The sequence below is a fragment of the Equus asinus genome, chromosome 2 (assembly GCF_041296235.1).
Source record: "Equus asinus isolate D_3611 breed Donkey chromosome 2, EquAss-T2T_v2, whole genome shotgun sequence".
NCBI classification, from domain to species: domain Eukaryota; kingdom Metazoa; phylum Chordata; class Mammalia; order Perissodactyla; family Equidae; genus Equus; species Equus asinus.
In genome coordinates, this window is record NC_091791.1 from 110,619,587 (window position 1) to 111,196,302 (window position 576,716).

At 44.2% G+C, this 576,716-nt stretch overlaps 4 protein-coding genes across 17 annotated transcripts in view; 1 reads left to right on the forward strand and 3 right to left on the reverse strand.

Annotated features, from left to right (window-relative positions):
• Positions 1–40,085: 40,085 nt before the first annotated feature.
• On the reverse strand, positions 40,086–131,084 carry LOC106836606 (protein FAM169B). Of its 12 annotated transcripts, none has more exons than XM_070496129.1 (9): positions 130,560–130,992; positions 115,287–115,420; positions 112,010–112,109; positions 86,300–86,385; positions 80,526–80,703; positions 57,714–57,896; positions 54,083–54,214; positions 50,384–50,477; positions 40,102–49,159 (listed from the first exon to the last, which is right to left on the reverse strand). In XM_070496129.1, exons 1-9 carry the CDS (start codon positions 130,591–130,593, stop codon positions 49,135–49,137), a joined length of 966 nt encoding a protein of 321 aa, XP_070352230.1. In that variant the 5' UTR covers positions 130,594–130,992; the 3' UTR covers positions 40,102–49,134. The 12 variants fall into 12 exon arrangements, 8 of the variants coding, with proteins under 8 accessions (XP_070352262.1, XP_070352240.1, XP_070352258.1 ...); XM_044762632.2 differs by having other exon boundaries at positions 40,155–49,159; positions 115,287–115,417; positions 130,560–130,986; XM_070496139.1 differs by lacking the exons at positions 86,300–86,385; positions 130,560–130,992 and adding an exon at positions 129,662–130,404 and having other exon boundaries at positions 40,090–49,159; positions 115,287–115,417.
• An 8,545-nt stretch (positions 131,085–139,629) lies between these two features.
• On the forward strand, positions 139,630–173,538 carry PGPEP1L (pyroglutamyl-peptidase I like). Of its 3 annotated transcripts, XM_014849605.3 has the most exons (5): positions 139,630–139,811; positions 146,170–146,222; positions 170,669–170,791; positions 171,838–172,064; positions 172,772–173,535. In XM_014849605.3, the coding sequence occupies exons 1-5, from the start codon at positions 139,778–139,780 to the stop codon at positions 173,010–173,012; spliced, it is 678 nt and encodes a 225-aa protein (XP_014705091.2). In that variant the 5' UTR covers positions 139,630–139,777; the 3' UTR covers positions 173,013–173,535. The 3 variants fall into 3 exon arrangements, with proteins under 3 accessions (XP_014705091.2, XP_070352294.1, XP_070352301.1); XM_070496193.1 differs by lacking the exon at positions 170,669–170,791 and having other exon boundaries at positions 172,772–173,538; XM_070496200.1 differs by lacking the exons at positions 139,630–139,811; positions 146,170–146,222; positions 170,669–170,791 and adding an exon at positions 170,461–170,642 and having other exon boundaries at positions 172,772–173,537.
• A 4,115-nt stretch (positions 173,539–177,653) lies between these two features.
• IGF1R (insulin like growth factor 1 receptor) lies at positions 177,654–468,617 on the reverse strand. Its single transcript, XM_014849602.3, has 21 exons — positions 467,469–468,617; positions 415,286–415,831; positions 243,232–243,544; positions 239,341–239,489; positions 236,914–237,058; positions 227,947–228,161; positions 225,818–225,944; positions 224,268–224,506; positions 221,730–221,897; positions 221,316–221,520; positions 215,900–216,183; positions 213,862–213,998; positions 213,223–213,382; positions 209,474–209,576; positions 208,910–208,980; positions 204,964–205,193; positions 204,519–204,629; positions 200,920–201,079; positions 197,859–197,988; positions 192,142–192,276; positions 177,654–184,042 (listed from the first exon to the last, which is right to left on the reverse strand). Exons 1-21 carry the CDS (start codon positions 467,560–467,562, stop codon positions 183,661–183,663), a joined length of 4,104 nt encoding a protein of 1,367 aa, XP_014705088.2. The 5' UTR covers positions 467,563–468,617; the 3' UTR covers positions 177,654–183,660.
• A 107,011-nt stretch (positions 468,618–575,628) lies between these two features.
• The window catches only part of LOC123275983 (uncharacterized), a 5,167-nt gene continuing 4,079 nt past the window's right edge, over positions 575,629–576,716 (reverse strand). The window contains exon 4 of the mRNA XM_070519522.1: positions 575,629–575,954. Coding sequence (XP_070375623.1) covers positions 575,745–575,954 — 210 coding nt within the window. The 3' untranslated portion in view covers positions 575,629–575,744. The remainder of the gene's footprint in view (positions 575,955–576,716) is intronic.

A 576,716-nucleotide genomic window follows, 5' to 3' on the forward strand; every position in this document is an offset into this window, starting at 1 on the left:
CCTTGCCACCCTGCAGGATGCCTTTGGATGGTTCAGCGCTGGGCTCTGAGCTCACCACCCTTCCTGGGGCGGGGGAAATAACTCTCCCAAACCCCCACCTGCTGCATCACTGCAAGCGCTGGCAACGCTCTGCTCCACAGAGCAGGGAACGCACGTCTTCCCTGAAGGTCTTCATTCATGGCTCAAAGCCCGAATCACGGCTGCCGCGCCCTCAGCCACATGACATTGCGCCGAGTGACCGACGCTCTCCATGCTCCAAGGAAGTAGCACGAAGTTAACTCGGGATTTTTACATCATTTAGAAAAAAAAAACCAACTGGTTGTTTAACAAATTTGGGGGTTTTTTTCCTGCTGGTTATGTGGGCACTGTGAATTCACAATCAGTATTCTTGGTTCCCGGGACCTTAGGATAGTATTCTAAGCATGCTACAGATATTCAAAAATTACACACTGCAGTGGGAGGTGTTTAAAAAAAACACACATTAGTAAAATTGGATCTACAGCAAGTGTTAGTGACGGTTTGAAATATTAATGCATGTTGAATGCCAAGTTATTTTGAAGGCTCCATCAGACTTCTATTTGGCAGGAACAATTTTGCATAGGCAATTAGATACACGTGCAAATATTTAACTATAAGTTGCTGCTTATACCATTGAAATCCAGTGGTCCATCAATTAGCCACCTGGTTAGCAGGGCCAATTAAGGATTTGCCCATATTACAACAAAATCTTCCCCACCTTTTAAAATTCTCCCACCTTTGCAGCATTCTGGGAATACAAACAACTGGGCTAGTCGTGGTGGGAAGGCAAGAAAGGTTGAAACATACCTCTGAATTCTAATTCTCAGTGGAGTCCAAAGGGCTGGAAACATGCCAGCTGTATACACTTACCTATATGTCACTAAGAGATCATGAGTCACTGAGTTGACTAAACACACTGGAACTCATTCTTCAGTTTGGGTGGATATTCAACAATTGCATGTTTCAAGTAAGAAATGAACATTTTCAAAAAGTTAATTAGCATATGGAAGATCCACTTTCATCGTATATATTACATAGTGAGCACTAATGTGTGTATAAACACACACACACACATGAATGTGGAAGATAAATCTATGGAAATGTGTGAGGAAGCCAAGATTTTCCAGTCCCTGATTTGACCACTTGTTCTCGAGAACCAGATGACGGCAGATTCAGCATATCGTGCAGGAGCAAGAAAACGGACTTCGAATCACAATGGCAGGTCTAGCCTGGCTATTTTGTTCACTAGTGTGTGAGCTAACCCCTCTGAGCCTCAGTTTCCTCAGCGGCAAAGTGGAGAAAACAGTACCTATCTTAGAAGGTCGTGGTGAGAATTGAAATAGCAGAAGCCAAATGCTCACTTTCCTCCTTTCTTCCTGAGAATAAGGGAAGCCAGCCCTGCAATCCACGCTTGACCAGCGCCTCTGGTCTTCCAAGAGACTTGTTCACAATGCAGGAAGTTTTCTCTGTGTTTCTAGAGCATGTTGTTGGGAGCTGTCCTTCAAAAGCCACACGTGTGTCCTGAGACACATTTCTAAATTAATAGGACATTTTATTCCAAATTAGCCTGACAATGGATGAATGCTTTGACACAGTGTGATATACAGTGAGGCTGGACCCAGTAACATGAACTACTCCAGGGCTATGTTATAGACATTCTAACAATTCCAAGAACCAACACTTTTCAAGAAATTTATGTCATATTTTAGCCATGATACCCATATTTCGAGCTTCTAGCTTTTAAATCTAGCAAACCCTTCAAATTTCCTACCCCAAGTCCACCCAAAGAATTTTCAAATACATATATCCTTTCTCATGAGGTCCAAAGTAGAAACTTACACAGGAATCTCTTATTTAAATGCTTCTGTGCCTTGCGAAGATTCATCTCAATACTAGAATGTACTTTGTCTTTTTATCATTTGCTCGGCCATTTTGCAAAAGAGTGTGATCCTCAAAAGTCTCAACAGAGACAACTGTTGGTATCTTCAAGCTGAGAACCTGAGAGTTCACACCGTTTTATTTCATAGCCAACACCAGACGAAGCAGACACTGCTCGTGTCCGCACCCTCTGCTCCTTGCAGCGCTGACTCACTTGGGAAGCAGAAGGGTGTGGATGAAGGGACAAGGATTTGGCCATTAGACAAGTGAGCCCTATCTGGCTGGCTTGCTAACTACATGACACTGGACGGTCACTTACCCCTTCGCAGCCTGGATTTCCTCATCCACAGAAATCAATAATATCTCTGCCTCAGGATCGCTGTGCCCCACTGTGTGCTGGATGCCATGGAAACAGAGGCCCAGGAGGTCCCGTGTCTCAGAAGCACAAAGCGCCAAATCCTCCCTCCGGCACAAATAGAATGAGGGGCTCTCCTCACCCCCCTCACTGCCGTTACTGACAGTAGATCAGTTTCCTGTGAACAAAAATCCTCTTTGGAACTTCCTTCTAAAACATTCCTGAGTGGTTTAGATAGTTCAGGAAACCTTGGAAGATTTTCTGGTGACATCCTCACCTGATCTCTCACAACATGACAACCTTTTGGTGGCTGAGCTGATGCAGCAAAACCAATTCCTAGCTTCTTTTTAGTGTGTGTGTAATTTTTCACTTTTTATTTTGAAATAATTATATATTCAAAAGAAGTTGCAAAATTAGCACAGAGTCCTGGAGGTCCCTGCCCAGCTCCCCCCAGCAGTGACCTCATATGGAACCGAAGTACAGTATCAAAACCAGGAAACTGACCTTGACTTTGGGACAATGCTGTTAACCAGACTACGGACCTTAGTCAGTTTTCGCCAGTTTTTACAGGCATTCGTGGTCTGTCTGTCTGTCTGTGTTTGTTGGCAGTTTGATCCCATAAATAGATTCTGTAGCCACTGCCACCATCATAAGACAGAACGTTCCATCACCACACGGGAACTCCTCCTATAACCCCTTTATGGTCACACCCTAATGCCAGCTTTTAAAACTGATTGTGGTACATAGGAGCATAATTCATAACAGACGAAAAGTGGAAGCAACCCAAATGTCCATTGACAGACGAATGGATAACCAAAATGGGGTATATGTGTATAATAGTCTATATTATTAAGTAATATATACTCCATATATAATATTCCATTGTATAATAGAGTATTATTCAGCCTTAAAAAGGAAGGAAATTCTGACACAGGGTACACGTGGATGAATTTTGAGGACATTATGCTAAATGATACAAGCCAATCACAAAAGGACGAACACTGCAGGATTCCACTCATATGAGCTGCCTCGAGCAGTCAAATCCATCGAGTCGGAAAGCAGAATGGAGGCTGCCAGGGCGGAGGGGAGGGAGAACGAGGGGTTGTTTAATGGGGCCTGAGGTTCAGTTCTACAATGAGAAAGCGTGGCGGATTGGTCGTACAACAACATAAACGCCCTTAGCACTGCTGAATCACGCACCCAAAGCTGGTTAAGACGGTAAACTTTACATTATGTAGATTTTACCACAATTGAAAATAAAACAAAAATAGAAATAAAACTGATGATGACTATGTGGCCTGCAGGCATTCCAGGTGAACCTTGATTGCCATCTGAGGAGCAGCAGTTAAACACAAAGCCCCCGGAATCACGAAGACCTAGATTCAAATCCCAGCCTGGGGGGTTTCCTGTGTGGCTTCAACCAGGCACTTAACTGTTCTGTGCCTCCATTTCTCCACCTGAAAATGGCAATAATTATAGAGCATACCTCTCAGGGTTTTGATGAAGATTAAATAAGGTGACGTTTTTCAAAGGTGCCTGGCCTGTGTTTCGTGCTCCGTGAATGCAAGACCGTGGCCTGTACGGCCGCTGCCCTCCTTCTGGGCACCCCAAGCCTTTCCTGCAAGGTGGGACCTGGGGGGTGATTCCGAAAGGGGCTAAAATAAGGAGGTAAGTCACCGAGCAGAGCAGGCCCCCTGTTCCCAGGTCAGCGTCTTCCACTGAAGGACCTGTGGACCCCAACACACCCCAAGAGCGCTCCGGCTACTCACTCACCCCGCTCCAGTTCTATCACATTTCTACTGATTTTAAGTCAAGACAGTTTTGTGGGTTTTTAAATTTTCAATCCTAAATCCCACTTGCCCTGTGTTGGTAGCTTAAAAAATGTGAGAGGTCAAAGAAAATATAGGCCAATGAAAATAACATTGCAGCAAGAAATTAATTGCAAAGCCTGTTTAATATGACAGGGGACTCCCAAAAACCCTATTATGTCGTTCCCTGCCTCCCTTCGTCGTGTGCACTGATTCTGTGCACAAAGGCCAGGGCGGGCTCCCCAGTGCATTGTTGCATTAATTTGACATTTCTGGCTCCAATTAACCTTACATTTCAGCTACTTTCTAAAGATTGTTCTTTTAATTTGCGATAAGGTTATTTCTTTTTCTATTGGTGCTCACCGGCTTGTGCACAAAGGCCTGTTGTAGAAACCCCAGCCCAGTTTCTACATGTTTCGAAGTAACGCACTGTCATCTATACTTTGCCTATTAGCAAGCAGAAGAGTTGGGTAAGAGATGGTTTCCTGCCATGTATGTTAGTGTGGGATGGGTTTTAGTTCCAGGAGAGCTGGGTGGGGTGACCCTACACTGGCACAGTGGGTGTTATGAGCTAGTAGCCCATACCCCAAGGCAAGATCAAGGAAATCAGTGTCGAAAGAACACTGGATTCTAACTCAGTAGATCTGGATATAAATGCCACCTGCACCCCTTACCAGCTGTGTTATCATGGGCGAGTCGGCTGACGCTGTGGAGGCTCAGTGTTCTCATCTACCAAATGGGGCAAAGCCACCTCCCTCCTTGGAGCATTGAATGAAAGCTCAGTAGGAAAGCACCCTTCTCAGAAGAGACCTTCAGGAATATGTTCCCTACTTGGCTCTCCTATTGTCACAAATAGTTCTAGAGCAGCAGTCAGTGAACCATAGCCCGAGGGCCAAATCTGGCCCACCACTTGGTTTTGTAAATAAAGTTTTATTGGAACACAGCCATGCTCATTCGTTGATTGTTATAGCTGCTTTCTCAGTACAATGGCAGAGTTGAGAAGTTGTGATGGAGACCTTATGGCCCTCAAAACCTAAAATATTTACTACCTGGCCCTTCGTAGACAAAGTTTGTCAGCTTCTGTTACAGAGGAACAAAAGAGAGCAAGGAGGCCACAAGTCTTGGCACCGAGGCACCTCTCCTTTCTCACTGTCTAGCTTCCGGTGATGGCTGGAACCTAGAGGTTTGAGGACTGGAGGAGGTCTCTGTGAGGTTCCCCATCTCTCTGTGGCACTCAAAACAAGGCCTCAGCTGATACTGTAGATAATGCCCCCCAACACACACACTCAACTGGGGACTCCAGGATTTAGAATGCTTAATTTCAATAATTTATTTTCTGAGCAACCCTAACTCTAAAAAATCACCTTTAGAGTTGAAGCCCATTATAGGACCAAATTTGACTCCTGCAAACACAGAATTTATTTCCTGTAAGATATTTTGACCAAGACAGCCTTCCTCCAACTTCCTTCTGTAAACTGCCACCTTTCAGCTCCTTCCACGAGAAAGACACAATTCCACAAAGGACACTTGGAGACAAACAAAAATGAGCCAGACAGGAATCCTTTTCTCCTTATAGCTAGACTCTGATAGGAAATATACACATAAAAGAAAGTTTGTGATACAAAATGCCACCAGGGCAGCAAATGGGCATCTAACTACTCCGTGTGTGGTCCAGGGACCTGCAGCAGCAGGGTCACCTGGGAGCTGGTGAGAAAGTGGGAATCACAGGCAGGTGATCGCCAAGCACATTTGCCAGTTGGCTCCTCTGGGAGTTAGAAGTGCGAGAGATTCATAAAGGGAAGTGGGATCAGGAGCAGGAGTCAGGGACTTTGGTTTGCAATGTAGATCTGACGGCTGGAAGAGAAGGCTGGAAGGAAGGAAGGAGAACTGGGAGGGAAGAGCCCCGGATCCGCAGCTCCAGGAAGCGCGGCCAGCCCAGCAGACAGCTCAGACCAGGTGGAGTATACAGGGACCCTTCAGGGAAAGGAGCTGCCCCGCTCCTGTCTTTATAACTGTGCTGCCCTCACTTCTTTTGGCCCTGATTTCTTCAACTGCCTCTTGTATTACTACGTTTGTTTTGTAAGCCTCAAAACCTACATGTGTAGCTGCATAACTTTTTTGAAAATTCACATAAATAAATCCATTTTTATTTATTGAATTTGAGCAAACTTTTCTTGAAAAATCATCCCGATCATTGAACACTTAGACCGTTTTTCCACCAAACCAGTATTTACTGAAACTGTTTTATGGCTGAAATGCCAGGGATCGTTCCGAAGTGCTTCCCGGAACGAAGCCCTCGTCCTCTGTCAATGCTTTACGTTCCCTGGTAAGTTCAGAAAAACTTGCCCAGCTTTCAATAAGCACAAAAAGGATTAAAAAGATGTTTTTTCACACTTCAGGCATCAGATGCCGGGTTTTAAAATACCCTGCATGGTGTGAACTTAGCTTTCAACATCAAACACAGCTTTTCCAAGTTTGAAACCAAGTGGCTGAGAAATCAAGATGCTGGGCGGCAAAATGCACACTGCAGAGCGAGCGCCACGGCGTTAAACCGACATGAGTGTGGGCAAGTGCGGCCGTTCACACCCAAACAGACATCTGGAGGCCCTGACAGGATGCTGAATTCCCCAGCCCCCAGCGGACGTGCACGCACACGCACACACACACATCATAGCAGCTAGCAGACACGCCAACTGAGGTGCTGTGTGTCGTTGCATTAATGTGAGATCCCATATGTGTATTCGACATCTGTACCAGGGGAAAACGCTGTGGAAATACCTGATGAAACAGAGTTGCTTTTCTTCCTCTTTTAAAAAAAAATCGCCCCGTACACCCTGGAAATTACTAGGATCATGGATCATTCTGATTTGTTGTACTTGAACACCAAGGGAGCTAAGAATGGTTTCAGTAAAAAGTATTCGCTGAGTGTCTCTAGGACCTGGGCCTTGTTGGCTACCTTGAGGGGGTCCCCAGGGGTGACACTGCTGGTGACGTGTGTCCCTGGGCCCCATGCTCATTCCACACTTCCAAGTTTAGCCTCGGTGATGGGACATGTCCTTTGGCTGTTCTCATTTGCTAAATCTCCAAGAAGGCAGGTGGGCAAAGCGACAGAAAGAACCCAACTTCGTGTTGTAATATCTGGCACCAGTCCTAGCTCTGCCCCTGGCTCCCTCTTAGTCCCAAGTGGGGACTAATATCCTGATCTGGAAAATGGGTCCATGTCATCTCCTTGTGTGGCCTAAGTAAGGATTCAGGGAGCGAAGGCGAGTGGGCTTCATCAACCGTAGTGGGCATGCAAACGTGCAAACCAAGGTACCTTGCAGAGTATGTGGCCCTCACGAGGAGAGTGCAGACCAGGGCCTGGCCAGATCTGAGAAAGTTCAGGAAGTCAAAGGCTTCTCTGGGCCCTTCCTAGACTCGCCCTCCAAAGGCTTCTTCCCAGGGAAACAGTATTAACACTGAACGGAGAACAACAGACCCTTTTCAACATGAGTGCTTCCTTCCAGCCCTACCAAGCCCCTGCAGACTCAGTCTTTGGGGAAGTCAGACTCCTAGTTTTTGTTGTTTGTGAGCATGATCAAAATGATCGTTTTAAAGCTTTTAATAATAACACTATAGTAGCTACAGTTATTGGGTGCTCACTATATGCTAGAAAGCACCAATAAATGCTTTATTACCTTCTTAAACCCTTATAACAATTCCCATTTTTACAGATGAGGAAAATCAAGGCACATGAGGTGAAATAAGTCGCTTTAGGTCACAGAGCTAATAAGGAGTGATGCTAAGATCCAACAGGACTATGACAGGCCAGTGCCCGTCGCCTTAACTACTGAGCTCTCCTGCCTTCTAACTTAATAATCCCCCTTTCACTCTCGAAAGTGTCCAGGCTGGAACAAAAAAGTATATGGTCACTCTAGAGTTAAAACCTTTGCAAGGATACATAAACATTAAATGAATAGTAATGGGAATTCCAAGAGACAGTCCTTAAGGACCTGACGACTATTGCCCTGCCAAAACCTTTGGCAGAGTCTCTCTCCTGCTTTAAGATTGTTAGGTACCAAGTCCTTAAACCTAACCTGCTTTATACATTAGAGAATTTCTCCATAATTGAAATCACAATATCTTAGTATACAACGCCACAAATTCAGGGGTTCTGGGCAGTGGGGGATCATTCCAAAATTCTGTTTTAAAACCTTGGCACTTCCTGTTTTAAAGTCTGAGTTTGTGCATGTGGTTCTGTTTTGTTTAAGTTATGTTCTGACTTCAGTTTACCTATTTCTTTCTAATTTATTTCATGCAGCTAGTTAATAAAGGATACAACTATTTAAATCTTATTCTAATTGCATAATTTATCTTAAGACTGTTTACACTAAAACTGATTAACATTTACGTTAATTGAGTTAATAAAGAGTTCCATTTTGTAGGATTCTTTCCAGTTACCTCTGGATGCTCTAACTAGTCAGTCGATAAGGAAAGTTGAACAGAAAAGTATAGTTCCCTAAGTCTTACCTATTTAAATGGAGTCTTGGGGTTAATAGTAATTAAGGCATATTGCTCATCGGTGAGATGAAGATTTCTCTCTATGTTTAAAGGCTAATTTTTTGGGAAGAACGTGCTGCTAGTTCCCGGAGAACCACCCCCGTGGGATCTTTGTGTGAGGGATCAGAATCAATCCTACTGTCTGAGAGGCAGCAGAGGTGGAGACGAAGAACCTTCTGGGTGCAAACCTCACAATGCAAACAGCTGGAGCCCCCCGAGGCCGGAGCTCTCTCCAGGAACTTAGCGGTTTGCTCCCTGAGACCTGGAAGGCAACCAGTGCCCAGCCATTCCCAGTGATCAGCACAGATCACATGGACTCTAGCCTCCCCCAAAGAAGTCGCTCTGCACGTTTCCTTCGCCAGAATCTCCACGTGTCTGGGTCGGGGAAGTCGCAGACAGACAAAAGTTTCCGTGAGAGAGTTCGAACTTAATCAACCTTAAATAAAGCATCTGTTTTCTAGGAACAAGGATTTTTCTAAGCTGCCTTTTGCATAATGAAATTACCCACATTTCAAGGCCTTTTCTCAGAGCCCCAGAGCTGGAACACCAGTTTCCTGTAAAATTGGGACCTCTGACCCCTTCGACGTTGAAGTGTATCCCAGGTTGGAGCTACTGATGATCTCCATTTTATTTTAGCTGGTTTCACTCAAAGGACAAAACGTAGGGGCCTTGAGCACTTGACCCTCCTGAAAATATTTAACATCTGAATTAAACCGACAGGCTCTGCCAGAAACGTACGCATTTTATGTCTGAGGCTATTTCCCCCAGCACTGAATCACTGAAACATAAGTAGATAAAGACAGCTCTGAAAAATTGTGTGCCCTGAACTAAATGCCATCAAGCAAATTCTTGATTTTCCCTTTTTCACAGCAACTGTTATAAACTGTTCTACGCCCTTCATGTCCCCGCTGGATTCGATTATTCTGGAAACAAACATTATTGTTCAAAATGAAGATCCGGGGGCTGTTAGCGTGATCCAACAGCTGTACCAGAGGTGAACCCAGAAGCAATGAGGCAGAGATGCGGATGGAGGCGAGGAAGCTGGCTTTGATGGAGGATGAGAGACGATAAAATTATACAGCCATCTTGGTTTACTGCCCTTTCGGGATTCACGCCAAAAGGCCCATTCCACGACAATTGACTGCAAAGAGGAATAATGGGGCTTATTGGACATTTCCAGAAGGCATGTCTGGACCACCTTTTTCCCTGTGAATCAGTCAACAATATTTATTAAGCACCTCCGTCACATTAAACTGCTGCAAGTTGCTGTGGGGATATAGAAAAGAAAGCACAGTGCCTTTCTTAAGAAAGATGCACATTCTTCTCACCAATGAAGTGAGTACCTATTTCCTGAAAGGTAATGGGCTAGACGCCAGGGGCTGCAAGGAAAAAAGAAATCTAGCCCCGGACTGTGGGAGGCACATTCTGGAGTGCCTTCCCAGCACCTGTCCAGCCTGTGGCTTCGGTGTCTTTGCTTGGGCTGATGGTCTTGTGGCCTCAGTCACAGCTGGACTCAGCAGGACACAGTCCAAATCCTGGGCAGAAAGTGAACCCTCTGAGGTCTGGCAGACAGCCGTGGTGGTCTTTCTCCGGAAACTGCACCACAAGATGGAGCAGATGGATGTGATCAGAGGCAGTAAGACCGTGTGGACTCAGGCTTGTAGCAGAGGATGGAGACCAGGAGGAGATGGAAGCGGAGATGAGCAAGATCACCTCAGCCTGCGTGGCCAGAGTTGTGGGCGGTGGTGTGGCCCCTGAGAAGTGGGACAGGACCTTGGATGCTGACCTCACAGCTTCAGCTTGCATAGTCCTCTCTAAAAGTGGGGCTTCGAGAGGATCCCTGGAGAGCCAGGCGAGGGCCCTGGAGTGGGGGTGCAGTGGGCTGTGTCTGACCTGTGCCTGACAGATCTAAAGGAGGGAGTCTGGAGCCAAGGCAGAGGGTCCCCCCTCCACAGGTGAGTCAGGGACCCAGAGAGGAATCCACAGGTGGGACCCTGTCCTAGGTAGACAAGTGGAGAAACTGAGCCTATTGGAAGGGGCAAGAGCTGCCCACTGGAGGTCAGCACCGCCCTCTTCATGAGGGCCACAGCCTCTGAGGGACCCACTGACACATCTGCACCATGAAGGAGAGGCAACTCTGGAGGTAGGCTAGGCCCAGAGGGCCAACGGCATCTCACAGCGCCATTAGTCAAATGTTACAGACTGAATTGTGTCCCCCCTCAAATTCATATGGTGAAGTGCTAACCCCCAATGTGACCGTATTTGGAGATGGGACCTTTGGGAGATCATTAGCTGTAGATGAGATCATGAGGTGGGGCCCCAGAGGGTTGACTTCCTCTCTCTCTGCCACATGAGAACACAGCGAGCAGGCGGAGTCTGTAGCTCAGGAAGAGAGCTCTCACCAGAAACTGACCATCCTGGCACCTTGATCTTGAACTTCTAGCCTCCAGAACTGAGGAACGAGACTCCTGAGGTTTCAGCCTTCCAGCCTTCCAGCCTCTGGGATTCTGCTATGGCAGCCCGAGCTGACGAAGGCGTCAGGTAAAGCTGTTCTCCCCTCCTCGTCCATTCTCACTCCCACACTCCAGCTGTGAGGTGTCAGGAGCCGGGGCTAGCAAGCTGGGGGCGGAGCGGCAGGGAGAGCCGGGCCGGGGCCTGTGTCCTCCCCCAGGGCAGGCAGCAGGAGGCTGGCACAGGGAGGAGAGAGCATCCAACTTGAGTCAAATGCAGAGCCTTGACTATCCCACAGGACTGGGCATCTCCGTCTCTGGATGGAAACCGTTTGCTGCCGACGCCACAGGCCCGTCTACCACTTCAGAGTGACTGCTAGGGTCCTGGGGTCCAGGCGCGGCAGGCAAGTGTGGAGGAAATCAAGCTGCTTTTTGATCACATCCCCAAGTGTGCATGTTCAAAAAACAAGCATAAGAGACGGAAAAGCCTACACTGGGGAGGTGGCTTCTGAGTGAGGTCGTGAGGAATGAACAAGGTCAATCCAGTCCGTGGCGGGGAAGGGAGAAGCACAGGCCGAGAAACTGGAAGGGCAATTTGTGGCCAGAATGTGAAAGGCTTTAAGAAGGGGAGGGGCATGAAGCGAGCGGTGCTTGGGGCCCATATCTCTGAAGAGAAGGAGAGAGTTAAATGGGAAGCAAGGAAACTGGGTAAGCACCTTCAAAAATTCCTTAGCTGAGAAGTTATTAAGGCCTGAGGGACAGAAGGACAAACAGGAGAGTGGGCCTGGCTGAGGCATGCAAAGGTGGGCCCAGCAGGACCTGGTGAATGATGGGCTATTGGGGAGGTAACAGAGAAGAACAGCCATGGGCTTTCTAGCCTCGGAGATTGGGAGGGTGAGACATCATTGATCCGGGGAGAAAAGAGCAAATCTGAGAAGAAGATCTGCATGAGTCAGGGCTCTCCAGCGAAAGAGAACCAATAGGAGGTGTACAGGTATCAAAAGAGATTTACCATAAGGAACCGGCTCACACAGCGATGGAGGCCAGGAAGGCCAAATCTGCAGTGTGTGCTGGCAGGCAGACAACCTGGAGAGCCGATGCTGCCGTTCCAGTCTGAAGGCAGCCTGCTAGAGAATTCTCTCTCGCTTAGGGAGGCAATCTTTTTCTTCTATTCAGGCCTTCAACTGATTGGATGAGGCCCACCCACAACATGGAGGACAATCTGCTTTACTCCCAGATCACCAATTTCAACGTTAATTTCATCCAAACCCACCCTCCAAGTTGATACACAAAATTCACCTCACAAAGATCATCAAAACACCCATCTGGCTCAGCTGTCCATGAGCACAGTAAGAGCTGACCGCTTCCCTCAGTGCGGAAATGTTGAAGTTCTCAGCCTGCAAGAGCTGGGTATGCATTTCCTTGAAGAACCACATGAGGGACTTTTGCTGAAACCCACGGAAGCAGCAGCCAGCCCTGCTGAGGTCCGACCTGCAGCACAAAAGTCATGTCCTTTAGGTAGAGTCTTTAGAAAGTTTCCAGCTGCTTCTGCGAGCCAACCATGGACTTCATCATCACATGAAGATGACAGTGTCCAGAGTTCACTCACACAGTCACTGTGTGGAAGGAGGGAGAACGCAGAAGGTGATTTAGATCTGTGCAGGTGACAGGGACTTTCCTGAGGAAGGAACAAAGTCTTACCGAATAATGAGGACCTCGTCCCAGTAGGTCAGCAGAAACACACAAAAAATGACTCAAGAAAATAATGCATTCTTCATGTCACTGCAGCCCCTATACACATTCAGAGGCCAGTAAACCAGGGTGCTTTCACCAAGAGGAGCTCCCAAATAGATGTGGAATGATACACTTATCGTAAAAAGAATTGCTGTGACAGGCAGAATTCTGAGATGGCTCCCTAGATTCTCTCCCCCTCATATATCCGTATGTTCTCCCAGAGAGTCAATTGAACACTATTCTAGATGCTGCCATGAAGGGCTTTTACAGATGTAATTAAGGTCCCACATCAGTTGACCTTAAGAAAAGGAGATTATCCTGGGTGAGCCTGACCTAATCAGGTGAGCCCATAGAAGGGACTGGGCTCCTCCTGGCTAAAGAGATTCAAAGCATAAAAGAGATTCAATGCAAGGGTAGATCTCTGTGTGTGGCTTAGAAGACGGAGGGGGCCATGTGGCAAGGCACGTGGGTGACCTCTAAGCACTGAGAGCAGCTCCCGCCTGAAGGGCAGCCCAAGGAAACAGGAACCTCATTCCTACAGTGTTAGAGAAGCAGATTTGACCAATAATTTGACTGAGCTTGGAAGCAAACTCTTGCCCAGAGCCTCCCCAAAGGAATGCAGCCTGGCCAACACCCTGGCACAGCCTGTCCAAGCCAGAGCAGAGACCCAGCCTTTCCAGGGCCTCGGACTTATGGAACTGTGAATGAAAACACGTGCACTGTGTTAAGCCCAAAGTAGGGGGAAATTTGCTACACAGCAATAGCAAACTAATACAATTGCTAACACTTACTCAGTGGTCCCTCTTTGCCAGGCAGTTATAAGTTTAATTAATTCAATTAATTCCCATGATCCTGGATGACGGATACTTTTACCATCCCCATTTTTTCTTTACAGGTGAGGGAACAAGGGCACAGAGCATTTAGGTAGTTCTTACTCATTTCTTTTTTTTAATAAAAATTATAACGATTTAAGGCATACAACATGATGTTTTGATATACGTATTCAGAGTGAAATGATTACTACAATCCAGCTAATTAGCATCTCCATCTCATATAGGTACCACTTTGTTGTAATTGTAAGAGCTAGAGCTACTCTCTCAGCAAATGTCCAGCGTCCAAGACAGTATTCCTAACTGTAGTCATCATGCTGCACGTCAGCTCTCTAGAACTCATTCATCCTACGCAACTGAAACTTTACACCCTCTGATCAACATCTCCCCATTTCCCCAGCTCTGCCCCCACCCTGGTAACCACTGTTCGACTCTCTGCTTCTGTGAATTTGACTTTTTTAGATTCTACATATAAGTGAGATCATGTGGTCCTTTTCTTTCTCTGTCTGACTTATTTCACCTAGCATGATGTCCTCCAGCTTCATCCATGTTATCGCAAATGGCAGGATCTCCTTCTTTTTTATGGCTGAATAATATTCCATTTTGTATATATACCACATCTTCTTTATCCAATCATGCATCCACGGACACTTAGGTTGTTTCTATATCTTGGCTTTTGTGAATAATGCTGCAATACACACAGGAATGCAGATGTTTCTTCCAGATACTGATTTCATTTCCTTTGGATATATCCCAGAGGTGGAATTGCTGGATCGTATGGTAGATCTATTTTTAATTTCTTGAGGACCCTTCATACCGTTTTCCACAGTGGCTGTGCCAGTTTGAATTCTCACCAGCCGTGCACAAGGGTCCCCTTTTCTCCACATCCTCACCAGCGTTTGTTATCTCTTGTCTTCTTGATGACAGCCATTCTAACAGGTGTGAGGTGATACCTCATTGCAGTTTTGATTTGCATTTCTCTAACAATTAGTGACGTTAAGCGGCTTTTCACATACTTACTGGCCATCCATGTGTCTTCTTACCCATTTCTTCTAATGTTTAGTCAGCACTAAAATTCTGGGGGGCTCCTGGCCTCCCTCCCCCAAGACCCTGGATCACTTTCCCATCCTTCTCCCTTCTACTCACAGGGTGCCTGCCTCCCCCTCTGCCGTCAGGGCTCCAGTCTTTCCTTCTCCAAGGCTAACAGGGCGCCTCCTCAAGTTAGGTGACATGGTGGCTCCAAAATGGTGCTGGGCGGGGGACTGGTGCCCCAAATCAAGCAGAGAGTGAAGGGCACTGTATTGGTTTGCTGGGGCTGCCGTTAAAAAGTACCACAGACTGGGGGACTTAAAGCACAGACATTTATTTCTCACAGTTCTGGAGGCTACAAGTCCAAGATCAAGGTGTCGGCAGGGCTGCTTTCTCCCGAGCCTCTCTCCTCGGCTCGCAGGTGGTCTGCGTCTTTGCATCGTCTTCCCTCGGTGCCTGTGTCTGTGTCCTGATCTCCTCTTCTTACAAGGACCTCAGCCAGACTGGATTAGGGCCCACCATCATGACCTCATTTTAACTTACTTATCTTTTAAAAGGCCTAAACACAGTCACATTCTGGGGTTTGGGGCTTAGGACTCCAACATATGAATTTGGTGGGGGACAGAATTCAGCCTGTAACGGGCACCAAGTCCAAAGATAAAGGTTTTGTCAGAGCCAGGTGAAAGGCCCCTCAGCATTCCCAGCAGGCAACATGGTCTGAGACCCAGCAGAGCTGCAGGGCCCCCCAGTTCCATCTCCACTGTCTCCTCAAATCTCGCCATCACCTGTACCCAGGACCATCAGCGCCGGCACCACTTCCTGCCTCACATTCGGAGGCAGGTGTGTGCCTCACAGAGCACCGGGCACCACAGCGTAATCAGCTCTTCTCATCAGAATTTCAAAGGAGAGCAATATTTAGCAGTTCAAGCAGGGCCAAGGGCTGACATTAAGCAAATTTCAAGGGTTATTTGAAGTTAATTGAGTTTAATCATATAATGGTTTTATAATTAGTCATTGTGCTCTTGTTTCTATCCGAGTGGACCCGGACTCTGAAGAAAAGGACTGTATCAGCCAGGGAAGGGCCGGGCTGTAGAGGGGATGGCAGCAGGGCCACGGAGAAGGACGTGGTGTGCCCGGGAACCCACTCACTGTGCCCCAAACTTCACCAGCCCTGAGCCTGGATCCCAGCTGGGGTTCCCATGCCCTGCTGGACCCACTGGTGGTTTCTGCATTTTTGTCATGCTCACTTGGGGAAATGTCCCATCTGTGTCAAAATGGAGCCTTGTCATCACAGGTGAGCACAAAGAAACTTCTAAGGTGACCAGACTCATCGTACGCTCCGTGAATGCTGCTTCAGACTAGAGCATGTAATTAGTAAGGCGCTTTTTAAAAAAAAATTTTTTTTTGAGGAAGATTAGCCCTGAGCTAACATCTGCTACCAATCCTCCTCTTTTTGCTGAGGAAGACTGGCCCCGAGCTAACATCCGTGCCCATCTTCCTCTACTTTATACGTGGGATACCTACCACAGCATGGCTTGCCAAGCCGTGCCGTGTCCGCCCCTGGGATCCGAACCAGCCAACCCCAGGCCACCGAAGCAGAACATGCGAACTTAGCCACTGTGCCACCGGGCCGGCCCCTAGTAAGGTTTTTTAGTTCAAAAATAATGACATCCCCTAATCAACCGAAAGCAATGGACTCCTGTGCAGTAATGAGCGACATCCGGCTGCCCGGATTCAACCCCAGCTGCTCTTCACAGCGGGCGCAGCAGGTCCCTCTCACTCAACCAGACCAGGAGGTAAGTTTTGCCTCCAAAGCCAGAACGTTTAGTAGCTGGGGACCTCACTGCGTCTCTGAATATTGGAATTAGGAATGACTCAGAGATTCCTAGGAATGCTTTTTGACGCTGGGCTTCTCAGAGAAAGCCCAACTCTCTGGGAGGGTAAGGGGGCCTGACTGATCAGCAGGACAACATGCAACGTGTCACTGTGTCTGTGATTTCCAAAAAGTCAAGGAATATTCTCTCTTAATTGTGTGACCACAAACTGGGAGGGGAGTGGAGAAGGAAGCTGCCATTTATCGAGCATTCACCTGTGCCAGCTCACCTGTTTCTCATGGCCACCTTGTGGGGTTCCGAATGAAGAGTCTCTGAGAGGCAAAGCCACCTGAGGTCACACATTCAGTGCCAGGCATATCCGACTCTAGCACCTAGGGACGGCCCACCATAACACACTGGCTGGCAGGCAGACAGAAGACACGGCGGGAAACTGGGTGGGTTCGTGCAGAAGCCCGCAGCAGGGGGCAAACAGCTGAGACACCATGAACGGGGTCCAGCCCACTGTCCTCCCCGGGTTCCAGCTCACACAGAATGTCCAAGGAGTACACGACAGACATGGTAACACTTTTCTTTGCCTCTCAAGCCCTTTCCTCACAGAGGTCAAAGTAGCTATATGAATAGGATTCCAGGGAAATGATACAATGAGACAAAAGTGTAAAGAACTAAGGGTATAGACTCTGACCTTGTAATTTTAATTATTTCATGATGGAAACACTTGTAAAAGGGACCCTGCAGACCCAGCCCTGATGGCCTAGTGGTTAAAGTTCGATGCTGTCACTGTTTCGGTGGCCTGGATTCATTTCCCTGTTGTAGAACCACACCTCCACCCCCACCCCCCAACCGTCTCTCAGTTGCCATGCTGTGGTTGTGGCTCACCTAGAAGAACTAGAAGGATTTACAACCAGGATATACAACCATGCACTGGGGGTTTGTGGAGGGGAAAAAGAAAGACACCGTGCAACCCAAGCGCCCATCAACAGATGAATGGATAAGCAAAATGTGGTCGATCCATACAATGAAACATCACTAAGCCTTTAAAAGGAAGGAAATCCTGACACATGCTACACATGGATGAACCCAAAGATCCTGTGTTAAGTGAAACGAGCCACACAAAAAGGCAAATACTGCTGATTCCGCTTACATGAGGTTCCTAGAGGAGTCACATTCGCAGAGACAGAAAGTAGGATGGTGGTTGCCAGGGGCTAAGGGGAGGGGAGAATTGTTTAATGGGTACAGAGTCCCAGTTCTGCTAGATGAAAGAGTTCTGGAAATGGGTCATGGTGATGGGTGCACCACAACATAAATGTACTTAACTGTAGACTAAAAACAATGGCTAAGATAATAAATTTAATGTTATACGTATTTTACCACAATAAAACAAATTGGGGGGAAAAGGGACTATGTAAGTCAGGGCCTGTGCTGTTTCCCAGAGCTCCTGGACACCACGCCCCCAAGGCCAGTCACCCCCAATGGAACCTCCATTTCCAGAATGCATAGGGTGAGGCTGCAGAGCCCAAGGCCAGAGCCCAGCCTGTTGGAGCCTCTTGCTCCCCCTTCAGAAGAGGGTCCCTAATGAAAGCTGAGCCCTCGACTCGGGCTTCACCTGGGACAGCTTGTCTTGTACAAGTTCAGGGAGCAGGTCCCCAGTCAGAGGTCCCATTGCTGTGGGGACTGCAGGCGGCTGCCCCCTGCAGGTGCTGTCTCCTCTCCCCCAGGCTCCTGTGGCTGCTGGTCAACGTTTCCGTTCCTTTCATAAGCAAGCCCTAGTCTGATGGAATTGTGGCATTCTGTGCCACGTTGTAGGTGGTGCCACACACTGTGGAATAATGTATACTGTCTCTCTTCCTCCCTCATACACACACACACGTACACACACATACTGCACAGTTCCTAAGAGCCCACATCTACAGCAACGAGGGCAAGCCCCCCCTGAAGGGGCTAAGACACAGCTCTGTCTTTCAGGAGGGCAGTCTCCTAAAACATCCAGCAGTACAGGGCAGTGACAACACAAGGCAAAGGGGCAAGGACAGAGGGAAGCCCCGATGCCCCTGAGCATAGAGTGCTCCACCCTGGACCTTGGGAAGGGGCAGAAAGCAGTTTCTGAGGTAGCCACTGACTTGGATCTTGAAGGACAAGGAAATTCAGGTCAACAGGTGGGTAGGGTGGCCAGGACAGAGCTACAGCTGGTGTGGAGAAAGGCAGACATGGAGGGCTAACCCTGCTGCACGGGGTCTCCCTTCTCGCCACGCTTCTCATCACTCACAAGCTGAGGGGTCTTGCTCACTGAAATCGTAGGTTTCCACGTCCTCATCCATGGAAGGAGGAGAACGTCTCTCCCCCAAACGGAACTGTCAGGAGTCAGTGCGCTCGTGTGCGGGGTTGTCAGGCCCCTTTCCGGCTGAGGACCACATGCCCACCCTCTGCACAGCCCCGCCCTTCCAGGGCTCCTCATTTCTCGGCACATCGTGTCGCCCTTGTCGCTTCTTCAAATCTCCAGGCTTCTGTTGGTGGCCTCCGTCAGCCTCCTTGTCTCCAGTTGCTTCAGACACACACACACACACTCTCACTCACACTCTCACACAGTCACACTCACACAAGAATTCTTGCACACACTCTTTCACACACTCACACTCTTTGACACACAATCACACTCACACTCTTACACACCCACACTCTCATATACACACTCCCACACACACACTCACACACACAGTTAACCCCTCAGTCAAGCCCATTACTCTCTTCCTTCCCAACAGGATCCTGCCTGTCATCTTCAGCTCCTCCCTGCTGCTCCTGTCACTGATGAGCCCTCAAAGCAATAGTCCAAAAACTTCAGCTACCAAAAAAAAAGACCTTCTGGAAACACTTGTTAAAAACACAGAATCCTGAGCCACACCCCAGGAGAGTTGACTTTTGTAGGCCTGGGGCCAGGAGTCTGTGGTTCTAACTGATGATTTTGAAGTGGGGGATGAGTTGCCCTGGGATCGCTCCTTCCGTCGTCCCCTGAGAAGCCTCCCTCTCCTCCTGGGCTTCCGGGTTCGCAGTTCTTGATACCCGAAGGCCCTGGAAGGCTGAAGTCTGACTATGTGTTACCACCATTCTCTAGAGAAGAAAGCATTTAAAAGCTCCATTAAGCATAATTTCCATCAGTCATGGAATGACAAATCACTACAGAGTGTCACCCACATGGAACTGGTATTGTTGATCATTTGACTGTCTTAACTGGCTCAGCCAGGTCTGCAGCACCCAACGTCCGTGCTCCCTCCCCAGGGGCACTGCCCACCAAGACCCTTCATCAAGAGAGCTGTCATTAGCCCCATTGGCTTCCCTAGGGGCGACACGTAATTCAAATTCCCTCCCCACACCCAGTGGCCCAAACTGTGGGTTTTTATAAGGTTAACCAGCATAATTTTTGGCCACAATCCAGGACCACAGCTATACCCACAATATCTGCCACTGCCCAGCTTGGATGTTTTCAACTCCAGGCAACAGACATCCCTGATTCAAACTGGCTTTAAAATATAGACATTGATTATCTCCTGTAACAGGGCATCCAGCTAGGGCATTGATTTGTCCTATGGTGTCTGCAAAGATTGTACTCCACAGTCATCATCATCTTAACACTGGTCCCCTGGAGGTCCAAAGATGGCTGCCAGCAGCAGCCCTCCATCAAACAGGTGAGCTGCAAGAGAGAGAATCCTCCTCCAACAGCAGACTCTGGAACTTTTCACATGGGGCCGACGTAGGTCCTATGCTCACCCCTCGACTCAGCTCAGCCACCAGGGGTAAGCTGCTACATGCTGATTCCCCAGCCACATTTCCTGCCTCCCACAGGAGAAGACACACTGAACAAAGTTGGGGGCCCTTAGGATGGATGAAGGGGGACTGGATGCTGGGTAAGTGATTCCAAGAGCCACTGCAGCTGCTGTGACATTGGCTTTTCTCAACACGAACCCTAGACCAGACACCTGGCAGACCATGATAAGAAGCCAACACTTGCCATGTGGCACCTCTCCAAAAAGAAAGTCATTCATGTGGGGAGCGTCACAAGCCGATCCAGGCAAAGCCAGCCTCCTCCATCACTGGGCCCTTCATCGGTCATACGGACCCTCTGACAAAATCCCTCTTAGTCTCTCTTTTCTCTTCCCCAGGAAGCCCCTGTCGCAATGCTGTGTCTTCCCTGCCCCCCTGCACCCCCTTGGCTGTTTAAGCGCTGGGAGACCAAACAAACAACCTGCCTTTGGTTCATTTGCAGGGGGTGGGGCGCCATTTCCAAAGCCTTGTCTTGTAGGAACATTGTCACGATTTGGGGCATTCGTGGCTCTAGTTTGGAGAGTTTTGTTTTCCCACAAAGCACTTACAGACCAGAAAACACGGAGGGTCAATGTGATGGGGTTTCTGCATTCTAGGCCACCTTTCCTGTAGGTTAGTGTTATTGATTACCCACACCTCAGGCCCTGACAGGTAATCAATAGACCCTCTGACCCAGATATGTGACTCGGCCTGTGGGGGCTTTAAAAACAAGAAGTGAACATGGTAACTCTGGCTCTCGCTTTTCATACACGAGAATTACGTTATTTCCCCCAGAGCTGTAAAGCTGTTTCTGCTCAAAATACCCCAGCCATCTTTGCAGGGCAGAATCAGAGGGTTCTGTTCATTTTTCCTGCTGGCTGTCTCTGCAAGCAACACCAAGCCATTAAGAGCAAGCGACAGGCCAAACTTGGGGGAAATCTCTTCATGCCCCAAAGAGCTAGGATGCTATACCTTCACTCTTTAGGAGGGGCCACCCAACTTCTCCATGCGGGGGGAAGCGGGAAATGATGACTCTGAGGTCAGACCAGGGGAACAGGAGGGGCCGAGCACCTGCCAGGGGAAGAGGATGGAATACAGAAGCCATTGAGATTGTGACCTTCAGAAACAGAAGGATCATGACTGGTGATAATGACATTGACCCTCAGGCTATGGAGTTAGTGGGATGGGGTGTGGGGTGAGAGGGCAAACAGTGAAAGATTCTCAAAGACAAAGAGAAGATGAAACCTCTAAAACGATTTCTGGTATCACCTCCTCCAGGAAGTCAGCCATGACACAACTCAATACCCAGTCTCCACTGGGAGCCACCTCCTCAGGCTGCCCATACTTCCCTGGGTGTATCTGTGACACTTTCTGTGAGTCTCTATATCGCTATTCCCTCAAGGCTGTGGGTCCATTGAGTTTGAGGGTGGGAATCATAACCAGTTCACATCTAAATCCTAGCCCCAAACAAAACCAAGAACATAATAGAGTCTTAACAAAACCTACTGAATGAGTGAATGAATGAGTGAACTTACAAATGAGTGGATTTATGAATGAGCGAATGAATTTATGAATGAGTGTGTGAGTGAGTGAGCCAGTGATTGAATGAATAAATGAAAATGTAGCATCCCACCAAACACAGAGTATCAAGGTGCTAATATCCCCAAGGATAACAGCCCAAAGGAAAGGGGCACCTTACTTCCCTTTCCTAGAAGTTTGCAAACGATAATTGGGTAGATGCAATAAAAAGTACAAAGACTTTTACGCCCAGAGCTCAGTCCAAATCTTGGCTCCACTAGCAAAGTGAGTTTAGGCAAGCTATTTAGCCTCTTCTTGCCTCAGTTCTATCATCTGAGAAATAGGAATACCATACGCCTGCCTGATAGAACTGTACGGGGAATTCGAGATAAGGTATTCTCACTGCTATGCTGGCACACAGTTGGCACTCAATACACTGTTGGGATTAACCAAGTTCTGCAATGGCATGGCCAAACCTGGGCATCTGTCATCAAGCCAGGGAAGGTTAACCTCACCGAGTACGCCAGGGTCATTCTAAGACAGCAGACCGCTGGGCTGTGGTACCAAAAATAGTAGACCACAACTTCTCTCTTCCCAGTCTTGAAAAGGATAATAAATCCTGACCATCCAATAGGCCGTCAGTGAAAATTCCCTCAAGGAATTCTTGAGCTGATAAACTCAAAACTGATAAACCAGGAAAGGCAAAGGCACTCACTGCCTCTGTGTAAATGAAGTTATGGCAAATATTAAGTTGCCAAAAATGTCAACATGATGTATCGGTCAGGCTACACTAGGATGTGCTGTGGTAACAAACAACTCCAAAATCTCAGTAGGTTAAAAATTGTGTCACATGTCCTTTGTAGGTCAACAAGGGGACTCCGCTTGGAGATCCAGGCTTACTAAAAACTTGTCATCTCAATTGGTGCTGGTCACTGGTGCCCCAGAGAAAGAGAGCTCTAGAGGATCTCACATTTGCAATTAAATGTCCAGTCTGTGGGTGACATGGTCCATGTACAATCATTGGCCTGAACTAATTACTTGGCACCAGCCAACCACAGAGGGGCAGAAAGTGCAGTCACAGCATGAGCCTAGAGTGGGAAGAAAAGGAAATATTTAGTGGATAGCACTAATGAACACCACGTGCTACAAGAGGGGACATCTAGTAAGCTCCATTCACACCAGCCCTGGACAGCAGTGCCACAAGGATGACTGGAAGGCACAGCATCAAACCCCTCCCGAGATCTAGCAGCTCAGCGCAGAAGCAGGGATCATCACAGAAGACAGCTTTATTTTTCATTTAGCAAAAGGTGGGGAAGCTCAGAATTTCCTCGCTGCTCTCGTTAAAAGTCAGCAGTATTCACCTCAATCGAGCGTGCACATCCTATCACAATACTGCCTGTGTTGGGCAAGAACAGGATGAAAAGCCTCAAAACAATTGGATTCTTGCATAGGGGTGACAAAGTGCTTCTTTCCCTAATTTGGAAGTGAGTTTAAACATGCACAAGGCAGCAGAAACTCCTCCGGGCGTATTACTCTGCCAGGTACAGCTGTGAGTTATTAGCAGCAGCAATACCCGCCGGCTCTGCCAGGCTTGCAAGGCGCTCAGGAAAGGACCTCGTTTTCCAGGTCAAAATCATTAGGGAGTTTAATTAGCACCTTGGTATCAGGATCTACATGTAACCCCATCCTCTGAGGCCCACATAAAGTTGACTGGGGGGCCCTGTTCCTTGCCAGGTAGAAAGTTCAGTGCTCCCCAAGATATTTTTGGACTCTTGGGGCTTACATTCACAGGGGCTCCTATGGCGTTGCTTCCTTTCTCCCTACTCCTTCATCCCACCAGCCAAAGAGAAACAAGGACAGGCGCAAAGGTGGTGAACTGCCTGGTGGGACGATAACAGTAAGAGATGTGGTGCTGCGAGAACAGGACGTGGGCATGAGAGCAGCCCGGAGAAGCAGGCTGGGGGCTGGGGGAGGAAGGTCTTGGGCACCACAGAAGGAAGCTGGACGCTATCTAACCCTGAGTGAAGGCAGGGAAGGATTTTGAGCAAGGAAAGCACATGGTCAGATCTGTACTTTAGATGGGTTACAGGGCAACCGTATCTATAGAAACTGGTGAGGAAGTAGATAAAAATAGGGAGAGAGTCCAGAGGGTTCTTGCAGGAGTACTGATGAGAGACCCTGTGTCTGACCTGGGAGGGGAGACAGAGCAGTGGGGACCAATGTCTGAAATAAATTAAGAAAGTAAAATCCACAGGCTTAGTGATTAAAAACAGGGGTAAAGGAGGGGCAGGAGTTTAGAGGGTGATGGGAATGAGTGGAGGCAGAAGGATGGGGAAGCCAGGATGTGTTCAGAGAAGAGCAAGTCGTCAGGTGGGGCAGAAAGCGGAATGTTCTTAGGGAAGGTATGGTTAGGAGCCTGGAAAGCTAGGGGCTGGAGGACTTTGAGCTGAATCCTATAGGCAAGGGTAGTCCCTGAAGGGTTTTGTTTTAATTAATTAATTTTTGTATTGAGGTAACAGTGGTTTAAATCATTATGTAGATTTCAGGTGTACATCATTATAATTTGACTTCTGTATACATTACATGGTGCTAACCACCAAAAGTCTAGTTTCCATCCATCACTGTACACATACACCCTTTTACCCCTTTCACTCCCCCCCATATCCTTCTCCTCTGGTAACCCCCAATCTGTTCTCTGGATTTATGTGTTTGTTTGTTTGTTTATCTTCCATAAGAGTGAAGTCATATGGTATTTGTCTTTGTACATTTGACTTAGCATACTACCCTCGAGTTCCATCCATGTTGTCACAAATGGCAAGATTTCATTCTTTTTTATGGCTGAGTAGTATTCCATTGTGCATATATACCACATCTTCTTTATCCATTCATCAATTGATGGACATTTAGGTTGTTTCCAAGTATTGGTTATTGTAAATAATGCTGCAATGGACATAGGGCTGCACATATATTTTTGAATTAGTGTTTGAATGTTCTTTGGATAAATACCCAGAAGTAGAATAGCTGGATCATATGGTATTTCTAGTCTTAATTCTTTGAAGAATCTCCATACTGTTTTCCATCGTGGCTGCACCAATTTACATTCCCACCAGCAGTGTATGAGGGTTCTCTTTTCTCCACATCCTCTCCAACACTTGTTATTTCTTGTCTTTTTAATAATAGCCATTAGGACAGGTGTCAGGTGATATATCATTGTGGTTTTGATTTGCATTTCCCTAATAAATAGTGCGGTTGAACATGTTTTAATGTGTCTCTTAGCTGCCTATATGTCTTCTTTGGAAAAATATCTGTTCAGATCCTCTGCCCATTTTTTAATTGGGTTGTTTGATTCTTTGTTGTTGAGTTGTATGAGTTCTTTATATATTTTGGATATTAACCCTTTATTGGATGTATGATTTGTGAATATCTTCTCCCAATCAGTAGGTTGCCTTTTCATTTTGTTGACGGTTTCATTTGCTGTGCAGAAGCTTTTTAGTTTGATGTAGTCTCATTTATTTATTCTTGCTTTTGTTTTCCTTGCCTGAGGAGAGATATTCAAAAAGATACTGCTAAGACTGATGTCATAGAGCATACTGCCTATGTTTTCTTCCAGGAGTTTTGTGGTTTCAGGTCTTATATTCAAGTTTTTAATCCATTTTGAGTGAATTTTTGTGTATAGTTTGTGATTGTGGTCTAATTTAATTATTTTGCATGTGGCTATCCAGTTTTACAAACATCATTTCTTGAAAACTTGAAGATGTCTAAGCAAAGATCTGACAGGACTGGGTGACTTATGCTGGCAGCTTGTCTGTCTAGAGTAGGATAAACCAACATGGAAGTACCTTACAGACTAACTTCCTTAAAAACACAGAAAGTTACATTTACATAAGGGATGTGGTGATTTTAAAATATGTCCAGAAATTCCTCAAAATTGCTCCCTTCAAAAGGTGGGAACTGGGGCCAGTCCAGTGGTGCAGAGGTTAAGTTCACACGATCCGCTTCAGCAGCCCAGGATTCACCAGTTCAGATCCCGGGTGCAGACATGGCACCGCTTGGCAAGCCATGCTGTGATAGGCGTCCCACATACAAAGTAGAGGAAGATGGGCACAGATGTTAGCTCAGGGTCAGTCTTCCTCAAAAAAAAAAGGTGGGAACTAATTCCCCTCTCCTAAAATAAAGTAAGAGCTGGCTTCTAACAAATAGAATTGGGAGGAAGAAGTGATATCGGACATCCAAGACTAGGTCTCAAAAGGCAGTGCATCCTCCCCCTTGCTCTCTCTCGTGGACCATCTGCTCACGGGGATGCTAGCCACCATGTTGTGAGGACACTCAAGCAGCACTATGGAGAGACCCATGTGGTGAGAAACTGAGGCCTCCCACCAACAGCCATGTGAATGCGCCATCTTTGAAGTGGGTCCTCCAGCCCCAGTCAAGCCTTCAGATGACTGTGACTCCAGCCAACATCTTGGCTGCTACCTCACAAAAAACCCTGAGCCAGAACCACCCAGCTATGATGCTTCCAAATTCCTGACTCTCAGAAACCATGTGAGATAATAAATGTTGATTTCAGCCAATATGTTTTGGGGTAATTTGTTACACAGCAATAGAAAACTAATACACTGGGATGTTCAAGAAATAGTTGGAAGATGAATGATAAAATGCAGGGAGCAAGGAGACTGTTGAACAGCCCTTGCCAAAGTTTAGGAAAGACATGGAGTTGCTGAACAAGGGTGATGGAAACAGAAAGGACAGGAACACCCATGAGTGATGAAAGATGGAAATGCTAGGGATCTTGGTAACTGGTTGACCATGAGAGGCGTAGGAAAGGAAGATCACAAAGCTTGTTCCAAAGTTTGGAGCCCGAGTGATTGAGAAGGACCCAAAAGCCTTTGGAAATGGAAATTACGTGGACCTGTCGTTGTCATCATAAATGTCATCATCACGTTGTTAGTTTTGGTATTTAGAACAGTTTTCCTTTTAAAGAATATCTTCTCAAAAATGGCTTCTTATAAAACGATTTCACTTAAAGGGGCTTCTAAACTTGTCATTTCAAAGATTGAAATGGCCAAATCATGTCTTGTTACACTAGAAAGTTTCCATTTTGATGCTTTGTTTTCTAAAATGCTTGCAGTTACCCTTGACCATTTGAGAAACCTGGAGCAGGCGTGGCCTCATTCAATGGTCAGATGAGCAAGCTAAAATCCTTTGCAGCAGCATCTTATAGCACTTTAACCAAGTGTGTGTTGACTAAAGATCTGGTTTGCACGCATGCACGCCCATGGGCACACAGCCGCCTCATCAGAATTCCCAGCTGAGAGACAACTGCAAGCACCACATTGATTGACTCATCAACACCTTGGAGCTAAGCAGAGAGAAAGGAACTCAGCTGGACACAGGAGGAAGAAGCGGGGGTGTTGACAGCGTCTTCTGAGAAGGATGCTTGAATCAGATGATACTCTTCTGCTGGACATCACAGGCAGCAGATGCCTATGCCTTGCCAAGAGCCAGATACAGCCAAACGTTTGGTAAAAGCTGAGGCTGGCCCCCAGGATCAGGCACAAAGAAATCCATTTGCACACTCTCCTTTGCTGCTCCTTCAAGGGGCCACAGAAACACTGAGGGAACTCCAGTTTATTTGAAAAGTAGAAAAAGTTCCGATTCTAGGCTGCCACCAAATGAACTCACTCTCCTACATGGCTGTCATTTCCAGGGGCAGGACAGGCCAAAATAGAGGAACAGAGAACATCACTTTATTCTTTATCTTACTCACCGATTCCGCCACCTACTTGTTTTGGATGGTGCCAATTAAGAGCATCCATGACAATCCCACGATATTAATACAGGTCTTCTCTTGACTGGATTTTTTGGGGGACCTGTGGTCAATTCTCAACAGGCATATACTAAGCACTGACTGCCAGCCCCCCTGCCCTGACTCTGTGACCCCCTGAATGGAGCCCCCCCGAAGTCCTTCCCATGCTATGTAAGCTGTGTGGTACAGGCTCATTTGGCCGTCTGTCTCCCCCTCCATCAGTGGTTCTCACTAGAGTGATCTGTGTCACCCAGGAGACATTGGGTGATGTCTGGAGACATTTTTTTTTTAAGATTTTATTTTTTTCCTTTTTCTCCCCAAAGCCTCCCAGTACATAGTTGTATATTATTCTTTGTGGGTCCTGCTAGTTGTGGCATGTGGGACGCTGCCTCAGTGTGGTTTGATGAGCAGTGCCATGTCCGCGCCCAGGATTCAAACCAACGAAACACCGGGCCGCCTGCAGCGGAGCGCGTGAACTTAACCACTCGGCCACGGGGCCAGCCCCTCTGGAAACATTTTTTGATTGTCAAAACTGTGGAAAGAGGGGAGGTGCACCTGGCATCTAGCAGGTAGAGACCAAGGGTGCTGCTAAACACCTTACAGTGCACAGGACGGCCCCAACAACAAAGAATCATCCGGCCCAAAATGTTAATAACGCTGCGATCAGGAAACCCTTGTCTAGATTATAACCTCCATCCAGGTGGGCACTGGGCCTTTTCTTGCCGGTTCTTTGTCCCCAGTGCCTAAGACACACTGACTGGCTCACAGCAGGTATGGAAGGGAGGGAGGAGAGCAGAAAAAGGAGGGACGGAGTGGGGGCGCATTCTCTGGAGAAACCTAAACGCTGGATGAAGGGGCATTACTAATTTTGTCTTGACCAGCGTGCTGTAGTCTCTCTGTCAAAGAGTTATAACCTCCAAACTTTTATCAATCCAAGCACGGTTGTTGATATCTAGCCGGATGCCCCTCCCAGCACATCAGGCAGCATCGCTCCTAATCAGTAGCCCCTTGTCTCCAGCCAGAGAGCCACGAAAAAGGAGGTCCTCCTTCTCCACCTGAGGTGTGCTCTCACTGGGGCCCACAAGCGACCTTGCACGCTGACCTTCACCTTTATCGATAAAAGCCACACAGGTCTGACCACCCCACAGCCTATGCGTGCGCACACACACACTCAGGCATGTATGCACACACGGGAACTAACATGCAGGGCCACTTGACGCTGCTGCTCAGCGCTGGAGCTGGTGGCAGGATGGTCTCATTCCCAGTTGCAAACACAACTCGGTGAGTTCTGAACTCTTCCGTTCCAGACTGATCTGTACAATCCTTCCTCCCCCTTCCAAGTTTCTTCTGAAAGAGCACAAACTCCGGCAAGACACACTGGGATGCAAAGTGTGCACGCAACCCTCTTCCAGGGGGTCATCGTTTTCCTGGGCATCACCCTCCCATGCACCCCAGGCCAGCATCCCTGGCGACTGCGCTGGCTGACTGATGGAGCAAGAAACGGATTGAAGAGAGGCTGTTGACAAGGGGTCCACAAGCACGGCTCTGCCTGCCAAGGTTTCTGTAACTCTGGAAGTATCTGTATTTGAATGAAAAGTCCAGCGTCTGCAGTCACCCACAAAGTTTTTACTTGTGGCAATGGAGCACGCATTCTAGAAGACCATAAAGGCAAGCCAAGGCTGTGAGGGACCCGAGAACAGCCTCATTGGTGGGATCCCCAAAGTTAGACTTTCCTCCTTCCTGGGGATGGAAGGGCCTGTATTGACCATGTCTGTTATTGCCTGTATGCTGACGCTTTGATATCCAGGCCTTGCTGACCCTGGAGGGACCGCCTCTTCCAGAGTTAGCCAATTCCTAGAGACAGCAAACAACTCCATGGCACCGAGAATCCTTCCACATGCAAACCAGCCAATCCAGAGCCCACTCCCCAGATGCTTCCTCCATGGGCTCACACCCTCAAAGCCACTCTCCACCTGCCCAATTCACCCCAGGGCTGGGTTCTAGACAGCCAGGGACAGCCTCTAAACCCCAGAATCCCGAAATTATCCAAACTAGCCTGTCCTAAGCCTGCTTACCTTGCCTTGCTGTTTCCTTCTATGGAAACCACAATAAAGGCCCTTGCCCACGATTCCCCCTCACTCCCTCTGCCCCCTGACTAACCCTGGTGCTTCCCCGCATGGCCCTGCCTAGGGCACTGCGCCTCCTGTGTTCTATGGAACAGTGAATCTGATAAAACTCTTCTCCATGACAATCCTCATTTCCATGTCTGCATGCCTTACTATATCTGATCAACACACATCCTGGGTACCCTCAAAACAATGCCAAACCAGTAACAGTCAAAAATGCCATGGGGCCAGTCCAGTGGCATAGTGGTTGCGTTTGTGCATTCCGCTTTGGCGGCCTAGGGTTCATAGGTTCAGATCCCGGGCACAGACCTACACACTGCTCATCAGGCCACACTGTGGCAGCATCCCAGATACAAAATAGAGGAAGACTGGCACAGATGTTAGCTCAGAGACCATCTTCATCAAGCAAGAAGAGGATTGGCAACAGATGTTAGCTCAGGGCCAATCTTCCTCACCAAAAAGAAAGAAAGAAGAAAAGAAAAGAAAAAAATGCCAGAGCACCAGCATTTGCAGCTGCCTGTGCCCACTTGGGCCTGGGTCATGGCAGCACAGCCAGACCCTCTGCCATCTGTTAGGTCCCTCCTCATCTCAGTGCTGGAGGAGTGAGCGGAGAAGGCAGCCAGGAGCAGGAAGGGAAAAGGACACCACACTTTGGAAGCACAACTGTGTGCAAACACAACACCCGGTGCACACATTCTCTCTTCTATCATTGCTACAAACTTCGAACACAGAAGAGGCTTGGGAGCAGTTAAGGCTCCACAGGCATCAGAGGTAGAACCGAGATTTGACCCCAAGACCCAAATGTGGGCTCTGTTTCCACCTCCCCAGGCTGCCTTCCCCATGGACAGTTTAAAGCATCGAAAAAGATGTGTCTTTTTTCTTTTCTAGCACCAGCAAGGACCACGCAGAAAAGGCCACTTTCAAGGGTGTCGCTGCTGCAGCCCCGGGGCCCTGTGGTCCAGCTCTCCACGATGCCCTTCCCAGTGACACTCAGTTAGTGGGTCATCTCCAGGAGCCCATGGCCAGCGATGGCTTCCAATGTCCCCTCTTCTTGGGACATTAGCATTTTAGCAGCACTCCCCATGCAACCGAGCCTTCCAAGTGGTCCCTTCCCAAGCCCTGCCGTGTGCGGCATAACACGCGGTGGAGTGTTTTCAGAACTACGCAGCAACACGGCCAAGGAGGTAAAAGGGGGATTGTTCCCAGCCCAGATCTGCTCCTGGGGGAGGACTTCACAGCACGGCCTTGGTGGCGAGAACAGAGAAAGTGCCTTTGGGAAGCATGGGGGCTGCCGGCGCTGCTCCGGCTTGAAGTCAGGCCTTCCCACCAGAAGCCACGGGGCTCGTTCAGGTCACCTCACCACAACTGACAGGAAAGCCTTTTTTTTCAGAGCTCACATTGAAAAAGAGCCACCTCTTGGTGCTACAGCATTTGCACGGATCCTGTGGGAGCAGAGAAACAGAACTGGCTGGAGCTGGGAGACGGCACTTAAGGAAGGTTCTGAATTTAAATCTGCCTCCAGCTGTCACACCTGAGGAGGAGCACTGTCACCTACACTGTGCCCCAGCACGACCACGAGGCAGCACCGGACAAGCACAAAATAAAGAACATTCCCCTGGAAAAAAAAAAATAAAGCAGAGGTACTATGTGCTTGGAAAATGTCACTGTCATAAAAGAAAGAAATGTTGTGGAAACGTTCCAGATTAAGGGGTCTGCAGAGACAAGACAACTAAATGCAGCATCTGCCCCTTGACTGGATGGATCACAGGCGACATGTTCTAAAGGACATTATTAGGTCAAGTGACAAAATTAGAATACAGACAGTAGATTAGAGGAAAGTATAGTGTCAACGAAAATTGATGATGTTGATAACTGTGATGACATAAGAGATCAGCTCCATTCTCAGGAAACACACGCTGAAATCTTCAGGATTGAAGGGCCAAGATGATGCACCAGTCTAGAACGGGTCAGAAACAACATGACATCCAGAGCAAATCTGAGCAAAGCATACACGGAGGCTCCTTGTACTATTTGCATTTTTTGCAACTCTTGTCAATTTTAAAATCATCCCAAATTTTAAAATCATTCCAAAAAGTTGGTTTTTAAATCTGATCTTTGAGTGACTGTGGGCAGAGGTAGAGATGCAGGAGGCAGCGTGGGGCCCAGGAGAGTACCTGTTCCAATGTTCTCCAGTACCCATTATGTTCCAGAAGCTTCTCTAGGTCCTAGCCCAGTGGGTATGGAAACCAACAGTCTCATGGAGCTGACAGACTGGAGGAGGAGGCAGAAGACAAACCAAAAGTCGCAAGTAAATTCACTGTTCAAGGCTGGAGGGAGAAGTTCAAAAAGATATAAGAGAGTGAAATGGGGAGCCTATGAGGAGGTACAAAATCGGAAACCTACATTAGACCATGTTTCACAAAAACTTAAGCCGGAGCTGAAGGAGGCTGGAGGAGTTAAAGACTTGGGAGTGGTCCTAACGGGTCTAGCGGATGCGCTTGCCCTGGTGCAGGAAGCAAGGGAGGGGCCTGTGGCTTGAGCAGTCAGGTGACAGGTGACGGGAGTGCCTCACTGAGACCAGACCACCTCTGGGGAGCCACGCTCAGCTCTTGGGGTGCCATCCACACAGCTGTTTCCTACCCTTGTACTTCATGCTCCCTGCAAGTTCGTCTTCCCTCTGGTTCCCCTGGACATATCTGGCTCTGGCTGGCTGCTTGCCCTGATCCAGGGGTTCCCGCTTTCCCAGGCCTGGTCTTGCCCCCCTGCACCTGTGGCCAGGTTTCCCTTCTTGGGAAGAAGTCTGATTCTAAAGCTGCAGCCTGGGGCTGGCCTGGTGGCCAAGTGGTTAAATTTGCTCGGCTTCAGTGACCTAGATTCGCCAGTTGGAATCCTGGGCACAGACCTACACACCGCTCATCAGGCCATGTTGTGACGGCGTCCCGTAAAGAACTAGAAGGACTTACAACTAGGATGTACAACTATGCACTGGGGCTTTGGGGAGAAAAAATAATAATAAAGAGGAAGATTAGCAACAGATGTTAGCTCAGGGCCAATCTTCCTCATCAAAAATAATAAATAAAGCTGCAGCCTCACCAGTGCCCATCTGCAGTCCTGGGGGCCTGGGCGCTGTCTTTTAGACCTCCTCGGTCGAATAGAAGCAGTGCCCTGTGGTGGTTATATGATTCCCTCCAGCAGCCCCAGAGCCTGTGGAGCTGCTCTGGAGGACACGGGCCCCTCCAGTGGAGGAACGTGACCCCAGAGCACTGGGACCTCTGGCATCTCTTTGGCCCTGATGCCAGTGAGAACAGATGAATCCCAAGAGGCCCCAACAGGGACAGCCTCCTCAGTGGGACCACTCCTGGAGGCCCTTGGGGCTGCCAGCTTGGTGGGCAAGAGGCTCTGGAATCAGAAGTTCCACTGGTGAATCCTGCCTCTGCCCTTCCTTGCCCTGTGGCCTGACTCCCCTCTCTGGGACTCTATTTCCTCACCTGTAAACTGGGAGCAACAGTCCCACCCTCCTGGGGTGTGGTGGGGACTGCAGGGGTTGGTTCTGTTAGAACAGTGCCCGGCTGGGTAAGCGTTTCATCCTCGCTGCTGCAGTTGTGTTTACAACTATTACAGCCTCACAATCAGGAGACTCCACCCCCTGGGGGTCGCTGGAAGGGGCGCCCCTACTCCCCAGCACTCACAGAGCCTCGCACACAGTGGGGTCTCCGAAGTTCCCAGGCGCTACAGCTGTCCTGCGCTCCGACCTGGAGTTGCCCCTAAACCCGGTCCCAGCCTGCTGCGCACAGCCCACATGCCCGCTCGTTCGCGCCCAGCCCCGATGTCCTCAAACGCAGCAGATTGTTATTCCTCCATCTGAGCCTTCTGCAGGTCCCTTGCCAATCTGTGGTGTTTTTCCTTTTACTCCCTGTCGCGGCTGAATTGATGCACAGACACACAAAAGAATGAGAGGGATGCAATCAGATTAGAGGCTTCCCCGGAGAAGAAAATAGCCTGTCGCCACTTTTACAAGCGCTCCTCCCACGACTGATATTAGGGTCTGTGACCAGAGCTCTGCCACCCCCAGGGGCCAGGGCTTGGGGTGGGGGGAGGCATGCAGCGCGTGGGGAGGGAGCTTATAAAGTCCTAAGGGGCTTTCCCGCTACAATCCCCCAGTCAGCGTTCCCTCTGGCCAAAGCCTCCTGGCTGCATATCATTTCCTGGACATCTTAGTGAAATAGGCCTCGGCTCACAATGGCACGTTGTTATTTCACTTCAGGCACTCTGGTGGGACCCAGGGAAGCCGGGTGGCGGCGCGGCGCGGCGCGCCCCGCGGAGTGCGCAGGAAAGTGCAACAGCGCCATCTAGTGGCCATGCGGGGCAGCTGCGGGGATCCGCGCGCTTTGGCCGGGATCTTCCATCCTAGGGAAAACGTGGTCCCGTGGTCACGGCGCAGTGACACCGTCTCTCAAGCTTCTTAGATAACACAAATGGCTAGGCTGTCACATCATTAAGAGAAGTAAAGGTCAAGACGTGTACAGGGGTTTGACCTATTCTGCTTGGGTGTTGATGAAGGACCTAAAGGAGACGCTGGAGCGGGATTCCCGGGACACCCGGGCTCGTGGAGCCCCGGTGCGAGGCCCCTCGGGTCTCAGGGCCTGCCTGCCTGGGAGAGAGCCGGTTGGCCTGGGGCGCCTGTCTGCCGGGCTTGCAGTTAGCAAAGCTGTCGTGGAAAGGCCTCCTCCAAAGTAAGGAAAAGTCTTCGTTCTTTTGGGGAGAGACCTCCAACAGAGCACAGGTTCTCAGACCTGAGTGTGCATCCACGTCACCTGGGAGCCTTGTTAAATCAAGGATTCCTGGGCCACACCCCGAGTCTCTGATTCCCTAGGGGTGGGATGGGGCCTGAGAATCTGCATTTCTAACATTATTTCGGTGACCTTGATGTTGCTGGTCTGAGGTCCCACTCTGAGGCCCACTGCTTAAGTCTAACATGTATTTAGGCTGGATTGCTTCGTCGTAACATTTGGAAAAGTAGTCTACACTTATCTTGCTCCAGTTACACTGGCAGAGTCCCAGGGCTTCAGACTGGCAACTCTTTGAGGAAAAGCCAGGGAGGAGCTGGGGTATATGGGAGAGAAGATAAGAGCGAGCTGAACACCAGAGCTGTCTTTCCCATCCCCATGCTCTTGCAGGCCAGGATGCACTGGGAGACAAAGCCAGAAGGACCCTTGGTCTCAACCGCAGCATCCAGCCGGTCAGTGAGGTCAGGATACCCAACATCCACATCCACGCAGGGACAGCTGTAGGTCACTCCACAAAATCAACGGCCCTGAGTTTTGCACAACTTTTACAGAAAGACTTGTAGTGGGGGCATTTCATGCTAGAGATTTCTTAACACACATGGGGAGCTTCTGCCTGGTACAACCAATGTGTTCCATTCCATTTTCTCAGCCTGCAGTCTTGAGCACATGGGGCTTTGCCTGACACCCAGACCAATAAGCCAGCGTATGGATTCAGCCAATCAGAAGTGAACAATGCTCTTCATATTAGCCTATCACATTCTGGCCAATCAGACCACTAGTGTATTCAGCCAATCAGAAGTGAGCATTGCCCTAAGACACTCCCCCCATCACACTCAAGCCAATCAGACCACAAATGCATTCAGTCAATTAGAAGGGATGAATGGTCTGAGCCCCCACCCATCAGAACACAGCATTGCTTATACGTGTTCTAAGTCAAAAACTGGGTCTCAGTTATGTTGCTCTTAATTGCATCATAGAGAAATTGAAAAGGTGATTTGCTTGTAAGTAGGAACTCACTGTTCATTATAAATGTATGCCCATGGCAAAACCATATACAAGCAGGAGAAAAGATCACCCTTAGAGTTGGCTCACCCGTTAGCACAACAGGCACTCTGCCTAGGGCCCAAGGAAATGTTTTAATTTATCTCAAAATAAGAAAAAAATGAATACAATCTGTCCTGGGTTATATTCATCTTTATGCTAATACAGTAGCAAAATGGTTGTGTGTGTGTGCGTGTTTTGTGTTTGGGTTTTCTATGGAGGAAGGGGTCCACAAAGGCAGAAGTGTTGGGGCCCATGACAGTCTCGCCTTAAGCACATGGGCGGAATTAGATCGTCCTGAAGGCCGGTACCGCTCTAACCATCCGAGGTTCCATGTCACCTTTCTCTTTTCCTTCCATTATTACAAAAGACAGTAAACTGGAGAAAAGGATGTATCAGTCTAGACTCTTGATTTCAAGTAACAAAAAAAAACAACTCAAACTGGCTTAAGCAAAAGAGGGAGACTTCTAACTCTTGCAACTGAAAACTCCAGAGGTCAGCTTCAGGCACAGCTGGATTCAGGGACTCAATCAAAGGCCCTAGGATCCGGTGTCTCTCCATCTCAGCTCGGATTCCATTTTCCAGCCTTTCTCTGTAGCCACAAGATGGCAGCAGTCTTTCCACACTCCCTTCCCCCGAGCCTCTTTTCAGGCCCCTTAGACTCATCCTGTCTGGACAACTCATGCTCTGCCTGGCTTAGGTCTGGGTCACCCGCCCCAATCACACCACATGGGGTATCTGCATGGCAGGACGGCCGATGTGGGAAGCCAGCTGCACATGCCTTACAAGCTGAGTAGCCTCCACATACGCCAGCTTCTGGGACCAACCAACAAGCCCTGAGGACCAGGATCTCATTCCTCCCATTTCTTTTTTTTCTTTACCTTTTTTTTTTTTTTTTGAGGAAGATTAGCCCTGAGCTAATATATGCTGCCAATCCTCTTCTTTTTTTGCTGAGGAAGATTGGCCCTGAGCTAACATCCATGCCCATCTTCCTCTACTTTATATGTGGGATGCCTGCCACAGAACGGCTTGATAGGCAGTACGTATGTCCACACCCAGGATCCGAACTGGCGAACCCTGGGCTGCCATAGCAGAGAGTGCAAATTTAACCATGGTGCCATGGGGCCGGCGCCTCATTCCTCCCATTTCACAGATGACGAGACTGAGGCCCACATAGGTTAGACTTCTCACCCAAGATCACCTGCCTGGAAAGCAGCAAAGCCAGAACACAAAGCCAAATCCCCAGCCCCAGGTGTGTGTTTTCCACCTTACTGCTGCCTCCTTGTGTGATAAGATTTCCCCCTGACTGTTGGTACAATCTTCTCTCTTACCAAACCAAGAATACTCCCATCACAAATTAAACTGGGTCAATTAAGTTTCCTAGCTTTAAGGACAGAGGGTACAAACCCCTCAAGGGAACAATCTAGAGTCTCCATGGTATGGCCATGTAGCCATGAGGACATTTTCTCGCCTGGGAGATTACCATGGACCATATGCTGATCATCCTGTAGAAATAGAAGCCAGGGGCTGGGTCACCAATAGGGGCCCAAACAGTCCCCACGTCACTCTCATCCCCAAAGCTCCAAGATTTCCCACCCTGTGGATGGGGAAGCCCTTGTGGGAGCGCATGGTCAGGATGATGTATAGAGGCTAAATTCATCTTTCTCGCACAAAAACAGTGTGTCTGCCAGGAAGCAGGTCACGGTCTGTGCCCTTTATTCTTGCAAATGACGTCTCTGCTCCGGGTTTCTGAGCATTGTTCCCTGGCTGAGCATCAGTCCCGCCAACTCCACGCCTCCCCCCCATGACAGTGGGAGAGAGCGCTTCTTCCCCTCGGCTAAGGAAGAGAGCTCAGAGCAGGGCGGGGCAAGGACAGAGAGAGAGGCTAAAGGGGGTAGGAGGACAGGCTCTTCGAAGCCAAAGTTTGTGCCAAGGAAACAGAATTCCGAAGAAGGCTGGTCCTGTGAGGAAGGATTTGAGAGAGATCAGAAATCCTCCCCAACCAAAATTATTTCCCCTCCCTTCACTCGTTGGTTTTATTCCTTTGGATAAGATCTCTACATTTTGCAACTTCTTCTTTATAACAGCTAAAAACAGGAAGCAGCCTAAATATCCAAGAGGAGGGAAGAGGTTGTATAAATTACGGTACAGCGATTTGATGAGATCTTAGGCAGACTTAAGTATGACGGTTAAAACACTGGGGTAAAATAACTCAGTAATGCTCACGTTTAAAAAAAAAAAGCAGGAAGGAAATTGCATGTACAACATGATTACTACTATGGCCTTACTTTTTAAGCAAAAGGTCTAAAAGTATATACACCAAAATACAGCAGTGTCCATCTGGAGCAGTGTGTAGAAATGTAGCAAGTCATGACTCCACTGAAGGCAAGTTTGCCTGTGCCCAATCAAGCCTCAGAGCCGCTGGGACGCCCAGCTCTGCCCGACAAGCCCACAGAGCTGTCACCTCGAGCTCAGGCTTCCTAACGGGGTGTGTGCCCACCCCTCCTCGCCCCAGGGCTTCTCCATGAGAGACACCACCAGATGGGACAGTGTCCAAGTTCTCCGAAGGGTTCTTCCCATCTCTGCAGGCTTTCAACTGATATTCACGATGGGGGGCCAAGTGCATCAGTGCTGTGGAGTGTGAGTCCTGACCCGGAATTCAGGGGGCCGACGATCCAGGATGAACTCCACAGATGGACCTCAGCTTCTGGGCCACTCCTTTAGAATCATAACAGAGAGTCCAAGGTGGCTGAACAATGCCACCAGCCAGTGACACAGATCTCGTCAGCCATGCACAAATCTCCTTCCTCTCTCTCCTCTCTCCCTCTTTCCCTCTCTCCCTCTTCCTGTCTCTCTCAATCTCTCCACCTACCTCTCTCCTCCTCTCTATCCTTCTCCCCCCTTCTGTCTCCCCCTCCCCGCCTCCCCAACCCCTCAGCGGCACCCTGCCCTCCTCAGAAACCCCTCCTGCATTCACCTCACTGGCTGTGTCGTATCTGGTCCTGGAAGCCATGAGCCATGGGAGGATGGTTCTCTCCTCATCTTTTCTCCGCCTCTAGGGCACGCTCTGTGCTCATTCTCCCACAGGAGTTCCTTTACCAGCGCTTTTTAACGTCATGTGTTAACACGCTGATTGTGAAGACCAGGGCCCCTGTCTCCATTACTATTATTGCTTCTTGCAGGGGTTGCTACTTGCACTGGCCAGAAAGTTCCAGGAGGGCAGGGGCCACAGCTGCCGAGCACACAAGTCCCAGCCCTGGGCACAGCGCCTGGCCCGTGGAAAGGATGAATGCACGAACTGGTTTCATACCAGTAATAAGAAGCTCGATACGCGAGAGCACGGTGTCCTCACATGGACCACTGTGGCTGGGAGGTCCTTGGGCACCTTTGTTAGCAGGCCCAGCTTGGCTTAATGAAGGGGAAGGCCCCGTGGGCCAGAGGGTGTCCCCCTTGCTTCCCACCTGACCTGGGGACCAGGGCTGGCTCCCCACCTCCCCCAGGTCTCAGCGCACCCTCCAGCGGGGAGGCTGGCCAGGCTCAGCTGCTCTACTCGCTGTTCCGCCTTCTTTGGTCCCTCTCTCTCCTCTTCCCACCAAAGGTCCACGAGGAACTGGGCATCTCTGGATACTGGGCATTTACCTTAAGCCTCCCAATGAATCCTGCGAGGGGGACATTCTTTCCATTTTATAAATGAGCAAAACTGGCCCCAAAATATTTTAGATGCTGCTGCTGAGAAGCCCAAGTAGCATATCAGAAAAACTAAATGAAAATGGGGCCAAAGTGATGACACAGAAGAGAAGGGAGTCCAAATCACAGTTGGATGGTGACCCGTCTCAGGGTTAGTGCCCAGGCCCCAGGGTTTCCTGAACCTCGCCCCCATGGGAGGAGGCCAAAGTGCTAGAGAGCAAGAGGGAGGGAGGGGGCAGGGGGCTGGACAGAGGAGTGCCAAGGGGCCCTGGATGTGCATTCTCCCCAGTGAGCCTGGCTCCTAGGTCACTCAAGGCACACACCCCCCCCCCCCCGCCAGGGAGCCAGGTTTGGGCCCCTCACAGTGGTGCACAGAAGGAAGGAAATGTGTTGAATAAAAACAATAAAATGCCATCAAATGCCAAAAATGAGTTGGTTGAAAGAGTCCTGCTCTGGGAGGTGTCTCTAAAGAGAAAGAACTGGATCAGGACCTTGAAGAGCTACCTGCAGCCTGTGTTCCCTGAGGCATCACTCACCACAGCCGAGACATCTTGGGAAAGAACCAAAGAGCCCACCAACGGAGGAACGGATAAAGAATGTGGTCTATACACACGATGGAATATTATTCAGCATTGAAAAAGAAGGAACTCTTTCCATTTGTGACAACATGGATGAAACTGGAGAAAATTATTGCTGAGTGAAATAGGCCAGGCACAGAAAGCTAAATAGTATTTGATTCTACTTATATGAGGCACTTAGTCAAACTCTTAGAAGCAAAGAACTGAATGGTGGTTACCAGGGGTTGGGGCAGGGGAAAATGGGAGGTGTTGTCCACGTTTCAGTTATGTAAGGTAAATGAGTTCTGGAGATCCGCTGTGCAGCATAGTGCCTACAGTGAGCAATACTGCATTCTGCACTTAAAAATTTATGAAGAGGGTAGATTTCAAGCCAAGTGCTCTTACACCAATAAAAAGGGACACAGGAAACTTTTGGAGGTGATGGTTATGTCTATTACCTTGACATTGTGGTGATGGGTTCATGGGTGTGTACATATGTCCAAACTCATCGAATTGTACACATCAAATATGGGTGGTTTATTGTATATCGATTATACCTCAATAAAGCTGTTTTTAAAAAAGAGAGAGGACCAAATGGAACGTTCTACCCATTTCTCTGCATTCCACTGTGGATGTGGGCTGCACACATGGGTGGAAAGAAACCAGTAAAGAGCAATTCCCCTTGCCGGCCGCACACCTGCCGCCGATGGGTGTAGCGTTCACATCCTTCTTACTCCTTCCCTTTCCCCACAGCATCGCCAAAGCCCTCGCTCTGTGAAGGGTTGGGGGGGGGGGGGGACACGCAAGTGTCAAGGCCCCCTACTTCTTTTTTTCTAAAGATTGGCACCTGAGCTCACAAGTGTTGCCAATCTTTTTTTTCTTTCTGCTTTTTCTCCCCAAATCCCCCCAGTATATAGGTGTATATTTTAGTTGTGGGTCCTTCTAGTAGTAGTACGTGGGACGCCGCCTCACCGTGGCCTGATGAGCCATTCCATGTCCACACCCAGGATCCGAACCAGAGAAACCCTGCGCCGCTGTAGCAGAGCACACAAACTTAACCACTGGGTCACAGAGCCTGCCCCAAGGCCCCCTACTTTTAACCAGCAGCCAAGGGAGGCAAGGTGCATTTTAGTGGGTTGGTAGCTCCGTGTCTTTATTTTTTATTGGCAAGCCTACGGAGTTAACGGAGAAATCAGGGAAATTTGGGATCTGTCTGCATTCCTGGACGCACAGTGAAAGCTGAACATTTTTTCCTTAAAAAAAAAAAGAGAGAGGGACCTACCCAGTGGCACAGCGGTTAAGTTCTCATTTCCACTTCAGTGGCCCGGGGTTTGCCGGTTCGGATCCCGGGTGCAGACCTACGCACTGCTCGTCAAGTCATGCTGTGGCAGGCGCCCCACATATAAAGCAGAGGAAGATGGGCACAGATCTTAGCTCAGGGCCAGTCCTCCTCAGCAAAAAAAGGGAAGATTGGCAGCAGATGTTAGCTTAGGGCTAATCTTCCTTAAAGAAAAAAAAAGATTTTGAGCCTTTCTCAAGAATAAGTCTCAACTGTATTATTGGTCTTCTCACATCACTGAAATTCAGGGGCTGGGGTGGCGAACCAGTTCCTTATTGAAACATTAACAGAGGAAGGCATGAGCGGTCTATACAGCTGTTTCACTTGCAAAGCACAGAGTTTCCAGCTGCAATGAAAGATGCCCACTGACCCGGCCTCCTCGGTTTCTGCAGGAAGGCAGGCAAGTGTTCACGGCCCGACACCTACTTAGGGCCGCGGTCCTGGCCCGAGCCCGCTTTGGTTTGTGCAAGGCTGCCATCGTGTGGCCGCCAAGGGTATTTCCCTTGGAAAACTGCCCAGGAGAGAGGTGTTCATCCAGGCTGTCTCCAAGTCTATTCTAAGATGGCCGTTTTCTGCCACCAGCCAGAATGGGGGTCAAGATACAGATTAAGAGAAGAATCAAGTTCCAACGTGGCCATCCAGATCTGAGTCTTCAGGGCATCTCCTGGGCCCTCGCATGGCCCTCAACTACAGGCACGCAGTGATTTCTCCTCTAAACAAGGAAGAACCTTCTTACCAGTCAGGCCAGTGGGAAGGTCCGAGACGTGAAGCATCCCCAAGCACCGGCGCATTCTCCACTGGGTCATCTTGCAGGTCCTGCCCCAGCCTCAGAGTTGGACACAGCCCTGGGAGTTCCTGGAACCCTCTTTGAGTAGGAACCGAGCCGGCACAGAACAAGTGCCCAACAGATGGCAGCTTTAAGTCTTTCATCGCTGTCTCCTCGAGGCCTGAGCTCTCAGCAGACTCTGAAGCCATAAACGACCAAGGTCGACATTGACCGAAGCTGCAGACATCTAGGCCTTCAGCGCTAAAGGCACCTGTCAGACTGAGGAAGGTTTCTCAGCCTTGGCATAACATTGCAGGCCGGATAATTCTCGGGGCCGTGGGGGCTGTCCTGACAGCGCAGAGGTTCAGCAGCATTCCTGGCCTCTACCCACCAGATCCAAGAACGCCCCTCCCTCAATTGTGACAACCAAAAATATCTCCAGACGTGGCCAAACATCCCCGGGGGTGCAGGTCAGCCCACTTAAGAACCACTGTCTAGGGACAGACTAGTTTCCTATTGTCATTTTTAACAAATTGCCACACCTTTAGTGGCCGAGAACTGCATGGATTCATTATCACACAGTTCTGGAGGTCAGAGGTCCAAAAGGTCACACTGGGCTAAAATCAAGGTGTTGGCAGGGCTGTGTCCTTCTCCAGGCCCCAGGGGGACATCTATTTCCTTGCTTTTTCCAGGTTCTAGAAGCTGCCTGCATTCCTTGGCTCACTGCCCTTTCCTCCAAATTGAAAACCTGCAGTGCTTGGTGGGGTCTCTCTCACACTGCATCCCTCTGACAGTTCTCTTTCGGAGTCAAATCTCCCTCTGTCTGCCTCATTTAAGGACCCATGTGATGACACTGGACCCACCGGGATAATCCAGGGTAATCTCCCCATTTCAAGATCCCTAGCCACATCTGCAAAGCCCCTTTCACCACCTAAGGCAATCTGGTCACAGGTGCTGGGGAGTCCAACGTGGACATCTTTGCAGTAGGGGGGAGCATTATTCAGCCTGCCAAAAGGCAGCCCAAACGTAATTGGCTCCAGCCAGCCTGAGAGTGCGAGTAACACAGCCAGTGAATGGCAGGGACACACCCTCCCTGAAATGGACAGCAGTGTCTGGGTCCTAAAACCCTGTGTGACCCAAACAAATATCTGCAAACTAATTTGCACCATCAAGCTGCCAGTTCACAGACCCTGACTCAGCCACTTCATTTCACCACGAGGACCCTTGGCTGCCCCGAAGGGAAGTGGCCACCCCAGGACCCACTGGAGTGAGGGGCCAGGGTGGAACCAGGCCCACGTTCTTCCCAATCCTGAGACACTGAGCAGATGCCAGTAGGGTCACATGGCAGGAGTCCAGGTGTGGAAGGTGACCAGCACAGTCCTCATTGCCCACATGGTCGGGTACCTGGGAGCAGAGGCCCTGACAAGACAATCACACATATGAGCTGGTGCCTGTCGGGGCAGGACAGACTCAGGCCAACAGCAGGTGTCCCCTCCCCACCAAGGACCCTGCCCTGCGCAAGCCCCAGAGCTAAGAATTGACCCCAGGAAGAAAGAGGCACAAAGGAAAATCCTATTTAGAGTGAGGTTAGATTGCAAGGTATCTGGAATCGACTAGATTACATTTTCTGCCATAAGCCAGAACAAGTGCTTAAAATATAGGTGAAGATCAGATCAGTTATTTAATTGTGTGCCTGAATGTGAACTGTGAAAAGTCACAACTAAGTACAATACCCGATGTGTGTAGCACATCTACGGATGGAAGAGTGCTGTCTGGGGCATCCTTCCCTGAGCCGCACAGGGAACTGCCCGGCGCACACATCATTCCCATGGACAGGCAAGGCCTACGCGGTCTGGGCAGGGCAGTGACCAGCCCAGGATTACCCATCACAAAGTGCTGGGCCAAATCTTTGGACTCAAAACACTATGCGTCCAAACTGGCTCCAAAGGAGAGATGGTGGAATGGAGCCCTCTCCCAGGGCTGCCTCCTGATCTGTCATCAAGGGCTGATGGGTTCTGCATGTCACATGCACCCAGGACCCTCTGAAGGCCGGGGCTGGGGAAGCCGGCACGGGAACTCCACCCCCAGGGGTCAGCTCAGACATAATCCAGGTCCTGCAGGGGTGGGGATGTGGCTCTGAGAGTCAGCCTGGCCCCCTCACAGAGCAAGGCACCAACATCGAAGCTGCCAGAGCTCCAAAAATGACCTGTCCAGCCAGCTCTGGTCCACAGCAAAAGTGAGTGGGATAAAAATCAGCATGTACACTGTTGAAATCTGTTTTCTTCTTCTCATATTATGTCTGAAGCATTCAGGAAGGGAGCAGCATAGGATTTTTTTAAGAAAATGGCCTGAAATCTCTGACAAGGGGAGAGAGATCAAGGCAGAAGTCTGAGTTTGGCTTTCTGACATTCAAAGCCCGTGGTCCAGCTCCAGCCCCTGGGGCCACAGCCGTCAGCAGCCCTGGGAATGATGCCCACCAGGGAGCAGGAGAGAGCCTGACGTCTCCCCACAGGGTCACGTTTACATGTATTCCTCACAGTATTTCTTTATGTAGCATATGTGGATTTAATTTATATGGATTTTCATAACATTACTTTGCAAATATAATACATTTGGTAATATATATATTAGATCATGAGGACTTCACCTGCTCCTGTCGGTCACATGAGAATCCAGCAAACATCTCCCAAAATCAAAGCACCACAGCCGCAAGCAAAGAGCCGAGAAGAAATGATAGTCAACCGTGCGCATTGCCTCCCAACTCACACGGCACCAGGAAGATCCTACCTTCATCCACCCTGAGGACACGCCCTCCAGATCCCACAGAATCTGAACAGAATCCAAGCACCCAAGGACCAAAAGAGCCAGACGCTCAGTGTCCATCCACAGGCTGCCCCCCAGGGAGTGGGTGCCACGAGTCGTGAGCCATCAAGGCCGTGAAAGTGCATGAGCTCTGTAGCCATCTGCACATGTCAGGGTCCCTATTGGAGCAGGTAGCTTCTAGTATCTAAAGGTGACTTTCGTTTGGTGGGAAGGAGGGCTCAATAAGATAAGCCAATGTCATTAAACAGAGTCCACGTGCATTAAAACAAGTCCACGGAAGCATTTCAGTTGCCGTGGCCATTTGTGGGATTTTTCTGACAGGATTAATCTACTCTTTCTGATTACGTCTCATTTGTTGCTGAAAATGACAGAAAGTCAAGCTCCCTGGATGTTCTGTCGGGGACCGGGTTGCAGGCCTCCCGTGACTATGTCACTGTGGCTCCAGCTGTTTTTGCCTTGCTTGGCCATGGTGATACTTTGCGCCCTATGTGAAAGAGCCGAGGGGGCGGCAGGAGAGGAAGGGGGCCAAGGAATTTCAAGGCTTCTCAACATGGAAACTTGGACACCTAACTTCAAAACGTCCAGATGTTGACCATCTTTGCCTAGACAGAGAACAAAATCGAAATCAGAGATTTTACATTGCTTCTCGCAGGAAATGGGGATCTTAGAAATTGTCTCAGAATTTGCTGGCCCTATAATTTTTGCAAGTAGCCAACCAGTTGGATTCATTCCTTCCTCAGCCCGAACGGCTTGTTCTCAGACTTCCTGGAACAAAATGCCCGATGCTGAAAACCCTTTCTTTCCCTGAAAGAAAATCTGTTCGAGGGCCCCGTGCATAGCAGTGAATGTCCACCACCGCCGCCAGACTCTGAATCCACAAGGCGAGCTTGTGCGGGACCATGGATCTCCAACGTCCTCCGCTGGCCTCAGCCCATTCACGAGTGCAGGGGGAGCAGTCCGCAGGCAACACGCCTCTCCTGGGGCCTGGGCCTGGGGTCCACACACAGCTTTCTTCCAAGTAATGACTGCTCTGTGGATTTGTCTATATTCGCCATAGAGTGAAATAACTTTCTCCCCAATAACTCCCTTTAGATGGGAATGAAAGGATATGCACTTATAAAACACAATCATTACTACTGTAACACCAAACGCACAAGCCACCAAAGCAAAATAGATGAACTGGACTTCATCAAAATTCATAATGTTGCACTTCAAATGGCACCATCAAGAAAGTGAAAAGACAACCCATATAATGAGAGAAAATATTTGCAAATGATACGTGATAAGACTTGTATCCAGAATCTATAAAGAACGACTACAATTCAATAATAAAAAGATACCCCAATTAAAAAATGGATAAAGAATCTGAATAGATACTTCTCCAAAGACATAAAAAGGGCCAAAAAGCACATGAAAAGATGCTCCACGTCATTAGTCTTCAGGGAAACACACATCAGAATCACAATGAGACACCAGTCCACGCTCACTAGGATGGTGGCTATAATCAAAGAGATAGATAGCAGTAAGTGTTGGCTGGGATGGAGAGAAATTGGAACAGTCATACATTGCTGGTGGGAATGTAAAATGATGTAGGCACTTGGGGAAATAATTTGGCAGTTCCTCAAAATGTTAAATATAGAGTTACCACATGACCCAGAAATTCTGCTCCTGGGTAAATACCTAAAGAACTGAAGCTATAGGTCCGCCCAAAAACTTGTTCATGAATGTTCATAGCAGCCTTATTGATAACAGCCAAAAACTGAAATCAATTCAGAAGTCCACCAGTTGGTAAATGGAGAGACAAAATGTGGTCTCTCCACACCATGGAATGTTATTCAACTATAAAAAGGAATGAAGCACTGACACCTGCTACAACATGATGCAGCTTGAAGACATTAAGTGAAAAAAACTGGATGCAAAGGGCCACATATCGTACGATTCCACCAGTATGACATGTCCAGAACAGGCAAATCGAGAGAGAGAAAGTAGATTCGTGATTGCTTAGGGCCGGGAGGTAGGGAGAAAGGGAGAAGCTGCTAATGGGCATGGGGTTTCTTTTTGAGGTACTGACTGTGGTGGTGGTTGCACAATTCTGCAAATATACTAAAAATCACACGATTATATACTTTAAGTGAATTTCATGGGTTATGAATTATATTTCGATAAAGCTGTTAATAAATAAGCAAGAACAGAGAAGAACTGAATAGTAAATTAAACAAAGGTGATTTAATAAAATCAACACAACATATGCACGCACAGACACAGACACACACACAAGCCTTACCAACACTCCCCGTACACGCCCTGTGGAAAGGAACACTACACACAGCCCCAGGCCAGACAGACTGTGCCGCTGCCCGGGGTGTTTCCACGAGCTCAGAGGATTCCCTTCCAGCTCTGTGTGGCTCGTGCACACGGCCTTCAGTGAACTACATCAGCACATCAGTTTTTCTTCCTTGAGAGGACTGTTTTATTGAACAGTAACTTCATCAAGCCCCTGAGACATTTCCATCAGTTCATATTCACATAAACACTAGAAAGCACCAATCATTCATCTCAAATGGTACAATGTTCACAGCGCATGTCCACGTCACACGTGAAAGGTTATGTCGGGCACCACACACACACAGAGCATGCTCCCAGCTGCAGACTTGACTGCCCTCTTATGGTCTGTGCCTCCTTCACAGAGAGCCCACATGCACGGGTGCCCTTTAGGATGTCTCCAGATTCTACTTCTATTCAATTAGACTCTTCCCTCTTTAACTGATAGGTGTGAGAAAACAACTCCAGTGGAACATTCCAGAAGAGACCCTTCCAGAGAGAATAGTTAATCCTTGAGTCCTGTAACCGTGCCTCACTATCTCCCCACTGCACCGCACAGAGCTTGTCCCTGAGCAATCACACTGAATAGTTGCTGTACTTAAGGATGGATGGACGGAATGGATGCATGGATGGACGAACAGACAGACAGATGGATGGACAGATGCAGACAAATGGATGAATGGACAGATGGGTGGGTGAGTGGGTGGGTAGACAGGTATATAGATAGATGGGTGAACAGATGGGTGGGTGGATGGAAGGCAAGATGAGGGAGAGATGGAGGGAGAAAGGGAGAGAAGAATGGGGAGATGGATGGATGGATGGGTGGATGGGTGGATGGATAGATGGATGGACAGATGGATGGATGAGTGAACAGACAGCAACATGGATGAGTAAATAAGTAACAGGGGTCCCACCACATGCGTCCTTTGCCCAGTGAGGGAAACAGCTGGTGATATCCTGCCGGCACTCAGGACTGCCAGTGGTCTCCTCCCCACTCCCAGATTCCGGGATAGGTTTACTGTATCCCTAAAAAGCTGAAACTCTGTTCTTCCACCCATCTCTCCAGAGTCTAGCAGCAGAGGACGAGAAAGAAGGTATCACCCCTCACTCCTGAGGTGACCTGTCACCAGTCATTCCCTACACACTTACTGAAGGCCAGCTCCACTCTGGCACTGGGGACGCAGGAGGCAACTAAGCAGACCCAGGGCTGACCCTGGTGGAGGCTCATGGAGTCACAGCTGAGTGCCCAGTGCTCTGAGGCCACATGGGAAGAGGAGGAGGAGGTGGTCAGGAAGGGACATCTGAGCTGAGAGCAGATGCGTGAGTAGGAATCAGCCTGACTGACAAGGGTGTGTGTGTGTGAGAGAGAGAGAGAGAGAGATGGCTGAAATCCTGATGCCCCTGCCGTCGGGATGCTGCCAACGTGGCTGAAGCTTTTCTGGAAAAGGAAGGTGTCTCCCCAGAAACCCCTCTGGTGACAGTGTTCCCATGATCACAAGAGGGCTGGCATGGGCAGACTCGCAAACTCTCTCCACAGCGCAGACCGGAGGGGGTGGCCGTTCTCCGAGTTCCGTGTGCTGAAGAAAGAGGTGCATTCGTGGGGTGCCAGTGCAGTCTTTATAAAGCCATCCCGAGTCACAGAAACCACAAGGGGTGTAACGAAGGATCTCCCGAAATCCGAGCTTGGGAAATGATCCTATGCACCCATGCAGCACTGGGCGCTTACAAACAAAGCACCTTCTCGGACTTTCTCTCACCAGAGACCACACAGCAGGCCTGAGGTAGGTGGGGTCTGTGTGGTCACTTTCTCCTCAAAGGATGGCACAGCAACGACAGAGGCCAGACAAGTGGGAGTTATGGGCAGCTCTTAATCCCACATCCCCTGGGGCCCAGGACAGGCCGGGGGACAGGACAGCCTGGGGCCTGGGAATGAGGAATCAGCCACCTATGCTTCTGTCTGCCATGATGCCCCAGCCAGGCCGGCGTCCACTGCTGTCCTCTTGGCCTCCATCCCCTCTGGCTCAGCCCCACAGGCTCTCCCACGCCGCCCTGCAGCATCTGTCACTCCACAGTCTTAACCATTCTCTGTCTCTTTCAGTTCTTCTCCGCTGATCCTGTCCTGAAATAGAAAAGAATCAACAGAGCATCCGAGTTACCACCGTGACGGCCCAGCTGGCCCTGTGCCGTGTGCTCAGATTCAGACGTTCCAGCCAGGTTCAAACAGTCCCGCCAGCCAAAGGCCACCACGTTTTGTAGGGACTCAGCTCTGAGCGCCCATCTACTGATGGAACGGAGGGAAGGCCCAGCCCGGGGAGATAGGCAAGGCGGCCAGGAGGCACAGCTTTAAAAGGTGACGTCCTTACACTTGAACATGTAGACTCCCCCAGACACATGCCCACGGGCGTGACACCACGCTGGACACCTCGCGCCTCCTCTACCGGCCCTCCCAGTTTAAAGGGGACTCAGGGACCAGTGAAGAGGTGAAGCACACGCTCTCTGCCCAGCGGCCTGGAAGGTCATAAGTCGGCCCACCTTTCCCTGGACTAGAACTAAGTCAGACACCAGGCAGCTTTTCTGGAACAATCCAGCAGTTACTGGGATATTTCATGCCTTTGATGTTGTCTTCTATAGGAGAACCGTCTATTTTCCAAAATCAGCAGTATTCCCCCCGAAGTGCAACTGTAAGTTTTGGAGTTTAAAATCATTATCGACTCTTCAGGGACTCAAGAGCAATGGCCCTTGCATGCCAGAGAGCGGGTGTGAGCACGACTGCCTTGCATGGGCAAGGAAAATACTTCAGGAATCGTGTCGCTTCAAAGTCTTATAAAACACTGAACGACAACAGGCCGCTGAGAGAGATCCAGAACGTTGCCCTGGTTCTATTCTACCACCACACTGGGTTATACAACTCAACGCCATATTCCATTTTCTAGCATCTGGACTTGAGGGGCGGGGGAGGCAAGAAAGACAAATTCGTCTGCACATTTGTTCTGCTTGAAAGATGCTGGTCCGTGGCAGAATTTGCAATTCAGATTTTTCAATATTTCCTTAACAATGCAGGGCCACGGCTGATTCTCATGTGTTCTCTGTTTAGTTTTGGCTTCGGGAAAGCTTGTCTAGCTTAGAGAAGAGGACCATGAACAGTCTAATCACAAACGCCTCTCCTCATACTCTGGCGCCGAGGTTCCGAGCATAAATCGACAGCCCCTGCCACCGAGAAGCCCATGGCCAAGGTGCGGAGGAAGCTGCCTTGCAGGTTGGGACCACAGTTTCACCCAACAAGCACAACATGATCACTAAGAACGCAGGACATGTTCCTAGAATGACACACCCATCACCATACCTCGCTGCCTTCACCATTGTGGACTGTCTGGATCCATTGTCTTGAGAAGTCCGCCTGTGACCGCTCACATCCTCCTTGGAATTTCCTGGATGAGCTGCCCTCCCCAAGCAAGAGAGCAGATAAGCAAATGATGGTGGCTCCCGAGGGAGAGGACAATCAAAAGATTAACAATATACTGAGGACACTTCCAAAAGCACTGATGGGCACAACCCAATTTCATCCTCTTGACCTCCCCTTTACACCTGCCCAGACCCTCTGGAGGGGAGGCACACCTGCCAAGCGTCAGGAGACACAAAGGGGTGGTTCTACTCAAGCATTTCAGGGCTGGAATTCTGAGTTTGTCTTCCACTCATTGGGGCATTCAATGGAGTCAGGTTTCCAGTCTCAGCCTCTTTGCTCACTGGAATTTCCACTCACAGGAGAGCCCATAATCACCACGCTAACTCAGCCTCCCGCCCCCTCCTACTGAATCAGGACCAACTCGGAAGCGAATGACTTTCTCATCCTACTGCGTACCTCCCTACACCCCAAAATCCATACATGGACGTATACGGGGGGGGGGGGGGGGAGTTCAGATGCCTTAGGAAAAAGATATGCAGTTTTCCATTCAAATGGAAAATACAAATGAAACACATTTTTCAAATAACGAGTAAATGTATTATTTAGTTGTTACCTATAGAAGTAAATTTTAAAGTTTATTTCCAGGCTTTATACATTAGCAAAATTGGTTTACAAAATCCAATGGTAAGCATTTAAAAATACCAGTACTCTTTAGTTCTCTCTGATACGGAAAGATTTTATATAATATAGTAGTAGTTGTCCATGCACTTTTCTTCAGAAAAATGTAAGCTCATAAATGAGTTCACAGACTCGTCAGCCTCCTTTACCTCTGTGTCCCTGTCACCTGGGATGGTGCCCAGTGTCAGGAGATGCTCTGCCAACAGTAACCAATTGAATGAGGGAGTGAATACATGAGTGAATGAATGAATGAGAATGAAGCAGATAATCCATTATCAGTTTTCTACATCTCCTGATCAGTGAAACTGTTTTTATGTGTTATGGACTAAAGCATGCTAGTAGCCATCAAATGTTCACTTATATTTTATTCTCGACCAATCACGGTCCAATAACTTTTAAAAATGAAGACACTAATTTGGACTCACAAGTAGAAGAATCTGAGAAGCAACCACACAGGAAGGTGAAAAGCAACCTCTGAGTTACCATCCAGGGCTGCAGCAGACAATAATGGCCACTAGAGGGAGCCACACAACCTTTCAAAGAGCAGCATTAGCCAGAAAAAACCCATCCAGGAGATGATGCTTCTGCCCTCAGCGCTTCCTAGCATAGCTCGCCCCCGTAAAATTGCTCCTGCTACTGTACTAGGCAGTGTCCCACTCGCCAGAACAAGCTGAAATACGGGGAGAGCTGCCGTTTGCAAGCATCGGACTTTTAGAAAAAGGACCCCACCTCCCCAGCTCAAATATTTCACATCTATTTATGTACACGCCCTCCAGCTTTAAAAATATCATGTACATAGAAGAAAAGTATTTTCCCTGTGGATGACAACTGAAGCCATTAAAAATTCACCTGGAAAGAAAGCAAAACTATAACCTAATAATGAAAAAATTTTTAAAGCTGTGTGCAATTATTTTCTGCCTCCGGCACCGTTTTTCTAAAAGAACACTGGACTGTTGACGTATTCAATTTCACCTCCTCCAGGAAAGAAACTGAAGGCATCGGCAGGCTAACTGGGAAGTCACATCAGAGAGAGTCAGGATCTGACCGCTCAAGTTTCAAAGGCTTCATCTGTAAGTGAGTGTAGGAAGAAAATGATTTCCCACAAACTCTTTCTCTCTAAAGGTCTGAAGAACCCTGTAAATGTTTCCAGGGCCATTATAAGCCACAGATGTTATCAACAGGCAAGATCGTGCAAACTTTCAAAGACCTAGTCCACAAATGACACTGCTCCAAAAATAGATTTTAAAACATCTGAAAGGAGCACAAGTTAATTTCCCTTTGGAATGCTGTAAAATGTCCATGCCTTTCTTAGAACGTAAAAAGCGATCAGCTCCACTGGGCTTCTTGCTTACTGTTCTATTTCTATGGCACACGAGATTGCAGGAAACCTCGAAAATAACAGTCAGAAACTGAAAAACAGAACAATTCAAGAAAGCAACTCTAAAAATAACTGACTAATTAGTAACTAAAATTAAGTGCCTTCTGAGATTTCCAGGGAAGAGAGGATTCCAGAATCTGCGTTGTTTGGTGACCTGTGGGTAAATCCAGCTGGCAAACACTTGCTGATGTCCATGAAGAGACAGACAGATGGAAACACAGAAACTGCAGAGCGTCTGGGCTAATGCGTGATTGCCCCCACTCACCAACCTGGAGAAAACCCCAACTGTCAGCACTAACTGACACATTTGTTACGAGATGAGGCTTGGCAGCTGAAAACCTTCCTGAGTGGATTAAAATCCTGCCTGCTGGCCCTGGGGAGACAGAAGGTGTGGGTGAAACTGGGAACTAACCATGATTTATACAGGAAGTGAGAAGACCTGAACTTAGAATTAAAAAAAAGAGAGAGAGAGTTTTAGTAATCTAATTATATCCTAATTATAACAATGACCCTTCTTCCTTCAAGGGACTTGAGCATGTTTCTGGAACATTCTCTCCAAAAGTCTCCTCATTTGCTGCTTTAAAGAGAGACTTGGCGCATCTCAGAGTGAGTTAAAGTGACAGGTCTGGCATCTGACTCTCAGCTCGGTTTCCTCTGACCAGACCACACCAGCTCTCAGCTCTTGAAATGACCCCCAGTGGAATTCTCCTCAGAGGAAGCCATCTCCCCAATTATTCGAAAATGTCCTCTCCCTGCTGGCCTGTGCCACTTCCACATTATTTCCACATTCTGATATGTGAGCCAGTGTTGTTTTTTTTCTTTCCTCCATTCCCAGCCAACGAGCTCAACATCCAAGACACACAAGGGTGGGTCGGCGCGGGGGCTGGAGAATCATCTGCGGAGCTCGTGGAGAAACCTGCACGCCAGCCAGCTCAGTGCACGGGGATCCGGGCTGGCTTCCCTTCATTTCTAATTCTCGATGCCACAGGGCAAGTCACTGAGCCGCCTCATTAGGCTCACAGTCACAGCCCTGCCCCAGCCTCCTTCCCAGGTGCCTGGTCACCCCATTAATATCTGAAAAGATCCACTAAGCCTTCAAGTTGAAAGGCACCATAAGAGCCAAACCTCTCACTATCACCATCACTAAACTCCAAGGCACTCTTCACTGTCACCAATAAGGTAAATCAGCTCCCCACGTGGAGGAAAGCCCTGCTCCTTCATGCCCATGGCCCCTAATGAGCCATCTGCAGCCTCGGGAAGGGTGTCTCATACCGACAGGAGCTCCGATGCCAGGAGGGAAGAAAAGCCAGTGAAGGGAAGTTGTGAGGACCGGGGAGGTTCTGCTTCAGCTAACTGGGGGAGATCTTTCTTTTGGGGCAGGAGGGTCTAGCAGGTGTGGTTCATTCAGGAAGGGAAGGTGGAAGGAGGACAGAAGGCCACCACCCAGGTCTCCCTCCCTCCTTTGTTCCCGCGATGATGACAGGCGTAACATCTGCCTGACTCAGCCTATAAATTCATCTGTGCGACAGATACTGACATGAGGAAGAGAAGACCCAAGGGCACTTTCTTCGAGTCCCACTCACAGTCTGGAAGGCTTGACCGTTGAAGCTGAACCTTCAGCCAGATGTTGCCTCGCTGGCCCCAGGCTCCCGGGGGCTCTACCTCCCACAGGCGCCCTCGCTCCTCCGGCCGCGCCAACAGGAACTTCCTGCAGACTGAGAGGAAGGGGCCACTGCGTCAGGAAGGCCACCTCACCAGGTGCACAGGCCAGCCCCTTCTGCGTCCTCAGACATAGCGGCTTCCAGTTCTTCCCCCAGCCCACCCCATTCCCCCACCGCACCCCCGGCTCTCGGCTCTGACCTGCTACACGCAAACCACTGTTCATCAGCCTCACCTGCCCACCTTGTGCTCCCACCTTCATCCATCCCATCTTAGTCAGCTCAGGCGGCCATAACAAAACACTACAGACTCGGGGCTCAAACAACAGACCTTTATTTTCTCACACTTCTGGAGGCTGCAAGTCCAAGACAGAGGTGTAGCAGGTGTAGCCTCTCCTGAGGCTTCTCTCCTTGGCTGGCAGATGGCCACCTCCCTGCCGTGTCTTCCCACGGTCCTCCCTCTGTACCCGTCAGTGGTCTAGTCTCTTCTAAGAACCTCTTCTTACCAGTCCCATTGGATCAGGCCACCCTTATGACCTCATTTAACCATAATCACCTCTTTAAAGGACCATCTCCACCTTCAGTCACATCGGAGGTCAGGGCTTTGACACAGGAATCTGGGGAACACGACCCAGTTCAGCTACAACATTGCCCCGCCCGGTCCTCTCCTCGGGCACTGTCCTCCTCCGCCCTCCTCTCCCATGGAACCTTCTAGCTCACCCTCCACAGATCCCTTAATGCCAGGCTCCCCTCAGGGCTTGTAGACCTTTATGCCCACATTCACAGGGCGAGCATTTCCACATGGCAGTGCCTGAATCCAGCCACACGGGAAGCCGCTCCTCCTCCTGCAGGTGCCCGAGGGGACTCCATCGGGCCCTCTCCTAACATTTTCGGGCCCAGGGCAAAAGCACAGATGGAAACCTACGCGTGTGATGCTAAGCGTTGGAAAGGTGTAAGCCGCCAGCGGAGCGCTAGAGAGAATGTTCTGCTCTCCTGTCTTGACAAATATAACTTCCTAACAACAGGGAAAGCCAGATTCAAATTTAGAATTCTTGGACTCCTTGGAGTTTTGCACCAGAACGTGGCAAGACCAAGAGAGCTGGCCCCCAGCTGCAGCCCACCGGCTTCTCCTGCCAGCCCAGCTCGCCCTGCACTGCAAGGGGCCTGTGTGTACAAATATGGAGGCCACACCCACACCCCATCCATGTCCCACCCGCAGCTGTCCCTGAAGTCTAAGGATATGCAGCCTGGTGACGTGGCCGGCCCTTAAGGCCACATATCCAGGGATGCAGTCCCCTCAGCAGCCACTAGCAGGAATCCTGCGGTCCTGGTACCTGGAGCCAATTTAGGAATGGCCTGGACCTGAGTGGGAACATCCTCTTGGGCCCACAAATGCCTTGTGCTATGGAAATAGGTGCAGCTTCAAAAGGCTCCAGGGGCCGGCCCCATGGTGTGGTGGTTAAGTTCAATGCACTCTATTCTGGCAGCCCAGGTTCACAGGTTCGGATTCTGGGCACAGACCTACACCATTCATCAGTCACACTGTGGCAGCAACCCACGTAGCAAATAGAGGAAGACTGGCAGAGATGTTAGCTCAGGGCTAATCTTCCTCAGGGAAAAAAAAAAAAGAGGCTCAAAACTGTGGGGCCCTGAGCAGGAATCCCTCTTGTCCAGTCGAAGGGCAGGTCTGTACTCAATAAGAGCTGGTCAGTGAAGCAAGGAGTCGGCACACCCGGACCCAGTCTGGAGCCTCCATCTGCTTCTTTCTCCACACTCCACCTGCTCACTCAGGTAACCAGGCACAATCAGGGGTGATGTAAAAGCTGGAGGCCCAAGCCCCCCAGGCTGGGCAGCTGAAACCCCTGACATCAACAGCGTGATTCAAAATCAGCACCTTCGGGTCTTCTTTCTCTGCCAGGCGGAGACAGAGGAGGCAGAGCTGGGACTGGTCCTGCAAGGGCCTCCACAGTGCCAGCCTGGGGGTGGCCCCCGCCCTTTAGAGCCCGCTATTCCCCTGAGGAAACCCAGGTGGCTGCCCTGGGGACCAACACACTCAAACAAAGGACGCGGGTGTGGATGGAGAACCAGCTGCCTGGATTCCAGAACTTTTCAACACCTCAAAGTGAGCTACACATTGCAGGAAGCCTCCAGCACTCTTTGCAGAAATTCCAGGATCTTCAGATTTTACAAAGAAACAACTAAACACATTTGAAGAAAATATGTTTCACCTGCTTTTCTTATAACTTAGAGCAACAGAAGCCTCCTCGCCTTTCCTGCCTCTTCTCTCCTATCTGTTGTTCCCCTCATCCCATAAGGACACTGGAAACTCAATACTAAGGGTCCAAAAGCACCTGTATGACCCGAAGCGAGGCAGGGCCCAACAGGGGAGGCGGGGCGCTTCATGGATGGGAAGGGGAGCCTGGGGGAGAAGCTCATCAGAATCTCCCATCCTTGTTGACTCGGCCTGTGATGTTTAACACCAGGGTTTTTGGAACTTCTGGCAAATCATATAAAGATTTCTCTTCCAGAATGTGGAAGACAACTGCGAGAGATCATTTTATATGTAAACTCGACTGGGTCTGGGCTGCCCAGACATTTGGTCAAACATTATTCTGGGTGGTCTGTGAGGGTGTTTTTGGATGAGATTAACATTTAAATCAGTAGACTAAGTATGGTGATTGATTGCCCTCCCTAAGGTGGGTGGGCCTCATCCAATCAGTTGACGGCCTGAATAGAGAACAAAAAGGCTGACCCTCCCACAAGTAAGAGGGAATTCCTCCTGCCTGACTGACTGAGCTGGAACATTGGTCTTTTCCTGCCTTCCAACTTGGACTGAAACATTAGCTTTTCTTGGGTCTTGGGCACGTTGGCATTTGGACTGGAACCACACCATTGACTCTCCTGGGTGTCCAGCTTGCCAAGTGTAGATCTTGCGACATCTCAGTCTCCACATGAAGTGAGCCAATGCCTTATGATACTCTTCCCTCTACATGTGTAGACATCCTTTCGTTCTGTTTCTCTGGAGAACCCAGTACAGGGAGTCAGTAGGACGAGAACAGCAGAAGGGGGAGCCGTCTCCCGCAGCGACAGCTACAGAGGTGCTCGTGGCTCTGCATTCAGAGTTGGCCTCTGCACACCAGCCACTGCCCTCCCCTTCAGCTCCGGGGCTCCCCTGCAGCTTCTAGTTGACAGGGCAAAGTCACGAACTATAAGCTTCAAGTGGAAGAACAAAGGCCCCCCGAGCACCCTCAGCAGAGCAGCAGGTCCCTGGATTCTGCTGCTCTCTGACGCTGTGTTGATTTGTTTTTTATTATTTCTAAATCCAATTATTTCTCAGGCTGCGAAAGGTCCACCCCTGGTGATCGAGCATCAAGTCTCGTTTGTGGGGAAGCAACGAGAGATTTCTCAGGAGGAAGGGAAAACCCACACGCACGTCCCAGTGCTGCCGACCCCAAGGATCCTCCCTCCCCGGGGGAATTTCAGCATCACCCAGAGCACACACGTGTCATCCATCACCGCCACCCAAACACTCCTCCCCGACACGAGGGGGGTTTACCTTGGTACATGGCAGGAGAGACGGGGCAGCTGAGCCCCAGGGCCTCTTCATCCCGGAACGCCTCGCAGAAGTCCCGCAGCATGGCCATGCCCAGGCCCTGGCGACGGCATCTCCTCCTCACAAACACGGTGTCGAAGACAGGCAGCAGGTAGCACGCACCTGTGCCACTGCCACACAGGCTGCCTGTGGGGACAGCAAGAGACAGGCGCTGTCCCCGGGGCTTGCACTAACCGGCCGGTGCACTGGTGCCACCTGGAAGCAGGGCTAGCTTCACAAACAACCAAAGACAAAGCAGCGGATCAGTCCAAACTGCCAGTTCTCCAGCTGACTGATCAGCCCACATGTCATTAACCGCTACGAGCGTGGCCACCAGCCTACTGCACTGAAAGGAAACGCAAACCTGGCTGACCGAGCGGAGCAAGGCCGTTGGTGCACCCAGACCCTTCACGTCCCTCCCCTCACTGTGCATGGTTCTCAGAGACCCTTGAGGGCAATGAGGAGCCTCTGGGCCACATCAAAGCACTGCCTGAATGCAGGGGATGTGGGCTGGGAGACCCAGCGACACATCTCCAGGGCATGGACTTGTCTGAGTAACTCTAACAAAGGCTCCTCGTGTCCAATGATGGCAAAGCACATTCACCCAAGAGACGCAGCACCAGGTCCCGCTTCCCATAAACATCGAGGACCCTGCTGCAGCAGAGTGAGAGAGGCAACAGATGGTACCCGTCCCACTTTTCCACCCTCAACTTAACGTTACTGCAACAAGCGCCAACACGAGCACAGCTGCTGTTTCTGCAATGGAGACTCGGCCTTGCAGCCAGTCACCTGTTGTCACCCTAACCAGAAAATCAAAGCCATGTGGAGCCTACTACATCACCCCCCTCACTTCCAAATTGCACAGGTGCCTGTGCCTGAGATGCACTGGGGTCCAGGGAAACAAATATGTAGCGTATTCAGCTCCTGCCGGAAGAGGGGGTATTTGTCCCTGCCAACATTCAGAGGGTGGGTAATTTCCCGAACAAACAAAAAAGTGATTCAGATTCTAATCAGGCAGACTGAACTGCACAGATACACGCTACTGCAGTGTGAACTGTGTGCAAAAATGGTCACCATTTTTCCCCTTCCTATAGGCATACCCTTTTGCAGGTGATTTTGAAGCTCTGCCCATCAAGAGATGGGTCTAGTTCCCCTCCCGTTCAATCTGACTGGCCCGGTGACTCACTTTGAGCAACAGACTGAAAGCACACCAACTCTGAGGCTAGGCCTCCTGGGGTCCAGTGGCCTCTGTTCCCTCTAAGATCCGTGCCACTGGCCACAAGATCAAACCCGAGCTAGCCTGCCACCATGAGAGAAGCATGGTCCAGGCAACATCTAGGCAGCCCCAAGAAGCAGAGCCATCTACCTGATGGGCAGATGACTACAGACACAGAAGCCAGCCCAGCTAGACGAGAAAATCCCAGCTGAGCCCCACCCAAACTGCCAACCAAAGGAATGCTGAGCTAAAGAAAGAGCTGGTTTTGTGCCAGAAAAAATTAAGCTATGGCCAACAAGCAACAACAACTCACTTGAGATGGTAACTGCAAAGTATGTGGATTTCACCCACATGTGCCGGAAATGACAGCACCACCTTGGTAGGAATCATATAACTTCCAACTTTTATAGACATTGAGAACAACGTTCTCCAAATGGCGAAGTCTTCCAAAGCTAAGAATGTTTAAAATTAAATAAAGATGCAATTCCATTCACAATAGCATTAAAAAGAAGTAAATACCTGAGAATATATTTAACAAAATAAACACAAGCCTTGTACTGAAAACTATAAAACATTGTTCAGGGGAATTAAAGAAGATCCAAATAAACGAAGAGAAATTCCATGTGCATGGACTGGAAGACTCAGTACTGTTAAGGTGGCAGTTCCTCCCCAAATGATCTGTAAGTTCAAGCCCAGCCCTATCAAAATCCCGGCAGACTTTTTTGTGAAAATTCATGTAAGTGGAAACTTACATGAAATGCAAAGTCTGTACAATAAGCAAACAGTCTTGGAAAAGCAGAGCAAAGTTGGAGGTTTTATACCACCCAGCTTCAAAGCTTCTTATAAAATCAAGGTAATCAAGACAATGTGACACTGAGGCAAGGACAGGCATAAAAGTCAACAGAACAGAACTGAGAGTCCAGAAATGCATTCTTATGCTTCGAACTTCAATACAAGTGCGAAGGCAATTCAAAGGGGAAAGGACAGTCTTTTCCATAAACAGTGGTGGGATGTTTGGACATTCATAAGCAGAAAACAAAAAAAAAAGCCAGAATAGAACAGAGAGCCCAGAAATAGACCCACACAAATAGAGTCAACTGAGCTTTGAGAAAGGAGCAAAGCAAAGTGAGTGGAGAAAGGATGGTCTTTTCAACAAGTGATGCTGGACAAGTGGACATCCACATACAAAAAGATGAATCTAGACAGACCTTACACTCTTCCCAAAAATTAACTCACAATGGATCGCAGACATAAATATAAAATGCAAGCCTATAAAACTCCTAGAAGATAACGTAGGAGAAAGTCTAGATGACCTTGGGTTTGCTGATAAGTTTTTACACACAAAGGCATGATGCAAAGAAAAAAACTTATGAGCTGAATTTCATTAAAATTAAAATTTTCTGCTCTGTGAAAGACACTGTCAAAAGAATGAGAAGACAAGCCACAAACTGAGAAAAAATACTTGCAAAAGACACGTCTGACAAAGGACTATTACCAAAACATACAAAGAACTCCTAAAACTCAACAATAAGAAAACAAACAACTGGATTAAAAAATAGGCAAAAGATATGGACACCTACCAAAGAAGACAGCAAATAAGCATATCAAAAGACACTCAACATCATATGTCAGTAAGAAATTGCAAATTAAAATAACAATAAGATACCAGTATTAGAATGGCAAAGATCCAAAATGCGGACAATATCTAATGCCGATGAGGATGTGAAACCACAGGAACGCAATCACTGCTGGTGGGAATGCAAAATAGTACAGCCACTCTGGAAGACCGTTTCTTTCTTACAAAACGAAACATACTCTAACCGTATGATCCAGCAATCACGCTCCTTGATGCTTACCTAAAGGAGTTGAAAACTTATGCCCACACAAAAACCTGCACACAAATGTTTACAGCAGCTGTATTCATAATTGCCAAAACATGGAAGCAACCAAGACGTCCTTCAATAGATGAATGAATAAATATGGTATATCCAGATAATGGAATATTATTCAGTGCTAAAATGAAATGAGCTATCAGCCACAAAACGACATGGAGAAAGCTTAAGGGTATCTTACTAAGTAAAAGAAGCCAATCTGAAAAGCCTACATACATACGATTTCAACTATATGACATTCCGGAAAAGGCAAAACTACGGAGGCAGTAAAAAGATAGTGGTTGCCAAAAGGTAGTGGTGAGGGAGGGATGAACAGGGGGAGCATGGGGGATTTTTAGGGGGTGAAGCTATTCTATATGATGCCATAATGGTCGATACATGTCATTATACATTGGTCAAAACCCACAGAATGTAAATAAAAAGAACGAACCCTAATGTAAACTATGGGCTTTAGTTAATAATAATGTATTTTTATGGACTGAATTCTATCTTCCCAAAATTCGTACGTTGAAGCCCAAAGCCCCAGTACCTGAGAACATGACTGTATTTGGAGATAGAGCATTTAAACAGGTGATGAAGTTAAAATGGGGCTGTTTAGGGTGGCCTCAATCCAATCTGACTGGTGTCCTTGTAAGAAGAAGAAGAAGAAATCTGGACACACAGAGAGACACCAGGGTGCACACACACAAAGAAAGACTATGTGAGGACACAGGGAGAAGACAGCCACCTGCAAGCCAAGGAGAGAGGCCTCAGAAGAAAGCAAACCTGCCAACACCTTGATCCTGGACTTCCAGGCTCCAGAACTGAGAGAACTAACTTCTGCTGTTTAAGCCACCCAGGCTGTGGTATTTCGTTCTGGCGGCCCTAGCCTACCAAGATCTGTATCAATACTGCTTTATGAATTGTAACAAACGTACCACACTAAAGTGATATGTTAATAAGACATGAAATTGTGTGTCTGTGTAGGGGGAGGGGGATTTGGGGACTCTGTACTTTCTGCTCAATATTTCTGTAAACCTAATACTCCTCTAAAAAATAAAGTCTATTAATCTTTTTAATGTATTAGGTATTTTCTTAAATGAAGTTGGACTCTTACCTAACATCATATACAAAAATTAATTCAAGATGGATCCAGACACAAATGTGAGAGTTACAACTATAAAGATTTGAGGAGAAAACACAGAAGAAAATCTTCACAATCTTGGGTTAGGCAAAGAGTCCTTAGGTTCAAGAACAAAAGCACAATCAATTGACAAATCTGACTTGATCAAAATTGAAAATGAAGAGACAAGCCAAAGACTGTAAAAAATGTTTTCAAATCACATTTTTGATAAAAGACACACCCAGAATATATAAAGAACTCTTACAATTCAATAAAATGAAATCAAACAACCAATTAAAAAAGGACAGATAATCCGAACAGACATTTCTCCAAAGAAGACACACAAATGGTTAATAATCAGTGAAAAGATAGCCGAGTTAAAAGCACAATGAAATGCTACTTTTGACCTACCAGAATGGCTACAATCAAAAAAAAGACCAGCAAAAGTAAGTGTTGACAGAATGTGGAGAAATTGAAACCCTCATATATTGCTGATGAGAATGCATAATGGGACAGCCACTTTGTCAAATAATTTGGCAGTTTCTTAAAAAGTTAAACATATGCTTACCAAATGAGCCAGCAACTCTGCTCCTGGGAACCCACTCAAGAGAAATGAAAACCTATGTCCGTACAAAGACATGGATGTGAATGCTTATAGCAGCATTATTCATGATAGCCAAAAACTGGAAAGCATGCTGGCAAATGCATAAACAAAATGTGGTACATTCATACCATGGAACACTACTCAGCAAGGAAAAGAAATGAAATGCTAAAATCGCTACCATTTGGATGAACCTCAAAAACACCCAGCTCAGTAAAAGAAGCCATATGCAAATACCATGTATTGTATCATTCCGTTTACATGAAAAGTCCAGAAGGGCAAAGTGATAGAGACCGAGAGCAGACTAGTGGTTGCCTAGAGCTGGGAGGGAACAGGGACTGACAGCAAACAGGCAACTGTTTAGAGTGATGGAAAGATCCCAAAACTGGATTGTGGTTATGGTTACTCAACTCTCTAAATTTACTAAAAATCATTGAATGGGACACTTACAACTGGCAACATTTATGGGACATAAAATTATACTTCAATAAAACCGATTTTAAAAAGATAAAATGAATTGTATTAAAAAGATAAAATCAAGCATGAAAAGGGAAAAACAGTAACTTTACAGCGGAGGGACGTGGCAGACATCCCCTTGAGTGATGACGGTGAACATTCCCAACAGTAATGTTGATACCATGAACTCCACGTATGATGTGACCCTGTGAGAAGGGCATGTCACTTCCCTCAAACCCGTAAGCCCAGTTTAATCATGAAAAACATCAGACAAACCCACAATAAGGGATATTCCACAAATCTCCTGACCACCACTCTTCAAAAACGTCCAGATCATGAAAGACAAAGAAAACCAAGAAATGGTCACAGATTGGAAGAGGAGACTAAAGAGCCCTGAACCCTGGATCAGATCCTACCAGAGAACCAGAGAAGAAGGACATTGCTGGAAAATTAACCAATGTTAATTTCTCACTTTTGATCACTGTATCGTGGTATCTAAGACGTCAACACAAGGGGAAAGTGAGTAAAACGTATATAATAGGAACTCTCTGCACTATTTTTGCAACTCTTCTGTAAATCTAAAATTATTTCAAAATAAAACCTGAGGGGCAGGGAGAAGAAACAAAAGCACTTCACCAGCCTTTTCTAAATGCTAATCACACCTTCAGGGTGGTCGATTAAAACCTGTCTTGTAACATCAATTCCCAAAGCCAAAGAACTGACTTTTTAATAAGAATATTAATTAATTGTAATAAGAATATAACAACCTAATTAGGAAAAGGGGCTGAGGCAATAAGCTGGTTGCACTCAAATGGACTCTCCACTCATAACCACAACACAAAGTCCAAGGAAATCATGCCCCGTAACATGGACTAGTTAGTAGGAACCCTAGCAATGATCTCGTCCCACCTGTAAAATTCTACCTATTTTACAGACAGCGCAGCTGACAGGGTCAAGAAAGGTTAAAAACACAAAGAACATGGGGCTTGGCTCCCTTTTGTTGGTAACAACTGCCCAAGGCTGCCTCTCATGAGCTCATGGGGAGCCTGTCGACCCAAGAGCCCACTTAGACCAACGCACAGTACCAAGGTAGCTGGTGGCAGAACTGAGTCAAGAATCAAGACCTCTGGGTGCCCCTTCTTCTTCTTTCTGGCATCTTCACAAAATTACTTTCACTGACTCCACAGACTGTCTCTATACCTAAGGACACTTGGAAGCTTAAGGCATATTCCAGATATGCACTATCCAAAATCAGAATAAAGTTGCTGTCCCTCAGATAGATTTAAATATCCAGGAAGACCTTGTTACCTGAGGATAATTAATCCTGGAAAAAGAGATCATGGGAATAGATCCATGGAAACCACAATTCAGAGTAAACAGTGGGGGTGAAAAAAAAAGTACATCAAAGCTCGAAGCGGTGAGAATGTTCCACCCATGAGGCCATGGCACAGTGAACTGGACAAATTGGCAGTAGCATGAGACCATTTTAACCATAAATGCTGACAGCAGAAAACAAGAAAGGTTAAACATTAACAAGCCAAGCATCAGAATTTAAAAGACTAAAAAAAGAACAGAATAAGCCCAAAGAAAACACAGAGAAGGAGAACAGAAGAATAGAAATTAATGAAATAGGAAACAAAGGTACAACATAAAGAATTTTTTCAAAATTCAAGAGTTGCTAAAGTAAGAAAGAAAGAAGACACAATACATAAAGCATATTAGGAATTAAAATAGAGATGTCACTATAGATGTAGCAAAAATTGAAAAGGTAAGAGAATACTATAAATAACTTAATGGCAATACATTTGAAAACAGATGAAAAGGACACATTCCTAGGATAATACAACCCACCAAAACTGACTCATGAAAAAACAGAAAGATTAAACTCCCCTATGAGCATTAAAACATGAAATCAGTAGTTTAAAACCCTCCCATCCTGAACACACCAGGCCCACGTGGCTTTAGAGGCAAGTTCTACCAACATTCCAAGGAAAGCCTTCAAGAGAACAGAAAAAGAGAGAATATGGGCACACCTTGAAGGTAATGCGGGTTCAGTTCCAGACCACTGCACTTAAGCAAGCCACACAAATTTTTTGGTTTCCCAATGCATATAAAATTTAGGCTTACACTATACTGTAGTCTACTAACTGTGCAATAGCATTATATCTAAAAAAAAACAACGTACATACCTTAATTAAAAAATACTTTATTGCTAAAACACCTAAGCCTTCGGTGAGTCATAATCTTTTTGCTGATGGAGGGTCTTGCCTCAATTTTGATGGCTGCTGACTCATCGGGGTGGTGGTTGCTGAAGGTTGGGTGGCTGTGTCAATTTCTTAAAATAAGACAACAATGAAGTTTGCCGCATCCATTGACTCTTCCTTTCATGAACAATTTCTCTGTAGCTTGTGAGGCTGTTTGCTAGCATTTTACCCACAGTAGAACTTCTTTCAAAACTGCAGTCAGTCTTCTCAACCCCTGCCGCTGCTTCATCAACAAAGTTCACATGATATTCTAAACCCTTTGTTGTCATTTCAACAATCTTCATAGCATCTCTACCAGCCAGGAATAGATTCCATCTCAAGAAACTACTTTCTTTGCCCATCCATAAGAAGCAATTCCTCACATTAAAGTTTCATGATAAGATGGCAGCATTTCAGTCACATCTTCAGGCTCCACTTCTAATTCTATTTCTCTTGCTATTTCCACCACATCTGCAGTTATTTCCTCTACTGAAATCTTGAACCCCTCAAAATTACCCACGAGGGTTGGAATCAGCTTCTTCCAAAGTCCTGTTAACGTTGATATTTGACATCTTCCCATGAATCACATATGTTCTTAATGGCATCTAGAATAGTGAATCCTTTCCAGAAGGTTTTCAGTTTGCTTTGCCCAGATCCATCAGAGGAATCACTTTGGTAGCTACAGCCTTATGAAATGTATTTCTTGAATAATAAGACTTGGAAGTCAAATTTATTCCTTGATCCATGGGCTGCAGAATGGATGTTGTGTTAGCAGACATGAAAACAACATTAATCTCATTGTATATCTCCATCAGAGCTCTCGGATGACCAGGAGCATTGTCAATGAGCAGAAATATTTTGAAAGGAATTTTCTTGTGAGCAGTAGGTCTCAACAGTGGGCTTCACACATTCAGTAAACCATGTTGTAAACAGATGTGCTGTCATCCAGGCTTTGTTATTCCATTTATAGAGCACAGATAGAGAGCTAGCATAACTCTTAAGCACCCTATAATTTTCAGAATGGTAAATGAGCATTGGCTTCAACTGAAAGTCACCAGCTGCATTAGCCCCTAATAAGAGGGTCAGCCTGTCCTTTGAGGCTTTGAAGCCAGGCAGTGACTTCTCTTCTCTAGCTATGAAAGTCCTAGACGGCATCTTCTTCCACTATAAGCCTGTTTCGTTTACAGTGAAATTTGTTGTTTAATGTAACCACCTTCACAAATTATCTTCACTAGACCTTCTGGAGAACTTGCTGCAGCTTCTACATCAGCACCTGCTGCTTCACCTGGCATTTTTGTTACGGAGATGGCTTCCTTCCTTAAACCTCATCAGCCAACCTGTGCTGGCTCCAAACTTCTTCTGCAGCTTCCTCCCCTCTCTCAGCCTTCATAGAATTGGAGAGAGTTAGGGCCTTGCTCTCCATCAGGCTTTGGCTTAAAGGAATGTTGTGGCTGGTGTGATCTTCTATCCAGACCACAAAAACTTCTCCATATCAGCAACAAGACTGTTTCGCTTTCTTATCATTTGTGTGTTCACTGGAGTGGCACTTTTAATTTCCTTCAAGAACTTTGCCTTTGCATGCACAGCTTGGCTAACTGGCACAAGAGGTCTAGCTTTCAGCCTGTCTCAGCTTTCACCATGCCCTCCTCACTAAGCTTAATCACTTCTAGCTTTTGATTTAAAGTGAGAGACATGCGACTCTTCCTTTCACTTAACACTTAGAGGCCACCGTAGGGTTATTGACATAATTTCAATATCGTTGTGTCTCAGGGAATAGGGAGGCCCAAGGGGAGGGAGAGAGATGGGGGAACAGCTGGTTGATGGAGCAGTCAGAACACACACAACATTTATCAATTAAGTTCGCCATCTCATATGGGCACAGTTAGTAGTGCCCCAAAACAATTATAGTAACATCAAAGATCACTGATCACAGATCATCATAATGAATATAATAATAATGAAAAAGTTTTAAACATTGCAAGAGTTATCAAAATATGACACACAGACACGAAGTGAGCAAATGCTGTTGGAAAAATGGCGTCAATGGACTTGCTTGATGCAGGGTTGCACCAACCTTCAAACTGTAAAAACCACAGTATCTGCAAAGCACAATAAAATGAGGTATGCCTGTATTCTCCAACCTGGTCTATGAGTATAGCATAACTTTTTAAGGAAAAACATAAAAAATAGCCAAGGATAGGAAAAATAGGTAAGTAACAGTAATTCATGAACATACGACAAAAAACTTAAACCAGTATTAACAAACTGAATTCAATAGGGTATCTAAAGTTAATTCAAGTCACTGTAAGGGGCTGGTTTCTCTGCTCACTGTGCTAGCTGTTTGGGAGGAGTTACACACGATCAATAAGGCATCTATGATGAAACCAGGATGCGGGGCACGGACCGACACCTCCCATAGGAGCCCTTGACCTTCCTCAGCCTGGGAGGACCTGAAGAAGGAACCTCTGAGAACAGGACAAAGCCCACCACCGAGTAAACAATGGGATGCCACCAGGCTCTCCCTCAGTGTGCACTCCAACAGAGCAAACAGAAAGACAAAGAAGGTTACTTCATGAAGATATGAGTGAATTCTCGGACCAAAGACAGAATTCACAGATGGTGCACTATGGGGAAATGACAGCAGCAGACAGTCAGAAAGTAATGGAAGAGATCGTACCTGCTCCAAAAAAAGAGATCTGTCGCAAGGAAGAAGAAAGAAAAGGCAAGTGGCAAGACAAATGCCACAGCATATTTCCACAATCTAGCTGTTTTGGAGAATGGAGATCTGGGCACCAAGAAAGTTATGGTGTGGGTCCACAGAGCATAAAAGAACCAAGGGCCCAGCCAAAGTCGACGAGGTCTTGGTGCATTTCCTTTTGCAAAGTTGCATTTGTGGGGCTGTGAAGCGCCTGTCCAGGTTTGTCCTGCTAATCCCAAAAGACAATATGCTGACAGCAGCTGTCAGTGGCTCTGCGGAGCATTTTTTAAATAACTGCTCTAAAAATCAGAATTCAGGTCAAGTGGCCACAGTTGCTAGTCCGAGAGATTAAGTTCAGACTATAAAGATATTTGGGATACTCCTAACCCATGGAAAGCTAAAAGAGAAATAGCTAAAAGCATTCACTTTTGCTAACTGTTAGCACTATGTTTTTTTACAAGCATACTATAAGTCTGTTGTGAGCCTGCTTCACGAGGTTAGAGCCAGGCTCCCTCGGAACCTGGGCACTGGAGCATCTATTAAGATACGAGTAAATGGTCTGGGTGTTCCTAAATTCTGCCCACCAAGGAGCATTGCTAATGCCAATCTAGATAAAATAATTTTTTAAAAGGTATGAGACATTTAAATTATATTCTCTAGAACAGGGCTGGCAAACGTTTTCTGCAAAGGCCAGAGGGAAACTACTTTAGGCTTTGGGGGTGACCGCTCCCCTCAGCAGTTATAGCGCAAAATCAGCCATGGACAACATGAATGGGTGTGGCTGTGTTCCAGTAAAACTTTCTATTTACGAAAACAGGTGACGGCCATAGCTTCCAATATCTTCTCCAGAAAAACATCACTCTCCACAAGTAGGACTAAGTGTGTATAATATCTATTTGTAATAATTATCTTTTCTCAAAATCAACTGAAAATAATACATTAACATGAACCACCCCAAAACTAGATACATTTGCAGATAAGCTCTAGCGATATTGTTCTTCCTTCTAAAAACTTAATTCCTTTCTGTATCTTTTACTATTATAACAAGAATTTATTTATAAGATGTCATAAAACTTATTTTTACAGTATTGAAGAAAAACTTATTTGCTTACAGGAAATAGCTTTGGCCTAATCGGATTTATCCTAGGTGATTGAACATAAGAAAATCTGCATCAGTAATTCACCTCATTCATAGATTACAGCACTGGGCTCGACCCTGCACATAATTCAGTCCCTACGGCATAGAACATTAAAAAAATTAAAAAGCAAAAGGAACTACCAACGGATTATAGAACTAATAGGAGTATTTAGCAAGGTTAACAGACACGAGATTAATATATAACAGATGGCATTTCTATATACTAGCAACGATTAGAAAATAGGCTTTAAAATGAGATATTATTTCATAGAAAACAGATCTGCAACCATGAAAAGGCTGGGCAATACCAAGTGTTGGCAAAGATGTGGAGCAACAAAAATTCTCTGCTTCTGCCGGTGAGTGTGCACAGCCATTTCGGAAAACAGCTGCACGTCACCTACGGACGCTGAGTTCGTGCTTCTGGTCCAGCCAGGAGTTCCACTTCTAAGTATCCCACCCTAGATCAGTGTTTTGCAAATGTTTTGTCATTATCGCCAATTGAAGGAGCCTTTTTAGACATTTTGTCCTAATAATCATCCCTCCCAAATTAAATACTAAGGAACAAACTTGTTGGGTAGGGTTGAGCTTTGGAGAGCCACAAACCATTGTAATATCAAAGATTTTTTTTTTTTTTGCCCTCCAAGAATGAATGTTTGTCGTTGGGGGCAACACCCCGCCCCCATCCCCAAGAATGCACGCCTTAGATGAGTGGTTCTCCAACATTAGAGTACAGGAGACTCACCTGGAAGCCTTGTTAAACCACAGACTGCTGGGGCCCACTCCACCACCAGAGTTTCTGATGCAGCAGGTCTGGGGCGGAGCCCACGATAAGTGAGCAGCACAAACTGTGTCTGCTGGAGCACTCCACCCACGATGCATTATCCACTGTGCAGCAATGACGAGCTGCCTGGTGGTCTCAACCAAAAGTGTTCCAGCTCAGGCAAAGACTTTATAAACAGGATTCTTGCATGGATTACTATAGCATGTCTGCCCAGCCCAAGTTCTTTCTTTCTTTCTTTATTTTATAAAGACAGCAAACAGTAATTTTAATTTGCTTTCCCAAGTATGCTCTTTATGAATTAAAATTACTAGGACAGAAAGTCAGACAAAAATGCAAGTATAATATACAGGTAGTTCAATTCTATATAACTTCAGAAGTAACATTTGAGTTTTATGTAAATAAATGTTACACAAGTATCCGTACGTTTTCAAAGCACACTGTCACATTTTTGTCTACCAAATAAACAATAAATAAAAAGTGTGCAGGATTCTCTTTTCCATGGGTCAAAAACAGTCTGTCTTAAATCCTTAGGAAATTGATAGTAGGCAATCATTCTCCAAGAATTCTCTCCTGATCAGCGGTCCTCCAACGTTAGCCTGTTATCAGAATCACCTGCAGTGCTTGTGCAACCACATCTCCTGGGCACCATCCCCAGCGGTTTCTATTCAGTGTGTCTGGGGTGGGCCTGAGAACGACTATTTCTAACGAGTTCCAGGTGATGCTGATGTTGAAAATCACTGCTTTAGCGTCAATGAGGAATACACATTTATTAAGCGCCCGTGATGATTAAGGTGTTTTACATATATTATGTTATTTAACTAGTTACAGAATCTTATTGAGCAAGCATGATTATCCCTTTTATAAACAGGGAACCTGGGCTCAGAGAGACCGAGGAACTTGCCTGAGGAGAGAATGGGATTAGACAGCAAAACTACAGGTGTCCTTCCATTCTAAGGCCATGTTTTCGTAGTACAACCTACTGCTCCTTGTTGCGTGACACATACGCAGCCGTGGCAGGCTCATTTGAAAAGGGGACTGTACCAAAGATGTGTACAGTGATTAGTTCAGGCTAGCAGGGTGTTAACTCAAGGACAATGATTCTTACCGGAAACTCGGCAAAGGCTCAGGGTCATGGAGAGGATCACTGATCTCTGAACTTCTGAAATAGTCAGGGCTGAAGTGAATTTACTGCATTATTAACAAAACAGGAAAAACAGGTGTTTACTATAGTACCAAATACTCCTTAATTACTACTATTTTATTATTCCTTACAGCAAAACACACATTTCATTCCTTAAAAGAATAATCTCATTTACATTGAAGTTTAAAGCATCGTGCCACTCTGCACATCTGCCCGTGTCCACTGCGTCACCAGGCAACCACTGCCTGCTCCGGGATCGAAGTGACACAGTATGATGGTCCTCAACACAATGCTCTGACAACTACTAAAACGCCTATCTTCTTTCACAAAGCGAATCAAAAGCAATGACATACTAGCAAAAGAAGCAATGTAAAGTTTAATGGTACATTTTATAGTAAATAAATCGCCAAAAACTGAGCTGACAATAATATAAATTTCTGTCACTTTGTTTTACTTTATATAAAAAAGGACACTGAGACACAAAATTATTGAACTGCAGGCTTAATATAGTTAATGGGGTTTAAACTTAAGAATGACAAAAAGCCCACCCAACTCTACATCTCTATCCAAAAAAATATTTTATCTTAAGATTCTCTTTTAAATACCGACATACGTATTTCCACTTAATATTGTTAATCAAACCCATAGTTATATTATTTAAATAAGAATTAAATAACTGCCCAAAATGCTGATTTCATAACACAAAACATAAGTATTTTAAATCACAATTTCTGGGCTGTATATTGACAAATAAAAATGGCAAGCAATAGGATATATTGGAGAATATGAGGAAGCCATGTGGTATAAACCTAATTCGGCCTGACCTTGTCTTTCCAAAAGGGCCTGACCGAGGCCGTTGAGCATGCATTGTATATCTGCTTTAGAGATTCCCTAGGGCAAGAGCAAAGGCCCTTGAGATAAAGGTGCAACCTCCCTCCCCCTCCCAACGTTGGCGTCTCCTTAAGGATTAAGCATCTTTCCTTAGGCTAGAAACTGATTGCTGCGCTCACCTGTGACCGCCCAGCTCGAGACAATAGACTTGCCTCCTGCTACGCCCACCAAGATAGCAGACCCACTACCTGCTGTGTCCATCAAGCGCTGTGCCCACAGGGCAATCTTGTGACTATTGTGGGAGGGACATTTCAATCATATGTAAAGCACCCTCTTTGGGGGTATATAACCACTCTGTACACCTCACTTCTTTGGTGCCCCTTCTTCCCAAAGGCCCTGGGCCATGGTCCTCAGATTTCAGCTCAGAATAAACTCACCCAAATTTTCATTTACAGATTGGTTATGGATTATTTTTGTCAACAATATTGAATACAATGGCTCCTTAAACAACATTAACAAGCGTATTTTTAAGAATATATTTTCATCTATAGGTCAGGTGAAGCTTTATTAAATGGTAAACACTTTTAACAGTGCAGAAATAGAAGTTTCAAAGACAAATATCTTCAGAAGATTTGCTGTTCAAATGATATTTTTTCAAAACCAGGCAGAGGAATATGATAAAATTCACTGAACTGGCAATCCAAAATTGCACTGTCATCAACATAAACAACTGGATACATTGTCCCTCGTATGCCTGATGCTGGACAAGGCATGTTTTTTCCATTCAAATACACATTTAATTCTACCTGGTCATATGTAATACCCACTACGCCTCCCTCCTGTGGAAGGCTGTTTGCTGGCAGCCTATTTTTCTCCTCGTTGTTGTGGTACAGGGCCCCATCATTTCTCATCACCAGACTGTGCACATCTCGGCCAAGAGGAATCTGATTCAAGTTAACTTTGTGAGTTGCAACGCCAATACCCCAGATTCCTGTGGACTGGATTTTGAATTCAAAGTAGCTTTTGTTTTGATGTAAAGGCACACTGGTTAAACAACCTCCTGTTCCACATATTCTTCTCCCATTTTTCACAATGACAACATCTGCTCCCATGTGCTGCGTATCCAGCTGCATGGCCGGCATCTCCTTCAGAGGGATGTGGCCCGTCCCAGCATCTCTACAGCACCGCAGGCAGCAGAACCCCGAGGCAGCCATCACGCAGGGACCACTGATGCGTCACTGCAGCCTGCCGCCCCTAGACCACAGCAACACTGCCCCGCACCCAAGTTCTTTAAAATCGCCCCCACCACAGCCTCAGTTAAAGAGTAAGACTAGATGGTCATTTCTGAGGCAGGAAAGCCAGCCCACCTGTCCAATGACAACTGAGCTAAAGGTGGCCCCATGATCCACAAGAAACCAATCCACAGCCCAGCTGGACCAAGCTGATTCTTTCAAGAGAAACTGAATGAAGTGAAACTAGGACTATAGTAGGTCCTTGCCCGTTAAGGCAGGTACAGTTAGCAGCCAGGCAGACATCATGGCAAACTAAAGTCAAGGTTATGAAGAAATAGGAAACAGAGGTGACTAAAGGAAGCTATTTGCAAAGATGAGAATGGAGCAGCTGCTGGGTACTTTTCTCAGCATAAGCAGCCAGGCTGCACTCCCTGAACTTCCCCTGCACCCTTCCAATACTCCATCTTGCAAGTCCTTGAGGGGACTTCTATTCCTTGTAACAGCAATCCCTTTCTTATCAGGCGGTGGAGTTGGGACCTGACCCAATGCCACACTCTTGCCACTCCACCTTTTGCTGCCTATGTTTCTGCTCAAGTCCAGAAGATGGCATGAGGAGCCCCAGCTTGATGAAACAACAGGGCAGGAGGCGCCTCTGGCACTGGGAGTCTGGGGGAGGGAGAACAGGAGGCCCTGGAGACGGGCAGGGCAGCTGAGGCCACTTCAAAGCATCACTACCTCTCGCAGCTCACATGCTTGTCTGGACCGCAAATCACCTAATTTATTACCTTCAAGTGTTTTCATGTGCTCTTGTTTTGGATTTGTATTAGTGTTGGGTTTTCAGGAATCTGAAACATAAAGTTGTTCTTTTTAGATTTTTACACATAAGCAAAATACGTATTAGCTCTGCCTTAAATTGGCCAACTCCCCACTTGCCAACCCAGTATTTTCTTCCCTTGAATGCCAATAGTCTCGTCAACTGTTTTGGGAACAAAAGTTAAAGTAAAACCTCACTAATTTTGATTATCTAGAGAGAATTTCAGCATGAATTAGTGAAATGATTAAAGAGTTAATATTTTGTATGAAAGGCAATTACAGAACCATCACACAAAAGGAGAAACTCAAACCAGCCTATTAACAAAATGTTCCCAAAGAGAGGTGTACCTGAAAAGATCTCATTCATTCTGTACTAAAGTACCCACTTGTCTGCAAACTGAATGTGCTCCTCAGCAATAAAGAGGCACAAACTACTGATAGACACATTGAACTGGACGAATCTCAAAGGCATTATGCTCAGCAAAAAAAGTCTCAAAAGGCTATACACTGTATGATCCCATTACATGATACTCTAGAAAAGGCAAAAGGATAATGATGGAGAACAGATCAGAGGTTGCCAGGGGTTATGGCGGGGTGAGGGGGGGGATGATCAGGGATAACACGAAGGAGTTTTTTGGGATGATGGAACTAGTCTGTATTTTCACTGTGGGGTAGTTATATGAATCTACACATGGGTCAAAATGCATAGAACTGTAAAATCAAAAAGGATAAATTTTATCATCTGATAATTTTTTTAAATAATACTTAAAGTCACACACACACAAACAAATGTGCTAAGAATGTGCTTAGAAACAATGTATACTCTTAAACACGTAAAACCTGGCCCCTGCGATCCTATTTATGCAATGGATCTGTACATTTTCTTTTCCCCACAAAATGAAATTATAAACTTCAGTGTAGCCCAATATTCTGATATATTCAGATATTCTGAACAAATATTCAGATATTCTGAATCATGTGGATCTAATCTAATGAGAGGAATTGTACTGCTGCAAGCTGAGAAGCATGCCATGTGCTGCAGCCACATCCTATACATCAAGACAACACTACTACCTAACACTGTGACAAGCACCAAGGACAGAACCGGCACTGAAGAAACATCATTAACTGTTCCGAACTTCTGAACTATGAACTCCTCCTGTAGTCAATTAAACCAGATGCATTCATAGTGATTTTTCATGAATCATACATGTAAAATAATAAAACATTATAAAATACATGTATTTGCTATCTAAACTATTTTAATTTACCTGCATGCTGCTAATATCAAACGTTTTTTTTCCCTTCCCCAAAGCCCCAGTACATAGTTGTATATTCTAGTCGTAAGTCCTTCTAGTTCTTCTACGTGAGCCACCACCACAGCATGGCTACTGACAGATGAGTGGTGTGTTCCACACCTGGGAACTGAACTTGGGCCACTGAAGTGGAATATGCCACACTTTGACGACTAGGCCATCAGGGTTGGTTCTAATATCAACCACTTTTAATTCATCAAAATAAATCCTTCTCTCAAGAACTTATGGAAAGAGATGGGAAGGCAAGGAACAAAATGTTATCATTCATACCTGAACAGAGTCTGCATCAGATAATGATGGTAAAATGAAGGGGTCAGGCAAAGTCCCACATATAATAACTATTTTTAAAATAAATTTAAGAAATCACTTACATATACCATAAGGAATTCAAAAGCATATAGAAGCCAGAGGAAAATTTAATTTCAGAAAATTGCAACTGGAATAGGTAAAGCCTGTGAGTTTGCAGCTTATGGGCCATAGGGTATAACTCAACCCCCAAGGCTACAGAAAATACTGGTGGGAAAAACCACAGCTTTACCAGCTAAAGGTGTCAGAGATCAGATTTTAGGAGTAGAACAGCAGCTGGGAACTTAAATGGGAAGTCCCAGCCATACGAGAACCACAGAATGAATAAAACCCAAATTCAGAGCAACTGCCCAAATCCGTGGCTTATAAACAATCTACACAGGAGTGAAGGAGACTCAACAAAAAGAAGTCAGAGACCAGAAACATATCCACTCTTGACAGATGGAACTACACGAGAGCAGATCTGTGAGTGTGATGCCTTCCTTAACCAAGGACATTCTTCAACGTGGCCAGCTCAACTGGCAGAAGCTGAAGCCAAATGGGTTTGAAGGGTGAGAGTACAGAGCCCAAAACCAGCAAAAGCAAGGTAACCACAGAGAGGGTAAGCAACACCCATGACCAAATCTTTGTCTGACCACCAATTTTTCAGGCAAAGGGAAGACCTCTACAGAGTCAAGCTAAAGAGACAGCCATGGGAAGTCATACACAAGATGTCAGCAACTGCATATTGCGAAGGAAACAAAATTTGAAATTTGGATCCAAGCAAGTTAAATGCCTACTAGATCAAAAATCCAAAATCCTCAGAAAAAAATAAACATAAAAAAAACAGTGTTGCTACAATATATCTGCAATGTCTAGTTTTCAATCAAAAATTACCAAATACGCAAGAAACAGGAAAGTGTGATCCACACTCAAGAAAAAAGGGCAGTCAATATAACTGATTTTAAATAGGCCCACATGTTGAATTTTGCAGACAAAGATGTCCAAACAGCTTTACAAATATGTTCAAGGATTAAATAATTCAAAAAGTTAAAAGGAAATATGTGCTCAAAGAGTAAACGGAGAATCTCAACAGAGAAATGGACACTATACATAAAAGAAATTCTAGAGCTGAAAAGTACAATAAATGAAGTTTTTAAATGGGCTCAACAACAGATTGAAGATGGCAGATAAACTTGAATATAGATTAATAGAAATTATTCAAAGAAAAGAGAAAACTGTTTAAAGAAAAACGAACAAAACTTCAGAGACTTGTAAGACAGTATGAAGCACCCCAACATACATGTAATTGGAATCCCAGAAAAACAAAAGAGAAAGTAGCTTAAAAAATTTAAAGAAATAATAGCCAAAACTTCCCAAATTTGGTAGAAAACATTAATTTGAAGATTCCAAAAGCTCAAAAAACCCCAAAATAACCAAACATAAAATCACTCCTAGACACATCACAATCAAACTGCAAAAAAGCTAAAGTTAAAGAGAAAATCTTGAGAGCATTCAGAGAAAAATGACATGTTATGTATGAGGGAACAACAATAAATTATTTCTGACTTCTCATCAGAAACTATGAAAGTCAGAAGATACCAGAAGAACATATGCAAAATGCTGAAGGAAAGAAAAATATTACTAATAATTCTATATCCAGCTAAACTATTCTTCAAATGTGAACACGAAATGAAATAAAGGCATTTTCAGTAAAAAAAACTGAGAGAATTTGTTGCCAGCAGAACCCCAATACAAGAAATGCTAAATAAAGTACTTTAGCCTGGAGGAGAAATGACACTGAATGGCAACTGGGACCAATACAAAAAAATTCTTCATGGCAAATATGTGAGTGAATATTTTAAAACTATGTATTTTTTCATTTCTTTTTTTAATATCTTTAAAAGACATGACTACTTAAATTAAAAATTATAAATCAGTACTGATAGGTTTATAACGAACAGATCCAACATATAACAATATCACTATGTAAATAAAAATACACTGTTGCAAGGTTTCTATATTTTACCTTAAGTAATTCAATATTAACTCTAAGTAAATTGGGATAAGCTTAAGATGCATGTGATCCCTAGAGCAACAACTTAAAAAAAGGTAAAAATATAGAACTAGAAAACCAATAGAGAAATTAAAATGGAATACTAAAAAATATCTAATTAAAACAAAAGAAGACAGGAAAGGGGGAACAGAGGAACAAAGACCAAAAGACAAAACAAATTGCAAAAGAGAAGACCTAAGTACAACCATACCAATAATTAAATGTAAATGGTCTCACACTTCCATCAAAAGACACAGGTTTTCAAGACTAGATTTAAAATCCAAGACCCAATTGTATGCTGTCAACAAAACACACACTTTAAATATAAAGACATAAACAGACTAAAAGTAAAAAGCTACAAAGAATATATTCCATGCAAACAGTAAGCATAAGAAGTGGCTGTATCAATATTAGACAAATATACTTCATAACAAGAAACATTACTGGAGACAACTGGGATACCTCATAATGATAAAATGGTCAGCACATCAGATAGATATAACAATCATAAATACAGAGGCAACTAATAACAAAGCTTCAAAACATATAAAGTAAAAACTGACAGAACTAAAAGGAAAACGAGATGAATCCACAATCATAGATAAAGACTTCAACAGACTTCTCTCAGAAATTGATAGAACTAGACAAAAATACTAGTAAGATTGTAGAAGATCTGAATAACACCATTAATCACCTTATCCTAACAGAAATATCCAGAACACTAAACTCAATACCTGCAGAATATACACACCATTTCAAGTCCACATGGCATGTCATCCAAGAGAGACCATATTCTTGGCCATAAAACAACTCTCAATAATTTTCAAAATATTAAAATATAACAGACTATTCTCTTACTGTAACAGAATTAAATAAGAAACCAACAACAAAAAAAACAGCTGCAATAGCCCCCAAATATCTGGAAATGTAGAAGTCAGTTCTAAAGAACCCATAAAAATGACAAAGTAAATAAGAAAAAATATTTTGAACTGAATAACACCGAAAATTGGTAAATTGATAAATTATACTTCACCAAAACTTAAAACTTCTGCTCTTTGAAAAACATTATTATAGCAAAATTAAAGTTTTCGAAATATATATCTGATAAAGAACTGATATCTATAACATACAAAGTACTCTCAAAGCTCCATAATAAGAAAACAAACAACCCAAGAAAAATGAGTAAAAATATTTGAATCAACACTTCACCAAAGAAGATATATGGCTATCAAAAAAGCATACACAAATATGATCAATATCATTTGTCACTAGGGAAATGCAAATTAAAAACAAAATTACATACTACTTCCCACCTCGTAGAATGGCTAAACTTCAAAAGACTAACGATACCAAGTATTGGCAAGGATGTGGAGCAACTGGAACTCTCATATATCACTGGTGGTGATATAAATACAATTATTCCATGGAAATATTTTTATTTTGTCTCTTCAAAAATAAGCTAATCCATAAATATTCAGTAAAAGAAATTAAAAGTTGGCAATATATACCTGAATAATCTATTTTCTTTCTTTCTTTAATTTTTACAGGTTTGATACTGAATTCATAGAATCCAGCGGAAACCAAGAGGAGGCAGAAATCCAGGCACCTAGTCTGATCCGCCCAGGCTCAGCGTCTGAAGGTCCTCCTTCCACTCCAAGGCTCTGGGTCTGCCTTGGGAAGGATGAGGCAGCCACAGCCAACCTCTGCTTCACCCCACAGAACAAAGCCCCGACTATGGAGCAGCAGCAGGACCAGGTGAGACCAAGGTCAAGCTCTTTCTGCCCCACAGCTGTGGTTCTCACACATCACGTTGGTGTCTGTTAATAGATTTTGTTACTATTAGTAGGAGGTCCATGGCGCAAATGATTTTGTTACAGATTTAAGACCAGCCATTTGGTAGAAAAGGACAATGAATAAGTCTCTCAGGAAAGAAAAATCACAAAAGGGATCCCTCCCATTTTCATCATTCTCCAGGTAGCGTGGTCTATCTCAAATTAATGGCCAAAGAACATGGCCGCTCAAAAAAGTGACATGGAACATCAAAACCAAAGGGCAAATGGCTATCACGACCAAAGGAGCCAAAAGACACGGCGCTTAGGCCTCTATGACTGAACTTGACAAATAATTAACCAAAGGAGTAGCTGGCATGGGAAACTGGTCTTATCACACTGAGAGGGACAAAAGGGAGAAATGCAGATTTACTCCACCCTGGACAGGTGGAGCATACACATAGTGTGAACACAGCTCAAAACCAGAACGAGCCTCTTCATCCTCCGAGAAAAACACATCTCAGAAAATAGCCCATCCATGGCGGTTTACTGGGAAATTTTATTTTTGCTAAACTTTAGAACTTTATGAGAACAAATGATGGAGCTGGGACCAGCTGAGTCGGAGACGTTGACAGCCTTTAAAAATTAAAGAAACTATTAAAGAAAGCAACTTTAAAGAAGAGACCAATTTCTTCGGCAAAATGGTACTTGTTCCATGCTTGCTTCTCGTTACAGCCCCTAAAAATAAGTCTTTTAACGTAACCTGGTTATCATGGCCGACCTTTCTCTCTTCTGAGGTAATGTCTATAAATCTTGGCATCCATTGCGCTTTTGCACCACCTGTCAGCTATTAGCAATGGTATTTTTCCTGACAGCTAATTGGTAACATGAAAGAAAAGAAATGAAAAGCATTGTGCTTGCAAAGTCATTTTATACCATCAACTGCAACAAGTATTTGGTGGTGGACATGGCACCGCCTGGGAATCAAAGGGACATGCTTTTCACCCTGTTTGCCAATAAAACGAGAGAGGTGGTGAAAATGAAATCCATACCTGGTGTGTCTTTACATGACAGCTGAATTAGTGACACTTCCTTTGTCAGAAGATTCCCTCCAAGCAATGCCTGTGCTAAGCCAGTCCTCCAAGGCAGGCACACATGGAGAGGGCCTGAAATGGCGGTGACCCCACACCGCCGTGTGCCCCTCACCTTTCATTTTGGTTGTGTAAAATCCAACAGCTGCTCCGTCTCTCCACAGAATTTTAGCTTGCTCCTTCACAGAGTGAGGTAAAAAAAACATGGCATCATCATCCAAATTTCTCTCCAATCTTCCAAAAATAACGACGTTTAGAATGAAAAGCACAATCCTTTCCCCAAATGACTGAACCTTTGAAGGAAAAAAAAAAAAGGAACGACCAAGTGAGACTAGAGAGGAAGATCAGACATGATAAATTCTGTGCTTGGAACGGACCCACACGTCGAGGCCAGGTGTGTGCTCTACTGTCACACGGTTCGTTTCGTGCTCAAGAGCCAAAACGTGAATCATAGTTTCTCACAGACGTTTTCACATCCCTGACCTTTCACACCAATGAGCCTCCAGGAGTGACGGGCAGTGCCAGAGGGGCCTCCTGGGTCCCCAGGGCCACAGATGTAGAACAGAAGTTGACAGAGAACAAGAAACTGCATGCCAAAGAACCAGAAAGTTACCTCTGGGGGGGCAAGGCCAGCATTTCAGATTTGCTGAATGTGTCCAGAAATAAATGATTCGCCATTTTTAACAGCCCCAGAATTTTGGCTCTCAAAAGAAGGGTAAAAAATTGGGGAGATCAATTGTTACCCCAAAAGCAAGTGATTTTTGATGGCTTGTGACAGATTCTGAGCACACACTAGAGTCCCAATCTCAGAGAATGACTGGGACTCGAAGCCCACACCACTCAAAGGCTGAAAAGTGGAACCATCTCTCACCCAGAGCAAAGTCAGGAAAATGAAGAAACTGTGCTGCAGTCAATGTCAGGCCCACCCAGAGCTTTAGCCTTAACAAGTCAAAATGACTTCATGCCCCTGCCTGTTAAAATTCTCTGCATTTTGGGGCTGGCCCCGTGGCCGAGTGGTTAAGTTCGCGCGCTCCACAGCATGCGGCCCAGTGTTTCGTTAGTTCGAATCCTGGGCGCGGACATGGCACTGCTCATCAGACCACGCTGAGGCAGCATCCCACATGCCACAACTAGAAGAACCCACAACGAAGAATACACAACTATGTACCGGGGGGCTTTGGGGAGAAAAAGGAAAAAATAAAATCTTTAAAAAAAAAAATTCTCTGCATTTGTATAGTCCACGGATGACAGATACGGGCATAAATGGAGGCCTCCCACCCCTGTGCCCATAGCAGACATAGCTAATCAATCATACTCCATGTGGCTGAGCCTGGATACCGTCTCAGAATCCTCCTAAATGCAGTCCTCCCAACAGCCCTAAGAAACCGCTAAAATGGGGCACTTGAGATGAAATCAATCCGCTATTGTCAAAGTGACAGTATCCTTGCATTGGATTTTACTCTGACAATACTGACATGTGACAGCCTAAGTGTGTGAGTGTTTGTCACCACAAAATCAGCAAAACCATTAACTGGGCTGTGACTTCCACCCACATGCCACCATTGGATTCTCACCACCTGCCAAGGAGGTCCTGCTTTACAGGTGAGGAAATTGAAACTCAAAGACGAGAAGTGATTATATTTATTGATTCCCCTGCCTCGTTCCAAAGAGAACCTACGACAGCTGGAGGAGGGCTCCGTCAGAGGCAGGTAGGCTCGAAACAAGAGGCCAAGGCTTCTGAGTCCCAAATTAGGGCACCTGCTCCAGTCCAGCCAGCAGTCCCCTGCTGCATCTTCATCCATTAGAACTGAGACTTTTGGAAAGGGAAGTTTAATGTAAATATTAACACTTGGTTTTATAGTTAATACTTGACCCTTACATTTTTATCATCATCATCACCATTTGTAGTCATGGCTTCTCGGCCTAGATTTGCTGGGAGGTCTTCAGCAACTCACAACCTCTTTGTGCCTTAGTTTCCTCCACTGGTCAAGGGAAAAGATTACCTAGGTGTCTCTAGAACATTTGTGTGATTTTCTAATGCCCTGATAATAAAATTAAGGCAGCTTGCAGCATCCTAGCAAACAGTACAAAGTGTTCAGTGCCAATAAACTTATTAATTGGCCCAAAATGTAAAATATTTCACCTTCATCTGGAGCCAAATCTTAGATGAGAAAAAGATTTGTGAAAACCACCCCAGCTTAACTCTGAGAAGCCACCCCAATTTTGTATCTCTGACAGTGGCAGCCAAATCAAGCTCAGACTTTAAGAATAACTAGCTAGTCACAAAACCTGATGGGTGTGATGTGGGAGGTTATATTTTTCAACTTATAAAACCAAAAAGTTCAGAGGGAAGCCAGCAGAGAAAAGCAGATCGCATCTGGCAGAAGGGAAATATCCAATCAAAACCTGGCAAGAGAAGAAGGAGAAAAAGAAAATGCACTTAATTTGTCCAATTTCATTACTGGGGGAAAAAAATGTGTGACATGTGACTCTGACTTAGAAAGGTTTCTGAAAACACAAAACTAAGATCCAGGTCTAATCCCTCAATTAGGACCACTAATTATGTTAACAGAAAAAACATTTAAAACACTTTTTTTGGTCATTTGTGAAGAAGAGCTGGCTAAGAAACAAAATGTAATTAAAAGAAAAAAAAGAAGTCAAGTTGCAAAGTTCTAGAAATGGAAAGGGGAACTAGCCCCCATCCACAGCTGGGGAAGGATGGGTTGACAACATGGTTCATTAAGTGGCAATAGCATCCAAGTTTCTTTCTGTTTACAACATAGGCCACATTTTCAGAAGATGTGGGAGTTTTCCTCATCTAAACTTAGAAGAATTGGTACATGAAGGAAGTGACCACTCTCGTTCTGAAAAAATTATTTAAAGAGGAAATCAGACTCTTCCTAGCACTGAGAACACCGAACCGCTAAACACCACCCGGCCCAAGGCAAACAGGCCGGGACAGCAACACCAATGGGCGTGCCAGGCAGCCCCACTGGGTATATCACGCTCATTTGCTGAATCTCAAGCCCATCGTTAATTTGCTGGAAGAAAATCCTTTTCAAAATAATATCTATTGAGTCAATTAAAACCAGACCTGAAAATATCCTGCTGTTTGCAACAACATGGATAGATCTTGAGGGCATTATGCTAAATGAGATAAGTCAGACAGAGAAAGGTAGATACTGTATGATCTCACATAGTAGAATCTAAAAAAGCTGAACTCATAGAAACAGAGTAGAATGGTGGTTACCACGGGCTGGGGGCTGGGGGATAGGAGAGATGTTGGTCAAAGTTTGTTGTCACAAACTTCCAATTAAAAGATGAATAAGTTCTGGGGCTCTAACACAGAGCATAGTGACTACAGATAACAATACTGCATTATATACTTGAAAGTTGCTAAGAGACTAGATCTTAAATGTTCTCACCACAGAAAAGAAATGCTAATGACCTGATATGATGGAGGTGTTAGCTCTTCTATGGTGGTAAGCATTTTGCAATATATAAGTGTATCAAATCAACACATTGTACACCTTAAACTTATGCAATGTCAATGTCATATGTCAATTACATCTCAATAAAGCTGGGAAAAAACCAGACCTCAAAAAAGACAACCCACAGAATGGGGAAAAAATCTTTGCAAATCATATATGCGATAGGAAACTTGCATCCAGAATATATAAAAATCTCTTACAACTCAACAGTAAAAAGTCAAATAACCCAACTAAAATGCAGCCAAGGATTTTAACAGATATTTTCCCAAGAGGATATACAAATAGCCAATAAGCACATGAAAAGATGCTCAACATCCTTAGCCATCGAGGAAACGCATATCAAAAACATGGTAAGATGCCACTCCACACTCACTAGGATGGGTAAATAAAAAAGACAGACAATAAAAAGTGTTGGTGAGGATATGGAGAAATTGAAATCCTCAGACACAGCTAATGGGAATGTAGAAAGGTACAGCTGCTGTGGAAAAGAGTCTGGCAGTTCCCCAACGTGTTAAACACAGAGTTACCACAGGACCCAACAATTGTACTCCTAGGTATTTACCCAAGAGAACCGAAAATATATTCATGTCCACACAAAAACGTCCATAGAGGATTATTCAGAGAGCATTATTCAAAAAGTGGAAACAACCCAAATGTTCATCAACTGATGACTGGATAAATAAAATGTGGTATATACATAAAATGGAATATTATTCAGCCATAAAAAAATGAAGTTCTGACACGTTACAACACAGATGAATCTCGAGGACACTGCGCTAAGTGAAAGAAGCCAGACCCAAAAGACCACACATTATATGATTCCATGGATGTGAAATGCCCAGAATAGGCAAATCCATAGAGACAGAAAATAGATTAGTGTTGTCAGAGGCTGGGGGAAGAGGGACATTAGGGGTGACTGCTAATGTGTATGATGTTTCTTTTTGGGGTAACGAAAATGTTCTGGAATTAGACAGTGGTGATCAACGTACAATTTTGTGAATATGCTTAAAAATCAATGAATTGTACACCTCAAAAGAGTGAAATTTATAATATGTGAATTACATCTCAATGAAGCTGTTGTTCGGGAATAAAAGCCAGAACTGGATTTGTTTTCCTTTTAACTGTTCAACAGAGAAAAGAAAAAAAAAAGACCTGATTATCACCACATTCTTCAAACCAAACCTGAAAGAATACTGATATTTCATTCAGTATTCACAGGGTCCCGTGAGAGAGAACACGTGCAACTCCAGCCAACTGTGCACAGACCCACCACTTCAAGACTGCCAAGAAGCACCATCCTTCTTCCCACCTACAGAAGTAAGATAAAAATGCCAATTAAATGAAAAGAGGTGAATATTCCAAACTCTCAGCTGGTTCCTACCCTCCTCCTCAGCCGTGGCCCCAGCCACATCTCAGCCACGAGGACTCCGCCTGACCTCTGAGGAGCTGCTGTGGTGCCTGCTTTCACCCTTGCCATCCTGGGTCTCTGCTCCATGAAGCCACAGCACTTCAAAGACTGCCAGGCCTGACATCAGAGAGACTGGAGCTTATGTCCAGAAAAATCACTTACTAGCTGTGTGGCTCAGCTTCAATTTTCTCATCTGCAAAACAAATACCTTGACTATTCTGAAATTAGGTCATCCCTGTAAAGAGTCTGAGGTAACGCATGGGCTGGATGTCACACAATGTCTGACTCACATTAAGTACCAACAAACATCACTTGAATACACTAAGCAGAACTTTCCTACACACTAGAGAGATGCTGTGGATTAAAGTTTTAAAACTAAGACATGAGAGGCCACTCAGGAAGGTAAAAGAGATTTACAGAGATAAACAGATATCTGTTACATTTGGCCATTTACTACTATTTTCCTTGCTGGGAGGGTATTATGGATTGAGTTGTGCTCCCTAAAAAGATGTTGAAGTCCTCACCTCCAGTACATGCGCAAATGATTTATTTCCAAACAGGGTCTTTGCAGAAGATCAAGTCAAGATGAAGTCATTAGGGTGGGCCCTAATCCAAGGACTGGGGTCCTTACTGAAAGGGGGTATTTGGACAGACAGACACACAGAGAGGGAAGATGATGCGGAGACACAAGGAGAATGTCATCTAGAAGCCAGGAACACCTGATGCCACCAGTATCTAGGAGACAGATCCTCCCTCACGGGCCTCAGAAGGAACCGGCCCTGCTGACATCTTGATCTCAGACTTCCAGCCTCCAGGACCATGAGACAACACATTTCTGTTGTCTAAGCCACTCAATTTGTGGTATTTTGTCACAGAGCCCTACAAAACTGACCCACAGGGGTAGACTGGTTTAAATTCTTAACATGATAATAACTACAGTGACTATTAACACCTGTTTTGCAATGTCTATTTAAAATTACATCACCTTACCTTCATCAGACCTTCTCGTGCAGGATCAGAGGTTCTCAGGACATCCTCAGTGGTCCACCAGCTCTCCTTTAAGTAAACAGCCACAACTAAAGAGGAAGCCAAGAGAAAAGGAGGGTGTGCACACAGCCAACTGGCCCCCAGGGGAGCAAGTTTCAACAGCATGGAGCCCCCGTCAAGGGGCAAAGGAGAGATTACGCATAGGGAAAGCCAGTGATACTTCTAGCGGACGTTTTCTGAGAACACTGACCAGGATAGAGTGGCCACTATCACCTGCAGGGGAAGTCACAGATGGTTCACTGTTGACTCTCAAATAGGATGCATCCCAATGTCGCTGGGCAAAAAAGGCTACACACCAATATTGACAAATTCAATGAGTAAGACTCACATTTTTTTTCAAAGTCCAATTATGCGCCACAACTGGCAACTCCCCAAATTGAGTCAAATCCAACATTATCTAAGGGCATTGAACAAACCCTCTTAACACCGCCCTTGGCCCTTGGCTGCCTCTACATGATTTTCTTTTACTCTCATAAGGAAACTGTCATCTGCATTTTTCTGAGGAGGACACTGAAGCTCTGAGAGGTGAGGTAATTTGAAGGCAACCAGCTAGGAGGGCCTGAGGTGGGGTCCAGCCCTAGGCCGCTGGACCCCAAGAACAGTGCCCTTTCCAAGAAGCCGGAGATGGGTCAGCTGTCAGGAATGGGGCGCATCACACCAGGGTGGTGGGGGTGTCTCTAGGCGAGCAGGTCCTGGGGCTGGGAGCTGCAGGAGGAGAAGGGTAGAGACAGCCCTCCTCCCCCCACTCTCGCCTGGCCCAAGTCTAAACAGTCACGGAAGCCTGCTGATTCTGCCCAATCCGAGTTTGGACACAGGGTCTGCTGCTTGGTAGGGGTGACCTCGGCACACCCTCCACCTCACTAAGCCCTACACTCCTCGTTGGAGTTGCCCAAACTGATCACCCGAGGTGGCTGACAAGTTCTGATGAGGATCGGGGGTGACAGGCCCCGCCCAGGGCCCGGCAGGTGGAATGTGCTCGGCGCCTGCTAATTAATGAGTCAGCTCTCCTCCCCCGGCTCCTGCGCCAGTCGCCAAGTCCCTCACTCCCACCTGCTGCCTCGGGATGGCAGCCCTGGATGCCAGCTGGGTCCAGGCCACCATCATCTCCACAGGTGACTGTGACAGCCGCTCAGCCTGTCCCCTGCCTCGGACTCCCCGTGAATTTACCCCTATTGAGTGGCTGCTCCAAAGGCAAATCCAGTCATGGCCTCTGCCTCCTGTCTCTCAGCTGCGCAACCCTCCCGTCCGTGCTTAAGAATTACATTTGAAACACCAAAGTTACTTTGGTTGTTTTCTGGTATCTTTTTTTTTTTAATTAGGACGTGTTTTAAGAGTAGTTTTAAGGTCATGGCAAAATCGAGGGGAGAGTACAGAGATTTCCCATATACCCCCGGTACTCACACAAGCATAGCCTCCCCCATTATCGACATCACCCACCAGAGCAGTACAGGTGTTACAACTAAGCCATCTACACTGGCACATTATAACCACCCAGAGGCCAGAGCTCACATTCGGGGTCATTCTTGCTGGTGTACGTTCTAAGGGTTTGGACAAATGTATAATGACATGTAACCATCATTATAGTATCACACAGAATAGTTTTACTTCCCAAAAAGTCCTCTGTGCTCCACCCATTCATACTTCCTTCCCAGACCCCTGGCAACCACTGATCTTTCTACTGTCACCATAGTTTTGCCTTTTTCAAAATGTCTTATAGTTGAAATCATACAGTCTGTAGCCTCTCAGGTTGGTTTCTTTCACTTAGTAATATGCGTTTAAGTTTCCTCCATGTCCTTCCAGGACTAGATATCTCAAAATTCCTTTCAGCACCGAATAATATTCCATTGTCTGGAGGTACCACAGTTTACTTCTTCTCTGGCATCTTTTTTATACCCCTTTTATTTCCATTTTTATATCTGCTTCTCATCTGAGCCCCAGGGGTCCAGAAGCCACAAAATAAAAAGATGCACTCTCCCAGTCAAATCTTTCCAGGAAAATGTTAATGGAGTAGAAAACAAGTCACCTGAACATGTAATATAAGGCTCAAGACTTTGAAGCAAATTTTGTGGGCTGCTCAGGTTAAGCTGCCACCCCCTTCTTCCCTATTTCTCTCTGATCTTTGAGGAACTTAAGTAGAAAACTCTGTGAAGACCAGGTTACAATGACATTAGCCAGTTATTAAACATTAACTCTGCACAGCCAGCCCCTCCTCTCCAAAGACCAAAAGCATCTAATCCACTATGTCAGTTTCATATCATTGGTGAATTATATCATCTCCAACAATAGTTCCAAAATTGATAGAGCCAGCTGAGAGAGAAGGGCCAATTCAGTGCTTGACATCTGCCTTCATTTATTCAGCTAAATTCATTTTCAAAATGGCACCTACTAGAACTTACAGGAGGATTACAAAACTGTAAGGATTATTTTCCTGCTTAACAAGGTGAATCAATAAAAGATGTTCAGTTTACTAATACAGTATATTACTGAAATACAGATGTTCAATTTACTAAGATAGTTTCAAACAGGAAGCTTGTTATGATTTGGTGTTTGCACGGTGCCCTGCAAGTTTCATGGTGCACTGCAGAGCATTAATTAGTCACACAAGTTGTCACAAAATAGACTGAACTGTCTTTTTCAAAACTAATCTTAAGCTGCTACGTATACATAACAATGAAGGTGAATTCCTATCAAATTTAACAAGCCTCAAAGAAATTGTTCTCAAAACCAACTCCTGAAAAACAGGGTCAGCCTTCTAGAGAGCAGCAGCGTTTGATCAGAAAAGCATGATACCATCCTACCGAGTCAAGAGGAAACAGGAAGGAGGAAAGGTGGCAGAGGCAGCGAAGAGAGGTTGTACCCAGCTCAGCAAGGACAAAGGATGGATCCCAGGGCACTGACAGGCACTGCAGAGCCAGCCTCAGGGCATCACTTCTGAGACCCTGAAGCCAGCGAGTTCTGAGACTTAGAAAGTGGAAACCACAACATCCGTAGTTTTAAAAGAAAAAATATGATCCTGATCAGTATCTTCTAGGCTCTCCACCATCTAGGGTCTAAGCAGAGACTAGACACCTGCAGAAGGCTGTACAGTGGTGACGGCAATCAACGGGCATTGTTAAAGGCCAGCCTCACTGCACCAATTTAATTCCCTTTCCCCCTGAGTGACAGGTGATGTGGAACACAAGGAAGATGTCAGTAATGGATTTCATACTATGACACTCCAAGGTTTCCCAAACAAGTGAAGACAATGAGGTCCTAAGGCTAACTTCCAGTGGCCTGGCTTCATCAAGGCTCAGCAAGATCAACTGAACTCAACTACCCTTGGCCGAGTTCCCAAATGCATGAGAAGAGGCTGATGAGTAAGCCTCCATTCTTGCCCCTGGGAGTAGGCAGCCTACAGAGGAGGAGAGAGCTTCTCTGATTCAGGACAGGGTGTGAAAGGTGCTGGAATCAAGCTGGGAGCCAAAGCGTCACAAGCACCCAGAGGAGGGAATCAACTGTACTGAAGGGTATTGGGAAAGTGAGCCTGGAGAGCTCCACCAGCTCAGGTTCTGGATCGGTGAGTAAGGTTTCAACAGGCAGGGATGATGCGCAGGGGCCCTGCAGGCAGTGTAACCTGTGAGCAGAGGCACAGAGCCCTGCAAGTCCAAGGCCACACCCAGGGCATCCCAAGCAGCAGGAGGAGCTGGGTGATGCCTAGACAAGGGAGAGACAGGGCTGCAAACACTGATTATGGCAAGATTGCAGGATACAAGGCTAACACACAAAAGCCAATCATCTTCCTATATACCAGCAATGAACAAGTAGAATTTGAAATTAAAAACACAATACCATTTACATTTGTACCTCCATAAACTGAAATACTTAGGCATAAATCTAACAAACTATGTACTAGATCTATATGAGGAAAACTACAAAACTTTGATGAACAAAATCAAAGGAGGACTAAATAAATAGATATTCTATGTTCATGGATAGGAAGACCCAATATTGTCAACATGTCGGTTCTTCCCAACTTGATCTGCAGATTCAATGCAATCCCAATCAAAATCCCAGCAATTTATTTTGGGGATATCGACAAACTGATTCTAAAGTTTATGTGGAAAAGCAAAAGACCCAGAATAGCCAGCACTATATCGAAGGAGAAGAACAAATTTGGGGGACTGACCCTACTCAACTTCAAGACTTGCTATAAAGCTATAGTATTTAAGACACTGTGTCCCTGTATCAGTGAGGAAATATACAAACAGATCAATGGAACAGAACAGAGAGCGCAGAAATAGAACCACACAAAAACAGAAATTTCTCTTTGACAAAGGAGCAAAGGCAATAAATGGAACAAAGATACCATCTTCAACAAACGGTGCTGGAACAACTGGACATCCACACAGCCCTCTCACCCTTCACAAACACCATCTCAACAAAACACACTGGCTTCATTCATTCGCCAGTCTCTAATGGACTGGAGTTACAAGAGAGAGCAGGACGACAGAAAGCATTTTAGATACTGCCCTATATACCTGGTGTAGAAAAAAAGGATATGAACTTCAGAGCCAGATGGGGCTCAAATTCTGGCTTATCCAATTACTAGTTGCGTGACCTAACCCCCACCCCACAGCCTTGAGTCCCCCGCATGTCAAATGGAGACTACAGTATCCTCTCACCTGGTCATCACACAGGTTTCTGGAAAGAGTTCACTTTGCCAAACTGCTTTTCCTCGGTGTTGGAAGCTTTTAAGTGGTTTCTAGAAACTTCCTCCACCTGCTTCAAGCATTGTTCTGGGATTTCAAAGAAGTATGAAAAGCCCTTTGTTATTTGTTGGGTTTTGTCAGTGAAACAATGGAAACTGCTTCATAACACTCCCATTTCTTCCTGGGAGCTCCCTCTCCAAACTTTCTACTCTAGTTTACGTGGAAATATCTGTCTTTCTTTCACAGCTTGATCACTGCCAGCCTGTCCGCTCCCTCAAGTGGATATGTTTCTACCTACCACATTTTCTCATGACTGTTCCTTTTTCTATCAGGGAACGTTAAGCTGACCATTGTGTTCCTCACTTTCTCCTCCCAAGGCTGTGGGCACACATCAAGCCAGGTTAAGACACACACTTTAACCCAACCAGGACCTCCCAACAAGATTTTTAAAGCCTTTTTATTGCCTAAGATTCTTAAGGGAGATAAACCCTTTTTTATTTAGACATTTTTTTTAACCAATCAATACATAAAACAATCATTTTGAAAAAGTTACTGTGATTTTTCCACAGTATAGTTTAGGGAGCTGGTTGTCACCTGTTACCTCAGAAGGATGGGCTGTGACAGCAGAGACATGCCCTGAGAAGCATTTTGAGGCCACAGCCCAACTCAGTAAGGAGGAGCACTGTGACAGATCAGCATCGTCCAGATGGGGGATGGTGGCACTTGCAGCTGGCGTTGCTGTCCCTCCTCACCTGCCCAGAGGACAGCAGGAGGCACCAAATTGGCACATGGACCCTCCAGAGGTCACAATTCTGAAGCACGTGTTGCTCATTCAACCCACATGTAGGGTAGCTATTATGTGCAAAGTACATCATAAATCCATTCCAGGAATTAAATTTAGACTCTGGCTTAAGACACTTAGAACTCAGAGGAGGAGAGCGTGCCTGGGAACATGAAGCAGAAGAAAGTAAAATCAGGCCGGGCTGTGTGCTGTGAGAGAGCCGAGAGGAAGAAGCAGGTCATTCCTGCTGAGGGGACAGAGAGCCTTCAATGGAAGGTGTCCTAGCTGGGACCGAAGAATGAGTCAGGCCCAGTTATGGGAGAAAGGCACTGGAGGTGCGGGGAGGTGACAGAGCCTCAGGGACATGAAAGCACACCAAGCAAGGACAAGAACTACAGTGGGCCAGAGCTGAAGGTGAGGGCAGGACGGAGAAGGCCAGTCGGGGAGGCCTCAAGGGCCGTACCCTGTAGACAACTGGCAGCCCCCATGCTTCAGAGGAGGAGAGCGACACGACCCAACCGTTGTTCTAAATAATATTCGCAGAACCACATGTCCAAGCACTCACCCAGCATCTGACGCAACGTCAAGGGCAGCATCTCAGTAACGCAGGCCACAGCTGACTCTGGTTTTCAGGTGAACCTGCTCAAGGTCATGTGGTTGTAAACGGCAGCAGTGGGACTAGATGTGAACCAGGTCCCACTGGTTCAAGCCCCTGCTCTAACCACTATGCTCCAGGTGAAGAATGGACAGAGAGACCAGAGGGCAGAGCCGGAGCCAGGCTCCCACAAAGGCCAGAGAGTAGGAAAGAGGCAGATGAGATGAGAGATAAGGAGGGGACAAGCCAAGACACTGAAGAGAAAGGAGAGGCCGGTAAGCACAGAAAGACCTTAACAGAGTGGACACCTGAGGACCTTGTTTTGCACTGTAGGACGGGGGGCAGGGGGCTGCCATTTATTCAAACATTGACAAGTGCCAGGCACTGTCACCAGGGATCCAGGACAGAAGACACTGTCCAGCAGGGGCAAGACAGGCCACCAGGCCATGACCACACACACCATGACCAGCGCTCCAAGACGTGAGCAGTGCAAGCATCCACTCAGGGGCTGTGTCTTCATTATTCAGGCTGCTGTGACAATACACCATAGACTAGGTGGCTTATAAAAAATGGAAACATAGTTCTCACAGTTTTGGAGGCCACAAGTCCAAGATCAGGGTGCCAGCATGGTCAAGTTCCGGTGAGAGCCCTCTTCCAGGCTGCAGACTGCCAGCTTCTCGCTGTCCCCTCACATGGCAGAAGGGTCAGGGGAGACCTCTGGGGTCTCTTTCATAAGGGCACTAATCCCATTCCTGAGGGCTCCACCCTCATGACCTAAGCACCTCCCAAAGGCCCCACCTCCTAATACCACCACTCTGGGGGTTAGGATTTCAACATATAAATTTGGGGGGCACACAAATGCTCAGACCAGACATGCTCTCTGGGAGTGCTGGGGCAGAGTTCCAAGAATAGGCCTGGGCCACCCTGGGCTCCAGTGCTGGAGGCTCCAGGGATCAGGTCAAAGTGTTGGCTTCATAATAAGTCCCTGGAAGAGTCCAATCAACGAGAGACATAATCAGAGTGGTGTTTTAGAAAGAGAACAGGTTATGCCCAAAAGAATTAGTCTTTTGAAACTAAAAAAAACAATTATTTGAGAAGAAGAATCACACTGAGTGAGTGTGGAGAATGAATTCAGGTGGGGGTGAGGCTGGCCGGAGGCAGGGAGGACAATGGGAGGCTATGGTGATCTGGCCAAGAGTGAGGAGGGGATGCCTACAGCGATCATGCTGGCGGGGAGGGAAATGCTCAGGGGGCAGAAAAGCCCAGCTGGGAATCAGACTAGTCCTAGGCGGAAGAGAGAGGGGAGGCAGGGGCCCAGCCAGCTCTCAAGCTTGAGTGAAAGGATGCAGGTGCCTTCACCAGGAGGAAGTGAGAAGGAGGAAGAGGCGTGAGGGTTTCAGTTTTGAAGTACTCGTTAGAAATACAAGGCCAGGATGGCCAGCAGGCAGCTGGATACACAGCCCGGAGCTGAGCAGAGACACAGAGAAGGCCCATGACCTGTACCAGCACAGGAACCAACGAGGGAGGAGTTCACACCCACCCACCCACACACACTAACTGCAAGTTGTTCACGTACTGGCCTATGGTTTATACTTACTCCATCACAACTGAGGGGCTTCAAGTCCCCTTGCCGTACCCACCTCCTGCCCCCTCTATTGCTCCCCTGGAGCCTAAGCCACCACTGCCCCATTACAAATCTAAGAAATATGTAGTTTCACAAAAAAGAAAGAGCACAGTTAAACCAAAGTGACAGGCCATCTTCCCAAAAGCAAAATACACTAAGGAAAAAAATGCTGAAAAGTTCTGGCAGAGGACAGCACATAAACACATTCCAAGGCATTGCATGACTTTTATGCAACACTGACTGAGTCGGTCAATAATTTAAGGGGAGGGGAAAATACGCCAGTTGACATAGCAACTGTCACATCGCATTACTCGGGCTACCATTTCCATACAGATGTCTTCCTTAAAGGAAAACACTTCCCCAGATACCCCGTGAACTTGGGCGCCTCTTTGCCATGGAGAAGGAAACATCTGGTTTGCAGTATATTTGCATCAGCCTCCTTGTGGTTCTCAGGCCTTTCTTGCCTTAAGCAATTTTGTTTTCATGAGTCTAGACTTTAACTCAAGGAAGATGGGATGAGGTAGGGGACCTGGATTCTGAGGTATAGCTGGACTACAAGGTGTGGGGGCAAAAAGAAACCCACGCCAAAACTAGCCTACCTGGAAAGGAATCTTACAATCACTGGGCTGGACCGAGGCAAGCACAGCTTCTGAGGGCTGGGGGAAGCAGAGAGAGGTGCGGGCAGCCCACGCTACAGCGGGAAACCCTCAGAGGCCTCAAAGCAGCAGCACCGCCCCCCCGACAACAGCTCCATCCTTGACACTGGGAATATTTTCCTTGGAGTGGCCCTGTTTTCCACACACTATTGGTCCCTTGGTGAGAATGACATGTCTTTGTTTGTGGGATGCTGTTTTCCCCTACGTTTAAATCTAACTCACAATAAGTGCCATAAATTAATAAGGAATCAAGAAGAAAATCCCAAACAATAGCCAACGTGTGTTCCCAAATCACAGCGCTGTCACTGCGAATGGCTCTTCCATCTGCATCTGACACGGCCCAAGGAAAACAGAGCTCTCTCCATTTCCAGCGTGGAGTTCCTTTAGCTTATGTGAACTCATGTCCTACTCAACCTGGGGGCTGCCTGACACTGGCCCAGCACCAGCCACATGGCCACCTTAGCTGCCGGGAGGAGCTGGTGTTTAAAGCAAGGCTGAGTTTCTGGCCAGAACTCCTTCCCCCTGGCGGTCAGACCTACTCAAGTGCCACTCCACAGACACAGAAGGTGGGAGGATGTGCCCTGTCTCCGGCTGACATTTACTTTGCATCATCCAGAGAACAGGCACAGACTCAAGAAAAGACCCAACGTCTGTGGGATCACGGGGGGCTGCTATGTGCCAATGGGGTGCCTGCTCACCAGGTGGGCCCTGGACCCTTTGTGTGTCATGAGACTGTGGGGTCGTCACACTTCAAAACCAGAGAAATTACAATTACTTCTCCATGTGCTAAAACTCAGATGTCACCAGGTCAGCAAGCCTCTCCTCCACTCCCGCCATATTAGCTTGTGTTTCACTGGACACACACAAACCACCATTGCACCAAGTCAGGGTAACAGGATCATCTAGCTAAACAGAGCTTGGCTAAGCCCCATCTGTCCTACCCTTCAGGGGGCCAGGCCTCTCCCTTCAAGGCACACGCAGGACAAGGAGTTGCTCTAGCTGGAGGCCAGAAATTCACAGCACCCCCCACCCCCATTCTAGCCTTGCACCCCAACTCCTCCCCAAAGTCTGGGAAGCCTGCTCAGGGGTGAGGAGCGACCCAGAAAGGGTCTCCCAGTTTTGAAGTTCTCCGGGCAGCTCAGGGGCACACCTCGCTCTCCACCGTCCCACCCCTCCTGACCCACCACCCACCTGCCCCAAACGCAGCCCCGGAAAGGCCTGGCCGCAGGCCTGCCATGTCGCAATCCCACCCGGCTGGGGACAGCCACTGGGAAGGCGGGTTCCACAGCGGCTCTGGTTTCATCCGATTGTTTGCCTTGGCTCCTGCTGTCACTGCAGGCCTAGAATGGGCATGCTTTTCCAGGAAAAAATCATCATTTTTCGATTCCCTGCTTGTTTTTCTCAGGGTGCACATGACATGCAATCACCAAAAACTGTAAATAAATTAGCAGCAATTTGAAGGATGAGTGTTATGCTTGGTCACAAAACGTCCTGGAAGTGGGCTGGGGGACAGACATTCTAATCAGGGAAGGCAACATGTGGTAACGATGACAAACAATCTCTCCTCAGTCTTCTTTCTCCGGAAGTAGCCTGCTTTCTATTGTCTAGCCTCACTTCCTCCCCTGCCCATGTGTGTCACCCCTGCGCAGCAAGCCGACGAGGTTTTCTTTACCAAACATCATGCGGGAAGAGCCCAGAAGATCTAAGTAACATGATCCCTCCGCCCTCAAAAAGCTCACAATCGACGTCAGAAGATCAGCCGCAGGAAATGAGCTGAGAGACGAACAGCGACTGGTGGACAACTGCAAAGTGATGTGCTCCACACTAAAGGTGCACCCCGGGTCCAGGGCCCCATGCAGACCCCTCCTCCACCTGACACCCCACAGACCCTTGACACACAAGCTCAGATTGCCCTCACCCCAAGCTTTTTCTCCCAAATTACCCAGCACCGTTGCACCACCACCACACCCAGTCAAAACCAGACTCATTCCCGGCCCTCCTCCCCTTAGCCTTCGGTCCACTCCAAGTCCTGTCATTTCCACTATTTCTCTAATCCATGCCCTCCCCACCAGGCAAGCCCTCAGCATCTCTCCCCTGGGCGCTAACAGCCTCCTGGGATTGGGTGACTTGTTCTTCCTTCTATCCATCCTCCTTTCCTACTATGAGTAGGACATTCCGCAAAGGGCTGAAGATCCAAAGACAGGAGCCCTGCCTCCGGCCCCAGTCCCCACCCGTCCTCCATAACATCACCAGGCATCTTTCTAACTCCCCTCAGCATGGCCTCCCCTGTAGCTGAGGGCTGAGAGCACAATGCGAAGACTTTGCGAAAGGAAACTTCAAAACACTCAAAGGAGGGACTGGTGCAACTCATAGCCAGAGTCTGCAAGGTGGGGAGCTGCCCGGGAGTAGTGGGGGGACTGCTTTCTGGGGCCCCCTGTGCCTCCAGAGGTACTCCTTCAGGTCCAGAACTCCCAGCCCTAAGGGGCAGAGGAACAGCCTCTGTGACCACTGTGTGGCCACCAGAGAGCCTGGACGCCAAGAGAGAAGACCAAAGGTCCCAGTAAGTGTACCCACCCCCTATTTTCACCAGACTGCCACTTCCCTGCCAAAAACCAGGGATGGCTCCCTGCTGTGCCCAGCAATATCCAAGAGTTCCCTTATTCTGGAAACTTCCACAGCACTATGGGATTAGATCTCCTTCATTTGACTCAATTACAAGTTGCCATTTTTAATCAGCCTCTGGGACATTCTTTGCCCTCCCCTCTGATCATCTAACCACTGGGTTTTATATGAAAAAAAATATCAAACAGATATTATCAGAAGGAAAGCTGAAAAACAGAAAAATCTGACACGGAAAACAAGAAGAGAGCATCTAGGAAAACTCTATGTGAGGCCTTGGAGCTCGCAGAGAGGGCTTGCATCAGAAAGGGTCAGATGTTAAAAGAACAAGTGTAAAGGAGGGAAGAGGCCCCATAAAAAAGCCAGGTCCCCAGGCTGGGCACAATCCTTTAAGAACTAAGTGGGAAAAGCCAGAGCACTGAGTATGTTCAAGCAGGCTGGGGAAATGTTCAAGCAAGCAGGGTGAGCTGCCTGGGTGGCTAGACTCAGAGCGAACAACCCCAAGGAAGAAACACACCTTAGCTAGATGCTCAAATGGTCACAGAGGATCATCTCCACCGGGGGGGGGGGGGGGGGGGGGGCAAAGCGCCTCTGAGGAGCAAGGCTAGTAGCAGGAAATAGCGGAAAAGCAACAGGAGAGCACTCACTGCTTTTAGAGAAGCCCAAGTCTCTGAGCCCAGTGAATTTACATCCCAGGCGCCAGAAAGTCCTGTGAATGTGATCCTGACGCTGTAACCCTTAATCTCGGAGAGCATGTGATGCCAGAAGTGGCCAAAAAGACCAAATATGAGCTGATGCTTTCCTAGTCTGTGAGGGGAAAATAGAGACCTTGGAACTAACGCCTGGTTCCCTGAAACCCCCTCCCAACGTAGGTCTAGAGCGAATCATGAATTCACCAAGGCCTGAGAAGCCCAACAGGCCTCACTGCCTTTTCCGACAGTGTTCCAGGCTAGGGCTAGGAGAATAATTTTTTTAAAGTTATCTTGGGCTAGTCCCAGTGGCCTACTGATTAAGTTTGGTGCACTCCACTTCAGCAGCCCACGTTCGATTCCCAGGTGCGGACCTATACCCTTCTGTTAGTGGGCATGCTGTGCTGGTGGCCCACATACTGAGAAAATAGAGGAAGATTGGCACAGATGTTAGCTCGGGGAAAATCTTCCTCAGCAAAAAAAAAATAAGTTCTCTTAATTTCAGCAGCCAGATTTCCCTCCATTCTTAATTTCAGGCATGCGCTTCATAAAGTCTCTTGACATCTCCTCGTGGATGAACTGAAAGTGTCTGCTAAACAATAGTTTGGGTGTGTGTTTAATGGTATAATAGTAATTGCATGAATAAAAGCCAGCATTTTTAAAAACTACTTGGATTAAACATAAAGAATGCACACCTTCAGAACTTCAAATGACATTAACTATATAGCAAGGAGGAAGAGTTAATATAACCAGATGGAAGGACCTACTCTTGAAACAAGCAAACTTTTCTTAGATATGACACCAAAAACACAAGCAACAAAGGAAAAATAGATAAACTGGACATCATAAAAATTGAAAAGTTTTGCACTTCTAAGGACACCATCAAGAAAGTCAAAAAACCCACAAAACAGGAAAAACTTGTTTAAAATCATATATCTGATAAGGAACTTGTATCCAAAATATATAAACAACCCTTACAACTCAATAACAAGTCAAATAACCCAATGTAAAAATGGGCATAGAATCTAAACAGATAGCTCTCCAGAGAAGATGTAAAAGTGACCAGTAAACACTTGAAAAGATGCTCAACACCATTAGTCATCAGGGAAATGCAACTCGAAACCACAATAAGATACCACTTCACACCCACTAGAATGGCTACAATCAAAAAGATACAATAACAAGTACTAATGAGGATACAGAGAAACTGGAATTCTTACACATTGTTGGTAAGAATATAATAGTGCAGCCACTTTGGAAAACAATCCGGCAGTTCCTGAAAAGGTTAAACATAGTTACCATGCTAAATTCCATACCAGCAATTCAACTTTTGGGTTCCCAAGAGAAATGAAAACATATGTCCACAAAAAAACTTATATATGAATTTTTTATAGCAGCAGTATTCATAATAGCCAAAAGGTGGAACAACCCAAATGTCCATCAACTGAGAAATAGATAAACAAAATGTATGTCCATCCAATGGAATATTATTCACCCATAATAACAAATAAAGTATTGAAATATACTACAACACAAATGATCCTTCATGCTAAGCAAAAGGAGTCAGACACAAAAGGCCACATCTTGCATGATTCCATTCATGTGAAATGTCCGGAAGAGGCAAACCCACAGAAACAGAATGGATTGCCTAAGGCTGGGGAAGATAGGGGGTAGATGGAAGTGATAGATAAGGGGAGAGGGGTTTCTTTTATGGGTAATGAAATGGTCTAAAATTAAGTGTGGTGATCGATGCACACTCTGTGAAAATCCTAAAAACTACAGAGCCCCAGTCTCGGTGGCCTAGTGGTTAAGTTCAGCGCACTCCACTTAGGCAGCCCAGGTTCAGTTCCTGGGCACAGACCAACACCATTCGTCTGTCAATTGGCCATGCTGTGGTGACAGCTTACATACAAAAAGAGGAAGATTGGCAGTGGATGTTAGCCCAGGGTGAATCTTCCTCAGCAAAAAAAATTAAAATAATAAATAAATAAAAACCATTGAATCATACACTTTAAATGGGTAAAATACATATGTGAATTATACCTCAAAAAGCTGTGTATATACACAAAATGGGGGTAAAAGTAAACTTCTTCCTGTAGGTTCAAAACATCAACTACACAAATTTTGGAAGATAGTACCATGTCTTAACAACAAGTTTGAGTGAAAAGCCCAGGGGCAAGGCATGTAGGTAATGAGCTGTCAGCTGGAGGTGAGTCAACCTTGCGTTGGTTCTACTGAAATGCTGAGGTAAGCTGAGGCTAACTTTGTAGGAACAGAATGTCCAAGAAGAGTAAGGAATGCTCTCACCATCCACCATTCTCTTCCCATAGTTCTCTAGGCAAGCATTTCTCAGACAGCAATGTGCCCGCAATTACCTGGGGATCTTGTTAAAGTGCAGACTTTGACTCAGTGGGTCTGGGTGGGGCCCAAGCTCCTGCATTTCTAACAGGTTCCCTGGTGATGCCTTGCTGGTGGGCCACAGAACATCGCTAAGTAGGAATGCAGGAAACAGAAGCTCAGAGATGCTAAATAACTTAATCCAGGTCACCCACTCATAAGCGGCAGAGGATGTGAACTCAGGTCTCATCAACTCCCAAACCCAGGTTCTTTCCACTATAGCACCCATGACACAGGTTCTGAGCACAATATTCCAAAACCCCAGGTCTGAAAGAAGGATCCAGGATGTGACGAGCTCTGAAGCCCATGTCACAGGAGGAGCAGTTGGAGAATGAGAGATGTGTGATCTAAAAAGAAGACGCAGGGAGAGCGACATCAGCATCATGGAAGAATGAGTTGTTCCCTTTGTCTCTCCCCTCTAAGTTACAATTAAATGGACATTTTTTAACCAGGAGAGGATTCCCTGCACAGCACAACAGGACATCTGAGAGATCTACACAGCCTTGCCTCTGAAGGTGGATGGACGGGATCGCTGTAAGGCAGTAGAACTAGGTGAGCACACCCCTCCTCCTCCCACACCCTGGCAGCAGTGAGCTAGGGCACAGGACCTCAGACAGCAGCCACTGTGACTATATGAGAAGGCGAGGGTAGCCCAGCCTGTGTGAACACTTTTGGAGTTATAGCCTGGCTCATGAGAGAGCCCACTGTGGCACAGCAGCCCCACCGGTGGGAACACTCGCCACCAAGTGGCGTGGCTCAGCCCCCATGAAGGAGCCCACACCAAGCACACCAGCTCAGCTGAGCTACCTGTGAGCACAGAGCTGGCCTGCAGCTCCCAGCTCAGTGGGTCCCTTGCCAAGAGCAGGGATCCTGCGCCAGAGCGACCTGCTGGCAGAGCAGAGACCCAGCCTGTGTGTGCAAGGATGACCTGCCAAGCAACTGCAGCCAGTGCACAAACACAGAGAAGCTCTATGGGCACAATTTCCAGCAGAGAGGGTGGGATCAGGAAACACAGCTCCTGCCCCACTCCAACAGTGGCAGGTGGAATCTGCAACCTGATACAACTGCAAATGCACCAGCAAAGGATGACTTCATCAAACACCATGAAGAACCACATTAACACTTCAGAGCAGAAGGAAAATGACAAGTCTCCAGAAACCAATCTTAACCTCACAGAAATTTACAATATAGATGACAGAGAATTCAAAATACTTGTCATAAAGAAACTCAATGAGTTACAAGAAAATTCAGAGACACAGTTCAGTGAGCTCAGGAATGATATCAACGAGCCGAAGGAATACTTCACCAAAGAGATTGAAACTCTAAAGAAAAAAAAAAAACAGAAATTCTGGATATGAAAAACACAATTAATGAGATAAAAAATAATTTAGAATTCATAAAAAATAGAGCTGACATTATGAAGGAAAGAATTAGTGATGTAGAGGATAGATATATAGAAATGCTTCAGGTGGAGGAAGAGAAAGAATTAAGATATTTAAAAAATGAAAAAATTATTGGAGAACTATCTGACTCAATTAGGAAAAGTAACATAAGGAATATAGGTATTCAAGAGGGAGACATGAGGGAGAAAAGAGCAGAAAGCTTGTTCAAAGAAATAACAGTTGAGAACTTCCCAAATCTGGGAAAGGAACGGGACTTACAAGTACATGAACCCAATAGAACTTCTAATTATATCAATGCAAAAAGACCTTCTCCAAGGCATATAATAGTAAAACTGGCAAAAGCCAATGACAAAGAAAAACTCCTAAGGGCAGAAAGGCAGAAGAGAATAATCAACAAAGGAACCCCTGTCAGATTTTAGCCGATTTCTCAGCAGAAACCTTACATGCTAGGAGAGAATGGAATGATATATTCAAAATACTGAAAGACAAAAACTTCCACCCAAGAATACTCTATCCAGCAAAACTATCTTTCAGATATGATGGAGAAATAAAAGTTTTCTGAGATAAACAAAAGTGAGGCAGTTGATCACTAGTCCTGCCTTATAAGAAACGTTGAAAGGAACCCTCCATCTGAAAATAAAAAACAGAGGTTTACAAAACCTTGAGCAAGGAGATAAACAGACAGAATCAGAAAATTGTAGCTGTATATCAGAATAGGTTAGTAAATACTTAATTATAATAAAAGACAAAGGGATGGAAAGCACCAAATAAAACTAAAAACACTTAAATTAAGTCACAAACTCACAAGACAGAAAAGAACAATTTGCAACAACAATAACTCAGAAAGGAAAGAGAAAAGGGATGGGACCTGCTTAGGCTAATGGAGATAAGAGGCTATCAGAAAATGAACTCTCTCATCTATGAGAACTTTTACACAAACTTCATGGTAATGATCAAACAAAAAAATAGAGCAGAGCCACAAATCATAAAGAGAAAACCACCACACTGCAAGGGCAGTCAGAAGTACAAGGGAAAAGAAACAATGGAAATACAGAACAACCAGAAAACAAGAGATAAAATGGCAGTATTAAGCCCTCATATATCAATAATCACTCAAATGTAAATGGATTTAATTTTCCAATCAAAAGACACAGAGTAGCTGGATGGGTTAAAAAACAAGACCCAACAATGTGCTACCTCCAGGAAACACATCTCAGCTCTAAAGACAAACATAGGCTCAGAGTGAAGGGATGGAAGATGATACTCCAAGCAAATGGCAAGCAAAAGAAAGCAGATGTTGCCATACTTATATCAGACAAAGCAGACTCCAAGATAAAAAAGATAATGAGAGACAAACAGGGGCAGTATATAATGATGAAACGGACATTCCACCAAGAGGACATAACATATATGAACATATCTGCACCTAACACAAGAGCACCAAACAATATAAAGCAACTATTTACAGACCTAAAGAGAGAAATTGACAGCAACACAATAATAGTAGGGTACCTCAACATTCCGCTTATATCAATGGATAGATCATCCAGACAGAAAGTCAAGGAGGAAAGAGTGGCATTAAATGAAATACTAGACCACGTGGACTTGATATAGATAGAACATTCCATCCAAAACCAGAAGAATATACATTCTCCTCAAGAGCACATGGAACATTCTCAAAGATAGACCATAAGTTAAGAAACAAGGCAAGACTCAATAAGTTTAAGAAGATTGAAATCATATCAAGCATCTTTTCTGACCACAATGCTATGAAACTAGAAATGAACTACAAGAAAAGGCTGGGAAAGTCACAAATATGTGGAGACTAAACAACATGCTACTGAACAACCATTGGATCAATGGAGAAATCAAAGAAGAAATCAAAAAGTACCTGGAGACAAATGAAAATGAAAATACAACATACCAACTCTTATGGGGATGGAGCAAAAGCAGTGCTAAGAGGGAAATTTATAGCAACACAGGACTACTTCAACAAAGAAGAAGAATCTTAAATAACCAATTTTAAGCTATACCTAACAGAAGTAGAAAAAGAAGAACAAACACAGCCCAAAGTCAGCAGAAGGAGGGAAATAAAAATTAGAGCAGAAATAAATGAAATAGAGACTTTAAAAAAACAATAGAAAGGATCAATGAAACTAAGAGCTGGTTCTTTGAGAAGATAAAATTGACAAACTCTTAGTCGGACTCACTAAGAAAAAAAGAGAGAAGGCTCAAATAAATAAAATTAAAAATTAAAAAGGAGAAACTAAAATTCATACCACAGAAATACAAAGGATTATTAGAGAATAATATGAAAACTATATGCCAACAAATTGGACAACCTAGAAGAAATGGACAAATTCTTAGACTCATACAACCTCCCAAAACTGAATCAGAAGAAACAGAGAATCTGAATAGACCAATCACAACTAAAGAGATTGAAAGAGTAATCAAAAACCTCCCATGGGGCCAACCTGGTGACGCAGTAGTTAAGTTAGCACATTCCACTTCAGCGGCCTGGGGTTCGCCAGTTTGGATCCCAGGAGTGGATCTATGCACTGCTCATCAAGCCATGCTGTGGCAGACATCCCACATATAAAGTAGAGGAAGATGGGCACAGATATTAGCTCAGGGCCAGTCTTCCTCAGCAAAAAGAGGAGGATTTGTGGCACATGTTAGCTCAGGGCTAATCTTCCTCAAAAAAAAAAAACCTCCCAAAAAGTCCAGGACAAGATGGCTTCTCTGGAGAATTCTACCAAACATTCAAAGAAGATTTAATACCTATCCTTCTCAAACTATTCCAAAAAATTGAAGAAGACTGAATGCTTCCTAACTCATTCTATGAGGCCAACATCATCCTGATACCAAAACCAGACAAGGACAACACAAAGGAGGAAAATTACAGGCCAATATCGCTGATGAACGTAGATGTAAAAATGCTCAACAAAATACTGGCAAATCAAATACAGCAATACATTAAAAGGATCATAAACCATGATCAAGTGGGATTTATACCAGGGATACAAAGATGGTTCAACATCCATAAATCAATCAATGCGATACACCACATTAACAAAATGAGGAATAAAAATCATATGATCATCTCAACAGACACGGAGAAAGCATGTGACAAGATCCAACATCCATTTACAATAAAAAACTCTCAATAAAATGTGGATAGAAGGAAAGTACCTCAGCATAATAAAGGCCATATATGATAAACCCACAGCCAACATCACACTCCATGGGGAAAAACTGAAAGCCATCCCTCTGAGAGTAGGAACAAGACAAGGGTGCCCACTCACACCACTCTTATCCAACATAGTACTGGGCATTTGGGCCACAGCAATTAGGCCAGAAAAATAAATAAAAGGTATCCAGATTGGAAACGAAGAAGTGAAACTCTCACTGCTTGCAGACAACATGATACCATACATAGAAAATCCCGTAAGAATCCACCAGAAAGGTATTAGAAACAATTAACAACTACAGCAAAGTTGCAGGGTACAAAATCAACTTGCAAAAATCAGTTGCATTTCTATATATTATTAACAAACTAGCAGAAAGAGAAGTCAAGAATAAAATCCCATTTACAATCACAACAAAAAGAATAAAATATCTAGGAACAAATTTAACCAAGGAGGTGAAAGACCTCGACACTGGAAATTGTAAGACATTAACGAAAGAAATCAAAGAAGACATAAGTAAATGGAAAAACATTCCATGTTCGTGGATTGGAAGAATAAACACAGTTAAAAAGTCCATATTACCTAAAGTAATCTACAGATTCAATGCAATCCCAACTAGAATCCCAAGGACATTCTTCATGAAAATAGAACAAAAAATCCTAAAATTTATATGGAACAACAAAAGACCTCAAATAGCTAAAGCAATCTTGAGAAAAAAGAACAAAGCTGGAGGCATCACAATCTCTGACTTCAAAATATACTACACACCTACAGTAATCAAAACAGCATGGTACTGGCACAAAAACAGACGTGCAGATCAATGGAACAGAAATGAAAGCCCAGAAATAAAACCACATATCTACGGACAGCTAATCTTCAACAAACAAGCCAATAACATGGAATGGAGAAAGGAAAGTCTCTTCAATAAATGGCGTTAGAAAAACTGGACAGCCACATGCAAAAGAATGAAAGTAGATCATTATCTTACACCATATACAAAAATTAACTCAAAATGGATTAAAGACTTGAAGATAAGACCTAAAACCATAAAACTCCCAGAAGAAAATATACACAGTACACTCTTTGACACTGGTCTTAGCAAATATCTTTTGGAATACCATGTCTACTCAAGCAAGGGAAACAAAAGAAAAAACAAACAGATGAGACTACACCAGCCTGAAAAGCTTCTGCAAGGCAAAGGAAACCATGAACAAAATGAAAAGACAACCCACAAACTAGGAGAAAATATTTGCAAATCATATATCTGACAAGGGGTTAATTTCCAAAATATATAAAGAACTCATACACTCAACAACAACAAAACAAACAACCCAATCAAAAAATGGGCAGAGGACATGAACAGACATTTTTCCAAAGAAGATATACAGATGGCCAACAGGTACATGAAAAGATGTTCAATGTCACTGACTGTTAGGGAAATGCAAATCAAAACTACAATGAGATATCACCTCACACCCATCAGAATGGCTATGATTAACAAGATGTGAAATAATAAGTATTGGAGAAGATATAGAGAAAAGGGAACCCTCATCCACTGCTGGTGGGAATGCAAACTGATACAGCCACTACAGAAAACAGTATGGAGATTGCTCAAAAAATTAAAAATAGAAACACCAAATGATCCAGCTATTCCACTAGTATTTATCCAAAGAACATGAAATCAACAATACAAAGAGATCTATGCACCCCGATGTTCACTGCAGCATCATTCACAATAGCCAAGATGTGGGAACAACCCAAGTGCCCAACAACTGATGAATGCATAAAGAAGATGTGATATATATACAATGGAATACTACTCAGCCATAAAAAAGACAAAATCGTCCCATTTGCAACATCACAGATGGACCTTGAGGGTGTTATGTTATGCAAAATAAGCCAGACAGAGACAGAGAAACACCGTATGACTTCACTCAAATGTGGAAGATAAATAAACACATGGATAAAGAGAAGAGATGAGTGGTTACCAGAGGGGAAGGGGGTGGGGATGTGGGTGAAAGGGGTAAAAGGGCACATACGTATGGTGAAGGATAAAAACTAGACTATTGGTGGTGAGCATGATGCGGTCTACACAGAAACTGATACATATAATGTACACCTGAAATTACACAATGTTATAAACCAAGATGACCTCAGTAAAATAAATAAAATGAAAGCAAATAAAAAGAAGACTCAGGAGATATGGTAGCTGGCCCCAAACCTGGGAAGAGCTGTGCTGTGGAGGGGCCTTGCCCACCTACCTGGATGGCCCCAGTGTGGGCACTAGGCCAATGAGGAGACTTACAGGCTTTCAGTGTGAGCTCCTTATGAAGGATGTTCTAACAGTCAGCGCTGCCTCAGAGTAGAACAGGCTATCCCAGGATGGAGAGGCCCCAGAGCAGAAGCCAGCACTTCCCAAACACCCCTTCACGATTTTGACATATCTGTGAACCACCTTATTAGCCCTACCATAAATGAGGCATTATTTACTATAGTTATCAAAATAAATCTTACAAAGACAAATCTTTGAATTCTAGCAAAGGGCCCTGGAAGCTGGGAGGCCTATTCTCTTTTTAAAAAGGAGGGGGATTAACAAGTGTTAGACGAGCATTAAAGGCCTATTAGCAGGAAACGGACTCTTTTTCCTTGATACAGTTAGGATTGAAATACAATTCAAAAGATCACCCTTTTTCTCCTGAAATTCAACCTCACCACCTAAAGTCTTCCTGGAACACACTGGACCTAATGATCTAAACGCCCTTTCAACCGTGGGCTCCAGGACCCCTGCAGCCCTCCTCCAAAGCTGAATAGCCCTTGTTTCCTCAAGCCCTGCTCAAATGGTCTCAAGCCCTCGCACTGCCTGGCTGCTCTCCATGGGTAGCACCGGCTTGCTTCAGACGTGGCCTGAGCAGTACCAAAGGGAACTGAGCTGTAAGTGAGTTGGTGCATTATCCTTTCATTAACGCAGCCCCAGGTCCCATCCACTTCCCAGCAGCCCTCTTCAATGCCAGGGCTCACCGTGCTTTCCGAGGATGAGAACTGTCATCTGCCTCCTTCCACCTTGGCAGTACAGAGGCACATCCTCCCGGGCTGACCCTTGATCACTTGCTGATTTGGACTGACTGCATGACATTTATCCAACAAGGCAGTTTTGGATTAGGAGAGGAACAGCTTTCTTACAAGGAGACAATTCAACCGCCAAAGTTTGGCCAGCAGTTAACAAGAAGGCCTCCACTCTAAACACCTGTGCTTCTGTAACACAACGCTCAAAGACAGTGGAAGAACACGCAAAGGTGTGCCATGATGGAAGAACACGGCTAATTCCATGCCTACACTCTGCCCTGGATGGTCCAAAGCATCCAATTTTCGCCACAAATCATTTCATTCTTTTTTTTTTTTTTTTTTTTTAAGATTTTATTATTTCCTTTTTCTCCCCAACGCCCCCCGGTACATAGTTGTATATTCTTCGTTGTGGATTCTTCTAGTTGTGGTATGTGGGACGCTGCCTCAGCGTGGTTTGATGAGCAGTGCCATGTCCGCGCCCAGGATTCGAACCAACGAAACACTGGGCCGCCTGCAGCGGAGCGCGCGAACTTAACCACTCGGCCACGGGGCCAGCCCCACAAATCATTTCATTCTCACGACAGCCCTGTAAAGTGGGTAAGAGGTCCCCGTTTTGCAAATGACCAAACTGATGCTCAGAGAGGCTACATAACTTATCCGGGTCACCCAGTCAGTTGGCAGAGTCAGAATGCCAAGTCAGTTGCACCCGACACCAAAGTCCAGGTGAATCCTATTCTACTGCACAGGTCAGAGGAGGAAATGAGAAAAGCCAGAGGCCAGCAGTTGACTGGAACCCGGGATGCTCGGGTAAGCAGTTTTGATTGAACACAGGAGATAAGAAAAAGACCACAACTTTTTTGATGAGAGGAGTTATTCTTTCATCTTTGTAAACCCTTGAGACCAGCTAATAATTTAAAAATAGGAAGAGTAACAAAACAAGAGGAAATAAACGAAATAATAAATAAGGGGAAATATATGAAAGATAAGGCACTTGGGAGGTACAGAGGCAACTAAGGGAGGGAGCTTCTTGGCAGCCTTTGGCCATATCCCCTCGGTGACATAAACCAGCCTCTGATTAGAGAAACAGTCAAGAATGAGCCCCGCAGGAAACACAGGGATGAGGCACATGCTTCTGAAACCACCTTTATGACAAGCGCCTTCCCCGTTTCTTAAAGAGGGAAGTTGGAAAGCTTCACCACCTACATCCTAACGGCAGGCTGCCGCGCAAGGTGACTGCTCGCCACCCGGGAATTCACAACTCCAGGATGTCTTCCATTTGCTCACTGGGTTATTGGAAGTTACTGTGATGGATGCAACCAGCTTATCAATAATTAACTCATACACAGCGCTTATCAAACAGCTTCTGATCCCTTTAGCTTCTGCCTAAACACACATGCAAACACACACGGGCTTCACAAATACAACTGCTTGAGGACAATTACAAAGGAAGCAGCAGCAGCGTTCAGGATGGGCACAGCTAAGCATTAGGGTGAAGGGACACATGTGTCAAAGCTGTGGAGTCCACGTGTTTCAAGCCACAAGAGGCTCATTTACACAATGTGTCAGCTTCTAAACACTAAACACCGGATTAAAGAGCACGCGGGGTGGGTAACACCTGAGCGCTTTTTGGAAATCATGCAAAATCGCAGCAACCACAATAGAGCTCCAGCAGCAGAAAAACATTTGGAAACTTTATTTAAAGCACTATTCTGTATAAGGAAAGGTCCGGAATGAGATGTCTTGGAACTCATGAATATTTATTATAATATATTCTTGAAAACAACCAAAAAATTAAGTACAGTATAAATAGGAAACAGATTTATAAGAGTCAGTCATATGTTTACATTATGCAAATTGTAGTTAAAGACCTATAACCAGAATATTGTTAAATGCCGAAAAAAGGCAGGGGGGAGGGCTGCTGATATTTGGACATCTTCTTTAAAGTTGGCATATGATATTTTTAGAGTTTTTGACAATCTGTTCACTGAGGAGTGGCTGTGGGCACATCTTTCACTCTCACTAACCTGGTGGCGGAGACGCAAATGGAAGGCAATGTCGAAGGCCTAGGGTTATCACAGCCCCTCCCTTCGTTCATGGCGACCAAGCTCTGCAGGGTGGAAACAGGAGACGTCCCGAACCCTGACCAGCACGCTCCCACACACAGCTCAGCCACCCCAGCCTTGAGCAAGGAGGCGGCTTTGCACACATGCCATCCACTCTCAGCCAGCCAGCCAAGCGCACTCGTGCCTCTGGATGAGCAACAAGAGATGCATTAACGACACTCTATGCGCTGAATAACTTTCCCCAGTTAAGGATGTCACCTTGGGCTTCAGGACACCAATGGAGCAGAGCACCCTCTGAGGACAAACCCCAGACAGACATGCTGGGTGAAAGGCTCGGGGGTGGGGAGCTGAAGGAGGCCCCCTCTGCAAACTGTAGTTAAAGACCTACAACCCCAAACTTTCACAGATACCACATCGTTCAAGGAGGGCTGACTAATTAAGAGTTGGGTTTTTTTCATTATGGCCAAAGACAGGTGTCTGTTTTTTGGTAGGTTTTCTTTTTTTTCCCCAAAGATTGGCACCTGGGCTAACATCTGATGCCAATCTTTTTTTTTCTTTCTTTTTTCCTTCTCCCCAAAGCCCCCCAGTACATAGTTGGATATTCTAGTTGTGAGTGCCTCTGGTTGTGCTATATGGGACGCCACCTCAGCATGGCCTGATGAGTGGTGCCAGGTCCGCGCCCAGGATCCAAACCAGCAAAACCCGAGACCACCAAAGCGGAGTGCATGAACTAAACCACTCAACGGCGGTGCTGGCCTCCTTGGTTTGTTTTTTGTTTGTTTGTTTAAGGAAGATTAGCTCTCAGCTAACATCTGCTGCCAATCCTCCTCTTTTTTTGCTGAGGAAGACTGGCCCTGAGCTAACATCCGTGCCCATCTTCCTCTACTTTATATGTGGGACGCCTACCACAGCATGGCTTGCAAAGCGGTGCCAAGTCTGCACCCAGGATCCGAACCAGCGAACCCTGGGCTGTCAAAGCGGAACGTGCTAACTTAACTGCTGCACCATGGGGCCAGCCACTCTTGGTTTGTTTTTTTTCATTTCTCTTTAGGAAAGCCATACGTGGTCATTGTAGGAAATGCGTAAAACAGAAAAGTATACTAAAGGAGAACATTTCTAAATAAGATTGAATTTAAATTGGGACTCCCTGGACGTCAGAGACGAGGGGCTTTGCTTGGAGCTCACTGGTGCCCTGGGCTCAAGGTGGACCAAGGGGCTGCCACCCTTCTCTCCTCCCCAACTCACGCTCCCACTGCCCACAGCCCCAGACCCCTGCCCCACACGCAACTGAGCAGGGCCACGCCTCTCGAGAGAGCTCACTGCAAGGAGCTAAAAGAGGTCACAAACGGTCTCTTCAGAATGCAGAAGAGGAATAAATGAGCTATGGGTTACATAAACTGCACGGCCAGAAACAAACCCCACCCCATCAGCGCTTTGCAAACGCCTACCACACAGGAGCTGTGCGGCCCTGGGCAAGTTACTTGACCATCCGAGGCCTCCTTTCCTCATCTGTCCACAGGGGATAAGAATGGTCCCTGTGCTTCACAGGGCTGTGGTGACACTACAGTAAAAGGGCTCCACCCCATGCATGCAACGTATACACAGATTAATAAGAATGGCAAGGGCCACCTTCAAAAGCAGCTCTGAATACTGTCACTGTGGGCGAAAAGGTCTCTAGCATCTTTAACACAAAAATCGATACACGTGGCAATGAACAGAAATAATAATGCACTACTGGATCTCTAAAAGGTGGAAACAAATCATTCTGCCTTGATGTTCTAAATCCAGCCTAAGAGTACAACCGCCACTTCCCGGCTATTTGATTCCGTTAGTTGTCAACAATTCCATCAGAATCCCTGTTTCTTAAACCCATTAATAACTACCAACCTGTCTTTGTGTCCTGGGGATTAACCAAGACCAATATTTTCTGCTGAGGTTCATCACAGTGCACGGTGCAAAAGCAAACAGACGAAGCGTCGAGTTTAACCTGAAAAATAATAAAATCACCATTTTGTGCTTTCATCATAGTAAGGGCACAGGGAATTAGTTAATTAGCATGCTATTCACTGAAAGAACACTATTACACAGAGGTTAATTTGACAGGATGTGGGCAACGTAAACATGGAAACCTTACACCTGAGCTAAACACGAGGGGAATTTGACAAGGACCCTGCCCCTGTCCCCCACCCAGCAAACCTTCTCTTTCCCTCGTTCCCCTGTCCATCTGTCCAAGCATTGATTAAACACGTACTCAGCTGAAGGCCCTCCACTCTCTCGCTTCCATACGCTTCCTGCCCCAGAAGCCTCTGCCACCCCAATCTCGTTTGGGCCTCAGCCTACAAAAGCAGAGGGTCACATGCCCACCTCAGGCCCATACCTGCCAAGCCAGCCTCAACTGCCTCCTGTGGCCACTCTAAGGAGACAGCCTGGGCAAGCCTGTCTTCACCCAGGACGCCACTCAGGCTGCCTACTGCCCAGCTTGCATCGCTACAAGCAAGCTCAAGAAATCTGGGCCCCCTCTGCAGGCTCAGCCCTGGCTCCGTGGCAGCCCCAGGGTGAGCACCTCAATGCTGCCTCAATGCGAGCACCTGCTCGCTCATGAATGAGAACAGCACCAAGCAGCAGCTATGGGGCCTTTAATGCAGGGACTGTCCCAGGACACTTCTCTCAAGTGTCCACATCCCAAGCCCTCTTTGTGGCCATCAACCCCACTGCTCCCAGCTCCCAATGCAAAAGGTCAACACATTCCATGGCAAAGTGTGTTTTGAAAACTGAAGAGAGTATGAGAAAATGAGAAAAGAATGTGTCGGCTGAGCGAGGCAAGCAGGTTGCTTGTAAGAGTTTACAGCGGGCCTCCAAAGTTTCAGAGAACTGGGTTTCTTTTGGGTTTTTTGCTTGGGGAAGATTAGCCCTGAGCTAACATCTGTGCCAGTCTTCTCCCACTTTATATGTGGGTCACCGCCACAGCATGGCTGATGAGTGGTGGAGGTCCACGCCCAGGATCTGAACCTGGGAACTCAGGCTGCCGAAGTGCAGCGCCAAACTTAACCACTACGCCAGGGGGCCAGCCCCCAGAGAACTGTTTCTTAACAAATCCTGGGACCAGGAAACATGTTGGTGCCTCCCCGTTTTCAAGTCACCTCAATTAAGACTCCCCACACTGGCCCTCCTGCAGCGGTCATGTGAAGCAGGGTCCACCCACCAGACGGCCATCATAAGGCCATTAAAACGATATGGACGAAGCAGCACACGCCATAGGAAGAGCCTTGTTACAGACCACGTTGTTGTCAGAGTGTGATCTGAATGTTAAAAAAGCACACACAGAAATAAAATCAAATGGAAGCACATCAAATGTTTACAGCAGTTAACCGTGGGTGATTTTATTTTCTGTCTTTGGCTCCAGTTCCCAAATACTATGCAACAAGCAAACACTATTTTATAACCAGAAAAATCCATAAGTATTATCGTATTTTAAATGTGACAGAACAATTTTAAGACTGGAAACAGAGTTATTTACGAAAGACTTTTAAGAGGACCAGAGCAACGTGGTTTGATCCTCAAACCATTTCCTTTTTTAAAAAGCAAGAAAATTTGGAAAAATTTCTCTGGATTCAAAAAGAAAAGGTAAATTTACTAAAAGCAATAACGAGGTCCAATACTATCCCAAATTAGAATATTTCGACCTGCTAAATGGTAGGAAACTTCTACCATTTCTTAATTAACTGCTAACACGGTAGGAAACCAAATGATTGTTTTCATGAAACGTTCTTTTTTTTAGAAGCAGGAGAAGAGGATAGGTATAAAGCCATTTCAGCATTTCTATAATGTCAAAACAACTGAATTTTAGTAACTGTCTTATTTTATTAAGTTTTTGCTAATAACACTAAAATTATTCACTCACTGAGCATACTACATATTCGTTTTAGGTAATATAATCCATAAATAAGCGTGAAATAAAAGCAGATGACTGAAAACTGTATCCTAAAGTATTTCAGGGCTAACTCTTGTATTCACCACACGTCTCGGATTACCCCGCATTCGCCAGGCGCCACACCACCCTGCAGCCCACCAGCCCTGCCGGAAGCTCTAGGTACAGGAGCCCCCAGTCTTGACCGACTGACCGACTGAGAGCCCGCTTTCTTTCCTGGTGTGACTGTCACTAGGGGGCGCTGACAGCGCGTGAGTCCCGCCATCTCCCCTGCAGATCAACAAGGACTCACCCAAAGGAAGTGGATTCTTCTAGGAGTTGATTACAAACTAGCATCTCCAACAGCTCAGGGAAGCCGCACTATATAAACCGTACAAGCCGTTGTTTTAAGGCACTTTGGAACACCTTCAGGGCAGTAAAATAAAACCCTGTCTTCCTCAACCAACTCTGCCTGCCAGTGAGCGACAATTTCTGGCAGGAGTGAAATCTGACATGTATAAAACAAGGAAATCTTGTCTTTTTCAACAGATCAGCCTCAACTCTGAAAGGTGACCGACTTAGGGACAGCCCAAAATTCACCATATATTCTTTGTACTTACTGTGGGGGGGGAGGGAAGGTCTTAAAAGTAACACAAAATTTCACCCACAATCCCACTGTCCTAACAAATAAGTGGTTTTCATTGCTCTCTGTTCTCTTCCAATCCATATTCAAAATGCAATCTGATCCGTGCTAAAAAGCGTAATTGACATAACTTCATTCCAATTGATATAACTTCATTCCAAATCACAAAATTTTAGAACTGAGCCAAACTTTAGTGACCAAGGACCAGTCAACCCCTTCATTTTACAAATGGGAAAACTGACACCCAGCCAGGCATTACACACAGTGTCTCATTTAATCCTCATAACAACAGTATGTGGTAAGCTATGTTATTGTCCCAGTTGTAGAGATGAGAATATCAAGACCAGAGAGGTTAAGACACTTCCTCAAGGTCCCACAGCTAGTGAGTGGTAGGCCGGGGAGTCACAACAGGCTGCCTGGCAGACCTGGGCCTACAGTCAGGACTTCAGAATCACAATCCAGGATTCCTTCTGCTTCTCAAGGTGGAATCACCCTAGCATTCACTCCACAAAGTTTTTTTTGTTTTTAATCTGTAATACCCTTTCACTAACATTCTACTCTCTAATAAGTTAGATTTTAAAGAGCTCTCCACCAACCAGGATGATCACACATACCTGCTCCCCAGTGGGAAGAGAGAAAACCTCCGCTGAGGGCCGCACGCCTGCCCTAAGCGAAGCATAGTAAGCCAGAGCTGCCTCCCGATGCCCTTCGGGGTCATCTTCCAAAATATCCACTGGGTAAAGGTCTGCTGGGCGAAAAAGAAGGCAAGAAATGGCATTAGTTTTACTCTTTCAATAAAGGAAAAGTCACTTGTTTTTTGAAGATTTTTTTTAAAGCACCCAATTGAACACTTGCTTTAAAAATTATGTTCACCTATTTTTTTAAAAAATGAAAAAACAGCAGTGTAGCAGCAGGCACCAAAAGAAAGACATTCTCGATGGCAGGGCTGGTGCCAAGCCCCAGGAGACAGAGGTTCAACAGGAACCCTCCCATACTGCCACAGAAACTTCCTTCCATACACCCAACCATGGAACGGTTTCCCACGTATTCTCCAGATGGGTCGGCCACGGCAGACGTGTGGACATCAGGGACCTTGAGAGCTGACGCTAACTGGTTAGAACCTTGGAAACTTTGACAAAATGACAACTGCAGCTTGAGCCATCATTCGCCAGCTGACACTGGCCGTGCACGTTGATAAGACTTGCCACTTCTCTCCTGTGATGGGGATGCTCTTCTCTAAGAGTTTCAATTACTAGTTAGTATGAACTGTAAAACTACCTGTAAACTACATGTCCATACACAGACTACCGTCCATATTAATTCGCCAGTTATCTCTCGGCTTTCCTCAGCATCGCTTTCTTAGCACCACATTTTTAGAGGAAAATTCTCTCCTTTGAATAATCACACAAATGGATAGTATCCAACTCAGCTTGGAAGCGGTGGTCAGTTTTCCGGAGACACTGGCTGACCTCTGGCTGGCGTGTTCCTCAGTGGGAGGGGGCTCTGTCGCCTTCTGTGGACCCCCACCTCTGACTCACCTCTGGGCTCTTCCTGGGGGGGTTGGGGGGCTGCCAGAGCCGCCCTCTGCTCTTCCTCCTCTTCCTCAGTCAGTCCCCCTGCCCTGGCTTCCACTGTGAAAACCTCATGGGCACACACAGACTGGGAAAGAGCTGGGCAGATACATTCTCCCACTATTCAATTTTTGTACGCAGGTATGAAAAAAGATTTGACACACGTTCAAATGCATTAAGAAAAATAAGCTGGAAAGAGGGCTGCTTCAACCCTGGGGCACCCAACTCACGCTGCATGCTTGTCCCATGAAAACAACTTCAACAGCCACCTTTCTCAAAACGCCCCCAGGAACACCATCCTAAGGAGCGAGTGCAGATCCCACCTCCACTTTTACTCTGCTCCTGGCCCTGTGTCTTGGGAGAGATGTTTGTGAGACCTGGGGCCTCAGTCCACTCCAGTGAGGTTGAGGGTCAACAGAAGAGCCTTATCAACCAGCCCCACCCACAAGCTGAACTTGGCCCCTTGAGACCCCTCACAACAGGGTGCTGGGAGGATGCTGAGGTCCTCCCCGGAGGGGCATCGGCAGGGGGTACCTCACCCAAGACCACTGGGCCCAGAGGCCTGGCTGCTCCTTTAGAGTCCACAGAGGCCTCTGCCTGGTTCTCCCCAAGCTGCCAAGGGCTGCCTGGCATCAGTTCTGGTCGCGTGTGGTCAGGAGAAATGCAATGAATGCAGTTCGCTCCTTGCCCACCATGAAATCATTTCTCCGGCCAGTTATCCTGCTCGGGCCATGAGATCCCCTCAAAGATCCAGGGGAACAGTATCCCAGGGCACCCAGGTCTCTCGGGGCTCTACTGCCCAGCTGGCCCAGGGGCGGGTGCCTCTGGGGTCTTCCGAGCAGGAAGCCCCCAAACCTGAGAGTCTGGGCTGCTTCCGGAGCCTCTGGGGAGAGGGCCCAGCAGGCATAAACTAACCCTGGGGGAAAAGAAATATCTGAATATCTCAATACTCACACAACTAGGCGGCACCCGAGCTCTGTTCCCCCTTAAAACCTGGAAGCGGGGGCCCACCCCTGCGCCCCAGGGAGACCCACTGCACCCCCGCGCATGCCTGGAGGACCGCGGGGGGGCCGCGACCCTCCGGCCTCTGGTTTTCATTACTTCTCCTCCCTCTGGGGGAAATTCCCCCAAAGGAAAATCTCGGCAGCTTCCCTCTCACAAAGCAAATGTTTGGGTTAGCTTTCTGCAAAACTAGGTGGGAGGGGAAAAAAGGAGCTGCCTAAGGCGGGAGACGGGAGGGGGCATCCAACGACCGCTGGGAAGGAAGACCCCCGCTCCAGGGAGGAAGAAACGCCCCAGCCCTGACCCCAAGAGGAAGACCCCCGCCCTCAGGAGGAAGAAAGGCCCCCTTCCCGACCTAAGAGGAAAGGAGACCCCCTCCCCAACCTAGGAGGAAGGAAAGAAAACACACAGAGGCACAGGCACAAGACTCCGCCTCCATCTCCGGGAGGAAGGAAGCCCCCTGCCCACCGCCAAACCACAGGGCGCTGGGGCAGAGCGGAGGGGCCCCGGGGAAGTCAGCAGGGCTGGGCGGTTTACGCAGGCGCTGGAGGCGAGCAGGACCGCCACACTGGCTTCGCTGGTGATGGAAGGCAGAGCGGGGCAGGCGCTCCCAGATGCGAAATGCGAACAGGCTTAATGGCTTGAACTGAACAGGAAATATTTTTCCAAAGCCAAAAGAATGTAATCTTTTCGGTACAATGGAAAATGCTTTTATGAAAAAAAGCACCCGGTTGAAATAATTCATTGCAGACTGTAAAGAAATTGAAAGCCCCAAACGACCCCCAAAATTGAGAATTCACTTTAAGCATATGTTTGCTGTAGTCACCGGAAAAACAAAAAAAAACAAGTGGTATATTTTAAAGCATTCTTCTATGGAAAATACTTAATTCACTCAAGATCTTTGTACCAAAGCTCAAGTTCCCAGGGCTGCACGCACGGCTTGTCACACTCCGGTGAGCCACCGCCTGTCACCCACTCCTGCTCTGCCAGTCACTGCTGCTTCATCAGCCATCGCTGGTCAGTCAGGCAAGGCCTAATGCTTGAGAGCTCTCCCAGCACTTGTTGGTCTTCCAGATGTAAACAGCAATGCCAGTTAATGAAAGGGATCAAATGATCTGCACTTAATCATTGATTCAGTCTCACCTGCAGAAGATTCTCTCCAAACACTACTTCACCACAAAAATTAGGAAATTTCATTTTAGCAGAGTCTAATTTTTCTCACAAGGGACTATAATTATGAGAAAGACTAATAAAGATATTTTAAGTCTTACTAGCCCCAGTCTTTAGAATTTCTACTTTACTAAAAGTGTCAGTAACCACCCGGCATTCTGTCACTGGAAAAGCCAGCTATAATCATTTGGTTTTTTTGTAATGTGGGTTGTCATTCTTGAATTAGAGTAAGAATAATTCTTGGTCATGATAATATGTGAAAAAATTTTCAAGGATGTAAAATTATAAAGTATATTTTACTTTTGTTTTTAAAAACTGGTTAAAAGTAGATAGCACTCGTACAGAACTTTTTTTTGTTTTTCTCTTTTTCCATGCAATTGGTATGGGTTTTCCTTCATAAATTAGTTTTCTTCTCAAAGGAAATTATTATAAGAAGGAATCCTTACCATAGGAGAAAGCTGCCGAGTGGGGCTGAGTGATTAATTCTGAGCTTAATAGAGAGCTTGGACACTGGTTTCTAACCAGAGAGGAGGATGCCAGAAGAGACGGGAAGCTTCGAGCCAGAAGTCTTTGGGGGGTTCTGAACCCAGGTGTTCTGCACACCCAAGGCAGTAGGGTAGTGCCTAACGGGAGAAGGTTTCCAAATGCCACCTCTCCTGCCCAGACTTCAGGACCAGGAATCCATCAGGGTCCCCAATCTCTAACGAGGCGTGCGCTGCCCTGCAGTCCAGCTCCCAGAGCTGTGTGTCTTCAAGCTGCACGCTTTCAGAAAACTCAGCATTCACAGAGGCAAACAGCACCGAGCCGCCAAAGCATTCACCACAGGATGCCTTAAAACCGAAACTACTTTTAACTTAAAATATGATTATGTTTAATTAAAAAAAAAATAGGGCTGTTGCTTACAGTGAGAAATACCCACAGTTGTGCGAGGCAGTGCCTGGCATTTATTCAATATCAAAGAATCCAAGGTTTCAGCACCCATCTCTGCGACTGTCCTTGCATCATGCCATTGTTTTCCTAGGGCATCCTGTGGGACACTAGCCCCACAAGATTTGCTGGCGACGGGTTTCGGCACCTGGCAAGTTTTGAAGACGCGGCCTGCCGTGGCACGCAGAGCTCACTGCTGGGCATTCTCCACGCCTGTCCACACCCAGAACGTATTTAGAAATTTAGAAATCCTGCAGCAATGCGATTTGCTTAAGCCGGCATTTATTTCCCAAACTTATTTAACTAGGGACCCCTTGTCCTAGAACACTAACTGACAGATGACAAAACACAGCTTAGAGAAGTGCGCTCTGAAATAATGTCAGGGCAGGAGGCCCCATCACTCTCAGACACACGACAGACGTGCAAACGCCTGGAGCTCCAGGACGGCCAGGAAAGGGGGCCGAGGTGTCAGCAGAGCAATCCTCTACACGGAGGAGCAGAGAACAGAAGGTGAAGCAAATACACACTCGGATATTTTTGTTGGTTTTTGAAGAGCATCTGATTGCCAAAATATTCTTAGCAAAGAATTGGAAAAAAAAAAAAAAGTTGGAAGACAGAATGTAGAATATGTTAGAATTTTTTGAGCAGATGAGCAAAGTTGTCAGGGAATGGGGAAGCGCTGGGAAAGGTCTGCAGGTGGTGGCGGTGAAGGTTTCGTTACTCGGTAATTGACAGGGAGCTGTTGCTCTGTTATCACATATTTAGTACTGGCCAACTTGCAACTTGTCATTGCCTTAGCTGAGAATAAATCACTTGTCCCAAATCTAAGATGGTAAAATATGCAGATGACTTTATGTGCCACCCACACAAAGGTTTATGTAATCCTAATTGCTTTTAATATGAAGGTCTCGTAATCTGAGCGTTGGTGCATCTCACTTTTAGGCAAAAGATAACAAAGATCAAACTATTTTTCCCCCCTGAATCATTCAAAAGGATAGGAGGTGAGACTGGAACATACTGTTCCCTTTGTATTCAAAGAGGTGTCACATTTGGGGACAAATGTGGAGCCCTATTTGGGGCAGAGAGGAGGAAAAAAAATCTCAAATATCTGCTTCCTTAAGAATGGTAACAGAAGAGGGGTTCTCACCTTACACAACTGCAGGAAGCTCGAGGCTTCCTCACCCCTGAACTTGAGCTCCAACATCCCCTGTGGTCGTCATTATGGTGCCTTATTTGTCTAACCTGTACCAGGAAGGAAGAGGGCTTTGGCACGTGCTCAGGGAAAACCTCACTCTTAGTATCCTTGATTTAATTGACCTAGAGTTCATCAAAATGCTGAGCCCCAGTGTCAGTAACGCCACCACAACACGTGGTGGCCCTGAAGCTGGTGGGAAAATGCTGTGGGCGAGCATGTCCAGCCTGGAACCGGAGCCCTAAACCACACAGCACAAGAGGAAGAAAAACAACTCGTCACCATAATGCTTCTACCCATTGAAATGTCACATGCCCATAGAAATGTCACAGAATAACATTTCTCAGAACTTAGCCAAAAATTGTGGTTGTTAATGGACTTTATAAACTTTCATCCAGACATCACATCCTTGTGCATTCATCTCTTACACTGAAAACAATAATACCTCGGAAGAGGAATAAAATGGGTTTCTCTCTGGCATGCCCAGGCCTTTGCGAAGCAACAAGGGAAGCTGAAAGTAGACTGGTCCCCAGTCTCACGACCCAGTTCTAGATGAAGTTGGTGCTCACTGTTAAGTACTTAGCCTCATCACCATACACGGAGAAAGGACGGAGAAGAATGGGATTCCCTGAAACTGAGGCAATGATTCGCTTAGGGAAAATGCAGTTACTTCCCAATAACTGGAAAAATATGGAGACAGCCACATTTCCATAAAGGCACTGGACTCATTTGTGTAAAACTGAAATTAGATGATGGAGTACACGCTGAATACAAATATTTGCATCCGGTTAATGCCAGCTCAGTTTTAAACTGAAGAAATATAAAAGAAAGTTAATATTCTGCCTCCTGCGGATAAACAAAGTTTCTAAAGTACTAGTTGGCAGAAAAAGTATTAGAAAAATAGCGCTATGTTCCCACACTAAAATGCACCCTTTTACACCTTACATTTGCACAGTGCTTGCCAGTTGACAAAGGGCTTTCACACATCCTCGCTTGTTTGAAACTTATGTCAACCCTTTGAAGTCAAGAAAGCACAAAGTACCTACTCTATTTTTCAGATGTGGAAACAGAAGTTCAAAAATGGAAAGTTAGGTAGCAGGAAGCCTAGGGCTGAGACCCAGATCTTGAGATTTCCAGCAGAGCCTTCACTGACTCACCTAATTACTAATTTATATCATGTCACAGACCACGCACAGTGTACCAGCACCAAATGGCAGCTAGTGATCAGCATAGCATGGCTTAAAACATCTTTTTAAGGCTGAATAATATTCCATTGTGTGTGTATATATATATTAATGTATATATACGTACACACACCATTTTGCTTATCCATTCATCCTTCAATGGACACTTGGGTTGCTTCCACCTTTTGGCTATCGTGAATAATGCTGCTAAGAATATGGATTTAGAAATAACTGTCCAAGTCACTGCTTTCACTTCTTTTGGGTATGTACCCAAAAGCAGTACTGCTGGATGACATCATAATTCTATGTTTAATTTCTTGAGGAACTGCCATACTGTTTTCCACAGCGGCTGCACCATTTTACATTCCCACCAGCAGTACACAAGGGTTCCAGTTTCTCCACACTCTCGTCAACACTCACTTTCCATTTTTTGATAATAACCATCCCAATGGGTACGAAGTGGCATCTCAGTCTGATTTTGATTTGCATTTCCCTAATGATTAGTGATATTGAGTATCTTTTCATGTGCTTACTGGCCATTTGCATGTTTTTGTTGGAGAAAAATCTATTTAAGTCTTTTGCCCAGATATTCATAATATTTAAGATCTACTTTGAAAAACCTTTAAGAGGTGGAAAGAGAACTGCACACTGCAGTTAGGTGAAGTGGTAGAGAATAAGCACGCCAGGGCATGCATGGAGGGGGAAGACTGACATGGGAGGTGGGAGAAAGGAGACAAGATAACCAGGGAATGTCTCTTTAAGGAGGTAACCTTTAAGTAGGACTGAAGAATAAAATGTTGGCTCTGTGCAGAGCAGAGGCAAGGGCCACCAAGACTGAAGGACTAGCCCATGCAGGAGGAAGAAAGGAGCAGTGGGATTCCAAGAGCCAAAGGTCGGCCAGTGTGCCTGCAGCATGGCGGCCAAGAGAAGAAGGAAACCATCAAGGGAAGCAGACAGGCAGGGGCTGGAGGAGCAGGACCTGGCCACATTCCAGACTTCAGGTTCCAAGAAAAATGCAGTAGGAGGCTGCCGAAGGGTCCCCAAGAGAGCACGATAGCTGGAGTGTGTTTCCTGCCTCCTCCAGAACACACTGCAGTAGGAAACAGAATCAGAGGGAACACAAGTTAAAGCAAGCAATGAGGATGGTTTGGACGAATGATAGCAGTGAAGAGGACAAGGGTACAGCAAGCTTGAGCCAGGTTTTGGCAGTGGACATGGCAGAACTTGCTGCTAGCCAGATGTGTGGGGTGAGGAGCCAAGCTGACCTTCTTTTTTAACCCTCCCTTCCATATATGTCAATGAAATTCAACTGGTAGTTTTCAAATTGTGACATTTATAAACTAACATTGGAAACAGTCTAAGTCCATTAAGATCCTAGCTCTTTCCCAAAAGGTAAATTAATCAACCCTCCAAAAGAAGAATAAGGTGTACATTACTCTAAAATGCCAAATATGTTCCTTAAGGTATTACAAACTAAGCCAGTATGAAAAGACGATGAAGCACCCATAAAAGAATGAGGACTTATCAGAGCTCCCCAACATTAGGCCACACAGGCATGAGGTTTCAGCATGAAGGCAAGGACACCAGCTTTGAGGTCATGCAGACCTGATTTCAAGAATCTCTGAACATATGATGAAATAAACTATCGCAAAAGGGTCAGCACAAACTACAGAATCAGACCCACACAGACTACAGATATTGAAATTATCCAATACAGATGATAGGGATATTAAACATGTTTAAAGAAGTTTAAACAGAGAATTTAAAGGGCCAAGATTTTTTTCCAAAAGATTGGCACCTGGGCTAACATCTGTTGCCCATCTTCTTTTTTTTCCCTTCTTCTCCCCAAAGCCCCCCACACAGAGTTGTATATTCTAGTTTTAGGTCCTTCTTGTTGTGCTGTGTGGGATGCTGCCTCAGCATGGCTTGATGAGTGGTGCCATGTCTGCACCCGGGATCCAAACTGGCAAAACTCTGGGCCGCCGAAGCAGAGCATGCAAACTTTACCAGTCAGCCACAGGGCTGGCCCCCCCAAGATTTTTCAAATTGCTCAATAAGATTCTAGAGGGCAAGAAAATAGAGCTTCTAGAAATGAATGTCTTAAATAGCTGATGAACTGGAAAATATGAAGAAATTACTCAGAATGCAGCACAGAAGGACACTCAGGTGGAAACTATGAAAGGCAGGTTAAGAGAGATGGAAAGTAGAATGACAAGGTTCAGTAACAACCTAATTAAAGTTCCAGAATGAGAAAACAGAATGAGGAAGAGTCAAGGTTTGAAGAAATAATGACTGAAATTTTTCTAGAATTAATCTAAGTTACCTATCGTCTGATTCTGGAATCCTAACCAACCCCAAAGCAAAGAAAAGAAAAAGAAAAAGAAAAATCCCCTGCCTAAACACACTGTGGTCAAACTATAAAACAGCAAACACAAAAAGCATAAAAGCAGCCAGAAGGGAAAAACAGATCTTCCCAAGGGAATGACAGTTACACTGACAGCTGCCTTCTCCACAGCAACTATGGAAGCCAGAAGACAATGGAAGAACATTTTTACAGTGCTAAAGGAGAATGACTTTCATCCTCCATCCAGCAAAAGTAACTTCCAAGAATGTGGATGAAATAAATAAATGTTTAGAAAAACAAAACCAGAGGGTGTTTACTAGCAACTGATCCTCACTGAAGTTATTTCTACAGGACGTACCTCAGGGGAAAGGAAAATGACCTGAAGAGGAAGTTAGTCAAGAAGGCATGGAAGCAAAGAAAATGAGAAACATGTGGATAAAATCTGACCCAATGCTAACCATACAAAACAAAAACATCTCATCTGAGGAGATAAACAAATCATAAGAGAACTAAGGTGTTGCATTAACAATAGCACCTAAATTGGGAAGCTGGTATGTGGAGCGAAAAGGTTTCAAAGCCCTTTTGTGATTCCAGAGAAAGCTTAAAATTGATTAATTTCAGAATTAATTCCAGTGCACAAGCATATTAGTATTGCTAAGTTAGCCCCTAAAAGAACAGAAATATAGATATTAAATTTATAATATTAAATTATATTTAATTATATTAAATATATATTAAATATTTAAATATATATTAAATATATAAATTAAATTAATAGGAGAGAAAAAATGGAATTAGGGCAAGGGTGGAGGGAATCTCAATTTAAAAGAAGAAATGAAAACAAGATGATCTGTTGATCTTCATATGTAATTGCTTTGATTACAAACAGATATTCATCAACAAGTAACTAGACTATGCTTTTGCAGAAGGACAAATTCTGTTTCCGTTGTGTTTTTACCCCAAGTATTTTATAATATTTTAATTAACATTTTTATTCAATATTCAGGTATTATGAAAAAACACAAAGCAATACCCTTCCTTCTGCATAGCTTAAAAAAATTTTTTTCCAAGATGTTCTAATAGGCCATATGTCGGCAAGACCCACACATTACAGAAAGCACTTGTTGAAAAACATGAAGGTCAAGATGAACAACCAACTATAACCCACTGTGTGGGCATCATACCCCTCCGCCCACATACATACACTCACCAAAAATAGTCCCCTAAGTAGGAGTCTAACAGAGTACAACCGGCGGGGGGACAGTGCAGTGAGAGGAAGTTTTTTGCAACAGTGACATCTCCCTGACGCTGACTTCTCAAGCACTGAGTACTGAATGAAACATTCAAGGACCTGATTAGGGTTTATCTCAGCAAAATGTAATGAAGAAATGAGCACAGCTTTCTCCCTCCGGAATTAATGGAATTTTCGAGTAGTGGTTAAAGACTAGGTTTCCAAGAAAAACACATTTATCTTAATTTCTACAAGTGAAGGAAACCAAGCGGTCTAGGAGGGTTGGGCCTCGGGAGGCCCCGCCACACACACACACACGGACAGGAGCTCCCCCTCTGACTTCCCCAGGAGCTCCCAGCCCCAGCCTAAGGTGGTTGCCAGGGGACCCGTGGCTGCCCTGCTTTGAAGGAGCAAAGAAGCATCTATGCCTTGACAGACAAGAGGCATTGGTTCAAGTAGGAAATGAGGTCACTGCCTGGACATAGGAAATGCAAAAGGTTTGATGTGAGTGGGCTCCCAGTGGGCCAGAGAAAGGGGGTGGGGGGAATGACATGCCTGGGTTTCAACAGACAGTAGTCTTTGGATTCACACAGGCTGGGTGTCCCACCCCCACCCAAGCTTGCTGATCACTGGCCTTGGAAAAGAAAACCCACAACAGAGGATGGGTGCACTAAAGGGCATGGAATTTGTAACCCACAGCTGTTATATCCTAATAAGCGTTATTCAAATGCCCCAGACCTTCAGTTGCTACTGACAGTCACTGAATTGCAACTGCCCCCCGCAGCGACCCTGACTTTAAAAGTCCGGTGACACCAGGGGCATCTGACTGACAAATGTGCTCGAATTTTGCCTTGAAGTTTATTTCTATACCACACAACCCAGCAAAAGACACAGCCATTTTCTACAATCCTCTGTTTGGAATTTCCCAGGGCTGAGCAACAAACAAGAATGTCATCAGAGGAGCCGGGAGCCAGCTGCTGTCAGGAACCCAGCTAAGGCCAGTCAGCCGGTCACGAGACTAGGGTTTCAAAGGTCAGAAAGACAACACCTGAGTGCCCACTTCCCTCCCACGGCCCAGCCCGAGTCCTGGCCGCCCGGTCATTCACTCCATCCTGCCAGGGCACAGCAGGCTCCTGGATGAGGTCAGGATACCAGCCATCTCTGGCTCGGCCTCGTGCAGGGGAGATCCCTCGTTTCATATAGATATAACACAGCCCTTGATGTCTAGAAATGGGGAGTCATAGGGGGAGGACAAGAACCATCTATAGGATGGATACCATTATATGACAAGGAATCAACAACAGAAGGAGCACACACAATATGCCCAGGCCGTTAGGAGGACCCACCCAGGACCTGGCCCTCCCAGGAAGAGCGGGAACCCTGGAAAGACATTCCAGGGGATGGGCCGACCAGGGGCACTCCACCCCAGGGGTGGCAGACCAGCTGGCATCACCCCACATCCTGATACAACCGATCTGCAGAAAACTCCCAGCGATCCTTCCTATAGCCATGGAACTGACACAGGTCTTCACCAGCACCATTCACTGCTTACGGAGTTCATGTGCCAGGTGCAAGCAGGGCACTAGGACAGAACAAGCAATAAGGGCCCTGCCCTCAGAGAGATTACAGTCTGGTTGGGTCAGAAGTAACAGACAAACTTCACTGCCAAGTGAACTTCACAGCCATCTCATCCTGGCCTTTCCCTTCCCTCCTGATGAAGGAAAGCAGACTCACCAAGGGCCACAAAAGCACTTAGTGACCGTGACAGGAGTCCTGACGCCCAGCCAAGCCCCCACCCATGGCCCTCAGTGAGGCCCTGCTCTCCGGGAACTGAGGTCCCCAAACTTGCCAAGTCCATGTTCCTCTATGGGGACACTTCACCTTGAACTAGAGAAGACCCAAAATGGCTGATGAATATTTGATTTTGTTTTTTAAGTTGTAAGTTAGCATGAGGTCTCTGAGGAACCGGTTCATGGATTATTTCCTTCCTGAGCCTGTTTTTTGGGGGAGGGGGCCTCCATTTCGAACCCCACCCTTATGACAGGTTCCTTTCTCTGGGGAGTCGGACCACCACCCCCACTCCCCCATTTGAATCCCAACACTGCCACTTCCTAGCCAGGTGACCTCAGGCAAGTTACATCTCTATGCCTCAGCTTCCTCAGCAGCAAAATGGGGCTAATGAGAGTATCCATGTTTACCCTTTTGTATGGGCATCAATTAAGGGGAGGCTTGGAAAGGGCTTAGCCCATACCGGGCATACAGTAGAGTGTTCCTAAGGGTTAGTTTACCAAAAACGAAGACAAGTCTCTTCCACCCAAAAATGGAGGGGAAAAGCCACCTTCCTCACTCGCACCACCCCCTCAAGCTCGGCCTTCTCCCTCTTCTTGTCCCCGCAAGCCCTTCTGAAAGAGCAGCTGTGCCTGGGCCCCTTCAGGGTCCTGTGACATCCCGACCGCTTTCCCTTCTGGCCTCTCCCTTCCCCTGACCCTCCTTCCGGGCCGACCCAGGTCTGCGCCTGCCTCAGCCTCCTCGGCACCAGGCCTGCCCATGGGCTTCTTTTCCTTCTGGTCTCTGTTCCTTTGGGTCCTCGTCTCCACACCAAGTTCTCAGAACTTCTCCCTCTCCAAGCCCTCCAGCTGTGCCCTCAGCTAGCTCCTCTCCTCCTCCCATCTCCCAGGGGACGCCCTTCCCAGGCCTCCGTCTGCTCTGCTCTCTCTCCACTCAGCAACAGGGGTCCCCAGGAGAGCTCAGGGGAGGCACTGGCCCTTCTAGAGTCCTCCTACGCTCTGGGTTAGTGTTTCTGACTAACTCTTCAGTGTCTCCTAGGGGAGGCATGTTCTGAAACAGTCTGAAAGCACTCTGTCTAGATTGCATCATGTATAACCCCTCCGGGGGTGGGTTCCTATCTTAGTGTCACCACTGTCCCTGTTTCCCCCAACCCGAGCTTCAGAGTCGTCTTGGGTTTTCCTCCTTGCTTGCTAGCCTTTCTATCTCTAAAGCTCTGCTCCATTCCCAGGGCAAACTGTCCAACACCCAACTTTTCTAAGTTGGAACGGTAAACCGACTTCCTAAATGGAGATCATAAAATAAGTAATTTGCACAAACGCTTCCATTTGTGTGTAAACAGAAGGGAGGAGTGCAAAACAAATGGGCTTCTCAGAGCCTACTCTAAATTTCACCACTGGCCCAGCAGTCGGCTCTGAGGCAGGTCAATTACTTAGTTTACAGATGAGGGAAGGTGGAGGTAAAGGATGAGCAGAGTCACAGAAGCGGGCTGTGTCTGACTTTCTTTCTCCTTCCCACTAGACTCCAAGCTGACATGACAGCAACAGATGGTCTGGTGGAACCTAAGAAGGTCTCCAGCATCAGGGTAATTAACAACACATACTCTCAGAGAGAGAGAACTGGTGTGTGGTCCTGGGGCATGTCTTGAATGATTGGGGGGCATCCCAAAGCCCCATTGGATAGCACCCCTCAACCAGACACACCAATATTGATACAGAACACAACTCCCACAGCAATGTCACCTGCCCTTTCTCTATATTTTCACGCTAGAACTAAGTGCAGGCTGGGAGACAGCCTCCTCCTCTGAATGCTTGATTCTCAGTGTAATGCTTCCTTGCTAAAGGAAGGATTCCCACGTAGACATGATGTACTCAAGCCCTTTCCGGAAACGGGCTATCAAAGCAGGGGCAGCAGTTCAGCTATGTAAAACTGCAACCCATAAGGATGGAGCACATGTGGAAATGATTAACGAGCAACTGCTGTGTGTCATCTGGGCCATCAGCAACCACGAAAGCCACAGCGAATGCTGAAATGAATACAGGAAAATCCTTAGACTGTTTTGGCCAACTACACTTTTCCAGAAGATGAAATTACCATCACTTTTCCCATTAAAATGGAGTAGGCCTGGGCAGAACAAGCACAACTCTAAGGCAATAGCGGGGACGACCTCTGCCTCATGGCACCGCTCTGAGGGGTGGGGAAGGGAAAAGCTGGGATTGACCGACTCTGTGCGCAGGCTTGCTAAGGGTTTAAAAATATATGAGATATTGTTGTACAATAAGTCCCTAAGTGGGCAGAATCTTCCCCATTTGGGGGATGACGAAGATGAGCCCCAAAGAGCAGTGATTTTTTTCCTCGCCCCAGTTCTCAGACATATAAACTGGCAACAGCACTCACGATCCACAGCCACAACGACCAACTTTCCAGAAAAGACCATAGGAAAAAATCAAAGACGAAACAGAATCTCCCTCTCTAAAAATAGAGACAAAACCCTAAGTATCTAGACCAATGAAAACTTTCACAAGGAATGTAACCAATTCATACCACTGGCTACCCGCCACCTTCTCTCCTTAACTCACTCACTGGAAGTCAGAGGAAAAACAACTCAGAGTCACAGCTTTTAAATGCAGGTCATAAAAACAAGTCGTCCCCCCTGATGGCTTCCAATGGAGATGTGCGGCGGGAGGAAGCGGCGGCGGGGTCCAACTGCACGTGGGGGCAGGGCTGGCCACCTGCGGCCGCGCCCCGCGGGCCAGCCGGGACGTGGAAGGGACGAGAGGACCCGGCCGAGGGGCCCTTCCTGCCGCTGGTCCCCGCGGGAAGAGAAGGATGCAGGAGCGAAAGAGGCACTTTCTCAGCATCCAACGCCCCTCGCCTCGGCGGGGCAGGCGGAGAGCCCTTTGGGGATTTGTCCTGCGTGCTTTCAGATTCGGAAGTCGCACCGCTTTGGGCCCCTCCTGGGGGCGGGGGCCGAGGGGCTCGGGGCGCGGGCTCAAGTCCGGACTCCCCGCCGTCCCCCGGGCCGCCAAGCCGAAGTCCCCGCACCGCGCCCACTGCCCAGACGAGGCCCCTGCGGCTGCGGGAAGGCAGGCAGCTGGCCCCGCCGAGGCAGCGGCTCCGACGCCCGCACGGCCGGGAGAGTGGTGACCGCGACCCTCCGAGACTGCCCTCCCCCGACGTCCCGGGCCGCGCGCCCGCCAGCCCGTCTCGTCCCCCGGCGGCGACAGGTGCGCGGCCCGCGACCCCTGGCGCCGACTCCGGGAAAGTTTCCCTGGCCGCGGCGCGCTGTTTACGGTGTCGCTTTGAGGCGCGGGGGCCCGGAGCCCTCGGCCGGCCCAGCCATTGAAACCCGAGCCGCGGGGAGGGGCCGCGGCGGCCGGCGGAGGCGGAGGCGGGCGGGCGCCGGGCTGGCCGGCTGCAGCGGCCCTCACCTCCTTCCACACGCTCTTAGGAGGCTTCCACTGTGTACGGGATACTGTACCTGCAGCTCCGCTCGCCGCCGCGGCCGCCTCCATGCTCCGCTCCGGCCGCGCCGCGCCCCGCCCCGGAGCTGCCCGCGTCCCCTCCGCGTCTCCTCCCCCGGGGCTGCGCCCTCGCCCGCCCTTGGCACCTGGGCCCGCGCTGCGTGATCTTCTTCTCTAGCGACCCTCGGATCCCTAAACAGTTTGCAAAGCGAGTTGGCCACCTCCGAGGAGTACTTATTATGCCCTCTAATTCTTTCGCAGAAGAAACCGTTCGCACCCCCACCGCCTGCATCCAGCACCCCCTCTCCACGCCCCTTCCCACTTCCTTCCTTTAGGTTTATTTCTATGGGCAAGAATCATTTTCATTATTCCTTTTAGAAAATGGACATGGAAAAATAACTCAAAGACAATCAATGGCACACATGACGAGAACATCCCGTCCTCTTTTCTGCCCATTTCACTCTTTTCGGTTTTTTTCCTGACAACTGTATTGTGCCCATTTTTGCTGATAACTAATACTTTTATTTATTAAATGTTCAAGCTTGTGCTCACTTGAAATAGCAAAATTCAATGAGAGGCAATTGTTTGTGCAGTACTTCTTTTTCTTGGCCGGTTTCAAGGTGTTTTTTTACAGGGGAGGTGGGAGCAGGGGTGGTTTTAAAATGCCGGCAGCCTTGGAACCCAAAGGCCTGTGATCAGTCAGCTGGTGCCTGCCCTCTTTGGTTGGCAGCTCTGAAGTTTGCCCTTGTGGACTGGCACCTGCAAGCTGCATGCTCAGCCCTTGTGGACCTCTGCCCCCAAGACTGGTCTGGAACTCACCTGCCTGCCTTGTCCCTCCACCCCAGAAAACAGCCCATCAGGGGAGCCTCCTAGTTGCTCCCCATGATGCACCCCCACCGTGGAGCAACCAACTTGCCAGGGACCAGGGCACCCCCATGCATGGAATGGAAAAAAGCCCCAATTCTGCTTCCGTTGCCTGTTGCAGCAGTGTGCACATTGTTGCAGCCAGGAGCTGGAGGCCCCCCTTTATGCCACCTTTGAGTCACCTCTTGGAAGTTTGAGATTTCATTTTCTGCAGTAATGGAAATACAGGTCTCCCTGGGCATGACATTCGGGACACTTCACTATGATATCAGACCTCTTAATCTCGATTCATGTGCCCATTCACAATAAGCCAATCACTGAGACATGGGTGCTTGGAGATGGAGAAAGGCTTATTCGAATTGGCCAAAATGAGAAGGCAGGAGGATGGGTTCTCGCAAACCCACCTTAACAAAAGAAGAAAGCAGCGGGTTTTATACAGCTAAGGAGCTCAGGAGGAGGAGTTTTGGAGAAACAAAGGGGAAATCGGTGTTTCTTTCACTCCAGATAAGCTCTTGGGCAATCAGACTTCTGGGCATCAATAGCCCCTGGGGACTGGTTATCTGGTGATTGTAAATTCCTTGAAGGCATTCTTTTTCTTCTGTAAAACAAGCTCATAAATTCTTGTGACCCTTGAGTCACCCCTCAGGTTAAACAAGACAATAGTAAATTATCAAGATTAACTTCTTTTCATCTGTGTCTGTGTTGGGAACAAGGTCCAGGGGTAATCATCTTCTTATTGAATATTTATGGTAACCTTCAGGTGCCCAGCTTCAACTCCTCCAAACACTGTGTCTTCATTCAACACATATTTATTAGGCTTCCACTATGTGCGCTATACTGTTCTAGATTCTAGAGATTCAGCAGTAAACAAAGCACATAAAAGTTTCCTCACGGCAGTTACTTTCCAGTGAGCAGGAGTGGACAGGAGATAGAGCACAATGGTATGTTAAATAAGAGCTAAGGGAAAAAAAAAAAAAAACGAAAGGGAAGCAAAAATATGAAGAAAGTGAAAGGGCTGAGCATATGGGAAGGGTAAATGGCAAAGGTTACAGCAAGTGCAAAGGCCCTGAGGTGGAAACAAATATCTCTCTCTCTCTTTTTTTTTTTGGTGAGGAAGACTAGCCCTGAGCTAACATCTATTGCCCATCTTCCTCTTTTCGCTTGAGGATGATTGTCGCTGAGTTAACATCTGTGCCAACTTCCCTCCATTTTGTATGTAGGACACTGCCACAGCATGGCTTGATGGGCAGTGTGTGTAGGGCCATGCCCAGGATCCAAACCTGTGAACCCTGAGCCACCAAAGCAGAATGCACAAACTTAACCACTATGCCACCAGGCCGGCCCCTACAAATCTCTTTTTTTGTGCCTTGAGCCTGTGGGAGATCAGAATCTGCCACCTCAGGGGCTGCCTGGTGGCATAGTGGTTAAGTTCGTGTGCTCCGCTTTGTCAGCCCCGGGGTTCGCTGGTTGAAATACTGGGCGTGGACCTACACACCACTTATCAAGCCATGCTGTGGTGGCATCCCACATAAAAAATAGAAGAAGATTGGTACAGATGCTAGCTCAGGACCAATCTTCCTCACCAAAAATAAATAAATAAATAAATAACTTTTTAAAAAAGAATCTGCCACCCCAAAATGTGTCTCTTTGGCTTGATTATTTTTAAGAACAAAAAACTCAGAAAGAAATTTTGACCTTTCCCAAACTGCCTAAAAGATATGAGATAGAAGGCCAGTTCCAGGAAGGAGCCAATACCATAAGATAACTATAGTATAATATAAACTAGGTGTGTAAACAGGGAGAAACATAGCAAGGCCCATTTAATAAAAGTCCTGCCCATGTCCCATTGTTTTTGCACAGTATGACAGACATTTGTTTACCAAACATTTGCTTTTCCATCTCCATGTGAATTGCCTTCCTTCCCTTTGAAGTCCCAAACTGCTACCCCAACATCCTCCTTTGTCTTTAGCTCAAGATGATATTTAATTAAGGTGGTGGCTTCAGCCATTTTGGGAGTTACTCAGTTTTCCTGGATTTCTCCCATGTATTCATGTTATTAAATTTGTTTGATTTTCTCCTGTTCTTCTGTCTCACATCAGTTTAATTCTTAGATCAGCCAGAAGGACCTGGAAGGTAGAGGAATAGTTCTTCTCCTACAAGCCTTTGTTGAGGCCCTCATAACCATGGGTGTTACGTAAGCTGTTGGCACGTAGGGCTAAAGGCTTATTCATCTCTGCTGAAAACATACTTCTTCTTATTACAGTTTTTTAAGTTTTTCTGTTGTTTTTTAACTTACTCACATAGTACTCAAATACATGCTCCTTCAGGGGAAAAAAATAATGAATTATAGACTGAAAAGTTCCCTGCTTCTCATTCAACTCTTGTTCCTTGTTCTTGTTTACATTTAGTGAAATGCTTCTTTTCCTGTATAGTTTCTGGACTTTCTGTCTTGCTTGGATAGACCGAAACTACCCAAAAATTAGCAAGTAAATTCTTTTACATTTACTTTCAATATTTTTATTGTTTTGGTCTTTAGATTTGAATTTTAAACCCAACCAGAATTTATTTATGTACGTGGCGTAATATACAGTAGTATATAGCCAGTTGGTTCCACACCATTAAATGTTTAAATTTAAGCATTAAGTTAAATCCATTCTTTCCCCCACTAATTGGAATTACTTCCTAAGTCATATATTAAATTCCCATATACATTACAGCTGTTGTTTTATTGACTGTCACTATTTCTATGACAATACAATACTACTTTAATTACCATAGCTTTATTATCATGTTTGGGTATCTGGGAGGACAAGACCTTCCTCATCAAATATTCAAACCAGCTGGTTAATATATTCGGATCTGGTTGAGGATATCAGGATTGCATCTAGTCTGGAACATTAACTTACAGAGCGTTAACATCTTTAAGCTTCTGAGTCTTCCCATCAAAGAAGAGAAGCCCACCTAGGTGTATTCAGGTCTTTTATGCTTCTTTTTGGCTAAAGTTCTAGAATTCTTACAAATGGATCTAAGACATTTCATGCTAGGCTTACTCCTACAAATTTCTGATATTTGTCGGCTATTATGAATGGGCTCTTTCTTTTTTCCAATTACATTTTCTAATTGGTTATTACTGGTATATAAGAAAATGTTGCCTTGGGTACATGCTAGTCTCATATCTAGCCACTTTTATGAGGTCCAATAGTTTTTAAAGTCAATTATCATAGATTTTCTGAGTAGACAATCAGACTGTCTATAAACAAGTTGTTGAGTTTCTAAAGCTTCCGCAAACCTACTCAGCCACTTAGCACTCACTTCTGACACTAAAATTTCCCTTGACCCTAAGCAAGAAAAAAATAAAAATATAATGTATCCATATATACCGGAAAATAGGGGCCCCATGAAGACCTGGGCGTGTTTTCAGTATGGTCCTCTCCTCCATTCCGTGAGGTCATTAAGCGCTCTGCGGCAGCCTCCATCTGGCCTCATTCATCTCCACAGGAATTTTCTCAGTGTTGAGAACACAACTGTTCTAGCCATTCCCAAGGTATTCGTGAAATTTCAAAGAAAAATCCAGTATTTAAACAACAGGGCTAGCAAACTAGTGGATTTTAATAAGGGAACAAATTCCTGTTGCAACAGTTGCTACTTTTCAGTCAAGGAGATGCAGTCCTTAAAAAAAGAAAAAAGATCAAGGCTTAGCAGAAATCAAGGGAAAAATATAAGACAGAAGAAAAATATAGGCAAACCTTTCTCCTGTAAAATACAGGGAAAATACCTTACGATGTACCATAGCAGGCTGCCAGAAGTTTTAAAACACTAATTTTCAAGCTTTTAATTCATAATTCATAGCTGAAGTTATAAAAACTAGTATCTTCTATACCAGTTTCCCATGGAATGTTAAAGATAATCCCAGCGTTGTAACATGGTCACTAAAATAGCAACTTCCCAACTGTTTTGAAAGAAATGGTTATTTCAGAATGTTATAAAAGTCTCAAATTTTTAATTTTTAAGTGCCATAAGCATTTAAAAGCTATGTTTTAGTAGAAAGGCTAAAACTATGAATATATGGCATCTGAAACCTCAAAAAAATGAAGTTCAGGTTCAGAATCTGTCCTTACCTGCATGTTGGACCCAAATCTTATCTAGAACAAGCGACAGTCGCACATCAATGAGAAAGAAAGCGTATTAATTGGTAACTGCCTCAGTACGCTTATTCCACAGCTGTAAAAATCATAAATACTATAGTTCTGAAAGCAAAACTATTTGCCACATTTATTTAGAATGCACTTCTAATTTAACACTGGACAAACCTAACAAAACAGGGAAAGCAATGGGTTTTTTGACGGAATATTCTAAATCACTTAATCTTCGTTTTGATTTTAATTATAATCTATTTACTCACTTAACTGAAAATTTGTTCATGCATACCATAAGGTCATTTTATCACCAGCCGTATCATGTTCCCTATAGAAGAAAAACTGTATTCTAGTACCAAGTTTGGCAAACTACAGCCCACAGCCCCAACCCAGCCCACCGCCTATTTTTGTATAGCCTTTGAGCTCAAAATAGTTTTTACATTTGTAAATAGTTGGGAAAAAATCAAAAGAAGAATAATAGGGGGCTAGCCCGGTGGCTCAGCTGTTATGTGCACACTTTCTGTTTCGGCAGCCCGGGGTTCGCCGGTTTAGATCCTAGGTGTGGACATGGCACCGCTTGTCAAGCCATGCTGTGGCAGGCGTCCCACATATAAAGTAGAGGAAGATGGGCACGGATGTTAGCTCAGGGCCAGTCTTCCTCAGCAAAAAGAGGAGGATTGGCAGCAGTTAGCTCAGGGCTTATCTTCCTCAAAAAAAAGAAGAAGAAGAATAGTTGACGACACATGGGCATTATATGAAATTCAAACTTCAGCTTCCATGAATAATTATTGGAGCATAGCCACGCCCATCATTTGCATATCATCTAAGGCTGCTTTGATGGGACTACAGCAGAGTTAAATAGTTGCAACAGAGATTGTGGGCCTGCAAAGCCTAAGATGTTTACTATCTAACTTTCTCCAGAAACTGGGTGTCAGACCCCATTGGAGTATTAAGCTGAAAAGGCAAACAAACAGGGGAAGATGAGTCCCAAAGCTACCCTGGAAGAGGGACATTTCTGGAGAATCTGTTGGTGCTTTGACAAGCGGCAGTTTGGATAGGAATTCTCTGCTTTATGGTAGAGCTAAGGAAGGGATCTGGAAGCAGTGATGTTTGACACAGAACGGAGCTTTTGTTATCATTCTGTTAATCACTAGTACTTTTGGTTGATTGATTTATTGTCCACACCTCCTGAGAGGAGTTTGCCCAGTTTGATTACATTTCATTTGTGTCAAGTGTACAGTGTGTGGTAAGAGCTGTTTGTGTCGGAGACAATAAACAAACCCTTCTAACCGTTTTTCTTGCTGAAGCAGCAAGCCACAACTTGCCAATGAGATATTTAAAACAAATCCAGAAAAGTTTTATGTTGGTTCAAAGCTCGAAATATTTTGATCTTAGGTTTTTGTAATCTTGGAACCCCCATTGGTCATCCCGGGTGAGAACACGTGCGTGCCGTTGCCCACTTTCCGGTTCACTGACAGAGAGTCACACCTTGCCCTCTTAATCCCAGAGTCAAATATGATTACAGATATTTTCCTCCCAGGAATCTAACTTGTAGGGGAGATCACTGTGCTTTCTGTTAAATAAAACCCCTCTCTTTCGTTACTTATGCGTTCTCAGGCCAACTGTATTTCATTGGCCTAAAGATTGTGTTTGACATCAGCTATTGTTAGAGACCATTTGCTTTTACGACGGAAGAAGAAATAAAAGCGTGGGTATCAGACCTCAAAATCCATACTTCTCTGAACTGTTTTCATTTTAGAGAGTGAAAATGTGTGTTTTTTTCTTCCAGGTGAGGATGAATGTCATCATAGACATGTCACCATGGCTAAGTAAAACTATTTTACATCTTTCATTTTCTTTTTTTTTTTTTTTGAGGAAGATTAGCCCTGAGCTAACTGCTGCCAATCCTCCTCTTTTCGCTGAGGAAGGCCGGCCCTGAGCTAACATCCATGCCCATCTTCCTCTACTTTATTTGTGGGTCTCCTACCACAGCATGGCTTTTGCCAAGCCATGTCATGTCCGCACCCGGGATCGGAACCAGCGAACCCCGGGCCACCAAGAAGCGGAAACGTGTGCACTTAACCGCTGCGCCACTGGGCCAGCCCCCATCTCATTTTCTTTTTTATTAATTGCAAAATTAAAGGAAATATTAGGACATAAAAAAATAAGTGAATTACAGGAAAGTGCAAATTCCAGGATACATTCTAGTTTAATGTAAGAATCACTCATGCCAAATCCTGAAAAAATAAAAATAAAAACTGCAACTTCCTTATCAGAAAAGCAGCATCATTAAGAACTTGGAGTCTTAGCAGTTGAGGAGTCTGTTTTGAGGCAAGATAAGTTAACATTAGGAAACACCAGTTAGATACCCAGATCTCATTAGTTAATGTCGGTATCAGAGTTTGACCCTAGCAACAACCACCTTGACAAATGTGGGCATTTCTAGTGATCTAATACCCCCATTCATAACCATGATGAGCGAGCAAAACCCTCCTGATAGAAGAACAAGGTAAGTGACGTGAACCAGGGTTGCCGGACACCATGGGAGGTTGAGATAACTTCAACGATGCCCCAGGGAGCATGAGAAACTGGGGGATGGCTTTCAAACTTGAATTTCTATATGGTCTACCTTAATCTCAAAACAAAGTGAAGTGCAAAGCCCTGTGCATCCTCTGACGACAAGGTGGCCCCGGCTCCCCAGAGCAGGCAGGGGGAGGCCACTGAGGACGAATGCCACTTCCCACCTGTCCTCTGCCATAAATAAGCCTGCAGCCCACACCAGGGGCCAATTAAAAGGAACGGCCGTTGGTTCCTCATCCCAGGAAGGTATCAGGTGAAGTCTAGTCCTCAGCAGTGATCCCAATTAAGTGGGGGGGGGGGGGTACCTTTTTTTTTTTTTATCAGGGGGCCAATTAAGACCATAAGTGCGTGTAGGCCACGCCCTCCAATACAGGGTGAACGTGGGCAAGCAGTGTGAGACTGGAGAATTTCTGCTGGATTCCCCTGGGTGGAGCTTCTCAAGGCTATGCCTAGATGGGGAAAGAGAATTGTTTTTTGTCCTTCCCATTAGACAGCTTTTTTAAAAAGTATTTTTGGTTAAGAAAAATCTTGGTTTTTTTAAATAGTGTATTCTGAAAGGTCAAGATGTTGCATGACGTGGCTTCTTCAGTAGAGAAACTAGCCCCAAATGTTAGCTCTTTTGGTCACTCTGACCCCATTAAAAAGGCGGAAGAATGCCTGCCGAGCCGGGTGGAAAGCTCGACCCTGGTGGCTAACGTCTAGTGGTGCCTGTAGTCAAAAACCGTGTTAAGCGCTTTTCGCAGCCCGAACGTCTGATGGTAAGAGCACAGTCTGGGAAGCCTGTGAGGGCACAGCGGGCTGTGTGAGCCTCTGCCCCCCAGGGCTGCCAGGGCTTGGGACAGTGCTTGGGACTCAATAAGTCTCCATTCAAGAGGGGGGTGCTGTGATCATCCTCATTTCACAGAAAGGGGCAAAGACACAGAGAGGTTAAATTGCCTGAGGACCCACAGCTTACAGGCAGCAGGGGCTTTCACTAACTCTCTTAACCATAAGCTCCAGCCGTGGTTTGGGTTTTGGTTTTCTTTTCTCCCTCCCCGCCCCCGACCTTTTTAAAAACACATTTTGCAGAATCAGTTTCAACAGCAACCAAATTTCACCAAGTCGTAATGACCAAACACAATGAGGGGCTCTGGGGGAGATTACTAAAGAGGAGAAAACAGGGTCGCAACAATTTGTAGGGTCACCCACCGTCCTGATTTGTCCGGGACTGTACCTGTTTGAGCACATTTCAGTCCCTACCCGCCACCCCCCCGCCCCCGCCATTCCAGAAACCCCTCAGTCCCGGGCAAATCGGGACAGTTGGTCGCCAAACTCATGGCTCACTTTGAACCGCACTGAGCAAAAGACGGACCAAGACTTAAGTGTCCGGAAAGTCCTTGTCTGTTGCCGCAGCCTCTGTGTCCGGAGCTGGCTGTTTCTACTCTCAACAGGCATCGCCTTACCACCCCACCCCCCACCCCAGAGTCTTCAGCCGTTTGGGGCCCCAGAACGCGGTGGGGGCCCGGCAGCCGGACAAGCCTGGATGCCCCCCGACCCCACAGGAGCCGGCCACCAACCTGGAGAGGCACCCAGTGCTCAGAGAGCCAGGTGCCCCGAGCTGCGCCCCAGCCACCTGACCCACCGAGGTGCAGGCGCACCCTCCTGACTCCAGTTTCATGGATTCCCAGTCCAGCTGTGTGGTGGTGACCGGTAAGACTGTTTTTCTGCTTTCCCATTTGCTGCTGCTTTTAGCCTGGCGGTGGACTGCGCACTTTCCTCATCCTGGTCGTAAACAGTTTCCTCCTGGGGAGAAAAGAGTGGCAACTGGTGGTGCAAGTAATTCCAGCTGGAAGCTAACTTCCTGCCATGCCCTATTAACAAACAATCAGGGGACAGCGAGGTTTTTATGCTTCTGTCCTGCCATTCACTTCCAACACCTCTTGAGTGGCAGACACACAGGTGCCCACGTGCAGCTTAGGCTCAGATCTTGTCCTTCAGCCCATCAGGGCAGAAACTGAGGCTGGTGCCTACTGTCCCTGAATCTGGAGCCGAATGAGCCCGTGTGGCATCCATTGGGGTGCAGTTACATAGCAAGGAAGGAGGAGGTGGGGACCCAGAAAAGACGGGGCCTCTTAAGGCTAGGACAGTCCGTCTACAATGACCACCCCTAGGGGAGCACGCAGCCCCTGTCCCCACACTGGAGACTCTCAGCCGCCCAGGGAACACTAAGCACCTCGGAGAGCCACCAGCGGGAGACTCTGACCCTAACAGGTCAACTCAGAAAGAATGGTAGCTGCCCACTCCTGCCTTTCATCAGCACATCCAAAATCCACCCCAGCCACCCCTGTCATTGTCACAGCTGGTCCCTGGAGGACTGGATTTCTTCAGAAAGCTCTTTATTTTCAGTTTGACACATTTGGCATATTTTAAGGTTTTTGAATTGTGTCCGATGAAGGAATCTTAGAAGAGATAAGGATTCCTGTGTGCAGGGAAAATTGAAAGTTACCTATCTTAATATTTTCAGACTATAATCAAATTCCTGTTAACCTTCTGAGAAAAAAGAAAGTTCTTTTGAAAACCTTTTATCTCCCTTGTTCTCATTCGAGTTATTTGGGGTATAGAGATGGAGTGGTTCAAATTACTCTTGAATTCCTAAGGAAACTGTACCCCTGATAAACACAACGCTTGTCACAAATGAAATATGAAAATTGAAGCACGGTGGCAAGTCGCAGACTCGCATGGACCCCTGCTCTGTCCTGTCAGCTTGTGGCTTGCTGGCAAACTCTAGATTGTTTGATGAAGTACCTGATCATCAGGAGCGATTTGGGAATGCCTACTGGCTTTCAGAGTGTGGGCTTCCTTTATTAAAAATGCTTCGAGCTGCCAGGGGCAGGCTTTTCATTTAATTGGATTTGCTTCTTGTATAAATCTCGCCAAGACAATTGTCACGTAGACAGATGGTAGGGGAACAAGGACTCTGACAAACTGTCTCGAGATCAAGGCGTTCTCGCTGGCACCAACAATATCAATGGGAGACTGGGAAAACCTGCATGCCTCCAAAGGACCCCCTCGATTCGGAGAGAAGATTTCTCGAGCGCCTTTCGCAAGTTCCACTCCAGGGCCTGCCAGGTTTAAAGTATAAGGTTGGAGCCTGCAAAACAAGAGCTTCAAACCTTCACTTGCCGAGTGATTTCTCCTGATTTAAAACAGATTAGAGATGATCTGAGGATGATGCTAAAGCAGGACGTGATCTTTGTGTGTCGCTGCATTTTTAGCATTCCTACCATCATCCCAGGAGGTACCTGGTTTCTTAGTGACTTTTCCTTAATTTCACTATTTTCTAAAATTTTTTTGGGGGGCAGGCTGCTCTCAGTGGCAGCTATAATCTTATTGATTCTATAGGATTCAGTCAAAGTCAGAGGACATCACTCACTTCCCGGGACATCCTGTCCTAAACTTATATTCCCTGAGGAAGTTTTCCCCACGGTGCACCGACCTTGTTAGTGGCCCAGGAACTTTTGGAGGCACAGTCCTCTCCAGAGCTGGCTCCTGCTCTAAAGGCCTGAGGTCCGGCGGGCTGGGGGTTCAGAGGGTGATCTTTAACCGCAGCTCCTCCCAGTCTCAGAATCCGTATGAACTGAGAAATACCTCCCAATAATCAGATGGAACTCAAAACCTCAGCTGTGTTCCAGGAGAAGCTGCCTTGGAGGTGCCACCTGTGTCTGTAGCCCACTACCCACCGAGAAATGAGGTTCCAGCCATCACCTGCCCATCTGACAGTGGCTGGCCTCCGCCACAGGGGCGGAGCATGGGCACTCTGGAGGAGAGATGAAGAGGGTCCCCAGGCCTGGTCACACCATCCTTTAGGCCTGGTGATGGTTAATTTTCTGTGTCAATTTGACTGGGCCTCGGAGTGCCCAGGTATCTGGTTAAACACTCTGGATGTGTCTGTGAGGGTGTTTGTGGAAGATATTAACATTTGAATGGGTGGGCTCAGTAAAGTAGATGGCCTGCCCCAATATGGGTGGGTCTCAGCTAATGCACTGAGAGTCCAAATAGAATAAAAGAGTGGAGGACAGTCGAATTCTTTCTGCCTGAGAGCACGAACTAGGATATTTGTCTGCAGAAGTCCCTCCTGGGACTTACACCGTCAGTGCTCCTGGTTCTCAGGCCTTCAGAGTTGGACTGAAATCTACTGGCTCTCCTGGGTCTCCAGCTTGCAGATGGCAGATCTTGGGATTTCTCAGCCTTCATAATTACATGAGCCAATACCTTATAATAAAGCTCTTTCTCTCTATATATACATACATTCATATATATAAATATGCAAGTCATGTGCCACATGATGTCTTGGTCAACACCAATCAGCATATGCAACAGTGGTCCCATAAGATTGGTACCATAAAGCGTAGATGTGTAGCAGGTTATACCAGCTAGGTTTGTGTAAGTATGCTCTATGATGTTCGCAAAATGATGAAATTGCCCGATGATGCATTTCTCAGAACATATCCCTTGTTAAGCAATGGATGACTCTGGGTGTGTGTGTGTGTGTGTGTGTACATAGTTTCTCAGGAGAACTCTGAGTAGTACAAGGCTTTCTCTTTCTGGACAAAGAAACAGAGGCCAAAAGAGGCAGTGAAATTTCATTATGGAAAAGTAAGGATGGGGTGCCTGACTGATAGGCACAGTGCTCAGGGGGCTTTGGGGCTGAGAAATGGCCAGCACCAAGTGATCAGAGAGCATCAGGCAGAGGAAGGGTCTGGCTGGAGCCCATCCTGCACTGCATGGGGAGACAGTGGAAAATGATTAGACATTTGTTGAGCACTGTGGGGAATCAGAATTTGCCACACCAAAATGTGTCTCTTTGGCTTGATTGTTTTTAAGAACAAAAGACTCAGAAAGAAACTTTGACCTTCCCCCTAACTGTCTAAAAGCATTTTAGAAGCCCCGTCCCAGGAAGGAACTATCACCACAGATAACTCTAGGTGGGGCAGACAGGAAGGCACCTAGCAAGGCCCATTTTATCAAAGTTCTCTCTTGGGATCCATTGTCTTTACAAGGCATGGCAAACACTTGTTTATCAAACATTTGCTTTTCCATCTCTGTGTGAATTGCCTTCCTCCCCTTTGAAGTCCTAAACCACTGCTCCCAACATCATCCTTTGTTTTTAGCTGAAGGTGGTATTTAAGGTGGTGGCTTTGGCCGTTTTGAGGAGTTACTTAGTTTTCCTGGGTTTCTCCCACGTATACACGTTGGTTAAACTTTGTTTGATTTTCTCCTGTTCTTCTATCTCATGTCTCTTTAATTCTTAGAACAGCCAGAAGAACCTAGAGGGTAGAGAATAGTTCTTCCCCTCCAACAGCACCTACCAAGTTCTGGAAACAATGCATGTCATACACAGTATTGTTTAATCCATACAACAATCCTGAGAGGTACGTGACTATAACAGTAATGAAGGAAAACACTCGACACTGCTTCCTATGCACCAGACAGTTTTCCAAATGCTCCATTTTATTCATTCATTTAATCCTCACAACAACTCTATTAGATTACTATGATTAGTCTCCATTTTACAGATGAGAAAACCAAGCCACTGAAGCTAAGCAACTTGCTCAAGGTCACCCAACTGGTAAGTGGTGGGGTGGAGATGCAAAAGCAGAAGCCTGACCCCCAACGCTCAGGTCTTTGACTACTCCCAGCTGCCACCTAAGCCATGGCCTGAGCTTTGGAGGGGCCACTTTATGGTGTGGATGCAAAATAGCCAATAACCATTCTATAGATAAGAGAGATAAGGTGACCTTTACTTAGGCCAGGCTGAGGACTATAATCCAGGAAGGCCATCTCCACAGAGGAAGAAAGCATTCTGGACAAGCATAGTTTTCAGTACAGTCTTACACCTTTTTAGAACAAAGAACACACATTAAACATGCCCAGTATCCATAGTCATCAAAGTTTCAAGGAGCCACTCAGTTGCAAATTAGCAGGTCAGCATGACCCTGATGTCAGAGAAGGGGAACTTACCTTCAGGACTATTACATAGTAGTTAATCACAGGGTGTTAGTGATACTGGGCTCCTAGGAGGGGAAGTCTGCGTTCTCATCTGAAGAGAGTGCATGCTTTACTTTCATGGCGAAAGCAGATGGACAATGTGTGTCTGACAGGCCATAAGTCAGGCTTCTTTAGTTCAAGCTGAATCAGTTTTGAACCAGAATAGCTTACCCCATATACCTCAATATGTGCAAATCTCTCACCAGTGGTTTGGGTGCCGTAAAAATGAGTAGCTGGAACACTGAGAGGGCAACAGAGTCCCAAGATGTGGCCTCTCCCCAGGCCAGCAGGAAACCCTTCCTAAGCAAGTCCCATAGGGGATTTGCTGTCCTCCCCAAAGCAAAATTCTACTTAATTGCCTTTTATTAGAAATCTTCCTGGCAATTAAATCATGAAGTGGTACCCAGTGTAAGTAAGTGTCCCCAGGACAAGGAACCAGCCCTTCCATCCACAAACCTCACCCAGCATCCCTGGCTCTTGCTCCTTCCCAGAATGAGGCCTCCCCCAGCTGGGCCTCCCCCTGAGGGCTCACCGGCCCAGGCCCGGCCCCTCCAGCCGCTCTGCCTCCTCCCCACCGTGAAGTCCTGGCTCACCCCCACCTCCTCTAGGAGTCTTCCCCAACCAACCTCTACCCCACCTACTCTCTCCCTTCTTTCGAGTATTCTGACCCTACTTGTTCACGGCCTCACTGCTCAAAGGGTAGTCTGAGGGCCAGTAGCATCAGGACCACCCAGGGGCTTGTTAGGCATGCAGAATCTCCAGCATCATCCCAGGCCCACACAATCAGATTCTATATTTTAACAAGATATGCCCACATAATATTAGCATTTGAGAAATGCTGGACCAAAGAGCATGTTTTTAAAAATTTATATTTTGAAATACTAATAATTATAGATTCACAGGAATTTACAAAGAAATGTATGTATGGTCTCCTGTACCCTTCATCCAGGCTCCTCTAACGTTAACAGCTTCAATATGAAAGCCAAGATATTGACATTGGTATAGCGCTCTGTGTGTGTGTGTGTGTGTGTGTGTGTGTGTACAGCTGTATGCAGTTTTATCATACGTGTAGCTTTGTGTCACCACCACCGGCACAATAAATAACTGTAGCAACCTCACAGGGTTCCCTCGAACTATTCCTCACAGCCACAGACACCCCCTTCCTGTGTCTCTAACTCCTGGCAACCATTAATCTGTTCTTCATCTCTATAATTATGTTATTTTACACAAATTACGTAAATAGAATCGTGTAGTATGTATCCTTTTGAGATTGGGCTTTTTCACTGAGCATAATTCCCTTGCTGTTCATCTAAGTTGTACGTATCGGTAGTTCCTTTGTTTTTTTTAAAAAAATGTAACAACTTTATTAAGATGTAATTCGTATACTGTCCAATTCATTCATTTAAAGTGTGCAGTTCAGTGGCTTTTAGTATATTCACAGAGTGATGCATTCATCATCACAATCAATTTTAGAACATTTTCCTTAGCCCAGAAAGAAACGCCAACTCCCCTTAGCTGACACTCCCTAATTCCACCCCACATACACACACACACACTCCAGCTCTAGGAACCACTAATCTACTTTCTGTCTCTACGGACTGCCAGTACACCCAACTGTCCCAGCCCGGTGTGTTGGAAAGGGTGTCTGTTCCCTAGTGAACTGCTTTTGCACCTTTGTTAGCAGACAACTGTGCGTATTCACGGGGATGTATTTCCAGGCTCTCTCCAAAGCATGCACTTTAACTGGACATTTTTGCACACTCTCTCAAGCCGTCCTAGCTTGGCAGTGGGTCGGCCCCATGTTCCCTTTTGGCTCCTCCACAATGCCTCACACAAGAGAATTCTGCAGATGCTCCCAGACTGGCAAGGTCGCAGGCCTCCACAAGAAAGGGGATGTCTGGCATTCCTGTGGGCCCACAGTGGCCCTAGGAGTAGCAGGAGGTACCCCCGGGGAGCAGCCCAGGAGTAGACATCCCCTCCCCAGGCTGGCCCGAACAAACAACGGTCTCCTTGGTTTCAGGTTTTGGGCCCTTCCGGCAGCATCTGGTGAATTCCAGCTGGGAAGCAGTGAAGGTAAGCCCCCGCCGGGTCCAGCGCCAGTTGCTGGGGGGCCTGCCATCCTTCTGTGGCTCTAAGAAGCCTCGGCTGCAGGCCTCTGGGTATCAGATCCACATGGGAGTGGAGAAAACAAACACTGGGGCCCTGGGAGAAGGGCAAACCTTTGGTCCTTAGGTTGTGACTCACCTGCCCCCAGGTGGCCCTTCTGGCTGTGTAGTAGAGAAAAGAGGCTAAAGGGACCTCCTGGGAAGGACAGGAGGGCCCTGAGGCAGGCTCTGCTGCCCCATGAGCTGGGTTCCCATGGCCCCCACCCCTTCTGGCTTTGGAGCCTCAGGAGGTCACTTCCCTCAGCCTCAGTTTCCCCGTTGTTCATGAAACAGGAGCACAGCAGTGTCGATGTTGCAGGCTGTTCTTAGAGTAAAAGAGCTAAGTATGTAAAGCAGGAAGTATGTAAGTCGATTAAAGCAGCTTTGTAAGCAGAGCGCCTGGCACAAGGTAAACACTTAATAAATGAAACAACACACCTTTATTTTTGAGAAAGTAGTGGTCAGGAGAAAGCACATGCCAGGACAGTCCAGGACAGTCCAGGAGGAGGGGTCGGTAGCAGGGAGCAGCCCCTCTCTCCTCCTTGAAGCAATGTCTCATGTCGATGCCCACACAGGTGTCACTCCAAGGCTCAGAACACAGCAGGCTGTTTATTCACACTGACGGTCAGTGTCATGTCCATCCACCTACGGGTCAAGCCAACGATGAGGTCTTGAGCCTATTCTCAGAGTTTCTCAGTCTGAAAATGCAGCAAAACCACGTGAATCATGCATTTGCATGACATTGATTTTCTAGGCTGTCTGCACAGATGCAGTCAAGGAAACTCATGGTTCTTGAGTTAGAATTTGGGGTTTTTTCAACCAGAAAAAAGCTCAGAGAACCCTGGACTTACTGCGAAGCCTCGCTGTTGCACACCACATACCAGAAAGGCCAGGTCGGAGCTTTCATGAGCTCCCAGGTGTCTGCAGCCTGTTCCTCACAAAACAGGACTTTTTCTGCTGAGTCCCGGATGGCCATGAGGCCTTCAGTTCCATTCGCAGTCATGAGAATGGAAAAGAGCCAGCATTCACCTCCCAGCTCCCACGGCTGCAACCTGTATGACCCAAGACGAGTCACCCAACTTTTCTGCACCCCAGTTTCCTTATCCGTAAAATGGGAAGGTTATGATAACTGCGGGGATTAGAGCAGGGCAGGGCACACTGCGGGTGCCCACTGATGTAATGCTTTTTTTTTTTTCCCAAAGATTGGCACTTGAGCTAACAACTGTTGCCAATCTTCTTCTTTTTTTTTTCTGCTTTTTTCTCCCCAAATCCCCCCAGCACATAATTGTGTATTTTTAGTTGTGGGTCCTCCTAATTGTGGCATGTGAGACGCCACCTCAACGTGGCCTGACGAGTGTTGCCATGTCCACACCCAGGATCCCACCCAGGAAACCCTGGGCCGTCGAAGCCGAGCAGGCGAACTCAACCACTCAGCCACAGGGCTGGCCCCTTTTTTTTTCTTTCTCTTTTTTCTTTTTCTTCTTTTCCTTTTTTTCTTTTTCTTTTTTTCAATGTAATTCTTATATTACTGGAGGCTGTTCTCTCCCTCAGGGTTCTCAGTTGCAGGCAAACAGAATCTGACTCTGGAGGTTCACACAGGAAATGGAAAGATTGAGAAGCTCAAGCTTCACCAATAAAGCTAGAGAACCAGAAGCAGGCTAGGGGCTTCTAGGAATGGCAGAAGGATAGCAAACTATGGTGCTCTGAGGGGCCCTTCCCGGCAGATAAACTGTGAGAGAGAACTTCTATGGCTTGCTGGCCACTCAGTAGGGACAGGAAAGCTCATATGCATCACGCTGTGTGTATATATACATCCCACCTGCCAAGGACAGCAGCCTGAAGGAGTGAGTGGTCAGTCCACACACCAAAGGCAGGTGGGGGCAAGTGCTGTCACCAGCATTCTGAGAAGCCAGGGCAATGGAGCTAGAAGGAAACTCCTCTGGAAGCCAGACCCTTGGAAGGAGAGCCTGGGGTCTCCAGCACCCCTGACTCCCAGCAGAAGCAGATGCGATTTCTCTTAAGGATGGAAAACCTCAGATTTTCCACAAACGAAGATAACCTAAATGTCAGTTCCCAAGCAAAGATTACCAGATATGCAAAGAAACAAGCTACCGTGAGTAAGAATCAGCAGAAGCAAGTTCTTGGGCTTCTAAATCATTCTGCTCGATACCATCAGAAAATAGCATAACTATATATGAAATGTTTAAAGAAGTAGAGATAGAATCTCAAAAATAAGCAACAAAAGACTCAAAAGATCCAGTAAATTGAAAAAGGGACTAATAGAGTTTATAAAAATTTAAAACACAATTGTTGAAGTGAAGAATTCAACAGATGACTTAAAAGACAGTTGTTTAGAATTACGCTAAGTGAGAGACTCCGGTCACAAAAGACTGCATATTGTGTGATTCTATTTAGATGAATGTCCAGATGAAGCAAATCTACTGAGATGTAAAGTAGCTTAGTGCTTGCCTAGGGCAGGTGAGGGGCGACTGGGGGATATAGAGAGTAGCTGCTAATGGGTATAGAGTTTCTTTTAGGGATGATGAAAAGGTTCTAAAACGGATTGTGATGATGGTTGCACAACTCTGTGAATATACTAAAAACCATTGAATTAGACTTTAAATGGGTAAATTGTATGAAATACACACTCAAACATACATGTATATAGCCGTTTTAGAGACAGATGAAGAGAAAATTCGTGAACTAGAAGATAGATCTGAAGATATTATTCAAAGGGCAGCATAAAGAGATGGACAAGGAAGTGAAAAAAGAAATTAAGAGATATAGATAATAAAATGAGATATTCTGACATATGTTTAATTGGAATTCCACAAGGAGAGAATGGTAAGAATGGAAGAGAAGCAATATTCAATTAGATAATGATTGAAACTATTCCAGAATTGATGAAAGGATCAATTTCCACAAATAAGGAGTCCAAAAAATCCAAATAAAGATGAGCAAAATCCATACATATACACTTCAGAGTAAAACTGCAGAAAATCAAAGCAAGGAGCTCTTAAAGTAGCCAGAAAGAAGAGACAGGCCACCTATAAAAATTGACAAGAGAATTAGACTAAGAGTAAATTTCTCAAAAACAACAATAAAAGCCAGAAAAGAGTGGCATAATATCTTCAAAAGGCTGAAAAAAAATTATCAACCTGAAATTATGTACTCATCAAAATCCTATTTCAAGCTCAAGGATGAAATAAAGACATTTTTGTAAAAACAAGCACAAAGAGTTTACTACCAACAGGCACAATACTAAAGAAGCATCTGAAGGATATCCTTCACAAAGAAGGAAAATGCTCCCAGAAAGATGGTGTCACATGCGAGGAGAAATAGTGAGCCTGTAACTAGCGTTATTTGTATATGATAATATTAAATAATATACAATTACATAATAATAAAGTAATAATTGAAATTATTGAAGTTCAAGTCTTCTAAGGTCCTTGTATTCTATAGGACTGGCATCCAGGTCTCAAGTTTAGCCTTTGTTAAATTACATATGCATGGCAAAATTTCAGGAGTAACCATAAAAGAGTAGAAATGGAGTACATTATATGATTTTCAAGACAGTAGAGGAACCAAACAGAAAAAGAAAACAAATGAACAAAACCTCAATCAAAGGGATCAAAAATCACTTGTAGAACAAGGTGGATGAGGACACTGCTGCTGTCTCACTGAACACTGTCACTGGAGCTTTTTCTCATGACACTGGCTGCTGCATGCCTCCACTGGCATCATGGCTGCCCTAGGAAGCCGGATGTTGCTTCTGTCAGAGAGATTTGCCCCTGATTCAAAGTCAGAGATGATGAGTGCGTCAGATTGGCTGAGCCCAGGTCATGTGATCTTGCCCTGGCCACGGAGAGACTGGCATTTTCAGCATTTGTGGTGGGAGCCAGGCTCTGTCCTCCACCAAGACTCCAATATCAGGGGTGCCCCAAATAAGAGGAAGACCAAAGAAATAACAATGTTCATATGAACATAAAATATTAACTCAATTCTTCTCAGTTCAACTTATATTTACCCAGTTCCTGATGTGGAGCATAGAATCTACTGAAACAGTAGTCTCTTCCTGTTCCAGTTCCACCCCAACTGGGTGTCCTGCACTACAATTCTGACTCTAACTAGCAGGAGTTCACACAGACCTCACAGGTTAAGGGCAAAGTCCTCCACGAGATGCCCTCGCTTCAGACACCTGCTGCACTTCAGGGGTCCCCAGACCACCTGCTCTTCTGACCGGCTGTAAATTCAGGAGAGCTCATGACCCCCTCAGGTTTGATAATTTGCTAGAATGACTCATAGAGCTCAGAAAAGCACTCTACTTACAATGAAAGTTTTATTATAAGAATACACGTATGCTGAAGTTTGGAATGGCATCCATGCCCTCTCCCCATGGAGTCAGGGTGGCTCACCCTCCCGGCACATCAGTGCATTCATCAAAAGGGAAACTCCAGGGGCTGGCCCCGTGGCCAAGTGGTTAAGTTCACGCGCTCTGCTGCAGGCGGCCCAGTGTTTCATTGGTTCAAATCCTGGGCACAGACATGGCACTGCTCATCAAACCATGCTGAGGTGGCATCCCACATGCCACAACTAGAAGGACCCACAATTAAGAATATACAACCATGTACTGGGGGGGGTTGGGGAGAAAAAGGAAAAAAATAAAATCTTAAAAAAAGGGAAACTCCACTGAGCTTCTGTATCCAAAGTTTTTATTGGAGTTTCATTACAGAGATGTGATTGATGAAGTTATTGGCTACCTGATTGAACTCAATCTGCAGTCCACCTCCCCTCCTTGAAGGTGGGGCAGCTGAAAGTCTCAACCCTCTAACCATGCAATTGGTTTTTCTGGTGACCAGATCCTGTCCTGAAGCTACCTATGGGCCCCCCATGCATCACCTTATTAGCATAACAAAGACTCCTGTCACTCAACAAATTCCAAGGGCTTTTGAAGCTCTGTGCCTGGAACTGGGGACAGAGACCAGATATACTCTTTTTTTGTTGTTTTTCGTGAGGAAGATTCACCCTGAGCAAACATTGGTTGCCTATCTTCCTCTACTTTGTATGTGAGATGCCTCCACAGCATGGCTGATGAATGGAGTAGGTCCATGCCCCGGATCCAAACCCGTGAACCCGTGATGCCAAAGCGGAGCATGCAGAACTTTAACCACTCAGCCATGGGGCCGGTTCCCCAGATATACTCTTTCTTATACCACAGTTCCTTACAGGGGTTCCTCGAGGGAGAAGAGATGGCCAATAAATAAAATAATTATAACCCAAAGCAGATGCTGAGAAGTGCTACATTATGAGACTCTGAAGAGGAAGAGATTAATTTCATTCTGGAAAATACATGGAAAAAAAGGAACCTAAAGCAAAACAAGAGGAAATTATACCCCGAGAGGCCACTGGGAAGGCCAGCTGGTGGAAGCAGCAATAAAGAATGAGCTAACTTCTGGCAAGTGGGAATAAATTTTCAAAACCACCACAGTGGACACTATGCAGAGTGGCTCACTGAACTCTTCCTGCAGTCCCGAGAAGGTGATATTGTTATTCCCATCTGGCAGGTGAGGAAATGGATGCTCAGAGAGGTTGAATATCTGGCCCAAGGACACATGCCATGAAGTGGCAGTGCCTAGATTCCAGTCTCAATTGGTCCCAGTGAGTGAAGTCCATGTTCAGCCCACTTGCCTCTCTCTTTCCCTTGGAGAAGACAACACTCAGTTCAGAAGAACAGGACCACAAAGAAATGTCAAGACCCACTACCTAATAACCGATGGTGAGCAAAGTGAGGATGTTCACCCAAACGCCTCAGCCCTCCATCCAACTCATCATGGCTGACCCTCTGCTGTGGGTTCCTATCCACCCTCTGCACAGCTCTCCTGCCAGCTCCTGAGACACAGCAAGGCGATAGGCTGTTCATTCTTCTTGCTCACCATATTGCTGCTTTCTGGAGACTCTAAGTACCAGTGCCAGGAGCCAGTACCACCTCATATTCTTTCAAAAGAAATTATGTCCTTAACTCTTCTAGAAGTGCCTGAACCTGGAAAGGCAGCAAATAAAACAAGGGTCTTATAAAACTGGCCATGGGTCAGTTGGGCTAAGACATTATGTAACTGTCATAGTAAACCCGGCCCAAGTGGTCAGGAGGTCAAGGCTCTTGCCAGACCTGATCAATGTGATATGCAGAATAATTTCTCTTTACTCTAAAGATGAGGTGGCCTTGTGCCCATATTACATGTTGCTTAAAAAAAATCATCATAATAAAGAATAAAAGGCAGTGATTCCGAAAAGTAAAAAAACCACCAAGCTGAACAGAACTTTATGATGGAGGCTGGGTCCTGTAGAGCACGCTCAGGGCCAGGCAGGTAACTACGTACCCATCTAAGTAAGAGTAAATTGTTTCTTTTGATTCATCTTTGTTTTCTTTCCTAAGAGGATCTCTATTCTTCCTACCAAATCCCAAGATAACGCCTTTTTCTAACCTAAGTGAATATAGACGTAATTTATGACATTTTTCGAATCTGGCCCACAGTGGGTTTTGTTTTGTTTTCTTGACTAATACGGAAAGCCTGAGATAAAAATAACCAGTGCGAGGATGAAAGGAGACCCCAACACCTCCCTGTCATCTACACGGACCTACCATAGCAACCAGCTTAGTGCCAACCACTTCCAGGGCGACCACTTTGATGGGGTGTGTGGACACTGACCTCCAAGGCTGGATAACCCAAACTCACTTGAAGCCTTTTCTATGATTGCTTACACCTTCTTGCTTTAATCTGATGACTATGTAGTGTGAACCCACCGTATCAATGGGAAGCGAAGTAGCCATATTACTCTACACATTTCCTGCCGGCCCCAGGGCAGCACAAAATAGGACTGTCCTTGCATTCTCATTTTGCAATGGCACAAGAATCTACATGAATATGGAGGATCTGTGAGCCCATGACAATGAGCCTGGGCCCTGGGCTGAAGGCTTCCTCCTATAGCGGCAGCAGCTCAGGCAAGGAGCCGGGCTACAGAGAGTTCCCGAGGATAACGGCAGGTAAAGAGAAAACCCACACCTGGTGGAGGAACGTTCCTTCAAGTTCATGAAGAGCGTCTGCTGTGGCTTCACAGCCAGCCCTCCCATAGACACCGTGCTTTTATTAAACACTCAGAGAAGTGCATTTACTCTGCTTATTTGGGGGAAAGCTTGCCATTTACAGACAAGTGAGTCAAATGTTTACTTCTCCTTAAATCCTAAATCCATCCCCACATTGACAGGATGACAAACCAGAAAAACCAGGGTAAGACCTTTCAAAAAGACCCCAGCACCTTTCCAGGGCCTTACTGGGGGTCCGCCTTCTTCCCCACCCTGACCCCCAGCAAATACAGCGTCCTTTTCCTGTTCCATCCCCCCATCCAGGATGGCCCATCACGCTTAGTCCTCATCTCCCCTTAGGCTGTGATTGTTTCTTAGACTTTCCTTGTTTTTGGTGACTTTGATGGTTTTAAGGAGTACTGATTAGGTATTTTGTAGACTGTCCTTCAATTGGCTCTGAATGATGTTTTTCTCATGATTAGCCTGGGGTTATGGGTTTTGGGGAGGAGGAGCACAGAGGTCAAGTGGCATTCTCATCGCATCCTATCAAGGGCACATACTGTCAACATGACTGATCACTGTTGATGTTGACCTTGATCACGTGGCTGAGGGAGTGTGTCTCAGATTTCTCACTGTAAAGTTGCTTTCTTCCCCTTTTTATACTACGCTCTTTGGAAGGCTGTCAGTCACTGCACGCAGCTCACACTCAAGGGGCAAGGAGCTACCCCCCTGGGGTGGGACAGAGTATCTACATCAACTATTTGCAATGTGTCTGCAGGGACGATCTGGCTCTTCCTGCCCCCAGCTGTTTATTCATTTACGTAATAATTTCTCTACGTCAGTATGGACTCATGGATGGTTATTTTATACTCTGGATTATGGCTCGTTTCCTTTTCAAAGTCCATCTTCTCCTGAAACCTTTCCCACCTCCTTTACTATCCCCATCGCTAACACCCTCTCCTCCAAGGAAAACGCAAGATTCCTCATTTTGTTTTCCACCATGTGTTTGATTGTCTTGAAAATTAGACTAAAGCCAGGACTTTTTAATTAACTGCATTCCTTTTATATATAAATCCACACATGTCCTCCTGTCCTTGCTCACATCACTTATATTTCATTGATGCAAAGGGCTCCTTTTTTTAAAAAAAAACATTTTGGTGTCCTGAAATCAGACAAATCTCACAGTCAATTCCGTCTTATGCTTTGTTGTAGTTGAGCAGAGTCTTTGCTTTCTTGGTGGTTCACACAGTAATGCCCGGCCTTCAATCTCTGGGGCTTAGATTTGATGGAACACATCCTGTCCTCTCTGGATTACATACTCTCTCGGCATAGGAAACACCCTGGCCTGTTTATCTTGCTTTGCAGAGTCCAGACCAGAATCTTGAGGGCATTCGTGCTGTATTTGTGTTGCCATAAATACGAAGGAAATATATCCTGCGCCACACACAGTCTAATACCAGAGAAAAGTACACAGACAAGCATGACCCTGGGAATTATGCAGGTTACTCAGGGCAGCGGAACGTCATATTTGAACTGGGATGCAGAAGGCACCCCTAAGATCCTGTTTATTCTGGGGAGGGACGAAGCTTTCAGGGAGACAAAGAAAAAAAAGAGGCTCTTGGGCATGCCTTTTCTCATCTGCATCCCAGTCACATCCACTCACGTTAGAAGCACGTTCCACGTCTTAAAAAAATATCAGCATTATATTAAGGATGCCACACCTGGGATTCCAGAATCCACGGGGTCCCTCATGGACCTGCAAGCTGTGGGTCAGTTTGAGGTGCCATTGATGGCTTCTGGGGCCTCTGGACTGACATCTATAATCACAGATCCTTACGCTTCACCCCGACCAGCCTTGGTAAGGCTGCACCTCTCTGGGGTACTCCTGATTCTCCCAGCATTGGGTGCACCCCCTGGGCCCCAGTGCTCACACACTGTGCCTTCTCCCTGGGCAAGAAGGTGTGCTGGGGCAGTGTTTCCTCTCTCGCAGGCACTTGCAAAAATATCTAGACAGGGATTAATGAACCCAAAGGATCTATGGTGGTGAAATTTCAGGCACTCGGTGCCCCGGAGATGGGACTATGACTAGGGAGCCACAAGATGCATTTGGGGTAGCCATCATCAGGCAGCATCCTGCTGGGGGTCCCCCTCTCTTTTGCCCACTTATGAGACTATTCCTGTCCTTTACCTGTCTTGGTAACTATGTTCTAAGAGCTCACAATTTGGAGTCAGAAAGTCATTTAGCAATTACGTATTAAGCAAGCAATTAATCATGGTCAGTTAACAAAGAGGACGTAACAGCCCTAATCATTTATGCCCCTAATAACAGTGCTTCCAAAATATGTGAAGCAAAAACTAATGGAACTGCAGAGAGAATAGACATATCCACAGCTACAGTCAGAGATTTCACTGCTCCTCTCTCGATAATGGATAGAACACATAGACAGAAAATGAGCACAGATCCAGAAGACTTGAACAGACCATCAACCAACTTGACGTAATTGACATTTGTAGAGCTCTCCACCCTACATCAGCAGAACATACACTCTTTTAAGTGCATACAGAACATTTACCAAGATGGACCATATCCTGGGCCATAAAACAAATCCGAATAAATTCAAAGGGATTCAACTCATACAAGTATGTTCTCTGGCCACAGTGGATTGAAGGTAGAAATCAACCATAGGAGGATATCTGGAAAATCCCAAAATATTTGGAAACTAAATCATGCACATCTAAATAAGCCATGGATCAAAGAAGAAATCAAAAGGGATATTAGAAAGTATTTTGAAATGAATAAAAAGTAAAGCCCAATGTATTAACCTTTGCAGCATGCTGCTAACACCAGACTGGGGGAACTCTGGAGCACTGAGCAACAATTTTAGAAAAGAAGAAAGGCCTCGAATCAACACCCTCAGCTTCTACTTTACAAAACTAGAAAGAAGAGCATATTAAACCCAAACTAAACAGAAGAAAGGAAATAGTAAAGATCAAAACAGAAATCAATGAACTGGAGAACAGAAACATAATAACGATAATCAAAGAAACCAAAAGCTGGTTCTTTGAGACAATCAATAAAATTGACAAATCTCTAGCCAGCCTGATCAAGAAAAGAGAGAGAATTAATTTTTCCTATTAACTTTTAAATTCATTTACCACCACCTGGCTTCCAGCCCTGGTCCCACGCTCAAAGTGCTACTAGTAAAATCGCTAAGGACCTCTTTTTACCATTTTATTTGACCTCCCTGGGGTCCTGATAGTCTTTATGGTAGACGCAGTATTGTTATTGTTCCCATTAGACAGGTGAGGAGACTGAGGGCAAGTTGACCAGCTAGACCTTCCTTTTTACTCCTCCTATTGGCTTGAGATGTTGTGCTGAGGATGCAATCAAATAAAATAATAAATTGTAAAGATTTAGTTGAGCTCATCTTTCTACCAGTACCTTCGAGATACATCAAATAAACATCACCTGATCGTTAGCTTCCCTTACCAAGACCACGCCCCCTTCCAACCAGCTTGCCATCCTCAGGCTCCAGCCACCAGAAAAGTCTGGAGTCATTGCTGTCCCTGCCTCATTCCCTCTTCCTGGGAAAATATCCACATTTTGATTGTTCTCGGTTTGCAATACGGCATTTATGTGGGAATAATTGTCATCTGTAACGACTTCTCTTTAGGACCTCTCAAATCCTGAGACACCTTCAGCAAACCAGCAGCTCAGATACTGTTACCTTTCAGACTCTCTTGCTGTCATCTGAGAAGACGACATCTAGCTCTTGATACCTTAAAAGTCTAGAACTCTGGTCCAAAAGACTTTCAGATATGGAAAAGAGTAGGCTTTGTTGAAATCCCCACTTAATTATTAGTCCTGTCTAAAAGATGGAGACGTCAGCACGAGCTAAGTGACTTACTATGAATTTAGTCTCTTCTCAGACTGCCCACCCTTTCTACCACGTAGTTCATGTTATGCTAAGGTGATAGCTTGCTTCCTGAGACAGATTTTTTAATCTGAATTCTTTTAGGCAGTTAAGGGAGAGAGAAGAAAAACATTCTGAGTCTTTTGTTTCTTAATAATAATCAGCCTTAAATGATCCTCATGTTAAAGAGACACGTTTCGGGGTGGCAAATCTTCTTCCCCTTCAGTCATATTCACACAATGATGAAATCACTTAAAGATGCATTTCTCAAACCATATCCCTATCGTGAAGCGACTCATGACTGTACAAGCCAAGCAAAAGGATGCCAGCGAGTGCTAAGAGCTTTGAAGAATAGAGGGCAGGGTGAGGCAGGGCATGGTGACGTGGGAACTCCTCCAGCAGTAGTAGGCCAGAAAGGCCTCTCTGAAGACGCGACATTTCAGCTGGGACCTGAGTGACAAGGAGAAGCTGCTCTGGGAAGCGTTCCAGGCAGAGGGAGCACCTGCTGCAAAGGCTGGTGGGTAGCATCACAGGACCTCAGTAACGGAGACAGAGCCAGGAAGAGAAGCGGAGAGGAAATCGGAGGTGGCAGCCTTGTACCTCTACATTCCACACCCAAATTCCTTTGACTATGTGCCTCCAGGTTATTAGAAACCAGACCTGTGGGAGGAATGTTCTTCTGGGCTGAGATTACTTTGGGTTAATTGTTCTGCTCTGTCATTCACTGGGAAAAAGTCAAGTGTGCCAAAAGGGATGAGGGTGCATTTCCATCTCGTTGCAGAGACAAGGTTTCTGTTAAGCAGACCAGAGGTTGAGGTTCTCTGAGGCCCCCCACAGGCCTGAGGGCAGCACCCAGAAGCCTGATTCCGCCCAGGCTCCCAGATGGAGAACTGGGAACCCCCCTCGAGCAGAGGGGTATTCTTGACAGGCCATGAGGGTGTGGTGTTATTTTTGGAGCAAAACCACAGGAAATGTATTCAGAGGTTAATGACCTCCAACCATGTCCATCTAAAAAGCCAACTCTAGGGGCTGGCCCCACGGCATAGTAGTTAAGTTTATGTGCTCTACCTCAGTAGCCCGTGATTTGCAGGTTTGGATCCCAGGCGCAAACCTACATACTGCTCATCAAAGCCATGCTGTGGCAGTGTCCCACATATAAAATAGAGGAAGATTGGCACAGATGTTAGCTCAGGGACAATCCTCTCCACCAAAAAAAAAAAAAAAAAAAAGCCAATTCTAGCAGCAGTCTCTACTGACCTTCCTTTCTGACCAGATCTCTGAATGTGGCAGACTCCCCAGTGCTAGTCTTTGGCTAGAGACAGGGGCTGGTTCCCTCCTATCCTTTCTCTTTCCCGATCAGTCCTATCCAGTCATCACAGGCCAAATGCAACTGATGAACTTATAGCATAATTTAAAAGGTAACATCCCGAATGTATAAAGAGCTTCTGTGACTGGCAAAAGAAATGGTGAATGACCCTATGGAAAAGTGGGCCAAAGGTGTGAGACGCTTCACAGAGAAAGGAATACAAATGGCTCTTACCTACATGAAAATATGTTCAAACTTGCTCATAAAAGAAAAGCAAATTAAAGCTACACTAAGATCAGATTGGTGAAAATCCAGAAGTTTGACAGCTCGTGTGCCAGGCTGTGAGGCCACAGGCACTGTCATAATTTGGTAGCGGGAATGGTGCATGGTACAGCCCCAGTGGAGGGGAATTTGGCAACACCAGGCAACGTGATGTATGCAGTGTCCCGGCAAGCCAGCACCTTTCTAGGAAGCTCTCCCAAAGATACACCAGCAAAAATAGGGAAAGACGTGCATAAGATGGAGAAAGTGTATATAAGAAAGGGGGGTGCTAAATATGTTACATCTTGGTTTACGGTAATTTAAAAAATCAAAGATAAATCGTAAAATTAAAAAACGGTGTCCTATGGCGGAGAAAGGAAAAGGAACTGGACTTCTTTGAGCTTGTTTTGTTGCTTTAACTTTGGAACCATGTAGAATATTTTATGTACTAATAAAACAAAATTTTTTTTCAAGATTTTATTTTTCCTTCTTCTCCCCAAAGACCCCGGTACACAGTTGTATATTTTTAGTTGTGAGTCCTTCTACTTGTGGCATATGGGACACTGCTTCAGCATGGCTTGATGAGCAGCGTTAGGTCCACACCCAGGATCCAAATGGCGAAACCCTGGGCCGCCGAAGCAGAGCCCACGAACTTAACCACTCGGCCACGGGGCTGGCCCCAACAAAATTAAATTTTTAAAAAAGCAATGCGTAGAAATTAAAAGTCAATTGAGTGAATGAGCCTAACAGTGTATCCAGTCAGTGATATAACCACACAGAGAGGAACCATGATGAGGAGTTTTGAAATCCAGCCATTCACTTTAAGGACAAAAAACAAACACAAAACAAAAATATCTTAAACTTTTCAATAATCATATTATTGGAGGCAAAGTTGTAGTATTGTTCTGAGAGCACTGTGTGCATAGTGTGGGATCAAGTAAAATGTGCAGTGAAGGATGTTTAGCATCTCGACCTTTGTGGCATCATCAGTAGGTTCCCCTAAACACTGCATGTATTCAGAACCCCCCCCTCCGGGGGACAGCATGACCGAGGAGAGCCACTGAAAGGGCAGCAGTAATATCTCAGTTTTACAGACGAGGCATCTGAGGCCCCTAGAGCGTAAGTCACTTGTCCAAGGTCAAGTGTCTGAGCTGGTGCCTGAGGGGCAGTTGTGGAATTGAACCTGCACCCACCAGGCCCTAAGCCTCTTCTCCCAACTCCTACAATGTGCTGTGACCTCCAACTTGGCCCTGGGAGTACCGTCTCTCCTGCCCAACCCACTCCCTTCCCTAAGACATTTATTCTCCCTGGGCATTTCCCATCCACATAGGAACAGGGCAACACAGTGCTCGGCCAAGGAATGGCTCAAAGACTACCGAAAACATGAATGAGTGACTGAACGAAAGAAAACAGAGAAAATTGCCTTCTTTCCTGCTTGGACCAAAAACTAGGGGGAGAAAAAAGGGAAAATGATTCTAAAGGAGAAGCCAGGGCCCAAGAGACATTGAGAGGCCTCTGTGTCAGGGGGTCCCCAGGACCACCCTCAGGCTCCATGATTCACCTGAATCCAGTCTCAGAAAAGCTGTCATACTCACTTTTACTGGGTCCCACAGCAAAAGGATCCAAATTAAAATCAGCAAAGGGGAAGGTGCATGGAGCAAAGACCAGGAGAGCCCAGGAGAAGCTTCCAAGTGTCCTCTCCCAGTGGAGGCACGTGGATACATGTGAGCCTCCCAGCAATGACAGGCGACAACATGTGTGAAGTGTTGTTAACCCAGGAAGCTCACCTGAGCCTCGTTGTCCAGCGTTTTTACTAGTAGTCAGTCACATAGGCATGCAGTGCCCGCCTGACTGACCTCAGCTGCTCAGACTGCATTGCAAAAACAGGCATCCACCAAAAATCAGTGTTAGCGTGAATGCTCATCAAACCAGTGTGTGACCCGAGGCCTCAGGCATACAAAGCTGTTCTTACCAGGCAGAACAGCCCAAGAGTTCAGAGCTCTTCTCCCAGGAGCCGGCCAAAGGTCAGTCCTGAGGACAGGTCATTCTTGGGAATGCACAGGGTTTGAGCAGCCCAGGCCTGCAGGGTTAACCCTTTCCTGCCCAGCTTCCTAAGCAGAGGTTTGCAGGCCCAATCCCACCCCCCCCCACCCCCACCCCATCCTTCAGATCATTCCATTACTTCCTAGATCAGCACCTCCTTGAGGGTCCAAAATCATTTCCAAAGTGGGATTTGCAAGGTGGTCCACTGGGGTACAGGAGGAAAAGATCAAGATTACAATTTCTATGTTTCTTTACATTTTTTTTTTTTTAAAGATTGGCACCTGAGCTAACAACTGTTGCCAGTCTTCTTCTCTTTTTTTTTCTTCTGCTTTTTCTCCCCAAAGTCCCCCAGTACATAGTTGTATATTCTAGTTGTGAGTGCCTCTGGTTGTGCTATGTGGGATGCTGCCTCAACATGGCTTGATGAGTGGTGCCATGTCTGCGCCCAGGATTGGAACCAGTGAAACCCTGGGCCACCGAAGCAGAGTGTGCAAACTTAACCACTCAGCCACGGGGTCAGCCTATGTTTTTTAAAATTGTGTTAAAAAACATAAAATTGGGGCCAGCCCCGTGGCTGAGTGGTTAAATTTCCATCTGCTCCTCTTTGGCACTCTGGGTGTGCGGGTTCAGATCTCAGGTGTGGACCTACTCCACTCACCAGCCATGCTGTGGAGTGGTCCCACATACAAAGTAGAGGAAGACTGGCACAGATGTTAGCTCAGGGCCAATCTTCCTCACCAAAATAAACAAACAAAAAAAATCATAAAATTTACCATCTCAACCACTTTTAAGTGTACAGTTCAAATAGTGTTAAGTATGTTCACACTGTAGTGCAACAGACATGTAGAACTCTTTATCTTGCAAAACTGAAACTCTATGCCTGTTGAACAACAACTCTTCATTTTCCCCTCCCCCAAGCCCTGGTAACCACCCTTCTACTTTTTGTTTCTATGAATTTGACTACTTTAAATACCTCATGTAAGTGGAATCATACGGTACTTGTCTTTTTGTGACTGGCTTACTTCACTAAGCATACTGACTCCCAGGTTCATCTATGTTGCAGCCTATGTCAGAATTTTCTTCCTTTTTAAGGCTGAATAATATTCTATCATTTGTACACACCACACTTTATTTATCCATTTATCCATCGATGGACATCTGGGTTGCTTCCACCTCTTGGCTATTGTGAATAACGTTGCAGTGAACATGGGTGTGCAAATATCTCTTTGAGATCCTGCTTTCAATTATTTTGATATACACCCAGAAATAGGATTGCTGGATCATATGGTAATTCTATTTTTAATATTTAGAGGAACTTCCATACCCTTCCACAGTAGCTGTACCATGTTACACTCCCACCAACAGTATACAAGGGTTGCATTTTCTCCACATCCTCACCAACACTTGCTATTTTATTGTTTTTATAGTGGTCATCCTAACAGGTATGAATTTCTATGTTTTTAGTCTAAAAAATAAGAAAGAAATTAACCTGGACCAATATTTCCTAGCTGGACTGATGATGGCCTTGCTTTATATGTCCACAGGTCCTGGGACAGGCATGGTGTCCTGAGGGATGAGGGAACGTGTCACCCTTGGGGCAAAGGCCCTCCTGGTGATAGGGAGGTACTTCCTCTTGGAATCACTTTTAATTTATTAAAAGTATTTCAGCCCAGTTATTGGGTTTCAGGATTATATTATCCAGTTATAATTAAACTAATCCTCCAATTACGATCAAGGAATCCACAAAAATGATCTGCAAAACCCCACAGATAGAAGATAATACGGATAGCGCAAACATGAGCAAATGCGTGAAAACAGCTGAGCGGCACTTCCTCTCCCCTCAGATGTGCTCTCTGTCAGCCACATTCTGATATAAAAACAATGACACTCTCAGATGAAGTTGGCCCGAAAAAGGGGGAGGATCTAAGAAAACCACTGAAAATGTAGATTTACATCCACTTAATGACAATGAAGCCCACTTGAAGTGTGTTTTGTGTCTTGAGACGTCAAGACACCAGCTAATGAGAGTGTGTGGGTGTGTGCATGCACCTGTGCACACTCAAATCTTTTATTAATAGGCACACATGATCAAAAACTTGGAGTCAACTGCTCCAGACAGAGAGATGGGAATCATGGGGCTGCTGTTTTTCATTACTGGATTTTTCTGGAAACAATGACCCAGTAGTTTGGAAGAATCACTGAGGAGACTGAGAGTGGGCCAGCACAGTCATCACATATGGAGAATGGAACTTGGCATCCTTAAGGAAAAGAGAGTGACTTTAAACTGAATCCCAAGATTTCCAAAACCACTTGTGAGGCTGTGATCAGCCCTAAATAGTTGACACCGCTGTTGTGGGAATATCTCCTTTGTGGCTGCTTCCTGGAACTCCTCCCTTCTTTCAAACTTATCCTTTCTGGGCCTCGGTTTCCTCATCTGTAAAATGGGGACAGTTTGAGCACCTCATCAGGAGGGTTGTGGTGAGGCGCTGTTACTGAATCAAGTTCATTTTTGCCCACTGCCCCGAAAGCCAAACACTGAGATGAGATTGCAGCGGAGAGAGAGTTTACTCACAAGGCAGCCACGTGAGGAAACTGGAGAATGAGCCTCAAATCCGCCTCCTTGAAAATAGGGACTCAGGGATGTTTATGGGATGGGGGGCAAGATGGTCTGAAGTGTGGAGATAGATGACTGGAGGTGAGGAGAGGTGAGGAAATTGATGACCTGCACAAGCGTAGTCAGACCCCATGCCTCTTCCTAGGACGCATGTTCACAAAATGGTGGCATGAGCATGATCTGAGGGTGGAGTTTTTAGCCTCTTGACGTCAAATGTCACTTATCAGACATCTGTGCAGGCTCAGTTGATGAATTTGTGGTCTCCAATGACCTGAACTGGACCAGAGAGTCCTAATTCTTGAAAAACAGCTCATACCCCCATTACCATGGTGACCCAGGCTCCAGGGAGCTGTATCTACAGGAACCTGATGGGAATCAGGTAGCATATTGCCTAAACAGCATGGTTGACAATGGGCAGGGGAACAACCGAGAGCTATAATCAGTAATTGCAAAAAGGAGAAAAACTTTAGTTCCTAGCTACCTAATCATCAATGGCTAACTGTGCCGGTTTCCACGCTAGGCACGGTGCCTGTACACAGGAAGGTCTTTCACAGGCAGCTCGTCTGGTTACCAGAATACTTTTTAAGCTTTTAGAACCAGAAAAATAGTACAGACATGTCCACTGTGAAAATCTTACAGAGGACAGAAAGAAACAAGGATCGCCCCTAATTCTTCCCTCGAGAGATGCCCATTTCAGTATGTTTCCATTTCCACAAACGGCTGCAGGAAACAGGCCAAGAGCCTGATTTGCTGGACTTCTTCCTGCTCTGGGTTTTTCTGTGTCGCTAAGTTGTTTGTAAGACTGTTTTGAGTGTCTGTGTTAGACGCAGCTGATAGATATCCTACACCTAACACGTCAGGCCTCCGCCCATCTCTGTGGCTTCTTCCTCCTCTTGACGAGCCCCTCCCAGCTCTGGCTTTAGCTTCCTTCTCTCCCTGTGGTGGGGGAGGCGGGGATCCAGACTAGATGGTGTTGAACCCCAGGCCTGGGTCTCAGCTACCACCTGATGGCTCCCTGGTCATCCCTTCCAACCCAGCAGATCAAGAGGAATCTGTTATGATTCCTTCTTCCATTGTCATCCCCAGAACACCGCCCCTCCACGCCCCCCAAGACCCTCAGCCAGAGCCCAGGACAGAGATTGCATGCAAGAGGTGCCTCGTCCACATCCGACAATGGATGGATGACTGAGGGAAAGAAGAACAAGGAAGGAGGAAGGAGGAAGGGCGGAAGTGAGGAGGGGAGGGAAGGATGGGAGGAAAGGATGAAAAGACAGGAGGGAGAGAGGGAGGGAGGCAGGTCTTTGCACACATCTCCAAGCCTCACTATTCCTTTCTGGGCACGCTCCTGCTGAACCCTCCAAGCCCCAGTCGGAGGCTCCTCCCTGTGGTCCTCTCAGGCTGCACATCCACGTGTGTGGGCTGGCTTAACCTTCATAGCAAGCCCTAGGAAGGAGGCCCATTATCCCCATGTTTTACAGATAGGGAAATTGAGGCTCGGCAAGTTTCAACAATTCGCCCAAACTCACGCAGTCGGCAGTGGAACAAGTGGGGTTTGGGCTCCTTGTCTCTTACCCCCAGGCTTCCCCAGCCCAGCAGGGGCCCAGCCTGCCCTCAAACCAGGACTCCTGTCATCACTGCCCATTTCTGGTCCCAGTCCTCATCTCCTCCGTGAATGTGACCCTCAGGCCACGCCCTGCCCTGAGCAGAGGACAGCACAGCAGGCACTGGGGGAGTCTTTCTTGAGAGACTGACTGAAGTCATGCTTTCCTGTTTCTGGTGCTAGCCCCGAGCTCTCGTGTGATAAGGGAAGAATCCGATTTTGGAAAAACAGCAACTGTTTTGCAACACCAGCTGGTGCCACAGCCTCGGTGGATTTGAAAAAAATTCAGAGAGCAACTGGTGTCTTTTTTCCTTCCTTCAGTTCCCTTTGTTAAACTGCCATGTGTTCCTGGTGACCAGATTTTGGAAGACACGGAGACAGGAAGACTTGGGAGAAAGAGGCAGAAGGCGGGGCTCCCTGCTTCCCCAGGACCTTTGCAACGGATGGGGTTCAGGCTTTTCTGAGGGATTATGGGCCCAGCATGGGCAGTCGGCACCCGAGCCTGCCCATTCCTCTGGCTGGAGCAGGACCCTGGAGGCCACCTTGGTGAGGGTGGTTGCTCCCGGCTCCCCGCTTTAGCACACTCTGCAACTCTAGCTGAGAAAACGTGCCAGTCCGGAAAGCACAACCCCCTGGCTCTCTCGAGGCCTGCACAGAAGTGATACCCCCTTTCCTAAACAACCAGCCCTTCTCCGCAGAAGGCGTGGTGGCAGCCAGCGGCCTGGCGTCTGTTTGTGCAGCATGTTCTACTCACTGCTTCTGACGGGCCCAGGCGCATCAAATTCTAATAAATGCCACTTTTGATAAATTCCTCTTGCATGACTTTCTCAAATGAATATGGGCTAATTAGAAGCATTGATCCCCCACAGAAAGCCCCCATTGTGTGCCAGCACATAATAATGTAATATTTGTGAAAACCCCTCTGATGTTTAATTATCCCCATTTCACAGATTAGAAAACTGACGTGCACCAAGGTTCAATAATATGCCCAAGTGGATCTATTGAAAGGTGGAAGAGCCAGGTCTCAAACCCATGTCTTTCTGACCCCCAAGCCCATGCCTTTCCCTGCGGAGCTACGGTTGGGGTCTGGCTCTGCACATTGACCCCTTCTGTCCTGCGTCCTCCTCAACACAGGCTTAGGCTGGCGATGACCACCAGCTTGGCTTATTTCTCTAAAGTGCCCTTTGTGCCATGAGTCACAGCGTAGGTGATCCAGGACACCAAGTGTGTGTGTGCGCACTCATGCGTGTGTGCATGTTTGAGAGAGGGAGAGCAGAGTGTCCACGTGAGGCAGTGCCTGGAGGCTTGCTCCATGTTTCCAGTTGGAAAGAGCTCCTCAATATCTCAAATCGGATCCCGACGGCAGTCCCGGGTCGTCTGCGGCCCCTCAAGCTTTATAACGAGCTGGATGGATGAGCTGGCATGTATCTCAAACTCGACCAGGCCTCATCTCATTAGCAACCGGAAGGCCTCTATTGGTCAGCCCCGGGGCTGCTAGAACGCAATACCACAGACTGGGTGGCGAAACAGCGGACGTTTATTTCTCACAGTTCTCGAGGCTGGGGAGTCCCCGATCAAGGCAGCAGCAGCTTCACTTCCTGGTGGGAGCCCTCTTCTTAGGTGGCAGACGGCCGCCTGCTGTGTCCTCACCTGGCAGAGAAAGAAAGGCTCTGGGCTCTTCATCTTCTTGTAAGGACGCTAATCTCATCCTGGGGGCCCCACCGTCCTGACCTCATTTAAAGCTAATTACCTCCCAGGGGGCTCATCTCCAAATACTGTCACATGCCAGGTTAGAGGGGACACAAACATTCAGTCCCTAGAAGCCCCCTACACGGATACATCCAACCACCCCTCCTGGTGACCTCAGAACGGCTGCAGACCTCCATCGCTGTGCAAGCAGCTCGGCCAGGCCCAGGCAAGGCCTGTGGCCAGTGGAGGCTGCAGGTGCTCTCCTGTCGGCCCTCCATCCTCCAGGGGGATGTCTGTTGGGTCCAGTTGGTCTTCCCCCTGCTTGAAGGGCTCCAGGAGAACCAGCAAGGGTTGGGACTTCCAGCCCCGCAGCGTGAGTGACAATGGTTGCTTCATCCCAGGGGAGGCTGGCTGCACCTTAGCAGAGTCCCTGTCACTGGTGACAGGGCAGATCCACCAAGCTGCAGGCTCTGCCTTCATCAGGACAACTGTGGAGGGAAAGAGGAAGAGGGTGACATTCTAATTAGGAAGAAAAAATGTACCAGGAAGATACAGGAGAATAATTTCAAGGCAACACGTGAACAAGTTCAAGTTTATAGTGGCCCACAATTCCTTATCTGAAATTCCGATATCCAAAGACCTGTAAAAATTAGAAGTTTTTAAAAAGTTATTTGGTGGCAAAAAGTGACCTGAGTTGATATGAGGCAACGTGTGACATCTGTGGCTGGTTATGGAGTGCAGCGCCAGACCAGCAGCTCTGGTGGAATCCAGCCCGTGGATTCTAATGTCAGTCTGAAGTCCAGTGTGTTTGAGCACCAGATCAGAAGCTGGAAAGGAAATACCTGATGAACAGAAGCGGGACCTTCTAATCTCCTGGGCCTCGTCTTTCAGATAAGTAAAATACACAGGGGACTCAAGTCTAACGTCAAATGCCCTCCCTTCCACGCCAGCTCTATGAATGCCAAGGAGATCTACGGTTTGGCTTCCCTGCACTTTCTACTTTGGCAAGAGTGATGCTCTCATGGACTTAGAGAGTTACGGATTGAGTTGTGTCCCCCCAAAAGATGTTGAAGTCCTCACCCCCAGTACCTGTGACTCTGCCCTTATGTGGACAGGGTCTTTGCAAATAATCAAGTTAAGATGAGGTCGTTAGGGTGGGCTCTAATCCAATATGACTAGTGTCCTCAGAAAACAGGGAAATCTGGACACAGAGACAGACATGCCCAGAGGGAAGGCTATGTGAAGATTGGCGTCATGCTGCCACAAGCCAAGGAGAGTCTAGGGCTACCAGAAGCTGAAAGAAGCAAGCTAGGATCCTTCTACAGGGCTCAGAGGGAGCACCGCCCTGCTGCCACCTTGATTTGGGACTTCTTTCCTGCAGGACCGTGAGATGATAAGGTTCTGTTCTGAGCCATCCCGTCTGTGGTCCGTTATCATCACAGCCACAGGAAACTCACTCTCCCCGAACCCAGCCCCTAAACTCAGGCAGCAGCTGGAGGGTCTTTGACAAGACATCCAGAGGCTCTCTCTTCTCTCCTTCCTCAGCTGGCTTGAGGTGGGCTGGAAAGAAAAACCTATGGTGGAGAAAAAAACCGGGGTTCCTGTTGTGGCTTGCCTTGTCTGGGCTTTACGTTAGAGCCAGCTCTGAAGCAGAGCTGCGTTCTTATGTGAAGAGGAGGCATTGACCAATCACTGCTGGGCTGGGGGGTGGGGGGACTGGGGGAGTTGCTGAGCCAGAGAGGGCCTGCCCCTGCCCGGCTCAGGGTGGATGTCTCTGTCCCAGGGCACTGCTTTCTTTGCAGGCTTACTGAGCATAATTAATCAATGTTTCCATTGCCAACCAAACTAGGACAGCTCTTCAGGGCACAGCACTGAAAGCAGATTCCCAGGCAACTCTATTTGGTTCTGAGGCTCCCGTGCAGCCTTTTCTCAGAGCCAGACCCCATGAGAACTCTGCTGAGTAGAAGAAACTCATTCTGCCCGGATGGTTGGGTTCCAAGAAGCAGCCCTGAGCCAAGCCAAGGACTCCTTATCCTCATGACAGAGCCAAAGGTGACCCAAGAGTGGTGCCTTCCAGCCCCCACTCCCTGAATTGGGAGCATCCTGAAGGAGCTGGGGCCGGTGCAACCTTGCTCAACCCCTGCAGGACAGGGGACCCAGATGGCGTCACAAGGAACTCGGGCTTGTCTAGAACCCCCTTGGTCTGTTGGGCCCTTGGAATGTCCACCTGGAAGCTCAGCCCACTTCCTCTATGGCCCTCCAGCCCACTGCCCTGTGTGGCCTGGCTCTCCTTCCTGCCTCCCACCATCAAGCAGGCAAACGAATTCTCCCTCAAGGCCCAAGTGGGGATGTGGTCTTGGCATTTACTTTTGGAAATGAACAAAGCCTGAGCTGGTCCAGGGAACTGGGCTTCTGAGGTGGTATCTGGAGGACAGAGCAGAGCCCCTCAGGAAGGCTGACCTGGTTGAGGACAGACCTGAGACACCAAAAGTCAGCCAGAAGGAACACAGCCCTCCTGTGGAAAGCAGCACAGGCAGACCCACATCTGGACACGCCATCCCCGCCCGGCTCCTCCACAGCCCAGGGCCAGGCCCTGGAATCTCCTGCCTGCGATCTTAGGGCAGACCAAACAGCCCTTGCTGCACCCTCCACGCAGCGATGCATGCTCCTGGATGTCCTGAAATGCCAGGAAAGGGAGTCAAGAAAAATGGAGATGCTAATCCAAAACCATCTTGTTGACAAGCACGGCTCCTGGTACAGGGAAAGGATTTGGCCTTTTCAGGATGATCTTTAGTTTCCTAATTCAACTTTCACCAACAGTGAAATGCACACCTCTAAGATCTCACTCTCCTGCTTTTCTCCCTTCCAAACTGTCTGCCATTTCTCCTGCCCTTGGAAGAGGATGCTCCCTGACCTTGAGTTTTCTCCATAGCCCTTCTCCTCCTCTCCCTGTGCGGGCGACATCTAGATCTCACCTAGACTCGTGGCTTTTGCTGCCCTGACTTGCCAGCGTCTCCCCAGAAGCCTCTCTGTGAGCTCCAAGCACACAGAGCAGAGGGACCAACTCCCTTTGGGTCCTTCAAACTCAGCAGTCCAAAGTCAACCCTAAGGAGCCCTCCAGCCCACTCCGCCGCCTCCTCCATCCTCAGGAGGCAGCTCTGACTCATCCGCGCCTGTGCACAATGCTTAGGTGGCTTCCTTTTGCCCTAAGGATCAAATCCAACCTCTAAGACTCAATCTGGCTTCCACAGACTTCTCTAGCTTTGTTCTCATCCTTCCCTGATGTGTAGTGCCGTCGATACATTATTGGGGTGGTGGGTTACTTCTCAAAATGCCTGGGGGTGCTACAGGCAGTTAATGCACGGATCCAAGTCCAGGGTGCTAAACGCCCTGTCCTTGGAGGTGCAGGGCACACAGAAGAAGGCTTCTGCCCTCCACCCGCAGCCTGCCGCTGCCAGAGTGCCAAGTCATACCACGTTTCTCAAAGGCCTCAGGCTCTCACGCTGCCCTGTTTCTCTGCAGCTCCCTCTGCCTGGCACGCCCTTCTCCTCTTCTTCACCTGGCTCAGCCTGTTCTGTGCCTTAGCACTCCCTGCATCCCCTCTGTGAACTATGTCCCAACCCGCAGGCTGGATCAGACATGCCTCTGGGGTACCACACCTCGATGGGAACGGCTTCCTGGGGCCTCCAGAGGCAGGAACCATGGCGCTTCTGCCGGCCCCTTGCCACTGTGTGAGCTCCTTGAGGGCAGGGTCTAGGCCCATGGAAGACCCCTGGGAGTGGCATGGATGATCCCAAGTGTTGGCTTTTCAGGGACTCCCCCTGGCCCTCCATCAAACGAGGTGAGTCTGCCTGCTTCTTTCTGCAGGAGCTCTCCAAGCTGGGCCTGGGGAGTGACAGGGAAGTGGAGCTGCGGACTCTTCAGCTGCCTGTGGATTACAGGGAGGTGAAGCAGAGGGTCACCAGAATCTGGGAAGATCTTCAACCGCAAGTAAATGACAGCTGGGGAGGCGGTGGGGCAGGAGTAGGCGTAGGAGGCTGAAGACGTGGTGGAGCCCCAGAGCCCAGGAACCCCTGGACCCTCATTCTAGGGTTGATGGCTGAAGTGCACCCTGCCCCCACATCCCACCAGTAAGGTCCCAGCCGATTTTGTAAGGTCCTGGGTCTGTTTGCAAAAGTTTAAGCTGAAATATAGCGTAGCTCCTGGAAAGAGACTCTGGAGAGAGAGAAGGAAGAAAAGAAATGAAAGCTTTATTCCCAGTCAGGGCTCAAAGACAGTTTCCAGCTAACAGAGAGGCAGGCCACTGGGTTAGGTCCCAGCCCTGCCCCTGCAGAGCAGGTTGGCTGTGAGGTGGGATGTGAGGCGAGGACCTTTTGGGCCTTGGAGAGTAGTTGGAGGGTCGCTCACACTGGGAGGTGGGAGAGTAGCCCATCCGGGGAGGGCCCATCTTCATCACACAGCCTGTTTTATTCAAACAGAGTTAATACATAAAAAAACGGGTACAAATATCCAAAAAAACGAAGACCAGATGATGAGATTAACAAAACCTACACCACCAAACCATTAAGACAACACCCCAAATGTTTTGATAAAACATTCAGCAGCTATGTTTCAAAGAGGAAGAATAATCATCTAAAAAAGTTCGAACAATATTTTGTTAGGCTGTTCCTAACTTCCTTTATTAGAGTTTCATAAAAGAGATGGAAGATTGCACTGCAATGCTAAGCTTCTCCAGATACCAGCTTCCATACCAGCTGGACCCCAGGGAAAGAAAGGGAGTATGCCACCCTGTGAGAATATTTTGAAACACACAAGTATTTGAATTAAATGCCACATGGGTCTCTGTCCAGCTGTTCTTGTTCCAGCACATTCGCTGGGGGAGCAGGCCGGGATCACGGCTGCAAGGAAGATCTGGGGTGTGAGATGATTGGCACTCGAGCTCTCCCTCAGCTTGGCCCTTCTCCCACACCTGGGGAGCTGAGCAGACCTCAGTTTCCCTCTTTCTCAGCCTGTTCATCTCATGTATGTTTACACAGCTCGCCGTACACGTGGGCTTGGATGCCACGGCCAAGGCCATCGTTCTGGAGCAGTGCGGCAAGAACCGCGGCTACCGGGATGCCGACATCCGGGGCTTCCGGCCCGACCGCGGCGTGTGCCTTCCGCATGGCCCGGAAGTGATCACCTCGCGGGTCAGCATGAAGACGGTCAGCAGGCGCGTGGCTGTGGAGGGTGTGGAGGTGGCGTTTTCCTGGGATGCAGGCAGGTATGTTCTGTGGGTGTCGGTTGACTGAGCAGGTAGGGGAGGAGGAATGGCTGCAGCGTCACTCTTTCTTCTGGAATGCCCCCCGTTTTCCTTCAGCAGGCCATCCTGTAGCCCCTCCAGGCCAGCACGTTGCTCACAACCAACTGCGGCCTCGGTTCCAAGGCCCGTTCCCCAAACCCGGCCTTTGGAGCATTGACAGAGAAGACGTGGAAAGGCGTATTTTGAGAACCACTAACATTTTATAGATGCTTTATTTTTATTTTTATTTATTGCAGCCAAGTTGTGAGTTAAGCATTCTGATTTAGCCCCAAAGATTAATTTACCTTTGTTTTTCCAAACTCTGACCTTCCCACCCCCTAGTAGGTAGTTTCTCCTGCCCCCAAAGAATAAAGGAACAAATGACTCAATGCAGACGTGGATGAGACGGGTTCTCGGGGCAGAGGTGTTTTGACTAGGTCTAATATCTAGTCCCTTCCCAGGTTTGGTCACTTGCTGGTTAGCGGACCACGAGGCCAAGAGCCAGTCTCTCCCCACCTCATTCCCAGCAACATGTTCTTTCTGAGGCAGAACAACAAAACCTAAGTCTCCCAGGGCAAGTCCTGCCTCCTCATGTTTTGAGGATGCTGCATTCTTTGTGAGTTCTGCTCACATTTCATTGAGGTTTGAGGTTGGTCCAAGGAGTAATGTGGTGTTTCCTGTGGTTGCAGATATGTCTGCGATTACACCTACTACCTGTCTTTGCATCATGGAAATGGGTGTGCGGCGCTTGTCCACGTCCCTCCACTATCTCGTTGGCTCCCCGCCAGTCTGCTGGGAAAAGCCCTGCAAGTCATCATCCAGGAAATGCTGGAGGAGACTGAGAAAGCCCGAGCTCAAAGCCTGGTTCGCAGAAAACTCAACCTTGGTGATTCCAGCCAAGGGGAACCTATTGGGGGACTGCTCCTTTAGAGAAAATGAAATGTTTCAATTCTGTGTGCAGAGTTCAACTGTGCTTTGAGAGGCTTTTTAAAAAATTGCTTGTAAAACAGTTTACACAGAGAAAAAAATTGTGAATTAGCCCAACGAAATCAAGAAGGGTTATTTTATTGTCAGAAGAGAGAAGAACACTCTGAAAGGCAGACATTTCACAAGGGATTAACTAGCTTCAGTTATGGTTTTCAAGACAATAAAATGAAATCCTAGCAATTTTTCTTTTTTCTCTTAAAAGACCATGCAGCGGGCCTGTGTGGTCCTGCCCAGATTGCAGGAACCACGGACCTGTTCTGCAGAGCCCCATGTGTTGAGTCGATCCATGCTCAGCTGGCCATGGGGAAACACATATGTAGCTACCACTCGAGCGCCCCATTCCTGGCCTCCGAGCTCTGGCATGCAGGTGCTGTGGACAGCTTCTGAGCCACTGAGTCTCTAGTGTTTGGTTTTTCTTTTGTTATAAAATTGTGGTAAAATAAACATAAAATTTACCATTTAAACCATTTTGAAGTGTTCAGTGGCATTATGTACATTAACTTGTGCACCCATCACTACCATCCGTCTCTAAAACTCTCATCATCCCAGACCGAAACTCTGTCCCCACTAGACAGTCTTTCTCCCCACCCTCCCCCCAGCGCTTGGCAAGCGTTATTCTACCCCCCATCTCTGAATTTGACTGCCCTAGGGACCTCATATAAACGGGATCACGTTTGTTCTTTGGTGACTGGCTTATTTCCCTCAGCATAATGTCTTCAAGGTTCATCCACGTTGCAGCATGAGTCTGAATTTCCTGCCTTTTTAAGGCTGAATAATATTTCATCATATGTATAGACCACATTTTGTTTATCCCCTCACCTTTTCATGGACTCTGGGTTGCTTCCACCTTTTGGTTCTTGTGAATATTACTACTTGGAACACTGGTGTGTGCAAATATCTGTTAGAGTCCCTGATTTCAGTTCTTTTGTGTATATGTCTAAAAGTGGAATTGCTGAATCATAAGGTTATTCTATGTTTAATTTTTTGAGGAACTGCCATACTCTTTTTCATGGCAGCTATACCATTTTGTATTCTGACCAGTAGCATTTGGTCTTAAAGCAAAGGTCAATAGCTAGGTTTAGCTTCTCTGCCATGGTCAGTACTATCCCCAACTTTTTAGAAACAGAATCTCCCCTCTGCATCTTTCATTTTGCCTGTATGCCACTGTACTGGGTCTTGTGCCAAGGTGGTCATAGCAAGGTTTTGCTTGTCCTGTGTTTTCTGGGGGCAAATTTCTATTGGGAACCCCATTAGCAACATTGTTCTTTAGAGGAAGGGGTTGAAGGTGGCTAAGCTCTGGGAAATTTCTTGTTACGTTGGTGTGCTCTCAACTATCATTTCCCACTTAATTACATTAAAAAAATCATTGTCACTTAGTGCCCAGATTCATTCACTGTAAGAGAAAGCATCTTCAACTTAGTAATAAAAGAACTGGGCAGGCCTTGCTTGTCCTGCCGTTAGCCCTTCAGCATACTTGTGCCTTTGGAGTAGACTTTACAGGACTCCCTTTGCAAATTAAACTGGCTCATTTGACATAAAACCGATCAAAGTCACAGTGTAGCAGATCAAAGCCAGCAAGTGGGGTGGGATGGTCTGGGCAGTATGCGTGGGTCCGGCTGCACGGTTGTTAATGTGGAGAGTCTTCTATATTTGTAGGCAAACACCTGCTACCCAGAGCCCTGGATCCCCCTTCTTCTAACTCCTGTCTCAGGACAGTGGCAAGCAGGGGGCCTCTGGGACCTGGCTCCAGTGTTATTTCAAATTGTTTAGTGCCAAATCATACATATTTTACAAACTTTTAGAAGTCATCCAGGTGGGAGGCCCAGACCTCCCTCTTGATGAATGTCCCCGTCATCGCCCCCTCTGTGGCCTCCAAAGTTCTTTACGAAGAACTCCAGAGGGCCTGTTCACATGCTAGTCTAAGTGGTCTGCCATCCCCTGTTGATACACACTGGGGTCTGTTTAGTTAGGGTTGATATGCGGCAGTTCTGAGTCAGTTTGAAAGTTGACACAGCTTCAAAAGGCTGAGCCCTCAGTTGGACATTTAATAGCTGGGGGGTCTTGAGCATGTCTGTGTATTTACTGTCTGTAAAACGGAGTAATAAAAATGCTTCCTTTGCAGAGTTGTTGTGGAGATCCAGGGAGAGAATGGATGTGAAAGTCAGTCAGCGATGAGAGAACACTATAAAAATACACAGCTTCCTGAGTATGGGCTGGTAGCTGGACCTGTGAGGGTAAATATAGCAATAGCCCTGCTGGGTTTGTGGTCTTAAGAAGTGGCACGGTGGGGAGAGGTTGTAACACTTCGAAAGACCCAGCACCTTCAGCCTCAAGAGAAATTGCTGCTCCTTCTGGCTGAGGACAAGTGTGGAACACACCATGGCAATCAGGACGTGCGGCGTCAACCAACCAGGAACATGGGAGGGCCACACCGGACTCCTGCTTCCACCCCACCCACAGCCCAGACATCCATCTGAGCCTCGGAAACGAGCTGCCTTTAGTCACCGGTCATCTAGTGACTCCCGAGTGCCAGGCACTCTGTGACAAGCGTGAGCAGACACCCTGGGGCAACATAAAGTTTGAGAGAGCACCCTCTTAGGCCTTTTGTTTTCAGGTCCAAATCCTCATGAGACTCACAGGTCTTTGGTAAGCATGGCCTTTGGTTTCTGGCTACTGCCCACCCTTGTCATTTAGCCCTTTATCTGGGGGCCTCATTTTTTTACTGGAGTATAATTTCCCATGATCAAAGTTTAGTGAATGATCACTTTGTCCTCCTGATGTGTCTAAGCGTCTCTGGGATGATTCTAGAACATTCACAACTTGTTTCCTTTGAACATATAATTTACATTTCCTACCATAACCATTTCCCCCTGACAAAGATAATGATGCTTGGATTCTGGAGGCCCTGGGGCAGGCCAAGAGCATCAGCCAGAAAGTAAGTAACATTTCTGAGGACCTCCTGGGAGCCGCATCCTGGTGCCCGTCCGCGGTTCTCACTGGCACCCTCTGAGGAGGTGCGCTGGCCATGAGGTACCAACAAGGACAAGGAAGCGTGAAGACTTTAAGTCGTTGCCCCAGTCACCCAGATCAAACCTGCCTTGGCCTGCCTTTAGTCAGTGGAAGGTATAGGAAAAGTCTACAAATCAGTCAAAAATGAAATACAGATTTCTGTATTTTATGTATTCAAATTTTCTCCTAGCTGATTTAATGGAGTCAGAAACAGAATATCTTCCCTGACTTCACCAGCAATTTGCATGCTGAGAAGGTTCAGCTGTCAGCAAGCAAGCAGAGTCTCACACGGAACACCTCCGAGCGACATGTGTGAACACAAATGCCACCCGTAGCTCAGCTTCCCAGCCTCAGAAGCGTGCTGATTCTTCCAGAAAGGGGGGAACAGAATCAGAGACCAAAAATGCATACAGAATTCTTTTATTTAACTTAAACCAGGTAGTACTTTAACTACTAGAAAAAAGCAGAGTAAGAGAAACTAAAGTTGCTTTAGCTTCAGCCATTCAAAATAGACAAAGTTTCTTTTTTTCATAATGTAAAGAATCCAAAGTATATCGCAATAACAGGAATAAATTCTTACAACAGAATATACAAAAACATTTTGAAATTTTTTTCATCTACTGATTTTTTTATATAAACAGAGGAATTTTTTTTAGGAATAATTTATACACAGAAAGTCATTTTATGTAACAAATTGGCCATGTTATTACCTTTTTTTTTCCTTTTTTTAAAAAACTTTTTTTTTTAAACAAGAAAACTCAGAAAATGCATTATTTGCGATGCATCCATTCCATCGCGCCTTCTGGTTTGATTTTTTTCTGTCCCAGAGGTAGACAAACTCTGGCAAACCTCTCACCTCAACCTCACTGGCTTAGAAAGCAGACAGGTGTTTTTGCCAAGCATCTATTCCACCTGTGGATGTGTCTACGCAACGCCAAAGATCCGAATGAAAAATTGAAAACAAAAACCAAATTGTTTCTGGACCTTTCTCCCATATAGTGCAAAACATCCAGATGTTTCCAGTGATGGGGATTTTGTGGAGTTGTGTAGAACATGGCCAATAATCCACTGGGAGCTAGAGGAAATGGAGTCAAACAAAAAAAACTTTTGTGTAGTTTTTATTAAAAAGAACTTGTTTTGTATTGGAAAAATGTATCTTCGGTGTTCTGCCTTAAATAAAAATAAATAGGGTCTCTTCCTTGCTTTAACAAAGCATTGATCATGATACAGGGCATGTAGGCAAACGGCCTGCGTGCACCAGAATTATCCTCTTTTGTGTGCTAAGTCTGTGTGCGGCGGTCACTGGGCAAACCGTTAGCTGTGCGGTCCAGTCGTTCCATCTCCAGGCATCGCGCAACAATGGCAAATGCCAGAGCTACCAGACCAGATGCTCAGCAGCGCCCTGGGCGCCGCTGCACTTCAGCACCTCTGCTGTTTCCTTGGCCAATGAGGTTATTTCAGTCTGTTAAAGTAGCTACACTCCAAAGGGAAATGACCAGTAAAAGATGATCCCCTTCCCAACCAGAGGGTTCTGGAAGACCAAGATACTGAAGATACAGAACTACCGCAATCATCATCATTCCTTTGTTATAAACTAGGGCACAAAGCATGGGAGAAAAGAGGGTGAACCACGTCTTGGGTCAGGGAAAAATCGTTTTTTGGCATATTGTAAAGCTAGCTAGTAAACAGGTGTCCTAAAAAAAAATGGATCACAAACACACATTTGCACACACAGAGAAAAAAAGTGTCTTTAAATTATTTTCGGCAATTATAAACTACAAACATTTTATAAAATTATTCTATGTCCTTACAAAAATGCAATGAAACATTTAATTAGTTCTTGTAAACCAGATCTTCGTCAACTGACTACCCGTAATCTACTGGACTTAAGAGCCCTATTGAAAACGCTAATGAGTGACTAATTAAAACAATGTTTACCAGAAAGATGTGGACACACACAAACGTGGACATACAGATGAGTGATCATTATGTTCTTGCATAAACAAAACAAAACTCTAAAAGTCATGCCCCAGAACTGACAACTGACAGGTGTGATGCAGTTCGAGTTCTTGAACAGTTTGACTTAACTCCGCGATAACAGTTTCCAAAGTAGGATGTTAGTTTTATTTGTTGAAACCAAACGCCCACGGATGACTCTTGAGCCTTGATGTGGTCTGAAACACCTTCAGAAACCTTCAGAAACCATCAAGTTCAGAACATGGCCCACACTTCTTCCAAGCCCTGTACCCTTCTGCTCGCAATTCTTCTCTTCATGTCGTGTCATGACCCGTTAACGGTTTCCTACTGCCTGATCATTCCACCATCAAGGAGTGTTCATCTGCTTTTTCTCTAAATGACCAACTAGTCATCTAAGCTGGAGGCCAAAAATGAAACCCTCTGGCCTGTCCAAGGTCTGTATCTTCAGCATCTCTGGCAACAGAGGTTCAATCTAACAACATCCTCTCTCGAAGTTCTCATTTGTGCCACCAACTACGTCAGAGGGGAGTAAGAAAGTTTGACTTTCATCACTGGTTCTTAAAGAGTGGATCTCTGGTCCATATCTCCCAATGCTGCTTAGCCCAGGAAATGAAAAGACAGCTGACAAACACAAAAGTAACATTAACAAAAGAACAAACCCCAAACTTTAAATGCATTACTGGGACTGCTGGAATGGGCCAAGGCATACCATGGAGCATTACTGTCAACTGGAGGGTGCCTACGTTTTGGAAAGGAGTTGCCTTCAACACTGTCTGGCCACCTTGGGAGGACCCAACAGTGACAGCTGAGGACCTTGGACCAAGCATCCTAGCCTTCTCACCGATCTGAGCTAGTGTGACCTTGCCACAACAGCGGCCTGTATCATGTACAGCCACCTGCCACCCCAGAGGTGGGCTGCTGAGAAAGACGCTTCGGTGGAACACATTGGCCTAGAATTTGGCATCATACTTGGCTTGTAAATCTGTTATCCCAACCGAAACACATGACTTCATGCCAAGTATTTTACCATTGGGTAGTTCCACAATAACCACTTTTCTGTTTTACCAAGCCACTTTTCCTACCATTGCAGTGTTGTTCCGAGTCATACGAAACAGGCTGGAAGGAGAGGCCAGTGTTGGCCACGAACACGGTCTTCTATCTTCAAGGAGGAAAGCTCATTCCAACTGTGTATCAAATGTCACAACATCCCATAAACGAGACCTGGGGTGGTCGGGGTCTCACACAGCTGCAGTTCAACAATGTCTCCAGAATACACCAGCTCCTGCTGCCTCAGGGAAGGGCTGTGTGTGATAATGTTTTAACGCTCACATCAATTGAATGATGTGCCTCAGTGGTTCATGTCACTTCAAGCAGTGTGAGCTGCTGTCAGAAGGAGGTTGCATGGAAAATGCCACAACTCAGCTAGATTAAATTATTTGGAGCATACAAAAGAGAAAAATCAAGAAGAGGTGGGGAAATGAGCATAAAATTAGGCTAGAACTGTGGAGAGATGCCTTGGTATAGTCAAGGTGGGTGGTTTGGTCCAGTAAAATGACTGCACCATCACACAAGCATCATTTTCGCGTTTATTTAAGTGTTTCTGAAGCATTTGTTATGATGGGCACTATGCTATTAGTGTTTTCTTTCTATTTAAAGAAAAACCACCTACATAAAACAAAAACAAAATGACACCAACAACTCGGACAGTTTAAACAAAACCCTATAACCAGCTGAATGATCTGTAGAAATCCAGTTGTGGAAACCGGTAGGTATGTGCAAAAGAGAGGAGAGGCCACTATTTCAAGGGGTCACCTACAGTGTGGAAGAAGAAAACCCTGATCGAACAGTATTTCTCAATGACCTTACGATCCCAGGGGACTTGGGAAAGGAGAGTAGTATTCTTGCAGGAGGGAAAATGCTCCTGAGCTTAACTGCAGTACTGGAACTTTAAAGGAGCCATCCACACTTTGGGAAAACCCCCACCATGTTTCCCAGATAAAATCACCAGTGCCTGTAAGAGCAGCTGCTGGAATGGGGAAGGCACCATCCACCCCTGTGAGCAGCAGGACAGCGGGATGGAGGCACAGCCCTGGCGGGAGGCATGACACCCCAGAAGGAGGCTCTGTGCCGACCACCAGCCCTTTCCAGCCCAAAGGTTTGGTACATCTTTGTTTTCCCCTGGGGGAGGAAGTGGTGAGGGTAATGTTGGAGAACAGTCTGGAGAGAGAGAAGGGGACTTTTGTCCTCTGTACATTCTACGTGGGACTGGCTGTTAGGTCAGGAACCTCTGCATTCTTGAACAGAAGGCCTGGTGGACCGAGCTCTCAAAGTGCTGACACGGTGCCCGGCCGACGTGAACCTGCTGGGGCACAGGCCGGGGCTAGGGCTGCAAACCAAACCCACACACTGCCAGGTGGGCTTCCAACAGCGACTGTCTGCCCCCGGGCACTTCCTACCCTCAAAACCTGGGTCACCACTGCTCTTCCAATGATGGAATATGTTCGTCATTCAATCTGCACAAAGTAGTTGGTTTCAAAGACAACCAGCCTGGGCCGGCTGGAGGCCTCCACTGCGTGCTGGGCGCGCCCCCCTCACAGCAGGCAAGGGCCAGCTGGGAGGGGATCCTAACACCTCACAGCCTCTAGGAAACAAGGTAGGAGAAGAACAAAAGCAACGCAAAACAAGACATCTCAGACGAAGGCAAGCGGTCTGCGAGGAGCCCAGGGAGTGAGTGCTGCTCCGCCCCCGACGCAGCCTGGCCTCTCCCTGCCTCACCTGGTGCGTGCGGCCTGTGGTGTGGATGAGGTTACCAGTATCAACGGCATATTGTCAGGTGCTGAGAAATGTGAGATGTATTCTTTTTATATATACACATATAAAAAATAAGAGTGAGGTAGATAAATGTTTGGGGAAAAAAACAACACAAAAAAACAAAAACTGTCCTGTCTTACACGCACACGCACACACACACAAAAACCCTCTTCTCAGTATTTAAATTCATAATGGGGCTTCTCTACAGTGATTGAAACTGGTATCACAAAATAAATTAAAAGAAAACTCCTACATATAATTCCTTCTTAATTGCCTTTTTTCTTTTTTCATTTTTTCATTTTTTTAAAGGGAAAAACTATGGCACAGAGGCTAGAGAAAATCGTGGGACTGAAACTACTGACAAGCAAAAAAGCACTACAAACTTCCTTTTTTGTGTTTAATCTCCAGTCACAACTAGCAATCACTGTATTTTAACTTTGTTCTTACTCATAAACATTTCCATCCCAGAAGCAACTCTTGTGCTGTCATCACTCTGGTGAGAAGTGCTAAAAACTAAACAAAACAAGACCCCCGGGCCGAGGACTTGGACTCCTGGCCAAGGAAAAGCGCGCCAGCGCCAGGGCTCTGGTCCCCTGGGAGTGAGCATGGGCTCCTCGGCCACTTTGGTGCCCGCACTGCCCCAACCTGGTCCTCAGGCCGGTAGACTGGGCGGTGGGCTTGCTGACACCCCGAGGATGCGCCCCTGTGCCTCACTCCCCGCAAGTGCCAAGGAGGACCCTGGGGATTTTCAGGTTCTAAAGACAGGTAGGTCGGTCTGGAGGGTGGTGGCGGAAGGCCACAGAGGGGCTCGCTGGACCACGTTCCGCTGCACCCTTGGACTCAGCAGCTGTTTTTCATGGGATGGAAGGATTAAATATCCATTAAAAAAAAGTAATCCAAATACCTAGTGTCTGCAGTTAAAACTGCTGTTGTACCCAAGAATTAAAAAAATAGATAGATGTGTGTCACAACCAGAACAAAGGCAAGGGAAAGAGAAGGTGAGGCTTTTCAACAACGGTGACTATCAACACTGAACAAGGATGTGCGAAATATTTAACCTTTGTTTTCTGACCTGAGTTTGTATCATGTCTTGCACTGTAACAGACTCAAATGCTATGTGAGAGCAGGCTGAGTAGGGGCGTGTGGCACCCCGGGACTGTGGCCAGGGGCGGCGCCGCCTTCTGCCCACCGCCTTCCCTCACCAGCCTCGTGCCCACAGAGCCTACGGGTTAGAACAGAACTGACGGGGTGGGGCTGGGGGGAGGGGAGGATGTATTTATCAAAAGGCATCAAACAGTTCATGGCAAATTATGTTATATAAGTATCAATTACTGGGAAAAGAGGAAGAAAGTCACGCACTCTAGTACAAAGCATAAGAAGTTTCTTGGAGTGAGCAGAAAGGGAAGAAGGGTAGACCTGAAGGTTTTCATAGATTAAATCCACAAAGATAAAGAACAAAAAAAATAGCAGCTTTTTTTTCTGTACAGACGTATAGATGAATATCTGAACCGTAAAAAAGTTATAAAAGTGACATTAAAGACGATGTGTATGCAAATGTTTCATGGTCTAACATAGAACTGTAAGACCCATGAAGAAGTCCTAGTAACAGAGAAAATGTCAACAAAGCTTAGAATGCTTGAATCCATTTACTGCTTTTCTTCTTACTGTTGTGGTGGTGTTTGAATTTCTTTCCTTGCAAACCTGCATAAACAGTTGGGCTGAGTCCCTGGAAACCCCTTCCCATCTGTGTCCTTGGGGGCTGGGAGGGGAGCTGGGGTGGGGACAGGAGACTGGCACGTGCACGACCTTTACTCAGAGCCTGTCTTCCAGGCTCTCGACAGGGCCTGTTTTCTCCAGAATTCCTGGGGCTAGAAGGTGGGGGTGAGGAGGTGGGGCAAGGAAGCCAGTTCAGCTTCTCCCCGTCTTCACTGAGAGAAAGTCCCATTCTGTCCAGTTCCCCCAAAACATAACCTAGTCAGAAGCAATCAGACCTGTGTGACCGCGAGACTTGAACAGAACACCAGGGGATGATCAGATGGAGTGCATCACCAGCGTGGCGCTTAAACGGAGGGCCCAGACACCATGCTCGCCCCATGCCTCTGGAAACAAGAAAACAAGTGCAGGGGTTGTGAGGGAGAAGGTTCAGGGTTTTGGCAGAATTTGGCAGCGTTAAAATGGTAACAACCTTGGATGAATGATGGCCCTTTTTAAGTTTCATGTCCCTAAAAAGGTGAGAGATATAGTTAAAAAATTCCGTCTCAACTTGTTTTTTATAAAGACCTACGGTGACAGGGGCAATGTGGGGCCACAGGGAGGACACTATTTCCTCAATCTGATAAAAAGGGTGTCCCGGCTGGGTCTGCGGCAAATGTTTTTCCATTATGAAGCAGAAGGAAAGAGAAAGGTGTGAGAAAGAGACATGAGAGTGGCGAGAGACAGAGAGAGAGACCAGAGAGACTGGGGTGAGAGAGAGAGATGACAGAAGAGACAAGGAAAGAGAGTGAGGAGACTCAATTCTCAAGTGTTCTGTTGCTATTAAGTGTTGTCATTAAGGTTCTTAAAGGCCCATGTCAGTTAAGGGTTTGGGTAGGGAAATAAAAAGCTGCTTGCATATTGAAAAAAGGAACATCCCAAATGTGTTTACTGCAGAGAAGCCGTCTCCCGTGGGCAGCAATGGCAGTTCTGGAGATCCACTGAGGTACAGGAGGCTGTGAATAGATTGTTAAAACTCTCTCCCCCCACCCGCCGAGCGTGCACACACGTGACTGTCTGCACGGGATTCGGGATCCAAGGATCAGCAGGTCGAAGACTGGGGCAGAGGCAAGGCCCTCTCGTTCTTGCGTCCCCCGTTCATGTGCGCGTAAGGCTGTCTCTCATCAAAGCTGGCTCGGAGAACCAGCACGCCAGGGCCTGGGCCGTTCTCGGCCTTGTGTCCTGAGTGTCTGTCGGGCAGCGGCAGGGAGGACGAGGAGGCGGAGGGGTCCAGGGGGACACTCTCCATGTTCTCCGGCTCCAGGTCCAGCTCCTCTGGCTCGGGTGGCTTGTTCTCCTCGCTATAGTAGAAGGAGACCTCCCGAAAGCCAGACTCCATCTCGTCCTTGATGCTGCTGATGATCTCCAGGAAGGAAGGCCTCATCTTGGGGTTGTACTGCCAGCACATGCGCATCAGCTCAAACCTGAGGTGAAGACAGACAGAGGATGGGCCGGACCTGGAATGGTGTACATGGCCAAGCAGCCTCCGGGGCCACTTGCTGTGGTTTTCCCACCTATATGCGTACAGCGAGAGCACTGAAAACAGTTCTGCTGCTTCTCTGAGTCTCTGGCTTTCCTTCTTGATGGCCCAAGAAGGCTTTAGCTTCTCCTGACTTATGTCCTACCACTGGATCCACCTCTCCCAGAACCCAGGACCTAAGACCCTGCACAGTACAAAACCCAAACTCTCATTTCCTGGGAAGGACAAATCTACGCTCACAGGGCCTGTTATCGCACAGATTATTTATGGGGACAGTGCTAAGAAAAAAACAACAACAAACCCAGCTTTCTATTTGAAGCATCTCTTGCAGCCACTTATTAAACCTTATTTCCAGAATTAGAATGCAGGAAACCTCTGGTTCTTCAACTAATAAGGTTGAGGAGTGATCAGAGCTTTCCCAACAGTGATTTCTCTTTTAACTGCAGCTATGCTGTTTCTAAGCTTCCTCCTGGTGGCAGGGGACCACTGGCAGAGGACCTGAGGAAGAGGCAGTGTAAGGCAGCGTGACCGCAGGACGGGAGGAGCGCCCATTCCAAGTCTGCCGGCTCTGTCTTACCCCGGGGGGAAGGCTGCTGGCTTGGTGCCCCACAGTGGCAGAGCCCGGCCTCTGATGCAGGCTGTGCTGAACTGAGCAAGAGGTCCTCCCAGTGAAGACCTGAAGCCAGATGGCGATAAGGCAGTGAAGGAGAGCCCTGTGCAAGAGTCTGCGCCAGCAAGGGACAGGCAGAACAGTGTGGAGCCCATGCTAAGCCTGCATCTCACCAGCTGGGCCCTGATGGCACTTGGGCTGCAAACCTCTGTGAAGCCCTCGGAGTCTCATGGGGCACCAGGAGTCTTCCCGGCAATGGGACTGAGCCCCCCAGAGAGCAGGAGGCCACATATGGAAGAAGAAAGGAGGCATGGCGCTGCTGGTGCAGTCAGCTGTCTGGACCCAGGAACGGCCTAGTCTTTGTCAAGGGTTCAGAATGCCTATGGGAGTAGGGGACGCTTCTTATTAACACAGAATGCAGAGCGATCCAGCTAAGTGGACCTTTGAAGTAAACAGGAGAGCGAAGGAGCCAACGCCCAGGCTGGCCACAGAACACAGAGGCCATGGTTCTGACAAGGGATCAGCCAGTGGCCCTTTCTCATGTGAGCTTGAAACCGAAGTGCCTTCCTTCTACTTCTGTTCTTGCTGGAAAATTCTATCCTGTTTTGTTTTAAAACTTCTAGCTAAAGAGATGTTTTTCAATAAAAATGGCCAACTGGAACTCCTCATATCTAGGAAGCTCAGAGCACCCCAGGTTGGCTTCCAGCCTTCTGTCAGGCTGATCACTTGACCCACAGACCACCTGCTTACGTCTGGCCCCAGGGAAAGTTCCAAGGGTAGAAGCCCGTGGGTCACAGAACCCGGCCTGCAAAGGGGAAGCTCCTATGCCACCTGTTCAGCCGCCTTGAAAGAAATGGGAAGAAGGTGTCTGGTCAAGTCAGATGGAAGCGGGTGTGGCCGTGGGGGGAGGGGATGGGAGAGAGGCTTGCTTGCTGTCTGTTCTGCTGCCTGTTTTTGTAAGTCAAGTTTTACTGGAGCAGAGCCACGCCCATCTGAGAGCAGCCACAGATTGTCTGCGGCTGCTTTCTAGCTACAACTGCGAGTTGAATAGTTGGAACAGAGACCATTTGGAGTACAAGCCCAAAATATTTACTGTGTGGCCCGTGACAGAAAAGTTTGCCACCCCTGTTCTAGCGGAAGAAAAATGAGACAAAGCATGAAGACTGACTAGTTTTTTCCCCTCCCAATGGAACCACGTCTGTCTAGGCCATGGTACCAACCACATGCAGGGCTGACGTTCCGTGAGTGCTCTCAGTGGTACGTGCTGGGTGTCCAGCAGCAGGGGTGAGTGTGTGTGAACTGCTCTACTCCCCACAAGTCTGGGAGTAGGGTATGGTATATATCCCCCTTTTTGTAGATGAGGAAGCAGAAGTAACAAGAGATTAAATAATTTGTTCTGGGTTCCCAAACTAGTGAGGGTGGAGCTGGGATGGAGTGCTCTGTGAAACAACACTTCGAATACCACCTACCTCAGAAAAAGGAATTTTCTCTCAACCTAAAAAAGAGAAAGCATGGTCCTACCAGGAGACCCTCCCTCTCCTGCTTGTCCCCTGACAGCCACAGGTGTTGTGGGGTGTTTGCAGTGATAAACTGGCAGCTCCTCCTTGGGTCAGAGGGCAAACAAGCCTCCGTCCTATACCCACCATCACTTCCTACGAAAAAGGACCCCCCCAAAAAGTAAATTAAAAAGGGCCATAACTGCATGAAACCCCTGTCTATGGCTCAGCTGCGATTTCCTCTCTGGCTGACTAACTTATCCCTGAATAGAAGTGCAGCCAGGGCCAAGAACACGTGATGTGTCCTGGCTCTGTGCCCCCCTGGCCCAGGGCTGAGGAGATGCCACCAGCAGGGGAGTGATGCAAGTGACATCAGCACAAACAAGCCACGTGACACTGCTTTTAAACCATTCCAAAGTCATAGCCCTTCCAGTGCTGTCCATAAAAGGAAGTCTTTTCTACTCTGTGGGATTCAAGACCTTGTTTACACTATCGCCACAAGAAAACTTTCCAGTAGACTCTAGAGGGATTTATGAGCTGATAAAAGTCCTCTTTAAAAAGCACATTTTTTACAACTAGTCAGGTCTGGTGAGCTGGAGCAGTCCTTGACTGAATGCCACCCCCTTGCGCCTGTGTGTGGGGGGGTGCATGCACACAGCCCTTCACCTGGGGTGGGAACAAGACCACATGGAGCTGCTGCCCTGCGATGAAGCAGCGTAACAGAGACGTGTGACCCCAGGAGGTGGATGATAGGGGTATGAGGAAAGGGGGCCAGTTGTACTGTCCACTCCATGCTGCACACTGTGGCGCTCCGTACTCCCCCCACCCTCGGCCCACTGTGTGCAGGCAGTTTGTGGTCATACGCCAAGATGTGCATGCAGCCCAGCACCCGAGCATGAGCGCAGCTGCAGTCCAAGGGACGACGGTCACAACAAAGAGACCGGACTCCGGAAAGGACCTGCAGGGCTCGGTGCAGCCCTCCTCCACCTCCTCCCAGCAGCCCTGAACAGCCAGGATTATCTATGAACCACTTCTCAACCAGGATGGCAGTGGGACAGTGGGGCCTGCCTGACCCCTCACCCCATGCTACTCTGACTTTGGGCAGAGCTCAGACGCAGGGCCCCAGCACCACGGGAAAGCCCATCGCAAGGCTAACTGGACAGGAGTGGCCATTCCTGACTGTCTGGATCCTACTCAAGCACTCAATTCCCACAAAACCAGCACAGGATTCCGAGCCATGTGGGGGTTTAGTCAGCAACAGGAAAAACCATGTTTGAAAACTGCAAAAGCAACCAGAGTCTGCTGAGTTTGTTTTAGACTTAGCTACCAGTTGATGACTCTCTGGGCTAACAAGCTCAAATTCTTTCCTGAATGCAGCATACTGAAGACTTCCCTGGCAAGGGTCTTGACGTGTGATATTGTGGAAGTGTTAGCTGCAGAGAATACGGCTTCTTGGCCTGAGTTCTATGGCTCAGTGCACATCTCTGCTCTAGCCCTTCTCCTGCGGCATTAGAATTCAGTCCTTCCAGTCACTAGACTTTGTGAAAGTTGGGACCACTCCTTACACCCTTGTCTCCAGGATGTCAGCAGTCAGCATGCACCCAGAGGGCATTTGTGGTGCAAATATGGAGACCTGAGCGTAAGAGAAGGTGAAGGACAGGCTTTGTCGTCAATTTAAAATACGGATCCACCAGCGGACCACAAGCTGAATCTGATCTCATGCCGCTTGCTAAATTAATTCAGACGGAGTCTCGGTGTTGAGACTCACAAGCCTGGACTCTCTGTGGCTTGGACCACGGAGCTTTTCCTCTAAAGCTGAGCACTCCATGCTAGTGAGAGGATGGGGATTACTGGCTACTTCAGAGGAGCCTGCTCACCTTCTTGCAGGCATCGCAGAATAGCTGAAGCATCTTCCCGATGCTGAGCTGACAACTCCCAGCAGCCACTGCACGCCCCACCCCTAGTGACCCTGTGGGTGCCTGTTCAGACCTCTGGAACAACACAGTCGAAGTGGTTTCTCTCCCACATGGAGGCCCAGCAGGGCTTTCAGGCAACTCCCAAGGGCTCGCTAACTTTCTCCCCCTCTGGGAGAAACAAGAGTCCATTCTTTCATCTCTTGTAACATGAGAACCCATCTCCCAGAACGCTTCTTACCTAAGCTGCTCATCAATAAATCCACAAGGACAACAGAGACACTCCCTATGAAACCAGCTTGCCTCCTTTCATTTTGTTCTTTTCTTAGAAGGGAGAACACTTTGCCAAGGGGGTTCTGGAGGGCAAAGCAGAAATGCCTCCTGAATTAATAAATATTTAATATTCAAGAGTAACCTCTCCATGTAAGTTTCCTTGTCGCTCTATGCTGGGAACAGGAAGTACACTGCCTTTCCCATGGCAGGTGGGCTGCTTCCCAGGCATATTAAATTAATATTAAAACTCCAGTCACCTGGAGGTGGATCAACTTTAGGAGTCCCACAAGTTTCTCAGGGACAAACGCTTACCTGAGTCAAAGAGAAAGCTCAAACACAATACCTCTCCTCCCACCACCCCAAACCACACAAACAAAACTCACACCTGCTTTCTTAGACTGTTTTTAAGCTTGATAAAACACTGCCGATTCTAGTATTAGCCTCTCTTCTGGCAGGGCACAAGTTTATGCAAATTCAGTGGGCAGCACTCCTCAGACTCCATTACTTATATTTTTGCTCCGTAGGAAGACTTTTCTTAAAACGGGCTGACGAGAATACAGTGACCACACTGTTCAATGTGAAGAGCAGTCATGAGTGAGAATAGTGGGAGTTAGCAGGGTTTGGCAGCCAACCTCCAAGACCCCAGGGGGCCTCACCTAGTATTCACAGCCCGTGTAATATCCTCCCATGTCCAACAGGCTGCCCGTGTAACCCACAGGAGATGGTGGAAACTGTGCACTTCTGAGGCTAGGCCATAAAGGACACTGTGGCTTCTGCTCTACTGTGGAGTCACTTACTCTTGGGCGGGGTAGCCAAGCTATGGGCCTGTGGGTCAAACCTGGCCTGCTGTCTGATTTTGTAAGGCCTATGAACTAAGAATGGTTTTTATATTTGAAAATGGTTGGAAAAATTCAAAATAAGAAGATTTTGTGACAACATGAAAATCATGTGAAATTCAAATTTCGGTGTTCAAAAAGTTTTATTGGAGCACTGCCACGCTCGTTCATGCGATGTCTATGGCTGCTTTTGTACTGCAACAGCAGAGCTGAGTAGCTACAATCATGCTCATTTGAAAATATTTACTGTCTGTCTCTTTAGAGAAAAAGTTTGCTGAGCCCTGCTCTAGCATAAGTCAGCTGCATGGCATGAGGACACTCAAGCAGGGTCACAGAGAAACTAAGGCCTCACGTGGTGCTCAGCCATGTGAGTGCTCCACCTTGGCAGTGGATCCTAGCCCCAGACAAGCCTTCAGATGACCACAGCCCTGGCTTCCAGCTAGACTGCAACCTCACGAGAGTCCCAGAGCCAGAGTCATGTAGCTAGGCTGCTCCTGGATTCCCGATCTTCAGAAACTTTGTGAGACAATAAATGCTTGTTGTTGTTTTAAACTATTAGGTTTGGGTAATGTTATACTGTAATACAAAAAACTAATACAGGTGGGAAGAGGAAGAATTTCCATGTTGGGCAAGAAAATGCACCAAGTGGCCTTTTGAGTCTCTTGCAACTTCGAGTCCTGAAGTCTAAAGAGGCTGTATGGGGAAGTTTCTTGATGAAGGATCCAGGAAACCCAGTGCCCCCCAATATGTACTACCCTCTGAGAGGTGGGGCCTTCCGTCAGTGGACACATGCAGGTTTCCTAGTCCAGGCCTAGGCTCAGGTGATCAGTGAGTCCCCCTGCCCCCAACACGCACACACCCAGACACACACACACACACACAAGCACTGTCCACCCCGCGGCAGTCTTTGGCCCTCTGTCTTAATTCTGTGCAAGCTGTTCACGGGACAGAACAGGCTTTGGCTGCACACACTTTCAGAAGCAGCAGTTAAAAAGTATAATGCCCAGCTAATGGACTCTTGAAGCACAAGGGTGCTGTGCCGAGTCCCCCTGAACCCGTGGGCCCAGCACAGTCAGAGCCAGGAGAGCAAGGTCCACCGCCTCTATGTGGGGCTTAGGGACTCAGTCTCCATAGCAACACTCAAAGTGCTTTAGAAAAAAACAAAACTTTGGTTTGCTGATAGGACAATGTCTTCTGCTTCCCAGGCTCTGGCAGTCAGATTCTAAGACGGTTGCCAAGACTCCTGCCCCTGGTGTAAACACTCTGGATAATCCTCTCACCTGAGTGTGGGTGGGACTCATGAATATGATGGGATTTCACTCCTTTATTTCGGTTTCTAATCAGACTTTGAGTTAATCAAAAGAGGGATTATCCTGGGTGGTATGACTTAATCAGGTAAAAAAATGGTAAAAGCAGAGAGATTCTCTTGCTGGCCTTGAAGAAGTAAGCTGCTCTGGTGTGAGAAGCCCTATGGAGGGGCAATATGGCAAGGATGGGGAGTGGCCTCAGCCTCTAGGAGCTGAGAGCCATCCCCGGCTGGTAGCCAGCAAGAACATAGGACCTCAGTCGTATGGCCACAAGGGGCTGAATCCTGCCAACAACCTGAAAGAGCCTGGAGGAGGGAGGCCTTGGGGCTCAGATGATCACAGCCCGGGCCGACATCTTGATTTTAGCCTAGTGAGACCGAGCTGAGCAGCTAGCAAATCTGTGTCTGGATTCCTGACCCTGGAAACTGTGAGAGGCCAAATGAGCAAAGCTTTCATGGCTATTGGGACCAATTTCCCTGGTACCACTTGTCATGGTGTCTGAGCCATATTTGTAATCATCGTACCACTGTGGGGCTCAGCCTGAGTCAGTGCTCACTCGAGGCTTGGTCCATGGGTAGATGCAGATCTGGAAGTCTTCCACACAGACAGAAAGACAGCCCGACAATTCCTCTGGGATCCTTTTCAACGTGAAGCCTAACCTGTCCAGAAAAGCAATTCTGGAAAATTCCTGAATTGGTCTTGATGTACTAGTGGTAGCCTTCCTTCTGCCTATCAGGATCCAGGAGAATCTCTGAGCCCTGCTTTAATATGCATGTCGAAAACAAGTCCACTGATTCCCACCTGTACCTGTCCTTCACCTGACAACCTAACCACAGAATACCTTCACACCCTCCTCTGACTTGTTCCAGGAAAGACAACGAGGGCCTCCCACCTTCAGCAGCTCCAACTTCCATCACCAGAGGGGCTTCTCCTAAGAACGCGGAGCAGTGAGGCCCACAAGGCATCACGGACACTTTCTCTGGGGTGTGTCTGCAGGGAGGTCAGCTGAACCATGTTCCAGGTCCACATGGGTCACTGGATGAAGCTCCAGAGAGCATGTCACTTACATGGTTTGTGAATTACAGAGAAGAAACAACACCACTGCGGCGGCAATATGCTGGAAGTGCCGGTGGGAAGAGGTCTGAGGTTTACCCTATGCGGTGCCGAAGGAGTCCTGGCCATAAAGCTTTGTGTACGCCAGCTGCAGCAGCTCTCTCAGGCCTGCCAAAGGCTAGGGAGAGGCTCGGGAATCTGGCTTAACAGTAATCAGTGTCATGTTGTCACCTTTTTTTAAACTTTGCTTGGAGAAGGCAAGTAAGGATTGCTTTGGTCAAATATTTCACAGAGACATTTAGCCTGAGAAACCGCAGTGCAAACTGCAAATCAGAACTAAAGGATTAAGGAAGATGAGATGGAATTGAGGTACTTGCACAAAGGCACAGGTTCCTTCCGTCAGGATAAACCTCTTCTAAACTGCTCCTGACTATCACGGAACCCACCGGGCCAGAGAGGCTGGATCTCATAATGACTCATCTTACGTGACCCAGGAAAAGAGTTACTGAGAAGGGAAATTGGGAGGAGAGCTGTGGGTGTCCAGGAAATACGTACAGCATGTCAGGGCAGTTGTCCGGCTTGTCTAGAAGGCCGCCCTCCATGACGAAGCGAAGGACTTGCTCGTTGGACAAGCCCTGGTATGGCTGCTCGGCCAGCGTGGCAATCTCCCAGAGGACAACCCCAAAGGACCTACAGGGAGAAAAGAAATGTGAGGTGCTTGGAAACGATGGACAGAAACATGCTGCTCTCTCCTGTTCAGCATTTCTTCTCCTGGGCCCTGAAAAACTTCCCTCCTTGTGCAACTGAGTACACATCAGACAGTGTGCCAGACACCAGCCTAAGTGTGGACTATCCATCCTCATTTGCTGCTACTAATGTTTCCTGTAGAGTAAAGGCAGCCCTGGTGGTCCACTGAGGACGCTGGAGCAGAGGGAGTTTCCAGGGTCCCTTCAACAGCTAGGAGGCACCAATCTCTGTTTGAAGGCCGGGCAGGCTGAGTTCAGGGCCTAGCTATAGCCGCTTACTTGGCAGGGCAGTGTCTCCCAAATGTGCTTTATCTCAAGAATAATAAAATGCAGACCCCCAGGCCCTGCCACAACTGTGATTTACTGGCCTCAAATGCAGCCTGGGACAATCAAGCTGCTCAACAAGCTTCCCAGTTTTGGAAACCTCTACCCGAGTGGCTCTCAACACTGGCTGCAGAGTGGAACCTCCTAGCAGGTTTTTAAAAACATACTGAGGCCTAGGCCCCGGACCGCAGTTCTGATTTTGCCGGTCTGGGGTGGGGGCCTGGACCTTGGAGTGTCTAAAAGCTCGTCAGGGATCTCACAGGTCCAGTGGGGCCAGGGAGAAGAGCAGCCCGCTCCACGGGAGCTGGGGAGCCACTGGCCTGTGAAGGGCTCAGTCTCACAGGTAGGGGCCTCGAGGACTGCGGCCCTGGCTGGAGTGTCATGGACAAGCAAGGATCCTTAAGCATAGAGTTTAGCTGAGGGGAAAAGGGGATCCACGGAGGAATACAGTCAGCAGGCGGAGCAGTGAGCAACTGCGCCACGCAGTTTTGTCTGTTTGAGAAGATCCAACTACTGGAAAACAAATTAAAATAGATAATACACATACACAGAAATTTCAGACAGATAAAGGTTAAAAAGTCAATGCTGTAATCTGCAAAATAAAGGTGCCTTCCCAGCACACATGGCTGTCTTTCACAAATTCCCTGCGTTCTATTGGCCTTTCCATGCCCTGTTCGCTTCCACTCATTTCCGCAGAATGAAGCAGCTGCTCAGCTGCAAGCAGCCTGAGGGGCTTCCCACCGAGGCCAGGGGTGATGGGGAAACCCACCGAAAATCCTGGGGCAGGGCCCTTCCCGACGAGAGCTCTTGGGGTCCTGGCCTGAAGCCCAAGCCAGGAGAGCCCCTGACTCTATATCAGAATGTTTTATTCACTGCTTCAGCTACCTTCCATGAACAAAAGGGTTTTTGTACAAATTGATACTAAGAGCAGATGTTAGCCATAAATAGAATCTTAGCAATCAGAGGAGTGACCCACCCAAGGTCCTTTTTAACTTCTACCAATCAAGAAATAGTCTTTATATTGCACAAGAGACCTAGAAAAGCCAAAGACCCAGAGGCCAAAGTGTGGCATTCAAAGGCCTGGCCGAGGGCAGCGGGCTTCTCCATCAACTTTGGCAGTGGGGTCTCTGCACACTGAAATTGGCCTGGTCACATAAATAGCACGTCTTGGAGGCTGCAGCTCCCAACCTTCACATCTGAAATGCAGTACAGTATAAGAAATGACAAGCATGCTATTTTTACTGACTGCAGACCTGACCTGAGAAATAATCTAAAAACGCAGTTCCCTCCAGGTCCACTTCTCCTCTTGCTCCCCCAGCTTTCCCTGGCCATGTCCGCTGCTTTCAAACAGCCGATTCTCACTAGGTGGCTCCCACATGGACCCTTTCAGCCCTGACTGCTCTATTTCAAGCTCCCAGTTATTTGGCTATCCACAAACTTCACAGATCTCAAACTGAACTGTCTCACAACCCCGTTCTTCCTCTGGCCTCACTGCAGTTGATGCCCCACCCCACCTGAGCAGTTAACCTGAGGTGGTCCTTTCCTCTGCCTCCTCAGACTGACACCACAGCTTGCCAAGTCAGGCTCAGATTTGTCCTAAGGTCTGGCCCCCCACATTTTGTCCCCCCACCACTTCCTTATGGCAGCTTGTCCTCCTCACTTGGCCTACAGCACTCTTCCTTTTTGCCACCAACATCTTACTCAATGCAGCCTTACAATCTAACTTACACGGACGTCTTAAAATACAGCTCTAGGTCATTCTCCTGTTCAGAAGCCTTAAAAGTCTTTGCAGAGCCTGCAGAATTAGTCTCAAAACCCTAACACATTTGTGGCCTTGCTTGATCTCTCTTCAACCTGACTCCCTCAAGGAAGTCCCACCGTCCCCCATGTACAGCAGGCGCTTCCTACGGCCATGGCTTTCCCAGCATTCCCACTGCCAGGAGTCTGCTTCCTCAGTGCTCCACTGGTGACCATCCATACCTTAGGGCACCCCCACGACTGCATCTCTTCTGGGAAGGCTTCTGTGATTCCAACCTGTCAGGGTTGCTTCTTCTCCACAGGACCTCATCCCTCGAGGACAGAGACTGTGTCTCTAGTCACCCTGTTCTTGTACACACTGAGCACTCTGCCTGGGTCACACCAGGTCTTCATGATCACACACAAAACAACCCAGCAGGTAACAGGCTCAGCTCTCTCCAAACACTTTCCCCAGAACAACGCTTGTGTAATGGCAGTATGGCCTGTCAGGGAGGACCACACAGTGCTGGAGTCTGGCTCTCCTTCACAGCTCAATGTGACCACCTAAGTCCAACTGTTTTTCTGCCCCAAGGTATGGAGGCTAAACCATCTCTATCTAAGACCAACGTGCCTCCCTAGATCACCAGTTGTTCCAGGAGTCATTTAAACATCTATCAAGGTACCACAGAGCTACAGGGAATGCAGACATCCCTAAACTGATCTCACTTCAAAGACGGAGCAACCAAAGCCCAGAGAAGCCCTGTGGTTTGACCAAGGCCACACAGCCAGTCAGAGGCACTGAGAAATATGCAACACCCAGGTGTTTTCATAGCAGGTATCTTACTGTGTAGCATTGGTATTAATGCCTTCATGCAACTCCAAGGCTTGAATTTTGTGGACAGATTTCATCTTTAAACATTAGACAAATGCCTTTGTGTGAAGTCTTTTCTAATTATGAGTATTGGGGTTGTTTTCCTCAAGTAAGGGACAAGTCGGTGTGAGTCTCACCTCAGTGCCAGTGCTGGCTGGGGTTAGCATGGGGTCAGCATTCAGTAATTACATCTCCCCATACCAGGACGGTCTCATGTCAGTTTCCCACCCACCAGCAAGTCGAAACCTACAGAGAGATCCACATTTCCCACTGACATTAATTAGCCACTAAAGAAGCAAATAACTCTAAACCAGCCCTAGATATTTGTGGCCTTTTGGAAAGCTTCTTCGTGAAAAATGAAGACTTGTAGGGCGATCCTGATGCCCAGGAAGGGAACACACCTTTAAGCTGCGCATCCCACCTCTCAGTCCTGATTTCCTCCACGACTAGAGGGCACACTTGTGTCTTCTAACCCAAACAAGAGCCATTTGCCAGGGGAGTGCTACAACGGAACTGTAGAAGGAGCAGGTACAGTGCCCAAGGATCTGGAATAAAGTCTTGAAGGACAGCAGGAAAATCTGGAGATGTTCCAACTAGACAAAAGACACCACTTCCTTGTGACTCCAAGGCCCTGTCTTATAAAAAACAGAGCAGGGTGTGCTATCCTGCTACAGAGAGAAGGGCCAATGGGGTGTCACTGAGAGGCTGACTTAAGCATAACATGAGAAGGACCTGCAAAGAATAAGGGTGTCTTAAGAATTAGGATGGCCTGTCCTTGTGAGGGAGGAATAAGCAGTCTCTGGAAACAGAAGCTCATCAATAAGCTGTCAGAGATGCTGCGGATGGGATGGATTCAGGGTCTGGAGCTGACCCCAGAGACACCTTCCAATCCTAAGATTCCAGGGTATCTTCTACAAAATCAAATTCTCTGCATTTCTTTCTAGATTTTAACTACTTAGGAATGATCTTCTGTGCTATTGAATACAATCTAAAATGATTTCCGTTACTGTGAGAGGGCCAGCTTCAGTTTGGAGCCCGGGCAGCTGAGAAACCTTCTGCATTCTCCAACGTCCTGGCCAACCCTACCTGTGTTATCTTCCATGGCTGTTTAAAAACTAAAAAATCTAAAGCACTGCCAATGCCTGAGCATTGAATGGAATGAACACCAAATGCCTACTCTTGTTTATGTCTATTTTTTCTCATTGGTTCATAATATCTGTGTAGTCAAGCGGGAGGAAATTGGCACTAAAAATTCTGTGTCCCTTTGTTGTTGCTTGTCGCAATAGTTGCTAACCAAAATTTGGGTAAAATTAGCCTGTCAGATATTAACAACTCTAGTTTTATTTTCCCACCCTGCCTCTGTTTTCCCTGGCTCTCATGATTTTCTATTTTATCTTACTGCAAGCTGACCTCAAAGCTTTTGGAGGCACGGAGACTAAAATAAACAGATACATGCATGGACCCAGGCCTGTCCTCTCCCATCATCTCTGTGTCTAAAAATGGTGTCGAGCACTTTGATTTGACAGTAAAGAGATAACCATCTTGGACAGGCTGATTGCAAATCAGGTCTCATACTTGAGCTCAAGAAGCAATCACACTTTGCCGGGTCATATTCAAATGCTATTTCCAATTTGCACCTGTCTTCAAAATAAGATCCAAGTCCCTTGAATTGTGAAAGGTTCACAAGGTTAAAAAAAATGATGCCGGTCACTATTTAAATAGCTCCTCTATGTGGTCATCCAGACAGTTGGAGTAAACAACTACCATTTCTGTAACACATCAGCAATGGGATCTCCCAAGAGGACAGCCAAGAAACTAGCTGACGTTCTAGAAGGTAGATAGGCCAGGGCCATAGCTTGCCAAGAACCTCAGTTGTATTTCAGAACCTGATTGCCTTTGCATGATGTTGCTGAGAAATTGCAATAACCAATACTATTGAGAATCCTCTGCACTCTCCAGCTGATAAGCTTTCTGTCTCCAAGAGACTTTTATTATTAAGGGAGACATTGTGCTTTCCGTACCACCCCTGGGTCAATAACAATGGTGTCCATTGAAGAGGACAGAGCAGATGGGACCAACAGGAAAACACATCAAGATTCATAAGCTTTGGGCCTAAATAAAGCAATGTCGGCAATCTGAAGGTTTAATTAGTTGAGGCAGGCAGACGCAGACACACACACACACACACACACACACACACACACACACACAGTATCTATTTATTGAGAAAGATAAAAAGAGAGAAGGCAGGTAGGGGAGAAGCAGAGAGAGGTGAAGTTTTCCGGCATGTCCCGACGCCTTGGATTCTGTCTCAAGAGCTCCTGGCCACTTACTGAGCAGCTAAGGATTGAAAGAAGTGTCCATCCTGCAAATACTTTAGATCCCACAAATGCCCTCCGTCCTTAGTAACCCACGGACAACAGGAACATTTCGATGATGAAGGAGTGTGGCCCACCTAACACTTAGCCAAAGCTGGAAATGGGGTAACAAATGAATAGAAAATGGAAGAAAAATAAAGCCCTTGAGACTGAGCCAGCGGGACTGGTGGAGGCTGGAGGGCTCTGGGCTCACATTACAGGAAGAGTCTTTCATACCAGACGTCAGAATGAGTGGTGAAGACTCCATCCTTGAGGGACTCGGGCGACATCCAGCGCACAGGCAGCAATCCCTTCCCTCCTTTCCGGTAATAGTCTGTCTCATAGATATCTCTCGTCATACCAAAATCTGTAGGGTGGAGAGAAGGTACAAGAGTTACGCCGTGTGAGCAGCTCTCAGGGAGAAGCAGAGACGCGCTATCACTGCTGGAGGAAGGCCCTGTAGCCACGTGCAAGGGGGAACCCACTGTAAGCAGCCCAGGTGTCAGAGTCTGCAATTTTATAAGGCAGAAAGAATACGGGATGACCGATGAGTCATATGACAAGCAAATACCAAGAAATCTCTGCTTTTAAATCCATTTATAATTTGATTCTTTTAAAAAGTTAATTCCCTTATTGCATTTAAAATGAGAGGCAGTTTACAAATTATCAAGTTCCACAGTTTATTAAGAAAATATGTTCTGCATAGACCAAAGGTCATTTGTATATGGTTTTAAAACCTGAAGAAATAAACAGAAGCATGTTGACTCTTATTTACTTGGTAGCATTGCCCCATTGCCAGAGGAAAGAAAACAGTCTCACTGTCTAATAAGGGGAAGAATATTAGGGGTACCAATTCATGATGAAAAAAGATGCCTAAGAAATGCTATTTACTAGGCCCCTGAAGCTATTACTCGATAATGTTTTTCACCATAATACTCCCACTCATTTTTGAAAACACCTTCCATTTTCCATGTCTCGAGAAGATGTCACATAATTATGTTTGATGGCAGGCTTGCTTTATAATCCTAAATTATTGCTTCTTTGTCAGATTTTGATTTTCCACTCGATCATGCAAACTTTTCTTACAGGGACTCTTTCGTTCTCCTTCCCAGAAGAAAGGGCTGCTCTCCTTTTTAAAATGCTCATTCATGTCTCTAACTCTGCCACAAAGAGGTACGATTACAAAGCAGACACAGAGAACAAAGTTCCTCGGACGTTAACCAACATAATTTACTTGTACTATGCAGGGGCCATCCAATTGCCTCCGGTAAAATTATGTTTATAATCCACGAGACACTGGGCATTGGAAAAACATTTCTGAACTGCAGTGAAGAATAAAAATGAAGTGGCAAAGTCTTATCTCTGAATTAATCCAGTGACATGCAAATTAGAGGATCTGCCTTTACTTGCACAAAAATGAAAAAAAGAAATCCCAGAAAAAGAACACAAACTATTTCTTCCTTAACACAAAAGAAAAATTTCAGATTTTAGGAAGAAAGATAACAAGTACAAAGAAAATGTCACTAGAAATATGGCACATGGTTAAACAGCAAATACAGTCCTTGCTGATTTGGGCTTTAAATGACAAGTGGCACAAAAACAGCTCTGCCCCTGTGATGTGAAGCAGGAGGAAAGTAGCATAACCGAATTCCTGCCTCGTGTCAGGAGCTGGCGGGGTCGGGGGAGAACATTGATGAGCACAGGAACTAACATTTACTGAGGACCTGCCCCATGCCAGGCACGTGCTTGGTGCTTTCTTACACTGAGTCCCTCCCACCATCTCATAGGCCTGTTATATTATCACTGCCATTTTAGAGGTGAAGACATTGAGGCTCACAGAACTTAAGACACTTGCCACAAGTCTCTCATCCGTTAATGGCAGAACCCAGATTTAAGCTCAGGCCTGCCCGGCTCCCCAGAGCTGGGGAAGGAGAGTTGGTTGGCATGCCCGTGGGAACAAAAGTGAATCCCCATGGAGAAGTGAGGGGAATGGGAAGGGAAGGGGAAATGAGTGGGGTGTACAAAGGGAGCCCAGACAGTGGCCAGAGGGGATCTTCCCTGGGAGCCCTGGGGCAGAACAGCCTCTCAGGCTTCAAGCGGCATCAAATGTGTGGATGCCACAAAGAGCCAAGTCCAGGGACACACTGGTGGCTCCTGGATGAGTAACTGAGGACTGAGGGATGTTTGCATTATGATATGGCTCCAATTATCACCTCCAGCTCCTACAAATGAAAAATAAAATAAACTCACCCCTAATTTGGAAACCATTATAGCAAAGATACTCATTGTTCACTAAAGCACCGAAACATTTCATTCAAAATCATTGCTAAAGGAAATAAAATATTGCTAAAGGAAGGTGAGCATTTCCAGAACAGACAGTTCAAGAACTAGACAGGTTAACTTTAAACAGTTTTTGGATGTAAAGTCTCTCTTACAGTTTCTCAGGAGGAATATTTGGTATTTTTCTGAATCCTCACCACCTCACAGCAGGAAGATAAGGGTCCTGGTAAGAGCAGGTGGCCACCTGAGCAGTCCTGAGGTTGTACGTATTTTTATCAGGCCGATTCAAAAATCAAAGCAAAACCCAAACCTAAAACCTGACGTGAATTGTTAACCAGTCATCAGAAACGCAAGCCAACCCCTTTTTGTGGTGTTCCAGTGGGTGGTGGCAGCAAGGGGTCTAAGGGGTCTAACCAGCAGGATGGTCAGCTAAGTAAGCGTTATAACAGAGGGGTCAAGAGCTGACCAGTCTGGGTGTGAACCCCAGTAAACAGTGATCTTCCCTCACCTGAGGGATTGCCACCTCCCCGTCACCACTCCTACTCTGTGCAGGGGCTTTACCATTAGGGGACTTCCCCTCTTAGAAACTCCAAGGATCCCTGGGGAGGACAGCGCTCCTTGTAAGCTAGGAAAATTGGAGGTAGTAGTTTGGATGGCAACCTTTGCTCCCAAGTCAAAATCACCTGAGGACATTGTTTCGTTTATTTCTCTAACCAATGCTTAGAATCGTTCTGCCAAGAAATGCCTCAAATTCCAGGAGAGGCAACCTCAAGGAGTATGTCCTCAACTCATCGTTGTCTACTACCTGGATTGCCATGCCCACGTGCTCTCAGGATTAGATCCACCCTGGCCAGGTTTGTGACTATCAGTTGGGGAGAATCATATTATTCCCAAGAACAAGACTTTGCACTCACGGGATGTGCTGGAAAACCTCTCCACAGGCAGGCTAATGCCAACTCAGTCCCTAAAACGTGTGCAAGTTTAGTCCTTGCTCAGACCTGGAAAGCTAAGGACGCACCTCCAATTTTGACTGTGAAATCTTCGGCCACCATGCAGTTCCGGGCGGCAAGGTCTCTGTGGACGAACTTGTTGGCATTGAGGTATGCCATGCCGTCTGCAATCTCTCCAGCCATCTGGATCATCTTGCTTAGGCTTGGAGGTGCTAGGACTGGATTATTCTGTTGGAGATTAAAAAAAAGAAAACAATTCATGTGAGAACTTAGGAATTTTTTCGACCCCATTCAGTGTTTGCAAATCCATCTTTGTTCAATCTGAGCACCACAGGTCATTCTGCTAAGAAATCGGGACTTGTTCAGAAGAAACATATTATTATGGAGACCAAAGCATCTGCTTCGTGGTAAAGTCATGCGCTTGCTGGCTGACCACATCACTCAGGGCTTCAGAGAGAAACACCAATTAGCACAACTTGGGACCAGCATTTTCTATTTTGGGTAGGGCAAAAATTATTTAAAGTGAAACAAGCAATTTTTGATAATGAGAATTCTTGGTTACTCAAATTCCTTTTAGTTTATATGTTTCCTTTTATTCCTATAGTCAAAGTACAGGTAAAAGGAGGGAAAACATTACAAAGGCCACGTGGAAACAAGCAAATGTCCTTCCCAAATGGATACCGTGCTTTATTTCCCACATAAGCATTCTTATAAACCATTTCATCTTTTTCTTTCTCTTCAACTTTCCTCCAAAGTACAAAAGTATCGAGATTAATTTTTTTCACCTTCCAGTGTGGCATTCCTTGGATTGTCATTTTCTGTGGGCACTGAGGAAAACAAGCACTTGACAATTAATTTAAGGCCAGCTAAAGCTTATCTTGGAGGATGACCAGCATAAAACAGTGACAAGCAACATGGATAAGCATCTCCTCTCTGCAGAAGAGGGCAACATACTGGCTTTGGATTGAAGAGAAATATGCTCAAATAATAATAAACCCATTTAGAAAAAAGTTTTATATAAAACACATGTGCAAGTCTCTCCATCCTAAAAAAAAGTACAAAAGCAAATAAGCACTCTACAGTTTAGATGCTAACCACCTCTTGCTTGTACTAGTGCAATAGATTTTACCTCAGTTTCCCTGACTACAGAGCATCTCTTACAACACTGCAAGCTGTCTTGCTCTTACAGGTCCCATGCCTCACCTTCCCATGGGAGTTCAAACCCTGTGGGCCACGCAAAAAGCCTAGGTTTTGGGGTCAGATTGTCTGGGCTCCTGCCTGGGCTCTTCCACACGGGGGTCAGCGTGGGTCACTGCTGGGAGGATGACCTGGGATCATGCATGGAAAGTGCCTGCCAGTGCCTGGCCAGGCTCTGTGCTCAGCGGATGTTGACTTTGCCTAGTTACAGCAGTACAACAACTCTCCAAGTACTTCTGGGTTGGTTCCCTACACTCGACGTATATCTGAATTCTGAAGAGACGATCAAGACAGTCTCTGGTGATTTAAAGTACTGATCACTGAGTTGTCTGGGGAAGTGACATAAGTCCCCGAGGGTAAGCCAAAACTGCTACTCTCTTTTATGTAGGAGCCTCATTCAGACAAGCCGTTTCCCCTCAGGACCTAACATTTCCTTTTAACCTTTCCAGGAGTTTGAATGTGCATGGTACACTAGGAAATCTGCAGGTGAAATGTTAAGTTTATGCTCACAATACTTAAGTGTGGAGGATTAAATATAGGTGTTCACTAGAAGTGGTCATTCATAATTAATATGAAAAACAGAATCAATAAAAGGAAGATGATTTTAAATACTGAAAGAGAGGGCTGACATTCTGTCAGTTCCTGGTGCTACACTGCCAATCTTTCAGACATTTTAGAGAACAGAAATCTTTAATTTGCTTAGAGCTGTTAAGACATGTATACACAAGCACCCACATTTAGCAAGGTAAATGAGCAAATCTTAACTCGGGGGGAAGAAGCCAAGTAGAACAGAATGAAACTGCAGGACAAGCATATACATTTTCATACTTGACATGCTTTAGAGAGAACAAGTTTATCTGAGAAACCTAAAAATGAATTTTAGATGTGAAAAGGACTTCAGTAATCATGCTGCCCAACCCTCTTATCTTAAATGTGAGGAAACTGGGGCCTGAAGTGGCTGCCTGAGGACTGCAGAGCCAGGACTAAGACCACCCGTTCCAAGTTTTGTGCCTGAAATCGGGGATGAAGGGACTGAGCATTTCATACTTTTGAGAGGTGTCTAGAATGAATCTGATAAGAAATATACTGCCACGTCTCCAGTCACCTATCTGCTGAAGGTTTCTCCTTCATGCTGGCTTGTGCATTACAAAGTGGGTCAGGAAAAGGCACTAAGATCCAGGCAGCTGGGACGCAGGCCGGGTGGAGGGGAGCAGAGGTGGACGTCTGTCAACTGCCCTGCTCAGGGCCTCGGTTCATACTCGGCCTTGTGGTCCTCACAGAGTCCCAACCATCATCTGCTATGAATAAAGGAAGCCACAGGTGAACAGGTGCTGACAACTAAGATTAAGGAACTACTACTTGGGAGATGATTAAGTGGCAAATTAAAAGAAGAAAAACAAAAGATTAAGCTCAAACAGAGAAAGGCTACAGAAATTCAGAGGGGTCGAGACAGGGCAGTATTCTAGGGAATACACGCAGACACAAAGCTCACTCACAGGTGGCAAAGTCAGGGTCAAAGTGAGGACCTGACACTCACCAAGGCAGCCGAATGAAAGGCAGATGTTGCTGGTACTAGTTCTCAGTCTTTACTTACCAGTTCACTCTTAGAATTACTCACTTAAAAGTCATGCCTCCATGTGTTAACAAGCTGGCTGTAGGTTCATGCTACAGAAAGGAGACACTGTCATGACTAATGAAAATCTGCACAGGACTTCAGCAGGTTTAGAATTGGGAGCTCGTAACACAAACTGATATTTTTTTTTACCAGACTAAGCAGCGATCGTGCAGCTGAGGCGCTTATCATTCAGAAGCACAAGCAAAACACTGACTCAGGATCCAGCCTGAAACGTGGAGGCAGAGCTTGAGAATTCGAGCTTCCTCATCTCAAGGCACAGCCTGCTGACAGTGTGGGGGCAGGGCATGTGTGTGGGGAGGGGTCTTGTGAATGAGCAGATGTCCGTGCACAGCACTGGGTGGGAAGCCAGCCCAGCACAAGAATCTAGTCAACCTAACACTGCACTCTGACAAGCATTTATTGCAAGATCGCCTGCCACAAACATGGCTCTGAGCTACAGGCTGTGCCTGGGACGAAAAGCTGAACACAGTGGGGTCGATGGGAATACACTCAGAGAACCAAACAAGAGAAAATCGGTGCTCAGAGAGAAGTCAGTGGAAATTAGGGAGAGGTGGCGTTGGAGGAGGTAACCGGAGGTGGAGGAGATGCAGCAACAAAAACACAGAGGTTCCCAAGTAAAATGGTATTTGATGAACAGCAAGTGCCTCCCACTAAAGAGCAAGGTCTCTCTCTAGTCAGGGAAATCCCTCATAGAAGAGACCTATAACCCAGCATGCAGCAAGAAACACTCAATGTTGAAACGTAAACAGACTGGAAGACACAATATCTTCTGGGGGAAGGCTCTAAAGGAAAGAGAAGAGATAACAGGCAAAGTTGGTTAAAATCAAAACTGACCTCCATTTCTGGCCTCAGAGACCTGAGATAACTTTTGAGATCCCCCCGTGTCATCAGCTCCATGATGACCAGCGTTGGCTGGCCCTGGGACACCACACCCAGCAACCGCACCTGGGAGGAATGATAGAAAGAAGGACTCAGAGGGTGAGGATTGCCCAGGACTGTCACCGACCCCCCCCACCCCCCACCGCCATCACTGCTAGAACTTTGAGTGCGGTGCTGGGACCTGTGGGGGCCAGGAGCAGAGCCCAAATGAGCAGGCCACAGGGGCTCCACTCGCCAGGGTCTCCATCAGATCCAGAACCTTCCTATGCACAAGTATCTAAAGGCAACAGTAAGACAATGGGGCAAGATACAAAACCCACAAGTGTGGCCACTGAAACACGGGGGCTCCAGTGACGTGTTCTCCTGTGTCAGATTTTGGCTTTTCAGGGCTTTCTCTTACCACATGGTGACAATTGAACTCCTTCATCACTGAAGCCTCATTGAGAAATTCAATCCTTTCACGCATGCTTGCAGCCTCGTTCACCGTTTTAATGGCCACTCTGGTTTCAGGCTCATCTTTGACCACGCCCTTGGCAACTCCTTCATATACCATCCCAAAGGAGCCCTGTCCCAGCTCTCGGCTCATGGTGATCTTCTCCCGAGCGACCTCCCACTCATCAGGGACATACACTAGGGAAGAAGAAACCAGAACTGACGCAGGTGTGGCAACGAGCCCCTGGGCAGAACGTGCTTTTGGGGGAAACTCTGGGCCAAGGAATACAAGATGCCACTTCTTAAAGCCCACAGAGGAGAGTATCAGGAGACAGTGACGTGACTTGTTCTGAAACTTCCCACATGCTGTGGATGTCAGCACGGCAACTGTAGGGTCAAACACTGATATTTCACATCTTCAAGGATTCCTAGATAATTCAAGGATACTAACGAGACTTAAGAACCAGAAAGTAGTCCAATTTGAGACGTGCTGTAAGTATAAATTTCACACTGGATTTCAAAGACCTAGTACAAAAAATAATGTAAATATTTCAATAATTTTTATACTGACTACATATTAAAATTGATAATACTTTGGATATATTGGGTTAAACAAAGCATATTATTAACATTTATTTCACCTATTTCTTTTTACTGTTTTTAATGTGGCTACTAGAAAAATTCCAGGTTACACATGGGCCTGGCATTGTATTTCCAGAGGTAGCACTGCTCTAGTCTGGACAAAGTGTCTCCAGCCTCGTGAAGGACCTGGGGGCATCTAAGGAGGCACAGAAGCACCTGTGCTCTGGCACAAAGGGGCATTCGGTGGTAAGCAGCGTGGAGCAGCCACTGATGAACAGAGGGGTCTCGCCAGGGCTTTGGGCTGGGCTCTGTGAATTCAGGGCCCTGCCACCACTGGGGTGAGGGGCTGGGAGATGGGGCATGGTAATGACTGAGCCTGAATATGGTTTCCTGTCCAGCCTATGCTTCTGGTTGGATTCAATCCCGTTTAAGAAATAAATAAGCAAACAATTCTAGGCAAGACGGAAGGAGAAAGAGAGAGGGAAAGGAAGAAGGGAGGTAAGAAAGAAAGGAAAACAAAAATCAGAAGACCCATCCCACAACTCTGAGGAGTAGGATAAAAACTAAAATAAAATCAACCTGTTGCATAAGCTCCACAAGAAATTTCAATCACAATCATTTGCTTCTAAAGCTGTGTGCTTACATCCCTGCCTGAGAAGGGAAACCCCGGCGGACTCCACCGCACACTAACTGGCAGGAAGGAGGGGTCCTGGCTCAGAAACGCAGAAGGACTGGGAACCTGGCACAGCATCTGTGTTTGCTTTGATGCTTTCAGACAGTAACCTTGGGCCTGTGGCTGGATGTGAGAGAAGCAGTGGGCTGACAACTGTACCAACATCCCCAAGTCCCAAGCGATGTCTTAAAGAAAAGATGTCTATAAATTTGGCCCAGGAGATACTACCAACATACCCCTCTGAGAAGTGTCCAATATGGACTATATTAGTCAATCTAGGCTTTTCTTTCATACACATTTTTGTATTTCATAGTACATATGTGTTTAGGAATTTCACAAATGGGAGCCTGCCCTCCATATGGCTTAGAGAGTTTATAGCCCTGAAGAAGAGGCTGACGCTGGCTTAGGAGAGTAAGTATGCAAGACAACCAGTAGATAAGACTCTTCACAATGCCTCTCAGAAAGTATAAGGAGACACTGTCTATATCCATTTATCTCTGAAAATCCAGGCTTGCTTTTAATCAGCATTAAGTATGTAGCACACCATAAAACACGGAGTTAAAACCAATCACATTCATTCCTTGGGAGGTCCCTGAAGTCAATGCTCGCAATACTTCTCTCTAAATTCAACCCAACAACTCTGACTTTAACCAGCAGTGCTAAGCCCTGGCAGCCAGCAGCAGTGTATGTGCACAATGTTATCAGCACTTCCCTGTAGGGGATTTTCAGTGTACTCTGGAGAATGGTGACACGCAGATTAGCTTTTGGAGAATGAAGTTTTTTAAGCATTTTTGAACTGTAATGTCATTTTGTCGCCCCTTGAGGAAACTAGCTATAAGGTGCTTGGCAAAAGGCTGAATAAATTAAGTTCAAATGAGGTGACACTGTTCCTACCTGTTGGCCTGAGTGACAATGAGTTTGTTTTTTGTCGTGTTTTTAAGGAAGAATCAAGACACATTATGAAAGCATTCCGGAAAGACACAAAATTTGAATTCAAATCACCATTAGAATCTGATATTATTGTACTAATGCTTTCTCTAAACTTCCTGGACCCTTCAGGGTCAAAAGCTATAAATGCCAATCTTCTGTGCTTTATTTCAAAGCAGAGCAGATTCTCCAGAATAGTCTTATTCCACACTTACAGAGAAGGGATGTGGCCTTGCATTTCCCCTATAAATTCCATTAAGTATGTGATGGCTCCTTACCTGATTTTTTTTTAAAGCTCTTATTTATACAAACAACACATAAAAATCTTCTTGCTTTTTTTAAAGAAAAAGACCTTTTCCACAAGTAACTACTCTTTTTCTAAGTTTGATGTGTATCCTTCCAGAATGTTCTCTATGACTTATATACATACATACATACATGGGGTATAGGAGTGTGTGTACATATATAAATGCCTATTAAAAATACAACTCTGTGAGACCTTTATATAAACAAGAATAACGTCCTTATTTTGCACTTGATTCCTATTCAGAGGAGGCTGCTTTTATTGGCTTTACTGTAAACACAACTGAATTAAAAATTATTAAAAAAATCACAGTAAAACTTTACACATTTATGTAGTGCTTTTAAATATCAAAGGGTTTTCTTATGTTTTCTTATTTGATCAGGATAATCAATTAGGATAATCATGACTCTTTATTTCACATCTCCTGCACGTGTACTTTCACTTCTCCTGAAGCAAGAAAGAGACAAACACTCTTTCTAAACACATCTACCCAATTTCATGCACTTATTTATTCATTTGACAAATCTGGTCCAGCTTGTCCTGTGGGCCAGCTTCCCTGCCTGCCCCGAGGACCTCAGAGTCCTTTTCCATGGTGACTGCACCACACTGTCAACAGGGTGCCAGGAACTGTGACGTCCTGACTTCCCGACCGCCTAGTTATGTGACCTGGGCAAGCTTCTCCTCTGAGCCTCGTTTCCTCACCTACAGATGGATGGGCACCAGAAAATCCACCTTACAGGGACGGAGGGATTGAATTGGACAGTGTTTGTAAAAGCCCCTAGCAAATGGCCAGTTAATGTACTGGTGTCATTGGACCTGATGACCAATGCTCCACTCTGACTTACTAGTAAAGGTTAGGGTTTAAGCACACTAGGAAGAAAAGACAGCAAAAAGGAAAAAAAAAAAACAACAACAACAACCGTTGAGTACAATCCAACTTAACTAAATGGCCCTCATTCGTTATTACCAAAGGGAATGTGACTGGGCCACGAGGGTGTAATCAGATGGCCCCAGTCAGGAGGACCCCAAGATAAAAAATGAAGACAAGCCATAAGTGATCAAACACAATTAAGATGCTATGAAACTCAAGCTGAAACCAGTTTAAAAGGACTGTTTTGTCAGCTGCGGCATATCCTCTGACTAGATGTCAACAATTAAACAGCTTTTTTCACTCTAGCATAAAATTTCAAGCAATTAAATAAATTGATTACTGTGCTGGCCACATTCATCTCTGAGGCCTGTTTTTCCTTGGGGCATCCCATACAGTCCCAGAATTTTTGACATATTCAGTGAACTGCTAAAAATTTTGATTAAAAAAAAAAAGAAGTGTTAACGAAGACAGATCTGAGGCAAAAGGTACCTCAAAACAACGCAAACCTCTTCCCCTGAATTAGCAACACTCCTGAAGAAGGTAGCTGAGACGCTTACCATCGGCTGCGCTGAAGTACTCTGGGTTCACAGATGCATACAGCACTCCATTCCCCAGCCTGCTGTTATTTCTGTCAAAAAGGTTAAAGTTTAGGTTAAAAAAAACCCCATCTCCACATGCTTCTGTATATACTTACATCTTCGTTCTATCAGTTTCATTTGCTGCATTTCATTACGTATCAGGAGAAGGGGAGTGGGGGAGCTTACTCCCAGAACAGCTCTCACCCACACTCCTCATTTGGGCCCAGGGGACCAGCAGACATTTGCTAAAGCATCTTTTGGCTTCTTCAGTGGCCTCAGATTAGAGCTTTTTAAAACACATTTGTTTCTTTACTTCATTGGAAAGTGAAAGAGTTATTTGATCAAGAAAGCTAAGACATCGTGTTTGGAAAAGCTCTGCATAAGTAGCAGCGTTTGTGTGATAGACCAACCAATGAGGAGATGAGTTTTCCAATCCATAAAATATTTCCTCATAAATCCTCAAGAAGTTCATCTTAACTCAGGTTCAAATCATCAAAACACTTAGCCACAAAATGTGTCTAAACCTCTCACTGAGTCACTTACCTTTTTCTATGGAAGACGTACAACATTATAACCAACCCTCCCACTATCAACAGGACGGCAACAGGCAGAGCAATTATCAGATGGATGAAATTTTCATATGTCGCTGCAGAAACAAGGGGTAAATGACAAAATGTCACTAGGTAAGCAAGCTGCTCATTTCATTTTTTAATATTCAGCTGGAAGTATGAAAAAAAATCCCTGAAAATTCCTTTACTGCCCTACCATGAACTAGGAATTCTGAAGGTAAACAGTATCAGAAATAACAGCAGAAAAACTGAGTTATTTGAAAAAAGATTAGATAAGTGCAGACTAAGGAGTATACTCAGTTTTATTTTTAAAGTACAGTGAATTCTAAAATAGCAGTTCCAATGATGGGCTCAAGTAAAATAATCTTTACATGTAGTTTAATGACTATTAACGGAAATGCATACAACTAACATAAATGCATATTCTTGCAGATATAATGCTCAAGCTGTACTGACCTTTATTTGTCTTCTGACAGTTCCATAGACAATTTAAAAAACAAAAAATAACTGGATGGCCCCCCTTGCCAAAGGTGCTCTGAATTCCTCCCTAACATTAGAGTCTAGTGACAAGTCTGAGACCACAGAGCTCACTACAGCACCTGCTCATCACCATCAACAGTACTCATATGACAGATGCCAGGCTGGACACTGGGGATGCTGATCTACACCCCGGAAAATTCTGCTGCATGCAGGAAATCAATAGGTCCATAAGTAGCACAACAACCTGAAAAGTGGGCTGCACATATTGCAAGGATGCAGAGAGGAAGGGAGAGGAAAGAAGGGAGTCAGGGGAAGCTTTCCAAGTGCAGAGGAATGGTTGGAAATGATACTGGAGAGAAGTCAGGGCCGGCTCCCAAGGGGCCTTGTCCAAGCTAAGCAGTTTGAACCTCATTCGGAAGATTCAAAGGAGCCAGTGAGAGCCCTCAAGCCCTGCAGTGAACTGATCAGATTTGTGTACGGAGAGACAGCTGTGCCGGAGAGCAGACCGGAGGGGCTGGCAGGCGGGAGGAGGAATTGCCATGCAGAGTGCCAGGGGGTAGAAGGGGGCCCGGACATGCTGTGTATGCCCAGCTTAGACTTCATGAAGAAATCACTGCTTCTTTCCTACAAATGAGGAAGACTCACAGAGATGTACTGTCCTCCCCAGGGTCACCCAGGCAAGCTGGTGGGCCAGGGCCCTGGGATTGGAACCCAGGCTTCCTGCACCCACAGTTCATACTTTCCCCCAAAGCAAGCACCCCGGAGGCTCTGAGCTGAGGCAGTCGTGGCGGCAGAAGAGGTTGGATTCAGAGATATTTATGAGGCAGAATCTGCGAGACTTGAGTTTGAATGAGAAATGGGTGGCTGGAGAGCAAGAAAGGTGAGGGATGGCTGTGGGAGGTTCCTGGCCTGGGTGGTGCATAGATTATGGGGCCACTGACTGAGCTCAGGAACAAAAGATGGAGAGATGTTTTGAAAGTAGCAACTGTGATTTTGGTTTTGTGCACGAGGAGTTTGAGGTACCCATGGGACATCCAAGTAGACATGTGTATGTAGAAATGAGTTTGGAACTCAGTGGGTACTAAGTTACATCTATTATAAATCACCCGTCAATGATTCTTTTGCCACTAAAATCTATTATTATTATTATTCTTTAAGAACTATAAAGCTATTTTAATTTTTTAAATTAAAGATATTTTTATCAAATAGCTCTCAAAATGATGCAGGCTCCTGCATTTTCTAGTTCTTGAAACTACTCACAAGTTATCACTGCCTTTGGGAAGGTGGTAGAGGTTTCTTTTTCTCCCCGTGAGGACTAATTCTTACATTTGTACCACTTATACTACTGGTCAGGTTGTACTGTGTTCTTTTTGAGTTTCACATTTCAACAGGGACATGAAGAAACAGGAACACATCCAGAGAAGAACAAAATGAGTAAATGGCTGGAAAATTGGTCTATGAGACTGAGCTACAAGAAAAGGGCAAAAGACGTGAGATTATTTAGTCTGGAGAAGAAAAGTCTGAAGAGTAATTTAACAGTATTCAAGCACACGAAGGGCTCCTGAGAGGAGAGCAGTTGCCAGCAAGCTTCCAGAGCTCCCATCTCCTCTGAGGATTAAACAGGAGGAAATGAGACGCAAGTGCAGCAGGAGAGTGTCGGCCAACAGAAGGAAAGACTTCCGGATGGCAGAGCAGCAGGAAGATCTATGTCCCTGTGGTATATGGCAACTTCTGCTAGAGAGATTCCGTTGGCAACCCAGCAGTCACAGGGTTCAAAATGGGGGAGCAAAGGCAGAGAAGAACCTGTCATCTGCCAAGATAAGCCAATTTCACTGAATCCCAGAGGCCAAGGCTGCTGTTTCAAAACCACAGCCTGATGCCAGACCCCTAAACCTAGGCTCTGTTCCTAAGGGATGGATGTCAAGAGGAGAGGAGAAAAAAACAAGTCATTATGCTGGAGAGCACTCTAGAAATACTGTGAAGGTTCTAGCGGAGGAATGGGTGGCACAGGCTGACCAGTAAGAGTAGTTTAAGTGGACCACATGGAGAATTCAGACTATTTTAGTTGATGGAGTTATCTGCCTAAGCATCTGTTTACCCCTGAAACCTGAACCCAGGCAGAGTGCCAGACCCATAAAATGCAGCCTCAAGGTGTGCGACTCTGTTCACCCCATCCGTCTGTTGATATCTGTCCCTGTTAGGATTTTCAAATACCCTGCACGTCTTTGACTATTAGGCGTTAACCAGGTAGACTGCCGGATCAGTCGAATCTGAATTTAAAAATTCAGACTCCAGATCAGGGTAGCACAGATGTGGACACCAGGAGGGACCAGGGCAGCAGGAACTGCCCACTAGACCCAAAAGTAGCGCCACTGAGCAAGGCAGGGCTGTCCTCTCGGGCGGGAGCAGTAAGAAAGAGAGCTATGGCAAATTTGATCCCATTATCTGAACATGAAATAATCTAACAAATCGGGTTTCTAATAAGAAATAGTAGAAACTCAATATAGAAATAATAAAGAATATTTATGTCACCAAATAAAATACTGAATTTTCTTGGCCAAACAAGTATAGGGTCCTTGTTGTGATTATACACTTTTACAAAATTCACTTTTAAAATCTGAAATCCTCACATAGAAGGGCCTTCTAAGAATTCTGTCTTGTCGATGGTTTGAGCAAAAACTCACAACGTGGCCCAATCTCTGTGCCAAACGGTGAGCACTGTGTGCTTTCAATGAATGTTAGTGCTTTAAAAGTGCATCTGTATTTCACCAATGGGCAGTGAAGGGGACAATGCCTCAGCCTAGGATGCTGCCATGGAGACTCCTGCCATGGAGCAGGCTAGACCAGATGGCTCCGAGGTTCCTGTCACCCCTTAGGATTCTAAGCCCTGAATCTGAGCGCTAACCAGCATCCCTGAAGAGGCAGGAGGTAGAATGGTCAATTCAGCTCTTTGTGAAATGCTTTGGACATAAACCAAGTAAAGAACAAAGGCCTCTTGCCGATTCCTCAGAAGAGGGGCTCAGACCCTCGCCCTGCCCATCAGATGAGGTAGGGACTCCAAGCAGAGCAGCTCCCCAGCCTGAGCTCCCAGACCCGATGCTCACAGAAGTGCGACCCTTCTGAAAGCTGGCCAACTCTGTTCCAATGAAAATCAGAAAATCAGAGAGCCACGATGACCCAGGCTTCCCCAGTCCTGGCCCAACCTGCTTTCAGTTTTCCCAGCTACTCTCTCACAAGCCTTACTTTTGGCCGGGACATAGAAGAACACAGGATCAGTCCACGACCCATTTCCAGAGAGAGAGGTGGCCTGGATCCGGGCCGTATAGTTCCCAGGGTTGAGCCGGTTAAGCTTGGCCCCTCCATACTTCCTGTACTCCTGTCTGGATACACATTCTCGCTGATCCTGGGGGACATAAAACATACGTGTCAATTTTCCATAAACACAGGAGAAATGGGTGACTCCTTGTGCCCAGTCTCTCACTTCCTACCTAACAGCGATCCCAACTGCAATAAAAGGGAGGGGACCAAGTCTTAAACAGCAGTGCTCCAGAAACTTTAAGCACTTCCAAGTTTTGACCAAATGTGTTTTTTTGATCAAAAAGGGCTCCGGAAAGATTAAAAGTTATTAAGACAAATCCAGTCTATGCTGAAAGATCATTTTCTGCAACGAAAGAGTTTCCTGAGGGTGAGAACAAGCCCAGCTCCTCAGTATTCCTCAAAGAGCATGCAGCTGGTAGACAGACTCAGGTCCTCACTGACTTACCACCTCATTTTTTGGTTTTAAGTTGTGAGCTAACTGCGGGGAGACTTGTGTTGTATTGTAACATATGCTATCAACTGTCATGGAAACGCACCCCGACACGAACCATCCCCCAGCCTCACCTCGATTTGTGATCCATATTTTATTTCATACATTAGAATCAATCCATTGGGATTCTCAGGTTCTGGCCACTTTAAAAAGATGGAATTTTCAGGCCTTGGCTCCCAGGTCACCGGCCCAGGAATGTCATCTGCTCCTTCTGTGCAATAATTGAAACAAGCGGTAAAGTCGCATTTGGGTCCCCAGGGAGGGACACAAACGCTGAGGTAACCTAAGAATACCCTCCCCCAATACACACGTGCGGGACTGGGGGGACCATGGAAACTCTTCATGAGCTGGCTGCTTGCAGACAGCAGAGCTTTTGGAGTCAGAGCAATCTAATGATCTGTAAGCCTCCAGATGCCACAATACCCTCCCCTCCCCTCCGCCTCTCAACAAAAAAGCCTGCTATCAAGTACAGTAGGAAAATCTTGGCAACTTGAGTAACTTATTTCTGGTATTCAGCTTCCACAACCTGAAAAAAGAAACTACGTGATGCCATCAAACTCGAGCAGCATCAAAAAGGTGCTGAGTGAGCAGAAGCAGCAGCACTGAGCCTCCAGGCCGTGACACGGATCCCTCACAGTCTGCATCTGCATACAGCAAGTGCAATGTTTACGCAGGCATGAAGGATGGTCCACAGGCCCAGCCTGTGAGGAAGCTGCTAAGAAGCTGGTGCTGAGAGCGAGCTCTCGCTGCCGACATCAACTTCTCCAGCTGCTAGCTGAGGCTGGGGCTTGCTCTCTTGCTTGTGTTTCTTCAAGCAGTAAGCCAAGTGGCAAGCAAAAGTCACTGCAAGGTACAACCGGGAAAGGCTCTGAGAAATCAGCTGGTCTATGTCTTTCCTGGGAGAGTGAGGAAACTGAGGCCGGGGAGGCTGACAGCTGCCCCGAGGCACCCTGCACGTCAGTGCCAGCACTGCAGCCAGGAGGCCCCTCTCCCAGACTCCAGTCACTTCCGTGCTGTTTCTACCACCTGCTGCCTCCAGTGGGAAAGAGAACAGGGCAGGTCACCCATCCTTAAAGATGGATGGATGGCTGTCTGAGTGGCAGGCGGCTTCTAACTTACAAGGGGAAGCTGAAGACCAAACAAGCAGGACCAAAGGCTATTCCAGGAGGTGACCTTGAGCAGCAATGGTCACTCCAAATCAAGGCAGCTAACTGGGGATTTCACTGAATCTGTGAGAACTCAGGAGGGACTGGGCAAATTTACCTGTGCACAAATGGAGAAAAAGGGCTGTGGGAACGCACAATGTGAACCAGGTAGAAGGAGGAGAGTTGACCCTGAAGTGAGCTACCTGCATTTTTTTTTATGAAAGACCACATTGGCATTCAAGTCTTTTTTTGCTTTTTTAATTTTTTTGAGGAAGATTGACCCTGAACTAAAATCTGTTGCAAATCTTCTTTTTTTTTTTTTTTTTTCCTCCCCAAAGCCCCAGTACATAGTTGTATATCCTAGTTGTAATTCCTTCTAGTTCTATGTGGGATGCTGCCTCAGCATGGCTTGATGAGCAGTGATAGGTCCGCATAGAGGATTAGAACTGGTGAACCCCGGGGCTGCGGAAGCTGAGTGCGAGAACTTAACCCCTTGGCCATGGGCAGGACCCAGCTCCCTACTTTTGAGTACTTCGTATGGAGAGACTGGGATGGGGGTGATGTCACTATGAATGGACTCCATTCCCTGAGCTGCTAGTCTACCATGCTGCCTATGAATGACCATTCTTTTTTATTTTTATTTTTTTGAGGAAGATTAGCCCTGAACTAACATCTTCTGCCCATCTTCCTCTTTTTGCTGCTTTATATGTGGGATGCCTGCCACAGCACAGCTTGATGAGCAGTGCACAGGTCTGTGCCGGGAATCTGAACCACTGAACCCTGAGCCACTGAAGCGGAATGTGTGAACTTAACTGCTATGCCACTGGGCCAGCCGCTCATTCTTTAATAAGAAGGACTGAAGATAAGGGTCATTGCCCTGGGTGTCAGACTCCATGTCCATAAAGCATGATCTCCTCCACTAGGCTGTGACTCTGTTGGGAGTGGGGCTAGCTGGATCACACCATACCTGCAGGCATGGTTCTTGCAAAGACGAAGTTGGAGGCACTGCAGCCTAGCTTCTCAGCCTCGTGGTTACAGCTGTGGATGTCAATGCGGTACAAAGTGAATGGCCGGAGGTTAGAAATGACAGTCCTCTCCTTGTTGTCCACTCTGCTCTCAAAGAAAGGGTATTCTGTCTCCAGCTCCTCTGGGTCTGTGACATTGTAGGTGTCTGCCATCGTGGTGTTCCTGCTTCGGCTGGACATGGTAGTGTTGGCAATCTGCATGACATCTCTCCGCTTCCTTTCAGGTCTGCAAGGAAGAAAGAAACTTGGCTCGTGAGGGCTTCTGTCTCTTTTGTCTTTTCTATGGCTTAGGTTAGATTACCAAAAAGAAAAGAAAAGTCTTAACCATGGAATAAAAGGAGCTATTCAGCCCCCTTGGATAAGAATCAACAAACAATATGGGGATTTCCTTCCTCATTATTTATTTTGCTTTCTCTACTCTGTGAACCTCAGAATCATCACACAAACTGCCCCCTGGCTCCCAGAGAGGTTGCTCGATGATACTGAGGAGCACACAAACATCTTGGCCGCCCCTGGCATCCTGGCTGTTTCATCACAGTGTTGGTGCCGTCCGGTCCAGACATTATGGTTAAGCATTAAAGGTAACCAATCTACTGGCCACGCTAAGATTGATTACGGGTGAGGTGAGAGGTGAAGTGTGTGGTGCAGGCCCCAGAGAGAGGGGGCAGATGGGGCTCAAAGGCCTGTGACGGTGGCTTCTTTGAACCCCTGACTCTGGATAAAAAGCAAAGATGCTGGCAGTGAGCACTTGCTTGGACCCCCAGAACCTCCTCTCTGGGGTTCCCGCTGACCCTCCTCCTCCGAGGCCCTAGGGTCTGTATTTTTCACACTCTTGGAGGTCTTTTCCAGCCTGGCCTTGGCCCCCACTCAGCAGTCACCACCTGCGGCCTCCCCGAGGCCCTGCCATGAGAGGGGCAGTGTCACTGTCACGGATTTGAGTAGGGCTCGGAACAATAGCTACAAAAACAGGACAGCAAAGGGGATGCAGAAAGTCACTGAGGGAAGAATGTCTGCACCCAGAGGGCAGATGAGGCAGTCCAAAAAGCTGGAGGGGGACTCTTCCAGTGGCTGCTTTCATGGGATATGGAAAAAGGGCTTTTTGGCTCCCTCAGAGACTTTAAAAACAGGTTCCTAGCATTTATGGAACCAATAAAACAGAAAATGATAGTAAGCACCCAGACAAAGAAACAGGCACCCTCAGGTGAGCCACAGGAAACGGTGGGACCAGGGTGCTGTTCCTTCCACACTAGGTGATCAGCCAGCATCCCCCATCCTAGGAATAAGCAAAGGGCGGGGAGCAAATGGAACAAATCTCAACTGAGAAAGAAAGGTAAGAGCATGAGGAAATGAGAAAGCCTAGAAAATGAGAATGCTCTTCAGCTCTCACGTAGGGGAGAGAGAAGTTCCCACAGGGAGTCAGGCACCCAGGAAGCCATTCATGCTTCAATGGATACCCAGCAGGCTCCCCGTTGGCCCTCATTCACCCAGAAGTGAAAAACCTGGAAGGGGAAAGGAGAGGGCTTAGGGAAGGGTCCCTGGCTCCCCAGTCTGCCCAGCCCGAAGATTCTCCTGTAGGAAACACCGTCACCACCTTTGTGCAGTGACACACTGGGACCCACCAAAACTATGGACCATTCAACACAGATATGCTCATTCCACCAGGCAGAACCACAAGGTCAGGGTGTGTATTAAAGGCCCCACTGCATTTGCTTTCACAATATTGGGGGAAGAAGGGCTAGGAAATGAGGCTGATAATTCCCCATCCTCACACTCTACAAACGAACCAACCTGCCTGGAAGGGAAGGACACAAGAAACCACACTGATTGCTAGGGAGACCTTTTTTTGATGCCTAGCAGAACTAATTTCCTGCTTTCTTTTCAAAATCAACACAACACACAAAACCAGCACAACATCCACTTGCATCTATAAGTAAGAAGTTGCTTGGGTTTAATCCACTGCAAAATAATACTGTGTTAAAACCCCTCCCGCAGCCTCCACCCGCTTACCTGGGATTACACCATTAAGTTCACTTTTGGAGACAGCAAAGCTGCTACTACTGATACCAAGTCAGGGACTGGAGGGAGGGCAGCCACACAGGACATTATCAGGAAGGTACGGGGCAAGCAGAATGGTCCCTCTATGGTTCTTTATAAACAGCCACATTCCCAAATGGTGTGACCAACAGCAAATATTATCACCACTCCCAGCCCAGGATACAACCTACTCCTATGGGAAAACCTTTTACTCATCAACATCTGTTGAAATTTCAGTTATTTAACCCAAACTATGTGACTTAAAATACAAAGGCAGTGGTCAATGAAAGGCACTCACCACCAAATATTGACTCCAGAAAGTAACTTACAAACTCTAGCTTCCATCCTACTTCAAGACATATGGGACACGATGGACAATGTATAACACACTAAATCTGACTTGACTGGTTTTAGCCCCCAAATAAATTGTTCTTAGAATGAATTGAAAGAAATAAAAATCGTCTTTGGAGAATTGAGTTGTAACACAGAAAACCTTCCTTTATGATTCAGTCATTCTGTCACCTGGATACTCCTTTCGTCCGAATTTTGGTGGCAATTGTGTGGCTATCAGATTTATGCATCAGTAGGAGGCATGAAAAAAACCATGAAGTTCTCATAAACTGTGGCCTCTCATCATGGGCAAAATATGGTATCTATGTCCGTCCCATGAAAAGAGAGACTAGAAAGTGGACTTGTCTTAGGGAGAGAATGTCAGCGACGGATGCATGCATTCGTCAGGGGGAATTTAGCATAGAGGAAACTTCTTTTGAACTCAACAACATGAACACAGTGCATTAATAATATCTGAGTCAACCACAGCTCTGTCTACACATCGCTTGATCTTGTGTTCCACATCTGATGAGAAAAAAAAGGCACTGTCTTATAATACAAACTGAAAGCTAGGGGCCTTTTTAGCAAAACCTTTCCAAAGCCTGGACTCACAGCCTGAACCTCTGGCAGGTCAGTGGGACAAGAAAGCAACGTAGTCAACAGCCTTTGATGGAGAATAAACGGACAACTCCTGCCTAGCCAGTTTGGGGCGCTCTAAATTCACCCTTGCCTGTGTCCACAGGAAGTAACACTGGCGGAGCCTCTGCTGGCAGTGGGGGAATGGACCATGCTGAGAAGCAATGCCACGAAGGAAGGAGCCTTGGTGTGTGGGAAGCAAGGGCCAAGTCCCAAATAGATCCTTAATTAATTAGGATGTTGGAGAAGTCACTGGAGTTCTAGTTTTTAAACATCTTTGAGCTCTTTTCGTCCTCAAACTTTTTGATTCTTGAAACCACACACGATATACAGAACATCTGGACTAACACTTGAACCGAAGCCCTATAATCTGTCAGCAAACGGGAGATGTCACCTCTCGGTTCAGTGGTTTTAACTACTCGAGAGGACAGAAGGGGCAGAAAGCCACTAAGCAACGAACAGCTTCATTCTGAAAAGGAAATAGTGCCTCCAGCTCTAAAAGGTCTGTATTTCCTATTTGGGTGATTTTTCAAAGTAGGATGGCTGTCTCTGACTATTACACAAACACCAGGAAGGTCGCTTGATAGAAAAAAAATGTCACTTTAAAAATCATTTGTTTTACAACCTAAAAAAGCCTTTAAGGGCAGAGTGCCTATGGAGTAAACAGAAGCTACAGGCTGCTGGCGCCTCTCAGGGTCGGGGAGCAAGAAGAACGGTGAGACCATGCTGGGCAGTGGGTGGGCGGCTGGGCACCGTGGGGATCAGGAACCAGTGGCTCGTGGGCACAGTGCTCGTCTGAATCCAACTCCTCTGCCCAGATTTCAGGTGTGAGGTTGTTTCTAAATTTCTGCACCATCATCTTTCAGGAAAAAAAGGGAGCTGTGGGCCCCCACTCTGTTTCCCTCTCCTTTCCCAGACATTGCAAGGCTACCCTGCTGAACTTTCCTCTACTTTTTTTTTTTTTTTTACTATTTTTTTATTGTGCTAAAAATTATAAATGAAAAAATATATAACAAAATTTTGCCATGTTAACCATTTTTTAAAAATTTTAACTTTTTTTTTGAGGAAGATTAGCCCTGAGCTAACATCTGCCACCAATCCTCCTCTTTTTGCTGAGGAAGACTGGCCCAGACCTAACATTCGTGCCCATCTTCCTCTACTTTCTATATGGGACGCCTGCCACAGCATGGCTTGACAAGCAGTGCGTAGGTCCACACCCGGAATCCGAACTGGTAAACTCCGGGCTGCTAAAGTGGAATGTGTAAACTTAACCACTGCACCAGTGGGACAGCCCTGTCATGTTAACTATCTTTAATGTACAATTCAGTGTCATTGATTACATTCATAATGTTGGGCAACCATCACCACTATTTCCAAAATTTTTCATCACCGTAAACTGGAGAAGCCCTATATCCATTAAGGAATAACTCCCCGTTTTTCCCTCCTCCCAGCCCCTGGTACCCTTAATCTACTTTCTGTTGCTATCAATTTGCCTATTCTAGATATTTTATATATACGGAAACATACAATATTTGTCCTTCTTTCACTTAGCATAACGTTTCAAGGCTCATCCATGTTGTAGTCCATGATTCAGAATCTCATTCCTTTTTTTGGCTGACTAATATTCTATGGCATGGATATACCACATTTTGTTTATCCATCATCTATGGATGGACACTTGGGTTGATCTCAGCTTTTGGCTGCTGTGAATAGTGCTGCTTCGAACATTTACTTTCCTCCACTTTTGTCCCCACTTGGCAGAAACTGAGACTGGAGAAGGGGCTGCTTTACTTTGAGAAGCTGTCTTCTGCACTGCTTCCCAAACCTGGTTGTCAAGGATGCCAGTGGCACTTGGTTCTGTTTCGAAGTTGGGCCCCTTTCAAAATTGTGATTTTTCTCCCTCTTGCTTTACTCGTCCTTGGCCAGATGAGACAGGCAGTACGGAGAAGTGGGAGCAGCAGAAAGGGGCTCAAATCTCAGCTTTTACCCACAGGGCTCCATGAGCAAAAGCAGGTGGTTTCAGCTCTCTGAGCTTCATTTCCCCGTCCCTATAGCAGAGAGCCCACCTGCCCTCTGCAGGAGGCTATGTGACTGAGAGGCAGCTGCACCTGTCAAGCCGCCGTCCCCAACAGCATGTGCCCCCAAGAGCATGTGCCCCGAGCCCCCTTCCCCTTAGGGCAAACCAGTTTCCACAGGAACCACTTGACGAAACTGATATCCTATTTTGTTGTTCCCTCCTTGAAGGCTACTGAGTCTTGCCCCAAGGTTGCTGACCTACAAACTACCAGGGTGGAGAGACGGCACCAGAACCTGCCTGAGGAGCACCAGCCTGGAGACATTCTCAAATGACAGTGGTACCTGGGCACAAAGATGGAGTTGTGCAGGAAATTCTCAAAGACTTTGCGGTACTCGGCTTCCTCCTTCTCGGCCTGCTTCTCGGCTTCGGTTTTGGGGCAAGCACAGCAAGGCCCTTTCTCTCCACCACACACTTCGGTCTTGGGATTCTCCGTCACCTCTTCAACATCAATGGTGCCATCGGCATACTTCCTGATGGGGATTTTGTCTGCTCAGAAGAGAGAAGCCCAATGAGAGTGGAAATGAAAGCCAAGTTACACAAGCCTGAGAGGAAAAATAATAGCCGTCAGCACCTTCAATCAAGAACGTAGCTGGTTTGCAATGAAGGGTTTAAACTGATATGTGGAATGTCGGGGCTTGCATACGTTCAGACAATGGGAGGTCACAGTTACAGGGCTCCCCACCTCCCATCTTTACCTTTGGAGCAGTAATTGTGCCGGTAAAGGTAGCTGTCCTGAGGCTGTCGCTGCCATCTCACGATGTAGTAACTCAGGTTGCCGTTGGGCAGAGAGGGTGGGTTCCACTTCACAATTAGCTGAGAAGAGGAGTTTGATGCTGAAAGAACATCCAGGGGGATGGAAGGAACTGGAAAAGGGGACAAAGGGCAGTTCAGAAAATGAAATGAACCCAAGACCCGGGTTCTCAGGTCCTCAACACAAACCAACAAGGAGCTGAAAGTTTGACCTGGATAAGAAAACAGCAGTGAACACTGAAGCACAAAATGAAAACTGAGCCTTGTTTCGAAACAGTATGGATTTAAATGCCAACATTTCCCTTTATAATATCTATTCTCAGGTAATCTCTGTGGAAACAAACATTACTGAGCTGCAAATGGAAAAGGTTGTGGGGGCACACCAATGTTAGAACGGAGGACTTAAAACCTACAGCCAATTCAAACACTTGACTTTTCTCATTTATTACAACTGCCATTCTCCAAAATGTTCAACGTCGGTAGTTTTAGCAAGTGGTAAAACTGACTTGCATTTCACCTGAGAATTTTGAATCTCTGATAAAAATGGCAAGAAATCAAAATGCAAGGAGGAAGTTAAAAAGGAGCAAGTTAAAAAGGAGCTGGAGTGTGTGTGCATGTGTGTGTGTGCCCGTGCACATGTGTGTAAGTGGGCTTGGAGGAAAAGGCAGTGTAAAAGGCCTGGAAGTCTACAATTCTACAGTCACGCGTCAATGGAACGACAGAGACACAACTATCAAATGCAGTTTAAAAACTCAAATTTCAAGCAAAGGACTCTGTTACCAGCAAAAGAATATTGATTTACAGGCAAAGCTTCACTTACTGGTAAGTAATCTGGTCAAGCTTTATTTACTACTGCACCCGCCCCCAACCCCAAACCCAGAGCTGATCTATATATAAAGGGAAAATGCATCCCAGGACCACTGAAATCTTACTCTCATTGGGCTCACAAGAAAACACCAATTTTGGTGGGTTTTCCAAAGTGCAAGGGACACCTCCACTGTATGTCGCCTAAGCAACATGGTCATCCAAGCCGCTTTTAAAATTTCAAGGGGGTGAACAGGTTAAGGGTGCTTTAAGGTACATAATATTATACACAAACTTCTGAACACCTGTAAGGAATGACACTTTAGGGGAAAAGTCGTAACTAATGCTAGCCTTTTCAGGGGAAACATAACCACTGGATGCTCGGCCACTTCCAGGTTTCCAAAAATAAGTCTTTCAGAAACAAACAGGTTACCCCTGGATGTTTCAGTGGTAAGTGTCACAAACAAGCAGAGGCAAAGGACCAAGTTATCCTTTGTTCCCACCACTTGTAAAGACAGGGACCAAAACATGGTATACTGACTCAATTTGTACAGTGCTTTGTTTTCTATCTTTGGGGAAGGCAAAAGGTTTCTTAAGAATTTGTCATAATAGGGTAAGATTCTCATTTTTCCTGAACTGGCTACAGTAAATTGCTGGGAAGCGTTACTTCCAAATTTTAGGAAGAACAACTTATTTTGTTGCCTTTGAGCCTCTGCTACACCACCCCACATCCAGGATCAGAAGTCTGTGCCAGATTTATTTCTATAAACACTTTATGGTCAGTGACATAATCGTGGCCACTCACAGGATCATGGAGCCGGAGCACGGGAGGGGAGGAGGAAGCAGGAGTGCACAAGCAAAAGGTTTTCTCCACCAGCACTTTCTCCTCACCCTCTGTCATTTAAACTTATTTCGTGCTAGCTTATAGCTATTTTAAAACAGCCTACCTGTTCTAACAGTGGCCATCAACCAAAAATGTTTATCGGTGTGTTTAAAAATGACGTGCATTTTCCTACTTCTAAACTGGTTTTTATATACTTGGAAAATATACAAAATGTTTCCTTTCATTAGCTCCAGATTCTGGAGTTGAGAAATGAGGTGGTTTAGAAGATGAAGATAGAGGAGAAGGAGGAACACTTTCATCAGTGAATACTCTGAATGTCCACCAAATACTGTCGGACATGTTCCAACTTTTGTTGACCTCCTTGGAACCCCAGCTGCTACAGAACTAAGATGGAAAACCAATGAGCCATGTGAGGTAACGGGAACACCAATCAGCATGTTTTCAGTTCCCAGATGTTCAACTATCAAAATAAACCAGAAGGGCAGCCATAGGGGGCTGTATCCTAGCTGGACCTTCCAACCAAACCCACCTAGGACCCTGGAGGACATTTAAAAGGCAGAGAGCGTGAGGCCCATTGGCCCAGGCAGACAGACAGACAGACGATGGAAGATGGTACCAAGTCCAGAAAATGGGCCGGAAGAGCCTAGGGTATTGGCAGTGGGAAAAAGAATGTGATATGGTACTATAAACTGACAAGACAGACAAAAGACAGACTGGCCCAGGACAGAGAGAGACAATAGGCACATTCACTGTGAGCCCTATGACTACATCTTGTAATAAGTAAAAACAGTGAGCTCATGAGGAAGTATGGGATGGCGGGGCGGTGTGGGGATACCTGAAGCATTGGTGCGAATGTACAAGATTTCACTCTTGGCCCCACGAATGTGGTCGTTCTCTACCATGGTGAGAGTCACGGCCTTGACGTAAACGGCGTACTGCGTCCAGGGCTTCAGCCCGTGCAGTAGAATGCCAGGCTCGACGTCCTTGTTGGGAGGGAGGTCCACATCCACCATGTTCCAGCTGTTGGAGCCACAGGCATCCTGCCCATCATACTCTGTGACGTTTTTAAAGGGTCTGAAAGACAATCGATAAAGCTCAGAGAATGTTTTAGGGCCCTGACATCAAAGTTCCCAGAAACCTTCCCCAGGGGCCTAGCACATCACACTTTCTATAATGGGAATTCTAAATAAAACAAATGATCAATTAGATTTTTATAGAAGAATAAAATTAAGCAACTGGACCACAGTTACGTATGTAATTGAATACTCTGCCCCAGAAAGAGTAAGTTCTATAGTTACTGGGATTGAAAACACTGCTCCTTAAAAATATACACAAACTCTATTTTCCTCTCTTCACCATTAAGAAAAAACAAGCAGTCATTTAATGCAAACATCCAGCTATTGATAAAGGATAACTTTTGGAGAAAAATGACTTTGCTACAGAAAAACAACTTCTAAAATATAGCTTCCAAAATCTAATTTGCTCACAAACAATTCTGATTACTTAAGTATCTTCAAATATTTAGTTTCCAGATTGTCTGAGAAACTAGCATCAACTCCTTGGTGAAATGACTAGCCGACATTGCCAAATGGTAATGTAGGACTATCAGAGAGAAGAGAGTATTTTGCACAGATGCATGGATGGTCAGGAATTCTGTAACTGTCAGATGAAAGGGCTGGACAGCCGCTGGCTTCTGAAACAGACATTAACATATCCGTCCCGGTCAGCGTGATGGAAGACCATGAGTGACCCCCATATACAGGAACACTGAATGCCTAATAATCCTGAGCCCCACTATTTTCATCACTAGGACCCTTCCCTGGGCCCCAGGTCCAGCAGGAGAAAGGGTATCAGCTGCTGTCACTGGTGGCTCTGGTTCCAGCTCTGGGGAAGCCAAGCTCCCAGGAAAGAGACCTACGGGGTAAGGAGGGTGACTGAGTAGACTGGGAGAACCACCTGGATACAGGAGGCAGAGGAAGGAGGTGGAGACTAAGAAGAGCTGCCCTCTGGAGGAGTAAGTCATGGCTGCTTAGGCAGGCGAATGTCATCGGAAGGCTCCAGAAAAGCCCCCAGTAGATTTTATGAGAAATCACGAAAGGTTCAAGACATGAAGGTCAGTCTCTCCATTGTCTCCTTCCTTGTCTGGAGGGCTCATGACCTAGAGCAGAGGGCCACACCCTGGGAGGGGCCCATGTATAGAGGGACATGAGTGAGATGCTGGACCTGTCCAGTCATCGCTTCAAGGGGAGCCATTTCCCCCTTTGTAGCTGGCACTGGTGGTGATGGACATCACATGACAGCCAAGGGAGGCGATGAGGATGAAACAGAGACCTCCCCACCCACAGCCCTGCCAACAGAAGCGTGTCACCAAGCACAGAAACTCACGCCTCTTTGTAGTAGACGGTGAAGCTGATGAGGTCCCTGTAGTCAGGGGGCCGGTAGCGATGCCAGGTTATGATGATGCGATTCTTCCACGTGGTGGTGGAGGTGAAGTGCAGGACATCACTCTCACCTGGGCACAGGGGCGCACAGTGAGTGACAGAGATCAACGTTCTTTTCCTCCATATGTCTGAGAAGTTGCTTGTCCTGCACTATTTCCCTCTTCTCCAAAGCTGGCTGTGCACGCTAATTCCCCTTCCAGACTTCTCAGTGGCTTTCTTATCCTACTAAGGACTCAAACACTACTATGTGGAGCTCCAAGGGGCTCGCTCCTTTGTTTTAGTGCACTTGGGTGCACTGGACGTGAACCTGTGGGTGATTCTTTACATGGAGAAGGACCGCTTAACTGAACAAGGTAGCCTTATCTTTCTGCGGATCCCTAAGACGAGGGCTAACGAGAGGACCAAAGAAGGTGAGAGCAGACCTTTACACCAGGCGGAACCTTCTTAGGTATCATGGCACCTTTCTGCAGTTGTGGATATCTGCCTGCCCTTGCGCAACCACCAAGGACAGGTAACAGACCAGGCTGCCACAGAGCGGAACTTTCCCTAGTCTCAGCTTGGGATCAAACTGGAAGGACACAGGCATGACTAGCACTGACATACAATGGGGAATGAACCAGCACGGACAAGACAATTCATGTGGTGAGGGCTTCTGCGCTCTGAGGGAAGTAAGCCTTTGCTGGTGAGGGGACACTGCCACGAGCCCCCTCTTGCTCCTCTGACTGGATTCAAACTGCATTGAGAACCAGGGAAGAACTGATGGCTGCCTCCCCACATGGAAAGCGAAAGTCTCCTACGAATTGTCCTTTCCCTCTTATTTGCCTGAATCCCAATGTGCACGCAGTAGGTGAAGCAGAGAGGCTAAAGGCAGTTAAAAACTGGAAGTCTGTGGGCAAAATGTGCTGGACTGAGATCGGAGAAATGTTGCAGTTCCTGCTAAAGTGTTATTTAGAGAGAAAACATGATTTTGTTTTCAAGGGAAAATAAATGGCTACTGTAGTCATAGTCTGACAGGTCAGCCTGGCTGACTCTAAGGAGGAGAATGCTTTGAAAATGCTCCGACACATCCGTGTCTGCTGCGGTTTGAGCAGGGAGTGCAGCAGGGGCCGCGGCGCAGACCGCGAGGGAGAAGGCACTGGCTGTGAACATGCTCTCCAGCTCTGCGTCGGGTTCTCCCCTCTAAAAATTCTTTCTGAGCAATGTGAGTGTCTGCCGGACAGACCCAGACAGCAGGGAAACAAACCAAAGTCAAATGGCTATCCTCCCCCTACTGTGCCTGTGAGTGTGTGAGTGTGTGTGTGTGTGTGCATGTCTGCAAATCATCCTTGATCATATAAATTACTCCATTTTTTTCTAATACTTTCCCTTTATTAAAAGCCCATGATGGAGAGACAATTTACTTTTATAACCCCACCCTGCCAAACAGAAACCGACATTTTTAAAAGCAGTTCTATATACAGGGTTAGACGAAAAACACACTGTTGTATCTCAGATATAAGACCTCAAAGTAAAAGTCGTCTAACCAGTGTGAGATTATAATTATCTTGTTCTAAATTTAAAACGCAGTATCAATTCAGGGAGGCAGGCTCTCTCCATCTTTTTCACGATGTGGTAGGAGCAAGGAGGAGGCTGAGCTAGGGAGAAGGACTCGCAGCCACGGGGGCTGGGCTCATAGCTGAGCCCCTTCTGCTCTCAGGCCTCCCCTCCACTCTGTGGGAAAGGGAGGGCCGAACTCACTTCCCCCAGGCCTGGAAGGAAACCCTTCCCTGAAAAGTACTCTGACTGTACACCTCTGTGTAAAAAGACATTTAACTTTTTGCATTTTGTAAGCCCTCCTTTAAATCCTGAGTAAGAACCTATTTATAAATAGTATATAGACGCTAAGGGAAGTTTACAAACACGAATCTGTCATGGATCTTCCCACTATTGCCTTTGAAGATACACATGTAAGAGCAAAGTGTTGGTCAAGGAGGCCTTGTGTCCCTCCAAGTAAAACAAGGAGGGGGCCGCAAATAGAAACCACGCTCTAGATCGGCGGAGGGTCACTTGATGAGGACCCTTGGGTTCACTCACAGGAGGCTCTCTCTCCGTTGTTCCTGGTGTTGATGTCCCCTTTGCTCTGGCGCCCTTTAGTCCCCGTCACTTCCTCCATGCGGTAAATTTCGGAGACACACAATTTGGGATTGAAAGCGAAGTACATTTTCCCAGCTTTGATGGTCAGGTTGCGGTGGTCCCAGTCCCACAGCTGCTGTAAGTTCTGGTTGTCGAGGACGTAGAAGGAGTAATTCCTAGAAGCACAAAGATCCGCATCAGCACCTCTGCCTTCTTCCATCACCCACCCCAGTCTGCTGGCCACCCCCCCTCAGGTCCTCTCTTCATGTGCCTCCAGAATACAGTGCCTTTGCCAATGAGAGACTTAGTTATTAATGGTATATGAGAATGGATAGTTACTGTTAACAATGGCAAGAGTATGATTCAAGGACAATATACTGAAATCGATAAGGTGCTAATTAATGATCTCTATTACCAATAAATAATGCTTCTCACAGTGGAGGATGTTACTCAAATCATCCCCTAGAAATGCCTTTGGTTATTTCTCTCAGAGCAGAGTATGTACAATGCGCCTGAAATCAGTCCATGGGAGAGCAGACATGCTCTGCTACTCAACTGGAACAGCTTACAGATTTGCTGTAGAAAAGTCTCCCGCTATCCTTGGGGGTAAATCCCATCTGCCAGCAGCAGCATATAATGGGACAGGGAGACAGACTTGGTGGTGGTGAATCCCTCCGCCAGATTCACCCCACCCTGAAAAGCCCCAGCCTCAGTCCCTGCAGAAGGTGGGGTAGGAAAAATGGCCCCTGATGGGCAGTCCTCCAGGGCCACCCATCCAGGCAACAGCGACTCAGCGTCCAACACAAGTTTAGTGTGCAAAGTGTACAAAGCTTGTTTTCAGAGCGCTGAGCCCCATCCCCAGAGTTTCTGCTTAGTAGGTCTGGGTGGACTGAGAATCTGCATTTCTAACCAGCGCCCAGGTGATGCTGACACTGCTGGTACTGCGAGCACACTTGGAGAAGCTCTGGTCTAACAGATGCTGAGCACCAATGAGGGGCTGGAGGTCCAAAGCTGACCAAGGCAGATGTGGGTCTTGCCCCTAGCGGATGGACACAGAAGCAGCAGACCCAGCTGCCCACTGAAGGAATGATGAAAGGGCAGCCAGCATTGGCAGCAGCGACCTCTGGCTACCTGGAGAGAAACCCATACCTGGGGAGGCAGTGAGCAGACAGCTATAGCTTGGGGGTCTAGAGAAAGATCCTTGCAGTACACCGTTTTCTACAGGTCCCCCAGGAAACCAGGCAGACAGGGCCATGGCTGCCCACCTGAGACCTCCGTGCTGAAAGGTCTGCTTCCCACGGACCTCGAATCCTTCCTCTCCCCTCCTGCTCCTCAGCCTCAGTTTCTTTCTGGAGCTCACTCAAGCACTTTACACAAAACTGAGTCTAGGAATTGGTGTAGCACTCTGAGTTATTTCTAAGATCTACTCACAGATCCAACACGCAAACAGCAGAGAAGAAAGGATCCCTGGCCTCCTTCCAGAGCCAGGGTAGCCAGGACAAAACAGAAGCTGGAAGCCCTCCTCTGCCCTGGGGGCTGTGTCCATCAGGCACCTCTCTGCACCTGGTTAGCGTCTTCCCTTACACCCACACCAGGACCTCTACACGCCTGGTCAGTCCTCAGCCTGAGTCTCATTCATTTAGAGCAAAGCAGAAGTGATGGTTACAACGCTGCCAAGCAGACACTTCACATTTCCCTGGGAATTCACAAGGGAGTTCAGACGGAAGGAAGTTCGAGACGGGGAGCCAGGACAAGAAATGCCATTAATGAGCTGCTTGGCCATAGGCAGGTCACTTAGTGCTTTCTGTAGCCCCATTTACTCACTCGCAGGACAAAAAGGGGCATGAAGAGGTGTCATCTGAGCTCCCTGTCGGCTTTAAGAGTCCAAGACCCTAATGCCCAGCAGGAGGTACAGAGCTGAGGTGGAATCTGCCCCACCAGCCTGAAGCCCAACCCCTCGGCGAGCACTGGACCCCGTCCACACATGCTTGGCTGTTGGGGATGGGAGCCCTGCCTGCACAGGGGTTCAGTGAGCCAAGTGTGTCCAAAGGCGGTGCCTCTGAAACCAAGCCAGGCTCCTCACAAACCCACCTTGAGGCCTCTTGACACATTCACAGCCACCAAAGCAAGTGGCAAAAACCTGCAAGTCAACAATCCTTTCCTTTCAGTAAGAGCTTATTCCCTAACACATACATCTACTGGAAAAGGAATGTAAAACACTGCCCAAATGAATCTAGACGTCAAATAGGCAACACAAGGCCACGTGTGCAGGCAGGAAGCACTGAGAGATGGCAAGGTGAGATCTGCCAGCCCTCAGGACAGTCCCCACCCACGTCTACTCTCCTTCGCTGCCAGGCTGCAGGTGACGCCAGAAGGCAGAAGGATTCGTGCAGTCGTACAACTGAAGGAGGGTTTACAGGTGGAAATAGATGTCTCCTATTATAGGCCCCTTCTTGCCCATGGAATATTTCCAAAACTGAAGGACATTCTGCAGCATCAGTACTCACCCCAATGGGTCTAGCTGCTCAGGTTCCTGAGCTGGCCACACAGGACAAAATCTCTTTGTTGGTGCAGAAACTTCTGGGCTGGGAGTAAGGGCCAATTAACCAGGCCAAACTTCTGTCTCAACCCAGGATGAGGCTTCTTTTTGGTAAACTAATTTCGCTAGCAGGGCACAGAACTGTACTGAAAATACCTTCTGAACAAAACACACTTCTCTCCAGGGGAGGAAGCATGAATTATAAATCAGGAATGTGACAAATGAATGGCAGGCATACTGAAATTCTGTGTATGTGATTAATCACTTTGAAAAGCAAGATTATCTTTTTACAGTAAACACAAACATTTTTACAACACTGAGAAGGCCTGGAGCCAGGATACCAATATCAATAAAACCCAGGCGTTATGGAGCCTGTGTAAGCAACAGAAAGATAAAAATAAAACCCTCGTCAAAATAATAATCAAGCCATTCATGAGCTGCCTGTCAATACTGCTCTTGTTTTTCCAACCCCAGCTTGGGGCCTGGCTCCCCTCAAATTCCTCCTATGATTAGGTGAGAATTAAGAGATGGCAGAAGACAGAGACTTGTCTGCACATCTTCAACACACACACACACACACACACACACACACGCTTAGGTTTTCATTGTTTCCTAAAGGAAATGGCTATTTATGCCAATCACTCGGTAAATGTGATTTTCTAATTGTTTCTAAGCTTACTGCATTTCCATTCAAAGAGTATTTTAAAAAATTAAGTTATTCGTTTATTTTTATAAAGCTTACGTAGGCTCCATGGTGCCTGGGTTTTATAGATATTGGAATCGTGGCACCCAGCCTTCTAATGTTGCAAAAAACGTTTGTGTTGTACTTGCGTAGGCCCCATCAGCCAAAATGCATACCAATGGAGGCAGGCTGGGAGTGGTTGGTTATCTCCTTGAGGACATCTATATACTATCTGTACTGATATTCTAAATGCCTGGCATATATTATACACTCAACTGTTTTATTTATGGCTCCAGTCTTGGGGCCGTCTTACCTCTGAATTATCAACACCACCACCTTCCTGCCTGCTCTGATGAACAGCAAGAAGGATCAGGAAGCAAAGGAAGGCAAAAGCATTGGGGATTGATGTGGTACTTAGAAGACAGCCTGGCATCCAAGGTTCAGAGCACTGCATTTGGGAATTCAAAGATCAGGATCTGACTGTCACCTCCACCACTTACTAAGCAACAACTCTAGGCAAAGTATTTATTAGGCTTCTCCCAGGCTGGGTCAAATGGGCCTGAGGGTGAGGTCTCCAGCCTGTGGAGGTAGGAAGGGACATTCCCCGCTTTCCAGCCCTTGCTGATAAATTGAAAAAAAAAATCTGCAGGGGCTGGCCCGCTGGCATAGTGATTAAGTTCGCGTGCTCAGCTTCAGTGGCCCAGGATTTATGGGTTTGGATCCTGGGTGTGGACCTAGCACTGCTTGTCAGCCCACGCTATGGCAGCATCCCACGTAAAATAGAGGAAGACTGGCACAGATGTTAGCTCAGCGACAATCTTCTTCAAGCCAACAGAGGAAGATTGGCAACCGATATTAGCTCAGGGCCAATCTTCCTCACACACATACACACAAAGTCTGCAAATACACAACCGATCATTCCCTTTCACTTCGCAGAGGAGAACCATGGCCTCTTTCCGGTTGTCTCTAGGGGGCATCAGAACCCAGCACATGGGGGCCTTCTCCAGCATCCGAGCAATCTGTAACTGATACAGGACTTGGCCTTTTCACAGATGCTGCTTTTAACCCATCTGCAATGGGCTGCTTTACACCACATCCAGTTTTCCCCAAATCCAATATTTACACCAACCTTGGGGGCTCAGCAAGGGGGGACTTTATATTTAAGTAACACAAGGTACCAGATACTCGGAAAATGTTTCCTCTTTGAGTGTTTTTAAAGTAGCTTTACTGAGGTATAATTTTGCTGTTAGTGCCATCGAGTTGATTCCGACTCCTGGTGACCCTGTGTATAGCAGAGCAGAACCCTGCCTGGTCTTTTTGTGCCATTCTCTCACCTTCTGGCACTCTATCAGACAATGCTCTGCTGTTACTCACAGGGTTTTCATGGGCAGAAGAAGGCAGCCAGGTCCTTCTTCCAAGTCTGTCTTAGTCTGGAAGCTCTGCTGAAACCTATCCACCATGGGTGACCCTGCTGATATTTGAAATACCAGTGGTATAGCTTTCAGCATCATAGCCACATGCAGCCACCACAGTGTGACAACTGACAGACGAGTGGTGTGGTTCCCTGACCAGGAAACAAACCCAGGCCATGGCAGTGAGAACACTGAATCTTAACCACTAGACCACCGGGTCTGATAATTTACCTACCAAAGAATTAACCATTACAAGTGTACAGTTCTGCGCTTCAGTAAATTTATACAGCTGTCCAACGATCACCACTATGCAGTTTCAGAACACTTCCATCATGTCAAACTTCTCTCATTCCCGATGGTGGTCAATCTCCCATCCCATCGCCAGCCCTCACTGATCTACTTTCTATCTCCATAGTTTTGCCTTTTCTCGAAGTTACATATTAATGGAATCATACAATGCATAGCCTTTTGTGTCCAGCTCTTTCACTTAGCCTAATATTTTTGAGGTTCGTCCATGTTGTTACATTATTGTTGAGCAGTATTCCATTGTGCCACATTTTGTTATCCATTCATCTGTTGATGGACATTTGGATTGTTTCCAGTGGGTTTTTTTGGGGGAGGGGCTATCATGAATAATACTGCTATGAACATTCACACACAAGTCTTGTGTAGGCACGTTTTTATTTCTCTCGGGTAGACACTGGGTAGAGCCTAGAACTGCTGAGTCACATGGTCAAATGTATATTTTTTAAAAGTCCCAGAGAAGTGTTCAAGCACAACCCTGTTGCACCTAATCGTAAAGCTGCAAAGGCAGAATGAAACCCTGAGTGTTGCAAAGTCAAGCGGTGGGGACATGAGCATAGAGATACCTCAATGCAGCCAAGAATTTCAATTCTTACAACCCACCACTTTCACCTACTTTTATTCTTTTCAGAGCTTTTCCTTGGTGGCACCAAAAAATCTGAAATTTTAACTCCTGATTTAGCTGATGACGTCAAAAATAAGGTTGTCCAAATAAGAGCATTTGCAGATATCAGAAATATTCTTATTCAAGGCCTTAAAAATGAGCCATTTTATAGAAATTTTGCACGTGTATTACAAAATCTGCTTCCTTCTTAAATAGCAGAAGAACCTTGGTGTTCTTAATGTTTAAAGTTATTACTCTAGAAACACATCACATTAACAGAGTTGAGTGATGCCCTCAAGAAAACCCTGGCTGTCTGAGTTCTTCTGGACAAACCAATGCTGTCTGAGCCCCGTTCTCCAGCAACTGACTACCCTGCTGTCTGTTCTGATGTGGTTTGGCCTCTATCTGTTGTTAGCCTGGAAATCAGATTATAAAATTGGCTCACGATGATTGATGTAAGAGCAAAGAGGCTCTCTGTGAGTTCTAAGAGCTCTGCTCTAGGTAAAGTGCTTGAATTTCATATTCCTGACTTGACCCAGTGGTCTGAGCTGCTCGGGAGACTTCTGGAGGCAGATGTCAGTTCCAGTTTGGAAAGCCAAGCTAGCTGGATATGAAGGATCTCTACACGATGACTTTTTCAGCTCTCCATCAAAACTTCCATCCTATTGAACCAAATGAAAGTGCTTATTTATGTTCTCACTGGCTATGAGAAGTTCAAAAAACAGTACTTTGAGGCAACAGTGTGACACGAAAAAAATCGAAATGCTTTGGGGATATGCAGATGAGAAGAAATAACGAGATAGAGAAGCGGTTTCCAATCTTTGCTGTGCACTGAAAGTCCCTCAGAATCTGTAGGAAAGCACTGATACCCGGATCCCACCCCAAACATTCTGATTGAATAGGGACAGGGTGCAACTTGGGAATCAGGATTTTCTAAGGCACAGCAAAGTTTGGGAACCACTGGGATAGAGGTTATCTTGGCTTCAATCAAAAGCACGCAGAAATGGAATGTTCAGAAATTAAATTTCCAGACAGCTCGGTTAACACTCCTCTAACTCAGAAGCCTTGAATACGTGCTACTGCCTACCTAAATTATAACCTCCACACCTGGGTGCATAACACCTTACGTAATTCTAATACCACCTACCTTTCCAGAATTATTTGCCAAACAGGTCCCAGGATGCCCAAACTCGTTGTCTTTGCTCCTGCCGCCCTACCCTGAACTGCCTTTCTTCACCCTCTTCTTTCTGACTGTTTCCGGAAACCCTTCCAGGCCCATCTCAAATGCCACCTCTTCTTAGAAGCCAGTTTGATCTTCTTAATCAGATATCTGACTCTTTTTCATGCCCATGGCACGTTCCTTTTCTTTCCCTTGGGGCACCTTGCAAGTTCTGCTTTGCCCTCTCGGCATTTATCTATTTATCATATTTTGTTCTTCTCTTCCTCCCCCTGACTCTTCCCTTCTTGCAGGAGCGAGGGCAGCAGGTGAAGGGGCTGGACCTAACTCTCTTCCTAAATCTGAGGAGGAGAAATAAAGAACTGAGATGTTGCTGCTGGTCATACCTGCTACAAAGATAGTTGTGGGGGAGTTCACCACAAGCGAGGATGACCTACACCTTTTTGGTTATGGGTGAGGAAGGTAGGGGAAAGAACTCAATTCCCTTCAAGAGACAAGATTATTAAGCACCCTAGCTCAAGACAGAGCCTCCAAGAAGCAGCACGCAGGAATAAAAGGCTGGAAGGCCAGCAACCTCAGAGCCACAAGGGCTATTGATCAGCAGCAGGTTGTGACAACCTGAGGCCCATTCGCCCCCCCTCACCATCTAAAACACTCATAGCAGGGCACGGGCCCAAAGCTTACCTGAGCTTGGAAGTGTCCCAATAAGGAGAAATACATCACAAATATTCTTGCAAATAAAAATCGGGCATTACTTTTCAGCTACATTTAAACGCATAATACTTTTAGTTAACACACAACTAAAAGGGAATCACATCATGTAATAGTACCTAGTAAAAATTAATTAAACTCTCCTCTCAGCTTTCACCTCTATGTCTATCACGTGCTCAGCCTGGGGAAAAATGTGTAGCCTTAAGCAGCAGGAAAACTTGCAGATACCTATCTGCCAAAGACAAAGTGCCTACCAACCCTGGGGATTCCAGAAACACAAACTTACTTGGAGAAAAAAAGAACTGCGCTAAAATTCATTTTAAAATTTAATACAACAAACAATAACCACCACCTCAAATTGGCGGAGCCCCGGCTTGCCTTGTAAGCGAGCTGGGGCACTCCAGGACTGGGCGTAGTGGCAGCCTCTTGGATTTGCGAGAAGAAAGAAGTTTTTCTAAAGGATCAGTGTTCCCAGTGGGGAGGACAGTGTGCTTTTCAAGGATGGAATGAAGAGCTGCCCTCTCTCTTGAGCTGTATCAGATGATGGAATTTTAAGAATTTAAGACTGACCAAGAGTTAGGCTGAGAAAAGCAGAGAGGCTGTAAAGGAACTCTTTTGCGGTAACTTTATCCAGTTGGGGCAGATAATTCGCAAGGACAACCTTTCCCATGACCTTCCCACCTCTTTCTTTCCTAAATTATTTCCCCAATTCTCTTTAGAAGGAATCCACTCATTCATGGATGTCTCCTTTTATTTCAAAGCATTAACTTAAAGCCAGGCAAGAGCTGTATTTAAAAGGAAAACTGTGAAGAAAAAAGTACAGATGCAAAGGTACACACAGGCTAACTGCTGAAAAGAAACTGTGTGTGCAATAAGCGCCAACTTTTATTTATCCTCTGGTGGAAAGCCTCCAGCTATTTTAAAACCCCTATTACAAAGCACATTTCTGCAGAAGGCAAAAATCCTATCAATAGCACAAATCCTATAAGCTAATCAATAAAAACGATCTTGTGAATCAAGAGTTCTTTATAACAAAACGAACTGTCCATACTTCTCCGAATCTCTTATATCCCGATATATTTTGAAAGACGGAATGGTTTTTATGTAGGAGAGTACAGTATCTTGAGGCAGACAAGGGTCATGTAAATGATGATTTCACGGAGAGTTAAGTATTTTAGACCCATTCCTGTCACTCTTGGGAGAAAGAGCCCAAACAGCATCCCTGTCTGCTGTTTCACCAGCCACAGTAGACAGGCCACCCTTGACTGAGGGGTCACAACACAGTTTTCCAAAACAGCAACGTCCCAAGGATGGAGAATCCTGACTACAAGAGACTCTACCGAGGTAAGCCATCACTCAGGTGGTACCAGCACACTGTCTCTTCTTCCTGTCTTCCTTTTAACAAGAAAGAACTCTTACCTAGTCATGTAGAATTTTAAAAGCATGCTACTTATTTGGTAACAGGAGAATGTCAGCTCATAAACTCTGGGGAGCACTTACCCCTCCAGCTGTTCCTCTCCTAAGATCTGGCGGAGGTTTTTCAGGAAGGACAAGGAGACTAAGGCATGGGAATGGCGGATCTTCACGTAGCCTGTCACCACCTCGATGAGCCCCATGAAGTTCTCCAGTTCCGAGGCAATGTTATCTACAGCGAGAGGGACCGTGTGACTGAGTGGTCACTGAGCGTAAGGGCGACATACTTGCTTTCTCACAAACGTGTAGGGAGCGATTCGGTGGCAGGTCTTGTTTTGAGGTGCCGCTGAGATGCTCAGGCTGCTGGCACAGGACCCACTGTCCTCCGTCAAAAATGCACTTCCCCAGGCTTGACTTTCAACAACCCCTCCCAGGACAGAGCTCCCGAGGCAGGGGAAAGTGCGTTTCTAGAAGGCCCGGTACTGCTGCTCCCAGGCCGATGAACAGAACGTAAAATCATAAATACCAGATGCCAATTAGCAAAGGCCGACAAATCTAGGGAACGTCTTTTAATGTGCTCTGTCAACAGACAGCGCTGCCTCCACAGTACAAGGGCATGACTAAATAAACAACATTTTCCCTGTCTCGTTAGGAGCTGCCTTTGCTGCATTTCTAGTTCCTAAGATACAGGGATCTATATTTAAAGGTTCCATCCTACTAAGACGGGAAAACACACCAAAATGTCAACAATGGTTATCTGCAGGTGTTTTTTAAAAATTCATCTCTAAATTTTCTATAAGGTACATGTATTATTTTCTAATAGCTGCTAATATATGTGTAAAAACAACATGATATATAAACAGTTTATTTCCTTTCCTCTTATTTACCCTATATTTTTCTCAAAGTCAATAGTAAACTTCAGTTCAACTTACATCAAAACTATAATAAATTGAGTATGGTTCAACTAACGGGATTTTACCCTGTATGACTTGTGAAGGCTTATTTAATGAAAGGTTCTATTTTGCTTTGAATTGATAAAAATAAAAGAATAAGGGTACTGTCCTTGAGGGCAAGGCCCCAGTTAATGGTTTTCCAAGAGGAATCCAAGTTGTAAAGACTAGAGTTTGCCTTCTGTTGATGTGTCAAGGAAAAGAAGATGAATCTTAAACGTGGGGCAGGACACAGGCCCTGTAGTCAAGGCTGGGAATGTCCTTTCCAATGAGACGTCCTGTCACCCTGAATCCAGCTGATTTCCTGAGCTGGACATAAATTGGAAGACACATTCCATTATCATGCAAGAATATGTCCCACTTCCCTCTCAAATTATACTTCTCCATGATTTAATTCACGGATTCAGTTTTTATCTTCAGGATAAGAAGATTTAAAAAAATTAAAAAAGGAAGGTTTAGGCACTTAAAGGGTATGTTCTAGGAATGAGGAAATCTTTTTAAAAATTAGGAAATTTAGTAAGAGCAAAAAGAATAAAACCGCAGAATACCATGAGGGTAGCTGTGTGGAAACAAAGTTATCTCTGTCGTCAACAGGTGAAAAGTGTCATGAAAAACAAGGACTATCAAAAAATTCAGAAAAACTAAGCAAAAACTTGCTTCTGCCACGTCTACACCATGAGAATATAGCTCATTCATTTAACAAACAGTACTAAGGAAATGTAAATTCACAGAATAAAGTAATTAGTCATTTTTTTTCTTGAACTGTAAAAACAATTTCTTCACAAAAGGATTTAGGAAAAAAATTCCTTTCAACCTCAAAGTTTTCTTATATTTATTCTACCTTATGAAACTACCAGTACCTTGACCAAGTGGTCCTGGAGGTGGAGAATTCAAGGCACCACGACTAGAAGCCCTTGTCAGTTAAAGACCAGAAGTGAAAATACGACAGAATAAGTCAATGGGAACTGCCCTGCACAAAGGCAATGACCAGGGACGCCATCTACTGCAGATGATGGTGACCCTACAGGGGTGAGACGGAAGCTCTAAATAAATGATGACACTTACTTATATCTTTTTGGTTCTCAGAAGTAAATTTGGAGATCAACCATTCTTTTGGACAATAAAATTTTAAAGTGATATCATTAAACTCTTCTCTTTGCTCAGTCTCCTCAATATATTGAAGTAACCGAAACTCTTTGGACTTAAAACTGTGTGGATTTGGCTCCAGCTGGAGGCTGCTGAGTCATAACTCTGATCCCTCGGTCTCTTCTGGCATTTGTGTGTGTTGGGACCTGCCTCTCCTGCATAAGACGCGACTAAAAGAAAGAAGAGGGATGACCCTCTGCAGGAATAAACACTGCCAATGGCTAGAAAACAGACTGCCTTTCAATCTGTTTTTTATCTTTGAGGGAAAAACAAAGGAGAGACATCAAGCATGAGGCTTACGCACCATGTTGTTTTTCTAGGCCCATATTTTAGTTGTGAGTCATGGATGGGTAGGAAAAGCATCAACAAAAGAAACCAAGAGATCCAGTCACCTCTTCCAGGGCGATGAAATACTTACTGCCTCGTCGGATATTAATGAGCAAATTGCCCTTGAAGATGGTGCATCCTTGGAGCATTTGAGCAGAAGTAACAGAATCAATGGTCTTTGTTTTCTTTTCTTCCTCACAGACTTTGGGGCAAGGACCTTCACAAGGGATGCAATACATGCTGTTGGAGATAAGGAAGCAACCAGAAACACAGAGATCAGACTGTCTCCTTGCATTAAACAAATCGTAAGGATATGGTCTTATTCTAGTTGTTTTTACAGTACAAATTATAAAAACCAACTGTTTTGAAGCATTCAAGCGGTCACACTGTATCTCATCCCCAAGCCCACCCAGGATAAGCCACTCAAATTGCAAACAAAAGGAAGAAAAGTGCCTACATGGGAAAAGCATGCTGCTTGTTTCCAGACAAAATATGTGATACATCCTTGAAGCATGTGTGTGTCATAGACTGTCGACTGGTGAGCCAGCTGGTCCCATGTGGGAGAAAGAGCTTGGCAGAAAGGAAGCACTGGGGGCTCCTGAGGAGAATGGGGCTGCTCTCTGATGTCGTGGCCCCTGCCTGGCGCACCCTGGAGGAGACACTGGAGAGTGGACAGGGGCAGCAAAGGGACAGCAGTATCTCTGCCACTAACAAGAGTCTGACTCCCACAGCCAGCGTCCCAGAAAACCCAATGAGGGACTCCGAAAGGTATGTAGTATAGCACAGATCCATTATTTTCTTGCTAAAGCACAACTGAAATTATTTCTTGACAGCATTTTGCAGCAACTTGTAAATTGATCCAAATGTTGTTTTTGCTGCATACACAATATAAGCAAGGAACTTCCGTTACTTAGTAATGAGCTCCTTTTTCATATGCTATCCTGAACATGCCACAAACACCAAGAGTGAGGGACAGTGAGTGAGACTGGCACTATTCCTGCCTACCTACCATTATTTAGGAAATAGCACACAAAACGCTAATCCAGCTGCTGAGCCACAGAGGAAGGATCAAAAGTTGGGTTGATTTCCAAACAAAATAAATGATACAACATTATGGGATGTGTGTATAATAGGATGGTGAGTTGGAGAGCCATTATATTTACATTGTTGTTCTTGAATGATCTTTTAAACTTCATGTAGACAAGTAAAAAACATTCAAAGAAACAGTGTAAGTTATAGCTCTTTTCATTAAAGCCTTCTTTTTTTTTCCTGGAACTTCATTGCATATCTAAGGCAAAAAGGCAGGGTTTTGTTTTGTTTAAAAGCTTATAGGTAAACAAAATTCTCTGGTATTTTCCTATTTCATGTTGGGAGAATGGGAGGCAAGGTTTCCAAAGGAACTGGGCCAACCATAGAAAGGGAGATCTCTCCTTTCTCTAACATCATACTCAACATTCTCATTTCTAGCATGGGTAGTAGCTTCCCTTATTCTTGGTTTTTATTGCTTCCAAGTTACCTACGTACCATATAATGCCCTCATCCTCCCTTTAAAAAACTTTTCATTTTGAAATAATTACAGATTCACGGAAAGTTGCAAAGAGTACAGAAAGGTCCCATGTAAGCTTCCCCGAGTTCTCCCCAATGGTTACCTCTTATATAATGCTATTGCAATATCGAATCCAGGAAAAACACTGCTACAACGTATGCGTATGATTCTATGTCATCTTATCACTGTGTAATCACAGTTGCAATCAAGATACAGAACTAGTCCACAAAGATCTTCCACACAGTCACCACATCCCCATATTCCTAACTCCTTCCTGATAACCACTAATCTGTTCTCCATCTCCATAATTCTGTCATTTTGAGAATGTTATATAAGTGGAATTATACAGTATGTGACCTTTTGAGATTGGCTTTTCTTCACACAGCATAATGTTCTTGAGATCCATCCAAGTTGTTGTGTATTTCAATAGTTTATTTCTTTTTATTGCTAAATAATATTCCATGGTGTGGATGTGCCACAGTTTGCTGAGCCATTTACCTCTGGTGGGACATCTGAGTTATTTCCAGTTTTTGGCTATTTCAAATAAAGCCACTCTGATCAACTGCGTATGCATTTCTGTGTGGACATAAGTTTTCATTTTCCTGGGATAAATATCCAGGAGTGTAACTTCTGTGTTGTAAGGTAAGCGGACGCTTAGTTCTCCATGACATTTTATTCAAATAGCAATTTCTGAACCAAACACCTTTGTCAAAATGTCTAGGAATCATCTAGCACTTTAAAAATGTTTTTCTAAGCAAATGTTCTGATTACTAGTTTATAGATTAATCTTCCTGGAGTGCACTCTGATACAGAGAGGGTATAAGCAGTATTAAAAAATAAATATTTTAAAGTAAGTGTCAAACAGGCCTTAAAGGCTGAGGGGGGATTTATTATTTCTTGATGGCATTTTATTTTAAAATGGAAAAGGCAGATCTGTAGCTTTGAACAGACTGTAAGAATTGCATAGGGAAAAATAACGGCTCAGTTCTTTGAATACACTGCAGGGGGAGAAATAACACTGTTGAATGCACTGCACCCTCAGTGCTACAACACATTGCCTGCTACATCATAGAAAAATGTATCCACAGGACAAAGACGGTATCATCTCCAGTTCACGGACCAGCTGTCCCATCCTTCTACCCCCAGGAGGAACTGTGGCAGAGCCACATCAGGGCAATGGCAAAGCCCTTTTAAGGTCTACAGCTGCCAATAAAATGTGAGTAAAACGTGGTAGACTTATGTTGGTTGGAATACGTATACTTAACAGTCCATTGGAGTCCTTGACACATTTATCATTTTAAAGTATTTAGAGTAATTTTTACTATGACAATGGTTATAGAAATTATAATGGGCAGAAAGTTGTTCTACATCTAATATTACGAAATTGAGTTTCATCTTTGATTTGAAGGTAAGCCTGTGATAGAAGTAGCATCTTCAAATATTATAAAGAATATCCTTTATAAAGACTTACTTGATGCCATTTACAGAAATAGACTGCAGCAAAAAGCAGGTAAATGACACATTATATTCAAAATTAATGTTTACTTTCCTAACAGCATTTTATATTTGTAGAATAGTTTGAAGAACCCAGGAATGCAAGGGTCCCCTGGCCCTCCCTCACCATGAGGGAGGCTTTTGGTCTGTGACAACTGAACTACTCTTTCCTAAAAGTTCTCTGCTCTGCTCCAGAGGATGGAACCGCAGCTCCACACCTCTAGTCTTCTTTTGCTCCCAGGGTTACAGCCGTATATTTTGTAATGATGATAGCACTCTCTTTTCAAAAACATGACAATGTCATGGAAGTCCAGATGGCATACAAAGAGGGGTGCCATTTGCTGTAAGGAACTTCTTTGCTTCCCAAGCAAAGTCTCAACATTTAGGAAGGAAAACAAGGAGCACATAGGAAACTGAGGGAGGGTGAGGGTGGAGGGGGTGAGAGAGAGGAGGTGCTGATGGACGATGCAGGTTCCTTGAAGCTACTGCTTACCCTCAGCAGCAGCCAGTACAGGCACAGGGCCTGTGCTAAGAGACTCTTTAGGCCTGCTGGCTGCCTCCAGGATGCTGCAGGGGCTTGCCTTGTCTTCCCTCTTGCAATCCCAAAGCCTTCACTGGGCTAGTGCTGAGTAGCACTAGGGGTGAGGGAAACCTAAATCTATAGTGTCATCGTTGTCGTAGTGTCCCCCCACCAGGGGTGACAGTGACCTCTGGGTACATGAGTCAGCAAGTCAAGTCCTTAATTTCAAGTGTCCTGTCAGTACACTTCCAAAACAAACAAAAACTGCCAATTGCTCCTAGAATCTCATGAAAAATTATGCCAGCCCTCCAAGAAGACCCATCTCCCTTAACCTCCCTGGGGTCCCAGATGGAACAACTGGCAGAGCCCGCCTTTCTGCTCCCTGCAAGCCGCCTGCGTGAGCGACAGGCCCTGAGACTGACCTCTGACTGCCGTTGCGGATGAACCCCGAGGGGCACTCCTGCATGCACTCGCCGTCGTGGATCACGAAGCCCTCGGAGTCGCTGCCCTCAGCGCTGGGGATGTTGGCACAGAAGTCGCGGTCCACGCAGCGCCAGCCCTCAAAGCGATAGGTGTTGGGCGGGCAGGTGGGCACGCAGACGCCGGCGTAGAAGTAGTGGCGGCAGGCGACGCAGGCCGTGTCGTTGTCAGGCGCGCTGCAGCTGCCCAGGCACTCGGGGTGGCAGCACTCGTTGTTCTCGGTGCACGCCCGCTTCCCGCACGCGCTCGGGCACACTGTGGGGGCAGAGGGGACAAGGCCGTGAGACTCGAGGAACTGGACGCCCTCCTCCGGGCCTAGCCAGCATTCTTCTTGGTCATTCTCTGGTCACCAACACCAGATCCCTCCACTGACAAAAACCAACCAATCACACACGAAATCCCCAAACGGAAAATCACTGGGCCCTGCATCCCACGTTAGGGCTGCAATGACAGTACTGTAGACCATATTGAGAGTTTCATCAGGGCAGGCAGAAAATTGAGTCTGCATTTTGAGTCTGGAGAGCAGGGTTTTAAGTCCAGCCTCTCCTATTTACCGGCTATTCCATCTTGGATGAGTCATTAGCTTCTTTGACCTTGATCCTCTCTTTTCTCCTCTATAAAATGGGGGCAATAATACCCAGAGTAGAAAGTTGCCTGAGGCGCATGACAACGTAGCAGCCCAAGGTGAACAGTACAGTGTATTATTACTTTAAAAGGCATTATGCTCTGTTCATTCTCCATTTCGGATGTGTTCCTTACTGAAATATCTTGAATAGTCTTAGTGTGCAGAAATGCTCGTTCATTTTAAAAATGATTAAAACAGAATATAGTCAAGATGATACCATTCAGGTTTACAAAATGGTTTTAGATACGTTTGTGTCTGCTTGCATCATATCAAAGGTCTTACCCCAAATAAGCAATGATATTAACTTATTCACACTCCCTAACCTATGACATCACTGCGAAGTCCTACATCTGATGGCTATTCTCAAAGACAAGAAAGTGGATGGGTGGGCAGTGTCTCTGAGCCCACAGGACCATAGGATATTAGAAACCATCTCCTCTGAGCCTCTCTAGGCTAAAGTTGAGTGAAAGCAGTGTCTGAAAACCAGAGATCCACAGTTCACATCCCAAGTAGATGAGCTGGCATCTATTTCCACAACAATGCTGTAATGCTCACACTATGGGGCTGTCAGCCTCACCAGCAAATAAAATATAAATCAATAAAATATGAAATCTGGTTTGCATTATATGTTTCCTATTTTTTCCATGAATTGGAAAACAACACAAAATTATTTAAATATGTATATTATTGACTCTGGCATGCCTTTTTTAGTGAAGATTCTATTATTGCTTTTTCTTATAATAAAAATACATGCTCAAAAAAAAAAATCAGAGATCACACATAAGAAAAAAGGAATATAAAGACCATCTAGTCCAGCGGCCCACAAATACCCGCCTATTAATACCTTCATGTGGACCCTTCCAGATCCTTTCCTATGCATGTGCATGCACATATCACTATCTATAGCAAAGGGGTCGAGCCATTCTGAAAGCATTTTTTGGCATAACATACTGTGAATTCCACAGTCATTTAACACCTGCATCGCATCCTATGGTCTAGTGTATTGTAAGTTATAATCAGTCTCCTACGATTAGACATCTTGCTTATTCCTAACATTTTATTATTATAATCAGCACTGCAATCTTCATGAGAGCCCTTAATTATTTCATTAGGATCAATTTCCAGAATTGACTTTGCTGGGTCAAACTGTCCTCCGGAAAGTATGTACCAATTTATCCACCAAATAGTTGTGTCCAAGAGTTCCTATTTCACTGCAAACAGGTGAATTTAGAAACAGGTTATCAGAACTTGGACATTCAAACAAATACTGAAACCCATGAAGAAAGCAAATTCTCATGATACTGTTAAGCTTAAAATAATTTTGCAGTTTTCTCATTTGAAATCATCCTGTGACAGAGACAGTAGGTTGCCTTCCACTATTTATTCTTCTTACGTTTTTGGTAATAGAACTTGATTTTTAACTGGGCATTTTGCCATCCAGCTAGATCCTATGTCTCCCAGCCTCTCTCGTAGCTAGAAGTGACTAAGTTTTACCCAGTGAGACAAAAGAAAACTTTTTTTGGGTGCAACTTCTTAGAAGATTCCTTGAATCAGAGGGGGCGTGCTCTTTCTCCTCCTTGCTGGCTGGAGTGCAGGAGTAATGCAAGAAGCTCAAGCAGCCATGTTGGACCACGAGGTGGCCCATTAAGAATCATGGAGCAAGAGGAAGGTACTTGGTCCCTCATGACGATATAGCCAGTAGGCTAACCCTGGGCTTCTTACATCTAGACTTCTTGAGAGAGAAATAAATTTTCATTTTGTTTAAGTGCTGCTATTTGTTTTATGCAATAGAACTAATCCCACATAAGACACACCTTTAGAGCTATCTGTAAGCCAAGAAGAAAATCATTCCTGTTGGTTTATCTCATTTTTGTTAACCAGAATTGTCTCTCAATAACTTCTGGCTATTTCTGAAACCAATCTACCCAAGAGATAACAAAGACTAACTATCTCCAATCACACCAAAAAGTATATGTTGTAGGAGCTCCTAAAATGTGGAGATACATATATTGTCTACTAAGGTGATTATCTTTAAGAAGATAACACTGATTTGGATTGACAGGCCTAGGATATTTGTGGTAAATGCACACAGACACATGCACACATACACTCTACCCTCAAATCTCACACTCAAAGACATCTAATAATCGAATAGATTAAATGACTAATTTCAAATATATCCATTATGGAGGTAACTTCAAGGCTCAAGATCTAAAGAAACAACGAAATTGCATCTCCCTAGTTCAGGTTTTTAAACTAATAACAAGAGAACCTAAGTCCATCTATCCTTCAGTTATTTATCCACTTAGCAACTATTTATTGTGTGCGTGCTACACCCATGTTCCAGACCCTGTCCTCAAGGAACGGATGATATACCAGAGGTAAGTGTGAGAGTGAATGGAGGCGCTTGGTGTGCCCTGGGCCCTGGGTGCCAGGGAAGGCCTAGCAGAGGTGTGGTGTTGAGGCTGGAGCTGAAAGACAAAAGACAAAGAGGATAGGAATAGAGAATAACACAGGTGGAATCACATGTCAACGCATGTGGAAGCAATTGAGTCACTGTGGAGGGAGGACTGGGTGTCTGTGAAGAAGGCCAGGGACCAGTCACAGATGATGCTGGGACAGAGAAGGGGGCTAGCTCAGGGAAGCACCAAAGGCCTGTCTGAGGTATTTACACCAATTGGTGGACCATGGGCATCACTGAAGGTTTCAGGCAGGGGAGCAACATGGTCAGATTTTCATATTAGAAAGGTAATCTGGCAGCAACACAAAGGGTGTGATGACCAGAGAGGGCAGAGCTGAAATAAGAGGGATCAGGCAAGAGGAGAAGAGACACGCAGGCTTGTTATGTTATCCCTACAAAGTTTATATGCTATAATAGATCCATGAGGTTCATGTGGTTAAAATGAAACTGGCTGCAGAAAGCATGTGCACAGTCCTGCTCGTCAGCACAAACCAGCTGTATTAAGCATACGTCCCACTCAGAGCACTGAGTCCCTGGGGGCTGCTCTTCACCGCCATGCTTTGTGATTGGAGGAGGGGAAAACTGATTAAGAACCTTACAATCATCATCAGAGACTAACTGGGACCAATATTTACTTGCAAAACTCCCTTTTCATCACTTACAATTTAAATTAAATGCTATATAAAATGACAAGTATCAGACATTAATATCAAATAGCTATTAATGTAATACTAAAAACTTAGCATTTAAAAGAACAGAAAAATGTCCCCATGCGCTAGCTTGGAATCAGTTATACCCAAACGCAAATGTTGGGCATTTCCAGTATGAGAAAGAAAAAAATAAATACCTGACAAAGTATCTGTAGATATAGTTTGTGTTCCATCTCCCATTCCACTGGAAACAGCATCTCTGGGTAGCAGCCCATTGAGACCTTCCCCCTGCCCCCCGCCCTGCCAAGGGATGTGTTACAAGGAAGTGCATAGTCAGTCAGTTCTTGCCACAAGTAGCACACAGGCTGGGGAATTAGGGTTTTGTTTCAGTGATGGGAGCTACTTCAGTGATGGGAAGAATTTCAGTAAAGCTTAAATTAGGTAAAATTATGTTCTTTTTTTTTAAAAGATTGGCACCTGAGCTAACAACTGTTGCCAATCTTTTTTTTTTTTCTGCTTTATCTTCCCAAACCCCCCGTACATAGTTGTATATCTTAGTTGCAGGTCCTTCCAGTTGTGGGATGTGGGACACTGCCTCAACGTGGCCTGATGAGCGGTGTCATGTCCACACCCAGAATCCAAACCCTGTGCCACTGCAGCGGAGCACGTGAACTTAACCACTCGGCCATGGAGCCAGCCCCTAAAATTATGTTCTTTATAGACAGAACAACTCCTCCTAAAGCAATCACGAATCAAGGGATTCCTTTATGTTACATGATACAAACTGCACAAACACATAGCAAATACTCTGGGGGAATAAACAGGGAGTGTGATGGGGAGAGGGGGAGAAAGGAGAGGTGACTTGCTGCTAGAAGACAAATTCCATAAATAAGAGGCCGCTCAAGGGATGGAAGCCGGTGTTGCCCTGGCTGTGGCACAATCGGAGAGGATTCTGGGAGGCAGGCAGACAACACGTGGAAGTTCAGGATTAGAGAGTCCTGGAGCCAGCCCCAGAAGCCTGCTGTAAATTTTGCCTCATCTCAATGTATATAAATATTATTAGTGTTCAGGACTATTAAGGGATTTCTTGAAAAGCCTGGGGCAGTGTGTCTCGCCAGCAGATGGATGGCTGCTCCACATGAATGCCAAAATGTAAAATTTAGTACAGTTACCAAATTTCCAATTACCGAGCTATGGGAGAAAGGAAGAGAAGCTCTTTCCTGCCTGACTTCCACGAATAAGGAGTACACCTAGTGTGATGAAAGGCATTTCTACTTTTAAAAATAAAAGGAAAAGAAAAGCTGCTATAAACTAACAAAAATACAGGGGAAAAAAGCAAATTGATTTTGCCCATGAGATCTTTCTATTCACTGAAATTCTTATAATAATGACCAACAATAAAAACAAAAGCCTATCTAAATTCTTGGAAAAGCTAACAACACTCCCACAACTACCACTAAAAGGATTGGTTCAGGGTCACAGTCACATAAAAATGAGGCACTGGGGGCCAGCCTGGTGGCATAGTGGCTAAGTCCACACGCCCTTCTTTGACAGCACAGGATTCAGGGGTTCGGATCCCAAGGGCAGACCTTGCACTGCTTGTCAGGCCACGCTTTGGCAGTATCCCACATAAAATAGAGGAAGATTGGCACTGACGTTAGCTCAGCAACAGTCTTCCTCAAGCAAAAAGAGGAAGATTGGCAACAGATGTTAGCTCAGGACCAATCTTCCCCACACACAAAAAAAGAGGCACTGCATTAAAAGCTCATTCTCTTCATTTTTCGGGACAAGAAAAAAGTCACATACACCAACTCTGTCCCTCCTTGGAGTCCTATTATTTATTAAATTCTTTCTAGGGTTTTTTTTTAACATTTGTTTTTGTTCTTGCCAGTAAGTTCTTTAACAATGTTTACCTCAGAAAAACCATTTTTAAAAGCATATGATAATAAAGTGCTCTGCTAGAAGAAAAGATGGAGAACTAAATCTCTTCACAAGGAACAAAAAATGAAAGAGGGGCCACTTAGCCACACAATGTTAAAAAACGCAAACAGTTTTATCCCAAATAATTTCTAAAGGACAGAACTAGTTCATGGATGTTCAAATAAGGTCAGGCTTCTGTGTTAAAAGACAGACTACTTGAGGGACATCTTAGTTATTTCTGGATTACTCTAAGAGCCACACTGCTGTTCCATATAAAAAGAGGGATGCCTTTCTAGAAGGACACGTGTCATTATGCATAAAGGTGAACTGCTGCTAACTCCAGGAAAGTGCACCTCAGCCTCCAAAGAGCATCAGTGAGACCCATGGGCCAGAGGAATTTTGTGGTTCTCTTGCCCTGCCAGGAGAGGCATTGACTCCATCAGACACCACGGGGAGGGGATGGGACAAGACAGAACGGGGCCCAGCTGGGTCAACTGAACGAGTAAGGGTCTCCCAGTATGGCCAGAAGCCTGCCCAAGGCTGTTGGCATTCTCCAGAAAGCACTTAGCCACAGATGAGGGGATGAGAAAGGCTCCTCTTGACTTAAATACATTAGTTATCAGCCAGGCTCTAGGCTAGGTCCTGGAGACATGGTAGGTAGCAGACAGCCCAGCCCTCCCAGGGCTCCCCACCCTGAGGACGAGCAGTGGGAATACAAAGAGGGGCAGGCAAGGGGCCAGTGAGCAGTGCTTTCCAGAGGAAGGGCCTGCCAGGTCCAAGCTTGAAAAGCCAGTAGGAGCTAGCGGGTGCATGGGGGTTGGCAGGCCTGGTGGGGGGTACGGGTGGAGAGAACCAGACTCAGCATGACTGCGTGACTGAGGCTTTGGGGACTGGAGGGGTAGGGAAGACTTGGAAGAAAGACGGTGAGATCTGAGGTAGAGAGAGGCAAGAAGGGCCTTTTAACCCACAAGTAGGAGTTTGGACTACCCTTAAGAGGAAAGGGACGCTATTTAAGGATTCTAAGCAGATGTGCATTTTAGAAGGATCACTTTGGCTGCTGAGTGGAAAACAGAACAGAAAGGGGACCCATGGGGCCACAGTAGCCATCTCCATGAGCTATGATGGCAGCCCAGATCAAGGAGTCAGTGGAACAGATGGGGAAAGCAGGAAGATTCAAGATATATCTGGAGAATTTGGAAGAGGGTGTGAAAAGTGTGGCAAACATTTTTTCTTTTTTTTTGGAGAGGTAGAGGAAGCTCAGTTTAGTTTGGGATGTGTTGTTTTTGAGCACACATCCAAATGGAAATGCCCAGCCTGCAGCTGCATGGATGCAACTGGGGTGGGGGGGGGGGGGTGGTCTCTGAGCTGGCAAAGTCATGGGTGGGGTCAACAGACAGACAGGAGACTGTTTATGGGGTGAGAGGGAGATCTGAGGAGTGCCAAGAGGACCCAGGACAGAATCCCAAGGGGCCTACCACCCATGGGGGCCCAGAAGCACCCACTAGAGTCCCTGTTCCTTTCAAATACTCCCATTCTTTTAAAAGAAACCTACTCAGTAAGTAGATTTCAGTATAAGCATCTGTGAATTCTGGGTCTCATGTTTTTACTCCTCCCTGCCAGCCTCCTCAACAGACATACAAAGTTTAAGTTCAAGTACTGATAAGTTTTTGTGGAATTCTTTTAAGCCTCACAAACATAGCACCAAGGACCAAAAGACAAATAGTTCAACCCAGGTTGGGCCCCACTGCTTTGTCTTTGGTCGTCACATTAACCAGAGTGAGGGAATCAAGAGAGCCGTGCCCTGGGGCTGCTTTGAAGCTTGCATGCCCTGCTGCTATGAGAGCTCCACACTGACCTTCTTGGCCGAGACGGCCAGTGAAGCACAGATGCCTGCCACTTGTTCAGATGTCCACTTTGGAAAGAAGGGGTGTCTGTTCCATCTTGAGGAGCCCTGACTGACTGCAGAGGCACTCAGGGCGTGGCCAGGAGAACCAACCTTGGGCCAGGGAGCCCATGGCCGGCACCAGATGCTCTTGCCCTGTAAAATAGTCTTCAGCCTGTCCTCCCCTCTGTCCTCACATACGTTGTCCTACCCACTCAATGACCGCAAGCACAGATGTCTACCAAAGGGAGCAGAGTGGTGAGGAGCTTCTCAGGCTTGGAGAGAGCTGCTATATTTCATCCCAGCTTATTAGTCTGGAGTTCTCTAAATAAATTGGCTAGGATGGAAGAGCAGGCTTACATGAAAATGCTCAGATCCATGAAATAAAACTAAAACAAACCTAGCACAACTACGTGTGAGCTACACACTTTTCTCAAAAGGAAGACAAGAAGAATCTGTCAAGTTTCTTGACATCTTGAGAAATCGCCAATGGAAAACTCCACAGAACCACTGCCTAGAAATCCCAGGCGGAGTTTAAAACAACTTCCAAACAAGCTTCTGCCCAGAAAACTAGCTGTTATGCCGAATCAGTTACGCATGGCAAAAGAAAGTTCAAGTGGCAACAGTGTCTCAAGTGTTCACAAAAGAAATTCGCATTTGCAACAACGTTTCTCTTCTCAATGCCAAAAGAAACCACCTCCTGTGCTGGAGAAAACATTGCACTCTGGTAGTAGCTGGGAAGAGGTATTTTAATGGGTAGAATCTGAAGATACTTCAGTTCCTCTGTTGGAACCAGAAGTATTCAGCGTGCCCACTGAAAGGTTATCATGAGAACCAGAGCTTAGGGCACACATCCAGAGGCCCAGAGAAAGGGACTGAACAGAACTCAGTGAGCACAGGAAGTCTGGTTAGTAAAACGGGGAGGCCCTTATGTCCAAGTCCAGTGTGCATGAAGGAGTTCTTCCTTGCAATCTTCGAAGGGATTTTCAAGTTTGGAGTCAGCTTTGTTTCTAAAAGGAAGGCCCCTGGACAAAGCATCCTTGTGTTAATGTATGAACTTTCTGAAATTCTGGGGTATGTAGAGGGGGACAAGACCTTACATACTGTCACTCCTCATCACTCACTCCTGTTAACTGTCTTCTCCCACTTTCCACTCCTCTCAGGTGACGGTGGGTTGCAGGACTGCTTCAGAGCATGCAATAGCAGGCAGCGTCGTGCAAGAAGCTGAGGGCCATTAGATCTGTCTCCAGTTCGTAAGCAACAAGTACTTATGTGGTCAATTTCTGCCTTTCATGGAACCACAGATTCTTAAGAGTCAAAAGGAAATTTTTAGAGGTCATCCATCTCATGCCTGTCCAAGACACTGCTCTACAAAAACCTAGGTGAGCCTTCAAGCAATGTTTAAGGGGACTCATTACGTTAGAGAAAGTGCTACTCCAACTGCCAGACAGTGCCAATCTTGACCAAGTTCTTTATTCCACCCAATGAGAATGCACTTTCCTATAGTGCACTCTCCCCAGGCCTCATTCAGGCATCTGATTCTCAGGGGAGGTGGATGCTTTCTTGTACAGGTCAGATTTTCCAATACTCAGACTCAAAATTCCGAGATGGTGATCCTGGCCACCCTCCGAATGCCTTACTCAGTCACAGCTCCTGTAACGCATACGAACGTCACTGCTCCTTAACACCTGCCCCAAACCTACTCTAACACTGCAGAAGTCTGGACAGTGTGGAATACGAGGGGACTACGAGGCCAAGGGTGGTCTTCCACAATCCAGGCAGAATGCTTGGGGTCTCTGACCATCAAAATAACTATTATCATCTCACTGAGCTGGCTCATTCTGAGCTTTTAACTGCCTAAAACTCCCATCCTCTTTTTCACAATAACTGTTTGAGTCTCTCCTATATGAATGCAAATTGATTCTGAATACAGGACTTTTTATTAACATAAACTTAACATTTTGGAGCATTTTCCATGTGCCTGACAATACATTGAGTTTCTTATATACATTATTTAACAATCTTCCTAATAATCACATGGGGTCAGTATCATTATCCTCATTTGTAGATGGCCAAATGGAGGCACAGAGATTTAATAACTGTCCAGGGCTATTAACTGTCCAGTTTAATAATTGTTAAGCTGTAAACCTGGGCTTCAAACCAGCTCTGACTGTCGGTTGCAGCCTCTTCACCCACTCTTTTCCCCAGTGGCATGACATTTCAGCCAGTCTCTGCTGTCTGAGAGGAAAGGGCTAGGGAGTTCTTCTCATGCACCCATCAAGAAAAAAATAAATCACAAGTCCTAGCACCCTTTTCTCCTCCCTGAGATGTACCACTTAGTCTGAAGGAATGACAGAACCCACGAAACATGACAGTCTGGAAAAGGGTTAAGCATCCAAACCATATTAAGGAGATAACACATGCCCACTAAGCTTTCTTTATTTACCGAGTTACACAAAGAGAATCCTCAAGGACATTTTCCCAGCACACATTTGCAAGGCTGAGCCTTGTCAGGTTCATCAGCAAGGGTCGCTGTTACGCTGTAATACTGAAGCAGCACCTCCTGTCATGGAAGGCACTCAGGGTGTATTCTGTGAGGCAAATACAACTAGATATAAATGACTGTGCTATCAGGGAGCTGGACCAGCAAGACCGAGGGAGATTCAAGTATCCACAGAACCCATTTCACCCAAACAAGTCTTACCCATGAGATTAGATAACCAGAGTTCACTGTTTTCACCAACTCCTATGTCTCAGTAAGACCGAAAACTTGGTCATGGAGAAGAAGAGAAAACTTAGTTCTATGCCTTCCCCTCGGTCAGGCACACAAACAAATACAATCAAGGCTCACAGAAATAGCCAAGTTCCAAGTGGATCCTTACTGTCTAGTACACAAGGTAAACCAAGAGATTTGGGAAAACATTTCATACTGCCTACTGAATACATCTGTGAACATTTCATTAATGAGCAAAAGAAATAACCACCTGCAGAAAATGCCCATTGGATCACTTAAGTCTCCAGGATCCAACAAGCAGTGCTGGGCAGAGTATCAAGAAAACAGAAAAAGAAAAAAAAAGATACCCAAGAAACCAGAAGGAGGAACGTTATACATAGCACCATCATTAAATAAAAATTTCAAGAGTGAATTAGTAAGTGGAAAGAAAGAGCAGCCATCAATGCAAAGATACAAGGCATGGAATTAGGATTAACACCAAAAGTGAAGTCAGGAGCAGAAGGTGGCTCAGGCATCTTCCTCTGGCTGAGCTGTTGGTTTTGGTTACTGTGGGTTATGTGATTTTTTTCCTCCTTCATACATGTTTTTTTTTTTTTTCTTTTCTCCCCAAAGCCCCAGTACACAGTTGTAGATCCTAGTTGTAAGTCCTTCTAGTTCTTCTATGTGGGACGCCACTACACGTGGCTTGACGAGCAGTGTGGGTCCATGCACAGGGTCCAAACCGGTGATCTCCAGACTGCGGAAGTGGAGTGCATGAACCCAACCACTACACCACCGGGCTGGCCCCCTCTTCATACAATTTTTTAAATAACAGCTTCATTGAGATATAATTCACATTACAGTTCACCCACTTAAAGTGTACAAATTGAAGGCTTTCAGTATATTCACAGAGTTGTGCAAACATTACCCCAAAGAGAAACCGTACACCCAGGAGCCACCTCCCTGTCCCCATCCCCTCTCCAGCCCTAGGCAATCACTAACCTACTTTCTGTCTCTACAGATTTGCCTCTTCTGGATATTTCATATGAATGGAATTATACAATATGTGGTCCTTTGTGACTGGCTTCTTTCACTTAGCATAACGTTTTCAAGCTTCATCCACGTTGTGGTGTGTGGCATTCCCCTATATTGTCTTTCATAAATTTTGACTTTTGTGATCCACAGGTGTTAAAATTAGCCTTGTTGGCCTTTATATTCACACGCAGTGATAAAATTGTAGGTTCATCAGTCAGCGGTTGGTGGAGAGGCCCCTTTGGACCACAGAATCTATTTACAGTCTAGATTTATTCTAAAGGAAGAAAGATTTGATAGCTGTTAAATTGACTAAACTGTGTCATTCTCTGATATTAGGAAAAAACAGGAGTAGCCATCTAATCTGTAGGGGAAAGGTCGCTAAGTCTGTGACTTTCCAACCTGCTCTGCCAATGGAGGATGAAATATCCAAATGAGCTTATTCGCTACAGCAATGTCTGACCGAGGAAGCTGATGCTGCATCACAGGAAGGCCTCCTGAGATGGGGATGAGGGACAACGACAGGAATCAAGTCAGAGAGTAAGAAGGGGAGGGGGACTGGACCTCCCACTCCTTTTATTTTTACAAAATAAAATATTCTTTTAAAAAAATGAATCAAACTATCCTAACGTACTTTAAAATGGTCCAAAAATTCTTTCTTATAAACTCATCTTCAAAGCCTAGATACAAATTTGCAGACAAGTTCTAACAGGAGAAAAATCTAGAAAAAAGTGGGGAGCACTCTGGATGTCCAGGCAGGACCGCCCCTGCTCCAGCGCTCTGTGGTGAGGGCAGCCTGGGGCCATTTCTTCACGCAGGAACGCACAGTGTCTCAGACACAGCTCACGCCCCCTCTTCCATCTTTCTTTTGAGTCTCAAGGAAGAATGAGAGAGAAATCACCACAGAATGGGTGATTCTTCTGAAACTCTTCCCCAGTACTGCGAGCACCAGGCATGAGCACAAGAAGACAGCAATCACTTACTATTGCCTGACACAGATGCTTAAATGGACAGGGTGGAAAAAATATTCTTTTCACACACTTAAAAATTACTCTAAGTTATTTTAAATTTGGAACTGTTTGTATATTCCTTATAAGTTTATAAAACTCACACTGTCCCTCCATGACTAACTGAAGTGGAATTGAAAGAGTATTCTATATTTATAACTTGTCTGGTTGCTCGTGCTTACAGCCCTATTTCCACTCTCGGTTACTGTACACAGAGTTATGTGAGGTATTGTGGGCTCCTAAACTTTGCTGATTTCCTAACAAGGCAGCCCTGTGTCCCGTAGGGACAAATTGGGGGCTGTTTCGTCCAAGTGGAGGCCAAGCTCAGAGGGAGAGGCCTCCAGCTTTGTGGTTTTGGCTGCATCTCTTAAAACCGGTGTTAGGGCCCATTTCTGGGCCATTACTGCCTTACCGGTGTTGACTGAATTATCAATGCTACTGATAGATTGTCCACTGCACATACCCATTGGGAGCTCCATACTATACATTGTTGCTACACATATCACCTCTTCCTGTTTATTTTGGTAGAAATTGTTAGTCCAAAAGACGCAATGGTTCGACAACTCATGCAAAAGCCCCTTTCCACATACATAAACATTTATGTCAACATAATTTAAATGACTTAACTGAATACAGCCACTCGAAGGGAAACTACCACTTAGAAACCAGCAGACAATGTTTTGGGTAGAATTTTGTCAACAACAGAACCATTTACCAGGAGACAGCGATAAATGTACGAGGTACGGACCGCGGTAGATTTTTACACTCTTTGTGGAATTTACACTTGCACATGCACACCTGTAGATGTGTATGCACACGGCGAAGCCTCCTCACAGGTGTCGAACACACGAATAAGAAGAGCTCCTCTAAAGCTGCCTCCTAGGGAGGACACACTCCTGTCAACGACCTCAGAATTTTGCAAGGTACTTTTGGAATCCTCTTTTGAAAAATACTTCTGGAGACCATAGTACATTCTTTGATATGGCCTCAAGAGCACATATCTTTGTAAAAAGAAGGAAAAAATTGCCCATAATCCCATTATTCTTCCTTTCCTAACATCAGAAGGGGAAGTATCTCATGGCAATTCTGTGTCTGCTGGTGAGGCTGGATTTTTCCCTTACACGTCTCTTGGCCACGTGCAGTATCTCTTGAGCTAACTGTCTCTTAATGTCTTTGGTTTTTTTCTTGGGAGCTTAAGTTTTTACTATATATTTAAATTTGTTTGAGCCCTTAAAGATGTATATGCTTTTCAAATACAGCGTTGTGCCTTGAAAATTTTTGTTTTAGGTGACTTGGGAGAAAAATGCCTGCTCACCCTCCCCCCTTTCTTTCTGTAATTAAATCTACCTGAGGAGCATGGATCGCAATGACTGCAGGTCAGCAACCTTTCAGTAACCTGCCTCTCCAGCTTCGCTGGCCACCTCTCCCTTGATTTGTTACTTCCTGACGGCACACTTTGGGACTTGTAAAGATATTTTAGAGTATATGTTATGCTAGAATGCCACATGATTTTTTTCCATTATCAAATCTGATTGCTGGACCCATTTCCTGAAGTTAAAGTATTTTTACCATTGTGGAGAAACCACAAACGATCGACTAGACTTTCAAAGTACATAAGCTCCATTATCGGGAAAGAAGGGGGAACAGCGTGTCCCAGCTGATCAGACATTCTGGTTAACAGAATTACCACCAAACTTTATGAGGACCAGTTTTAGAGAACTGGACCACAGAACACCTATACCCACAAACATTCATGGAACTCATATTTAATCTATTTGGTGATTCAAAACTGCTTCAGAAAAATATACACACGTAGAACATTGGAATGTCCTTGCAAAGTTTACTACAAAAATAAAACAAACAAAACAAAACTTGCCATTCCTACAGAATCCTGTTGGTTCATATTTTATTTTGCTTAGTTTTTATTTTTGATGGTGGGGGGGGCAGTGCATTTGATAAACATGTTATCAACCTTGCCAGAATGCATTAAAAGTGCTAAGATCCTATCTTGGCAGTATAAATCCAATTATACTGGAAACTATCATTTCCTCAATTTCAACCAGAGAAAAACCCCAACTCTATACCTTGGAAAGGTTGACTGAAAGACTTCAAAGTCCAAGACCCCCTCCCCGCCTTTTTGTTTTAACCCTAACAGTTGAGTTCTTTGTTTTGTTTTTGTAAATGATAGGTAACATTGGGTTCAACGTAAGTGCCAGCACAGGTACCCATGCATAAAATGCTAGTTGAAAGAGTGTGTTTCAGTTGTAAATGCCCAATGGCGCTGGGCTCACAGATAACTCTTGCTTTTTCAAATTAATTAGGAAACATCTGAGAGTAAATTTTTATTTGATCTCTGAACCATTCAATATCTAATACCATTTCTGATTTTAGGTATTTGTTTTTTTCCAGAGTATTATCTAAATTATAAAGTGAATTATATTGCTGCAGTCTCACCTAACATCACTCAGGGTTCTAAGAAAGCTGGAACGGGAAGCAAAATATGACAAAGCCTACTGTTAAGCTCTGAAAAGTAGGGTGAAAAATTCAAGGGCTTTTCCTTCAGACACTGCCACTCATTCACCTTGTAATCATGGCAGGTGACCTGACCACTGTAGGCCAGGCTGAAGGAGATGATGTGCAGACAGCCCGGCATGTGCTGGGAGATACAGGTAGGATTCTCTCTCATTCCTGTTTGAGCAACCTTTTTTAATTGCCTCCTAAACATGATCTGTTATATCCTACAGCCTGACTTTCAGGGTTCAAAGGAATTTGCTTTGAAAGATGGAAGAACTTGACACTTAGGGTTAACTTTATTAAAAAACAAGCAGGGCGGCTCTACAATACAAAACATAAATGAGGCTCCAAATGTGGAAACCACGTCCAAGGATCATTCTTTCATTCCATCCTTGGCCTGAAGACTGAAGCAATTTGCACAAAAAGTTCATAAACATAAAGGGCTCCAATTGCACTCAAGTTCCAATGAGTATGCCCATGAAGCCACATGTCTGGCAGACCACAAGAGTGTGTAAGGCTTACTTGCTAAATGAAGGAATCAGTAGACAGCAACTTTTAGAACACATGACTGTGCTTCTCAAGTCAACTTCTTAACTCTTTCCCTGAACATTGTAAAACCCCAAACTGACTGAGTCGTTGGAAAAAAAAAAATCTCAAGCATAAGTCTCTTCTTCAAAAATCTTATCTAAAATTCCAGACTTCGGGGCTGGCCCCGTAGCTGAGTGGTTAAGTCCACGTGCTCTGCTTCGGTGGCCCAGGGTTCATTCAGATCCTGGGCGCAGACATGGCACCGCTCATCAGGCCATGGTGAGGCGGCGTCCCACATGCCACAACTAGAAGGACCCACAACCAAAATATACAACTATGTACTGGGGGGATTTGGGGAGAAAAAAAAAAAAAGAGCAGGAAAAAAAATAAATAAATAAAATCCCAAACTGAAAGAAGTATCTGAAAATGTTAAAGAATTATCTATTTTTTTTTTCTTCACAGGAATAAGGTCTGCAGCAACCTCCTTGAAATTCATGTTGAAACAACTGTTGTCTCCCCAGTTCCCTGTGCATCCCCATCCCTGAGCCGAGGGCCTGGGAGGCCAAGGTGCAGAAGCTGCAGCGCTCACTGGTGCACAACATCCCTCAGGACGTGTTTGTGTTTTACTCACAGAGAGAACAAGTACTGGCAAGTGACAAAAAAAAGAACATGTTTTGCAAACAATCGGAATGACCTGAAACCCAGGGTAACGACTGAAGTCAGCGTTTGTTCACTGCAGCTCGAGCCAGGCTCTGTGCAATGCTTGTTAAGTGGAGCGCTCTGAAGAAGGAAAAGGCTTCTCGGTTTCCCATTCACCCAGGAGGACCTCTCACCTAAAGCCCACATCCACCCCCAGGCTGGGCTGCATTACTGTGTTGTGCTTCACCGCTGAGCCAGGAGCATCTTTCAAATGAGATGCATGCCCAAAGGAAGGAGTCATAGTTTTCTGGAGCCGAAAGCAACCCAAGAACTCAGCATCCAGCCGGATGTCTTCGTCTTCATTTGGCAGACGAAGAAAGTGAAGCCCGGAGAGCTGAAGCTATGAAAGCCACACCGCTCACAGGAGAGCTGGGCCAAGCATCCGAGTCTCCAGAACTCTGAGCCCAGGGCTCCTGTCACACCAGGATGCGATGTTCCCACTTCTACTCCCCTGCAAGGAGAAGCATCTCTCCATCTTTAAAGCACACGACCCCTTTCAATAAGCCACACACAAATCCCCTTTGATACTGTTGGAAATTTTGAAATGGATTTTTTTCCCCATTTTCCAATTCGGAAACTGCCTGTTGAGGGTATTTTCCTCCCAATTGCACTTGTTCCCCATTCCACAAACATACTTCTCCCGATCTAAGTAAAGCTTATTAAATGCATTTCCCTCCAATTGCACTTTCCCACCCCTATCCAAAGAAACAGCACCCAAACGTGTCCCCAGTCTACTTTCTCCTACTCCACAGATGGGAGGACCTTATCTTTCAAAATACACATTCTCAGCCCAGGCCAGAGCTCTGGAGGAGCACAGAAGATACATTCTGAACCTGTTGCTTCCATCCTCCTGGCCTGTCTACATTGCATGCCCCTAATTCCTCCCTCCCCCAAGCCCCATCCTTTGAAATTTCTAAACCCCGGGTAGAGGAAGCGCCTCAGGGCTCTCAATAAGCTCAGTCATGCTCAAAATATCCTTTGACCCGTGAGGTATTGTAGACAGCAATTCTGACCAGTGCACACATTTAGGGAAAAGATTATTTCTTCAAGACTCAATATTTGGAATTCCTAAGAAGCCATTCTTATTAATTTTCATTAACATACCTGTGAACTTGCAACAGTCCAGGGGTTGAACGGACACCCTTTACAATATCCAGCATCCACCTACACACATGGTAACAATAGTGGATTAAGAAATCACCGGTCATGTCCCTGTGACCACAGAGGGTACGTATTGCAACTCTCCTCCCCTGGAACTTGCAAAACTTACAGGAAATCTTCCACCACCTACATAGAAAACCCACTGCCAGAAAAATGAAGTGTAAACACTTTATATTAAATTAGCCAGGTGTTTAAAAATAACATTATCCCAATCCAATATTTTCAAATCCTGGCTCACTTTCAAGTCTCATGGTGCATATGGGAGCAGAGGTGCAGCGGACACGCGTCTTTGCCCCTTTGCAAGGGGCATGTTTTGCTTTTTTGACAAATACAAACAATCTGCAAATTAGGATACATCTAAAGTAGCCAGCAGAAATCAGCCAGTGCCAGTGATCGTATTGCCTGTATCTGGAGTTTCTCTCCTATATGTTTACAGTGGACAACAATGGACATCAAGAATACAAATTCATTTATCTAAAGATAAATCTTTAACTTGGCCCTAAACTTAATGGAGATATTTCTGAAAGAACTATCAGTGAAAATGAAGAAACAGAAAGAAGAGGAAAAAGTGGGAAACATTGATCTATCACAGTTTACAGATTAACACGTCAGTACGTGTTTGTGAGATATTCTATGTAAATAATCTACCAGCCCCTGAACATAGTCATTTACCCCAAGCCCACCTGCTGGGCAGTTTTGCCTTCTGGGTGCACATCCCCTGAAGTGGCCTCGAGACACCCTTGGCTTGCCCTCAGGGAGGAGGGACACGGCAAGCAGCAGCATTCCTATGCACATAAATAGTGTCAAAAATATATTAAAAAGCCAACAAGATGACCAGCCTAGAAGCTATGCTGGCAAAATTTAAAGCAACAAGTTAGAAGCAGCTTACACCCATTTATGTGCCAGCTTGCCACATTTTTAAGGGCCCAAGTCATGTCTGTCTATCTGTCTACTTTTTTAAAAATTGGTTTTAGAGAGAGTCAGTATTTAAAATTTTGAGATGCTTAAGTTCAAACATGAGAGAGCAGGCAATGTTCAGATTGGAAAAGCCCATGGACTCTGGGGTTAAAGAGGAGTGAGTTTATACGCTAGCTTTGTCATTTATAGGCTGCTGGATGACAAAGGGACTCAGTTTCCTCAGTATACATATAAGACAAATAGCACCACCTTGTGCTATTGGTGGTAAACCATGTAACTGTACATGTTGAAGTTCCTCTGTAAATATTAGCTATTATTATTTGATCCCTAGATTGGATTTTAAGGTTCTAGGGTTCTAGTCCTAGCTCTGCCAATGATCTTGCCTGCTCAGCTGACGTGTGCATAGAGTAGGAAAGAAAACTAGTCTCACATTGTGACCCACTGATCTATGTCTAATCCCCTGGAGGTGCCTTATGGGCCATAACGTGCTAGGAGAGGAGAAGGGAGAGACCAAGAATGTGTCTCTGATCAGTTTCATATATTGGGGAATCCACAGAAGATTTCATTTCAGGGGGAGAGTCATGTAGCTAAGAAAAGGGAAAAAGAAAAAAGCAAAGAAGAAAACCAAAGCATAGAAGACTAAAATATTTCAAATTTCATCTCTGCTCAAATTTCAGATTAGCTTGGCATTCTAATTCCAGTTTTTCAGTGTTCTTAAATCCATTTGGTCTGAAATAATCTTCATTTAGTGCAAGATAGACAGTGACTTACTCAAGACAACATCATTTGAAGGGTCACTGTAGTTTCAGTTACTATTTTGAAAGGTCCTCAAGATGCAGATAGACTGGGTGGCGGGTGGTTTGTCGAGGCTATGGGCAGATCAAAGCTTTCACAGGATGGAAGTCAAACCTTCAACTTCCATCAGTAAGCTCTTTTTAAACAAGAAAAAGAAATTTCTGTTTCAAAAGGCTTCACTTGGCTCTTCAAAGAGAAAAATAACTCCCAATACATTTTGCTCCTAAATAACTTTATTCAACTTTTACATAGGTTATATGAGGACTCCAACTGTAGCAAAGAGATACACAAGCTCCTTCCTCTATGGTAATGGAAGAATCCCTAGAAGCAATAAGGAAAGAGGTGAAGAAGCACCTCCCTTCTTGTTAATCACTGGATGAGATGGAGGTGGGGCAGTGGGGAAGGAAATAACATGGTGATGTCAAAATTGGGATGGGCGTCACCAATCATCATCAATGTTCAAATAAATGGGGAGAGCTAAATAAAACTATTCAAAAGAGCTGTGCAACTAGTTTCGGCTATCAGGTTCACAGGCTACTCAAATTTAGGGGTTCTACAGGAACCGCTCAGAGGCTTGCTTGAGAGCTGAGTACAAATATCTGCCGTTATGATTTTTAAGGTCAAAGGAATCTCTTCTAGGATCTATGGGCTAGACCTCTGAGTTGCAACAACGAATGTGTGCAGGCTACTTGAAAAAAACATTGGCTTTGTGCACAGTCACCCTGGGCCGGCTCCTCTGCGTGGAGACGGGAAGGATGGCCAGCTGGCTGGAGCACCCGTCAGACTGCCCAGTTCTCATGCCACCTGCACCTCCTATCTAGAACCCACTCCTCTTGCTTCACAGAAGTAATCCTGGGTGCCAGTGCCATGGGGACATTCCTTCATCCTTACCCCATCACTCCAGGCCGCTGTGATGAAAGGGGGGATGCCAGGCATATGATGACCACCTGCTCCTCTCAGACCTTCCCCTCTCTGGGCCTGTATCAAGAAAGATGCACTCGCACATCCATTCAGGAAGGATTTTTCTGATTTCCTGGTGCAGGCACTGCCCAGAGATCTGGGACACAGCTGCGAGTTTGTATTCCAGGTTACCAAAAAGCTGCAGACAGACCATTTAGCACACAGTGGAGATGATTTTACTGAATCATGACAGGGATACACAAACACACGTACACTAAAGTGAAACCTTCTGCCCTCCTGGCCCCTGCTCCAACCACACTGGCTCCTTTCTCCTTCTTGCAGGAGGCAGGCCCTATCGTAACTCTGGGCCTTCACACACGCTGTTCCTTTTGCCTGGCTTGTACTTCTTCCCACTCTCGACCTGCTTCCCCAGCCTGCAGTGCTGGGCCTGGCTGTCTTCACTGCCAAAAGGCCTCTTCTGACCAACATCTCTGGGAGATGCCATTCCTGCTACCCCATCATTTTATGTCACAGCATTCTCTTCATCTCCTTCAGAGGACAGACCACATTTACAGTCAAAGACTTTTTTTTTTGGCCAGGGGCTGGAGGGTAGGAGGAATGGACAGTTAGCGTTCAACAGGTATAGAGTTTCAGTTGTGCAAGATGAAAAGAGTTTGGGAGATGGATGGTGGTGATGGTTGCATAACAATGAGAATGTACTTAATGCCACTGAACTACACTTAAAAATGGTTAAGATGATAAATTTTTTGTTTTATGTATTTTACCACAGTTGGAAAAAAACCTTAATTTTATGTTTAATGCCTCTTTCTCTTTCATTGACTAGTGTCCCCTGGGGCAGGAATCCTATGTTTTTCCATCACTGTGTTCCCAGGGCCATACCCAGAACCTGGACCACAGCAGGTGCTCAGTGTGTTAGTTCAATGACTCAACACAGACATGTGTTTCCTTCTCAACTGAAAGCTCCTTGAGGACAGGGACACCATTCCTTACTTTTATTTGCCTCATAGCTCCTTACAGAGGGTTTTACACACAGGTAAGAGTCAGGTGCTAATTTAACCCTGGACTGCTACTTATGCAAAGTTTCCAAAAGCAAAGCCCTTGAATTTTATATAAAATGTGTGTGCTGGGGTATGTGTGTATACAGACACAGATTTTACTCCATTTCCTCTTTCGCCTTGGTTGCCAAGAATCCCAGAGGACCTAGATTCCAGGAAGACTGATCGTCTTTGTGGTGTGTTGTGGTCTTCCCACTGACTCGGCCAGTCAGGTTCCATGTCACTCAGGTTTCTTTTTTAATTGAAATCTGCCTCAAATTCTCTTTGGCATTAGATAAAGTATAAATTGAAAGCAAGTAAGTAAGTAATAGAAGGGAGCTTCCTGCAGGATACTTTTCTATGTTTGATAGTGAATTGTCATTCAATAAACAACTGAGGACAAAAATACTATGAAAAATTACTCTCCTTGTTCCCTCCTAAAAAGTGGGAAGAATGAACAAAATCAGAGGAAGCCACTTTTAGCTGATGAGAAATAAAATGAAACATAGTCCTCTGGCTTCATTTCTCGGCTGGTTTTCCCTGAGACTAACCAATGAAATCATCTGACCTCACACCAAGCCCCAGCCTTCTTTCAGGTCACACTTTCTTTTAGGCAGATTAAAAGTTTTTAATGAAAACAACTCTCTCTTTCTCAAGGGTTTGATGTGAGTAAAAGCTGAAGGTACCAGATGGGCAGGGAAAAAAAATGAATGCTTGTCATTATTACTAGTAAGGCACCTACCATTTATGGGTTACTCATTGCTACATGTGCTAAGAGCTTGGCATGCACTGCTTAATTTAATCTCCACAACTTGGAGAGGGACAGCCTGCGATTTTCCCATCTTCTGAACAGGAGCTGGAGGCACAGAGAGAGCAGCTTGCCCAGAGTAACACAGCTTGAAGGAGGAAGAGTTGGAATTCCAACCCCAGTGATCTGCCTGCAGGGTCCAGGCTTTCAACGAGTACGCAACAGTGCACCTGCACATGCCACAGAGTTTTCTAGTATAATTCCCAGAACCCAGTCTCATAACTCCTAGAAAGGAATCGGCATTAATTCACTGATGAGGAGACTAAGGACCAAAGAGGCTGTAACTCGCCAGGGAGACAGAGCTGATAAAGCAGAAGACAAGTACTGGTGGCCAGCGGCTCAGCCCTAAGACCACATGAGGTTCACGTGCATGCCTTAAAGATTTGTCAGGGCCACTTTGCACCATCCCAAAGAACTAAAACGTGATGAATTTGGCTATTTTAAAAAGTGGGAACTTTACTGCTGTGCTTAACCTAATTTCAAAATATTTCTCAATTATTTCTACTTTAAATGTTATAATTCACACAAACTGGTAGAGCACAGAATTAGTACCACCCCAAACACTGTGTTTAATAACAGTGGCTTTAAAAAAAAAAAAGTCAAAGAGCTCTTCTTTTTGTAAGTTCTTATGGATTAAACATTTGTTCATCTAACACCTGAGTGCACCTGTCTGGGAGACACGCCAGGTGCTGTGAGGGCTAATACAAACGCACAAGGCCTTTCAAAGCTGAGCTCATGAGATGAGATGTACACACAGTTAATAATAATTCAAGGTAAAGATTCACATCATAAAAGATACAAATCAGAAGGACAAAAATACTTCCGGCTGAAAGGACCATGGAATGGAAGGGTGTGTGCAAGGCAGAACGCCTGACTGGGGAGCCCTGGAATTTCAGGGAGTGGGAGGTGGGGGTGGGGCTTCTCAGCTATTTCACAAGAAAATTATAAATTGTCATCTCTATTAATATATAACCTAAAATTCTTAAAAATGACCTCAGCGCATTTTTGCCTTTAAGAAAGATTTTAATTAAACAAATCAAATTTGTTTAAAACATCACAAGATGAGTCCAGAAAGAGGCTTCTGTTGCTGTACAAAGTTAATGCCTATGGATCATCTATTGCTAAAGTTGTTTAGAATGGGCTAATTATTCTGTCTTTTCCCCTCCCCTCTCTGTCCTGGTACAAGGAAATTTTAAGCCCTCTACAATCCCTCCATTAAATTAAAAAATGAACAAACAAACCTCCATTGTGAGAGGCGCCATTGGTGTCTGCCTCCTTGTCTTCCCATCACAAAAGGAGAGGGGTGCTAAAGAAGAGCCTCACTGGTCAGTATTTCACGAATTTAAAAAAGTGTAGCTATGCTGCTTGGCCAGACAGAGCAAAAAACAAAAACCTCAGTCATTTGTTTAAACAAACTCACAAAAACAAAACTACTTCCTCAACATACCCAGTGAATTCTAAAAAGGATCACACATGTAATATGATTTTTAAAAGGCTAACTTCCACAAATTAAAAGCAGGACGATGAGACCAAACAAATGGACATCACCCCTGTCTCCTGCTTATCTATTTCTGGTTTCACTTAGCTGCCAAAACCTCCGACAACATTTCCTCTCATCCCAACGGGAAGATTTCATGGCTCCTGAAGGTCTCAGTCAGACCAGAAAGCTCATGAATATTCTGATTTTCTGGAGCCGATGCAGGGAAATCACTATAATTGATGACCAGACACAGAATTACCTATCAAATGTCTGGTCCACAGAACTACTGCTCTGAAATAATTTATCAGAAGTTGGATTTCCACTTTTAAAGTTATTAATAACAAGAGTCTGTTTCTGATTTTTAAGATGAGGTTTAATCTTTCGAGCCTTTCTTCCTTTCAATAAACTGCCTCTATATACTGGGATCTCCATTAATAAACTCCTTCGCTTTTTTACTGTATTTCAACGACCGTGAATAGAAAGTAAACCGAAGAGAACCTTAACTTCCCATGCGAAAGGGGAAAAAATGAGTGTGCTGAAAAAGATTTAAATTAGGGTCTGCATCGACTGGGTGCCAGGAAATTAAGACAGTACGTGTCTCTGTGCAGTGGTGGCGGGGGACGGAGACTCGGGCGTCTTCCTGTATATGGCGTGATCCTCGTGGTTCGGGATCGGAGGGGACCCATGAGTAATTGGGCGTTAGCGCGGAACGATAAGACTGAGTTCAATTTGAGAGTGCAACGCCCTTCCTCCATATTAACTTTTCTCTTTTGCGAACACGTTTACGTCTTATACTTTCGTTTTAAATTGTGCACTGTTCATAAGTAAGTACATGAGCAACGAACACGGGTGACCTAGGCAAGTTATTTACCCTGGGAGCCTCCTGCTAGAAAGTCGGAACGCCGCCGCCAGAGTAGGGAGTTGGAGCACGTTGTTTGTAAAACTTTCGGACACTTGGTTTTCTATCAAAACTTAATTATCTTTAAGAAGCAGCTAGGACTTGTTGTGAACTAACTAGTTCAGAAGGATTGACTTTTCTACCGTAAAACGGATTATCGACACTCGGGAATCTCAAGCGTTTCCATCCCTTTCGGAGGGAAGCAACGTGGCTCTGGAACTGGGGGATTGACCCCTCCTCCCCCACCCCGGAATTAACCCCCCGCCCCTCCCCCCTCCCCGGAATTAACCCCCCCCCCGCCCCCTCCCCCCTCCCTGCCACATACACACTGAAACCACGCTTCGGTAGAGAAACTTGACCCACCGGAGGTTTACATGATCGGACAAAAATGAGAAATCCTTTATGCGTTTTCAGCTATTGGGATTAAAGAATTAGAAGAAAAAAAATAGAAAGCGGATGTCCTCCAAAACCCCGGACGCCACGCTGGGCCACTCCCTTCTCCATCCACTCTTGCACGTGGCGTCCAGAGACCACGTGAAGTGGTGGCGGGCGTGGCCCGCGCGCAGTGACGTGGCTGGCCCGCCCACGGCAGCGGGCACGCGCTCGCTGAGTCCCGCCTCCGGCCGCCCGCCCCGGCAGACGCTGGCGCATGGATAGGCTGCGAGTTTCAGAATCCAGTCCGCACTTGCAGGAGCGATCGCTTTAACGGATATGTTGGGACTTCTTCCATCAGCGCGCTTGGAGTCTAGCAGTAACACTCAAATAAATGTTACTTATCTTGCTCCGCTCTCTGGCCAACCTTAAAGCATTCACCAAGAAATTACAAACACAAAAGAACCTTAGTACACGGTATCGTGAATTCCGTGCAGCCATATCTTCAAAAGCCATATGTATTTAGCACCCAGACTAATTCAGAATCATCGATTCTACCATCAAAACTCCTACTTGGTCTGGCAAATGTGAGTGAACTGACAGGGTATCCAACTGAGCATCTACAGGTCGGGGGCGGGGTGGTTCTTGTTTCTTTTCCTAATTTGACCGTTACATTTCAAACTCCTAAAATTTAATTTGTAAGGCGTTAGAAACATCAGTGAGGAAAAATGAGGGCCACAGAAAGCTTAGCGTACCTACTGTGATCTTGTCTGAATGTGATAAAATTACAAACTGGGGTGGATTGCAGGATATTAAAAAATGTAGCCATTCACAGTTCTATCAAACAGACGCATGAGCTTTGATAAAATATTATAGCTGAGGCGTATAAATACTTTTTCATTCTTTTAAGGTATAAATAAAACGAATATGAAAGATCACATAGGTAGGATTAAAATCAAAGAATACAATAGACCAATTTAAAAAAAAATCCTCTCTCCAGGAGTAAAGAGTAATCTTAAATCTTTTAGTGATGAAGAATTCAAAATAATGATTTCTTCACACAAATGGCATTTTGGGCTGCTGAAATTTAATTAAGTGGGGGAGGGGGCAGTCCTCCAAATTGTTTGCCATGTCAGTAATAGTGTATATTCTAAAAGGAGGAAACTATATCTTGAGCACTTCTTTCAATTACAGTTCAAAAAGCTCAGAGATAAAATTTCATTCGATTAATTAAATTTCTTACGGTGGCATAACCCTTCCTAACCCAGCCAAAACACTCAGGCCTGGGCTTCAGAGACGGTCCTCCACTTGTGTTTGCTCAAGCAAGAGACTCGCAGCCGGGACCAAAACCGATGGACCTTTTTTTGGCAATTGAGCTCTCCTCCCTTTTCTTTCGCCTCCTCTGAAGGGGGAAAAATGGCAACGACATTTCAAATAACATTCATAGTTGAGATTTCTTAGGCTTCTGCATATTTTGCTGCTTCATGTCATTCATAATTGTCCTCCCAGAAAAAGTGGAGCTGCCACTGCTATTTAAAAGTTTTAGGTCCCTTATTTTAAAAATACATAAAGTCCTCAGAGTAGAATTTCAATTACTAAGTGTAGAAAACAGAAATAGAAAAATCACCATTTGGCAAACACCACAGTAATGGATGTTAAAATTAGTAGTGAAAGAATAATGAGGAACAGTATGAACAGGAGAGCCTCGTATCTCCTCCCAAAAGATGCTTCCTAATTACACAGGGAAAAATAGTGTGATAATGGAGGGACCTGCAGAGACCGCCTTGACCAAATGATCAAAGTTATTATCATCAGAAATGAAACATCATGTGTCTCCCGACAGAATGCACTGAGAAGGGCACACTGGCACTTCTGTGATCTTTTTGCTAAAAATATATAACCTGAATGTAATTGTGAGGAAACACAAACTCAATTTGAAGGACATTCTACAAAATAACTGGTCCACGCTCTTCAAAAGTGCAAAGGTGGTGAGGGACTAAGGAAGACTGAAGAAAACATCCCAGGATTCAAGGAAACTGAAGAGATAGGACAATGAAAGTGAGCTGGGATCTTCTATCAGATATAGGACCAGCAAAAAGACATCAATGGAAAACTGGTGACATCTGAATCCAGTCTGGAGATTCATACTACTGCATCAGTGTTAATACCAAGGTTTTGATAAATGTATTATGGTTACTCAGGAGATTAACATGTGAGGAAGTTGGATGAAGGGTGTTTGGGATCCGTTTGTAACTTTTCTGCAGTCTGAAATTATTTCAAATTTAAGAGCTAAAAAATCAAAGTTATTAACAAGTTCAGGAAAGGAAAAGAAAGCAACTTATAGCATGATCATCACTAAATTGAAAGATAGACTCTTAAACTATCAGGACACATGACAATCAATCATTGGTAAACTAAAAGATCTCACTTTGAATGACAGATTTAACTTTGTGTGCCTCCCACTTGAACAAGAGTTAATAATTACCCCACCCCCCAAGACAAAGTTACTGACAGAGTTTCATAAATAAGGTAAACCCCTAATTTGGAGATGAGGCAAATCTCTACTTTTCACAGATGATTCCCAGAGAAATTTTGTTGCTGGAGGCTGATGAGGCTAGTAGAGACCCATGCATGCATATTGAAGGCCCTTTCCATTCTGACGTATTGCCTAACATTTAATTTATCCTCCAATGAGGTGGAGGCAAGAAGTAAAATGGTTGAGGGATGCAAAGAGGAAGGACAAAATGGACAACAGAGAACTGCGTGCAGCTGTCCTGGATCCTTATAACAACTCTTTGTCTTTTTGCTTTCAGTATAGTGAGAACTGTATTTTTCTGATTTGGAAATATACTCTGTTCTGTCATCTGCTACAGATCATATAAGGCTTCTGCTCTCTTTGTGTTGTACATAAAAGAGACCAAATTCTTTCAACAGCAAAAATCTCCACTGCATTAGCAGCGATTTCCCAGCGTCGCAAGTCCTACAGTTTCCTGATTCACCACTATGTGGTAGCGAAGGCAATAAAAAGAGTTTGTCAGGGTTGCACTAAAATCTCATCTGAAAAGCTTGATCTACTTTTTTTTCCAGATGCTGGTCTCGAATGAAATTATCCTCACTGGGGAATAATGGAAAATTGAGGCCAAAATGAACGTGCAAAAGCTACCATTTTTACTTTGGTGTTCCTAGTGTTAGGGAGTATGGAGCAGAAGATGAGAATTCCTCTATTGTCAAGGAACGCACAATTCTCTTAAGTACATATGCCACATTATGCAGTATTACTGAAAGGCAAGGAGTAAGGCACCATGATTGAGCCCCTGCCTTGCACCAAGAACTATGCTGATTAAATCGGTACAAGTCCCTTTCTCTGGTCAGGAGACTAAGGCTCAAAGACTGGTCTGACTTGTCCATGGGCAGAAAGCAAAGGGGGTGCTGGGGGTGAAGGTAGGGTGCAGACTCCAGTTCGCCTCCCTCCAGGATCCAGGCTGTACTATACCATGTTACCTCCCAAATCAAAAGTTCACCTGCAAAGGCCGCCACAACTGAGAGGTGTTCAGTGGAGTGGAGGGTGGAAGGCTGGTGTTCCCTGGAAGGAGGGACTGCCAGAGAGACCCACAACTCTTAACGGGCAACAGACGGTGCAGGAGCACTGCATGCTGAGTGTATGAGAAGGAGCCTCCCTCGCAGGGTCAGGGTGGGCCAAGGAGAAAGACCAGGAAGGTGGAGCTAACAGCAGGGGAGGGATGGACCCCTACCAAGCTGATTAGGAAAGCCCCTTCAGGCACATTTATCTGAAAGGGAGGTCCAGGGGACCCTTCTAAAATACTATGTCATTAAACTAGGTGCTGAGGGCTGGTCTAGTATACAGCAGTGGGAATTGCATGCATTTTGAAAATGGTTTCTGACCATTGTTTTAGGCTTCAATGTGGATAGATGTGTTCCATTCATTTTAATTATTCCAGCCACTGTCAAAAATATTATGAGAAAAAGAGAGACAGAGAGAGAGAGAGACATGGACCTGGACGGAAGGAGAGTGAGGAGTAAAAGAAAAAAATTACCACGTAAAGGAAAAAAACTTCTCACAGACTGATACCTTAACCTTTCCAGAACGCAACTATCCAGCAAATACACGTTTCTGGGGTATGTAGCCAAGGACCAGAAAGAAGCTAGATTTCACTTACTGCCTATTTACTCTTACACACAATACTAACAAGCTTGGAACTCTGTTTTCAAAGTGCCCACAGCAAAGAGGAAGCAGCAAATAATCACCTACAGAGGGGCTGATAGACACAGCTTTCTCTTCTTAAGGCAATAAGTCTATTAAACAGAAATGGAGACATAAAAATGATACAACCAGACCGTAAGAACACAATAAGCACGAGAAGTCTTCAGTATAGGGCAAACTGCCTCCCACTAGGACTTGAGGCTATCAGTGTATTAGGCATAATACAACAATTTATGTTCACTGATGTCCCCGAGTCGGCCAGAAATGATTAAATTATATTCACTAGAGTAAGAAGCAGAGAAGTACATAATCTGTGCTGGAAAGATTTCCAGCACGCTCGTGTACAAAAGCTGGTGCGGTCGTCTCAGCCATCCCTAAGGCTTTACTGTACTTCTTTCTTAGTTTATTCTTTCATTCTACAAATATTTACTAAGCACACTGGAGAGACCGTTGTGAGAGGCAAGGCTCCTGCTCTCATGGAGTTCACAATCTAGGAAGTATTTAAGATACTCAAGACCCAAACTGCTACCCGGACAGCTTGTACAAGTGTTTGGACTTTTGTGCTCAGTGCTACGTACTGAGTCTGAAAGAAGTTTTGCCTTATTTTTGGATATGAGCAACTGAAGTTGGCCTAAGTCTTTGATCATACAGTTAGGCATTAAGGAGCAGTCAATACTTTAAGAACCAGTACTCATGACCAAGGCATGCAGCTTTGCATGCACAAAAATATGACAATCCAATAGGCAAACAGAACCACAATTCCTGAATTTGCCAGCTCTTTCTCCTTGTTGAGGAAATTAATTCTGATGCACATGCATTGTTATATTTAGGCTCTAAATCCTATAACTGAGTCACGCTATATTTAATTAATGCATTTAAGAATGTGACATGTATGTTTCAAGTAGTGACTGTTTTTTTTAAGGAAAATACTAGATACCTTGATATTGTTTAAAAAATTTACAAGATCATGAAAATCAGAACTCAATCAGAAAACCCAGATGCAGAAAACTTACTTTTTACTCTCTTACTGTTTTAGAAACCCAAGAGTTTCTTTCCCCTCTTGAGGGCAAAACTCACAAACTGGAAATTTTCATTTTAATGGGCTCTTACTTGGGGGAAACACGCAACAGAAAATTTTCTCTAATGTCTGAGTGCAAAGCTTGTAGGTGCAGCGGAGGAAAGTAAGCATACATTTAAAAACTGGGCATATCTTGGTTCAAATCCTGTCTCTCCCAGCTACCAGGTATGTGACCAGGGACAATTTATTTTTTCCAGGCCTCCATTTGCTCATCAGTAAAACAATGTTGGTAGAATCTACCTCACTGGCTGTCGCAAAAACTAAATGAAATGCGCCTGACAGCATATAATAAGCTCTCAATATATTGCTCATTATAATGCAGGCAAATGCGCCAAATTTTTACACAGACCCCAGTATTCATGGGCTTTGTAATAAATGTTAGCACAGTAGAGCTCACACTGGATGTGTTTCTATGTTGGACAATGTTTTTCTTCCTGCGTTTTTACTTTTTCCTTGGAAGAGAGGCTCACCTTCCTCTGAGGCTGGGCTTGCTAGTAAGCTGAAGTTACTAAGGAACAACAACGACAACAACAGAAAAGGGTAGAGTGAAGGCAGCAGTCTGCCCTTGAGAGGGGCTTGCTTGCTTTTCATTGCTTAAGACGGGTGAGCCACTCCACGGCGTGTCCAAACACCTTCTAGCAGCTAGTCCCAGATGTCAGACGGGGTTTGGAAAGAGGAAATTTCAACATCAACTAGCCTTGGCAGACACGTAAAAGTTGTTCAAAATAAAACTTGACGAAGATGATGGTTTAAGATGGAGTGGGAGTCTTCTCTGTGGCGGGCCTGGAGGGAAGTGCTGCATTGGTGTGGTGGGCTGCTGGGTGGAGACCGAGGGCCTCACCCACGTTTACTAGCATCTTGAAAGGCAGTCTGTGCCTCTGAACCCCGCCATTCTCTGAGCCTTTATATCTCCATTAAGTGGCTGAGATTGTCCTTGTGTACTTGGGTGGATTGATGTTATTTCTAAAGCATGCAATTCATTTCAAGAGGGGAGAAGGAGGATTAAGTTGGAAATATTTTTCTATTGAGAAGAAAAATTAAATATAAGTGGAAATGTTTTTTCGTGAAAATGTGTTTATATTTCAACATTTGCCCGGAGCACTCTGATCTCAATACATCACAGGACTGTGCTAGATTAGAAGGAATGAGGAGAAAATGAATTTAAATACAATTGAAAGTGACCAGCCAGGCTTTATTCTTTCAACCTGATAAAACAACAAAGCAGAGGGAAAAACCACAGATGAACAAAAAGAAGAAATAAATATCAACTCCACTAAAAACTTAAATGCAAATGAGAGTTTCAATTTTGTTTCAAAATTTCTAAAATCAACGTTATTTTCACAGCCACAGAAGCTTTTGAATGTCCGTGAATCAACAGCCACTTGATATAACCATGAAGACCTTCTTGGTTATTTTCTCTCAACCGAGAAACCCACTGGTATTGTTATAGAAGACAACTTGCTTAGGAGTCATTAGGAGTGTTTAGTACTTGCCGATAGTCAGCATCAACAGTCCCAAAAAGTGTATGCAATTAGACAGCTGGTCTAATTAGTTGTGTTGCATTTTTTAAAATTTGCACACTCCCCTTATTAACCCTAAATATGACAGGAAAAGTGACATGTACAGGTCTTAGTTACCCTTATCAAAATAAACACATACTTTAGGAGGAAAGAATTTTGTCTCTTAATCTTGTGTCTAAATCTGTAATCTCTTTCATGTCCACAAGCCACATGTGGCTATTCAAATTTAAATTAGTGAAAAATAAGTAAAATCTGAAATTCATCCCTGAGTTTCACTAGCCACATTTCAGGTGCTCCATTGCCACAGGCGCCAAGTGGCTTCCTGACTGCATAGGGCAAATACAGAACATTTCCATCATCGCAAAAAGTTCTATAGGACAGCTCTGGTCCAGATCAAAGAACAGAGCTGTGGGCTTTAGGTATTTACATCTGTTTTTAAAGATGTACAAAACGGTTTGCTGGAATTTGGGGATCACTTTGGGGTAGCTTCTTTAAAGCAACACCTTTCCACCTGCACACAACTGCCTTCCCTAAGCAACTTCAAGGCACAAGCCAAGGAAAACCCATATATAATCTCTCCTTAGCATCATCTCTAGTTTACTTTCAACTGTAAAACTCCTCTCTTCTCTATCAACAGAACCTCTCATCTAGAGCTTGAATAGGATTCCTGTTGCCTACAGAGAATGGAGTTGTTTGCAAGCAAAAGGGCAAATTATTATCCTCAGATGGAAAGACCTTCTCAAGATATATTTAAATATTAAAACACATAGCAGGTGTTAAATATGAGAACAAATAGCAGGCTTTCTCCCTATATGGCCATCATCATGCTTGTGTTTATTTAATGTCTACATTCCTTGTCCAACTGTCAGCTCGATAGGAGTAGAAAGCAAGTGTTCTGTTTGCTGTTGTACACTCATTACAAGCACAGTGCCTGGGACAAAACAGATGCTCAGATTTTTGTGGAATGATTGAATGAAATTTAAGAAGAATGGTATTTTGCTAAAGAACAGCAAACATCCTTTTAGAGCCTGGATCCAATTCTTTTATATTTGGATAGCAATCCACCCTTTATTTTCAGATGCAAACTTAAAATAACTCAGCAAGTATGCATGCTACAGTTCAATTCTTCCATACTCAGCAATGGCTCCTTCCAAAAGGCACAGCAAAAGGCATAGCGCTAAGCATTTTACATATGCTATCTCATCTGCCCCTCACTTGCATATTTTCTTTGCTAGAGGAGGAGGAAATGAAGGTTTAGGGAAATTAAGGGACCTGCCCAAGGTCACAAAGCTATAGACGTATAGTTGGAAAAGCTCCCCTGGAGATGATTATGGACCATGCTTGTCATAGTGATGGGCTGTACGATTCCTGCCTGGGTCAGGAGATCTCCAATGGTCCTGGGCACTCCTTCAAAGAAGGGCATATCTCTGCATCTTTGTACCCACTGGGTTTAGCAGAGCACCTGCCCTCAGGCATCCCACAAATGTTTGCTGAATAAAACTTAATAGTCCTGATGACTCAGGCCACCCAGCATCGGGGAAAGTGTCTACTGGGGTCACAGAGGTGGGCAGAGCTCCTCTATTTTATCTGGGATGCGACCACAGCATGGCTTGGCGAGTGGTGCCAGGTCCATGCCAGGGATCCGAACCTGCAAACCTGGGGCTGCCAAAGGGGAGTGCATGAACTTAACCACTATGCCATTGGGCTGGTCCCAAAAATCACTACTGACAAAGCAATAGGTTCTAAATTTATACATATGAAGAGCTAATTTTTTGTTTAATAAATATATCAAGGGCTTGCCAAGTGGGACACACAAGGACATAAGTATAATGAAAGGCACCTGTCCTTATGGAGGAGCTCTAAATGAACATTAATCGGATTCCCTAGTAAGTGACTTGGCATAATTCTCAGTTATTCTTTTGGCGGTCCTATAAAGTAGGTAACATCTCCATCTATGGCTGATAAGAAACTGCGTACAATAACTCACATTTAGGGGTTGGCCCAGTGGCGCAGCAGGTAAGTTTGCACGTGCCGCTTCAGAGGCCTGGGGTTCACCAGTTCGGATCCAGGGTGGGGACATGGCACCGCTCATAAGCCATGCTGTGGCAGGCGTCCCACACATAAAATAGAGGAAGATGGGCGTGGATGTTAACTCAGGGCCAGTCTTCCTCAGCAAAAAGAGGAGGATTGGTGGTAGATGTTAGCTCAGGGCTAATCTTCCTCAAAAAAACCAAAATACATATATACATTCCTCCCTTCAATAAAAATAATAAAAACACTCAAAAAGCATTAAAAAAAATAACTCACATTTAGTGCCTACTAGGTGCAAACTTGGTGCCAAGCACAGTTAATCCTCATGGCTCCCCAGGGAACAGGTATTCTCTCCCCTTTCTACCCATGAGAAAAGACAGGCTCAGGGGGACAGTCACGTGTCTGAGGTGCTGGTGTGTCTGGCTCCACGGCCAGGTGTCGTTACATGAGACTACCTTTCACCTGGACTAGGAGACACACAGAAAATAAAAGATGATCATGAGACCAGGGAAGAAACACCACAAGTCAGCATCAGTGTCCCACAAGTGGAGAGAACAAGACTCACAAGAAAAGAGGGTGATGAGCTAGTGCAGTCGGGTGGCCTCATGGAGGGGGCAGTCTGAAGTTGGTTCTAGAAGATGGAGCGGTTTGGCCTATAGGGAGAGCCATCCAGAACTGAGGAGGCCAGGAAAGGAATGGAGACAGGAGCGCCACATGTCCTGTAGTCACAGGAGCACTGAGCAGTCTGGTGCCTGGCAGACTTGCAGGCGCATGCTGGCGGTTGGGGGACTGGAGGCAAAGGCAGGCTAAAGTCAGATCAGGAAGAGCTCAAAGCCCAGTCATGTGGGAACGACAGGGGGACCTGGGGTGGGGATTAAAGGTATGATTTCAGGAGATTCACCAGGTGATTCAAATCTTGTTTCTAGTCACTAAGGCGCAGAGCAGCCAGGCCTCTTCTGCTTCCCCCACCTATCTGAACAGGAGAAAGCCACTTAGCTCTCAGACTGGCCTGCCCTGGCATTCTCCTGCAGGGAAACATGCTTTGGTTATTCAGACGTGACTTACTGGCACGTAGAGGCTGTTGGCATGGAAAACTGAACAGGCTGACCTGGCCAGAAATGAGCAGGTGACGCAGAAACCCAGCAAAAGATGAGCTCAACATGTCACCCTGAATAAGTAGGAGGCTCACGTGAAGGGCCCCAGAAGGAAGATTGGGGGAGATGGTTTACCAGAAAGACAGGGTAAGTCGGGGCCTCAGGCACCTCTGTGGGCCCAGCATGGAGCCAGGCACACCCCCAAAAGTATTTCTTTTAGTCCTCCCAATACTGCATAGACATCCCTATTCCCATCTCATGCAGGGGGACACTGAGGCTCATGGAGGTGACATTAATTGCCCCAGGTGAGCTAATAAGGGCCAGGAGCCAGAGCACACATCAATACAGCACATTTCCTTATAGTGTCTTTCTGCCTTCAGTCGACTGCCTTGTTTATAACTTCACAGGTGGTGTGATGATGCCGCCAGGAACTTCATGGCCCAGAGGCAGAACTCTGCCCTAGGCCTGCCCTCTCCTTCACCTTCTTGACGCACAAGAACCATTTCTCTCAAATCATGAAGCGAAAGTTGAACCTATTCTAACAATAATACCGTGATATATGTTAATTTGATCATCTTGGAAAAAGATTCCTAGCGGGAGATAGAATACAAATGGACAACTGGAGGAGGAAAAAAGGAGAGAGAGGAGTCCAAATCAGATGTGGTGGCTAACTTGAAATAGGACGTTTCCTGGGGCTTAAGTAGGTCTGGAAGCTGCTCCTGCAAATCCTGGCCACCACGTGCCATTCCTTACATGTATATTTGCAATGTATCTTTTCCCCTTTTCATTCCCTATGAGCACCTCAAATGTCCCATTGCTGAAAGCGTACCTACGCTGCAGGGCTGAGATGGGCAGAAGGGTCCATCCCTCCCCATGGCTGCAGCTCCACCGCATGGTCCTGTAATTCCTATAAACCAAGAGGCAGATGCCTTCTCTCTCTGTGACTGAGATTCACAACACCAAGGAGGCCTAACCTCCACTCAGCAAACCAGAATCTCGAAATCATCATTTTTTTGGTGACTTCTAACACTCACAAAATATCCCAAATAAGCCATTTTCATAGGTAACTTCTCCTTTCATTTAAAAAGGAAAGCTAAATAACACTGGTCATCTGGAATAGTAGCTCCTAAAAAGGGGCATTTCGAATCGAATGCCACATGCTGTATTTTGCCATTTTCCCTGCGCTTCCTGCTTGGAGCCTGGGTAAGAGAACAGAGAAGCCTCAGACATTGGAGCTGCTCCGGGCCACGCAAATTCCGCTCCGCATCTTCCAGGCAGCCCTGTCGCAAATAATTCATGTCCACTACGCCCCTATCACACTGAATACAACCACATTGTGCAGCTGGAAATGGGAAACCTGATTCAGATCACAGAAGAAGGTACAAAAACATTTAGTTCAACACAATGCTGCCTTTTCTTTTTTTTAAGGGAATAACATATCTCAAAGCTACAAGCGAGCAAAGGATTCAAGACCCATCTTGGAAGAAAATGCAGAATTAAAATAGCATTCCATGCGTCCCAAACCAGCAACTACAACAAAAAACCACCCAGTCCTTCCAGAGCTGCGTCTGTTTCCGCTGCAGTGTTCCTAACCAAAATCAATGTATCCCATGCACGCAATTTCAAAAGGAAGCAGGGTCTCCGGAGAAAATGGTGCATGTTGACAAGGCATGACTTGTCCCACATGGACATGAATAAAAGGAAAACAAGCCTGATCACAACCCAACCTCCTTTACTGTGCAGACCAGAGAGAGGAGAAGAAAAAAGCCAGAATAAGGGCAGGGAGGCACGGACAACGTAGGACGGGGTCCGAGAGGACACTTCTGCCCTACCAGATTTTGGTAAACAGCAGCCTGTAATGGCCACTGTTAGAGAGGAGGGAAAACAGACATGGAGGGAAACGTGTTTACAACCGCAGCGGTGGGCGGGAGGCGGAGGGAGGGAGTGAGGGAGGGATTCCCCGACTCTGCGCTCAGCCCGCTCCACTCTGGTGGGGCCCCAGGGCTGGGTTGCTCTGCGGAACCCCCACCCCTCGGGTTTATGGGGGGGGGCGCCTACATCTTGTTTATGGGTAAGGTTACTCCTCCTCCGCTCTGGTGATCTCGGTGCTAATACTCCTGCTGCATCCTTGCGGGATGCCTGCTTGACTGACAGCTGCTCCAGCCAGTCACGGCCTGGGCCCCGCGGAAAGGTGGACTTTCCCAACGAGCCGATTGGACAGCAGAGAGGGCGGGCCCTCGTGATTGGCGTGCTACTCGGAGTAGAAAGTAGTAAACAACCTTGGTCCAGCGCTGCGGCGGGGAGGGCGCGGGATGCCTGCTCGCTGGTCCTCACCCGGAGTAGGGGGGCAGCACGCGAGACAAAAGGAACCCACGGCAACGGGGAGACGACGAAGGGACGCCCAGAAAAGCAAAAACGAGTGGGCGTCCTTTAGAGCCCCTGGGCGAGAACTGCTGACTTGCAGCTTCACATCATTTTTGTTCTGTGGAAAACATAAAGGTTTTGTTTACACAGTCCTTACTGTTCTTCTTAGGGTTTAAAAACTCTCAAAAGGGAGGGAGAGCCAATTTAGTTGACCCTTCCCCCTGCCCCCTTTTCAATTAATTTTTAGCTCTGTCTGTTCAGAAGTTGTTTTAAATCCCTGTACTAAAAATTGTTTCCTTACACAATGCACCATTAATGGCACAGAGGTGAATCAGATGCCCTGTTAGACCTTCTCATCGCAAGTTTCTGGAGCTGTGATCTCACTCAGAGGTGTCTGTGCTCTGAAGCCTATGTAAAAAGAAACTGAGACGATGGTATTAAGCTCTCTTGACAAGAAATAAGCAGTTAACTTGCATTTTCCAAAGATCTACACATGTAGTTCACTCAGGATACCATCGATACAGGATTATCGATGGGAATTTCCCATCTGGTTTGACTTGAATCATAATTGACTCCTTGCTCTGGCCTCACCATCCTCATAGGACCTTGGCCAGAAAACCTGCAGCTTCCAGCAAGGAAGGGCTGCTGCCTCAAGTTAGGCAGCTGCTGGGGCTGCCTCCAGGAGGTGCCTAATCACCTCAGAGCTCTACACAAACCACCTTCCTGAGAAGATTCCAGAGAGGCCCCTCCCTGTGCTGATGGAGGACAGGGAAGGCCAGTGAAAGAAACCAGAAGGCTGGACCCAAGAGGGATCTATACTTCATTAGTTTCCCCACTGACTCTACACTGATGAGAGGTCATGCTGTCACCCAGGGCCAGAAGACTGTCCAAGCTTTAAACATAAAAAGATACAAAGGACTCCTTGCAGGATGCAACTTAGGGAGCACTGGCCACCTGGGGGTCCTCTTCACCCCGAGGCCCATGCTCTCCTCCAGCCTCTGTGTCTGCCTTCTCCAATGGAGCCTCGCCCCAAGCAGCCCCCGGGAACCATCCCCTGAGTCCCCACTCCTGTAAAAAGCCTCCACAGCCTGCAGGATGGAGTTAGTCCCCCTTGGCCCTTCCAGCCTGGTCCCAGCGTGCAGCCTCCTTCCTTCTAAGCACCTCTCCTTCCAGTCACTGTTCTTGTCACAGGTCCCTGCACTGGCCACACACACCCTTCACTCGGGTCCTTCCTTCTGCTTTCTAGGCCTTACCCCTGCCTGCCCGGGAGAGGCCACTGTTCTCCACTGCTTGCCCTGTCCTTGAAGAACTGCTCTGAAATCTGTAGCACTTAAGTCAATGTCACTGACAGCACTTCCAACACTGTATTCTGACTCTGCTTGCAGGTCTGTCTACCTCACTAGACCATGAACTTCCTGAGGGCAAGGGCTTGTCTGTGTCATAGTCTGATTTGTGTATCTACTGGAGATGCAGGCCCACATTAAGTACACTCCGGACTTAGCAAACATTTGCACTCAGTCCTCATCCTCTCCCTACCCCTAAGTCAAGTCCTGGTGTTTTCCTAACTGGCCCCTTGCTAACATGTCCCCGTCCCGTCCCCACCCCTCCTCCCCCAAATCAGAGGCCTAGGCAGCTCTACCCTGCCCATCTCTCAGTGGTTCTCTACACACGTGCAGCTGCTCTTGCTTGTGCACTTTCCTCTACCAGTCAGGCCCTTTTCTGCCTTCTCTACTTGGCAAATTCCTATTCTGCCTAAAAATCACTTCCTACCTTTGTCAGACCTTCGACAAGCTCCCCCCAGTCCCCTGTTCCCCTAGAACATCTCAGAGAGAGAGGCCTCCATGCATCCTATCCTCTCTCTCCAGGACATAACCACAGTACTACAGTTGGCATGTTTGCTGGAAGAACCAGGGGCTAAAAGGCAAGTTCACAAAAGGTGCCCCCCACGTATCTACAGAACCAATATATTCTGGTCTCCATGTTTCAAGCTCGTCTCAGCCACAGGGTCCTTCCCTGCTTTCTCTTCCTGAAGGACCCCTATATGTCTGAGAGTGGCTGGCTCCTTCTCATCCTTCAGGTCTCAACTCAAATGTCACCCCCACGCTGCCCACCTGCTGACCACTATCACACAGATCTGTTTAATTTTCTTCATGAAATTTAATATCATCCTTCTTATCTGATTATCCATTTGCTGGTTTTGTAGTCTGTCATTTCCCATCCCCGGCATACAAGTCCTTACAGAAACTTTTTATCTGTTGTACTCATACCACATCTCAAGTATACATAGAGGAATGCCTGGTCCAAACCAGGAATTCCAAATTCACACTGGGCACCATAAAGGACGACAGCGAAGAAATCACTCAGCAAGGTATCCAGGCAAAGGGAAGACAAGATCTTTTGGGAGTCTTGCTTCAAGCTGACCCTCAAGGAATCTTACTAGTGTCCCATGTCGAGGGGACGGGGAGTGGGGGGCAGGGCAGGATGGCAGACACACTAGACAAAGCTCTGCAGCCTCTCTTGACCCAAGCAGTTCTAGGCATCCTGAGAACGCCAGGATTCCAGGGCCGGAGCCTGTGATCTGTTTGTAACCCGTATAACACGTTATGTTTGTCATCTTGTATATACTCCCAATGGACACAGATTAATGGTGGGAAAGGGCAAATTATTACTGGCAAACTTAGTACTTTCAATAATAAAAACTGGCCTCTTTATAGGAACTTATTTTTTTAATCAAAATTTTTTGGTATAGGTAATTACTATGTAGCTCAAAAATGAAAAAAATGTACATATATGAGATACAGCACAGAATCTTCCTTCCCATACTTTGCTTTCAGTATTTGGCAAATATAAATATTTTTATTTCTCTCTTTTTACACAAATAGTAACCTTCTGTACATACTGTTCTGTGTATTTTGTTCACTTACTGTATCTTGGAGATCTGTCTATCTCAGCAAATGAAAAAAGTCTTCATTCTGTTTTGATGGCTAAATAATATTCCACTGAGTGGATAAACCCTAATTCAGTGGTTCTCAAGCTTGTCTGTACGTTGGAATCACTTGGGGGAACTACAAAAAAAAATGAACTCTGTGTCCCACATCCCAGAGATTGATTTAATTGGTCTAGGGTATGACCTGGACTTCGTGGGGTGGGGTGGGTGGAGGAATCCCCAGGTGATTCTAATGAGCAGACAAGTTTGGGAGCCACTGCTGGCTTTTATCTATTCCCTTATTGATGGATATTTTGGTTATTTCCCATCTTTTGCCATTTCAAACAATGCTATAATGAATAACTTTGAACAAGTGTCATTTTGCATGTCTGCAAGTATGCCCGTGGGGTAAATGCCCTCCCCAGCTTGCTGCATCAGAGGGTATATGTATTTGTAACTTGAGAAACATTGCCGAGCTCCCCCCGTCGATGGAGGTGGTACCATTTTGCAGTCCTCCCAGAACGTGGGGCTATTTTCCCACAGGTTTGCCAATAGAGTGTGTTATCAAATTTGGGATTTTTTTTCCAATATTAGAAGTGAAAAAATGGTATCTCCGTGTAGTTTTAATTCCCATTTGTTTTATAAATGAGGTTATACATTTTTTCACATGCTTAATAGTTGTGTATTTCTTCTTCTGTGAATTATCTGTTTGATACTTCACCCTAAATCCTTTGGAATTGTTAGTCTTTTCCTTATCAGTTTCTAGAAGCTCTGTTTTGTTCTATTTAGGAAGACTAACTCTTTGTCTGTGATAGGAGTTGCATATATTTTTCCCAGTTTGGCATTTGTCCTTGTTTATGGTTTTTGGCTATGCAGAAGGTTTTTCTTGTTGTTTTTATTTAATTCTTATGTTTTCTTTTCTGGCTTCTGGATTTTATGTTGAAACTAAAAAGGCCTTCCCCACTCCAGGGTTATAGAGGAATTCCCCGACATGTGCTTTTAGGGCTTTATAGTTTTGTTTTGTTTTGTTTTGGAGGAAGATTAGCCCTAAGCTGACATCTGCTGCCAATCCTCCTCTTTTTGTTGAAGAAGACTGGCCCTGAGCTAACATCTGTGCCCATCTTCCTCTACTTTATATGTGGGACGCCTGCCACAGCACGGCTTGACAAGCAGTACATAGGTCTGCACCTGGGATCCGAACCAGAGAACCCCGGGCCGCTGAAGTAGAACGTGTGAACTTAACCGCTGCGCCACCGGGCAGGCCCAGGGCTTTATAGTTTTGTTGTTTACACTTTTACCTTGGATCCATTATGGAGTTTACCCCGGTAGATGGTATGATGTATGGCCCAAACGCGACTTCTTTTGCAGATGGTCCCCATGCCCCAGTGCCAGTAAGTGAAGAGTTCATCTTTATCCAACTGATTTGAGAGGCTACCTTTATCAAATTCTAAATTTCCATACATCTTCACATCTATATTTGGACTGTCTATTCTGTTCCCTTGTCTCTTCATTCACCTCACCATTTTAATTATTTAAACTCTCTGGACTATTTTAATATTTGGTAAGACTAGGACTCCTCAGTGCTCTAATACAGTTTTCTTGCCTATCTTTTTTCATGATAACTTTAGAGTTAGTCTAATTAAAAAAAAAGCCCCTGCTGGTATCTAGATCACATTAAGTTTATAAATTAATTTAAGGACAACTGATATCTTGATAACGTTGATTATTCCTGTCTAATAATATGGTGTGTCTTTCCATTTATTCAAGTTGTCTTCTGTATTTTTTAATAGCACTAAGTTTTCTTGTTAATTCCCAGGTGTTTTCTCTTTTTGTTTTCATTGGAATTAGTCTTTTCTTCTATAATATCATCTAACAGGTTATTTGCATATTGTAGGGTTGTATTATGACAAATCTGTTTACATTGTTTCTAGCAGAGGACATTCTATTCTGTGCCTTTAGAAGAATAAAATGGGGTGAAAAACTCAATACTCTTAGCAATAAAGGTTAAGATCCTAATCAAGCATTGGAGTAACACGTTTTGAGTTGGCATTCACAAAACAAGCAAGTCAGATCATGTGGGTCATATTGCTAGAGAGGTGAAGGCACGACTCTGGTACAGAGATGGTATTCCTTAAGCTTCAAACCCAACAGATTCAGAGAAGTAGGGAAAATAAGCAGGAAAAAAATCAAGGACTGATCTAACAATTATGAGCAGCTCACTGCATGCCCTCCTGGCGGCTTGAGGACAATGGTAATATCTTGGCTAGGCTGACTATGTTAGCAGTGCTTATGTGGAAACCAACTAAAATCCAAGGGGATCGGCACTTTAATGTGAATGCATAAACTGGGAGGGGTTGGGCTGTATTTCCCATGAGGTGGTTACGGCAAGGCTCTGCTGATATTTTACAAGTCAAGAAATAGTTTCCTCTCCCATAGCCATATGTTTTCAAGATATATCCCTTTAAGAATAATCAATCTCTCCCCCAAAACATATATTCATCAAATCTAGTGGTCCCAACTTTAAATATCAGGACTATGGTGGAGACAGAGATACATGACCTGGATCCGCTTTCAGAAAGGACTCTGTCTAGCTGAAGAGTGTCACTAGCTGACAGCCTCCAGCTGCTGGCTCTTCTAGGGTCCGCTTCAGCTTTTGGTTGACGTCATACTCGTCTTAGGGCAGCCCCTGGCCAGTAACTGAGCACAGCAGTGGTCCCAGGGCCTGGCTATATCCGTCCAACAAGGGACTCCTCAAATGGGACTCTGCTCTAAACTCCCTGAAGGCTGTCAGAGCCTTTGTCAGATCAAAATCCTGGTTGGACGCCCCCTCTCCCCAGCCCATCATCTTCTCCTCTTCCTTTCACAAGTGTTACTCCTTAGTAAATCTTTTGCATTCCTAGCTTCACCTCAGAGTCTGCAGGAGAATGCAATCTGCAACAAAAGTGCTTAGCAAATTTTGGGAGGAAAGGGAGGGAATAAAAATCCTCACATAATGGAGGATCACACAATTCTGAGACCAGAAGTAGAAAGGCCTTGAATCGCATGAGTCAAAAAAATGCACCTAAATGGTTAGCATCATCAAATTTTCAAAGTCCTCCAAACTTCCTTGACTATAAATGGGCATTTGCTTCATGCTGGGCAGTTACATAGTTTGTTTGGCTAAATTTATCCTCACATCCATCCTGGGCAAGCAGGTATAATCATTTCCATTTTACAGACAAGGAACACCAGATGCAAATACGCGGTAGAACCCAGATTCAAATGCAGGCAGGTCTATTTGATTCCCAAGGCTTTTCTTTTCCTGATGGTACACTGCCCAACCCTCTTGATCAGCACAGGCTCATGGAGCGGGTGCAGTTTGGGGCTGGCATGGCATCCCTAGGTGCTTCTGTACCTATACTAAGATACTTCCCTGTAAACAATGGACTGTTGTCTTTGACTTATGAGCAGATATAATAAGTGGTAGCCAAGTACCAGATTCCTGGGTCAAGGCTATACTTCCTTTACGCCAAGACAAAAACAGAGCATTCACACAGTTGGTTAAACATATCCTGAGACAGTGATGTGTAATTTCCCTTAATCACTGATTCAAAATCGAATAGAAACTGATTCATTAAACTGTTAAAAAATTAATCTTAGGTAGGGGATGAAGGGGGTTATCCAGTGGCTTTCAAACATTTTTTAAGGGCAATGTAAGAGAAGCAGCATTCTTCTTGCTGAATTGGGTCCCTGAGTCCGGCAGTATCAGTCTCTTCTCCACTTTGTCTTCCACACAGGGACCTCTAAGAAGCCCTGGCTGCCCCAACCAAAGACTGGACAGTGTCTCTGGTATTACCACTTCATGCTAGTGCTAAAGAAACCGACCAACAGACCAGACCAAAGTCTGCCAACTTGTTAGTGCTGCCACTAGGAACAGATCTTAACTTTTCCTACCCTTAAATTCCTTCCGCTGTTGTTTAAGATAGAGTTGATCCTCCGTATCCACAGGTTCTGCATCCACAGATTCAACCAACAAGATTGTGTACTACATTTATGATCTGCAGTTGGGTGAATCCTCAGATACAGGTGGCTGACTAAGGGACTTGAGCAACTGTGGATTTTGATTCTGGTTTCCACTGGTGGGCTGGGGACTGAACAGGCACAAAAGATCAATTATGGTTAACTACATTACCCTTAAATTCTCTCCTAACTCATTTATTATTTCCAAATTTAGTAAAGCCACACTGTTGTAACTTCAACCTGGTCATTGCCCAGGGAAGCATGAATGCATCCAATGACACCTTTGATAACTTTATCAGGGACACATCAGAAGCACGAAGGAGTTAAAGGAAGATGTTAAAACTGCTAAACAACACAAAATACCAATGGATCATCAGCACATGTACGAGGCTGCTTTACATACATGGCTTATGCGAATGGTGTAATTTTAAATTTTCATAAGCCATCTGAAAGAGCACACTTTGATATTAATGTCAATGCGATGGAGAGGATAAAAGTACATATAACCCAAGAAAATTTCTTTCCTTTGATTGATATCAGAGGAGCTACAGAAAAATTATTAATGCATCTTTTAGAAAAACAAAGGTTAAATGAAAACAGCCACTGACAGTAGCCACATGACAATAGAGCAAAATACAATAGGCAGGGTAACCCAGGGATGTTGTAAAACTGTGAGCCTCAATCAAGCTCATACCTCTAACCTTTTATTTTGTAAAGCTGCCAATTTTATAGTACAAAAATTTCAGTCAATTAGGGGACATTTAATATTCACTGTATCTACTATGAAAGAAGAAAATATCTTAGAAGAGTTTTTAAAAATACTACTTTGGAACACTTATGGGCAAACAAGAGTTGCAGCGCTAATCACTGTAATTTCCTCACCAGGATCACTAGGTGAGGCATTCAGAAAATTGATGGAGGCAAGTGATGATTCAGCTGCGCGAGCAGAAGGAGAACACAAAGTTGCCAATCAATTGCAAATAGAGTCCTTACCAGGCTCATCTCAGATGACAGCAAAGGTTGCAAATGAGAGAGAGAGAAAAGATATGAACCGGGGCAAGGAGAGACAGACAGACAGATTCAATTTCCAAATTGCACACACACAAAGCTCCTCAAAGGTTATCACGCCAGCTCTGATCCTGAATTAGGGTACATGAAAAATAAATCCCCAGGCACAATTCACAGGGAAAGTAAGAATGTCTATTCTGTTAATAACACACACTGAAAAAATATTACAAACGTATTTATTACTCCTCTCCCTACTCTCAGAGTTATTGAATGCCTACTGGATACAAGATAGAAGAGTTTGCAGAGTTTGGGGCACCACCCAGATCCCTCTAGAGTTAGCCAGGTAAAAATATTCATGGTAACTTCACCTTAAGTGAGGTGATGGATGTGTTAGTTAGCTTAACTGTGGTGATCATTTGGCAACATATATGCATATCAAAACATTAAGTTGTACATCTCAGTAAAGGTGGCCAATTATTTTCATTTGTCAATTATACCTCAATAAAGCTGAAAAAAAAAAAAACCCAAAAGACCCGTGTAAAATCCTTTGGTGAATCAGCACGTGGTGTGTGAAGAAGGGTCTCCAGGGTGATGTGTCTTCAAGCTTTGAGTTTTACATTGCTCAGTGATCTCAGAGGTCTCGCTGTAGAATTACTAATATTTTAAACAATGCAAATGTAATTATAGTTGAAGCATATTCTCTAACAGAAGGAGAGAAAGATTGGCATTTAGAAGCTTCATTAAACTTTTGGCCTTTTCAAGGATAAATGAATCTTACGGAAGAAATCAAAAGCTCTCGATTAATTTAAAAACAGATTTCTTGCAATTAACAGACCTATCTATGAAAAAGGGAGCATTGAAAATAATTTCAAAAATATCTCACTTTCTCTAGATATTTCAAATAAAAGAATGTATATCTCTCTATATAAAGAAAAAATATGTATTCTATATATACTCAGCAAAATTTAATTTTCTGTTTTCTAATATAAAGGAAATGTCAGTTACATTTGCACACGCATGACAAGCTCAAGCAACTTATTTACAAACAGGCATGACTGCTACAAGATTAGGAAAAAATGTATTCATCTATATGACATGACATGCCTCCCACCCTGATCCCACAAATACTTCATTTTTTGGGTCAGCAGAAGATTTATAAAAGCATCCTTGGAGTACATTAAAATGTTCAGCACTTAGAATATTCATTTTCTCATGGTTCTTATCCCAACATATAAATTGGGATGATTCGTTAAGAGAGATAATTAATTATTATATTCTCTTCATCTTCCAAATTTATCTAGACTTGCTGCCCTGTTGTTTCTCTGGAATTTCCTTTGCTTCTCCTTTTGTCAGTAAGCTAAATTACGTCTCCTCCCACATGCATCAAAGCATTAATTTGTAAAACACATAGCCATATGTCATATCTCATGTAATTCTATTTTGCATTTCACCGCCACCCAGACTTATCTAACAGGAACAAATAGATATTATTTACTGTAGTCAGAATGAGAATTATCTAATGCCACTTACATAGCCATAAATTGATTTTTGATTAATGTTTAAGCAAAAAGCAAACAAACCCATCTGCTCTGAAAACAAACAAACAAAAGGAAGCAGCAGCACACAGAGTTCACAGGAATTTCTTCAGTATTAGTCTGTTTCAGCTGCTGGTGACATGGGTTTTTTTTTTCATTTACTATTATGAAAATGTGCTGCTGACAAGAATATACCTCTATATCTAGATGGTTTCTCTTCTAGCCACTGCTCATTCAATAGACCCTTACAGTAAAATAACAGACAATCCCACCCTGAAGAAGCCCAGAAGCTCTGTAACCAGCAGTGAGTCTCTTCTGGACCACTGAGAGCAAAGGAAAGCTCCTGTAGATACACTTTTCTTCTCGAAGGGCTGCTCTCTGTAGTCAAGCTAAGAAGAAGGAAAGCTAAGTGTCCCGTCTACACAGAGAAGGTGAGTGCTGAAAGAGGAAGACTTTAAAAAAAGTTTAAAATTATCTATTGGGTATATTTCCTTTTCAACGCAACCCAGAAGTGGCAAGACTCTAAACCAGTGAGAAAGAAAGAAAAACAAGACAAGGCTCTGTCCTATTTGTTTCTGGACGCTCCGTGGCTCTCTCGGTATCTGGCACACGGTACGGCGCATCCTAGAAGTGGTGGACACAGCTCTCCTCCATCCAGAGTGAACTGACCCTCCTTCTGTTATGGAGATAAGAGCACACATTGCTGCATCAGGACAGAGTTTCACTACTGCCAATGAGTTGCCAATATTCTAATTTTCAGGGGGAAAAAAAAGATGCAACAAAGAATAACTCTAGTGAGCAAATTTTGAAGAAAAATAAACAGCAGGTTCGTGTCTGGAAATGTAGCATAGCAGGTTAAAGGATGAAAGAATGGGAAGAGTATTTCAGCAACCAAAATGACACAAGAACACACATATTGGTGAGCAAACAGAAGACACGCCTTACTGTTGCTAGAAGAAGAAATTTAACGTGCAACTTTCCCAATTAAATCCTAAACCTGATAACGAAAAGGAAATTTTAAATCTCCTTTCCCATGGCATATGTATCATTTGCTGGTAGCATAAAGACGAAAGAGTACAATGGAGTTTCTATAGATTTTCTAGCAATGTTCACTCCCAGACGAAGAGAGACACTGTGAATGTGAACAAGTCACCTCAGGACTATATTTCACCTTTGGAAATCCTAGGCTCACAGTAGAAAGCTTGCATACACCCTCCTGTACCTCCCTAAAAATGACTCTGTGATAGGGTTTCGTTTTAAGAGGTCAGATCAAAATCGTTCTTTAAAACTTTCCGCACATACACACGCTGGCTTGGAGAACGAGGATCTTTGTCTTTCTTTGCCAAAAGACAGTGCTTCTTGAGGGCTGTTTTTGCCTTCGACGAATGATTCTGATTTTGGCTTCAGAAAAATAAGTGCATGACTATCCTAAATGGGAGAGGGAAAAACCTCAAACAAAGGTTAACATATCAATTACATCAACCTTTTCTAATTACAACTCTGCATTTCATTATTCTTCAGGCAAAATGAGTACCTTAAGTTTAGAGCCCCAGGTAAACAAAGCCTCTCACTGTCCCTGTTTCAAGTTTGTTTTTATAAACACTCCCCCTGTCCCCCAAACTGAACTGCAGCAGCACAATGGCCCTGTTGTTGAGCTCGGCCTTGACCTCTGCAGGACAATAGATTGTTTCTCTCTCAGCCCCCTCAGCAAAATTAGTTCTTCCTCATTAAAGGAAGTAAAGGAGTAAAAACAAAAAAAATGAATGTACATGGTATAGATTTCTAAGCTTAGATTGGACAAAAAACGGTGGGTACTTGGCTTGCCAGGAAAGCACATCACCTGCTTCTGCTTCTCTCTAGGGACAGAGATTAAGGGGTCTGTTCTGGAATTTTCCAATGAGGCCATTTTAGGTATCATGACAGAGAAATTTCTAGTCAGAATGTTACTCCTATCTACAGGGAAAAACAAAAGCAAAACAAAACACAGAGAAAATGGCTTCAAAAGGAGTTGTAGGAAGGAGTTCATCTCGAAAGAAGATGCCAGGAGTCACCCCCTTTCCAAGAAGACAGAAAGGACAATAGTTCTCCTCAGGAAGCCAACAGTATAGAAGCAAACATGCTGGACCGTCAGTGGAAAAGTCCCTTTTCTAGAACCTTCTAAGGAGTGGATGAACTTCTTTTTAAACGTACAAGCACAGGGAGGGATGGCCCCCATGTGCCAAGGAAGAGAAGAGCCCCACAGCTCCATCCCTGGAGCAGATGACCAGAACGATGCAAAAGGGAACAAGCTCCCACCCGCGTCCAGGTGGCTTGTTTCTCAAAGGCACTTCTCAAAGCCTTGCACAAGCTGTTTGTGCTGATATTGTGAAGGCACTCAATACACAGAGGATTGGCTACACACAGGCAGAGTGACCCGTCAAGAGGACCTGATGGCGACAAGGATAAACCCAGCACAAGGTAAGACTGACTACAAGGCAGCTTTCTCAGTAGCCTGTAGAAATGCACCAGATAATTTCATTATGATTTTCAACACACACACACACTTTTAAAAACAACTTACTGCTAAAGCGAGGCCTTCAGTATATTTTCTCTCCCTACCTTCTTTTTTTTTTTCTAAAGGTTACTACTTACTCACTTTTTTCTGCTGGTTTAGATAATACCAGAAGAAAGAGGACACAATAAAAACCTTCTTTTGCTACCATGGAAAGCAGCATCTCAAGGCAGTCGCATCTGATAAGAGCACACACAGTTTTTGCAGTATCTCTCATCAATGAGGGCTCTCACATCATGTGCTTTGGGCTCCTTTAACACACCCTGCTGGAATGCCCCTCTCAGAGCATGCGGGGGATCCCTAACAGCCTGTCTGCCCCAACCATGTGAGCAAATGCCCAAGAAGCACAGAAAAGAATGGAACATGCAGTGAAAACTACAGGGGAGAATGATTTCTGTAGGCAAGGTTAATTGCAAGGGCCGTGTCAAAGTTTGGTGGAACAACTGAGTTTTCAGAACAGACTTGAAGAAGAGTAACTGCAAGATAAATAATATGGTAAAAAAAATCTGGATTATACCCTTAGTTGTTTTTTTTCCTTTACAAATAAAATGACAGCAGGCAAATGATTTTCTTTCCAAAATGAAATGAAGATCCAGGGACCATTTGACAAAAGATATCCACCCACTTTATGACATGGCAAATATCCAGCCAAGGAGGGGTGGGGAAATGGCCAGGGCAGTGAGCACTCAACACAGCAGAGGATGGCTGCTGTGGAAGCCGGGTTTGTGGAGACGTCCTGGGTGGCACTCCCTGCATCCAGCACCACAAGGCTGGCTGAGAGGGGCTGTTAGTGTGTGAATGAAGCTGGGAGTCCTCAGACTTGTCATTAATGGGAGCGAAGCAGAATCAGGGGGCTGTTTTACCTCATCCTCCACCACCATCTCCACCATCCAGGGTACTAGTCTTGTCACTAAATCTAGAAAGAATGGGAACACAATCTTGTGCCACAGAAAGGCTGTTTGTCTCACTGAACCTTCTTCTCCTTCCTCTACACAAAGCTCGCAGAAAATTCTGAAGTCTGAGTGGTATTATTTTCATGTCATATAGAGTTGAAATACCACTTCCAGCCATCCAAACCATCCAGCTAGATTCAGGGGGGTGGGGGGGAGGCGGGGAGACCTCTAATAAAAGGCAATAGAGAGTAGGTCTAAGAGTATGTGCTCTAGAGCCAGATTGGTTGGGTTCAAATCCCAGGTCTCCCATTTACTAGCTGTGCTTCCTTGAGCAAATCACTTACCCTCTCTGGGCCTCCGTTTTCTCACCTCTAAAGTGGGGATAATAATTCTATCTATGTGAAAACTGAGTTAGTATGTGGAAAGTGCTTAGAACGTACCTGGCATACAGTAAGTGCTGAATAAGTGTCAGTTACTGTTGTAATCTAAGTGCAAGCTCAGTGCCAGCAGGAGTGAGCATCTTCGGGAGGGCTAACAAGCTATGGCTTGGCTGGCAGTGCTGATTGCGAAACCCAATGTCCTCTTCTCCGCCTTAATTATCTTCCAGCCCTCCTGCTCTTGCCCTTGGTGGCCTCGGCAGGAATTTGGAATTGAGTGGGGGATTGGGACAACTGAAACTCTCACAGCAAAAGCAGAAGCCCCATCTCTCCAACAGATACTGAGGAACTTGTACTTTTCCAAGGTCAGCTGAATGGTCAGAAGAGGAAAAAGCCCAGGGGCAGGAGGACAGAGCCTCAGGCAATGACAAGGGAGCCTGAGCATCTCCCCCAGGATTGCAGTCAGCTGCCTTCTGGCTGGAGGCTTAAGTTGTCCTAAGTCCCATTTTAAAGGGATGCTCTGGGCCCTGGGACCTACAAATAAACAGAGATGGGTGAGGCAAGGGTAATACTATGATCAGATCACCATGGTGCACCGCCCTTTGACCTCGGAGTGCTGGAAAGGTCTTGATAGGCAAGAGCATGAGATGGCCACGTGCTGCAGGACCACAGGCTTCAAACAGTCATAACAGAGCCTTGCCCAGCTGTAAACAGGCTGCCATCCACCTTCTAAACAAGTTTTGAATTCAAGAAAGCACCCTAGGCATCACTACCATCCCCATCTCCTAAATATTCCTACTCCAACAAGTCCTAGAATAGTCTTAGTTCTTAATACTTCAGATATCATTTTCAACTGCAAAACCTGGAGTGAGAGGCAGAGAATTTTCAGGGTCACGTATTAGTTTTCATGGCTTTACATGCAAGATGTAGAGGGCATTTTAATTTTCGTCTTTCTAAATATAGTTAGCATGGCCACCATCCCTGCTGAGAACTCTATCTTGATCCCACAATTCAAGCACCTGTGTACCAATAATATATCATTGTCATCATTTCATAGAATTTATGGCAACCTATCTCTCTTATCTCCTTGCAGGACAGCCATCTTTTGATAATATGTGGTAAGTAAGACCAAAGTGCATGGTTAAATGGAAATCTACAGATAATCTTAGAAATTCCTTTTAGCCAATAATGTCAACTTCATCCCCTTTTCTGATCTTTAGCTTGTACTTCTGATACAACTCCAAAGAGATATATTTCATTTTGTTCACTATTTTTCAACTTTTGGCTAATAAGCACTGAGATGGTCAAAAGCAGAGAGATGAGAAAGTAAAGGGTCTGGCTGACATCCTGAATTGCTAGTAGAAAATGAAAAGGCTGAATTAAAAAATCTAAATATTTTCCAATAAAGGTGAACCCAAAACATATTGTATAATATCTTACTAAAGTCTGTTTGTAAAGAAATAGTAAAAAAAAAAAAAAAAAAAAAAAAAAAACAAAAGTCAATATCAGAAAGACTCTCAAGCCATGAAAACTATTTTGCAAATGCTTTAACCAGTTTGGCAATCCTGTGGATCCAAATCAGAACTGTGGTCAAGGCAGTTTTGAGACTCTTAGTGCTAGGTGAAGAAGGCATCCTTGGCATCCAGTAGAATGCCATCCTTTCAACATTTAAAAGACATCTCCATTCTCTGTAAATCACCTTCAGCCACACAGAAAGTTACCTGGAGAAAAATACGGCTACAGAGTCTGTTGAGGGGAGAAGGGGCAGCTCTTCCTTGCAGAAAAATCCCAGTGAATGAATACAGAAGGAAATAGAAAATCACCATTAAAACATCACAGTAATAATTGTTGCAGGTAAGCTGCACCACACAATGCCAAAATCAGTGCTTGATGAGAAAGGGGATATCTGCATAGTTTCCAAGTATCACCCCCCTCCCCAAGATATTATTTACAAAAAGGAAAGCAGTAACTCTCCACAGTGGAGAAATATGGCAGACATCACCTTAACAAAGTGATCAAGGTTACTGTCGCTGGTAGTAAACAAACTGACGTCACGCTGATATGATGCACTGAGAACACAGTATCACTCCTGTGATATTCTTCTCCCAAATGCAGAAACTGAGTCTAATTAGGAGAAGACATCAGAGAAACTCAAACTGAGGAGCATTCTATAAAATAACTGATTAATAATCTTCAAAAATATCAAGATCGTGAAAAACAAGGAAAGACAGAGGAACTGTCACAATTGGAGGCGACTAAGTAGATATAGTAAATAAATGTAATGAAGGATCCAGGGCTGAAAAAGGACATTCCTGGAAAAACTGGTGAAATCCGAATAAAGTCTGTAGTTTAATAGTATTGTGCTAATGTTAATTTCTTGCTTTTGACAATTGGATTATGGTTATGTAAGAGTTAGCGTTAGGGAAAACTGGGTGACATTTCGGGAACTCTCTGTGCTGTTTTTTCACCTTTTTTTTAAAGTCTAAAATTATTAGGAAATACAAAGTTATATTAAAAACACAGAAAAAGAAAAAGAGGGAAAGAGACCGTTCAGTTTACCCCTGGTGAGTGTGGTCGTCCTTACTACAAAGGAGCTGGTTTTGGTTCCAGCTCTCCAGCTGTTTCTCACTTGATAGATTTTATAATCTTTGGTACCTCTGATATTATACAGTTGAGGTTCAAATTCAATAGACTGAAGGAAGAACAGGAATAAAGAAGTCACACTGACATCGAGGAAAGAGGAATTATTGAGAACTTAAAAAATTTCTTCAAAAAAAAAGAGGAATTATTGAGAAATTTAAAAATTCTAAATACTTTACACCATCCTCACAATTCATTTAACCCCCACCCCTTCCATGGGCAAATCTCCCTCAACAATACTGCAGTAATCTGGCCAGAACTCAAAACAAACACTCCTTATTCAGAACTTGGCTTTGTAGAAAATGCAGTCCTGACAAACTTTTAGTAAGTTACTGAAAGATGCAGAGGCTTCATTAGACGGAAGTTAGGTCCGCAGAGGATTTGGGGACCAGTGTTCTTCCCAGCCCCCAGTGCAGGGAAAGCTGTCAGGATGGCTCTGGCTTTCCACTCCTTCCTGACTCCCTTACAGACTAAGTCGATATCACTTGTTTCCAGGACCTGCAACTTTTTCCCCACTCTTTGACCTGTTGTACCTAAACTTTAACTAACATTAAATTTAACTAAACTGAAGAGGGTTCACCATGCTTGCCTAGGTCAACACTTAGGGTGAAGAAAAACAGTTTTAAACAACTATGGAAGCCTACCCCCGGCCAGAGGAACAATTATTCCTGGAGGAAATCTCCACTTTAAAGCCACAATTAAAATTACATCCCCTCCAACCTTCTTCAAAAGGGTAAGAGTGGAAAAAAGGTGAGTGCTTCCACCTTGCGGGTCAGAGTTGGTAAGAGTTCATGGTAGGTAGTTCTACCTGTATGCCTTCTTATCAGTTACCTACACATAAGAGCAACAGTTGTATTAGTTGTATCCTCTCAGGATTAGCTGTATCCTTCAAATCCTGCGTGTGTGTGTGTGTTGTTTTCTCTTGCCCTGGCTACCTAAAAAGCCTGAATTACTTTTGACAAAGGATCACATTACTTTGGGCTCAGTATAAGCCTATAAGAGAGCTCAACACTTTTCCTTTTACAAATACAGGCAAGCATTTAGGTGTGTCCCACTGGCCGCCCAAAATTCCCAACCAAAACTGTTGATAACAGTGACAACAGTCTAAATGCAAGTAAAAGTATGCATCCTACTTTGCTAGGTTTATGCCTGCTAGTTTATGAGGATTCCCTAAATATCCTTTACCAATTAAAACCTTTCCAAGTCCAAGGGCAAAGGGTGCCCTTGATCCCCAATGCTTGAGCCAATGAACCATCCAGGAGTGCTTCACCTGGCTCATCTCGCAATGCTCTGTCTTTCAGAGCTGTTGTAAGGATCTACAAAGGTAAGGACACTCAGAGATCCCCACCTATCAGTAATTGCTCTATTTTCAGAGATTTCTGGTAACCCCCATAGTTCAGCGTCTTTCGAGCTCAATTTGTCCCAATGGGACTGGAGCATTATTGACTAGGTATCAACTCTGGTGGAGCTAAATGGTGAATAAGATAGAATAAAGAAGAAATAAGTGTGAAGCCAGGAGTTTTCACAAGAATCTGATCCTTTAGTGACATAACTCACACAATAAAAGCACAGATTATAGTATTGAAGCTGCAGTGTTTAACTGCCTCCATTTTCTTGAGTGTTTTCCCCCTGAGCAGATGACAACTACCATGGCCAGAGGAAGTGATTTCTCCTGATGTTTCTACCATAAACATCTTATGTTTCTACCATAAATGCAACCCCTACTGTGTGCCAGGTACCATGGTGATGCTGGGGATACAAAGATAAGTCAGAATTAAGCATAAAAGTCTTAAAAATCCTTTGAAAAAGGGGCTGGCCCCGTGGCCGAGTGGTTAAGTTCGCGCGCTCCGCTGCAGGCGGCCCAGTGTTTCGTTGGTTCGAATCCTGGGCGCGGACATGGCACTGCTCATCAAACCACGCTGAGGCGGCATCCCACATGCCACAACTAGAAGGACCCACAACGAAGAATATACAACTATGTACTGGGGGGCTTTGGGGAGAAAAAGGAAAAAAATAAAATCTTTAAAAAAAAAAAAAAATCCTTTGAAAAAGCCACAGTCTAGACAAAGATCAAGCTGTAAACATGTAACACAAACTGTTACATGCTATGGAGATAGAATGGATTCATTTCCTGGGGGTAGGGGAGGAGGGTAGTAAGGGTAAAGAGGGATTTTAATTAGGAGATGGCATTTAGTGAGTCCTCACAAACCCGGCAGGATAGACATCTGGCCATAATAAATCAAACCCCTGTATTCAGGGTCCATATTATTACTCAACAAGGATTATTCAAGCAATTACTAGAGTTATCATGATCCAACACATAAGTTCACTTGAGGACCCCAACTATGTAAGCATGAATATTTTTTTGGCTGCCTCTAGCTAGCACATTTATGAAAAACAGGTTAAGTTACTGGCTCCAAATTACTTTTTAATAAAAAAAGCAAACAAAAAAAGCTTAAGCTTTTAAGACTTTCTTTTTTTAAAAACTGGAAAATAATCTCCCTGTCAAGAGCATGCATGATTAATGATTTAGGTGATATAAGCTTGCCTATCTGTGTTACTATTAAATGCATTTCCTAAAAGCATATAATTGCCCTAAAGATTCTTCTGGAACTGATATGCCCCCTCCCCACTCCTACCGCCTTCAAGAAAAATCCTTGTGTAATTTCTGGAAAATTTTAGACTACAACCATCAATGGGCCATTCAAAAATGGGAACTACTGTCAAGTCATTCACATGAGATTCTAAAGGTATTACCAACAAAAGAGAATCACTCACTCTCATAAAACAGCTGACGCAGACCCTGTACTCGGTTGCTTACTTGGAACAAATATTAGAAAGCTGTCTACCTGTAAATCCACTCTGAGGCTGGACCAAATCAGATTAACCTGGTCAAAGTCAATAGAATGCTAAGAACCATCATTTACATCACCTTATAGGATTCTTAGAGATTTTAAAGCAAAGGTCTAGAACAGAGAGCATGGTACAATCATAAATGGCAGTTCTTAAATTTTCCAGATGAGGAGCATAGAAGTTAACTGTTCAAAACTCTTTGTTTGACAATGAGGAAAGTGATGTTTATGGAGATCAAATGAGTTAATACAAGAACCTAGGTTTGTTTGTTTGTTTTGGTAGTGTAGTCCACCCAATCATGTTATTCTACTGAATTTCAGGAAAGGGTACAGTGAACACCTCAATCCAAAGTAACTTCTCTTTGACAGTTTTGAATCAGAAGGAGGGTCCATAACGTAGGCCCTGCATCTCCTCCTAGTAAAGCTAGCATCAGACCCAACCCTAACCCATAGCACCAGTTCAACATGCAGGTCCCCAGGCAAGGCCATGAATGAATGCCACAGATAGAGGTTGTTTAGGATCTGAAGCAATTAAATTGATAACAGTACTATTTGCACTAAGAAATTGGTTCCACAAATCTGTGAATAACAGGGACCAGACAAATGTGCCAGAAATTCTGTAAGCCATGGCTTACATTATATCAATTATTTTGTAGACATAGAAAGTAAACAGAATTTAGGAAGCCAATTTCTATTTAGCATAAGACAATTAACTGTGTCTTAAAAAAGAGAGAAGAAAGGTGCCTAAAGCTTCATGAGGCTTCCCACTTAAGATTGCTTTTCTAAAGAAACCTGTGCACCCAAGAATGGCATTCAAGGTTTACATAGTTAATTCATATTCATAGAGATGTATCAACATATATCTGTAAAAGGATTATCCTTAATCTTTCAGGCTTTTTGAGTAGGAATAAAATATCCAGACTGTGGCTCAAAAAATCTAACTTGCAAGGAGGTTAAACATCTCAGATATAACCTAATAATGTAAAGTTTTACAAACTTTCCTTCCTGGCTTCTCTCCCTCATTCAGTCATTTATTTAAATGTGTAATGAGCTCCTAGACTGTGCCTAGGACTGTGCCAGGTGCTGGGGACCCGGTAGGCTATAAGACACGTGTGATTCTTGCACCCATGAGCGCAGCTGGGGCTGCAGCAATATGTTAAGATGTTAAGACACCTGTCCAGCCTCTAGTGTTTTAAGACATAATCCATGTTCTCGAGTTTACAATCTCCTTGGGCACACAGAAGCTGTGCATAATGGTAAAATTAAATAGAAGTAGAATGCCAGAAGGCAAGAGCAATGTGAATTTGGGAGTAGAGAGGAAGAGGAGTTTCCTGAAATCTAAAGAAAAGAACCCAGACACATGGGGAAGAGAGTGAAGGCTATTTCCGGCAAATAGAAGGGAGCAAGATGTCGTCAAGATAGGAATGTGGATGGCATATGCCAGTGCAAGCAGATGAGGATTTCTAGAACTCATAATGGTGAGCTATGGAGGCACATTTGTACCTGAGCAGGGTCCATGCAAAGGAATGTTAAGCTGCCAGATGGGAAGGCAAGAAGGATTTACGTGGGAGAAAGTGGGTGCAGGAAATTCACTCAGGACACTACAGCAATTCTAGGGTAGGATAAGGGTGGGACAAATGGAAAAGAGAGTTTCTAAGTAGAAAACAATTGTCAGAATTTGATCACTAATGACAGGTTTCAAGGTTTTGGAGCTTAGGCCAGGACATCAAGAGTAGAGTCCAGAATACAGGTTGGCTTTGAAAAACCAATGCATGTGGTGCTTCACATGTTGATTTGAGATGATGGGAGGCTTTCCCAACAATGGAGACATGGGGGAAAAAAACGTGTAGGGGAAAAGCAGGTCGAGGTGGAACCCATCTTTGTGGCCATGACAGAAAAAGCCACGAGGGTGATGAGCAACCCAAGAACTTCCACCCCATGCAGAAACACAGGAACACTGTTCCAGAAACTCAGAGGAGGGGCCAGGCGGACAGGAATGATTCCATATGGGAGTTAGTCTTTTGAGACGAGCTCAAAGGTTCATTCAGCTTTGCTGAAGGGAGAGGAAAGGGCATTCCAGGCCAGGACACAGTGGGGACAAACCAACAAGAACTCAAAGCGCAGGCGACCCCACCCCTGTTGTCTCTGTATTAGAAAACCATAGTTAACATATTTATGGTAGATAGTCAGTTAAAACTATTCGGAACTGTCTCTTAAATTCAATTGTAAGTTGCTTTTCACACTAGGTTATTTTCAGAAATAAATTATTTTCCAATTAAAAACAAGGTACACGCAGAAAAGTGAGGGCATCAGGTTTCACCAAAACACTGTGCTCCAAGCACAGTGGTGGTCAATTCTGGTCCATCTGAGACGATCTGGTCTCTGGCAATTTGTGCATTAAAAAATTTTCAAGTCGACAAATGCCCATATTAGAGTTACCCATTTTTCAAGGTCGTAATTGCTGCATATAAAAAGATGTAGAGTCACAGACTGTCCCCAAACAGTGGGAGCCCTAGTGGCCTGCCTGTCCCGGGATCCAAGAGCTACAGTGTTCTCCTGCTTCTATTTGGAGCATCATGAATGCTAAATAGAAATGCTAAAAATTATTCCACAAAACAAAGCAAAGTAGACACCATGCCCCTGACGACCTGCATTCTGAAGCAGTTCACCACTCAATTTTGGCTTGTAAATGTGTTCTTAAAAATGGATTCCTTATTTGCCAACTGTAACTCCCAAACAGCCTAATTACATATTTGTATAACACCTGGATAAAGGGGGAAAAAACTCAAGTTATTTTTTAAGGTAATAGCAGCTACTGCTGTGGAAAAATCACAGAGCAATTCCACCAAATCAGTACTTCAGTTACTTAGCATCCCATTATCTCAGACGTGGATAATGCTAAAGGCGTGAAGGGAAAAGGGCATCGGAACTGATCACAGTAACAACAGGGAATCTAGCAAAAATATTCTTCTATCACTAAACACATCAAATGTGGTAAAAAAAAAAAAAAAAAGCTCTTTGAGCTGGACTTGTCGTAAAATGATTTCTTTGAATAAAAGTCTGAATTAGAGATTATTTTAAAATTAACGAAGTTTTTTCTACTGGTAAGGACTTCTAATAACAAGAAGGACTTATAATAACAAGGAGCAGTATCCTAAGATGCCCTCAGGGACTTGTTTTAATGAATAAGAACAATGTGCAATTAGACTAACATTTGTAACTAAATGTTTTTGAGGGCTTGAAAGTAGTTGTTCTCAAGTAGTTCAAATATCATCAACTCATATAAAGGCTTCTATGGCATTTAAGTGAATTAGTCAACTTTGTCACACACTGGGATATGAAGATGAAGAAATGCACTAGATAGCACGTTAGGCATTCTCTAGGTTAAAACAAACTTAAAAATAGAAAAAAGAGCACACGCTAAGTAAATATATTACCATAAATGTGAATTAGAAAAATATTCACTGCAGGATTCCTTTAAAGAGTAGGTCTCATTCAGGCCCTTGTTTCTTCACAGATTATCAATTACTTTGCAAAGGAGTTGGGGTGCAGAGACCGCATGGCCAGAGCATGGGAATTGAGGATCAACGGAAATGTGATTAGAGGGGTTCCGGAAAGTATGCGTGCTCCTTTCAAAGCCTATCAACGACCCTTCCTCTCCCCACAGTTTCCAGAGGCCATGCCATCTCCCCACTTGAATCCAACTAGTCAGAAGTACAAACCTCAGACACAGTCATTTCACCCTGTCCTGCCTCCCTGCGCAGCCAACAGCCAGCCTGCCCAGTAGTCAGTGGCCAAGGATCTGACCAGGGTGCTGTATCTTACACAACTGGACAAGAGGGCTCTCTGAGGCTCTTTTTAGGATTCTGGCTGGAGCCAAACTACCTGAGAGTCAAAGAGAAGTTTCTGACAGCCTCTCCTGAGGGTGAAGGAAGGACTGTGAGAACTTTAGTCCAAGTATCCAGAGCGCTGGGAAGCACATCAGAACTCCTTTCTAAGTAAACAGGGTAAAAACTGGGCACGAGTGACCATTCTCAAGGGCACACTTGTCTGATGCTGAATGTTCCAGGTGATGTTTCTTTCTTTCCCAGATCATTCCTCACCCTCTACAAAGTTTGGGGAATTTTGGAGGCTAGTTTAATACTAATAGGGAAAAATCAAAACCTGACTGATGGATCAGCTTTCAGCAGATGAGATGGGAATAACACAAGGAGAATGTCTTTCCTTCTGATCCTTACTAGAAGTTTAAATGACCATATTTAAATGCTAAGTGAGAGTTGGTTTAAGATGCCTTTTAAACCAATTGACGCTATCTCCAAGTGCCTCAGTTCACCAAGTCAGAGAGTTTCCTAGAACTCTCCTTATAAGCATTAGAATGAAATCTAGTCCAGGCTCTATTCCCATAAGGCTTCCTCTTTGGTTCATGAATAATGTTAGCATTACTTAAATGCAACAAAGCGATCCAGACCAAGGACGTGTTAAATATTCAAATCCTCTGTGAACAGCAGTCACATGGCACAATGCAGAATTCTTCACAGATTCTAAAGGTGGGTACAAATGCTCACTGCAATGTATTCTGCATATTTTCCAAGAGCCATTTGCTCTGAAACTCCTAAACACAGGTATAAAAACACCAACGTGGGACTTCACTGTCATGATCATATGTTAATTCTTCTCTGATATTTTGGGGAGGGGGGGACGGTTAGACTGAAAATTTTTAGCCAGTCAGCCTCTATAATAGATAATAGTTTATTCTCAGTACTAAATTCAAATCTTGGTAATGCAGCAATTGCATTTGAAAATAAACTAGCTCCTTGTTCTCTTTTCTAAGAAGAGTGTTTAGCATAATATGAAGAGAGTGTAATCCTAGGCAGCTGTATGGCCAGACTGATTATAAACCCCATAGACACAGCATGGAGAGCAAGCTGCTCCAGGAGCAGCTCTCAATATTTTATTACCTATTCCGGTGCTCCAGCACTTTCAAGATATCCTTGTCAGCAACAAAATACAGCACTTCCTTCTGTCTTTATCACATTGGTTGCCAGACAACTGCACAGGGCTAACATGGGTAATGTTACAGTAAACACTTCCCTAAGACATTTATATGTGTCATTGATAAACAATAGAAAATATAAAATAGATAAAAATGTAGTCCTGGAACCTTAAATCTTACCCCCACTGATACCTAAGAACTTAAAATCTTCATACACCTGGAAAAGAAGAAGAAAAACAAATTCCAAAGGAAATCTATAGATTTATAGCCTAAATATGTCTTCCTCTAGAATATTTAATACACTTAAGCTTTACTCATTCTACACATTTTGAAAATGCTCTTCAACAATAAATTACAGTAGTTGCATCTTTCATTGCAGTTCACATAAATATCATTTTGCTTTCAGGAAACCAATTATAGAATAGTAAATCATTTTTACATTGCTTTCCAAAAATCTTCAATTTAAGTTGCGACATGGACAGTGCACAGAATCACAAGAAAAATACAGCTTACATGTTCCATCATTCAGTCTTCCACATTTACCAAATTAAACCCCTGAAGGAAGTGCTACAATTTGGTTGGTTTTAAAACATTCAGGTTACTTCAGTGTATGCACACAAGTAACAGACACAATACATATTTACTGAACTTCTGCAATATGCAGGTGCCCAGACTTGAGGGACGGATTTGGGGATCTCCATGATTTCAAGGAGTCAACCACTACCACCAGACCAGCAGCTTTATGGGCACTTATGACATGCCAAGCACTGCCCTAAACACTCTATACACACAGGCCATGTCATGTCATCCCCACAACATTCCCGGGAGGCGGAGATGATCATTCCATTTGAAAGATAGGGAAAGCAATGCTGAGGGCCATAAAGGTCATATGGCTGGTAACACTGGAGGATCCACCCAACTCCCAAACCCAGGGAGTTTACCAATCTATGGCACCATTATGATGCCTTCCAGGCTATGCCAAGTTTGTGAAATTCAAGAACAAAACAACCCGGTGTATGATCAAGTCTTAGGGGAGCAACTGATGACTACAACTGCAAAAAAGTGCTTAGGAAAAAAACAGACCATAGCTAGGGAACGATGTTTAAGGAAAGAGTGCAGGAAGGAATTCCAGTCACATGGGAGAAAGCATGAAGGAAGGCATGAGGGTAGGAGACAAAGATCTAGCGCCTTAGCAGAAACTTCAGGAAACTAGGTTAGTGGCCCATACCTCTGGGGAGCAGCAACAGTAAGCCTAGGTATGGAGTGGGTAGAGCTAAGTCTAACAGGTAGGACCTCACATCACAGACAACAGGGACCCCCTAAGAATTATCTTGAGCAGGTGCCTTAACCAAAGCAGTAGTTTAGATAAAACAGTCTGGCAGTCCTCTACAGGATGGACTGGAGGAGAGGAAAGGCTGCAAAGTGAGGACTCTAGCCAGGAGATCACCAGGTCATAGAGGCATCAGGACTGAAAGAGGAAGGGAAACGTGGGGCATTTGCGCAAAAGAGTGAAGGAGCTGGGCAGGGAGGGAAATTTGTTCCAAGCCCTGCCTAAATATGATGAGCCACTTGATGCATGGGGGAAGTGAGACTCGAAACAGGTAGGCGTGGACACAGGCCTGCGTATTTGTTCTCTTCTACCTGGGAGAAGCTATGCGACCTGGGGCAGTGCTAACTACCAATGCTTCCCTCTCCTGAATGGGCTGCAGTCAACAGTCAGCCCTGAGAATCGCTACCATGCTCCCACGTTACCTTTGCTAGTTCTAAACACGACAAACATGTTTTTACTGAGAAAAACTATTCTCATTTCAGTTTTGTTTGAACCACATCATTCACAAATGACTGAGTGATAAAAGATCACCACAGTCATGTTGCTTGGTTTTAGGATGTCTAGTTTTTCTCTCTCCCTTTCTCAGAAAATGCCAGAAAGTAGTAGTTAACCAACTTGTTTGCTTGTTTGTGTTTTTTGCGGTCGTTGTTTTGTTTTTGTTTAAATCAGGATGGTCTAGAGCCAGAAGCATTTTCTAAGAGAGTTTTAACCATTAAATCACAAACAGAAAGTGTGTGGAGGCTGTGCAGAAACCCCCGTGATAATGAAACCAAGAAGTTATTGCTATGAAGCTCAGTAAATGTAAGATCAGCTTAAAACCACGAGTCACCTGGAAAGGTGCCATAGGGCTCACAGACCAGCCTGGCTCAGCTCACCACCTCAAATGGAATCAAACCTGACCATATGCCCATTTCTCACTCAATAACAAATGGTTTTGGCCATACTGGTGGGGCAAAAACAGAAAATAAGCTTTGAATTAGTCTTAATGTTTTGCCAAAACCTGCTAACTTGCTAAGATGCATCCTCCATGAACAACTCAGCCTGGTGTAATGACTGTTCTGCTTCTGTTCTCTAGAAGTCTGCTGCCGACTGGGGGAGCGGGGGGGAAAAGGAGGTGACTTAAGCCATTACTCTTGTTTTGTGGGCATTTGAAGTAGCTGCCAGACACGTGATGCCAACCATTCCAATTGGTTCCGAGTGACATCACTTTATTAATCAACTTTGTTTTCATTTCAGCTTCCCCTTGTCAGGGACTTCAGGGCCTCAGCAGGCCAAGTCATTTAGAAGAGAAAGAGAGAGGAAGAAACATGTCTTATATAGTCATGAAGTGCCAAACATCCTTGGTTTTCCTTCGCCCAGTTTATAACAGAATTGGTGAAATAAAGGGTTCAACCAACCCCACAATGGCATAAGACTTTCTTCACAGCACAAGGAGGGGGATGGGAAGAGGAGCAAAAGGTTGCTGCTAAGCCTTGAGTAAGTTAAATCGAACTGACTTAAATAAAAATCCTGACAGTTTGTTTTCAAGGAGGAAAACTATAAAATGGAAACCACATGCAATACTATGCTGCAACCTCATTTAAATCATTCACACTTGGAAAACTCAGAGAACGTTTCTAATTTAGTCAAACACTACCTCTCTTTCTCCACAATAAGTCATCCTAATTTATTTCACCTAACTCTACTATTTTTACGGTAACAATGTGACCACCAGAAGTTGGGACAACTCCTTTCTGATTTGAAAAATAAAGCAGTTTATTCTGATTTTTTTCCATCTTCCGTACTGTGAGTTACCACAGAAGTCACAAAGCAGTAGAGAGAGTTCAAGCATCCAGTGCAACATTAACTTTTTATGTTCAACTCAAAGGAAAAAGATTCCTTGTTGAATAATACGTTTTTAAAAAAAAATTAACAGGCTTTACAAACCCAAACCAATGAGAAGGCTAGTGACTCACTGGCATGAAGTTACATCAGCTTCCAATGCCAATAGATCAAAATGCATTTTAAATTCTAAGATAGGCTCAGTGATTCTCATTGGGATCTTGGGAACTTTATCATCCTTTAGGAAAGGCAGTGACATTAACCAAACACACAACGCCACCTCAAGGCTAAAATATGCCTATGACCCCAATCTTGTATTTACTTGCTCCCTGCCAGAAACATTACCAAAAGATGAGTGAATACACTAAGGAGAGCTCTGCCTTGGCCTGTGGGCCAGGGGCAGGACCAAGCACCACACACGATTACTGCCCTTGGCGCAAATCTCAGGAAGGGTTTCTCTCTCAGTCCCGCCTTCTCTGTGGAACACTCACTAGATAACTATCTGAGGGTGGCTCAAATGCGTTACAACAGTCCTTGCAGACATGAAGGGAATTTCCCACCTTTCTGAAGGCCTAACATCTCTTTTCTTATAATCTCACTGATTTGCTCTGCCCAGACTTGCCAGTCAATTATTATTTATCATTTATAGAGTAGTTCATATTTGCAACATATTCTGCAAACATTTTTAGCACTTCATAAACCCTCTGTGGAGGGAAAGGAAACTGAGCCAGCCTTGAGTTGCAATTCAGAAGCCACCATGAATATAAATGTATGTGTGTGCATACATGTGTCTCTCTCCATGTGCTGGGCCAATAACTAATTCCCTTCCACTCTGTGACACTTCAAGTCTTGGCATCTTGGCCCCTTGTCCCCATGCATCCTATTCCTGAAGCTCCTTGTAGACAGCAAATCAAGCAAATTTGGGTATCCCAAGAATGGCCCGCAGTTTGAGTCCCAGTTTCATGAATAAATCGATCCCACTGCCACCACTAACAAAGGTTAGAGAACTACATCTCATTTCTCTGCCTTGGTTTCATCATCTGTGGAAAATAAGTCACACTGGATGTAAAAATACTTGAAGAATTTTAGAGCATTATGCACATCTAACATCTCCCTTACCCATAATTCAACTAGCAAGCAAGCCCCCCTTTCCCCTTCCACTCCCTTTCAAAATGGTTACAAAACCAAAATCCAGAGAGGAAAGGGCCACATTGACTACGTATTCACAATTTTGTTTTACTCATCTAAATTCATGGGCTGTTGAATATTAACTTGCATATACCTTTAGCAAGATTATTTAAATTCCAAGCCCAAAGTAGATCAGAAGCAGCCAATTCTAGGAAGTAGGGCTAAAGATAGTGATGATAAAAGCAATAAAAACAAAACCAAAATGAGGAACGCAAAAAAACGAAACTATAAAAAGCCAATACAGGGTCTCAAAAGCCAGGCACTCACAGGCCATTTAATGTAGTGAGTGCTTCTCACACCAAAAGCTGTTCCGCACAATTTGGGGGGCTTAAGTTCCTCTTAATAGTTTTTATGTTGTCTGTTTTCATTTTAAGTGTGATCTACTTTTCTACTCCTAGTTCATCTATTTAACCTTCTTAGAATTTAGCGCTGCCAAGTGATTTCAGCAACGACATTTACATCAAAAACACACTGAGAGCAAACTGTATAATTCTAGCTGTTGCACACCAAAAAGAAGAGAAAAGGTGCATTTAACAAACAGACATGCATTCACATACCAAGTGAAGACCAAACTATGTTGTGGTACCCTGGGTGAACTGAGGCTGTGCGATACTTAAAGAGAAAAGCTACTTGAAATGCCAAAGAGAGGCATTCCATAACTCAAAGGTACTCATGCCTTTAAGGTCAGTAGTTTATTCACATTTTGAGTAGTGATTTAGTTTCAGCAAAATATCACTCATGTTATTAAATTAATGTTTGAGTTGGATTTTTTTTATCTGCATTTAACGTGTACATTTAATTTATAGTTAAAAAAAGATCTAGACTCATAAGAAGCTTAGGTCTAGTTTTATGATTGTAGGCATTTAAGTATCTTTATACCAAAGTAATTTATAATGGCACTGAGAGGAAGTGAATATCCTTTACCTTTACAAGGGGTCTCAATTACCAAAGATGAAAAACAATGCTCTGCCCACCTGGGAACATCACTTTATTATCTCATCATAGAATCAAGCTACTTCCACAGTGATGACTTTGGGTATTAGAAAAAGTGAGATTATGTTCATTACACTCTTTAATGCAAGCAATGTGAAATGTCCTTCAGAAATATTTCCTTTAAAAATAATTATTTTAACTGTGTTGCTTAAAAAAGATGACTCTTTCACCAGCCAGGTAACTCAGTTATCATTCATATAATTAAAGCTTTTCCTCGCATTCTTGGAATGTTTTGCTATTTAAGACATATTTCTGTGATGTGGAAGTACCTATGTATATGTCTTTTGATGAGCAGACGGAAAAGTTAGAATTATACATGTATGAAAGTGGCTTCAGCAAGTCCCTAGTTAAACAGGGCCCAACTCTAAAATATCAAACTTAGGGCACGGAACTCATCACCTGTGAAGAGCGAGCGAGGATGAGCCCCAGCCACACTCTGAACGGCATAAAAATCAGGGAACTGTATGGCTAGAAAGACGGTTCTCAAAGTGTGGCCCGTGGACCCCTGCGGGTTCTACAGCCCTTTCAGGGGAGTCCATGAGATCAACCTATTTTCATAACACTACTAAGACATTATTTGCCTTTTGTACTTTGATTGTTTCACAAGTGTACGGTAGACTTTTCCAGATGCTGTGTGACACTGGCAGCAGACTGAATGTGGAAGCAGATATGAGAATCCAGTTGACGTCTATTATGTCAGACATTAAAGAGATTCTGAAACACATAAAACATTGCCACTCTACTCACTACACTGGGGGGATACAGTTTTCTCCCCCCCACAAAAGTATGTTAACATGTTTATTATTATTTTAGATGAATTTTTATGTTTTATCATGTACTTATTATGTTTGAATGTGTTTATTATTTTTTAGATGAATACTTTTTTTACTTATTCAATATTAATTTTCCATATGGCAAACAGCAATAGATATAACCCGTATAAATAAAAGCTCCTTGGGGTTCTCCATAATACTTAACAACATAAAGGGGTCCTGAGACCAATGAGTTTGGAAACCCGTAGATGATCCCATCCTTCCTACAGGGGCAACGACAGGCAGATGAGCCTGACCTGTCGGCCGAGCCCTATACTCCTATATTTAACTCCTTCTTAGCCCTTCCCCTGGATGCTTAAGAGGCATGTCAGAATCAACAGATGTAAGACAGAGCTCCTGCTCCAACTGCACACCTCCCAAACAAACCTACTGCTCCCTCACTCTCCTTCCAGCTCAGGAACTGACACCTCCACCCCCTGTTCTGTCCAAGCCAAAAAGTCACAGTCATCTTTAACCTTTTCCCTCTCCACTCCTCATATTCTGTATATTTTATTAGTCCCCAAATATTCCTAGATCAATCCACTACCAATTGCTATCACTCTGATCCTGTGGTTCTCAACAGGGGTCAATTTTGCACCACTTCTCCCTTCCCAGGGCATACCTGGCTATGTCCGGATAAATTTTTGATTGCCATGACTGGGGGACAGCAGGGGGGTGGGGGGGCAGTAGGTGGGCTACCTGTATCTAGTAAATATAGACAAAGAATGCTGTTGAGCATCCTACAATGCACAGGGCAGGCCCCTGCAACCAAGATTTATCTGACCACAAATGGCCAACAGTCACAAGATTGAGATCCAGTTCTGGTCCAACCCCCCCATCTCTCTCCATGGGGTGATCTCAACAGCTTCCTAACTGGTCTCTCTGCTTCCACTCTGACTGCCCCTACACCCCCGCCCCCTGAGTCCATTCTTCACACGGCAGGTAGGGTGATTTATTATAAAACATAAATCAGAGCATGCCACTGTTCTGTTTCTAATCCATCACTGGCTTCCCACTGCATGTCAAGTAAATTGTCACTCTTGCCATGGCCTACAGGACCTACCTACTCTGGTCGCTGCCTACCACTCCAATCAATCTTATAACTCAGTGCTATGAACTGAATTGTGTCCCCCATCCCTCTGGCTCCCAAATTCTTATGCTGAAGCCCTAACCGCTGTATCACTATATTGGAGAGAAGGCCTTTAAGAAGGTAATTAGGGTTAAGTGAGATCATAAGGGTAAGGCCCTGATACAATAGGATTGGTGTCCTTGTAAGAAACACTAGAGCTGCTCGCTTGCTCTCCACCGTGTGTGAACACAGTGAGAAGGCAGCCATCTGCCAGTCAGGAAGAGAGTCCTCACCAGAACCCAACCCTGCTGGCACCTTGATCTCAGACTTCCAGCCTCCAGAACCGTGAGAGAATAACTGTCTGTAGTTTAAGCCACCCAGGCTATGGAATTTTGTTATGACAGCTTGAGGTGACTGTTACACTCAGTTTCCCTAATCTGCCAAGTTCCAACCTCCTGGTCGTCAGTCTGTGCCCACCTCATGGCCTTTAGTTCTTGCTTTTCACCCTGAACTTCCCATGGCTGACCCCTCACCAACCACTCAGTTCAAATGCTATGTTCTCAGAGAGGCCTCCCTGACGACCCAGCCTAATGTAGCACCCCCAACCATATACTGGCCCACCCAGCACTCCTGCACTTCAATTACAGTGCCCTGTTTTTCATATTCTTCTTGGGTAATCATCACTGGCTTATTATTCTCTTTTTTGTCCATCTCCCTACCCTAATCCTGGTATAGAATGCAGAAACCTTTTCTATCTTGTTCCCTGCTGTATCGGGGCAGGACACAGAGTAGGTGCTTAATATTTGTTAAATCAATAAATAAGTGAATGACCCTGCCTTTGTGGATCTCAAATTTAAACAACTGGGCATTTCTGGCCACTCTGAGCCAGTCAGCTTTCAAGAGTCTTGAGGCTAAGCGAATGTGCCTTGCCCAATAAGTCACCTTCCTCTCCCACATCCCCAAAGAAAGTCATATTGTTTGTGCCAATCTCAGATTCCTCTGGGGCCCAAGTGGGACAGGAGAGAATAATTAACTGAAATATCCACAGTGAATACTTATGCATATTCTTTCACTCCAGGGAGCATCAAGTCTCAATGTTATTTTGAAACAAAGACCTGGATAAAGAATCATCCAGGCACAAGGAAGCATGAGGGTAGTCCCCAGTCTTTGTTATCTGTAGCCACAGAGTGGGTAAGCATATAAACCTGTCACTTCAGTAAGACTCACAGCAGCTTCTCAAGGATCCAACTTTGAACTGCCCAAAGAAAACTAAGGCAAGTCATGGCAGCAAAGAAACAAAGGATGGGCCGACGGAGAGAGACTCACCAGCCCGGACTGATATTTGTTCTTTCTACCATACTCAGTACAGGCAGGTGCTTTCAAATTACTGGATCTTTGACAATGGAGGTCTACACATAAATGGAAGTAAGAAGAATGGTGATTCTGTGAAGGAAAATGTATTTGGAACAGTAAACTCACAAATTCCTGATGGCCTGCTACGTGCAAGGCACCAGTCAGCTCTTGGAGCTATTGGTGGGAATTTCAGGGAGAGTCCTAAGGAGGAATGGCTGCTCCAATCCCAGATAGTCAGGTAAACAAGGGTGATACACCCCTAATTAGGGCCACCAGGGAAGCTTCTGAGAGAGAAGAGAAGAAAGTGTAATGAACGCCACAGGAGAAAGAGAAAGATGTTTCAGGGGAGATGAAGTGGGTACAGGCAAGTGAGCTGTAATTGTTAGAACGTGAAGCCTAAATGGGGAGGATTGGGAAAATGGGCTGGGTGGTTAGAAACAGCATATTGTAAACTGCCTGGTGTGCAAAGAGTGTGGGACTCCCCTCTGGAGGAACATGCAAATTGAGTATGGAAGAGCATCCAACTTTAGAAACAAACATTGATGGGGAGAGTGGATGCTACAAATATCTTCTCATTTTTCACTAATATTTACTTAAGAATCAATACAACAGGTCCAGACTTCAGCCAGGGTGGAGGCAGTATGCGAAATACTACAAAGAAAGCATCAAAAAGTAAGTGGGGCTGGAAGGCTCAAAGGGAACAAGCTGCCTCACATCAGCCTGAGGAGGAGTAAAGCGATCCCTTCTCTCATTCCTGGGACCAGCGCTGGGGATGCCTTGAATTTCTCTGCCCCAAACACCCCAATGCATAACACTCTCTCCTACACACTGAGAGATTTGGAGTGGATGGGACAAGAGGTGGTCCTCCCTCCTGCATCCCCCCCCCCCACACCCAATCTCTTCCAAAAACATCAAATATTTTCTTCCATAAATAATTGCAATAGGATGCCGTAGCTTTTCCCAAACAAACAATAACTTGATTGTGCCCTGTTTGCCATGGGCCCAGCCCAGTGCACACAAAGGCCTGCTTTCATAGGCCAGGCCTCTCTCACTGCAGAAGGATGGGTACGATGCACCACTGGCTCATTTCTTCAACAACTTCACTGCAGCGATTCCATTCTTCCATTGGGAAAGGAGCAACAGGAAGAGGCTGTTACCACAGAAAAAGGAACAACGCCCATTACAGACAACAGCCATTGTTCCTCAGATTTGCTGTTGCCTTTGACCTCACCCAAAAAGTTCTCCTTTCACCAGAAGAGGGCTGTTTGCTCTAAAATCCAAATTACACAATTTTAGGCTGGTGATTCCTTTTAAGCATTTTATGAAATATCAACCATGATTTTAAATTGTCATAAGTTGCAACTTTCCTTACATCTTCACACCAGTTTTGGAATTAAACAGAGTTTAAGTGAGTGCCTACATTTCTGTACTAATTACTTTTCCTGGTAAAAAAAAAAGTGTGAACTAAAGAATAAAACTCATCACTTTATAAGTTCCGCTTGGAAAACATATTCTTTGTGTTTAAAAATATAAAAGATTATGTTTCCTTTCAGAATTTAAGTTTGATTTTCCCCACAGATACAAGAAAGTACCTAGGCCAGAAATGTCCTCATTTGCCAGTGATAATATTTCCATCAAAGAAGTTTAAAAATCTTCTTTATATTTCCAATAATTCACAATGGCTGTTCTCCCAGTCTGAGCCACTGACATTTGACACAAAGAGGTTTCTTCTTCCCTACTTTATTGTCTTTCTCCTATTCACTTCTCTTTCACTATTCCAATGTAAATGAAATGGAGTTTCAAATGGCCAAGACACTAGTAAACTCTCCAAAAGCCATCTGGAGAGCTTACACATTTTTGTTTTTCAAACCCTGTAAACAAACCGTATAAGGCTACAGAGATCCACGCTGCATCCGGGCATACAAAGGGCCTTCAGCTGCATGGTGAAGTGTTCTTCTGAAGTGATATATCATTCACGCCAGGAAGAGTAACTTCAGCTAAAATGTATTTTAAAGTTTAATCTTGGTTTCCCGACAGGATCTAGTGAGGCGAGCAATCCACAATCATGTGCTTCATTTGTTATGAAGCTCAAGCAGGAGACACTGGTTTATTCTCCATCTCACATACTTGAGTAATCGCACAATTTACAAAACGTTCAAGGTCTTTTCGCATTTGCTTGGGCTTCCGCACAGAAAGTAAAAAAGCTCAACTATGGCAAACCAGAATCTACTCTGGACCTTTATTTCCAGTGGATTGAGCTAGGGTGTCAAAACTCACTGTCATTTTCAATACATGGAGTCATAACGACGGAGCAGGTTTGTGCATCTTCAACCTACTTCATCAGAGAAGGCAATTCTTGATACTCAGGCTCCTCTGAACCTTTTCTAAGGTCTCAGAGCTCAAACACAGGGAATAGATGGGGCCACTATGCATCCAGTAAGTTGCCCTCATCCTCATCCATTCTCAGCAGGTGACAATTCTCAGTATGTGACAATCTCAAAGTGTTTTATAACGTAGGGTTTATTGTTATACAGGCACAGTGAGACAAACAGACCAGGAATCAACTGCCAGAGAAAAGACAGATTGTCACTCACAGTTCCCATGAGGAGTAGTTGCTCCCTGCCACACAGAGCCACATGGGGAAGTACCAGGGTTGGTCAGGAGGCAGAAGGAATGGACGAAAATGTGAGCGAGAGCCTTTATTTTGGTTTCCACAGGAAGGAATGGGTGAGGCAGGGTAAGCAGGCTTTAGATTAGCTCGAGTTGAATATTCTCAGCGGGCTCTGAGGTGTAGGCACTGTCTCTAGTTGTCTGGTACCTGGCCCTGGGGTTATTAGGGCAGGGGAATGCCAGCCCTGAGGGCGAGAGCCTGATACAGGAGGAGGTAGGGGCAGGAGCTCTGGAATAGTTAGTTTGCATGTGAAAGGTATGCTCCTTTACTGTCTCTAGCAATTGGCCAGTTCTGGAAGGGACAGGCTCTCCAGAGTCTGCAAAACCCCAAGATGTTAAAGCACCAGAAGTACAGAAAATAAAAAGGCATGATTAATACAGAAAAGTAGCTCAAGTCAATTAGGTCAAAACGTTCACGGCCCCAGGAAGTAACCCTCACTCAAGTCAAGGGGCATGATGAGAATAGAAGCTCCCACTTCACCAGCACTACTAGAAGAGCCAATTAAACCACCATATTTCAGCTGAAGATTATAGCAGCACAAAAGAAAGGAAGTGGGTAATGGACTTAAGACAATGGAATGATAGTCACTTGTCAACAATAGTACATCTCATGACATTTGTGAAGGCAGCTCATTTGGGGTCAACTTGGAGTTACCCAGCAGTAAACCCAAGGACAACGCTTCAAAGAGGGACATAGATGATATACATATGAAATTCAAAGATAAATTTCAGAGCAAGGGCAAATTAGGTAAAATAGGATATAAAAAGGTCAAGTTTGGAAAGAAGGTCCAAATCTTACACAACAAAGTTTTGAAGAGCTTTATAAAGGATAACAACAACGAGGGGCTGGCCCAGTGGCACAGCGGTTAAGTTCACACATTCTGCTTTGGCGGCCCAGGGTTCGCCGGTGTGGACCTATGCACTGCGTGTCAAGCCATGCTGTGGCACGTGTCCCACATATAAAGCAGAGGAAGATGGGCAGGGATGTTAGCTCTGAGCCAGTCTTCCCCAGCAAAAAGAGGAGGATTGGCGGCAGATGTCAGTTCAAGGCTAATCTTCCTCAAAAAAAAAAAGAATAACAACAATGAAAGCATGATACATTGGTGACATGGCTGACAGCTGAAAGGGTCAGAGAGTCCAGGATGCTTTGCTGGCTCATGTCAACAAGTCAGCAGTGCCAGACAGCTCCAAGAAGATGACATAGCCTTCGGCTGCATCCCAGAGGCCAGGGCATCCAAAATAAGGCTGGTAAACAGTGGTCTGGGTCTGATTTCTACTGTTACGACCCTCAAAGATGACTTTTTAATTCTCAGTAATGTTGTTAAACTAGAATTCATCAAATGGAAACTAAAAACTCTAAAGTAAAGAGATGGTAAGAGAATTGGAAATGTTAATCTGGAGAAGGAAATATTCAGAGGGCACAGACGTCCTCACATTCAAAAGGGATGTTTCACTTATTTTTTACGGTTCATAAGATACAAATAGAACCAACATATACAAGTCATAAGGAAGTAGGGTTTTGTTTGTTTCAATAAAGGAAGTTTTCCACCACTCAAGTTGTCTGAAAACGGAACAAGTTGCCTTGTAAGATGATGACTTTCCTGGACATGGAGGTGCTCGAGGGGAAACTAGTTATTCCTCTACCAAATACACGATGTTCAGCAAACTTTTTATGCAGAGAGATTTGTAAGTCATGTTGTTTGTGTAGCAACTACCCAGCTCTGCCATCGAAACGAGAAAGCAGACACAGATGATAGGTAAGAAAATGGGGGTGACTTGTGTTCCAATAAAACTTTCTTTACAAAAACAGGTGTGGTGGGCCGGACTTGGCAGTGTGAGTTGTAGTTTGCCAACCCTTGAATTAGACTTAAGAAAATCATTTAGAATCTTCGATTTTACAATAGAGTTGCTCACCTGAAAATAGGATATAAACAGATAGCCATATACATACATAAACATTCAATAAGTATTGCTTTCCCCAAGATGAATATATCCAAAAGACTAAAATAAAACATTTTGACTTTTCACCTTAAAATGGCAGAGTTTTAATTTGGGGGGGGGATGGGGAATCTCATCTGAAATATGCCAGTTCTAACTTCCCTGTGCAAAGTAATTTGGCAATAGTCAGGTTCTAACACAGGACTGATACAATGCAGACACAAGCAAACCACCAGCACAGCTACAGACCCCTAGAAAGCAGAGAGCAGTGTGCCCGTCAGATTCCTCAGGGATGTAAGGAAATAACTGCCCCCCACCTCCTATGCCTTCCACCATGAGGTTGGATATCCTGGGCCCCACCTTCCAAGGCTAGGGTATATATCAGCCTTCACTCAAATCATAAAAGTGACTCTAATGACCTCTTTTCACTTAGTCCATCCCAAATTCCCCAAAGGGAGGACCTGTTTGGGTCAGCTTGCTTCCCTCAGGATGGAGCATCCCTTCTGAGCTCACGGAGCCAAGCCCTGAGTTAGTCCTCTATGTTCGTGTCCTTCTCCCACCTAGACCCCAGGGCAGGAGTAGGGGGCTTTCACCACATTAACAAAGCACAACACCAGGAACAGAATTTTAGCAACTAGGATGGAGGGTGGGAAACCCATTGGAATCACTTCCCTCCAAAACTGTTGTACCCACTTCAGGCATTCACAGAAGGCTGTGTGGACACTTCTGGATCTCACAGCAGAGCCCCCGTGCAGCACTTTACATTGGAAAATGGAACTGACAAACATTTTCTTTAAGTATTCCTCAAAACCCAAACTAGTCTTCTCTGGGGTTGAATCCAGAAACTCTATGACTATTTGCACAGGATTTATAATCTGGTGTCTACTCAGTGGCGTTATAAAAACACGGAGTGGGGAAAAAATGGCAGTTAAAGAGCCTGCTAGTTCACTGCCAGTTCACCGCGGTGGTTCACGTTTCTTGCCCGGCAGGCCAGGCAACGCTCCCAATGCCCAGAGCCTTGGCACCAGGCAAGCCTCTCGAGCCGGCAGGACTTGGGAGGCAGCAGAGCTCACGCTGACTTCATGGCTCCTCTCCCAGATTTACCTTAGCAGAGGCAAGCCTTCCCGCTCCCAAGACCCTAGCTGATGCAGTCCAATCTCAGTTGTCCTGGAAAAGGCTAATTCAAGCTTACAACAGGAGGTCCTCAAACCTCCCAGCACCCTGAGGTCCGCTGGCCAGGCCACAAATCCTTGTGCCACCCGAGGCTGCCTCCATCCCCAGGACACGCCAGGGGAGAGTTAGGGTGGGGGCGTCATGAAATGTCACTTCAAAGGGCTTCAGCCAGAGCCCTGGAACATGTGCCCTCTTCAGAGTTTTGTTTTCCCCACCAGAACAACATGCAGCCATCTAGCACCTTGTGGGACTGGAAGATTTAGGATAAGTGAGCATCTTCACAGCCTTCTATTTTAACTGTCCAGTGGGAATCTTTTAAGAGTATACTTCCCTTATCCCTGCACAGACTCTAGGCGAGTTCACACCATATTCATCATCGTGACTCCAGCATCAAAAACCATAATGGCCTATAGTGTGTTCTCTATGGATGGACATTAAACTCACCTGCTTTGTAAGTTCTCAGGTGTTGCTGACGACACAGGAACACACAGTAATCCCATAGGGCTAAATAATCATTCTTATACTCACTCTTCTTTCAATGCAAAACTGTCATATTGGCAATATGAAAAATCAAAGCGAAATGACTACTCGATTTATCCCAAAGCTGGAAACGTATTTTTGAGGGAGATGAACATATTGACAAGGAAAGTGAAAATCTTTCAACTTCATGTTTCAGAATTAACGAAAGGCTATTTAGTTGTAGTTTTCTAATTTGGTGGCTCACTGCTACCTGATAATTATTTAAAAATTATTTTTAAAACTACTAGATCTTACACCAACAAATGTGACTTTACCTTTGGTTGCTCTAAGCTCCTCAGGGGAATATCCCAACACCATTCTTTCCCCTGCCAAGCCGTCCCAAACACCTCTGCTAAACAACACGTCATCAGTGTCTTTGTGTCACAACTTCTTTACCACACAAAAGCGACAACTCAAAGATTAAAAAGTAATGTTCACTGGAGCTTCTCTTAGAGAATTTTCCAATTATAAGGCGATGTTTATAATGAGAGCTTGTGGATCAAATGTTCTGACTGCCTAAATTCATAAACATGACTTTGCAAGGAAAGTTACTATTTTCATACAGCTGTTATTGTTTCCTCTGTACTTACACTGTGTGGAACATAGAGGCTTTCTTTTGTTTGACAGAAAATCCTGTTACTAGGATGAAAGAAAAAAAGCCAGGGGACAGTGCATGCATTAACAACTGAAGATGGCGACAAAGCGATGATGGCTTACACTTACACAGCGGGTGTTTTACTACGGTCCAGGCATGCTATACACTCCTCACGTTAATTAGTTCATTTAAACCTCACAACACAACAATCTCTCAAGGTGGGCACCACTATTAGTGCCATCTTACAGAGGGGCAAAGAGAGGCACAGGTCTCGTAGCCAGCATGTGGTGGAGTCTGCACGGAGCACCATCTGGCAGCAGTGGATGGTTTGAGTCCCTACCCTTTCTCAGAGAATGCATCTACATCAGGAGCTATGCTGGGAATCTAAACTGAACTCTAACAAGCTCCATACAACCAAAATGCCTCAGATATCACAAAGGAGTACAATTATTGCACAAGAAAAGTCTCTAGAAAGCTGCCCAGACCTTATATGGTTCATCCAGGCAAAGGGAAGTTCTGAGGGACAGAGAATCTGTCACATGATGAGGTTCATCTGTTAATACATCCAGGATGCAGCCTGTGTTCAACACCTTACTTAGAAGAAGCTAAGCTTTATGACTAGTATGTTTTCAGCTGCTAAAAATGTGACCACTACCTCCAAGTTATTTGGATTTAGAAAAATACCGCCATGCTACAACGAACAAAGCATTTTATTGAGCAACTGTGAGTCAGGCATAGGGCGGTGACCTGAGGGGGCCTGGGGTGAGCAGGGCAGGTCTGACTTCAATGCTTAGAGAACACATCACATCAGATGTAAAATTTTCAACTTGCATAATATTAACTATCATGTCTGGTTTAGGGTCAGTTGTGCCTTCAAAGTCTTATGTTAGTAGTTTGTGGATGCTTAATGCTAGTAGATACACACCCTTGGCTCTCTCTCATTAATGCCAGAGAATGGACCTTCCTAGTCACAGTACCGCTCCTGGCTTGCAGCTCAGTCCACAAGAAGGACCAGAGAAAGAGGTAAGCATGAGAGTCAGCTTTTCTTTTCACAATGTTGAAAACACTGTGAGAGAATTTCCACAGGACTTCTGGTAACACCTATTAGAAGGTGTTTATTTAATATGTATTCCCACACATTTCAATTACACAGAGAAGCTCCTATCATTCACTAGAACTTGTAAATTTTTTTTTTCAGCTATCAAGAAACAGATGAAGGGGAAGGCTGGGGTGGCACTTCAAGCCTGAGGACACCAGGACGAGGTGATGCATGAAGAGCAAGGCCAGTGAGCTGGTCCCATGCGGGTCTCTCTGAGTCAGCTTGGACATCGCACAGGATTGAGCCCACCCAAAGTGGGCTTGGCAGATGGACGTGGTATTGCAGCTAAATTGCTACCTTCTTAGAGACCTCTGCACACTTCTGACAGAAGCATTGTCAATTTGCTTCCAGCTCTTCCTCCTGCATCCCCTCTCCCACTTTCCTTCCAGGCCAGCCTCAAACTTTCCAAGTACAAGAAGGAAGAGACGAGGGGGCGGGGGAGAGAGATTGTGTTTTATCCTGAAGTGCTCATGTACTCGCTATAAAAGTGGTTGTGACAATCAGGAGAAGGAAGCCTCCTCAAAGCATTTCCAGCACTATGTGCCACATGCAAGGAAAGCTGGTCAGGGGCAGCAGGAAGGCGTTCCTCCATGGATCCCAGGGGGATCTGGTGGAAGTGGGCTGGGAAGGGCTGATAGAGGACACATGACTCTTTCTGCACTTCCAGGTGATGCATAAGACAAATTTGGTCTACTCCTGGGCCCCACTAAATCACTGTGCCAACCCATCCCAGCCCTCTCCACAAGGTTTTTGACTAGTTAACCAAAAGCAGAGAAAAATTTAAGGCAAAGACAGACTCAAATAGAAACTTGAAACAGATAAGACCCAGAGGCTGGATGGGAACGTGTGTGGTTCAATGTTCACTCTGCCCCCTCATAGATGTGGTCCCCCTGCCTGGTCCCCAGGTCTAACAAATTCTGTCCAATATGCACCCTGCAGAAGGGCCGTGGGAAGCACAGGGTGGGTTCTTTTCTAGTTCCAAGGACCAAAAATGCATTTTGTCTTCCCTAACAAGCTGACATGACTATTAGAAATGGTTTTGGTTACAAAGCTTAGCAAACAGGAAAAAAAGAAAAAGAGTATTTGAGTCTTTTTTGTTAGTTCACAGAACAATAACTTATGGTAATAAGTTCTCAGAGCTACTTTAGGATTTTATTTTAATATTTCTTTTAAGGACCATCAATAATGGTTTAATCGGTTAAACAAGACAAACAAAACAAAATAACTTCTTCCTGATCCTCTGGAGTTATCACAGGTTCCTACTCACAGGGCAACTAAGACAGACAAGAGGGGCTGCATTTCAGGGGTGCTGGAGGTGATGGTGGGCAGATACGAAATGCCTTGAATCTCTCACACACACACACACACACACACACACACACACACACACACACACAAAGATACCAGATAAACACACTAGCACCTTCCGGAAAGGATGAGCATAAGAGCACATTAAAACACAGCATGCCATTTGGAAGTCTGGTCTTGTCATTATGGCCAAATGCAGGGGTGAATGAGTACATGCTTCAGGGAAAACAATCCTGGAGAAACATTAGCTCTGTGAAAAATGAGAAACATTTCATCCAAAGTGAAAATCAGTTTTTGGAGGGGGTGGGGGAAGAAGATCTATCTGAATTTCTTTTAACTTTTTACTTGGCTTGCCAACTCTGGCAGCAGAAAGTTCAAATTACATTTAACCTGCATGTCTATGAGATTCCTCTGTAATACTCCACTAAGACCTCAAGACTTGGAATCACAAGTCATCTAAATTCAAACCTTCAATACAAAACCAGCCCAAAAGAAAACGTCCTTGGATATAATGATGATTTCAAATTCTGGTGAAGAATTATCCTGTGTTTCTTATCTGTGAGAATCTACCATTCCTTGCAAAAATCTTCTCCAGTTCACTGTATCTTCAAACAAATGGATTAGCAAGTATTTTCTAAAGGCCTATGATGTCTTAGCATTCTCATTCCTAACTCATAATCACATTCACACACGTGTTGCATGCACACAGGTCTCCCTCCATCCCCTCAGGGTCACTCCTCACGTTACTTACTCTGGAGCGCATCCTTTGTCCTCCATGGTCTTGAAGCTAAATCAACAAGCAAACTACGTTCCTTCTTTTAAAAAGAAACGGCATGTGTTTATTTCTTCCTTTCCTCTCGTGACCCCCAACTTCCTTGCCTCGGTCCCAAACCAGCCCTCAGGATATTGGTTACATGTAACACTATTCAGAAATGGAAGATTACCTTGCAAAATGGCACAATAATGCCTCAACCAGAAATTTAATGGTATTCTAGAACTATAGAGAAAACATTTTTTACTCCTCCATGTAAATAATAATGTAATAAATATATAAAACAGACTATCCATCACCTCGGTGCTCTTACATCCCATCCAGCTATTCTGCATGAGCACTGCTTGGTTATCCCGTGGCTATGCAATAGAAATACACTGCTGAAATCCGTACATTTTTAATTACCTTCAAGTTACTGAATCCAGCTTTAAAAAGTAAACAGCAGGAAACCACTTTTCATTGTGTTTCAAGTCAGCTACAATTAAAAAATCATTAAGCTCAGTGTCGAACTAAAATGGAAACAAACAATTACCAATAGAATGTTATATATTACATTTACTTTTCATTTTAGGTAGAACAATTCCTGTCTGGGAAAACATAAGGAGTCATGTGTAGGAAAAGTAAGATAAAGGAACCAAAAATTTTTAGAGGGGTCTGACTTGCTAAAGACCACGAATGTAAGAGAAAAAAATGACGATATAAGCAGAAGTGGTTCAAAAGTCTAAAACCATTAAATAGAAATCTTTCCCACTTGGAGTTCATCTTCGAGTATGTGTTTATAGTAACGCTCCATGTATCTGATGGACAGAGTTCTAGGATCTCAACCATGAAACATTTGGAAACTGATGCCAACATAAAAGCAATCTCAAAAGTCCTCTGAGCTTCATGGAAGATCATTTACAAAAATCCACATTTATTTTACTGAGAGATAGATAGTCTAAGATCAGAATTTACGATTCCTGCATACAGGGAGAATGCACAAAATGCATCAAACATAAAAATGCATAGATGTCCGAGGCCATTTAACTTAAGGAAAATCAGAGCCCCACACAGCAACAGATTCTGAGGCACGAGGTTTCATAACAGTGCCCTGGGTTGCCAAGAAAATGATTCATTATTAAAGACAGCAAATTGCCATCAATCAATAATAATTAAGAGAAAAATTTAAATATCCTGCACTCTGAGAAGTGAGCTTCAATTACTTGGGAAATCAACTTAAGCGAAAAACTTCTCTTTCAATGACACTAGAGAAATACATACATATGTAGATATTTGCGTGACACAAAGACTGCAGCTAGGTGGGACGCATTCTTTACATGTGGATTTGTGCATACGAGTGACTCGTCTTTCAAGGAGCTAAGTTGCCTGTATACACTTTGCTCCACAAAGTTGCTGTTGGTCAAAACATCGCTGAAACTCTTCTTGATCTTTACAGTTCTGGCTCTCTTGATCTCACTCTGGCAATCCCCACCCCTAAGCCGAACAAAACAAACCATAAACCTTTCTCAGTCCTGCTTTATCTCCCCTCTTCCATTTTCTACCCGTGTTTCAGAAAGACAACCCTACAGCCCCTGCCTCTTCTGACAAGTTAACCACTGGGTTAGCCAGTGTGTGACGCTTCTACTAAAATGGCTTTGTCACCAGTGACCCAATCACCCAATACAATACCTCAAGCTCCTGACAAGGAAATACCCCTTTTAGAAATGTTTGGCTCCCTCTCCTTCTATGGCAGTTCTCTTATTTCTGTTCCTTCTTTTATTTCTTACTGTAATCCTTCTCCATACCGTCTCCTTCCTTAAGTCCTGAAGTCCTCCAAGGGCCTATACTGTGGGCTTAAGTGACCTGCCATTGTTAGCAGTAAGACTAGGGCTGGAATCCTGTTTTAGAACCTGCCAGCCACAACGGGCTCCAGCTCACCACAACTTTTTCTAATCAGGACCCCATGAGCTGCAAGGCCCAAGCCATCACTGCACCCAGAGTCAACACATGCAGTGTGCTTTTAATTCAGACCCTCAGGATGCTGGAAGTGACATCATGTTGGCTATTAGCCAAAGAGAGAGACTCAATAATTAGGACGCAAGAGTAGCTGTTTACAAGTCTTCAGTGCATTCCCTCTCAAACCTTCCTTTGGTGTAACTGCAATGAAATGACCAACAACCGACCCTGCCTTTCCTTTTATGGTAAGAAAACCCAGCTCATACTGCCCATTCCTAAACAGCCCAGATGTGGTATGCAAGGTTGGGGGAAGGCCATGTTGTGGTAACAGGACACACAACACCCACATAGGAGAGAATCCAGGGCCACCAGGAAAGCAATTTGGGTACATAATGGTGAGCTTCTACACCAGCCCCAGGGAATGGTGCTTTAGGGTCATTACCAGTTGTGTTTATACAACATTAAAACACGAAGAGCAAAAGAAAGATGCTCGGTGCATCTGGATAGTCTTTGTGACAACAGGCATTAGGTGTCTTAAAGCACTTGGTTGCTGCTAGCAAATGGGGAGGGGGTTCCTATTTAAAAGTTGGAGCAAAAAACCAGCTTAATCCTCTGTAACTCTATTCCCAGTGTCCATCGTGGAGGGGGGAATGCTTAACCTCTTTGGCACACACAGCATATACAGCTATGACGCCTCAGGGGTAATTCTTTTCCCCAAAACATGCTCATAGACACAAACCCAGCCTATCTGATTTGGGGAGTCATTCTGAGGGAGGAAGGAATGGTCAGTTGGTTTGGGGTTTACTTTGTTTTGGCTAAGGGGTGTCTTGCTCCCTGTGCACTGGATGGTTACCAAGGGAAGGCCTCGTTCAGGCCTTAATGCACCCTTTGTGAAGGAGGCCCCCTGTCGGGGCTCAGACAGGCACTGTAACCCGGCTGCCCCTCGCTCTGGGTGTTTGTTTGGATAGAGGTTCATTTATACCCAAGACAATGCCTGCCCCTTTTGTTCTGCCCCCAGCAGGAAGCAGTGGCAGGGACGGGGGCCAGCACTGTCACCCAGCTTCCAATTCAGGTTTTGGTGGCCACAACAATGGGGCCTCAAGTGCCACAGATAAAGAGCTGACCACTGGGAGCAGGAGAGAACAGGCCAGGGGAGCTGGCACATGTAGACGCGGGCAGACCTCAGGTAGAAGTCACCCCACTCTCAGGGCTTCGAGGGGTGGGCAGAGGGATCCCACCTACCTCCTCTCAGGTGGCACGTGGAGGGAGAAGTAACTAAGGCCCCCAGGGATGACAAAGTCTTCCTTTGCCTTCTCTCAGGTCACCTCTCCTATCACGTCTCCCAACTAAATGAGCAAACACTCAAAAAAAGAAAAGATTAATGCACACACATGCTTAGCGTTCTAATTCACCGACAGTTGCACAGGGGGGGAAAAGTCTAATTTGAATCGCAAAAAATGAACACTATTCTTTAAAATAAAGCCTGGGCTAGATGGCTGGAAGTGAATGAAATGCATTACCCAACTGCTGGTGTAACACAAGCCCTCTCCTCCCCCTCCTGGGCCTCATTCATAAAAAGCCTGCTTTGCCCCAGCAGCTGCAGGAACCAGGACTGGATTTGTCTGTATTCTCCAAGACAGAGGGAAAACAACAGAAACAAAGAGAATCCCTCAGATGCTCCCGCCCAGTCTGCCTCCTCTTGGGCAGTTTGCTGTGGCTTCTCTTGGTCTCCAGGTCCGTCACCCAAACAGGCACAGGGCATTCTGCAGAGCTGTCTGTCGGCGGCAGCTCTAATGCTAACACCCTCGGCGTGTTATTAAAGGATTTCCCATCTGCTGAGTCACACACCATATCTTTCACCTCCCCGCCGTTTAAAAAAGTAATAAATGATAAAAATCAAAGGTTCTTCTTTGTTGGTAAAATGGGGGCTGCCAGTTTATCTATAGTTTGCCAAACTGGGATGGACGTGGCAATAAATTTCCAAAAGAGATGGAATTTTTTTAAGTGTCCACTTTTAAACTGATATTACCAGACCCAAACTTTATACGCCATGCGAGAAATCTTAGGAGGTTAGGTATACAACTTTAATTGTTAATATTACTTTTCAAATTTACATAACAAATCAACAATTGATATGCTGCATCTTGGCAAAGGTTCCCCCAGTCCAGTCCCTTTTCCAAGGCTCCCCTCCCAGCACAGCTTCTTCTACCACCTTCCAGGCCCAGGAACAGCCCTGCTAAACACAGTTCTTTAGGAAAGTCAGAAATCACCATGATAAATGAGAGGCTCTCAAATTTTTTAGACTCCATATCCTTCTTAAAAACAAGGTCTGAACACAAGAGCATGTTTTAATTTACCAGAAATGGTTTTAGTGTAAGAATTAAATGGGAACAGAGAGCAGGAAGGGAAGACAGGAATAAAACCATTCTTGTTGCCCTAAGACCAGAGCTGTCTTCTGGTGAATTGAGATATAAATTCTCTCCAGAGACAAGATGATCAGAGCTATTAACTGGTCCCCTCTCTACTCTTGCAAAACAAAAACAGGGCTTCAAAATCTCATATGCGGGGAGTGGGAGAGAGAAGTCTGCTACATTTCCAGAAAATGCTGACTTTAACACACCTTCCCTCCGGAATCCCACCCCACTCGTCAGGGGCTGGAGACCAGGAGTTCATGTTCCCACACGCTCTCTGCCAGGTGCCCCGAGACAGTGATGGAAGCCCTCAGTGCTCTCCTTTGGTAAACATTCATTTCTACTACATACTCTCCCCTAAGTCAGGCCTCCCCCTCCCACCTTTGCCCAGGGACTGACAGCCAAAGAAACAAGAAAATAATTTGGAGATAGCAAATGAATCTTGTGAAATACCTGGTCTGTGATTAAATCATAATAATTCCATAACCTCTTCAAAGACAAAAATGTCAGGATAACAAGCTGAGAGCAAAATAAACAAGTCTTATGGAAATGATGCCAAGCTTTATAAAGAGATTACCCACACCTTCTAGTGGCTGCAGCCCGGAATCCACAGCAATTTTTTGTTTTGTTAACTTGTCTCAGACCTTCTGGCTGTTGTGTGAGAGCTCCTACAAAGACCTACAGGCCTGTGGTTCTCTGTGATTTTCTGTGACCACGAACACGCTTTACAGGTAAGGGAAATATACCCATGATCACTTATGAGGGGCCCATGGAAGGAGGGAGTGTGTGAGTCTCAGAATAGATACAGATTTGGTGAGATGTTAATACCTAAATTGTCTCTGGCCATACTCCCAAACTTCTGTTAATCATCAAATTGTCTCCTAAGGCCTTGGGTGTGGGCATGGTTACCCAAAACATGGTAACTTCTTTGAAGGAACAATACAATACACACTAGAACACACATCATTTAATCAAGTGTGGCCCTAACTAACTGGTGGTATTAGGCAAGTTATATAACCTCTCTGTGCCTCAGTTTCCTCATTTACAGAATGTGTATAACAACAGAACTGGCCCTTGCAGGGTTGTAAGAGCTAGTGCACAATAAGTGTTCAATAAATGCTAGTTGCTGTCACTAATATCGTCACCACATCATACCATCCGCCTGTCTAAACTCCTGACTGACTTTCCAACACATAGAAAAAAATCAAAATTCTTCACCCATGGCTCCACGGCCCATGTGATCTGGCGAGACTCACCCTCTGCCCCCACCTCACAGGGCTCCAGCCTTACGACCTGTCTCTTCCTCCTTCTCCACCATCCCACATGCATCCCATGTGCATACACCAGCCCTGTTGGCACTTCTGGACTCTGACTACCTCTCCCAAGAGTCTCCACTACCACCCTGGTCTAAGACACATCTTCTCTGCCTAGACTGTGGCAACTGCCTCCTTCTATTAGTCTCTCTATTCCTAGTCCTGCCCTGTAGTCTATTCTCAACTCAGTGGCCAGCATGACACAGTAAGTGTCACTCCTCTGCTCAGAGCCCTGCCATCTTCTGTCAGAGTCAAAGCCAAAGTCCTTACCACAGTGCCCCCCAAAACCCCACAACCCACCTCCCCCCTCTGCACCGTGGCCCTCCCACCACCTCGCTTTCCCGTACCCCTTCCTTTAGGTCTCTGCCCAAATGCCATCTCACTGGAGACCCTCTCTGAGCACCCTACATAAAAGAGTGCCCCCCATCCCTACTTTAAGCAAAGCTCCATGAAGGCAGAGACACCCCTCCAATCTCACCCTGAGAGCAGCCCTGGCATGGGGCTGAGGTCAGCGAGTACTGAGAGAATAAATGGTCCTGCCCCCCATCACCCAAGATCTTTCCTGCCTTGGGGCCTTTCCCTTCACCTTCACCTTCCACCACTTCCCCACATCTTCTCCCGGCTGACGCACGGTCTCAGAGCAAAGGTCCCCTCCTCAGCAAGGCCTTCTCTGAGAGCCTGACCTAAAGACCCCACCCCCACAAGTAACTCCATTTTTTCCCCCCACAGCGCTTATCACTGTCTGAGGTCACTACTTGTTTACTTGCTTACTGCCTGTTTCTGCCACTAGAAAGTTTCTATCCGAGTAAGGATCTGGCTTTGTCCATCTCTGTGCCCCCAGTGGCTACAACAGAGCGCTTGGTCCGTTTTTTTTAATGAATGGCGGTCCACGTACCGACGTTCTTTGAAAGCTAGAAGCACAGACACAGGAGAGAGGCTGAGGGGCTCTGTCTTACCCCTGTGACATCTACTCTAAAGGTCCTCTTTCCATGAAACACCTTGGGCACCTGAAAACGCCTCACCTACTGATCAGCTCTCCATGGTAGCTGGTGGGAGCACTCAGGGTCTAGAGATGGCTCGTGCGCAAAGGAAAACACATCTTAGTTACTAAATAACAGCCCAACATCTGTCACCACAGATGAGCAACTCTGCACACAGCCAGCAGTCCCCGTGTGGCGCTACCTGTCCAAACATGGGGCGTCAGGTTCCCCTTCTCCCTGAGCGGGCTTTCGAGCACTCATCCCAGCTGCCCAGGAGACGGCCATGCAGGCACCGTGCTCGGCCCGGCCGGAGCCTCGGCTGAGCTGCCTATGCAGCAAAGACATCAGGTCACCTCTCGAAAAGGAAAATCACTCTGCAAGCCCGCTGAGAAAGCAAGTGCGACATTTAAGGGTGTTGTTGTTGTGACTGTGGGGAAGCCAGGAAACGCGAAACGTGACTCTGGGAGGATTGGGCTTTGTCCCTGGCACAGGGCAGCAGGGAGAGCTGTGAAGAACGTGGGGGACCGACTCAAATACCAGCACCCTGCACACAAGGGGAAAGCAGGCTCGCCCGCCTCAAGGGTCCCCAGGACCGTGGCTCTGAGAGTCACATGCAGGGTCAAGACTCCAACAGGATTCCTAAGAGACAGAGTTCGAACATTCCAGTGGCCAGGCATTGAGCACACACTGACTGAGGCTTTGGTGACTGAGGCTCTGTCTCGCTGCTTAGGAGACATGGGGAAGAAAAACAAAAAGATAAGATCTCTGCTCTTGTAAAGCTTGGGTGTGGGTCAGAGAGAGAAAATATACAAAAGACAGTTATTAAGTCATATGTTAGAAAATAAGTGGAGAAATCCAGATTGAAATCACCAATTACTAGTCAAGAGACCTCAGTAGCTAAGTAAGACCGTGGGTGTGGGGTTCAGAGACACCAGAGAAGTTATGCTATGTGACAGACGAAGTGTTCCCATGAGCATGTGAACTGCAGGACCATGCTCTCTTTGTCTCTTTTGTCCCCTGCGGGATTCTCAGCTCAAGAAGAGCACGTGGCACAGGTTAGAGGCTCAGCAAGCATTTTTTGAAGAAATAAAATGCTTGCCCACCAAGTTCTTAATTCTGCAACATCCCTGGCAGGTGACCTTCTCAACTGGACTGGAATTTTCCCAAAGGTGAGGAGCTGGGCTTTCACAACAAATCCCAAACAGAACCACCCCTCCCAACCCCCTCTACCCCACCAGCCACCTTTACTGCACTCTCCTCCTGACCCTCTGAGGCATGCGAAGGTACACCACCACCAGAGAGCACACACGGTGAGGATCCTCCCACCTCGCAGCACAGCGCCCAACACAAAGCCTGGCCCACACAGTTGGTGATCTCTGTTGGCAACCTCCTCCTCCAGAGATGTCTCTTCCTGTGCTTGGGGACCACATGGACCACAGCCATGCTGAGCACTGGGCCGTGTGCTGGGATATGCAATGGAGCACAGTCTGTCCACATGACAGAGATGGGTGCAAACTAAGCTTGAGAAGTGTAAGTGCTGTCCTTCGATATCTTCAGTATTTTAGATAGTCTATAAAACTACATTATAAACCTTAGTGGTGATCTGGTTATTTTGTTTGCCAAAGGTAATTTAAATAGGTGTTTCAAATTACTAAGAAGAAAGCACGGACAATACATGGGGTTAGCTCAAATATTTGGCATGTTCTATTTAGAAGCAACAGTTCTCAGGAAATAGCATTTGTAAAATGTGCTTATTAAAGTTAGATCATTTCTTCAAGAAACATATAATTCTAACATAACAATTTGTGTATTGTTAAATTTTAAACTTACTAATACATGTGGATATGTTTTTTAAGACGCAAAATACATGACTACTTAACCAAGCCTAGATAGTAAAGCTAACATAATACGGTATACGAGTTAAAGGGAGTTTTCTTAATGACTCTTTCCTTTCCCACCTTCTTTCACTTCACTTTTTTAAACTTTAGTTAAATAAAAACTTACCTTTTATCTGTTTCCTAAATAATTTACAAATGCTATATCATATTCAATTCTTGTCCCACTTATTTACTTAGGGATTTGAGGGTTAAATGTTATTAATTTTCACATCAGCAGATCCAGATTCTTCCATGAGCTGACCCAGAGTGAGGTGAAGGTGAGGGAAAGATTCGTGACTTCTGTTCCAAACTGATAGTAGTGCTAAGATATAAACAACCAGGGCATAGCTTGGAAGAGAGGGAGAAGGTCAAAGATTACACAGTATGAATGCTGACGTCTACAAAGCAAGGTCGAAGACTCAAGCCTAAAATGGTGAGGTCAAGAGGCAAGGGATTCTTGCTTCAAGGAGATACCAGGCACACTTCCCAGTTAGAGAGTTTGCAGTGAATCAAGATCACTTGGTATTTTAAGTACTTCCCAAACTACTGTAAATGAAGGACTCTGAAATTACTCCATTTTGAAATCCATGAGTGATTTCGTTACAACCAAATGACAGCAAACATTTGTACAACAGTTTGCAGTCATCATACATAAAAGTGCTTTGGAGAACACTACTTGGGAAACAGAACTTTCCATAGACAAATCAGAATGCCACTTGGCTAATGAAGATGGTTTGTTTACTAATTAATTTTCAAGTCCATTTTGTAAATAAGAACTGTAACAGGCCCATCCTGGAGAACCATTAGTATGTTAACAGAGCTGTATGGAAGGTTGAATTTTCCTCCTCCATCTCCGCTCTTTTCCTTCCAACACATAATCAATCTGAGCACCACTGTGGACAACATCTGCTCTCTAATACAGAATGTATCCTATATACCCATCTATTTTTAGAGAAAATCATCTCAGACATTTGGCATGAAATCAATGTCCACCTGAAAAGTACCTTTGAGAGCCATCTAATAAAATCCAAAACTACGGCCATGAATCCAAAACTGCAGAAGTCTAGTCGGGTTTTTCTAAACAAGTCAGAGAAAAATATTCAGTGTGCGACATCTTATAAACCCACAGCTGTTGAACAACATCTTTCAGTCATAGAGCTGAACCCAGAAGAAACTGCCATTTTCATAACAGCATTTCCTCTCTGGTCAGAAATGCACAGGACACTTGTCATGGCCATTACATAAATACTGAGATCGGGTAACTCACCACCGTGCACCTTCCTTCATGTCAAAAATTAAAATTTTATACCTAAAGTCACCCTCATTCTGTGCCTTTTTGCAAAAGTGAAGCTACTCAAATCCTAGCAAAGGAATAAATGCATGTATCTCAGAAAACTCCCACTTTTAAGGGTCCCGAAGGTTCGAAGGTGTTCCCTCATAGGATTGCACTGTATCTTTGTTGAAATAAAGGGGTCTTAATACAGTCTTTTTCCTACAGACCTCTGGGTGTAAGTTACAGATTGATGTCAATGTAGTGGAAGAGATTTGAGGCAAAGGCTATTTCTTTCATAAAATATTATGCATCCGAGTATGCATCCCAAGCTATAAATATTTAGCAAGGGATAATATGACATATTTACTAATATTTCTGTCAAAATAACAACATCTAAACTGCCACTTTAGCAGGCTAGCGTCTCCTTGTGTTTTAGCATAGAGAAGCATTGGAATACAGTCTCTTTTCTTTTTTTTAAAAAAAAAAAGTATTGTGATTGCAGCTAACATCCCAAGTGAACTGAGCATATGATTTAAAGGGCACAACGAAGCCCTATTACTCCAGCGACAGCATTAACAGGAGCGTCTGAGTACACAGTAGCTGGCTCTCCATCAGCCTTGAAACATTAGAAGGCCTCCATTTTCATCACAAACGTTTGAAAAGGTGTTCAAAATGGATTCATTTATTGACAATATAAGATTTTTTTTAAAAGTACTTGTTTTCCTTTCCTAAAAGGGAGACTTTTTGCTGTTTGTTAATTTTCACATCTGTCAACAACTGACAACTGGATCTGTTGAGCAAACATTTATTCTTTTGACAAAGAAACTTCACATCACACTGAACTCTTGATGGAATTTTATGATCAAGTGCAAGAGAATTTGGAGTGACTTCACCGATAGTGATATCTAATAGCGCCCACGCCCTAGGGGTCCGCTTGCAGTGGCTCTGGGGAACAGGCCAGCCTTTGTATCAGCAGAGAACAGACAAGCTGGAGCTTTTCAGGAGAAAAAAAAAAAAATCAATACAGCAATATACAATGGTAGACAAAGCTACACGTGTTTACAGAGTTTTAGCACACAAAAACATCCGGTTCAGAAGCTTGTTGAACTTAAATCTGTATCTGGACATTCACAGGAAGCAACCCCCGACAAACTATCAACTCTTATTGAGCCAAAAAATTTTTTTGATTTAGGCACAGAATATGGGTATAAAATATCAAAAAAGTAAACTGAACTTTTCCAAAAGAAAAAACAGTAAATTCAAAAAAAATCAATAATTAAGAGGAATAACAACGGTTTAAAATTTGGACTTTGAGAGTTTGGCTTCCTGCCTGCCCCCACCTAGAGACGTTAATAAAAAAGATTGAAGTTATAGTGTAACATATATATACATATATATGAAAAGATTCCATAATTTACACCAGTCATAATCATCTTAATATGGTAACCTGGGTAATAACTACCCACCAGAAGTTAGCCTTTGAGGATAATGGCCACACATTGATAGCTTTTATTTTAAAGGCATCTTTCCAAACATATAGATATCAAATCAAAAAGCACACTTTAAAATTCAAAAGATTTTGCTAATCTGCCTTCTGTATTTCCAAAGATGAATCTCGCTTGTGGGTGCTCTTGTCTCTCAAGATATATGAAAATGCCTCATAAATGCTAAGTTCATATAATGATGGGTGTGGGTGTCAGTCATCTTCCCTTCTCACTGAGACTAAGCAGCTACCATTTGAAGCCTTAGAATTCATCTCCCCTACATTTACAATAGTCTACCAATTAAACACTCATTTGGATTAGCAAATAAATGGGGGAGGTGCTGAGAGAAGAGAACTGTCAGGCATTTGTACCTTAACCCTAAATGTTAGGAAGGCAGTCTGATTCAAGTATTCTATAGAAAATGAATTCAGGGATTTTTAAGGTAATAGGGAGGACAAAAAGAGATTTTTCTCTTAACTATCTAGTTGGCCCTATAAAGAGGAGAATTCTATAAACCTTGAGCCACTCCATCCAACCCCTCCCACCTCATCCCCTGCCAGGTGAGGATCTATATCTAGATTATGTACTGAAAGTTATTAGCGCAGATTTTTTACTCTACCAACTTCTCTCCCTCCATATTCTACTTGTCCCCCTCCAAACCACACCACTGAAACTCTCCATTTGTGTTTGTGTAAAGTAACAGGAACCTTAAATGTGCCAGCTTCTATTTGTGCATCATTGCCATGCAACACAATAATGATGGTGCACATCATTAACTGCATCACATGTGCCTGGAATCTTCTCTCAGCAGAGCACTGTAACTCTGTTTACTAACATATGCTCTATGGGTCACACAGCATTTTCCCCAGCTTACAACTTAAAATGAAATCAGACAACATATGGTCTTTTGTGACTGGCTTCTTTCACTTGGCATATTGTTTCCAAGATTCCTCCATACATTTTACTTTTTATCAGATGGCAAAATGATCTGTTCATCTGTGATGTCAATGCTTTGGGTTGGAAAACTGTCCTTCTTTATAGTCCACAGGTCACATGTTACATAGTGGTCAAAGACAAGGGTGTTCATATGTTAGAATGGATCACCAATCTTCTTGGTTTCATTCTTTTACAAGTAAAATTTAATACTAAAACAAAGTCAACTCTTTACTAAGTTTAATAATAAGTTAAAATCAATTATCAGAGGAAGAGAGACAAAATCAATTAGTTGTTGCTTTTTCTGTCTTTTGAGATATCAGAGTAACATTTGTTGCATTTGACAAATGGCATAACAGTTTATAGCAAGGGCAGCCACACCCACAAGGCCTTCCTGGCACCACAAGAATATGATTTAGGCACTAAAAGAATGTGTTTTAACATTTATTAGTCAATAGTTCATTAGGCATTAAGTAATTTCTAATCAAGAATTCATCATCATCGAACCATCTGAGCACGAACTGGCAGCAATGAAACTTCTTTAAAGGAAGTTTGGGGACAAGACTCAGTCTAATGAAGTCTTAGGAAGAGTTTTACTTTGTATGCAACTACAGAAATCCAGCTAGGAGCATCAGAATACAAAAAAGAAAATGATCTTTTCTTCGTGTTTCACCAGTATCATTTTCTGCTTTTGTTGTAAGCATTATAAGGTAAATGAATTGAATACGCACACTTAGGATAGTGAGAACTCCATAATTTGATTATGGAGTTCTTGCCTATATGACTCAACATGAAGTGAAAGAAAAATAAACAGGTTTTGTAAGGTGGAAGAAGTTTTATACTTGGTTTTTATGCTGTTGGATATTCTTTTCCTTCTTATCTCTGTGAGGGGAAGACTCTGGTCAACTCCTTCTCTGCTTTCTATATATCCCCTTAAATAAAGACAGAGGGTCTCGTAGTGGGAAGAGCCCAGGGAGGCCAGAGGCTTGGCTGGGTGGATAAAAACAAGGCCGAGAGACTCCACGCCCCAGAGCCAGTTCTTCCCAGGTCCCTGGACTCTGCCACCTTGTGCCACTCAATGCACCGCAGCACCTCTGCAAGGTGCAAACTGAATCTGAGATAAGTTTCCTCAGATGTGCTTCCACGTGGAAGTTATGAGGTTTTCTGTGCAGGTCTGTCACAGCCCAGTGAGGGACTGGTCACCTGCAAGGACAGGGGGGAGAAATGATCCCTGATGGCTCTTTCACATGATTCTTTTAAAGAAAAAAAGTGACGACCTTTCTAGGCAAGGACACAAGTCACCCAGGTGCCCCCCTTCACTTTATACACCCCCTCCCACCGCACTCAAACCCACAGCATCACAGCATGCACAGCACCCCCAAAATGCCAGAAATGCTGGGCCACCGGGTGCACTGAGATAACTAAGCATGAAGCCTCCTGTGCTGCCAACACTTTCTTCCTTCTGTCACATGTCTCAGCCCCTTTCCAAACCCAAGTGGAACTGAGCCACCTGTTCCTTCGCAGAGTAGCCTCAGGGGCAAAGTCCCAGAACACAGGCCACACAAACTCAACCGTTAATGTACACTTCCTCTGGCCAAGTCACAGACATGCAGTGTTGGCAGATGGAGTGCACCCAAAGCAAGTCAGGGCTATTCCAGTGCATGGACTTTCCTTTTTCCTGAGCCCTAGGAGCCCCTCTCTGACCATCTCCCTCCAATGGTGCTTCCCCCCAGATTGCCCCCTCAGCAAAGCAGGAGGACCCTCCCAAGGCCGCAAAAGAGCTCCTGGGTTACCCGCCCTGGTCACGGGATTTAAGAACACATGCTCCATACAGCCTGGGTTTTGTTTTGTTTTATTTCTTATTTAACCGTAAGATCACTCAATTTGAAATGTCCCTTCCCAAAAGAAAAAGTTCAATAGCATAATTTTAAAGGTCCACTTCAAAAGTCACAGTTACATATAATTACATTTAAGAAATGGCACATTGCCTTCTTTGTAAGATAGAGAATTTTCAATTTTCAAATAAAAGACAACCGCCTCCTCCAAGGAGAGGACTAGGAGTCAGGAGCAGCGGAAGGGTGAACACGAGCTCTCAATCACAGAAGCCAGAACTGTGACATTTGATGTCCTGAGAAACATACTACATACATAATGAAAATGATTATGAGTATAAATTAAGGTTATGGGGTTTTGCCTTAAAAAAAAAAAAACAGGCCAGCCAGCTGACATCAACCTTATCGTCCCCATGGTTCCAATTGGAAAAAAGTGTCACAGATGCAATTGTACAGCCTAGAACAATGTGTTCTTGTAAACAGTGTGAGGTTTCTTTTTCTTTCAAAGATAAATAAAGAAGGCATAACCTAGAAATAATATGACTACTTACGCACAAAGAAAAAAGTTGGCAACTGCGATATGAATTGGGTTTAAGGACTTGCTTGTTTGTCTTTCCATTTTACAGAAAGGTAAATGAACAGGAAAATGAACTGGAAAAAGTAAGCCATGAGTGCACGTGTTCTCTTCTGTTCCAAGCATGATCTACCTTAAGAAACTTAAAAAAAGCCATTGTAAAACTAGTTTCTAAGTTAAAAGTTAAAAAAAAAAATATTTAACTAACTACTGTGCACAAAAATTCTTTAATCACTTTAATCAATTGAAATAGATGCTAGAAGTAATGGTTTAGAAACCACAAAGAAAAACCATGAAGCCCCCTGCTTTGCTGAAGACCATGAAGATATCAGGCTGAAAAAGACAGAGGAGAGAGAAAATGCGTCTTACACAAAGATTACTGGAGCTGCTTCTGCACAGCTTCCACCCAGAGCTGAATCACCTGCTGGATCACCATGGACAGGATAGTTCCTTACCCCTCTCCCAGAGCTGCCAGGGCTCAGCACGACCGGAGCATCCTTAGGGAGCCCAGATCAAGGCCGAGCAGTAAAGAGACAGTTTGAAGAATTAAACACAAACAGCAAAGCTGACATCATTATTTGCATGCAATCAGAGAAAAGATCCCTCGACAGAGGGAGGCTTGCCATAGATAAATGCCTTAAAAATCCTTTAATGGAAGAGATGTATGTCACATGTAAACAGACACTGGTACCTCTGAGTAAAAAGCACCTCAGGTAAGTGATGGGACTTAGAGAACAGAAGAGAGTTTGTGATGTAGAAGACAGCAGGACGACTCTGTCCTCTGACCTTTCACTGGTCCCAGCTCACGACTCATAGATGAGCTCTGCCCTCCCTCAGGAGAGAGCCCTGTACCTCTTCCTCTGACATCCTCTGTGTCCAAGATGCTCCTCTGAACCCTGAGATTAGGGCAGCCACAGCATCCATGCTGGTGAGCAGGTTCCTTTCTAACTTTGAAGTGAATGCTTTCAGATTAAAATCTATCCATTCAGAGGGTGTATCAAACATTTGCTCCTGTTGAAAGACCATCAATACAGTGTGGGCGTGCGCAGGTCACCTCAGCATTCTTTACTAACGTATCGCAATCACTAATCCAGTTACCAAAAAGAAAAACACCACAGAAGGAAAAAATATTCCCTAACATCATTGGAATGTGACCCAAGGATCCAGAGGCAAATCTCTCATTAAGCCTGGTACACAAACTGGGAACCCCATTCCTCCTCACAAAGATGCAGCCTTGAGAATCACTCCCATTTCTCTTCTGCCTCCTTTTGCCTTCTTCAAATTAAATGTTCTCATGCCACAAATGGCCTCCAGACACATGTACAAAATATACATACCCCATTCAAAAAGCAGACATAGACTTCTACCAGAAACTACTAGCTAAGTATTCCAATTCTTTCCTTCTGAGTTGACGATACTAGAAGTTTTGCAGTGTTTCCAATGTAGAACCCAGTTTAGTACCTGAGGTGAGCATGAGGGGTCATTATTTCCAGGATCAATAAAAACAGTATACTCTAGGGGCTGGCCCAGTGCTGTAATAGTTAAGTTCATGTGCTCTGCTTCAGTGGCCCAGGGTTTGCAGGTTTGGATCCCGGGCACAGACCTAGCACGGCTCATGAATCCACTCTGTGGTGACATCTCACATAAAATAGAGGAGGATTGGCACAGATGTTAGCTCAGCGACAATCTTCCTCAAGCAAAATGAGGAAGATTGGAACCAGATGTTAGCTCAGGGCCAGTCTTCCTCATCACACACACACAAAAAGTATGCTCTACATCCATCTTCTAAGGGTTTGAGGGTTCTAGTAAAGGTTAGGGGAGAGGGTAATATAACTTTTAATTTGGATTATGAAAATCAAACCTCTCTTTAACCACTTTTCATTTGCTTATACTCCAAAACCTTCTCCTGCATTTAGTCAACCTGACAATTTCACAATTTTGAGGCAGGTGGTTTTGTAAGTAACAGTGTTGGGATTTGTTTGTAGGTATTTTATTTGGGAGAACTGTGGGGTCACCTACTACCCAAGCCCAGAATACAGCCATGTGAAGTCAGGTTGGCAAGGAGCAGCATGGATGGTGACATTATTCTGCTCTGCAGGCCAGAAAGATTCAGGAAAGGTCAGAACACGGAGAGACCTGTGCACCCACAACACACTGGTGTCCCACTGCTATGCCGTGAACCCTTCCCAGGAGCCAGGACAGGGAGCCCTACCCAGCTCCCTCCACCCCTAGGTCTCATGACCAGCTACTAACGGGTGCTGATGGATCTAGGGCACCCGTGTGGATATTTAAACTGCGTTGCGTACTTAGGGAATGTCATCAACAACCAGAAATAGTGCCATTTCAATCCTGAACCCAGGCTCTGAGCAATCCTCAAGTGGGTGAGAGAGAGAAGGAATGCCCCAGTCAGGATCAGTTCTCCATGACTTAGGAAAAGGTTAGGATGGCAACAAGCAGGGAGAGGGCTCACATTTCAGAGGAGGAGCTCTAACCGCCCAGCTCTCAGTCCTCCAGGGCTGCAGACACCTGCTTGATCATCTTGTGACAAAGGACACGGCCTGGTTACTGGCCAGAGAACAATGTCCTCTCCCAAACCATTCTAAACAAGCCCTATGCAAGAAAATATATAGATAAGCCTGGATGTTTTTCCCTAAAACAGGTAGAAGAGAGAGGTGGGGTTTTTTTGTTTTGTTTTGTTTTGTTTACTGTATTAGTCAACACAGAGATCACTCACGTTTTCAGGTTCCCCGGAATATCTGAAAAGACTGGAATAGGCTTGTAAATCTTGATTCATTCACATGTCCTGCAATATACAACTGAGCACTAAGCAACCTTCTCACTGAGCTGGAAAGCGGCACAAGGCAGCTCCAAGGTGGTCTCTATACTCTGAGACGTGGGCCCTTCCCTGCAGCCAGTGGCTTTCTTTCAAGTGGGTCATCTGTTCAGAAAGGTAGAGAAGTTTTTGTCCTTCTTCATTAAAAAAAAAATCAACTCTCTGGTTAATAATTAAATCACAGAGGAAGGACCATTTGCAACAATGATAATTATTCTGAGTCTCAGAATAGATGAGCCAAGAAAACAATGATACACCTTCAAGTTTCCCTCATCTTGTTCTAAGACTCCTGGCTTCAAATAGGTGCTAGCCCCAAATGGCTGGAATAAACAAAACCTGTACTAAGGTCACAGCCTGGGAAATATAACACTCACCTATAGACCTAGGCAACTTGCTTTCGATGCTTGGAATTAACGAGGCTGTACTTGTCGAAGTTTACAAATGTATGGGACTTCTGGGGCAGCCACAGACTATGCATGGAAAGCGAAGGGTGACAGAGGCAGGGTCTGCAAGGGAGACAGGCAGCAGCTGGAAGGCTGGGCACTGAGAAACCACCCATAATTGGATTAGCCAGCCCCCACCAACCCATGCTTTCAGCACAGCCAGCCCAGCTAGTGTGCTATGCACCAGCTAGACGTCATGTAGGTGTGCTTTGTTTTAAGGAAACCCGATATGCACAATCCAGATTTACAATTTGGATCCATTATTGGGGTGTCTCTCATGGTTAGACTTCCTGCCTCTCTTTCCCTGGGGCAGGAATAGTGCCAGAAGGAGCTCCAAGGGAAAACAACAGGTTTGTCCGCATATGGACATTATTTTTAACTCTCGATCACATAGCACTGGAACCAGTGACAACATTACTTGATGTTCCCAAATTCAGTGCACGCTATTTTCAAATGCTACAGAGGAACAGGCAATTGTAACATCTGAGAGAAAGAAGGATACGAAACTCACAGTTAACAACAATCTGCAAGTACCTGACTGAGTACATTCAATCCTTGGTACAAACTAGATATACGTTGTATCGTTTCTACAAACACTCTTTATATGAGAGAATTAGTTTCAATTCCTTGTAAAAACATGTCATAGTGATGAGCTGGAGGTTCATTACTGTAAAACACTAACCAATCATGTCAAATTTCAGTTGCAAAACTGAATTTTAAAATTGTAATCATAAAATTATAAACTACTAGGAACTACTTTCCATGTTTAACTGCTTGCCCCTTCTGAATACACACACACGTGTTCATATTCTTTCCAGTTTAATCGAAGTTGTCAAAAAACTAGACATGTATAAACATGCAGTTTTGAATGATAAGTGACTAGAATTATAGTAACTCAGGTAAAGGATGTCCGTAAACTAGATCCAAAACTTGGGCATGTGGTCAAGTATGAATTATCCTGGCCTAAATTGCTCACCAGGAAAATCTGTATTTTGGCTAACTCTGACCACCTGGTTGGTACCTCATTCTGACACTGTTCTCTCTAGCAGTTAAAGCAAAAAGAGATTCTAAGATATTTTTACTTCCCAAATGTGGAAGGTGCCCCATGCCTCCTCTGTTTACTGCCATGAGAAGAATGCCAGATCTCTGCACTATACATAAACAAATCCCAAGGTGGAGAAAAACTTTTTGCACTTCAAAATTGGAACTTAAATGTCACATTATAGGTTACAGACCAGTCAGAAACTGTACATGCACACAGTACATAAATAACTTCTATCCTAGGAAGAATGAAGGAATTTTATAGAGAAGGTGGTTTTAAACATATACAAACTGACTTTGTGACAAAAGCACTTTCTGGGAAATAGCATCAGTATGCTCCACAAAATTTACTGTGTGATTCCTAATAAAAAGAATAGCATTTACATATATTGAGTATATACTAACTCCTCTAGACTAGCTTAAAATGAAATGCCATGGCATGGTGATGAGAGAGCTGTTAGCACTATCTATTACAGAAAAAAAGCTTGAAACAGAAAAATGTTCTACTCTATCTTGAAGAAAGATAAGATTTTATTTTAGTTTAAAGTTAAAAGACATGGAAACCCTTCCAAGATCATGAGCAAGGCAAGATGTCTTCTCTTACCACCTTATTCAGCCACTGCAATAGGGCAAGAAAAGGAAATAAAAGGCATACAGATTGAAAAGGAAGAAATAAAACTGTACCTATTTGCAGATGGCATGATTGTCTACGTAGAAAATCTCAAAAATAGTCTACAAAAAAAAAACCTTCTAAAACTAAGAAGTAAATTCAGCAAGTTGTATCTTGCTATCCTAGCAATGAACAAAACAATTAATACTTAGGTACAACTCTAACAAACATGTACCGGACTCGTATGGTGAAGCTACAGAATGCTAATGAAAGAAATCAAACAGAAACTAAAATAAATGGAGAGAGATATTGTGCTCAAGGAATAGAGACTCAACATTGTAAAGATGTCAGTTCCTCCCCAAATTGATATAGATGTTTACTGTACATGTATATACAGATATGTATAGAACTTGCATGTTGAAACTACAAAATGCTAATAAAAGGAGTCAGAAACTACAATAAATGGAGAGAAATATCATGCTCAAGGAATAAAGACTCAGCATCATAAAGATATCAGTTCTCCCCTAAACTGATCTAGAGCTTTACTGCAATTCCCAGCAAAATGCCAGCAAGATATTTTACAATATAGACATGTTTATTCCAAAGTTTATATTGAAAGTCAAGGCTAAGATAGCTAAAATAATTCTGAAAAAGAAGAATGAGGTGGGAGGAATAAGTTTACCTGATTTCAAAATTTACTATATAGCTACACTAATCAAAACTGTGACACTGGCAGAGGAACAGTTGCACAGATCAATGGACAGATTAGAGAACTCAGAAATAGACCTACACAAATATGCACAACTGATTTTTGACAAAGGAGCAAAAGCAATTCAACAGAGGAATGACAGCTTCCCCTACAAATGATGCTGGAGTAAGTAGAAATCCCTAGGCAAAAGTGAAAAAAAAAAAAAAGGGAACCTCAAGCTAAGTCACATACCTTATGCAAAAATTAACTCAAAATGGATCATGCACTTAAATGTAAAACATAAAACTATAAATTCTTTTAGGAAAAAAATAGAAGAAAATCTTTGGGGTCTGGAACTAGGTAGAATTCTTAGACTGGACACCAAAAACAAACACCATAAAAGAAAAAGCTGATAAATTGGACTTCAACAAAATTTAAAATTTTTGCTTGACAAAAGACCCTGTTAAGAAGATGAAAAGACGAGCTGCAGACTGGGAGAAAATATTTAAAAACCAAATATCCAACAAAAGACTAGTCTCTGGAATACAGAAGGAACTCTGAAAACTCAACCAATATTAAAAAACAAACAATCGAATTAGAAACTCAGCAAATAACGTGAACAGCTGCTTCACTGAAGAGGATATATAGATAGCAAATAAACACATGAGAAGGTGGTTCAGCATCATTAGCCATCAGGGAAATGCAAATTAAAACCACAATGAGATATCGTTTCACATCTACCAGAATAGGCTAAAATTAAAAATAGTGACACCAAATGCCAGAAAGGATGTGGAGAAGCTGGGTCATTCATATATTGCTGGTGGTTATGTAGAATGGTACAGCCATTCTAGAAAACAGTTTGGCAGTTTCTTAAAAAACTAAACATGCATCTACTATACAATCCAACAACTGTACTCCTGGGAATTTATCCCAGAGAAATGAAAACTTACATTGCACAAAAACCTGTACATGAATGTTTTTAGCAACTGGGTTTTTTTTTTTTTTCGTAAATAGCCAAAAACTGGAAACAACCTAGATGTCCTTCAAGGGGTGAATGGTGAAATAAACAGTGGTATATCCCTACCATGGAATATTATTCAGCAATAAAAAGGAACACACAACAACTTGGATGACTCTATAGAGAATTATACTGAGGGCAAAAAAGCCAATCTGAAAATGTTGCATATCGCATGATTACATTTAAAGAACATTCTTAGGATGAGAATGTTTTAGAGATGAAGAACAGCTTAGTTGCAGAAGTAGAGGGACGTGGGTATGGCTATAAAATAGTAACAGGAAATACTCTCGTGGTGATGAAAGTGTTCTGTATCTTGACTGTATCAATGTCAATATCCTGATTGTGATATTGTAATATAGTTTTACAAAATATTACTATTGGAGGAAACTAGTGCATGGGATCTCTCTATATTATTTCTCATAATCGCATGTGAATCTATAATTGCCTCAAAATTAAAAAAGAATTTTAATTTAAAAAAAGGCTTTCAACAACAAATAAGTTAACTTGCCATCCTCCAGCAGCCTAGGAAGACAAACAGCTTCTTAAAAATCACATCGTTTCCCTATGTAGGCCATCCAGATGTGGAACATATTCCACGCGTGCATTACCACTTCATCAGGAAGTCATAGCTCCAAAGAGGTTAATTTTTAAGTCTCTATTTAGAAATCCCATCTTTAAGCTAAATTGCATTCTTAGCAAAAGAATTATTTCAGTTATAACAATTTAGGATTATATACTATAAAAACAATAAACTAAAGGAAGAACTCAAAAATAAGCAATCACAGTAATTAGCACAAAAGAATTTCCAAGCCAATTATTGAGCAACTGTCTGAAGGAACAAGACTATTTTAAACTAAAAGAATGCAAATCCAAGACATGTTTATTGCAGGGTTATTTGTAATACTAAAAAACTGGAAACAACCTAAATGCCTAATTTGGAGTGATTAAACAAATTGTGCCCATCATTCTAGCATTATGCAATGGTTAAAAATAACAAGGTAGATCCATGTGTACTGACAGTGAAGGGTACTCAAGGTAAATTATTAAGCTGAAAAAAGGTGCAGAGCAATGCAAAAGAATGATCCCATTTCAGTCTTTAAAACAATATATTAGAATATATGCATATATGATGTAAATAAATGAGACAGAATATTTTCAAAGTCATTTGTAATGAAGACTTCAGGGGCAGAGGGATGATAATTTGGATGGGAGAAGGAGGAATGACCTTATGCTAAGACACTTAAAAATGTAGTATCGTTGTAAAAAAAATCAGTCAGAACACACACATTTAGATTTCTATCAAGTGTGATTGAAATAAGATGTGTTTTCCACTTAATTCAATTGAGTTAAAAAAATGTTACTTCTTTTCACATCATCGCAAAATGCACAGATTCTAGTCTTCATCCAAGTCTGTCACTGAGTTGCTCCTTCTTAAAAAAGTGACTAGACCAGGGACTCTCAAACTCAAGTCTTTCAAGGACCCCTACGTATTAACAGGAAAGTGATTTGCTCACACAGGTTTGAGAAACACTGTTTAAAACATAAACAGGAAGGGGATAAGGTAATCAGCCTTTCAGTTGGCCAGTGCATGAAAAGATGCTCAGTGGATTTCCGAGTTTGAGAAAGGGAATGAATTTGATTCCCTTGCCTTTGCAATATCCCACAGCTGTCCATATTATCCATCAAATCGATAAAGACAGGAAGTGGACACAATATGGCCTCAGTGCCTGGCACAATGATAACAGAGGGCACTCCTTCACAAGGAAAGAACATGTGACGTTCGTATGCAAGTAAGAGTTACAAAATCTGTGAGGTATGCAAAGTTCCAAGTGGTTTACATATTTGCCCTACGATCTTGTAGTTATTAATTTACCAAGACAGATTAAATTTGATAACTCATTATTTCTATTCAAAAAGCATTTGATAAACAGTAAAAATATAGCCAATTACTACTTTACAAAAAGCTTAGTTAAATAAATCTAAGCTGAAAACTGAGAAACTGGGTCCCATGCCTTATTAGCAGTCTTCACCCGTTATTTGGTAGTTCCTCTTAAAAGGTAACATCTAATAGATTTAAATACGATCTGATGTGCAACATTAGTAATTTTGAGAGAACATTTAATTCTAGCAAAAGTGATCAGACAAGTCTCCTCCACATGCCAACCCCAATTCGTTCCTCTTTTTTCCAAGAAATTTGCCTCATCTATTGAAGTTTCAAGATAGACTTTAGAATCACTTTATCAAGCTCAAAAAAAATTGCAGAAGCAGTGAAATTGTTTTCAAATTATAAATCAATTTGGGAAGAAGTGACATTGGTAATATTCCAGCTTCCCCTTCCCTTAGGAAAAAATGACATTTCAGTTCATTTAAATCTTCTTTTCTGTATTGCTCAGTAAGATTGTGTAGATTTTCCACAAACATGTCCTGTATATTTCCTATCAGTTATTCTCTGTTATCTGGATTATATAATTAAAAAGAACATCGCAGTGTTATTAATTTTAAATATATTAAGCAATTCAATTAAGTTATCCATCTAAACCTTAAGAGGATCCTTCAGGAACTAGCCTGCCTGAATGAATAGTGAGGAACAATTTGTAATTAGCATATTAATTTCATCTGTAAATAGGAAATTATAAAACTCTTCGAGGTACTTAAAAGAGTTCTATCAAGTGGGCCACATAGTTACCTTACAATCTTATTCACTGTACTAATTTACTACTGCCCAGAACTATTAAATCAGACAATACACTGCCAAGCTCTTGGAATAGTGTCTGAGACATGGAGATAAATATTCAATAAACATGAGTGTTTGTTGTTATAACATAAAGAAAAATGTCCACCTGGCTCCATTCTTGGCCATTAACTTTGAATAGGTGGTGTTAGAGGGGACAAAGTGTGTCTCTTGAGTAGAGCCGACTACACCTCCTGTCTGGAGGCTGCCCTCTGGTGCAGGGATCTCCAGATGACAGCCCTTAGAGCCACATGCTGATCACTACAACAGCTGGACATCCTCAAGCCAAAGAACTCGGTGAGTGCCTTTCATGATCAAACCAAACAGAAACTCCAGACCCCCACGCAGACTTGTCTACCGAGGCCTGGCAAGAAAACTCCACTGCTAACGAACTCATCTCCAACCTTTCTTTGCTTGGGTTCCCTCTGTCCATCTTCACTTCGGTTCCACAGGGACATCCCTCCAGGCAGCCCACTCTCGTGTTCCCTCTACTGGAGGGCTGTGGTCTACAGAGATGCTGCAGCCCCTGCCTTGGTTCCCTCCACATCATTGTCTTCAGGGAGGAGCCCAAGTCATATACTATGCTATTACCGTGTTTGACTTTAGAGAAAGGAATGATATTTTTAATGGTAGTTCTGCATCAGAAAAGATTCTGAAATGTGTAGCTCGAGATAATAAAATTTCACATTGGTTATCTGAAACTTAAAAAGTAGTAAAACCTCTAACTGGCTGTGTCACTTGAGCAACTTTAACCTCTCTGTGGCTCAGTTTCCTCATCTGTAAAGTGGGCACAGCAGTACTTACCTAACGAGGTTGTGGATTAAATAAATTAATATTTGTAAAGCACTTAGGATGGTACCTAGCACAGAACAGTGCTCTATAACTATTTCTTGAATAAATTAACTAAGCAAAAGTCTACGTTAAACCTTAAGAGGCATTTTTAAAAATACAGTCAAATTTTTAAAAAGCTAAATTTTAGGAACAACTGCATTTTTAAAGTCATTACTAAACATGAGGTGCTGCTACACATTCACTTGTGCTGGGTTACGTAACAGACAAAAAACTTATTCTCTCGGGAATTTCCAGAACCCTGTCGTGCAGCCAAAATACACTGACCTTGAATACGTTGTTCTTGAACAAAGTTGATGTACTGAACACTGAATTGATATTACTACTTCGTACCTAGCACACAACCCTGAATGCTCTCATACTCAATTATCTGACAGCGATACTAGTATGTAAGAATGATACATAATTTTTAATCTTATTTAAAATGTATTATGCACTCCCAGAGCACTTACAAGAAACTACTTTTCTGCTCTTCATGGTTTGCTCTCTATTCATCAGCAGAAAGACAGCTGGTTTGGGGGCTGGTGGTGGGTTTTTCCATTGTTTTCAAAAGGCAGAGAACTACTCACATGTTAACTTTCAGAGACTCTACAATGATCAGTCATCAGAAATCACACAGAAAAGGTCAACACCAGAGATCCAACATGTGGTTCCAGTGGTTTCAACTGCAAGGCCACTACCAAGCTGTTGCTAGGCCTCTGGGAAGGTGGCTCCATGCAGGAGACACATGAAGGGGAACATGGTTAGTCAGAAGGGAACAACCTTACCTCATTGCTCCACCAAAGGGAACAGACTCAGGGTGAAGGGAGAGGACCTCCCCACAGTCACATGGCCAGTCAGAATCTGGCCACCCAGCCCAGGGCCATCCTTATTCCCCATTCTGCTCCCCTGGAAGGCATCCTTCCTATTGTCAAGGAGCCTACAGACTAGAGAGTCAGAGGGTCCCTGTGCCCACTGGGCTGCTGCACCATTGACAAACTGTAAATCATGGTCCCTGTCTGGGTCTCAGTTTTCTCACTTATAAAGTCGGGTGGGACCAGATGACTTCCACTAGGCATGCAGGTCATGAATAAAGAATAATAAAAGGAGGCACTATGGACCAACAAACCAAGTCCATGGCTTAGAGTCAAGGATTGTGAGAAAGGAGCAAAAGGAGTCCAGATACTCTCAATTTTTCAAATAGTCAAACTGAAGTTGATAAAGACAGATGGAACAAGGCTTACAGCTTCTCCATTTCCCACTACAGTTAAGATGACTGAACATCAAGCAGCCTGACGGTGACCGAGGACCACATGCAGATGCCCCTCTTCTGGGAAGCCTTCGGCAGCTGGCAGGCAGAGCTGGTCATGCTACCTACTGATCCCCTCTTGTGTTCTCGGAACAGTGGTATAGTTAACCATTCCTGCTCTGTTTTCCCCCACAGACTAGTCCAGACCTGGTATTATTGAGCTATGCATTGTTGCTGCTGAATACTCCACCTGGTATGTAGTAGGTAAATGACAATATCCCCCGGCTCACACACACACCAGAGACAAAAGAGCACGTACGGGTCTTTATATTGTCAAGTTCTACTTTCCTCTCCTCTATTTCCACTATCAGTCCATTCATCTAGAACTTACTCTAAGGATTTCCACATGGGACCCTTACAGTGAACATATGCTACTTTTTGGAAAAATAATGCAGCTGCTACAAGTTACCTCTCTCCGTGTCCAGGGCGAGTGTCTGCAGACCCTGTCTTGCATCTATGTTCTTCTCTTTTCCTGGGCCAAAATGCTGCTCTCTCCATCAGCTGTCAGCATGTGCTTGCCTCACCCACCTGCCACGGTGTCCACCATGACTTTGGATGGGCCCCCGCCCTGTACATCATTCCTTAGCTGCTTTTTCCATCACTGACATGTACAGACTGAAATGCCAGAGCCACTTGCATCCTTGAGATCTCCCTTTGGTCACCATTCCTTCCTTGGATAGGACTAAAGCCCTTTCATATAGGCCAAAAGGCTGTGTCCTTGACCAACACTTTATTTTTTAAGGGTCTCCCCTGACCCCCTCCACCTTCCCCAAACTCCCAAACCCCAAAATGAATTCAAGGCAAGCTCTCTTCTCTTCGAAAGGTTATAGCTAATAGCCCCTAAACTTTAAACTTGGAAAGCACACGCACCTACTCGACCAAGTTCCAGGGTCACATGAATTTAAGAGATGGCCCATTTAAAACAAACCACACTGAGCAGCTCAAAGGAATGTCACCATTTGGGGCAAGTGCAACATGCAAATGAAGGCCGTGATTAGGAATTGAGTGTGCTTCAGGAGGCCCCCAGGCCCCTGCCACTGCAGTGACACACGTGGGCTGACACGGTATCTGAGCACACCCGGGAAGCAGACCGCAGCCCTCCCTGGCGCCCGGTGATTACAGGGCAAGGCTGAACGCAGCAGCAAGAACGAGAAACAAAGCCTTCTGTGAAACCAGAAACCACACAAGGTCACAGAAACAGCAAGAACTTGTAAATCTCAATAGCCCTTTGGTAAGGAATTTTCCTAAGCACCTGTGTCCAGTGCTGAAACGACTGACACATACCTGAGATGACGAGAGCACAGATCCAGCCCCGCCACTGGAAAGACCATTCTAGGCCATGAGCGTTTAAGATGTGGGTCCCTCTCAGGCTTGTCTGTGGAATAACATCTAGGCCCAGACCAAACAATGGCTTTGAACACACGCTTGCGACAAGACAGACCACGTCTTTGCTCAGTGATGTGGCCTCAGGTGAGTGGAGAGAGGTGAAGGTGGATCAGCACAAGGACTGGGTGACCAGCGGCCTCCACAGAAGCTCAGCCCTGCAGAGCCCCTGACTCAGCCCCGCGGTGGCTGAAGAGGCTCTTCAAAGTAACGCTTACGAAGTCAAGTACTGAACAGGCAACTCTGCTAATAACTAATAAGCCTCTTATTAAAAGAAATACAAGCTCTCTTGCCCCACCCGCCCTTCCTTCAGGAGTTTAGAGAAAATCGCCACAAAGAGAAAACCAAAGTCAGTCAAAAGCTGCTTAAAGGATGTGCAATTACGTGCGATTTAGAGTCTATGGATGATTAAAGCCAGAAAGAAGGCTGTGCACTTGGCAAATGCTCGACGACGTATTTAAGCAAATACTCCTTCAAAGCTCCGTGCCCCTTCCTCCCAAAACACACCTCCCTAATTTGCAAAGATTTGTTCAACAGGCCAGTGGTTCTCCAAGTGCGGTCCAGGGTCATTAGAACAATTGTCAGAAGACCTGCTGAGTCAGAACCCTGGGGTAGGGCCCAGCCAGGTGAGTTTTAACAAGCCCCTGGGGGTTCTGGTCTGAGAACCAGCACACAGGGCAATGAGCCTCCTCCTGCTGACCCTGGGCCCAGCTCCAGCTGGGGCTCAGCGGGCATCACTCTCTCACAAAGAACCAAGTGCTGCTCTCGCTCGCTTTCAGCCTCATCGAGGACAGAAGACCCTTCCTCAAGAGATTCTCCCACAAGTGGGACTTGGGACAGTCCATAGGTGGCCTCACTGTGGTGGTGGCCATGATAGGAGTCCCTCAACTTGTCTGCACATGGTACTCATCTTGGAGCTTTAAAAATACCAATGCTCTCAACATTGCTCTCCAGCAGGGAAATGCCAATCAAAACTGCAATGAGCTATCACCTCACACCCATCAGAATGGCGATTATCAGAAAGACAATGAACACTGGGTGCATAAATCTCTTTGGATTGATGATTTCAGACCCAGTAGTGGGATAGCTGGATCCTATGGTATTACTATTTTTAATGTTTTGAGAAATCTCCATACTGTTTTCCATAGTGGCTGCACCAGGTGCAATCCCACCAGCACTGGAGGAGGGTTCCCTTTTCTCCACAACCTCTCCAACACTTGTTATTTTTTATATTGGTGATTATAGCCATTCTGACAGGTGTAAGGTGATATCTCATTGTAGTTTTGATTTATATTTCCCTAATAATCACTCATATGTGGAAGATAAACACATGGATAAGGAGAACAGATTAGTGGTTACCAGAGGGGAAGGGGGTAGGGGGATGGGCACAAGTGGTAAAGGGGCACCTATGCATGGTAATGGATAAAAATTAGACTATCGATGGTGAGCACGATGTAATCTATACAGAAACTGATACATAATAATGTACACTTGAAATTACACAATGTTATAAACCAATATGACCTCAATAAAATAATTTAAAAAATAAGATAATTATAACCTTTGGAGTTAAAAAAAAATAAAGCTGGGAGAAGATGATTAGTGAAAAAAAAGAAAAGAGCTAAGTGTTGACAAAGGTGTGGACAAAAGGGAGCTCTTGTGCACTGTTGGTGGGAATGTAAATTGGTGCAGCTGCTATGGAAAATAGTATGACGATTCCTCAAAAAATTAAAACTAGAACTACCATATAATCTAGCCATCCCACTTCTGGGTATATATCTGAAGGAAACAAAATCATTATCTTGAAGAGCTGTCTGCACTCCCATGTCCATTGCAGCTTTATTCACAATAGACAAGATACAGAGACAACCTAACTGTCCACCAACAGATGAATGGATAAAGATGTAGTGTGTATGTAGTGTACACAATGGAATATTATTCAGCCATAAGAAAAAGAAGGAAATCCTGGCATTTAGAACAACATGGATGAACCTGGCGGTCACTATGTTAAGTAAAATAAGTCAGACAAGGCTTAGAGAAAGAAAACTACTGCATGGTATCACTTATATGTGAAATCTAAAATAAAATGTTGAACTCATAGAAATAAAGAGAAGAATGGTGGTTGCCAAGGGCTGCGGGGTGGGAGAAATGGGGAGAGGCTTAGCAAAGAGTACCAACTTTCATTTAGAAATGACTAAGTTCTGAGACTCTAATGCATGTCACTATACTGCACTGTATAATCGAAATTTCCTGAAAGAGCAGATCTTAAATGTTCTCACCAGAGAAAAAAAGTAACTATGTGAGGTGATGACTGTGTTAATTCACTTGATGGTGGGAATCCTTCCACAATGTATATGTGTATCAAATCATCACCTTGTACACTCTAAATGTATACAATTTCATTTGTCAATTATACTTCAATAAGGTTGGAGGTAAAAAAGTATCATGCCCTGGCCCACCCCCAGAAATGGTGATTCAGTTGGTCTGCAGGTGGTTCAATTCAACTGGTCTAGAGGGAAGGGCAGCCTGGCTCTAGGATTTTAAAAGCTCCCCGGGTAACTACAATGAGCAAACAAGCTTAGGTCTTCTTGCTGACCTATGCCTGATCAAATAAAGAGGCAGCACACAAGAGGTACCTGACGTGTGGCTGCAGAAGGGATGTGACATGAGGGAGGGCTTTACTTTGACGTTTGCCCTAAGACAAGTCGGCATCATCCTGCACCAATGCTCCTGGGGACCTGGTACCACCCAGGCTTGATGGAAATTGCCTCAGGTATTAACAACTATTTTCCTTATCCAGAATCTGAGGGTAAGGCTGGTTAGGATTGTACTCACTTACACAGTGCCCACCTGGAGCCAGGACTCGCACCTAGGACTGCTCAGCTGGTGTGCAAGCCTGGCCTCAGGTTCTCTAAGCTATGAAATGAACAAGTGAGACCCCCACCTCCCATTCCCTGATCTAATATCCAATGACCAGCTCAATATATTTCTTCTTCTTTTTAAAAAAAAAATATTAACATATTAATATGGTAAAATATACATAATAAAATGTACCATTTTAACCATTTTTAAGTGTACAATTCAGTAGTATTAAGCACATTCATATTGTTGAGCAACCATCAACCATCATCCTTTTCCAGAACTCTTTTCCTCTTGCAAAACTGAAACTCTGTCTCCATTAAACACCAACTCCCCATTCTTCCCTCCCCTCAGCCCCCGGCAACCACCATTCTACTTTGTTTCTGTGAATTTGACAATTCTAGGAACCTCATATAAGTGGAATCAAACACTATTTGTCTTTTTGTAATTGGTATATTTCACTTAGCATAATGTCCTTAAGGTTCATCCCGTGTAATAGCATGTGTCAGAATTCTCTTCCTTTATAAGGCTGAATAATATTCTACACTTCTTCTTAAAGAAACAATTCTCAATTTTAAAAACTAAACTCCATAGTCCAGCTCTGCATTTCCCATGCCTGAAAACACAGACACTGCAGTTCTCATGCAATCGATGGTAAATGAATCCTTGAATCTTTTGTGAGGAAATGTGCAAGGTGTTCTCAATTTTCAATCTCTGCCTTGTATCTTGGCCCCAAATCCAAGTCGAATCCACTTTTACAGCCTGAATCAGAAGGAATCCAAGATGGCGCTATAGTCAACTCAAGATTTCTAAGCACAGACGACTTGGAGAGGAAAGAACGTGATCTGATTTGAAGGGACTGAAGAAGGGCTCATTAAACCTCAGCCAATGGCCCTCCACTTTTAAGATCTCCTCCTTTTTGTCATAGTATTATAGCTAACATACAGCCTAATTCTTAAGCTATTTCCTAACTACAATAATTGACCAACAATCAACTCCAAAGAAATAAAACTGATTATACAATAAAGGGGATTTGCTCAAAACTGAAACATACAGAAACAATGTGGGTTTCAGGCATAGTTTGCTCTGGGCTTCTACTTTGTGTTTCAGTGGTGATTCTCCCTGTCCTGCCCCTATCTCCAACAGCTTCATCTTCAGGTTGGCATCCCTCCTGATCACAAGATGGCTCCAGAACCAAATAGAACAATGTGCAACCTTACTCACATTCTGCTTCTCAGAACCACTGAACCAAAGTTCTGAGTTTTGTTCTAATGGATCAACCCAAATTGGACTGTTAATCGTGGCCAAGAAATGCCTCCCACTGATTATAATGTGGGCCTGTGTAATAGCCCATCCTTTGGGAAGGGAAGGATGCTCTGAGTAGCTTATGCCAAGTTTGTGGTTAATCGCACCCAAAATATGTGGCTGATACACAGAAGAGTGGTCCCCAAAGGAAAATCTGGGGGCTTTGAGCAAAAGGAAATGGTTGCTGATCCACGTCCCCCAAGGCACCTCATGCCTTAAGCAAGACTCCATGTTAACTCTGTGCCAAAATTTCACATACTTCTTAAGAACTTTTTGATTAGAATAATAAGCTATCTAGCATTATAACTCCCTCACCCTACCTTTTCTCAGGGAATTGATTCATGCCTTATGATCAAGGCAGAGTTCACAGTGCCTTGATTCCCCTAATTATGTATATTTTTACAAAGTTGACTTCCAAGCCAACAGCAGCCATATTTATCTTTTGAAAATGACAGTCACTCTGAGCCTCAAGTTTTGCTCAGCCCCTATCATTCTTTGGATGGGAATGTACGGGCGGGGAGGCACGAAGAGCTTCTGAAACATCTATTCATCTAGTATGGCAACAACAAGAAAGTATCCGGGTACCATTAGCCAGGGGAGACAATGATGAAAGTTCTCCTGTTGGAAACTATTTTCTAATTATCTTATCTCTACTTGGACACAAATGACTTGAGGTAAGGATCTCATACAGGAATATTTACCTTCAGAAAGAGAGTCTGGTAAACATGAGGCAAGATTCTATAATTCTGAGGTTAGAACATAAATCCAGTACTTAAATGTTAAAGAGCGATTTGAATCAAGGAGAAGGGACGGCTCTACCCTAAGGGGTAGGAGAATGGGTCTAACCATTGGCCTTGGACACGGCCCTCCCCTCAAAAGCAAACGCAATCATGGAATCAACAGGCATTGTAGCAAGATCTTTATTTGTCCGCCACGGGAAAAATAACAAGAAATCATGACTCTGCTCCCGTTCCCCGTTCCCTCCACCCCCTGCCTGCCAAAAAATGACTTTCTAGAGTCTTCCTTCATTCTAATTCTTCACAAACCTCTCTTCTGTTCAGAACAGACTCTTCAATATTAATTCCATAGAAGAGAGCCTACTACCCATGAGGAATCATTCAAAAATAAGAGAAAGGATAGCGAAAGTATCAGCCACTTTCAAAACGTTCCTCTTTTTTCGGAGGCTAGAAAGTATTAATAAATCAACTATAAGAAATATTTGGAAATCTAAAATAATAATTTTTAATATAGTTGGTATAAGATTTATTTCACAAATTTTTTAAGTCAGAAAACTTATAATCAAACACCTGTTTTCAGGAATTTTCAAATTATTCCACAGATATCATAGGGTCATATCTTAAAGAAAGAATTCATGCTTTTAGTTCAACTATAATTCTCTGTTTATTCACAGTTTGGGGGTCTCAGTGGAGAAGCCCTAGGATGTGTATGCATAAAGAATGTAAGCAACTATTCATTGTAGAACTCAGCTGTGCAAACTGGTCTGTCCTCACCTAAGCTGCTATGAACACACCACTAGAGGGGGGACATGTAAGCTATTTCCATGCTGTTAAAAAATTAAAAGGCTTCCAGCCTTCTTAAAAACATTGTCAGCAGGGTGGGAGAAGGATGGGAAGGAGGGAGGCAGGGAAAGTCAGCTTGAGCATCAGTAACTTGATAAGCATGCTGCCGGTAAACAAAGAACACCCCGGGCTTTATGACAATTGCCAATAAACTAAACAAGCAAACAACCCAAACTTAACCCTGCCCTTAAATTTTTTCCTCTCCCTTATCACTGAAAATGTTCATTCTGAAACAAAGCCCTTATCTCTTGCGTAAGTTGTGGTGCTTGTTCATAGATGAACAGCAGGGGAAAACCAAGCCCTGATCTGAGATACAGTCTGTCCAAGATGCATGCGGGGCTCACCAGAGAGCTTCCCTCCGGGGGCACATTCTGGCCCAGATCAACTGGCTCACCTTCCACATCACTGTTTTCCAGGTGTCACTACAGATCTTCCTTGACTTACAATGGGGCTACGACCCAATAAACCATCATAAGTTGAACATATCACAAGTCAAAACTGCATTTAACACACCTAACCTACTGAACATCGTAGCTTAGCCTAGCCTGCCTTAAACATGCTCAGGATATTTACATCAGCCTCCAGGTGGGCAAAACACTCTAACACAAAGCCTATTTTATAATGAAGTGTTGACTATCTCATGTAATTTAATGAATACTGTACTGAAAAACAGGATGGTTGTCTGGTACAGAATGGTTGTATCAATTATTCACCCTCATGATCACGTGGCTGAGGGGGAGAGAGCATCGCACCTCGGGAAAAGAGCAAAATTCAAAACTTGAAGTATGGTTTCTACTGAATGCGTATCACTTTTGCACGATCGTAAAGCTGAAAAATCATAAATCGAACCATCATCCACTGGGGACCGTCTGTATACGTAAAACTTCTCAGCTTACTAGTTAAAGACTTGGCCTTGTCCCTTTTCCTTGTCAAATACACATGCATGTATAAGCATACACACCTGCACAGCGGTTTGCAGAGGAATCTGGGAACCAGTAACCACAGACAGTGAGGAAAGGGAGAGAGGGGAAAGGATGGGTGAACAAAGGAGAGGTGAGTAGGAGGGGAGCACACAGGAAAAATCCCCACAAATCCTACTTAGCATTGTTCTCCAGAGAACTAAATATCAACTGTCATTAGAAAGACAAGGGCAGCAGGGTCTACATATCAGTAACCTTCCTGATCTCCACACTGAGCACTTGAACAGAAGATGAAGAAATGGATGGGTGGAGAGACAGAAACAGTAGTGCCACAACCGTCTCCCTGGCTCTGAGGACCCCATTAGCTTGAAAGCTGCACTTCATCACACAAAAATGACCCAACTCTCATCAACAATCCCCATTCGAAGCTTCACCCATGGGATTAAGACAGAAGTAGCCATTCTCTGACTCTAAACATTCAAAATACTGCCATGGGATTCATAAGACACAACTGGGAACTTCTTATTGACTGGGGATTTCTAAAGGTTTAGGGGTCAGAAAGCTCTGAGAATCTGATGACTGTTGGGGACCCTCTTGCCGAGAAAAATGTATACAGACAAATTTTAACACAATACTGAGGGATTCATGGACTCTCCACACCCTTAACCTATCCCTCATTCAAAGGTCTTCAAGGTAAAAATCTGTGCCCAAACTTATCTCTTCCCCTAACTTCTAATTCCAGCAGAGGGACATTCAGTCAGCCTATGGCCACCTATTAGCACCTCCAAACTTGGAAGTCCCTTGATGTGGTGGAGGATTCTGCATCTGAGAGGAGTTCCAGGTTAGATGTGCACCTGAGTGCAGAGCCAGGGTAGAGGTGGGAGGCAAGGGAGAGGCAGCTAATGGCCAACTTTACCCAGAGATCCACAGAGAACAAGGAAGACCACAGAAAGACTGAGACAACACTCACAGGCATAACCCACAACAGAAGGAAAAAGACAATCTCAAGTCCTGCTTTAGAGAAATTTTGCCTGGAAAAAACTTTGAGCACATGCCATGAGGTGTAAGTTTAAAAGGACCAAAAAATAGCTAGAGGTAATGAGCATAAAAGTTGTGCTGCTGGCTTACCTGTAAGAAGGTGGTAGAGAATCATAAATTCCCAAGCAAAATGAAACAAAGAACAGAACCATGTCAACGCAGGCTAATGAAAGTGCCAATAAGCCCTTTTCATATCCTGATCTAATTAAAACTTTTTCACAAATGCCAGCAATCAATAAAAAATTATTCCTTCTTCAGTCTGGGCTTCAGTTTTAATTACCAGCAGAGCAACATGCTGTGATTCTGAGAGCATCTGATGTGTTCGGACACATTTCTTACAAGTCTAAAAGAAGAGGATGATGACAGTGTCTTCCTCCTTTCTCTGCATGCATGTAGCACAGTTGCTAGATTGAGAGCTTAAAGGGCTCCTGAGAGAAGGCATAAAGCGCTATGAGCTTTTACAGAAAAAGAATAGAAGGAAGTGAGCAGAAAAGGTGAGAATATGAGTTAACTTCCATTCAGTTTCTCACGCCTTATACTTGGTAGAGCAAAAATAGGTGAGTTTGGCAACTCTTCAAAGGGTTTAAGTGCCTTAAACAACACAACACAAAGTATATCCCTTCATGGACCAATCAGCCATAAGATGCACACCATGAAATCAGAGAAATGCTACTTTTTGATGCTGTTTGCTTACAAAGAAAATATTGTCTTTCTGTTTAAAATTTTTCACAAAACTAAGCAAAATATGTATTTACACACTTAAAACTATTGCTGATTCTTTGGATATAGAGACTCTGTGTCAAAAGAGTTAACATAATGGGTGAGATCAAATAAACTATTTTTTGCAGCAAATACCAAATGGGTTCACATTTCACATTGTCTAAATTTATTAATATGTAAGCTCTGAGGGGCCAGAGTTGCGCACTTTTATTTTAAAATCTGATACCTCTTGCACAATGCCACAGTGTAGAAAGGGCATTTGATGAATATTTTCTTTGGAGAGACTACATAACAATTGAAATCAAAGTTACTAAAAACAAAAAAATCTCAATGCAGCTGAAGGTATCAGGAGACCTCAGTCCAATTTCCTGGACACATAAGCTCATCTGAGGTCCTGAAGGGTGGCGTGGTTGGGAAGAGAAACCGGATTTTCATTTGGCAGCCAGTGGACAAAGAGTCCACCATTTCCTCCAGCAGTTGATTTTCTGACCCTAAGTCTGTCTTCCCATCAACCTGAAATTTACCTCGTGGCTAGAAGGCAGAGACCACTCAGCTGTAGTCTGCAGACTGAGGCACTCTGGGAATTTCTATTATTTAGCAACATTCTCAGGAAAACATCACCCCACACAAATACACAAATATTCAAACAATGCTAAAGATCTGACTTAGGAGATGAGACGGTCACAATGCTCCCCACCTCTTCCCTATCATAATAGTACCAGCAGGAGGAGGACATTCCAACCAGCCAGGGATGCTGGCTGCCTGGACAAAACAAAATGGGTTCAAGTGGAAAGTTCTGTTCATGCTCACTATCTCTTTTTATTCTATTTTAACTAAGAACCATGTATTTTAATATATTACATCCCATCATTTCTAAAAACACACCATGGTAAAAACCTACCTACAAGATCACTGCACTTACAAACTGTTAGAGATCAACAACAAAAAAATATTTTCTGGGTTATTCAAAACATTTGCATAACTTTTTCACTACACTTTTATTTTAAAACAGAATTTAGAGGGGAAAAACGAACCTCACTTTTGGTCATTTTCAAAATTTCATGAAGAGGTGGAAAACAATACAAACCACACCCAACCAGGTAATTACAGTCACGCCTCACATCTTAATGATCCTGCCTTACTCCACAGTGGCAGCAACCCTGACAAAAATACCACCCCCAAACAGAGCCACAGCACAGAATTAGAGCCTACCTGGAACAGAAAAATCCATGCTCAGAAAAGATATTTCATCTGAACTACTAAAAATAATAATACTGAGATCAAGCATCACCCAGTACACTTATTAAGAGATTACAGGAAGAACCTAACGCATGCATGTAAAAATGAACTATTTATAACCAATGATCCAGAGAACATAAAATAAATATAGGTGGGAGAATTAACAATTCCCAGCGACCCATGTGAAACACCTACCTGGGTTTCTAATAGCTCAGGGGCACCACTGGGAGAGTGGGCAACTAACTGGGGAGGGGCAGGGGTCGAGGGCTCACCTGGGGGAAGCTGCTCTGACATCGTGCAGCCTTGGAATGATGTGGCTGGTGAGATGTGTTGGAGTTTTTCTACAATTAGAATTATAAATTTGTCACTTTCTTAAGTAACCTTCTGTTGCGATTTTCACAGTAACTTGAATTAACAAGTAATTGACTTACTGAAGAATTGTATGTACAAGATGATCATGACAAAACAGTTCAAGGTGGTGCTACTTCCAATGCCTCCAAGAATAAATCAATAGGTTCTCCTCCTACCACCCACATAACTGCCTCAAATTTGGCAGACATTAACACTGTGAAATTTTTTAAAAGAGGACTATAAAGGGACCCTGGGATATAAAGATGGGCCCTTGTAGACCCACAGAGAGTTAAATAAACAAGAAATGAGTTATTCAGTCACCAACTCAACTATTCAAATCCTGCATATATTAAGAATAAATCTTAAGATATATTAAGAATGACCCTTAAAATAAAAAAAACCACCACAACAATAAGAATGACCCTTGAAGTACAGAATGTAATGATTAATTTTTATCTTTCAATGAATAAAGTCCCCAACATTGATAAAATTAGAATTTTCAGAATATCTACTTCATCCTTATTTCACTATTAAGCAGAAAAGTGAGGAAAAGTAGGTGTGGGAATCACAAGAAGAAAGACAAGTTCCCAAAAAAGTGTGGACTTGCACTCGGCAAAATCAGGTGGGAGAAGAGAAAGATTTCCAGGGATTTGGAAAGTCTTGTGGGATTCAATTCATCACTTGGGTGATGGACAGCTTATCAGTACTGAATTTATTTAAGCCTTAGAATTGAAGAATTAGGGGAATTCTGGTTCAACAGAAAGCCCTTCCAGGGTACCCTAAAGGATAAAGATTACTTGTATGACCCTGACAGTGCTCTGTGTGCCCATCATTGGTCGAGCCTCACTCCCGTTCCTGCTGTTTCCCTACACGTGCTGCTTCCAGCCCTGCACTCTACACAGAACACCTTTCTCCCTCCTGCCCTAGCCCAGTCCCCAGACATGCCAGTGCCACCGTGTAGAACTGGAAGCCCTCTCCGTGGGGGCCATCAGTCGCCCACCATGGGTCGCTCATCACTAGCACGGCAACATTTACCCGTCTGCGTTCTCCCTGCTGCACCATGAGCTTCTTGAGGACAGTCTTGGAGGGCGGTGCTGGGACACGGCTAACTCCCAAAACATACTGAGTGAGGAGTCAGCCATGAAATCGTGGGGAAATTTTTTGCAATGCTAGAGTATAGTAAAGAATCTAGCCATTCTAAATTAACGTAAGATTAGTCTGAACTTTAGGAATACAAGTTATCTAGTAACTGTGAAATATTTTCCTTTTATTTTTTTCTTTTTTTAAAGATTGGCACCTGAGCTAACATCTGTTGCCAATCCTTTTTTTCTTCTTCTTCTTCTCCTCCCCTAAGCCCCCCAGTACATAGTTGTACATTCTAGTTGTAAATCCTTCTGGTTGTGGCATGTGGGATGCCACCTCAGAATGGCCTGATGAGCAGTGCCATGTCCATGCCCAGGATCCGAACTCATGAAACCCTGGGCTGCCGAAGCAGAGCACATGAACTTAACCACTGAGCTACAGAGCTGGTCCCAAACACTTTCCTTTTAAAGTGCTTTCACTTCTATTGTTCAGATGCATTCTCACCCTATCTCTGAATAAGAAATGTCAGCATGATTATCCCATTTCAGGGAAAGAGATAACACACTCAGAACAAAGAATGAGATGTTAACTCCTGGGTTTATGCAATAAATATTCTGGATAAACAAAATGCGGGATAGCCATACAATGGAACATTATTCAGCTATAAAAAGGAATGAAGGACTGATGACGTGCTGCAACATGGATGCACCTTGAAAATACAATGCTAAGAGAAAGAAGTCAGACACAAAAGGTCACATACTGAATGATTCCTTTCATAAGAATCATCCAGAATAGATAAATCCATAGAGACAGAAAGCAGATTAGTGGTTGTCAGAAGCCAGGAGAAAGAGGGAATGGGGACAACTACTAAATGGCACAGGGTTTCCTTTTGGGGTGATGAAAAGGTTTTGGAACTAAACAGAGATGGTGGCTGCACAACATTGAGAATGTACTAAACGTCACTGAATTGTTCACTTTTAAATGACTAATTTTATGTTAGGTAAATTTTATCTCAATAAAAAATAATAATTTTTTTTTAAAAAAAAGCAAATCTCCCATCACGAACAACAGAAAGGAAGTCTTAAAACAGACTCTCAATGGCTCTAAAGACACATGGACACCTCAGTGGAGCTGTAGATTTGTAAACAGTACAAGGAATTATCATTCAAACAGTTAGTGTCATTAAAAAAAATACGAGAGATTGTTTAAATTCATTTAGCGTTCTCCATTATTCTATTACCTCTGAAAACTCCTCACAATATTTATAAAGCATCCCCTTTCTCTGTGCTGAAAGCCTCTATTGTAACAAAATCTAATTTCTCGTATTCAGTTCAAGTCCCCCGGCATTCTGTACGTAATTCATTTGTGGCAAACTCTAGACCACATTCTATGTAAGTGTTACTCACAAAGGTTGATGATTTTAGCAAATGAATAATTTATTTTTACTTCCAAAAGTTCCCTTTTTTCTTGTCTAGTGATAAAAGTAGTATAACCAAAAGAAAAAAGGAGGAAAAAAGATAAGCTTGTTGGTGAATATTCTTCCAGTCCATTATAAGTTTAACATTCTTGGTGACTTTTTCTGATATTCTGGTTAAGACACAAACCCTCACGTAACTAAAAGCTCTACTCAGCAAAGAAAAGCTGACCCTGCAGTGAAGAGGTGTGGGCTGAGAGAAGGGGTGTTAAGTACACAGACTGAGTATCTGTTTATTCCTAATACAGCAGCCCCCAGAACAGATCAGATGCAATGCCAAGTGTTCCCATCAGCAACAATTATTTCCTCCAGAAGAATCAAAAAGCTAAAACATGCACCCCTACCTGGCACAGGCACAAGGCAAGGCCCATTCCTGAGCACCCAGGATGGGAAAGAATGCTTTAAAAACAAGATACTCTCACTGAAGCCACTCACGTTAATGGGGTCCACCAGGCAGGAAGGTGTCACAGCTGTCGAGCCCTGTTGGAAGTGCATGGCAATCCCATGTGTATCCCATTACTGAAACTGTACCCCATGTTCATTGCAGCATTTCTCACAAGAGCCAAGATATGGAAACAACCTAAATGCCTGTTGATGGATAAATGGATAAATACAAGATGGTATATAAACACAATAGAATACTATTCAGTCGTAAAACAGAAAGACATCCTGTCATTTGCAACTACATGGATGAACCTGGAGGACACTACACTAAGTGAAATAAGTCAGACTGAGAAAGATAAATACTGCATGATCTTACTTATATGTGGAATCTAAAAAAAAGTCAAACCCATAGAACCCGAGTGAAGAAGGGTGGTTGCCAGGGGGTGAGGGATGTGGAAATAGGGAGATGCTAGTCAAAATTTTCAGTTATAAGATGAATAAATTCTGAGGATCTAATGTACAGCAAGGTGACTATAGTTAATAATATTATATTATACACTTGAAATTTGCTAAGAAAGTAGCTCTTGAGTGTTCTCAATACATAAAAAAATGGTAACAATGTGAGGTGATGGATGTGTTCATTGATTTGATTGTGGCAATCATTTCGTAATGTATACATATATTAAATCATCACATTATGCACCCTAAAAATTTGATTGTGGGGCCAGCCCCAAGGCCTAGTGGTTAAGTTCAGCACACTCCGCTTCAGTGGCCTGGGTTTGGTTCCCAGGCACGGACCTACACCACACATCAGTGGCCATGCTGTGGCAGCAACCCACACACAAACTAGAGGAAGAGTGGCATGAATGTTAACTCAGGGCACAATTTCCTCAAGCAAAAAGGGGAGGATTGGCAAGAGATGTTAGCTCAGGGTGAATCTTCCTCAGTGAAAAAAAAAAAAATTGTGATGATAATGATGATTGTATAACTCTGAATATAATAAAAGCCAATGAATTGTACTATTTAAATGGGTTAATTATATAATATGTGAAGAGAAACTCAATAAAGCTGTTACAAAAAATAATAAATAAGAAGTACATGGCATTTGCAGGCATCAATCAACCTTCAGTAGAAGTAAGCAGGCCTTACCTAGTCAGGGGTCTTGAAGGGACTTTCCAGCCCAAACATTCAAAACAAAGGCACAAAAGAGGTTAAACCCACTTACCCCAGTTTTAACAAGTCAGTCCATGCCAAAACTTAAGGTTACAACTTGGATGAGACTAAGATCTAGCAGTTTCTGAAAGGACCCACATCTGTCCCAGGGTCAAAGGATGCTGCCCATTAACACGGTTTACAATGCCTCACAAATAAGGGACAAGTGGGTGGGAGCCAAGGGAAGGACACTGGCCCCATGCCAGGATGACAATGGACACAATGCTTTGTTCTAAAAAAAAAACAAAACATCAGTCCCACCCGTGTCACTTGTACCATGTCAACTGTTGCTAAAAACAAACTAGCAAACAAACTAAGGCCCTCAGAATGTTTGCTTGCTTTCAAAGATCATTTTTGACCCCTAATTCACATCTCAAATCACAACACCCAAAATTAACACAACAGAATGGGGAAAGATCTAAATACATTGAAAAAAACAAAATTGGAATGAAAAAAATTTCTCTAGGTAGACCACATAAGATGAACCATAGAAAATGTCCATATTAAATAAGAAGAGACTATCAAAGCTGCATTTATGTATATTACATTAGTTTTCATTTTCTCTCATGTGTTTACCTTTTTTTTTTTTTTTTGCTGAGGAAGATTAGCCCTGAGCTAACATCTGTACCAATCTTCCTCCCCTTTATATGTGGGTCACCGCCACAACATGGCTGACAAGTGGTGTAGGTCTGTGCCCAGGATCCAAGCCCTCGAACTCAGGCCACTGAAGCAGAGTGCACAAAACTTAACTACTACGCCATGGGGCTGGCCCCCGTTTACTTTTTCTTTTAAATTTAGCTTACATATTTGAATGAAGGTGATCTCTGTAACAAAAAAAATAATAATAACCTTTGGAATGTATGCATTTTTGAAAGATGCACTTTTTTTATATAAAACTTTTTTGGAATAGGTAATATAATCACACAGTTCATGCTAAGTGAAATAAGCCAGACAGAGAAAGGTAAATACTGCCTGATCTTACTTATATGTGGAATCTAAAAAAAAAGCCAAACCCATAGAACCAGAGTGAAGAATGGCGGTTGCCAGGGGGTGAGGGATGTGGAAATAGGGAGATGCTGGTCAAAACTTTCAGTCATGAGATGAATAAATTCTGAGGATCTAATTTGGTTTGGGTTTTCTATCATTTTGATAAAAAATGATATAAAAAGGTATACAATTAGGAGGTAATTTTTATTAGTTCTTGTATATTATTCCAATCTTTCTTTATGCAAATATAGTGGTCAGTATACACGTGCAGGAATTACTTTTGTTGTTGGACCAAGTTAGTTGCATCATTACAAGAGGTCGGGAAATGCACACCACAGTCTCTATATAGGAAGCCGTAAACATCATTGATGCTCCAAAACTGGGAATAATGCTCTGAAGGCGAGACTGGCTGATTCAACAGGTAAATAAAAGGGTGTGTAGCTGAGACAGCATTTTGTCTGTTTTTCCGCTAGACTGGGAGCTCTCTGAAGCAGGAACAAGGGTGAGTTCACCACTTTCCCCCTCCATGCCTAGCACAGGGACTGGCACGTGATAGATGGCCAATAAACGTTTGTTGAATGAGTGCACTAACCGATATTCCATCTTAGAGGAGGTAGAGATTGAACAGGACCTGGAAGAAGAGAATGATTTGGAGATCCCCACAGAAGGAAAGGCTTTTTTCCCAGGGGCAGTGGCTCAAGCTCAGGGGTGAGACCACTGGACTACTGGATGGAAGTGAGATAAGGGGGTCGCCTCAAACCTCAGCAGGAAAGGGCAAGTTCCCACAGAGCGGTATGCCGTCATGTGGGCTCTCCTAGCCCAGGAGGGGAGTGTCTAGCATCTGTACCCCTGCCTCTGGCCAACTCAGCCAGGTAGCCAGCCTCAGACAAGCTATGAAGTCAAATAGTGAGGGCTTGACCCTTGGCTGAGTCTCGCTCTGTGAAGCGTTTCCCTACCTGCTCTGAATGTTACCCCATCCACACCCACTGTCTCTCTCCTCCTTCCCATGGCTTTCTATCTCTTTCCTCTTTCCCAGTTTGGCTCCCTCTTTGCCTCTGTCCCTGAAACTCATTTGGGACCCAGCAAGAGGTGGAAACTATGCAGTGACAGCACTGACCGCTGGGGGTGACAACGGTGTGTCTCCGTGAGACTTCAAGCCATCAAAGCCAATGACAGCTAACAACAGATGTGCAGAGACCCAAGTGCTGCTGTGCCCTTGCAGACTGTCCCATAGAAGGATACTCTGGAACCCAGAACCAGGGTTGCCTTCGACACCTGCAGAGCTGCAGAACCCCCACAATAGGGTTGGTCGCCCATCCACTGGCCAGATGGTATTAGGCCCAGACTACCAAGAGGGTAACAATCTGCACAGCTCTGTGCTAAACTCATCTCTAGTTTATTTTACATTTTGCATAAAGAGGCTGTTTGGAATATATGTCACTTTAAAATGTTTTAATAAATTAGACATTAAAAACAAATTATACCGGCCAAGAAAAGAGTTAAGCAACAGTTCCCTCTTCCTTTTCATCACTGTAGTGTTGTTTGGTCTGTATCAAATGATGGGTAATCAGAAAACAGACGAAATATAACTTCTTACATAACACTCTCCAAACTGGGCAGTGGCTTGGAGTTCCCAAAACAGAATCTGCATTTTCCCAAAAAAGAAGATATTCTAAAACCTCCCACATGGCAATAGAGAGCTGGACTAGACACACTCCAGTCACCATAAGATGGTGACAGGCTGGCCTCCTTCTCCTGCCTGAGGGCAGTCCTGGCAGACACCCACTGCAGAAGCCAGCATGCCCACGTCCACAGCGATACACACTCAGTTTGGCTGGAGATACACAAGGACCCATGTAAATGGTCAAAGTGTTCAAGTCTCATGGTAAATAACGGCATTTGTTTTACAGCTATCGTTCTAAAAATCTGTAACACTTCAAGAGACTATTATGGGGCTATTAAAAAGATTTTGCATTCAGTTTTTGAGATGATTTAGGCAGAATGCCATCGCTGCAGTAATTACTTATCACTATGTAAACGGACTTTAATGCTTCATTAAGAAGGAGAAAAATGATGACGCTCTCTCGCAATAGCCAAGCAAAAGTGGCAGTAAAGGCAATGGCCCTGTCTGTAAATACTGGTCAACTTAGATAAGAAGCAAGTCTCCGAGTGCTATGGGACAGGCAGCTAAACCGTTTGAGGAATGAAAAGCTAGCAACATTAAGTAACCCTGCAAGTCATACTGTGGTTGAACCTCAAGTGGCCAGTGCAGACACCACTTTCGTTAGCAGGTTACAAGCCCTTTAACTTTTAGACCTGATACACAGAGATATTTTAAACAGGGTATGTACCCAAGGAACTAAAAGTGCCTTAAAAATCTTCACCTTTATCTGATATATTGCCCCAGACACCTGTAAAACTTGAAAATAGAAAAGTCTTTTTTGAAATTCAGTATGGAAGTGGTTAAGAAATCTCCTGACATACATGCATAGCAACAATTTCCAGGTTCTTACTTATGTTGGCAATTTTGCAAGGACATGAAGCTATTTCTATAGCACTTTGCTGCAATAATACATGTGTTCATCAAACAGACCATGCAGGGGGCCGTTCTCCTGTGATGCAAGGGAAGGTATTTCCCACTTTGGACCAAACCATGAAGGTACTTTCAGCACTTACATCCTAAGATACTGAAAAGCAGGAAAACAAACTAAATAATTCCAAAGACAAGACTGTCTTTACAATGAAGAATAAGGCTATGTGGTCTTAACCTGGTGCTGCATTTCTTTCTGGGGCACCCCAGTGCCACTTTATATAAATAGCCGGGGAATATAAACCACAAACACCTGCACTGAGATGCTGATGCTAACACTCTCAAATTTGGGCCAAGCTGCTTAGGCATTTTGCCTCAAGTTTTCCAGCTGTGAAGAGAGGAAATGCCACCTTTCTCTCTCTCTGTGTGTATACTCTTATAGGCATATAATTGATGTTATTAACAGAGATTACTCCATGGATAGGATGTATTATTCTCTGCACTGAGCGATGCAGAGGGAGAGTGCTGAGGATAAGGGCAAGAAATAGAGCCCTTTTTCTAAGAGAAACATAGTGTGTTGCATTCCTTTATATAAGAATCCTCATTGCACACGGTTAAATGAAGGGTGCTCCTGCCCCATTGATGTATCACCACTCTAAGAGCTGCTTCCAGATGCAGGGATGCACATCTTCTTTCTACTTCCATCTCACAATACAGCAAATAAATTTCTACTCTAACGCATTCTTTATGAAGACGGTGGCCTGAGAAAACATTCTTGATCCTGCCTCCCTGCCAGTCCCTTCTCTAAGGCAACAAGGCAGCGCCTGGGGTCAGGGAACTTCTGAGGCCCTGAGGGCCCCAACATCTCCAGGGGAGTGAGCACGCGTGGGTCTCCACGGTCAGTGTAGCTGACGGTCCATATGAAGGGAAGAAGGCTTCGGACACAGCTGAAATCAAGGGAAGGGGGCTCCAATGGAAGGTGGCACTGTTCCCAAGCCTTGTAGCTAGGAGAGGCTGGGAACAGAGCAGCTTAGCAGAGCAGGCTCTTTTCTGACTTCTGTCATCTACCACCTGCTAGTTTGCCACTACTTGAGTGACACCAACTCATGACCTGCGAGGCTGCTGAGGGCAGTCACAGGCACACAAAGGGAGGCAGCAGCCTGAGGGAGGGTGACCTAGCTGAACTGTAAGTGGCACCCACCAAAGTAAAACTAGTCTAACAGATAGAGGAAAATTTTAACAGAAAGGTAATGAGCACACATGTGGAGATGCAACTGGAGTATAAAAACTTTCTAAATTAAAAACAATTTAAAAACTTAGAAAAGCATAAAGTCTCAGTTAAACAAGATGAATAAATTCTAGAGCTCTGTTGTACAACATTGTACCTATAGTCAACAATACTGTCCAGTATACTTAAAATTATGTTAAGAGGGTAAAGCTCATGTTAGGTGTTTTTACCACAATGAATAAAAATTTAAAAATCAAAAATAAAATTAACAAAATATCTATTGCTCTAAAGCATTAAATTAACATTCTGGAGGATTAAAGAAAAGAAATATAGGCATTAAAGAGCAAAGAATAAGAACATGGAATGCATGAGTCAAAAGATAATCGACCAGAAGGACAGATCCAGGAGACACCAGGAGAGTTACAGGAATGACAGAAGTTGGGCAAATGCATCTCTTGTGGACCAATCAGCGATTTAAAGCTGTTATGTTAGGAGAGAAAGTTTTATTTTCAGCTGTTAGGCACTGGCAGGATTGAAAATAACACAACTTTCAAATTAACAAGGGAATCGTTAAATTAACATGAAAATTGAGAAAAACAAAAAGTAAAACAGGTGGCAACCACTGAATAAGATGAAAGCAATAAAGCAAAATTGATCAATTATCACAATAAAGAGACAAGGCAGAATTTCCCTATTAAAGGACAAAACTGTCACACTGGATTTTAAAAGTCCAGCTGTATTGAAAAAACAGTAACAACAAAAAAATGGAACCTACCCAAAACAAAGTGACAAAGTTTAAAAATGAAGAGTTGAACAAAGGAATATCAAGCAAATGCAAATAAAAAAAGAAAACAAGGGTAGCAATATTAAAATCAAACAAAGAAGAATTCAAGGCCATAAGCATTAAACTGGACAAAGAGGGATATTACATAATGACAAACAGGCAATCTGAAGCAAAAATAAGAATTATACATCGTTACGCATCGGACAAAATGGCAGGTGAATCTGTTAAGGAAAAGCTCTTAGAAATATGAAAGTTTAAAAATTATAAAAGATACTTTAACATACCTCTCAATTTGAGAGTTAAAAATAAACATGGCTCTGAATATAATGAGATCATTAAGTTTGATTCAATAAATATAGGAAATGAAGGCTTTGTACTTTCCAAAGGATATAATTTTTTTAATGTCTATCGAACAATTAAAAATTGATCATGTACTTGGCACAAGTAAACTTTAATAAATCCCCTAGAGATTTCAGAGCTACATCATAGATCATAACAAAATATTAAAAGATACACAGAAGAAAATTTAGTGACTACTTCTAGCTCATCTCAGAATCAAAGGGTAAATAAATATTTTATTTATAAATCTAAAAATAACAAAAATGAGATTAATTCTCCAAAACCAAAGGTACATAGATAAGGCCGTTCTCAAAGAAAATTTATAGCCTTAAATATCATTATTTTAAGACAACTAAGAGAAAATTAGACAAGCGTTTAACTTAATAAACTTAAGGCAAAAGGAATAGTAAAAGTGAATTAATAAAAATTAAATACTGAAATTAAATTTAAAAGTAAGATGAATATAAAATTTATACACTTAGTTCTTTGAAGATAATATATAAACCTCTAACAAGCTTGATTAAGGGGAAAAAGGAAGGAAAGCAAAAATGTGCATTAATAATGAGGAAGGGGTTATTACCATGGATACCAAAAAATTATAACAATATTATGTATAACTCCATGCAATAAACTGAAATTTTAGGTAAACTAATTTCTTAACAAGCAGAAAATATCAAAATCCAGAGAAAACGTAAAAGAATTGAATAGAACAACCGTAATATGTATTCTGGAAAACTAAAGAATGTGCTTTAAAAGATTTCAGGGTAGTATAGGGAGAGATACCAAGCCCAGGTGGTTTTCCAGTTGATTTCTCTTTAATATCTAAAAACTAGGTTTTTCCTATATTATGCAAATGCTTTTAGACTTTAGAAAAGGATGAAATTCTTCTTAACTCATTTTAAAAAGGTAATCCTAATACCAAAACCTGGGAAGAATAAGAATAAGGAAATAAGGAAGAAACTCCAGACCCATCTGAAGACTGCAGTCATAAAAATTAAATAACGTATTAGCAAATCTAATTTAGCAACATATCAAAAGAATACCACACTGTAACAAACTAGGGTTTATTCCAGGAAAGCAAAGATGATTCAGTATTGGGAAATCTAATCAATGTAATTTATTACACCATAAAATAAAGGCAAAAGCTTACAATTATATCATGCCAAAAAAGGCATTTAATAAAATTCATCAGCCTCTTCCAATAAAAACTAAAACATGAATGGATATATGCTACTTAAATATGATAAATTATCTTTACCAAAACTTAACAAGCATATTCAATGCTTAAAAGCCTGAAATATTTTTATTAAAATCAGGAGCAAGATAGCAATGCCCTTTTCCACAGAAACAAAAGTACCAGCAAACAAACAAGGATGGATATATACAAACATACAAGTGAATTTACTGCAATCCTCTTTTCGTGGCAAAACACAAAAAGAAAACAACAAACAAGAAGCAACATGATTGTCCATCAACACAAGATGGCTGACTAAATTACGGTACATGCATATTGTAAACTGCTATAATTTTAACTCTTATTTCAATATAGGCAATTGACCTAAAGTGACATCCAGACTTTAAGAAAAATCAACAAAAATGCTACAGAATACTATCTATAGAACACTCTTTATGTTAATAGCATGATCCCATTTTTATGAAAACCTAAAACTATATTGTATGTATCTTGTGCATATTTTTACCTTCCTAGAGAAAGAACACAGTGGAAATTAAGACCTCTATATCTTTTATTTTGCACTTGCGTCACTTAATTGTTCTTATATTGTTAAAGAAAATTTTAAAGAGACTATCAAAAAAAAAAAAACAACCAAATCTGTTTTGATGACACAAAGCATCTTCCAGGCACACAAAAGTTAGAAAAGAGATTCTCTGCATATTGTTATTTCTTGGGAAGGTAGGAAGGGTGTACATTTTAGCAGCTGGCCTCAGATCAACTTAAGTCTGAATCCTGACTTCATTTAGTAGCAAGTTCCTTAGCCTCTCCATGCCTCTGTTTCCTCATCTGTAGAATGCAGGTAACTTCTCCCACCCCACAATGGTTTAAGAGGATTAAATGTCCACACGTAACCTGCACCGTAGCCATTCTAGTGTCCTTATATCAGCTCATTCCTCTCAAAAACGAAGACAGAAAGAAGGATTGAAACTTGCCTCCCTGTGTGTTTCCAAGAGTTGCCTGACAGTACCTAAATCCCTGGCTTTGCTACTTCCGACTATGCCAAGGTTCTGTGCAGATTCCTTTTCGATGTTACCATTGCTGCCAGTGTGAGTGAGTCAAAGGTGACCTGAAAAAGTTGGTGGTCCTCAGTTGTCCTGTTGGGAGCTGATCACAACCACAATGCCAGCCTTGAACTTCTCAATTTCTCTCAAATATTCACTGGCAGACCAATGGCAGCAGCCAGGGATTTCCTGGAGAAGATCACTTAAGACTCTTTTGGACAATAAAAAGACAAAGGAGGCACTGGTAGAGCACTCTACTTCCAAATCCCAAATGGAAACAGAGAAAGAAAACCTGAGGAGGAGCCAACGCTACTGCTTCCAAGCTCCCCAGATTAACGAAGGGTCATTAAAAGCAGAGAAGGGGGCCGACCCCGGGTCGAGTGGTAAAGTTCGCGCTCTGCTCTGGTGGCCCACAGTTTTACCGGGTTTAGATCCTGGGCATGGTCATGGCACCACTCATCAGGCCATGCTGAGGCAGCGTCTCACATGCCACAACCAGAAGGATCTACAACTAGAATATACAACTACATACCGGGGGGCTTTGAGAAAAAGAAGGGAGTGAAAAAAAAGAAAAGAAGATTGGCAACAGATGTTAGCTCAGGTGCTAATCTTAAAAAAAAAAAAAAAAAAACGAAAGAAAAGAAAAAAAAGCAGAAAAGAAAGAGAAAAAGGGACTTCTGAGACGTGGTCACTTCCCAGTCCTGATACTGATCCCATTCTGTAAGAGACTATTAATTAAGAACAAAATACAGAGAAGGTAAAAGTAACAACAGGGAAGGGAGCTAAATCGTGTGATAAAAATATATTTAAATTTTCCAAAAAAGAAAAACAGGGCTTCCCTAAGAAATGAGCTGGCAGGGAGGGTGTCGGGAGCATTGCAATGTCAAGGAGCAGATACGGTCCCAGAAGAAGCGGGCACAGAAGCTCCTTGGAACAAAGTCACAGCCAAGAGTGAAAAGGAGAAACATCTCAGCTTAAACTGAAAGTATCCTTTCTCTATTACAGAAAGAAGTTACAGACAAGGGAGATCTCCCAACTCACTTCTTTGTATCTCACATTTTCCAAGATACTTGTTTCATGATCCAAGTAATATCATAAAGAGGAAATAAAACCATCTGTGAGAAACATTAATTCACCATGGTTTGACTAACAGGGAATTCTTCACAATCCTCTCCCAGATGATAAACTAAAAACTAAACAAAATGATTCAAAAGCTTCTTTTATGTAAAATCCAATTAACTTTATAAATATACTTAGCAAAAAAAATTCCATATTCCTTTAAAAATGTATATCAAAGTTTATGATTCTCCAGCCCCAAACATATTCTTCATCTCATCTGAGTAACTGTTTTACCAGATTTTTCTTCTTGAATATTTGATACTGATTGAAATAATACCTTTTTATTAAAAGTAAATTATGTATCATTTATAATAACTCAAAGTACATTTAATATTATATATATATCTCACTAGTTTGAGTTATATTATTCACATGTAAAATATATCTAGGGCATAAAACTTCAATACAGTTTAATTAATAAACACTTCACTCCTTAAAAATGGATTTAAATCAAAACAACTCCAAAGACAGCAGGACCCATTGGCTAGGATGGCCATATGACCTAAGATTTTATAGTTGTGTGTCCTGATTTTATATAAAATGACCTGATTTGGGGTTCATAAAATAGTCATAAATGTCAAAAGTCCACAAATGAGTGTTTCGTTGAGAGCATCTGCTTGTCCTTAACTAATATACGGGGGGTGGGGGGGGGCGGGGGGGGCAGGGGGTGGAGATCTGGAAGTGCAAATGCTGAGCCCAGGGCTCAGAGTAGTTGTCTAAGTGGGTTTGGGGCCACCTCAACTCAGTCAAACAACTAAGACTGTACACAAATGTGCAACCAATGCAAATGCCTGACACTGGAGAGTGGTTAAGTACATTATGGCACCTCATCCTATGTAACTTTACATAGCCATTAAAAATAAGGCTTAGAATGACTTTATGGCACTGAAACGCTTTGAAATGCCAGTAAATAAACATTTTACTAGAGGAGGCTAAAATACATTTTAAGAATCTAGAAGAAAATTTACTCAACTGTTCTCAGTGATGGACTTACAAGCCTCCTACAGGAGGCTTGACTTTTCTGAGTTTTTTCCAAATTCTTTAGCTTAGACACAAACTTTTATCCCTAGATGCTACGCAGTTTTAGGCAATTTTTAAAAACAGAACAACTGAACAAGTTTTGATAGGAAGAAAACCATACTAGTCTCAGAAGACCTGGGTTGTGGTCCCAACTCTGCCCTTGGACAAATCGCTAAACATCTTAGTGCATTAGTTTTTGCACCTGGAAGATGAGAAGCTGGACGAGATTATTCCAGGGATCCTCTCAGGCAAAGTGCACCTGGCCTGGGAGGCCAGCCCCCTTGCCCATGACCCACAAAGCCTTGGGGCACAGTGGAGCAGTGAGGGCTGCAGAGCAGGCCAGTCCGGGACCCCCAAGGGAGGCCCAGCCAGGTGCTCCAGTGACACCTGATGAGGCCTTCCTCAGCCTGTCCAGTCCTTGTTGCACCTTAGACTTGCAGCTGCTCTGTGTGCTGAGGAATGGGTGCCTTAGGTTGGAGGTTGAGGAATGACAAAAGAGAAAGGTAAGAACTTTCACGGGAGTCAAAATGGTATTGCTGTATGCAAACAACTCCCTTTCACAACTTCATGTCCCTTACAGGTGAGCAAAGAGGAGAAGAAAGGATGGCCTCTCTTGGATAGAAATCTAACAAATATCTTTATTCACTAAGAAACTGGAGGAATAAAATATCCCAGTAAAAGAGGGTTTCTCTCTCTTTTTTTAAGCAGAAAATCAAAAGTCTGAAAATATTTATTTTAAAATTCTAAAATAATCAAATGATTTTCCCAGCAGATACAGTGAACATTTTGGTGAACTCATCTATCCAGAAAAATGAGAAGTGTTACATCATGCTGTCACCTGCCTAGAAGGTGTCACCAGCCTAGTAACAACAGCCAAATCTAATCTCTTAGGCAAAATACAGTATGACAGGATTACATAATTAATTTTCCTGTTAGGCATAATTGTTACTGACTTTCTGTCATTATAGTGTCAGCTCATCCAGTAGATGATTGCTATCACATTCTAATTACAAAAACATACAAATAATTTGTAACCATTCATTACTAAGTAACGAGTGAGGCCACAGTTGCTAATGGAGACTTAGAAAAATGAAGATTAAAGGCAAACTGGACAATAGGTGCTTAAGAAATTAAGAAATTAATCCTGATGAAATTTCCCAGTTGTGTTACTAGGTGTCTAGCTCTCAGATTAACTGCTAGATATATTTTCTAAGAGCCACATTGTTTAATTTCATTAAATGTCAGAGTGACCCAAATCACTTAGCGTCACCAAGATCAAACAGAAATACAAATATTTAAGATACAGTTTCAACTTTGACCTCTGTGCTAAAAAAGAAAGCAGTCCCCATTGGCTAGCTACAACAAGGCAATTACAAATACCCAAGTTTTACAAATACGTAAATTAAAAGGTATTTATATAATAAACAGACTTATTCTGTGGTTCCTAGCGGGTACTAGTATAAGTTTATGAATCATTAAGTAACAAGGAGCGTGTCACAAAGAGGAGAGAACCACAAGCTAAAGTGTTAGTACCTGTCACCAGTTGTAAAGCCACCTGAAAATGAAACTAAAGCATCTCTGGAATCAACTTCTAGGTTATTGGCTTCTGATGTTCTTTACTTGTCACTCAAAAAAGTGTCAACCTGTGGTATCTGAGCCAGTTAGAAAGGTGATATCAGTCCCATCTTACAGATGAAGAAGAGTCTCAGAGAGGCAGTAAATAACTTACAGTCGTGCCCCCTTATCCTTGGGGGATACGTTTCCAAGACCCCCGGTGGATGCCTGAAACCAGCGGATAGTACCAAACCCTCTATATATTATGTTTTTTCCTATATGTACAGACCTATGATCAAGTTTAATTTATAAATTAGGCAGAGTAAGACATTAACAACAATAACTAATAATAAAATAGAACAACTTAACAATACACAGTAATAAAAGTTACTGCAGATCTTAGCCACCTCAGGATATGATCTTTTTCCTTTCCTCATTAAGTGAAGAACATTCACTGTTTCACTTGAAGCACTTTACAGCTTCTCTTTAGCATATCTGAATTGCCAGCATCACTACTCTTGTGCTTTGGGGCCATTATTAAGTAAAATAGGGGTTATTTGAACACAAGCACTGGGATACCTGGACAGTTGATCTGGTAACTGAGATGTCCACAAAGTGACTAACGGGTGGGTAGTAGATACGCTGGACAAAGAAACGATTCACATCCTGAGCAGGATGGAGCGGGATGGCGAGGTTTCATCACACTACTTAGAACAGCATGCAATCTAAAACTTATGAATTGTTTATTTCTGGAATTTTCCATTTAATATTTTCAGACCATGGCTGACCATGGGTAACTGAAACCGTGGAAAGTGAAACCAAGGATTAGAGGGGACTACTCTAAGTTATACTGCCACACCACTCACCCTACCTAAACTCAATTTTTTAAACTAATAGGGAAAAAACGGGCAATGGTGTCTTCCAGAAACAACAAATACTTGTTGAAGAATGAGCCAAAGCAAGCATAACTAATACACATTTGGGATCTCATTGAAAGAAAAGAAATGCATCCAAAGGGGCTTCTCTCCACCCCAACCCCCCAGCACAGAATCCCCTTAGACACCCCACACGCAATATGTGAGTGTACCTTGCCCAGCCTATATGTAGCTTAAACCTCATCTCCCTCTGGCTCATAATTCTAGTAACTCCAGGAATAACCATTGGAGCTGCCGAAAATCAAATCCTGGAGTAGAGCAAGGATGGCTCAAGGATAAAATCAATTAATTAAATGTTTGCAGTGAAGATACAAAATTATAGATTAATAGCCAATGGACTAACTCTACTTACATAGGAAAAGGTTTTAAAACACTATGAATGCTGGAAAAGGCAAGTGGATATTAGGAGTCATAAATGGGATTTGTTTTAGATCCTACAGTGTTCAGATTTTGCAATGAAAGTCAATAGAAAAAAAGATTTGCACACACATTTTGATTTTACATATAATTGCTTAGGAATGCACCTAATGGGTAAAGACAAATTATACATGCAGAAGTGTAAGTGTGAAAGCATATTTTGGTCATATAAAAAATCATTCCCCAGTAGAAATAAGCAAATCAGAAATAAAAATTAAGCGGGAGGAAGGGGAGTTTAGTTTTAGAATTATTCAACAGCCAAACACTTCTCTCTTCCAAATGTATTTCAAAAATCCTTGGCCTAACTCCCTCCCCTCCCCACTCTACAACACACACACACAAAATACTAGTGAATCATTCTGTTACTAAAACTACTATTATAAGTGCTATTTTTAAGAGTCAGTAAAGAGCCATTTTCCCAACAAACTAGTGATAGCCAGTACCATGTACTGCAAGACAGCTGGTGCAAATTTGATCATATTATTGTCTCCCTCTTGCTCTTGAGAGATGCAGAACTTTATGGATTCCCCCAAAAAGTTCCAACTTTTTAACAATTCACCAGTCAATTCACTGTTCAGGGCTACATTTGGGGGTAGCTTTTTTGCTTTTTAATCTCAAAATCCCCTTCTAATCACTACCAACCCCCCGCAGGACCAAACAACATGGTTCTTATGCTCACTTACCTCTTCTTAAACGATTTAGACATCAGAGGGAATCTAAGATGCAAAATAACCCATCTTCAATTAATTGACCTAGCACCCAAAATGACATACACTGATGACAAACTGAGTAGGAAAAGGGTGTCAATACATGGGAACCAATAGAGCTATAATTTGGAGGGTAAATTGCTGGAGTCACCAGCTTGAATTTATATTATCTTCTGAACATTTGGCATTAGACAGTTAAATAGCTGATAGCTTGAAAAATTAATCTTAGTGATCCATGAACCTGGTGAATTACAAGTTCATCCATCAAGACAGCATGGGATCATGTAAGAACATGGCTCCAAACCAGCATTCAAATGGTTTCTTCACCAACCCTAATTAGTGAAAAAAATCAACACCATTCAAATGCCAAAATATGTTCAAAGAAATAACTGACAAGACACACCCATTTGGCCCTTTGAATTCCTTACTACATGCAGCTAGGGGTCTCAACTCTCAAATTAAGAGCAAAACAGACCAACCAAAAAGCAAGCTTGTTTAAAACATGAGAGTATATTTGATCAGCAGCTTTATGACTTGACAAGGATAAGGAAACAAACAAACAAAAAAGACAAACATGTCCAGAAATACTCCTTTCTACAAACTAAGAAAATATACTAGTTTCCCCTCGATTGGTATGGGTGGGGTTAGAAAGATGAGGATTGTGGTAGAAACACACGTGCAACAAGGACTGCTAGGGTGTTTTCTGAGAAGTATCCTAAGGCAGCCACCAGAACGGCCTGGTAAGTTACATAAAAAGGAAAAGTGTCCAAGAGGCAAGGACTCACACCCTTCACGTGGTCTTCCCGCAAGTTTGAGGGAATGCCACCTAAGATCAACCTAGAGGGACTTCTAGCGCCCCCTGCTACCTGAGCAGGAGAGAGCAAAATGAGTTTTTCTTTTTTTTTTAAGTTTTAATACATAATGTAAGCACAAGACTTAAAAAATGATACAAAAATGTACACTGAGCCATTTCACTCCCATCCCAACCTAGTTTGTTTCCCACCTGCACCCACATGTCATCAGGTTCATCAGTTTCTTGTTTTTCCTTCTGGTGTCAGTCTACACAAATACAAGCAAATGTAAAGAGATAGTCTTATTTTCCTCTTCTTAATTTTACAAAAGAGAAGTACACCTTTGCTTTTTCACTTAACACTCTGGAGATCTGTTCACACAGAGCATAAAGTGTCCTTGTGCTTCTTTAAGCTACAGAGTATTCCATTTTGTACATATATCTTAATTTATTAACCAGTCCCCTACTGAAGTACACATGGGATTGTTCCCTATCTATTACTATTACAAACAATGCTGCAATTTGTATGTGTGCAGGTGTATGTGTAACATAAATTCCCAGAAGCAGGACTTCTGGGTTAAAGGTTGCATGCATTTCTATAACTTTGATAGATACCGCCAAACTGCCTTCCATGGGGGTTGTACTATTTCACATTCTCAACAGCAACGTATGAAAGTTCTTGTTTCTCCAAAGTCTTAACAATACAGATTGTTGCACAAATTTTTAGATTTTAGAGTAGCTTTAACCCTCAAAACAGAAAAGGAAGAGAAAATAGAAGTTTCTCCAAAGAGGAATTTGAATAGCTGCCAGGTGTTTCAGCCTGACACCTTTCACATGGCATCTGCAGTTCCTGAAAGATTTTTTTCTCTTTTATCCTCAGGACACCCTAAAGAGAAGCACTGGGCTCATGCCTTATCAGGGCCCCCATGCAGGCCCGTTTCCAAAGTCCTCTCTTCTTTCAAGTGAGAAGAGAGAAGGGACCCAGGAAGGCAAGACAGCTGTGTCACTTAGGAGCTCCTGAAGGGCCACTGTCTTTACATCTCTACACTTCCCAGCCTCCTCACCTGTAACAGGTGTCAATGATGACACAAACCACAAGGGGCTGCTGGAGGGGGTCACATGGGGGTCATGTAGGCAAATGCTTAATGCAGCGAGTGGCACAATGCATGCACTCCAAGGAAAAGTAACTAGTACCACTTTATAATAAATGTATGGCCACCACTTCGTAATACCAAGAGTACAACAAAGTGTAAATTAACTCCTGTAATTTAGTAGAAAGCTCAATCGAGTAAATCAATACACAAATACTGTTGTTTTGACTTGAAAAGTGCTTAGCTTGCCCCTCCCTACACTAGTTAATATTACTAGAAAAACAACTAATCATTAAAATAAATGCAACCATCCCCAAAAGCATTAAGCTCCTGTTAAATTTTACTGGGTAAAAAAGTCATTAGACAGTTACCCCAGGGCTCTGGGTCAGAGCACAAGGCCACTACTCCACCCCAGCTCCCGGCAGAGGCAGCATAACTCCTGGAAAGAAGCCCCTGGGGTCGGATCCCCCAGGTTAGCGCTCCTCCTGGGGGACCATGGGCACGGTTCTTAACGTCTTCAGGATTTAGTGTCCTCCTCTATGAGAAGGTAACGGCAGTTTCTACTCATAGCGTTTTGCAAGGATCAAATGAGAAAACATACACAAAGTCCATAGTAAACACAATAATAGGGCGTAAAAGGGGGAGCAGTCTGCATTACCATCATCTTTAAGGGACCATCTGTCCTCGCTCTTATCTAAAGCAAATCCCTCCATCTGTGCTTCGCAGCCACCCTCGGGTCTCCAGATCCTTACAGGGGCTTTCCCCCTTTCTCTCGTTGATCTCTCATTCCCCTCTCAGCGGAGTCCTTCCACGGACTCCAGTCTCTGTTAAAGAAAACAAAACCTGCACTCGAAGGCTTCTCGTTCCCAGCTGCCAGCCCTCCCATCCCAGGTGCAGCCACACTTCACAATGTCCTTACCTCCCCACCGTCACCTCCCACTCCTGAGCCGCTGCCAGCCCACCACTCCACTGAACCCACTCTCAGGTGACGTCCTCAAAGCCCTCCCTGTTGCAAGACCCAGTGGACCTCTTCACTTGCCTTCCTAGTTGGCTCCTTAGTGGCTTCTGGCACTTTTGACCAAGGGCCTCCTCCTAAAACCTTCTCCCCTGGAATCCTGGACACCATACTCCCTTGCTTTCCTCCTTGCACTCGGACCACTCAGGTCGCCTTTACAGATTCATATGCCTCTCTCTGGCCCTTGAACGTTGACGTTCCTTCAGGTTCCATCCCTGGCATGGCTTTCTCACCCAAAACTCCCTCCCCGGTGCTGGAGTATGTTTCAGCTTTCAAATACCACCTCTACCCAGACAAATTCCCAAATAAGCTGCCTGCCCAGACCTCTCTCTAAGCACCAATCCACATTTCCAAATGTCTACTTGACTCAGAGGTGCCTCAGACTCACTATCTCCAAAGTTAAACTTGTGCTCATGATCCTGGCCACCTGACCTTCCACCAGGTACGTGCACTGCCACAGCCTTCCTCCAAGCCAGAACTCTGGACGTCATCCTTGACATCCTGCCTACCCAGCCACTCCTCAACACAAGTCTGGGCAATTTTACCTCCCAATCTCTCTACAATCAACTTGTTATTGTCTCTACCACCAGTCCAAGTTAGCTTCATGCTTTGCCTTGCCTACTTCAGTAGATTCCTAATTGGCCTGCTCTCTACTCTTCACATTGTAGCCAGGGTGATTTTTTTAATGCAAACATGATATTCTCTCTCTCTCTCTCTCTCTCTCACACACACACATACTACATCTGTTTAATATTCTACACTGATTTCCCATGGCTCATATGGTAAACATGAGACCCTCAACATGACTTGTGGACCCTGCCATGGCCTGGCTCACATCCCTCACCCCACCCCGGGTCCTGATTCCCACTATAGGTCCTTTATACATTATTTCCTCTCCCTCTTGGTCTCGTAGCACCCCACCTGGTCTTTAGGGCACTCATCACAGATGCAATGCTTTATTTGTTTGTAGCTGGTGTGATTAATGTGTCTCCCAACAGTCAGCCCATGGGGCAGGCACCAATGTACACAAATGACTCCTTGGTGCCCAGTGAGCATATAATATGTATTTATATAATGAGTGAACCAATGAAAGGAGAGATGAATGAGTCACTGGCCTACCCCACTCCAAATGACATGAAAATCCCAGTTACCTCAAAGGTACATTGTAAGAACTTGATGATATATCTGTGTCATGGAAACACAGTTTATCGTGTTGATGTTTCTAAATCTTATCAACAGCAAATTATAAAAATAGTAAAGCATTACCATCTTCCCTCCCTTATGTTTACATCCATCTAATTTGTACTTTATTTTCAAAAGGTAGACACAGAAGTGATAGTCACTGGAAGAAGGGGCAAGAAAAAGAAAATCTAAAAATAACCTATTTACTATGAAATCATGATTAACTTAACACAGGTTTCCTTAAGGGATTTATTATGAGGGCAATTATTATACAGGTGAGCCAATTTTCTAACAAGTGAAAATAATGTTATTTAGACACAATCCCAAGTGATCAGTACCTCTTTAAAAAAAAAATAAAATTACATTGAAAATTTGAACTTGAGAAAATCTTATACTTACAATGTAACAAGAGTTCTCCTGGCTGGGGCTGGTTCAGATCAAGTCACGTTAGCCTTGAGTTAATGCTACAAAATTATTTTAGTCCCTTCAGAAATTTTTACAAACACCTCCACAGTATCAGAGCTCCTCAGCATAGATTCCACATGAGCTGGTCCCACTTGTCCCCTCAAGCATTTTATTTCTCAGCCAGACCAAACTACTCAGCACTCCTGCTTGCTTTAACAATGACCAAGAGCTGTACTTGCTCTGTTGGGTTTATTTTCAAATTTTACTAAATTCCTCGTTTATCCACAAACTGGTCTGTTTTAGACCTGGCTCCATGTTGTCCATACTCATGGCCAGGGCTAATTTTAGACTGATATTGAACAGGATATGCGTGTGGGAGGGCTGGATACACTCTTCAGGAAGAAGATATGATCTTTAAAGAGACTTTTTCCCGCCCAGCTGAATGTAGGGTGAACCATTTCAGGACCCAGCTACGGAAGAAAGTGCTTATGAGTCTTGGCTTACCATGGACAGAACAATTCTTCAAGGGCTAAGCTGAGTTCCCCACCTCACACTGGCTCACCTTTCGCCCCCTACTCACTTGAGATTGCTCATTTGCTCAGAGACCACCATACCCTAGACGCCTCAATCCTTCCAAACATACTGGAAGTCTTTTGTGAATACACACACAAGTGTGTATATGTGTGCAAAAATATGAACACAAACAACATAGAAATGTAGATAAATAAATGTATACAATTTTCTTACTAACCACATAAAAACTCATGTGTAGGAAGAGAACAACAGAGATATGCCTTTAAACCTACTTATTGAAGGAATGTTTTAGACCAAGACCTGATTTTCTTTCTTTATGACGATTCTTCACAGTATCTCCTGGGAAAATCTAACAACTCTGAGAGACTCTCTAGTCTAAGAAGAAAGACTCTACAGAAGGGGAAGAGCCACAGAACCAGGATGCAGTGATGGACTAGCACTTGCCAGCAGGTATGAGAGTACACATCTGCTCTCCAACATACGGAAATGTGGCACCTGAAGGACCCTTCAGTGGCCTGGAAAAGACCTGGCAATTTACTCTCAGTGAGGGGATGTTTTTGCTAAGTCTGCTGTCTTCCAACATGACCCTCTGGGTGCCTGGTGAGAGGCAACATAGAGCTTCCCATTGCTGAAGAAGGAAATGAGCAAATCAGGCAGCAAGACTGGATGGCAAAGCTTATTCAGGAAGGAAGTATTTTACCTAACTCTGGAAGAAAGTCACTTCTCTATCTAGCATCTAAAAGTTTTAGGAAATGGTATAAACTGAAAAGCCAAGAGTTTTTCAGAGTGTACAGATTCCTTGTTACCCAAAATGCTCAGGAAAACCACATTTAAGCCATATCAAAAGACCTACAATGGAGACAACTCAATGGAAAGGAAAATGGACATGTCAACACAAGAGTTCTGCTAATAACTTACCCAAGAGAGTTATTCTAAAATATGAAGTCTACAAATATGAAGTTAGACTGAAGTTTACAGAGCATAAAGCTTTTTTAAAAACAAAAGTTTAAGCAATATTAAACACCATTCTCTGATATTTCTACTCAGGAAGGATTTTTTGGACCATAGATACACTCAGCTGAGATTTACCAACGAGTAAGACTATTCTTGTGGAATGCGGAGTGGGGTTTCCCTAGATAATTAAATTTTACTCAGTCTCTTTAAAGAGCCAATTCAGATTCATAACAGGGAGTGGGGGGGCGGGGGGAAGGCACATGGGGAATGCTAAGGAATGGGAAGAAGTATTTCCTAAATCAACCACTTTGTTTAAACTGTATGAATTCTAGAATGTTTGCACATGTGCAGTCCTAATGCAAGCTACACAGCACAGACATTTTAATATCCTCCTTTATCCTGCCTTCAAAACACTACCAACCAAATCTTTGCCCTACAGAGATGGCAAGCCACATACTTACTGTAAACAAAACATTTCAAAATAAAACATTTCCCTTCATTGTACTTTTCTTCTCAAAAAGAGAACTCCTACTTCTCTTAGACACATCAATTTCTTGTGTCACACATAACCAAGCACAAAAGCCTTTTCAGCTTTTAGCGTGATTTGGCAGCAAGGCTACCATGAATCCTGAAACTGTTTCGATGGTGTGCTTCAGGACTGTTTGCCTTTGGGTTTCATGTTTATTGTTTTTTTCTTCTTAAAAGCTTCAGATTCTTAACCTGTTATATGCTTTTTTACTTCATTTACTTTTGGTCCCATTTATCATCTTATTAACCACAGCCATTATGTTCTCTAAGAGAAAAACTGGAAAGAGGAGTTATTAAAGCCACGAGAGTACCATGGTGAATTACCTGTGTGCACTAGGTATGTAAATTAGGGCAAGACTGTATCACATGCACAAAAAACACAGGAGTATTAAGACATTTAAAACATTAAGATAACTAACCCAAACCTTAATAGAACATTTAGCCTTAATCCTTTTACTTTCTGAGGTAAATAACGGGGCCAAAATATTTTAAGTAGAAAGTGACACTATCTAAGCACGCTCTCAAGTTTATTCCCTAGGCTTGAGTTCTTCATGGAACCGTGTGACCTTCTCCTGCATAAACGTATGTACACACTTACGTTCACAGCAGAGGGGACTAGGACAAATGCTGGACACAGTCACAGATTCAGATTAAGTTTCCAGTCATGAGTTTCATATTTTCTTTTAGCAAAGGTACGATTTGGCACACTCGTTTTTGGCAGCCTGGGTTCAGTTCCTGGGCACAGACCTACACCACACATCTGTCAGTGGCCATGCTGTGGCAGCAGCTCACATACAAAAAGACGGTGGTTGGCAGTGGATGTTAGCTCAGGGCTAATCTTCCTCAGGAAAAAAAAAGACATATCGTCTAATCAATTTAAAATTTTGTTTATGATAAAGATCCATAGTTATGCTTCGACCTTGAAAAAATTCCAGGTTCCACTTTGAGGGAAAGGATGAAAAAATAATATGTATGCCTAAGAGTTGCTAAGAAGGCTGGGACAAACATGATAGCAAGCAGATTCTCTCAGGCTAGACCTTCAACAGGTTACCAGATAACACAGCACGTGTGTGCCTTAATTTCACAAAACCAAGAATAGCCAAGATCTGCTACCACCATTTCCTGGATGTTCTGCATAGTTGCTGAGTCTAGGATTAATCAAGGTCAATTCTGTCTAAAATGTACAAGTGTACAGCCCCAGATGGTACAGCTTCAGCATAAAAAGAGTGAGCATGCCCATACTCAAAGTTATACCTTTTTTTTTAAGCAGTGTGTACTCTGAAGTTTTTAAGTAGAACAAAAGGTCATCTAGACCTTGTTCTTACTTTGTTTTGTTTTGTGTTTCAGGATATAAGAGTATACATCCTGGAGTTGGCAGGAAGTGAAGGTTCAAGTTTAACCACTTAAGAAGCTAAGAAACCTTCAGCAAAGACACTCAACTTGACATTCAGTCACCCAGAATGTAAACTGGAGTCAATTACACCCACTAAATGGCTGTTGGGAGGATCAGGTGAATATACTAGGAAACTGTAAAATGGGATTCAAGAGAATGGTGGGCATCTTTAGGTATTCAAGCACAAATTTGAATTTCCAGTTATTTTGGTCTTTTATAACCTTAATAGAAAAATTCACCTGAAAATGAAACTGAGATTTACCAACCTAAATCCTAAATTGGGCTGGGGGGGAGCGGGTTGTTTGTCTGTGACTTGGCCTCAAACAGATACAACTGCCTAATAATGCACAAGGCAGGACTCAAATTTCACAAGACGATTTTCTAGCTCAGATATCAATAACTGGAAGTTAAAGAAAATGACCCCATACATTCACAAATAGCTCCTCTCTGATATTTATCAGGCCTGAGTCATGTGCAAGGCACGGAGGCTCAGCCTATGGTATCCAGTAGCAAAGGTGGGCACTCACTCACATCCAGCAAGGGCATCAGCCACAGACAGACAGCGTCTGAGACAAGGGCCTTGGGCACTTACAGTAGAAGGACCTATCTCCAAATAGGATGCCAAATCCCACTGGTCTTTTTAAATCCTGCTCATTTAGAAGAAAGCTCTTCATCAACTGGCTTCTCCCCTGGCCTTACAATGGGACCAAACTGTGGAAAAAACCATGTTTTACTCAGGTAAAGGGTAACCATTGCCTTCACCATTTTTTACAATCATAGGACTCTCTGAACAAATTTAGATATGAACTGGGTGGACTGCCATAGGATTTTAATCTAGACACACGAGCATGACCAAGCACCACAGAAAAACCTGCAGTGACAACTGCAGCCAGAGGAAACAGCCTGCCTGGAGGCGTTGTCCCAATTGGAGTGACAAGCCTTCGTAAACAAGGCTGTGGGAGCTCAGATCAGGACCGGGAAACGCTTTTGCTCCTACACCAGACATCAAGGGCCTGCGTGGGTCTTTCCCTGTGATGCAGCACAAATGGCACAAATCCCGAAGGGCTGACCTGAGACTCTCTGAGAACCACAGACAAGGTTAGAGGTGGTTACAGAACCTTCCACTCCTTCCCCATCTACACCTCTTCAGACTTCTCCCTCTCTTCTACCAACCTCAACAGGGGATCTCAGACCAACAGTGACCAACTTGGATCTCAACAGGCTCAGACTGCTTGAAAATACATAATGAAAAAAATATTTTTCTAAAATCTGCTTCTCTTCATCTTAGGATATTGTGCGGAGGGAGGAAGGAGACAGGATACCTTATTTTATTCTTTTAAAAATGACTTATTTTTGAAAAACTCCAATTGAAAGTTTTACCTGAGGACAATTTGGAATTTATTTGGCAGATCTTCAATTCAGAAGTTCTGTGACTCAGCCCACCCTTTTGGATGAGTCCACCCAAAAGAGTATTTCCAGCGCCTATCAATTTACACTACTCCTCTCAGGCAAGAGAGAGACAAATCATGTTCTCAGCAGAACAAATCCTCCCTGGGTTCCTAATCTCTGCACTGAAAGATACTGAGGAACCAACTGGTCACCAAATGTCACCAGCAAAAAACATCGACATACTTCCCCTGGGTGAATGCCACACAGTGGCTCCCAAGATGATGGATGGCATAGAGTGCCTGCAGGCTGTGCCCATTCTCATTGTTTCCCACTGAGTAAGTCACAGGAAAGCAGGAAATAATTAAACATAAGGGGTCATTGCAGGTACCATGTGTGTAGGCAAGAGGCTGGGCCAGTTAAGGCCCTGTAGACGAGATGCCCCTCCCAGAACATCCCACTCTCGGAAATACTGTCTTCAAGGGCTGATGGATTCCAGAGAAATGACTGACATTTAAAGTATATTGTTCTATAGATCTTAGTAATTCACAGATGCTTTTAAAACAGGAAGGTTCTTACCATTTGAAGGTGAGGTGATTTATTTTTCTCTTTAAAAATATCCCCACTGATCAGGAAAACATACGCAGCTCCCTTGCAAAGCTTTTAAAAGGAGGGAGCACCTTTTGTAACATGGTCTACTATGTCGCACACAGTTACCACATTGCCCCGAAAGCAGACGGCATCTAATGCTGATTGCCTACCACCTGTCAGACTCAAAGAGAAGAAAGTATTAACCATATCTCACCAATAATTGTTTATCTAGTGAGTTTTAAAAGAAGCCACTGAGTTTTTATTACCCAAGCTTTTAGGACAGCTCGAGTTCAACACACACAATATTTCATTCATGCTGTTAAATTGATAATATTAACCTTTCTTGCTGATACGCATTAAAAATTCTGGCTTTTCAGAGCAAACATAATCAGTTCACATTAGTAACTTCAGCAGTGGCAGTGACAGAAGCAAAGTGAACTAACAGGATATGGATTAATGTAATCAAAATATCATCTCCCATCATCTCCCCTCTTCAGGCAGCTAGCCGCACTTCCTCGGTGGGTTGGATTTTTTTCTTTGTCATAAAAACGACAGATCAATGAAATGGATGAATAACTACTCGCGATCCCCCCTCCGGGGAGTGGTGTACAGGAAACCATTCTGGTGAGTGATCCCAAAAGTTTTTAATTGGATGTGACTGTTCAATACAATTTTGACAATAAAGCAACAGCACAAGGCTCTTCCAGGGCAAAGAGCTCTGGGTGGAGTGAGGAGGAGACTGAGAGAGAATGAGGGAGAAGCTAGAGGCTTCTGTGCCCCACAGTAAGTATCTGATGAAGAGAGAGTATCTTCTCTCCCCAAGAGGGAGAAACTGAAGTCATGTGAACACATGAAGTGCCCTTTGAAGAACCTCCAACATATTCACACTGAAATGTATTTCCGTAAACCTCCTGCTGCCCATCTATGGTGTGTGGGTATTGTTTCACGACCTGCTTTCTTCTGATCCGAATATCCACATTTTCCTTGACTGAATCCCCTTGTCCTCTTCCTCCCTAAAGCTGGGAAACCGCATGGCCTGGGCTGGCCCATCAAAGCATCATTTCTCTGGAATACACTGGTAGGGGACAGGGACTGAGGGCATATCACAGCCAAAAGAGACATAAGGAAACGAGCATCAGGGTTGAAGCTGCTAACACCCCTTTTGCTACCACATGGATCCTACAAATGAAGCCACTGTGCAGGCAGGTGAGAGTTGGAGAACTCCAGTGGTTCTCCTGAAGACTGCTCCACTCCCAGACTTTTCCATTAAGTCAGATGAAAACGCTCTTTTCTTTGTTTGTTTGTTTGTTTTTCATAAACCAGTTGAAATGGGTTTCTTCCCCTTGGAAATGAAAGTGAAGATAACTTCATACAACACATTTCCCATAGGGCCACAAAGCCCTCCCTGGATTTGAAGGAACAGGGAGTGGCTGTACCGGGGGGTCATCTCCCCTTACACCGTAGTAGCCCTGGACACAACAGCACTTCAGTAAACAGCATGTCTGTGCTCCCCAACTTTGGACCCCATGGTGAACACCAGCTACAATTTCATCAGCACTGCCATTAGGACATTCCAGTGTCTCACACATCACCAGGAAGCAGAAACAAGACGAAAGGATATTGGTACCAATACTCTTTTTTGTTGTTGTTGTTTTAAATGCAGGGAATTGGAAGTAAAGTTACATAGTCCTTCCTCAGGACCAGTTTTTTTTGTTCTTGGGGGGGTTTATTGGTGAGGAAGAGTGACCCTGAACTAACATGTGTTGCCAATCCTCCTCTTTTTGACTGGCCTGAGCTAACATCTGTTGCCCATCTTCCTCTATTTTGTATGTGGGCCACCGCCACAGCATGGCTTGATGAGCACCTGGGATCCAAACCCACAAACACAAGCTACCAAAGCTGAGCGTGCTGAACTTAACCACTACAGCATTGGGCCAGCCCCTCAGGACCAGTTTTTACATTAAGCTGTATCTTTTTTTTTTTTTTTTTAAGTTTAACCTACAAATCTGTTTTGGCATAGAAGGGAAATATAAAATTCAGAACAACAGCATAAAAACTAAATAATGCAAAAATCACACAAAAGAAAGTGATTTGTGGCTCTCCAAAAGTCCTTATAAATAGGAAGGCACCATGTTAATTTAGTTCTTGCCTAAATTCAAGGAGGCATTCAGAGGTTATACAGTCACCCTTCTGGAATCATTAAAGTAACAAAGAGTAGTTAATGCTCAGAATGGCGGTCACCAATTAGTCCAAATCACGCACTGATTTATCAAGCTCACACCTCTGTCTAAGCTTTAAGTTGCTCTGTTAGCGCTTGACTAAGCCTGAAATGACACAGGTCTGGGGTCAGTTACTTTACTGCCAAGTTAATGCCACCTTTATGGAGCCTCCATGGATGCAAACTTTGTAAACCACTCTGGGCAGTACTGGGTGCAGTCAGAGGACAAAAACGTGTGACTTTTTCTCCATAAGTTTCCATTTCAAGAAAAAAGAAGCATGTTGAGAAATATTGAGACTTGATTGAGGCGGACCTACTTTGAAATAAAACAGAATGCATTGATAGCTGAGTATTTTAAAAATAAAAATGGTTGAATAAAAAAAGTCATGTCCTATGACTTGAGGTTAAATGACAGAGCAAAATGACTAAAGGAAGATACCCATGGTTATGCCCAGTCACAAGCCCAAGGCATCTTCACATGCAGTGATACTGTTATGGAGAGTACAAAATCCAAAGAAACGACAGGACAACAGACACTTCAAATGGAAATAGTAGCATAGGTTATATGAATTGGATACACACTCTTTTATATCTAAGAATTGCAACATACACAGCCCGCAGCTGAGGGTTCCACGAGGAGGGCTGATATTACCCACTGCTCGGGAAACTATTCCATCACCACTGCGGCACGTCAGCAGAGGACTTTCAGGGTATGTAATATCAGCAGCCCCCATTATGGTCCTGCCTGTTAGCAGATCACATGTAGTAAATTATCTAGGTATAAGACTTGTGAGAAAAGGAAAGGAAGGGATGATTGGAGGTAGACTAGACAAATCCCTGGGCTTTGCCTCCCAAAGATACCTTTCAGTGCATTGTTTAAGGTCCCTACCATGGTGATTTTGGAAACAGAAGAACTTGCAAGGAGTCCTTGTGAGTCCAGATCTTGTTAAGACCTTATTAGGTGGGGTGGAGGGGGGATGTCATCACTCCTCACCCTTATCACGTAGTTATGCTGCAAAGTGCTTGTACTGAGAATAAGCCTAAGGATTTTCGAGGATTCTTATCTCAAATGACAGTGGGGGAAGGGAACAAGAGTGGAGGCCTGGCTCCTCCAAGGGTCGAGTGGCCTTGGCTGAGTCTCCCTACCGAGATACTCTGGCCTCCTCTGGACCACAAGGGGGTTAAACAAACCTTCTCTGGTGTTCCTTCATCTCTCTGTTTGAAACCTAAAGGGAAGAACCTGAGCCTTTCAAAACAGCCTCCTCCCCTAGAGACCTAGAGGTGCCTTTGGACCCAATCCTCAGGTGAAGAGAGCGGTCCTGCCACCACCGAAGTTCACTGAAGCTTTCCTCCATGGAATATGCCAGGTGCTCAACAACAGAGACACCCTTCTGTGTATCAGCTACTCCTTGTTATATAACATGTTTGAAAGACAAACATTTATCATAAAATATAGGCCCTGGGGGCTCTCTTCTTCCCACTCCCCATAAATCCTCCAAATCACTGGGAAAACTCCCCAAACAGGTGTCTCTCCCTCTCTCCAGCCAGGTCAGCGTTTCCAGAAACCTCCTAGACCAGCTCCACTTGTTCATACCCCAAGTACCTCAAACTCTCTCCCTCCTCTGACAAATTTCTATCCTGTTTTTTCCTGTCCTAGTTAATGGCACCCGTGATCAATCAGTTTGTCCAACTGGTCCTCAGTCATCCTTAAGCTCTTTGCTTTTCTTCTACCTTCCCCATCACCTCCATCCTTCACCAAGTCCTGCTAAATCTATCTCCAAAAGCTCTCTGGTACTGTTTTCCACACTCATTCTCTGCCCGCCAGCTCTGCAGCTTCCCTCGACCCAAACGACCGTCAGAGAGCCTTATGGAACACAGATCTGCTTCTAGCATTCCCCTGCTTCACAGCCACTGCCTCTCATGTCAGGTCCAACCTCCCCAGGCAGGCAGATGGGCCCAGCACAACCCAGTTCCTGCCAGCCTTGTCTCCCTTATTCTTTAAGACAACCTGCCTATCCCAACCTATTCTTATACTCCTTTTGTTCACCCCACCCTCCAAGCTCTGGCACCCGGCGAACTCCTCTGTAGCTACTGAGGCCCTCCTCACGTGGACACCCTTCCCTGTTTCCTCCACACCAACCTGCCCCCTCCTAAGCTCCCATGGCACTTTACACACAGCCCTAATGAAATCCATGCCACACTGCCGTTTAGTCACATATCCGTCCCCCTCTAGGTGAGGCTCCTCCAGGACAGCGGCTGTGTCTCAGGCATCTTTGGATCCCCAGAGCTGAGCTCAGTGCTTGGCAGAGGGCAGCAACCAGCAAATGTCTGCTGAATCTGAATGTGCACTCACAGTACTGAGAGCTTGGAGGGGAAGACCGTGCCTATGAAATAAATTCAGCCGGTCTAATGCTACCCACTTGGCTAAGAGAAGCTGGACTTCCCCAATGCCTGTACTCCAGTCAACAAGGAGAACCAAACAACACGACTGTGCGTAAACATGCTGTCAACTATCACTGCTAACCACATTTTCCAATGGTTGGCTTCATGTCCTGGACCAACCAGTTAACCACTATTTATGAGTCTCCAACCTGTAGTCCTCTAACTAGAGAGGGAACTAATATAGACTCTTTTAATTATTACCCTGGGGTTCAGAAGTGAAAGGGGCAGCGCAAAGCTGAAAGGGTACACTGTCCACTGCAGTGTCCACAGTACATTCCGGGAAACAGGACATGATTTGTGCCAACTCCCAATCCTCCCGAGAAGAGGCACCACGGCTGGGGGCGCGAGGCACAGAACTCCAGCCACAGCACCGAGGAGCCCAGGGTGCAGTTTACACAAGCAAATCTATGGGAGTGATATCAACGATGGTCACTCTTTTGTCATAACCCAACTTTTGAAAAATTCACTGGGAGAAGGAAGCAAGGGGAAAAATAACTGAAGTCAAATGAGGGAAAAATTGAGCCATTTTTAAAATGCCATTCATTCTTAGGGTTAATGATTACGCGGATAGACGATGTGCGTGGAGAAGAAAAAGGCAGCCAAGCAACTAGCCCTTGATAAGTATTCAACTCTCCACTGAAATATTTCTGCAGTTGGTATAAACTCTTAACGTTGAGAAAAGGATTCACACGTCCCATGACATCTATTTTTACAGCACACAGCCCAGAGTTAGCCATATCACTTTTAATGACTTGAGATTCCAGAAGAATTATCACTATGGTAACATTTCAAAATGGCCATCAGAGTTACTAGGCACTAGTCCACAACTGTTTGGATCTCCTAGGGCCTTTTAGAATAGACCAAGTTATTTTCAAAATTCATCAAATGATTCCACATGCCCAAGAAAACCCAGCTAGAACTTAGCTAATGGGGTTATTGACAAGTGTGAGTTAATAGAGCACCCAGCACATAATTAGCGCTCAGATATGATCTGTTATCACTCTGAATCAAGTTCCTTTCTAATAAAAAGCCTTCAGTGTAAAACAATTGACTGCTGATTACACTGATGTGATAAAATTCTTTAATTTTTTTGTATGTATTAAAATATAAGGAAAAATAGGAAGGTATAACATTTGCCATTGTTTTTGTTACTTCAATAACCGACTTTAAGTTATTTTACAATACAGGAATTGATATAAATTACCCAAGATACAGTAGATCTCAAATATTCACAAATGCTTGTGAGTGGACAATAAAGTACCTCCTACCATGCGGAACATACACTCAAATTCTTAAAATCCTCCCATTCCTCAGGGGGTAGCCATTAAGAAACAAGTGATGCCCTTTGCTCCTCATTTTAATAAGAAAACAGAAGGCTGACCTTGAAGGCCGATTCCATGTGCCCTGCACTAGTACAGGGTTCTCAACTCAGAGCCAACAGACTCAAAATCAGAGCTACGAAAGAGCTTAATAATAAGCTTTTGAAACCACTAGTTGCCACCCATTGGTAGTTCTCAAAATTAGTTTAACATATCTCTTACCAGCATTAAAAGAGAATAAGAAAATATTGTGGTACTACATGAATAAGAAGGGTGAGCATTATGTTAGATAAGTGTTTTGGGAACACTTATTTTAGTTATATGCTTATTTGTCCTGGGGTCATGATGTAAATCCATGTCTTACTATAGCTCTGGTCCAAAGAAAGTGAAAACCACTGATGTGGTACAACACCTTATTTCCAAGAGAGGTGAGGTGACCCACTCAAGGTAATATCTACGAAGCAGTGGTACACTCCAACATCAGAATTTGAGTTCTCCTGGCTTTTAAATAGTTTTTCCTTATGTAATCTTGCCTCTTTCATCAACAAAACATTCAACACAAGCATCCAGTAGGATGAATTTACAAATAGCCATATTTGAGAAATTAAGGGAACCGCTGACACAAATTCTGCTTTTAACTGGGCTGTTAAAACCAGATGCCCTTTAAATGGGCCCTTGTGACCCCATAAATTTTTAATTACAAAATCATGGACCTGCAGAAACAGGGTGTTACAAGTGAGAATTGTTCTCTCCAAGGGTTACGCAGGGAAAACCTTATCCAAGCCTGCCAAAAGCACACAACATTTTCAAGGCCATTTACCAAGGAAACACACACACACACAAACACGCATTTTGTCCCAAGGGCATTCTAGACCAAACCCCCTGCCAGGGCCTACTGTTTGGCTCTTTTAGAGAATAAAGGTGAATCCCAGGCTTCTATTCCTGAGAAAGCCCAGTTCTCAGTGGGAAAGGTAAGGAGGCCCCCACCTAATGTCCCCAGGGAGAGGAGGAGTTCACCGAGACCTCACATAGAGCCTGCTCTCATAGAAGGACAATCAGATGTAACAAAGAAAATAGAAAATGGACCATAACCCTGTTGTCCAGAGAGTACCTGCTGACCTTCGAAAAGAATAAAAGCAATTAAAAATAGAACTGCCGTGTATGATCCAGCTATTCCACTTCTGGATATTTACCCAAAGAACACAAAAACACTAAGTCAAAAAGATACATGCACCCCTATGTTCACTGCAGCATTATGCACAACAGCCAAGACTTGGAAGCCACCTAAGTGCCCATCAACTGATGAATGGATAGAGAAGATGTGGTGTGTGTAGACACACATGCACACGCATGTGCACGCACACACACACACACACTGGAATACTACTCAGCCATAAAAAAGATGAAATGTTGCCATTGGCAACAACATGGATGGACCTTGAGGGTATTAAGCTAAGTAAAATAATCCAGACCGAGACAGACAATTACTGTAAGATTTCACTCATATGAGGAAGATACACACATAGATATGGAGAACATATTGGTGGTTACCAGACAGGAAGGGCGTTGGGGGAAGGGTGAAAGGCGTGAAGGGGCAAAGGTGTACAGTGATGGATGGAAACTAGATTTTTGGTGGTGAACCTGACGTAGTCTATATGGAAGTCAAAATATAATGATGTATGCCTGAAATTTATATCATGTTATATACTGATGTTACCGCAATAAAAAAATAAATTTAAAGATAGGCAATAAAAGCACATGGTCAGAAAATCCAAACAGTGCAACAAGAGTACAAGATGAGCAGTGAGGGTCCCCAGCATCTCCAGTCCCTTTCCACAGAAACTAAGTGCTTATCACTTTCTGGGATTCCTTCTGGAAAACTTTTAATACCACTGTGCATACTCTTTTTAAAGACAGATCTGAAGCATCACACTACATACAGCGATCTGCACCTTTTTACACTTAATTTATATCAGCAGATGAAGATCTAACTATTTTAAAAAACAGCTGTGTAGTGAGAATTCTACTGTGTAGTGAGAATTCTACTCTTTAGACATGTATGAATCAGAAGCAAATTCAATATGCGATATTGTTGCACCTCCTTGGTAATCCTTTCATTCTTTAACAATTACACCCGTGAGAATAAAAAAATTACAGTGGCATCAGCTGTGTCTCGCTGAGGAAGTCTTCCGTGTCAGGCCCTGTGCTGAGCCCTTCCCCTGACGCCTCCCAGCAACCCTGGAAGGGAGCTGGTATCCCGTCTGGCTGAAGAGCCACAGAAAGGTAAGCTCTTGACCAAGGTCTCAGAACCAGGAGACAACAGAGCCAAGACTGTAAGCCGGATCTGTCTGATTGTACTAGCTCCTACTACAAGGAGCTTTCTGGACACAGGATAAAGGTTTTTGTTTCCCCACCAGGGGAAAGGAAGCCATTTAAAAAGCTGTAGGGAGAAAAGGCCATCCCCCCATCCCTGGTGTCTCACCCAGCAGCTGGTTTTAGGGGAGAGGGCAGATGGGCTGAACCAAGCTGCCTTGGGGCAGGGCTGGGGGCCACTCCTCCTCCTTTTGTGCTGTCCCCTGAACACGGGTCTTGAGAGAAGCAGTGGAGGAGGAGCTCAGGTCTCTCCAGTGGACAAGAAAGCCCAGGCTGAAGCCAGCAGAACTGACCACTCACTCCTGACCACGCCCTCCCCAAGCCCAGCCAGATTTTCCCAGACACAAAAGGAATGGTGATGGATGGGGACAACAATAGGTGGGATTTCTCCCCGGAAACATCACTTTTTCACTAAAACGCCTATGTTGAATAGCTGTGGGTATGTTTATAGATCCAGGAATGCGCACAACAAAAATACGTATTTGAAAAGTGAGTAAAGGCGTCATCTTCCGCTGAGTAGAGTGGCTAGCTTCTGCTCCTTTATTCTTTGATGGGAAAAGAAGAGGGGAGCTTTACTTTGTGTCTGTGGGGCCGGATTTGCAACAGAGCCTCGAGGAGACCTTTTCCCGCCCAGCAGCCCCGGCCGGACCGGCATTCCTTCGGGGTGACAGAGAGCTCAGCCGCGGTTTCCCCATCCTCCCGGCACACGAGAGCTCGGTGACTAAGCCCGTAGGAATCCCGGCCCCAGTGCCCGACCCACCCTGGAGGACAGCAAGGACAAGCAGGCCGGAGGAAGCCCCACGGCTGCCCTGGGCCCCTTCCCCGCAAAGAAAGCCCAAGCTCTGCCCTCAAGCTCCGGGTGCAGCGAGGGAGGAGCGGGAGAGTCACTTCTGCTGTTAAGGAAAAAGAGTCCACGTGAGCGCAGGTGACAGTCCATCATCCTCCGCAAGCCTGGCAGAAACTCGTGGGCCCCAGACTCAGGCCTCACTTTGCTGAGGCATCGTAAAGCTGAGTTTCAGGGCACACCTTTATCTCTTTGAGAAAAACTCCAGCTAAATGCCGGTTGTTTGCCCGAAGGAGGGAGAATTAAACTCTGGGCAGGCAACCACAAGTTTGTTTTGCCCAATAAATAAAAGAAAACAAGAAAAAAATAAACATAAGTCTACATGGCCAACTCCTTTCTCAGGAGCCTAACTCTCGGTAAAATGGGCAGTCCAAGATCGGATTTCAATAAATCATTTCCTGACACTTTATATCTTACTCCCTGTATGACTGTTACATATTTTTAAATAAAAGAATAAAAGTTTACTGTAAACCACATCCCTTTCTTCCTTTACCACAACCTGCCATTCATCAGAGCTAAAGCATCCACCCATTTAAAGATATTTTTACAAGATGATAGAAGGGTTTTAGAAAGAAAAAAAATCTCCCAGGTAAAAATCAGTTAAACAACAGTGCTTGATCACTGAGCAGCACCAAAGATTTGCTCCCCAGTGGAAATAATCCATCAATGTAAAAATGAATCCTGCCTAAGGTGGGGGGAGGGGGAAACACTTAAACACTTAGACAAAAGCAAAGTTTTATAATTCAGAAACAAGTTGTTTCCTAATTAAGCATCTGTATTTTGTGCTTCTATCACTCTTTCATTTTCATCTTTCCTATCTTAAGAGTCCTAAATTTTCCGGTCCCATAAAGAACAGGAGGTAAGGGGCAGCAGGAGGGAGGAGGTGTGGGGCGTATGCTAACAGAACCCTCACCACTGTCACTGAGCACTAGGTGGATATGCACTAAAGCTCCCTGGCTAGAGCAGGACATCAAGAATTCGTCAAACACGGTGCCTTCTCCAGGGCAACATAAGCCCACAAGTCGTTGTCGGGTGTGTGTTCATCCAATGCACACGGGGCCTCCCCCCGGAAAAGGCGTGGTGCAGTAGGGAGAGTAACGGGCTATGGAATCAAAGGAAAGCAGGTCTCGATTCAGGTTGGCTGCTTAGCTGCATGATACTTTACACCTGTTACATAGGTCTCTGTGCCTCAGTTTCCTCATCCACAAGCAAGGAAATGGTAGTATCCATCCTACAGACTGACAGAGATTAAACGAGAATACTTGCAAGGTGCCTGGGCCCATAGTAATTGCTCAATGAATGCCAGTCGTGATCATAAACACAGTCCTTTCTAAGAGATTAATTGCCACAGGGATCCAGAGGGCGAATGGAGTGAATTCACCCAGGCAGAGATCTCATGCAGAAGAACTCACCTCCCATAGAATCCTTCTATCCCCCAGCACCACACCCTGGTGTCCAAAAGGGGACTGGCACGTGTGGGTTAGATGGACAGGCACCTTGGAGGTCTAGCTCATGTGGGACTTTCAGAAGCATTGTGGGGGGAAATGGGCTCTAGTCTGCAAAACCTCAAAACGTAGGGGGGGTCTTCTGAAAGGATTTGAAGAGCTTTAACCATAGATTAGCAAAAACACCATGCCTAGGATTTAGACATAGATTTTTTTTTTCTATTCAGAAAACACTGAGTCACGTGAAGATGGTGGATGAGAGGACATAGATTCCGACCTAATACAATGCTGTAGCTCTGTTTCTATCATCAGATGAACACCTTTCTCTTGGCAGCATTCACAATGTGTCAGTGGGGCTTACTGCCCTCACCCATCCTCTCATTAGACCAAGAGCCCGAGAGGAGAAAAGGGTGCAGGGGCAGATGATGGCAGGGGAAGGAAAAAGTGTGTCTAGCTGGAGACAGTGGACAGGAGATGTTGCAGGTTCTAATCCAGCTTGGCCCTCAGAGCCGTGGGTGTGGCCTTGGCTAATCTCCCAGCCCTTCCCCAAGCTGCAGTTTCCCTCTAACTCGCTATGACTTTTCCAGGGGATTAAGCGGGGCATGTGAAGCTATTTCCTAGAAAGTGCTCGTGGAATATAAAGTTCTAACTGAACTTTTATACACTCCAGGGCCAACGGCTTTTCTTTTAATGGTAACACACACTTGAATAACCAAATCCGTAGATATTGTGCAGGTCTGCAGGATCCTGCTGTGAGTGACAAGGAATGAGACCAGGTGTCTCAGCCTCCTGCTGTCATCTTTGTCCACTGCAGGAAAAATCCTCTTCTCACTCGCTAAACCAGAGAATGTTCTATGAGAGCAGAGCACTCTGGAGCCATCACATCCTGCTGGCTCTATCCCAGGCCCCCTCTGAGTTAGAAGACACACCCCCAGTCAAGCATACCTTTAGATACAAGGAAAAATGGTAAGGGTGCTTCTATTACAGAGGTCTCACCTTAATCAGAAAAGGAAGCTTTGGGCCCAGGAGAAGTTCACCAAGATAGCTGTAACTTAAAGTGAAAATGGGCAGCCACATGAGAGCACATGCGGAGGTCCTCGGAGAGGGGATTCCAAAACTAAGTCAGGGATCAGACAAAATGATCTCTACACTTCCTTTCCACTCTGAGATCCACACAGACGCACAACACTTCCCCAAACTGGCTTCTTCATCCCGCAGTAGCCGCCCCTGCTTCAGAATTGTCAGTGTGCAGAAGACACACCAAGTGTCCAATAACCCCTCACTTACCCACCTGAGAGATAGCCTCTTTCCTCCAGGAAACTCATTTCTGGTGCCCACACCTAAAATTTCCTTAACACAGAAATCTAAAAGGTTGTCTCCTTAAAAATCAATCTTGCAAGCTCATAGTTTTGGTTCATAGGTGATGCTAATTGAATAATGGGGGGGGGGTGGGTAATGATACATGACAAAATTTAATGGTTACCTGCTGTAGTTCGCTTTAGTCTATTAGTTCAAGAGTTAACTCATTTACTATAACCTTAAATAACAAAAGAAAATTCTAGAAGAAACGTAAGTTTAATTCTCTCCATTTTCTCAAAATATTAACTAATGATACAATATTAACTACTAATACAACTGTGGATTGGCCTAAACTGCTCCAAAGCTCTTCCAATCTTCTAATTAAATTTGCTCTCACTACCATAATAAAAATTCTGAGAAATCTTGGGCTTCTGAGCACACTACACAGGATGAGAGAATCAAATCCATTGAGTTCTAATCTACTGCTCCACTTAATAAACAAAAAATGTTAACAGCATACATTAAAAAAAAATCTAAATGGTTTCATAACGTAGATATTGAGAGTCTTTCCACAATGTGAAATGAAGACTTCTGACAAGACTTTAATGACTGTTATCCAATATCTTCCAGGCCTGGGGATTTTCGCTTCTCCCCCTTATCACAGAGGTTGCTCAGAAAGCAGTACCTATCACGATCCATCCTAAATGGAAATGTCCTACTCAAACACCTTCACTTTTATGGTCTGTAATCCAAGTCACTCTATGAGCAGGCAGAAAAACCCCAGCTGGCTTCAGAACTCCCTCATCTTTCCATTACTTCAAACGACAACCTTTTCCCACTACTTTATCTTTGCATTAAGTATCAGGAGCTGAAAGATGTAATCAATTTAATATTTCTTTCTGCCCATTTGCATTACTTATTTGTTTCAGCAGATCCTCTTTGCCACAAATCCTTCCTTTGCCCATTCATGTCTGCATACTTAACATACACTTAATATTTCTCTAGGCCAAAGATCATACTCTGAGTTTTTCTTTGACTGGAGAACAGAAGAGACAAGGAGAGAGGGAGGATGTCTGGAATCCCTTTGTTCTCGTAGACGATTCCAGAGAACAATTCTCAATAAATTATAAAAAGCTTAAATCAGCACCCCCACATTTCAGATCCAAAGTAGGGGAAGAAAAGGAGAAGGAACTAAAATGTACTGAGCCTGTTCTGGTTTCAAGCACTGTCAGATACTTTACTGACCTTATATCACAAAACTTACTTGGTGGCCCTGGTGGTGGAGCAGGGAGTCCAACTCAGACGTGGACCACAGGTCCACATTTCATAAAAATCATGATGTGAGTAATGGACCAAAAGTCCACCAAGTCCTCTGAGGGCAAGAATCACACCTTCTACTTCTTACCTCCTACAGCACCTGGAGGACAAGTTCTGGATTCGACTTAGGATCCTCCCATCCAGACAAGCAGGAAGCCTGCAGAGGAGTCCCAGCTCCTAGTCCTATTGCATGCCTACAGACCCCTACACAGGCCACTTCTCTGTTCCTCCAAGCCTGGACATCTGGGGAGTGCCAAGCCATCAGGGAGGGGTTTTATTTTTATTTATTGATTTATTTATCAGAGATAAAGTAGAAACCATCAGCTTCCCCCCACCACCCCTGCCTCACCCATCCAACAGCAAATGCACCACCTTCTGGGACAGAGCTCAACAAGTCTTTCCCCCCCCCCCCCAGACACAAAGCTCTGGGGGTTGTTAGATATAAATGATATGTAAGCCAAACAGGCTTGGGAATAGATGGGGACAGGGGAGGGGCCACTGGTGGGGACCTCAATCACCATTCAGACTTCTGTTTTTATGAAATAATACATTCTACATTCCAAATGCCTTGCAAAGTTTTGGAGTGCAACCCATTCACAAGTTGAGGGCCATGTATACAATGCTAGGCAAACAGTATTGAGCAAGTGTGGACATTCTTAGTGAAAGGCCTCAATTTCACTTGACGCAAATATCCTTTCCATGCAAAGCTCCAAATATAGAAATCTCCTCCCTCTCAGCTCTTAGCACTTGTTGCCTCTCCTCCTCTTTTGGCAAAAATTGAGGAGTGCTTTCTCACATGGCATAAATTGTCTCTCTCTCTTTTGGAATGTCACGTGTTTTTACCTTATCTCACAACAAAATCATAAGTTTCCTTCATCTCATATTGCCTAGCATGGAAATTGCACAAAATAGGCTGACCAATGGAAACAATGGAAATTCTGGCTAACCAGTGTGAAAACCTGCACAGACACATCAAGACCTAACTTGGGTGTTACTTACAATTCAAACCTCTTCACCATTCTCCCTTACCACAAGAACGATACGGACATAATGTATTCTTTCACTTCATTAGTGGCACTGGATTTATATGAACAAGAATGGTATGGAGGAATAGGAGACCCAGAATCATTCACAACTCAGCAGAGGTTAAGAATCACCCAAACCATGTATGTGTACACATACCCTCTCTCACACCTTCACTCAATCGCTCTTGGACTCTACTGCTATTTAGTTGGTTTTATTCATTCCAGCTACAACCCTTTGGTCACCCAGAAATATTTTATGGATCCTTTTATAAAACGCCTGTACTTATCAGGGCTGGGACTAGAGTGAGGCAAGATGGGTGCCAAAGGTGCAAAATTCAAACAGGTGCTTGCTCTCACACTTGCGCTACCACAGTAAGGACTAGGAGTCCCAGGCACCTCCCTTCCCTCACCCCAGCCTGTCAGTCTTCATGAGAACCAGACCGCTCACGCTACGCAGGGTCAAGCCCATACGGGAGATGGATTGGTACAGAATATCACCTCCACGGGTCCCCGTCTGGCTGTGAGGGTAGAGAACCAAAATTTATAAACAGGGCACAAGTCCTAACCCACAAGTGGTTTATCATCTCTTTAGAGCAAGAGACAAATGACAAGTAAGCAAGTCTTCTGAAGTGACTGATAGAGTACGGTCATGCACAGCTTCACGACAGAGACACATTCTGAGAAATGCATTGTTAGATGACTTCATCATTGTGTGAACATCATAGAGTGTATTTACACAAACCTAGATGGTATAACCTACTGCACACCAAGGCTATACGGTATAGCCCATTGTTCTTGGGCTACACACCTGGTTAGCACGTTACTGTACTGAATACCACAGGCAATTCTAACACTACGGTATTTATGTATCTAAACATATCTGAACACAGAAAAGGCACAGTAAAAATATGGTATAAAAGATAAAAATAGCATACCTGTATGGGGCACTTACATGAATGGAGCTTGCAGGACTAGAAGTTGCTCTGGGTGAGTCAGTGAGTGAGTGGTGAGTGAAGGTGAAGTCCTAGCACATTACTGCACACAGCTGTAGACTTGATAAACACTATACGCTTCGGCTACACTAAATTTATTTTTAAAATTTTTCTTTCTGCAATAATAAATTAACTTTAGCTTACTGTAACTTTTTTACTTTATAAACTTTTTAATTTTTTCTTTTTGATTCTTTTGTAATAACACTTAGCTTAAAACACAAACACATTGTAGAGCTGCACAAAACTATTTTCTTTCTTTATATCTTTATCTTTATTCTATAAGCTTTTTCTAATTTTAAAATTTTTCAGTTTTTTTTTTTTTTTTTTTACTTTTTAAACTTTTCTGTAAAGAATTAAGACACAAACACACACACTGGCACAAGGTCAGGATCAACAGTATCACTGCCTTCCACTGCCACATCACATCCCACTGGAAGGTCTTCAAGGGCAAATAACATGCACGGAGTTGTCATCTCCTATGATAACAATGCCTTCCTCTGGAATACCTCCTGGAGGACCCAAAGGTCTGTCTACACCTTCAGCGTGATCACAAACATGTGAGTAATGTGTTGCATTCCATCATTACAACGACTACGACGTCACTAGGCAACAGGAGTTTTTCAGCTCCATCATAATTTTATGGGACCACTGTTGTATATGTAGTTGACTGAAACATCATTATACGGAACATGACTATACAGAGAGAAATGATCACAGACCAAAGAATCCAGAATGGCTCACTACCAGCACATGAGTGACTGACATTTGGAGAGGTCTCATGGAAGAGCAGACTCGAGCCAAGCCATGAACTAGTAGATAAGGGTTAAGGACAGACCATGCGAAGCATAGCCTCAGCAGTCCATGTTCGCTCTCGCTGAAAGTCGCCATGCATACCTACCACAGCCAGATTGCCCAGGACTAAAATGCACAGCAAAACACACCCAACTCTCAAACTATGGAGAAAGGATTTTAATTTCACTATGATCAATCCAAAAATGCTTCTGAGTCCAAAGTACCTCAGCAGTATCATGGTAGACATCAGTCACTTGCCATGATAACAGGAAACTATTGCTGGGCTATCAGCTTGCTTAGAGACTGGATGAGGGAAAGCTTACTTTCGTTGAAAAGAATGATTTAAATGAATTTAAATTTGTTCAACATAATTGCATTACATTGGTGTTTCTCGAAATACTTATGAATAATTCACTTTGGTAACAGCAAAAGTCAGACCAGAAAAAGTCACTTCAAAGATACAAGATTTAACAGAAATCCTACTGAATTTCCTACTCTCAATGCTTTCTCTAGCCACTTTTATTTCTTTCTACCCTATCGGACACTTCCCCAGCCTCCTATCCAACATCTGCTACCACTGGGTGAGCTTGTCGGAGCCTGTGAAACACAATCACCTCCTGGGAGTCCACAGCCCACCCTTCTAGAACCACTCTCCGAGCCTGTCCCCAAGGGTAGGGCCCATCCAAAAGAGGCCAACTGCTTCATGACACTGCAAGTCTATAACGTCTGTTTTCATTCTCTAGCAGTGTTTACTGAAAGCCAGTGCTAGTGGATTCATCCTAGGTCCTCAATACCCCAACCTGCAACAATAAATCTCAGAGCTGGAAGGAAACTCAGGGCTCACGGGGTTCAAAAGATGAGGTGACCAAGGAGCAGGGAGGGTAAGTGGCTGGCTTCGGGCCACTCAGCCAACCGTAGGGGGAGACGTCTGGTCAGCGCCTTCTGCAATAAATGATGATGATCGTGTGTACGCAATTTTCATGCAAATTCCCTCTGATCGTGAGACAGGGCTGCCCCCTTCTTCTTCTTATCATTTGATTACCCAGCCACCTGCCTCTCCAGCCTGGCCTCGGACCAGAAGGCACCGATGAGAGGTTTGCATTTATTTCGATATAGTGGAGGAATTTGAGATTGGACTTATAGGAGATTGAGGAGCTGGCATATGAAAGTCCACACTTTACACTTTTAAAAATGCAAGATGTACCCCAGGCTTGTTTACAAAGACAGAATCTGAACTAGCTCACACTAAACCATTCACAAAAACCACTTGTCTTTTATTGATTAGGTGAAGTGGGGTCTGAACACCATCCCAATTACCATTTCTCTCTAATGGCCACTTAAATCCCTTCTCACACATCTTCAGCAGCTCTTTATTTGTACTCTGAGGCTTTCCATGAATTAGGAGAACAGTGCCCAACGAGATAGAGTTACAGTTACCAAATAAACACAGCATAAACCTTCCTGTGGGACCAAATCAAGTTGAGGGTCTGAAGTCACCGAACCCCACAGCATTAACACAAAGTTCAGTGACTCTGTGACTGAAGCCTAAAGGCTTCCTCCACACGGTCATGGGCAGAAGGCGTGGCAAGGCACTGAGAGCCGTCATCGCTACAGGACCATCAATAAATCTAAAATCAAATTAATCCTGCAAAACAAATTTCTCTTAAAATGGCAGGCCATTAAGTCAGCTTAGCCCATTTTAGCAATAAAAACTGCTTTATTTAAGTACACGCAGAAGTTCATCCTTCTCCCAATCGCCCATCTCTGGCAATCAATGATTTTTCCAAGGAGAGATTTTCCTCAACAAACAAGAAATAGTTATTGAGCTAAAGAGGCATTCTTCCGAGAAAATTATACGTTCTCAGAATTCCATTCATAAGCAAGTATGATGTCAAGATCCCCAAGCCTCAGCTCCCACAGTGAATCCAAAAGGACGGCCAGAGATGAGGAGGTGGTTGGAGAAGAAGGGACAGGAAATCCAATGATCTCAAAAGATGACACCACGCCACCTAGACCATGCCACCTAGACAGTGCACGGATTTATAAAAAGAAAGTACGAGATATACTATGCATCTAGGCTTCTCTCTCTCTCCTTGTGAGTGGAAGAAAGCATGAGGTACATTTTCCACAACCTTGCTTAAAACATGTTCTAAAGCTTCTCTGACACAGTTATTCAAAAGCTTCTAAAACAAGTATCCATGTACTACAAAATAATCCAATCATTTCAAGTTCACTGAGGCAGAGAACAAAAATACATCCCTACAACCTATCTGAGGAATAGTCTAAGAACCTAAGAATATCATCTACTTAGCCAAGTGTAAGGCACCATTCAGAGGTCAGGAAATCAGAATGGAAACATCGCACTAAGTTACACCCCAGAAACAGAGTTAGCTTCTTCTGGACCTTGGGATCAGACTAGTTTCCATTTGTTTCTGTGTTACCACTAACACCCTTTTAGGGGGGAAAAAATCCTACTTGGAACACTACGGCTGCCCAGGAAGTGTTTCTAATAATACCAACCCTCATCTTGACTTTCACTGTATTGTATTTGCTTCACAACTCTTTTTTTTTTTTTTCCCCCCTTTTTACCACTAAGCCCAACTCCCTGGTCTCAGCAGCTGCTAAAAACCATCCAAGCACTTTGCATCTATCCGGAAATCCAGGATGGCAGCCTCAGTTCATAGATATGCTGCCAAGGGCAGATGTATGCACGTCACAGCTGGGCCCTCCTCCTCAGGGGTCCCTGGGCCCAGACTGCTCAAGGCCTGGGGGCCAGGCAGCCTCGGTCCCACATGCAGGGCAGCCAAGCTCCACAGCCACAGGCCTGCATACATGGGCTCCAGCAACTGCAACCTCACCAACTTCATCCAAATCCCTCCATTAGGACTTGTGAAAACAAATTACGGGCAGCTACACGCTGGGTCAGTCTGCACAGCTTTGCTACACAAGGCTGAGTTATCAGGCAACACAGAGTCCCCAGACACGCTGCCTCTGTTCCCGTCCCACGTGGATTCCGTGAAAAATGGCATGAAGAAAGGAGAGAGGACTGGGTGGTTGTGACTGAGGGAAAGAAACAAAAAGCAACTTCTGTTCAGTAATGAGATGAAACAGAAGCCAGGCTTCCGGGAGAGGGCCTGACATTCCTGCACAACATTTTCCCACCCACCTGATCCCCTAGAAAGGAAGGAAGATCTAAGGGAGGACAGAGAGAGCCAGTGTTTGTTTCCTGCACTGGGAGTAAGAGGAGGAAAATAAAACAAAACACCACAACAGGAGAAGAGGCCGGGTGGGAGAATAAAGAGGTATGCGTGTGCACATGCACGCATGCACACACACTCATGCAAGCGCGTACACACACACACACACAGAGCTAGAAACACCCAAAGAAGAGAATAAACAGGCACATGCTCCATCCTGGAGCAGATGGTTGGCTACCTTTACCATGTGAGAACTACAGTTGTCACAAATAAAAATGTACATCCTTGTTATTTTTACCAAAAATTGTGCCCACTCTGTAACCACTTTATTGCTCTCCACAAAAAAAAAAAAAAACACATTTAAAAAGGATAATATTTAATGTCAGTATGAAACAAGAATCTTGTTGATATTTTTAAAATTCTTCCCACCACCATGTTGCAGGCAGAATAAATTCATACGGTTTGATAACCAAATACATTGAGTCTACATGTAACTATAAAGGCCCCACCGGCATCCTGATATAGACATATGTACCTCATTGAATGTTCTTTACAGATACGGCTTATCTGGACAGACACAAGAATTTGAACAATTTGGATTAAATTAGTAAAAACCACTCCTATACTATGCCATGCTATTTATGATAACTGAATTTTTACAATTTAGAAAAAGCAATAAAGACCATTTAAGATATGGCAGTAAACATACACAGTCAATCCAGCTTAACGCTCAGAATTTCAGATGATCTCAGAATGTGGCTCTTAGATAGTTTACGTTTTAAAAAGAGTAATAGCTGCTACCATTTCCCAAGAACCTACTATGTGCTGAGCAGTCTGTCTGGTTCTGTCCCTGTTCATCCCTGTCTCACAGATGGAAGATGAAGCCTGACAGCCTTGTCCCAGCAGCTGGGAACACACGAGGCTAATAGATAGAACCCTCTCAATTCACTGACTACTCCTAAACCTTTGCTATATGACGCCACTTGTCCATACTGGAATGTAGTTTATAAAAAAAGAAAAAAATTCCGGGCCAGCCCAGTGGCACAGCAGTTAAGTTGCACGTTCTGCTTCGGAGGTCTAGGGTTCACGGGTTTGGATGCCAGGCATGGACCTACACACCACTTGTCAAGCCATGCTGTGGCACGCGTCCCACATATAAAGTAGAGGAAAATGGGCACAGATGTTAGCTCAGGGCTAATCTTCCTCAAAAAAAAAATTTCATCCCATTTTGTACAGAATTATATATTCTTGTAAACTTCAACGTTCACATGCCATGATGGTCTACAGGGGAAAATGACACCTTTCAGGTACAGGATCACCTATAAAAGCCTGAAGACCAGTCAAACAGAAGGTGGCAGGCACGTGACGGCAGCTGCAGCCCCCACGGATTCCACCATATTATCAGGGATGGATGTCCTGGGACTATCAGGAGTGAGATCTGGCTGGCTCCATGACACCCTGAGAACTTCAAACAGTGGCCAAGCTGACCCCACAGGAGGAAAATCTTATCTGGATGGTCACTCTTCCCTATGACTCACCCTTTTCCACTGGCCCCAGAAGCCACATCACTCCTTGATCTGAGATGACAACTGTCTCCCCCAGGTCCTGAGACTGCTCTCTGCTCCTCTGCCTACCACCACAGTGCAGTTCACACAGTTACTGGGGCTCTGCAGTGAGCTATTTTTCAAAAGACTGAGAAGCAAGGCCATTTGGAACTAGACGAAACCCCAGCTCTCAATATAATGTCCAGCTCAAAGTCACATGTTAGCCAGTGCCAGATAGAGACTAGAACCCAGAATGGTCTAGATTTTGGATTCCCACGTGAGGTTCTTTCTTCCAAATAAAAGATCTCCAGACTTCTTAAACCTAGACTCCCAAGTTATCAGGTGATAAACAGATGCCTGTTTAACATCCTGTGTCACAGACAGACAGATAGCATCTCCTGCCCACCAGCCTTCCTGTCTCTTGCTGCCTCCAAGTCAGGGAGAGCATTCCGTCCTAGGATGGTGCACAGAGACCCTGCCTTGTATAGTCTGAGGCCTTGAATCACACCATGTGCCAGAAGGAGGCATGTTTCCGAGTCATGGCTTCCAGCTCCACCATAAGCCAAACCTAACTTTCGAGCCACCCTATGCACTTGAGTTGAGCAATGCAATCCGGGACAAGATTAGCCACGGGCCCACACGTTCCGCGTCATCTCCACTTTAGTTGAGAATGTCACACTGGCATACACACAAGAAAAGCAAGATAGAAATATTAACGCAACAAAAGAAAGAGGCTTTTTTAGGAGTAGGAAGAAACTAGAACAAGCTCACAAGTAGGCCCAACTGGTGAGACGTGAGGGGACTCCAGATACTTTCCAAATAACTAGCACTCCAATAATCACCCTAAGAGAGCCATTCTGAAAGCTTTTTAGTCTCTAAGATAAGATCCTTTTAAAAAACAAACTTCTGAAGGGAACCTAGGAAAGTGACACCTTAATTAGGTGACAATTAGCAAGAGCAAAGCCCTTCGGGAACAAGGCACATGAACTAAGAGATGGGGTAGGCTAAGAGGTGCCCCAGCGAAACATGAACACGAACTGCTTCACCATCTTGGTAGCAAGATCGATGGTCAGGGAGAACAGAATGCGATCTCCATGCTCGACTATAAAAGGCAGAGAAATGAGGCCCAGGGACATGTGACCCCCTTCTAAATAAAGATCACCCCCACACTGGGAGCAGCTGACCAGAGCAGAGGCCTTCCAGGGGAAGAGAGACAAGCTCCTACAGACAACACAAAGCCAGGCCTGCTCGACTGACCGCCTTCTCCTCCAGGACCCACAAGCCTCTCTCCACACTCCCTGAAAATGCAGATCCCTATCCTGGTCCACCTTAGCAGTCTGGTGGGTCATGGCATGCAGGCACCTGGAGACAGACCACAAGGCACTTCACAGAAAGAAATATCTCCTACCAGTAGCTTAAAATTAAAAAAAGAAGGAAGAGGAAGAGAAGAAGTGTTAAGAGGAAACAACGGACATCACATGCATGAGGTCTCAAGGCAAAGAAACTGCACCCCCTCACCTCGCCCCAATCCAGCAGCTGATTTACAAATGCTTAAACAAGTCTCCCACTTTTATCTGATGGGTCAGGTATACTAATCTGTAAGAAAATGAGGAAAGGGAGCAATTCCACTCCACACACTATACTGTCCTTGCAAGGGGTATCTGATAAACTAGAACACGAGAACCTGTAGGGAAAAAAATATATAGAAGTGCCTTTTTTACACCACCTGCCTTCATTCTAAGTCCCTGATCCCATCAGTGAGATGATGATAAAACGTTTTCCTTTTGTCAATAAAGGGAGCCATTTACTGCCTTTTCCCTCGAAGGCTCCAATCTGCTGTTTTCCTGCTTTCTCATTTTGAAGGCAGTGGGAAATGCAACAAACTACAGGACCGCTGTTTCCAATCAATGCCCTTTTAATTGAAATAAGGCTGCACGACCAGCAAAGCCAGCTTCTAACATGGCCAGGCTCACCACCTTCGTGGATTTCCTGGCAAAGACCAGGCCTTCTTAGGGGCTATACAGTGGTCTGAGTGGACCACAAGCTGTGCATCCTGACAGGTTAAAAAGTATTTGGAGACTAAGTGTAGCTGTAAGATTTTGTATTTTTTGTGGGGGAGGGGAGAGGTCTACACCTGCAATCAGGTCCCAGAACGCTCCTATGGCAAGCCAACACCAGATACCACCTCAGCAAATTCACCAGGAGGGCAGGCGAGAGAACCACGCAGGTCCCCTGAGGATTCACCCAGTTCCCTCCCTGGACGTGGATGGCCTTCAGCAAATAACTGCCATACAAAGTAACAAAGAGCGCCACAGGCCAAGCTTCAACTTTCAAGATGATTTCCTAACTTCCCCATCTTCTTTGGCCTTGAATCATTCCGACCAGGGCAGGAGAGAAAAGAGCCACCATCCACGGTTGACCTTCTCTGCCAGCTAAGAGCTGGAGACAGTTTTGGTGACAGTGCTCCCGGGTGGCAATGACCATGAAAACTACACAGGAAACATCCGCCTTTCACAATCCTCGAACTCTGTGGCCAGCCAAGGACTGCTGTTACATACACACTGCTCTCTGTTCAAGGGGGAAGATGTATCCTCCTGACAATAAATCTTTCACAAAGCAGGTGCCATGCTCACTCCTGGGGTGACAGCCATGCTCTCCAAGAGCTGGAGGGTACACCCAGAATTTACTCAGCGATGCAAAAAGTGCCACTGCCAGGTGCCACGAGAAAGGCCCACTGGAGTCTGCAGAGTCCTGAAGTTCTCCACCAACAGGTGAGGAGCATGCCGGTAAGTGTCAGCCGCCTGGCCAGCATGGAAGACCACCGCAGGCCAAGGACGCTGCAGGCAGAAGGCAGGGAGGCGGCTTGTGGGTGCATGGCCCAGTTTCATGGGGTTTCACAGACTCCTACTGCAGGCTCTCAAACAGGGGAGCCTATTGGTCAGAGAGTGTGTCGGGAAGTTCACTGGGCTGGGGTGGAAAAGCAGGGAGGCCGGAGAGGCCGAGTCACTGAGTGGGCCAAGGGGAAAGCAGAGGCAGGAAGATTAGAGAAACATTTCAGATGCAAAGGGCTTGTGTCCAATTGGAGAAGGAAGTAACCGAGTGACACCCAAGTTTCTGACACGGGAGCTAGTAGAACAAGAACGCCGCCCATGCAGAGAGGGAAGACACAGAAAACAGGAGGCCGGAAGTGAGGAGACAGGGAAGACCCTCAGACACTGACACGCCCACCGCATCTGATAGGAACAAATACGTGGGTCTAGAGCTCACAAAGAGGTCTGGGCTGGAGATGATCTTTGGAAGCCAGATGCAGACGGGAGGATGTTGAAGCACCAGAGGGTGAGATACTCTGGGGGAATAAGGATGGCGAAAAAAGGACCTAGGACGAAACTGTGGTTACCACTAGCTATTAAAGACTGGACCAAGGAAAAGGAGTTGGAAAAGAAACAGCTGCAGAGGTGGGAGGAGAATCAGAAGTGATGTCAGGAGGCAAGGGAGGAGGAATCAAGAGTGCCGAAGGTCTGCGGGCACCAGTTATATTTTTACCGAAAGGAAAAAGCCACACACAATTATTTTAAGGGTCAATCACTTTTTTAGGAATAACTCAAGCCTGCATAAAACCCCCTTCACATCAGTAGTAATTTCCTTAATGGGGCTATCTATGAAGCTGCCTGCCACTGCAGAGTCATGATATAAAAGAGAAAGTTTAAAGGAGAGCGTCAAGTAAAAACTGCATATCAGCACTACATAATTGAGTGTTTCTCCGTTGTGTCAAAAATTTCACACACGCTCTTGATGTCTCTCTCCAGATGTTCTCCCTACTTCTGTAGCCAGCCCTGTGGAGAATAACTGAATGGAATTTTTTTATGCTTAATCTTTTTAAATGGCCACCTTAATGCTTATGTTGACCTCAAGGGAGACATTCCGTCCGGACTCCACGCCCTTCACCTGGCTCCCTGAATGATTCCTAAGCGACCTGGCTGGAGACGTGTAGGAATATCACGGCACCGCGGTGCTCAGACAGAGAGGTGATGTGGGGACGAACCCAGGGCCTTAGAAGGAATGCTCTAAAGCAGCAATTTCCAATAAAAGTAAGCTGCGAGCCACATCTATAACTTCAAATTTTCTAGTGGCCACACTAAAAAGTAAAAAGAAATAGGTGAAATTCATTTTAGTAACATTTGAATTAATCTAATATGTCCAAAATATTATAATTTCAATATGTAATCGATACCCAAAATATTAAGGAGATATCTTTTCTTTTCCCCATACCACAGCTTTGGAATCCAGTGTGTATTTTACAATGAGAGCAAATGTCAATTTGAACTGGCCACAGTTCAAGTTCTCAATAAGCCACATGCGGCTAGAGGCTACCACACTGGACAGTGCAGGCTTGAAGGGAATCTATGGCAAGGGAAAGAGTTCTAATTCAACTAAAAAATCTCCAAGAAAGCTGTCTATGCTTGAGTTTTCAGGACAAGGTGACGGAAAGACAGTTTCCCTGAATGCTGTTATTAATTTTAAATAAATACTCCAATGTAAAAATCCCAGAAAAACATCAGCAGGACTGAGACAATGGCAGAGGAGAAGGCCGCACGGTGTGGCCTTGGGAAGCGGGTGGGGTGTCCAGCCAACTGGCCTGTCAGCATCAGCCGTACCAGCACGAGGGCCCAATTCCTGACCCCGTTCCTTTTCAGGATGTTTGACCTCTTTCTCCTTTTAATCTTCCAACAGCCCTATGAGGAAAGCAGGATCTATCCCATTTTGCATATGAACAAACCGAGGGCCTGGCAATTTAAGTTATTTGCTTGTTTCCAGTCATGGCTACTAGACTTAGACCCAGAACTCAGGCCTCGCCCCTGCTCCAGGCTTCTTCAACAGCAGCTGGTCAGAAAGAGCCAAAAATGCACAGTGAGACCAAAGTAAATATCGACTGAATCACTGAACCAGGGCCCACCCAATGACTTTTTAAATAGCACCTCCCTTTTGTACAGAGCTTAGGAATTTTCAAAACATTTTTGCACACGTGTTTGATCACCACTAAGGAATAATGTGAGATTGCCCTAAGGAATATTCTAAAGATGCCCAACTACCACCCAGAAGGGCTGGCTCGTTCAAGGTCACCCAATGTCCTTCTGCTATATCATGAGGTCTCACCTGATGATGCCTTTTTCTTTTAAAATAAAATCTTAAAATGCCAAGACTACTTAAAAATATATTGCTGTTTTCTCAAACCAATGGCTAACCTAAGGACAGGGCACAGTTGGCATCAATCACAAATGTGACTTTAGCACAGTACCTTCCTCCAACCCTAGCCAACGGGGATTCTTCGAGTGGCCTGATGGCATTCTCAGCTCTTTAAGGTCCTGGCTATAGACAATGGGACCCTTCCCTTTCTAATCAAATGTCCACATACACACTGATAGAATGATACAGAGCATGAAAGTATGTGCTGGGTCAAAGACAGCATCCTTTTCCTGCTTCAGCCCTGGCTGGAGAGGAATTGAAACAACAGCTACCTGTGGGGTCTGGCCTTTGATTTGTTTACTTTACACACTTCATGGTTTTGGCAAGCCTACCAATTTGGGATTTCTTGGCTCTTCATGACTAGCTAGAGTACATGGGCTCCTTAGGTCTTTCACTGGGCCAACCATTAAATTATAGCTATTTATAGCCACCACACTGACTTCCAACCAGTGAAGGGAACCTTCCTGGCCAATATACCTAAACATTGCTAAAAGCAGTAAGGCAAAGGTCCAGAGTCACATTTTAATATGAAACAACCTGGCTCTCTCAAGGTATTGATCACAATAAGGCAAGAGTTTGGTTATACTTAAGGGAAAATAAGTATATTGCAGATAAATAAATGAGAAGTTTCAAAATACCACCATCTGACCCCCAAGAGCAGTGAATATATTTCAAAGTGCTTTCACTAAGTGATTTCATAAGATATGCACAACTCTTCAGGAAAGAGGTAGGAAAAAAGAAAAGGAAGCCTGGGGTATACAAACACACTGTGCTACACAGCTACTTGCAAGTAGAGCCTAAAGCTGGGACTCCTGGAAACTGGTCCAGGGCTCTCCCACCTTGGCTAGGTGCTCCATCATAAACTAGGACATCTAAGCATTGTAGCATCATAGTTAAGGACCAAGGATGGGGGGATCACAGGATGAAAGTTAGCTCTTTACAGTTCCTTTATTCAACCATATTTCAAGTGTATTCACGTGAAGGAAGTCCTGCTGTACCAAAAAATATCCTTTCACGCAAAGGATGAAAGAGTTGATACACAAGCAGCCCCCAGCTGCCAGGGCTCAGGCACTTCCAAGCCCACCAGGTCACCTTCCTCATCAGAAATTCAAAGCTGAAGGTCAGCAAGGTTCCAGCCCAGAAGTGTGGTGGATTATTTCTAGTATGTGATCAGAATGGTCTTGACAGCAGCCATGATGGCCTCCAGCCATGCCACCGTCCTGCATTCTGTGAGTTTTCAGATGCAAAAGAAAGCCAACCAAGACCCCACTTCCACACGGCAGGGGAGCCACCTCCTAAATGCAATACAACCACACCCTCCCGACAGAATGCACACATTCAGAGGAGGAGGAAGGGCAAGGGAGAGAAGGAAGGGAAAGAGAGAAGCAGGAGGAAAGCCACAGGCAGCAGCATTCTTACTTTTCTGGCAGCGATTTGTAGTCCAGCAGCGGTAGTTGTACTCGTTGTTGATGGTGGTCTTCTCGCACAATGGCTTCTCCTCCATTGTCCCTGGACACAGGTCCCCGCATTCTTTTGGGGGTTTGTTTCCCACGATGTAGTTATTGGACACTGCATCCAGGATCAGGGACCAGTCCACCGTGGAGAGGTAACAAAGGTCAGCATTTTTCTCAATCCTGATGGCCCCCCGAGTGATGTTCCTCAGGTTGTAAAGCCCAATATCTTTGAGATTGGTCATCTCGAAGATGACCAGGGCGTAGTTGTAGAAGAGTTTCCAGCCGCGGATGACCGTGAGGTTTGGGAAGAGGTCACCAAGGCTCTCGAGGCCGGCCACGCGGAACAGCAGCAAGTATTCAGTGATGACCGTGAGCTTGGGGAAGCGGTAGCTGCGGTAGTCCTCTGCTTTGGAGATGAGCAGGATGTGGAGGTAGCCCTCGATCACCGTGCAGTTCTCCAGGCGCTTCAGCTGCTGGTAGTCGTTGCGGATGTCGATGCCCGGCCCGCAGACTGGAGGGAGACAAGAGGGCAAGGGGGAACATTCTCAGTTAAAAGGAAATCATTTTGAAAACTAGTTTCAAACCCACAATATAATCAGTTTTCAGGAAACCTATCCTACTAACCCATCCTACTAACGTGCAAACCACAGCTTAGAACCTAGGGTCACAGAGAAGCACATGCGAGAGTCAGGGCTGCAACGCAGGTGCCTCCGCAGCTGCCAGGCTGCACACTTCCCATCCCTCTGCAGAGCGCCAGTGCCCAACACCTGAACAAACAGCTCAGCAGCCAAGGCGCAACAAATCCCTACCACCTCCAGCCTCAAGGACACCAAGCAACAAAGTCTACACTGGAGAGCAGTCACCATGACCTGGAAAATAGGGACCCACAGAAGCACACTCCTTCTGTGCTTCCTGCTATCATCTCACGTGGACCAGGTGGCCTTGTGTTCTCTCCAGCACTGCATGAGAATAGCTATAAAGGGTAACTTAACAGGAATATCAGAGCATGTGATTTATATGAATAAAAGAGGTTATACAATTCCAACTTTAATAAAGTGTTTCATTAATCAAGAAAGTATGCTTCCCATAGAAAGGTTAGGTAATAGATGGCAAAAAGAGAGTAAAAATCGTCAATGATCTCAACATCCAAAGACAATCACTGTTCACACCACCTATGCCTATGTTCTCTTTAGAAATAATTTAAGGTAAAGGAAATCAGACAATAAGATAACATTTTCAAACATACTGCCTTCACTTAATATGAACATTTTACCAAGCCAACAAATATCCGTCTACATTATCATTTTAAGAAGGAGATAGCAATTTTAGGGTATGAATATGCACCATGAGTTCTTTTATTTTTTTAAAACAATCCCCTATTGTTGGATATTTAGGTTATCTCCAGTTTTTCACATCATAAACAACAGTCCAATGAACATTCTTGGCAGATATCCACGATTATTTTCTTAGGATAAATCCCTAGAAGTAGAATTGCTAGGCCAGGCATTTGCAGATTTTAAAGCCTTTTGATAAAATAGCCTCAATACTGGAAAATGTTTTATTTTTAAAATTCTAGGTACGCACGCAAAAAAGACCCCTTGGTTAACGTCCTTTCTTAGAACTTAATAATCCCCAAAACTTTCATTAAAGCTTCTCAGACACAGTGAAGTTTTCTGATTGATGAAATGCATTAATTTGTGAAGCGCCCAAAATGTACGACAATGCAAGAGATTCAGAGAAGCAGTGCCCTGCCCTCTGCAGAGGCTCACGGTGAAGGCCAGGAGCTAAGACCTGTGATGAACAACTGTCATACGAGGCAGGAGGCGGTCAGGGGTGTGCATACTCTAAGTCCACTCCAGATGTGAACTGAACTACGCAGGAGAGACGCAGTAGCCTCGGAGCCTCCTTCAGAGAGAGGGTCCTTTCTACTGCAAGGCTGAGGGGAGCTCTGCACATGCACTGGCTCTTGAAGGATGGGAGGGATTTAAAACTGGATATAACATTCCAGAGGTCAGAGAAAAGGCAGAACAAGATATATTCAAGGGACAGCAAATCTGATGGTCCAGGATGCAGAGAAGAGCAGAGGAGATGAATTTGGGAGAGCCCAGGTCATAAAGGATCCGAGGTGGGGATAAGAACCTTCATCTCAGGAATGAGGCCCCTCTCAAGACTCTTGAGTGAGAGAGAAGCCCAAGCACGGCCTTTTTTGGAGCATTAATCTGATGGTCAAGTGCAAGACAGAATTAAAGTGGAGTAGACAAGGGAAAAGGGAAGAGAAGCTCAACAGGGGTTAAAGCCATGGATGGGAACTGGACCAAGACAGTAGGGGAACAGGGGAATGAGGGGATCCAAGGGCTAAGGAACAGGCAAAGCTTGAGAACCTAGAATTTGAAATTTCTTTTGATCCAATTCCCTCCTTTGACGGATGAGAAAATGAAGCCTCTAAGACAGAGAGGGGAATGGGAGAAACCAGCACTCTGAGAACACCCATGACCAGACAGAGGCTGTGCTAGAAGCTACAGATGCATCATTTTGTTTCATCCCATGTGAGGCTCTTAACAATACTTCACACTATGTAACATCATCACCACTTTGAAGGCAAGGAAATAAATTTGGAGAAGTCAAGTCATTCATATCAGGTCACGTATCAAAGACGCTGGCGCCTTCAAAGCAAAACTTAACACAGTTTTTGGATAGTCCCAGCTCTCAGCATCCAACTGGTTACCTTCACCCCATTCCAACTAAGATTCTGCCCCAATCGTGATACTGAAGAGCTCTTAGCAAAGCCCCCAAAGACACTATCACAGCCAACGACAGTTCCCTGTCCTCATTTTATTTGACCTTTTTGGAGTCATTGGACATTGCCTCCTCCTCTAGGCTCCTCTGATTCCACACGCCCACTGACCACCGTTCCTCTTCTGCCTGACCTCCAAATGTTGGCCTCTGTCCTCGGCCTCCCCCTCTCCCTCTGTCATCTCACACAGACAACTGGCTTCCTGTGCCACCCATACACTGGGTGATCCTCAAATGCATGTCATTGGCCCAGAGTCTTCTGGGCTCTGGAGTTGTATATTCATCTGCCTACTCCACGCCTCCATTTAGGTGTCTAATAACTCACTTCCTCCCCCTGCCAAAACCTGCCTCCCAAGCTTCCATATCTTGCCCAATGACACTCCCATTCTCTGAATTGCCCAAGTCAAAAATCAGAGTCATTCCTGATTCTTCTCTCCCTCACACCACACATATCCAGTCCAGCAACAAATCTTCTTGGGCATTATGCTAATTGAAATGTCAGACAGAGAAAGACAAATACTGTATGTTCTCACTAATATGTGGAATCTAAAAACGCCAAACTCATAGAAATAGAGTAGAATGGTGGTTGCCAGGGGATGGGGGGTGGAGGAAATGGGGAGATGCTGCTCAAGGATACAAACTCTTAGCTTTAAGATGAATAAGATCTGGGGATCTGATGCATAGCTTGGTGTCAATAATTAACAATACTGTATTATATACTTGAAAGTTGTTAAGAGAGTACATCTTAAATGTTATCGCCACACACACACACAAATGGTAATTATGTGAGGGGATGAGCATGAGTATATGAACTTGATTATGGTAATCACTTTGTAATGTATACATGTATCTAATCATCACACTGTACACCTTAAACTTACATATGTTACTGTCAAATTATATCTCAATAAACCTGAAAAAGAGAGTCCTCTTGGTTCCAGTTGGCAAGCCTGTGGGACTCTTGGGTGCTCTTCCCATAATTTTCTTCAGCTCTCTGTTCCTCCACCCCATTCATTCCCTACTCTGACCTTTCTTCTCACCCTCTCTCATTCTGATCACTTGCGCCACAATGTCAGCTCCAGGAGGACATGGAATTATTTTCTATTTAGTCCACGATTACATCCCCAGTGTCTCAAACAGAACTTGGTGTGCAGGATACACATCATAACTGATACACGTAGAATGAATGGATTTCAGCACTTCTGTCTGTCTCCACTGCTCTAACTTGGATCTGAGGCATCGTCATCTCCAGCCTGGACCACAGGAACACGCTCCCCATGATCCAGCCTCTGCCCACAAGTCCATTCTCGACACAGCAGTGTGCCCATAAGACTCTACAGAAACTCATTCCTGTCTGCTTCTACTTCATCTTCTAGTGTATTCTTGTTGAGCACATGCTGGCCATCACACTTCTCATCCTTCCTCATCCCCTGCTGTCTGTAATGCTTGGCCCATTCTTGTCATTCAGGTCTCCATTCAAATGTCGCCTCCTCAGAGCTTTGCCCCAACTCTCTCCCTCCCCTCATTTCTCTGTTTCACTGTTTTCATAGCACTTTTCATGTCTGAAAAGTGCCAGTACCAGAAAGGACGCATTTATCTGAGTGATCGCTATCTACGACCCCACTGAAGGCCCGTGTCTGGAGGGCAGTGGCTGCACTGAATTTTCTGCCAGGTCCTCCATGCCTAAATGTCCAGGCTCACAGCAGCTCCAGTAAACATGTGCTGCCTGTCTGCGGGCCATGGGGAGCCTAGGACCTTGGTTTCTACTCTTGAGCTAAGTAAGCCTGAGGTGCAATGGATACAGCAAGGTCTCTATCAGATATTTGCCACCAGAATATTCTCAAAATCAAGAAATACCACTCCCCTTCAGGCCAATGACTCAATGTGAAAGGCTTTTTCTTCTGTACTATTTTACTTTTTTCCTATGCCCAGCCGAAAACTTCTTATTCCTTCTACACCGTTACAAATTAAGTATAGTTTGTTCTTAAGTAATAAACAGAAGTTTTTATGGAGGAGTACTTGAATGGATTCTATCAATGCATTCAACATGTATTCAATTATATTATAACGTGTTAGGCTTCAATTTATTTGCTACCATTTCCAATAGACCAGAAAATTCAGTATCTAGTGAAAAGGCAGGAAGACTCATAACCAAAGTTTGCTAAACTTTTATATTGTGATCAAAACACAGACACTAGGGAAGATTCGGCTTCACTCTGCCTCTGCAGCCAGTGTAGACCACCGTGTTAACAGAAGCCACACTAGAGAGCCAGAATGAACAGTCCCTTCACATGAAAGAGCAGCCTCCATACTGGACACTTTTTTCCCATTTATAGAAGAAAAGAAAAAAAGTAGAAAGAAACTACCCACTTATTCCTAAAGAGAAGACAAGTCCAAGTCACAAAGTGCAAGGCAGGACCCAGCCACCAGCTGTTCTGGATTCCATGAGTGACACTGTCGGTCTTTGGGGTATTTTGTGATAAGAACAGAACAAGGAAAACACAGCTGGACCGTGAATGATAGCACAGTGTTCAAAAGGCACAAGCCACAAACAGGAAAGGGAATATAACATGCTTCACTTGTGCTATAAAATAATATAGGCATAGAGGGAGTAAATACTCCACACAGCGTGCAGAGAGACACACCCTTGCTACTACTCATTGATGATGAAAAGGAATTTGTAAAACACCATTTCGCCCTTTTCAAAGCAAGAGATATCCAAAAAACTTGAAAAATTTAGGAACATGAGATCTCAGGCTGGTCCATAAAGAATAATCGAAGTTCATGGACAAAATGAAGGCAAGGAGGAAGCAGAAGGAAAGAACACAGCTGGAAGGGAGGGCCAGTGGGCCTGGGCAGCAGGCCCAAAGCCAGGGAACAGGGACAGCAGACCCCAAACACATGGAGGACCTCCAGTGCAGGGAGCAGGGGGCAAGGGGAACGAAGGAGATGGAAGGGCAGTGGTGGCCCGATACCCAAGCCAGGCCAGCTCCGAGGGAGGGCAGGCAGGCCGCAAGCGAGGGCCTGGGGGTAGAATTCACTTCCCCAAAGACACCATTTTAAATAAAGTCTTTTAGTTGAAAGAAATACTATGCCCTCAAAATTCCTAGGTATTTTTAAAACATCAAAAGGAAGAATTTGTGTTCTCGGGACTTAAGCGAATGGCACAAACAAACCATACATATTTGGAAAACAAATCCCCCAGAACTGCTAATAAGAGAAGGGCTAATGAAAAGCATTTGGCTGAGAAAACCCCCGAAAGCTGCATATCCAAGTATGTGGAAGATCTATACAAGAAATTCAATTACAGCTTTATTATACGCTCTACATTAAACACAATCTGGGGTCCTAGAAAAAGAAAAATGGGATGACTCAAGTCAAGTCCGGAGTGCCATTTATCAGGTCCTGCCCTCAGGGGGTTTCTAAGCCTCATTTTCTCTACCTGCAAAATGGGCTATTAATACCTATAGAAGCTGTCAAAAGGATCAGACAAGTGCTTTTGTGTTTCTGTCGACAGTAACAATTTAGGTCAGGCTACTACAAAAACATTAATAAAAACAGGCATCCACTTTGTCACTACAATCTAAATATGACTAACACACAACAAAAGGGAAAATAAGCAAAATCACTGTTTATTCTTCCGACACCAATTGCATTAAAGAGTATCAGAGGTAGTTACCTAATTAAAATGTTTTCAACTTTGATCAACTCTTCTTTAAAAATATGGGACAGTCTTAGCTTAGAGTTGGAAATAAAAGACATCCGGAAAGCACATCAGTGTCATGTTACTACAGGTCTACAGGCAAATAACGAAGGTAAAAGATGTTAGTGAACCAGCTGTCATCTTCGGTTCAGCTGGTAAAATCCAACATAAAACCTTTTTGTCTCAGCCGCACTAAGAGTTCTTTACTTTCTTTAAAATGAATTCTTTGGAACCAATAACTTAGTACTGTGAAAACTCTCTAAAGCCTGTCCCTGTGAAAGTCACACTGATTTAAGACATTAGGAGAGGATTCATGTGTAACTGAATTTTGTGCAAGGAGACAAAGCAACTGCCTCTCCGGCCAGTGGCAAATTAAATTAGATAAAAGTTTTAATAGCTTTTAATCCATTTCCCTAAAGAATAGGGACCACAAAGAAGGGTGCCAACGACTCCCCATCTCTGGGGAGGCCAGGAAGCCTTCTCAGAAGAGGGGATCTTGGAGGAAGGGATCCCTGAGGACGGTTTGAAACATGAGCAGGGTCTTGCCAGGAAAGGGGAGGGGTGGGGTGCTCCAGTCAGAGGGAGGGGCACACATCTGAAGGTCGCTGGTGACAGTGCAGGGGAACCGGAGGGGTACAGCTTGTGTGGCAGGGAGAAGAACAGAGAACAGCAGAGCAGACGCCTTAAAACAGGCTGAAACGAATGCTTAGGAGGTCAACCTCATTTTTTTTTAAAGATTTTATTTTTTCCTTTTTCTCCCCAAAGCCCCCCAGTACATAGTTGTATATTCTTCGTTGTGGGTCCTTCTAGTTGTGGCACGTGGGACGCTGCCTCAGCATGGTTTGATGAGCAGTGCCATGTCCACACCCAGGATTCAAACCAATGAAACACTGGGCCACCTACAGCGGAGTGCACGAACTTAACCACTTGGCCATGGGGCTAGCCCCAAGAGGTCAACCTCATTTTGCAGATAGAAGGACAGTCCTCAAAATCCTGAGCAGGCATCACAACTACCTGGAGGGGGGCTTGTTAAATCACAGAGCATAGGGGCCTGAGAATTTGCATTTCTAAAAGTGCCCAGGGTGATGCTAATTCTTCTGGTCTGGGCACCACCCTCTGAGAACCACTGCCCTAGCGAATAATCTTTTAACCTTTCTCGCCTATTACTACCCTCCCTATCCACCCACACTTGCAGTGTGGCACAGATAAAGACTGCCCCTGTATTTCTTAATTTGATCTTCATTCTACCAGAAAATTCCCAAGCAACCCATAGAAACTATGCATGAAGCACAGAGAAGCAGAAGGAAAATGGGGTGGTGATGGTGTGTTCCTTGTACCCCACGATCCACCCGCAGCTGCTGAATCTACAGCCCCTTCTCTGCAGTCCCAACCACCCTCCATGTGCTCAGGAAAGGAGTGGTGTGGGTTTCTTTCCACCCACTCCTTCTCAGTAGACTGGAGCTAACCGAAAAAATCAGAGATGGGGGAAAAAAGACAATGTTGTGATAACAAACACTACTGATATTCCAGAATTTGTTATAGCAGAATTTTCTGTGTAAGTGTAAACAGACACAATTCATGTTAAGTCTTTTATCTTCATGTGTCAATGAGAACGTGTTTACACTGCATATGTATATTTATATTTTACACAGACAGCAGTCCCGGCCACCTGACGCATTCAATAACTAAAGGCAATCATAAGAATGTAAAGGATTGCATTACACCAGTGACCTTCGGAACAAAAATTAAAAATTAAGTGTAATTGTAATGTGCAAATTGTTCTTCAGTGCCCCACATAAGAGCAATCTCTGTCATACATATAAACATACTCTAAAAACCCATGCCACATAATATGCAGTCCTGAAGGCTCAGAACATTCAAACAGAGCGCTACAATGTGGCAAAGAACTTACAAAGCCGAGTGAAATGTTTACATCCTGCCTCGCCAATGAAGAAATGGAAACTTTACCGGGAATTAATTCAAAGACTGGAGGGAACACAAGCCCCAGTGTCCCCATCACATAAAGCATCTGGAGTCAGACAGATTGGTGCAGAATAAAGCTGTATTTGCTTCAACAGAGGAGCAACAACTGCTTTCCCGGGTCTTCACAAAAACAACTTTATCCACTCTGACAGTTTCTCCAAATTCCTTTCTGATCTTAAAGCATTCGAAGTCCAATATTCTTTCTAAGTCTCTGTATTCTAAAAGTGCCCTTATAAGAGCCCAGAGTCCTTTCCAATTATTCCCAGTTCCGATGGTAGGTTGCCTTTCTGATGAAGCAGCACACAGGAACTAGATTCTCTTGGTTATACCTACCCATTACCACCCACCAGACCTCCACCCCCTGGGCCCTGTGGGAGCCTCACTACCAGGCCTTTCCAGGAGGAGGGGGGGTTAGCATCCTCATCATCACCCAGGCACGCCACAGTGCAGGACAGACCACCACAGTGCAGGACAGACCCCACTAAACCTCCAAAGGGCAAATCTGGCAGCCAGTGGATGGTGCTATGGGGCCCTAGACACTGGGGGAGGTGCGGGGTGAAGCCAAGATCAGGCAAGCATGCTGCAGCCTGACCTGGAAATCATGTGATCCTTCTGCCTTCTTTTCCCTTCTCTCATGATTTTGGATTTTCTGCTCAGAACCAGGCTAACCTTCCAAATAAAAGTCGGCCCTGTGGCCCCATCTTATCTCACTGGCTTTGTTTTGTAGAACATGTTATATCATTCTAGTGAGAGTTCACACCCTCATTTCAGAAGTATTTTACTTTGCACTACAATGCTCCGGTGTCCTTAAGTGACTGGTACCCTTTCAACTAGGCAGTTATCTAAACAAGTTGATAATCAGTGTAGAAATCCGTGACTCTTCACGGATGTGGTGTTAAAGATCAGCCCCTTGAACTGCTGCGGCTTTTTATCTGATCAGAGGCTTTGCTAGAGGAGAGCGGCACTGGGCTAGTCCTAAGGGACCAAATAACTCTTGGTCCCATCACCAACTACCCACCACTGGCCTGAGGTTGGTCACTTCCTTGCTCTATGCCTCAGTTTCCTCATGATTCAGATGTGGGTTTGGCACCAAATTTATTCATTCTTCCAACAAATACTATAAAACATCTACCACGTGCTAATACATACTTTCCAGGTGCTGGGAAGTGAGCGGTGAACAAAACCAACACACGCCTGCCTTCATGGAGCAGCCAGACCTGATGGGCCCAAAAGCCATCCCACCCCACGTCTCCCAGGGCTGACCCCCAGACTTACCTGCAGCGACCCTAACACAGAGTCAGCACCGTGGGCTTGGTACACACTCAGATAAAGACAATGCCCCTGCTGGATGCAAATGAGTCATCTCTTACCTACTACAGAGAATCATCATATAAACCAGGACAGGATGCTGACCTCAGAAGCCCAAAGAAGGAGTAATCCACAACCAGCAAGCACTAACGGAAAGCTACATAAGCAGGAACTCCAACACAGGGGTATGCTCAGCCAGTGGGCTGCTGACATCAGTAGAGACCACATGGAGCGGCCCCAGGAAAGCAGGGGTTTAAGCAGTGGAGAAGAAAGGGGACAGAGAGGTCTGAGGGATAGCAGGACAAGGCAATGCCAGAGAAGGGCAAAGGGAGGTCTGGAACAAAAAGCACTAAGAAAGCCAAGGGAAAAACCCCAGCTGCAAGCAGAGCCTCAGCACTCACAAAGCTAGGGAAAGGCACAACCACCATGGCATCTGGGGTGTGAATATCATAAAAATATGGAGTTTGGGAATGATCATCCTGGCAGTGGTCAGTAACCAAACAAAAGTATAGGGGATTGTACACCATGTACACAGTAGCATTATTCCCAACAGCTAAAAGGTGAAAACAACCCAAGTGTCCATCAACAGATGAACGGATAAGCAAAATGTAGTATATCCATACAATGCAATATGATTGAGCCTTAAAAAGCAAGGAAATTCTGACACGTGCTATAACATAGATGAACCTTGAGGACATCATGCTAAGTGAAATAAGTCAGACACAAAAAGGCAAATACTGTATGGTTCCACTTACATGAGGTCCTAGAGTAGTCACATTCATAGAGACAGAAAGTAGGATGGTGGTTGCAGGGTAAGAGGTGGAGGTGGAGGGACAACAGGGAGTTGTTTAATGAGTACAGAGTTTACGTTTCTCAAGATGAAGAGAGGTCTAGAAATTGGTTACACAACAGTATGAATGTACTTAACATGACTGTAAACAAAAAAATGGTTAAGATGGTAAATTTTGTCTTACGTATATTTTACTACAAGTTTTTTTCCTAAAAAGTATAGGGAAAAGCTTTAGCTGCATTTGATTCTGCCCCTCACATGAGTCACCTAAGTGTAAATGGACAGCTGGAGACACACCACGCAGCCCGTCCTCCACCAAGCACCAAGGAGAGCCCAGCAGAAGGGAAAGCAGGTTCAGGCACACCTCTGCCACAGATGCGCTGGGCATTGAGAAATGCCACCAGGCCAGGCATGCACCTCAGGGCACAAGCAGGGGGCCCTCAGCAAGGGTCCTGCACAGACACCCAGGGAAATGGGCTCTGAGCACCTGAGGCAAGTGTAAGTGGTCAGACCGGTGGGCACCTGCACACTCCTCCATTTGCAGTGGGTAGAAGCTAAAACCCCACACACAACCCACCACCTCTGCCAAGTAGATTGTGGCTGAACCTCACCGACTGATATGATTTAAGGGCAGAATTCTCACCTCATTTCATTGATTTTCTAGCTTTGATCGTTTCTTACAGCCAGACACATCTGTACCTCCACCCAGCTCTCGCCTTATAAAATGTGAGGGAGAAAGCACAAGAAGGTGGATCATGCTCCAGCCTGTCCCCCAAGCTCCTGGTTTCCCTAAGTCATCACTCCCATTCTTGCAAAGGCCTTTCTATCTTCTACAACCTCTGCATTTATTATTCTGCTCTAACACCTCCAGATTCACCTCTCCCCAAAAGGAGGGGTATTTTTTCCACTTTGTGCTCATCTGAGCATCCGCAGGCCAATCACACCCCTGATTCCTTCACTGGGCATGCTGTGATTTTTTTTTTTTAACCAAGTTCTGGTACCTTGTGCATTTGAGATTTCTCCATCTACGTCATGGGAGGCTAGATGGCAGCCCCTTGGAAGCCACTCCCAGCATCCTGCCAGGAAAGGATGTCCAAAATCAACACCCTTCCATGCCTTCACTCCCCAAAAGGATCATCTAAGCACCTTTCTCCCAAGAAGCTCGCTCCTGCTCTGCTCCAGATAACAGCCCAACACCCAGGTCACCTGGTAGTAATATTTCCTCACTGTGTTCTAGCAGTATTATCAATCCAAGGCAGAAATAAAAGAAAAATGCTACTGCAAAGTGAAGCCATGGGTCATAAACCATAAACTATCATAAACCACAATCACTTAAGATTTTTGGATGTTTTTCTTCTTGGCATAAGGATTATTCAAATGGGTAGATTGTGGGGACACTAGACTTTGTCTACAGTGCCTTGTTAAAATCTCATCATATCTTGTTGATGAGGTGAAGCAATATGAACTGCATTTAAATAGCTTGGTAAATGTGCAATTCACTCTCCAATGTGCTGATTAATGAATGGCCCAAGGAAGGTCTCTAGTGGAAAGCCACAGGGCTCTTTCTGAGTCCTATATGTTTCAACATTTTTATCAACTGCTTGAACTACAGCACAGATAAAACATTCATCTAATACAAGGATGACAAGTTTCCAGGAGAGATGGAAAATACATCGGATGACAGAGTCAAGAGCTAAAAAGATCAACAGATTGGAATTGCAATAGAGAGGAAATAATGTTATTTGGACACTTGGGTGCAAAAAAAGAAATGCACAAATGTAGGCGGTGTGAAAAGACTTAGGAGATTTAATTGGATATAATTTCTGTATGTGATGATGGGGCGTTGTGGCTGCCAAAAAAAAAAAGTCAGGCTGTCTTAGACTAAGTTCTAAGTACTAAGGAAGACTTAGTAAAGGGCCAGAGGAGAGGTCCCAAAACTGGGTTTCTGTCTCCATACTTTAAAAGAGACGAGAGTAAATGGGAGAACATCCAAGTGACAGCCAGGGAGGAGCAGGGACAAAAATCCACCCCGTGGGGGATGGCTGCAGAAATCAAGCATGTGAGGGTGCACAGGGACCTCTGTGACCCTGACAGGGGAGGGAAACACAGGACTCGGACCACCACAGGGTGAAGGATTTGGGTTCCCTATAAGAACACACAGTAGGATTTATTTGAAATCAGACTGGGCTGCCCAGAGAGATAATATAGATTTCTGCGGAGCTGCACATTACAGATTTTATAAGCCTGATTTCATTTACTGCTGATAACCATTTGGAGATGTTATTTGCCCTGTTTACAGCTGAGGAAACTGAAGCTCCACAATGACCAAATGACCCACCCGGGATCATCAGTTATTAGGGAGCAGAGCTGGGGCTTAAATCTCGATTGCCTCACACGATGCTGGAGCAGAAAAAATTCCTCTTTAGAGATACCGTAAGGCTGGCAAGGATGCTGCAGCCAGGCACACAGGACTGGAAGAGGGGTTCTCCCACACACCATGCACCCCGAGAGCCAGCTGACCGTCATGGGTGCCTCTTTAGAGGCACTGAGGGGAGACCCCTCACAGAAAGACAACAAAGGAAGCCTGGAAAGAGCCTTAGAGATGTCTCCACCCACACGTAAAGAGGTGAGACACTGATTTGCATGGGGGAGGACTGCTACTGTTTCAGACCTTATATGCCACTGAAAAGCATATACTGTTGCCACAAGTTAATTCCACTGCAGAACGTCAAATTCTTGTTTTTGTTCTCAAACCATGGGGAAAAAAATAAAGACAGAAAACACAATCTCTTCCAATTACAAGAACTCTTCCTGTACATTCAATGTTTTCCTTGGAGGACAGAGATGGAGCTCATAAATTTGAAACAGGATTTCAACTTTATCAGGTAACCGCCACTCATCCTTCTCCCTGTGTTTCTATGAAATCACATACCCACCTTTATCTCAACTCTCAAATAGTTTTCCTTCCACATACTGCTCTTTATAACAGTTCTACTTAGAAATGGGTCAAACTTTCCTCTGCAAGCCACAGCGAAGTCAGCCCCCTTGACCTTAGCACATATATTTTTTATTTGATGCTGAAATTCAGATCAGACCAAGATGCCTTACTGTTAAGAGAGTTACCACCCAATCAAAAACTCTATATGTTCTTTCACAGAGTTGAGAAGCTCGTGTGTTTCCCTTTACAAGTTCAGGTTAAGCACAATATCATCCTCAAGTATACAGAGAACTTTGACAAACATGAGCAACTCTTGCCTTTAAAGCAAACCACTCAGTGAGATGTGAGGAGCCAAATGCAACCTCCAGCATCTGCATGCCCTCTCAACCAAGCCCTCCAGCTGAGCGAGCTCAGGGATGCTGGGGCTGGGAGAGCACTGCAGACTGAGGTCCTAACGAATGGCAGGAAAGCCAGGCTGCCACCACCACTCCCTCCAGCAAGGTAGCAGATGTTCACAAAGCCACACAGTAGTACAACCAGCTTCCTGGAGCCTGCTGAAGGCTCATTCTCATTGGTGAAGGAGTGACAGGCATGCCCACTTGATGGACTGTCGCAGACGATTCAAGAGTCTGGCATGGAACTGGTGCCCATGAACAAATGATGCAGTGGGTCACCCCTCTGAGAATCCTCCAGTTCAATTTCCCTGCACCCATACATCCCAGCACATTCTGTGTTAATCTGCTTAAAAGTCAGCAGCACAGTACACTGTGTAGACAAAAATAATTATGCTAAAAAAGCCTGGATACATAAAAGTGTGGCAATTAAGTGCAACAGGATAAATTCAAGCTCTCCTTGGTACTAGAAAACAGACACATTTCCAAATGGTAACCAGAAACGAGACAGGTGCTGCTGGGCAGCCCCACCCCAGGCACTTGGAGAGAATCGAAAGTTTCTCTCATTTCCCCTCTTTTGGATAATATTGGTGAAGCCTTGAAGAATTCTACCCTAGACAGCAGGGAAACACAGAAAACAGATGATCATTCCATCAGGGAACAAACAAGCCCCTGGGAGGTGAAGCAGCCCAGCTCAGTGGCGCTCCAACAAGGCAGGCCTCTGTTGCCAGTGCGGGCGCTGGGGGAGCTGCGGGCCCCAGAGAACCGAGGGCCGCGTTCTCAGTGTTCTCCACATTCTGCAGCTGGCGGCTCGGCCTGCTGGACAGCAGCCATGCTCAGGTGCTAGATGGACCAGCCTTCTCAAGGACCTGCCATGGAACCAAGCTCAAAGTAGGGGATTAAAATGAAGTTGCTCTGCAAAGGAGACAAAAGCCTAAATGAAAGCCTCAAGCCCCCACACCAGGGTGGTAAATCCTGTCCCCCCACATGCAGGTGGCACCACTCACAAGCAAGGTCAACGCTCACCTGCCCATGGCCAACATCACCTCTAAGCCCGCTGCCTTCTGCTCATCCCGGACCCAGCCTTTGAGGCTGAACGGGTCTCCCGGTCACAGCACTGCGGCTGTAGCTGTGGGCAGGAAGTCAGGGGACAGTAAGAAAAGAGTGCTCACGCGGGCTCAGGCAGCAGGGCTGGAGGCAGGGGGGTGGGCCTGCTCTTCCGCCCAGGCCAATGGGTAGGGAACACACTGCACATGCTCTCCAGCCCCTCCATGCTCTCTAGGTCAATGCCTCGGGGAAAAGAGACAGGGGACATGGGACAAAGCCTTAGCAAAATGTAATGACCCTGGAGACTAAGAAACAGGGTTCTCACACTGCTAAACACTCCTGCATGCCACCCAGGCCTGCCTCACACTGGATCCCCTAGTACTCGGGACAAGATGTGCTGCTCCCTGTCCCCATTAAAATCCCCATACCATTAGGTAGGAGCTCTCACTGATGTATTAGATGGAAAACAACACACTCAGGGTGTGGATCGAGTACTTTCCATTTTAAATGCTGGGGCCTGAGACCAAGGAAAACATCTCAGGTAGGTGTTGCAGGAAAGAGAGTTTTTAGCTAAAGGCTCTGATTACTTCAGTACAGATTCCCATTTTGTCTATATTTATATCAGAGCTTGGTACTAACTGGATGGTTATCAAATGTTAGTGGAGAGTCCAGTTCTCCATCGACATTAGGGTTTCTAGGGCATCGTCAACACACTCGGCATGGTTAGAGGAATGCAAACTAAAACATTTTTAATTTATCAGATTAGCAAAAAGTTACAAATCTAGTAACACCAGGCTTGAGTGAGGACATGGGGCAAAGTGTAAATGGCACATTTACAGTCATTTTGGAGAGCCACATTGGTCCAAAAATTCAAATGCCCATAACCTTTGACCCAGTGACTCCTCTTCTAGAGACCCATCCATCTCTCACACAGGTGGGGCAAACAGATAAATGCGAAAGTATTCCACAGAATAAAATAAAAACCAGCAAACAACCTAAATGTCCATCTTCTAAAGAAGAAGCAAGGTCTCCTGACAGTGATCAATACAGAGCAACTAAAAAGAACAGAGATAATACGTAGGTGACTTTTTTAAGTCCTTTACCATAGAGAAGCCCCGTGCATGCCATGTCAGCCACATGGTCAAGGTTAATATCACAGGGCTAAGTCGTGATGACAGTACATTCCCTGGACGGGCTATGAGAGAAGGCACTTCACTTCTGGGGTCTTTCCACCCAAAACCCATGATCCCAGTCTCACCGTAGGAAAACCATCAGACAAACCCAAATTTAGGGACACTCTGCATAAAACCTGACCAGCGCTCCTCAAAATTGTCAGTCACCAAGGACAAGGGAAGTCTGAGAAACAGTCACAGACCAAAGGAGGCGGAGACACACAGAATGAATGTAACACAGAATCCTGGAACAGAAAAACAGCACTGGGAAAACACCAGTAAAATCCAAATAGTGTCGAGCGTGGTTAATTAACAGTCATGTAGTAATGCTGGTTCCTTAGCTGTAGGAAATGTACCACGGAGATGTAAGATGTTAACAGGGGGAGCTGTTAAGGAGTATATAGGAACTGTCATGGCAACTTTTCTGTAAATCTAAAACTATTCTAATAGAAAAGGTTATTTTAAAAAGAGAAACTCAGGACAACAGGAATCCTATTTATGTTTTTTTAAAAAACTATCCATATTGCTCTGTGGCTGCTTGCCCTCCCCACCTGCCACCCCCCCACCCCACCCCCCGCACCCCCGCGCTCCCTGGTTTGTACAGGTGTATACACACACACCAGAAATGCTTGGAAGGGAACACGCTGAGCCGTGAGCAGAGGTTACCTCTGGCGGCAGGGGAGTGGATAAAGCTAACACCTCCACTGTGATTCTGTGTCATTTTAATTTTCACAAGGAGCATACATTCATGTATTATTTGTACACTCAAAACCATTTGACAAACAAAGTAGATCACTCTGCTACAGGAAAAAAATCCAAGATATGTTACGTTGAAAAACCACAAATTGCACATTTATGTTTAAAAAATACCCAGGACATGACATGTTTGTGATGCATACTGAGCATCTGCCAAGCTGACCTTTGGGAAGGAGGATGTAAGGAGGAAGAGCCTGAGGAGAGAAAAGTAGGGGGACTCGGTGCTTTTGCTCCTCACCGTCATTTAAGTGTTTCACCAGAAGCGTGTCTTTTTTAGAATCATCATCATCAAAATGACAATAAATCTTCACAGTTCATTCCTTACTTGCTCCATCTCCTTGGCCCCAAACCACACCCGAAGGAGCAGACAAACAATTTGTGATTCTGTTTCTAGGGCCATACCCTCCTCCTCTGCCACAGCCTAGTGGTCGTGGGGGGTGAGAACAGAGCTTGAGCAGGGAACGCCCTCGGAGGCGGCCCCCAGCCCTCACTTACATGTTAGCTGGACCACTGGTAACAGAATCTCTCTGTGCAACAGGGTCTGTTGGGTATCGACACTGCTCTCCACTGCAGCATCCTGGCAGAGCTACAGGAACCTGGTAACTGATACTCATAATGGCAGGCAAGTATGGGAAGATCCTAACGTGCTTTCTGAATCATCTTTAAATGATATAAGGTCTCCTCCTGGAGTAAATAGAGGCCGATACTTTGGATTAATACCTTCTGATTAATCAACCTATGACAAACCCCTGAGTCCCCAGCTGAGCTGTCTAAAAACCTCCTGCAAAGCTGCTTCTCCTTGAAAATGACATCAAAAACAAACAAAGTACTGTAAGATATCTAGAGAGAGGAAACAGCTCAATGAATATGAAAGACTGCTATTCCATACTGCTTTTAAGATCAAGTGACTTAATTTCACTAACATTGATTTTTTTCGGAGCGATTTAATTTTGCCAACACTGGTTGAGCTTCCGCTTACGTGATATTAACAGCTGGGCAAGGCAAAGTCGCCTCCCACTGCACAGAGGAGGGAAGAAATGGTGAACCATCAGGCCGGGGAGGGGACATCCAGATGCAGATGCTGATGAGTGGAAGCACGATGGGTTAAAATGGAGCCTCCAAGATTAATCACGGTTTCTTTTTTAGGTCCTGGGTCTCTCAGACAGTATGATAAAAGCTAGGCCCTTTCTCCAAATAACTAGAGTCACAGATCACTAATTATCTATAATACCTCTTGAGCCTTCAGCATCTATAATACAATTTTACAGATGAATAAACTGAGGTCTAGAGAGGTTAGACGACTTCCACAAAATTCCCCCACTAGCTAGTGGCAGGGTGGAAAAGCAGCCCCGGTCTCAAGCTGCCGAGATGTTTCTAGAAAACACGCAGCACATCCAGCAGAGGTTAGCCTTGACACCCCAAAAAAGAGTTATCATGTCATTCCCACACGTGCCACAGCCACACAATGGCACATACATGAAACAGAAGCGATGTAACACACCCAGGTAACAGTCTGTGCAGTGAACGGGAGTGAGAGCACTGTGCTACTGGTCACTGTGAACTCGGGCCAGGGCTGGAATCCACAATTCAGAATCCGGCAGTCTACTCATGAAACAAGAATCCACGTTTAGCCTGCCAGAGAACACTCTGGGAAGCCCGGTCGGCAGCCACCCTGTCTTCCTTTAAACATCAAGCAAGCACACAGAAGCTCTCCACCACCAGGACCCAACACCCTGTCCAACAGCCTCCGTCTCACGCCGCAAACCACAGACACACGGCACCCGCCGCAGGTGCACAAGCAGAAATCTCCAGCTGAGCGGCATCGTGTAGTCCGTCTCCACAGACACTCAAGTCACACCACGAGACAGGGGCCGGCGAGCACAAGGAGCTTACTTCCAGCTGAGAGAGAAGTGGCTTCCACCTTCCATCAGAGGTCAGAGATGGCAAAGCTAAAATCCAAAGGCAAAACAAGACACGGAGCTCTACTGCTAGTAACTTCTAAGAATTTTATTTCTTTGTCCGAATTTAACGGTTATACAATGATAACTTCGGGACTTCTGTGGCATCTGTGCCAAGTCCCAGCTGCTGCCACCACCATCTCTTCCCTCGTTACCACACAGCACCTAGCTGGGGACTAGGCCTCCAGTCTAATCCTCTATAATTCACCCCCTACCCTACCAAGACAGCCTTCCTAAAATGCAAATCTGATGGTGCCCATTCTTCCACTTCAAGTCCTTCAAAGGCTCCCTGTGCCTTCCAGATAAAACCCAACCTCCTTAGAACAGCCTATAAAATCCTTTGGGATCTAACCCATGCCAACACCTCCAGTGTCAGCTCCTGGTACTCCCCCTCCAAGGACAACCATGGAGCCACCTTAGATTCCCAAACTCTAAGACACCAGGAACACATGCTTCCCAGTAGCTCCTTCTATAGAAACACCAATCTTCTCTATGCCAGCCAGGCCTTCAAAACTCACCTTCGTGCCGACTCAACCCTTCACTCTCTGCTCTGCCACAGGACCCTGGCCACACTCATCTCCCTTGGAATTTAGACACTCACTTGCCTACTGGACTGAGCCCCTGGGCAGCAGGGACACACTGCATTTATTTTCTATCTTCCACAAGGGCCCACCCAGCACAGACCTGAGGAATCACAGGTGCTCGGTCCACACTTGGCAAATGAATGACTGCGAACTATTATCTCACATTCTCTCTCCTGTCCTCCCAAAACCTTCAGGTTTTACATCAATGTATGACCATAAAAAATCCAAATACTGCACTGAAACTTGCTAAAACTCCAAAGTGTCCTCAATCAAAACCACAATAAGATACCACCTCATATCCATTAGGATGGCTACCATGAGCCAACCAACCAACAACAAAACAAAATCACAAACGTTGACAAGGATGTGGAGAAATTGTTAGTGGGAATGTAAAATGGTGCACCCGCTTTGGAAAACAGTAGCATGGGTCCTCAAAAATTAAATATAGAATGACCATACAATTCAGCAACTCCACTTGTGGGTATATACCCAAAAGAACTGAAAGCAGGGACTCACACAGATATTTGCACACCCATGTCCATCTCAGCATTATTCACAATAGCCAAAAGGTAGAAGTAACCCAAGTGTTCACTGACGGGTGAATGGTTAAACAAAATGTAATCTATACATGTAATGGAATATTATTCAGCCTTAAAAAGGAAATTATGATATATGCTAAAATATAGAGGAACCGTGAAAATATTATGCTAGGTGAAAAAGCCAGAAACAAAAAGACAAACAGTATCTGATCTCACTTATACGAGGATCCTAGAGTCATCAAATTCATAGAGACAGAAGGTAGAATGGTGGTTACCGGGGTCTGGAGGGAGGCAGAAATGGGGAGTTAGTGTTAAACGGGTACAGAGTTTCAGTTCTGCAAGATAAAAAGAGTTCTAGAGATGGATGGTGGTGATAGTTGCACAAAAATGTGAATGTATTTAATATCACTGACCTTTACACTTAAAAATGGTTAAGATGGCAAATTTTATGTCATGTATATTGTATGTTATGTATATGTAAATTTTGTTATGTATACAATTAAAATTATAGGGGGAAAAAAAGCATGCTCCCTTGCTCCTGTCTGACACTGCTTTAAATAAAGTTCAAAGTCTTTTTAGGCACCAATAGCTGCCCCACCATCCAAAGAGGCTGCAGCCCCAAGACTTGGTGGTCAGGCTGCATGGGGTGTGTGAGAAGGGACCTGCTGCCAGCCCTGACCCAGATCTGCACACCAGGAGTATGCTGGTCTTCTGCACACTCTTCTCCCATCTTCAACAGTCATTTGGGGACACAACTTGGGGGCTTAGCTCTCGAAAGGCGTCTCAGAGAGACCCTGGGCAAACAACAGCAAATACAGACATGGTCTGAGCCAATCAGGGCTGCTCCCAGAGGCCCAGGAAAGAGGTTGTGCTGGGCCCTGGGCAGACAAACAGTAGGTCAGAGGAAGAGATGCCTGGCAGGATATGGGAGAGTGGGAGCGGAGCACTGCAGGAAACCAGCAGAGCCAGTGCCCCAGATCCGCTGTAACCCCCCGTGCTAACCAACTCAAGCAGGACGTTGGGGTCTGTGCTCTTGTAAGTTTCAGCCCCAGCAAGAACCCACAGGGGGAAATTCCTGGGGGATCTAAAGAACACAACACCTCACTGCTGGGCTCACATGCCCACCATCCGACATTCCGACTCACGTGCTGGAAATCATGGCGACGTTAACTATGAATTCAAACACAGCATCATTCTTCTTAAAAGCCAAACGCTCCAACTGAAAAGTTAAATGGAATTCTGAAATGCTAGGAACCAATCTTCAGATTTTCAATCTAGTGAACTCCGATCGTCCAGTAGACATCAGACGGAATGACAAAGAAATGGATAAATTAAAATAATCTAAAACTGGTTTCCATTTAGCTTTGTAATATGATTTGGGCCCATAAAACTGACTTTCCTCATTACACCTGGCCTAAGATATTCTTAAAATGAATTAGCACTTTTCATATTATGTTAACAAATGGCACCCAATTATGTGCAGAGTGGCAGGGCAAAATCAAAGCTTTGAAAAGATCTATGCAGGGACCATCTCGAGTTTGGAGGATAAGAAGAGGAAGAAGAAATAAATGCATATGTGGAGCAAATAGGATGGGGCTCAACTCCTCACAAGGTTTCCAAAACATCCCGAAGCTCAGGGGGACTATATAATTTGCCCCAAATCAGTCGCTAAACATTAATGCTGGGTGGATTGCAGGCCTAGATTTACCAAGGCTGAACCCCATGCAAGCCCTCCCGGCACACAGAGGGTCTCCCCCTGACCACAGTTCTCTTTCTACTCTCTAAACTGCAGCTTCCCAATGGCCAAATTTTGCTGCTTTTAAAAAAGAAAGCTAGCTCCCTGCCTTCATCTGGATAGGCTTTAGTTATGTTTGTAAAACATTCAGAAAAGGCCATAAAAAGATCTTCACTGAGGGCTGTGCTAAGTATTAAGTATTATTCAATAAACCACAGCTTGGAGGCTGCCAGCTGACGTCTAGCTATAACCTGGAAACAGCACTGGCTGAATATGCTTTTTTTTCTCTGTTTAAATTTCTAGGTATCATTTACATTCATCTGCAAACCCCTCCCCCATTAGAAAACATAAAACAGGAAAGCAGAGTTACAGTAAGACACCACCAGAGTAGGTGGCATATTATGATAAACAAGGATGACAATAAAACATTTTTCCAGCTGTGATAAACATATTTAAGATCTATCATAGAGGCTGCTGGAGCTAAAACTGAAAGCGATCAAAATTACAAGTTGTTTATAACACAGAATTTACGTCTTCGAAGCTTTTATTTTGGGGGCAGAAGCTGCCTCACTAGGAGATCATTGCTTTGTCTTTTTTTCAAATTTGAACCATTTTTTAAAGTTGTGACTTTTTGAGGTTGTCAACACATCCAAAGTGATTTAACAACTGGCTAAGGGATGGGGAGTGCCATTTGAGAACGAACAAAAAAAGCATGTGGCTCAGCTCAGAGGCCAAGCTGGTAAAGATGCTGCTCAGAGCAGCCTTATCCACCTCCAGGACTATCCCAGGGATCCACAGCCTCCAGGTGGTCACAACACTCGCATTTCATTACATCTCAATATTTTGAACAAATAGTTCAATTAACAGCTGTCTTAGTGCCCCAGAGATCAGAAGTAACAGAGTGAGAAGAATGAGGAATTATGTCCAGATTTCTAAATACCCATGCCTTCATGCCATTTCTTGGCCTCTGATATGATTTGGTTTCTATATAGAGGCTTCCTTTCCCTACTTTAAAAAAAACCTTTAAACAATAAACCTTGCCATCCAACTATAACTGATGAGATGTGCTTGTAAAATTGGCTTGTCAGATGCACTTACGTAAGAGGATACCCACTTGACTACAATTCGTAACATCCCTAACATCTTAAAAACTTCAATAGACAGTGATTTCCTCAACAAACACAACCGTTGTGTACTAACCTAAGCTGAGCTAGGATTACCTCATCTCTTAAAAACCAAGGGCAGTAAACAAGTTGTAACCCAGCTGGGCAGTGCCCACACAAGCACACATCCCTTTGCAAAACCCAGGGGCTTGCCAGCAACCTCCCTGCCTTCTGAGTGGGAACAGCCCCAATCGAGGACGATGAGGGACATTGAACAGAACTGGATAGCATCAGACTGTGAAGGACTTGGTCTGCTAAACAGAACCCTTTACTTTTTGAATCCTAAAATAAACAGCCAGATCACTTGAGGAATTGCTGAGGTGTATCCTTGAAAAGGCACTTTATCTCCTGTCTAGGTCACACACCCAAACTCATCACATCTCCTCTAAAACCCTTGTAATGTCAACCCAATTCCACCTGTTTTAATGATCACCTACTATGTGCCCTGGGAAAACAAAGAACATGCTTCCTGCTCTTAAAGAACCCCTAGAATAAAAGGGGAGAGAGAGAGATAAGCCAATCATCCCAGCACCGTGTGGTCAGTACAGACCCCAGAGCATACAACTGGCAGCTATACCGGCAGCTAGAGGTTCACCAATTCTGAGATGAGAAGCACTGCCCAAGAGCCTACTTTGAGTAAAACGCATGGCAAGACAAGGTAAGTATATGTACTTATTGCACCTGAGACCCAAATAAGACATTAAAAATAAATTTCAAAAGCCACCTAGAGAAAAACATTAGTTTCTGTGTCCCTAAGGAAAATGTAAAAATGTAGACAAGTTCTCCAACTAAACCTCCAACGTTTCTGAATCAACTACTTGAAGAAAAAGACTCCTCTTACAATTACATTTGACACTCTTCCCCATGAAAACATAATCCAAGAGCACAGATATGGTTCTTCAGTGTGAAGGTCAGACTTCTTGGGCCCTAAATGGAACACTAGCTCACCCAACAGGAATACCGTAACCAAACCTAAGGGAGGTGGTCTTTCTCCTGGAATGTTCCCAGCCCCTCCTGGAAGAGAACTCAGACCACCTTTGTAGACCAGAGTCCTGGTATTATTTGGGAGATGGAAATTACTCAACATCATGTCAAACAAGATCACCACTGAACGTTTCCTATGACCAAATGACAGAGGGAGGCACTTGCAGATTTCCATGATGCAGGCCTGCTCCACACATCCCCCCATGCCCTTCATCGCTCTAAAGAAAGAATACAAGGACTCCAAAGGTCCAAGTTGATTTCACAGGATGCAACAGAAATCATGGCATTCTTCTGCCCCACCTCACTCATGCTGAACAATGATAATCTCCTCGTCGTCACATATACCAAACAGTAAATCAGATGACATCAGAGAAAGACCTTACAATCAAATCTTGTCCTGATACAGGGCTAAAGCAGAGACATGAACAGAATTTTCAAATTAATCCCATTTATTGAGCCAGACTGATTTTTACTAATACGGGGGCAAGACTCTCCACGGAGGTGAAGGGCATCTCATAGCATCTCCAAGAATAGCCCTGAGGTTGGAGCAGAGCCCCTGAGAGGACCTGAGCCATCTCTCATATATAACATTACCCAGGGTGACAGCGTCCCAACTCGGCTTCCACCTCTGCAGCTAGGAACCATGTGAGACCATCTAAGCCACCTTCTGGGGTTCCTCAAATAGCCAGAAAATCACACTACCACCTAACTTGGAGGTTTATCCAGAGGCTATCCCTTGGGATGAACCCAAATATGCAAGCATCTTCCTCTCCATAAAGCCCCCAAGTCAATGCAACACCCATTGCACAGATTGCAGTCCCTAAAAACCTCCCACTAACTATAGTAACAACTGATGGTGGATGCAAAGACATAGGCAGGGAAGCAAGAATTAAACCACCAGGGGTGTGTCATGTGTCAACTATGGTGCAGACAGAAAGGAGACACAGTACCTGCCCTCAAGGAGTTTCCAATCTATCAGCAAACTGGACCTGTGAAGAGATGGAATCCTAACACACGCAAAGCGTATGGAAGCTTAAAGGAGGAAGGAACTAATTTTGGTTCTTTGAGGGAAAGAGGGAGGGAGGCACAAGACAAGAAAGCTCTGGTAGGTCTAATCAAAAATAAAAGGGAAAAGCAACTAGAAATAGAAATGAGAAAATAGATATCAAAGAAATAACACCGTAAAGAAAATACTACAGACAACTGAGCTATAATTTTTAATGTGATGAAACTGATTTGCTAGAACTTTTAACTTACCGAAATTGATTCTAAAAAACAGAAATCTGGAAGAGACCAATACCCGTGGAAGAATTTTTTATAGTTGTCACAGAAGTATCCATTTTTAAAAGTGTCAGCCTCCAACTGCTTAACAAGTGAGTTCTTTCGAACTTTCAAAGGAAGTTTATGGCCACACTATATAAACTGTTAGAAGAAGGTAAAAAGGAAAGTCATTAATTCATTTTACAAAGCTAGCATAAACCTAATAGCAAAATCTGGAACAGATAGTATATAAAGAGAACCATAGGATTATCTCACTTAAAATTAAAGACAAAAAATTTTACATGCAATATTAGCAAACCAAATTTAATTAGGAATTTAAACAGTCACCCACCACAACCAAAAATAAGACTATTTGACTATCCCAGGAATTTGAGGAAGCATTACTAGGAGGCAATCAATCTATTCCCCCATCACAGTAATAGGTATAACAACAACATCTGAATCTAAATGAATGTCAAAATGACATCTGATGACATTCAACACCCATCCTAATAAGTCACCCATGAAAACTAGACAGATAATTCTTCAACATGATGAAAACCTTTCTTAAACCAAAAGATATCCTACATATTGAGGAATATCAGAGGCATTACCATTAATATAAGCCAAAAAAGACAAATATGCCCATAATCAGCATTTAATACTATTCTGGATGTACCAGACAATGCAACAAGACCCTGCAGCCAATGCTGCTTGGCTGACCCAACCCTGATGGCAGGCCCACCAGCCAGCCCCCACCTTCTATCCAGAGGTGGCCATGTGACTCAGCTCTGGCCGTGAAAGGGAAAGGCAGTTGGCTGAGCAGGGCTTGATGGCATGTCATTCCGCCCTTTTGCCCTTTGCCTTTATCCCTTCCTCCTTCTTCCTATCTGAAACACAGATGTGATGCCTGGAGGCACAGGCCATCTTGTGACCATGAGGATGAAAGCCACATGGATGGATGGAGAAACAGAAGCCAGGGGTCTAGTCCTCCACGCCCTCTTTGAACACACTGCAGTGGCCAGAGACTGCTTCCCTCTAGACTGTCTGAACTGAAAAAAAAAAATCAGCCCCTGCCTGCTTTAGCCTTTTTTAGGCATGTTTCCTCTTCTTTGTAGCCATTTATATTCCTAACTGACACATACCTGCAACACAGTGAAAAAGTATAAGTACTGGGAAAATGGAGACCAGATTATTCTTATCGGTTATCAATGATTCTTTGCATAAAATACTCAGGAGAATCAACTGAAAAATTATAACAAGGGCAATCAATGAATTGGGTAGATACAAGATAAACACACAAAATGCCATCGCTTTCCTCACACGCAAGCAATAATCAGTTAAAAGATAAAATGAGGAACAAAGAGTCCTTCCATGTTACTAAAAAAAAGTGTTAATTACCTAGAAATAACCCAAAAAGAAAAGAATAAGACCACTACAACCTTCTGTGATTTCTTACTAGAAAAACAGAAGTTGAATAAATGAACAGCCATGAAATGTCCCTGAATGAGGTCAAATACTTGGAAATGTTATTTTCTGCCAAATTGATTTATTAATAATCACAATCAAACTCCAACGGATTTTTTAATTTTTTAGGAGAGTGGTGAAGACAACTTGCAAAAGCAAAAACAAAACACGTACATGCAAAACTTCACCTGGAAGAATGCTTTTTCAAAAATTTTTAACCGAGTGGAGATTCTTCCTAGAAGATGATAACACGTATAAGGAAGCTACAATGTGTTAAGATAACATGACTTTACCACAAACGGCATGCAAATCAGTGGGAAAATACAGTTTTAAAATAAATCCTATAATATAAAATATATTAGATAATTCAATGAAGAAAAAGATAAAACAGGATTACACTGGGAAAACTGAATAATCAACAGGGGGAGGTATCTCACTTTATTTAAATAGAAAATAAATCTTAGAAGCATTAAAAGAATTAAAAGAAAAAGACGAAACATAAACTAGGAGTCAATAGGCACGATTAAATTTAACTTATTTTGACATGGGTGGTGTAAGCTTCCTAAGCAAAAGGATTAAAAACCATAATGAAGAGGCTGCTATTCTATATTAAAATGAAATAATTGTATATCTCAGCAAGTAAAAAAACAAGGAGAAACATGTGCAACACAGAGAGCACAGGGTAAACATCTTTATAATAGAAAGGTCCACACAAACCTGTAAGAGTGCACTGATAAATAACCCAAGCAAAAAATGGGAAAAAAAGAAAAATGAAGATCCCGTCAATAATTTTAAAAAAGGAAATTAAAACAGTGAGACAAAGTTTTATAAATGCTCAAATTGCAAGGCTCAATTTGGCATTCAATACTGGTAAAGCTTACACTAGGAGTTTTCTGGAAAGCAATTCAGCAACATTTATCTAAGATCAAAAGTATGCACACTTGGGCCAGCCCAGTAGCATAGTGGTTCAGTTTGCACACTCCATTTTGGTGGCCCAGGGTTCACAGGTTTGGATTCCAGGCACAGACCTACACTCCGATCATCGGACCATGTTGTGGCAGCATCCCACATACAAAATAGAGGAAGACTGGCACAGATGTTAGCCCAGGGTCAATTTTCCTCAAGCAAAAAAACAGGAAGATTGGCAACAGATGTTAGCTCAGGGCCAATGTTCCTCACCAACAGAACAAAACAAAAAAGTATGCACACAAAAACATTCCCAGTATTACATACTTTCAACTTTTAGGAATCTAAGCCAAAGAAATAATCAGAGTAGCACATCAACAATGATTTTCGCCACAACTAGAAGGACCTGCAACCAAGATATATACAACTATGTACGGGGTGGGGGTGGGGGGTGGGTTTGGGGAGATAAAGCAGAAAAAAAAGAAAAAAGATTGGCAACAGTTGTTAGCTCAGGTGCCAATCTTTAAAACAAAAACAACAACAATGATTTTATCACATTATTTTATTTATTTTATTTTTTATTGAGGTCATAATAGTTTATAACGTGAAATTTCAGTATCACATTTTTAATGGTAAAAATTATAAAATGCTTAAATTTTAATTTTAATTTTAGAATCATTCCATGAAAGACCATCTTCCAGATGATAAAAATGTAATGTAACAGACAAAAATTCACAATGTGATTGTAAGTGGGGAAAATGAGGATAAAAAACAGTGTATATAATGTAACACCCATTTTTTAAAAAAAATACATACAGGTATAAATATAGGTATAGGTTCAAAGGGAAAAAAAAAGACCTCAGGAAAATACAACAAAATATTAATGATGGTTATCTCTAGATTGACTGACTAAAGATGATTTTTATTTTCCTTTTTCCCTAATGATGTTTTCTAATTTTCCCTTAATAGCCATTTATTACTATCATAATTTGAAAAAAGCAATAAACGTAATCATTGTAGTATAAGGTGGCAGGCAAATTTGTCCCTAATTAAAGGTTCATTGTTCATCATAGCAGCACATTATCTTTAAACAGGTCAAATATGTGAAACTCTTATATTGCCATACGTACAGACGATTGTTGAATCAGTGCTTAGAGCTATCTGAATCCTCTCTTTAGGCCTCGTACACAGGGCCCAATGAGATCTACTGGGAGCCCAGCAAAGAAGGCAGGAAGCTTTGTTTGGGTTGTGATCTTGACCATGATCTTAGAACTCTCTGGATCTCTATTCCTTTACTTTACATTTACAGAATAGCTGCCATGTGCCAGGGACCATGGACCCAAGAGTGAACATGGTTCTTACTTTCACGGACCTTACAGTTTCCCCAAAACCTTAAATTAAAGCGATCATGACTACAGTTTTGTGCTTTGGGCATGCACAATTATGATTTAATAACAAATCCTGCTTCAATGCAAGAATCAGATTCATTTTATAGTAATAATTTTAAAGTATGTCTAAAATCCACTCTCCCCAAAAGCTGAGAATTTATCATTACTTTTAAATATACAGAGTGCTAAAATCTATAGACAGCATTAACTTTCGACATTCAGAGACCACCATTGACTCACTCTGCCCATTAAACTTGTCTAAGGCCTCGAGACAGCCTTCACTAGACAAGAGGAACACAGCACCACAGTTTTTACAAGTATTTTTGAGAAAAACTGCACCACAACACAAAGTTTGCTGGATGAGGAGGAAAGGAAGCTCGCTAGATTTCCAGAGAGAAAAAGACGCTGGCCTCAAATATGCAAAATACAAAACTAATTAGCAGAGCCCCAAGCAGAGCGGGTGCTTATCAGGCATTTGCACGTCAACTATTTCGCAGAATGAACAGCAGCCTTAAAAAGCAGTTGCCATCTGCTAATTCAGAGCACCCAACTCCAAGAACTCTATGCCATCAGCAGAAACAGGAAAGACGTCTCCATCAGCCAAAGGTGAGGCCAGGAGTGTCCAGCCGTAATTGCAGAGCATGTACCCTGCAGGGAGGACCCAGCGGTCACCACCTCATTTGCTACAAACACGAGGTTTCCGCAGATGATTTGTATGGCTACTAAGAGTTAACGGTCTTTCTGATTTAAAACAAACAAACTAGAAAGTCCCACCCAAGGATCTGAGTATTTTTTTCTAATTTTTATTGAGAGAACCTCCAAAAACTAGTTAAGACAGCTGTTATTTCTCCACTGGAAGGGCAGTTGAGGGAAGACAAAACAGAAAGATATGCCTCCTATTTATGATCTCCAGAAAGGGTCCCCCAGAAGGAAGGCTGTCCCACTGTTTACACAGTTTGGTTAATTAATGTTAATTAACCATATTGTGTAAAATCACGTGCCCCCCAAATGGACCCACGATAACTCCAGAGAAAGTAGGCAATAGCATTTGAACACGCTCCTAGCTAACACTGCAGCCTGGCACCTTCAAAGAACAATTATTGCTCTATACAACGGAAGCTGGACATTAGGAATTCCACCCAGAAATATCTACTAATCCTTAAGAAGTCCCAGATCAAGTATCACTAGATATCGTGCTTAAAGGTTTTAGGCACCTGGATTGGGGGGGAAAAATCCAGTCACCACAGATGAAATCATTCTGGGACAAGAAATTAGTTAACTCAATCAGGACCCCTTGAATGGCCAAGACATCATTCCTTAAAGCTAAAAAGCCTTCTGTATTACTCAAAACATTATGACTTTTATCACAAACTACAGCAGAATTTTCAAGTAGGAGGAATAAAATTCCTAGCACGCAAGCATCTGAACCTGAGACACTTTTGCTGATCCACACGTTTATTTAACGAAAAGGTTTGGTGGGAAAATGAGAAGTCTGACATTCCATCATTTTCTTGATCACTTTGGATCTTTCTCCCTTGTTAGAGAAATCATAAATATTTCCACTTCTTTTATATTCACAAAGTGTAATTTGTACCTGAATAAGTCTTTTAGAAATAAACATTAATTTATGAGGGAAACAATGGGCATTGTTGAAAATGTCTGTGTGCCCCAACTCACTGTTGCTAGGATTATATTCATATATACACCATAAAGATAAGAAAGACTCTAAAATTTAGCCTATGCACTTCTGTGCTGATTAAACTAAAGTTCTGTTAACTTATCGCCTTCAGACAGCCTGTCCAAACAAAAAGATCTGAAGAATTCCTTTGCAATAGCCCCAACAAGAGCCTCAACTTGCAAAGCTATTTTTCAGAGCTCAATAGTACAACAACAGGAAGTAGAACTTCTGGGATGGGGATTTTGCTATTTATTTTTTCTTTCAATGGCTGCTTTTAAATGAGAGAGAGAGAGAGAAAAAAAGTCTACAGGCATTACAAATCCTGGAAGCTATGAATCAGGAAGTGGGAAATGGCTGATGCTGAAATGGCCAGCCTGAAAATCCTGGCTCTTTTATGTAGTCAAGTCACCAGGGCCAGGAATTTCAGAAATCTTAGGCATTTTGCATTATTTTCTGAATCTTAAAAGAGCTGAGACTTGAGAGAGAAAAGGGCAGGGAAAATTAACCAGTAAGTAAGCCCCCAGCCTCTGGCTTCATGCCCCAACTGGCATACCTTGCCCCCATAATTAAAGGCTCAGTGGGAACTCACTGTCTACAAATGGGTTTTTGTCTATGATGCTGCTAAGGAGAAGGGGGTGAGAGCTCATGGTGCGCACAGACAGAGCCTGCCCCATGCTTCAGCCTCCTCGTTCCTTGCCAATCTTGAACCTGCAATAGACTATAAATATTTCACATCTCAAGACACCCTACAGTTGATTAAAAACAATGGCCACTTTTGTTTTAAGGAAAGACTCTACCTGATCAATTTTGCTAAGTCAGAGTACTCAAAAGCCCATGCAACAAAACTACATGAACCCTTTCAGACACCAAGGTTTGAGAGGGACATGCTCACATTTTAGCTCACCTGTTTCAAAGGGAGCTCTAGGAACAGTGCAGGCTCACTCTCCGCAAAGCCTGTATTTGCATCAATGCGAGACACAGGAGTTTATTACGCTGATCAGGGGAAAAGAGTGCACCGTCATCGTCATCCTCCTTCCAAAAGAGTAACAACTCAATCAGAAACTTAGTCCTGTTCCAAAGTCCTAATAATACAAACACCAGAAAGCTACCAGACCTTGTAAAATATTTCCAATTATTTTCTATAGAAATCAAACATACCACCTCTACTAGCAGGTTCTATTAGATGACAGACTTAAAAACATGTTGATCTGAGGTGGAAAGCAAAGAAGAAAATACAGGCATACCTTGGAGATATTGTGGGTTCGGTTCCAGACCACTGCAATAGAGTGAATATGTACCGCGATAAAGCAACTTACACGAATTTTTGGGTTGCCCAGTGCATATAAAAGTCATGTTTACACTATCCTGTAGTCTATTAAATGTGCAGTATGTCTAAAAAAAAGTAAATACTTTAATTAAGAAATATTTTATTGCTAAAAAATGCTAAACATCATTTAAGCCTTCAGCGAGTTGTAATCTTTTTGCTGGTGGAGGGTCTTGGAAAAATCACAGTACCTATGGGGCCGGCCCTGTGGCGCAGCAGTTAAGTTCGCATGTTCTGCTTCAGCGGCCCGGGGTTCGCCGGTTGGGATCCCGGGTGCGGACATGGTACCGCTTGGCAAGCCATGCTGTGGTAAGCGTCCCACATATAAAGTAGAGGAAGATGGGCACGGATGTGAGCTGAGGGCTAGTCTTCCTCAGCAAAAAGAGGAGGATTGGGAGCAGATGTTAGCTCAGGGCTAATCTTCCTCAAAAAAAAAAAAAAAAACCAGTATCTGTGAAGCACAATAAAGTGAAGCGCTATAAAATGAGGTATGCCTATAAAGTCATTTCTCCTTACTCCCGTCAGATGTGATATTTTGGGAGGCCTTTTTCTGGCATCCCCATAAGTGAATCTGCCTTAATCAAATACAGGCAAATACAACCAGAATGTGCAGAGTGACAACGCCTCACATCCTCGAGGCAGGTGCCATACAGGACCCCAGGCATCAGCCTTCTCTCCATCTCCTCCACTAGACATTCATCCCCACCTCCCTGGAAAGGTTCTGGTTTATTCCACAAAGACCAGTAGCCTCCAAGGTGTTGCTTTAACTTAGTACAAATGAGAGAATCAGTCTCCAATGAACTCTTTTTCCCTCAGGAACAACCACATCCTTAGCCCTGTGAGGACCCCTAAAACCAGTCCCAATGTGCCCCCAGACCTTCCCCCTGACTACTACCTCAACACATCTTCCTCTCCAGCCTTTCTTAAACCCCACTCCACACTGTTCTTGTCCTTTTGGTCCTCCAAGCACCTCCTCAATGAGGCCTCCAGGATCCCTCTGGGCACCAGTATCTCTTCGGCAGTTTGCATAGCCCTTTCCCAGCCTACTCATTCTGTTCTTATTCCTAAAAGTGTCAGGTCCTACCCCAGCCACTGTGCACACCTTATCTTCCCAACCACGCTGAGAGCTCTTCTTCAGGCAGCGGCTGCATTTCACACACCTATCTACCTCCAGCACATCCCTGAACATCCAGACACTCCAGTTGGTCTCTTCCACTCCTACAAAACCAGATTCGCTCAGCTCAGCTCAGCTCAGCATCCCTTGGGCCCCTGATCTCCTGTCTGCCCCAGGTGCTCTGCAATAAAAGCAACCCCAAACCCTTCCAGTCTGCTGCTCACTGTAGCTGAAACCTAATGGCGTTCTCAGCCCATGCCCTCACATGCACCCTTGGCAGGCCTGGCATCAGACAGAAAGCCAAAATAAGTGAACACAACCCACTACCCCTGTCAGGAGCTAGAACGGCCCTCTGTGCACTGTGCGGTTTCCTCGCCAGGTGGCCAGCCTAAGCGGCCACACTCAAGACTCAAAGCCGGACACCCAGCTGGCTGCACAGCCCTAGGCAGACGCCCCTCAGTTCCCACACTACCTGGCAAGGCCGCTGAGAGGACTGAGGGAAGGTGTCTGTCAGCGCTTTGCCCACTGCCCTCATGGGAGTCGGTGGCCTGAATTCCCAGAGCCAAGAAGAGGAAGGTCCCAGTGTTCCTGCCATGTCCTGCCCTCATCACACTCTGCCCAGATAGTCAACCCTCAACCTTTCTCTGCCCATCAGTCCAGAAGGACCCACAGCAGCCACGCAAATATGACCCTCAGGGCAACTTTCTGATCAAGAGAAGAAAAAAGTGGTAAATCAGACTTCGATTCAGAGCCTGGGGCAGCAAGAAACGCACCATGAATTCCTCGCAAATAACCGACACGTGTTCACTGAACCACCCAACGGCGATGGGTAGCGGGGTGAAATTCAGGGAGACAACCCCCCACGGGCTTGGCTCCCCTTCATTTAAACATGCCCCATTTCCAGGCAGCAGAGGTTCCAAGAAACATGATACATGCCCCTTGCAGGTTTCAGCGCAGCAGATAACGGGGCTACCGGAGTCCTACGGAAGCCCAACAGGCAAGCAGCAACCCTCGGCAGGGATCCTCGCCGGCAGAAGCCTTAAGACGGTCGCGTTCGCCTCTAAACTGCTCGCAGGATTAACAGGAAGGCTGATCGATACTGATTTTACCGTCATGGGAATGACTCACCATTAAATCCTACCCAGCTCAAAACTCAGCTGTGAACAGCAACAAAACAACATAATAGCAGGGTCAGGTTTAAAATAGCAAGGATGACTTGTAAACAGTTAATGCTTATAAACAATTACAGTCACCTCCCCAGCCTTGCGGAATTGCTGAGAGAGGAAGAACTGCCAAGCTCTCTGAAGCACGTGGCAGAGCACGTCTGTCCTCGTCACAGCCCCCCAACCCACTGATGCTGGATGGAGTCAGGTTGACAGAATAGACCCCGAGGAAGTTAAGATGAGTGCCGTTGAACTGTATTCCATACATCCAATAGGTGTGCGCTCACCAAGGAATCGGGCTTTCAAAAACAAAAGTTAAGCTGTCCTGAAAGTAGATGAGTGGCTGCCAGGGGCTGAGGGGAGGGGGAAATGGGGAGTGACTGCTAAGGGTTACAGGGTTTCTTTTGGGGGTGATAAAAATGTTCTAAAATTAGATAGTGGTGATGGTTGCATAAGTCTGTTAACATACTAAAAAACACTGAATTTTACACTTTAAAGGAGTGAACTTTATGGTATATAAATTACATTTCAATAAAGTTTTTTTTTTAAATAAAAAAAAAAGTTAAGCTGTCTTAGAGTCTAATTCCCGTCTATGTAGCTACTGCGGAGTTTAAAAGCAGCAACTTCTTTGTCCAAAAATGGAGGAAATGTGGTCATGATATTCCCCAATAATCGTGCTCCTCGCAAGCAGCCTTCACTTTAGGAAAAGCAACAAGAAGCACAGAAGACAAACTACGCATTTCAAGCATTTGGCCAAAGTGTCAGAAGGCAAATGTGCTTAGCCCCATCTTGAAAATGTATACTTTTAGGTACTGGATTCCATTTCATTTTTCAAAATTCAGCTGTTACCCACTCTGAAAATTGGCCAAGAACTTATCCATAGAGTCCTGGTTTTGAGAAGCCTCAGCTGCAGCACATCGCTCCATCATTGAGAGCTGCATGTTTGTGTCCCCCCAAACTCATGTGCTGAAGCCCTAACCCCCAGAGGGATGGCATCAGGAAGTGGGGCCTTGGGGAGGTGACTGGGTTTAGATGAGGTCATCAGGGTGGAGCCCCATGATGGGATGTGTGTCCTCATAAGAAAAGAAAGAGACCAAAACGTGCTCTCCTCTCTCTCTCTGCACCCTGAGAGGACGCAACAAGACGGCCATCTGCAAACCAGGAAGTGGCCCTCACCAGACGTCGGATCTGCACCAGCACCTTGATCTTGGACTTCTAGCCTCCAGAACTGTGAGAAATAAATGTCCATTGTTTAAACCACCCTGTCTGCAGTAATTTGTTATAGCAGCCTGAGCTGATGGCGCAGACACCCTACAGCTCTATAAGCTGTATCACCAACCCATGGAAGGGGCACGCCTCCTTTTTGTCATGTGACAATACTTCCTGTCCAGGGGAAGACAAGAGTGGTCACTTGGGCTTGCTTCCAAGATGCAGGGAAAATGCCAGTCTGACTTCCAGACCTGGAGGAACTGCCAGCAGAGAGCTTCCTCCCACAGGGCCCAGACTAAGAAGAGCTGTTCCTCCAAACAGGGTGGAAAAAACTCCTCTTGCAACCAGAAAGGCTTGGCTCCCTCCCAGTCATGCTGGAATCCAGCAGGTCCAGGCCTGAGCCCTGACCCCTGGTTAAACTAGAGGATGACAAGGTAGTACCAAGAACCGGCCCCAGAGAGTATCTGCTGGAATGGCGGACAGGTAGACCTGGCCTTCGACACACAGCACATGTCCTGTGCCCTCAGGCAACACATCTCTCCAGGCCCCAGCTGCCTCTTCTGTAAAGTGAAGGCTCTGGCTTTTTCCTACTTTTGAGAGCCTTCCGTTCTTGTTTGCAGAGGTCAGTCCCTTTCCTTCAGGGCTCCCTATGTAACACAGGAGTCAGTGTGCGATAAAAAATTGAGCTGTCAAAACAAATGAAAAACTTCCAGTATAATCAGTGAGAGAACCAAATATGTAAACAAATCTCTCTTCTGGAAAACTAAGAAAATGAAAAAGCAATTACACATCACATGGCTGATTAGCAATAAATTTCATTTGTGACTAGATGGCATGAGAGTCTGACTCCTGACTTGCTTTCCCTGAAAGGAAAACATTATCTGCGATACTGTCTCATTATGGAAAACAAACCCATCCCTGGTGACTCAGCTCAGATCTACGTTTTTGGTGAGGCCCGCCCTGACCTCGCACGTCCTCTGCTGTGTCCCTGTGGCACCTGCAATACCCTTGGCCTGGCTCCCCAACTGTGGCCACAACAGGCAGGGGTTGGTCGTCTTAAATTTGTCTCCTCCCCTGTCCCACATGGTATACACTCACGGTTGAACCAATCAAGAAATAAGGTGGGTTTTTGTTTTTCTTTAAAATATAAACACAAAATTTACCATTTTAACCATTTTCCAGTGTACAGTTCAGTGGCATTAAATACATTCACATTGTTGATACTATCACCACCAACCCTCCACGGAACTCTTTTCTTCTTGAAAACTAAAACCCTGTACCCCTTAGACACTAACTCCCAATTCCCCCCAACCCTCTAGTCCCTGGTAACCACTATTCTACTTTCTACGTCTGTGAATGTGACAACTCTAGGGACCTCATATAAGTGGAATCATACAGTATTTGTTTTCTTGTGACTGGCTTATTTCACTTAACATATTCTCAAGGTTCATCCATGTTATAGCATGTGTCAGAATCTCCTTCCTTTTTAAGGCTGCATAATATTCCACTGTTTATTTGTAGCACATTTTGTTTAACTGTTCATCCATTGATGGACACTTGGGTTCCTTCCACATTTTGGCTATTACAAATCATTATTTGCTGCTATGAACATGGGTGTGCAAATATCTATTTGACTCCTTGCTTTCAATTCTTTGAGGTATATACTCAAAGTAGGATTGCTGGATCAGGTGGCAAGTCTATGCTTAATTTTTTGAGGAACTGCCATTCTGTTTTCCACAATGACTGCACTATTTACATTCCCACCAACAAGGCACAAGCATACCAATTTCTTCACATCCTTGTCAACAACTGTCATTTTCAATTTTTTGAAAATTGCCATCCTAATGGGTATGAAGTGGTATCTCATTGTGGTTTTGATTTGCATTTCCCTGACTAGTGATGTTGAACGTCTTTTCACGTGCTTATTGGCCTCAAGGAATAAGTTTTAAACCAAAGGAATTAACACCTCTTCCTAAGAGAGCTTTTCTCACAGAAGGTAAACAGTACCATCGCTTACAATGAGTTGTTTCATTAAGTTGGTTTAGTAGGTGGTTTGGGTTCAAAACACATGTCCCTTGGAAACACCACCATAGGTGATGGCCCCCTAGCGAGACCACCCAAGTCCACCTAACAGGCTACTGGAGCAGGATGAGGCCTGAATCCCAATCCTGGAAAACAGAGACAACCCAAGGGAGCAAGGCAGGAGGGCGGGTCCTCCTGTGACCTAGAGGAAGGCTCTCCAGCAAAACGTTTACTAATGAGGCACCATTTCCCACTCCACTGAGCCTTCTCCGGCAGCCCAGGGCCCCAGGCTTTGGGGACTCCCATCCCTGCAAACAGCCCTCGACCCACAAGGGCCCCAGGTTCTCGGTTTTTACCCACTCTCAACTTAAAATCTTTTAATTAGTTTTTATGGATAAGTAGATCCATGTTTTTCACACCCTGTGTCCTAAATTTTGGCTGAGGATACGACTCCCACTCCCATTTCTCATGCCCCTGACCCCGCAGATCTGGTTCGTCCCCAGGAGGTAGCATGACCCCTCATTACCTACCGCCCCTGAGGCAGGAGGAGAGGGCTGGGATGTACACCACTCACACCACTATGTGAATGACTCATTTCGGTCATTTGGGCCCCCTGACGCATGGGCCTTCTTGGGATCCATAATCCCTCTCCTGGAGAATGCGTCACACCCTTCCCCGGAGGCAGGAGCATCAGGAAGAGAAAGGAACTCAAGGGAGAGAGGTGGTTTCACAGGCGCTCCGTAGAGCGCCTGTGAAACTGCTCCACGTACAATGAAGGTCTGAACATAAGGCCAGAAAAGGCAGAGGCAGCCAAGAGTGAACATCAGTACACACACACCCAGGAGGGTACCAATTTTTTTTTAAAGGAAGTAAACAATGTCCAATGTATATATTTCACTCACCCTTAATAACAATAACAGCTAACCCCTAGTGCTTAGGATAGGCGCTTGGTTCTAAGGGATTCACGTGTGTTCACTCGTGAAATACTTGTAACCATCCTCTGCGATGGGTGCCACTATCATCTCCCATTTTACAGATGAGGAAACTGGGGTGGAGAGGGGAAACAGGTGTCTCAGGCACAGTCCACCAGGAGACTTCTCATTTTGAGAGGCTCTGGGCTCTAATTCAAATCTCAAAAGGGAATCCGGACCATCAAACATAACTGGGGGAAAAGTGATCTGGGACACAGCAGAAGGCCTGCTTCCAATTGGAGAAAACAGACTGTCTGAGATGCTTAGGCTCCGCTTGCTGGAACAGCTGAAAAATGATTTAAAATTCAGAATTCACTCTCCTGATCATAGGAACAGAATACAAAAGCCCCCAGGCTAAGTGATACCACCTTCCAAGGAAGCATCTTGCTTTACTGTGTCTTTTCCTGTTATCTGTAGGCAAAAACAGTTCCAGTTGCAGAACAGGCAGCAGGAATCCGCCAGCACCACTCCTGGGCTCTGGACCGGCGACGGCTTCTCATCGAGAACCACAATGCGCCCAGGCGAGTTACAAACATAAATCAACACGAGTTAAACAGCACCAGTAGCAAAGTCCAGACCTGGACGCAGAGTTGGCATCCCCTTTCAAACAAACCATTCCTCACCCCTCCCGGCCCGTGTGGTGAGGGCTGGAAACAGCCCTGCCAGGTTTGCCAGCACTGCAGGGGGGCAGAGCCCCCTCCCGCCCCCAACCGCAGGACAGCAAGGCCCCAGGATGCCCCAGCCAGCCCAGAGCTACCCGGCCCCTCTGACACAGCTCAGATGGAAACCAGGGTCATCTCTAAACTGGTTCCCTTAGAAAGTTAGAAGGTAGTGCCCCCCTACTTTTAGTTTTAGAGGAGAGGAGTAAGTTTGGAAGCTGCAGTACTCCCACGGTGGTAACCTGGTCCTCAATCTTACCAGGTACCCCTGATGCCTCCATCAAAGGTGAGCATTCCTCCATGGGAGCTTTCATGAAGTCAGGGAGAGGGCAGGTGGGAGGTGGTGGGAGAGAGAAGAGCTGAATGATTTCGCCATTTCTGAAGGGCTGTGCTCAGATGCTCCTCCTGGGTCTCCCCCCTCTACACCTTCATGGGTTCACACTGGGGTGTCCATCTCTGGTCTCCCAATGCTGACCCCGTCAAAGGGCCAGGGCAGCCTCCCCAGCACACCCTGTCCCCGGATCCACTCTAGTGCTCAAAAGGTTTCAAAGCTCCCCACTCTCTACCCATTGTGAGGCCCGTCTCCCAGTGCGCTTGGTTCTGATGCCTGCTCCACCCCATCGGTGTGCACTGCCACCACAACCCCCCACAGGCCCTGCCATCCTGGGGCACTGTCCCCTGGGACCCCGAGTCTCAAACATTCAAGGTGCACTAAAACCAGACGTCCTCCCTCAAGCCGTCTCAAGCCCTTCAGTAGCTGGGTGACTCCACCCCTACAGCCCACACACTTCCACAAACCCTTAGTCAGAGTCCCATAATTTAGCACTGAACACATTATCGCCTGGGATTGTTTACCAGTGTCTGACTTTTCCTAACTGGGGAGTAAGCTCCTTGAGGAGAGAGGAAAAAGATCACACCTGTTTTTCATATGCTGTCCTCAGAGCTGAGGACACTGGGGGCCTTGACACCAAACGCAGGGTTGTGTATCTTCCTCACCTTCCACCCCTCCTCCTCAACTGAGGAGACGACCTGGGACATAAGGATCCCTGGGAGCCAGCCCATTTAATACTTAAAGACAGCATCTCTTCTGGTGCAGCGAGACAGGCTGGTTAGTGGTTCCAGAGGCTGGCCTGAGGCTCTGACTTCATGAGCTCAAACCCTCACTGTGGATACAGGAAAGCAGCTCTATCATTAAGCGGGGACAATGCCCGGTGCTGGGGGCAGAGCAGGAGGACTGCAGTCCCACAGAGAGTCCAACAGGGCTACCACGGCATGTGGAGAAGAGGCAGAAAAACATGCATTTGCTGGATGCTCTCTACTGGCCGGTTCTGCTGGGCATCTTAGATACATCATTGCTAATGTTCACATCATCCCAGATAGAGCAGGATTATCCCAAACTACCGATGGGGACACTGAGGCCTATAGGTCCCATTCCCATATGCCTTTCTGTATCTGAGAGAGAGAGACAGAGAGGTATCTGAGGGGACGGGCTTCAAAGGCAGCACCGCGCACATGCAAACCCCACCGACAAGGGCAGATGAAAGGCAGGCGCTGTCCTGGCTTGTCCTGCTGAGTCCACATCCACCCGGTGCAACATCCACATGGAGATTTTACAAGATACTCTTTTACAAGCTACGCTTGAAATTAACATGCCAGGTTCAAATGATTATGTTTACATTTTCTGTAAGAAATATCCCGCCTCACAAGTCTCCTCAGGAGTATGAAGCTTTTAAGGATAATTTCTTAGGTGTTGATTACATTCATGAGTCCTCTTCACACCATCCTAGATAAGTAAACTTCCTCTGTGGGGGGAGCAGGGGGCAGGCTTCACCTGCAATGGCCCCAGAATGAGGCCGTCAGAGGCCTGGACCAGCGCCCGAAAGGAGACAGGGCACTCACGTGAGGAAAGGCCTATAAGATTGGCTACTGTTCCTGCTAGGATCCAGTGCAACAGTTTGCTGGCCTCATCAAGAAAAGAGTGCAAGAAACAGAAGCAAATGTCTGTTCACAGTGATTCTGCTGGTTCCAACCAGACCTTCCTAAGAGCTCCATCTCTCTCTGCCTTGTGTCTCAGGATCTGAAGGCTGGAAAGGCCATGAGTAAAGGCCCAGGCCCACGCTGTCATTCAGAAAGAAGAGAGCGAATGAGCAGTCAGCAGCTGCAGAGGAGGGAGCACCCACCCAGCCTCGTCAGGCCATGCTGGGCCAGGCCATGCTGGGTACCACGACACAGCACAGTCTACCTGACTGCCTACCTTCAATCAAGCGCCCAGCTCCCCCATGGTTTCAAGTCCACCGCCAACACAACTGGTGTGGATGAACGATTTATTAAACCCTATCTGTAGGGAACTTACGAACAAGGTCTCTCCCTCCACAGGGATGAGGCAACCTGGACACAGGGCCAGACTCACAAGAGACGTTTCCAGGAGGTCCAAGATTTCTATTCACCTCAATGTGCAAAAAGCCTGACAAAACAATGATTTTAAAGATAACTGTACTGCTTTCAAGTTCTATGTAGTAGTAACTGGTGTGATAAAATGTTTCAGCTGGCAGAGCTATAAAGACATTATGAAAATAAATTTGTTGTAAAGAGTGCTTCAAAGTGAATGGGGTGGGGGGAGTTACCCCTTTAAGAAGTCTTCAATTTCTTGAGGTCTTCCTATGCATCAGGCACTGGGCCAAGTCCTGGGAATTCAAAGATGACCAAGGTAGCATTCCCCTCCCCAGCCAGTGGGGGAAACCATACAGGGGTGGTGCACTAACAGATATAAAGAGGGTGCTGTGGGGCCATCCTGCATGCGGAATCAAGGCCACCACAGAGGGTGAAACTGTAGCTAATTCTTAAAGGAGTTTGCCAGGGGGCAAATTGGTACTATAGTTGTTCCAAGCACAGGGGCTTCCACCTGCCAAGGCAAAGAGACTGGAATAAGTACAGCCTGTTTCACAGCCAGAGCTGTTGTTCAAAACGTCTGAGAAGATGGCAGGTCCAGTCCTCTCTCAGATAGCAAACAAATGATTTCCAAATTAAAAATAATAAAAGGCAATCACAGGGAAATGAGGCTAAATCTTTTGAAATGTAAACCTGAATAACCACCTATACACTGTTAGTCTCAACTAAGGAAGTGAGAAAGTAGATTCCAAAAAAAGTAGGAAACCAAATACAAAAAAATACCTAACAAAATACAGCCAATGTGAGACCCAGCGCCAGGACCGCAAGTGTTTATTGTTCTCTATTTGGATTTAGGGCTGGTGAGCATCTTAACTACATAAAATTGCCCAAGGGGACACGTATAAGAATGATAATTAAAGTGTTACCACATATTTAAATAGAGCAATGGAAAGTAAATCTTGTTTTATTTTTCAAAATGAATCAATAGGCTTTTTTTAAATCTCTAATCTCAAAAGTATATTTTAGAACTTTTCCTTTATTAAGGTCCTGTAAAAAAAAAATCTCAAACCCTGAATTGTAAACGGCACACTAGATATAACAACTCTGCCAAAATTATTTACATAACTTAGGAAGACCCCAATTCTCTCACGCTAGCTCACCAACACAATAGAACAATCTTAATCCAACACCACATCCTAATGGTTTCTACAGAAGTCTGCAGTCTGCATGTTTTTCTGCACCCGGGTTTCCAGGAAGCAAGCCAGAAAGCAAAATCTAAGGGAGTGTGGGGGCTGGCTATCTTCATCCTTAGGGCACTGTTAATTCAGTCGCGGAAGGGGCTGAGTTTCCTTTCTGGCCACTAGATGGCGCCTACGCATTAGTGAGGTGGACAAAGTGCACACTGGACACTTCTCAGGCTCTGGCAAAAACTGACAAATGAAAGGATTAAGGGAGAAAGCATAATAAACAGATCTCTGAAATGGAAGTTGAACTGCAGGGGCTGGCCACTGTTTACTGAAAAAAAGGTAAAACCACACAACTGTGTTTAACAAGCAAATTGTAATCTTGTTAAAGCACCTTAGCAAAATAGTTTTATTACAGAACATTTATTGAGCACCTACTGTGTGCCAGGCTCTGTACCACATTTAAGTTGACAAGGGCAGTCAAATATCAAGTGTATCTACATTTCTGGCACTATCCAAAGAACATCTCTGTTCAAGGACGTCATGTCCATAAGAGCAGCAGCAAGCTAAACTCTGAGGGCTTAGTATATGCCAGCCTCCTTTCTAAAGACTTGACATATGTATTAATTCATTTAATTTCACAAATAAATGCATGAAATAGGTTCTATTAAAATTACTGTTTCACAGATGAGGAAACTGAGGCACAGGAAGATTAAATAATCTGCCTGAGAGCTTAGCTATTGAGGAGCCAAGATTCAAACCCAGCTCTTTGGCTCCAATGCTCTCTATAGCCTTGTAAAGTAATAACAGCAGCTCAGGTACAAGACACAACAAATCATGTAACCAGCACAGTGGTGGCTATGAACTCAAAAGGAGGAAAGGGGAAGTCAGGTCTACAGAAGTTAGGGTGATCTAGAAAAGCTTCATGAAGGAAAAGGAATCTGAGTTAGAAATTAAAGGATGGGATCTCAGATCTATTAAAACCATAGAAACATACTTGGGGGAAATAATGAGTGTCCCACCTTTACACTGTTACAGTCTTGTCTCTATCTCACAGATCTATCTGAAACCTAAAGATATTTAAAAATGAAAAAAATTACCTTCGCCCCCCTGCCCAATTTTTCTGACAGTTTTCTAAACATATGTTAAAATGTTATTTTGTTGTTTAGTGAGAAAAGGAGAAAATTCTCCTTCAATTATTTTAAGACTCTACATTTCTGTTGAGACTCAGAAAAGTTAAAGAACTTGTTGGGGGCCAGAGAACTAACTGGAAGTGAAGGAGAAACCGGAACCAGGCAACCTTGCTGTGCTCTAGAGGAGCGCTCTCCACCATTCAGTATGGGGTGGCAGAGCAGAAAGCAGAGAAACGTGCCAGGTCACAAACACAGGAGCCAAATCAAGGAGACAGGACCAGCACAGCTTACTTACCACAGAGCTAAAGCAAGGGGGCTGGGGAGTGCTGGGAATTAACACAGAATCCCTACAGCAATGTCTTAGTTGTTCATCCTCATCACAGCCCAGGATGAGGAGCATTGGACTGGATTCTTGGACGATGACTCGGCACCACAAAAGGCACATGCTGAGAATTTGGGGCTGGCAAATCTCTTGAACTAGAGGGATCGCACAGGAGTTGGAGTAGCCAGCTCAGAGGCCAAATGAACATCTCCTCAGAGAGTCGATGCAGGTCTGGACTGGACCAGGGTGGAGCCAGAAACAGGGGCAAATCTGAATGATTTCAAGTGACTCAGTGAGATGGAAAGGAAACATTCAATTAACCCGTCTCCCCAGGAAAGGATGGGCTGAAGAACTGAAATTTAACTAGAAATCCCATCCTGAGCCAACTTTGCTGTGGAAAATCTTATCAAGGTACATACATGTTAGAAAGAAAATCCCAAATATATCACCCAGGTAAGGTGACAATAACAAAAGAAGTATATGACGTTGTGACCTAACATATGCCATGAATTCATTATCCACAGAAATCAGACAACAGAACTAAGGAAAGCTGAGCAACACATCTTCCTCTGTCACTGCTCTCTTTGATCATTTCTTTTCATGGCAATCTGTGCTTCTCTTTCAAACCCTGAGCTTGTATATTATCCTACTACTATGAGACTCAGGAAAATTAGGTGGGGAGAATGAATACAGGATGACACTGATAAATCTGAGCACAACGTTGAGGATTTTACAATCCAAATAGAACAGCTAATGACTTAGAAAACTGCTGCAAGCTGATACAGCCAGGAGGGTCACAGACCTCTCACCTGGGCTTCCTCTCGACGCTTCCTACTTTTCTCCAGGAAATTATTAAAGGTCTTTCAGATACGTCAAATTTGGGAAAACTGAAACACTGTTAATACATAAACTCACCTCTCCCTAACTATCATCAGACTTCTGTTCCTTAAAGCGCTATTAACTAAAATGTGCCTAACTCAAATTGGCGCTGTCTCATTTACTTAGTCAAATACGTATTTTCAATAATCCATTTTACAGAGACAAACCACTGACTGCATTTTACATGAGAGGACAAGCTGAAAGGAGGCATCCAAAATATCTCAGTGAAATTTAAAAGTTCTGCTCTATAAAACATTTATGCTTTAAGACTGTCAAAATATGTCTGTTATCCCGTGTCAAGAGTAATTTAAAAAGCAAGATGCATACACCGGATTTACTAAAGTGACAATTCCAAAGCCAGCTGAAAGAAAGCTAGCGCCAGGTTAAAAGGAAAGTAGCCATACAAACTATCAATAATAATGTATTTAAAACTCTCAGAATGTGGATGAATGGATGGAAATACACACACACAATTTTGAACAAATGGCGTTTTTATTATGTAATTATTACTGAAGTAGATGCCCGTCTTCTGTCTTGTTAAGGAGGCTGAGTGAGGAGTGAGACAAAACAATACAGTCCCCCCACCCCCAAGAACCTTCTGGACTAGGAACAGACTACTTTCTAAAGTCTTTAAAATACAAACGCTTTAAGTAAAGAAAAACAAAAGACTTCAGACTATTACCATGTGTGCAATTTAAAGCAGGCACAGCTACCTCTGCAGTGTCTGGTGGCAGTGGTCATCTGCATGCACATTTTCCCTGTGACTATTTCAGATAAAGTGTGGGCTTCAAGACCATCAGCCATCACATGTGGGACAAAGTCACTCAGCTCCATGGACACACCACCAGCACTGACCGAGGAGGAGAAACAGGAGAATAAAGGCAGTCCCTGCTTCCCTACTTACTTTCCCCAGTCATCAACAACAAGCAACAACACACTGTAAAGTTACTGCAATCAGAAGCATTCAGCACTCATCATAAAAGAAACTACTTTCTGTTATATTCCAGTAAAATCCGAAGAGCAACCTATAAGTTTAAAAATCCTTGTAGTCCAGGGCAGAAAAAAGAAAGAAAATTGAAAGCCTTGCTTACTAGGTTTGTTTCTTTAGCGTTTTAAATAAACATAGCAAGTAACTTCTACGGTTTGACTCATATCTTTAAAAACTTATGTAAGGTATTTTACAGTATCAGAATGAATTTTCAAACTTAAAGAACTGAGTCCAATGAGTGGTCAACATGCATTTATTGAGGAGGAGAGGAGGGAGAAGAAACTATTTCTCAATTCAAGTAAAGAAATACCAGTATTTCCTTAAGATCTCGAAATTAATCAATTTCATAAGCCATAAGTGAAATTGGCGTTAGTGAAAAAAGTAGGGAAATCTTCCAAACTGATATTTGGACTTTACAACGAGTAAAATGGATGATTTAAAAATAGAAAACAATTTATTCTTCACAGTTCAAAAGCCTAAAAATCAAAGATATTGTTAATATTTTGAGTCAAATTAGACCAAGGCAATTCAATAAAATAAACAAACTTCATCACATCAAGGGAATAGGCACCTATTGGGATAACAACCAAACTTGTTTTTAAAGATCTTTTGTTTATTAACTATTTTATACCAAACATAAGCCCTTTCCTCAGAACAAATCGGTTCTTTCACAGATCCACAGGGTTGGGGTGGGGAGCGCACATATTTCAAGGTTTTCATCTTTCCAAATGCTGGAAATCAGTCATCTTCCCCAAATGTCAACAGGTCTCAATGTGCACGAACATCGGGATTATTGTACCACCTCCCTTAGTTTAAGCCAAATCGTATCTTTACAAATAACTGGAAAACTTCCTCTTGATAATCTGATGCCAAACACCATTTTCCAGGAGGGGTCAGAGTGCTTCGTACATTATTCACTTGGCTGTCTTGAAAGCGTTCCGAATTTTCCTTCAGAACATCTCAGACAGAGAAATCAGGAAACTATATCCCCAGCACGTGTGCAACTATTATATATTTAGTACAATTGAGAGGAGCGCATCTCTTGGACTCAGATAGCACCTGTCATAAGTTGGCTAAGAAAAGCAGTTCAAAGCAAGTTGGCCCGCGGGCACAAATACCTCTTCTGTGAACTGGGGTTGACTTTTAAATGAGTTTTGAAAACAAATCCAAGAAAATTGTAACCCAGAGAGAAACATGGCTTGTATGTTTTACAATTTAAAAAGATTTCAAGATTTAATTGCCTGCTCGATCTCATTCTTACCCCCTTACACTTTTAAAAGCAGTAAGTTATTTTAAATTATGCAAAGCCTTAAAATTATGAAAGTTTCCTAATGATTTCCAGAAAGCTAAGCGATGTGTAAATCCAGAAAAGTTTTGAAATAAATCCCATCTTCCTCACAACTCAAAACATGCTATGCAACATTCATGTACACACCTGTAACTCCTAAAGTTTTGGCAAAAGGTAACTACAACACTGCACATTTTAATCACAATTGTCATAACCAATATTATTTAAAAAAGGCAGCAAGGCTGATCAAGATGGGCGAATGTCTCGCATATGTCACAGCCTGCAATGACACTGCAATAGGAAGGAAAGTATTAATGAGGCAAAAATGGTGCACACAAGCCTTCGGAAGATCAACAACATTGGTCTGCTTCATATCTTAAGACTACAGAAATGTTTTTAAAGGGCTTTAAATGCTGTTTGCTGTCTATGTGAAAACTATGTATCCTGTGCTGAGTCTGAAAAAGATCTGAATTTTCGAGCAACTTTGTTTCACGACACCCCAAAGACAAAAGCAAAGTCCTCTTTCTTTGTAGGTTCAGGCATTCCCGGGCACAGGGTCCAGCTTTCATACAGCAGGTGCCCAATAGGTGCTGGCTGGATTCAGTTGCTTCATACAGCACATTCTTACAAAACAAATGAAACCAGATTTAAAAGGAAGCTAGTGTCCCTTGAGGACTCCCCTTGGCAAAACTGGAAGGGGACAAGTGAAAATGATACAGTTGATTTTCATTACTGCCCTGATCTTGCAACAATACAACAGGCAGGAAACATTTTCATTAGTAAACTAAGCCTTAGACAAAGACTAAAAACAAAAGTAAACAACAATTACTCTCTAGGTCTTTTCCTATTAAAAGGCTAAGGTAAATTTGGATAAAGGCATAACAGTTTAAAAACAAAAAATGCCTTTGCTATATTTTTAAATCTTTTGTTCCATAAGAAATTTTGTTTTTTTAAAAAAATTAGTGTATGTCTGAAACAACTACTGCATCCTACAAAGATTCTTCCTCCTGCTCAGATTCCAAAGCTATTTAAGAAATAAAAGTAGCAACAAAGAAAAAAAAAACCACTATATTAAAATGAACAGTTCATCCTCAGTCTTTACGACCAGGATGGTTAACACTGGATATCAAAAAGGAGAGTGGAAACTCTTTACCATTTTAAAACGCTACATTATTTCTCTGTTGGAAAACATATGTAAGAAAACTGGAAACACAAAAAGCCATCCAGACTCAGCTCCTAAACTCTAATCTTGGAAAGACCAACATCATTTCAGATTCAGTTAAGGATTTTACTGTCACAAATCTACTTACAAGCATTTGTGTTTTTTTAATCCAACCCTTCAATCCTTAACTTGAACTATGGATAAGCAAGATTTCTTTTTCCTTTCTGTTCATTTCTCCTATGACTGAACCCTTTTAATGAGATGGTCACAATGTTTAAAGTGCACATGATTTTAAAAAAAAGTCATCAGATTATCTATCACTCGTAAACTTCAATTATCAGTTTGTTGTATTGCTGTAGTTCATGTCTCTGAAAAACTCCATATATTAAAAAAAAAAAGAGAGAGACATCAACCTGCTGGATGAATTTAGTTAGTTTTAATCTAGCTTCTACGTTCAAACTAACAGAATGCATTCTTTTCAAACTTAGCATATATATTTTTTAAAAAGCCTACTGGGATATAACTCACATACCATAAAAGTCACTAATTTAAAGTGTACAATTCAATGGTTTTTAGTATATTCAGAGAGTTGTGCAATCATTACCACAATCTAATTTTAGAACATTTTCATCACCCCAAAAAGAAACCCCGTACCCATTAGCAGTCACTCCCCATTCCCTCCTCCCCCAGCCCTAAGCAACCACTAATCTACTTTCTGTCTCTGGATTTGCTTATTCTGGACTTCATATAAATGGAATCATACAATATGTAGTCTTTTGCGACTGACTTCTTTCACTTAGCATGATGTCTTAAGGTTCTTCCAGTCAACCTTAGCCTATTTCTTAAGGTTAGACCTTCCTAATCCTTCTGAAATATCAAACATATAACCTTTTAAACTTCAAATCCTGACCCACACCCCATCCGTCCTCAAAAGCACCATTTACTTGCTATTTCACTCTGGAGAATCTAAACTATAATTTGCTATTTAGGTTCTTTCCAAACTTCTTATTCTGGGCTCTTCTTCTGGTAATAAAACACCAACTTCTTTAAATACCAATCTTTCGCATACCTATATTTCTTTGACAATAGGATATGACTGTGCCTGGGGCAGAAAGATGACTGAACCCTTTTAATGAGATGGCCACAATATGTTTACAGCACACGTTGACTGAAAAAAAGAAAGTCATCAGATATTTTGGCTATCACTCATAACTTCCAAACCTCTCCTACTTAGAGGCTCTGTTCGCATTATATTGATAGAAAACAAACATGTCTGTATGACTTCATCTGCTTCAAAGACTTCTAAGTTTTCTAGGTTAAAGATAAAGAAATCACGCTACTACTGTCGCAGGCAAAGAGAAAACACTAATCCCTAAATACACCAACACAATAGGGAACCAACACCACCCCAATCTTCATTACTCTACTAGACAGCCAAAAGAATGTGGGTCTCTAATAGGACTCAGTTTATTTCCACCAGAGTTAAGTGTTCTTGCACCTTTTGGACTAAAAACCGATCTCACGCTCACAGTGAGCATACCATTTACTCCTCAAAACTTCAGAGCTGTAGGGAGGGGCAGAGACCGAGTTAGAACTTCAACAAACCATAATCAGGATTTGGGGTGCCTTCTAGCCACCCACCAGGTTTTCAGAAATCAACCATTTCAAGGCATCCTTAAGAAAAGCTTTGGCTACTGGGATTATAAACATACATTAAAACAGCCCTTCCCCTCTTGCCTGTTTTCTCAAGAAAGAGCCGCCTTTTACAAAGAATATTTCTCACGAAGAATCGCTCCAAACAGCAAGACATCCTATTTTAAAATGCCCGACTCCTGCCTCGGAGAAGCAAGGCCATCACTGCTATTGTGAATTTCGGAACTTACTAACATTAAATAATAAAACTAAAGACGCTACACAGTTCAATAGCATGCCATAATAAAATGGATTAACTCTCCTGTGTCTTCTAAACTATATTTAGCTTTTAGAGGCTAGAAACCCTCCTCTGTCCCCCTAAACACCATCTGTAAGCCTTAGAAGGGAGCCGAAAGCCTTTCGCCCAATCCAGTGAGCTGAAAGTTTAGAAAACAAAGAGCAGGAGAGCTCAGATTTGTGGAAGGTCCGGCCTCAATCCGCGCTGTACTCCACGCAGTAAACACGCTAATTCTACAAAAGTCTGCTCTTACTCCGTCATGGACGCATTTCTTACAAGACGTTGAAGAAGGCTTGACACAAACAGCCTTTCGGAATTGCCCCCGTCATGGGGCCAGACAGCCCCCGCTGCCTCTTGATTCTCCCCCTCACTCTTCAAGGCTCAGTCGTGATTTTTCAAAGTTAATTGGCACCACCTGCATACCCTCGGCAAACATTACTCACCGACCCACACGCCCTCATCGTTCCCAGCCCCAGTTCTGCCACCGCATTTAAACTTTAATCGTGTTCAAGTTGCCCACCGTCGTGAATGTACCAGTAAGCGACACTTTAAATTTGAGAAGAGCAAAACCCCCTCCTCCTCCTCCTCTCTCCACACACCGTGGGGCCCTAAGTTCTTCCTCCCTCCCCGAACTTCCCTACCCCTACCCGACGCTACCAAAACAAAAGCTATCTGATCGCAAGCGATATCGAGCGTGAAGCGACATTGCTTATTAACTGTGTACAAAGGAAGTGCGGAGCTGGGGGGAGTGCGACACAACGCTGGCCGCAAAACCCAGGCCAGGGCTCCGCGCTCGCAAAACAAAACCCCCTCCTCCCCACCCCCGCCGCCACAGACCCTGGCGCTCCGCGAACCGCCGCGCACACCACCTCTCGCCAGGGCCAGGCGTGTAGGTATCCCCGCGCGGCCGTGTGGCAGCGGCTACACCCCCGCGTTGCGAGCACGTGTGTGGAAATGCACGTCGGCCCCGACCGCACACCCACTCGCGCACACGCGGATGCTGCTCAACCACCCCTCCAGCCCCGCCAGGAGGAGAGTAGAAACTGGGAGAAGGTCCCAGGACCCTCTGAACCAGGGGCCCCGGACGCGCTCCCCGGAAGAGCCTGGCTGATGCAGGGCCCTCGACCTCGCATCTTTCCAGAGGCTGCATGGGGGGCGGGGGGTTGTCTAGGCAGGAACGTTGCCCCCACCCCCGAGCCGCACAGAGCAGCCCCGGGAAGCCGGGGACAGGTAACTCGCCGCGGACCAAGCGAAAGTGACGGGAAAGGCCAGGAGCCCTAGGGGCAAAGCACGCTGGGCGGCAGGAGGCCGCGCTGGGGTGTTTGGAAACGTGTCCTGGGGCTGCGGGGCCCCTACCGGGCACCTCCCCGTCGTGGGCAGCTTGCACCCCACGGGCTGCTAGGCTCCCCGCCACCGGGCACCAAGTCTGCCCCAGCAGCGAGGGCGCCGAGCGGCCGAGGGAGCTGTCACCGCTGTCTGCGCGCTGCGCGGGGCCAGCACCGTGTGCGGAGCGGCCCCGCGCGCCGAGAGGGGCGAGGGGCGAGGTGCGGGAGGCCGGCCCCAACTTCCCCGACGGAGTCCCAGAGCCCGGGCCGCCGGGGAGCGAACGCTGCCGAGTGAGCCGGCCGCGGGCAGGGCTCCCGGGACAGCGAAAGAGAAAGCCCGCGAGGCCCCGCGCGCGAGGATGCGCTGAGCCCGGGCCCGCAGCCGCTCGGGCCTCTGGCCGGGTCCCTGGGCGCCCCGCCCCGCCGCTCCCGGGCCCGGGGGCCCGACAGCTGCGACGGTGGCAACTCGGGTTTCGCAAACAGGGCGCAGCCCCTCGGAGGAAAAGTTCCCGCAGTGGCCGCGGGCGGCGGGCACATACTCACTTTCTCCACTCGTCGGCCAGAGCGAGAGCGCGGCGGAGAAAAACAGGAGCCCCCACAGCGAGGTCGGGGACCCTCCTCCGGAGCCAGACTTCATTCCTTTTATTTGGGACGAAATTCCCTTCTCCAAAAAAAAGAAACGAAAAAAAAAAAAAGGAAAGGAAAAGAAAGTCTCAAACTCAGTCTTCGCCCCCCCTCCACAAACCAGGGCGAGGAAACAGTCCTGGAAGGCGGCGCCGGGCGGCCCGGCGGGCTGCGCGGACGGGGCGGGCGGCGGAGCGGGGCGGCCCCTCAGCGCCGGGAACCGCGGCCCAGCGCTCGGCGGAATCGGGAACCCGAGGCGCGTCGGGGCGGGCTGTCGGCGTCGTCGGCCTCCATTTTCAAACCCATAGAAGCAGGAGGGGGAAAAAACTGCACAGAAACGGGGCAAAGCGCAAATCCGTCTCGACGAGGCAAAACCACCCCGACCCCAGACAGAGGGGGAGGCTGCCGGCCGCTCGAGCCCCCGCGCCGGGAGGGCGCGACGCAGTTCGCAAGATTGCCCCGAAGTCCGGGTGGCGGGCGAGGCCGGCCGGGGGCAGAAATGCGGAGGAAAAATGAATGAGCGGCTCCCCCTCCTCCGCCTCCTCCGGGCTCCGCTCGCCGCCGCCGCCGCCTCCCTCAGCGCCGCCGCCTCCGCCGCCGCGAGCTCCTTCCCAAATCCAGGACACACACAAAGCGGCGGGCCGGCCGCGCCGCGCTCGGCACTCCCGCCGCGCCGCCCGGGCTCCGCGCCGCCGCCGCCCGCCCCGCGCCGGCCCCCGCCCGGCCCCCGCCCGCCGCCGCCGGCTCCGCGCGCGGGGGCTCCGGCTCGCTGAAGGTCAAAGCCGAGGCGCGCGGCGCGCCGTGGGGCTCCCCTCGCGCGGGAGGGGCGTGGAGGGCCCGGGGCGCGGGGCCGAGGGTCTGCAAGCGCCGGCTCGGGAGCGCCGGGGGCAGGCTCGCTGGCGGCGTCCCTCCCGCTCGCTCGCCGCTCTCGAGTTCGCCTGGTGCGCTCGCTCCTCCTCGGGTTTTTTCCCTTTTTTTTTTTTTTCCGCTCAGCGGAGTTAATGCTGGTAAACAAGAGCCTCAGCCTCGCCGCGCCGCTGCCGCCGCCGCTGCCACACACTGGGGGCTCGCGCGCGCGCGCTCGGGCCCGCGCACACGCGCCCGCGCGTACCCTGGAGCGGCCACAGCCGCAGCCGCGGCGCGCCGAGGGCCCGGCCCAGGCCGGCGCGCGCCAAGAGCCGGAGCCCGGGATCCCAGGGACGTGCGGAGCGGAGCCCGGGCGTGGGGTGCGAGGCGGCAAGGCGCCGTCCCCGCCCCCCGCCCGCGCCAGCACACGCGCGCACACACACCCGCGCCCGCGCGCGTGCACACGCTCTCGCCCCCACCCGCACTGCGCTGGCCACCCTGCACGCGCCTTCCCCTCCCGCAAGACTCCAAAAACAATGCCCCCGGCGCCGGCCCAGGGGACGGAGGGGCTGGCTGGGGAGGAGAAGAGGGGAGGAGGGGAGGGCGCGGGGTAGGCGGAGAGTGCGGGGCCCCGAGAGGTTCATTGAAAACAACAGCACGGCTGGAAAGCGCGTTTCCCCGGTTCTTGAAAAGCTTCATTGTTTCTTGCAGCTGTTGCAAAATAAATAAATAAGTGCGTGCATGCGGCATTTTTTCGCAGCATGCTGGAAAGCCCGAACGAGGCGGGAGGGGCGCACCTGGGAGAAAGGAGACCCCCAGGCTACTAAGGCGGGCACTTTCACGCAAGGCTGGGGCGGCCGCAGCGTCGCGACTGGGGAGCTCAGAGTTCTGGGGCTCGCGGGGAGCTGAGGGGGAAGGGCGCGGCCCGCGTGGCTCGGCCCAGGGACGCGAGGGGAGACGGCCCGCCACCCGCCGCGGGCCCCCAGCTGGGGAAGGGGGGCCCAGACGGGCTGCCCCGCGTGCCCAGGGCGCGTCCCCGCGGCGGCCGCCAGAGGGCGCGGCAGGCGCTGGGGAGGGCTGGCCCGCCGAGTGTCGCCTCCCTCCCTCCGGGAGAGGAAATATGGGGGCCCGGACTGGGGGCCGGCCGGGCTGGGTCGCGTCGGCTGGGCCTCCAGGACCAGCGGCCCGCCCTGAGAGCTCCTCGCGGCCTCTCGTTGCTCGGGGCTCCACCACGTGGGCGGCTGCGGGGAGCGGCAGGGGGCGTGCACTGTGCGGGGCTGCGGAGCCCCAGAGGCTAGGGGGTGTGTCCGAGGGGCCCCCGAGGAAGGCGCAGGGGCCCGGGGCCCCAGCGGGTCTCCTGGCTGGGATCCGGCCCCGGGGACACGCCGCACACACGCATGATCAGTGGTCACTGCGGAAAGCCACCCGCACCTGCCTCGGGTCCTCCCGGGCACGTCCCTCTTGCTTCCTTTGCTATGTAAGTGACTAGAAACCAGCACCAACCCCAGCTGTCCTATGTGGTTTTCTTGAATGTACCCAAGGAGAGGTTTCCCCAAAGCGAGATTGCCCTAGCACTGCCATCTAATGAATAAATGCGGCGGAGACCAGGTCCTTAAAGGGGGAAACAGCCCAGCAATGGCTGGAGAGAGGAGTTTGAAATACGTGGACTTTTAAAAATAGTGATTGGACCACGTGTCGCCTTTAATGTGGTCCGGTTTCATGACTCAGGCTGATTGATGTCAACAATAAATAAAAAGAAGATATCTAATAAAAGAGTTGTGAATGTCTAGATCGAGTAGAAGTATTTGTCTCCGTAAACAATCAGGCTGTCTGGTAGGAAGAGATCTGTTCTAAAGGAAGGGTAGTTTTCATTTTTCACTCTCTAATTGTAAAAGATTTCCGAGTTACAATATGCTTCCCATCGTTCGTAAATAATATTTTAAATTAAGAGCTGAAAGCAAGTCAAAAGCTACCCTTTTTTCTCCCTCTATTTATTCTCTAGATCATTTTTCCCCTTGGAAATTTTTAGCTCAATTCAGTGAGTCAGTTGTATAGAAAGGAAATAAATCTTTTTTTACTTGAGAGTTATTCATATGAGATTTTGTTTAACTGAAATTCAGCTTAATTTTTAAATAAAATGTTCCGATTTTATATGTTCAGGACATTAACAAAGGAAGAAATATTTCAGAATCTTTAAAAAGAAACTTAAATTTAGCATGCATTATTTAAAAATTAGGCACTACATGTGAACAATTAAAATTCCGTCTATAAATTTTTAAGTATTTCTTCAGAGAGTTCCCTGCATGATATTGGTCTTGATGCCTACGGATCCATTCTGCAGTTAAATATAAAGGAATGTCAATATTATATTTTCGTCATATCTGCTGTTTAGAATTTTTAAATACATACTTGCAAATTTAGATAAAAATTTAGAGCTGATTTTTAAGAGGCTAATTCTAATATAAAATCTTGAAATACTACACAGTATATTTTTTGTGTTAGCAATAAAAATTCCCATTCAATTGTCCCTAAAAACTTGAGGTATATAGAATAATGAGAAATGCATGGTTATTTAAATTGTAAGGGTTTCTTTATTAAAATGACTTTTCAATAGTGAATTTTTTTAATGTTTGTGTTTTCCTAAAGTAGTAGGAAATCAGTAAGATTAAATTATTTTAGACAGTGAAGTTAGATGCTTATTATTATGTAGCTTAATATTTAGAAAAAATAATCAAAATTTAGGTTGCCTTTCAGCTCTAACCTGATCACATAGACAATGAAGGCGATTTTTATTTTCTTCAATGATTACATTCTATATACTGAAGTCAAACTTATCCTTTCAACCTTCGAAATAAAATGATGTCGTAAAACATTAATCATTGTCTTTGCTTTACAACCACATTGACAATGTATCACACTTTTTTGTTTTATATAATTTTCCCCAGGTATCTTATAAATTTCCCTTCTCTTGGAGCACAAACTTGTTGCTCATTGTCATTTTTTAAAAACTGTTTATTTGAAAACAATTTTATCTCAAATTATTTTGCTAGCTGTACCGACTCTGCAAAAATGCAATATATACCAAGTGAAAGCATGAGAAATAGCACAAATGACAACTAACAAGTATTAGTAGTAATACAATAAGTTGTCGTAGATCCCCAGGAAAGAATGTTATTCAGCAGCAGAAGTGAATAAGCTACAGGCACACACAACGTGGGCAGATCTTTGAAAGACAACGTTAAGTAAAAAAATGCAAGTTCTGAAAAACCAGACACATGACACCATTTTGATAAAGCTCTTAAAAGCAAAGAAAGCAAAAGATATGTGGGAAATTTTTTAAAGCAAGAGAATTAAATACATAGTAAAATATTTTTGTTTTGCTTTGCTTTTATTTTGGCAATCAGATTCATAAAGAACACAAAATCCAGGATCCTGGTTACCTCTGGGAGGGGGACAAAGGAGCCCCTAGACGCATGCGATGTTCTTGGAAATATGTTTATTCACGGATTGGGTGGTGGAATTTCAGATTTCCATTTTGTAATTATGCTTTATAACTAACATATATGTTGTACATATTTTTGTATGTATAAAATATTTTTAAAGATAATAAAGAAAAATATGGGAGAGATTCACAAAAGCTGTTTGTATAAACAACTCAGAAGTATTTAAAAAACCCCTAAACTGACATAGTTACTTAAGGTCTCATCCTTAACGATATGTTTCAGAAGGATGTGTACTCATATCCTATCCATGCAATTCAAGACAAAAACATGTAATGAAAAAAAAATGTAAAAGAATTCACTTTGTAGGTAATCAGGTTCATTAGTTAAGAGTGCATTATGTCAACTATCTGGCAGTTTCCTATAAGGTTAAACATACACCTAACTTATGATCCAGCAATTCTATCCCTTGCTATTTAACCAGAAGAAATGAAAATATGTCCAAAAAAGACCTGTATGGGAGTGTTGATAGTTGGTTTATTCATAATAGCAAAAAACTGGGAACAACCCAAATGCACCTCAAAAGGAGTATGGATAAAGAAATCGTGATATAAACATTCTACAAAATACTACTCAACAGTAAAAAGGAATGAACTATTCATACGTACAAAAACATGGTTGAGCCTTGAAAGAATAAGGAATAAGCTAGGTACGAATAGTATATACTATGTATTAGTCCATTCATGCGAAGTTCAAGAGCAGGCAAAACTGGTCTATGAGGTAGAAATCAGAACCATGGTTGCCCTTGGTGGGCAGGGGGAGAGAGGGGTTGTGGAGGACCAGGAAGAAGCACAAAGCACTTTCTAGGGTGATGGCAATGTTCTGTATCTTGATCAGGGTATTGGCTATGGTCTTGTTTGCATTCATGAAAAACGTATGAAACTGTACACTTAAGGTGGATGCACTTCATTGTGTGTAATTATATCTGAATTTTAAAAGTTTTAAAGAGTGCATTATGCAATTTAGAAATTTTGCAACTGTTCTAAAACAGGTTAGCATGATGCTTTCCATTTTTGCTGTTATTTGAGTTAGTAGAGATGCTCATCTCCAACCTCTATGCCCACATCTGTCTGTGCAGATAAATACACTTTCAGAGCTATGTGAAAACGCCTATAATCCCATGCAAAGGGCTTTGGCTGTGGAAGGCACCAAGGGGTCTCCACAAAGCAGTCCAGGGTCAGGAAAGATATTCGTGGTCTCTAGTTGGTTCCAGTCTCCACACGGCCACAGCAACCTGAGTCCCAGTCTCCTTGAGATCTGTTTACACTCAACTTGAGAAGATTTTCTAGTTTAGATTTGTATAGATAGCCAGCTCGCAGGGCCATGAATGCTACATTCCTCCGTGATACTTTTAAAAGCAATGTGGAGGTTCCAGAGAGCATTTGGACAGAGATGGCCGGGACTTCTTTTTGTGACTACTCCTAGAACTATGCTCCGGTGAAATATCTATAAGGGACGTTCCTGGAAAACCCGGGCCTGGGCCAAGAGTGACAGGCACCCTTGGGATGGCCATAGATCCCAGGTGGAGACTGGAAGGCTTCTGTCCTGCACCTGCATCCTGAGCATAGCCTTCCGAAGGCTGGCACTAGCGTGTCCCCAACCTGAGAGTGAACATGTTCCACTCTCCACATGGTAATCTGTGGGAATACAAGCACGTCCGGGAGTGCTGTAAGGGCTCCATCTTTTTCACTTGTCATTTGCTGTGGTTAGTCTCTGAGGTGGGTGTGCTGTCTTTATTCCTCTGTATAATTAACTTTCAAACATATCAATAGTAAGGATCCCTGCCTGGCAGAGAGCACAAAAGATGTTTCCTCATTTTTGAAATGCATCATAGAAGTACCTGTAAAGTGAGGTTAAATCAAAATTTCCGTTCCCTCTGATTAATGCCACCAGCTCTGAGATGTTTTATATCAGCAGCATGCCAGGAGGGGACAAGCCACTCCTCTGTCCTGCCCTGCCCCACTCTGCAAAGCTGTGTGACTTTGTGCAGGTCGCTTCACCTCTCTGTTTTCTCTTCTGCGAAATGATCACGTTGAAGTAGACCTTTCTGCTTCGAAAATGCCATGGTTTCTTTCTTTGGTTTTAGTTGACAGTGGCAGCTTGGTGTGTCGTACTTCAGCTGCACATCTCCCACCTCTGCCTCCTCTGTCAAGTAATTAATAGTCTATAAATCAATGCACAGGCAACAGGAGCCAGGCTCAGGGAATAATCACTTCCTAATTTGTTTCATTAATGCATATTTTTCACAGACTAGGGCTTCTTAGAGCAGAACACATTTTTCTAAGCAGTTCTGAATTCCTGTATGTATTCTTCTAAGGATATGGGTATGGAAAAATAAGCAGAAACATCACCACAGCAGGGGCAAGTAGCCACAGGTGACCCACAGAAGAAATAAGCCCCAAATTGACCATTGAGAATATTCCTGCGAAATTGTTCTCTTTAGGATATTAAGTTCTCATGGAACCCTGTTTAGTAGAATATCTTTGTAAATTTCTTCAGTAAATATGTCTTTTTAGCAACATCAATGTGTCAGGCTCCTTACTAGCAGCAAACTTCTCTTTCTGGCCTCATGGACATGCTACAAATAAATGAGATCTTGAAGTTATGCAGATGTGTGCTGCTCTGCAGTGTGGAGACCACATCTGGAGAATGAAGTTGTTTACATTTGTCCCTGGAGGACCATTGATCAACAGGAGAACTGAACACTGACACAGAGGCCAGAAAAGGAAAGGGCTGATTCCTGTGTCCCATGAGGAATGATTCAGACACATAGACATTAAGAGAAGTCTTACTGGACTTCTGGTCTCATGTACCTGGAAAATGATTATTAGACTTGAGCCAGGTAACTCCAGTGGACAGAGCTAGACCAATGGGAAGGAAAATAGATTTCAGTCCTTTTTATGAATGTTTCTTCTTTTCCAATAGAGATAAATAACTAGCATTATCTTGCAGTCTCTGCTTGGAGCACTGCCTTGTGTGGGAGAGAGCCGTGTATCATCAGGATGTCCACACACAGACTGGATTCACACCTGCTGGGGAAATTGTCCAAAGGAGCACTGGATTGGCTGAGAGGATGACAGGGTGACATCTGAGGTCCCTTCCAATTCCAAGATCACTAGATATTTGGTTTCTACTTCTATGCTTGGATTACTGTGTCTGATGGCCACTGAAGGAGCTTGGCTTTGCTTAAAATGAATAGCGATCAGCTTCGAAGTTGAAGATGTGTTAGTTTAATGGGATATTGAATTTATCTTATATTTTATAAACTCTGATGAAATAGCTCCTGAAAGAGGTCCAAGGACTAGTTCCAATAGGCTGAAAAGTCAAGTTAGGAGATCAGAGATTGCTTTCAAACCAACCACGTTGTGGGAGATGTTTGAGGCAGGTGGGAGCCAGCTGAGGCTTAAGATAGCGGTGTGCTGGTAAATTTTTGAGAAGAGGCTATGTGGCGGGTGGGGCTCCAATTTGTAGAGCTTGCCTATTCCCCTTGTGTAAATATTCCCACCTTGGCAGATTTAAGCTCCCAATATGAGGTCACTGAATACAGAGTTCTGAAGAGACGTACAATTGGCTTTTGCAAAACCCTGTGAGCCTACTCCAGGACACCACTGGGTTAAGATAAATGAGAACTTGAGGCCAGCCCTGAGGTGTAGTGGTTAAGTTTGGCGTGCTCCACCTTGGCGGCCCAGGTTCGTGGGTTTGGATCCTGGGTGCAGACCTACACCACTTGTCAGCTATGCTGTGGCAGCGACCTGCATACAAAATAGAGGAAGATTGACACAGATATTAGCTCAGGGCTAATCTTCCTCAAGCAAAAAAATAAATAAATAAAGAGGAAGACTGACAGCAGATGTTATGTTAGCTCAGGGTAAATCTTCCTCAGCAAACAAAAAAGATAAATGAGAACCTTGTGTTGCCTTGTAACAAATTAAATATGCATTCAGTTCAAAATTTATGGGTAACCCAGTACATAAATGGCAACGGCTGTAAACAGACAATTCACAAAAGAAGAAATCAGAATGCCCAATAAGTATGAAAATATACTCAGCCACCCGGCTGGCAGAATTAAGAATTGGACAGTACCAACTGTGCACAGGAATGAATGGAGGGAACTGAATTCTTAGTCACTGCTACTGGGAAGATAAATTAGTACATCCACTATGGAGAGCAACTTGGCAACATCCATAATATTAAAAATGCACCTACCCCACAACCCAGCAATTCCACTTATAAAAAGAATATCCTAAAAGCTCTTGACATGTGCACCAGGAGACGCACATAAGAATGTTAGTTGGAACATTGTTTTCGATAGTAAAAAAACTAGAAACAATCTGATTGACCCTTAGCGGAAGGATGAGTAATGGTGCATTATTCATACAACAGGATACTATACAGAGGTTAACCTGAATGAACTAGATCTAAGCAAATCAGCATAGATAAATTTAACAACGAATTTTATGTGAAGGAGCAATTTACAAAAGTTATATAACTACGTGCTACTGTTTAGGAAACTATTAATACAAACATAACAGTATATATTATTAATGGAAACATGCATGTGTAGCATAAGTATAAAATATGCAGGGAAAGGATAAACAACAAGTTTAGACATTATCTCTGGGGAGGAAGGGAGAGAAAAGGGATAGAGAGTAGTTTTAACTATACTGATAACATTTTATTTTTTTTTAAGACAAAAGAGATCTGAAGCAAATAGGGCAAAATGTTAATGTCTGTTAAACCTAAATGATGGCTGCATGTGTGTCTTTTAAGTTCTTTTCTGTATGCTTTAACTATTTTATAATTTTTATTTGTCATTTTTTAAATTAACTTTTAACTTTAGAACAGTTTTAGATTTACAGGATTATTGCAAAGATGGTACAGAGGGTTCCTGTGTACCCCAAACCCAGTTTCCCCTACTATTAACATCTTTTGTTGTGTGGTGCATTTGTCACAATTAGTGAACCAGCATTGATACCTTACTATTATTAACTTAAGTCCACACTCTATTTAGATTTCCTCAGTTTTCCCTTACTGCCTATTTTCTGTTCTGGGGTCCCACCTAGGATTCCACATCGCATTTAGATATCACGTCTCCTTGCACTCCTCTTGGCTGTGACAGCCTCTCAGACTTTCCCTGTTTCTGATGACCTTGATAACTTTGAAGAGTACTGGTCAGGTATTTTGTAGAATGTCCCTCAATTGGAATTTATCTGGTGTTTTTCTTGTGACTAGACTGGGGTCATGTGTTCTGGGGAGGAAGACCACAGAAGTCAAGTGCCATTCTCATCACATCATCTCAAGGGTGCATGACTCACCACCGTCGATGTCGACCTTGATCACTTGGCGTGAGGTTGTGTTTCTCAGGTTTCTCCACTGTAAAGTTATCCGTTTTTCCCTCTCTTTTCATACTGTCCTCTTGAAAGAAAGTCACTATGCGTAAGGAGTGCGGAGTTATGCTCACTCTCCTTCAGGGCAGAGCATCCGCGTAAATTATTAGGAATTCTTCTGCACAGGAGATTTGTCTATTCTCCTTATTTATTTATTTATTTATTTATTTATTTATTATCTTTATCAGTATGGACTCATGTATATTTATTTCATATTTTGGGTTATAATCCAACACTTGCATGCATTTTGTTTTGCTCAACTTGATCTGGCAGTGGCTACTGGGAACTCTTTCAGCAGGTCCCGGGTCCCTTTGATGTACCCTCATCACTGTGTTTTGTTGCTGTTGTTTAGCTCTTCCTTACTTTCTGGCACTAGAGAATACTCTAGACTCACTTTATACCCCTCCTGCCCCAGTCCTGGAATCAGTCGTTTCTCCAAGAGCTCTGGTTCTTTCTGGGGAGAATTCCATTAGAAACCAAAATCTGGATACTAGGTGTGCTTGTTGCTGCTGGGGTGTCATTGCTTCTAGGGCCATTCAACTGACAGAACAAGGAAATGCGTGTGTATACTAACTTGTGTATTTCCATATATCTGAACCTCAGTTACACTCAGCATGAACTCAGGCTGCGTCTCCAACTCTAATCCATTAGCATGTGGGTCCTTCTGGCCTCCTCCCCTCGCTCCCATTCTAACAGTGAGAAACCTGGCTTTCACCGTCTGCCATCTGTGTACTTACTGATCCGTTAGCAGTTTTTTAAAGAAGAAAAAGAAAAGATATAAGGAAATGCTTCAGTTTGCTACAGCATCTGGACCAAATGTGCAGACTATTCACGAAGCAAATGTTTAAGGGGAGAGGACATTTCGTGTCACAATCCATTCACAGCACAGATCCCTGTTTGGTGCCTTGTACCCTTCCAGTGGGTACTCGTGGAAACATGGACAAAAGGTCTTTCCATATCAAGTCCCTGAGGCCCAGATGGGAGGGATGAAGACCATCAAAGCACACCTGGAGGAATCCTCAAAGAAGACTAGGCAAGAGGGAGAGTCAGGGGATGCAAACTAAAGAGAGGAAGGGAGGGGAGACGGGCAGGGCAAGCAGGCTCAGCGTGGAGGCTGCGCTGCTTGAGCCCTGTAGTTTTTGGGGCGGGTGGGTGTGGGCCGAGGATCCGTCACTGGCCGCTACCAGTTCACTTTTATAATTACCTGCCGTTTATAGCAAGTATCAAGTGACACTGAGTTTCTACTTACAGAAATAATAAACAATTTTTTCAAAGAATAAAGCAAAGTTTTATTTTTAATAATATCAGTCTAAAGAAACATGAAATGACATTTGGGACAGTAGGAAACTGAAGTTTTGGAAACAGGTATAAAGAGAGATGTCTTGAGTATAATGAAAAGTGCACATGCTTTGGAGCCAGAAGGGTCTGCAGGCAAACCCGCTCTCTGCCAACTGCCAGCTGTGTGAGCTTGGGTAAGCGAAACTTTCTCTATCTGTAAAATGGCAATAATAAAATTTGATATGCAGGCCAGTATTTCTCCAAGTGTGTTTCCTGTATCACCCACCTCAGAATCAGCTGAGGTGCTTGTAAAATGGAACTTCCCAGGTTGCCACCCAGAACTTTTTTATCAGATAGAATCCTAGTAGGAAAACCCTAAAACTCTGCATTTTAACAAGGACTCTCAATGATTTTTACGATGTTCTATAGTCTTTGGAGAGGATGAAATTAGCTGAAATAGGTAAAGCACTCGCACACAGGAGCAGGAAGGACACTGTCATTTCTGGGCTGCCCAACATCTGAACATCACCTCCTTTTGAAGGGGATTCCAAGGGTCCTGCTCAGGATTGTCATGGATAGCGGTACAGGTTGTCCACTGCACAAGATTAGTGATCAGCATCTTGGAACTGTGTGGTGCATAAACTGCATGGTCTTAACATACCCTCCTTATCAGAAGGAGCTCAGCTGATCTAGACCCTTTTGCTTCTTTCCCCCTTTTTTGAGCCTTGTTCTCCCAGCCTTCCTTAAAATTCTCAGCTATACAACAGCCCTCTTATGAATTCCTTCATTGATCAGGGGACCTAGAATTGGATATTGCCGTTTGTGATCAAGAAACTTGACAGAGTGAGTGACCAGTGACTGCTTTATTTCCTTCTGCCAGCTTCCTCAGGGGGATTCCTGGGTTTGGGGAAGTGCTGTAGAACCACTCGCTGGCTGAGAAGTTACGTAGGAAAAGATATGACCGGTTCCCCCATCCAAGCCCCATTCTGCTTTAAGCTGGATAATAGATTGGATTTTGGCTCAACTGCTCGTTTGGAAAGAATAGCTCCACTACTCTAAAAAAAGAAAGTTTGAAAATCACTGCCTCTTACAAGACACCCCAGAGGAGGCTGGGTGGTGTGGATGGCGGCGGCGATAAGGCAGGGTGAGGGTACAGGAGGGAGCAGCTGCAGGTCAGCAGAGGCTGAGTCCTGGTCTGCACCGCTCCCTAAAGGCAGAACAGCCAGGGCCCTGGTTTCAGAAGCCAAAACTGCTGGCGGGGGCTCACCTCCCATTGTCAGAATAGGGGAAACCTCCGAGGCCCTTTAAAAGCTGCCTTCCCCTGCCCATGGGAAAATTGACTGTGTCCACTGAAGAGGAGAAGGATGTTGATGCGATGAGAGCACCATGTCAGTCAGAAGTCTCCCGACCTCGGGCAGAGGGAATAGGTAGGAAGTCCTGAAGAATCTCCACAGACTACAGCCAAGAAAAAAGCACCGTAGTCGTTACTAAAGGCCCAACAGGAGAAGGGCATGTGGTGCTTTCCTTTGTCTTGGGGACACCAGCCTATGGGAGGGAGGGGGAAGAAAGATAAAGCGGTCTGGACGTTTCCCATAGGAACCAGAGCTCCCCCAAATCTGAGGCACTTGAAGGATAAAGACAGAGATGTTTCCTCCATCTCTAAAATTTGACATTTGCAATAGAGGCATTAAATTTTCATTAAACATTTCCTCTTGGTTCACAATGAAGACAGCAGAAAAAATTTATCCAACAAAAGATGATATGTTAAATATTCCTACAAATATCACCCATTCACCTGCTTGTCATGGATCAGCTGCCGCGGGGCTGCTGCTGGCTTCTTGCTTTTCAGTGGGCCACAGATACAGGGGGTGTGTTCATCCCACTTTATTGTTCTGTACCAGGCTCTTCTCTTGTTTTACTAATTTATTTGCTTTTATCCCCATACCCCATGCCCATTCCCCTCTGTAACCTTTTTATTATCATAAAGGTAGACAAGTAGTATTAAATTTTGTCTATAAATGAAAAGCTGGGTTATAGTGAAAGATACACGATATAAGCTCACAGCAGTGTTGGGGCATCATAAAAGTTGTGGAAAAATCTCCCTCTGTTCAAACACACAATTTTGCAATTTCTAGGGTTCAGGGGCCCCTGAGTCACTCTGTGGACATTCTTGGAACCCCAAGTTCATTACCCTTGTGTTATAAAAATTGTGAGAAATAGGAAAGCATTTGAAATGCAGACTCCTTTAAGTGGACTGTACCTTTATTATTTTCAAAATTATAAAGATAAGTTTCATTGGAATAACAAATTGCAATAAAATAGAAATTTCACATTAATGAATGGATGATGATCATTTGTAATTAGTGCAACATAGATATTGCTTGTAGGTAAGAGGAATCTTCTAGAAGAGGAGGGAAACAGCTTCCTTCGTTGTGTGCTTGCTCTGGGCCAGGCGCTGCATCTGAGGTGCCACCCCCTGCCTTCTCCCACAGAGGAGGTTGTTATTATCACAGCCATTTTCCCAGATGAGGAAACCGAGTGTAAGGGGAGGAAAGAGGTGCCCCCAAGGTGGTAGAACTTGTAAGGTTATAGTGTTACAAATTCTGCCTTAAACACAGACATGGAGAACATTTGAAAAGAAAATTTTTCCAAACGGCATTTTACTTAAGCCAAGAGCTATTTTAACTTTTTCATTTTACACAAAATCTCTTTACTTTAACAAAGTGAACGGTCATTCATCCAATATAACGACTAAAATAATTCATGAATGGTAGTTCTATAAGCAGATAAAAACAGGATTCTAGATATTTTGTTTCAGACTTTTTTTCTTTTTTTCAGTTATTTTATTGAAATCATAAAGTTTATAACTGTTTAATTTCGGGTGTACATTATTATTTATCAGTTTCTGCATAGACTGCATCGTGCTCATCACCAGTAATCTAATTTTTATCTGTCTGTTCTCTTTATCCATGTGTTTGTTTATCTTCCGCATATAAGTGAAATCATGCAGTGTTTGTCTTTCTCTGTCTGGCTTATTTCGGTTAACATCATAGCCTCAAGGGCCATCCATGTTGTTGCAAATGGGATGATTTTGCCCTTTTTTTAATGGCTGAGGTCTATTCCATTGTATGTATATATATATATATCTCTCGCACATCTTTACCCATTCATCCATAGCAGGGCATTTAGGTTGCTCCCACATCTCAGCTACTGTGAATAATGCTGCAGTGAACATAGGGGTGCATGAATCTCTTTTGATTATTGATTTCAAGTTCTTTGGCTACATACCCAGCAGTGGGATAGCTGGGTTGTATGGTATTTGTACTTTAAATTTTTTGAGAAATCTCCATACTATTTTCCATAGTGGCTACACCGGCTGCATCCCCACCAGCAGTGTACAAGGGGTCCCTTTTATCCACATCCTCTCCAACATTAGTTATTTTTTGTCTTGGGAATCGTAGCCATTCTGACAGGTGTAAGGTGATATCTCATGATAGTTTTGATTTGCATTTCCCTAATAATTGGTGATGATGAACATCTTTTCATGTGTCTGTTGGCCATCTGCATATCTTCTTTGGAGAAACGTCTGTTCATATCTTCCTCCCACTTTTTGATTGGGTTGTTTGGGGTGTTTTTGTTGAGTTGTAGGAGTTCTTTATATATTTTGGAAATTAACCCCTTGTCAGATATATGATTTGAAATATTTTCTCCCACTTAGTGGGTTGTCTTTCCATTTTGTTCATGGTTTCCTTTATCTTGCGGCAGCTTTTTAGTTTGATGTAGTCCCATTTGTTAACTTTTTCTTTTGTTTCCATTGCCTGAGTAAACATGGTATTCGAAAAGATGCTGCTAAGACCAATGTCAGAGGGTACTGTCTATATTTTCTTCTAGGAGTTTTATGATTTCAGGCCTTACATTTGATTCCTTAATCCATTTTAAGTTAATTTTTGTGTATGGTGAAAGATAATGGTCTACTTTCATTCTTTTGCATGTGGCTGTCCAGTTTTCCCAACATTATTTATTGAAGAGACTTTCCTTTCTCCTTTGTATGTTCTTGGCTCCTATGTCAAAGATTAGCTGTCTGTAGATGTGTGGTTTTATTTCTGGGCTTTCAATTCTGTTCTATGGATCCGTGTCAGACAGGAAGAACATTTTTTCATACTATTTAAAAAATGAATTTATTTAGCAAAAAGGAATTAATCTTTTTCCGTGGGTGAACTCGAATTCTGCCTTATTAAAATAACATATAAAATTATTGGATTTGGGGCTTCCGGTGCCATTTATGAGGACACCATTGGATTCCTTTGTCTCATTTTCTTGGATTTCATTTGCAAACGAGTTTAAAAAAACAAAAACCTGTATTTCTCCAATATGTCATATCTTAAAGAGGAAAGGCTCCCTTGCACACTGGTCACTCATTCGCTCCACAAACCCTCGAATCTCCCAGGAACGAGCAACTCTGGTTTCCAGAGGTGGAATCAGCTTTTCCTTCTTCAAACCGTCACCTTCCTTTTTACCATCTGCGCTCATCGCAAATGATTTGCAGCCAGAGTTTGTGTCACTTCATTCACCAATGTTACTTCCAGTCGTGAGTGGACATATAGCATTCAGTAAATGTCTGCGAAACTGAGTTAAATTCCTGCTTTTTTACTTGGGAAAAGTTTTAATGCAGGAAAAACAAGGAGAAAAGTTTTGAAGAGACACTTAGCTGTGAGCCAGAATTTGCAGCAAATGATAACATTTTCTCATTTTTGCTTTAGATCTTTGTTTGCTTAAAAGAAGTAGAATTTAGAGGTGCTTTATTTTACTCTGATTTCATTCTTCTCCCGTCCACTGCAGAGAAAACTATGATTCTTATTTTGGTATGTATCTTTCCGATCTATATTTTTATACTTTTACTACATGTAATCCTTAACATTATTTTACATGCTTTTAAAAATTTTACATATTCGGTACCTTGCTTTTTAAACTTAATATATGTTTTCAAGAGCTAGTCATGTTGATGCATATAGATCTAGTTTATTTACCTTCGTTATTATATGACATCTCATGATTCGAATGTACCACGTTTTACTTATCCATTCCCAAGGGAGATGCACACAGGGGCCTCCTGCCCAACTCTTCACTGTAACAAGCCATGCTGTAATTAGCATCCCTGTTACAACTCAGGTTACTTTTTGTACAAATTACCTAATACACCATTGGTAAATAGGGGAGGGATGTTGGTAGGACGTGGAGTTATGTTGGCTCATATGTGATTTATCCCAATATGTTACTGTTTTGAAGTGATTAAAAGAGAAAATCTTGGCAATGAATACTGACCTGAGCTGAAAATATACAGAAAAACCTTCCTTTTGAGCCAATAGTGACAGGACCACTCAGCTTTCCACTATTAAATGATCTGGTGATGCTGGGAGTGCAGATGAAGAAAATGCAGAAATTGCAGCCTGTCCCCCTTTACTCTGTTAAAATAATAGAATAATGAAGAAGCTTATCCCCTGAGCCATATTTTTAATTTTTACGAAAATGATCTCTGTTAGAGGCCACCCATATCTACCTGTCCAGGAAGGAAGGAGCCCTCAAGGACAGATGTCTAGGATTTTAGGGGTGAATGTCAGTGGTGGATTAACTAGACTGTACTTTCGTCATGATTTTTAAAATATTTTTGTTTTTGTTACTTCTTAGGTGAAAAAATTCCACAGGTTTTGAGTGGTCTTCCCCAACCCTATTTTCCCCGTAAGACTTGCTATTTTCAGTGGAGGAATTTGCACTTATTTCCTCAAGTGCACGTGTAAGAGTTTCTCTAGAGGATGTTCCTAGCAGTGAAACTGCTGCATCACAGGGGATATACATTTTCAGCTGTTCTAGATTTTTCCAAATTACCCTTCAGAGTGTCTTCACCAATTTAAACTCCCACCAGAAGAGGACAGTCTGTATTTCCCTGCTTCCATTCTATTTCCTGATGTTATTAGACTTTACTTTTACTAATATCATGGGTATGAAATGCCCTCTCATGGTTGTTTTAATTTGCATCTCCGCAATTGCTAGTGAAGCTGAGCATATTTTTATATGCTTACTGACCGTTCCAGTTTCCTCTTCTGGGTATTACCAGTTCAATACTTTGTCAATTTGGGGGCCAAATTATTTGTCTTTTTCTTATTGATTTATAGGAATTCTTTATGCATTCTAGATATGAGTCCTTCGCCTATTAAATTTCTCCTTTTATGTTCCCTTCCCAATGTCCCTACTCTTTGTATAGGTCTATTTTTTATATGTCTGCTCCACTATAAAACACACTGGATTGGTTTTGTTCTGGAATATATCTTAGGTACCTGCGGTTTTAGATTATACAATTAAGTTGTACCACTAGGAAAATTTGAAACTCAGATGTTTATAAAGATTCTTGTTTTCGTATCCATACTTCATCCATCCTCCTATTTAGTGAAACTTCTCTGTGTGAGCAACAGTTTTCAAGACAGACAAAAAGAGATACGCTCTGACCTGAAAACTGTTGGCCAGATTTACTTCTTTTCCCAGGTTAATAAGAAAAGATTTTTGTGGAAAAAATTCAGGAAGGTTAAACATCATATTTCAATTGGATCTTTTGTAGATGCCTTAAGCCCATGAGAAAACAATATACTTTATTAAATTCCATGATTCTCATTTTTAAAATATGCAAGTCATAAGCAATCAATCAAACTTTTCTGACAAGTTACCTAAGAAAAATTTCCTTAAACTAAACAGAATTGAATTTCAGACTAAATTTAAAAAGTGACATTCTGATTTAAAAAAAAATTAGATACCTAACTCCTAAAAGAAAATACTTGGAGTTTGCCTGGAACTGAAAATTTAGTGTGTGGAAATGTGAGGAAAAGATCTAAGTGTTGGCAAAAGATTGCAATAAAGTAAATGATGTGGTTTTCTCAGGGGTGATTTTGCAACTTGACACATTCCAAAAAGAGTTACTGATCACAAAGTTTCTTTTAGCTCCTAGCCTTGAAATACTTGGCATACATGGAGCTCTTACGGATATTTGGATTAAATTTATATTGACATTTTCTAAAAGTTGGCATAGGTTTCCAGCTGGTGTGAGCACATGTCAAACAGAACATTTTGAGACGTTCAATCTTACAATTGATGGATATCAACATCCAACTGTCCTTTCCTACATTATGGTCTGGAAAGCTGAATCACATTGAGATTTAAAATATGTCTTTCTTTTCTGATAAGAAAGCAGCAGAACTCTCAAGAATTAATCATAGAATTACCATATGACCCAGCGACTCCACTTCTAGGTGTGTACCCAAAAGAATTGAAAGCAGCGACTTGAACAGATGTCTGTACACCAATGTTCATAGCAGCATTATTCACAATAGCCAAAGGTGAAAACAATCCAAGTGTCCATCGACAGAGGAATGGATGGGCAGAATGTGGTATATCCATACAATGAAATATTATTTGCCTTTAAAAAGAAGAAAATTATGACACATGCTAGAAGATGGATGAAGCTTGAAAGCATTCTGTTAAGCAAAATTAACCAGATACAAAAGGAAAAATGTTGTATGATCCAACTTGAATGAAATATCTAGAATAGGCAAATTCATAAAGTCGGAAAATAGGTCAGAGTTATCAGGGGCTTGGAGGAGAGGAGAGTGGGGAGTCACTGCTTCATGAGTACAGTTTCTGTTTGGGGAAGATGCAAAAGCTTTGGAAAGAGTGATAAGAGTTGCACAACACTGTGGATATAATTACTGTCACTGAAATGTATACTTAAAATAGTTAAAATGGCAAAATTTATATTACATATATTTTACCATAATAAAAAACAGTTTAAAAGGAAGTTCCTTCAAGCCCCTCCCCCAATGAAGCAATAAATCCATACCAAAGAAAGCTTGGAAAATCTATGGAGTAAAATAAAATTAAAGCCACCTGTTATCTCCCCATACAGTGATAGTGCGTGATTAATGAGCTGTGAGTTTTCTGTTTTTCTGGTCACATTTATATATGTATGAAGATACACACCAGGATCATCCAGCACAGTAGCCTGCTTTTCTCACTGAATGTCCTAACAATCAATAAATAGAACCCAGTCTTACCCATGAGTCTGAATTTATTTAAACCAATCAATTCTAGTTGGATATGTAAAAAGTTCTCAATATTTTCTCAATTTTAAGTAATTTTGTAGTGGGCATCCTTGTACATACCTTCCTTAGAATAAATTCTTCAAAGTAAAATTATTGGTTCAAAGAATATGAACATTTTTGAAAAAAATCTCTTAATTCACATGTACTATTAATTTGCTTCAAGCAGTTTTGCAACTTACATTTTTAGCAGCCAAGGGTGAGATTTTACTGCATCCGCACCCACACTGAGTGTTATATTTCATAAAAGTCTCTTCAAAATTAATAAGAATAAATTCCATGGAAATGTAATGATATTGGACTAATGATAGTGATGGTATAGAAAAGAAAAAAGATAACTTCTGTAGATTAAAACAAAGGGATGGAAGAAATCAATAGAGACCTGGCCCATTAGAATGACTGGCCCTTCTCTGCTGCTGTTATCTGGATAGAGATGCCCTTAAGGCTTTCTTTGCCCAGCGAGTTCCACCTGGTGTCACCTGCCTGCCATCTAAGATCCCTCTAGCCATGCCTAGGAACTCATTTTCCAGCTGCTTTGTCTTTGCTTCTGTCATTCCCTTTGCCATGAAATATTTTCCTCAACCACTTTCTCAAGTACAGACACATCCATTTTTTTGACATTCATCTCTAATGAACCTCCCAGGGCCAGAGGTGGAACGGTCTGGGCCACGAGAGATTGGAAAAAACATAGGTGCAAATGCACCTCACAAATGGGCAGAAGGTCCTGCTAAAGTAGCCTTTGATGGGAGCCAGGGATTGCCCACACCACGGAACGCCATCTGGACCAAGTGGTGGGAGCACAGAGGGTCAAGATCCTGGGACCTGGGTGGGAAGCAAGCTGGTGGTAGAGGGGCGTGGGCTGCCAGTTGGCATTATGTGCCTTCTCTCAGTGAGCGTGTCTTCTTTCTTGGGAGTGGGCGCATGAGAGGCACGGTGGGATGGCAGACAATTCTATTGCCTGGAATATGCTACATTTCAGACTGAGTGCTCCGTTCTTGAACAGCACTCAGATTTTAAAATATAAGAAATATTCTCTTCGGGTATTATAAAGTAATAACCTGGGTTTGTGTAGCACCTTAAACTTTATATATGTTATCTACTTTTAAAAACTTTGTTTTGAGTCTCAGAACTAATGTGTGAAATTGGCAGTACTTGTGCTGTCATCATTATTACTCTATTTTACATGTGTGGACTCTGAGGTTTGGGAAAGCTGGACAGAGCAGGAACTCATACTCAAGACTTCTGGCCCCACATCCTGAGCATTCTCCAAGACAGCCCAAGCTGCTCTTCCAAAAATGTGGCCACGCTCTGTCAGATCTGTGACTTTTCTGATGTGAAAATGTCATGTCAAGGTACAAAGTTTAGAAAGAACTAACTGCAAAGAGGGCTTACATTCAAATGATCCCTCTGAAAAGAATGTAATAAAGGACTTTGTTTCCCCTTTGTGAAAGTAAGGCGTTAAAAGGCACAGAAGCGCTGCATGGCAATGTTGTAGATGCTCTAAGGAAAGAAAGTGAGGATGGTATCTTAATCGTAAATGGCTTAGGAGATAGGGTTTAGGATAAATTTTCTTTAAAAATTCATATACTTAATTTATATTCATCTATTATTTTTTTTTTTACTGTTGTCTAGCTTATCATTCTAATTCATTCCATCGCTTTCTGATTATCTTAGTATCTTTGCTTGGTTTGGTTATTTTCATCAGCAGTGGTTTATACAGGAGCAGCACTGGGTTGTCTGTGTCATATAGAAACAAAACTCACATGCTCTTTGTCCTCAAAAATTCCCTTGGCTAAGCAAGCAAGAATCACTGACCAAAAAGACCCCTGCTCTCTCACACGTGCCCCTGGAATGAAACACACGCATACACACACACACATGCCATCAATAAGAGAGTAGAAGAATGGTGCTGTTTTTGATTGAAATGTTTCTTTGTTTTACTTTTTAAACAAACTATCATAAAGACATTTAACTAAATATCATACTAATTGATGCCAGAAGCAACAATATAGACACTGGCACATTGTAAACACCAATAAGTCAAGAAACTTGGCTTCAGATTGCTTGAATAACCCACAATTCTTTGAGCATTTTTCCTCAAGGAAAAAGACCCCTAGGAAATGAGTGAGAGAAGTGGCAAAGATCCCAGGTCTGAGAAAATTTTCTTTTGCTTTGTTCCTCAAAATGGGGTAAACATACTTCTCTGTTCAGTAGGTGGTCTTGCTAAGGTGTGATTTAAGAAATGTGTACCAAAGCACATGATTCCTACTCTCGTTGGGGTTTAAGGACACATCCTTTTCTATTTTTCAACCTAAGATTTTAACTTCATTTAATAATAAAACAATTTGGAAAAAAGTATTTACATTCTTTGATTAAACAGTTCAACTATTCATATTATTTTAAGCCTTTTTCTGATTTTTATCTGTATATTGGATTTCACACCACCTTTATTTATAGTTTTACACATTTTCATATACTATGTTCCACTCTTTTCACTTTTAATTTTTTTACACATTTTTCAATATATCTTTAAAAAATTTTTAAATCACGTTGCATTTTTTTTCCTGGAGAGGAGTAGCTTTCAAACTTTCTTTAGTAGAATAGTTCTTTTATGAAACAAAATCCTATACGGTTTAATGGAGTAGCCATCAAGCCCAGGACTAACCACCAGGATAGTCCATTTCAACACTTACAATTCCCCTTTCTTACACAATTAGATTGTTTTCAGTGTTTGAAAGTTTAAACAATGCTATTATATGTATCTTTGTATATAATTTTTTTAAATTAATTTCATTAAGATAAATTCTGAGAGGCAAATTTTTCTCAGTGGAATATTTGTTTGTTTGTTTGTTTGTGATGTGCATTGTCAGATTTCTTTCCAGGAGAAATGGACTAATTTTTATTGCCATCAACAAACAAGAGACCTCTCTTTCCCCAAAACTCAGCTTACAATGAGTTTTGTCATTCTCTTTACTTTAATGGGTGTGACAACATGACACTGATTCAATCTGATTTTCTTTAAATTTGAAAAAGGTGGCTGGTTCATCCGATCTTGGTTTCCTATTGGTGTTTTATTTTGTTAAACCATCCCTTTTCTTTTTTTACATTTGTTTCTTGAGTACTGGTGTACAGTTCAGTTCTAATAAATTTATATAAATCCTGCATCTATTTCAGATACAAAGCATTTGCCTATGATTTATTTCAAATATTTTTCATCTTATATGATTTTTAGAAATCGAATTCTATCAATCTACTTTTCCTGTTGCTTCGTTAATTAAAATATTCAAAATATGTGTGTATTTTCATAAATAATTCTGTTCTATTTTCTCCTAGTTTTCCTATTATTATAATTAGTTTACCGTTTAGTCCATTCACTGTTTATTATGATGGTAGGTTTTGAGGTCTAGAGCTAAGTTAATTTTTTCTTCATTTTTATTTCTAATTATCCCCAAAGCACTCATTAAATAATTATTACCTCTCCATTTGCTTTGTTAATATGTATCATTTACCAAGTTCTTACATGTAATAGTCTAGTCCTGCATTCTCGATTGTGTTTGTTTTTTTCTGTTTTTAAACCAAAACCATAATGATATTTATTTTCATATTTATACTATTCTGTGTTTTCTGAACTTTTTCAATAAGCATGCATTTTATTTGATTTGTTTCTGGTATTTTATAATGAGGAAAAATCTTTAAAAATTTTATTTACTATCCACACACATTTATTTTTGAGAAGTAACATTGAAATAATTTTTTTGAGATTTTTGTAAGTATTTTTATAGGTTTATCGAAAGTAAATCACATCTAAAAAGTAACATGTGGGAAAATATATATATTTTTTATATTCAATCACCTGATGTAGTGCATTTGTCTTCTTTTACATCTCCTTTTAAAATTCAGCATTTTCTAGTTTTGTTTGTACATCTCGAGTTAGCTTAATTCTGGAATATTACCTATTTTTGTTAGCATTGTGAATGGGACCACCTCAAACCAATTACCTGTTACCTGCTGGTTTTTACTAGAAAGGCTTTGGAATTTTGTGGATTTAGCCTTTATCTGGACACTTTCATGAAATCTTTTTATTTCTAATACTTTCAATTGGAATTCTTAGCTTCTGCAGGTTCAACTTAAAATAATGATTTGGTTTTTATTTTATAATATTGATTCTCTAGTGCATTTTTGAAGCATTGCTAGGATAGCGAGAATCTCCAAAGATATGCTAAATAATTTTAACCAAAAAAAATGTTTGTTTTTGCCTGTTTTTAAATAGAATGCTTCAAAAGTTTCTCTATTACAGATTGGTAGATTTTATCACATTAAAAAAGTATTTTCCTATTTCTATTTTTAAATTTTTACCAGAAAAGAACATTGGATTTTACCAAATATTTTAATCTTTTATTAAGGCCGTATAAATTTTGTTCCTGAAGTTATTTAAATAGTGTATTTTACTTATAACTTTATTTGTATTAAACTGGACATACTACTATGATAAACCCTACCTGTTCATGGTAAGCAATTCTTTAAAAATAGGGTCCTATCCTATTTACAGATATTTTCACGTTTACAACAGCTTCTCCTAGAGAGAGATTTTCTTTGCAGTGTACCAGGTTTGAGAACAGGATCGTTTTTGTCTGCTAGAATAAGCTAAGAAATACTTAAGAAAAATTTTCTGAGTTGTCATTAGTTTTTATTTGAAATTTTGAAAAAAATCTCCAGTTAACTCACTGTGGCAAGGAAAGCAGTTTCTTAGCTAAGCTTAATTTCTTCCTTAGCTACTGGTCTATTCACATTTTCAGCCTCTTGTTGTATCATTTTAAATTCTGTAGCTTTTGTAAAATCTCATTAATTGTAATTGAATGTCCAAATGCCTCATCATTGTAAACGGACAACATATTTCCTGATAATTTTTAGTCTCCTTTTATTAATTTTTAAATTTTTCTGTATGTTTTTATTATTTTATCCTCATTAAATTTGCTAGTGAATTCAATTATTTTTTGTCTTTTTAAAGAGATCTCTCCTTAGTATTTCAGAGAATCTTTCTTGTCCCATTTGTCTACTTCCACGCATATTTTTTTCTTGAGGTTTTTGCTTGGTTCTTTTTCCAGAAATATATTTCTAATTCTTGAAATTTTGCTTTTCTTATTAATAAAAACATTTAAAGCAGTACGTTTTCTCTCAATTTATCTTTCCTTTAAGTTCAAAGAGTTAATGGGTAGTACTTTTCTTTTCCATATTTTAAAAAGATTTGTTATTATATTTTAAAACTCTTCCCTGAACAGGTGATAGAACAGTTAGAATCTTTGTTTCATGGGTATTTAGTCATTTAAAAAATTTTTAAATACAATATTAACATTTTTTTCCGTAAGATTATATAATGTAGGGTATATAATTTTTGGTATTTTTCCTCTATTGAAAATTTCTAAATTTTTTCTGTGAAAGCTTTCTATATTCTGTGTTTTCCCCTTTAAATTTGCACCATAAAATTGCTCATTCAACCTCTTTAATTGTAGTTTTCAGTTTTGTGGATTCATATTTCTTCTTTTCCCTATTTATCTGTTGAATTACTATGGTGGGATAAGGATTCCTGCTACAATTTTGTTTCTTTCAATTTCGTCTTGTAATTCTAAGTTTCTTTCATGCACTTTGTTGCAATGTGCCTTAGTTCATATAAATTTAATATTTTTTGTTTTCACTGATCATTTTGCTCTTTATTGTCACATAATAAACTTCCTTTGCTGCTTCTCCCTTTTTGCTTTATATTCTGGTTTGATATCTTAATATGTTTGACTGATATTTTCTGACCAACCAATTATTTTTACTCTTTCCACATCTACCTGTCTTTCTCTTTTAAGTAGAATATTTTTGGACATTTTTATTAAATACAACCTGAAAGAAAAATTTTTAATAGGGAAATTTAATTTATTTCCCTATTAAATTTAAACCCTATTAAATTTAAACCATCCCTATCTATTTAAACCGTTGTGACCATATTTTATTTTTATTATTCTCTACTTTTTAAATATTTTTTTTTCATTTCTTGATTTTGGAAAGAGTCATATTTAAGCTTCTTTTACTTCACTTGATTCTGAAAAGAAAAAGAAAAAGTATTGGTGTTTTTATAAATAGATAATATTAACTGTTGAGAAAAATCTGATGCTTGGAATTTTGCACCCTTGACTCTGTATCTTCCCTCTCCTCTTTTCCTTCCTTCATTCCTCATAGCTTGTATCTGAGAGAAATCGTTTTTAGACATCTTTTGTACTTTTCTGTCACTGATTGTTTATTGCCATAACTCTGAAAACATTGTTTGAAGGTAAGGGAGTTTATGCAGGGTTTTCTGCTATCAAACCTGGTAGATAATCTATGAGGCTCTCCTTTTGTTTTTTCTTTTAAGGAACATTCTAGATAGTTTTCCACTGCCTTTGGGAAAGTTACAGTCTCGGCTGCTACATTTCATCTCATTATAATCTAAAGCATTCTGAAAAGCAGAAAATTCCCACTCTTTATTACATTTTAAATAAGAACATGAATAGAACAGGCAACATTTCATCAGCGGCTTGTATTCATCTCATACTTAACCCTGAAAACATGGTTGCATGCTCTGTTCTCCTCTGGGGAATTTTAGAGGTACTAGCTGCCTGCCTTTCTGTGCTTGCCAGACTCCGTGGGCCCTTGCTGGGAGGAGCATGGGCTTTAGAATTCAAAATTTAGCTCTGCCACCAGCTGCAGCATCTTCTCCTAAAATCTGAGATGCTCTCAGTTGTTGAGGGTAGTCAAAGGGGCCAACTCCGGTGACGGTTCCGTTATCCCAGAGCTCCATTCATTTATTTATATATCGATTGAACTAATTCTTTCTTTATTTATAGCTTCTCTGTTATGTAACTGCCCCACACAGCTGAGATTCTCTTTTGGAATGAGATGTGGAATACTTTAAATACCTATGAAATCAAGTGTATACTCAACACTGTTTCAGTTCCCAGTCTAAGCTCTTCAATCAGTTCTGGAAATTCTACTTGCTGCGGTTTAAATGATGGTCTGGGACGCTAATTGTTTCCTTAGCAGTAATAGTATCAGCAGTGGCTAACACTTAGTGACCTTTTGCCACAGGCTGCCGCACCATAAGGTTTGGAAAAACCATACTTTCAACTTGGACTCCTCTGCATTTTTTTTTCTTTCATGATATTCACAGAGGGTTTAATCTTTATTTTACACTTGATTTTCCAGTTTATGCTTTATTTTAATGATTCAATATTCCGGAGTACTGTCTGTCGTTGTGTCCCCCCCCCACCCCCGCTTTTAGCCTGTTCTAGACTGTCCTGTTTAAAGCCATCACTCCATTTCTGTTTTTAAAGCCCCAGTGGACTCAGTTGTTGTTCTGTCTCCTTCTTTGAGAATGAAGGTCATCTATATTCTGATTCCCATAGTTGTTCTTTTTAAAAGAAGGGACAGGAGCTTTAAGAGTTTTTCTGCGATTAGTGCTGTGTATTGAACAAGGTTTTCACTTGCTGTTAGAATGTTTGCTCTTCTTTCTTTTTACATGGCTCCTAAGAAGGCTCATTTCTTTCTCTCTCAAGCTTTTATGTATTCACTAAAGAGTTTCTAGATTTCTGATGTTTTCATTGGTATGTCAATGGTCTTAACAGAGAAGAGTTACCCTACAGAAACTCTCCCTCCGTCATCTACTCAGAGAATTGTTCTTTCCAAGTGGCTAGACTTTACCAAAAGAACCTGGGGAAATGCAAGCTATCTTGTGAAATAAATATTGTCCATTATTATAGTTGATCTTGATAACAAAACATAACTAAATGTTCTTAACTATTGGAAAGGGAGACAAACATGAGAACGTATTTCATTCTTTGAATCCGGTGGTCTCAGGGTTAAAAGCTCTCTTCTCTTAGACATCATTTGATTTCTGAAGCTTGGCCTTTCATTATTAATCCTTTAAACATAATTCTGCTTTTCAGCAACCTCCTTCCATCTGGATAGGTAATTCCCTCTTTAACAGAGCTTCTTAGAATTTGTCAATACAGTTATGGTTTTTTGGGGAAAAACAAGTGCTCTGAACAACAACAAAAATCCTTCTTAAACAGAGACTGGAAATTATTTCAACGCTACCCCCAATACAACCTGCCTTCGGCCCAGACCTTTCACCTGTTCATCCCTGTGTTTCTTAAACTCCTTCCCAGGAGTGCATCTTGTGAGTAAATTCAAAATAACAGGTGCACAGGGCACAGCAGGATCCACTCCTTACGCTATTGTGTGCCATGAAATTTCTTCACCCACTGTCGCCCCTGCAACCAAAATGCCTACAAATCTGAGTAATGTCTTTGTGCATTTTTCTTTTAAAATCCTAAGATCAACATGCTGGAGAAGATAAAGAGAGTAAAATCTTCTCTCGTTTTTGCACACAGAAAGGAAGCTGGCCCCTTCAGGAGAACTGTAATTGATAATTTGCAGTTGACACACAAAACACCACGTTAGCATGTGTTGGAAACGGAAAGCTGGATGCCACTGCTAAATATTGCTAGCATTACTATTTGTATCCCTGTAATAAATAGTGTTATTACTGTAACGCTGAGCAAGCATGACATTTCTGACTGCCTCCCCTTTTAAACGGAGAATCTATAAATAGTGCCTCTGTAGCATTTAAACATTTCAAAGCATCACGTTTTTGTTAATACAAATGTGCGATCAGAGTCATTCACTCCCATAAATATTTTTCCTCACAATCTGAGCATCAACAGCCACAAGCATTTCCCAACACCCACTGAATATGGGACACTTTGTAAAATGCTGGGCATTCCAGGGATGAAAACATGGTTACCAGCGGAGGAGCCAGGAATGTACAATGCACCATGTAAATACCTCCCTCCACATCTTTCCAAAGATTCAGCAGAAAAGAAATCAGTATTTCCCAAAGCGGACAACCCTTGTACCAAAAGATGTTTTTTGAAAAAAGATTCTTTTAGTAAATAAGTTTGAGAAGCACCACAAAATATTACCTTCCTCTTAGAGATTCAGGAACATCCAACATGTATTCCACAAATTTTATTGAGCATGTACCAAGGCTCAGTAGAGTTCACGGGCTAGACACCAAACAGGGAACAAATCAGACAGAGTCCCAAACCTTCAGGAAATTTGTAATTTTGTTGTAAATGAACACATCGCATTAGTTTCCTATGGCTGCTGTGACAAACTACCAGGCTGTCGGCTGGCATAGGAGGGACATGCTATCCTGGTGGGTTCCCTTTGAGTTTTTCTCTCCCCACTGGGGTTCAGTAAATCCTCTCTATCTGATCTCAACTATAGAGCAGGCTGGTTGTAAGGAAGAAAGAGAGGGGACAGTGGTCCCTGGACATGGGAAGGCTGCTGGTCATGGCCCCTCCTGGCAGGGTTCTTGCCTCTCCTTTGTCTCTGACTCATCTCAGCTCTTAGAACTTTCCCCCTCTTCCCTTAGAAGAGCCAGACAGGATAGAGGCATTTTCCCAAGGAGCTTTCTTAAAAATTAAGAGAAAACAAAAGGAACGCGGACAAGGGACTTGAAAGCTGCTAGTTGACATAATACTGGTTCCTGGTTTGTGGACGCCTAGACTCCCAGGTAGCTGGCAGCCTGTTTTGCCTCTGGCCTGGCTCTGTTCCCCAGCTCCTTGCTGTCTCTTGGGATTTCCAGCAAGTAGCCTTCTGGCTGCCCCTACTCCAGGACAATGCTCAACTTCATTTTACCTATTTCAAGTTTCTGACACTTTCTATAATCTTCCTATTGAGCTCCAGGTTCTGGAAAGAACAAATCTTGTTTTCTGTGAAACAACTAAAATGTGGTGGGCACTTACTGTATGCCAGGCAGGCAAAATCCCTTTCCAGTTTCATACCAGGTCCCATGGGCCAGGCTCCTGACCTTCCTGCAGAAAGGAGGAAACCCTGAGATCACTCTCTCCTCACTCTGGGGGCAGAGCCTGAACTAAAGGAATGCTTTACGGAACTCCCAGCCCTTACAAGCTTTGCCAGCAGGAGAATTCATCCAACAACATAAATGGGATTGAGATCAGTAGAATTTTTAAGAATAAGCCTTTGGACATTCTGCGTAGAATAGAAGGTTTCTCTGGACTTCATCAAAAAATTAAGAGAGAAGGAACGTTCCTGGGGGATGCTATGGAAGCTTCTAGATTTCCACGAGAACATATGTAAAATGTGTCATTCCACCTCAGTCAGATGGTGAGGGGGGAGCAACCCCAGTGACTGACAGGACCACACACCCCTGAGACACTGTAAAGCGCGAAAGCCTGAAACCCGAATGTTCCAGAGGCAGGTCTCGAAGGGAGCGACCCTGCAAGCAGAGCTGATATAAAGTTCTGTCTTGTGCCCTAGGAGCTCCTCCTTGATGGGGGACTTGTAATTTATAATATTGATAAAATATTATTTTGTAATTGATACTGGCATATCATTGAAATTATTTTATATAATATATAATCAATAGTATGTCGATTATAAATACCAATGATAATGTTGATATAATATTGATAATGTATAATATTGGGAAGGGGGTCTAGGCACTGTCCTAGCTGCTGCATCACAGTAGTGGACACGGCAGACAGTGAACTCCCGCCTTCACGGAGCTGACATGCTGATGCGATGAGAGCAATAATAAGCATATAAAGAAACACATAATTTGGCACCTTCCCTCTCCTCCTCCAAGCCCAGTAAATCCTCACCCCGGGTACCACTGAGTCAGGAGGAGCACATGAAAATGGCAGCCAGAGCTATGTGGAGAACAGACCATGGGGTGAGAACAGGGAATAAGAATGTAGTTATATCAAAACCATCTTTGGCTGCACCCTGATTTACCAGCTGCAAAGCACTTTCATTGTCCTAGCTCATGGAGTCCTCCCATTGATTCTGAGAGAAAACTGCCACCCCATGTGTTACCACCATTTCAGAGATAAAGGCTCAAGGCCCAGCTTGTTCAAGGTTACATAGAGCCTGCACTTGAACTCACATCCTCTCCACTTGGTGCTGTCCCCACTGCATTCACCCAGAATGGGAGATGGTATCATCCTGGTGGGGTTAAGAAGCTCAGCCACAGGAACCAAATGGCTGCATGAAAAGAAAGCTGCTTCTGCCCAGAGTTGAATTTCTCAGGGCGTGTTTTGCTGGGGTGGGGAGTTGGGGACCTCATCCTGCAGGCTCTGCGCTCTGCCCACCTCTGCGACCTTCAGAATAGGTGCTTGGTAAAGTGGGAGCCCAAACCACTGCCGTCTGGCTTGATGCTGACTCTGAAGGAGGCAGGAGAAACCCGCAGCCATTCACGGACTGGGCAGTGGGGATTTTTGCATCTATTTCTCAAGATGTCTTGGGCAGTCACACTGGTGGGCAGGGAGCATACCACCTCTGTTGACACAGCTGTGGATAGTTCTCCTTGAAATGGGGACCTGGAAATTGTTTACAGGGCAACGGCCAATGGTGTACTTAAAAAATATTTTTTTTTAGTTTATAGGATATACTGACAGATGATAACCAAAGCTACTGCACTTTCTTTCTCCTCCATCAACCAATCAATAACAAAAGAGTTACCAGTAATAATCAAATAAAACTATTTGGGGGCACTTTCTCTACAACTGGGTGGTCATTGCTCACTTTTTCATGCTATCAGATCACATCAGTGGGTCGATAGCACCTGCTTCTTCCCCTCTCTGTCTAGCAGGGGAAATTTTGAGGGGGCATAAAGTACAAGAGGGAAAGTTAATTTTGGATTTCTGAGTCTGGCCAGACAAATTGAGGGTAGTTCAAGCATACACCCAACAGAGACCTCTCTCCAAAAGAGAGAGATGTGTGCCTCAACTTCCCCAGCCGCTCTCCCAGTGCCTAATAGACATGGCTGGGCAGATGTCCCATGTGAGCATGCCTGTGCTCCTGCTGGACATAGAACAAGGGCCTGGCCTCACCCAGGTTCAGGAAAGGGCCAGGTGGCCACGGTTCTGGGAAGACTGCGAGCTGCAGTCACTGTTCCAAGACTTGGGAGGGACACTCAAGATGAGGATTGAAGGCCACTGCCAGGGACTGGGCTGGATGCTTGCTGGGAAACTGAGCTGCATTAAGAGGCAATCAAATGATTTTTTATTTTTATTTATTTATTTATTTTGAGGAAGATTAGCCCTGAGCTAACATCTGCTGCCAATCCTCCTCTTTTTGCTGAGGAAGACCGGCCCTGAGCTACGATCCATGCCTATCTTCCTCTACTTTACATGTGGGACGCCTACCACAGCGTGGCTTGCTAAGCAGTGCCATGTCCACACCTGGGATCTGAACCGGCAAACCCAGGGCCGCCAAAGTGGAATGTACAAACTTAACCAATGTGCCACCAGGCCAGCCCCAAGAGGCGATCAAATAATTATTGTTTGCTTTCTAATAAATATGAGACTCTAGCAGAGCTATCCTGATAAGACAATGTCTCCCTCCTCTTTCTCTCCCTGTGCTCTGTCTTTCTTCTCCATTGACATTCTCTTAAAACATTTATTATTATTGCAAAATAATACCTACTTACAGTAAAATATTCCAACACTGCATTAAAGTACAAAGGAAAAAACCTAAAGTGCTTGAGATCTAACCACCTAAGAGGTAAATACTGTTAGTATTTTTGCAGCAATCTCTGTGTCTGTGTAATTTCTAATGCTTTTATTGGCATACAACACACTCGGGGTAAAGTGCTCAAGTCGTCAGTGTACAGCAAACGGAACACCGCTGCATAACCGGCACCCAGCTGGTGCCCCTGCCAGCCGTATCCACCCCCAGCCACCAGCACCGCCCGATTTCACACCTCTGGGAGCACTTTGGTTGATATCCTTTCAGACTTTTATTAAACACCCATGTTCCTAAACATAAACCTTGTGACAACTGTGTCTCCTAAATTGGAATTGTAAAAATGGCCCACATACCACAACTTAATTGGCATCCCCGTCTACACTGACTCACTCAGAAAAGCCCTGCCCGGGGCCCATGTGCTCCTGAGTGCTGGCCCACAGCCTGGCTGCCTGTTGGAACCACCTGGGCAGCTGTAACTGCCGATGCCTGGGCTCCTGCTCCAGTGAGGTCGATTTCATTGGTCCAGATGGGCCATCAGGCTATACAGTTGTGTGTCACTTAACGACGGGGGATACACTCTGAGCAATAGGTCGCTGGATGATTTTGTCTTTGTGAAAACATCACAGAGTATACTTACACAAACCCAGATGGTACAGCCGACTACACACCTAGACTATATGGTACTGATCTGTGATACCACTGTCGTATATGCAGTCCAGTGTTGACCAAAACGTCCTTATGCAGCACATGACTGTATATATTTTTTCTCGCCCCAAGTGATCCTATGTGCCACCACGGCGAGATTCTTTGCTCTAGGACCGTTTTCCACCATACAAATGCACTGCAAGTAGGACTTTCTAAGACTCTGTCCCAACCCACTTGTCCCCACAATGACCTTTATGAGACAAGGCAGGGAACATCATGCACTCACTACTGATAAGAAAACCGAACAGATGAAAAGGGGGTAGGGGTAGGGTGGAAGGGGTAAAGGGCACATGTGTATGGTGACGGATAAAAATTGGACTGTTGGTGCTGAACATGATGCAGTCTGTACAGAAACTGAGAGACAGTCATGTAGAACTGAAATTTACACAATGTTGTAAGTCAATATGACCTCAGTAAAACAATAAAAGGAAAAAAAGAAAACTAGGCCTCAGAGAGGTTGTGGTTCTGTGCCTAGACAGCATGACAGTGGCCAGAGGTGCTCATGCTGGTGTTCCCAGCCTCGGGCCAGTTCACGGGCGCGGGCCAAGTTCTCGTGGAGCAGGGGCAGCCCCAGCCCTGAGGAAGTGCTCCCCTTAGCCCTTCACCCCAAGTCCTCTGCCGTGGGGTGAGGCTCAGTTGTATCCGGGGGGCTCAAGTTCTTAGGAGTCAGGCGTCGGAATCCAAGCAGGCACAGAAATATGCTTGCACGTCTGCAGGCTTTCTCTGGAAGAACAGGCCGGGGACTGGGAGGGAAACCTGTCTTCCGCTGGAGAGTAGACACAGGTGGAGAGGGCCCAGGTGCCTGCATTACTTAATTAAAAAGATTTTTATTATTAAAAGTTTCAGGGACCCGCCCTGTGGCCAAGTAGTTAAGTTCGAGCACTCGGCTTCGGCGGTCCAGGGTTTCACTGGTTCGGCTCCTGGGCACGGACATGGCACCGCTCATCAGGGCATGTTGGGGTGGCGTCCCACATGCCACCACTAGAAGGACCCACAACTAAAATGTACAACTATGTACCCAGGGGGATTTGGGGAGAAAAAGCAGGAAAGCAGAAAAAAGAAGATTGGCGACAGTTAGCTCAGGTGCTAATCTTTAAAAAAAAAAAAGGCTAATTAAACATACTTTCAAATATACAGAAAAATAGAGTGGATGGAATATATTACCTTTTTAAATAATTAAGATGTTAAATGAAGATATTTTAAAAAGCACCAAAAGGATATTTCTAAACCATTAGCAGTTGAAATTAAGGAGGACGTTGCAATTTTTTCCCTGAACTTTATTTCCCCATCCCGAGTTTGCTGGAATAAAAGCTCAGTGCGGGTGGGGATTTGCATCTCTTTAGCTCACTGCTGCTTCAGGAACAGGGCTTAGCACAAGGCAGACAACAGCTGAACCTCTCGGTAAATTAGAAAATGTGTGAAGTGAGCATGCATGGCTTTTGGATTTGAGGGGAAATAGTTAATAAATGGTTATATAAAAACAATAGATGCAGGGCCAGTCCGGTGGCGCAGCAGTTAAGTGTGCATGTTCTGCTTCAGTGGCCCCGGGTTCCCCGGTTCTGATCCAGGGTGCGGACATGGCCCCGCTTGGCAAAAGCCATGCCGTGGTAGGCGTCCCACGTATAAAGTAGAGGAAGATGGGCACGGATGTTAGCTCAGGGCCAGTCTTCCTCCACGAAAAGAGGAGGATTGGCAGTAGTTAGCTCAGGGCTAATCTTCCTCAAAAAAGAAATAGATGCATGAGAACAGTGTCCTCTTTTGTTCTGCCAGCAGGATGCTGAGCAAGGGATGAGAGGACAGTGTTCCTTCTCTGTGGTCACATCTAATTTTCTCCATGATGTAAAATTAAAGAGCATAGGCGTCAAAAAAAGGGAACGGTGAAAACCCTTGAAGGATAGGTGATAAACCCAGAAAAATCACTGTGCATCTCAGCCATTGAAACTCTTAACTCATAAATGACGCATGGTTGAAAATAACGGGCAGTTGATTCACGAGGGAAAATATAAACTCAGGTGCCTTGGGGCAGGCCTGGGGTCCCGTGAGTTTGTACAATCTCCAAATGGGGGGACGGTGGGATTAGAGTGTCTCTTCAGCTTCCTGGGGCCATGACCTTATACCCACTCTTGTTTCTTCATCTGGTTGTCACCCATAGTGATGACAGAGGGGGACCTTGCTGTTCTCTTTGCAGCAGAGTAGAAAAAGCTGACCAAGGGAATGTGAATGGGAGACATGGATGACCTCAGCCTAGGACACTTGACCAAACTGTGCTTGTCCTGGAGGGATGAGCTAGAATGGATCACACATTCACCCCAAGGGCCTGACCTTTCTGGAAGGAGTCATTTTTGCAGTCTTCTGAGTCACTCTAAACATGCTTGACTTTCTTAATTCTGTTCATGTATGCAATCCTGACTTGTAGAATTCACTCTTGAAAAGCTTCTGCTAATAGTCAAGAACCTACGGAGATGGTGTCCTATGTTCTCTGAGGATGTAAACATGCTCAAGTCATATCCTTGCAGGTGGGCGTGGAGTCACTGGACACGTCTCTTCCTCCTGGATGAGGCGGAGTCCGAACCTGGGCCAGGAGGATGTGCTCGGTATCACACGGGGTGGCCCCAAACTTTCAGAACCCCTTGCCTTGGGCTTTAACACAACCAGATCAGCCAACACCTGGCAACTTCCAATTGCATGTGAATCCAGCCACACTCTCAGGAAGTCTTTACAAATCAAATGATCCTAGGCATCCTCAGGTTTCCCATCTTTATAATCTTTCAGCTCTTATCAAAGTCATTGCCAAACTGTAAGACATATTCTCCTTTCTCAGACAGTCTTGGGTTTACTGAGCATAAGAACAAAAATAACAAAAGCTGACATTTATAAGATGTTTACACATTTCAAAGAGTCTTCAGATAAAATGTCTCATAATAGTCCTATGATGAAAACGTCATAATAATAGTAATTCTTGTCCATTTTCTAGATGGATAGACTGTGGTTGGAAATTTGCCTGACTTACCCAAAGCTGTAGAGGAGCTGGGACTCAACCACAGTCTCCTGCCTCTAGAGCTGATCGTCTTTATGTCACCCCAGCCATTGAAGGAACCTATTCTTATCCAACATCTTATCTACTCCTCTGTATAACAGGATCTCACTAACAGAGTCAGGCAGGAATCAGAAGATGGGTTAAATCAGGGTTACTTCAGGAGATTAAAGCCACAAAATTAGGAGATTAGATCAGATGATCTTTGGGTCCCCATGAATCCTGACACATTTTTTATTCTCTCAAAGGGCTCAGCCAAGGGGTCACGTCCCTGGCCAGGGGCTAGATCCCAGTGATGGCAAAAAAGACAATGAGACAGTGTTCAAAAGATAAAATAAAATGCAGGAGAAAAGACTTCAGTGGTGATCTTTCCCTGTGGAATTACCATTAGGTACCAAAGGAACAGTTGGTTTTTCACTTAGCAAACATCTATTAGGAGGTTGCCATGTGCTGGGCATAGATTTAAAAGCTAGGGACATGAAGATAATGCCAGGGTCAGCCTCTGCCCTCTGGCCACAGGAGAGACTAGTGATTAGAAGCCATCCTGGTGAGGGCAATGAGGGGAGGATGGGCCAGATTCCAAGGAGCTAGAGATAGGAGCTGCCATCTTGGCCTGGGGGTTGTGGGGGTGGCGAGGGAGGCTCTAGAGAAGGAGAGGTTTAAACAGAGCCTTGTAGTGAGGGTCAGGGATACACCCCCATGTTTTCAGCTCCCAATCCATCCCCATCTCCTCCTCCAACTTTCTCTCAGTGGTGATGAGAAGATTCGTAGTCCACCACTCTGTGGAAAGCCATAGACAGTTCCCTCAATTGCAGGAGAAGGCAATGATTTCTTCCAGTAACAAACAAATGAGAAAGAAGGAGGACTCTCCTCCTGGGACCTTTTACACCTCAAATGGGGTCCTTTCCCATCCTAACTAGCTCACTCACCTACTCAACCATCAATGTACCTACTAGAAACTATCCATCTGTCACGTGGAAGGTGTACTGGTCAAGGGGTGAGAGGAACAGAAGCTGGGATCCCCACTATCTTTCTCACCCTGCCTGGGGTCTTCAGAAGATGGAATTCCTGCTGTCTACAGCCTCCAAGCCTTTGCTGCTGGTTATATGTCACACTTAAACCACCACTGTGTTCTCAAGTCCTTCCCAAACTTCAACGCAAGTACTGTAGAAACTTTCTGTTTCTGTTTTGGACCATGATGCAAATTTCCACAAATTGTTGTCCACTGTGACCCTGTATAACAACAGCAAGCATATGCATGCACCATAGACTTCAGCTGCCATTCCTCTGTAGTCCCAGCCACAGCAGAGCCATCCATCACCGGATTTTAGCACTCCTTCCCCAATACAAGTGCTTTCACATCTACCCCCGTAAGTACACACGCAAAGAGGGGAGTCCCTCGGAATCAGCAGCTAACATTATTGTTTCCCCAAGTCTGTATTTCACAGATGCTCTTGACTCCCTGTCCACCTCTTTCCAGCAGGGCTGCCCACACAGTGGCATTGAAAATGAGGTTTGTTGTTTCCCTGACTCATCTCCATCTTCCTCCAGTCTCTTCTCCCAGGCTTGTCCTTCCCTTTTCAGCTCCGAGTTTTATTCATGATGTCCCTCTTGCCTGGAAGGACCCCCTCTTCCCCCCTCCCTCCCCCTGCTGCCTTCTCCCCTCCCCCTAGTTCCATATGAAACCCAAGCTCCCAGGAAGCCCACCTACTGAAGGCCGATGCTGCTCCTTGTTATCTGTGTGTCAGCTGATCTTCCCTACATGGACTGAAGGTGCCACGAGGATGGGGACCACTTTCCTTGTCTTTTTTCCCTGAGAAGCACCTGCCACATGCCCTTGCATGTTCTGGATGCCCCGTAGATGAGCACATATTGAATTGGAATCTCAAGAAAGACCATGACAACACATGGCCTCTCTAACACTTAGAGCAAATGCATGAAAATCATTCAATACTTTGTGTATCCAGTAGAAATAGGGTAACCAGCTGTTCCACTCTCTTGTGCGGCAGACGTCATTTAACTTTGTCACAGGATCTCTTAACAAACACTTATGAGGCACCACCTGCATGCAAGGCCCTGGGTGGGGGTTGGGAGGGATTACCACAAGTAAACCCCCATTTAAGATATTTAGCTAATGCCTGAGAAAGTAAAATAATTTGGGGGGGGGGGTGTTTATTTGAAAGCTTTGGAAAAACTCTGAGGTGATATTTCTAATTTTCAAAAGAATCGCTTTTAAAAAAAATGCTTAGTGTTCTTCAATGGGAAAGACCTTGAAAAATATGTCTTTTGTTGCTATTCAAAGAAAATAAATTCTCCTCTTTGCATGATGGCATTTCCTAGTACTTACATTGAGAAAGGTGGAAAAGTTTAACTCCTAACCATTGTCATTTCTTTCAAATGTTAATGTCAAAACATGTAATTTTTTTACCATTAGGGATAGAAATAGTCTAACAGGTGTATTCAGGTGTGTTATGTGTGAACAAAATGATAAATTAAGTGTTTAGCAGAGAGTTACAAAATGTTAACATGTAATTAATTTTATATTTTAAATGTATTTATTGAGATATAATTCACATACCGTAGAATTCTCTTATTTAAAGTATACAATTCAATGGCGTTAGTATATTCAGAGTTGTGTAGCTACCACCATGGTCTAATGTTAGAACTTCTTCATCGCCTCAAAAAGAAGCCCTGGACCCATTAGCAGTCACTCCTCGCTCTCCCCATCCTTGCCCTAGGCAAACGTTAATCTACTTTCTGTCTTTATAGATCTGCCTATTCTAAACATTTTATATAAATGGAATCGTATGATGTGTGTTCTTTTGTAAATGCCTTTTTTCTCTTGGCATAACGCTTTCAAGTTTTATCCATGTTGTATCATATACCTTTTTATAGCTGAACAATATTCCACTATACGGATAGACCACATTTTATTTATCCATTCATGAGTTGATAAACACTTGTGTTGCTTCCACCTTCTGGCTCTTACAAATAAAGCCACTAAGAACATTTGTGTATAAGCTTTCTTGTGGATGTAGGTTTCATTTCTCTTGGGTAGATACTAAGATCTGGGTCTTAAATGCGAGGTCATTTGATAACTCTCTGTGTTAAACATTCTGAGGAAATGCCAAACTTTTTTGCAATGTGGCTGCACTGTTTTACATTCCCCTCATCAATGTGTGAAGATCCCAATTTCTCTGTATCCTCGCTGCCACTTACTATTGCCTGTCTTTTTGCTTATTGCCATCCAAGAGAATATGAAGTGGTATCTCATCGTGGTTTTGATTTGCCTTTCTCTGATGGTTAATTCTGTTGAACATCTTGTCATGTATTTATTGGCCATTTTATATCTTCTTTGGAGAACTGTCTATTCAAATCCTTTGCTCATTTTTAAGTTAGGTTATTTGTCTTTTTGTTATCGAGTTATAAGAATTATTTGTGTATTCTGGATACGGTCCCTTATCAAACATAGAATTTGCAAATATTTCCTCCCTTTCTGTTAGTTGTCTTTTTACTTTCTTAACAACATAGTATTTTTAAACAAAGGGAAAAGTAAGATTGAAAAAGTTCAAATTGTCTAGACCTTTCTGCAATTTCTGTATAGCTCACTTCCTATTTCAGAATGATTTCTTTCTGTTGGCTTTTGGTGTTGTAATATGAAAGTTATGAAGGTGAAGGTTTTGTAAGGAAACAAAAATGTATATTAAAGGACTAATTTGTATGCTCTCCCTGAGTTTTATTGAGGTTTTCCTTGGCCACTTTGTCATTTCCCACTACAAAACGTAGCCAAGTTCTTGTTACAATTGTTTTCAAGGAAATATTTCTGTAGTTGGGAAGAAATTAAATAATACATCATATGTTTACTATGGACACAGTGTGGAAGCTACAAATTTGTAGGATTTCAGGCTGTCAGTATAAATCAGGAAAGGGCTGCAGTGGAGAGAAAGTGAGAATAAAAACAACCAACAGAAAGCAGGCCAGAGGCCAAGAGAGACAACGGGAGGCCTCCTACAGGGGAACCCAAAAGAGCACATTCTTTGGGGAGTGACCACCCACGGGAGCCAGCCAGCAGCCTTGAGGATGGAATCCTAAGACAGAGATAGAGAGAGCGGGGGAGAGAGAGAGAGGAGAAGGAGGAGGATGGAGGTATTATTTCCCATGGAGATTTTGTTTTAGTCTTCTAAAACCTCTTCAGTGAGCCCAGTCTTTGTAAACATACCTGTGAGCCCAATTCTTTCCAGCTCAAGGAATATAGGGGTCTGCTTGTTCTCGGAATTGTATTTAGCATTTTTTTTAAAGGAGACCTCAGCTCTACCCTCCTCCTTAAAGCTCTCGTCTGCACACGTGTGTGCATTGTATGCACCCTAGGTACTCAGTTACTTGCAAAAGGTCCTGATCCCTCTGGAAATTGAATTCCATTCCAGTTTTTTGAGCTCCACATATTTAGTTCATGACATAGGGGCCCTTGAAATGTTAACTCTAAAACTTGGTGTGGATTGTCATTAAAAACTTGGGACTTGGTCTGAAACCCCCATTCCTTCTGAGCAGCAAGAGGAAAACACAGTTGCAAAGCCTGCAGGCTGTCCATCCTCAGCTATAAACAGGAACGGCTTGTTTCCAGCTTCTAGGCACAAAATATTCACCAGCATGTATGCTCTGGGCATGTATGCCGCTCGTGCACCCCACGCTCTTTTCTTTGTTTCTTCTTGGTAAATGCGATTATTTGTCCATAAATATCTTTTATCTCAATGACAGGAACATAAAACCCATCCTCCTCACTCAGTGTGTAGAAAGAGGGACGAAGGGAAAGACCTACTAGCAGCCAGCAGCTTTGCCCAGTGCTCTCGTCACTCTAATGATGATATAAAACGCACTTAGTAAGCATCACTTGTGTGCTTACTATGGGTCCAAGAGTTTCCACACATCGTCTCTAGGAGACAAGTGTTTTTACAGCCTTCAAAGAGGTTAAGTAATATGCCAAAAGTCACATGTTCTGAGCTAGGATTTGAATCTAGTCGATCCTGATTCAGAAGCCTCGTAGCTTGGTTTTTAATTAAAAATATATGATTTGGGGGAAGCAGATGGTTTGTCTTTATCATCCAAAGCCAAAGTATTCTTTCCCAGGAATGGATCTGCAGAACTGCATCTACAGTGATGTGGAGCCAGATGGCCTGGGCTGGAATCCTGGCTCTGCTTCTTGCTGGCTCTGTGACCTTGGGCAACAGTTGAACCTCTCTGTCCTCATCTGTAAAATGGGCAGGGTGATGATGATAATCATATTTCCCTACAAATGTGTTGTCAGGATCCATCAAGATAACCTCTGAAGCCTGATAAGCCCTCAATTGGTATTAGGCATTATGACTAAGATTTGCGTATTCAACTGGAGCTGGAATGCCAAGTTAAAGGAATGCTTTTCTAGGAGTAGAATTAAACAAATCAATTTGAAAGCAATAAGGTTTTCTTTTTTCTTTCTTTCTTTTTCTTTTTTAATGCCATGGGTGGACTTTCCCAGCAGTCAGGTAAGAATTAGTTCATTCAACAAAAGCTTAGAGAAGCCTACTGTCTGCTGCCAAGTTCTGAGCTGAGTGCTAGGGATCTCATAGTGAGCAAAAGAGACACACTCCCCCATCCTTCATCCTGGGGAGCTCACAGTCTGGTGGGAAAAACATCAATGATACAATCAGACTTGTGGCGGGTCAGAGCAGTCTCCTCTGGACCACACAACAGAGGTGAATGCCTTTGCATAAAGCCAACTATTGTCTAAAGTTCTTAAAAATCTTCTTAAATTTATCCTGAAATGTGTTTTCTCTTTTGCCCGAGAAATCGTTCCTTTATGGAATATGTTTCATAAACCTCTTCATCCAACACATGCTATTATGAGTACGCTAAAAGGCTGTATGTTTACATACATTTCCACAAAAACCTTGTTGACAAACCCTGCTTAATGTTGGTTCAATTACAAATGGTAAATTTAATTCAATGTTTTTCACACATCAGATATTTAAGTAGTTTTTAAAAAGAAATATCTTAAAATGCCAACTGGAATCTTTTTGGAGCAAAATGTCATCTTAATGAGAATTTAGAATCTAGCAGTGGTTAGAAGATGTTAGGATTTTTCAAAATGTTTCTCTGGTTTTTATAGGGCTGTTAGAGAGTCCAGAGGGCCCTGGTTTTTCCTTTGGGGACCCATTAGACTCTGAGAAGGCATCCTGGAACATTTCTCTGCACACGTGCATCCCCCTGTCCGTCAGGATCTGCCCTCAGAGCGCTCAGGACAGTGGGCTCTCGGTCTGTGTGAGTCATCGATTCTGCTCCAGTCCACTCTTTGGGGGTGAGGGGTGCTAAGAAAGTGAAACTGATCAAACTGAGTGTGGCTGAGGGGCCCTTCAGCAAAGCAAGATGGCTCAGGACACCAGCTGATGGTCTCCTGAAAGGAAAAGTCCCACATGCAGAAGACAGGGGACAGTTTGGTGAGGTGGAAGATGTGGAACAGGAGACCACCAGCTGGTGACAGCAGCACCAGAGGCATCAAACTGCAGAACTACTTCTGATGTCTTGCCAGCAACTAAGGCTTCAAGAACCTTCCAACTAGCACAGAACAAAATAGCAGAAACAGAAAACAAACAAACCATTTAGAGTTTAGCCTCTGGAGAGAGAAGACTCCTTCCTACCCAGATCTGGACTTTTTTAAGAGCTGGAGAAGTTTTCAGAGTGGAAGTGGTGTGCAGCCCCATTCTTTCCTGGGGTCCCTCTGTGACACACTCTAAGGGGACTTCACTGCTTGCTCTGGGTGAGTGAAAGAGCCCAAGTGTCCTGGCAAAGATGCTGAAAGTGTGTAACCCAGTTTCAGATAGAATTCAGCATAAAGAAAGGAAATATTGTATTATACATATTACTTTTAAATAGTTCTCTTTGCATCACTCCCTTTTAAATAGACACACACACACAGGCACATGCACACACACACACATGCACACTTCCCTCTGGAAGTGGCAGAAGCCAAATGCTTTGAGTTCTCCAGAATTTAGGCTTTGTCTCACCAGCCCTCAAATATATATATGGCTCTTCACATCCACTTTGAAGTTAAACCGCACAGCTCCTTCTTTTCCCAGCTAGCATCATGACGATAAACATCTTGCAGTCCCCGCCATTCTTCCTGTACCCTCGCCTTATGTAATCCACAGGCACACAGCCTTTCTCGATGTCTGTTTGGTGCCTGTTTGTATCATTTAGATTTTAGGTCCATCTGGTAATGACTGTATCTTTTCTGTACACAATGTATTCAGTTACTGTTAAACAATAATAGTTATTTAATAACAGCAACGTGTGTGCCTCAGGGAGAGAACTAATTTGTGGGTAGCGGGAGCTAGAAGGGGTTGGAAAACTTCTAAAAGGGCTTTGGGTTTCTTCCAGGCACCAATTTAGAGGGTATCTATTCCTTCCTCAGTGGTACTGATCCTGAGGCTCCAAAACAGAACAAAATGACCCCAGGATCCCTTTGGAAAGTAGAGAGGAGTCCTTGAAGTGCTGGAAAAGACTGAATTTTTTCACTTTTGGTACGGATGGGGAGCTGTTACGGTCGATGATGAAACCCCCAAGGGCATGGAGAAAGGATAGGGAGAGTGTCTTGAAGTGGTTTTCCTTTTCTTTTCTACCTGTATCAAGTTGGCATCTCCATGGCTCAAGGCTATGCAAGATGAACTTTTATTTTCTCTGCCTCATGAAGGGAGGCACTTGCTTGTGGACAATTGGCTGAGGGTGAGTGTTCAAGGGTCCCTGTAGTGATGCCACCAGGGGGTGGCTTGTAGATGAAGCCAAGAGTAACCCTCCCAGAACTTCTATCAGCCCCCTCAAAGTCATCGCCAAATAGAGAGGCCTTCTAAGAGCTCCTCAAGGTGTGGTTGGTCCATGACCACCAGCATCAGCTTCTCCTGGGAGTTTATTAGAACTAAAGAATCCCAGAATTTGCAGCACCTCTGGCCCAGAAGTGTATTCTAAAAGATCTACAGGAAGGCAGGTGCACATTGGAGTCAGGGAAGTGTTGCTCTGTCAGTGGTTCTCCCCATTGGCTGCATGTCAGCATCATCTGAGAGCCTTTCAGGAGCCAGGCCTCTGGCCCGGCTCTGGTGTCTCCATGTAGTTTAAGAACCATTGACTTAAACGACCAAGGGCTCTGGAGCCAGATTGCCTGGGTTATATCTCCCTTAGCCTCTTGGTAGATGTGTGAACGGGGACAGCTCTATGCTGGCATCTTTGTCTGTGAAACTGGCGTACGAATTGTAGCTATCTCATAAGATTATTGTGAGGATTAAAAGAGATGGTGTTTGTAAACTGTAAAGCACAGTAAGTCCTCAATAAACAACACTTTCTGTTATCCAAACAGGATTTAAGACAGGTCCTCTGGAGCCCTCTTCCACCACAGAGCTGGCCTAAACCCTTTCTGTGCTGATGCTACAGAAAAAGTTCTCGGTGATCTATTGTGCTGGGAGATTTCTTTATCGGTCGCTATCTCCAAGTGGGTGCGTTCTGTTGGTCTTCCTTAGCAGATTAACCTCAGTGTTTTCCCATCACCTGATGATCGATGCCTGGGGGGGGGGGGGGGGGGGAGAACACTTCTTAAAATAAATCCACTGAACACAGGAACCAAATTTTATAGCAAATAATGGGAGAAACAGGTTTAATTAGAACTTGATACCCAAGACATAAACTAAAATTTAACCAAAATTGATTATCTAGGTAATAATGACAACGATGTGCAGATTTTCAGAACAAAACGTGACTCAGTCGTCATTTTTGGTGGGAGGGGTTTGCCAAACCTGTTTCAAAATGATGGGATAATGTGAGTTTTTCTCCCAATCCGGGCTGACCTTTGTAGTGTGCTTTTTCACAGTTCGTGCTTTCACTTTGTGGTCCGTTTGTTTGTGTTTGCCTTGTGGTGTTAGATATTTGCAGAAAGAGACTGCCCTAAACAATATTGATGTGATGGGTGTGGTTAGGTATTGTACTCACACCGGGAAGGGTGTTCAACTGAGGAGAAATATTTCAAATGACCAATTCCTTAGTCAATCTTCCATGTTGTGATGACTTTTACTTCTCTATGCAACCTTGTAACTGTTAGTCCTTGGATATAAACATTCAGGTAGAAGGACCCTTAGTATGTGAATCAGTTTTTTTCAGTACACAAATTTGCTAATTCTTTTAAAATGACATTGCCTTTCTCACGAACTTCATCTCAACCTCCCTCTTCAAAAGAATTCATTTACATTTTCTAGGAATGTTAGCTCTGAAAGTAACCTTGGAAATCATGTGTTTCAATTTCCTTATTTTCCAAAAGGAGAAACTGAGACCTGGAAAGGAGAAGTGACTTTCCTGAGGCCACCGAATTGACGTGACCAGAAGCCAATGTTTCGCTCCACAGAGACTGATGGTTTTAATTAGATCTCTGAAGCCAAGATGACTGATGTTTGCATTTCCCATATCACCAAAATGCCCAATCTTAAAACGCACAAAATCTCATCGGAATTAACTTCCCCTTTTTTTGTTGTTTTGTTTTCTTTTACAATTTTGTGACTACAAAGAGCTGAAAATAGAGCTGAGAAATAAACTATAACTTTCAATTGTCCAGTCCTTTTCTCATGAAGCTCAAGGGAGCTGGCAGGGAGAATGGGATGGGGAGAATCACATCAGAGCTCCGCTGAGGAGGGCTGACAACTAGAAATACTAGACGGAATTCAAGGCTGGAGAAGGCAGAGCTGACTGTGAGTCAGTCAGGGAGCAGGGACTGTCCTTCCATCCAGCCTGTATCTAGTGCTGCATTGGAACGTCCATACTGGATCCAGGCAGCTCCCACAGCAAGCTCCTCTGCTGCCTAGTTTCTCTGACCCGTCTCTCTACATCTCCCACCCATAGGTGGGGGTTGGAAGCAAGGGAGAGAGAAGGGAGTCTCTCTAACCAAATGGAGGAAGGAGTGACTGACCCTGCCCCTGAATAGGGTGTCCCTATAACCGCTGGATGGCCCATGTTTACCACTAAATTTCTGATGGAGCCACAGGACCCACAAATATGCTGCGGGGTGATAGATCCTGGAGAGCAGTGAGCATCTTCCAACCTCACCTCCAGGCAGTGCTGAGTCTGAATCACCAACAGAGTAAGACATGAACTTCCCACCACCTCCTTTTAAATGCTGTCAAGAATTGGGGTGGGGGGGAGCGGTAATAGGTTTTGGGGTTTTTTTAAACTATTATTGTAGGCAAACAAAAGAAGAAAAAGCTTCAAAATTATTTTATCATAATGTATACCAAAGTCCCCCTGGGGGAGCAAACTAAGTTGCTCCGGGATCCTGTTCCACCCTGGCTCTATTGGGAGACAACCTGCTAAGCATCCCTATCAAGGAGTATACCGACCGCGCCTTCTCCAAACAGATAAGAGCATTAACATTTCTCGCGTCAGCTTGTCCCCAGTCTCTTGGCAACTTTCTCCTTCAGTAGCTCATGCCCTACAACGACAACAAAAGGCAGTCATGTTTCCTAGGCTCCATCTATGACAAGGTAGAGGAGGTGGCCTCCTCCCTGGAGAGACCTGTTACATTAGGGACTTTGGAGATGTGTGGGCTAAACAGACTTGAAGGAGAAAAGATAAAGGCAAGTGGGCATGCCTCTGTAGATAAAAGCAGGAGAAAGTAGGAGAGAACATGAGTAAGTGACAGTGAAAACCAACCCAGAGCCAAGAGTCGGACAGGTTCTGGCATAGAAAGAGATGAATTAGGAGAACAATCCAGTGTGTTAATGGCCAAAGTATTTGACTTTAGAAACAGCAGGAATTATTTCTTTCGAGAGCGGTTGTTAACAGCTTCCCCTGTGAGACCGGCTGGTTTGGAGAATCCCAACATAGTTGTAAAGCACAGCGAGGAGGACTAAGGACTTCACGACCAAGGGGGCTCAGCGCTCTTCCAAATGATTGTGTTCTTGGACCTATTTCACAGCTTGGGACAAAAGGAAGAAGCAAGAGCAACTCAAGGTGGGTACAGAGGTGCCAACCATTTGTGGACCACAATGGACAAGGGCATAAAGCTGGAACACAGCTTCCCACACACCCACACCCCGGGAACCGGGAAAACGCCATGCGAGGGCATCTTCTCTTCTGTTTGTATCTAAGCACAAAAACGCCTGCTGTTGAGAGAGGGAGAAAAAGGTTTTAGATAATGTGTGCTTTCCGAAGCTTGATATTTTTGTATGTGGCAAAAAGACTAGAAGTTTGTCCTGGAGCATCTGAAAGGGTTCCTCTGAACATCTACGGGGACCAGGAGAAGCGTGGCCTCATGGGGAGCTTCAGAGCGTTCAGAAGCTTTTCCAAGCTCAAGTTTGTAGAACTTGCTTTGTTCTAACAGTTAAAAGCCTATTCAGCTCCATCACGTGTGTGCTTAGGATGAGTGAAAGATGCAGGGCACGTGGGGATATTATGTGTTTTCCCAGCACATATGTCTTCCTAATATTTTGATTCTGAACACAGTGTTTTAATTCAGGTTAGAAAGCACAATCCTCAAACAAGAAAACTTTTTTTAATTAAAGTTTTTATTTTGAAAGAATTAAAAATTCACATGCAGTTGTAAGAAATAAAATGAGAAATTCCATGTACCCTTTCTCAGTTTCCCTCCACTAACATCTTGCAAAATTATAGTACAATATCACAACCAAGATATTGACATTGACACAATCCACAGACCTTCTTCACATTTCCCCAGTTTTATTTTTAATTTTTTTGGTGAGGAAGGTTGGCCCCGAGCTAACATCTGTCGCCAATCTTCCTCTTTTTGCTTGAAGAAGATTGTTGCTGAGCTAACATCTGCGCCAATTTTCCTCTATTTTGTATGTGGGATGCCACCACAGCATGGCTTTATGAGCGCTGTGTAGGTCTGTGCCCAGGACCCAAACCTGTGAACCCTGGGCTGCTGAAGTGGAGCTGTCAAACTTAACCACTATGCCACTCAGCCAGCCCCCAGATTTCTCCAGTTTTAATTGAACTCATTTGCATGTGTGTGTGTTTCATTGTATACCATATTATCACATGTGTAGGTTCAAGTATCCATCACCTCAGCTAAACTACAGAACACTTCCATCACCATCAGGAGCCCTCAATTGCTCACTTAGAGCCACGCTCACTTCTTCCCCTCACTTCGCCCTCTGCCTTCTCCTTAACCGCTGGCAATTTGTTCTCTGTCTCAGTAACTTTACATTTTCAAGAATATTATAGAGATGGAATCATATAGTCTATAAATTTTGGGAGTTGGCTCTTCCTCTCGGCATAGTTTCCTTGACATCCATCCAAGTTTTTGTATGTATCAATTTTTCCTTCCTTTTTACTTCTGAGCCATATTCTATGCTGGAGATACACGGCAGTTTGCTTAACCATTCACTCTAAAATGATACAATTTTTAAGAGTGAAATACGCCAAATTTTACAAATCAAATGTATTTTTGAAATCCCCCTCATACAAAACTTAACTTGAATGTAAAAGAAAACTTTGCTTTTAACGTGTGTGTGTGTTTTCTCAGATTTTCTGGTTTGGAGGAAGTTTTTCTGAATCAGGGCAGGGTGGTACTGTTCCTGATCACGACCTAAAACTAATATCAAACATCATGTGCAAAAGAGATTGGTTTTGTGCCAGGTGAGAATTGCACAGTATTCACATGAATACTTAAAATAAAGATTTTTTTGCCTTTTCTTATGTTTTATAAATACCCCAGATTTTGGATGTTTATTTCCTGTTGGTAAATAGGATATCCTAACCTCATTCTTTAGTCATCCTGTCAATGTGTCCAGCCAGCCTTCCAAGAGAATTTTCAAGTATTATGTTTAATAACTATTCTTTAAAAAAGTAGCTTTGTAAATAAATGAAACACCTCTTTTGTAAGCGATGTAGACATGTTCAGCTTGCATACAGATGGAATAAATGAACTATTAAATCATTTCTTGTTTTAACAGGGATAACACCCTCCCTTTTCATTAAAAATAATATTAAATCATCAATATTCATTTAAATAATATAACCCCACCTCGAGTTTTTCCATTTTCATTAATTTGAAATAACACAGTTATGCATTTTGGGCAAATTACAAACATATTCTTTGCCTATAAGTACTAGATCTAAAAGAAAGCCATGGAAATAACAAATAATTCTGATTTTAAATTCCCCTTAATATTTTTGGAAAGGATTTTTGAAAATTCAGGTCTATATAACCCTTTGGTAATTTTCTTTATTATGCTTATGGGATTAATTTTAAATTTTTTCTTTAAGCTTTCAACCTTGACTCCGAGAATTTTCATAGTGTGGCATCCCAGTTGTCTTTATATCTTCTGCCACATCTAAAATCACTAGGAATTCTATCACTTCTTTGTGGTTAAAAAGGAGTTGACTTTTCTTTTTTCTTTTTTAGCAGAAAGTTCAGGGAGTTAAGTTTCTAGTGGCTGTGTCCTCTCTTTTCCAGGAGTTAATTAGAGCTTCCTGTTGAGAAAAGAGCGTTGATGGTAAAACTTATCCAAAGTAGCCTTTGGAAAGCACTGTTTTTCATCACATGTCTTCACTATCAGGACAGAAGTCCTGATCCCCCAGAGGAACAGGCGATCAAAACAAAACACCAACACACCACCATCAAACACAGAAACAATGGAGGCTTCCACCTTATGTTTCCAAAAGGGTTTCACCTGAATTTGCAAATCTAAGCAGTTCAGATTTTTTGAGAAAAATTTGATTAAATATTTGGATATGGGTGATTTCTTAATCTATATGTAAAATATCAGTTCATCTGCTACAGCGAACATAATTCTTCTATATTTGGAAAACACACCTGAAACTTAGTAGGCAATCACACATAACTGGGGTCACACTGTGTTTTAGAAAAGCATCAACTTAAAAAAAGTTTAAAATTTCAAGACTACATTAAACTCAGTTTTAAAAACAAATGTTTTAATGCCTTTCTTTTTTAGGAAAAAAAAAGGTTTTCTATTCATAGATATGAAAAGATATACTCCAAACTGGGTTACCTCTGGGGACGAGACTGGCTGGAGGAACACTCTGATTTTCTCATTTTCTACTTATTTAGATTGTTTGCATCTTTATTAAAAAACCAATTAGTATGTTCTGTTTTTATAACAAAATCCTTTTCTTCATTTGTTTATTTTCGATTTCTGTACCTACCTCCCTCTGAGCAAACGTCAAGATCAAATATCAAAGTATTAAAACCACAGGACAGAGATAACCTGAAGGGAACAGAAGGCAGAGATGTTCAGCGCTGATTAGAGTCAAATAGAGAGGGATTTTGACTCGAAACTCTCTGGCAACTCCAGGATAACAAAAAGAAGAGTTCTCGTCCATGCTATGGGGCTACAGTGTGTTTTTTTAAAAAAGAAGACAGCTTACAAATTCACCCACTTCTGTAAAAAATTTTCCTAGAACCAAACTCAAGCAGGAGTTGATCACATAGGTCCTTGTAGAAGAGGGAGCGAGTGGCCCCAGAGAACATTTTCAAGTATCATTTTATGAAGGAGAAATTCTGTTCAAATAGATCGTTCTCAGAATCAGCCTCTATAGAAGTCTTCAAATGGTAATTTGGGAAAAGCATTGCTGAAATTCTGTAGTCCTGATGATAAGGACACACAGAAGACTTCACTCTGTATAAAACCAGTGCAAGTTCCTGTTGTCTTATATGGTGGCATTCATACATTCTTAAACCTAGAAGGAGATGCTGATCTGCTTTCTATTACATTTCTAGTGGAGCAGACCCACACTCAGGCTCCCAGGTACGGGTGGTCCATGGCTACAGTTTTTCATTAAAACGTGGAGAAGAGAAAGGGATAGAAATAATAAAAATTAAAAGAGAAAAAAAATCCCCACAATTACTATTTGGAAAAAAGAAAGAGGGTAAAAAGAATAAAAAACCCACAATCACCATTGTCTGAGTGTCTCATTGCCATTGTTTTCCCATATTTATTTTTGTCATTATAATCATAGAGTACATGCAATTTTATATTCCTTTTCCCAGTGTACATTTTATCAGAAGTATTTTTCCACATTGCTGGATAGTCCCTTTACTTATCACAAACGCCTTCTTGCATTTTCCATGTATGTAATTGTTGCCTTAAAACTGTGGAATTACCTGGACATTTTGATAGCTCTTAATACATATTGATAGTCATTGAAAGATTGATTTTCAAAAGGGATAATTTTCAAGGTTAAGGATACTGATTTTATATTTTCAAATGCTTGTTTTTGAAAGTACCTTACCCCAATTTGGTTGAAGCTGAATTTCTTTGGTTTTTAGAGGGTTGAGTAAAAATGCAACGTTTGAGCAAATCTTTCTGTATTTTCAACTAAAAATATTTCTTTTCCTAGTCATAGAAAATCTAGAAATAGAAAGTATTGCCCATTCTATGTGTTGTGACCTAGTGTTGCTGTTATCAATTTGCCCAAGTTCATTACGTAATACATTAACTCTTGCTACATTGATTGGTCACGTGCTATAGATATTTTCCCCCTTTATTTGTTTGTTTTAGAACATGGCCAGCTTCGAATCTCAAGGCAGCTTCTCCTCATCACAAAACATGCTCTACTTTCCAGCTGGTGAATGATCACAAAATGCAAGCTGATTTTTACTTTAGTCTAAGCAAAACATAACTAGGAAGATAAATTTGCTGTCACCTCTAACATGCACACAAAAATCACATGCCACTTATAAATCAATGTCAAGTCTAAATGGCTCTTGGACTTCCTAGAGAGACACAATATGAAAAGCATTCTGAAGACTGAATACGGGGGGATTCAGTCTTCTTTTCTGTAAAATGGGTAAAGTCATATTACAGTCTCAGGAGAAAATAACGAAAAGGAAAACAATTTGAAAATGTTTAAATACGTCACATGCAATGCAATGACATTAACGATAATACCAAAGCAATAAACATAACAATTAAGGTAACAAATATGATGACTTTACCTTTCCCACCGCTTCCCAGCTGGCATGCACACTTGTGGAAATTGAACCCACAGCACCTAAAAGCTGAAAGAGTCACAGACTCCATCTGGCCCAACCCCATCATTCTGGTTTAATTTCAGTCACAGCCAGGGCAATCGACAGACAGGAAGAAGAATTTGATATCCTCTCTATAATGTTCATTTTTCAGATTAAAAATATTAGTTGTAGGAATGGGCTAAAATGTAAATGAGGGAAATAAAAGTCACTCATAGTACCATCACTTAGAAATAGCATCTATTAATTTTATTCTTTTTCCTTCCTTCTTTAGAAGTACATATTGAAATTTATGTCCTAAACACATGAGGTGGTAAGTCCATGAAATTAGGTTTTGCAGTGAGGAAAATGACACAGCCATGCATCTTTATGTGTTTGGTAAAGGATTTTTCCCACTGGTAGTAACTTTCTATAAGTGTGTAACTTTAAAAGGCATGACTTGCTTGCAAAATATTATCAAAACGTTGGACAGTCCTTAAGTGGCAGTTAAGTACTTTTAAAAACAAAACAAAAATGAAATAAAGAAAAGAAAACCTGAGAGAGTAAAGGCAAAAAGGAAATCTCTAAGAAGTAGAAAAGAAACTACCACACCGCAAAAAAAAGTTTTTCTCTGCAAGCACCTTGAGTTACCTCTTGTGCCCGTGGACTGCCGAAAGAGCAGGACGCCTCTGCCAAGACGATCAAGGCTCAGCTCTTGGGGACGAGGAGTCGGGACCCTCTATCCTGAGCGTGCTGCACACTTGATTCATACCAATCTATCCACTTCTGGTTTCTCGGGCAGGTCAGAATCTCTCTAATTCCCTCACAGGCTTCTTTCGCAGACATTTATTGTCGGCCCTCAGTTTTTGGGGTAGAGCTGAGGCCACAGAGGCATAAGGTCTGTCTCCCCACCTGCAGGAAGCCCCACTGGCTCCAGGAAGCCAGGCAGCGAAACTGGTGGCCATAGGCAGAGTGAATGCCGTAATTCGGCGACGCCATCTCCCCTTCTCCCTGACTAAGGCCAGAGTCTGCTCACTCTCCGGCAGTCACCTTTCAGTACAATTCATCTGAGGAAAATACGTCAAGAAAATCATTGTAAAGGGACATAGTAAAGAAAAAAATATCATTAGAGGCATGGACTTATAATATTTTACTTATAATTTTTATACTAAATTTTTTTCCTACAACGTAGATGTTTAAGGATCTCGTTGTTTTAGTCTCTTATGAAAGCTGAGTATATAATTCAATCTTCGATTTGAATTAAAAATAGCAGCTAGCGTATTTCTGAGCACTTTCTCATTTAATTATGAGCACTATCTCATTTAATTATTTTATCTTAAACAATTTGTGATCTAATTTTTATTTTTTCTAACTAATAATAGTTTAAAGAGTTAAATAAAACTGCATGGCAGTGTTGCAAGTTCACAGAGTGTGTAGATAGCCATAAGAAATCTTTACAAAAGAAACAAAAGAGATCTTTTTATTTCATCAAAGCCAAATGAAAGAAAAGAAAAAACATCAAATGACAGAGGTCTTGTTATGTCATGTGCAAAACAGCAGCATTTTTTCATGTAATTATTTTGGACTTGGAGATTTCTCTTAATGGCACAATAATTATACATCTGAAAAAAATCATTCTCCCCTTTTGGTGCAATGCCGCTTATGTGTCAATTTGGTAGCGTCTAGTTGAAGTCAGTAGAGAAAGTATACTGTGTCAGAGAATAATCATAGTTAACTCTGGTCATCTGTAGTTTTTAATGACACATGAGATATCATGCAGTAATAAATGCTTTTTTAAAAAAAATGGAATCAAGAGTATGGAAACTAGCTATTAATTTGGTATGGCGTGGTTTAGCTAATATGACTTGTTATTCCATTAATATCGTGTCATTAGGTGCCAGGGAAAAGTACGAGAATTATGAAGTGCTGCCCTGAAGAAGAGAGAGCAGAAGAATGAGAGAGTCCTCTCTAGCCTTTCTCTGCTTGTGAAAGCCTTAAGAATATATATATATATCTCCGTATATATGTGACACATATATTCATATATATTACAAAAAGGGAAATCAAGATTTATAATTTAAGAGAATAGACAAATAGAAGAATAAGCAATTCAGATTTTTAAAAAACAACTGAAAATATTTTTTCCAATGAAAATTAAGGATTTTTTTGTTTCAATGCACCTCTCCATGTCTATAGGCTATTTTAACTCTTTTCAAACACTTAAATTTAGAAAAATTCCATATAGGCTTGATTTGTCTCTGTTACACAGACTTTGTTGCTATGACAGCAACATGATACAATTATTTATTGCCATGACAATCTGCTGTGGGTTTTAAAAATACGTTATCTATTTTTATTAATGTTGCAATTGTGCCGGGAAGGGATACCACCACTTCACATAATCGAGAGAGCCTGAAATGCAGGGAACAAGTGGAAATCATTTCGCTGGAGAGGCAGAGCCCAGAACAAGCCAAATTCCTTGGAATCCTCAGTGACACGCACATCCTCCACTAACAACAGCGTCCTGGCCAGCTGTCTGGCTGCAGTGAGCGTTTTGGCGGGGGACGTGGGCTCCATTGATGCTTTCCATGTGGCCTCTGTTCTGCCACGTTGGGTCAACATCAGATAGGACTAGAAGTGCAGAGAGCCTGGTGCACATAAGGATTCTGCATCTTTTGTACCTTTTCAGGAGGAGACAGCTGTGTGGGCTTAGTGACCAGGCTGATGGGGATTTTCTTGCTCTGAGAAGGTGGCTGGGGTGGTTTGTGGAGGAATGGGTGGGAGTGTTACCCAACTCTGTGCCAAAATGGTGCTCGGTGGTGCCTAGCTCTCAGCCCACTTCCCTCTTTCTTCTCTTCTCTCTTGTTCTCCGCCACATGTCAGTCTCAGAGAAAAATAATAGAAATAATCCTACTTTTGGTGCTCGGCGAATGTTTTGTCCAAGAAAAGAGTACAGTGTTATTCGCATTTGAGCCCATAATTGGATCATTAGCAACCAACTAGCTAGTTAAGTCATCCTGGAAAGTTAGTTTTGGTTGCTGTTTCTAAAATATAAAGTTTTTTTAAATGAATTGATAAGAAAAAGTCAACCACCCCCTCAGTGGGAATGCTGATGAAACATTTATTCTGCGTTGTATGTCACATAATATCCTTCAGCCCTCTTAGCTCATTTGTTACTCACAGTAATCCACATGCAAGGTGCTGCTATTATTCCATTTAAAAAATGAGAACACTGAGGCTGCCCTGAGAGGAAGCTCATCCAGAGATATCCAGCTAGTACACGGTGGGGTCTACCTGATGCCGTGTGCTCTATGGCGAAATGCAAGAGAGGACATTCCCACCCCTCCTTGAGGCCTGGTAACCAGGAGGAAATGTTCCTGACAGAAATGTGGTAATGAGCTGGAGTTGCACCCTCGGAAGCACTCTGAATCCTCACAAAGGGTCTGTCAAGGAGGAGGTGAGAGCTAGACCCCACTCCTTGGACATTGAAATGCTCCCCACACCCCCTTGAAATGCCAGGGGTGAGGTGATAACATCTTGGCTTCAGACTGCCATTGCAAAGTGGTTTGTGTGTGTGTGTGTGTGTGTGTGTGTGTGTGTGTGTGTTCCCAGTGAGTGTTTTATCCAAAAGACCAGTGTGGTATTCATGCAGTACAACAAATAATCTGACCATCACCAACTAGATTGTTCCATTGTCCTGAAAATTTATCTTTTGCTGCTATTTGTAAAAACTAGGCGTGTCCATACAAATGAATAAGAAAAAGACAACTCTGTCCTGGTAGACCTGGAGAGGTGATCTTCTCTCCCAGAGCACCACACACAAACACAAATTATCAGTGAAAAATTCAAGTCACTAGTAATCAAACAGGTAAGTTATGATAAGGGGGTAATTTTTCCATCTTTAAGCTCATTGCCTTAATGATAATATCAAATGCCGAAGAGGACTTTGGGGGTCCAAATTATTTGAAGCATTCTAGAAAGCATTTTAAAACTATTTATTGAAATCTTTTCAAAACATGACTATCCTTTGTTCCAGAAATTCCACTTTTAGGATGTATCCTGAGTATATGAAAAGATTTGCTCAAAGCTGTATACAGATGTCTCCAAATACTGAATAAAGTAAGTTATGGCACAGTCATTAGTTGGCTACCATGTAGATATTAAAAATTATGGTTAGATAATATTTAATGATATGAAATACCATTTATGATGTGCATGAGAAATGCAGGCTGTGGATCAGATAGATAACAACCACAAAAATGATAATCATCATACATGCTTAGAAAACAGGCTGAAGGGACCTCGCACAAATGTTCCCAGTGGGCTATTTCTGGGACGTGGGATTATGGTAACTTTTATTTTATGATTTGTGTTTTTCTGTTTTTTCTAAATTTTCTTCAGTGAACATAATTTACCTTTGTGGATGTTGAGTTGACCATGATAACCCCGTAGGTCATATTACAGAGGTCACTTGTAAATGGGAAGAGCCACCAGCTTATCCTCTCCTTGTCTCATTTTAGATAAAAATGCAATAACTGTGAAATATTTTTATTTCTGCACTAGCTTTCAGTGAGGGAGCTGGGGAACTTAGATACGATCGAATGTCTGTCAACAACCCCCATCCTGGGTGGTTTTACAAGTAGTGACGGGTAAGCAGACCCAGAGCTGAACAGAAGGATTTTGGGTCAAATTTGTGTATTTTACTTATTTCTAATTTGAAAGGAACACTTTCAAAACCATTTCTGGTTGATATGGGGTGAGTAGGGTTGATAGGGGCTCCCTTGATTTCATGCATTCATGTGTAGGTTGTACTCCTACTATTATTTACACTGGGGCAACACTGAAACTTATATTCCATTGTTAGCATTTTCAACAAAAAGATGCTTTTTAATCAAAAAAAATAATTCTATATTTTAGCTGACAAGATGGTAAAAGACATTGAAAGATTGAATGGTATTGGGAGAAAATAAACCTCCTCTTCATGTAAAATTACTAAAGAATAAACTGGCAGTGGATTCTATGAGTTGAAATTAAAGGATTATTGTTTCTGGAAAATTATTCCTAAGAACTCTCAATTTTAAATTTAAAGAATTGAGCTATAGTACAGACAAAATTACCATATCCTTGTTTGAGAAGAAAAAATTTCATTTAGACAAAAATATGATTTTCATCAAAATGTTATAATAGAAGTAATAAATACACAGAATTATGTTTTTTTCCAGGATTTTTTCTATCAGTACCTTGAGTTGGTGTAAATGATATATTTAGTAAAGTCAAAACATTGGTAAAACACTGTGGTGACGATGGTGATGATGATAATGACGATGATGATGGCGATGATGATGACGATGAATGCCTAATATTTGCAACAAATATTAGAGTTTTGAAAGCACTTTCAAACCTACCATCCCCCCATTCTCCAGCCTCAGAACCACCCTGGGAAGTGGTCCTTTCTGCATTTTAATGACTGGCCCATCATTAACACACTGCTGAGACCACCTGGGGCTTCTGAGGGCCCTTCAGGTTTCTGAATGAATTTCTCTGATGTATCTAATTTTTATACAAGAAAATAGTATTTCAGGAAGATGTATAGCAAAAGTTATGAAAGTATGGAGAACTTAGTACATGAGGGCTTAATACTTATTTTTTGAGAAGACTAAAAAGAATATTTTTTCTTTTCTTTTTCTTTTTTTTTTTTTTTTTTTTGAGGAACATTAGCCCTGAGCTTACATCTGCTGCCAATCCTCCTCTTTTTGCTGAGGAAGACTGTCCCTGAGCTAACATCTGTGCCCATCTTCCTCTACTTTATACATGGGACATCTACCACAGCATGGCTTGCCAAGTAGTGCCACGTCCACACCCGGGATCCGACCCGGTGAACCCCGGGCCGCCAAAGTGAAACGTGCGAACTTAACCGCTGCACCACCAGGCTGGCCCCAGAATATTATTTCTTTTTAAGTACAAAAGTAGAAAAATTTTATCGCAGTGTAACACGTTAGAGATATGAAATGAAGTTTTATGATGAACTGCTTTTTGAAAAATAAATATGTAGAAACAGCTAATATCTAGAAAACACGTCAAAACAATGCCAACTTGTATTCATAAAGACCATCCTTCCTTATACAGGTTCAGGCCCCACAAAATCTGGATCCCTCCAGGCATGCCTCACCTGCATCCCAAGACTAGCTGGGGCTGTCCTACTCATGTTCTAAAGGCACTTCATTCAGCCAAGTAAAGACTTTCTTACCCTTGTCCTCTTCCCTCTGTCTTCTTTAGCCAATGTGGGAGGAAAGATGCAAAAATAGACCATGTCCTCTTCCTCTGTCTTCCAGCCTTCCCTGGGGTGACCCTAGGATTGACCATCCAAACAGGGATACTTAATTGGTTTTATTATATTGTAAAAACAGTTCTATTCAAAACTATTTTTGAAATACAATTATTTCTTTAAAAGTAAAACTAAAATATATCTATGTACGTTAAAGAAAAATATAAAACTCCCTTATGTTGATTATCCGAACATTAAAAAAATAATCAGAATAAGTAATCCTGGTCCGTAGTCACATACTTTTATCAGTTTCTTAGCCTTGTTCTAATAGCATATTTTTTTTCAATATGGTCTTATTGGTGTTTTTTCATAAAACTGACTGAAGCCACCCTCAAAGATGCATTTTATTATGCATTCATTATAAACAATAAATTTAAAATTGGTGACATCTTCAATTGAGCTTTCTCTATAGACCGTAACAATTTTAGTGATAAAATACTCTCTCTACAGGTGCTAAGGTACCTGGTAACCTCAGAGCAATTTCTGTAAAATGGAGTATTCTATTTTTTCAGGATTTGAAATGTGCAAATATTGAATATGTGCAATATTTGAATATGAAATGTGCAAATAGCCAAAATATTTTCACAGGTATTGTCATTTTACATTCATTCAGACTCCCTGTCTTTGACAAATATTTGTACAAGACAAAAATAATCAAATAAATGATCTCTATTTATGATCTTTTTAACATTTCACCAAATTTAAGTGCTGCAAAATTTTAGGTCTTTTCAATTATATTAGTAAACATCTAATAAAAAATATGAGGCTCCCAAAATCATGTAAACCATTTAGTTTAATATGTTCAGTTCCTCTTTGCTTTTTAAAAATTGAAATAAAACTCACCATTTTAAAGTGTACAATTCAGTGACATTTACTAAATTCACAAAGTTGTGCAACCATCACCTCTACCTAGTTTTAAAACATTTTTATCCCATCAAAAGGAAGCCTAGTACCCATTAAGCATTCACTCCCCATTCTCCCTCCCCCTGGCTCCTGGCAAACATTAGTCTACTTTCTGTCTCTATGGATTTACTTGTTCTGGATATTTCATATGAATGGAATAACAAAACGTGTCATCTTTGTTTCTAGCTTCTTTCACTTAGCATAACATCTTCAAGGTTCGTCCACATTGTATCATGTATCAGGACTTCATTCCTTTGTTAAGGCTGAGTAATATTCCATTGTGTAGACATACTACATATTTTGTTGATCCATTCATCTGTTGATGGACATTTGGGTTGTTTGGACCTTTTGGCTATTGCGAATTGTACTGCTATGAACATTCCTGTACGAGTGTTTGAACACCTGTTTTCAATTCTTCTGTGTATCTACCTAGGAGTGGAATTTCTGGGTCATCTGATAATTCTATATCTAATTTTTTGAGAAACTTCCAAACTATTTTTCACAGCAGCTGCCCCATTTTACATTGCCACCAGCAACATAGGAGGGTTCCAATTTCTCTACATCCTCTCCAACACTTGCTACTTTCCATTAATTAATTAATTATTACCCTAGCCATCCTAGTGGGTATGAAGTGGCATCTCATTGTGCTTCTTTTGATTTTGTGGAGAAAAAAATGTAATACCTCCCTGCCTCAAGCATTGTTTCAATCATTGCAATTCACTAAAAAACTTTAAAAGCTGGTATTTTGTTGTTGTTCCATTCCTTGAATACTTGGTTGAATATTTTTAACTGGTTTGCTGGAATCATTTGTTTGGAACAAAGTGTAACCAAAATGCAATCAACATTTAGATGACTCATCTTCAGAAAAGTTTAATTCCATTACAAGATATTTCAGTTGATTTATAAAATATTTCTTTAAAGGCTCTAACTTGTATAAAATTTTATTCGTGACTAACTGAAATAAAACCCCTAAATACATGCTGAGGTATGTTTTTGTACTCAACATCATCTCAGCTGCAAACATTTTGTAGTTCCATTTCTAAAACGTAGATAGCTAGGTAGATAATTAGATAACCAACGCTTCTATTTTGAAAATAAAATGTTTCCGCTTGTTTAGATGTGATTATAAATTACCTGTGCACCACCACCAGTTCCAAATACATTTCTGCCTCATAAACTTCCTAATTTAGAGGTAACAAAGTTTTAACCACAATACCGTGCTCCACCCAAATTTGTCACCCTACTATTACTGTAAATAATTTTATCTTCAATGTTGAACCTCCTATTCGGATTTACACAAGAATCCATGCAGTGTCAGGTGTGTCACTGTTGACAGAGTGGCCTTTGATTCCATGAATTGGATGAAAATATTTAATACTTATTAGAGTTAATCCAAAAACTGGCCTTTGATTCCATGAATTGGATGAAAATATTTAATACTTATTAGAGTTAACTGGTTTTCTGTTTGAAGGATCTGATGTCACTGATATAAATCAGGCATTGCTTGACTATTTGCAAGAATTCTGCTGCTGCCAATGGAGCTAACACTTCAACAGGCATGGTTTCACTTTTCACATGTGCACAAGAAAGTGTGGAATTGAAAATAAGTGAAATTAATTTACAAGAAAGACATCTGACCTAAATGAAAACTCATGCGTCACAGAACGATATATAAAACTCTTTCTGCAGTTGCAAGCATGAAGTGCCATAGATGTTAATGCTTTTTCAGTAGATTAGTGTCTTTTGGTTTTCAAGTGGTCAATAATATTGCTGTAGCTCCCCTGGTGGATGACAAATGTCGACAAATATTTTGTGCAAGTTATACACTCATCACCCAATTTCTTAAGGAATTAAAATGTGGTACTTGATCTTTCCTTAAACATGCAGTTACATTGTTTCTGAGGTCATCACTGTTGAAAAGTTTTATTACAAATAAAAACCACTACCAATCAATAATAGCTGTAGATTTATACCGTATAATAAGTAACAATATCACCACAGCAAAAACTTTCAGACTACTTTCTAAATACTCTCTTGCAGGATCTCAGCTTCTGTTTTCTGCACATATTTCTTCGCTCACACCTAACCTATGATTCTCCACATTATGCTGACTCTGCCCAGGGAAGCCTAGCAGCTTTGTGACTCCACACAGACTGTGGTATAGCTGGCTAGTATGCCAAGTGGCCGGTTGGCCCAGCAGCATTGACATTCTCCCATCACTGTTTGAGACTGGAAGGAGCCAGCCATCCCCAAACGCTTCCGTGTGAGCACACTGTTCTATTAGCCACCACCCTGCGTGCTCTCCCTGAAAGGGAGGTGTTAGTTATGTTTAATCTGTGACATGTTGGGAAAAAAGGGTTTCACTCAACTTTCAGTTTTCACATTCTGTTGAAGTGAGAACTCCAGTCGTTGTGCATGAGTCTTGCATGCTTCTACTAGAGACTCTGGAAGAACTGAAAAGCACCAAATGCAGATCTCCCAAAGCCACACCAGCTTATTTTAATGCAACTATTGCTAATGACACTTCGTTTAAAATGGGACATCCAGGACAGACGCTAACAAGGAGAGGATGCCAGGACAAGAGGCACAAACTGGGACCGTTCTAGGCAATCCCTGACATGCGGTCACTCTGTACTTAGCTACCAGAAGGGGAGAAGTTGGAGCTTTGAATGACAATTAAAACGTTGACTAATGTCTTGGCCTGAATGCTTCCAATCTGTAACTTGAAGTGACTAAAGGTTGGTCTGTTGCTTAAGAGTGAGCAGAAAGGTATGAGGCCAACCACTGGGACTGCAAAGGGTTCCCGAGAGAAAACCAAGCAGGCACCAACGCCTATCCACCTGTGATGGGATCCCAATGAGCAACAAAGGACTCAAAAGGAACTTCCTCCAGGGGCGATTTCTGAAACTGACCGCCACCCACATGACACAGAGGAGACATGGGATTAGAATGATTATCATTTATTTTAAATAGAACCTCTCACACATGTGTCCCCCTCTCCCACTTTTTCATTTTGCTGGGTAGGAGCACTAGGCTGATGTTTATTATATTTCAACATGTTTAATTGCTTTACCCATATTATATTTAAACTTAAAGAAGGTGTCATCTCCTTACATTGGTGTGGGAGTGTAATGATGTGGGACTTACTTTTTAATGAGCCTTATTTTTGAACATCATGCAAGAAGCTGGTCATTGAGTGACCGTTGTTCTCCAAAGTAGAACATTTAAAACCCTGGAAGGCTACACGTGTATTCCAGCAATGATGATAAAAATACAAATAATAATAGCTGATATGTATTAAGAACATATTGTGTGCCAAACTGTGTGCTGGGTTATCTCCTGTAATCCTCACAGCCAGCAGCAAGGCAGGTACTAGTATCGCTTTGTGGATGAAGAACTGAGGCCAAAAAGGATGCTCAAAGTAAAACTTTCAAACACACAGATAGTAAGGATGTGTTAAATTCTTTTTGGTGGTTAAGCCACTCAGCTGGGATTCAGAACGCAGTCTGTTTGGTTTTAAAACCTGGGCTGGTTACATTGCCCCATCCTGCCACCCAACCAGACAGGGGGAGAAAATAAAGAGATGGCAAGCAGAGACAAGGCAGATCAGGATAAGATGGTAAACGGAACACTAAAGGGCCAAAACATTTGGCATCGATAAGGAAATATTAGAATTCGGCACATGGCTACTTGGAAATGTGTGCAGTGACTGCCCATCTCTTTGGTGGAATATTCTGGCAAGATCCTGGGTTTGTGTTTCGTCTCAGAGGTGGCTGCCCGTCTGCGGTTACAACACGGCTCATTGACCTGGGCTCTGAGCAGTCCTTCTGATTCCAGGATGAAAAGAGCCATTTGAATGGAACTTTCATTCATTCCGGGGTCCGCCTGCCCATCAAGTCTGAGGGCAGATCCGCAAAGGGTTCCTCTGTGCCCAGGGGAGCCGTGGCTAGCAACAGAGCCTGTGTGAAGAACACCTCCTTCCTTCTCCTCTGGTTTCTCTCTTCATCCTTTGCAGGGCTGTGTTTAGACTGCAATTTCCTATCTTCTCAACCAAAATTGTTTAGAAATACTGTTGCTTCTACCAATTCTTCATACTTTTATCTTCCCCCTGAGGAAGATTTGCCCTGAGCTAACATGTGTTGTCAATCTTCCTCTTTCTTTTCTTTTTGCTTGAGGAAGATTAGCCCTGAGCTAACGTCTGTGCCAATCTTCCTCTATTTTATATGTGGGTCGCCTGCCGCAGCATGGCTAACAATTGGTGTAGGTCCATTCTCTGGATCCAAACCCATGAACCTGGGCTGCCAAAGTGGAGCATGAGGAACTTAACCACTATGCCACGTGGTCAGCCCCTACTCTTCATACTTTTTATACTTGAAAAAAATGGATAAGAGGCACGTGTAAAAAATCTCAATATTTATTTGTTTTTTGCTTTAAAACTACCAAAAAGTCTATTGGTTTTCTTTTAAAAAATACAAGTTTAACCATCATTTGTTTCCAGAGGGTCAGCATTTCTCTGAGAGACAGAATAAAATATACTGTGCCAAATCATCCTGGAATAACAGTAGGACATTTAAAACTACACAATGTTTAAATTATCAAATAGTTATCAGATCGAAAACACAGTCAGTTAAAGGTAAAATTTGATGGTTTTTAAGCCAGTTACATAAAAATAAGTTACATTGATTTATTTCCACACAATAAGTTAATTGAACCCTTCAAAACAGATACATTTGGAGGACAGCAAAGTCTCAAGGAAATGCATTTCCTGAACCGGAAGGTAAAGAGTGTTGCGTGATACTGTGCAAGGAAGAAAGCCTGTGAGTATCAGGATATTCCATGTGGATTGAAATAGGCAACTGGCAAATACGACAGATCAGAACCAGTTGTCACAGCAATCACCCCTTGTCCATGAAAAGGCAGAGGACCCCGGCACAAGGCACCCCTGGGGGTGGATGCGTGTGCGCATGCGCACGTGTGTGTGTGTGCGTGTCAATGTAAGGACTGGGGAACGTGCCAAGGACAGGCCTCCTGATGCCCCACGTCAGGCCAAGCCCCTCTTGCCACATCTCATGGTGAGAGAAGCTTGCTCCTTGCAAAGACAGCTGGGGTGGGTCTATTGTCGTCTGTTGGGAAAGAGCTGTGTCGACTGTCACCCTGACAGCCGATGTGTCCTGAGTACCTGCTATGTATGTTTACAATTACGCACATTTTAAGTACTCTTACATTTAGTCCTCAACACTCTTCTAAGGAAGGTGTTGTTACCATCCTCTTTTCTCAGGTAGGAAAACTGCACTGAGGGACATTAAATGACTTGCCAAAGGCACACAGCTAGGAAAGGGCTGAACTGGAATTTCATGAAAGATTTAGTGAGGCTCCCGGCCTCAGCAGTCCTGTTTCTGGGCTCTGGGTTACTAATGGAACCCCAGAATACTAATAAGCCATTGAATCCTCAGCCAGCCCTATGTGATAGACATTCTTATCAGCCCCATTGAACAGATGAGGTTATTGAGGCACACGGAACCTAGGGAACGGGGCCAACCTTGCACGGCTGGTAAGTGGTGGATCTGGGACTGGGCCACTGCTACTCTGGCTCCCCAAACCATGCCCTCAACCGCTACATCATACTGCCTCCAGGTGACTGACTTCCCTTCTTTTGCATCATTCTGAGACAGCTTTGAGAGCATCAGGACACAGCACTGTGGCACAGACTTCCGTTCTCACAACGGGCCCTTCACCATCAGCAACAGGGTGGCTCCCTCAAGCTGCTCCTCAGCTGCGTACGCTGGCCGGAAAGAGCCGGGGTGAGGGCCTGCAGGCACAGGCGGGACAACAGTAGTCTGGTCTCTGAACACTGCACGACAGATAGGGAAGGCTTGGCAGCACCCGAGTTAGGTGCACGAGAAGCAAATGAAGGACTGAGCAACTAAGGAAAGAAACAATATTTTAAATGCTCTTTTTGGATAGACAAAATAGCTTCCATCTTACAAAATGCATTTGCTAAATGGATTAGGAACTTTGGGTTGTAAGTGACAGAGACCCAACTCAAAATAGCTTAAACATCAAAAGGGATTTCACCCAACTACAAAGTCCAGGGGTGTAATTGACTCCAAGCTCTGCTTCATCCCAGGGTGCACAAATGATGACCTCGGATCCCTCTGCCTCCCTGTCTCCAGTATTCTTCCCTTGTGCCATGGCTCCATTCTCTTCTACTCTAGACAGGCTCCCTCCTGTGGCCAGGTCAGATGGCACAGCTTAACAGTTCTCTCTTCAAACTAATGTGCATCCATTTCCCAAAGGAACTCCGTTTGCCCTATTTCGGGTCATGTGTTCATCCTAGGCCAATCACTATGTCCAGAAGATGTGGTCCTGTGGTTGGCCAAGCCTGAGTCACGTGTCTACTCCTGACCAATCACCATCTCTGCCCTGGGTCATGTATCATCTTTTTGGAGGGAGACAAGAGTCCCAGGATTGACAGACCATCAGCACCATACAGATGAGAGAGGGAAGTTTCCCAAAGAAAGGGGTGCTGGGAAGACACAAACAACATGACCACAACCCTTTTCTTCCAATTTCAGGAACTGATTAGGGAAATTATTTCAGATATAGCTACCCATGCCTGGGGCAAAGCCAATGCAGAAAACTAACAAAAGCTTCTGGAAGAGTTTGTAAGTACTCTCAAGCAGCACATATGAAAATCTATCCATCTAAGCCTTAGACTGTAAGGTCAAGACCCATCAAGAATATTTGGAATTTTTAAATAAATCCTAAAAGGGGAAGAATAAAAGCTTGTCTCGCTGGTCTTTACAGGTGAAATGAAGTGCAGATGGCACAGAAAATCAGATGTCTCTCTTGCTGGTTCTGGGGTGGCGCAATAGATGTGGGAGAGTCTTCAGGGCCTGTCACCTTGTAGGCTTCTCCCCCAGGCCTCGGCCTCACCTTGGGCCACAGGGTCACAGCCAGGCCCACCTGTGCCTCTGGGGCAAGTTAAGGACTTCTGTTTCCAGGGCTTTCCTCTGCCTCTCACAAGCACTAAATTCACATCTTTTTATCCTCATTTTCCAGAAAAAGGCAGCAGACTCTCCTCCCCCACAAAGCAAATAGAAAACAGCACATTCTAGGAAGGCCCTCCCTGACCGATGTTTGTGCCCATGTCATTACTAAATATTCCCGCTGCCCAGGCTGCCCACCTCTCCTTAATGACTGCTCCCTTTCAGCGGCCGGCCTGCCATAAATCCTTCTGGGCGCTCTGCTCTAAACAGGCCTCTTCTCACGCCCAGGCCAGCCTCCCTGCCAGCCGTGTAAACACTCCCCAGCTCCCAGGGGAGGCTCTGACGTGCCCGGCCTGGCCTGGGCATTTACGATCATTGCAGCCAGTGACAGGGGGGCTGCCTCCTGCCCAGGACAGAGAGGAGCAGATCGGTGCTGTCCAAATGGGAAGAGTGCCCCAGGTGGGGTTGTAATGAGGCATTTACGGTGCTGAGACAGGCCCCAGGCAAAACCAGGCAAAAGGTGTGGCCTGAGACATTTCTGAGGTATTAATGTATGTTTCCTTCTCTGTGTTTTTCTCTCCTCCACCCCATTTCCAAGCAAGCAGTCAAACCTTTTGTAAGTCTTTACCTCAAGGATTTTTGCTCCACTAAAAGCTCAAAGCTTGCGTGGTCTGGGGAAAGGTGATCCTGTCTTGTAACACTCCCAGCTCACTGGACAGGTTTTGCGGGAGGTCCCCAAGCAGGAGGGCAGGGCGGGGAGAGTGTTTGAAGGTGAGAAAAGGCTCTTGGGGGTCTCAAGGAAGCTGGATCTCCCCTGCTGAGGTTTCTAGACTGGACAATGCTACTGAAATGGAAAGGCACCCTGTGGGGACCTCACAGGCTGAGTGATGCCACCATGAGGCTATCAGGACGGACAGGAGTGTAGAGGCCCTCCCGCCACGCCCCGGGGGGCCCTGTGGGCCTCTCTGATATTTGTGAGACAATAGGAAGGAGCTCAAGTTCTGAGCTGGGTGAAATGTCCCCTCAACCCCACCAGCTGGGGGTGCAGAGTTGTCTGTAAGTTTATTTAAAGATGTGGTAGGCAGAACAATGGCCCCTCCAAAGAGGTCTTCATCCTAAAGCCCAGAACCTGTCAATATGCCACCTTACTTGGCAAAAGAAAATCAAAGTTGCAGGTGGAATTAAGGTTGCTAATCAACTGACCTTGAGATAGGGAGACCATCCTGGAATATCCTGGCGGTCTCAATGTGATCACAAGGGTCCTTAAAGGCAGAAGAGGAAATCAGAAGAAGAGAACCATAAAGAGATCTGAAGATGCTATGTTGCTGGCTCTGAAGAAGGAAGGAGCCACAAGCCAAGGACTGCAGGTGGCCTCTAGAAGCTGGAGAATTGAGATTCTCTCCTAGGGTGTCCAGAAGGAACACAGCTCTGCCGACACCTTGATCTTTGCCCAGTGAGACCCATGCTGGACTCCTAACCTATAGAATTGTAAGATAATAAATCTGTGTTGTTTTAAGCCACTAAGTTTGCAGTGACTTTTTACTGCAGACATAGAAAAGTAATACAGAAGACAATAGTGAAATTGAGATTTCTTCCACACTGGTGTTTTCACTCGGCCCCCTCTCTCTTTGCAGCTTCTCCCCTCCCTTGTTGGGATTCCTCAGGACTTTCTAGATTGTTCATGTCTCTCTCAGGGGCTCCACGAAAATTCAGTTCCATGTATTTCAATCCCACAAACTTTCTCTGCATGCCAGCTATGTGCAGAATGCACGGGAGTGCAGTGGGCATGGAAATGAGGATACAGTATGTTCTCCACCCTCGGGAACAGTGAGCTAAAAAAAGAGAGAGACGCACACGTGACTGATTCAGGTACAAGGCAGGCCATGGCAAGTGTGGTTCCAGGAGTATGAACCAAGTGTTATGAGTGTAGTGGGAAGAATGAGATAAATATCAGCTAGGAGAATCTGAATTACTCATCTCATTTGAAGAAAAAAACAAAGGCAGGATTGAACCCAAGCAGGCATGAGAACTACTTGGCATCCATATACTGTACCTTGCCCATGGCAGACATCACTAATCAATCACTAATTCCTTTTTTTTCTGCAGAGCTCAGATTTTGCCTCAGATTTTTCTCAATTTAGTGCCCCTGGCAGGCAATAGCTATCAAATGGATTTGGCATTTGTGGTAAAACCTCTTTGCCACATCTGTGGTTAAGGTATTTATCACACAGAGATGGTGTCAGGCAAATAATGCAGAAATGAATGAACTTCAATTACTCCTTTTCCTCTTTATTCCTGCCTGGAAGTGCCCCACTTGGGTTATCCATACTTTCTAATCATCCTTAGTCATCCAGGATTGTCTGGTATCTAGGATTTCTACCCCTAAAACATCTGTGGCCTGATTGCAATCCCTCAGGGTGAGACAACAGAGAATGTTCCTTCTGAGGCAATAAGGAAAGAATTCAATGACCCCTCTCTAGACTTCATATTCTAAGCTGAGGGCCACAGAGATTGGTGTGAGGTGTATGCAAGAAAGCTCAGGAATTAAATTTTCAAAAGATGAGCTTCCAAAAGTGACTGTCCTTGCTACTCATGCATGCCCTGGGGCAACGGTAAAGTGACCTTGAGTAGCAGCCAGAGGACAAATGACCCAGTACACTAAAAATTCCACAAAAGTAGAATAGGTGGTCACGGGGTAGACCACAGATGGCATGTCCCTGCCTGGACTATCTATCTGCAATACATATATTTGTTTTTGCTGAGGAAGATTCACTCTGAGCCCACATCTGTGCCAATCTTCCTCTATTTTTTTACGTGGACTGCCAGCACAGCATGGTCGCTAACAGAGCAGTGTAGGTCCATGCCTGGGAACCGAATCCAGGCTGCCAAAGCGGAGCACACTGAACTTAACCCCTAGCCCATGCGGGCTGGCGTCTGCAATATTTTTATTGTGAGTTAATACATTCTCACTTTTTAAAAATCCAAGCAGTAAAAGATAATTAAATTAAATTTAAATAAATTAAAAGTTCCTTTTCCTCTAGTTTTATTCCAATACTCCAAAGGTAACCTTTAAGGTTTTCTATCTTCCTAGTAAAATTCTCTGCATAGAAGGTAGGTGTGGATATCCATTTGTGGTTAAGAGCCTTCCCCCCGTAAACATAAATGGGGTCATGATCATGCTGAATTCGCTGTTCTGCAATGTCCTCATTTTCACTTGCTAATCTTTCCATGATGGCACCTATGGGGGTGGTGGCCAGACTGGGCGCTGATCCAGGCTTCCTGGGATGAAATCCCAGCTGGGCACTTACCCCTTGAGTGACTCTGGGTAAGTTCCTTAAATTCTCTATGACCCCTACAAATGGAGAGACATCTCCAGAAATACTATTGAAAATGCATTTTCCTTTACAGAATTCTTATTTTGGGCTGACCGAGTATGGTATGTTTGTTCCTAGAATAATTTTTTTTTAAATCTATGATATCCAGTACATGTTCCTATCTCAGCTTGGTCCAGGTTCAAAAGAGTCAAAAGAGATGTTAGTCACTGTGGTTCTATGGCTCCTCTCGAGGCTCAGGCACTTTCCCAGTCCTCCCTCCCAGGGCCGGATAACTGACCCTCATGGCCACCATCTCCAGTGCTTGAGGAAAATCCTCCTTATTGAGAAACTCAGCAGCTGCTGCTGTTGTCCCCCAGGACCTAGCTCAAAGAGCTCTCCTCTCTTAAGCATCACTAACCCTCCCCTCCCAAGAAAGTTGGTCATACCTTCAGTTGGGCATAGCTGGTCCATCGACACACCTCTATTATGTCTATGATCACCCATATTATACCCTTTTCTTATATGTCTGCCTCCTCTACTAGACTAGGAATGCCTAGAAATCAGGGACACTGGCTTGTCTATCTTTATGACCCCAGTGAAAATGCTTGGTGTTTGGAACAGAGTGCACTTTGAGGAGAGTTGAAGGAATGAGTGAAAGAATAAATGAATGAATGAGTGGGTGAACAGATATTTCAGACCTAACATGTTCAAAGCAGAACTCTCAATTCCCCATATTCTCCACACCTGCTCCTCCTGCCCTCCTCCCCACCCCAGTAAAGAGCACCCCCATCAATCCAGTTGTCCAAGTCAAAAACATTGGCATCATGTTTGATTTCCTCTCTTTCTTCAACTCCCCACATCTCACCCATCATCACATCCTGAAGCTCTAACTTCAAAATATGGCTCCAATCCCATGCCTTCCCACCACCTGCCTCATCACTGTCCAATTCAGAGCCACAGTCATCTCTCACCCCCATTACACAATACCTTCCTAGCCTGTCTTCCTGCCTCCTCTCTTGCCCCGCCCCCAGTCCAGCCTTCAGCCCAGCAGCCAGAGTGATTTTCCTGCACAGCAAAGAGCATCGTGCTTCTCACCTTCTTCCTGCCCTCCAGTGACTCTCCACGGTTCTTACAACAGAATCCAAATGTCTTGCCTTGGGCTACAGAAGTGCTGATCTGGATCCTGCCTGGCAGTCACCCCACTGACACCACTCAGCCCCTAGATCACACTTCTGCTGACCCCTGGCCTCCTTGAAGTGCCTTGAGCGTGCCAAGCTGTGTCCTCTCTCCTCTCTCTGGAATTGTTCTCTCCTGACCTCCACTACCTTCTTTTCTTCATTTGGGGCTCAGCTTAAATTCTACCCCCTCCAAAGGCCTCCCCAAGTCACTCCCCGGAACATCACCCCATCTTATTTACTTCACTTACCACTTCTAAATTTTCCTGTTGATTGTTTCTTGCCCCACCAGAATGTCAGCAGAGATTTTTCCTGTCCTGTTCATTGCTAAACCCCTGGTACCCTGGTGCCAAGGGTCTGGCACAGAGTAGGTGCTCAAAAAATATTTGTGGGATGAAGGAAGACATGGTAACATCTTTTGGCCACTTTTCTCAGAGAGTTTGTGGATTGATTTCAATGAGCTGTAATCCCAATGCTGCCTGCTAGAAGGAAAAGTTGAATTTGAAGAATATTTGATATGATGTTTTTCAAAGCGTGTGGTTTCTACAGTGCTTAATATTGCTTTCCTTATCTACACAAGCCACCAAAACATCAGGTGAGGAAACCAGTGTAGAAGCCCCTTTGAGAGGTGGAAACGTGTTAGAGCCACAGCCCCACCCAAAAGCCCCTTTGAATCCTTAACGCTTTGAGACAATTAGGGGAGTGAGGAAAAAGTGTGTACATAATTCTCATTTCTAGAACAGCAGTCTTAGGCTTAGTCTTCCTAGCATTGAAAGTGTTAGCAAGTACTTAAGAAATCTGGACGTTACTCAAGATAGATATAATTGAAACAGGGTCTGAAAGACTTTAGATATCTATAATAAGCTTAAAGTCAAGTCCTAAGAGAAGGTGTTCCTGATCGAACAGTCTTCCTGCAGAAAACCGGGGACGATCAGACTGATGTGTCCTCAAACCATTCCATAGGGCTGCATTGCCACGAGGAAAGAATCATCCACCTGCGTTTACATGTGGAGTTATTCCCGGCCAAAGAATGTGGTTACAGAACCAAGGGAAGCGGAGGTACCCCTTGGGTTTGTAAATTGCCAAACTGCATTTGAATAACTTTATCCAAGGAACGGTGACTGGGATTCGTACACCAGTACTGTTGAGATGCTCTCTGTGGGAAAACCAGGGCATGGTCCTGAAAAGCGACATGTTATATGAAGTGTGCTTTTCAAGCACCATCTCATCCTGTATTTGGGACTTAACTCAAATCTGAGCTCTATCCAGTTAACTGCCAAAACATCTGGTTGAAAACAATAAAACAAAATATCCAGTAAGCTAGTTATTAAAGCCCAAGGAGCTCCGGAGTTTCCAACCATCTTCTGCCCTTGAAGAATATTTCTTAATCCCAACTCTAAAGGTGGCTCACCACGGGGGAGGGCTGGGGGTGGGAAGAGAGCACAGCCCTCGAGGGTGCGGGACAGCCGTGCAGTCTGGAAAGGCTCCCTGGATGATTCTCGTGTGCTCTCCTGGGGGATCAGGACCCTCCAGCCCTTCACTTTCCCACCAGGGAATCGCTGTGCCCACCATTTTATTGAACTTACTCTTAAAAAGTGGATCTGACAGAAAGCAAATCAGTGACTCCCTGGAACTATATGTGGGAGGGAATTGACTATAAATGGGCATGGGGGAACTTTCTGGACAGTGGAAGTCTTCCAAAACCGAATAATTGTTGTACAACTATATAAATTTACTAACTCATCCAACTGTACACTTAAAATGGGTGAATTTAATGGTATGTAAATTACACCTCAACAAACTGCTAAAAACAGATCAAACCAAACTGTGTGTGTAGATACCATGTTGGGACAGTGCATCCAAACCAAGCCCACCTTCTCCGTGCAACTTCCCCAGCAGTCCCTGTCATCTCAATGAGTGGTGTCAGATCCGCGCATGTGCCTGGGTGTCTGCCATCTTTGGCCACTTCTCTCTCTTCGCCTCCATGTGACCAGTTCTGCCTCTCTCCCCTCTCTTGAATCTGTTCACTTCTCCCCATCCCCAATGCCACTGTCACAGTTCCAGGCTGTCACAGTTTCTCCCGAAAGGTTCTCATCGCCTCCTAATGAGGCCCCTGCCCTCACCTCCCAGTGTATTTTCCCCTCTACCTGAGAATGAAATTCCTTCAATGGCTCCCTATAGTCCTCAGGATAAAACTCTTCAGTAGGGCTCAGCTTACAAGACCTCCCATGACCGAGCATCTGTTTATTTCTTCAGCCTTATCTCCTGGTAAACCAAACTCTAAGCCAAATTGACCTACTTATCTTTATTCCCTGAAACAAGATAAGCTTCCCTTTCCTCCTCTGCTCACACAGCCTTCTCCCCACCCACAGTCACCACAATGGCAGGGACGGCTTATTGCTCCCCAATAGATCCCCTTCCTCCTGACTAACAGTGCTCACTTTACCTGGGCATATTGCCATAAAGTTAAAGACCTTATTCCCTAGCTTCTCTTGCAGCTATGTGGAACAATGGAATAAATTTTGATCAGTGAGGGAAGTATGGCATATCAGGAGGCCTTCTTGAAAGGAAAAGGCTTTCCTCCTTCCCTTCCACCTTTATGCTACCTGGAATCAAGCTGTCATGGCTGGAGCTCTTGCAACCATCTTGGACCAAGAGGTGCCATGCACAGCAGTGCAACAAGATAGGAGGACCTTGGGTTGATGACACCTGCAGAGCCCCCATATCACCTCTGGACTTAGTTTATGTGTGAGAGAAATTAACTTCTACCTTTTTTAGCCACTTTTTTAAAATTTTTGTTATTTGTAGACAAACAAGATCTTAACTTATATAATAAGTGCTTTCAAGTACCATCTTAACTGACTGACCCACTTTTCTGTCCATGAAAATCTTGTTTTGCCTGTAATGCTCAGCTAAGGTGCCCCCTACTCTGGGAAGCTGTCCCAGCCTCCCAATGGCAGGTCAGATGCCCCTCCTCAGGCTCCCTGAGCCCGTGGCACTGCTTCCCAACATGGTGCTGTGACAGATCAATTCTGTTCACTTTTTGCCACCATCACCAGATTCCCCGAAGGAGCAGTGGCCTGGCACAATAGGTTCTCAGTATGTTTTTTGAATAAGAAAACGTGTTTAACACCCAAGTGATTAACCCAAGAGGAACAATCGTGCTGCAACTTTGAAAGGGAGCCAAGTGAGCAATTATTTTAGTTTTCTATCAGCTCTGCCTCTCTCTGGATGTATCTGTAAATGACAGGTCTGGATATATTGCACGCATCAATAATTGTCACAAAAACAATCAAAACTTCACTTGCAATATTAAGAAACAGGAGCCATGCTCTTGAATCTGTAAAAGGCTAGCTAAATCAAAATCTTCTTATCAAAGTACCTAAGGACATGCTAAAAAAGTTACTGACCCAGGAGGAAAAGATCAAGATGAAAAGAGAAAATAGGCAACTGCTCTCAGACAATAACTTGAGAAAACTCAGGATAAATATTCAGACCAGAACAGATTTAAAATAGATTGCTATCTAGTTACAGATGCCACCTACCTGAAGACATGCTAGGCACACAAATCTCAGGATGCCTGATCAGACTTTAAAACCAGGATTGTAGCTTTGGAATCCAACCAGCTATGGGAACAAAAATGAAAATTCAAGATCTTAAAGGTCAAGTGAGTTTAAGATGATGAGGGACCAAGGGGATTAAAAATAAGAGCAATTATGAAATAAAACTGAAGGCTGAAGCAGGGTCAGGTTGGAGAGGGGAAAAAGAAATAATTAATGTGGAACAGACACAAATTCTGAGAATTAAATTACCAGCTCAAAACTTGTTCTGTGTATCACTACAGCATCTAGGAGCCTCCGACGTCACAGTGGTGCTCACAGTAAGTGATCTCATTTGGAAGTGCCTGTTGACAACTGACTTACAGTCGGATTACGTGGGAAAGAAGTTTTTCTTCCTGATGAATTTCAGCATCAACATCAAGAGGATGTGGATGCCTCACATGTGAGCATACACTGTGATATTTTAATGTGTCTATACTCGAATGAAATCGTGGAGGGCTTCGCAGCAGGGAACCAAACCCCAGGGAGCTATTAGCAATTTAGCATCTCATTTCATGTGGGAATATGAATGCCTCGTACTCAAGTACCCACGATGGCGACGGTGCTTGGTGCCACGTTGGGATCTGTGTTTCCAACCTACTCACCCTGATTATTTCACTGCTTTTCCTTCCTCCCCATCCCTTTCACTTCTGTGCCTCTCCCAGCAGCAGGGTCTCTCTGAGGGCTTGGGAAAAGCAGCTGCAAAGGTGTGACTAGCAGCCCCGTTTGCTGAGAACACAGGGGAAGCAGTTTAGGAGCTAATATCATCCATTTAGGAGCTCAGAGGGGGCCATAGTAAGCTCCAGACTGAAGTTGCAAGGATTCATTAGTCCTAGAACTATCTGCTCTGGGGAACCTGGGTGGGGGGGCCCGCAGCGGTGCTGTAGGAGTAATTTACCCAGCATTTGCCCCTGGTCCCCGACAACTGAAAATGTCAGTTTCAAAAAGCAGGACAGGTGGAGTCAGCCAGTCCAGGATGTGTATTTCACAAAAGCTCTAACATGGTATCTTGAATCCTCCTGGTTCCTGGGCTATGACTGTTACTTCAGGCTCATAAACAACCAGGAAGTCCAACACACTTCACCTAGTTGGACTAACTAGGAGAAAATGCTTCAGAATCAGTGAAAGGCTTGAGGCATAAGCACCACAGGTATAAATCTTTCAAAGAAACATTCCTGACACACTAGGGCAGTGAAAAAATTATTTTGGATTAGAAGTCAGGGGTCCTGGGCTTGAGTCCTAGCTCACCTGCAATGAGCACGGTGGCCTTGACCGCTATAATAATATGATGCATATGCCGGCCTGAATATACATTACATATAAGTTTCACAACACTGCAGCAAAATAGAATTGGGTCCCATTTCACAACTTAGAAAACTGAGGGGAAAATTAAGATGACACAGCTAACCAGTGGTGGAGCTAAGGTTTGAACATACCCAGGTGTTTACACCTGCTCACGGGGATGTCAGCCTTCCCAGCTCACCACACAAATGCCCCAGCCCTGCTGGCCTTCTTAGCTCCCCTGTTCGAAGAGGTTTCAGCCTAGCCAGTCTCTGAGGTCACCTCCTGCTATAAAATGCTCCATTTCCAAACTCCTGGAATGAGCCGACCTTGGTTTCTAATTTGAGGTGCTCATGAAGAGTTGTTTCATCATGCCCAGGGACGGATGTTAGGGCTTACGATGGACATGGTTGTTGTTTGTAAACACGTGCTTCTAAAATGCCAGAGAATCCATGAGAGGAGGCTGGGCTTCCTGACATCTTGTTCACACTATTAATTGTTCGGCAAACCTTCCTAAACGGAAGAAAAAATATAACTTGCGGCCCCGCTCCATCTATAACAGTGGTTCGACAGCATCAGCATGGCTTGGTACTGTAAGCAATGCACATCCCGGGGGGCCCCCTCCAGACTTCCTGAGCAGAACTCTGGGGGCGGGGCTCAGCACTCTGAGGGTTCACAGGCCCCCCAGCGCTTTCTGAGGCACACTCCAGGATGCTGGAGGACCGCTGGTCTAGAATCACTGATTTCCCACCTGAGTTAGTAAGGACTTCCTAAATGTCGATTCAGAGCCCCGGACTAGCAGGGCTGGGCATACGTTAGTTTAATAATGAAATACCATTTTCAAATAATAGTGCCTTCTGGGTGCCATCCGTCATGCAGGGGAGGACTGGAAAGAGAAATTTTGGTAGACTTGCGAAGGCCGAAGGGTGGGGCTTGGGCAGCGAGGGGACGCTGGGAGGAGGGGGAAGAAGAGCGACTAGGGAGCTGCCGGGCCTCACAATCCATCTGGTTGGAAACATCGCCCAGTGCCCGGAGCCGGGAGCCAGAGCCAATTACAAGTTTATATACTAGCACCCGTCTCCCGGCCCCCGCGGCTCCGCCCCGCCCGCCCCTGCCCACGTTGTGGTTGTGATCGAGGAGGAATCGCTTTCTCTGAAATACAGGATTGATCTAGGACGGAGGATGTCTCTTCGGGGTTCACATCTCCGGGCCTGTTCCCGGCGTGAGAAACTTCTTGCGTCCTGCTTTTGTGTTCTGGAAACCTCCGATGCCTCACAGCCCCTTCTGTGAATCCGGGGAGGGCGGGAAGCCGGGCCCGCCCCCATCTCGGGCCGGAGCTAAAAGAGGTGTCTGCGTCGCGGCGTTCACGCGGCTTCCCCGTGGCACGGTGTGAACTCACTGGCGTTTATGTAACTCCTGCCCTTCACGGAGGACCGTGTGATGCACTGAGTCACGGAGGACCGGGAGGGGGAGAGGGCCGGGCCGGCCCGCCCACGTGACCAGTCAGATGACTGGTTCTGAGTCTGCATGCTCATTTACCATAAGGCTGAAGGCTCTAATCAGCATCCACTATTAGTCATCCCCGAGTGACATTTGATATGAGCACAGCTCAGTACCAGCACAGGGCAGCGTGGAGAGTGATGGAAGGGAGTAAATGCTGCTCTGGCCGCCTCTGATTTTTGTTGGAACCAGAGTTTATGCTGAGTCGAGGAAACCCACTGCGAAAAGTGCCAGGCAAGACAAGTCACTTCTCTAGACAAAGATTCTTAGATTCTTCTGGGCTTTGAGTAGAGTCCGGGAGAAACTGTTCATAGGGTGTCTGGCAGGCACAGACCACTCTGAACCTGCTTCAGATTTGTGGATGGGTTTTAGAGGTTGCTTGCCCCCTGCCCAGTTTAGAGTGTGTGATTATCACGTCCAATATTCTTCACAGCTTCTCCAGTCTAGACTGTGGCCCAGGGACCAGCCCCGCCTTCATCCACGGCTGCAGAATCCGAGGCTGCGTTTGAAGGGTATCCCAGGGTCAGAGGAGCACGTGAATGTAGAGAATGCAGGGGTCCTAACTGCCGAGGGGAGAAACCCACGGGGAACATTAGGGCTCCAATTACACTTAGGCACAATTTACTTGTGAGGAAGGAAGGAAGAAAGGAAGGAAGAAGGAAGACAAAGTGTTTCTTAACAGTTACAAGAAAAAAAAATTCCAACTTGTTGCTTTCACTGGCAACAGTTAACTCCCTGAGCAGTTTCCTCACTTAAAAGAAAACAAATGAAGTCAGGTGGTAGACTTTTGAAAGGAGGAGCAGAGAGTTCGGGTGAGTGGAAACCTGGCTTTATTTACCTGTAGGGCCTTGTTAAGACACATTTGCCTTGAGATAAAAGGTTTTCTTTTGGGACAATCCCAAAACGACTTCGCTTGATTCAATTAAGCAAGGCCTAATGAAAGAGAATTCCAGCCTGGAGATGTGCACCATCTCACCGGGTGAGTTGTAAATACATTCTGACTAGGCTTAAGAGGCGAGCTCTTGAAAATTTAATCTATTTTAAAAATGCATATCCTTGCCACAAATTGCTTTGAAGAAGATCGCTGTGCTGATTGCACGCTGAGATAATTATTCTGTATCACCACTTAGGGAACAAGATTTTTTGATAAAGACTACAGTGTCAGTCTTTGTTAATAACTTGGGAGGGGAAGGAGACAATCCCGTACAGCTGGGGCTGGTTTTATTCTCCTGCCTCCTTTCCATGAGCTCCTTCCTCTCAGATTCCGGCTGGGGGGCGCTGGTAGGGTCTTGGTTTATGAACTTGAACCCTATTGAGTAAGCTTTGCTCACCTGCCCCTGCATGAAGATGAGAGCCATGGTGAAAAAAAGTCTTCAGCCTCTTGATCAGGCTGTTGACTCCGAGCAGTGCCCTTCTTGTGCTGCACCCACTTGCCCTCCTCAATGGCAAGCTCTCCATCTCCAAAGAGAGCGAGCTAAGGGGTCCGGTCAGTGCATGAGCCTACGCTAGTGCGTTGATGGGTGCTGATGAGGGGAGAGCCCTAGTCTGTCCCTCTGTTTTGGATCATAGGGCAGTTCAGGGCCCACACAGCAGGTGTGCTACCCTTCCCCACATCCTGTGCATGGCAGGCACAGCTCATTTCTCACAGCGCTTTGTCCCACCGAGCCTGGACGTGACCTCAGAGTCCCTCTTAGTGCAGCCTTACTAATTCTTTCATATATTCCTTCTTTCAATAGCTTAATACTTATTAAGAACCTATTTATGCCAGGCACTGATCTGATGAAAGCAAGAGAGAGAGAAAGAAAAAGAAAGAAAGAAAATAGATAGATAGTGAGCAAAAGCAATGCTATATGCTATGAAATAAATAAAACAGGGCAATGGTTAATGATTGGGAGGGGTAACTTTAGATACAATAGTCAGGGAGGGCTTCTTTGAGGAGGTAACATGAGAGTTATTTCAGGATCGGGGATGGGATGGGGTAGGGAGCTGGGGTAGGGGAGGAGGAAACCAAACAAAACAACAGCCTGTGGAAAGGCCCCGAAGCAGAAATGGCACAGCATGGTCCAGGACCTAGCCCAGGAGATGAACCCTGTGAACCCCCTGGAAGCAGGTCCTTGGCATTTGAGGTGTTGCCTGCTTATGGTTGAGAATCCTTGGTGATCAGAGTGAAGAGAGAGTTTGACTCACAGGCAAGTAGACCAGGTTCCGTATCCCCATGTGGTTGCTCATCTTTACCTTGGGAGCATTTCTGGTGAAGTTACAGTTGGACGGCATTTCATGGGCAACTTTACTTTTAACAGTATGTGTGTGAAGAAGCAAGATAATATAACAGCTAAGACAGTGGGCTGTCCAGTTAGAAGATTCTGCAGTTAGAACATCCCGGCTCCTCTTACTGGTGCTCTGACCACAGACAAATTATTTCATGTTCTCTACGTCTCAGTTTTCCCATGGAGATAAACGGAGATGACACTGTCCATCTCTTAGGGGTGAAGACAGCTCACTGAATGGCTAAGTCACCAAAGAGTTAATTAAAAATTTAGCAATTTACCAAAGCTTGCATTGAAGAATGTTTCTCCTGAATACTTTAAATGAATATGAATATTCTTCAAAAATATGTATCCTTATATGTTCAACATATATTCAAAATATTTAGGAATATAGTCAAGAATATGCGTAGCTCATTAATATATCCTTCATGAATATTACTATTTAATTTAATTGAGTAGAGAGGGGAGTAATAGAAAATAATTCCCTCTTCTATATTACTATTTTCAGCAACAATTACAAAATGAAACGAATAATGAAAGTGTCTAGAAAAGAAATGCAAACACTGAAAATTTCCTCATATTGAATATTTGTTTATGTAATCTTGCCAGTAAAAAAGAATAAAAATAAAGTAGATATTATTGTGCAAAAAAGGGAAAAAAAACAAATCCAATTATTTATTAGTTTTTGTATCTATTTAAGATTAAACTTTGATCCTTTGGTTACAGTCTCATGTTGTTTTATGTAAGTAATTGTTCAGTAACTAAGGAGTGAATTTTAAGAAAACCAAAATGTCTGTAAAAGGTAAGATTTAGGCAACTACCATATGGTGCGACTGCTGTAACAATTTATTTTCTTGATTTGTTCTTTATTTTAAAACAAACAACAATTAGAAAAGAATAAATGTCAGTGTCAAATTCAGTATAATATTTCACGTAGGAACTAAAGTTTGCACTCACTGAATGAAAATACTACACCTCTCACTCTGTTTCAATGTTTTAAATTTTAAAACAAATAAAAGCTCAAGTGGTAACAGAATGACAGAATCAAGTTCTGTTTGCATCTTTGTAATCAGTGTGCTATCTGTGTTTACTCTGAATCTACAGTTTAAAGGCAGGTATTTGTAGTAGGCAGGGCTGGAAACACCAGCTGAGCCACTTTGAACTGTTACAGTGACAAATTTATCTCAGAAAGAAGCCCTGTGGCCAGGTTCACCTGTCGGGGACTGGCTGTAATTGGCAATTCTCTGAATTAACTTCTATGTAGAATACAATGTTTACTAAAGGATAAGTAGTAAGAATGTGTTAATTTGAAGCTTTCCTATCAATCACTTAATCTCAACAGTAATCCCTTCAATTATTTAGAGTTTAGACCAAAAAACAGTTAAAAAAAAAAAACCTGGGGGAGTGTATTTTATCACTGACATTATTTAGATTTGTGCCAGGCGTGGTATAGTAAAAAGATCAACTTTTAGTTGGTTTTGTTATTGCTTTAAAATTATCTACAATGTGCCCCTCCCATGTTGCCCTCAGTGCACCACTGCATTTAATGACCAGTGACACAATTACTCTTTATAATACTGCTACCTGCTACAACAGGTGGCACAGGGACCTCTGAGCTAGTGGGGTGTCAGACTGATCCAAGAGGACTTCTTTGGAGAAGGGATCTTTTTAAAAAAAGATTATTGAATATAATTCACGTACCATAAAATTCACCTTTGAAAGTGTACAATTCAGCTGTTTTTAGTCTTTTCACAGAATTTTGTAACCATCACCTCTATCTCATTTCACAACATTTTCACCAACCCAAAAAGAAAACCTGTGGCCTTGAGCAGTCACTCCATTCCCCACTCCCCCAGCCCCTGGCCACCACTGATCTGCTCTGTGTCATCAGCTCTTGAGCTGAGGCCTGAGGGAATAGAAGACAACTCGTCAAGAAGCGAGGGGAAGAGCGTTTCTGGCAGACAGCGGTGTGGACAGCATCCAGTGGAGGGATATGAGAGTGAGTCACTTGAGCCAGAATGTGCCCTGAAAATCATGCAGTCCATGAGAGACTTGCTTTCTTCTCCTAGTAGCAAGGGACCTTGCGAGTGTGACACAGAACCTTCCACCCAATGCAGGCTCAGAAAACATTGCGTGAACAAACAAGTAAGCAAATCTTTCATACCCTTTGAAGTATCATAGAGGATTGCTTTATTTTAAATAGTTACAGCATAAAGTCAGACATACAAGAGACGTCTATGTGTACTCCCATAGTCATGGCGCAGTCTTACTGTTTTGTGGAAATCTGGTTTGGACCTTTATACTAAGCAAATAGCTGAATTGAATTTGGAAATCAGCTGTAACTTAGCTTCTCAGAAGAAGCTAACTCCAAACTTGCTGGAATTTCTTGTTGAGGTTTGACTGAACGGAGGATGGAATTCAGAGTAAGGATTTAGGGTAGGTAGAGATTCAGAGCAAGTCCTTTTCCATTTGAATTTCTTCCTATTAACTAAAAAAAAATTGTTTTTATTTGGAATTTAATCCATCCACTTGGTTCCCCTGGGAAGGTTTTGGACACCCCTCCATTTGGGAGCCAGATCCAGACCACAAGTCTCAGTCTCTCTCCCATCTCTGATACTCTGTTCTGCTCCATGTCACCCGTAACCACTTTTATTAGTGCCCGTGGAGTCTTCCAGTGTTGTTCATGCAAATACATGCCAATATGAATACGCAATTTTATTTTCCCCCTTTCTTTCAGGAAAGGTAGCATGCTCTTCTAAAACTTGCTTTCCTCACTTACTAGATTATGGAGAATTTTCCACATTAGACTATAAAGAGCCCCTCATTCCTTTTTGTAACAGCTGCATAATATTCCTTGGTTTATTTAATCACTTTCTATTGATGGACAACTGGGATGTCTCCAATTTTTGTGCTCTTACAAATGATGTTACAATGATGAATCTTGTTCATGTATAATTTCGTGCATGTGCAGCTGTGTCTAAATTTCCCAGAGGTGGCATTGCTGGGCAAGTAAGTACATTTGTCATTTCAGTAGATGTTTGAGTACCAGATTGGCCTCCCCCAGCTAGGTCTGCCCACAGCCTCACCAGTAGAGTATATTCTCAACTTTGGGTTTTTTCCAAACTGATGGGTGAAAAGTGGTATCTCAGTGTGGTTTTAATTTGCATTTCCTTCATTAAACATTTTTCATAAACTTAAGAGCCATTTGTGTTTCTTTTTGGTGAACTCTCTATTCAAATCCTTTGCCCATTTTCTGTTGGGCAAAACAGAAAAAACTCATAATGTTGCCCATTATGAGTTTTTCATATTCTCAATTTCTAGGAGTTCTGCATATATTGAGGAGGTATGCATTGAAAACATTTTTTTCCCCATTTGTTGTCTTTCAATGTTCTATGGTATTTTTTCCTCTAGAAGCTTTTTATTTTCATATCACCAAATTTATTTATTTGATTTTTTTATGGCTCTGGTTCTTTAAATCTAGGCAGCACTTTCCTACTCCAAGATTTCAAAGAAATTTGTCCATGTTTTCTTCTTAACTTTTATGATTTCGTTTTTCACATTTAAATTTTGATCCATTTGGAGCTTATCTTTGTGTCCAGCTATATCATTTGTCCTAACACCATTTGTTAAAATGTTAACATTTACCCTCACTGAAATGAGATGCCACTGCTATCAGAAACTAAATTCCTATACGTCTCTGGGTCTATTTCTGGATTTTTGATGCTCCCATTGGTATGCGTAGCTATTTCCACACTATTTTAATTATTGAGGCTTGGAAGTATGTTTTATCTGGAGGGCTCATTCCCTTCTCCTTGCATGTCTTGTTCTCAGTTTTCCTGTCCAGTCTTGCTTGCTATTTTTCCCATATAAATGTTAGAATCAGCGGGTCCAATGTCAAGATAAAGAAGTAGGTCTTTTTCAGGTTTATATTAAGTTCCTACTGGTTTTTATTGATCCCTTCAGCCCTTAGTTGCGGCTGTCTACACACTGGGGCCCTTCATTTGCTCTGTTGATTTTTTTCCCTGACCAAATCCATTCTTTGAGCCAGGTCTACACCACGTCCCCCTCATCCCCCTTCCCTCACCAAATTATCACATTCCAGGATATCTGCAAAGCCTGTGGATATAGACATTGTTCCTGCTGGGCAGCTAGTGTCCACTCCAGCACCGTCTCAGCCTTGGGAGAGGATGCCAGCCTCTGGTGTGCTCCTCTGCAGTATGAGCTGATGGCATGGAGCACAGCAGACAGTGTGGTTTAAAGACTAAGCCAGGGTAGAGACAGCATCTGCAGGCTGTTGGCCTTGAGGCCCTGAACAGAGAGGAAATACTGAGTTGATCAACAGCATGTGTCCCTCCACCAGCCATCTTTGAGAAGGTGGGTAACGCAGTAGCCTTCCACTAGGAAGACTTGGGACCATTCCTCTGTTAGGGAGTCAGACCCGGGGAAAGAAAATGGGAAGGGGAGTTTCCTGTGTGGCTTCCACCAGAAGTCATCTACTTCACAAGTTTTCTGCCTGCCAGACCCCCCACACACCCATCCCCCGCTCCCTGCACAAATCAGAACAGAGCACAGATGCTCCTGGAAAGCCGGTATTGTGAATCCCAACGCCCTGTGTAAATCACCAGTAAGACCAAGACGAAGATGTTCCCCCTTTTCTTACTGGGGCAATGGTGATACAAGATTAGAACATGATTGGAAAACCTTAAATGGAGAAGTCTGTGAAGAGGGAATTATTATGAGATCCCTGTGAGGACAGAAGTCTTTTATAGCTGTGTCCTTTCAACAACTACTCTTCTTTTTGGCTTTTTAGATATCTCCTTGGGTCTCTAGACAAGGCAACACCCCAGGGAGGGAGGCAGCTGAGAATCCAGGCAAGGAGATCTTGATTCCAGACTGTCTTTCGGTTTTCTTTGGTTTGTCGTGCATAGTCATTGCCTTGACAAGCGTGTTTCCATAAGCCCTTGCAAGCAGGATCTGGTTCCCTTTTCCTCTCCGTCTCCCAACATAGCCCAGTGCTCAGGGTTCAACAAACCATTCCTTTGATTGATCTGTAGATGACAACTCATTTTAGGCGGGCGTTATCTTGAATTAGGAGAAATCCCATAAGTAATCCCATTTAAGAGAGTCCATGTGGTCTATTAGTTGCTGACTTAGTTCAGAAATTTCTGCTAAAAACATGTTCTGAGCCCACAGCTATAAATTAGCTCATGCTCTGGCATTTTCTCAGATGTCTGTGACATCACCTCCACCTGACGATTCTGCCTTCTCCATAGAGATCTTGCCACATCTCTCCACCTCCCCTTAAATCCTATTTTCAGCATCATATGCTGCTTAAGTCCTTCCTGAGAGTGGTCAGCCCAGAGAGCTTGGGCCATCTGCCAAATCCTGTGCCACCTGACGGGACAGGGAAGCACAGGCCCCAGGAACATGGGACAGGTGCTTTGCTCTTACCTAGGGAGACCTGATGGGCTATGTCGGTGAAGACATCACAATCATCAGTCGCAATTTTAGTTTTCTGAAATTCATGTGGCTTCAAAGTTCTACCAGGTTGGTGCTTGTAGGTGTCTCTTCCCATTAGGGAGATAGGGGCTGCAAGAGGGCTGAGCAGGGCAGCCACATGGCTCTCTTCCGCCTTTTCCAGGCAAGAGGATAAAACAGCTGACATCTGTTTGGGGCGTGGGAATCCCACTACACTGGAAGCCTCCGATAAAGTAAACCAAAACATTTCATTAAAATTCATTTCCGTTTCTCACATCTTACTGAAAACAGAAAAATATTTCAACCTTGGCATAGCCACTGAATTATTCATCTGAAAATTAAAAACAAAAAACAAAACTTGGATGCAACACAGACTGGATCCCCCTGGCCTTTGCTCCCTGTCATCCCCTTGGTCTGAAATGAGGTTGGGGTCCTGATTTCTCTCTGTGGCCAGTGCCAAGGGGAGCATATTCTCTCATCCTCTCCTGAGAGCAACGCAGAAACACCAGGCATGGCTCTCAGGCACCGAGGACCACATGTTGTCAAGAAACCTGCACCTGCAGAACTTGGGGTGGAGGGTGGTATGGGGCGCCCAGGCTGGGGCACACAAGGGAGGGGCAGGCACTAGCCCAGAGAGAGAGGCTCTCATGGCTCCCGAAGCAGGGGCTGGACCAGGAGGAAAGTCTGAGACCTGCCCATAGTTCCGTTGCCAGATCACAGCAGTCCTCCAGCGCTGGCTCTGCCCTCCATTCACCTGGAGGCCAATGCTGACAGAGAGCGCCAGAGACCCGGGGCGCTCACTCCTGCACACACTCAGCAGTGTAGGGTATGGGGCTCTTAGGGACCGATAACTATCCTCTGGTTGCCTTCTCTTGGGTTATCCATCTGGGACTTCTCTTCCATTTCAAGGCTTTTAACCAGAGGGCACTTGCTTACCAGCATGGGGAGGAGACACTTGCCTGCGTTTCCCCAGTGGGCCTTTGGGATGGCTGCCATCTCCAGGCCTGGCTGCTCCACCAGCTTTTGGCCTTCCTTTGGTCTTCTTCAGTGCCCCTTAGAACCTCATCTTCCATTGTGCCCTCTGGTAAGCAGGGGACCTCTTTCATAAGCCCTGACTCTATGGGGGCCATATTTTCTGAACCCCACATCTAAAAATGTATGTATGAGAATTCTTAGGGTGTTCAGGGATGTGAATCTTTGAGATCGGGGCTGCCCTGGGAAGCTGGGCATAGGGTGGTCACCCCTCTGCTTGGATGACCTGGGAGCTCTCCATTGATGGGACTCCCTTTTTGGATATGGTCAGACTAGTTGCATGCCTTTTCATTTCACTTGTTTCCTATATTTCTCCCGAGTGAAATTCACTTATTTCTGCTACCAGAAAGTATTTTGTAAATAACCACGGAGACTTCTTGCACTGGTGGCCTGGATATCTTGGAAGTGCCGGGTTAACTGGATGGTGCAGAGATGAAAAGCCACGTCCATGCATTCTAAAGAGGAGGAGCTCTAAGAACCCACCTCTTGCTGTGTTTCTGGCAACTGACCCCCCCCCCCACACACACACACACATGCAAGAAACGGTTTGTCTAATTATTCCATGTGACTGTCAAAATTAATCAGATTATCCAGGAGATACTCAACTCTATTTCATTTCGTTGCACAAATAAAGCCTAAGGCGTGGTGAGGGTTTCTGGCTTCCTTAAAATACTTACTCACTGGCTGTAAACATGTTTGTGGGAGGAGGATTCTTAAAGTGAACTCGTAGTCCTTGAATCCTGTGATCAACGCCAGGTGTGTTGACGGTGGGGCCTGGAGGGTTTCCGGGGAGAGATGGGGGCAGCAGAGGAGAGCAGATGGGCAGATCAGGGGGGAGTGGTGTGGTGCTGGAACGGGGGAAGCCGAGGTGAGATGGAGCCAAGGGCTGGGACCAGCTGAGGGGGCCCAGTCGGGATGGTTGGAGCAAGGCTTGGCTCAAACCTGATGGTGAGCTGGAGCCAGAGTAGGTGTATGCATTTGCTTGGGCTGCCATAATAAAGTACCACAGTTTGGCGGGCTTAAACAACAGACAGTCATTATCTCACAGTTCTGGAGGCTAGAAGTCTGAGATCAAGGTGTTGGCAGGGTTGGTTCCTTCTGAGGGCTGTGAAGGAGAATTTGTTCTAGGCCTCTCCCCTAGCTCCTGGTAGTCTGCTGACAATCTTTGGTGTTCCTTGTCCAGTAGACACATCACCCTGATCTCTGCCTTCATGTTCACATGGCGTTCTACCTGCGTGTGAGTCTGCGTCCACATTTCCCCTTTTTGTAAGGATACCAGTCTTGTGTTGGATTAGGGGCCCACCCTACTCTAGTATGACCTCCTCTTAACTAATTACATCTGCAGTGACTCTTTCCAAATAAAGTCACATTCACGGGTTCTGGGGTTAGGACTTCAACATGTGAGTCTGGGGATGCAGTCTGGATGAAGCCTGGACAGTCAAGCACAGATGGGTCCTAGGGTGGGGTCCCAGGCAGCAATGAAGAACCTGGGGTGGGGGCGAGTTTCTCAGGGGCTGAAGTATCAAAGAAACAAGAGGGAATGGTTGAGGCATGCCTGAAGACAGGGCCCATCCTGGGTGAGTTAGCCTCAGTCCTGGGGGTGGCTTCATACTCCCAGCCTCCCTGACAGATGGCACACATCAGAGGTGGAGAGCTCAAGTACCCAGCATCGGCCACCTCACGGTTGCCCCTGATTGGGAATCCACTGCCTGTCCACAGTCCTGGTTAAGGGCTTTCTCTCAGATTCCTCTTAAACCAGGGAGTTCTGCCCACTCCCTGGGAACTTAGCAGCCTTGAAAAATGAGCTTTGTCTAGACTGTTAGTGAATTTGGCAGTGACTATTAGTTGTCCCCCAATATCCATTCTCCTTTTCTTCCATAGAAATAAAGACCTTGATTTTTAGCCAGGCATATGAGTCCCTGGAATAAAAATGACATTTTTCATCCTCCCTTGCAGCTATGTGGCCATGTGACTATGTTCTGACCAATGGGAAATAACCAGAAGCTCCTGGGAAATTTCTGCTTCAGGGAACCTTCCTTTTCTCCTTTTTTCCTTCTCCATCCTCTCCTCCCTCCTGTTCCCAGAGCTCTCTATTATTGAGCATTTAATATGAACCAGACACCCTTAGAAGCATTTTGCATATATCGGCTCCTTTGTTTCTCACAACCCTATGAAGTAAGTGTTGTTATTATCTCTGTTTCACAGATGAGGGAACTAAGGCACACATGGCATATGCCCTTATTGCTCTATTTTTCTTTGTTCTTTCCTCCATCTGATGGATACAAAAATCCAAACTGCCCCAAGAGATCAACTATTTAGGGAGTGATGACTTATACTTAGGATTTAGTTCAGTGGTTCTTCAAATTACGAGCTACAATGCAGCTTTACTGGCTGCCTCTTTTGATCAAGGGCCAGACTCTTGAGCTGCAAGAAGTGCAAGGATCCTGGGTCCCTGTAGCATAGACTGTTCACCAAAGCAATTTGCTCTTTTTCTTGGGCACACACTGGACTACATTCCTTAACCTCCTTTGCAGCCTAGAATAATTTCCAGCCAATGGAATTTGAATGGAATTCTAGATGTGGCCCATTAGAATCTTCCCTCCTTCCTCTGTGCTCTCTCTCCATCATCTGGCTACATGCAGAGGATTCTGAGACTTTAGGAAATGGCAGAACCACAAGGTGGAAAGAATCAGTGTCCTCAATTCGTTAAATGCAGTTCTTAAATATGTTTATTTAACAAATAAAATAAACCTTACTAGGGCCTAAAACAGGCTGGACCCACATGTAGGAAAGATATCTGATGATGAAGGACACTTACATTGGGTTGTTCAATAACCGGGGGAAACAACTTCTTTGTGTTAAGATATGACTGTTTGGGGGCTTACTTGTCACTGCAGCTAGCACTAACTAAGATAGTCCTCAAGACCATTGTGGAACAGATTGGCCATACCATACCTTCAGCATCTAGTACAGCAGCCTTTCCACTTGTGATCTTCCTGGTACACAATTCAAAAACTTGATCTCTGCAGCTTCTTAGAATTCCACTTGGCACAATTGGAGTAACAAAAAACTAACCTCAGAATAACTCTTTCACCTGGTCTCCCACATTCCACGTGGGTGAAATGTGGTCTTGCTAACGGTGGTATGACTGCGACACTTGGTATGAACCACGGGCTTGCTCACATCCAGGATTTACAAATCACACCCTTCCTTTAGCTTCTGAGGACTGTGGAAAGGACCTAGGAGCTAGCAGCTTGGACTGAGCTCTTAAGTGGTGTTACGACCCCCCATTAGCACCTCATGCCACAGAGACAACTGTTAACCATCTCCCATCTTCTGGACAGCTGCTATGATTAGACCTCGACTCTTGAGAAATCTTGCCTGCCTCCTAAGTGGAAACAAATGCTCACAGCTCTAGAAATCTCCCAGGAACCAGACATCACAGGAGCCTGGAAGATCTAAGGGCATCTCTTCTTCCTCTAAATCGGCCAATAGTGGAGTGGTGGAAAGAACAGAAGCTACAAATCAGACAGACCCGAGTTTGAATCTCAACTCTGCCAACCTACTCAGAATGTCAGTTTTTCCCAGGTGTTTCACTCTGTGACACTCGGTTTCCTCACTTGCAAAATAGGGCATATTCCTATCTTACCAGGGCTAGACATATTGAATGTAAACCCTCTGTAAATGTAGTTATTTTTGGCAGTGATGGATGCGCTCTTGCCTCATGGAGCTCTGTCTATCTTGATGCTGGTCAGTCTTCATTTTCCTTCACTTTCCTTCCCTCTCTGGAACCAGGGGTCTCAGTTAGAATCCCAGCCCCTGTTACTTAAGGAGATATGAAACTTGTCCAAATAATTTAACTTCTTTACAATTTCCCCCTCTTTAGCATGGAGATAATAACAGTACCAACCACATAGCATTGTTGTGAGGATTAATTGAGTTAAAGTATGTGATTCGTTTGAGCAGAGTTGAGCACATGGAAGTATCTATTTAATGATTATTATCATAGGAAGGGATTATTTGCTGGCTCACCTTGTCTCCCTTTCTGAACTGAAAGCTCCTTGGGGCTTGAACCTTGTCCCTTTACCAGTCACAAGCGCCCATTTGCTGGTAAACCTAGTCCTTGAGATGCTGAGTCCCTGCCCATGGACTCGGTGGCTGGCCCGCTCCTGCTGGGAAATGGCAGGGTGTGACCAGTTTCTGGGCTAGACACCCTTTGGCCATATGCTCAGCCTCTAAGCCTCAGATCTCATCTCTTACGTGGATGGAGGCCTGTAGCTGTGCCTGTAGCACTGGTCCAGTCTGTTACCAGAAATAAATCCTCCTGCGAGAGTCTAGAGGATGGGGCAGGATCCGTTTTGAAGTGTTCTTATTGACCCTTCTTATTGCAGTGAGAGTGTGTAACGCAAGTCTCTGGCTCTTCTCTCTAAAGTCAATCTCCCGGAAAAGGATTCAGAGAGGAAACCATCCTGCCTGGGGTTCAGATAATGCCATTGTCAGAGTCCCAGGTAAACTCGATGACATGTGACCAGATGACATAAGGCACTCATCTCCATGCCCAGAGTGTGGCTGGTGCTCTGTGAATGTTAGCTGTCCTTCCTGCCCCCAGCCCCTACCCCCATCTGGAGCCTGCCTTCACCCAGCTGACTCTCGGAAAAGACCACACTGGGTCTGGCTCCGAGCTGTCACAGACAGGTGTTCCTCTGGGTCTACCAGAGTGATAGGATGTCAACCACTGGCCGCCCCAGGGAGCGTGTGAGCAGGACCAGTCTTGGCCTGCCTGTTGAACCAGGAGGCTCAGGAGGGGAGAGGAGCTCCTTCTGTTGCCCTGCTTGGGGTTTCCTCTGTGCGCTGGCAAGTCCATCACACGGGGATCTGCATTCACATTTGCATCTACCACCGTATATTTTCCCAGCATACACAGCATCAGGAGCTGGAATTTCCCTCCTCCTTCCCTCGTGTGAGGACCCCCCAGCCAGTCCTGCAGTAGGAGCCTGAACATTTTGGTGGCACTTTCTCATTGTGTACATTCTGCTCTGAAAGAAGGAAACACGGCCAGTTCCACGTTGTTTTCTCAGTGTGACGATGAAACGTTCGTACTCACCGTCTGGGATAAGCACCTAGAGCTACAACTCCTCAGGTTTTGAGAACTACTTGATACCTAATTATAAGTCAAAAAACCGATTTAACTGATAGCTAACCAGCCATCTAATGTCACCAAGGAGACCTGATTCATCCTTTTCAAATGCACCAGGAGAGCAAAGGAACAAGGAGTTAGAAAAAAAGCTAGAAATAGCAATGACACATATCATGGAATACAAACGTGACCAGCTGATTACAAATGTTGTAGTCCTCCTTCGACAGGCACACACCCCGCACTTTCATGAACCCCGGGAGCTGAATAGCAGCTTGTCTAACTGAGGTGCTGGGGCTTCTGTCAAAGCCCGCCTTAATGAAAAAGGCAGGGCCACCTACCATGAACTTTTCTCTATGACTTCATTCTTCAGCAGTGCTCGAGTGTAAATAAACTTGTTTACCAAGATCAGAATGGTGATGTTAATGAAGTCTTATTGGTGTCACCACAATGACAAGTAATTGGTGCACAGCTGAACTCAGGAGAGTGGAGGAAATAACTAGAGAAATTGTATTTCTGTTCTGAAGTTGCCATACAGATGTCTTAGGCCAAAGTTAGTAGGGTCAATAGTCTCCTTTTCTTTTGATTGTGTGTCCATCGTACAGAAAAAACCTTGTTACTGTGCCTAATGTGGTAAACAAAATTATACTGTATGCGATGAGAAGAAAAGTGAAACAAGAAGCATTGATGAATGTACCAACGGGTGTAACCTTGGTGGCCAGTATGTGGTTTTTATGAAATGAATGCATGAATACGAGGTCCCTAATTATCACTTTCAGTTGACAAAGTAGGGTGAATGTAGAGAATGTCACAGTACAAGTCTGGCTGTGTCTCAAAGCAGCTTTAGAACTAAATATAGAAATTTTTGTGTACATGGCATTACATAAAATATCATTTTTAAAAAGCAGGGCAATTTTTTAAATACTTTAACTGAGTAGATCTGGGGGATGACTAATTTTGTTTTTGTTGTTCTTCTAGCAGGGATACAAATCTGGCCCACTGCCTGCTTTTGTAAATAAAGTTTTATCAGGAAAAAGCTGCATTCAGTTGTTGACGTATTGTCTGTGGCTGCTCTCATGAGTCAACAGCTGCGGAGAATACCTAACGACAGAGACCATACAGCCCACAAAGCTCAAAATATTTGCAATTTGGCCCTTTGTGGAAATTGGTCACTGATTCCTATTCTATTGAAAACAGTTATTTCGGGGAAGGTCCACAGGCTGATGGCGAGGCGCAGGCCAGATGGGGCAGGGAAAGAGAAATCACATAACCCAGAGAACCAGAAGGAAGCAACAGAAATAGAGTACATGCAGGGGAAATTGGGGCCGTCCATTAGGAGGTGGGTTCCCACATGAACAGAGAGAGGAGAGGGTTCCGTGGGCTGTGATTCTATTCTTTAATAAGCAGCCTCTGCAGAGAATAAATCTAAATGGAACTGCTCGGGTACAAAGAGAAATTACCGTGTAGGGTTTTATAGAGGCATTAAACATTTTATCAACACATGAGATCTCTGACTCACAAATAAATCACGTCAAATCAGAACCACAGTAGAGAGAAACATCTCCTTGGAAGCTCAAACATGGGAAGGCAGGATTCTGACTTTCTCTTGCCGATGGGCTGGGTTATCGAAAACACTTGGGTTTTCTCTCACTTAAGGCTTTAGGATGGCCATCAGGTACATTCGGACTGTCGCTGCAAGTGCAGAGAAGAGAAGCACAGAGCATTTTTCTCATGCCAGATGGACCTATTGCCCAATAGGGCTCATTATTGTAGGCCAGTGCCTACCTGTAGAGATTCTGCGTTTGCATTCAGTAGCCCAGCGGGTCATAAAGCAGATGCCGGCCTTGGTTTTACTGGAGATGGGGATCTCTGACTCCCAAAGGGGCAGGTGTGGGATTGCTCTGGGTAGACACTAAATAAAGTGACTATTGATACAGTAAGAACCTGCCATCCTGGATAGCCCAACGTCTGGGCTTTCTTGGATAGAAGGTGACTTCTCGGTTAAACAATCCTAGTAAAACTTTTACTGCCACTCTCCTTTCCTGCTCTCTTGGTGAGACGGGAGCCTGTACACACAGTCTGGCAGTGACAGAACCACCTGCTCAGCAACAACAACACAACAGAGACAGCAGCTACCCCTTGTCTAGGCGCTGCCCTGGGAGCTTTCACAGACTACCTCCTTCAATGACACAACCACCCTGTGAGGAGCTCCTCTTATCATCCCCACCTTACAGATGAGGAAACTGAGGCACAGAGAGGTTATGTAACTTGCCCATGATCACACAGCTAAAAAGAGCAGGAGCCGGGCAGCCTGGCTCCATGGTCCATGCTTTAAAAAATGTTTCAAATGGACCTCAGGTACATAGAATTGGATTAATTACAATCTGTGTGTGACACACTCTCTCTTGCATGAACCCTCTTTTACTTAATTAATGATGCATCCAGAATAATGCTTGACAGACTATCTGGACACCCTGTGGCCCAGTCAAGTTGAAACATAATTAACCATCAACCCCCAGCCCCAAGTACCAGTTTTCTCCCAGTTGGGGGCCATATTCTCCCAGTTGAGGATACCTGGTCCAAGTGGCCTGGGCAGGGTACAGACAGCATCTGGTATGTGTGTACACCAGGTCCACACCATCCTGCTCTTCTCTCTGTCCCAGCTCTCTGAGGTGAACAAACGTGGTGCTGGATTGTGAACCCACAGGAACAGAGAGAGGAGCACACCGACCACACCATTTCATTCTTCTAGGCTAAGGCATCCTAAGGGAGGAGAGACTTCATGGGAGAGGGCAGGACAGATTCGGAGCAAATGATTAACTTTGATAATCCATCGCAGCAGAAATGAAGCTCTGGTTTTCATTATTTTCTGGGATCCCTACATAGTTTCGATTTCCCCAGAAGGAGCCTCGCACAAAGCAATGAGGCCCTGCCTTGGTATTTCACTGCTGATGAAATCAGACCCAGAGAGGATGTGAACAGCCTCTCTGTGCCTGAGTCCCACCGCAATCTCGCACCAATGTCAAGCTAACTTCTCATGTTCCCGAGTTGAAAAGCAGTTGAACAGATGGTGGCTGACACCTTTCTCAGGAATCCTGGAAACTCACCAGTCTACCCACTGAGGTACGAAAAAAAAGGATCCAAAAATGTGGTATTGAGAGAAAAATGACTGGAATGGGGTGAGCCCAAGAGAAGACCATTCCGCTTGGCATTATGGAGGAGCACTCACCACCACAAGCCAGGAGTGTAGGAGCAGGGCGGGCCACCTGCTCTCTCTCAGGTGGGACATGCTGCTGCCTCCTGAGCAGGTCTGTTCACTGGGACATGCCTTCCCCCAGAGATTCCAAAGATGAGTTAGACGAAAGCCTTCCAAATTTTTATGCTTGCCTTAAAAATAATGAAATTTCTTCCAGGTTCTAAGTGGAAGCTTAAGTTGTGAAAACAAGATCATAGAAAATGTGAAAGAAGAAAAGGAAAAGCAGGGCAATATGGCAAACCGGCTTTTTCCTTGAGAGAGCACAACACACGACAAACCTATACGCAGACTTTAGCACTGAAAAGCAAGCAAAGACATTTTTCTCTGTTGTTTCCTTGGTAGGGTAAGAAAAAAAATCTGAGCAAAGAAGGTCTTTTGGAGGGTGAGGAAGATAGTAGCTTTGACCATGAAGAAATACCTTGGTAAGGTGTATATACCAGCATTTTTGCCAAAGGATTTCAGATTTTTTAAATGAATGGGGTAGTGATTGTTGGATATAATCCAAGACAATATGTGAAATTCGTTCTTCCTTTATTCACCTTGAGACATAATATTTACATTACATTTGTCCTGGTAGCACACTCATCTTTCAGCCTCAGTGACAATTTTGTGGTTGACCACTTAAAACTCCCTAGAAATTAAACCACTCTAGCAAAGTTGCTCTGATTTTTCAGTTCCTACAAATGCAAGACATTATAGAAACCATTACAGGAAGAGGAGAGGATCCCAGAATAGGGAACATAGAATTTTTTTAGGGCTGGAATCTTAAGGAGCATCAACCAAATCACTCCGTTCATGTTACAGATGTGGACACTGCATCCAGACAAGTCGAACAATTTATGAAAGGTCGCCCGCTAGTTGGCAACAGGCAGCAGGGAGAACCCAGAATCCTGCCTAGGAGCAGGTGTGCTCACAGCCCTAATAGAAAACGAGAAAACTATCCACAGGTTCACAGAAAAGGCCACTAAATGGGAACCTAGCACCACAGATTGGCATTTTAGAAGCTTTAAGATGGGAGATTTACTTAGCACCGTGAGAAGGGGAAACGGCTTGACAATGGCAGCGTGGGGGATTAGCTTCACAGTTGCCTAGGAAAGCACTGTCCAGTGGAGACAGGGAAAGGATATGAGGAAGTTCCCATGGCCAAAACCCTCCCCAAAGATACATTCAAATCCCACACACCTGCTTTCAGATGCCTGAAGATAGGAATAAATGTTTCATTTCATTTCACATCTAAAAAGGGACTTTCTATGCTGTTGGAAGTGACATGGTTATCCCCAGTAAAGTCAAATTGTAGCCCTGCAGACACAGTGGAAAGCAAGGGTGAGTGTGCTGGCCAAGATGTCCTGCAGCAAAGGAAAGAGCTGGAGTTGGGATGACCGGACATCCCTGAAAACAGGTCTGTTTACTGGAGTGGGCTGTGAGAGAATCAAAGGACCCCAGGGTTGGCAGAACCCAAATTCAAAAAGGGATACACAAGATGACCTTTTGGGCTGTAGAAATGAAATATTAGACTGTTTGCTTTTATTTTTATGTAAAAAATAGGGAATAAATTAACTTTTATGAATATCTAATATGTGGACAACACTACTGCTCTCTTTAGGTCAAACATTCCCCGTGGCTACAGTACCAGGAATCCTGGGGGACGACAGAGAAGCATCATCCTAATACATTGCAGTCTGAGTAGCACATTAAGTGGCTTCATACATGGTAGTACTGAGCTTTAAGTAAACTGGCTCTAACAAAATGGACAAGTGGAACTTCTGGGTGTGTTAATGATGAGCCATTTGGACTAACACTCCTACTTTCCTTTTCACATATAAAAATGCTAGATAAAATAGATTTTAAAAAATCTTCTTAAAATATCATGGAATTGGCAACATAGTCAGGAATTATAAAGTAATTGAGAATTGAAGGAAAAATAAGAACCCTGAAAATCCTTGTTTTTGGGGAGTTTGCTGATCTATGGACATATAAGCATTAGATTTTACAGCCACTTGGGGCAAGAGGGAGAGAAATCAAACCATAATAAACCCTCTCCCAAATAAACTAGGACCCAAAAAGGATATTGTCTCAAGTTACGGGTGATCTGAAAGTTGAACCAACACTTGCCTGGATTTGCAACCCAAAGTAACACCATTTGGGAGGGCCAAACACCTGTGTGCTGTGAATTTCATTTGAAAGAATCTCAGACTATAGTGCTTTGAGGTACTCAGCAGGAACAAATGCAAATCCTCTTGCAGGAAATGCTCCTTCCTTCTAGATTTCCAGTTATTCCTAAAAATAATTTTTAATGACAAAAAGCAGCTTTCAACTAAAAATAATCAAGCACACAGGAAAATAGGCACTATGAATGAGACTAGTCAGAAACAACATAAAATAGAAACATTCAAAGATGGCATATATTGGAAATGTCAAACACAGATTATAAAACAAGTATGCTTACCATGTTTAAAGATTAAAAACAATCTAATACATATACACAGGGAAGAGGAAACCATAAAAAGTGACATAGATGCTTTGAAAAAGAACCAAATAAGATTTCTACAAATAAGAAGTTCAAGAATTGAGATGAAGAAATCAGTGAGTGCATATAAAAACAGACTAGATATAGCTAAAGAAAAAATTTAATGAAATGGAAGAAATGTTAGAGGACATTTTTCAGAATACAGTACAAAGAGACAAAAAGATGGGACATACAGAATAAAGGTTATAAGATATGGAAGAAAAACTGAGAAGATGTAACATCCATTTCAGCAGAGTCCCTGAAGGAAAGAACAGAGAAAATGATACAGAGGAAGTATTTGAAGAGAATTTGCTGAAGTATTTGCTGAGAATTCAATAATGAATTATTCCATAATGAATTCAAAAATGAATTTCAAGAAGCATAAATAAAAAGAAATACAAACCTAGATATCTCAAAGAATAACAGCAACACATGAAGAACAAACAGAAAGTTATAAAAGGAACTAGCGTAGAAAGATACACTGCCTTCAAAGGAGTGACAGAATTACAGCTGACTTATCAAATGTAACAATGGAAGTCACAAGACAGTTGAATGGCATCTTCAACAGGGTGAACAAAAATGGTTGCCAACGTAGGAGTCTACACTCAGAAACAATATCTTTCAACGGCAAAATAAATATACTTTCAGAAACAAACAAACAAACAAACACTGTGACTTTATCACCAGCAGACTACCTTAAAAGAAATTCTAAAGGCAAAAAGAAATTGATCCCAGAAAGAAGATAAAGAAAGAATGAAAAGTCAAGAAAGTAGAAAATACATGGCTAGTTCTAAACAAATATTGACTGTATAAAATAGTAATAGTGTTTTGTGAGGTTAAAAAAGAGACAGATTTGGGGAAATTGTAGTGGTGGCAGCTCCTTACTTGCTCAGAATCTCTACATAATAACAGACAACATTTATAGTAAAACTGGCGATCCCTCCAAACCCTAAAATACAGGTGGGTGTGGACAGCCACCAATAATTCTGAGATATTCATGATATTGGAGTCTGTGTAGGAAGAAGAAAAAAGAAGCAACAGAGTGGCATTTGATATGCCTGAGAATGGCAGAACCCCAACGGGAATTTACTGGAAAACATGGAAGCCAACGAGCCAAGCAGCTGAAACTGGGAGTGGGTATGTAATGGGTGAGTGCACGGGTCACAAACTCTCAAAACCAGCACTCTAGGGCTTCCTTCTAGGACAGGGCCCCACACTGAGGGGAAAGTACTGGGAGTAGAATTCAAAATGAGCCAGGAAAGGACAATATAGATGAAGACAAGAGAAGGTCCAGACCAAAATCAGAGAGGGGACCAGAGAGAGGAAATCTCAGAACGTAAGCCGTCTGATGTTTGACACCACACAAAAACAACAGAGGGGGAGCTTTGTCATAGATAAATCCTTATGTCCTACGTCTTCGCTGGCCTGCTATAACAAAATGCCAACAACTCGGGAGCCTGTAAAGAACAGACATTTATTTCTCACAGTTCTGGAGGCTGGAAGTCTGAGACCAGGGTGCCTGCAGGGTTGGGTTCTGGCGAAGTCCCTCCTCCAGGTGACAGACTGCTGACTTGTTGCTGTTTCCTTCTATGACAGAAGAGGTGAGGGAGCTCTCCGGGTCACCTTTCATAGGGCACTCATCCTATTCACGGGGGTGGAGCCCTCGTGACCTAAGCATCTACGAAAGCCCCCACCACATTGGAGGTTAGGATTTCAACATAGGAATTTGGGGAGGACACAAACATTCAGTCTAGAACACCTTCCTGAATTGTAAATGTCAGGAAGATGAGTTTCGCCTAGAACTTAGCAATAGAAAAAACACTAAGGTCAAATTCTGTACAAAGTTAGAACTTAAAAAAAAGAAAATAAGAAACAAAGACATCAAAAACACACAAAAAGTCATGCCCACAAAATAGACAAAAATGTCATCTCCTATTTCAAAATTAGCTAAAAAAAATTAGAAAATGATAAAAGGCATGAAAATATATCAGAATTATAAAAACTTAGACATGAAGTGACAGAAATAAAGAAATAATTAAAAATAAAAGAAAAAATTCATTTCAGAAATGAAGACTAAACTAGAATGAACGTGAGGAAGAATAAACAAAAAATAATGCCTGAGATATGGAAGGTGAAAAAAAAGTTTTCAAATAAAAAAGAAATCAAAAAAGGGATTAAAAGGTTTTGGGAGAAAGTGACAAATGTTAAAGATAGCAAAGAAGACTAAACTTATGGGTAATAGAAGATTTGAATAAACAAATCACATGAGGAAACAAATACCAAAGACTATAACCCAAGAGAACTTGCCTAAAATTAGGGGGCAAAAAGGATTCAAAATTACGTATCAGAAGAGGAAACCATGTACCCATGAATATCAACCAAAAGTTGCTAACACTTAGGATTATTCTACTGTAATTACTGGACTTTAAAGAAAAGATTACAAATTATGCAAGCATCTGAAAACAGAGAATGGAACGTGTAAGAAAAGAATGCTAGATTATCATCAGACTTTTTGAGATCAGTAATTTATGCCAGAAAATAATGTAGTTTAAGAAAATATGCACCCAGGATTTGATATCCAGCAAAATTGAATTTCAAATATAAAAACAAACTGTTATCAACATGCAAGATCTCAGGGAATATTGTTCCCATGAGCCCTTTGTGAGAAATTTACTAGAGAATAAGTTTCAGACAACCAAAATGACCCTCAGTGAAGTGAGGGCAGATGGTGAGCATGAAACTTATAGTAACCTGTAGAACTGAGACTGAACGATGGCTTAGCGGGGGTGAGTATAGGCTGTAGTGGCCGCATGGTCTGACAATGTACAGTACAGCTACTAAAAAATGGAGAGAAGATTGGGAGAGCACATGTGAAAAGATTTAATGTTTTAAATAATCATATTAGTAGTACATTAGTATATTTTTGTCAGTATTTTTATTCCAAGTCTGCTGCATGTGTAATATGGGATAAGACAAATTACTAATTATGGGAAATTCTAATTGTGCCATCCCTTGTATTCTTGAGAACCAGGATTTGTGGTGTAGAAGAAAGGAGTTACAGGTGTAAAGCAGAAGTTAAATGAAAGTTTGGTAGTTTTAAATTAGATTAGGAGCATCAATATTGACTCGTGAGATATTTTAACTTCAATGTTACGTGTACAAGACAGGAAAAGAATGATATACATTTAGAATTAGAAAAACTCAGAGGAGTGTGTTTGTGTGTGTGTGTGTTCACCTCCACTGCAAAGAAAACAATGACTGACCTAGAGCAACAGTATTCCTAGTGCTGAGATTGTGGTCTTGAAGTACCGTTTCTCACTAAAAGGTACGAGGATCTCTGGCAGAATTTCCTGCATCCAGGTCTGGTGCAGGAAATGTACAAGGTGAGTCTGGAACATCTTGTCACATCAGATAGCAAGGAAGCTGTTAAAGACTGCTAGGGTCACGTTGAAAGGACACAGAAACCAACCTGAAGAGGCTCCCACTGGGAAAATTTGAGCTGCAGTAAAACTAATGTTTAAATTCATGAGTTCATAATAACATCAAGGAAAGAAAAAGAATTGGTTACCCCCAGAGCGTGATACAGAACTAATATTTTATCTTGAAAACTACTGAATAAAGGAAAAGATTCCAGTATTTATCCTATCTTTCCTGTATGAACTGTACAGCTGGGTCACCAGGCAGTAGATGGAGAAGCATCTTCTCACAATAGTATTACAAGTATTAAATAGCCAAAAAAAAAAAAAAGAATATCACCACTTTGCAACCCCCAATGAATTAACAGATTTAGACATTAAGCATCAATGACTGCTAACATAAAAAAGAGCAATAGCTGGACATTATGTACCTCCTGTAGTCTTGCCAAAGGGATCAAACTGGAATCTGATCCACCTGCCCAATTTCTGGAAATAGAGAGGGCAGAGAAATATGTTGTACCCTGAGGAAGTGATTTTAAAGAAACCAGGCTGTGGGAAACTAAACTACTCATCATACAGCCCAGGGTCTTCAAGACATAAACTGTTCGGAAAAGAAAAGGATGGAAAGAGAACTTATAGATTAAGAGACTTAAAAGAAACATCAGAAAGTTTTTAAAGGGCAGTGCAATGCTATCATGTCTAGGGATGAACACTTGGTTGATAAAACTTTCTTTTTAAAGAAACACGAGAATATGATAAGTGTAGAAATCAAGGTAGTGGTTACTTAATGGGTGAGGAGAGGGTTGTAATTGGGGAGAAGCATGCAAAGATGCTTCTGGGGGGCCAGCAAAATTTTATTTCTGAACTCAATGGGGTTTATCATAAAATCTTTCATTAAGCCATATATTTGATTATGTGGCTTTCTGCCTTATGAGTTTTCTTTTATGATAAAAAGATTGTTTAAAAAGTAGATTGAGACACATGATGATAATGTTACATAAGGTTGGGAGAGGAGCAATTGTCATGAGAGTAGTCTAAAAGGGTAACATGTAGATTAACTTTAGGCTTTAAGAATATATACCGTAATTTCTAGGATAACAACTAAGATAATAGAAATAGAATGTAGAGCTCTCAACAGAGTAGAAGGAAAAGAAGGGAATGATGAAAATAATCTGAAAGTAGGCAAGAAAGGAGAGAAAAAGAGGCATGGAACAGGTGTGTTATAGGTTGAACTATGTCCCCCCAAAAAACCGTGCTGAAGTCCTAAACCTCAGTACCTGTAAATGTGACCTTATTTGGAAATAAGGTCTTTGCAGATGTAATTAAGTTCAGATGAGGTCATGCTAAAGTAGGATGGACCCTAATCCAATGGGGCTGTGTCCTTCTAAGAGGAGAAGAGACCCAGGCACAGAAGGATAGGCTATGTGGCAAGAGAGGCAGACATGGGAGTGGTGCAGCTGCCAGCCGAGGATCAATGGCCACCACCAGGAGCCAGGAAGAGGCCAGGAAGGATCCCACCCAGAGCCTCAGAGGGAGCATGGCCTGCTGACACCTTGATCTTAAACTTTTGATTTCCAGGACTGGAGAAGAGTAAGTTTCTTTTGTTTCAAACCACCTAGTTTGTGGTACTTTGTTAAGGCAGTGTGATGGTTAAGTTTATGTGTCAACTTGACAGGGGTATGGAGTGCCCAGGTTTTTGGTCAAACCTTAATCTGAGAGTTTGCGCGAGGTGGTTTCTGGGTGAGATTAGCATTTGAATCAGTTCACCGAGCTGAGCAGATTGTCCTCCCCAGTGTGGGTGGGCCTCGTCCAATCCACTGAAGGTAGGAACAGAATAAAGCACCAGGGAAGAAAGAGCCCTCTCTGTGCCTGTCTTCCAGCTGGGATATCGGTCTTCTCCCGCCTTTGCCCTTGGAGTCAGACTGGAGCTTACACCATCAGCTCTCCTGGGTCTCCAGCCTGCTGAGCGCAGCTCTCGGACTTCTCAGCCTCCATAACTGTGTGAGCCAACTCCTTATAGTAAATATAAACACAAAAATATCCTTTGATTCTTTTTCTCGCAGAACTCAGACTAACACAGCCAGCCCTAGGAACCTAATGCGAGGTAAAGCTATTGGAAAGCACAAAACAGATGCCAAATTTAACACAAATATATCATGAAATAGAAATGGTTAAATGCTTCAGTTAACTGATAAGGACAGTCAGACTGATTTTTTTTTTTTTAATTTCAACTATATGCAATTTTCAAGAAAAATATCTGAAACAAAAGGCCACAAAAATTAAAAATAAAAGGTTGGAGAAATGACAAAAAGAAGCTGATGTGGCCATGTTAATAGCAGATATTATACGTTTTAAGGCCAATTGTCCTACCAGAGATAAGTCGATCACTTCACAGTGATAATAAATTGAATTCACCAGAAAGATACAAGAATTTAAAGTGTATATGCACCTGCCATTGTAGCTTCAAAATATACAAAGTAAAAATTGACAAATTTTACAAAGAGACAAACCTTCAATCAATCAACGTGGGAAATTTTTAACAAAATGGATGAGCAGCTAAAAAATATTTCTGGAATATCCTAAAAGGTTATACTACATGCCATATGTAATATACACTGTGATAGTGCAAGCATAAACAAATTAAAGAAATTTGCAGAACTGACCCTTCACCTGCCCCTCGTATGAGCTCTTAGCCACACTGCATGATAAAAGCAATGATGAGATAACGAGATCAGAAAAGACATCCAAACAATGTTATAATTTCCAAGAATAGTCTTTTAAATAAGGGTTTATATCCACTGTCCTTAATGATGAACATCATCCTAAGTGTGCATCATGCCTGGAGACACTTGCTAATGGGAACATGAAGTCATTGTGATTTGTTTGACACTTGAAAACTTACATCCACTTTTCGGGAAATGGTGCTGGAAAAACTGGATATCCACATTAGGGGAAAGAGAAAGGACCCTGTCCCCTACCTCAAAGAATTAATGCCAGAGGGATCTTAGACCCAAACGTAAACTATAAAACATAGGAGAATATCCTCATGACCTCAAGAAATAGGATAGATTTCTTAAACAGGACACGAAAGATTATCCATGAAATAATTGATAAATTGGATTTCATCAAAATTTAAAACTGCCCATCAAAAGACACCATTAAGAAAGTGAAGAGGCAAACCACAGAGCGGGAGGAAATATTTGCAGTACATTTTAACAAAGAACTCAGATCTGTAATACATAAAGAACTTCTACAAGTCAATAAGAAAAAGATAACCAATTTTTTTAAATGGGCAAAATATGTGAACAAGCACTTCACAAAAGAAGATATCCAAATGATCAATAGATATATGTGTCATTATTACTCATCAGGAAATTGCAAGTTAAAACTGCAGTGATATCAATAGACACTAACTAGAGTGGGTAAAATGGCAAAGACCAAGGTCAAGTGTCAGGAGGGATTAGAGCAACTTAACTCTCATCCATAGCTGCTGGGAGTACAAACAGGAAAGCTGTTTGGCAGCTTCTAATAAAGTTCAACATATACCTAGTCTATGACTCTTGTACGAGAATGTTTGTAGTAACCTGACATAATTTCCCCAAACTAGAAACAACCCAAATGTCCACCAGTAGGAGAATGGATAAACAAATTGTGGCTTATTCATATATTTGTACATTGGACTAATACTACACAGCAATGACAAAGAATGAAGTATTGTTGAACAAAAGAAGATAGACACAGAAGATGTGTGATTCCCTTTATATAGGGTTCAAGAACAGGTAAAATTAATCCATGGTAGTAAAGGTCAGAAGGGTGGTTACCACTGCAGGTTTTTGACTGGAAAGGGGAAAAACGGAGCTTTTTGAGGCTTGGGGAATGTTTTGTATTGTGATCTGGGGGATGGTTACACGAGTGGATACGTAGGTAAAAATTCATTGTGCTGTGTCACTAAGACTTGTGTGTTTCAGCAAACGTAAACAAACAAATAGCTAGAACGTGAAGATAAACTTCTACAACTTTTCTAGTACTTAACGAAATAATCCAAACCTTAAATATATCATTAGGTGTAGTGTTTAGAAGCTTCCTCTAAGGTTTTTGGTGCAAAAGACCAAAACTCACATACCATTAATGAACATTTGCTCTTCTTGCCACATAAAAGTAGCAGAAATAACACAGAGAAAAAATAAAGACAAACTAAAATGCCTTCATTTTTCAGCAAATACTGCTGAAAGACACAGAACATATTGCTGAAGATTTGAAAATACAATGTTGGAAAAATATGCAATATGGGACATTTGCTGTACAGTTGGACGAAAGTACAGTAGGTTTTTCTTACATGTATGAGTTTACGGTATTTGCTAAATTTTGTTTCAAGATGAAAACATAAAGAATTTGGTTCTTTGGAAACTATTAAACGAAAGATGTTTGTTAAAGATGATGCCTTGTGGGAAAACGGTGTAGACATAACCACAGTGAGGATGGCTTTGTTGACTGCATTTTTTATAAAAGTTCCAGGGTCGGGTTTCAGAGCGAGCATTACACAGAAGACAATTCACTGCATCGTTCTCAGTGAATTGTCTTCACAAGGAATTGAATTCACAAAGCATTGCCAAACAGCTGAAAGGCAAATGCAGACAAAGGGATACAAGGTGTCATCAGTGTGGTTGATTTCATGAAGACAGGGAGTTTCAAATATAGTTAAATCTTTACACGATGTTATCCTGCCAGGTGGTGACCTTAAGAAACAGGTGTTTTCTTTTTTGACAAAAAAGAAAAATGCTCCAGATTTTCTGACCTTTTCTGGGATGACAAGTTGCTTTCAATAATATAGGTATGTATAGTAAAATTGCAGAAAGAAACAGATTTTATCTGTACCTTCAAGTAAACGTGGCTTGGAACAATGAAGTAGAATTGACTGCTTTTTTGAAAGAAACATGCTACAGAGAGATCATTTGGAAACAGGTGTTTTCAAATGTTTCCAACATGTTGCGATTTTGATTTTGCTACAAAAAAATGATACGTGTGGTCACAATAAACTCCTCTAGATACATATTTTAAAACTTAGAAACAAAATGTTTACTTTCCAAATGAAATATTTAATTGGATTTATTGCCAAATAATTAAAAATATAAAACTGCATTGTTTAGTGAATATAGGCTTTCAGTTTTGCAAGATGAAGAAGTTCTGGAGATTGGTTGCAAAATAATATACTTAAAAATGGTTAAATGGTGAATTTCATGTTATGTGTATTTTATCACAATTAAAACAATATAAAACTACCGTATTTTCTAGTTCAGTTTCAAGAATAACCAATTAACATCAAAGATATATAGAATTACTAACCCCATTTCGTTAAGAATTTCTTGGTCAATTGATAAGTGGGACTGAAAAATGGAAGTCATGATTCCCAATGGCCAAGGATACCTGTCTGCCACGTGGAACCAGACATCCTTTAAAATTATCTTGTACAGCTCAACAGTTAGGAAAACCAAGTATGCAAGTAAACTAAATTTAGAACCAGGCCTTCACATTACAACATTACAGAATGGTAAACCAATAAAACAACGAAGTATTTTCAATCACATTGCCCTAAAAATATTAATAATTAATATTTTAGTGATAAAAATTTTTGTATTGTTAATAAAGTAAAAATTAACTTAGGCTTATTCCATCTATTGCTCATCCTTTTAAAAGTCTATTTTGTGATGGTTCGTTGTAGGCATAGCTATTATTATTATGGTAGAACACGATATACGTTTGAATAAACAAACATACACATATGCAGACATTGAGGATATATCCTCAAAATACTTTCCTGATGGGAGCACTCAGCCAAAACACTTCGAGCCCCACATGACACATAATTTGAAGTAATATGCTATATGACTGCTCTATCAATGTCTTTCTCTCTAATAGATTCTAAACTCGCCAAGGGCCAAGTCCGGTCTGTTTTGCATCTCATGGAATTCACAGCCCCAGCACCCTGCCTGGCACCTGGGAAATTCTCAATAACAAGTTGATAAGTGAAGAGATGAATTACTTGAGCCAGGGACTAAATCTGGTCTCATCCACTTCCTCTCTGTGTGACGTGTGGAGAGTGACAACAGAACCTCTTTCAGCCCAACTCCCTCTGGATAAAATGAAGCTGCTGGGGCCGGCCCGGTGGCGCAGTGGTTAAGTTTGCACATTCCACTTTGGCGGCCCAGGGTTCACTGTTTCAGATCCAGGGTGTGGAGATGGCACCGCTTGCCAAGCCATGCTGTGGTAGGTGTCCCACATATAAAGTAGAGGAAGATGGGCACGGATGTGAGCTCAGGGCCAGTCTTCCTTGGCAAAAAGAAGAGGGTTGGCAGCAGATGTTAGCTCAGGGCTAATCTTCCTCAAAAAAAAAAAAAAAAGAAGAAGAAGCTGCTAATTCTGGCCTCCTGCGCTGTTAGAAGAGGAAGTGAACCATGTGTGAAAGAACTTAGTATATAGTGAATGTTCAATAGCTGGCAGCCACTGTCACCGTCCTCAGAACAGCAGGGGCACCTGAGGAGCAAATTGACAATGCCCAGAGCCAGAGAGTCAGGAGAGACAAATGGGAGGAGGGCAGATGCTTCTGGAGATGCAGGCACCTGTTGCTGTTGGTTTTTACCTGCTCCCTGCTCACGCGGTGGGACAAGACACTGAAGTATTCTTGGAAGAATGGACACCCTTTATTGACATCAAGGGCAGTTTCACCATGAGTGCTCTGCTCTGAATGGGGCCCAGAGTCTCCACCCAAGTGACAGGGTACAATGCAGGAGGGGGAGTGGGCACAAGGCCCCGAGGGAAGCACTGAATGCTGGGAGACTCACCCCAGGCAAAAGGTGGGAAGCTCACCCACTTCTCAACCCAGTTCTTGGGTGCCCAACTGCACCCTTGGTCCTGAACATGGGACATGCCTCAGGGGTCTCGGCCCCAGCTTGGGGCACAATTAACACAGGAACGCAGCACCTTGGAACCTGTCCAGTGAACATTCTCAAGCTTGACTGTTCGAGAAGTGACCAAAAGTCCATGACATCTAGTAATCTGCCAATTTGCTCAGGCACCAGTTTCAATTGTGCCCAATTGGGGTGAGGAACAAATCATCATGCAGCTTGTGACCAAACAGAGTCAACAGCCCAGCATCCACCCTCAGTGTAGACTGGTAATGTTTTACTGACAGTTGTGTGTGTGGTGACTCCCATTAAGGGTCTATAGGGATCTTTAGTTCAGTCAGTTCAGTAGGACCTTATTGGATTTTTACATTAATTTATATATCATTATATTATAATAGCATATATGTACATATATATACTTTTACACATATTTGTATATATATTGTTAAGGCATTTTTATGCTTAAGACACATCTTTATGACATAAGGTTTGACTCCATCATTTAGAATCATCTCACCTGGCTTGAAACAGGAGGATGTTGGGTCCCCTGTGTAATAGGAAACAGTTCTAGTTACTCCTCCACTGCCTGCTTGACTTATGAGCGTCCTTCGTGGCAGAAATATTCACAATTAAAGTCTTTTCTCTCCATCTTCCTGATTGATGGTGCTACATCAGCAGGGTGGAGTGGGCATCCGTTGTTCTTGCCTGCTTAGCATCCCTAGCCTCTTTTAACAAGAGAACCATGATTTTTCTTTTAAGGACTCAAGTTTTCCTAGGCCTGGCCAATGAGGGCCAAAAAGCGTCAGTGAGAGAGCCAATCTGAGAATAAAGCCAATCTGGAGGAAACTAGAGCTGAGCTGTGGATAAGGCCAAGTCCAGATAATATTGTTGAAACTCCTGGATCAAGCTATGCCTGAAGCCATACCTTTCCATTATCAGTTGCATGAGCTTATTATACCTCTTTTTCGCTTAAACCAGTTTGAGTAGAGTTTCTGACTTTTGCAAAAACAGAAAGAATCCTAACCAGTACATAGAGCCATCTCTAGCCTGGGCTTGAAAGGGCCCCAGGAGGCTTTTGGAATTTAGGCAGACAACAGTCAGGAGACCCAAAGGTGGCTGTAGTCCACTGGTTCTTATATCTGCATATGTAATCAGCCTTATGTCACTGTCTTCCAGAGCCACCCCAAAGACACAGGGATAATAGCAAGTTATTCATAATGAGGAGGCAGTTATGACCCCCTCTCCCATGAAGACCCTTCAGCCCACCACATAGGACTGTTTATAATTTCTTCTTTCCTCCCAGGCTGCCCATAATCAAAAGGGCACACACGTTGGGGCCAGCCAGATCTTGGGGCTGCCACATACTAGCTGTGTGACCTCGGGTAATTTTACTTAACTCACCTAATTCCAAAGTCCCTGTACTGGAATAATTTTATCTACATCCTAGGTTTTCCATAAGGATTCAAGCGCGTATGTAAAGAGCCTTAAACAGTTTGTAGCATATAGCTGACACTCAAAAAGAGGTAGCCAATTATAGTGCTCACCAGACGTTTATTGAACCCTTTCTGGGTGCCAGGCCCAGGGTTGAGGGATTTACAGGCATTATTTCATTTAATCCTCCCAACAATCCTGGGAGGTGTCCCTACTGTGCTCCTCATGGGCCAGACACTGTGTTAAGTCCTTCACACCCGAACAAATCATTAAATCCTGACAACAGCTGGAGCACAGAGGTTACAGAGCACGGCCAAGGATGCACAGCTCTGTTCCTCAATCCACGCTGGATGGCTGGGTGCTGCTGCCCTCCAAACAGGGCAGTCCCTGAGATGATGGTGGCACGGTGTGACGTTCCTTGGGCTCCATCCACCTGAAGGCATAAACAGAGCATGGAATCCAGGCAACTGAATGGAACCGAATCAAGATTTGGGGACAGTTTTACGGTGGGGAGAGCTTCAGGATGAAGTGCAGCATGAGGGCTTAGAGGACACCTCTGCCCTGTTTGCTGGCACATCTGGGAAGGGACAAGGCAGCAGCCACAGCTGCCACATTCCTGATCTTGCTAAGGACTCGCTCTGGTTCCTGTGATGGGCACCTGGGCTCTGGAAGGTCAGGCAAACCCAGACAGTGCTGGTTCTCCCCGAAGCTGGGAACCAAGAAAACAATGACTGGAAAGTAATGATCTACAGGCTATTCTTGCTGTAATTTTTCCACAGAAACATACTATGTAGAAAGCTAAGTAAATTCTTGGAAACCTGGAAATCCCCCAAAACTGGTAGAAGCTGCTTTTTTTCCCCTACTATTTAATGAAAAAGAGATAGAGAAAAACCACATTTCTTGGATTTAATTTTGTTCACACAAACTTTGTTTTTGTAAAAGAAAAACTGGCGCTGTTTAAGCATGAAACTGTCATTCCAGTAACTCTTTAAAAAGTTGTCTATAATTGTGTGGCTTGGAAAATTAATTTCTTTCCAGATGAAGAAACCCGAAACAGATCTTTTGAGTGAAAATTATTGGCCCCCGCCCCCCTCAGGGGGCAGATGGAACAATGGGAAGGAGCAGAGGAGCGTGTTGGACTCCCAGCCAAACAAAAGGGCTGCCCGCAACTTGCCTAAAATAGAAAGTAAAAGTT

Excerpts from the sequence above, each read along its gene's own strand:
- IGF1R (XM_014849602.3), bottom strand. The coding sequence starts at position 467,562 with ATGAAGTCTGGCTCCGGAGGAGGGTCCCCGACCTCGCTGTGGGGGCTC. Across the intron at positions 221,898-224,267 it reads CATTCGCACCAATGCTTCAG|TTCCTTCCATCCCCCTGGAT; the intron begins GTATCCCCACAC and ends CCCCTTTTCCAG. Across the intron at positions 201,080-204,518 it reads CTCTGAGGCCAGAAATGGAG|AATAATCCAGTCCTAGCACC; the intron begins GTCAGTTTTGAT and ends AATCTCCAACAG.
- LOC106836606 (XM_070496129.1), bottom strand. The coding sequence starts at position 130,593 with ATGGAGGCGGCCGCGGCGGCGAGCGGAGCTGCAG. Across the intron at positions 86,386-112,009 it reads TCCCCAGGACACAAAGACAG|TTGTGGCTGTTTACTTAAAG; the intron begins GTTGGTAGTTAT and ends CTTCCTCTTTAG. Across the intron at positions 80,704-86,299 it reads CACGAGAAGGTCTGATGAAG|GTTCAGTCATTTGGGGAAAG; the intron begins GTAAGGTGATGT and ends TTTCCTTCAAAG.
- PGPEP1L (XM_014849605.3), top strand. The coding sequence starts at position 139,778 with ATGGATTCCCAGTCCAGCTGTGTGGTGGTGACCG. Across the intron at positions 139,812-146,169 it reads CAGCTGTGTGGTGGTGACCG|GTTTTGGGCCCTTCCGGCAG; the intron begins GTAAGACTGTTT and ends CCTTGGTTTCAG. Across the intron at positions 170,792-171,837 it reads GGGAAGATCTTCAACCGCAA|CTCGCCGTACACGTGGGCTT; the intron begins GTAAATGACAGC and ends ATGTTTACACAG.